This window comes from Callospermophilus lateralis, chromosome 3 (assembly GCF_048772815.1).
Source record: "Callospermophilus lateralis isolate mCalLat2 chromosome 3, mCalLat2.hap1, whole genome shotgun sequence".
Classification (NCBI taxonomy): domain Eukaryota; kingdom Metazoa; phylum Chordata; class Mammalia; order Rodentia; family Sciuridae; genus Callospermophilus; species Callospermophilus lateralis.
Genome location: NC_135307.1, coordinates 110,813,893 through 111,390,608, shown reverse-complemented (window position 1 = coordinate 111,390,608; position 576,716 = coordinate 110,813,893). Strand labels below are relative to the sequence as shown.

At 40.9% G+C, this 576,716-nt stretch overlaps 4 protein-coding genes and 1 non-coding gene across 11 annotated transcripts; 1 reads left to right on the top strand and 4 right to left on the bottom strand.

Moving 5' to 3' along the window:
- Positions 1-137,321: 137,321 nt before the first annotated feature.
- Positions 137,322-137,428, top strand: LOC143395956 (U6 spliceosomal RNA). Its single transcript, XR_013090861.1, has one exon. It is a non-coding gene; the product is annotated as a U6 spliceosomal RNA (small nuclear RNA).
- Positions 137,429-143,178: 5,750 nt separating this feature from the next.
- On the bottom strand, positions 143,179-151,246 carry Skor1 (SKI family transcriptional corepressor 1). 2 transcript variants are annotated; one of them, XM_076848659.2, is made up of 9 exons: positions 151,224-151,246; positions 148,703-150,902; positions 147,581-147,671; positions 146,544-146,651; positions 146,004-146,075; positions 144,617-144,691; positions 144,317-144,391; positions 143,748-143,813; positions 143,179-143,273 (listed from the first exon to the last, which is right to left on the bottom strand). In XM_076848659.2, exons 1-9 carry the CDS (start codon positions 151,244-151,246, stop codon positions 143,179-143,181), a joined length of 2,805 nt encoding a protein of 934 aa, XP_076704774.2. The 2 variants fall into 2 exon arrangements, with proteins under 2 accessions (XP_076704774.2, XP_076704775.2); XM_076848660.2 differs by having other exon boundaries at positions 143,179-143,270.
- A 17,231-nt stretch (positions 151,247-168,477) lies between these two features.
- Positions 168,478-405,037, bottom strand: Map2k5 (mitogen-activated protein kinase kinase 5). Of its 6 annotated transcripts, none has more exons than XM_076850990.2 (22): positions 404,301-405,037; positions 398,448-398,496; positions 386,436-386,503; positions 373,267-373,336; positions 368,852-368,892; positions 367,864-367,931; positions 360,596-360,644; positions 353,557-353,621; positions 327,015-327,054; positions 317,609-317,677; positions 317,432-317,513; positions 306,899-306,960; positions 301,180-301,228; positions 278,941-279,014; positions 277,927-277,977; positions 269,708-269,779; positions 250,193-250,222; positions 230,891-230,917; positions 230,547-230,579; positions 208,372-208,433; positions 205,160-205,205; positions 168,478-168,917 (listed from the first exon to the last, which is right to left on the bottom strand). In XM_076850990.2, exons 1-22 carry the CDS (start codon positions 404,433-404,435, stop codon positions 168,813-168,815), a joined length of 1,347 nt encoding a protein of 448 aa, XP_076707105.1. In that variant the 5' UTR covers positions 404,436-405,037; the 3' UTR covers positions 168,478-168,812. The 6 variants fall into 6 exon arrangements, 5 of the variants coding, with proteins under 5 accessions (XP_076707105.1, XP_076707107.1, XP_076707106.1 ...); XM_076850992.2 differs by lacking the exon at positions 404,301-405,037 and adding an exon at positions 399,112-399,131; XR_013090774.2 differs by lacking the exon at positions 168,478-168,917 and adding an exon at positions 249,121-249,175 and having other exon boundaries at positions 205,182-205,205.
- Positions 405,038-420,502: 15,465 nt separating this feature from the next.
- Positions 420,503-425,330, bottom strand: C3H15orf61 (chromosome 3 C15orf61 homolog). Its single transcript, XM_076848658.1, has 2 exons — positions 424,942-425,330; positions 420,503-420,726 (listed from the first exon to the last, which is right to left on the bottom strand). The coding sequence occupies exons 1-2, from the start codon at positions 425,285-425,287 to the stop codon at positions 420,599-420,601; spliced, it is 474 nt and encodes a 157-aa protein (XP_076704773.1). The 5' UTR covers positions 425,288-425,330; the 3' UTR covers positions 420,503-420,598.
- A 27,023-nt stretch (positions 425,331-452,353) lies between these two features.
- Iqch (IQ motif containing H) lies at positions 452,354-576,490 on the bottom strand. The gene is made up of 12 exons (XM_076848657.2): positions 576,373-576,490; positions 563,599-563,675; positions 561,429-561,467; positions 550,245-550,796; positions 549,476-549,542; positions 539,368-539,451; positions 535,207-535,382; positions 525,212-525,403; positions 509,814-509,934; positions 506,441-506,727; positions 477,528-477,698; positions 452,354-452,437 (listed from the first exon to the last, which is right to left on the bottom strand). The coding sequence occupies exons 1-12, from the start codon at positions 576,488-576,490 to the stop codon at positions 452,354-452,356; spliced, it is 1,968 nt and encodes a 655-aa protein (XP_076704772.2).
- Between the last annotated feature and the right edge of the window lie 226 nt (positions 576,491-576,716).

Genomic DNA, 576,716 nt, shown 5'->3' with positions numbered 1-576,716 from the left:
TAATGAACTCCGTGTCTGGGTCTACTTCCAGCAAAGCCAAGCTTTGGCAATGGCACATATTCTTCTGCCTGCCTCTTGGGTTCCCATCATCTGTCCCAATACACCCCACTCCAGACACCATCACTCTCTCTCTTTTTTTTGGTACCCTGGATTGAACTCAGGGGCGCTCAACCACTGAGCCATATCCCCAGCCCTTTCTTACATTTTATTTAGAGACAGGGTCTCTCTAAGTTGCTGAGGTTGGCTTTATTTCTGAGCCTCTCAGAAACAACTCTAAGTCTGAATTTAAACAAAAGAGAGCTTTATTTACCTGGTCAGGGACTGTCACCCGTAGATAGAGACTGATGTTCTTTGGGAGAACAGCAAAAGCCTTTGAGGGAAATTCGCTATTTAAGGAAGAAAACCACATCCTATGGAATTTTTCTGTTAGCAAGCAAGCAAGTTACAGAAGCTAAAAAAAAAAAAGCTGTTAGCAGAATAACTCAGTCAACTGAATCTTGGGTCCAAGCAGGTGCTCAGCAGGGGTGAGAATCTACTTCAAAGTCAAATAGGTCACCAAGACCACCATATCCTGGGTTGAGTACATTTTGTGGGGTACAAAGTACAGAAGACAATATATATTTTTTGCATTTAGCAGAAAACAGTTTTCATTTTGTTTTCTCAGAATGGGTCCTGAAGATGTCTCTTCATAGGAGCAGTAACATAAAAACTAAAGTCTAGAACAGATGAGATGGAGTCCCTATGGCCACAACTGTTTGATCGTAGATATAGTGACTCCATTCTTGCTACTCCCACAAGGAGGGAACTATTACAAGTGATCTGGTAGTTTTACCTCAGCAATTGCTTTACATAACCAGTATTAGTATCTTATTTAATGGTTACCAAAGACTATAGTTAACTTGTGGCCTACACACACATATTTACCTATTATTTTATTTTTATTATCTTACTTATCAAAATCTTGTTCCTATAGTCTAGATCTTATACCTATAACTTATTGATTGTATTGATCAGTTCACCCCACAACAGCTTTGAACTTACGATCCTCCTGCCTCAGCCTCCTGAGCCACTGGGATTACAGGTACGCAATGTCACACCTGGCAGATTCCACCTCTTCTAAGAAGCCTTTCTTACTGCTCCAGTCAGATGTCCTCTCTCCACCTGGTGAAGTGGTGTGTCTCTTCTATTGAACATGCACCATTCCTCCTAATATTGTAGCTGTTTGTGAGCTTTTATACCTGCCACCAAAACACACTAGTCAGTAAATCCTTGATGTGCAAGGCCTCTTTTTGCTTTATAAAAACAATTTATTTACTTCTTTTAATTAATTTCTTCTTTTTTTTTTCTTTCTGGTTGTGGGGATTGAACCCAAGGCACATTACCAATGAGCTACATCCCCAGTCCATTTGCTTTGTATTTTGAGACAGGGTTTGGCTAAATTGCTATGGCTGGTCTTGGACTTGTGATCAAGCCTCAGCCTCCTCATTCAATGAGATTACAGACATATACCACCATATCTGGCAAAAACAATTTATCTATTTTGTGGTTTTGGGAACTGAACCCAGGACATTGTGCATTATAGACAAGGGCTTACCACTGAGCTCCACCCCCACCCACATTTTTGCCCCACCAATTCTCTGCCCATCCCTCAGTGAAAGACTATAAATGTTCCCAAATCCTTGGAAGAATCCGGTGGTAAATGACCACATTCTGCTAAAGCTCTTTAATTTTTTTCTTTTTAGGGTAAGAATAAGTTTTAAAATATAATAAGTTTGCCAAGTTGTTCAACCTTCTCCACTAGCCTGTTATCTCCTTGATAGCAGAGAGCATTCCATTATCAATTTGTTCACATCCCTCCTGAACACATTTGTGTGTGCAGGATAGGGGCTAAACCCACACGTCTGCAGTCCACTAGGCCTGGGTCACATCCTGGCTCCATCAACTTCCTTCACAATCTTGAGCAAGTCACTTCATTCATTCAACGTTCAGCTTTTCACTTGTAAAATGGAAACAACCCCTGCCTCATAGGGTTGTGGAAGAATTAAATGCTTGCATCAAGTACAGTGTCTGGGTTAGATAAATGATAAAAAGTAACTCATTTTATATATTTATCTATTATTAAAGGATGTTCTATAATGTTTATGAAATGACAAATAATACAATGAAAGGAAGAAGAAAAAAATAGCTTGGAGAAAATCTGCTTAGAGGGCTGGGGTGGTGGCTCAGCGGTAGAGCACTCACCTCACACATGTGAGACCCTGGGTTCGATCCTCAGCATCACAGAAAAATAAATGAATGAAATAAAGGTATTGTGTCCAACTACAATTAAAAAAAAATTAAAAAGAAGAAAATCTGCTTAGATATTTGGGGAGGGTAGAGATCAGGAATTGTAAGGCATGTGAACTTCTTAACTGTTTCATCTTAGTTTTAAACAAGAAAGAGCTGAGGTCCAAAGCAAGCATTCACCTATAGCAGGTGCTTAATAAATGGAACAGAGACTGAAGGGGGAGAGGAAATAAAGTAAATGAATCTAAGATTAGGACAGGAGCTGGAGATGCAGTGGTAGAGCACTTGCCTAGCATGAACACAGGCCCCAAGTTCACTGTTTCAGTACCTCCAAAAGAAAAAATAAATAAATAAGCCTAAGACTAGTGTAACTGTTCTCAAACCTTTGGGTCTTGGGATCCCTTTATAACCTTTAAAATTTTGCAGTCAGGCGCTTTGGTGCTCCCTACAATCCCAGCTACTCAGGAGGTTGAGGCAGAAGGATTTCAAGTTTGAGGCCAGCTTGGGCAATTTAGAGAGATCCGCCCCCCAAACCCCAAAGCAAAATTTAAAAAAAAGTTGAGGATCCTATGAATTTTGTGTATATGGCTATACCTGCTGATATTTCTAGTATTATAAATCAAAATTGGGGACTTAATTTTTTTTTATTTTTTATAAAATAACAGGGATGGGAGTATAGCTATTTGACCTGATCCTTTTACTTTTGGGGATTGAACTCAGGGTCTGGTGCAGGCTAGGCAAGAGCTCTCTCCCTGAGCTGAATCCCCAGCCCAGTTCTTTTATTTTTTGAACAAATTTTATTTTAGAACAATTTTATATTTATAAAAAAATTGAGAATGTAGTAAAGAGTCCCACAAACTCCACACCCAATTGCCCTTATAACATCCCACATTACTATAGTACATCTGTTACCAACAATGAACCAATATTTATACTAAAGTCCATGTGTATGCGAGACAAGCACTCTACCAACTGACCTATATCCCCAGCCTGGCAACTGAAATCTTAATACCTAACTCCCAAAGATGATGGGAGGATAGATGAGCTCATGTCAGGGTCTGACACAAAGGAGGTTCTCAATAGATATTCTTTCTCTTGCCCCACTGTAGCCAGTGCAGCAACTTGCACAGCTTGCTCAGTTAACTTTTGTGAATCAGTGAATGCAGTCAGCCTTTATTATTCCAGGAGATCGTCTTAGGGTCAAGGCTGCCCTTGCTGGTCACTTTTGGCTTGGTTCTTTAACAATTTTTAAGTCCAACTGGATTCGGACTAAATGGTGTTCTTTCACCACAGCTAGATACCCTGTGGGAAGTCACAGGTCATCAGGAGAATACTTGATCCATCTAAAGACAGAAGGTATCTTCAGTCAAGGTCAAAGGTCGGAGTCTTCTGATTTTCAAGAGAATCCCCAAATTCACTGGCAACAGATTTAATTTATTTTTTAACATCACACAGGGAAAAGTTAGAAGTGTCTAAAGTTGGTTTTGGCTGCCAGGCAGTCAATTTGCTGCCTCTGCTTACAGACAGACAACATGAGCCTGCTTTCCTGTGACCATGGAGGTAAGGGCCCTTGGCCTCAAGAATACAGCCTTCATGCCAGGCGTAGTGATGCATGCCTATAATTCCAGCTACTTGGGGGGCTGAAACAAGAGGGTCACAAGTTTGGAGCCAGCCTGGGTAACTTAGTGAGACCCTGATTTGAAATAAAAAATAAAGAGGGCTGGGGATGTGGCTCAGTGGTAGAGCACCTCTGGGTTCAATCCCCAGTACTGAACAAAACAAAATAAAAACCAGCCTTGCACAGGGCTGGTGGACTGTCCTCACCCCCAGAGCTTTTCCAGGCTAAAGGCTAAGAGAAGAGGAAAAGATTTGTAGATGCAAAGATGCCTGCTATCTCCTGGACTCCTACAGTATCCCTGCAAAGTAAGTGTCATCATCATCCCCATGTGACAGAGGAGGGAACAGCTCAGGAATATTTTCATCATTGGCCAAAGCTCCACTTGGCTTCTAGGTTACAGTACTAGGATTCAACCCAGGATTATCTGATGAGTTGGTAAATCCTGACTAGACTGTATTTGAAGACTCTAAATTCATAAAGAGAAGGGAGAAATAGAGCCTCCTTCCTCTCTGTCCTTCCAGACTCAGGCCTGGGCTCCTGCAGTCAGTGCTCAGGAACACTGTTGGCTTATGATCAGTTGGTTGACCAAGTGAAGACAGGTGTATGGCCATATTTTCTCAAACCTGAAACAAAATTTAAAAATTCAGTTTATCTGCCAGATAGATACACTTCTTTACCACATAAGAAAAATCCACACACCTGTAAATAAATTCAGTCATCTGAATTAAGTCGTTGGAGTGGTTTCAAAGAAATACAGAAACAAATATTTAAAAGAATAGAGCTGTGATTACTAATCATCTTTTCAGAAGCTGTTCCCATTTTCCCTTCCCACCAGTACTCTGAAAGAACATTTTTCACAATTAAAAAGAAAAGTCTGGCCTGGGGCTATACCTCAGTTGGTAGAGTGCTTGTGCTCACATGCACAAGGCCCCGGGTTCAATCCCCAGCACCACAATAGATAAAAATGAAATAAAAAGTCTCCTATTATTCTTTCAGGAGCAAATGCTGAATGGTATTCCGTATGCTGGAAACCTCGAGTGAGTAAGTGGCTGGCCATGACGGCAGTGAGACCTCAGCTATTTCCAGTGATTAATATCTCCATGTCAGTGTTGCGCAATACGAAACTCAAGTTACAGACTCAATCCAGTGAAAAGATGTGAAAGGGGTTTAGAGTAAAAATACCTATTGAAAGACTCTCCACCTATAGAAACATGCAAGATAGTTCCCAGAGAGTATATCATCATTTTCCTAAAATTTTGGCAAGAAGCTCACAGGAGTCCTGATAAGGCTGGCAGCATGGAAGAACATTTCCTCTTCTTGGTGGCACCCAGCCAGCTTCTGACAGCCCCATGCCAGCCTCCCAGCGCTGCAAATGGCTCAGAGTGATTTTTTTTCTTGACTTTATTATTCTAACTCACAATCTATACAAGGGATGAAATATGAAGCAATAGCAATGAGCCATGACCAATTTAAGGTGAAGTTCAAATGCATAACCAAGCAACAGACTTAATCCAAATTCAGGATGTTGGTACTAAGGTGGTCAAGCTCCAAAGAAGGCAGGGCAATTAGAAAAATAGAAGGAAAAGAAACTAAAATATTCCTTTGACTCTAGGTGGGGCCAGACAGGCAGAGATTTTTTTTTCCTCCTTCCTGGAAGACTTGAAACGGAAGTTATGGATGATAAAAAACAATCCTCTATGTAATTCATGGACTAAAATATCATTTGTAGCATTACAAGTAATTAGAATGCTACAGTCAGACTGATCATAATTTATTCATGCATTCATTTATGAAATATGTTTTGACACCCACTCTCTGCCCTGAAATTGCTCACAGTCCAGGGAGGGACCCAGTCATGAAAACAAATAGTTAAAAATCAAAAGAATAAATTATAGAACCAAAAGGTGGAGAGCATAGAGGAAGGGCAGTCCGACTCCTCCTCTGAGGATAAAAAGCTGGGTTAGGACCTGAGGATCTGGGGCTGCAGAAAGAAGGTAGCTGGGCTGCCAAAATCAAAAGTTTGAACCAAGTTCAGGATCTATGCAGAAAGACAAAGTCCAGAGCCAGAAGGAAGGTCCTAGGATGGAAAACACAAAGGAGCCAGAAGAAACTTCCCCTCCTGGAGCACAAAGTTCCAAATCTGGGAGCCAACAAGGCCAGATTGGTCACAAAAAGGGAGCATGAACATCAAATACATGAGCATTCCCCTGTGGTTCCTGCATAACTCTCTCCTTTGGAATCTCTTCATTCATGATCAAGCAACTAAAGGGTCAAGCTGGTGCACCAGAGGCCCCCAAGAGTAGGCTTCATAATCTTCTTTTTAAAAAAAAAAAAAAAAAAATTCTACTAGGGATTGAACCCAGTAGTAATTTATTACTGAGCTACATCCCCAGCCTCTTTTTAAATTTTATTTTGAGACAGGACCTCACTAAGTTGTGGGGCTAGCCTCATACTTTTAATCCTCCTGTCTCAGCATCCCAAGTTGTTGGGATTACAGGGGTACACCACTGCACTTGGAAGGATGAGGCTTCTTGCTAGGCCTGCTTCTGGGTTGATTTTGTGTAAGTGGATCAGTCAAATTGGAGGACTAAGGATGCAATGATGCGGGGTAACTTGCTCTTTGGGGGCAAATGGGCAAAGTTTTCTTAGAGACATTGATAAATGGGTAGGAGTAAGTTAGTGGAAATAGGGTGTGTGGGAACTGAGTGTTCAAAGTGAGGAACTATGTGAGGGCCACAGATCCATGGATACCTGTTAGTCTGGACCAGTAGGATGGAGCCATTTGGGGAAGCCTTGGGTGCAGGTTCCAGGGCATGACTTTATCCTATGGACAGTGAGGACAGCTTCTCTCTTTTTTTGTGTGTGTGATGCTGGGGGTTGAACCCAGGGCCTTGTGCATGCGAGGCAAGCACTCTACCAACTAACTGAGCTATATCCCCAACCCAGGAGAGCTTCTCTTTAGCTCTCACTGCCTTACCAGCTAGATCTGAAAACTAGTGGACACCAAACTTTTTTCTGTGTTCCAGAGAACAACCACCAAGGAAACAGACTGAAGTTGTTTTTGTTTCTTGGTCTCTGTGTTGAGTAGGGCTGCAGATGTTCCAGTTTCAGAGAAGGTTTGCTTCAGAAAGTGCCCAGGGGTCTGCAGACATCAGGAGTAGCCTGAGTACCTTCTCAGGAAGGTAAGCATGGTGAAGTGCCCCAAATCCCAGGATATAGCCATTTCTCTGAGCTTTAACCCATTACTTCTCAGACTCTCCTTTTTTAAACATTTTTTTTTCTTTTTCTTTCTTTCTTTCTCCTCCTCCTCCTCTTCTTCCTCTTCCTCTCCTTTTTTTTTTTTTGATTTTGGTACTGGGGGTTAAACCCAGGGGGTCTTTACCACTGAGCTACATTCCCAACCCTTATTTTTTTATTTTAAGACAGTGTCTTGCTAGGTTACTTAGGGCCTTGCTAAGTTGCTGAGGCTCACCTTGAACTTGCCAGCCTCCCAAGTTCCTGGGATTACAGGTGTGTGCCACTGTTCCCAGTACCTCTTAGTTCTCAAAAGGACCACAGAGTCTGCAATTGACCAAAAGTAGTTTTCACAGGCCCCTTGTGGTAAATAATACATCCTCACACTGAAAGAACACTCTTGCCAGGCATGGTGATGGCTGCCTGTAATCTCAGATACTGGGGATGCTGAGGCAGAAAGATGGCCTGGGAAACTTTATCTCAAATAATAAAATAATAATAATAGTAATAATAATAATAATAGGCTGGGGATATAGCTTAATGTGCCCTTAGCTCATTCCCAAACAAAAACAAAAACCACCAGTGGTAAAGCACCTGGCTTGCATACATGAGGCCCTGGAATCCACCCCCAGCACTGCAAAAGTAAATAAAACAACACTCTCTTACTAGGGACATAGTCCATTTGTCCTTGTCTGTTCCATGGGGAAATAGCTGGATTATCTAAAATACTAAGCCATCATCTGAGAATTCCACACACACTTTCTTCCTTCCCATCCACTTTTATGCACAGTTCTGCATTGCAGACTTTCAGTAACCCTAAATCAACAGTGGTCAGAAGATATTAAATGGAAAATTCAGTAAATAAGCAAACCATAAGTTTTGAATAACTGTATTACAGTTCATTATTCTAATTGTTCTATATTATTATTAGGTATTAATATCTTACTGTGCTTAATTTATAAATTAAATTTTATCCTGGGTTCGTGTGTACAGGAAAAATAGTATGCAGTATGTAGGGTTTCAGGCATCCACTGGGGGTCTTTTTTTTTTTTTTTAATATTTATTTTTTAGTTCTCAGCAGACACAACATCTTTGTTTGTATGTGGTGCTGAGGATCGAACCCAGGCCGCACGCATGCCAGGCGAGCGCGCTACCGCTTGAGCCACATCCCCAGCCCCTGGGGGTCTTGAATGTATTCCCTACCCCCACCCCACAAGGGGGTCCACGAGGTAATCCGACTCTTACCACTTTATGTGGCTCAAAGCTTCAGGAATTCCAAAGGATTATTTCACCCAGCCTTGCAACAGTCGTGGTAGGGAAGGGAGGAAACTGAGGCTCAGAGAAGGAAAGGCCCACCGTTGGTGAGTTGGTGAATCTCTTCATATCCAGGACACCGGGGCTGCGCACTTTCTGCTGGCCTGCTTGGTCCTCCTTCCAGAAGCCGGCAGAGGCCAGGCAAATGCAAGCGGGGTCATTTGGCAGAAGTCTGAAGCTCTAGCTTAGTGTTCGCTTGTTGGGTTGGGTGAGACTGATCCCTTTATGACTTGATCATTTCGGCTGGGCCAGAAGGACAATACCTTATGAAGGTGAAACGTGTGTGGGGAGGAAGGGCTCATAATAATGCTTTGCACTTATGGGGTTCTTTTTTCCCCGAGCGTTTTACAGTTTCCACGGAACTGAGTCACCAGCTCTGCTGCGGGGAGATGCTTCTTAACGATCAGCCCCTCCTGAGGATTAGGGAGATCAGGCTGCTGGAGCTGACCTGGCCCACGTCTCGGCTGCTTCGCCCTTTGGGGTTACCGTCCTCCCGTGTGGAGTAGAAAGGAGGGGGCTAGGGGCAGAGCGCCACACGCTCCTCCCTGACAGCTTTCCGGAAGCCCCTGGTTCCTTACTCACAAGCCCCTAGAGAAGGAGCGGCTTTCGACAAATGGGAGGAGCCTCCGATCGGATCCTTCTTCCCCTTTCCTTCATGAGCAACACGAGTGAGGGTAACCCGAGGTTGGGGAATTAGGGTGAATCTCAGTTTCGCAGTGGTAAAAATTTTCAGCTTGCATTTGATCCACCTCCCCGACTCCATGGTGAGAGGGAACACACCAAGAAGTTAAACCCTCCCAGGGCGCCACATTGCGCAACAGTCCTACTTGAGGCTCTCTGCCAGGCCCTGACCCTGTGCCCCAGCTTCATGCTCCTCTGAGAAACTTCCTCCTTTGTACTTCTGCCTTACAGATCTGACTTGCAAATCTTCCTACTCTGCCTTGTAAATCTGATCCCACTCTTCAGGAACCCCCCCCCCCCCCCCCCCCCCCGCGTCCCCCTTCGCCGCTTCCTCCCGCCCCCCCCCCCCGCCCCCACCCGCCTTCAAAGATTAGGGTTTGAGGGACTAGAGATATAGCTCAGTTGGTAGAGAACCTGCCTGGGGGTTCAATCCCTGGCACCATAAAACAAAACAAAAAACAAGGTTAGGGTTTGATGTCACCCCAAACCAAACCCTACTCAGCAGAACAGTTCTTTCAATCTGAGTTATTTAGTCTGGAATGATATCCAGACAATTAACAGGACAAACAAACCACAGTGGATGGTGGTGCTGAGTCCCACACCACCCTGTGAATGTTGGGTATGCTTCTTTATTTTTCTAATTAAACGGTGGATAACTTTGTTCACAGTGCTGGGGTTGAACCAAGGGCCTCTGGAGTGCTATACAAAGTGCTCTACCACAGAGCTATAGACCCAGATAACTTTTAAAGCAGATACACATCTCTAATGAGCAGACTTTCAGTTTAAGACCAAAGTTAAAAGAAATCTGTGAACATTTTCTTTTTTTTTTTTTAATATTTATTTTTTAGATGTAGATGGATACAACACAATGCTTTTATTTTCATGTGGTGCTGAAAATCAAATGAACCCGGGTCCCGCCCATGCTAGGAGAGTGCTCTACTGCTGAGTCACAACCCCAGCCCCCTGTGAACATTTTCTGTTTAGCCAGTGTTATGTTTTAAAAGATGTTTGAGGGGGGATAAGCAGGGGCTTGTCTCTTAATCTTAATCTCTTATCTCCCCCACCCCCATACTGGGGATTGAACCCAGGTGTGCGCTACCTCTGAGTAACATCTCCAGCTTTTTATTTGTTTATTTATTTGTTTTATTTTTTTGAGACAGGTTATCGCCAAGTTGCCAAGGTTGGCCTTGAACTTGCAGTCTTCCTGCCTCAGCCTCCTGAGTTTCTGGGATTACAGGCATACTCCAGCGTGCCTGGCGTGATTGCTCTTCTAACTGTACAAATACAGTGTCAAAGCTTCAAAACCAACTCTGGCACTGGGGAGGGATAAGCCACATCGCATCTCTATAACCAGGCTGCCAGAGGAGGGAGATGCTGACCTAGCCCTTGGACTAATCTTCAGATTGTGCTTTCTTTGCAGTGTGAGGAAAAAGGAGTTGCCTGAAACAGTTCACTGGGAGTTGGGAGAATGAAGGGACAGGCAGTGACATCAGTGGCAGTGGAAGATTCAGGTCAGGTTAACTGGAGGTCCCAACAGTTGGAATGTGGGCCACCCTCCACATCCCGCACACTCCTTCCTTCCCCAGCCTGGCAGATGTGATTAAACAATTACAGTGCTCTTTCCCATGGCTACTGTCTCACAAGCATTAAGTGCATCAGTACATCCTTCTGTGCAGCCACCACAGCTGGATCAAAGCTGATAGTTGGAATGAAACTTATTTCCTATCTTTGGTATGATGAAGCATATGCTGGAAGGCCAACCAAAAGACCTGATTCTCTTTTCAACTCCACCGTGGCCTCACTGGACTATCTGGGGCATGGGCAGGGCTGTTTACCTCTTTAGACCTGTTTCTTCAATGAGGTAGTAGGGCAGGTATTTAATTGGTTTTTAGCCTCTAGTCGAGGCTCAGTGAGTGGAGCAGATGGGTAGCATGAGAAGGAGGCTGGAGGAGTCTAGAGAAGGGAAGGGGCCCTTGTGGGTCAGTGGCCCTGGGAGGGTCCCCAAATTAGTAGAATTCATGCCAAAGCTGATGGACAATTTTAGATAAGCAGGAGAGTGTTTCAAGAGAGTGGAATCAGCAAGGGCATAGAGATAAGAATGCACTGCACAGGGAGAGGGCAGAGAATTTCAGAGTTATCCCTTACATTCCTGAAGCAAATTCACACATCAGTACACTTCCTGCATCTTGCCATGTGCCAGGTGTTTTGTTGGGTGCTGCAATCCTCCTGTGGATAAGACACAGACTGAGATATTAGCACTGTAAACTGGCTCTTTGACCACACCGAGACATAAATCAGACCCGAAACAGCTTCCCCTGTGGCCCTTCTGAAGAGCTAAAGAGATGTATTTTGACACACTAGGGCCAAGTCTCCTGACTTGCTTTAGGCCTTTGCAGAGAAGATAAGTGAAGTACTTCATGAGAAAAGCACTTTATAAACTATAAAATTCTCCGCAGATAGTGTCTATAGTTCTTAATTGCAGCAATAATAACACAGGGATGAGGTCCTGATGGTGGAGTTTCAGGCAAGGGCCTCAAACGGCAAAGATGGTAGGTAGAAGCCTCTGGAAACCAACTTGACCCTGACCTGCCACCTTCAACATTTTGACCCAGTTTAGGCTTCCCTTTTAAAAGCTCATAGAAATATTTATTTACTATAATTACAGGCGAGGCTCAGGATCTCTCTGTCGTAAGAAGAGCTGGTAGAAAAGGGACAATTAACCAAGGCACATAATTGAAGGGTATATAAATATATCCGGTGGTAGATGAGGCCCCTTCCTATTGGATACTATTCCCAGTATCCAAGGTTAAAGATAGGAATATGCTTCATTTAAACCAGAGGAGGCCGAGGCCTTTTTTTTTTTTTTTTTTTTGTGAAATTTTGTTTTTATTTAGGGAATCCTAGAAATTACAAATAGATTTGCATCCTGTATCTTAATAATTTTCAAATTATTTTTGTTCAGTTTTACTGCACAGTAATCAAAGCCAGCCAACACTTGCCCCTGTTTCTTCATCTGGACATGGGGATAATAGCATGTACTCCGAATTGTTGTGCACTTGAAATAAGATAATGGACATAAACACGGTGAAGCACGGTGTCTCACCAATATTAGGAAACCACTGGTGGTTGTTACTGAAGCCTGGCAGAAATGAAGCCTGGAGAGTGAGAAGGAAAATTCTCCACAGAATTAGAAATACTCCACTGACCCTTGGAATGGATGAACCAGAACTTCCTACCTTTGCTGAGTGAGTAGCTGCTGTAGCAGGATGGGGCCTTCAGATTGTTAAGCTCAAAAATATGCATTACGTGTCTGGGAGAATTGACAGTCTAAGAGGGAAAGTAAGTCATCCATATGCTCTTAACTCGAGGCCTTTTTTATTGAAGAAGTAGTGAGGTGCCTGGGAAGGTGGGCGTGGAGGCCTCTGGGTGGCTCCTGTGTGGAGGAGTCAAGCCCTACCTCCCCTACCCTGGAGGCTTTGCATGCTGCCAGCAGCGGCCCCATTTGAAAAGGCTGCTAATCATGAGATTGGAGGGAACATTTGGAGTAGAGACAGCATGACTCCTGTCACTGAGCAGAACAATGAAGAGTTCAAAAATAGTAGTATCTGCTAGTGGAAAGCCAATAAACATATAATTTCCAGGTAATTACTATCATATAGTTAGCTCTCTGCTTTTATATGCCCCAGTGGAGACTGGGTTGGGAAGCCAATGTCATACAACTTAATACCGACAGTACATGCCATAGCAAGATGAAAAACAAAAATTAGTTTTCCAACAACATTTGAGGGCCAGAGGGCACTGGGGTGGCTGAGCCTAGGTCTAATTCATACTGGCTGGTGATCGAGGTTCTTGAGTGATGTAACATGAACCTGGACCCAGAGTGTGAGGACCTGGCATCTCTCTTGAGCCCATGGTGTGACTGCTTCTCTAGCCTCCAGTGTCCCTTCTAATCTGTAAAGTGATGTGCTGAGCTGCATTCTGTATTCTCATTGCACCTAAGGGGTTGAAAATGGATTCTTGGGGAGGTGATAAAATTTTAGATAGAATAATGGTTTATGGCCCTCCAAAGTTCAACCCTACCAAGAAAAGATCTTCTCCCATAGTGTATTAGTCAACTTTTTGTTAATCATAATGAAATGCCTGAGATGGGCAAATTTGATAAGAAAGGAGTTTACTTAGCTCAGAGTTCTAGAGGCTGCAAATCCAAATGACGTGATGCAGGCTCTGGTTCTATGGTTAGGATGGATGATGGATGGTGGATGGTGGATGATACTTGGTGGAACACAAGTGAAAGAAGATCACATCTTGAGCTAGGAAGGAGAGAGAGAGAGAGAAAGAGAGAGAGAGAAAGAGAGAGAGAGAGAGAGAGAGAGAGAGAAGGAGGGCAGGCTCGCTCCTTTGATAACAACCCTCTCTGGGAACTACTGAGGGGTCCCTGAAGAACTACATCCCACCAATGACCCAATGGCCTTTTACATGGTACCACTTTTGAAGAATCTACCACCACCCCAATACCACTTCCATGGAGACCAAGCCTCCAGTCACACGAGAGAATACTCAAGCCATATCTAAACCACAGCACTTAGTATTTGTTTCTCTTATTGGGTTCTCTTGGGTATCAGATGAACAGTTCTGATATTGAGTTAGTGGAAGATTCTCAAAATGAATGCAAGATCAGTGTTATGGAACTTTGGCAAATATATGCTTGTGATTGGAGAATTTTATTTTCATCACTTGGTCTGTCAAAAAGTCTTATAATTAAAGTTGGCCTGTGTGTACTGGTTGGCTATCCTTAGCAGCTTATGAATATTTATGTTTAATCCTCAGTGCTCAGGGACATCATTAGGTGCCCTGTGCCACCTCTCCAAGTGCTGACAATAAATGTCAACAATATATGAAGCAATATAAACCAAGTGAGTATACATGAACAAATAATTAAAAGAAGAAAAAAAATCCCAAAAATGCTTTCTGGGAAGGGGAAAATATGTTGATAAATACTGTACTAGACTATTCTCAGAATCCTTCCAGACCTACAAATTCTGTAGGCTCATGATTGGGAATTGTCCTGTGGACTGGTATCTACACAGCTCAGTAATGTCACTTATTGTCTTGTGGATTTGGAAAGTTTTTTTAGTCATTCTGAGCCTCAAATTTCTTATCTGCAAAGGAGGAGTGCATATATGTATGAATAAGGGAAGAGAAGAAGACCAGGTGGACTAGTGTCTTCATTTGTGTCCTCTCCAGAGCAGAACTTATGGCAGGACTTGAGTGTTTTCAGGGAGATGATCCCAGGAAGCAGGAGTGAGGGGTTAAGGAGAGTGAGACAGGGCAGGAGGGAGGACCAGTAAACAGCGACTAAGTTGGTCACTGCCATGGGAAGGTGGGCCTCAGTCCTGCTGGGGAGCCCCTGAAGAATCATACAGAGGCATCTCAGAAATGATTCTTTGAAGGATGCAAGACTGGGGCACTTAAGCATCGGCTTTAATACTCAGTAGTAGAAGGCTGCCCCTGGAGATGTTGGCTTCTCCTTTTTAAAAAAATTCTGATTTGTTATTTATGACAGAGGAATGCATTACAATTCTTATTACACATATAGAGAACAATTTTTCATATCTCTGGTTGTAAAGTATATTCACACCATTTGTTTCTTTCATACATGTACTGTGGATAATGAGGTCCATCTCATTCCACCATCATTTCTACTCCCATGCCCCCTCCCTTCCCCTCCTACCCCTCTGCAACTATCTAGAGCTCATCTATTCTTCCCATGCCCCCCTCCCTACCCCACTATGAAACAGCCGGATGCTGGTTGTTTTAATGAATCATAATAAAAACATTATTTATCAGGTGCTTAGTATGTGGTTGGCTCCTCTTTACTTTTGGGCTTTTCTGTACTTAGTCTGGGGGAGCTTCTGCAGCTTTGGAGAAAGACTTGAAACAAACAACAACAAAAAAGAGGTGAGATGCACGAGGTGTGGCAATGTTGGTTGGTAGACCTGGGAGTATACAGCAAAGCTGCAGTGGTGGCACAGGACACTCAAGAGCCTCTGCCACAACCCAAGACAGAGTGTGTGTTGAAGAGTGGCTCCCTCCACAAGTCCAAGCAATATCCATGCCTCCATGACTCCATGCCTCCATCCATCCATTCATTCATCCATCTATCCATCATGCTTCTTATTAAGAAAAAGGATTTGAATGATTTGCCCAGATTGAGTCAGGAGGATATTGACAACCTAAACAGACCAATATCAATTGAGGAAATAGAAGAAACCATCAAAAGACTACCAACTAAGAAAAGCCCAGGACCGGATGGGTATACAGCAGAGTTTTACAAAACCTTTAAAGAGGAACTAATACCAATACTTTTCAAGCTATTTCAGGAAATAGAAAAAGAGGGAGAACTTCCAAATTCATTCTATGAGGCCAACATCACCCTGATTCCTAAACCAGACAAAGACACTTCAAAGAAAGAAAACTACAGACCAATATCTCTAATGAACCTAGATGCAAAAATCCTCAATAAACTTCTGGCGAACCAGATACAAAAACATATTAAAAAAATTGTGCACCATGATCAGGTAGGATTTATCCCTGGGATGCAAGGTTGGTTCAATATACGGAAATCAATAAATGTTATTCACCACATCAATAGGCTTAAAAATAAGAACCATATGATCATCTCGATAGATGCGGAAAAAGCATTCGACAAAGTACAGCATCCCTTTATGTTCAAAACTCTAGAAAAACTAGGGATAACAGGAACATACCTCAATATTGTAAAAGCAATCTATGCTAAGCCTCAGGCTAGCATCATTCTGAATGGAGAAAAATTGAAGGCATTCCCTCTAAAATCTGGAACAAGACAGGGATGCCCTCTCTCACCACTTCTGTTCAACATAGTTCTCGAATCACTGGCCAGAGCAATTAGACAGACGAAAGAAATTAAAGGTATAAAAATAGGAAAAGAAGAACTCAAATTATCACTATTTGCAGATGACATGATTCTATACCTAGCAGACCCAAAAGGGTCTACAAAGAAACTATTAGAGCTAATAAATGAATTCAGCAAAGTGGCAGGATATAAAATCAACACACATAAATCAAAGGCATTCCTGTATATCAGCGACGAATCCTCTGAAATGGAAATGAAGACAACCACCCCATTCACAATATCCTCAAAAAAAATAAAATACTTGGGAATCAACCTAACAAAAGAGGTGAAAGACTTATACAATGAAAACTACAGAACCCTAAAGAGAGAAATAGAAGAAGATCTTAGAAGATGAAAAAATATACCCTGTTCATGGATAGGTAGAACTAACATCATCAAAATGGCGATATTACCAAAAGTTCTCTATAGGTTTAATGCAATGCCAATCAAAATCCCAACGGCATTTCTTGTAGAAATAGAGAAAGCAACCATGAAATTCATATGGAAAAAGAAAAGACCCAGAATAGCAAAAACAATGCTAAGCAGGAAGTGTGAATCAGGCGGTATAGCTATACCAGACTTCAAACTATACTACAGAGCAATAGTAACAAAAACAGCATGGTACTGGTACCAAAACAGGCGGGTGGACCAATGGTACAGAATAGAGGACACAGAAACCAATCCACAAAACTACAACTATCTTATATTTGATAAAGGGGCTAAAAGCATGCAATGGAAGAAGGATAGCATCTTCAACAAATGGTGTTGGGAAAACTGGAAATCCATATGCAACAAAATGAAACTGAATCCCTTTCTCTCGCCATGCACAAAAGTTAACTCAAAGTGGATCAAGGAACTTGATATCAAATCAGAGACATGGCGTCTGATAGAAGAAAAAGTTGGCTATGATCTACATACTGTGGGGTCGGGCTCCAAATTCCTCAATAGGACACCCATAGCACAACAGTTAATAACTAGAATCAACAAATGGGACTTACTCAAACTAAAAAGTTTTTTCTCAGCAAAAGAAACAATAAGAGAGGTAAATAGGGAGCCTACGTCCTGGGAACAAATCTTTACTCCTCACACTTCAGACAGAGCCCTAATATCCAGAATATACAAAGAACTAAAAAAATTAGACAATGAGATAACAACCCAATCAACAAATGGGCCAAGGACCTGAACAGAAATTTCTCAGAGGAGGACATACAATCAATCAACAAGTATATGAAAAAATGCTCACCATCTCTAGCAGTCAGAGAAATGCAAATCAAAACCACCCTAAGATACCATCTCACTCCAGTAAGATTGGCAGCCATTAGGAAGTCAAACAACAACAAGTGCTGGCGAGGATGTGGGGAAAAGGGTACTCTTGTACATTGCTGGTGGGACTGCAAATTGGTGCGGCCAATTTGGAAAGCAGTATGGAGATTTCTTGGAAAGCTCTGAATGGAACCACCATTTGATCCAGCTATTCCCCTACTCGGTCTATTCCCTAAAGACCTAAAAAGAGCACACTATAGGGACACTGCTACATCCATGTTCATAGCAGCACAATTCACAATAGCAAGACTGTGGAACCAACCTAGATGCCCTTCAATAGACGAATGGATAAAAAAAATGTGGCATTTATACACAATGGAGTATTACTCTGCATTAAGAAATGACAAAATCATAGAATTTGGAGGGAAATGGATGGCATTAGAGCAGATTATGCTAAGTGAAGCTAGCCAATCCCTTAAAAACAAATGCCAAATGTCTTCTTTGATATAAGGAGAGTAACTAAGAACAGAGTAGGGACGAAGAGCATGAGAAGAAGATTAACATTAAACAGGGATGAGAGGTGGGAGGGAAAGGGAGAGAGAAGGGAAATTGCATGTAAATGGAAGGAGACCCTCAGGGGTATACAAAATTACATAAAGAGGAAGTGAGGGGAAAGGAGGAAAAATATAAGGGGGAGAAATGAATTACAGTAGAGGGGGTAGAGAGAGAAGAGGGGAGGGGAGGGGGGAGGGGGGATAGTAGAGGATAGGAAAGGCAGCAGAATACAACAGACACCAGAATGGCAATATGTAAATCAATGGTTGTGCAACTGATGTGATTCTGCAATCTGTATATGGGGTAAAAATGGGAGCTCATATCCCACTTGAATTTTTTTTTTTATCCCACTTGAATTAAAGTGTGAAATATGATATATCAAGAACTATGTAATGTTTTGAACAACCTACAATAAAAATTAATTAAAAAAAAAAAAAGAAAAGAAAAAGGATTTGAGGTGAGCCACCAGCTTGTGCTAAGATCCTGGACAATCCATTTCCTCTTCCTGGGTTGTCTTCTTTTCTGGGGCTGAGGGGTTAGGGAGAAAGGGAATTAAATGGCTAGTCTCACTGCTTTCTGCCAGCACTGTGTTCTGAAGTCTAATAGGAAGAAGGATGGAAAAGGCAGGTGGGATCTAGAGTGTAAGCAACTCCTATGGCTGGAGAGGTGAGAAGAAGATATGTTCTGGGAAGACTGGCTGCTGAGGTTGTCCAGAAAAGCCAGGCCCTCACTCCAGAATCTGGTCCTCCTCACCAGAGCCTCAGATACTGGGAGTGGTTGGGTCCTGGAGAGGAAGATAAAATGGCTGGGGAACAGTAGAAGGGGCCCTGATGCAGAATCCCCAAGTTTATCAGATACACCAGAGGCTAGTTCATTAATTGGCAATGAGCCATAATTGTCAAGATTTAGAACCTTTCATGGGGTAATGTTTTAGTCAGATTTTTCGCTACTGTGACTAAAGGATCTGACCAGAACAACTATAGAAGAAGAAAACTTTATTTGAGGGCTCACAGTTTCAGAGGTCTTAGTCCATAGAAGGCCAGCTCCATTTATCAGGGCTCAAGATGAGGCTGAACATTATGGCAGAGTGTGTGACAAAAGGAAGCAGCTCACATCATGGTGATCAAGAAGCAGAGAGAGAGAGAGACCCTGCTTGCCAGATACAAATATATACCCAAAGCCACACCCCAATTTCCACCTCCTCCAGCCACACCCCACCACTTCAGTTACCACTCAGTTAATCCCTATAAGGGGATTAATTCACTGATTGGGTTAAGACTCTTACACCCAATCATTTCTCCTCTGAACCTTCTTGCATTGTCTCACATGTGAGCTTCTGGGGGACACTCCACATCCAAACCATAACAGCTAATAAGCACATTCTCTCTACACAGGCAAGCCATACAGGAAACCAAATGCTAAACACAAGGCTGTTTTCAGGGATCTGAAATCAGAGCCAGGAGGGAGTGGATAGTCTTCATGGCAGTGTGGTTCATCCATCCCACTCTTGGGGTCAAAAGGGGAGTTATGGTGATCTCACCTTCTCTCCAGGAGAGTGTTGGAGACAAATGACCAAATTCTCAATCTCTAAATCCTCTCAATTAAGTAGTCTACATTTCTGGGAGTCTCACAACTCTCACTTTGGGCATAATTAATGCAATTATTTAATTTATTTATTCATTTATTTTTTTGGTGGTGCTGGGGATTGAACCCAAGGCCTTGTGCATGCTAAGCAAGCACTGAGCTACATTCCCAGACCTAATGCAATTAATTTTTAATCAACCTTCTTTAGAAATCACATTCCAGTTCGGCCTCCTAGGAATGACATCCAAGACACGGCAGCCTGAGTCCTGAGTATGCTCCACCCTTTGGTCACCTGACAAGTGTTGTTTTAGAGCAGCTGATGGCACCCATTACGTGTAGATCTTTCTAGTTTGGATATCATAGAGCATGCTGGCTAACCACCCCCTGCTCCCTAGGAACACGTGCAACACTATCTACTCCCTTGTCCCTTTAGACCTTTTACTCCTTGCCTCCCTCAAGTCCCCAATAGCCATTGTTGGTTCCCAAAACTCTGCTCATATCTCTATAGGTATCTCCTCCTTCCAAGTGTTTTCATTTGAACCAACTGAGGAAAATTCAGCTTTATGACATGATCCTGCCTATCACAGGGTATCCTTATTCTTCACATCTTGGTAGCATGCATAATAGTTTGCTTTATCTTCACAAGAAGGGCTTTAGGTTTTTCAAGTGACAACATATATTAGGGGAAGTATGAAAGTGACCATCATGGAAGTTTAGAACCCTGGACAAGCATAAAGCATTTCAAGAAATCGTCTCATCACGGCAACAGGGATTATGACCATCAGTGATCGTCTCAGCACAAACCAGAGAGGGGCGCCTGTCCTGCAAGCAATCCCATCATATAAGAAATTAGAGTTGTCAGCTTAAAAATTAAATACCTTATCAAATTTTACTCTCTAATTGTGGATGTTAAAGTTATTAATTACTAAACTTTGAGTCATGCATTAAGGTTCTTTAAGGTTTTAATATATAATGAACCACTAAAAAATTAAATTTTACCAAAAGAACATAGGTTGAAATGAAGGAAATTAAAATCTGTGGGCCTCCCTTTCCTCTTGTTTGGCAGAATAATTTTTCTTATTCATCTGACAAGTTTAAAGAGGCTAAGACTTCCCAGTACCAAAGAGATCCACTCTGCCTGTCAATGTATCAGGGCTCAGCCTCTCTGCAATGTTTCGATTGATGAATGTTATTACATAAGAGCTACTGTGGCACCAGCTAAGAGAACAGCAGATCTGTTTGATGTCATAGTCTCCTCTGCTCCCCCTGGCCCCACTTCTTTTCCTCCCCAGCACTCAGGATTTAAACCTCATGGTTTGGCATCTGATTGCATCTATTTTGTTCTCTAATTGCTTCATGGGTGATTCCTTTCCTTTTCTTTCTGTCCCCTTCCCCTTCTCTTTTGTTCTTATTTTTTTTCTTTTTTCCAGTGCTGGGAATTAAACCCAGAGTCTGGCAAGACCACCGACTGCCACCCCCAGGCCTGTTGTTTCTTGTACTTTCAATAAAATTACAAAGATAGGCACACTGTCACATGTCGTTGTGTACTCTCTGCCACCTGGAACACTGATGGGTTCATAGACATTGTACATTCTTTCAACCAACCTTTATTGAACACCTATTATGAGTTAGGCACAATAGTAGGCTTTGGACATACAAAGATGACTCTGATAAAATCCACATCTTTATAGAACTTGGACTCTGGAGAATACAATAGATATTAAACATAAAAATCTAGCATGTCCTGGTAAGTGCTAAAATCAAGTTATGACCAGGTATGCTTGGGAAGAAAAGAAGGAATGAAGTTGGTTCTAGGTTGAAGAATGTGAAGGCTTTTCCAGGCAGGGACAAGTGGTAATGAGGAATTACAGGTGGAAAGGACCATGTGTCAACCAGTGGGGTGTTTGGGTTTAGGAGCTTGGAAAGGAGGAGAAAGATTTATGGTGGGAGTTGCTACAGAGGCCCTTCCTGGCCCCCTGGAGCAGGAACCTTGGGCCTGAATCCTAGTTTCACCTTTTCTTTCTATGCCCTTGGCCACATCAAGTTTTGTGAGCCACCATTTCCTTATCTCTTTTGTGTGTGTGTGGTGCTGGGGATTGAACCCAGGGCCTTGTGCATGTGAGGCAAGCACTCTACCAACTGAGCTATATCCCCAGCCCTCCTTCTTTGTATATTGGGGAAGATGATACCTATTTTTTTTTCTGTGGAGATTGGTGCTAGGGTTGAACCCAAGGCTTCACACATGCTTAAGCCCGTGCTCTGCTGTTGAGCGATGCCACCAGCCCACTGATGCCCATGTCTTCTTGCTGTTGCAGGCATTAGCAAGATCACAAGTGGGAAAGCACCAGGTGGATTTCCTGCCACAGCGCTTGCTGGTTATGGAATGTTAGGCAAGTTACTAAATCTTTCTGCGTCTCCATTTCCTCATGGGACAATAATAACAATACCTACACAGAACTTTTTAAAGAATTTCATGGCAACTTTGTCGGTCTGCATGAAGGGTTTGCATCATTTTTTCTGATAAGAAGGGTTATAAAAAGGAATTGAATTTTTCCTTCCCCCCTCCCTGCTGCTGGAAATCTCAGAAGGAAACTTGGTATCCAGTCCTGGCAAGCATGTTAACATGTTAACTATTTTTTTAAGCTCTACTTAGTTTTTCTTTTTAGTATCTTTATTTTTTATGTGGTGCTGAGGATCAAACCTAGCACCCCTCACATGCAAGGCAAGCACTCTACCACTGAGCTATAGCCCCAGTCCTGCATGTTAACTCTTTTGAGTATGTCTGAGGCCTCCCTCCTCCAGGACTGCATTCTCCATTTTAATAACTAACCAACATCCCCAGTCCTTTTTATGTTTTATTTCAAGACAAGGTCTCACTGAGTTGCTTAAGTTCCTGCTAAGTTCAAGCCTGGCCTTGAACTTGCAATCCTCTTTCCTCAGCCTCCTGAGTCACTGGGATTACAGGCATGTGCCACTTTGCCTGCTGTATTGCAAAGTTTTGATGTTTGATTCTTTTTACTACTTAACCAATGTCTCTTTCATGAAAATATGTAATACTAGGAGTCTTAATGCTTAAAAAATATTCTTGTGGCTGAGCCCAGTGACACATGCCTATAATTTCAGGGACTTGGGAGGCTGAGACCAGATTGCAAGTTCGAGGCCAGGCTTAGCAACTTGGGAGACCCTTTCTCAAAATAAAAAAAAATAAAATAAAAAGGGCTGGGGATATAGCTCAATGGTAAAGCACACCTGGGTTTAATCCCTAGTACCAAAACCAAAACAAAACAAACTGTACTCTGTGTGTGTGTGTGTGTGTATTATATATATTATATATAATTTTTATGTAAATATTCTTGTGAATTAAATGAACTTTATTTAATCAATTTGGTGTTGTTAGAAATTTAATGATTTCTTATCCTCTTTTCTATTCTCACATTAGATGGGGAGAGGGGGCGAGAGAAGGAGAAATAAAAATAAAAGTACACTCACATAGGTATTATCAAGCTCTCAAATTATGGCTGTACAGCAGTAAATACAACCTGAACCTTTTAACTTAGTGTTAATTATCATTTAATTTTTTTCTTGCTTGCTTTTTTTTTTTTTTTTTGTGGTGCTGGGGATTGAATGGAGGGGAGGGTCTCACACTGGCTCTGCCACTAAGCCTCATCCCCAGCCTTTGTCATTTAATTTTTAATCATGAAAATAATTCATTAGTACATTCTCCTTGAAAAAACTGAACATTACTGATGAGGCTCCACTCCTTCTGGAGTCTCTGATCTTAGTACCCTTTCCACCTCCCAGAGGAGGCCGTTATCATCAGTTGGTATGTAAACTTCTCTGCCCTTTCCTATGCATTTACATATTTATATCCCCATAGAAAATAGACTCATCTTTATCTTTTGACAGTTAATCTTCTGGGCTGTGCCTAGGGTTGCCCTTTATATTCATGATTACTTTGTAAGACAGGCCACATGTATATAAACATATGTAAGTGAAATAATTTATGAATCCTAAGAAGGAAAAGGTATCACATGGGAAATATCTTTATTGAAACTCCATAGCCTTTGAGAAGATAAAGAGTATATATTAGATCCAATACCTCCAAGATATATATATATGCATATGTGTGTGTGTGTGTGTGTGTGTATATATATATATATATATATATATATATATTTTTTTTTTTTTTTTTGTGGTGCTGGGGATTAAACCCAACGTTTCTCACATGCTATGCAAGTACTCTACCCAAATCTTTTTTTTTTTTTGAGACAGAATCACTAAGTTGACCAGGCTGGCCTTGAACTGTGATTCTGCCCCAGACTCCCCCGTCACTGGATAGTAGGTGTGCACCACTTCAGCCTAGCCCTCTTCTTTTTTGGGGGTGGGGATGGAGTGTTCTGGGGATCGAACTCAGGGGTACTTGACTACTGAGCCACATCCTCAGCCCTATTTTGTATTTTATTTAGAGACAGGGTCTCGCTGAGTTGCTTAGCGTCTTGCTTTTTTTCTTTTTGCTGACCTAGCCCTCTTCTTTTTGATTTAGTCTCTAAGTATGGAAGGTTTTCATGAAGTACCAGGGCGGCTATCCTTTGTATTAGAAAAGTGAATGTGTAAGAAGGAAAGAAGCTTGGATTAGAGATCACATCCAAAACTCATTCTGCAGATACATAGATCAAGGCCCAAGGAGGAAGCAGTGAACTTTTAAGGTCACACAGACGGGTACAGGTAGGATTGGAGTAGAAACCCGCCTTCCTGCTTCCTAGTTCAGTACTCTTTCTGGACTCATATGCCTGTGTGCAGTCACCAGATATAAGACGTTGACGTTTAGTTCATTCTGTACACACACTGTACACATTGAAGATGATGAGAGAAAACTGAAATTGAAGGACATTGTACAGATGGGTTCAATAGTTCACTTATCCAGACGTCCTGCCGTGCTTTCTCTATGCTGGGTGACAAAGGGATATAGAGATGTGTGGGATGAAGTCCTGCTCTCTAGGAACTCACAGACTAATTGAGGACACATGACAAATGCAGTAATAGCTGCAGTGCCAAGTCCAAACTTCAGGGAACCCAGGGAGAGGTGGAGAGGACAGAGGGAGTCCAGATAGCATTGCATAGAAGAACGACCGTCGGAGAAAGCTTCTTGGAGGAGGTGGCATCTGAATGGACCTGGAAGGATGAGGGCCAAGGAGAGAAGAGAATTCCAAGCATAGCAATGAAAGTAATGAAAAAGAAAAGCAAGGTGAGTTTCAGAGGAAAGATAAGGCTCAGGTTGGTGGGCAATGCAAGGATGCCGAGGCCAGGCTCAGCCCCTCGCCCTGCCATGAGCCACGAGCCTTCACTAGTATATTTGCCCCCGAAAAAAGACAGCCAGCCGCATATCTCTGAATCCTCTGCATGCCTGGAGAAGTCATGCGTATAATACTTTATCGTGGATTGTTTTATATTGTTATAATTTCATTACATATTATTAGAATGCATACATCATCTATACACTATATTATATATTAGAGATGTACATTTATATATATTTAGATAACATTTGTAAGAGAGAAGGGAGGGAGATGGAAAGAGGCGCGTAGGCAGACAAGCATGCAAAGAAATTGCCTTCTCCTGTCACCACCCTTTACCCTTCCCTGGAGAAGCTGTGTTTTCTCATTCGAAGAGTCTAAATAAATTGTCAGTTCAATCTTGTGCCATAATGTGGTTGTGCCACAAGTGACTCGACTGCATGCGCTAGTATGGTAATCATCGTGTTATTACTTCTCAGAAGTTTAAAACAGCTTTGCTGTTCTCACCCCAGAGAGGAATGCGCGACTGTCGTGAATCCCCGCAGGAACCAGAAACAAACACTTACAAAATCCACCACTTTCAGGGAAAGAAAATCATTTTCTCTAATGATTAAGGACATGCCAACTAAGACAACATGAAGTATTTTTTTCTTCTTTCCCCTCAACTTAGCAAAAGTTTTTTTTTTTTATTTGTTCTTTTTAGATACACATAACAGTAGAGAGTATTTTTTTTTTTTTTTTGGCGGGGATTGAATTCAGGGGCACTCAACCACTGAGCCACATCCTGAGCCCTGTTTCATATTTTATTTAGAGACAGGGTCTCACTGAGTTGCTTAGCTCCTCACTGTTCCTGAGGCTGGCCTTGAACTTGTGATCCTCCTGCCTCAGCCCCCCAGCCGCTGGGATTACAGGCATGTGCCACTGTGCCCATCTAGTAAGAGCATATCTTGATGTATTACACATACATAGAGTGTAGTTTCCCACTCTTGAGTTTTATATGATGTGGAGTTTCACCACTTGTGTATCCATATATAAACATAGAAAAGTTATGTCTGATTTATTCTACTGTCCTTTAGCAAAAGTTTTAAACAAATAAGGATATGTATGACCATGATTGGGTCATTCCAATCCACATGAATCAAGTATATATTAAGAATTTTTAGCAGGGCATGGTGGTGCATGCCTGTAATCCTAGCAGCTTGGGATGCTGAGGAAAAAGGATCACAAGTTCAAAGCTAGCCTCAGCAACAGTGAGGCGCTAAGCAACTCATTGAGATCCAGTCTCTAAATAAATACAAAATAGGGCTAGGGGTGTGGCTCAGTGGTCAAGTGCCTATCTCCCTCAACAAAAAATAAATAAATAAATTTTAAATGTTCATACCCCTGGTTTTATATATATATATATATATATATATATATATATATATATAGATAGATAGATATATAGATATAGATAGATATAGATAGATATAGATAGATATAGATAGATAGATAGATAGGATTGAACCCATGGTCACTTAACCCCTGAGCAACATTCCCAGCCTTTTTAATATTTTATTTACAGGGGCTGGGGTTATGGCTCAGTGGCAGAGTGCTTGCCTTGCAAATGTGAGGCACTAGGTTAGATCCTTAGCACCACATAAAAATGAATAAACAAAATAAAGATAAAAAGTATTTTATTTAGAGACAGGGTCTCCCTGAGTTGCTCAAGGCCTTGCTAAGTTGCTGAGGCTGGCTTTGAACTCTTGTCTCAGCCTCCCATTAGTAATTAATATTTAATTTATCCAAAGGAAGAAATCTAAAATGTAGACAGAAAGTTAAATATAGAAGTAGAAATTTCAGTATTATTTATCACAGGGAAAATTAGAGATCATAAAAATGTCAAACATAAAGGTTATGATTAAGTAATTTACAATGTATCCAACCAGTGAAGTATTACACAGGTCCTACAATGGATGTTTACATAAGAGTTTTTAATGGCATAAATGTATTCACCTGGGTGCACATTTATGTACATTTGTGGGTGTGTGTTTGTTTATCCCTAAATACTTCAGTGTGTTCTCTTTTAAAAACAAAGGCTTATAATAATAATCAAAATCAGGAAATTAATAATGATGTGATACCAAAATATTTCACTATTGTCTCCAAAATGTCCTTTGGACTAACATATTTCTTCTAATCAGAATACAATCTAGGCTCACACGTTGTACATAGTTTTCCTGTCTCTTTAGTGTCTTAATCTGGAACAGGTTCTCAGTCTTTCCTTGTTGTCCACGATTTCAGGACATTTTGCACGTAGGGCCTCATGCCTGCTTATCACTGAACCTCTGAGCTACGACCCCCGGCCAGCTTTGGTCCTTTTGTACAGGACAAGCCAGTTAGCTTATAGAATGTCCCTCAATTTGGATTCGTCACTGGTGTTCTCTCGTGATTCTTTAGATTCTGGTTATGCATTTTTTGTCGGAAACAGGAACAAGATGATGGCGTATCCTCATGAAATCTGGAGGTGTGTAATGTCTACTTATCTAATTGTGGGTGTTAACTTTGATTACTTGCCAAAGGTGGTGGCAGTCAGGTTTCTCCACAGAACACTTACATCTTTTCCCTTTACAATTAAAAAGAATCTTGTAGGAAGATGATTTAAGACTATGTAAACATTCTTTCTTGTTAACTTTTCAATTTTTATTTTATTTTATTTTTTGCCCGGATCAAACCTGAGGCCCTACCACTGAGCTACATCCCCAGCCCTTTGTTATTTTATTTTAAGATGGAGAGTCTAGCTAAGTTACCCAGACTGGTCTAGAACTTGTGTCCTCCTGCTTCAACCTCCTGAGTTGCTAGGATTAGAGGCATGTGCCACCACACACTGCTGCCATTCTTGTTTGGAGCAATTATTACAATCGTAGTTGCCAAATGCATTCCATCAATTCTTCTTCAGCTATTGGCTATAATTCTACTTTTTTTTTTTTTCCTGTACTGGGATTAAACCCAGGGGTGCTTTAACTACTGAGCAGCACCCCCTGCACTTCTATATTATCTGACACAACAAGTTGTTCCAGATTTATCTTGTATATAGGTGTCTCTTTCCTAGAATCAGCCGTTTCTCCAAGGAAACTAGTAACTATTAGTAGATAATAGTATTTAGAATCCAAGATCAGGTATGTTCTTTGCTATATAAGTGTTATTGCTTTTAGTCCCTGTTAGCAAACACAGCTAGGAAACACACACACACACACACACACACACACACACACACATATTTATGCCTACAGTTTTAAAAAATATATATGTGTATAAGCATACATACACACACATATATATTTTAATCTGTAGGCATAAGTGTGTGTGTATAAATTTGCCATGCTGGGTATCAAACCCAGAACCTCATGTATGCTAGGAAAGGGCTTTACCACTGAGCTACACCCCTAGCCTAAATTGTACTGTTTCCACAGTATCAAGTGGAAAAACACAGAATTTTATGGTATACTAAGCTCACTCCCATCTTTGGAAAAGGCAGGGGTCAATATACATATTTAAAAACAAATAGGGCTTCCTCTGTGATCCAAAAGGGTGAGAAATCTCTGAGGTTGAAACAGACAGGGTTGGATTAGGGTAGGAAACAGCACCACACTAGCTAAGTGAGCCACCCAAAAGGAAGGAGCAATGCCAAGATGTTCCATGTTCAGAGGTGATGGAAGAAAGTGGGAAACAAGAGTGCCCAGGGGAAACCCACAGGAAAATCAACTGGGGAACCAGCAGGAGCAGCCAGCTCCTGCCATCCTTGTATTTCTCCACGGACCTCGCATGTGAAGGCTTGGGGTAGGTACCCGGACTGATGAGAAAGCACTATCTCCTGAGTGTCTGTCAAAATCTGGGAGGAATGAGAAACATCCCAGCCTAAAAGACCAGCTGCTGAGGTTCCCACCCAGCAGTGGGTCCTGCCCATCAAAATAGTTGGAGTACAAGCTCCAGCAGCTGCTTTGTCCCTCCCCCTGTGCAAGCTGCTTGGCCAGGGGCAGCTGTCAGCCTGTCAAGACTGGCAACCACAAAAATGCACACAGAGCTAAAGATCACAAAATGCACGAGGAGTGACATACTATAAAAAAGATCCAACAAAACCAACAAATGCAGCGGGACCTGGTGGCACATGTTTGTCATCCCAGCATCTTGGGAGGCTGAGGCAGGAGGATCTCGAGTTCAAAGCCAGCCTCAGTAATTTAGCAAGATCCCCAAGCAACTGAGAGAGACCCTGTCTCTAAATAAAGCAAACAAACAAAAACCCCCAACAAACATACACCTGAGGACGAAAGGTAATTGGGTAACCAGAACTATACTTAAAAATAAATACAAGGAAGAATATTTCATGAAACTTAAATAGCTAGTTGTAAAAATGAATTAGAAGTTTTGTAATAAAAGATAAAATTATTGAAAAAAAAAAAAGAGAGATGGGCTAATAGTGGAATGAACACAGTTAAAGAGTGAATCAGGGAACTGAAAGATGAAGTCTAGGAATTTTTTTTCATTTTGTATTTTGAGGCAGGGTCTGGCTAAGTTGCCCAGGATGACCTGGAACCTGTGATCCTCCTGACTCAGTGTCCTAAGTCACTGTGTATGTGCCACCATGACTGGCTCCAGATACTTTTTGGGAAAAATAAAAGCAAGTAGATGTTGTATTCTAGATAAGGAGTGGGGGAAAGGATTACAAAAATTAAAGGCAAACAAAGAATTTAGGAAATCTTATTTTTATGTAAGTAAAAACTTTCTGGGGATAAAAAAGTTATAAATAACCTAGAACTAAGACTTCATATGTTAGCAAAGTGAACTTGTGTAAGAACATCCTTTTAAAAAAAATTCCTTGTTAATATATTTTTGTCTTAACTAAGGACACAAATATCAATACATTCTTTTAAAATATATTTACATTCATGCATTGAAAATGAATGTTAAACCTGGCAATGTGGCACATGCCTATAATTCCAGCTACTAGGGAGACTGAGGCAGGAGGATCATAAGGATCATGAGGCCAGGCTCACTGTCTCAAAATAAAAACTAAAAAGGGCTGTAGATGAAGCTCAGCAACAGAGCACCCTTCGTTTTCGGTTCAATTCTTAGTGCTGCAATAAGAAAAGAAAAGAAAAAAAAAAAAGCAAAGTGAGAAAACCCAAAAGAAAATTAATGTTAATCAAAATATGAAAAGAGCTCAACAGCATTAGTAATTAGGGAAATGCTAATCAAAACCTCAAGACAGGAGCTGGGGATTTAGGTGAGTGGCAGAGTGCTTGCCTAGCAAGCCCAAGGCTCCAGAGTTCAGCCCTTTGCCTTGAGAGTGGGCGGAGGAGCAAGAGGGAGTAGGAAGAAACTTCAAGATACTTCTTCCTTTCATTAGGATGGCTATAATAAATAAATAGACAATGGTATTTACTGGGAAGGATGTGGGGAAACTGGCACCCTCATATGTTTCTGGTGGATTTAAAGTGATACAGTTATTTTGGAAAACAGTTTCACAACTCCTCAAAATTTTAAGCATGGGGTTACTTCATAATTCAGCTATTCCACTCCTGGTACGTACCCTCGGAAATTGAAAACATAGAGGTAATGCAAAAAAAAAAAAAAAAAAAAAGAATCTGTATATAAATGTTCATAGCAGCATTATTCATAAAAGTTAAAAAATGGGGGTTGATGATATAGCTCAGTTGGTAAGTGGTTGCCCAGCATGCACAAAACCCTGGGTTCAATCCTCAACAGCAACAAACAAAAAAAGCTAAAAAATGGATACAACTCAAGTGTCTATCAACTGATGAATGAATACACAAAAAGTGATATACTCATATAGTGATTTATTATTCAGCCATAATAAGGAAGGAAGTATTGATACATGTTGCAATATGGATAAATTTTGAAAATATTATGGTAAGTAAAAGAAGTCAGATGCAACAGGCCAAGTATATTGTATGATTCCATTTATATGAAATGTTCAGAAGAGGCAAATCCATAGAGAGGGAGAGTAGAATAATGATTGCCAAGATCTGTGGGATAGGGGGTGACTACTAATGGTCATAGGATTTCTTCCAGGGGTGATGAAAATATTCTGGGATTATATGGTGGTAATGGCTGGACAGCTCTATGAATATACTAAAAACATTCAGTTGTTTACTTTACAAGTATGACTTTCATGGTATACAAATTGTATCTTAATAAAACTGTTATTAAAAGCAAGAATGTGGTTGGGTATAGTGGGGCAGGCCTGTAATGCTAGCAACTGGATTGGCTAAGGCAGTAGGATCACAGACCCTCTCTCAAAATAAAGAGTGGGGGGAAGGGGAAGAATGTTGCAGCCGAATAGTATTCAGCAAAAAAAAAAAAAAAAAAAAAAAAAAGGAAATTCTGACACAATACTACAATGTGGATGAACCTAGACTACATTATGCTAAATAAGAAAAACAGACACAAAAGGATAGATATTATCTGATTTCATTACATGAGGTGTCTATGGGACTCAAATTCATAGAGACAAAAAGTAAAATGGTAGTTGCCGGAGGCTGGAGAGGAGAGGAAAAGGAGCTAAGGTTCTATTTGTAGACTATTTCAGGTGGGGAAATGAAATAGTTCTGAAGATGGAGGGTGGCCGTGGTTGCACAACAGTGTGATGTACTTAATGCCACAGAACTGTATGCCTAAATGGTTAAAATGATACATTTTAGTGGTACATAGACACAATAGAATATTATTCAGTTATAAAGAAAAACGAAATTATGGCATTTGCTGGTAAATGGGTGGAACTGGAGACTATTACACTAACTGAAATAAGCCAATCCCCCCAAACCAAAAACTGAATGTTCTCACTGATATGCAGATACTGACTCACAACAGTCAGGAGGAGAGTGGAGGTTCACCAAATTGGACAGGGGGGAGTAGGGGGAAGGAGGAGATGGGAATGGGAATGACAATAGAATGAATTGGATGTAACTTTCCTATGTTCATATGTGAACACATGACCAGTGAAACTCCATCATGTACAACATACAAATGGAAAGTTATACTCCATGTATGTATGATATGTCAAAATACACTCTACTGTATGTATAATCAAAAAGAACAAATAATGTTGTATATATTTTGTCACAATAAACTGTGAACTATAGAATTGAATATGCAACTTTGAAATCAGTAAATGAAAAAATTGAATAAATAAAACTTAGTGATCAGAAAAGTCCAAGATAGTGGTGAAAACACACACACACACACACACACACACACACACACTACACACAAGAAACCACAGATAGCATGGAAGTAGAAAATGCAGAAAAGGTGATTGGGAATAAAGGCAAGATATAAATAGTCATAAAAATTTGAATAAACAGCCATTTTAAAAAGACACAGATTGATTGATTGATTGATTGATCGATTGATTGCAGTTCTGGGGACCAAACTCAATGCTTTCTACATTCCCACCCCAGAGATTTTTTTATTTTGAATTTAATTTAAATATTTAATTTAATTTAAATATATATGTATTTGTACAGGATATATATTTTTAAAAATATATAGGAAAATGGGCATGGTGGCACACACCAGTGATTCCAGTCATTGAAGCAACTAGGAAGTTGAGGCCTGAGAATATCAAGTTCAAGGCCAGCATCAGCATCAGCCTCTTAGTAAGATGTTGTTTCAAAATGAAAAAGAAAAAGGGATGGGAATGTTGCTCAGTGGTAGAGCATACCTGGGTACAATCCCTAGTACCACACACACACACACACACACACACAATTACACAGCAAAGGTTAAAATTTTAAAAAACCCAAGTAGCAAATGTTATCAAAAACACTTTTTATACTGATAAAAAGAAAATTTTTCCAAGAAACCATAACGTTTATGAGAGTGTTTGCACCTAACACAGCTTTTAAATATATAGTAAGGTTTTATAGAATTACCAAGAGAAATTTATGAACTTATTTTTATATTAAGAGACTCTAACACATGTCCCTCAGATATTAAGAAGTCAAGAATACAAAAAAAGGGGGCTGGGGGTATAGTTCAGTGGCAGAGCACTTGAATAGCATTCTGGAGGCTCAATTTCCATCACTGGAAAAGAGGAGAAGGAAGAAGGGGAGGAAGAGGAGGAGGAGGAAAAGAGGGAGAAGGAGAAGGGTCTCTGTGGCATACAATCTTTTCTTTTTTTTTTTTTTTTTGGTACTGGGTATTGAACTCAGGGGCACTCAACCACTGAGCCACATCCCCAGCCCTATTTTGTATTTTCTTTAGAGACAGGGTCTCACTCAGTTGCTTAGTGCCTCCATGTTGCTGAGGCTGGCTTTGAACTTGAGATGTTCCTGTCTCAGCCTCCCGAGATGTTGGGATTACAGGTGTGTGCCACCGTGTCTGGCTGTGCCATACAATCTTTTAGGGACTCTAGCTGATAAATATTCTGCCAGCTTCGAAATGTGGTTTCCAAGTTCACTTTAGCTGGCATTCATGGTAAGAGAGACAGAACAAAGAATCACGCATGAGCTGGGCCTGGAAGCGACATGTCACTTCTGATCACATTCCACTGGCCAAAACCCAGTCACAAGGTCACATCTAAATTCAAGAAAGTCCAGGAAATATAGCCTAGTTTTTTGCCCAGAAGAAAAGGAAACAGCTATCTAGTCTCTAACACTGTAATGAATAATTTGGATTGTAATGCATATAGGTAGGATTTTGAATCTGAGAACATTCTCTTCAAACACAAGTGGAGGGTTTACAAAGATTGACTAAGTATTAAGATGCATAATAAGTCTCCAAATTTGTTTTAAAAAGTGATGTAATATAAAACATTTGTTGATAATACAGAAAGAAAATTCTATGTCAACAAGAAGACTATATAGGTATCTAGGAACTTGTACAAATTTGGAAGTTCTTTTTTTTTTTTTTTTTTTTTTTAGGGGAGTGAACCTAAAGGCACTTTCACTGAGCTATATCCCCAGCCTTTTTCAATTTTTTTAAAAATTTGAGACAGAGTATTATCAGGTGGCTTAGGGTCTTGCTAAATTGCTGAGGCTAGCCTCAAACATGTGATCCTCCTAGCTCAGCCTTCTGAGTTGCTTGGATTCTAGGCATGTGTCACCATGCTCAGCATACATCTGGAAATTTAAAAACACAGCCCTAGATAATTACAGGTTGAAGAAAAAAAAACTACAACAAAAATTGAATTGGGCTGGGCAAAGTGGCACACACTTGTAGTTCCGAGTACTTGGTGCGCTGAGGCATGAGGATCACTTGAGCCCAAGCCTGGGCAACACGGTGAGATCCTGTCTCAAATTAAAAAAAAAAAAAAAGAATTTAATGAAGTATTACTTTAGGGTGCAAAATATTTTTCTGGGAAATACACACCCACACATACGTACATGCATTTGCTATAAGACAAGAAAGGCTAATGATGAATGAATTCTGCGTTTGTAATGGTTTCCTGGGGCTGCCATAAAAATTACCACAAACTATGTAGCTTTAAACAACATAAATTCATGGTCTCTTAATTTTGAAAACCAGAAGACTGAAATCAATATGTCAGCAAGACCATGTTCTCTGGAGGCTCTGGAGAAGGATGCATGTTCCTTGGATACGAATGCATTACTCTGATCTCTGCCTCTGATATCTGTCTCTGGGTCCAAATGTCTCTTCTTCTGATAAGACCTTCCTTAATCCTCATCTTAACTTAATTACATCTGTAAATACTTTATTTCCAAATTAGGTCTGGGTAGACATCAAATTTGAAAGGGACCTGGCAGGGTGGTCCACATTTGTAATCCCAGCGCTTCAGAGAGTGAGGCAGGAGTTCACAAGTTCAAGATGAGCTTTAGCAACTTAAAGAGACCTAAGCAATTTAGTGAGATTCTGTATCAAAATAAAAAAAGACTGGGGATGTACCTCAGTGGTAAAGATTCTCTGGGGTCAATCCCCAGTACCAAAAAAGAAAAAAAAAATTGAAAGGGGCACTATTCAACCTAGTATATATAGCTTCTAATAAAAAATACACTAAGTGGAAATGCAAAATATAGATAAAGCAAGTAAAGTAACACAGTGAAGATTGAAGTAGAAAGCAATAAAATGGGGGAAGGGAGAGTAAATATATTTTTTTAAATGGTTCTTTGAAAAGACAAAGAAATTAGAAAATTTTTTCCAAACTCCATCAGGTGAAACCAAGGGGAGGGCAAATTATTATGGAGATGGACAGAAGGGCCCAACTACAAAATACCGATTCAGAAGAGATATTAAAGTTATGAAAGACTATTAAACAACACCACACATGGCTTCTAGGAGTGGCCAGCTTGTCAGGACTGTGTTCTCCAGAGTTTTTACACATATGTGGGCCCACATAACTATTTCTAAAAATACTCAGAGCACACAAGTAACTGATATGCGTTTTTGCTCTGCTTTACTCTTTTTTTTTTTTTAAGTATTTGTGTTTTTTTTTTTTAAGATACTGATGGACCTTTTTATTTCATTCATTTATATTCAGTGCTGAGAATCGAACCCAGTGCCTCACATATGCTAGGCAAGTGCTCTACCACTGAGCCACAACTCCAGCCCCATAACTATTTCTAGAAGAGTGAGTGGAAGTCATTCCCTGACAAGGTGGTTTAAGATCTAGTGTTTCTTCTCTCCTTTCTCTTCTTCTGCAGCAAATTTGGAGGTCATGAGTTGCATGCAGCACTATCACTGGATGGAATGGCTCTGGATTCCTGACTCACCACCAGAAGGACAATTGCTTTATGGGCAGCATTCACATTACTTATACAAAGTAAGTAGGAGCTATGGTGTTCAGTACTGAGAGTTTGGAGTTGTTATGACATTGTGTTTACTTCAACTAGATGCATTCCCATTAATGTCAAGAGCAAGATGCAACGTCCATTGTAACCCTTCTTCACAAGCTCAACCTTGTGCAAGTAAGACTCTACTCCCCACCAAAATAAGAGATGTGAAGGTCAGAAAGGAAGAGACGAAACATTAATTACATATAGATGACATTTAATTGTCTCACCTAGAAGACTTAAAAGAACTAGTGAACGCACTGTTAGAATTAATAGGACCAGCAGACCAAAGTGAATAGCTTTTTTACATATTAAGTATAAACCATTAAAAATGTAATAAAAATAATAACAGAAACTATAAATTCTCTAGGAATAAACCTGAAGACAAATATCTTTATGGGGGTGATTTAAAAAAAAATAAGATGCATTTTAAAAGTAAATATTTGTAACACATTTTAAAAAACATAACAGCCTAATTATATAAAGCAACCCTATAAATGCAATTTTAGAATAGCCAAAAAAATTTGAAAATATGCTTAATCATACTAATAATCAGGAAAAGCACAGTAAAAATTAGGACAAATGATTTAAATTTTTTTTTTTTACTTGTAGATGGACACAATACTTTTTTTTATTTATTTATTTTTATGTGGTGCTGAGGATCGAAGCCAATGCCTCACATGTGAGAGGCAAGCTCTCTGCCATTGAGCCACAACCCCAGCCCCCCCACCGACAATTAATTTTTATCCAATAGGTTGCAAAAAAATACAAAAATTTAAATATTAAGCAAGGTGAGGTGGTGCACAGCTATAGTTCCAGCAATTCAGGAGGTTTGGGCAGGAGGATGCAAGTTTGAGATCAACCTCTGCAACTTACAGAGATTCTATCTCAAAATAAAAAATAAAAAAAAGGTCTAGGGATATAATTCAGTGTTAAAGCACACCTAAGTTAATTCCCAGTATAATAAATAAATAAATAAAGTAATTATTTTTCTTTTTTTATTCTTTTGCAGTGCTGAAGATCGAACACAGGGTTTGTGCATGCTAGGCAAGTGCTTTATCACTGAGTTACATTCCAATCTAAAATTAAGTTTTATGATCAAATAAGGAGATGTTTTGGGCTAACAGGAACACTTATATGTGCAGTCACTTTGGAGGATAATTTAGCTGTGTGGATTAAAAGTGGATATATGCATATCCATCAGTTCTACTTCCATGCATCTACCACCAGAGAAACATTAGCTCCTGTGCACAGGGACATGCACAAGTTTATTCAATGTATAATTTATGATAGCAGCAAAAAATTGGAACCAATGTATATGTTCATCAAGAACAAATTGGATAGATATAATGTGGTTTACAAAGAAGATGGAAAAACACAGATATCAAAATCAATGAGTTTTTTTTAATACAAATTGCAGAGAAAACCCATGTGTAAAACATACACAATTGAGAAATAGTGTTTATATATATGACATATTTCTTATCAGATTACATAAATGAAATGGATGTAAATAAATGAAAAATCAGTGTAAATAAATTTAAAAAGTTGAAGAATAAGCAGTATTAGATAGGAAGAACCCAGGACTGAATATAGTACTCGAACAGATCTTTAATACTCTAGTAATATTCTAAGTTAGTTGTTAAATAAAATTATTTAAAAAAATTGCAACACAATATACTCTGAGCACAGGGAGAAAAACAGAAGACTGAAAGGAAATGCACATCAACGTAACCACCGTGGCCTCCAGGTGATGTGTTTATGGATGATTTTATTTTCTGCTTTTTTTCTCTTATCTTCCGAGCTATACACAGTTTCTGCAATGGCTCTGTGTTACTTTATAATTAGCCATGAAAATGGGAACGAAAACTAAGGACATTTGAAAAGCCCGCTGTCAAATCCAGTCTTTAAAGCCCAGTGTGCATACTCCCCTTCCCCCCAAGGAGGCCCTGACATTTAGAAACAATAAAAAACACTCCGAAGCACCATTTAATCCTATTACTCCTCTGGACCTCTTACAAACCAAGGGATGATCCCTTTGGCTCTTTAAAATAAATCTCCCAAGGTCATGGGGCTTGTGGGTTGCAGAGGGGTATGAAACTCCCAGGCCGGGGCTCCGCCCCCCGCACCATCTGGCACCTTCGAATTTCATGAAAGATTTACTGCTTAAGCCAGCCAAAAAGCCAAATGCTAAATTCATCTTCTTTCTAGAATATTACTCCCTTTTCGGAACACTCCACCAACAAGCTACTGCCCCCTCTCAGGGACTCCGTTTCGCCTGTGAAGTGGGGAGCTGTGTTGTCCCAGCAGGTTTGGGAACACCAGGTTCCTAAGATGGCCCGAGCTTGGTTCTCTCCCCTCAAGGGTCCCGCTTCGTTCTGCTTGCTCAGGGCGGGTCAGGGGGAGGTCCTTTCCAATCCTGGTTCTGCCAGGAATCCCTTTGCTGGGTGGCAGTCATGTCAGTGGCAGTCCCCAGTTTTCCAATATCGATGCAAATCAGAGTTTCCACAGTCGGGGAAAGGTGGGGGGGGATGAGCAGCTCCCTCTGTGTCTGTTTTGCATATTGGGGTTCTGAGTAAGAACCTTTGAAACAAGGATCTGTTGCTACAAACCTGCTTGAAAACCACCAGGCCAGGAAAGTTTGCAAACCCTTTTCCAGGGCTGACTTTCTATTTCTCCCGGAGTCGCAGAAACCTGGGTACAAGGCTAAAAGAATGGGGAAGATTCCTTTGGGCTTAGAGCTCCCGCCCCATTCCCCCTGGAGGCTGAGCCCCTGGGATCAAAGCGGCGGAAGTAGGTGCCACTAGATGGTATTAAGATCTGAGATGCTGGATAAATCCAGCCGGCACTTATCCCTCCTCCAGCTCCTCCCTGTCACCTAGGCAACCAGGCGGGGCACTGAGCGCCTGGTGCCTCCTTTGCTCTTCCCTCCTCACCCACACAACACGCCAGGCCTCATTCCCACACCCCTGTCTCTGCCCACAGCTTTTCTGGGTCTGAGCTCCTTGCGAGTTTCATCATTAGAGCTGTGTTTTGTGAGTGTGGAAACCAGATTCCAAGCAGGCGGGCCCAAGTGGCTAAAACAATCCTGGTTTGCATGCTGAATTCGCCTATCTTCCCTCCATATGACTTGCAGGCAAAGGGTCTGACCTTGGCAGGGCAGCATTTGCGGAGCTTTTGAGGGGCTAGGAGACAGGGGCTTGTTGGTGCTCCGGAAGGTAAGGACAGTCAGGGTGCTCTGGGTCCCAGAGCAACCTAGAATGTGCCAACAAACACTCCAGGTAGAGGCAGCAGGTCCCCAAGGTGGGGACTAGGTGGCTTTCCACTCCAAGAGGGAAGTCAGAGGCAAAGGAACCTAGGGTTTAATTAATAATTTATTATTATTATTATTATTATTATTATTGTTGTTGTTGTTATTATTTTGCGGAGTTAATTGTGACCAGGGACCAGGCCTGGGTGCCATTGTCAGGATGGGAGTTGGGAGTGGTTCATGTTATGATAGTGATCTGGGGTGCAAGGAGGAGTTGGAGATCAGGGAGTTAGTTTGGTTTAGTTTTGTTTGTTGGTTGGTACTGGGAATTGAACCCAGGGGTCCTCTACCAAATACATTCCCAACCCTTTCTATTTTTCATTTTGAGACAGGATCTCACTAATTTGTTCAGGCTGGCCTTCAACTTGCCATCTTACCACCTCAGTCTCCCAAATAGCTGGTTTGACAGGCAGTGCCACCATGCCCAGCAATATCAGGAAGTTGTGTGTGTGTAGGGGTCAGGAAGAGGTGTGTAGGGGTCTTTGTAGAAGGGTTTCCTGAAATTTATGCCTGCAAATTACACTAAAAAGTTGGGGGCTTAGTTAAAGGGGTGAACCTCAATGCTAAACACTGAGGGAAAAGTACTAAGCCCATCCCAACCCAGCAGAGAGAGGCAACAGACCCTCTCTGGGCCTTCCTGGTTTGGGAAGGCCCAGCTACTTGATTGCCTTAATAATTAAATGTGGATGAAAGATGGTTTGTAGACTAGAGGAAGAGTCAAATATTAATAACACTTCACTTTTTAGAGCTAATAAACAAAATTAGCAAAGTTGCAGAATGCATGATCAACACACAAATCAGTATTTCTGTGCACTAACAGCAGTGAACAATCTGAAAAGGAAATTAAGAAAATGATTCCATGTATAAAAGTGCCCAAATGAATAAAATAAAAAGGTATACGGAAATTCTGTACTTTATGCTTGATTGTTCTGTAACCTAAAACTGCCCCCAAATAAAATCTATTCATTAAAAATAAAAAAATACCTCAAAATAAATTTAAACAAGGAGTTGCAAGATGTGTAAAATGAAAACATTGATGAAAGAAAATAAAAGATCTAAATAAATGGAAAAACAGTTCCAAAGGCCTTTTTACAGAAATGCACAAGATGATTCTAAAAGTCATGGAATTATAAGGGACAGTGAATAGCTATAAAAATCTTGGAAAGGAAACTAGGTGTAGGAGCACTTGTCTATAATCCCAGTGACACAGGAGGATTTCAAAAAAAAAGAAAAGAAAAGAAAAAACAGAAGGATTACAAGTCCCAGGCTAGGCTGGGAAACTTTGTGAGACTCCCATCTCAAAATGAAAAATAAGGGATACCTCTCAGTGGAAGAGGGCTTACCTTGCACATGTGAGACACTGAGTTCAATCCTCAGCACCACATAAAAATAAATAAAAGTATTGTGTACATCTATAAAAATAAATAAACAAACAAACAAATAAATAAATAAATAAAATTATTGTGTCAAGAACCACAATGTATCATTTAAAATAAATAAATAAAAAGGGCCAGAGATGTAGCTCAGTGATAAAGTACTCTTGGGTATTATAAAGTACAGTTTAAAAAAAGAAAGGAAAGAAAAGAAGAAGAAGAAGAAGAAGAAAATCTTGAAAAAGAACTAAGTTGGAGGACTTCACTCTTTTTGATTCCAAAACTTAGTACAAAAAACTACAATAATTGAAACAGTATGGTAATAGCCTAAGGACAGATATATAGATCAATGAAATAGAATTGAGAGTCCAGAAATAAATTCACCCATTTATTGTTAATTGATTTTTTTAAGTATTTTTAGTTATAGATGGACAATACCTTTATTTATTTATTTTTATGTGGTGCTGAGGATTGAACTCAATGCCTCACACATGCGAGTAATGTGCTCTACCATTGAGCCACAAGCCCAGCCCCTCAACTGATTTTTGAAGGCTGCTATGACCGACCTTTCAATAATAAGTCTCTCCAACAGATGGTAGTGGGAAACTGGCTATTCACATGCAAAAGAATGAATTTAGAACCCTACTTTGCACCACATATAAAAATTAACTCAAGGGCTGAAGCTGTAGCTCAGTGGCAAAGTGCTTGCCTCGTGTGTGTGAGGCACTGGGTTCAATTCTCAGCACCACACACACAAAAAAAATAAAGATACTGTGTGTTCATCTACAACTAAATAACTATTAAAAAATTAACTCAAGGGGTTGGAGTTGTGGCTCAGCATGTGCTAGGCGGTGGGTTTGATCCTCAGCACTACGTGAAAATAAATAAATAATAAAGGTATTGTGTCCAACTACAACTAAAAAATGTTTTAAAAAATTAACTCAAAATGGATGAAAGACCGAACTACAAGAGCTGAAACTATTAAATTATTATTAATAGTAGTAGTAGTAGTAGCAGTAGTAGAAAAAAAGAGTAGGATTTATTCAACTGAGAAGACACAGAGATCCCCCAAGGTGAAAAGGGACCTGATAGGGGTTGCCACTTACATGTATTACTCTAAGAGTTTTTATAGCTACTGGGTAGGAGCACTGACCAATATTTGTACTAATCAGGTATTGGAAAAGTGCCAAGGCTATCTGTCAAAATCCATGTTAAGTGAGTATTGGAAAAGTGTTAAGGCTATTGTTCGCCCACAGCATTCTGGTTGGTTAGCCCATCAGTCTGTAGCCTTCACTCAGGTCTGTCCTGCCACCCCAGACCAAGGAGCTGGCTGGAGTGTTTCCGGGTTAATCTCATAGCTGTTCATTTAGAGAAGCCTCTTTTTGGTGGTTATGGTGGGGCACTGATAATAAACATGACCTATCTGCCTGTTTTATTATCTATCTATCTACCTATCCTATTTTATTCATTTCCTCTCTCTGAGAAAGTATGCTTACCTGCCATTAGGGAAAGGGCGATAACCACTTAGGCTCCTTCAAACAGAAAAGGGGCATTGAAAGGGGAATGACAGGAAGGCCCTCCTACAAAGACCTATTTAAGGGCTCCCAGCAGATGGAGATTTCATTATGGATTCCATCTCTATGACCATTTGAGGCTAAGTGTCAAATGCAGCAAGGCAGTCCAGAGGTCCCTGGTGGCAGTTGATGGGTGACTGGACAAGGTGTACATAGGGCAAGGGTCATGTCTTCGAAAAGATCCCAGATGAGCTCCCAAAAGATGAAACCAGATTTTCTGCTCTGCTGTGGTGTTGCAGCAGATCCCGGGTACCCGCCAGCGACTTCTTTCCAAGTTTTTTTTCTCATGAATCCAAAGCATGAAATCCATGGAAGAGGAAGAGTAAAAGAGTAGGATTTATTCAAGTAAGAAGAAAGAGGTAGAGCTCTTGCAGGGTGAGAGGGAACATGATGGGGACTGCCCCCACAAAACTCCTAGATGAACACACAGAGATAATCTCCATGGCCTCAGATTTGGCAATGTTTTGTTGTTTGTTTGGTTTAGATATGACACCAAAAGCACAAATAACAGAATAAAAATAGTTGTTAAACTGGACCTCATCAAAACTGAAAACTTTTGTATATCGAGAGACATCTAAAGAAAGAAAGGGAAGCATGATGGTGCACCCGTAATCCCAGCAACTGGGGAGGCTGAGGCAGGAGGATTGTGAGTTCAAAGACAGCCTCAGCAACTTAGTGAGGTCCTAAACAACTTAGCGAGACCCTGTCTCAAAATACAAAATAAAAAGGGCTGAGCATGTGGCTCAGTGGTTAAGCACACCTGGGTTCAATCTCTGGTACCAAAAATAAAAGAAAGAAAGAAAAAAAGGAAGGAAGGAAGGAAGGAAGGAAGGAAGGAAGGAAGGAAGGAAAATGATATGACAACAGAGAGAATAGGAGAAAATATTTGTACATCATATATCTAATAAGGGACTTATATCCAGAATATATTAAAAGCTGATAGAACTCAACAACAAATAAAGACGAACAACCCAATTTTTAAATGTGCAGAGATAACAGAATAGACATTCTTTAAAGAATATATACAATGGCAACAAGCACATAAAAGATGCTCCATAATGTTGTCATTAGGAAAACGCAAATCAAAACCACAATAAGATACCACTTCATACCCACTAAAACGGCTATAATTTTTTTAAGAAAATAACAAGTGCTAATGATGTGGAGAAATTGGAATCCTCCTACAGAATTAACACAGAATTACTGGGTTGTGGTATATAATTCTGTGGTAGAATGCTTGCCTAGTGTGCCTTAAGCCCTGGGTTCAATCCCCGCACCATGAAAAAAGAATAAAAGAATAAATAAATTTGGAATTACTGTATGCTCCAGCCATTCCTCTCCTAGGTATGTACCTGAAAGAATGGAAACAGATATTCAAACAAAAACTTGTACATAGGTATTCATAGTAGCATTATTCATTAAGCAAAAAGAAACGATTTAAATGTCCATCAATAATGAATGAACACTCAAAAGATGGTATACAGGAAATACAATGGTATTCCACGGTATACAATGGAATATTATTCAGCCACAAAAAAGAAATGAGATACTGGTAAATACTACAATACAAATGAAAACATTATACTAAGTGAAAAAAGCCAGACATAAAGGCCACATATTGTATGATTCCATTTACTGTGTCTGAAATGTCCAGAACAGGCAAACTCATAAATACAGAAAGCAGATTCATGGTTGTAAGGGGCAGAGAGGAAGAGAGGATAATGGGTGCGGGTGGCTGCTTAATGGGTATGGGGTTTTCTGATGCTGTGGGACTATACAAATGTTGTGGCAACTATCATACAATATTGTGAATATACTAAATATAACTAATGGTAAATTTTACATTATGGGTGTTTACCACAATAAAAATACGTTCCCAAAATTATTTTCCAAAAACATGTTAACTCCTTAAAAATTTTTCTTCCCTGCCCCAAAATAATTTTGCTTGTCTCAATGGCAAAGTCTTTTAACCAAGTACAAGTTTATGCAGAAACTCAATCTGTGAAACACACACGAGTGGAGGTCTTGGGGCAGCGGGTGTCTGTGTTCCTTTCACTTCATGAACGTCCTTATATCTGGACAGTTTCTGGGGTCCCCCAGCCCTGACCTTCTGTGTCCAAGTGCTCAGTCAATGGGTGTGAAGGATTGCTCTGTCAGATTGATCGGTTGGAATGGTCACCTGGGTTGGTCAATGCTACAACTTTGGCTCTTGTCTAAATCCTCTGTGGAACTGTTCCCAGAGTCTGCTAGCTCAGCACTGCATGCTATTCTTTGAAAAGATGGCAAAGCGACCAGTCGGGGAAAGCCCAAGTATGTCTGGGGTAGGGAGGAGGGAGGTGTGGTATTGGAGTTGGGGGGCCCTGGAGCCAATCTGCCCAGCTTTGATTGCTAGCTCCATGTTTAATAGCTGCTTTCTGGAGGTTACATTCTCAAACTGTACATCAGGGATTAATAATACTACGTATGGCACTGTGATGTTGTGAGGATTAGATGTGTTAATTGGTATAAAGTGCTTAGAACAATGCCTGGCTCATAGAGAGTCCTCAATAATTCATCTTGTTTTGTCATCCTAAAACTATAATTGGTCTCATCTGTTCTATGACTCAATATAGTCAACCTTATGGTGACTTTGTATCTCTCACCAAGGAGGGTCCCAGGAGTGGCCTTGGACCTCAGGACTTGCCCTTCAACCTGGTTTCTCCTGCAGGACACATGGCTGTGGCCAGCAGAGGTATTCTCTGCAAAGTGTCTGCATAATTCAGGGGTATTGAATGTGCATTTCAGACTGCTGGCCTTAACCCACTGGTACGGAAACAAACTGAATTTCAAGCAGTTAAAGACGTTTTGTTTGTTTGTTGTAGAACTGGGAGTTAAATCCAGGGCCTAGCCCTTTCTGGGCAAGTGCTCTACCACTGAGCTACACCCATAGCTGTTTTCTAGGATTTTAATTTTGCAACAGGGTTTTGCTAAATTGCTGAGGCTGGCCTGGAGCTTTAGATCCTCCTGCCTCAGATTTCTGAGTATCTGGGATTACAGGTGCGCATCACTATGCCCAGCTATAACATGGATCTTTTACTGTGGATTGGATTGCAGTATAAAAATTTTTGAAAAACAGGATCTGGTAATACCCAGGGACTTTCTGAAAGCTCCCTGTGCTGAAGTTGAGGAAGGCAGACCTGAATTGGTGGGCAGGATGAAATGACCATAAGAGAGTGCCCATCCCCCAGCCAAGCTGGGACAAGGAAGAGGGAACATTCTCCAAGGTGGAGAGATTTGAAGGGTGGGACAGGTGATCTGCTCTTTGAATCAAGTTATGTGCACACACACGCATGTGCCCGCGCACACACACAAATAATTTAAGCACAAACGAAGGGCTTGTCTCTTGATCTTTTGTGTATGTACTTTGTATTTGGGGGTAACATTATTCCTCAGGATTTTATTGACTCATACAGATCCTTTCAGAACCACTGGCTTTCTGGCTCCTCTGACAGACTTTCTTCTCTGGTGTCACCTGCTCCCCTGGTAAGGATGGCCTTAGGCCCGAGCCTAAGCAACTCCATTTTAAAAACTCCAGTTTGAAACCTGCAGTCTCACCAGGGACACCTAGCAAACCCTCCAGTATGGCCCTCAGGCACAAACAAGTCACTTCCCCCCACCCTGATAAACTCAGAGTGAAGTCTCTGGCAGGCTGTTCTCCACCTATAAGAGGGAAAGGCGAAAAGATCAGGGTGGGGACCACCAGACCAGATGTTTTAACCCCAGGGTAAATGATGTCACTGAGAAATCTGGAGGTAACTGATAAGGATTGAAAGGGGGGATCAAAAGCCCCCAAATTTAGTATAAATAATGGAGCAAATGAACAGACATTCAGCCAGCCAACAATGATGCCCTCACACTGAGAGCCTGGTGAGGACCTGGACTGGCATCCCAACGCTTTTCATCATTTGCTGATCCTCTGCATCTTCCTCGCCTCTAAACTCTCCAGCCACATCTTGACCCTGATGAGAGCCGCAACTTCTCCCTACAACCCTCTCCTCAGCCAGCCGTCAGCTCCACCCCAGGAGAAGCCTGCCTCGGTTCCTGACCCGATCACCGTGGTCTGAGTGAGTGTGCATCTGCTGGACTTAAAGCCTAAGGCTTGAGACTTTTGATCTGACAGTCGAACTTAGCGTGCAGAGGGAATGTCTGTCATGAGCCTGTCTCAATTAAGTGTGTTTTGCAGTGCTTAGAATTAATCTAGAATTGTTTGCTGTGAATTGATTGTCTATTGCAGTGCCTAGCATTAAGGATTGTCGTTTTCTTGATCAAGAACCTATGGAATGAAATTATATTGAGTGATTTGAGTGAATAAAGCATTGAAAAGGGCAGAAGCGCGTGGACATTCCTTATTTCTCCCCCTTGACTGCATACGTCGCACCTTTTGCCCATCTAGACACTAGCCCCTCCTGGCAGCTACACAGACTCATGGCCCTTCTCTCAGCCCCCAGCCTTTAACATGGAGGATGGATCCCTTATACACAAATGTGGAGTAGAGATCTAGACTCTCTAGAGATCTGCAGTCATCACCACAGCCTGGGCAGGGGCGCTAGCAAGGTGGGAGGGATGTTCTGGGGACTTCCCAGCTGGGTATGTGCCCTGAAAAAGAAGTAAAAAGGGTTGAAAACGTTGTAAACGTGGGTGATTGATATCTGGACCACCAGGGGTTTCCCTTTCCCAGGATTCAACAGGTGGGAGGTAAAGTCAGCTTCTAGCACTCAGGACTTCCAACCCCCACACCGAGTCTACCCTCTCTTCAGTTCCCTGGCTGGAGTAGGACAACTCTATGAAGCCAGAAAAAGAGGGGGGCTTTACCTCAGCCTTCGGAGGCTTTACATATAGTCCTTAGGGCATCCTTGGTGTCACCTGTGTTGACAACACCTTTACTTCAAATTCCCATGAGCACAGTTCTTGCACAAATCATTTGGGCTCTGTAAATTCCATCTTCCTCACCTGTGAGGTGGTTTTAACAGTAGCATCTATTACCCAGGGGGCTATGAGCATATGATGAACTAAAGAGGAATACCTTAGTCAAATGCCCAAAGCACAACAGGCATGTGACATTCTCACAAACATCCCTATGATGACAACACTGTATTGCTCATTTGAAAGTCAAGTAAAAAACGTGTAAAGTCAAACCTCCTGTGTTCAACTATGCTTACAGAGAAAGAACCAAAGACTCACAAGACCCCTCTTTCCTTTTCCCAGATTAAACAGCTGTTATCAATTTACTCTGTATTCATCCTTATTGTTTTCTTCAAGTTTTTTTGGAACCCACCCACTGATCACTTTCTGTTTCTTCATGCTTTTAAAAAATACAGAAATGGCCTCCTGCCGTTTATTTTTCTTCATCCGTTTTTGTGCTGCTCTAACAGGACACCACAGACTGGGTAATTTATACACAATAGAAGTTTACTTGGCTCCTGATTCCAGAGGGTGGAGAGTCCAAGATCAAGAGGCTGTGTCTCTGAGCTCCTTCTTGCTGTGTCATAACATGGAGGAAGAGCAAATTAAGGGAGAGAAGAAGGAAGAGAAAGAGAGCAGGTGAGAGTACCTAGGGCATCAGCAGAGGGGGCCAAACTAGCTTTGCAAATGCACTGTCATGATAAGCCCACTCCTGCAATGACAGTAATCTATTCACCGGGGCAGAGCATCATGACATCGTCACCTTTTGAAGGTCCCCCCTCTCAACAATGGTGTTTTGGGGATTAAGTTTCCTACACATAAACTCTGGGGCATACATTCAAACCATTCCACTATTTAATTTTTCACCTTGCTTTTTTCACTTAATGTGTCATGAACATTTTTGTGGGTTAATCAGTATTATGGACCCCACTCACTCTTTGCATCTACTTCATTGTTCAATAGATGCACCATGGATGGCTTATTTAAGCATCCTCTTATTGATGAACATTCAGGTTGTTTTCCACGTTTATTATTATTCTGCAGAGCTACAATGAGCATCTCCTCTGTACATCTTTATCCACGTGCATGAGTTTTTCTGTAGGCCACATTTCTAAAAGTGCATTTACTGGGTCAGAGTTGGACATATGTTAGTTTTGATAGACATCACAAAACTATATTCTAAAAGGTAGTGGTGATGCAACCTCCTTGAGCTGTTTTGTTACTGGGTATTATCTGTCATTTTTAGTCTTTTCTAATCTCAGGGGGGTGGGGAAGAATCTCATTGTTTTATGTTGTACTTCTTCGACTAAAAGTAAGATCAGGCATCATTTTGTGTCTTTTGAAAGTTTGTATTGTATTTTCTCCTCTGTGAATTGCCTATTCAAACTCGAGCCTATTTTTCTAATGGAATTCATATCTATCTACACACACACATATGGAGAGAGAGAGAGAGAGAGAGAGAGAGAGAGAGAGAGAGAGAAACACTTCCTATAACGACTCTGACCTTTACTCTGCTTCATGTAGTGCAGATATTTTTGGCCACATCACCTTTGCCTTCCAACTCTGTTTATGGGGTCTTTTGCCACTCAGAGTTTTAAATATTTCATGCCATTGGATATGTTCGTTTTTTCCTGTTGGTTTCTGGCTATCTTCTCTGCCTCGGAAAGCCTTTCTTTTCTGATTTTCCTGGGCCCCTGGCTATGTTCTCCATCCACTCCCCAGTGACAGCTGGCAACAGACGCCACGGCTGAGCCCAGCTCTGCTCCTCAGGCCAGCACCTTGGTTTCCTTATCCATCAACACACTGTAATAATGTCTGGCGCTGGGAGGATTACACTGCATCAGAAGAACATAGAGAAAGGAAACCGTGGAAGAGGCAAGATGGTCTGAGAAGGCAGTGGAAAAAGTTTGTGGGAGTCCTTGGAGCTGAAGGGCAGAGAAAGCAACGATGAAAAGGGAGAGGAATTCTATGACCTTGAACTGAGCATCTACCCATCATGCTAGCCCAGACTCTCAATAGGATTTTTAAAGCCAACAGCATCTTGGAAACTAATTCCACTTTTTTTTTTTTTAAATCCAATTCATTCTTTACAAGCACTATAGAGTAGCTGGTCCCTACACCTGAGAGGCAATATAAAAACCTCCTGCCAGACTTGAAATGAAAGGAAAAGAAATTGGAAAATAGGACCTCAACTCAAAAATATGTCTCCTCTTGAGTGAATTTTAATATATATTCCAGGCTCCATAGATCAAATGCCTAAATTAAAGAGAGAGAGAGAGAGAGAGAGAGAGAGAGAGAGAGAGAGAGAGAGAGAAGGATACGCTATAGATTGAGTCTGCATTGTTTACCTCTCTTTAATTCAGTTTTTTAAATCAAAATTTTTTTTAGCTGTAGTTGGACACAATACCTTTGTTTCACTTATTTATTTTTATGTGGTGCTGGGGATCGAACCCAGGTCTTGCACATGCAAGGTGATTGCTCTACTGCTGAGCCACAACCCCAACCCTTTAATTCACTTTTTAAATAAACAAAAACAGTCACATACACGGTACAGCCTACCTAGTACCCACTTTCTCTCCTCAGTAGATCCCCTGGAGCCAGGAATAGGGACACATACCTGTAATCTGGGCAACAGGCAGAGGCAGGAGGACTGTAAAATTGAGGCCAGCCTAGGCAACTTAGTGAGACCCTGTTTCAAAATTTAAAAAGTCAAAAAGGGATTGGATCTGCTGTCATATATAAATTTTTAAAAATTAACTTTAAAAGTTCCTTTTTGAAAAAAAAAGTGGGGGGGCTTGCATCCAGGTGTGGTGGCAGTGATTTGGGAGGTTGAAGCAGGAGGATCACAAATTCAAAGCCAGCCTTAGCAATTTAGCGAGGGCGAGGCTCTGAGCAACTTAGCAATACCCTCCCTGTCTTAAAATAAAAAAATAAAAAGGGCTGGGGATGTGGCTCGGTGGTTAAGCACCCAGGGTTCAGTTTCTGTACCAAAAAAAGGCGGGGCGTGGGGGGATTGGAACGTAGCTCAGTGGTGGAGCGCCCCTGGGTTTAGTCCCCAGTACTGTAAAACCCACCACCAACAGCCTTGGAGATCATGGCTTGGTTGTCACTGGGGATCACTGCACTCCTCATGCCCAGAGCATTGCCCGGGTGGGGGGGGTGCTGGCATCTGACGCCCCTGACTCTGGGGCTCCACCATCAGGGGAGCCCTCTGCTTCTGTGGTTACTTATGCTCCAGCCTCATTCTTCTCACAGCTTCTGCTCACTGCCTTCTCCCTGCACATCAAAGCTTCTGCTTCCTCCTGCGCTTCTGAAACAGGGGATGCTCTCTGGAGACTCACCTTCAAACCTCCCAAAACAAGCCAGGTGTGGTGGTGCACGCCTGTAATCCCAGCCACTTGGGGGTGGAGGCAGGAAGATCCAAATTCCAGGCCAGCCTCAGCAACTTAGTGACACACTTTCTCAAAATAAAAATGGTTGGGGTTGAACTCAGTGGCAAAACACCTCTGGGTTCAATTCCCCATATTGAAAAAATAAATAAATACATCAAACTCTCCAAAAACAATAACTGACTGGTTTGGTTACTTGCTGGGGTCCTTTGGGGGTATCTCATTGAGTGTCAATCTACAGCCAACTATTCTTGAATTTGTTCTGTTTTGCTTCTTGGTAGCAGGGTCAAGTAATTTGTTTCCTTCAAAAGACATTCCACATGGGCATGAAAGCCCCCAAAGTAAAAAAGCTGCTTTTGAATACTGACTCCTCCCGGCAATATACATAACTACAAGATTTCATCTGTCTTCCCAGTTTATAGTAGAGAAAAACAGTTAATGATAAAGAGGGGAAATGGAAGAAGAGAAAATATTTAAAATCATTACTCAAATTTTATTAATGAACTGATATTTATCAATTGCTTTCTAAGCAATAAAAAATTATAATCAAGATATTAGAACTCAGGAAGCCTACCTACTAGGGACACTGAGTGTCAGGACAAGCCTTGCACCCATCAGTAGCCCGAGCTGCCTCCTTCTCAGCACTAATACTGAAGAATCATAATGAACCTGAGCCCTGGAAATCCTAGGCTGGGTTCTAACAACTCTGCTCAGTGGTTAAGAACAACTTGAGTTTTTTATTACTGATCTGTCATCACCCTTCATTCCATTGACAAAAATCATCCACAGGCCAACTTGTATAATCTCTGTGCAGACATTAGGCTTTTAATGCTTTTTCAGAGTCTATCCCAGACACTCTTGGGACTTCGAGTTTAGGCGCAGCTCTTGGCATAAATTTCAAGCCTAGAAGTCAAAACACATGTTCATGTTCCACACCCATCATCTTCCCTGGTAACTACGCTTGGTGCTGCTGCTATTGCAAAGAGCACCTACCGTCCACACTGCTCTGACACTGTACATTGGTGGATCCTTTCAACGGCCTTACAATGGTATTATGCCCACCTTGAAAAGAAAAAAACTCAAGCATGATGCCTGTGAAGGTGTGCTGGTCCAGGGGGAAGGCCAAATGCCAAGCCTTGAGAAGAATTTAGCCAGCCTGGGAACCCAGCTAATTTCCTAATCCAGGCTTGTCCAGGAGCAGCTGAGCGGTAGCTGGCTTAGGCTCTTTGCTTTTTTTTTTTTTTTTTTGGTACTGAGGGGCACTTAACCACTGAGCCACATCTCCAGCCTTTTTAAAGATATTTTATTTAGAGACAGGGTCTCGCTGAGTTGCCTAGGGCCTCACTAAGTTCCTCACGCTGGCTTCAAACTCACGATCCTCCTGCCTCAGCCTCCTGAGCCGCTGGGATTACTTGTGTGTGCCACCGTGCCCAGCCAGGCTCTTTGCTTTTTGCACTCTTTAAATATTTACAAAAGTGTTCTTGATGCTGTTGTTGGGTGTTCATATAGCTGTTTTGAACCCTTCTTTCAAATATTTTAGATATATTACCCAGAAGTAGGATTGTTGGTAACTCTATTTTTAAGTTTTTGAGAAACTGCTCCACCGTTTTCCATAGCAATTGCAGCAATAACCCCCCAACAGTTTGAGTGTTCCAGTTTTTCCACATCCTCACCAGTATTAGTTGTTTTCATATTATTTATATTTTAAACCATACTTATGTAGTATCTACTCCACAAATTATACCACACTAAAATACATTAAAAATTTAAAAGAAAAAAAAATCCATGCAAGGAAATACTGAGCATATGAATGTTAAAAATAGATCCTTCTCTCTTTGGGTGCTCACTGACTTCCTGTTATTAGCTAAGTCAAGATATGTAAATCCCCAAGCTTCTTTTTGCTTTGGTTATGTGGAAGCACAGAACTGAATGTGGTCCTTTGCTACTGAATCTCCCATTTATCTAGATTTCTAGTAGATCCTCTCACAGTCCTATCCCTTTCTTGGCTTTTGTTAATTTATCCTCGTTTCTGACTTTCACTGTAAACCCATTCTAGTGCTTTTTTAAAGCAAAAGAAAAATGATCAACAATAACCTGTCATCCCAGCTACTCAGGTGGCAGAGGCAGGCAGATCATGAGTTCCAGGCTAGCCTGGGTAACTTAGTTCTCTGATATCCTCAATAATTTAAGAGTATAAAAGGATCTTGAGACAACAAACAAACAAAAAACAAAAACAAACAAAACTTGAGAACTGCTACTCTATACACTTTTTATATTTTACCACTGTTACCTGTTGGTTAATCAAACTTGCTATGGCTTGAATGGGATCCCCAAAAGTTCACGTGTTGAAAACTCAATCCCCAACTTCACATGTTGATAGTATTTGATGGGGAGACCTATAGAATTGGGTCATGAGGATGAATGAGGTCCCATATTGGCATCAGTGGCTTCCTAAGAAGAAGAAGAGAGGGGGCTGGAGATATAGCTCAGTTGGCAGAGTCACTGCCTCGCATGCACGAGACCCTGGGTTCAATTCCCAGCATCTCAAAAAAAAAAAAAAAAAAAAAAGAGTTAAGAGGAAGAGGGAGACCTGACTTACCACATCTGTTCTTGCCATGTGAAGCCTTCCACCATGTTAAGATGCAGCTTGAGGGCCTTCACCTGATGCTAAGAGGATGTACTGGTTCTTCCCAATTTTTCTTTTCCTCTAGTACCAGGGAGTGAATCTAGAGCCTCACATGTGCTAGGCAAGTATTCTACAGTGAGCTACACCCCAAGGTCTTATTTTTTTATTTTGAGATAGTACCCCTACTCCACCTGACCCCTTAAAATCCAATGGCTTCTCTTCCACTTTGAATCAATCTTTTGAGCCCACATAACTTTGTAAACTTATGCACTGGTCTTTAACAATATTGGATCACCAAGTTATATAGATCTAATATTAACAATATAAAAAAATCACATTTGTTAGTATCACCACCAATCTTATCATTAATGACTCTAGAGTGTTAGGAAGCAGTCTCTCTCTACTCGATAATTAAATCTTTAAAAATTTTAATTTTTTCTTGAAGATTGAACTTCATCATTAGTAATAAATGGTTGTCAGCATTCCTTGCAGTGACAGTCTCATCTTGTTTATTTTGGAGAAAGTATCTTAAAAAACCCCCAATCTGAACAGCCATGGCTTGTCTATGGGTAGTTATTTCAAGTAAAAATGGTTTCATGGGAAAAAAAAAGGTTGAATTCCGTTTGCAACTCAAACAATTGCACAAGTGCTCTCTCCAGAGGATCACTGTACTTTGGAATGCAGCAGAAGTCTCACGCAAACTTCTCGGCACACAGAATTTTAAAGAAAGGTATTTCAGAGTGGAAATTGAATAAAATTAATCATCTGCACCACTTCATGAAGGACGTTCTTAAGGAAGCTGTCACTTGTGTTAATCAGGAGCCCGGCGGTGAAGGGTACAACGCCCACTGGGACAGTTCGGTGTCCCTGCCTGGGTACCTAAGGTACCAGCTGTATCATTCACTTTGCTTTTTGCAACATCAGTGCAAATGTCCACGTTGTGGACAAAAGCAAATAATGCATCAGTATTGTTATAAAAATATCTTTGGCCCCTGCACTGGTTCCAGAGAACTTTAGGAAATCACAGACCTGCTGAAGTAGCATTCTTTGTGTTAAAAAAAAAAAAAAGACACACACCAAAGTGTCTACCTTTAGCAGTAGGAAGTGATAAATAGATGTTTACTTTTCACTTAATGTACTTTTCCACTTTGTAAATTTTTACAAGTACGTATTTCTTAAGTAATTAAAACCACTAAAGAAAGAAAAAGATTAAATTAAATTTAAATGATAAACAAAAATGATCATACACTCAGAGAATGTAAAATGCCCCAGAGAAGTAGTTCCATATTGAAAATATGAACAGATGAGATACAAAAACAGGAAGTTTAAATTATTAAAAAAAAAAAAAAAAGACAACTCCCCCGCCAACTCCCGCCCACTGCCCAAAATGCCTGCCCTCCCACAGACAGGGCTGCCACAGGAAGGAGTGGTGTACACACTGAAGCTCCCGCAGCAGACCCAGGGGGCTAAAACAAATGACCCCGCAGATAGCTTTGGAGGCAGTTTGAAAATAAATCTAAAACACATTCTCTCTAGAAGAAGGCAACAGGATTAGATGCGAAGAGTGACTTGACACTTTAGAAATTCCCCAGCTTCCTGCCCAGAGGAAAGAGAAAATCAGACACAGGGCCTGGGGCCTGCAAACCAGGTGTTGAGTTTCTCTTTGGTGCCTGAACTGTCCCCCCACCTCCCCCACCACACACACACACACACACACACTCTGTACCCTCCTCCCTCTAGGCTGAGCTCCAGTCACCTCTTGTTCTTGCAGGGTCTCTTCTCTGCCCCTCTACCTCAATCTCCTGGTATCAAAGGCCCCGATATTAATCATCTACACTCCAGTATAAGTAAGTCTCCCTTACCACACTTCCTGCCTGGTGCATTTGCTCCTTAGGCTGGTCACCTGTGTGCCACAGGAGAGTGGGTCCTAAGCAAGGCAGCTTAGGTGCCATTGAGCAACCAGTGGGGAGGGCTCTGGAGTGAGAGGCTCTTCCTGAACTTCTGAAATCTTTCTCCACGAGTAGCCACCTGAAGCAAAGCTGTCCCTCTCTGCTGTGTGACATCAAAGAAATCACCTTCCCTTCCTGGACTCTATATAAACTAAATAGGTTGAACTGGGGATCTCCAAGGTGGCCCCTGCTCTGGGATTCTCTGACGCAGCTCATTTAATGTAGGACAGCGGTCACTCAGGAGGCCTTGGGACCAGCATCTCCTTTTCAGTTTCTGAATTTTAAGAGATTCAAAGGAAGCTCCCCACACACCGCCTGCAGTTTGCCTCCCTTACCATTCTCTTCCTCTGGACTGTGTCTCCAGGGGGAAGATCAAACAAAGAGGTTGCAGAGGGTGGTGGAATGCTATGTTTGGTTAAAGTCCCAGGCTGGATGTGATTACAGAGTTCCTGTGACTGGGACGACGCCGTGGGGAATGTGGTGGGAGGGGTTCTGATCCCCGAGAACATGTGCTCAGGGTCCCCCACCCCAGCCCACCGCCCATGCGCACTCATGACGCAGGACACAACAGAGCTGCTGACGTTTGTCCTCAGCCCCTGCGTCTCGTGTGTGCCCCACCTCCTCAAGAGTCCTTCTCGTCCTGGGTGTTTGCTTTTTTCCTTAAGGACTATGGGAAGCCTGGAAAATGTTCACAAATAACAGGCATAGATAAGTGACTTCTGGCAGGGTTTTGTTCCAGTGTCTATCTTCTATATTGTGATTTTGTCAAGGGCAAGGGCCATGGCTGGCGTCTCTTGGTCCCCCTGGCCCCTTGCAGGGCTGGATGCTCTGTTGGATAGACAGATGGATGAAGAAATGAATGAATGAAGAGATCAACTTTTCCACTAAGGTTAAAAAAAAAATGTTTCTAAAGGAAATGGACTAATCCCCATTAAGTGTCACTATGTCACTCAGAAAGTCATCTGGTCTACATTTTCTTCACCATAATTCACAAAAGACCGGGCCTGGGTGGGTGTGGTGGCACTTGCCTGTAATACCAGCTGCTCAAGAGGCTGAGGCAGGAGGATTTTGAGTTCAAAGCCAGCCTCAGCAATGAGTGAGAGCCTCAGCAGTGAGGCCCCTAGCAACTTAGTGAGACCCTATCTCGAAATAAAATATAAAAAGGGGCTGGGGATGTGGCTCAGTGGTTAGGCACCCGCAGGTTCAATCCCTAGTACCAAAAAAAAAAAAAAAAAAAAAAAAGATAGGGCCTTGAAGAATGCCCGTGTCAGCCGAAGAAGAGCAAGATACAGAGCCTGTACTGGCACTGCTGTCACCTAGTGACCTTAAGAAAATTACTATCTTTTCCTACAGCTTGGGAGCAAATTATTACCACTTGCACATCAGATAAAGCACAAATCTCTAAGGTATATAAAGAACTCAAAAAACTACACACACACACACACACACACACACAGAACAAAACAAATAACCCAATTAATAAATGGGCCAATGAACTCACAGACACTTCTCAGAAGGTGATATCAATCCATCAATAAATATATAAAAAAATGTTCAACATCTCTACCATTTAGAGAAATACAAATCATAACTACACTAAGATCTCATTTCACTTCCATCAGAATGGTAGCTATTAAGAATACTAACAACAATAAGTGTTGGCGAGGATGTGGGGGAAAAGGCACATTGATACATTGCTGGTAGGACTACAAATTGGTACAGCTAATATGGAAAGCAATATGGAGATTCCTTGGAACACTGGGAATGGAACTACCTTTTGACCCAGCTATCCCACTCCTTGATCTATACCCCAAGGGCTTAAAAACAGCATACTACAGGGACACAGTCACATCAATGTTTATAGCAGCACAATTCACAATAGCTAGACTGTGGAGCCAACCTAGATGCCCTTCAGTAGATGAATGGATAAAGAAAATGTGGTGTATACACAATGGAATATTGCTCAGCAATAAAAGAGAATAAAATCATGGCATTTGCAGGTAAATGGATGGAGATGGAGAAGATAATGCTTAGTGAAGTTAGCCAATCCCCAAAAAACAAATGCTGAATGTTTTCCCTGATATAAGGAGGCTGATTCATAGTGGGGTTGGGAGTGGGAGCATGGGAAGATTAGACGAACTCTAGATAGGGCAGAGAGGAGGAAGAGATAGGAAGGGGGTAAGGGGGTAAAAAAGATGGTGGAATGAGATGGACATCATTGCCCTAAGTGCATGTATGAAGACACGATGAAAGGTATGGATAAACTTTGTATACAATCAAAGATATGAAAAATTGTGCTCTATATGTGTATTATGAATTGTAATGCATCTACTGTCATATCTAACAGACTAGAATAAAAAGTTTTTAAGAAAGAAAGTTACTAGCTCTTGCTAGACCTCAAAATAGTGTTCAAAAAGAAATACTTACTCTGAGCAGCCTGTGGGGAAACTCTAAGACTCCAGGTATGCAAACACAATTTGTAAATTATGAAGTGCGTTGTGACCTTCAGGACTTCACCCTGTTATTGATATTAGATGAGGCATCGAAGGTCCAAAGAAGCCCAGTGATTGGCTCGGGGTCACCAGTGGGTTAATGATAGACATCAGCGCCCAGGCCAATTGAAATGCTGCACCTCAGGCATGCTCCCCGCTCACTCGCCTGGCCAGGCTCACAGATTCCTGCCATCACAGAGCTTTGTTGCCTTCTGTAGCTGAAGACAGCTGGCCAGTGGTGGCCAGAGGAGGCCAATTGAGAGAGGGGTGATAACAGTGTAGACAGCCCTCTAGCAGACGCTGTTGGTGTCCCTCCCACTACTCTGGAGGACACCCACAGTCCTGGCTGACAGGCCTGCACACACATATAAAGTCCCACCTCAACCACCTGTTTCTCTCTTCCCTGAGAGCTTTCTGCAGCTGCAGGAACCTGGGATAGACTACAAGTGTAGGAAAGGGATGTAGCTCAGTAGTGGGGGGCTTGCCTGGAGTGCATGGGGCCCTGGGCCTGGATGCACACCTCAGCCAGTGAGGAGCAGCCAGTGAGGAGGATGACTCGCTTCTTGGCCTCCATCCCTGGGTCTGTTCCTGGGTCAGCTCCACATAGTCCTTGAAAGGGTCCCCAGAGGAACTGAGCCCCTTTCGTGGGGATCAGAAGCTGCTCTCTAACCCACTGCATTGATTCCTCTCCCTTCCTGCCTAACCATCCCTGTTCCCTCTCCTGGTCTTCCTGGGATCCTGTCTCAAATAAAATAAGGAGCCCTATCCTCATCTTGGGGTCTATGTTGGGGAGTCTCAAAGGAAAACAATCACTCCATGCTCTCCAAGTGAAGAACCAGCTGGAGGTAAGGGCAGTACATCCCATCTACACGCTCATTCCGCATACCCACTCCCAGGGCTCACCGTCTCTGTGAAACCTTCCTCCTTAGGACATGGGAAGGCTGAGAAGTAGCCAGGCGGTGAGGTCACTGGCGGCCCGTGAAGAACTTGGCTGCCATGGAGGGAGCCGGGTTGGCCCTTAAAGCAGCAACCTGAGAAGCTGGCCAAGGTCAAAGCAAGGCTACCTGACTGACACAGGAGACAAGCCTCCAGGGTCCACTCTGTCTGTTCATTCCTTCATCCACTCAGTCATCGTATCTTTTTTGGGTGCTAGGGATTGAACTCAGGGGCACTCGACCACTGAGCTGCATCCCCAGCTCTTTTTTGTATTTTATTTAGAGACAGGGTCTCACTGAGTTGCTTAGTGCCTCACTTTTTTACTGAGGCTGGTTTCGAACTCATGATCCTCCTGCCTTAGCCTCCTGAGCCACTGGGATTACAGGTGTGCACCAGGCTAGCCATTGTGTCTTTTGAGCACCAGCTATGGACAAGGCCTTGCATTGGCAGCACACAGGCAGAGATGGGGGATGTGGGGGTACAGCCACTTGGGCTGTGGGCTCTTCTGTCTGCTCAGAACAGGGCCAGGCTCCTTCCACTTGGGCTTCTTCCCTTTCTGGGCTGAACTAGACCATCCCCTAGGGCGTTCAGGACTGAGCAGCTAGTCTAACACAGGGCCCTGTCCTCTAGCAGCAGAAATGGATGCTTCCTCCGAGGCCTGAATTGTCCCTGGTGGGACTCTGAAGGTGCAGAAGTGTTCAGTGTCTCAGTGTGCAATGGAATTCCTTCCCCGAAAAGAAACACATAATGGAAAGGAAGTTAAACAAACAAACCCGGCAATAAAGTAGCTGACCTGGTTCCTCCCTGTAGAGGGTAACCTGATCCCTGGCTCTGCGCCCCAGAGGCCCCTTCCTGCCCCATCCGGCCAGGGTCCCAGGCTCCGGTTCAGAGCTTCCAGAGCAAGAGGGCATCTGCACACAGCCATATCAGCTCCTGCTGCACAGGGCATTCGGGAAGGCGGGAGGCTGGCAAGGACACTCCTGTCACTAAGGGATTTCAGCAGGAGCAGTCCTCACCTCAGGAGTCAAGGAAGGGTGCCTTGGGGTCTTGGCTGGGCTGGACTGCCAGGCCAGCGTGTCAGGGCAGGGGAGAAGCAGGGCTGGCAGTGTGGTCTCAGGATGAGGTCACGGGAGCAAGTGGCCAGGCAGTGGGTTTGGCCAGGTCCAGACTGCCAGGCCCATCCACAGCCCTTTTCCATCAGCTTCGTTTAATCTGCAACATTCCACAGGACGCTCACTCACATGTCCTGGGAGGCGTAGCAGCTGCAGTTCCTCTGTGTAAAGACAGTAGGAACAAGGTTGGTTTGGGACCAGCTGTGGTTTCCCAGAATCTATGGCCTCCTGGTGGTGGCAGCTTCTTGCCACTATGCATCTGTCCCTCATATGCATATGATGAGTAGGAGAGTGAAGTTTCCAATCCAGCTCTGTATTCAAAGCTCTGATTTTAACCCAGATCACAGGGGCACATTGCCTTCAGGCCCCCTTTTCCTCTGCCTCTCCCATGCCCCCAGTTCCAGGTGGTCAGGGCCCTCTTGGGGAGCAGAGCAGGCAGTAGACCCACTCAGATAGAAGTTTTGTGGATTCAAACTGTGTTCCCCGATCAGGTCAGGAGTGGGAATCTTAAAAGAGGTGATGCAAGAATATTTAGATAAATATTATAGATAAATGGCCTAATGAGCTGTGCCACCTTGGGTTATTACTCAACATCACTGAGCCCCAGGATCTTTGCTTCAGTCAGTTTGGGCTGCTGTAACAAAGCACAATAGACTGTTTGGTTCATCAATGATAGAAATTTGTTTTCTCAGTTCTGGAGGCTGAAAGTTGGAGATCAGGGTGTCAGCATAATTGTGTTCTGGTGAGGCTTGCTGACTGCTACCTTCTTGCATGCTTCCGTGGTAGAAAGAGAGATAGAGAGCTCTCTGGGGTCCCTTGTACACTAATCCCATTCATGAGGCCTCCCACCTCCCAAAGACCTGCCTTCAATACCATCACCTCAGGAGTGAGGATTTCAACATATGAATTTGGGGGAGATATAAACATTGAGTCCATATCCATATTCATCCATACCATGGGATCATAATACCATTTTTGCTTGAGGATTATGATCATCAAACATTGCAAAGGCCCAGCATATGATAGAAATTCACACATTTAGAGTCTCAGGCATACCAAAAGAGAGATTGGTCTTTCTTTCCTGATTTGCTTCTCCTTCACAAGGACCACCACACTGATTTACCCACACAGGAAATGACTGTCTTTCCTTGGTGAATCATTGTGTGTGTGTGTGTGTGTGTGCGTGCGCGCGCATGTTGTTGGGATTTAAACCCAGGGCCTTGTACATGTTAGGCAAGCACTCAGGGTGTGTGAAAAAAGGCCAGGCTAACAGGACTGAGAGGCCCCACTTCTAGCCCAATTCCTAAAAGGAATCTGTGGGCAGACAGAGACAGGGAACTGGACTAGAACAGTCTAAATAGTAATCAAAGCTCCTAACACCAGGGTCCATGTTTTTCTAAATTTCTACCAAAGAACCTTTTATAGTTGTGAAGAGAAATGTGTACTGCCAAGAGGTCTATGTGTATGGAATTGACCTTCTGCCAGTTAGAAATTTCTTAGAACAAGCTTGTGTTCTCATAAAAATTCCTGCCGATTCTTATATTCTATGCCAAAACATATACAAATTAATTTTAAATTAAAAAAAAATCACCATGTCTCCCCACCTGCCATAAAATCTTCAAACTGGCGTTTCCAGAAGATGTAGCCCACATCTTCAAGCTCTGCCAATACTCTGCCCAGGCCCCTTCCCATGGCTGTGCCCCTCCCTCTTTGACAGGCTGGCTCAGGAATGCAGTATGTGAACCTGGCTGACCTCACCATCCCTCTCAGCCCCTGGTGTCCAGCCTGGCCTGTTCCACTGTTGCCCACTCCACATCTACAGCATAAAAGGCCTCCAGAGTTAGCATTACCTCCCGTCCCCAAACACAAACACGTTGTTTGGGGAGGTAAGAGTTTCAAAGACCTCAGTGACATGGATACCATATTAGTCAGGGGTCTTAGGTGATAAGCTACAGAAATAGACTCTGGGTAACTCAGAAGGTACTTAATCAGAGGATAAAGGCAACAGAAAACTGGAGCCCTAGACTGCGGAGAACAGGTAGGAAGAATCTGGAAAGCAGGACTCCACTCCATGGATAGTTGCTTCAAGGTGGTCCTTGAACTAGGAGGAACTGACCCCCCAAATGTCCTTGTTTTCTTTTTAATATTTATTTTTTAGTTGTAGTTGGACACAATACCTTTATTTCACTTATTTATCTTTATGTGGTGCTGAGGATCAAACCCAGGGTCCTGCACGTGTGAGGCGAGTGCTCTACCGCTGAGCCACAACCCCAGCCCCCAAATGTCCTTGTTTTGAATTCTCTTTTTAAGATTCAAGTTTTTAGGAAAGAATATTCAGTTGGTCTAATTTATGTCTCATAATCTGTTCCTTGGCTACAGACAGTGGGGTCCCTGGATGGGCAATCCTATCAAAACTTCTTCAATGAAAAAGGGGTTAATTACTAAAGTCGATTTTTGTACTGTCACCAGAGAAGGGCCAATGAGTTCTGGGCAGGAGTAACTGATAGCTGTCAACTATAGATCCTGAAACCTGTCTCCAGAGCCAGGCTTTTTTACCCAAAGGACTCACAGTTCAACTCCAGGGGAGAATCTTCCATCACTAGTCACTCGCTGCTACGCTGCATGCTCCCTCTTCAGGACAAAGCCTTCACCCCAAGCAGGAAGGTTCAGGGTGAAATGCAAAGACCTTGGGCAGAGAGAGCTTTGTCCCCAGTGGGATGACCCACAATCAAAGTGGGAACCATTTAAGGGAATGGTAGGGGACAGGGCTACAAAGAGCTCTGTAGCTCTGCCCACCTGAACAATTTGGCCAAAGCCTGGTGCTGAGCTAAGGGTCTTCATTCTGGAAAGTCCTAAGGCAGGCCTGATTGGTCAGCCAAAGTCTCGGATCAGCAGTGTCAAAAAGAAGCAAGGCCTGGGGGTGTAGCTCAATGGTAGAGCACATTGCAAGGAGAAAAGCAGGGGAGGGGTGGAGAAGGAAGAGGTGGTGGTGGAAGAGGAGGAGGAGGAGGAAGAGGAGGAGGAGGAGGAAGAGGAGGAGGAGGGGACAAGAAAAAAAACAAAATCTTCACCTCTGCAACAGCTGGATGTGCAATACACAATTCATGCCTGTTATAAAACATTCAAGTAAAGCAGAAATGCTTCCTGCTCCTCAGTTGCCAGCAAGAGGAGGAAGAGAGGAGGTGGGGCAGAAAAGTTGCAAGTGCTGTTCCAGCCCTGGAACCAGAACTGACCAGGAAGGAACAGGGGCTGTGTGGGACCTATATCTTTATACCCAGCAGCTATACCCGGGGCACAGCAGGCGAATAGGAATTGATCAAAAGAAAAGAGGGGAAGGAGGAACGTTTAAGTTCCCCTTTACTCCCCTTACCCCTGGCCAATGGTGACAACTACTGCCAACCTTTCTCTACTCACTTATATATGGCAGACAAGCAGATGAGGAATTAACCGAGGGTTAGTCTCCTATCAGCTCTTCAGGAAAAGGGAAGACTCATAGTTGGCTCCTCCTTCTCACAAGAAGTCAAATCCTGCTTGGTCCTTGGAGCCTGGGACATCCCCCAAGGCCTCCTCTACTAGAAAGGGGACTCCAGGAGTGGGGACTCCAGGAGCCGGAACTCTGTGTACTTTCTAGTTGGTTCTCCAACTCTGAGGACAGTTTGGACTAGGGTAAGCACTCAATATAAATTTTGTTTTCAGTACTGGGGATTGAACCCATTGGCACTCTACCACTGAGCCACATCCCCAGCCCTTTTTATTTTATTTTGAGACAAAGTCTCACTAAGTTGCCTAGGCTGGCCTCTAACTTGCTATCTTCCTGCCTCAACCTTCAGAGTAGCTGGGATTGCAGGCAGGTGTGTTGCCATTGCACCTGGCTCAATAATATTTCACTTTCCTTACCTCAGATGAGGATGAGCTTCCTATTTAACAACACCTTCCTTCAAATTTGATCTATTTGGAGTGGGTTAATGTTCCTTCTGCCTAGTCTTTTTTTTTTTTTTTTTTTAAAGAGAGAGTGAGAGAGGGAGAAAGAATTTTAATATTCATTTTTTAGTTATCGGCGGACACAACATCTTTGTTTGTACGTGGTGCTGGGAATCGAACCCCGGGCCGCATGCATACCAGGTGAGCGCGCTACCGCTTGAGCCACATCCCCAGCCCCTAATCTTGCCTTCTCCATTGCCTCTCAGATCTCGATCCTGAAAGCACTTTCCAATACAGTTCTTGTTCACCAATCTGTCACAGAACCTGCTTCCCAGAGAACCTGAAATGCAGTAAGAGGCCACTTCATTGCTGTGTTCCCAGGCGCCTGATCTATGCAGCAGAGGCACTGAAGAACGTGGGCTTTGAGGTCAGGTAAATCTAGATTTTGATTTTAGATCCACAACTTGCCAGCAGTGTGTTTTGAGGGTAAATTATTTATCCTCTCTGAGACTGTCTCATCTGTAAAATGGGGTGCAGTGATCACCTCCCAGGCCTTCGGTCTCTCTGTAGCATCATGTAGTTGTGGGCCCTGTCACGTGAGCTCAGAGCTCCTTCGTGTTGGCAGGGCCTCACCGTTTGTTCTTTACTCTCTTTACTTTGGAGAGGATTTCCCTCTAACACTGGACCTCTGTACACTTTACTGATAGGTCAGGACCCTGAATCTGGGTTGAATTTGTGTCCCACCCTCTGGAATGAATGCACCACATCAAGTCTTTAGTGTCCCTGTCACTTTTTGCTCACTCAGCCCCATTAGCATGATGTTATTGATATGGAGGACTAACGTGATGCTCTGTGGGATGTCCAGGTGGTGCCTTTGGACTAGATTATGATGGAAAGCAAGATGCAACATATCCTATAGTTAGTCTGCTCTGTGTGAATGTGAGATGCTTTTTAGCCTCTTTCTGATAGGGCTAAAAAAGAAGACAGTCAACAGATCAATGGTCATGCACCATAAATGGGAGGCCGAATTTATTCGTTCCAGGAAAGTCCTGTATACAGCACAACGGCCACAACTGGGGATGCTGCTTGGCTAAGTTTGAAGTAGTTGTCAGGCATGATGGTACAGTTTTTGTAGGAGCTAGATTGGTGAATTATGGAGATCACTATATCTGCATTCCTGAATCTTTAAGGGTGGCACTGATTTCTACAACTACCCCTGGTAATAATAATAATAATAATAAAAATCTCTCACGTAATTTACTATATTGGTGAAGGAGTAAGGCAGCTTTAGAAACTCACAATTGACCTTCCCGACTATACTAGCTCTTATCCCACAGACCAAGGAACATCTGTTGGGGTTCTTCTTCTTCTTTTTTTTTTTTTTTTTTTTCTTTTTTGGTACTGGGGATTGAACTCAGGGTGTGCTTTACCACCGAGCTTCCTCTCCATCTGTTTTTATGTTTTATTTTGAGACAGGGTCTTATTAAGTTGCTTAGGGCCTCACTAAGTTGCTGAGACTGGCTTTGAACTTGCAATCTTCCTGCCTCCACCTCCCCAGTCACTGGGATTACAGGCATGTACCACCACTCCAGGCTTTTGGGGCTCTTCCAACTAGCAAATATGTCCATTTCAGTTGCATACTCAGGGATTGGGGACAGAACCTCAGAGGATTAATAGACCCAGTGAACTCACTGACAGGGTGGGGGGGGCGCTGAGCCTCCATTATTACCTGACTGATCTCCAACAGAAGGGAGAGGCAAAATGACACTTTTGATCATCAGAAATCGTGTCGCTTCAGATCCTGTGGCTAATAATCCTTCAAATCCTCAACATCTCCCCTTCCTCATGCTCAGTTACACAAGTAAATGATCATGGAAAAGGACTGTGGAATGACTGTTAAGCACATTTGCCACAATATTGCAGGTCCTTCCTCATGGGGACCCGGCCTCTCCTTTAGTCAGTGGCTCAGGTCCAGAAACATGGTAAGGAATCATGACATTTTCCAGGAGGTGGTTGCTTTCAGCCTCCTGATCATCCAACCTTGATTTCTTTCTTTCTTTTTTTTAATTGCCTAAACTAAGCAGTGCACTGTTGGCCACCCATCTATCTTGGCCCAGGGAACGCTGTGTTCTGTTAACCATCTCCATGGTCCTCTCTGGGTCAGGCCCTCCTGATTGCACCCCCACCCCCACCCCGATTTTGCTACTCATTTTAATTGTACCCACCTGGTTCAAAAGGCAAAGCATTACCACCTGGCCTCAATTATTTGGGGATTCTATCGTCCCCCTGGTTTTGAGGAGTCCAGTTCTGTAATAGCCTCTCCCACCAGCAGTGAAACTGGTGCTGCCCCTGCCCCCACCAGCTCACTCCTCACTGCTTCAGTGACTAGTATGTTCTCCAGAGCCTCCCACAGTGCAGAGTGGGCTGGCGGGTCACGTGGCTTTCCATACCATAGTACAAACACTCGAGCAGGCCTGCGTCTCTGAGCCTTTTGATCTCTTCCTCCACTGTCTGCCGTGGCATTTTCAATATTTCTACTTCACTAAGTGTGCACCATTGCTTTTCCTAGGTTCCTAGACTTAATGTTTTAAGTGTCAACCCTCCTTCCTGGGTCCCTTGCCAGGGTGCTGTGTAATGGGAAAGTAATCCCACATCAATGCCTGCTCTTACCTACCTGCTATGGCTTGGATGTTGAATGTCCACCAAAGGCCCGTGTGTTAAAGGCGTGGTCTGGGGGTGGTGCTATTATGAAGGGATGAAACCTTTAAGGGTGGGGGGTGAGGGATAGTGGGGGTTAGGTCACTGGGCATATGCTCTTGAAGGAGATGGTGGAACCCTGGCCCCTTTCTCTTTCCCTCTCTTTGTTGCTAGGCATGATGTGATTTTGCTCCACCAGGAGCTCCCACCATGATGTGCTGCCTCACCACAGGCCCAAAGTAATGGGACCAATTGATCACATACTGAGAACTCCAAAATCCAAAGTAACCAAAATAAACCTTTTATCTTTATAAGTTGATTATCTTGTGTATTTTGTTACCATGACAGAAAGCTGGTGAACAGAACATGTTTAACTTTCTCTCCTCAGGATCAAGTTCTGTGCATAGTTCTTGCCTGAGTGTATCATGTAAGCCAGATCTTGTGGTTCCTTCAAGGTATAGTCTCTCTCCTTTCTTAGCAGGTCCAGCACAGTTGGGATTTGACTCGCATTCATCAGATAGATATCCAGGAAGGAGACAAAAGTACATTCTAAGAGGGACAGATAACTTTTGGCAGGGGACCTGCCTCATTGGATACCTTGCATGGTTCTCCAGCAAGAGGGGACCACTGTTTGCAACAAGGAAAGGTGGGTCACTCTGTAGGCCCAGTGGACACAGAAGAATCTGAGAGTTCAAGGCTCTAAGCCTCATCAACTCATATATTCCCAGTCTAAGTCTCAGGTTCCCTGTCTTTTCCTATTAGGGATCTGACCTTGACATTAGAGGCCTGCCAGGGCCAAGAAATCTACCTTCTTTGAAGTTCTGTTACTCTAAACACTGAATTTTAAGCCTGATCCTCTGTCTGCAGGAGGAATTTCCTTTAATGCTGCCCAGGAGGCCCTTGGCTTTTACTTTTTGCGTTCGTGATTATGCACTCTGAGTCCATCATTAACCCTCTCTAGCAAGTCAATGGCTCAGCAACAGCCATTCATTTCCATATTCTTATAGTCACCACTTCCCAGAATTTCCAGAGCTATTATACTAGCCAGTGTGACTCCTTCTACCATATCCCATCTGTAGGGGAGAAAAGATTTCTTTATTTATTTGCAGTACTGGGAATTGAACCCAGGATCTTGCACATGCTAGGCAAGTGCTCCATCACTGAACTTGCAATCCTCCTTGACTCAACATCCCAAGTAGCTGGAATTACAGGCGTGCACCACCATGTCCAGCAAAAAGAAAAAAGAGAAAAAAATTTACTGTCTTACCCATTGCTAGATTCATGGCTGAGACCACCTTACTAAAAGATAGATTAAAACCAGGCACAGTGGCACACATCTGTGATCCCAATGGCTTGGGAGGCTGAGGCAGCAGGATCACAAGTTCAAAGCCAGCCACAGCAACTTAGGGAGATCCTAAGCAAATCAGCAAGACCCTGTCTCAAAATAAAAGATTTTAAAAGTTGGGGGGAGGCTGGGGATGTGGTAAAGCACCTCTGGGTTCAATCCCTGGTATAAATAAATAAATAATAGATATACAAGAGAAAGCATATACATTTAGTTAATATTAGTTTTATTGATTCAGGAGGCTTCAGAAATGAAGATCTTCTCTACTCCCCAAAAAACAAACCAACCAGCCCTCCCTGCAGCCCACCAAATGGAGAAGGCTTTATTTCTATGCTTAGGTTTGATGTGGAGTGGACAGTCATGCAGAAATGTGATTGGACAAAAGGGGTTTGATCTAATGGTGATAAACTGGGGGAATGTAGCCAGGCCTGTTTGTTCAGATTCCTCTTAACAGTCCTGTGTGATACCTGTCACATGAGGGTCTTCAGGAAAGAAGGGCAAGGGGGAGCTGAGGCTGTCCTTCCTGTTTCTGTAAGGTACCATATTCAGAGATTACATTCCTGTACGCCATCATGCCCCAGTTTGCCAGCAGTGCAAGTTTTAACAATCACATGGTTACAACGCGTCAGGGACCATCCTTTCTTCTACACAAATTCACTGAGAGTTGCGTGGTGAGTAAGCCCCCTCCACTCCCTCTTTGGAGTCTGATCAGCTATCAACTGTCCTAGGTTTGATTTCCCTGCATGCAGACTCTGAAATGGAGATCTGTCTGCAGACAGTTTACCAGGCAGTGCTCTTGGGCAACATATCTCTAAGTAAGTGGGAGAACAGGGTTGGGAAGAAAGAAGGTGACCCTCCATGTGAAACAGAGGCCTCAGCCAACCCTGCAGGGAGCTCTACACCAGACAGCCCTTCAGAGGGCCTCAAAGTGAGGAAAGGGGCCTGGCTTTTAGATCCCACATTAGCCAACTGCTCTCTGCAGACTTCCCTCGGGGCCTGGGCAAAGCCTTGGTGGAGGCAGCAACCTGCAACCCAGGATGGTTCCCAGGGTAGAAGAAGTTGTGGGCATGAGTAGCCAGTACTCCGAGAGGCTGGGAATGGGTGTGCAGGCCCTGAAGGAACATTGCTATATCCACTCTAACACCATCTCATCAAGTCCTCTGGGAACAGAATGAGATAATAATAAATAATTATAAATGTGTTAAGAAGTTAGCAATGGGGCTGGGGCTGGCGCTCAGTGGTAGAGCACTTGCCTGGCATGCGTGAGGCACTGGGTTCAATTCTCAGCACCACATATAAATATATGAATAAAATAAAGGTTCATCAATGTCTAAAAAATTAAAGGGCAATACAGGGGCTGGGGTGTAGCTCAGTGGTAGAGCATGTGCTTAGCACACACATGAGGCCCTGGGTTCCATCCCCAGCCCTAAAAAACAAGGAAAAAAGAGCTTAACAACTTGCCAGTAGCATAATGCTTAAAAAAGGAAAAAGGTACCTGTTATTGTTGTTACTGTCAAGCACTTCCTTCAGTCAGCTGTGGACAACCTTCCTGATGGTGGTCGCCTATATTCTATGAAGCTGAACAATTCCTATCACCTGTTATTTTTACTGTACCCCTTCTATGTTTAGATATGCTTGGATACATACCTTCGTGTCACAGTTGCCTACAGAACTCAGTACAGAAACATGCTGCACAGGTTTGTAGCCTTCACAACAGAGTCTACATCACATGGCAGAGGTGTGCAGTGGGCGATCCCATCTCAGTGTGTGTTCACCCAACAACGAAACCTCCTAATGATGCATTTCTCCAAACACCCCATCTTTCAGCAACTGTTTTTATAATAACAATAGGGCTGGGGTTGTGGCTCAGCAGTAGAGCACTCGCCCAGCACGTATGAGGCCCTGAGTTTGATCCTTAGCACCACATAAAATACATAAATAAAATAAAGGTATAATAAATAATAAAATAATAACAATAGTTGTGATGTGCATGATAATATTAGGTGAAAGCATGTAAAATTGTTGACATTTAACTTATAAATATGGCAATTTCATATGGGTTTGGGTTTTACTTTCATTTTATTTTTATTTTTTGCAGTGCTGGGATTGAGCTTATGGGCACTGTAACACTGAGCTACATTTTCAACCTTTATTATCTTTTATTTTGAGACAGGGTCTTGCTAAATTGCCCAGGTGGGCCTTGAACTTGCACTCTTCTTGCCTTAGCTTCCCTAGTAGCTGGCATTATAGATGAGGACTGGACCACTGCACCCAGTTTGTGTGGCTTAATCTGATAATTAATAATTAACAATTGAATATCTGTTCTACATATCTTATAGGATTATTTTGAGTATCAACTAGAGATGTATATATGGAAAATCTTCGTAAAATCAAAAGTTCTGTTAACATGTCGACGTACTATTGGTATTATTTATTTTTAGTACAATATCTAATAAAATGGCTATGTCCACACTTCCCCAGCCGATAATAAAAATTCTTATCTGTTAAATACTCAAACATAATTTACTTTAAACCCTACTGGCCCATGTGGGAATTCAGGCCCTGTGGAAATTCCCTAGCAATTTAGAGGCCCCTCAGGTCCTGGGTTAAAACTGTCCCATGGATTCAGCCAACTACAGATAGAAAATATTTGAGAAAAAAACAAAACAAAACTGTGTCCAAACAGAATGGACATGTATGGACATTTTTCTTGTCACTATGCCCTGAACAATACAGCACACCAACTGTTTACATAGCATGTATATTGTATTAGATATTATAAACAATATAGAGAAGATTCAAAATATATTGGAAGATTGCTAGTAGGTTATATGCAAATATGATGCCATTTTATACCAGGGACTTGAGTATCTGCAGATTTTGGTATCCACAAGGGTCCTGGAACAAAACCAGTCCCCCATAGACACAAAGGATGCTGGTCGAATGTATACATAAGCACAAAATAACTCCAAAATGATATGTACAAAATGATATGTACACTAAATCCATAATTTTGCTTCTAGGGAGGAGACCTAGTGGTTGGAAAGGAAGACATTTCACTATACATTTTTATACAGTTTTTGTATGTTTAAATTTTTGTATTTAATATATATGCATATATATATACATACATATATATATTCACATATATATACATATATAAATATATATATATTTGGAGTCATGGGAAGGGGCTGGGGTTGTGGCTCAGTGGCAGAGTGCTTGCCTAGCATGTGTGAAACACTGGGTTTGATCCTCAGCACCACATAAAAATAAATAAATAAAATAAAGGTATGTGTACATCTACAACTAAAAAAATTAATAAATAAGCATAATGAGATAAAATGTGTTAAGAGGTTAGCAATGGGGCAGGGGCTGGAGCTCAGTGGTAGAGCACTTGCCTAGCATGTGTGAGGCACTGGATTCAATTCTCAGCACCACATATGAACATATGAATAAAATAAAGGTCCATAAAAATTAAATTAAAAAGGCAATACAGGGGCTGAGGTGTAGTTCAGTGATAGAGAGTGACTTAGCATACATGCAGCCCTACGTTCAATCCCCTATCAAAAATAAATAAATAAATAAACTAATAAATAAATCAGTCAATAAACCATCCAAGAAAAAGAAAATGAAGATTGTTTTTTAAAAAAATGCAATCAATAAGTTCCAGAGGAGCTATTACTACTCGTGCTTTCCTCTTATTCCCCATAACCAGGAGCTGTCAACTCTCAACTTTCAGAATATCACATCTGTCCACCTCCCTCTGCCTCCTCATCCTTTCTCCCCTGAATCGAGGGATGGAGCCGCTGGCATCTTTTGCCTGGACCACTGCAATAGCTGTCTCCCCATCCTCCTCATTTCCTTCTCTCTCTCTTGTTCATGGTCCACACAGTAATCAGAGAGATTCTAATGATTAAAAATGGGACCATATCACTTCCTTCTTCGAATTGGGTGTTTCAGACCAATTTTCACTTTCTCTTTTACCATGTTTTCTATTAGAAGTAGCTTGCAATTTTAGAAATACTCCCCCCAAAATGAGGGGAGAAGGCAATGAATAGGTAGGTATTGGGTACAGCAAACTTGTCAGATCCTGTGCTGTTTATTCTTCATAAGAGTCCTATAGTGTGGGCACAGTTTCTGTCCCCATTTTACAGATGAGGAGACTCAAGTCCAGGAGGCTGTAGAACAAGCCATGGGAGTTGTCTGTAAGCATCCGCTTCTCCTGGGAATCATGTCCACTTGGTCATCGTAGGAGCCACTGTGACCTACAACCATCCTGATCACAGGACACAGCTGACAGGCTCAAGGGCAGGCACCGGACCCCATCCGGGTGGCAGAGCACAGCCCATGCAGCAGGGCTGCCTTCTCCGGCTGGTACGGGAGAGGCCAGGTGGACCAGGAGAGGGCCTTTGTGATCATCACTCTCAGCCAAGAAGATGCTGAAGAGCCGTAATCCAAATTCCCTGGTTTTGAACCAGGTCATCACTTCCCCTTCAGCCCTGAAATCAATATAAAACCTTGACCTTGTCACTTTCTCCTTCTGCACCTTAGTATCAGTGTTTGTAAGATAATAGGGTTGGAGGGGTAGACACAATGGTACACACCTCTAATCCCAGCCACTCCTGAGGCTGAGGCAGGAGGATCAAAGCCAGCCTCAGCAACAGAGAGGCGCTAAGCAACTCAGAGAGACCCTGTCTCTAAATAAAATACAAAGTAGGGCTGGGGATGTGGCTCAGTGGTCCAGTGCCCCTGAATTCAGTCCCCAGTACCAAAAAAATAAAATAAAATAACAAGGTGAGTAGGGACCAGTGGGGTGGTTTGGATTGAAGGAGATGATCTCCAAAAGGTCCTGACTACTGTGTGTCCTTGGGAACTCTGCTCTGGGACTCTGGGACTCGGCTTCCACAATTATAAAATGAGAGGGAGATGGGGAGATGGAGAATGGATGAGATGATCTCTCAGAGAACTTTCTAGTTCAAAAATGCATGGGCCCATCAAGTCACAGTTAGGAGACCGCCTCCCTTCTCAACAGGAGTGATAGCTTTCCCCTAAGTTTTCCACAGAGCCCCTCCTGGCCTTTGTAATGAGAGGCTGGTGGACTTCCCAACCTGGGACTCCTGATGTGGAAGGAGTTAATCTTGCCCAGAACAAATGAACCTCAGAGACAAAAACCATCTGTGGTGTGGTGGAGGCCCTGCCAGAGGCCCCTTAACAGCCTGCCTCTTGAGAACCCAAGCCCCCACCCCCACCCTCTTGGAAGCCCCTCTTCCCGGAGGATCAGATTGTTACATTCCCTCTCTTGCTCTGGACCTAGTGCTTGAAGGTTGCTCACTGCTTCTAAGAGTTCTTTAGACAATTCCACTTGGGCTCCCAGCCACTAAATTCTTCCTGCTCATGCATTACTTAGATTAGCTAAGGATGTTGGCATTTAGAGCCAAATTCTAGCATTTATCTCAGAAGGCGGCCTCAGGACAGCTGAGCTGTTGTTTTAATGCGGCACTCCTCTGGAGGGATTGTTCTTTATAACGTAGGGAATTATATAGGCTCTTGCTGTATCTATAATTCTGCATATTTTTACAATTAGTTGGCAGGGAGTCCATTTCACTATGGGCCTTTCTTGCATGTTAATCTGTAAGGGAGGCGAGGCAGCAGACTCTATCACTTTTGTTCTCTGGCTCCTCTTCAACTATTTTTTTTTTGTACCAGGGATTGAACCCAGAGGCACTTAACCACTGAGCCACATCCCAGACCCTTTTTGTATTTTATTTAGAGACAGGGTCTTGCTGAGTTATTTAGGGCCTCTAAGTTGCTGAGGCTGGCTTTGAACTTGCGATCCTCTTGCCTCAGCCTCCAGAGTTGCTGGGATTACAGGTGCCACCTTGCCTGGCCTTCTTCAACTAATTTGTGTGTGCGGTGTGTGGGGGGTCTCAGGGCCTTGTGCATGCTAAGCATGCTCTCCACCACTGACCTACCCTCCCAGCCCGTGAGCTCCTCTTCTATTGGCCTCACCCCGCCTTTCAGCTCCCATAGGGCATGCCTTGATCTCTCCAGTGCCCAGGAATGACCTTTAATGATTGAAGAAACTTAAATGCCCCATTCTTCTGTGGTTGCCATTTTATAGGTGAACTGGGTCTCACAGAAAATCCTGGTCAACTATAATGCAAAGCATAAAATGTTCATTATTTTCACTGAGCAGCTGCATTTCTTACCTTAGAGCTAGGACCTTTTCCACAGTACTTCAACTGCCGATTGTTTATTTATATTTTGGTGCCAGGGATTGAACCCAGGGGTGCTTAACCACTGAGCTACATTCCCAGCCCTTTTTAGTTTTTGTTTAGAGACAGGGTCTCACTGAGTTACTTAGGGCCTCGCGAAATTGCTGAGGCTGGTTTTGAACCTGCAATCCTCCTGCCTCAGCTTCCCAAGCCGCTGGGACTACAGATGTGAGCCACCAGGCTTGGCAATAGCCAATCGTTTATTGAAATGAACCCAATTTTGACAAATGGATGCTGCGCCCTAGGTCATCCAGACCTAGATCATCCGTTAAGGCAAGGCTCAGCTGCTATAAGAAAGATTCAATCAAATATGGCTTAGGCAGTAAAGGACTTCTCTCATGTTACAGTCCGTAGAGGCTGGCAGCTCTGCAGCACATAGCCTGTCAAAACCCAGATTCTATGGGGGGCACTGAAGCACACCTATAACCCAGGGACTTGGCAGCCTGAGGCAGGAGGATCACAAGTTCAAGGTGAACCTGGGAGATAAGTGAGAATTTGTCTCAAATAAAATAATCAAAAGTAAAGACTAGGAGTGTGAGTCCATGACACAGCACCCCTGGATTCAAATACTGAAGAAAAAAGAAAAACAAGTGCCATTATGCTTTTTTGAGGAAATTGAGGCTCTGGAAAACCAAGTGTCCGATCCAAAGTAGAGATGGCATTCAAACCCCTTCTGTCCGACTCAAAAGTCCCAACTCTGCCTGCCACACCTTGTGACCCTGGATTGGTGACTTTTCTTTGCCACTACAGCTTTTCCTTTTATCCAGAATTATCTTCTGAAGATGGGGTGCTGATCCAAGAGCCAGATCCGGGACAGGAGACAGGTCAAAAAGGAAAGGGCACCTGGTCTCCGTCCTGTGAGGGAGGAGGGCAGAAGGGGAAGCAGGATGGGTTCTGAAGCTTCTCCCTAAACTCCCTGACTACCAGGAGAAAGGGTGGCCCAGGGTGACAGATATTGGGAGCCCCGTGTTTCAGGACCCCGATGGGGTTGCTCTCCAGAAACCTTCCAGGGCCATGACCTAGACTCCAGATTACAAACCAATTCTTTTTTTCTTTCCTTTCCATTCTTTCTTTTCTTCTTCTTCTTCTTTTTGGCACCGGGCATTGGACACAATGCTTCACCACTGAGTCACATCTCCAGCCATTTTTTATTTTATATTTTGAGACAGGGTCTCACTAAATTGCTAAGGCTGTCCTCAAACTTGAGATCCTTCTGCCTCAGCCTCCAAAGTCACTGGGATTACAGGCATGCCACTGCCAGCCACAGACCAATTTTTAACAAAGCAAAGCACATATTTTAGTGCCAAATATTGTTTTACAGAAAAGACTCATCTAATAAGAAAACCTTTTTCAAAATCCACGGGAAAGCCAACTTTCCTTATAATTCATCGGTCAACGTTGCTTTCAGTCCATATCAGTTGTTTGTGAACAAACAGTCTTGTAATTTGCTTCTAGGATGTCAGGACAAGGCCCAGTGGTGAGAAGGGGCCTATCTTATCTTCTGTCCCTGAGAGTGTTCAGCATAGTGCAAATAGTGAATAGGGGGCAAAAACAAGAGGCATGGCTGAAGATTACACTTAGGGTTCCTCCACCAGATATTCTTACTGCCATAGCTCCTTCAGTGGGGTCACCGATTGACGACTGACAACTCTCTGGGAATACAGAACATCCACACAGCTGTTTTGGTGGCAGGGAGGTGGTGGGTACTGGGAATTGAGCCGAGGGATGCTTAACCTCTGGTCCACACCCCCAGCCCTTTTTATTTTTTATTTAGAGACAGGGTCTCACTGAGTTGCTTAGGGCCTCACTAAGTTGCTGAGCCTAGCTTTGAACTTACAATCCTGCTGCCTCAGCTTCCACTGGGATTACATAGGCATGTGCCAGCGTGACCAGCAAAAAGAAGTCTTAAAACACATGAGGCCAGGCCTGGGGAGTACCCAGCTCACATGGGAGTAGAAGACTGGGGGGTCTGAGAGGAATTCTGATAAAAGGAATTCAAGGAAAAAAATAGAGGCACTAATATGCTATATATGTTAAGCTATGCAGAAAACTGAGAGAGGCAGTTGAAAGTAAAAACAAACTATGTGAGTGGGGAAAAAAAGAATATGATAGTATATGGTTTCAGTATGTCATTAACATTTCATGTACTGGAAACTTGATCCTCATATTTTTATATTGATGGAATTGGGAGGTGGGACCTTTGGAAAGTAATTAGAATTAGATTAGGTCATGGGGTGGGACCCCTATGATGGGACTGGAAGCTTTGTAAGACAGGAAGAGAGCTGATGAGGCATGCTTGCTGTCTCTTTATGTGACACTCCTGGCCATGTTATTATGCAGCAAGAAGATCCTTACCAGATGCTAAGAATCTGCTCTTGGACTCCCCAACCTTCACAACTGAGGGCTAAGTATACCTCTGTTGTTTATAAATTAACCAGTCTTAGGTATTTTGTTATAGCAACAAAAAACAGACTAAGACAGATAGTTACCAACTCTAGGTAAAAATCAAAGTTGATAAGAAAGGAAGCAACATAGGGCATGCTACTTGACTCAGCAGGAAACAGTATTTACCAGGTCATAACAATGTACACAGTGGATATGAATTTAACTGATAATCACAAGACAAGCCCATCAGTATGAGCTGGGAGGGTAAGCAACTGCAGAGAGAGGAGCTGATGTTTAAGAAAGGCAAGTCCTTGGGGCTGGGGATGTGGCTCAAGCGGTAGCGTGCTCGCCTGGAATGCGTGCAGCCCAGGTTCGATCCTCAGCACCACACACAAACAAAGATGTTGTGTCCGCTGAAAACTAAAGAATAAAAAATATTAAAAATTCTCTCTCTCCCTCTCTCTTAAAAAAAAAAAAAAAAAGGCAAGTCCTTGTCAACTACAATAGAAAATTAGTTAATTAAAATTTACAAATTAAGAAATAGAAACATAAGCAATTGTTTAGAATAGTAGTTAGTAAACTACATCCCACGGCCAAATTCATTTTTTAAAATGATTGTTTTGTGAATGAAGTTTTATCAGGACATGGCCACACCCATTCTTTGACACGGTGGCTTCTGGACAAAGTTTAGAAGTTGAAAGAAAACCTGTGTGGCCCACAAAGGGGAAAAATATTAACTCTTTGATCCTTTTCGGAAAGAGTTTGCTGACCCCTTGGTTTAGAAAAATGAAGTTAATATTTAATATCTTTTTTTTTTTAGAGAGAGAGAGAATTTTTAATATTTATTTTAGTTTTCGGCGGACACAACATCTTTGTTTGTATGTGGTGCTGAGGATCGAACCCGGGTCACACGCATGCCAGGCGAGCGCGCTACCACTTGAGCCACATCCCCAGCCCCAATATTTAATATCTTAATGTTTTGCTTCTTCAAAGTGAAGAAGGAGCCAGAGGGTTAATTGCGATTCTTACTGGCTGCTGTTTTGTTGTTGTTGTTGTTGTTGTTGTTATAAGCATCTAAAGATGAACTTTTAAAATATGTGAATTATTACTTTTGATAAAAAGAAGACATTCTTCTTTCTTTCTTTTTTTTAGGGAGTTGTTCCGTTGCCCCTGGAGTGACAGCGAAAGAGGTCTGACATCAGTGTTCACTGCCTTACCTCCTGTCCCCTGCACTGCCAGTTGTCACCATCCCATCTAAATGGGGCTTACTGAGTCAGAGCTGCCTGACCAGGGTTTTACAGGCAGTGGACACAGGAGAGTGGAGACCAGAACTGGGAGGGCCACCCTGGGCCAGCCTGGTGCCTCCAGCCATCCCTCACTGTTGTACATACCATTGTAAGACAGTAGGGACAGCATGGTGGTTTCAGTGACTAGGAGCTCCGCTCTTGGATTGCCTAGTTTCATAAACTCCAGGCTCTCACTGTAATTAGATATGACCCGGAGCAGTTATTTAATTCCTCTGTGTCTCAGTTTTGTCATTGATTCAATGGAGTTAATAATGCCTCTTTCTAGGGCTACCATCAGCTTACCTCAACTAGTACATATGAAAACACTTTGCACAGTAGCAGGGACAAAGCCTAATGAATGTTAACTACTGTCATTCTCAGTTTCACAGATGACACAAATGAGGTTCAGAGAGGGAAAGTGGTGTGCACAATGTTACACAGCATACTTGAGGCAGATTTAGGACTCTTCTGTCTCAGTGTGATACTCTGCCCTTGCACCTCCCCAAGTTGCTAAAATATGCCTAAAACATCTTTAGACAGATACACACACACATACACACACACAATGGAAAAAAAATGGGCAGGGAGAATAGGGACAGAGAAGAAAGGAGCCTTATTTTCACTGTGCTTTTCAACTTTCAAACTATGAAACCATATTGTTACACAAAATAAGGAAACAGATGGATTAATTAAATGAATGGACTGATACTACCTTTCTCGTGGTGGAGAACGAATAAGAAAGCAGGAGTGAGACATTTGGATGTGAAGGGTTACAACTGGTCATCACAGTGCTTTTTAGTAAAAGCAAACTTTGCTCTGGATTTGCAGAGCAAACTGTAGGAAAGGGCATAAATTTCAGACTGTTCATTAGTCCAGATCTTCTCTTTGAGATGGAATAGGTTTCCTTGGCCACAGGTATCTTGGAGTGCAATGGAAATTTCCACCTTGGCACCTAGCAAATGAAAGCTCCCCTCCCCCCACAAACTGACTCCCAAGCCTGGCACTCTGCATCCAGGCCCCCGGCTGGACAACTGTTCTGAAAAAAAACGTGATTAAGCTGGCAAAAACTGCTTTTTTTTTTTTTTTTTTTCTTTTGCTCTTTCTCTTTTTTAATTGGGGATGACAGTGAGGGCCACAGTTTGTTTTTCAAGGGAGGGAACTAAATCCCAGAAATAGCTGAGTGTGAGATGGCAGGCGGCTGGCAGAGAACAGGCGGCTCCAGGGCGACGCTCCCAGGCCATGTTGACTTTGGACGGGCTGCCTGAGCATTGTAAACAATTGCAGAAATGATTTCCTACCCTGGCGAAAGTCTTGTTTGGACAAGGGGTCCCCCCCCACTTCTTTAAAAGGCAGTTTTATCATTTGTTTGCAAAAATGCTCAATCCCCTCTTTCTTTTCTTGTTCCCTCTGTGAGTCTGGTCTCCCCCAGAGCCAGATGAAAAATCTTTGTGTTTCTTTAATGTTAACCAAACCCCCCACTCCTCCTTTTTTAAACTGTTCCAGGTCTGTTGGACAAATATTCCCCAGCAACAGCGCTTACAAGGGTCTGTGAAGGATTTTGTTAGGCTGGAGTCTTCAGCCAGAGTGACTTGATTTTTTTTCCCTTCTTCCTTGTTTATTACAGTTTTAACTACTAACACAATAAAATCTGCACACACGGATTGGGAAAGTAATAAAAATGTGTTGGCCTGCCCTAGCTAATGCTCCATCTAGACACTGATGTCACAGATTTGGTCTCACCCACCCTCTCAAGATGTCAGACTGGGAAATCAAACTGGTCGAGTGGATGGAAGAAAGCTCGGGACAGAACAGGGAGCTCTGTGGGCTGCCGCCTAGGGTGGGGCTTCGGCCGGCCGGGGGGAGGGGCTGCACACTCTGAAAAGCAGCCAGAAACCGGAGCAGTTCAGAAAGAAGGAAGACTCTGTTCTTGACCACCCAGGGACAAGGGCAGCCACAGAGCAGATGAGGAGCATGATATGCTAGCCTGCAGACTCCAGCCAGCTCGCTCCAAAAGGGAGCCGGAGAGAGGAGGAAGAGACCGGGAGGGCTGGAGTGGGGGATGGAGAGAGAAGAGGAGGTGGAGGCTGCGATCCAGCTGTCCTAGTCCCAGCTGGAAACAGAAGCCACCCTCAAGCTGGATAATGGAGGAGAATTTAATAAAGGCACCATTGACAAGGTGGAGGCAAGAGGCAAGGGGAGAGAGAGGGGACCGAGCGCCACCCCAGAGCCTGCGGCTACCCGGGGCTGCCACCGTGCCCCTGAAGGTCCTCCAAAGCCACCGCACAGAACTCAGCCTCTTAGCCTTCGTCGTGTCGCCTGGAAACACGGCGCTCTATTTGAAGACAGGATAGAAACGACCAAGTGACTAAACTAAAATAAGCACCGATGTAGCTCAACTCTGTCATTGGACTGTACATTTTTACATGGGTGAATGGGATGGTGGGCGGCTAACATCTCAATAACACCTCAAATATAGAAAATAACAAAAATTTATTTTTGATAGAAAATATGCACCTTCCAAACTTCCAAATTCTAACACCGGTTGTCTCCAACAGGTTGGGATTATGGAGCTTGTGTTTTTTTTCTTATTAATGTGTTTCAATTTTTTCCCCAAATATTCTACAATTTGAACACTATTTCTTAATTAAAAATCCATTCTACTGTCATGTATAAATAATTAGAACACATTTAAAAAGTTAGGGGTGGGGTTGTGGCTCAGTGGTAGAGTGCTCACCTAGCTCGTGTGCTCTGGGTTTGAGCCTCAGCACCACATAAAAATAAATACATAAAATAAAGGTACTGTGTCCATCTACAACCAAAAAAAATTTTTTTTAAGTTAAAAATATAGAGCTGGGGCTATGGCTCAGTGGCAGAGCACTTGCCTAGCATGTGTGAGGAACTGGGGTTCGATTCCCAATACCACATATAAATAAGTAAAATAAAGGTCCATTGACAACTAAAAATTTTTTTAAAAAGTTAAAAATATAAATAATAAAAACAATAAACATAAAGATAAAAAAACCAGTATGAAACAAAATTTTTAAAGAGAACAAACATAGGAGGAAGTAAATATAAAAAGCCTGGTGGTAAGCATTAAATCTATTTAAACATGTAATTAAACCTATGTGATCATTAACCATAATGATCACATTTACCAGAAAATAATGCAGTTGTTATGGTTGTGAAAAAAAGAAAACTCTATAAAAATATTTCTTTCTTTTCTCCAAGAAATCTTTTTTTAAAAATATTTTTATTAGTTATAGATGGACCCAATGCCTTTATTTTATTTATTTTTTATGTGGTGCTGAGAATCGAACCCAGTACCTCACACATGCTAGGCAAGTGCTCTACCACTGAGCCACAACCCCAGCCCTCTCCAAGAAATCGTAATATTTTTTAATTGGTTCATTTTAGCTATACATAACCTTGGGATTCATTTTGACATAATTATAAAAACATGAAATAGAATTTGCCACAAAAATATTTATTTTGTTAATTGTTGTTGATAGTGGATTGGGAGGGGGGCATTCCCCAAACTATCACTAAAAAAGGAGATGAAAGGGATTGGAAGCAAAGCGAGACTGGTGTTTGCTCATTTTTCTTAATAGTAAAATCATACAGTTACCATTTTAACTAGCTTTAAGTGTACAGTTCTGTGGCATTAGGTCATCTCCAGAATTTCTTTCTCTTTTTAAACTGAAACTCAGTGCCTGTTAAACACTAGCTCCCCTGGCCCTCTCCTCCGAGTCCCCAGCAGATACCATTCTATTTTTCTGTCTCTACATTTTATTCTACTCTAAGTACCTAAGTGAAATCATGTAGTATTTGTCTTCTTGTGACTAACTTATTTCATTCAGCAAGATGCACTCAAAGTTCATCCATGTTTTAGCATGTTCCAGAATCTCCTTCCTTTTTCTTTCTTTGTGATCCTAGGGATTGAACCCAGGGCCTCACACATGCGAAGCCAGAGTTCTACCACTGAACTACCCTCAGCAGCTCCTTTCTTTTGAAGGCTGAAAATATTTCATGGTATGTATGACCACTTTTTGCTTATCTATCCATTTGTTTATGGATGTTTGGGATGCTTCCACCAGAGGGCTGTTGTGAACGATGCTGTGGACATAAGTATACACATATTTGTTCAAGTTCCTGCTTTCATTTCTTTTTTCTTTCTTTCTTTTTTTTTTTTTTTTTTTAGCACTGGGGTTTGAACCCAGGAACTTACCCATGCTGGGTAGGTGCTTTACCCCTGAGCTTCTTTCCCAGCCCTTTCTAATCTTATTTTGCACCAGGGCCTCTGACAATAAGTTGCCCAGGCTGACCTTGAAATTGCCATCCTTCTGCCTCAGCCTCCCCAGTAGCTGGAATTACAGGCTTGTGTCACCATGCCCAACTTTCATTTCTTTTGAGTATACACTCAGGATGGACTTGCTGGATCATATGATAATTCTACATTTAATTTCTTTAGGCATAACCATACTTGGTTTTTGTTTTTTTTTTTTTTTTTTTTGGTACTAGGAATTGAACCCAGGGACACTTAATCACTGAACCATATCCCCAGGACTTTTAAAAAATATTTTATTAGAGACAGAATCTCACTGAGTTGCTAAGTGCTTCACTAAGTTGCTGAGGCTGGCTTTGAACTCAAGATCCTCCTGCCTCAGCCTCCTGAGCTGCTGGGATTACAGGCCTGTGTCACCATGCCTGGCATAACCATACTGCTTTTGATAGTGGTGGCAAGTCAGACTGTTTTAAATCACCAATTTCATATTTGTTTAAGAAGGGAGTAAAGTGACATTATTTATTTTCTGAAGATGACAAATTGAGAAATATTGGTTAAATACACTACTTACAAAAATAACCATCGATAGAACTAAAAACAGTTTGATACCTTTGAAATTGCAGGATGGGAATAGGAAAGACAGTAGAATGTATCAGACATAACTTTCCTACGTTCATATACATGACCAGTGTAAGTCTACCTCAAGTTCAACCACAAGAATGGGATCCTAATTAGAAGTTATGTTCCATGTATGTAAAATATGTCAAAATACATTCTACTGTCATGTATATCTAAAAAGAACACATAAAAAATGAAATTGCAGGAAAGCAAAAACCAGAAACATAAAAACGGCACAAAACATGACAGAAATATACTAAACCAAGTTATAAGCCTGAGTAAAATTGATATAAGCTCACTTGTAAAAAAGGAAGCAAGTTGTATGTTCTCAACAAGAGATATACCTTAAATTAAAGAACTCAAAGGGTTAAAATGGAAGGAGGACAAACACATTGCAGGCAATTCAAATAAAAAGTAGGAACGCGTTCTGTTAATAACAGGCTGATGGTGACTGCAGTTCATGATAACTTTCTTTACATTTTATGAATAACTAGAAAAGAGGCACTCAAAGGCTCCGAGCATACAATGATCCTAGGGGTAGAAATATCAATGACCCTGACTTGATCGGTAGACATTGTATACATGGATTGGAATATCACACTGTATCCTACAAATATGTACAATTATTTTAATGTTCCGGGAGATAGAAATACTAACTCTCCTGATTAGATCAATATACCCTGTATACAGTCACCTCATACATAGAACAAACTCTACCCTATAAAAATGTACAATTAAAATAATAATAATTTTAAAATATGAAAAAAAATAACAAGGGGTTGGATTTAAACTCATACACACTGTAATAAGTAATAGCACTGAAATATGTAAAGATATAAAAATTATAAAGATGAATTTTCAGGACACAATTCTGAAGTAAAACCAAATCTCAATAAAATGCTTGAAATTACCTCTCTCCAACCTGGCAAATCAAAGAGATAAAAAATAGTAATAATAATTATCATAAGATTTTTGAATAATAAAAGTTAACAACATTGATGATGGATGATAGCTAGAAAAGAGGCACTCAAAGGCTCTTTGGATGGGTAAATATGTAAGAATATATCCCAAAGTTAGAAACTGCATCTTACTTCCAAGCCCGCATAACATATTTTCAAAATTTGATAGTACAGTGGGCCACAGAGAAAATGGTTTGCAAAAAATGGGAATGGAATTGGTCACATTCTCTGCGATGCACTAAAGCCTAAAATGAATAACAAAAATAGTATGAAAATTAGAAAACAGTCTCCGAGATGCCTTCGGAGTCAAAGAAGAACTCCAAATGGTAACTGCAGAATATTAACGAAACAAAGGAAATGATACATATAAAAAAATCTAGACCTTGAAAACATCATGCTAATGAAAGAATCCAGACACAAAAAGCCATATGTTGTATGATTTCCATTTATATGAAATCTCTAGAACAGGCAGGTCCACAGAGACAGAGAGCAGATTAGTGGTTGCCAACAGCTGAGAGGAGAAGGAATGGGGGGAACAGCTTAATGACTGTGAGGTTTCCTTCTGGGGTGATGCAAATGTTCTGGAACTAGCTGGGAGTGATTTTTGTACAACACTAAGAATATATTAAATGCCACAGAATGGTACACTTTAAAATGGTTTAAATGACAAATTTTATGTTATATGTATTTAACCACAGTGGAAAAAAAAAAGAAAATCTATAAGAAGAGGGATTTATGTTTCTATTAATGGAAGACTGGATAATTCAGACCAAAACTTCTCTAAGGATATTAGAAAATCTGAACAAGCCATGAAAAATACCTGATTGGAAGACTGAAGGATTAACAAGAAAATGAGAAATCATAGGACCAAAACTGAGAAGGGAACCTGGAGAGGTAAACTCAGTGTTGAGCATTGCCTTCCCCAGTGAGGGAAGATGGGTCCCAAAGAAGCTGAGCAGAGTGTTTGACAGCCTTTGGGAACTAGGGATAAAAACATTTTGTTTGCTGATACAAATTGGTAAACCAACTTACAATTCTGACACTAACCACCTGGAGTTGCTTCATTTGCCACAGGTTTAAGGGCAGGGTTGGTCCTCAACAAGACGGCCCTTATTTCAGACACCAGCTACTCTTCAGGGGTCCCCAGGCTAGGCATAGTTCTGATGAACTGGCTACAGATTTGAGGTTCCCATGATGCTTTCAGCTCTGAAAATTCACTAGAATGATGTAGAACTCAGGAAAGCACTATTCCTGTTTCTCCTCCTCCTCCACCTCCTCCTCCTCTTCTTTCTTTTCTCCTTCTCCTTCTTCTGTACTAGGCATTGAAGCAGCTCTATCACTGAGCCTTTTTTACTTTTATTTTGAGACAGGGTCTAGCTAAGTTGCTTAGGGCCTCCCTAAGTGGCTAAGGCTGGCCTCTAACTTGGAATTCTCCTGCCTCAGCCTCCCCAGGAAATAGGAATTCAGGCATGCACCATCATGCCCTGCTAGCACTGTGCTTATGATTACAGTTTATTATGAAACTATAGATCAGGACCAGCCAAATGAAGGGACACAAAGAATGAATCTGAGAGGGTCCTAAACACAGAGTATCTGGGCCTTCTTCCCAGGGAATCAGTGTGTCACCCTCCTGACACATCAGTGTGTTCACTGGCCAGCAAGTTCCACAGAACTTGGTGATCAGGGTTTTATCATGGTTGGTTTGTTTATTGATACTGGGGATTGAATCCAGGGATGCTTTGCCACTGGGCTATATTCCAAGACCTTTTTGCTTTGTGTCAGGGTCTTGCTAAGTTGCTAAGGGCCTTGCTAACTTGCTGAGGCTGGCCTCAAACTTGCAATCCTCTTCCCTCAGTCTTCCCGGTCGAGTTTCTGGGATCATGGGCATGCGTTGCTGCACCCAGCTTTTACCAGGGTTTCACTGACTTGCTGCGAACGACTGAATAATCCATCCAAGGGGTTTGACTCAGTGTTAAGGCCTTATCCTCTCCCTCGGGGTCGGCAAGTCAGGTTGACATCACATGACTTAAACCAAGCCCTGTCTTGAAGTCAACTAGAAGCCCACCATGTGTCATCTCATCAGCATAAATTCAGTCGTGTTCTGAGGGCTTCCTGAATTACAAAAACATCCTGATCACTTGGAAAATTCTAAGGACTTTAGAAGCCAGGACAAAGACCAGACAGATTCTTAATTATACAACAATCTCCCCCCGGTCTTTGGCCATGGTTCTCTTATAGCAAATTAGACATGTCTGAGCATGTGTGTTTGGTGTAGCAATAACATATCTGGCACTAGTACCAACATGAATATGACTAGCATTTGGAAGAGTCAGTGTGAAATTTGGAGAGGAGGCCTTTATATGACCTTCAATTCGGCCCTCAATTTCCTACTTCGTTTGACCAACAATTAAATAATTAAAATATTATGAACCATGCCAGTATTGTACTACTGTCACACTATGACAGATATTACATGAAAATAGGAGTAAAATGATACTTGGAACATGGCTAGTCCTATTGAGTCACCGATTAGTCTAGTCCTCATATCGTTGTCTCCCAGGGCGAGGCCCCTCAGGTTTCAAGGCTCCTTTTGATCTTGTATGGTTTCTAGCAATATATGGCACCGCCACTTCAGGCATCTGTATTACTGACATCAGTGACATTAGAACCTCTTTCTCTGTGGCTCTTTCAAAGGGGAAATGTAGTATTGATTTCCCTCATTGCACAACTCATTTGTCTATTCCTTTACTCACAGATACGGTTCCTCCCTTTCTCCATTTGTGGCACCTCTGGAAGGGATGCAGGTGCAGCCCCCTTGCTGGTCCAGAGGGCAGGGAGCAGTCCTGATCTAGTAAGCATCACCCCCCAAGCCCCTCCCACTCCTCTAGGTAGGGCTCTGCAGGTACAGAGCCTGTGAATGCTTCTAAAGTCCTTAGAATTTTCCAAGTGATCAGAATGTTTTGTAATTCAGGAAGCCCTCAGAACATGCCTGTACCTGCAGAGAACTCTTTCCACCACCAGGCATTGACCATTAACCTCATTCACCTGATGAGATGAAGCCACAATCCACCTCATCAGGCCCTTTCGAATTTTGACATAAAGGTTTAAAGGTTACAGTTACAATTTCTTGCTCAGGAATGTTCTCTGTTTACAACTAGAAGCCCACCCTGTGTCACCTCAAGCACCTTTTGGAACCTTCTTCCACTGCATTGGGTAGGAAAAAAAAGTTGAGGGGAGATGGGGAAGAAAGACAAAATGTAGTCATTCCAGCCTCTTCCCTCTGTGGAAAGAACTGCATAGTCATATCAGTATCCTGCCCACTCTCTCTTCCCCAGATCCACCAAAAAAGCAAAGGAGTCTATCCAGTAGGGATATTGCCTGGGCACCCTTCATTCCTATAGCTCCTTCTGTTTTAGACAAGCAATGTTTTGATTACCCATCCCAATTCTTTATTAAACTATTATTCTGAAGGGGAGATATCTCCCTGCCCGTTGTTGGACATTATGTGCTGAAAGTATATTCTTTGGTCTGAATAAATATGACTCTGCGGTCCAGATTAGTACAGTACCTTCTGTTCCAGTTCTTTTATAGTACTCTGAGCATTTGCATCTACCATTGGGTATGCGAAGCCTGGTCCAGTGTAAATGTCTATTCCTTTCAGGACCCATTTATAGCCTCCAGTGCTTCCAGCATCAGTGCCACTTGCCAGCTATATGCAAGGCCTTCCCCCAGGGAATCTGTCCCATAGCCATCTGAGTCTCCGTATCTCTTGTTGGCAGATGGAGCAATACTCATTAGCATTTTGTGCCTTGGAGGGTATAAAATGCATATATCTAAATTCAGCATATCTCTGCTTTGCTGCAGCTACCCAATGTCCACTTGTTTCATGAACCCAGATGGCCCCTTAAGTGTGTACCCCAGGATATCTACTTCCTGACTCCAGTGATCTTATTCTGAAAGATCTTCTTCTGATGCTCTTCCAGCTGGGTTTTCTGGTATTCTGCAATTGTATATTTGGCATCCATTAACTACAGGGCCAAACTCATGGCTAAGTTGTTTATATCTCCCTTGCAACCCTGAGTTCATCCTCTGAACCACCTTCTTATCTAGTTCTCATACACCAAACCCATATTTCCCTGGCCTTAAAACAAGCCCGGGCCTGTTACCAGACAACTAAGCATAACCCCACCCCCCAAGGCTGACTAGAATTATTCACACTAGCCAATCCTAAAATGTCTATCCTGCTTTGACTTTCTTATGGAAAGCCCAACACAGGCCATGGCCTGTGCCTTCCTTTCTGCCTTCTGAGCCACACTGGTGCTTACCACGCGGCCCAGAATGCATAGTATGCACCTTCAGCTTCAAAAACGTAAGCAATAAAAATCTCTCAATGCATTAGTCTCTAGATATTTCACTCAATTACCTTTATAAATTATAGCCTGACCACAAATAAGGTGGGCATCGATGTGTCCAACTTTAATACACCCCTTAAACTCCTACAATGGGTTCCACAGGGTTGGGCCCTATCTGGGCATCCCTTTAAGAGACCAGTTACCCATTGCTCTTCTGCCTGACCTTCTGGCCAAGCCATTGGCTACTGCCTACAAGTCAGGAAAACAGGGGAAAACAGCGTGCAAATCCAGTCCACTGAGCTGATTTGTTTTTACCTTCTTCAATCAATGTCAGGATGTTGTCCGTTCACCTTGCAATTGCCATCTGTAAAGATAGAAGTTCTTCATTTTGAAGAGAGAGCTGTTCACAGGATACCATCTATGTTACAGTAGGTTCCTACCACTCCCAGGGTGTCCCAAAGCCAGTGCTAGGGCAAAAGAATCTACTGCTCATCAGTATGCTAGTTCCCTTAGAACTTCAGCACACAACTGGAAACCATAAAAAAAAGAATCAAATGGAAATCCTAAAACTTTAAAAAAAAAAAAAAAAATATATATATATATATATATATAAATATATATATATATTTATATATCAAATAAGAACTCAATATGTGGAATTAATAGCAGATTAGACAAAACTGAGAAGTAATATGCTAATATGCTAACAAATATATATATATACACAACTGGGGTTGTAGCTCAGTGGTAGAGCACTTGCCTCGCACTTGTAAGGCATGTTGTTCATCTTAAAAAAATAAAATAAAAAACTATTTCCAATGGAATGGGAAAGTACCATCTTGCCTTGGGCTTTGGACAGTGTGTCTTTATTTTATTTGTTTATTTTCCCAGTATCTAATTTCCTTTTTTAAAAAATATTTTTTTAGTTATAGTTGTTGATAGTCCTTTATTTTATTTGTTTATTTTTATGTGGTGCTGAGGATCGAACCCAGTGCCTCACAGATGCTAGGCAAGAACTCACTACTAAGCTACAGCCCCAGCCCAGCATCTCATTTCTTTATGGTGAACACATTCAAACTCCTTTTTGAAATACAGAGTACATTGCTGTTACCTATAGTCATTTTAGTTTATGACAGCACGCCAGAATTTTTTACTCCTAACTGCAACTTAGTACCCATTTATCAACTTCTGCCCTGACCCTTCCTTTTCCTTCCTTTTCTTAGCCTCTGGTAACATCCGTTCTCTGCTCAGCCTCTATGAGTGAGGTCATATGGAATTTGTTTTTCTGGGCTTGGCTTATTTCATTTAGCATAATGTTCTCCAGTTCCATTTATTTGTCACAAATGACAGACTTCATTCTTTTCATGTCTGAACAGTATTCCATGGAACGTGTACCACATTTTCTTTATCCATTCATCAATTGATGGACACGTAGGCTTCTCTTTCTTAGCAATTGTGTATAGTGTGTCTTCAACAGACCTGTTTCATTTCCTTAGGATAAGGGATTGCTGAGGTAATAGGGTAGTTCTATTTTCAATTTTTTTTAGGAACCTCCATACTGTTTTCCTTAATAGATACACTAATTTACATTCCCATCAACAATATGCAAAGTTTCCCCTTTTTTTTTTTTATTTATTCTTTTAAACCTTGTCTTTATGTGGTGCTGCGGATCGAACTGAGTGCCTCATGCAGCGCTGGGTCTACCACTGAGCCACAAACCCAGCCCCCAAAGTTTCCCCCTTTCCCCACATCCTTGTCAGTACTTGTTATCTCTTCTTTTTTTTTTTCTCAGCACTGGAATCTATAACCTGGGGGTCTTGCGCATGCCAGCCAGGCAAGTGCTTTACCACTGAGCTATATTCCCCAGCCCTTTTTAAATTTCATTTTGAGACAGTGTCTCACTGGGTTGCCCAAAGTGTCTTCTGCCTCAGCTGGGATTATAGCCATGCATCACTGAGCCTGGCTGGGTTTTGTGCTTTGAGACTTTTTTCTCTTTGCCATGCTGTGGATCCAACCCAAGGCCTTGTGCATGCCAGGTAAGTGCTCTGAGAATATCTAATATAAGAAACTAAAAAAAACCCAGACCCCACTATTGAGTTTTTTAAGTTTCTTATATTACATATTCTATTTATCCCTTGTTAGAAGTATATTTTTAAAATATTTCTCCTTTTCTGAACGTTTATCTTCAAAATTGTTTCCTTGGCTGAGTATAGCTTTTTTACTTTGATGTAATCCCCTTTGTCTATTTTTCCTTTTGTTTCCTGGGTGTTGTCCAAAAAAAAAAAAAAAAAAAAAAATCATTGTGCATTTAAATGTCCTAAAGTATTTCCCTGTGTTTTCTTCTAGTAGTTTCATAGTTTCAGGATGAAAGTCTTTAATCCATTCTGATTTGATTATTGTAACATAAAAAAATCTTAACACTCAGGAAATTCCAAGAATTTTAGTCTCCATGTCAGGAACCTGGGACAAAGATAAATAAATTATTATGTCACTTGGGAAAGGAAAATCCTTTTAATATATGATGCTGGGTTAATTGGATATTCATATAGAAAAAATATTTCTGGTCCTTATTGTACATCCCATAGGAAACTATTCCAACAGACGGCACACTTAAATGTGAGTGAGGAAACAATAATTTTTAGAAAGAAAAGAACAGAACATTACAACCTTGTTTTATGCAAAGATTTCTTTTCTTTTTTTATTATTAGAGCTTTATAGTTTTACATAGTAGTTGGGTCCATTTTGATAAAATCATACATGCAAAGAATTTGATTCTAGTCCTAGTTTTCCCACCTATTTCTTCCCCTCCTCCCTCCTCTTATCCTCCTTCCTCTTCTTTACTGGTCTTCCTTTCTTTCTTCAATTTATTTATTTTTTATTGGTATTTTCTATATATATAGAATGGTAAGATCCCCTTTGGTACATTTATATATGCGTGTAACATGATTTTTTAAATTCAGTCCATCTTTCCTTCCTCTCTCCTTCCCTCTTGCTCTCTTTCTTCCACTCCACTGATCTTCCCTGTCTGTTTTTGATCTGATCCTCTCCACTACTTCTTTCCATTATTTTGCTTTAGTTTTCACATAGGAGAGAAAACATTCAACATTTGATGTTCTGAGTCTGGTATATTTCACGTAGCACGATGGTCTCCATTTCCATCCATTTGCTGGCAAATGCCATTACTTTATTCTTCTTTATGGCAGAGTAAAACTCCATTGTGTATATATACCACATTTTCAATAGATCCATTCATCTATCGACAGGCATCTGGACTGATTCCATAATTTGATTATTGTGAATTGTATTGCTATAAATAACAAAATAGTTAAATCACTGCAGTATACTGATTTTAGTTCTTTTAGATAAATACCAAGCAAGGAGTAGGGTAGCTAGGCCATATGGTGTTTCCATTCCTAGTTTCTTGAGGAATCTCCACACTGCTTTCTAGAGTGGTTGTACTAATTTGCAGTCCCCCCAACAAAGTAGGTGTGTGCCTTTCCCCCACATCCTTGCCAATATTTATTATTATTTGAATTCTTGACAATTGCCATTCTGACTGGAGTTAGATAAAATCCTAATGTAGTTTTGATTTGCATTTCCCTTATTATGCAAAGATTTCTTAAATGAGAGAAAGAATTGGGCTAACTCTATAGGGAAAATAATAAATTGGAGTACATTAAGAATAAAGGTGTCTGCTAGTTGGTAGGGAGTAACATGGAAAACCAAAGTATAAAAAGATATTTGCAATAACAGAGGATGTATTCATGCTGCTAGAATATCTTTTAAATCACTACAAATCAATAACAAAATGATTGAAGACAATGCAAAACTGGGCAAAAAATTAGACAAATATTTTGTAATAAATCATATCTAATTATAACTACAATACACCAATAAAAAATGTGGGAAGAGAAAAAATTAAAATGCTGCCATAGACATTATATAGAAAAAGCAAATAAATCATATCCAAATGGCCAATAAACATGAAAAAGAGATGAAATTTCATTAGTTATAAAGGAAATTGAAACCATAATGAGATATTTCAAAGAACTCCCAGAATTTACTAAAAATAAAGCCAGATACTACCAAGTGTTGACAAAGCAATCAGAACTCTCTCACCAGTAACTACTGGTGGGAGGGTGAATCAAGTTATGGAAAAACTGTCAGTAGCTAGTAAAACTGAAAATAAGGATATTTTATGGATTCAGCAATTCTTAGGAATATGCCAAACAAATGTTTAGTATTCACCCAAAAGACACAGGAATGTTCACAGAGGTACTGTTCCTAATAACATCAAGTGAAATTAGCCAAATACCCTTTATGGATAATGAAAACATGATATATGATATATGAAGAATGTTTATGCAACAATGATAATTGACAAACATGCAAAAGAATTGTTATGGAATGAATTCTGTTACCCTCTCCACCCTCACCTAAATCCATATGTTGAAGCCCTACCTGCAGGTAGGGCTTCAACATATGTATTTGGAGATAAGGCCTTTAAGAAGGTAATTAGGTTAAAATTCTAATATATATTTAAGAAGGAAAAATACCATGATTTCACAAACTCTTTCAGAGAATAGGAAAGAGGAACCACTCAAACTCAGGTTACAAAGCCATCATAGCCTGGTTTCTAAAGTCGAACAATTTTTAACTTTAGTGCTAATAAATTTTTAATTTTTAGTGCTGGGGATCAAGCCCTGGACTTCACACATATTAGGCAAGTGCTTTAAACTGAGCTAAACCCCAAGCCCAAGAGAAGGTTTATTTGGGTTCATAGCTTCGGAGGCTTTAGTCCTTGGTCTGCTGGCCTGTTGCTTTTGGGTCTGTGGCAAGGCAGTACATCATGGAGACACCACGTGGTAAAACTATTCACTTCGTGACCAGGATGTGAAAAAGAGAGAGGTCAGTCCAGGATCAGGTGAACCTGTTGCTTTTAGGCTTCCAGTGGGCTGGGTTGGAGGACAGTAGCACATCATGGTGGGAGCATGTGGCAGAGCAAAGCTGTTTGTCTCATGGCCAGGAATGAAAGAGGAAGAGACTGGGGTCCCACAGTCCCTTTCACAGACATGCCTCCAGTGACTCTCGGTAGGCCCCAGCTCTTCAAGTTTTTATCACTTCCCTCTAGCAGAACTGGCTGGGGTCTAAGCCTCCAACATATGACCATTGGGGGACATTTACAATCCAAACTATATCAGATGTTACATCCCTAAAGTTTGTGTTATTCTGAGAATGCAGACGTATCATGTTTTTATTTTTGTTTTGTTTTGGTTTTTGTAGTGCTGGGGCTTGAACCCAGGGCCTTGCACATGCTAGGGATACATTCTACCACTGCATCCCCAGCCTTTTTGCTAAAATGTTTTTATTTTGACACAGGGTCTTGATAAATTGTCCAGGCTGGCCTTGAACTTAAAATCCTCTTGCCTCTACCTCTACCTTGAGATATCAGGCATGCACTACCATGCCCAGCACATTATGTTTTTCAAACGGGCACAAAACAAATTATAATATGCCAGAACAGACACTTTTGGTGAGAACCCAAGAGGTAATCATTAGGAAGGATGGTGTGAAGAAGGCTTTTGGGGTAATATTCATGTTCTGTTTCTTGACCTGGATAGAGGTTATTTGACTATTTCTAAAAATTCACTGAGCTATACATTTGTATTTTCTAAGCTTTTCTACATGTATGCGCTTATTTTTTCTTTTTCTTTTTGGTACCAGGGATGGAACCCAGGGGCACTTAACCACTGAGCCACATCTCAGATCTTTTAGATTTTTATTTTGAGACAGGATCTTGCTAAGTTGCTCAGGACCTCACTAAATTGCTGAGGCTGACTTTGAACTTGCAATCCTCCTGCCTCAATCTCTTGAACTGCTGTGATTAAAAGCATGCGCCACCATGCTGGCTGTGTGTGCTTTTCTTGAGAATAAAAAGATATTAAAGAATAACTAGTTTTTTGCTTTTTTTTTTTTTTTTTCAGTCCTGGGGATTGAATCCAGGAGTCTTTACCACTGAGCCACATCCTTGGCCCTTCTAATTTTTTATTTTGAGATAGCATCTTGCTAAATTGCCTGGGTTGGCCTCCAACTTGTGATCTGCCTGCCTTCGCCTCCTTAGTTGCTGGGATTACAAGCATGCACCACCATGCCTGGCTAAAGAATAACTCTTTATGCTGTTTTCTCCATACCAGACACTGTTCTGAACCTTGGAAGTAACAGGTTTATAATCTGAACACAGTACCCTGCTTCTCTGTACAAATAACACCAATTCAAAATACAAAGCAAGATGGGTCACAATAAAGTGAGAATGGAGAACTGTGAGACTCCAGGGAGACCTAGTAATGACTTCTAGAGGGCAGACTAGGGAAGGCTTTTTGTTAAAATCACTGAATGAAGCCAGGTGTGGTGGCGTATGCCTGTAATTCCAGTGAATTGGGAGGCCAAGACAGGAAGATCACAAGCTCCAAGTCAGTTGGCAATGTAGCAAAACCCTGTCTCAAAACAAAAAAAATAAAAGGGGCTGGGGTTGTAGCACAGTAATAGGTGGGCACCCCTGGGGTTCAATCCCCTGTCCCCTGTACTGAAAAAAAAAAAAAGAAAAGAAATTCAGTGAGTGAATACCTGTGGAGATTTGTATACTAGGCCCAGCCTTTAATGGGAGTGAAAAAAAAGAAAATTAAATTTATGGAGAACCTATAATCTGGTGAGAGAGACAGGAAACAGATTCAAGGAGTGAGTGTCAAGTGACAATTTTTGGCACAAACTGCACAGGAAATAGGGTTTCTGTGATGAGGGACACTCTGGGATTTGGTAAGGACTGCCACTTGAGTTAGGGTGGAATTGGAGGAGCTGACTTTGAAACTCTGAAAACGGTGGCCCAAGGAGGCAACCCTGTGAGGAACTGTGTGGAACATTCTAGTAGCAAGAATAAGCAAAAGCCCAAAATAGAAGAGGGTTCTTGGAGTGTTCCAATGCTATTAGAATCCAGTGTGGGAAGACACAGGAAGCGGGGGAAAGTGGCTTAAATGACATTGCAGAGTAGACATGGCCAGGTTCTAAGAACTGCCCAACTCAAAAGAATTTCCTGAAAGTGTTGGGACACCTGTTATGGGCCAGGCTCCAAATGGGCCTCCACCGTTCAGTGCTTACTCTAGGGATGAAGAAAACAAGCTTGGGTTGGGTTTTGTTTTGTTTCTGCAGTAGTGGGGACTGAAATCAGGGCTACTCCATCACTGAGCTACATCCCCAGCCCTTTTTAAAAGTATTTTTTTTTTTTTTTTTGAGACAGGGTGCTGAGGGTGCTGCTAAGTTGCCCAGGCTGGCCTTGAACTTGTGATCCTCCTGCCTCAGCCTCTTGAGTCACTGAGTTTATTGGCAAGTGCCACCACCATTGTGCTGGCTGAGGTTGGATTTTGTTTTAGTACAAAGGGAAGCCATTGAAGAGTTTTAAGCAAGAAAGTAGCATGACTGGATTGATACTGTAAAAGTTTCCTGCTAGTTGCTCTGTGGGGAATGGAGAATTGGGGGGAAATGAGAGTGGGGAAGGGGCAACTACAGGGCTGGGGCTGGGGCTGGGGCTCAGCATTAGTGCACTTGCTTGGCATGTGTGAGGCACTGGGTTTGATTCTCAGCACCACATATAAATAAATAAATAAAATAAAGGTCTACTGACAACTAAAAAAATATTGAGAGAGAGAGAGAGAGAGAGAGAGAGAGAGACTACTACAATCATCCAGGTAAGAGAGAAAAAATACACTGTGAATGTGGCCTTAGTGGTAGAGCTGCTGCCCTCGCATGCACAAGGCCCTGGATTCACTCCCCAGCACAAAAAGAAAAATTAAAAATAAAATCTGGGGGGCTGGGGATGTGGCTCAAGTGGTAGCGCGTTCGCCTGGCATGCATTGCGGCCGGGGTTCGATCCTCAGCACCACATACAAACAAAGATGTTGTGTCCACCGAAAACTAAAAAATAAATACTAAAAAAAATAAATAAATAAAAAAAATAAGTAAAGTCTGGCAGAGTTGGCTACATAGCTTTGAATTTTACTTCAGAGGTGATACTGAGAGGACATGTTGATAGATTGGATTAGGACACAGTAGGAAAGAGACGGAAACAGGCATGCTCATTTTAAATGATTTAAACAATTCAGAAGAGTATAAAGAAACAAACCTAAATCCTCTGAAATCCAGCTGCCCAGAGAGAACTACTATTAGCTTTCATCAGGACACTCTTCCAGATGTCTATATCCAAATATAATAAATAAGTGGGCTCTTTCAGTTTGACAACAGTAACACAAAGATCCACTCGAGGTGACTTCTGCAACTGGAACTGGTTCCGAGGATTCAGGAGCATCTCCTGGGATGGCAGGCCAGGCGGCTGCAGGAGAACTGCAGGACCTGCAGAGAGCCAGGAACTTTCTTTCAGACATTTGACTTTTCTGTCTGGGGCTCATCCTCTGTGTTCTCTTCTCCCTGCCTGCCTGCCTGCGCTGTCTTCTCCCCAACTCCGCCTGATGGATCTTGGGGACACATCTGGCCTGGAGCCCTCCCTGGCTTTGTATCTCTCCCTACATCAACTATCTAAAACAAGCCAAGTTCATGTCATTGAAAAATATCCCACTTACTTGGAGACGAGATGGCCCATCTCTATAATACAGAGAAAGCATCGAGTGCTGGCATAGGTAGCCTGGGTTATTTTTGTTTGTTTGTTTGTTGTTGAGGCAGAAGATATGGCACCTTTCCTGATCACCTTTTTTTTTTTATCTCAAGGAAATAAGTGAGGTCATCAGCTAAGAAATTGAGAGTGGGATGGGGAAGGCAAGGCAGGTTTTCTAAAAGACAGAAGATGTAAAAGAGTTACCTCTGAAAGTGGTGATGTTAATTAGTGCTGATGACCCACTTGAGGTTTGTGGTCACAATGGTAAAGAGAGAGAAGTGGTAGTCAGTTTTGGTGGCCCATACCTGTTACCCCAGCTACTCAGAAGGCTGAGGCAGGAGGATCACAATTCGAGGTCAGCCTGGGCAACTTAAGAAGACCCTGTCTCAAAATAAATTCAAAAAACATTAAAAAGAGTTGGGGATATAGGTCAGTGATAGAACACCCCTGGTTCAATTTTTAGTACCACAGATGAAATAAGAGAAAGAGATGAGCCAGGTGTGGTAGCGTACACCTATGATATCAGAACTCCAGAGGCTGAGGCAGAAGGATCACAAGTTCAAAACCAGCCTCAGTAATTTAGCGAATCCCTGAGCAACTTATTAAGAGCCTGTTTCAGAATTTAAAAAAATTAAAAGGGCTGAGGATGTTGCTCAGTGGTTAAGTGTCCCACCTATGTTCAACCCCTGGTATGAGAGAGAGAGAGAGAGAGAGAGAGAGAGAGAGAGAGAGAGAAAGAGAGAGGGAGGTGTAGGTGGGGGTGGGAGGAGTGGGTACAGTGTTTTCCTCCAGCTGCACAGGTGTGGAGACAGGCAATTAGCCTTAACCATTTTTCAGGACTTTCTAATGAGAAAGAGAAAGGTAAGGAGTGGTTATAATGAAAGAACTAAGGGGATAATGAAAGGTTGGGGGTTTAGTTCAGCAGTTGGGCACTAGCCATGAGAATCTGAGCAGCAACACCACAACACACACACACACACACACCAGGTAGTGAGGAAAGTGAGGAACTGAGTGAAATGATGGGCAGAAAAGAGGCTGCAGACTCTCATCAGGGTTGAGAAATTTAGAATCAGCATGGAGGAAGGGAGCTGGCAAGACTGTGGATTTTAAAGGTAACAAAGACATCAAGAATGAGAGTGGAGGTGCTTTGGATGGTCCCCCAGTGGGAGATGGAGCAAAGTTTTTGGAGGGTAAGATTACACATATAATTTAGTCTTTGGAAACTTCTACAATGCCTAGCTCAGGGCAAACAGTAGGTACTCAATTGATGATAAATAATAAGAGCTTAATTTATTGTAGGTTTATATGTGCCAGTTCTGAATTGCTCAAAACATTACCTGTGCTGGGTGTGGTAATACTAGTGGTTGGGAGGCTGAGGCAGGAGGATTGTGAGTTCAAAGCCAGCCTCAGCAAAAGTAAGGTCCTAAACAACTCTGTCTCTAAATACAAAAAAAAAAAAAAAAAAAAAAAAAAAGGTTGGGGGGGAGGGGTGCTGAGGATGTGGCTCATTGGTTGAGGACCCCTGAGTTCAATCCCCAGGACTCCAAAACAAAGGACAAACAACAACAAAACACTGCCTGTATCTGTTCACTTAATTCTCACAGTAAGAACAATTATTCCCACTACACAGATGAGGAAAGTAATAAGGAACTAAGTATTCTGCCTCGGTCACTAGGGAAGAAGTTGGGTGGCTGGGGCTTGAACTAGGGCCACAAACATCTAAGCCTTTACAAGTGCAAGACAACCATCAAATGTAGACCAGCTAGTTAGTGCAGGTTTTATGAAGTCAGAATGAAAGGGACAACAGTGTGCCCAACAATAGCAGCTGGTTAAATAAACTGTGATAGTATATTATGTCGTTGTTAAGATGATAATATAGATCTATATTTATAGTATTGCAAGCCATTTATAATTGAAAAAAAGCTAGCTAGAAAACAGTATAACAAAACTGCACACAAATGTCTGGAGCAGTTTTATTCATAATTGCCAAGATAAAGTACAAACAATACCCACACCATGGAATATTATTCGATTATGAAGAAGAAATGAGCTGCCAAGCCACGAAGAGCACATAGGAGCCTTAAAAGTATATTGCTTAGTGAAGTAAGCCCTTCTGAAAAGGCTGCATGTGTGTGTGTCCAATTACGCGCCACTTTGGAAAAGACAGAACTAGAGACAGTAAAAAGCGCAGGAATTGCCTGGAGCCTGCGGGGGAGGAAGGAGTAGGTGGCGCCCAGAGGATTTTTAGGGCAGTAAAACCATCCTGTAAGATACTGAAATGGTGGATGCAGGACATCGCGCATTTATCAAAAACCAAAGAACTTTAGGCACAAAGAGGGGTCCTTAATGGAAGCTGGGCTGTAGTGATAAGGACGTTAGGATCCTAGCTCATCGTTTTTTAGAAATGAACCACACTCGTACAAGAAACAGCAGGAAAAACTCAATTGTGATGGTGGGAAAGAAGGTACGGGGACTCGGCACCAGCTCCTCAATTTTCTGTTAACCTAAAACTGTTCAAAAAGTAAAGATTATCCATTTAAAGACAGTGCTAACAGCATAATCTCGTTCCCGTTGCAACACTGTGCATCTGTGTGATTTTGCACACAGAAAAGTCTGGAAGGACACAACCAGAATTAACAGCAGGGTCTCCGGATGGCGGGCTTTCTCCTACTTCTTCTCGTCCTTATTTTCCAGGCGCCTTGGAGCCGGCTCTGCGCGCGGGCCCTGGCTCCGCCCCGCGGCCACCGGCTTTCCAGGCCCCGCCCCGCCCGCCTAGCCCTGCCCTCCAAGCCCCGCCGCCAGTGCGACTGTGGGTTCCGAGATCACGAAGGAGAATCGCGCCCGCGCATTGCGTTTGCCCAACCGGCCGGCGCGGGCGGGCTCCTGCGGCTGGGCCCAGGGCGGGAAGCTCGGCTCTGAGTTCTGGGGAAGTGGCCCCGGCGCCCGCGATGCTTTCGATTGCTGGAATGTTCCGGTGAAGAAGTGTACTTTGTTCCCGGGTGGGGGAGGGTGTAGCGGGGGCAGGGCTCCAGGGCGCCCTGGGACTTGGAGGGCGGCCAACTTTCCATTCCCAGGGTGCCTTCGGACGGGGGCAGGGGTGGGGGCTGTCTACTTCCCAGGTTGGGCAGCTGCGGGGTACTGACGGAACCCCTGGATTCCGGTGCCAGCCCTGCCGCCGCCTAGCAGCATGCCCTAGATCCAGGATTAGCTTCTCTGAGCTTCAATGTCCTAACCTGCAAAATCCGGGCAGTAATAATAATGGCACACGGTTATTGCCACTGTTGTCAAGTACTCTGCAAGTGCTTGTTCCTCACAACAATCCTTTGAGACAGGTGATATTAACAAAATAGGATAATTATACTATTCGTAGCATAATACTCCCTTGCTACCCAGGCCCTTTGCACAGCGCGGATGCTCTGGCTGAAAATCCTGGTCCAGCCTCCTTCCCAGTGATAAAATGTGTACTTTTAATATTTTCACTTTAAAGATAAGGAAACAAAGTGCTCAGGACAGCTGAGTAACTTGCCCCAGGGCACACAACACCTAAAGGACATCTAGGATAGAAAACCAGGCCATCAGGTGAAGAGTCTTCAATCATTTGGATACTGCGGCCCTACTGCTGGTTTCTGGAAACCCTTAAAATATGCCCATTCTGACATTACAGTGCATACAACAACTCTAAAAGAACTATTGCTAATAATAATTTTGAATACTTGGTAATAACAGTTATTACACTTGAGGACTGTCCTCACCATACTCTAAATGCTACTACTATTCCCATTTTAGGAATGAAAAAATAAAAGCACTAGGAAGTCAATCCAGTCTAGGGAGTGGTATCCATCTGCTGCAGCCTGGCTGGCTGGGCAAAATAAGGGGCGCAGGGTGAGGAGCAACTTGTGTAGATTGATACAGCAGGAGTGGGAGCCATTTCTTGTAGGACTGGAGGGGTATATATATATTCCACACACCTTATCTTAACCAATAAGGAATCTCCACACCTAATGGCTCGCTGGCGTTACTTCACAAACCACTCCCTCTGGCAAAATGCCAGGCGCCATCTTGACTTGTTTACAGACCCTAACATCCATCCATCCTGAAACCAGAACCCAGCAATGGAACCCTCATGTATGGGCTTCCTCCTTTCCCCCTCCTTGGCCTTTTGAGGTGGTGGGGGGTCAAGTCCCAGGCAGGGGCATACCAGGCAAGCCCTCTATCACTGACACACCCCCGGTCCCTATTGCCTCCTCTTGTCACATTTGACATGGAGGCGGACTCCTCCAGAGTGTGCTTATGCAGGCTTCCCTGGAAGGACGGTTCCTTCTCCAGACATAGAGCCAACTTTGCCTGGTGACCTGAGAGTACAGAGTCTTAGAGGACATCCAAAACGGGCTGTGGAGCTGCTCTGCTCTCCTTCCAGGAGCCCAGTGCCCGGGCCTGCAGAAGTGCCTCTCCCACCCAGAGATTGCAGAGGGCAGAGGCAGTGTGCCCAGTCAGGTGCCCTAAGTTACAGAGGAGGAGGGCTGTGTAGCCAGAGCACCCATGTCCAATTATCACTAGGTTCCTGTTCCCTCTTAGGGTCCTTCCATCACTTGGCTGGAAGTCATTATTGGATTCCCAGCCTCCTCTTTGGGTTAAGGGGCTGCCTTCTTTTGAAAACACAAAGATTGCTATTGCTTCAGGGTGTACTCTCAACATTACAAGGAAGAAAAAGAACCCTCATTTTTTTGTTGTAAGCACTAAATGTCTGACGGTGAAGACTGTTTGGCCACTGGCTGTATTGCAGTTGCTGTGAGGTGTGCATACACCAGGCGCCCAACGACTGCTTTGTGTCAGTGCCTTCTGATTGGAATGCTCTTCCTCAGGATACCTCCCTCCCTCCCCCTTCATCTCCTTCCATTTTTACTCAAGTCACTTTCCTTGTGGGGCCTTCCCTGACCACCATATTTAAATGATACCCTCCCAATAGTCCTGATTCTTCTTCCTTGTTTTGTTCTTTCTATGACAAGTATCACCACCTCAGGCACTTCGCACTTCTTACTGGTACTATTTAGTCAAACATGTGGCATATCTTGTCCCCTTGGGACATCTCTTGTAGTCACCTCTCATTCTGTTATAGGAATTGCAAGCGTGTATCTCACTTTCCTGCCTTGGGGCAGTGGCAAAAGGGACCTGATCTTTGTATCTCTCCAACACCAAGAACAGCGCTGTATTTCTTCAGGCTCCAGGGCTCTTGAGATTTCAAAATGAAAAAATATCACCCCTTCCTTCGTTCCTTTCTTCCCCCAGCCTCACGCACTTTTCCAGTTCACTTCCATGAATATGAGACTCAACTGCTTAAGTTCAGTTTGTTTAAACTTTGATATTCAATGTTTTAAGCCAAATAAATTTAGAGTTTTCAATAAATAACACTCAGTATACATTAACAGGGCTGGATATGTGAACCATTTCATTTCTTAACATGACAGCTGGTGTTTTCTCCTTAAATAAAATAGAAAATTCCATGCCTTGACTATGTTCTTGCCATAATCTGCATACTTGGTTTTCTCTTCATTGTTAAGAAGAGTTTTGGGAAAGTTTAAATGGCCTAAATTTTTAAAAGAGAAAGAAAATGAGTCATTCTCTGGAGGTGAATGAAGCCTGCAAGGTTCCGTTGGTGGCCACCCAGCTCACTTTGGCCCTCAAGAATAAGGGGATATGGCCGGGCATGGTGGTGCACTCCTGTATTCCCAGCGACTAAGGCTGAAGCAGGAGGATAAAAAGCCAATGCCACCCTCAGCAACTTAGGGAGGCCATAAGCAATCAGTGAGACCTTGTTTCAAAATAAAAAGATAAAAGGGCTGGGGATATGGCTCAGTGGTTAAGTGGCCCTGAGTTCAATCCCTGATAGTAATAATAATAATAGTAAGAAAATGATGATGATGATACACAGTCTGGGACACCCCTTAGTTACGTAGCATCACAGTGATTCCTGCCAACATGGAATTTGTCCTTCCTTCCCCACTGCATTGCCTCAGGGTTGTCCCTACAGCTGGCTGGTCACCTCTGACTCAGAAGTGTGTGTGGGGGGGATTTCTTGAAAAAAAAAAAAACTAATGACTGTCATTTTTATTATGTAAGAAAATCTAGAACTGCACACAAATAAGCATTTGTGTGATCTGAACATGAAATTTCATAATTGTGTTGTGTTTGGTGATCTCGGTGAAATTGAGGTAAAAGGTCACATTTTATTGGCTTGATTGTGAGACAAATATATCAGAGGTCATTAATGTATACTGGGTGTTATTTATTGAAAATTCTAAATTTTTTTGACTTAAAACATTGAATATCAAAGTTCAAACACATTGAACTTAAGCAGTTGAGTTTCATATTCATGGAAACAACTGGAAGAGTGAGTGAGGCAAGGGGAAGGAAGGAACAAAGGAAGGGGTAAAATTCTCTACAAAATTAACTGTAGGATCTCGTGAGATTGTTGGAGAGATGGATAAATGTGTGGATAGATGACAGATGAATTGGCCTATGGATCAGCAGGAAAGTAAGTGTGTGGATGGTTAGAGAGAGGATCAAGGGACAGACGGCACGTGGTAGATGGTTGGGTTGGCTGTGCTGGCTCCCAAGGGTGGGTCTACTGCAGCACTGACCAGGTGACTTCAAAGTGACTTGCTTACTTACCCATCAGTCTTTCCCACAAGGTATTGAGCCCCTGGAAGACCGAACTTAATTTTATTGTTTTTCTGTCCTAGGGCCCTGGTGCAATCTAGCACATTCACAGAGGTACTAGCATGTAGATTTGGCAGCTGTTACATGTAACATCTTATCTGCATGATGGAGCAAGACCAAGGCCACATTACAGCCAACAGCAAAGGAAAAGGGAGCAGGGGGAAGGCCTGTTCAAAGGCACAAGTTCCTTCTGCTCTCATCCCATAGTCACATGGCCACCTAGCAGAAAAGCATGCTTGGAAATATAACTTTATTTTGGGTAGCCTTGTGTCCAGCTAAAACTCTGTTGTTCTAAAAACACCAGAAAACTGGTCTGATAAGCACATAAATGAGCAACAATTCTTATTTGTTAAATGAAAATTAAATGCATCCAACTGACATTTTACATTCTGAAAAGAAAAAGTGTGTTGAATCATACAGTTGATCTAAGTAGGATTGACAGATACAGCATGCAATTTTTTTTTCTATTGTTCTTTACTAAGATAAATTTTGTTGAGAGTAGCAATGGGCCCAAAAAAATATCCCACTTCCCAGGCTCCCTTCAAGTGGTATGTGACACCTCTGTGGCCACTGAGTTGTAAAACAGAGACAGTTGTTGATTTCTTAGGACTTCTCTGCGTTAGTACAGGGATCCCTTTCCCCTCTTTCTACTTGATTTCTGAACTGCAGATGTGAAAATGAAGATGTGACACGTGAAGAGCAAGATGGCAAAAGCCATACGTCATGCTTGACCAAGTGAAAAGATGCAAAGAATCCATGATATCATCGATGATATCATGGATGGGGCTCCCACCTTGACTGCCTGCCGCAGACCTGTCATTAATGAGAAATGTGAACTCCCACTTGGTAAAGCCAGGATAATTGCAAAGTAGCTGGAAATTGATTGACTGTATAAAATATCTCTGGAAAGATATAAAAGAAACTGTAGCCAGAGCTGCCTCCTAGGAGGAGAAGATATGAATGACTTGTGAATGGGGTAGACAAGAGACTTACTTTGCATTTATAGTTTTTTATAATTTTGAATGTTGAATTGTTTACATATATGTATTTATTCAACAAAAAATGTTGAAATAACATCTAATAATGGGAAAAGTCAAAAGACACCGTTTACTCATGAATGCATGGTTCAACAGATACATTTTCTAGTTGGATGTAGTGGCTCATGCCTGGAACTCCAGTGAGAAATTCTAGCAACTCAGGAGGTTGAGGCAGGAGGATTTCATATTCGATGCCAGCCTGGGGAACTTTGCAAGACTCTGTCTCAAAACAAAAATTTAAAAGGGCAGGGAATGTAATTCAGCAGTAAAGTGCCCCTGAGTTCAATTCCCAGTGCTGCAAAAAAAAAGGGAAAAAAAAGTCCCTTGTATATGAATGTCATTCACCATACATGTCACTGGTGGGGGGGGGGGGGCGGTGGAGGCCAAGAACAGAAAACCACCACATTATCAGTAAGTTCTAATACAATTATAAGATCAGCAGCAATTCAAAGTGGATACTAATACATGTATGGAAACAATTCTCAAAGCTGGACTTTCTAAGTAAAAGTATTTGTGACAAATTACATACTTACTCAGCATCAAGACCAAGATTCTTAAGATGCTGTTTCTATTTGGTGCTTTTTGTTGTATCAATGATGCTTTATCACTGAGCCTCAGTCCCAGACATTTTTATTTTTTATTTTGAGACAGGGTCTCAGTAAGTTGTCCAGGCTGGCCTCAAACTTGCAATCCTCCTGCCTCTCAACTCACTGGGGGGCATGAGGCATGGTGCCTGGCTTTACAATGTTATTTCTAAGCAAAGCAAGTAAAACTTCTGTTGGAAGTGCAAGTGACTTACTAAGGAACATATATCAAAGAAATATGTCTTAGAGGAACAACTAATTTTTTTTAGGTTATAGATTGCCTGAATAGGCTTAATAATAAAGATGGTTGGTCTTATTGAAATAAAAATATGCATTGTTAAAATTCTAGTAGGATATCCATGTCCCAAATCACAGCAAGAAAAAGCAATCTAAATGTAGTCTGTGGTAACAAAAGACAGCAAAAAAAAAAAAAAAAAAAAGGAAACAGCAAGCAATAGAACCACAAGCAGGCAAGAATCATAAGGTACACAGTCAAAACAAAATACATGTATGGAAACAATACTCATAAAGAAGTTTAAGTCCTCGATTAAAAGACAAAGACACACAGTTCAGGTTTTAAAAAACATCAATCATCTACCTCTTATAAGACACAGTCAAAACAAAATTATGCAAAAGCGTTCAAAAGAACACAAAATGTAAAACTTCATGTATATTATCAGTGTAACTGTAGTACTTACTATTGTGTGTGTGTGTGTGTGTGTGTGTGTGTGTGTAAATAACTTCTAGTAGAATGCCAGAATACAATGGTTTAAGTGTGGACCTATTTGTATTAGCAAAACCTACCAACTGATCTCTTGTCCCTTTGGGACTGCCTCCTGTCATTGGAGTGCCCTGGAATCCAGTGTGTGTGATGTGTGTATGTAGTGAAGGAGCGGGTGAATAAAAGTTTGCCAATCACTTTTATCTTTTACAACACAACCAGAACGTGGATTCATATCCTTTGGTCACAATGCCTATGCAGATCGTTCTAGAATAGATTGGTATGCTTTCAGGATACAAAGCCAAGAACTATTATCAGAGCCCTGAGGGTGAAGATCATGTAGTCTAGTTCCAACTACTTGGGAGGCTGAGGAAGGAGGATCACAAGTTCAAGACCATCCTCCAAAACTTAAGGAGACCCTGAATATGAACTGAAATATGAACTAAAAAAGGGCTGGAATGGAACTCAGTGAGAGCATCCCTAAGCTCAGTTCCCATTACTGCAAAACAAACAAAGGAAAAAAACCAAATACAAAACAGAAAAAGAGTGAAGATAATGAAAGGATTAAGTGGGAAGGGCGACTTTTCCAGGATAGAACTGTTCTTGATCTCATTTAGCCCTTCCTTGTCCCCGCTTTGGCAGTTCCCACAGGGCTGATGCAGAGGCCCACCTGCTAGGGAGAAGGACCTCATTTCCTCGGTATCCCTCAGAGTCATGCAGGGACCCAGATGAGCAAGCTTTGCTACCCTCGGTTTGTGGGCTTTCGGGCTGCTGCACATGTGATTATTTATGATAAGCAGGAGGCAAGGAGGACAGCATAGGAGCAAGTCATCAAGAAAATGGTAGGCACACGCCTGTAATCTCAGCAGCTCTGGAGGCTGAGGCAAGAGGATCAAAAGTTTAAAGCCAGCCTCAGCAAAAACGAGGCTCTACGCAACTCAGTGAGACCCTGTCTCTCAATAAAATACAAAATAGGGCTGGGGATGTAGCTCAGTGGCCAAGAGCCCCTGAGTTCGATCCCTAGTACCTCCCCACAAAAAAGAAAATTACAAGGCAATTATAAATGACTTCTGCTCATATCTCATTGGTGAGAACCTGGTCACACGAGTAGCAACAGGAACTGGAAAATGGTTTCTAGCCAGGTTGCACAGTGTCTGTGAGGGGAAGAACAATGTACTGGCAACCAATCCTCTCTCAAAATCATCCTCATTAGTTTGTATAGGCCTTTACCTGTTTCCATCTACGCATTCCTTCACTGTTTTCCATCCATTACACACCCTCCCCTTCATCTTGGTGATCACTACTATGTTTATAGTACATACTTTAGTTCCTATTTTTGGAAAATATGTATTTTTATTTCATGTGTTTGTGGGGGTTTTTTATCATTATTATTATTCTTTTTGTAGTGCTGGGGATTGAACCTAAGGCCTCACTCATGCTAGATAAATACCCTGCCACTGAGCACTGCCCCCAGGGCTGTTAATTTTTTGAGGTATAATTTACTTTCAGTAATAGTCACCTGGTTTTTAACAAAGGAGCAAAGGCAATTCAATGGGAAAAGTTTTTTTTTTCCCCCAACAGATTGTTTTAGAATAATTGTATGTCCATGTGCAAAAACAAACAGAAAAGAATCTAAATATAGACTCTACCTTTTATGAAAATTAACTCAAAAATGGATCTTAGGCCTAAATGTAAGAGGCCAAACTATAAAACTTCTAGAAAAAAAAAAACAAAACAGGATAAGATCTAGTTGACCTTGAGTTTGGCTATGAATATTTAGATATGACAACAAAAGTATGATTAATAAAAGAAAAAATTGATGTTGGACTTTATTACAATTAAAAACTGCTCTGCAAAAGGCATATTAAGAGAATGAGAAATTCACAGAATGGAGAAGATATTTACAAAACACCTATCTGATAAAGTAGTGGTATCCAAAATATTCAAAGAATTCTTAAAACTAAACAATAACAAACAACCTATCTTAATCCATTTTCTGTTCCTGTGACTAAATATTACAGATGGGTCCCTCCCACCCGGTACTGAGAATTAAACCCAGGGGTGCTGTACCACTGAGCTACATCCTTGGCCCTTTTTATTTTGAGACAGGACCTCATTAAATTGTCGAGGTTGGCCTTGAATTTTTGATCATCCTGTCTCAGTCTCCTGAGTAGCTGGGATTACAGGTGTGTGCCATTGTGCCCAGCTCCAGATGGGATGATCTATGTATAGTAGAGGTTTATTTGGCTCACAGTTGTGGAGGCTGGGACTTCTGCGAGCACAGCTCCAGGATCTGCTTGATCTGGTGAGGGCTTTTGTGCTACATCACAACCTGGCAGAGGGTATCACGTGGTAAGATAAGAGCAAGTGTGCTAGATCGAGTCTCTTTTCCTCTTCTTATAAATCCACTACTGCCTTCATAGAGCTACTCTCATGACTCATCTAATGCTAATTACCCCCCAAAGCTCCCATATCCGAATGCCATTAATACGGATTTGGGGATTTTTTTTTTCTTTCTAACAGATGAACTTTTGGGGGACACATTCAAATCATAGCATAGTCCAACTTAAAAATGGGCAAAATGGTGAACAGACCAAAGAGTACAATCAAATGCCAAATGCGCATATAAAAAGATGCTCAATATCATCTGTTAATAAGGAATTGCAAATTAATATCATGAGGTAAGCACATAGTGTACATTTAACTTTGTAAGAAATGGCCAAACAGTATTCGTCTGGTATACTATTTTTCATTACCACCAGAAATTTATGAGTTCCAATTATTCTGCACAGAATGGATTAAGACAATGTCTAATCACTTGCCTCCAGGACCACATAGTAAGTATTCTTGCCTCCAAGGACTACATAGTATCCGTCCATGTTCTAGCCATCTACTCCTAGGAGAAGATGGAGAGTTGATTGATTGTCCAGGAGTGGAGCACAGCAGTGGACATTCTAATCCACACCCCACCGTATGGTCATTTATTTGGTACGTATACACAGGAGTGGTCTAGGCTGTGCATATATCCAGTGTGCCAGGAGGCTCTCCTCTATGGTTGGCCATCCTGCATCTCCACCAGCAGCCTGTGAAGGAGCCTATGTCTCCAAACAACTGCCAACAGCTGGCATTTCCCAGCTTTCCAACTTTGTCCAGTCTAATAAGTGTAAGGTGATATTTCATTGTTGTTTTAATCAGAAATTATCTACTTACTTATTTCTTAATTGTTAATAATTTTCCTCATATTCCTCTTGGACTACAACTCTTACAAATTGCGCATTGACAAACTGCCCATTTTTCTGTAGAACCTGCTGCATTTTGCTTACCTTGCAGTTAATTTGTTGTGCTTTCTCTAGTCTCCTAAAGCAAAAGCTTAAATTCTTGATTTCAGATCATTTTTCTTTTCTAATATATGCATTCAGTGCTATAATATCCTTCTGCACAAGCTTTCACTGCATGCCACAAATTTTGATGTATTTTGTTTTCATTTTTATTTAGTTTCAAATTTCTTTCTTTTTTTTTGTTTTTTTTTTTTTTGTTTTGTTTTTTGCTTTCTTTCTTTTCTTTTTCCTACTTTCTTTTTTGCCTCCTGGGGATTGAACCTCAGTCTTGCACAGGCTATATGAATACTCTGCCACTGAACTACATCCCCAGCCCTTAGTTTCAAACATTTTCTAATTACTCTTGAAATTTCTTCTTTTAACTCATGTTTTATTTACAAGTAGGTTGTTTAATGTCTAAGTCCTTGTGGATTTTCCAACTATCTTTCAATTCCATTGTGGTCTGAAAGCAGACACTGTGGTTTATATTCTTTGAAATGTGTTAGGTGTATTTTATGGCCCAGAATGAGGTCTATTTTGGTGAATGGTCCATGTGAGTTTGAGTGAAACTATTATGCTATTGTTGGATAAAGTAGTCTTTAGATGTCTACTTGACTGATGGTGCTGTTGAATTCAGCTATGTCCTTACTGATTTTCTGCCTGCTGGATCTATTTCTGACAGAGGAAGTTGAAGTCTCCAACTATAATAGTGGATTCATCTATATCTCCTTATAGTTCTTTCAGTTTCTGCCTCACTTATTTCGATACTCTGTTGTTGGGGACATACACATTAAAGATTGTTATGTCATCTTGGAGAGATGACCCCTTCATCATCATGTAATGATGTCCACTTTTTAAATTTATTTTTTAGTAATGTGCTTTTTATAACTGATAAATTTTCTTTCCCTGAAGCCTCCTTTGTCTAAAATTAATACAGCTACTCCTCCTTGATACTCCTACTCCGGCCTTACTCTTCCTCCTCCTCCTCCTCCTCCTCCTCATTCTCCACCCCCCTCCCACACTCCACCCCTACCCCCATCTCTGGGGATAGAACCTAGGACATTGTATGTGCTAGGCAAGTGTTCGACCGCTCCAACTTTCTTTTGATTAATGTTAGCATGGTATATCTTTCAGCATGGCGTATCTTTCTTCATTTCTTTATTTTTAATCTATATGTGTCCATATAAACTTTTTTTTTTTAAGTGGCAGGGATCAAGCCCAGGGCCTCATGCATGCCAGGCAAACATTATACCACTGAGTCACATCCATAACCCCTGGGTCTTGTTTTTTGATTCATTCTGACAATCTCAGTCTTTTCGTTGGTGCATTTAGATTACTAACATTTAGAGTAATTATTGAAATAACTGAATTAATATTTAGCCTATTTATTATTATTGTCTATTTGTTGCCATTGTTCTTTGTTCCTAGTTTTGTCTTCCACTTTTTCTGCCTTTTGTGGTTTTCATTGAATATTTTGTATGATTCCATTTTCTTTCCTTTTTTATATCAACAATACTTTAAAAAAAAAAAAACACACTGCTTTAAATTGCCCTGGAATGTGGGCTATATATTTAACTACTAATTCAAGTCCACTTTCAAATAACACTCTCCTGCTTCACAGACACTACAAGTGCTTTACAATAGCCACATGTTCCTAAGTCTTCTTTTTGTCTCTCGTAGTATTGCTGTCATTTATTTCACTTATACATAGCAATGATAATAAATAGATCAATATTATTATTTTGAACAAAATGCCATCTGGTTCATCCATCAATTTTTTTTTAAAGAAGCTTTCATTTTACCTTTGCTTATTCCTTATTTAATGCTCTTCCTTTCTTTATATAGGTCCAAGTTTCTGATTAATACCACATTCCTTCTCTCTGAAGAACTTTTCACATTTCTCCTAAGGCAGGTATCCTGGCAACAAAGTCCCTTCAATATTTGTTTGGTAAAATATTTCTTATTCACTTTCAAAGGATAATTTCACCGGTTACAGAATTCTGAGTTAAAAGAATTTTCTCTCTCTCTTTCTCTCTCTCTCTCTCTCTCTCTCTCTCTCTCTCTCTCTCTCATAGCACTTTATTTCACGCCACTCTCTTCTTTCTTGAATGGTTTCTAAAAAAAATGGATATAATTCTTATTCCTCCAACTTCTTTGAAATTTCTTTCTTCTTCCTCCTCCTCCTCCTCTCTCTCCCCCTTCTCCTCCTCTACTTCCCCTTTTACTCCTCCTCTTCTTCATCTACTCCTTCTTCTCCTCCTTCTTCTAAATAGGGTCTCACTATATTGCTCAGGTCTCAAATTCCTGGCTCAAGTGATCCTCCCACTTCAGCCTCTCAAGTAGCTGGAACAACAGATACATGCCACTATACCCAGTCCAAACTTTTTCTTAATCCCCGGGCATTTTTTTTTGTTGTTGTTGTTGTTGTTGCATTTATCCTGCTTAGTATTCTCTGAGCTTCCTGCATCTGTATTTTGGCATTAATTTGAGGGAAAATTCTAAGTCATTATTGCTTCAAATATTTTCTTGCTCTTTCTTTAATTCTCCCTTTGATATTCCCATTACACATTACACTATTTGTAGTTGCCCCATAGTTATTGTATAGCCTGTTTTGTTGTTTTGGTTTGATTTTCCAGGATTTTTTTCCTCTTTGCTTGTCAGTTTGGGAAGTTTCTATTGTATTTTCCAGCTCAGAGAGTCTTTCCTCAGTCATTTCCAGTCTAGCAATGGGCCCATTAAAGATATATTTAGTTTCATCAGTTTTTTTTTTTTTTTTTTTTTTTGAGAGAGAGAGAGAGAGAGGGAGAGAATTTTTTAATATTTATTTTTTAGTTTTCGGTGGATACAACATCTTTATTTTTATGTGGTGCTGAGAATCGAACCCAGCGCCTCACGCATGCCAGGAGAGCATGCTACCGCTTGAGCCACATCCCCAGCCCAGTGTTTTTTATTTCTAGCATTTCTTTTTGATTCTTTCTTAGAATTTCCATCTCTGTGTTTAATACTACCCATCTGTTATTGAATGTTGTCTACTAAAGCTCTTAGCATGTTAATCTTGGTTGTTTTGAATTAGTCACACTTGTTGTAAAATGTAGTTTTAAAAAAAATCAATGTTATTACAGTTTTTTGAATTATAATGCTGAGTTTTTTGTTTGCTTGTGTTGCTTTTGTCTATTTGGTACTGGGGATTGAACCCAGGGGTGTTTCACCACCAAGCTATATTCCCAGATCTTCTTATTTTTTGCTGACTTGCTCAAGCTGCCCTTGAGCTTGTGATCCTCCTGCCTTGGCCTCCTGAGCAGCTGGGATTACAGGTGTGCACCACTGCACCTGGCTAATCATACTGTTTTAGGATAATCTGAAAGTCCTTGCCATATCTGAGTTTGTTTCTGGTGCTCACTCTGTCTCTTCATATTGTTTTTTGCCTGTTAGTATGCCTTGTAATTTGTGGTGTTGTCGAAAGCCAGACATGATGGTCTGGTTAAGAGGAACTGTAATAAATAGACCTTTATTGATGTAAGTCTGGTGGAAAGACAAGCATTCCTCCATAGTCCTATAACGAGGCCTTAGTCTTTTATTGAGTTTGTGTCCCGGGAAGTGAACTTTGAAACTGTTTCTCCATTTTTTCATTTTAGCTGGAAAAGAAGAACTAGAGGGAATTGGAGTTGGATACTTCCTTTCCCCCAGGTACATTAGACTGTAATAAAATCCAAGCAGCTCAGGTTCTGGTAAAATTGTTTCTCCTGAGGGTAGGCCTTAGGAAAATCAGCATGCTCTGGCTTTCTGGCTCCCGCCCCCCCCTTCCCCCAGCACTCCGGCCTGGGGTTGAACAGAGGAGAGCTTTACCACCGAGCTACATCTCCAGTCCTTTTCATTTTATATTTTGAGACAGAGTCTTGCTAAATTGATGAGGCTTACTTCGAATTCGTGATCCTCCTGCCTCAGCCCCCTGAGTCACAGGGATTACAGATGTGCACTGCCACCCTTGCCAAAAACATGAAGCAATTGTTCCCTGATATTCTCAGTAAGCATCTCATGGAGCTCCTAGAGGTAACACTCAGAAAAGCGAATATTCCCCCTAAGACTGGGCTTCCATTGGGTTTTCTTTTTCTTTTCTTTGTTTCTTCTTTTTTTTTTTTTTTTTTCCTGGTGCTGGGGATGAATTCTCGCACACACTAGGCAAATGCTCTACCACTGAGCTATACCCCCAGGTCCCCCACCCCCAGCAGTTTTTAATTGTCAGACTTGTCCCCACTGAGCATCTAGTGATTTATCAATTATAGTTCAGGTTTTCCTAACCTAGTACTGGTTCTTGGGGAAGTTCCTTCTAGAGGCGTCCAATATGTTTTGAGTGTCCACCTGTGGCTCCAATTTAACAGAATGATTTGAAAATCCCGTCTTTTAGAAATAGCACACGGAAAACCTAATGGATCTTTGAAATGCAGCTCTGCAGAGAGCAGCGAGGGCTTCATTTTTCTGTATCTGAAGAGTAGATAATTTTATGCATGGTATCCCCTATGGTGTTTAAGAATTTTTTTTATAAGTGGGGTTCAGCAAATATTTATTTCCTGATCATTCTTGAGCATCTTTGCATATATTTCTGGTCATTTTATATAAAGGTGCAACATCTATAGACTGTATAGATTATATGTGTATATGTAGCCTGTGTGTGTAGAACTTGTGACTCTCTTGAGAATGGACAGCGTCGTAAAGCATTGCAAATAACATTACAATTTTATTTCACATTTGTTACTGTATAACCAAAATTTATACTTTCTCTAAGCAGATATTCATGTATTAGTTTAATAGTTAGTTTAATAGTTAATTTGACATAGGAAAAAAGAAACATGTGTTTTATAGAAAAATTCCCAGAGAGAGTTGGATGCGGTGGCTCACGCCCAAAATCCCAGCAACTTGGGAGACTGAAGCAGGAAGACTGTAAATTTGAGGCAAGTCTTGGCAATTTAGCAAAGTCCTAAGCAACTTAGAGAGACCCTGTCTCAAAATAAGACTTAAAAAGGGGCTGGTGATGTGGCTCAGTGGTAAAGCATCCTAAGTTACATCCTCAGTACAAAAAAAAAAAAAAAAAAGTCCCAGAGATACCATGTGTAATTCTTCATTATCTGGAAAAATAAAAATACTGGTATCATGTTATATCTGATTAAAATTTCTAGTCAAAAGAGTATGTATGAGTGGTCAACAGTGGCTAGAATTTGATTTTTAATATTATAATAAAGATTATTGGTGGTCCTTGATTGAAGAAAAACAGGGCAGCGGGAGGTCCTTTCTCAACTGGTTCCAAGACATTCTCTCATATTTTCTTAAAAACAAAACAAAAAAAATCAACAGGGCCAGGGTGTAAGAAAATAAATAAAACTTTAGAGTTTTATTTCTCACACTTGCATCATTTAGAGAATACCTTTTGATTTGGTGCAACGCTGGGACCCTGTTTTATTTTTTTCCATCTAGGAAACTGGCTTAATTTGTCCCTTCTTCATTGATTTGTGATGCCTCCGGCCCATAAACTCATGGTCTAACTTTGAGTTTCCTATTCCATTCTGTGGTCTAATACTCTGTTTTGTGCCAAAACAATGTTTTACTATGTTTGTCTTTTACAGAGTTTTTTAACGGGCTTAATATCTAGTAGGACAAATTCTTGCTCTTTACTCTTATTTTTAAAGGTTCATTTGGTTGTGTGTGTTCATATAAATTTTATTTTTAAAATATTTATTTATTTATTTTTGGTACTGGGGATTGAAACCCAGGGCATTTTACCAATGAACCACATCCCCAGCTCTTTTTACTTTTATTTTTTTAATTTTAAGACAGGGTTTCACTAAGTTGCTGAGGGCCTTGCTAAATTGCTAAGGCTAGCCTTGAATTTATGATCCTCCTTGCCTCCAGAGTTGCTGGGATTACAGGTGTGTGCCACTGCACCTGGCTCCTCTTGAATATTCTTGATTAACTTTACTACTAGATGTTTTATTTTGTGTGTGTGTGTGTGTGTGTGTGTGTGTGTGTGTGGCCATGATAAGTAAAAGCTAGTTATTACTGATGAAGAAAAATGTTATCATTTTTTTAGATTTATCTCATATTTAGTGAATTCTCTTAATTAGTTTTCACAAAATATTTGTTGATTCTCTTTGTTTTTCAAAGCAAATGAAAATATCAACTTTATTCACTGGTAATTCATCTATTCTAATCCTAATCTCTTATTTTTCCTTCCCTATCACTTTGTCTAAAATTTCCATTATTTTATGTTAAATTGTAGCAATCAGTGTAGTTGGAGTCCTTATTTTGTTCCACATCTTTAAAAAAAAAAACAAAAAAAAAAAACAAAAAAACACACCCAGCAGCTTGGGAGGCTAAAGCAGGAGGATTGCAAGTTCAAGGCCAGCCTCAGCAACCAAGCAAGGCCCTAAACAATTGATCGAGACCTGTCTCAAAATAAAATATTAAAAGGGCTGGGAGGGGCTGGGGATATTGTTCAGTTGAGAGTGTTTGCCTCACATGCACAAAACCCTGGGTTCAATCCCCAGCACCACAGAAAAATGGGGGGTGCTGGAGATGTGGCTCAGTGTGCCCCTGGGTTCAATCTCTCCTAAATAAATAAATAAATATTAAAAAATACATATAGCTGGGTGTGGTGACTCACACCTATAATTCCAGTAACTTGGGAGACTGAAGCAGGAGGATTGCAAGTTCAAAGCTAGCCTCAGCAACCTGAGCAACCTAGCAAGACCTTGTCTCAAAATAAAAAATAAAAAGGGCTCAGGATGTTGCTCAGTGGTGTCTTTGGATCAATTCCCAGTACAAAAATAAAAGAAAAAGAAAAAAACATGTGTGTGTTTGTGTGTGTGTGTGTGTGTGTGTGTGTATGTCTGTGTGTATACACCCACACATACACACAAAGTTTCTTCATTAAGGAAACGTTTGCTTTAAGTTTCTGCTCTGTAATCTTTACCAAGTTAAGGATACCTCTCCTACTTACAGTTTTCTAAGCAATTTTTAACCATAAATAGCTAAGGAACTTTATCAACTGCTTTTTCATCATTTGAGATAGTCATGTGATTTTTCCAGTGTTGGGTCAATATGGAATTCATGGAATAAACTCTACTTGGTAGTGTATTTTTAGAAACATCTAAGTGGAGGGGATGGGGATGTGGCTCAGTCGTAGACTGTCTGCCTAGTCAATTTTCAAATAAATGAATTTCTTAGCTGATAATTTGTTTAGGATTTCTATGCCTACTTTCATGGGTGAAATGACCTTCATCTTTTCGTTTGTTGCTTTGTCTTACTGATTTTGGAATCCAGATTACATTGGTTTTACAAAACAATCTGGGCAGCTTTTGTTCTAATTTTCTGGAACAAGTTATATGAGATAGGAATTAACTGTTCCCTAAAAGTTTGGTAAGACTCCAGAAGTTCACAAACTTTCACGCTGTGAATCTCCCTGGTGCTGTTGTTTTTTGCTGCTTACCATGTGTTTTGAAAGATTTGATTTAAACTGACAAATGTGCAACTTTTTCTTTCCCCAGGTGGCTGCATGTTCAAAGTACCCACATCCCTCCAGAATGATGCTCTGGTAAACCCAAGGTGGTTCACCTGAACTGGATTGCCAACACTTTTATTCTCAAGTAAAAGGGTCCCTCTACCCTCAAGTCCCCTCCTTACCAGAACCTTTTAGTTCTGAAAAGGTGATCCATCTTGCTACTTTATTGAGAAAAGGGGACCACTAGGCACTGACCTTTCTATCTCTCCTAACTACTTTTATAAGCTTTGACTATAACCACACCCAATCAGACCTCTTTCCAGAAGTCTCAGAAAACAGGTTGTCACTTCTCAGATCCAAGGCAATCTCTAAACCTGCTCCAAACCCCCCTCCCTTTCTCCTGTGGGCTTTGCCTCTTACATATCCCCTCTCTCTCCTGAAATTTAAACTCTTCCTCTCCACAGGCCTCCTTCTTCTCCATCTACTAATATATTCAAATCTCACCCATCCCAAAAAAATCCCTTCTTTGTGTGCTGTGGGCCAGGCATTCTCACGCACTGCAGGTGGGAGTGTAAATTGGCAATATCTTTCTGGGAAGCAATTTGGTAACCTGAATCAAAAGCCTGAAAAATATTTGCACCCTTTGTCCCAGTAATCCTACCTCTAAAAATCCACCTAAGGAAATAATCAGAAATGCTGACAAGGATAGATGTTTAAAGATGTTAATCTCACTGTTATTTTAACAGCAAAAACTGGAAACAATCTAAACATTAAACAGTAGGGGATAACTTAAATAAATTGTCCTTAAATGTAATGAAATATTGTGCAATCACTAAAAACATAATTTTGGAAGAATAGTTGATGTGGAAAGCTATTATAAGTGAAAACAGCAGCATATAAACGATATGTTCAATACAGTGTTGATTTTGTTTCATATAAAAATAGCACTTCTGGAATGTTAGCTATTATGCTATTATATACAGTCTCTTATTCAATCCTCACAACATTCCTGTTTAGTTAACACCTTATTCTCATTTTGCAAAGAAAGAAAAACATCAATACCTATGGGGGTGGGAAGGCAGTAGGAATGAATTTTATTTTCTTCATCCTCTTTGTATTTTTCAAATCTTTAATGAGGTAGTTTTCTGTTTTGCTTTTTGCCTTTGTTTTCTTCCTGCAAAAGTCCTGAATTGCTCCTCCTTTTAGTTTATATATGCTAACACTGAAAAATTTGAACAATATGAAGAAAATGAAAATCCTCTTCCCCCCACCCCCATACCCTTAATCCGACTACCAGAGACAGCCACTGTGAACAGTTTGGCTTTTGTACTTATGTTCCCTGTTAAAATGTGTGTGTAGATACAGATACTTTAAAAAGCCAATGTTCCCAGAAGCTCGGGAGGCTGAGGCAGGAGGACAGTGAGTTCAAAGCCAGCCTCAGCAATTTAACAAGACCCTGAGCTACTTGGTGAGACTGTCTCAAAATAAAAATTTAAAAACAACAATAACAAACATGGGATGGGGATGTGGCTCAGTGGTTAAGAGTCTCGCAGTTAAATCCCCAGTACTAAATACAGACACTCACACACACACAAATGCAGTGGGCTTTGGTGATGTCCGCCTGTAACCCCAGCTATTTAGGACGCTGAGGAAGGAAGATTGCAAGTTCTTCGCCAACCTGAGCAATGTATGGAGACCCTGTCTCAAAATAAAAAGAAAAAAGGGGGTGGGGTGGGGATAGAGTTCAGTGATAGAGCGCCCCTGGATTCAATGCCCGATACCCCCCCAAAAAAAGCAAATTAATCATATTTTCATGTCGGTACATAAAACTCTACAATTTGAATGCTTTCAGTGTCTGCACTTTGGCATTCAGGTCGCTGTCCTAAGGGGAGAGGATGTCCAGGACCCCTTTCGGCTCCAGTGACCGCTGGGTTTGGCCAAGTGGTGAGCCATCTCCGACGGCCGCGTCTACCCCAGGGCTCCAGATTTGGGGCCAGGAGAACAAAGTTCCTGTTCTAATTGCAAAGGCTAGTTACCTTTCTCTTTGGTGGCCTGCCTGTCTCCCCATCTTGCAACTCGATAACAGTTCCTGTCCTGATCACTTTAAGGGGACACTGACACTGGTGTTCCCAGGAGCTCCTCCTCCTGCCCCTCCTCCCTATTTCCCCGGGGCTTCAGGAATCCTTGGAGCTGCCTGGAGTAGAGAAGAAGGGCCTGAGGGCCGCGAGAGGGGAAGGGACCTCATCACCAGACAAGCACCAGAGGCCCGGAGGCTGGAGGCTAGCATTTGAAAGTCCCTCCTGCCCACATTTTGTGACGAGCTCCTGGGGAGGGGGAGGATTTCTTGTTGCGGGAGCTTAAATGTAGGGGCCCAGACTATTCCGGGTGCGGAGAGGGGACCGCACCGCAGGGCTGAAAAGCTCGCAGCTCGGCGTCCACGGCCAACGCGCGTTTTAAAGCCTCCGCGGGAGCCGGAGGGTGCAGAAGCCAGGAACCTCCTCTGCGGAGCCGCCGCCCTCTGGTGGCGACGTGCAAAAGTTACAGCTGCTCGCTCGGGACTCGTCTTCTCGTTCGGGGTTTGAGGGTCTGTATGGCCACTCACACATCCTCCAAGCCAGGGTTCCCAGCCCAGACCTGAAGCCTGCTCGAAGGGAAGCCAGGCATGGATGAGCCAGGCCTGCACCTGGGAAAATGGATGCCCCATCTGACAACGTTTACAATGCCTGGAACTGAAAGCAAAATGTCCCGGACAATCTTTCCTGGAAAAGGATGGCCCTTTGTCTTAACCTTTTCCTGGGAAATTAAAGGGGTGAAGAGCGGCTTTACCGTGGTTACATTTCTGCAGCACGGGAGTCAGATAAAGCGCGGCATTGGTGTGGTAAAGGGGGCCTGCTGAGGAATGGCCATTGAGACGTAGGGAAAGTGAGGCCCACGCCTCTGTGAGGTTTTTTTTTTTTTTTTTTTTTTTGAACTGATGCAAGGTTCCCACCTCACATTAAGTCCAAATCTTCCGGAGAGATAAAGTCAAACAAGACACAGCGCAAAGACAGCCTCGCCTGCAGCAGAAACAGAAGCAGAAACGACCTGCTGTGGTCAGGGCTAGTTTTCCCCCAGGAGTCAGGTATGAAGACTAGTAAAGAGCCCTAGTTCAGCCAGAAGTGGGACAGTTCTGGGATTCGGTTGCTGTGTCTGTATTTCATTCAGCCAGTCTGTTTGCCTGTGCATCCGGGGCACTCACTCTGTTATCTTTTCTCACCCATCCTCTTTCTCACTCATAATCTCGATTCCTCCTTAACCACCTGGCAACTGGTCCAGGGGGGACTAGTCCTGTTGCCTCCTTCAGGTCTTTTTAAATTTTGCAGCCCTGAGGATGGAACCCTGGACCTTGCATAGGCTAGGCAAAATTTTTACCAGTGAGCAAACTATTTTGAAACAGGGGCTTACTAAGTTGCCCAGGCTGGCCCCCAACTTGCAGTCCTCCTGCCTCAGACTCCTTAATAGCTGGGATTTCAAGACTCCACTTGAAAGACAGACTTTGCTTTCAAGCCAGGCCTCCAGACAGACACTGCAAGCAGTCTGTGCCCCGCCTGGCCTCTGGTTGTGTAGACTGGGATGGGTGGGCTTACATGATCTGCTTCTTGCAGAGGCTGGGGGCAGGACAGCTGCCCTTAGAAGTCAAGGTGGGCCAAAGAGGCTAAATTTTGGAAATCTGGATTAGAAGTGTAATTATCTCCAAACCCTTAAGTCCACTCATGTGTCCTGAACTTCATGTAAGGAAGGGTGTTGACTGGAGAGGGTGGTCTGAATGACCAGAGAAGAGGATGCCTGTGTGATAGGCCTAGATAGTGACCCCTGAAGTGTCCCTGGCCAGCCGACCCAATTCTCTAGCCTTCTTAACAACTGTCTTCCATCCAGCTTGTGCTCTAGGCCAGCAGTCGGTCAGCTCCAGGCTGCAGGCCAGGTCTGGTCCATCACCAGGGGTTTGGCTTGGTCTAAGGGCTAAGAATGGCTTTTCTGTTCTTAAGTGGTTGGAAAAACATTAAAAGAAGAATAATGTATCAGATACATGAAAATTACATGATATTCAAACTTCAGTTTTACTGGAACCCAGCTCTGCTCCTTCATTTACATCTGGTCCGGCATCTTGCACTACAGCTGCAGGGTGTTATTGCGACAGAAATGGCAAAGTCTAAATATTTATTGTCTGGCTCTTAGCAGAAACAGTTTTTGGACCCTTAGGCAAAGCTACCTTGGAGCCACTAGCTGCAAAGAACACCACTGGCACTGGGGCCTGCTTGCCAGGCAGGTTCCAGGAGGCCATTTGTCAACCCAGGTGGCTTTTCTCCAGGAAGAGGAAACACCAGTGATGTCTGGTGAAAGGGTAACTCCACGGGCCGTCACGTTGCTCACAGCAAACACACCATTGGCTTCTGATCTAGGTCGGCCTCTCCAAGTTAGCTTGAGGGACCCCTCTTGAGTCTGACCAATTCAGGGATGGTGTCAGAGGGGATCTTTGGTTACAAGTGACAGAAACCCAATTTGGACCATCTCCCGGAAGTGGGGAGTATGCTAAGGCCTGGCATGGACTTCAGGGACATGGAGAGCCCTAGCTCAGACCTCTGCAGCCTGCCCTGTTCCTCTCTCTGGTCTGCCTCCTCCTCCTGCACCTCCCCCATTAGGGCCTTAGGGGGAGATGGTCTGTCCCAATCCAAATATCCTGGGGAAAAGCAGGCTTTGGTTGCTGTGCTCAGGTGCCTATCCCTGCAATCTACTGTGTCCACCTTCCCACTGAACCAAATGACTTCTGGTAATGGGCAAGGGAACTGAGGGTCAGAGGGTGAGGACAAGACACTGGAGCTAGGGGAACAACAATGCTAGAAATCTCTGGTGTTTCTTTTTTTTTTTTTTTTTTTTTTTTTTTTTTAATATCAGGGATTGAACCCAGGGGTGCTTAACCACTGAGTCACATCCCCAGCTTGTGGGTTTTATTTGTTTGTCTTATTATTTTGAGACAGGGTCCTACCAAGTTGCTGAGGCTGGCTTTGAACTTGTGATCCTCCTGCCTCAACTTCCCAAGCCTCTGGGATTACAAGTGTGGGCCACCTGCCCAGCTCTGGTGTTTCTTTATTTAGCTCTCTGCTCTGCTGTGAATGTCACCCCCTTTGCCAAGCTAGCTCTTCCTGTCCTTTAAAACTCATGTCTGCTGTCTCCTCCTCTTGGAAGCACCTCCTAGCCCTCCCCTCCACTGCCAGTGGACCTCCTTTGTGCTCCAGTAGGAGCCCTCCTCTTGGTGACCCCATCCCTGTCAGTTCCCGAGTAACTTGAAGTCTCAGCCTTGCCGTATCCTCAGGACCTGGCATGCAGAGGAATTTCATGACTGTTTCACAGATGACTTGATTCTGAGGGCTCTGATCCAGTGTTGGGGTGATTTTTCAGAAGGGGACCCCAGGATTTCCTTCACATTGACATAAGGTAGCAAGGGGCCTAAGAGTCTGAGTTTCTACCCCTGTTCCACCACATCCTTGTAGGGCAAGTCACTTACTCTCTTAAATTTCCCAACCCCTTCAATTTCCCCATTTGCAAAATGGCCACACTAACAGTGCCTGCTCCACAGAACTGCTGTGAGGGTTAAATAAGACACGACTTGGCACAATTTCTGGGACACTAACATAGTGAACAACATCTATTCCCTCAATCCCCTGCAGAACCAACCTCTGACCCCAATGCTATGCAAATGCCCCAATTCCCCTGTCTAGTCATAAAATCATTAATCCATCAGTAAAACAAAGGCTTAGACTTTGGCCTCACTGGATTTCTCTAACAAAGTTAGAATCTTACCATATTTTTTTAATTTTTGGAAAATATAATAAAAATATCTAAGAGGATGAGGCAGGAGGATGACAAGTTCAAGGCCAGTGTGGGCAATTTAGGGAGCCCCTGTCTCAAAATGAAATTAAAAGGACTGGAGACTTAGCTCAGAGGTAGAGTGCTTGCCTAGCATGTGTAAGGCTCTGGATTTGATCCTCAGTAATTCAAAAACAACAAAACCCCAAACCACTATATTTAACATTCATGAGGGGAAAGAAAAAAGACTAGACAAGTTATCCAAAAAGTATTTACTTGATATTTTTCTTTCTTTCTTTGGATGGTGCTGGGGATCAAACCCAGGACTTCTGTATCTGGTAGGCAAATGCTGAATCACAGAGCAACATCTCCACCCCCTTATATGTTCTAATAACATTGTTTTCTACATTTTTGAGTTCTACAGTCCATCAGTAGCATTATATCCTGCCTGCTACATTGTCATATATAGTGACAACCACTATTTCTCAACTTTTCAGGAAAGATTGTTAAGGATAAGTTTTTAATAAGTCAATTACAACTCTCATGCAAAGAAATATAAAATGAACATATGTTAAAGATCTTATTTAATTCATTATTGACAGGGACTCAATATTGATGAGCTGCTATAACCAGTTCAACAGAGAATGTAAAGAACAGACTAGTGCACAGATTGAGAATAGGGAAAAGAATATGCAAATGAGACAAAACTGGCCTCTTCTGAGTCCATTGAATGTCCAGGGGACTGGAGTTTTGCAGGCCCCAAAATGTTTCTGCTGCTGGCTGGATGCATCCTTTGTGGTGTGAAAAGTTGTGAGCATAAATATGTAGAGTTATTACATGTCAGTTAAAAAGAAAGGACATAGGGCTGGTTCAATGAGGCTCTGGGTTTTATCCTCAGCACTACATAAAAATAAATAAATAAAATAAAGCTACTGTGTCCAACTACGACTAAAAAATAAATATTAAAAAGAAAGAAACAAAATAAAGGGGGAAAGAAGGTTGTGTTCAAAGAATATCTTCCACTGCCAGTTTGCTATTCTGGGTTGGAGGCCTCATGTCATCTCAGATGTGAAGATACCAGATCCAACTGGTCAAGTTGCCCACAGCAGCCAGGAGGAAACACACAGAACATTTCCCAAAGAGGGGGTAGAAAAGGAATTCATTTCTTCAAATAAGCAATTACTAAAATACAATATAGAATGTGATCCCATTTAGAATAATAATAATAATACATGCAGGGATCAAACCCAGGGATATTTAACCACTGAGCACACCCCAGCCCTTGTTTATATTTTTACTTAGAGACAGGGTCTCACTAAGTTGCTCAGGGCCTTGCTAAATTGCTGAGGCTGGCTTTGAACTCACAACCCTCCTGCTTTAGCCTCCCAAGCTGCTGGGATTACAGGTATGCGCCACCATGCCCAATACACTGAACTGTTAACAGTGCTTATCTTTGGAAAGTGGATCTATAAAGAATTATCATTTATCATTTATCATTATTACCTCTTGGGTTTTGGAGTTTTGCTTTAGGGTTTTGTTTTGGTCATGCTTGAATCACAAGGAACTCATATTGCTTTTATCTATTTATTTACTTACTTATTTACATATTTATTTTTAGAGACAGGGACTGATAGGTTGTCCAGGCTGGCCTTGAACTCCTAGTCTCAAATGACCCTCCTGCCTCAGTCTCTAGAGTATCTGGGACCACAGTCAGGCACCACTGTGCCCAGCTTACTTTTATAATTTTTAAAACAAGGAAAAGGATAATAATTTTACTTGCTGCGTATTAAGGCTCCACAGACGATTTTCAGATATCCACCCATGCAATCTTCCTTACAGAATTCCTCAACTACATATGCTAGCTGCCTGAAACACAAGTCAAAAATCAAGATTTTAAGGAAAAATAGTGTGGCCAATGGTCTTTTTACAAAGATAAACACACCAAAATACAAATGTATGTATGTTCACGTGTGCACACATGTGGGCATTCCACACACTCTTCTTACAAAGTGATGTTGACACACTTCCATTGAACTTGGGCAGAACTTTGTAACTGCCCAACCAACAGGATGAGGCAGAAGGGATGCTAAATGTTTCTTGGGGTTAAGTTCCAACGGACAACATGGCTTCTGCATGGCTTACTCTCTCTGGACACTCAGTGGGGGAACTCAGTCACTGTATTATGAGCAGGCTAGGATACCCAAGAGACCCCACCTGAGTGCTCTGGTCAATAGCTCCAGCCAGGCCCCAAGCTGGGTGACAGCTAAAACAACCCCAGGTAAACAAGACTTCCAATGATTCTAGCCAAGCCAAGCCAGGAACTAGACTTTTGCATCTTCCTGCTGAGATCTCAGACACTGTGGAGGAGAGACAAACCATCCCCGCTATGCCCTGTCTAAATTTCAGTGCACAGAAACAGCAAGAGCTAATAAATGATTATTGTTTTAAGCCATTAAGTTCTGAGATAATTTGTTGTGCAGCCATAGTAACTGGAGCATGCAGTACACATGGAAACCACTTAAATACAGAGACTTCAATATAAATAATATAAACAAGGTAAAAATGTGGAGACCAAGTTCAAAACCAATTTTTGAAGAAGGAAGACTGTACAGTTTTGAGACCCATAACCTGGGCTTCAAGAGACATGGAAGTAGGGGCTGAAAAGCGTCTCACCTAATATTGCGAGAGAGGCAAAATTGAAGATTTATTTTGCATCGATAGTGGAAGAAATATGGATTCAAGAAAGTTTTTTTGAAATTCTTGAGGGTGTTGGCAAAATGAAAACAACAGCCTTGTTGTCATTGAATAGCAGGAGAAGATGGGACAAATCCTTGGGCATATCATAGAAGGTAAAAGGAAGGAAGGAAAAAGAGAGAGAGAGAGAGAGAGAGAGAGAGAGAGAGAGAGAGAGAGAGAGAAGCCTACATTAAACCAAGATAAGGCTAAATACATCAGAATAAATAAAAATGTATACCTATAATCCCAGCAGCTTGGGAGGCTGAGGCAGGAGGATCGTGAGTTCAAAGCCAACCTCAGCAATAGTGAGGCACTAAGCAACTCAGTGAGACCCTGTCTTTAAATAAAATACAAAATAGGGCTGGGGATGTGGCTCAGTGGCTGAGTGCCCCACACTCTTTCAATCTGCAGCATCCATGTTTTGGGAACTGATGTGGCACCTTCTGGACCACGTCTTTACCAGTCCCACTGGGTTCCCTGTCTCCCCATGGACATGGGCAGATGGTCTAATGGAAGTTCGCAAGGGTGGACAGTGGCGACTGCCTCTAAAAGTCACGCCTCAGTGTAGGAGGGTGCTGCTGTCTGTACAGCAAGCCTTCTCTCTGCATGCCTCCTGGGGGCGGGGGAGGGGGGACCTGCTCTGGCCACTTTAGAGGGCAAGGCACACACAGGCCATCTACAGTGTGACTTTGCCTTTCCCACTGGCACATCATAAGGGAAAATTCCATCTCAGATTTCTGTCAACAATTCATCACTAAGTTATTTGAAAGATTCTGAGTTTTTGCCCTTTTCTATGTGCTGTCTGATTAGCTTGTAAATGGGTAAGTTGGAAGGTGGCATATCTGATGTCATTTAACTCTCAAATCCTCTTATTTGGCATTTATAATAGGAGAAGCATTTATTTAAAAATGCATCCTTTCAACAGCTGATGCTTTGCTAGGTCCTGGGACACAAGCATGAGTGGTCTGAGCCTCGCCCTGGGAAGGTGCTTGTGGTCCAGGGAGGGGCTGGGGAAGGTGAGTAAGTGCACAGCTAACAGCAGGAGAAAATAAGCACTGAACTCGGGGCCTGAAGAACAGGGAGGAGGGAACAATTAATGCTGGTAGAGGGATAAGAGAAGGCTTCAAGGTGCATTTGTAGGGCCTCACTCTGAGCCCAACAGTAAGCTCTAAGGAAATGATGCCCACACCCAAGTGCTGTGAGCATCGAGCCTGAGTCATGAGGGGTGGGGGGCTGAGTCACTCTGAAAGTGAGGCCCCTTCCCTTCAGGAAGGGGTGCTGGACCCTTTGCAGGGGCCTGGGGAGGGGCTGATGAGAGGGTAATAGAGTCACGGCCAGAATGGGCTTCGTGGTGCAGGAGATCTCACCCCGAGGACTTCAAGGCTTCTAATGACACCTAAGGCCAAAGCTGCTCACAGCAGCAGGTGAGTGGTGGGCATTTCCTTAGCAACTGTGGGAGGGGGCCAGGAGGCAGATGGTGTCTGCTTGAGTCCAGTCCCAGGAAATATGGGTAGGGATCTCAACTAAAGGGGGAAGGGAGCACTAGCATTTACTGAGTGCCTTCCAGGTACCAGGCATCCCAGAAGCATAAACTTATCTAATCTTTGTAACTGCAAGCATTTATTGAGCATCTACTATGTGCCAGGCACCAATTTAGCCCCTAGAGATTCAGTGGTAAACAAAACAAAACTCCTGTTCCTCACACACAAATAAACATTTGACCTATTTTCAGTGATAAATACTTATTGCCATTAAGTACCACAAAGAAAAATAGGAGAAAGAACAGAAGAGGTGTCCAGAAAAGGCTTCTTGAAGGAGATGACATCTGAAGAGAGAGCTGAATCTACCAGAGAGAGCCTTGTAACATTTAGTGAGGGGTGTTTGTCCCCACTATCTGAAGGGGAAACTCAGAGAAGAGCTGTGGCTTTCCCGAGACTACCAAGCTCCTGAGACTTCTGCAGACCCTGGGCTCAAGGGACCGACCCAGAGACAGCACCTGACCGTGGCCCCTCTGTTAACCCCCAGGGCCCCTCACAGATCCTTAGAGCCCCAGCCTGGTCCAGTCAGCCCACCAGCTCCCTCACTTTGTTCTTCCCTCTCCCTTCTCTTCCTTCCTTCTCTTCTTTTTCTCCCTCCTCCTGCCTCCTCTCCCTTTCCTTCTCCTCTTTCTCCTTCTTATAAACAAACACTCAGCAGGAAGCCGTAGTATATGCCCCAAGTCACAGCTCCTCAGGAGGCTGGGGCAGGAGGATCATTTGAGCCTAGAAATTTGAGACCAGTCTGGGCAACTTAGACCCCATCTCAAAGAAAAATAAATAAATACTGAACATGCCTAACACATAAAGGTCCAGTTTAATATTTATAGGAACACCTGAGTGACCAGCACTGAGGTGACTAGCACCAGGAGTACTGCCACCCCCCCAGGTGACTTCATATGTCTCCTCCCATCTTCTTTATGATCGCCTCTTCCTTGCTTTTAGCACATTGCCATCAACATATGTGTCCTGTCAACCTAAATAATAAGAATCTCCAAAGATTAAATTTATTCAGGGAAGATGCCATAGTAAACTGTGTGTATTCAAAAGGCGGAGCCAGAGAATGTTCTTAAAGATGAAATAAAGATGATAACAAAAGAGATTCTGAAACCACAATCTTTGGCCACAAGATTTAAGATCAGGTTTGTTCAAGGATTCACAACAAGGGTGGCAGCAGTGCAGGGATAAACAGATGTTGTTGGATAGACATCCTTGCAGAAGTATTCTTTGTATAGGATTGTGACAGTCTTTGTGCAAGGTTGTAGTTCCAGCCAAGTCTTTTGAGATAATTCTTGTTACCGGACATATGCAGAAGATACCCTCCATTTTAACAAAAGGGACTCCATTTTGATCCTGACAACTTTCATAATCCAATAGCAATAGCATTCAGTATTGCCTCATTTTGCACTTTAAACAATATAATTTTCTATCTATTATTTACATGTTGACTTTTTAAAAGTGTTTTACTGGAGATTAATCCCAGGGGTGCTCTACCACTCTGTTATAGCCCCACCCCTTTTAATTTTTTGAGACAGGGTCTTGATAAATTGCTAAGGCTGGCCTCAGACCTGCAATTTTTCTTTTTTTTTTTTTTAATTTATTTTGGTAACTCATAGTGTACTTATAAAATAAAAAGCTGTATCGAAATACACTTTTCACTGGGAAAAATAAATAAAAACGAATGGGTCTACACAAAGCAAATATTAGCTTTGGTAGACTTCAACGTAGGACAATCTATAACAAGACATTTGCCCTATTCCCCCCGAGTTGCTCAACTTCCAAGTTAAGAATTTTTTAAATGTTTTAACTGAGATTTTATTATGTTGACATGTGTTTCGCATTCCACATCATCTTCAGCCAAGCTCTGAGCACTTAAAATTCTCTGGCTAATTTTTGGGAGCTTAGTCAGAAGCATCTGGGACATTGGTGGTGGAAAAGTTGGCTGTAACATTTGCAGCAACTGCTGTGGCTGTCCAGACACAGCAATGGCGTTTGTCAGGTGGTCCCCACCTTTCTCTTATTCACCTTGACCTAGCAGCTCTCCACCAAGTTGTATTTCTTCAAGGAAGGACTTCTCAACAGCTTCAGCATCTTTAAGGTCTGGCAACCTGGAAAGCCCAGCCCAGCTCGCTCCTTGGAAAGCTTCTATTTCTGACTTTTTGTTTTTCTGGGATTACAGCGTGGCCACTGGGCCGGCTAGCTTCTGTTTCTTTCTTCATTCCAAGGCCTGTTCTTGAAGTTGGGGTCACTCCGACTCTTGTGGTCAAAGTAGATGCAGTAGCCAATGAAGAGCACTCTGGCACAGGCGAGGGCGATGGCGCTGTTCAGGCCACCACAGGGGCACTCAAGCAAGCCCCCCCACCAGCAATCCTTTTTAAATTTCATTATTTGTTCTTTTTAGTTATACATGATGGTAGAATGTATTTTGACATATCATGCACACATGGAGCATAATCTCTCATTCTTGTTGGTGTATATGATGTGGTATTACACTGGTCATGGTATTCATATATGAACATAGAAAGTTATCTCTCATTCATTCTACTGTCTTTTCTATTCCCATCCCGCCTCCCTTCCCTTCATTCTCCTTTGTCTAATCCAATGAACCTCTATTCTCCCCTCCCTTATTGTGATATCACAGAGAACATTCAGCTTTTGGTTTTTTGAGATTGGCTTATTTCACTCAGCATGATACTCTCCAGTTCCATCCATTTACCAGCAAATGTCATGATTTCATTCTCCTTTATGGCTGAGTAATATTCCACTGTGTATATATACCACATTTTCTTTATCCATTCATCTGTTTTTTTTTAAAGAGAGAGTGAGAGAGGGAGAGACAGAGAGAGAGAGAGAGAGAGAATTTTTAATATTTATTTTTTTTAGTTATCGGCGGACACAACATCTTTGTTTGTATGTGGTGCTGAGGATCGAACCCGGGTCACACGCATGCCAGGCGAGCGCGCTACCGCTTGAGCCACATCCCCAGCCCCCCATTCATCTGTTGAAGGGCATCTAGGTTGGTTCCATAGCTTAGCTATTGTAAACTAAGCTGCTATAAATATTGATGTGGTCACATCACTATGGTATACTGATTTAAGTCCTTTGGGTATATGCCAAGGCGTGGGATAACTGGGTCAAATAGTGCTTGTATTCCAAGTTTTCTGAGGAATCTCTACACTACTTTCCAGAGTGGTTACACCAATTTGCAGACCCAACGGCAATGTATGAGTGTAGCTTTTCCCCCACATCCTTGTCAACTTTTATTGTTACTTGTATTCTTTTTTTTTAATATTTATTTTTTAGGTGTAGTTGGGACTTCAACGTATGAATTAGAAGGTGAGGGTGAGGGTGAAGGACACAATTCAGTCCAGAACACTGGTCTAACTTAGTGCCTTCATTTTCATCACTGCGTGGGATTCTGTTGCATGAATATGCCACAATGAATATGCCACAATTGCATGAATATGCCACAAAATGTAGGGAACCATTTTTCTGGTCATGGGCATTTGATTTATTTCCAGTTTGGGGCGTTACAAGCAAAGCTCCTTAAAAGTTCTTTTGCCTGTGACTTAATGCTCATGTGCATGAGTTTCTCTAGAGTTTATAACTAGAAATGAAAGAACTGAGTCATAGACGTGTTTATCCTCAACTTTAGAAGATATGCAAACAGTTTTCCCAAGCAGTTCAGCCTTCTCCCCTCTCCAGCCACATTCCCATACCCTACTACCTCTTCACAGGCACTTGCTGTCCCCAGACTTCTCCATGTGAACTGTGAGGTAATTTACTTTGCACTTCTCTGATGACTGCTGAGGTTAAGAATTCATTTTACACTTGAAATGGATTCCTAACCTCAGAATTTGAAGCTCCTGTTTTGCAAAGTGCCTGTTCAAATCTTTTGGCCATTTTTCAATCGAGTAGTCTTTTTTATCAGTTAGTCCCTTCACTTTCTATGCTCTTGGTAGCTGTATTTTAAGGACATGTGAAACTTCCTTCCACTCTACCTTGGTCAGAACCATCTGATCCATGCTGAGACATTTTAATAAACCGAATCTCAGAGAGTAAGGGTTGGAGGTTTCATTCCTTCCTTCCTTCCTTCTTGGAAGCCCCTGGGCTTCTCGTGCAAACATTTCAACTCCCCCCGCCCACCGCCCCACCAACTCCCAGCCTCCACATTCCCCTGACCTGCGGCTGTCTGTTCCACCCTCACACGATATGATCAAGATTTGAATGGAATCCTGTGTAAAATGTCCAGCATGGTCCCGGAAGACTTTCCCTCTCCCTTCTTGGTGCTTTGCAGAAGGGAAGAAGAATAACAGCTAAGAGGGACCTATCTGGAGTGCTTCCTGAATGCTAAGTGGTAGGCCAAGTCACAGCTTTTATTCAGGACAGTAACGTGGTCCCTTGCCTTTTCACCTTCCTCCTTCCCAATGGCTGGAGTCCAGCAGCCATCTGGACGGAGTTGTTACCCTGAAGGGTACTAGAGTCCCGCTACTAATGCAGAAGATAATTGGTTTCATGCAAAAAAGAAATACACCTCCATCATCTTAAAGCCACTGTTATTTGGATTCCTTGTATATGTGACAGGATCTAATCTTTAACTTACAGAAAAAACATGTCTTCAGTTAATTATAAGCGATGTGTTTGCTTGCACTAAGTTTTTCTGCCTCTATTAAGATCATCTTTGCTGCTCAGTAAATGATAATATATTTAAATCTCTGCACTACAATTTGTATTTTTCAAACAGCCCAGTGGATCAATATTTTCATCCTGGTGTGAATAATTGAGACGTTGGGATCTTAGTAGCTAAGAAATTAGTATTCCTTATGATTAGTAGATTGTAAGGGTGATTAGAAATTAGTATTCCTTGTTCTTTGAGAGACTGTCTAATATATGAGAGCTACACAAAGGTATATGTCAGGATACTCAGGAGGGGATGAATTCACTCTTTCTGAATTAATGAGTACTCCGAGAGCACTCCCTATGTAACCTGGCCAGCCTGCATGTCCTTTTCAAAGTGAAACTGCCAAGTTACAGTCCCTACCCTCCATGACTAGAATATGATAAACATACAGGTAGGTCATTGTCAGCAGATTGAGATGTCTGGTCAATCATTATTAAAACAGGAAGTGGTGCACACTCACACCCATGCACACATACACACACACAGAGTGAGAAAACCGAAGAGTTTATCACCACATTACTATAAGGTGATGTGGGTGAGCACTTAAGGCCTTAGATGATTCATTTAATCTTTCTAGAGACCCTTAGTTTCGTCATTTGAAAGTGGTAGTAGAAACGCAGACAGACTGATGATTAAGTGAGAAGGTGCATATAGAATGGCTAGCACAGAGAACATACTCAGTAATTGTTAAATAAGGTAGGTTTGCTTTTATTTTCGGCTTGCCACAGGCTGACTTGAGGCAAAGACAACCAATCTGTCACTTCAGCAGAAGGCTTTCCTCCATGCTGCCTGAATCATCCCCCAGTCAGACCCCAGAGGCAAAGCAAGGTGAAGCCCTAATCCTGTCACTTCCCTGGTGGGGGCATGCCCCAGGGCCCCTCATCTCCCCCAGGCAACGTGCTCCACATCACCAAAGCCCAGAAGACCTACTGCATGTAAATATGGATTAAGTTCCAGTTTTTATTTAAAGATCCTCATTTCTGGACATTTATTTGGGGAATTACAGTGGTGGCTTAAGCTACTTGAAGACATTACAAGTTGAAGTCTTTCCTTCACTTGGCTGCTAAAGTTTAATTCAGTCTAATTATTTCATATGGCATTGACTATAATAGTTTCATAATTTCTAGTATATTAAGCACTTAATATGTTGTGTCATTTGAAATCACATATTAAATTCAGCAAAGTACATTTTAATGAGAGCTAAGTGGTGTGAAAATATTAATACAATGTGACGGTTCATCCTGTGCTCTGACTTTGTGGGTCTGTTCCTGATGTGCAAACGCCTCCCTCCCCAGGTAAGGCCAGCAATTAGCCCCCGAGGCTGCCAGGGGAGTCTGACCCGACCACATTCCTATCTCTGATCTCCCAGGGATCTCCAGTGGGATTGCTCATGGGGCCTCACAGCCCTGTAAAGCCAGTGGGGAAATCATCACTTCCATTTTAGAGATGATGAGACTGAGGCCCAGCGACTAAGAGACTCGCTTCAGTGCCCCAGCCAGTTGGTGGAGTCGCTGGCACATAAACAGGGACTCTCCTGGCTGAAAGCCACTGCAGTTTGCCCTGCACCATGGCTGTCCTCAGGTGTAGCCTTGGGAGTGAATGATGTTAGGGGGACCCCAGGCAGGGAGGACGTGGAAGGAGGGGGTCATTCTTTTCCTCCCATCCTGCAAAGCCACACAGACACAAAAAGCCAGAGAGCAGCTGGCCGGCTGCACTCAGACTTGGTCATTCCTCTTCCTGTGCCCATCAGAGTATACCACCCCTAGCCCCAGGCATCTCAGGCTCTTCCACCACCCAAGGGTGGCCAGAGGCAAGGGTCCCAAGGAACTAAACCACAATGAGTCCTTAAGAGAGCAACAGCTCAATACAATGACGCAACACAGCAAGGTTCTTAGGGGAGAGGGTCCCAGAATCCCTCATGCTGTACTCTTACTCTGTCTGGGTAGAAAGTTAGCCCTCAGAGTCAGAGTGAGCTGGGAGTAAAAGTTCCTCACTGTCTAGCTGTGTCCTTAGGTAGGTCACATAAACTCTCTAGGCCCAAGCTTTCCCCATCAATAAGACAATAAGAAACCCCCTTGTGCTTATCTTCAGAGATGTTCAAATGAAACAGGACACCGGAGGAAGCCCTTAAAGGGCAAGGAATCCCACCAGGAACTAACAGGAAGCAGTGAGTCACTGTGCTGTCCTTTCCCAGCAAGATCACTGCATCTTAACCTGAGCCTTCAGTAACTCACACCCAAGACCTAAAAGACATGTAGGTTAAAACGGTTCCCAGAGAGCTAAGAAAAGGAGCCAAAATTGGGGAATCCTCCCCACTTCATTGTTACCACTTTTAAAAACAATTTGGGCCATCTACATAGTTGCAAAATTTAGGAAAGTAGAAGACAGGAGAGTGAGGATGTGGTTATGTTTCGAGTATTTTTATACCCACCATGTACTTCCAGGTGCCCAGGGACTGTTCTGAACACTTGGTGTGATCAGCTCATCCAATGCGCTAGAGCCTTTCACATCTAATCTGCACCTGATCTTCCAACCAACCTGCAAAGCAGGCAGCAGGGTCACATCCTAGAGGCGAGGAAACTCAGATGGTCAAGAGGTTCCAGGAATTAATATGAGATCTGGGGACAGTAAAAGCTGTGCTGCTTCCCTCCAAATCCAAATCCTTGGAAAGGGCCAGGATTAGAGCGCTCACCACAACGGGGACCAAGCCAGCCAGCTGCAACTCCAGGCAGCTGCCTCAGAGGCTGGAGGAGAACCTTCAAGAGGTCCTCACATGGCTGACTCTGCTCCTATCTCACGTCACCCTCTGAGCTTGGGCATACTGCCCTCTTTCCATGCCCCACTCTTCCCAGGCTCATTTTGGAGAAAACTCATGCACTTGGAGGTGAATTAGTGGGAGAGTATGCTTCAAAAGAGAAGTTTCAAGGGCTGGGGCTGTAAGCTCACTGGTAGAACGCTTGCCTAGCACATGGGGGGCACTGGGTTTGATCATTAGCACCACACTCAAAATAAATAAACAACTGCCAGGCATGGTGGCGCACACCTGTAATCACAGCGGCTGGGGAGGCTGAGGCAGGAGGATCGCAAGTTCCAAGCCAGCCTCAACAATGGCGAGGCACTGTGCATCTCAGTGAGACCCTCTAAATAAAATACAAAATAGGGCTGAGGATGTGGCTCAGTTGTCAAGTGCCCCTGAGTTCAATTTCTGGGACCCCAAAAAGAAAAAAATAAGTAAACAAAAATAAAGGTATTTTTTCTAAAAAGATCATCATGAAGCAAGGCTCAACCCTGCACAGGAGCTGCTCAAAGGCTTTTCAGCAGTCTGGGTGGCAGGTCCTCCCCTGCTTCAGACCCCTCTAGCTGGCCGCACTCTGTGTTGGAGCCTTTGGAGTTTCTAGGGTCAGGCCTATGAAGTTAGCACACCAGTCCAGGGCAACACCTCCCCACAGTAATGCCACTCATCCCAGGGTGCCATAGTCAGCGAAGGCATGGCAGCTCCTCTCTGCACCCTGTTGCTTCCCCTCTCCTGGGGCCAATGCTGTTCCAGGCCCTGCCCCCCAGATGAAATGAGACACGAAATATAAAATGTTCTATGACCATAGGGGAAACACTCTAATCTCATAACTGTACCGACATTTCCCCATATGAATGAGTCCATTTCTTCATTGTTAAAATCAAATAAAAGCTGGCTGTAATGTCTCCCTCTCAGGGTGGTGGAAAGTAACATCTCCAACAGGTCTGGGCACCACGCCTCATCTCCTTGGGTTCTGTGGCACAGGACACTTAGGGAAGAATGTCCAAACTCTGGTCACCTCAGGTGGAGAGAAGCCAGCAGTTCTGAAGGCTGGCAGGAACTGGGCTGTCACTGCAGCTCCAGGACTGCCAACCAGTGCCTGTTCTTTCTGGCACCCACACACTTATCACCTTTCATGCCTATCCCCTTGAGGTCTATGGGGTTCAGGGCTTCCTGGGAAGTCCTTTCCTTACTGAGACCCTCCATACTGTCTCTTCTCCAGCTTCATGCTTATCCACCCACTTTCTTAATTAGGTTTCACTTCTTCAAGGTTCCACTACCTTAACATGGACACACTGGGGACCAAGTTTCCAATGAACATTGGGGGACACACCATATTTAAACCATAGCACCCTCTTTCTCCCTTCCTCCATGTTGGGCCTTCAGAGTTGAGACAAGTTTATGGTTTGGCAGAACCTGCAACCTAGGACCACAACAGCCTTATGGACTGCTCCTGGGCCTTTCCAAAATAGAAAAAAAAAATAGTATTGGACTTTTACATCTTGCTAATGATATTCCCCAGAAAAGCCCTTCAGTTACCCAGTTATAAGAACTGCAGCAGGTCAAGGCTTGAGGATGCTCAAGATCAAATCTGGGGTATCTTAATTTTTTTTTTTAAAAGAGAGAGAGACAGAGAGAGAGAGAGAGAGAGAGAGAGAGAGAGAGAATTTATATATATATATATATATATATATATATATATATATATATATTAGCATACACAACATCTTTATTTATATGTGGTGCTGAGGATCGAACTCAGGCCCACGCATGCCAGGCAAGCGCACTACTGCTTGAGCCACATCCCCAGCCCCAGGGTATCTTAATTTGCCAAAGATAAAACAGGACCAGAATGACAGGTTCAGGGAGTTGACCAAGGTCTCAAAGATAGGGCCAGGATGACTGTGAACTAGAACTGAGATCTCTCTCCTCTGCTCAACTGCCCAACAAGAAGCAGATCAAAAACAACAAACAAACAAAACACACCATCTCTGGCTCAAAATAACACAGGCTTGTGTAGCCAGAAATGGCAAACAATAACCAGGCCTGTCTCCTGCTGGTTTCTACAATAAGGCAGTTATGAACTCACTAGCTGTACCTGTCACTGTGACACGTGTGCCCATTGACTGTGTCGAAAAGGCTCTCTCTCTAAATAAATGGATAAAAACGTGGATGCTAATTGAAGATTAGCATCATCTCCCATCAATGTTAATACGCTTTTTGGTTACTTGCAATTCCCTTTTGTAAATCTGAGGGAAACATCATTGCCCAAATTAGCTCTTTTTGCTCAATAAAGGCCATATTAGCATTCTGAGGTTTGCAATTGCTGTTTGTTTAGAGACAGGTCAGATGAGAAGTTGGGCAGCCTGCAGGTTGATTTTCATTACACTGAACACATGTAGGGAGGGGGAAGACTCAAGTCCCCAGGCCAGGCACTCCCCTTTTACAATACTGAGCCATAGAGCAATAGGGGGAGTTTCAATTACCTCCATGGTGTCATCCCTGAAGAACTGGCTCCATTGCATGAAAATGACTCAGATGTCTTTTTTCTGCCTTGAATTCTGTCCCTGTCCTCTCAGTGGCTTCCTCTTAAACTGAAGCCGACTTCATCCCTCAGTCTCTCTATGCCATGCTTTCTTTATGGCATGTCTCAGCATTGTGAAGGCTCTCTAGTATTTGGCTCCCTCGTGGAACCCAAGCTCCCTGACCACTCAATCACACACAGCTCCAGCCCCAGTACTGACATCAAAGGTGCTCAGTATTTCTTGAAGGAATGATGGCAGACAGGAAGACAAGTCAGGGCTGAGTCTTGGTCTAAGAGGGAAAGCGTGGTGGGGAGGGGGTGTTGCACTCTGATCCCAAATCTTTTCTCAGAGCCCTACTGTGAAGAAAAGACCAGTTTTTGAAAATAGACTTCCCAACTCCTTTCATCACTAGCAGGATCACCTGGGGCTGACGGTTTAACCTCCCAGAGCCCCGTTTTCTAACCTGTAAATGGGTGAGAAGGATACCAATTAAGTTAAATTGTCTGCTCCTTAGTAAGCCCAAGATCAAAGGATGGTCATCTTTCCTGGACCACCACCAACCCCTAATCACACTCTGGAAAATCAGGTCTCCAGAGTGGACACCCTCTCTCTTCCCCTTAGCTTTTTAAGCACAGGGTTCTGATCCCCAGAAACAGGGGAAAACTGAAGGAGCGCCCTAACGAGGCCACCCCCCGACATGATACCTGAGCCGCAGTACTGACCGGTCCCTCCCCAGCCCCTTCCGGCTCACGGTGGGTGGCCCCCCTAAGGTCACAGGTCAAGGGTCTCCGCGAGGGCACGGCTCGATCAGTGTGCGCAATCTTTTTCCAGGTGCTGGAAATGGGGAATTCACGGGCACCATGGCCCATACCACCAAAAACGTCCTGGCATTTCGCACACTGCTCTGCAGACCTGAGGGCCACGGTGTCGTTGCGTTGTCCCACACAGCAGTCGCAGAAGTCCTCCGCGCCTGGCCAACCAGCACAGAACGAGCTCACCAACGGCTCGCGCCACGTGACTGCTTCTGCCTGTCAGCACTGCTAGCGAGGCGCGCGCAGAGGTCGGGCGGGAGGAGGGCCAATTTCCCATACTCCCCTCATTTGCATACACGATATAAGGATGTTAGGTAAACAATTAGTTTTAACTTGCCTTAAACACAAAGAACATTTTTAAGACAGCAATATAGGAGGCTATAATTTCCAAAATACTTTGGGCTTTGAAAAAGAGGCACATTCTTGTTGACCGTAACTGTAAAAACTTTCAGATTGTGAACCTTATATAGCTTCTGGGGAGCCTGTTCGTTCGTGCTCGCTTCGGCAGCACATATACTAAAATTGGAACGATACAGAGAAGATTAGCATGGCCCCTGCGCAAGGATGACACGCAAATTCGTGAAGCGTTCCATATTTTTCTAACCCAGGTCCACTCCTGTTCAGTTCACTCCCCAATTTATACAACTCTTTTTGCCTACGGGTCTGTTTTATTGTTTGACCCGAAGTAAAATATAGTAATCCCAGGAGACTGAATGAAAAGAGGTGGTACCTAAACAGATTAATTACTACAATGCCTTCTGGCTTTTGGCTCCAATTTTTATCTTGCGGTCTTCCTTCAGCTTCCCTCTGCACTCTACTGAATGTTGCTGCACCTTACACTTAAGAACAGGTCTTGAAAAATTGGCCCATTTTAGGTCAGAAGCACAACAGGACCTTTTGTAAAGATAAACAGACGAAATAACACTGACCGACTCCTCTGAATCTTTAAAATAATAACCACCACAACTTATTTTTTCAGTATTCACCATGATACTTATTCAGTATCACCAATTCTCTCTCACCTTCATATTCCTGATATTTCTGTCCACTGTGCATCACTGTCCCCATTTTACAGGGGACAGGGATGTAAAGCAACCTGGGCAAGACCGTGTAACCAAGTGGCTACACATCCTTATACATAAAACCTTTTTTTTAAAAAAAAAAAAAAAAAAAAAGCATTCTTTTCAAAAGAAAAATGGCGTGTTAGCTTTGTTGGTGCAAGAACATGCACATGAGTTCAGCAGCCAAGACCCCAGAGATCCGCCTTCAGCCGCCACACAGCTCCCAGGCCGCAGTAGAGTTGGCGGTCAGATGCAGAGTCCTGGAGCCTAGGACAAGCTGCGGGTACTCTGGCCGCCTGCAGGAACCTTGCATCATTCCGAATAGGACGAATGGTCTTTATCAGATTAAAGCCGAGATTAGGGGGTCCGTGGGCCCCCTCCTTGCACTTCCTGAAGAGCTTCCATGCATAGAGTTAAGGACATCTACTGGTTGTTTTTCTCTTCTTCTCTCAAAGATGCCTGGAAACATCTTGGGCAACTGGGTGAGTAGTTTTAAAGCTCTCCTTCTGGTGCTAAAGAGAGAAACTAACAATGTTGGTGCCACTCCCCCTCCTTCAGCAAGGACAACCCAGGAGACACAACTCAGGAGACAGGAATTTACTAGTTTTTGTTTTAGGAAGGAGGTCTTATGGAGGCCAAATCTCAATAAGTGCTGTTCAGATTATTCTAAAGAAATTTGTCATTCTTCTTGGCATGATCACTCTCTGGGAGCAGGAATTAGGAAAAGACACAGGCAATTCCTAGTTCTGGAAAATCCAAAGACCTGGATGACCTTCCTGGCTCTGAGATTTGCTGAGAGAAGTTGGGCTTCTTGCCCCCTTTGGACATGTATAGTCAAAGAGACTATTGGCACTGCAGGATGCCTTTCCAACCTGGGTGTTTGTGGATTCTTATAGATAAATTCAAGAGGCCAGGCTGGACAATGCCCTATTACGTCCCTTTTCCTGAGCTCTGGAGGAATAGAGGACCACAGACTGGGGCTAGAAAATGAACTGGGAGGGAGTTGTGGTCTTTTCAAACACAGATTGCACTTCTTATGTGCCAGGAGCTTTACATATACTAACTTCTTATATAGACTATATCCATATAGTTACATATACTGTATGGATATGTAGTATATACATATAAATGCCTACATATATACATTTATAGTATATACATATAGTTGCCTATATTTCATATATATAGCATATATGCTATATACATCTAGTTACATATTCTAACTTCCTATGTGCTCAGCACTTTTCATAATGTTAACTCATTATGTGCACAAAACAGTTCCATGAAGTAGGTACTATTATTACCCTCATGTTAGAGATGAGACTGGAGGATCAAGAGATTCAATGACTTGCCCAATGTCACAAAATTAGTCAATGGCAGTTGAGATCTCAGCAAATCTGATTATACTTTGGGCTCGTTACACTGTGCTGCTTCTGGGATGGAAAGGTTCTATTTAGAATTAATGGAAAAATCATGCAGGTCTAATCCTGCTTTTGTTGATATTCTAAATTCAAGGCAGGAGTTGCATTTCTCTAAAGGATCAAGGCTACACTTTACAACAGGGTAAGTGGTAATTGTTGGACAGGTGCATGGCAGGTGACCTTGCAAAATGTGAGGTATGATGGGGCCCTTTCTTTGGGACACAGTTGGAACAAGAGGAAAATTTTTCTATTTTAGGTTGGCAATATTTTCCTTGATACCTACCCCCCAAATGAATCCTATTTATGAAGAATCTTCTTTCTGAGCAGTAAGCCTGTGCTTAATTAACCTTATGCAAATCAGCTTAATTGCTTCTCAGTGGCTGTTGTCCAGAAGCACCGACGGATTCCTTCTCTCAGACCTTTCCAGCACCTGGGTGAACCACCAAGTTGGAACCCTTTCCTGTGAACATTTGCTGTGTGCCTGTGGAGCACTGGGTGTTGTGTTGGAGATCACAAGAAGTGCAAGGTGTGACCCCAGTTGTGGAGGTACTTACAGACCCACACAACCAAGGATCTCAAAGAGAGGGAGTGCCTTGTTAGCCTCATGAGTCAAGTGTCATGATAACACAGGTTACTCTGGAGTTGAGGGGTCTGCTAGGTGTATTTTCTTCCAGGTTACTTCCATTGACAGAGGAAATGGATGTGAGAAGCACGACTTACTCAACTCTCTCAGGGAAGTGAAAAATAAAGCAACCTGATGCTGTCTCTACTTGCGGCTCCAACTTTGTTCCGTTTCTTGCCCTGGATCTTCTGGACTAGTGGGGATAGAGACCGTATGTCAAGCCACCGCTTGCCAGAGGACTGGGAATTCTTCTGGAGAAAAAGCCGGGGGAGGTGGAGGGGCTTGTTTACTGGGTCCGGTACCTCCAGATCTCGTGCCAGAGCCAGACCTCCTGGAAGCACCGGTAGGGTCTAGGGGTGCCGAACCACATACCTAGAGACTGCATCTCGGAATACATTCTGTGGCTCACCGGCCCCTCTCAAGGCCCCCTCCCAGAGAGCCACGGTACCGGAATCCCGGCCTTCAAGCGTTGGCTGTAATGCCTAAAAACCGTCGCAAGGTGGCAACGTTGTGGCGAGAAATAGACTTAAAATCCTGGGTGGTTTTTTAAAGCATATTTTCCCTATTAATGTTTCATTTAACTTAATTAGAATCTGGTAAACTAATTAAAGTAGCTACGAGCCCCGCAATCAGCAATAATTCGTATAATTATTGATAATTACATCCATACCGATCGTTTGGTTATCAACTTTTTTGGGGGGAACAAACCACTTTCAAAGGGATGCGGAGCCCAGGAGGGCTTTTGCGACTGAACTTTCTGGGTCGTATCCGCCTACACCCCCAATCCACAGAGATTCCGGCCCAGATGGGGCGCCTCGTCCGGTGGACTCTGGCTGCCTGCTTGCTCTTTTCCAATTTGGGGCAATTTGGAAGGGAAGGGTGGAAAGGAATATTCGCTAGGCTTCTCTGTTGGGGCACAGCCATGGAACTTCCTCCCTAGGTGGTAACTGTTATGCCCATTTTACAGAGAAGGAACGTGCACCGCCACAGGTGCATTTATGCTGTGGGGAAATGCGCATGCCGTCTCCAACACAGCGTGGCAGGGCTCCCTCGCAGCTCCGCTCGCCCCTGCCAAGCCCTGGGGAAGCGAGTCACTTCCTCTCTGGAGTTGCTTCGCAGAGAGTGCAGTGGAGAGCTGATCTGGTCGGCCCGCCTGCATGAAAAGCTCCAACTCCCCGGAAGGTCCCAGCCTGGAGACCTCGAGGCGCCCCCACCGCAATTCTTTCCCACACGTTCTCTCTTGAGTTTTGCCCTAGGAATATCCCCGAGCTCAAGGGGCTCTGGGACTGGCTTCCTTCCTCCACTGCGCGGCAGACTCCGGGTGTGAGCCCCTTACCCCGTCCCGGGGCGCGCCCCCTCCTCGCCGGCTCCGCGTGAGGCCCTCCAGATCACCCTCCACGAAACTCACGGCCCGCACCCCCGAGCGCTCAAGCCCGGAGCTACCTGGCGAGAGTCCCTGGGCCGCGGCCGGCCGCCAGGGTCTCCGCCTGAGAGACGCATAGAGTTAGTCTGGGGTGTCTGGAGAGCTAGGCCATCCTGGCGCAGGTCCTGGCAGCGGTTGGCGTCTTACTCCCAGGGCGTTTCCATGAGCCTCCGGGGACAGAGGCCCAAATGTCATTTTGTAGAGGCCCAAATGGAGGCCCAGGCAAAATAAAGGGCGCAGCAGGGACCCTTGCTAGCCCAACTCGGAGGTGAAATTCTGCCGGGGCTGCGTGATTCCTAATACCAACACTTTCCCAACCTGGAGGTGCGCTGTGGGAACCGGCCGACCAAGGCTTCCACAGGGCGAAGCTTCATCAACCGCGCGAGTCGGGCTTTGGATGCCCCAGCCGAAGCCCGGCGAGTGCCTTGGCCCTGGCGCCTGCGGACCGCAGTCCTCAACTCCACTTACACTAAACTGGAGGGATTATCAAAATGCGGCCAGGACTCCCTCCTTTCCCGTCCCGGTGGAGCTAGCGGGAGGACCTACGTGAATGAGCGCCAAAGTTCACTTTTTCCAGGATTGTCCCGACCCAGCGCTGCCAGACAGACCAGCAGTGCCCACGCCAGCTAGAGGCTATTCTGGTTGAACCCAAACTCCAGGCAAGCCTAAAAGTCTCTTTATTTCTGAAAGCCCGGGAGGTGACTTCCCTGGACAGGCGTGGAAATAAGACACGAATGAACTCAGTCCCTACAAGCGTCTTAAGAGAAGGGACCGCCTTACCAGGGACCATACAATTATCCCCTTTCCCTAACCGGGGCCCCTTAGGGGAGGGTCCTAAGGCAGAGAGAAGGTGACCTGGGGGTGACTGTGTCTGGCTGGGTCAGTTGAGAAGTCTGGAGGCTTGCTTCTGTCTAGGTGAACAAGCACAATTCTAATCCTGGGCGCCCTAGACCCCGCACCACTGTCCCCACACCCCACCTGTGGCACAGTCCTCTGCCGGCCCCGCCCCTTCTCCCCCGCCCCCCATCCCCCCATCCCCCCATCCCCCCATCCCCACCCCCACCCCCCCCGCACTCCCAGGAATTGACAGATTTTCTTTTTTATTAAAAACAAAAGTCTCGGATACAGGGTGGTCTCCCCAAACAGGCTTAAGGTGGTCGCCATCTCGTGAGTCAGTTGTCGCCCTTTTAAAGTGCTGTTACATCGAGAAGTTACAACTACAACAAAAATAAATAAATAAATAAAAATCCAAAGCCGGGGATGCAAAGGGGACTGGAAGTAGGTCCAGGAGAAGAAAGAAAAACAACTTAGAGTATAAATAAAAAGTGAATCTAATACTGAACCAAGAGACTCACAGTACATTATATCCATTGCACATAGCCACTTAGTCATTAGGAACAAGAGAGTGGACGGGACTGGGAGCGCGGGGCCGGCGCCAGCGAAGTCGCTACATTGTATTCACAATTGGGGTCCGAGGCTGTACGCGGGCTGGGTGGGGGGTGGAAGATGTCCTCCCTCTTCCCTCCTCCCACCACCCCGTGGGTCCAGTTAACCCCTTGAGGTCCGATGCCCTGGAGTTCAACCGAGGGGCTAGGCGGTATTTACACTTGGAAACTGAGCCGGGGCCCTGGACCCGGACGCCCGGGAAGGTCCGGACAAGACCTGGCGCCCGGAAGGAGGACCGGCGGACTGGCGGACGGGCGGCTGTATTTACATCGGTCGGGTCCGAATGGCTTGTTCCTCGCTCTGGGCCGCCGGGCAGCGGGTATTTACAAGAAGGAGCAGCATGGCTTGAGGGCGCGTGGGCGCGGCCGGGCCGGCCCTAGGGTAACAGTGGGGGCTTGAAGGAGCAGTTGCCAGTGCAGTGGCGGGGCGTCAGCATCTTGCAGGAGAAGTGGTGCAGGGCGTCGTGGGCTTCTAGGGAAGAGAGTGGTACCAGCCACGTTGGCCGCCGCGCTTGCCTCACCTGGCCTCTGCAGTGCACCGTCCCACTCCCCCCACCCGACTCACCCTTTGGGCTCAGGGGTTCTCAACCGACCAGATCAGAAAAGATAGAGGAGAGAAGCTGGTGATTCAGAATCATCGCTCTGGTTAAATAGCCCCATTTTATAGAAAAGGAAACTGAGGCGCAGAGAAAGAGGGATCGACTTGCCCAAGGCCAGAGTTGGACCACAAGGCAGATTTTCTGATACTTTCTTCTTACCCTACTCTTCTAGAATAATTTCCCCCATTACAATCAATTCCCACTCCTCTCTTCTGTTTCTGATTCATGTAGACCTTAGCCTTCCCCCTTATTAGCCTCGTCATCCATCCATCCATCCATCCATCCATCCCACAGTACAGCCAGCCCCCTGGTAGCGGTGCTATCTTTGTTTCGGGGGGGTTTCGCACCTTTTAATTTCTGCTGTATGGCGTAGCGCGCCTTCCGCTCCTGGTCAAGTTCGTTACATAGAGTATCTGGAAGACATGGAGGATTGGTGAGGAAACGCAGACCACCTTCGGTCGGGGTCACAGTCAGGGCTACATCCCTCCCCTTGGCGCGGCCCCTCGCAGAAACAATTCTGGGGACAGGGGGAGGGGGCACCAACACTCCAAACTGCAAACTGACAGAGGGAGGAAATGGCCTGGGATGGCGCTTAAAGGCAGACGGATCTAACCAAAATTAAAGCAAACTTAGGCATTACTTCCCAGGTAATTTTACGCCTCGATTTTTAATTTAGAAACCATGGAAATTGCCGCGATAAGAAGTTCAATCACTCCATGTAATGATGCCTGCAAGCCGTTTGCTGGGCTCGCTTGCCATTCTGAGGCTAATCAGAGTATACAAAGGATATTAAATAAAAAAAATAATTGTTAAATTACCTTCAATTTAAATCCAAATGACTGAGCCAACATTGCGGCTCCTGCCAGACGAGAGGCAGTTATGGCCCGTGCACGCGCTCACCTGACTCCCGTCTTACCTCTGACAATTTGCAGCTGTTGCACCATTTCTTCTCGATAAGCCAATTCCCTCTTCATTTGATCCTGAAAATTATCTGTGCAAATTGATTAAGTGAGAGCTGTTATGCACAGCCTTCCCCCTCAGCTCCACTTCCCCACTCCCTCCCATCTTCACCCCTACCCCCACCCCCACCCAGTCCTATGCCTAGCTGGAAACAGAGGGAAACAGAGTTCTTTCCCTCTAGCCACCTGCCTGTACCCCATTCCGAGGGCAGGATAGGTTGACAGTGTTGAGATGAGTTGAGGAGGGATGGAAATACCTTTGAGACTCTGAAATTCTCGCTCCAGCTTCTTTCGGAGATCCATTTGCTCCAGGAGCAATTTTTGCAATTCTTCTGTGAATGGGAGAGTGGGAGGTAAGGGAGGGGAATGGAGAACTCTAGGGACCCATTAGGCATTGAGGTCTTGCTCTGGCTAATAGTCCTAGAACCTTAGTTGGTATACAGGCCTTCAGAACTCTAGCTTTCCCATTCCAGTCCAAAGGATTTGAGTGAAGATTCAGGGCTAAGTGGGTAGGATGCCCTGGCGAATCAAATTCAGGAGGGTGGAATTCGTTTTGGATTCCTAGACCCTGGTTCCAGGAAATGACTGGGTTGTCATCTGCTTTAAATTGTTCCTAACTCCCTAATCTTAGAGGATGACCCACAAAAACCTTATTTCCCACTTCAAATGACAGTTCTAATCCCTTCTTTCAATGCAAATCAGGGAGAATGTGGTCAAAGCCTTGGACAGCTTTCCCAGAGAAATAGACATACTTAATAACAGTTTAGTTATAATATAAGATGTCCATAAGAACCCTCATATAAAGCACCAATGATTGTGAAGGTAATGACAGAATCTATAACTAGGAAAAATGGAAAAAGCTTGTGTTCCTTCCCCCACCAATTTCCAAGATCATTCATGGACTGTGGAAAACACTGTTTAGTGCCCTCAGAAGCCACTTCCAGACAAGTGGAAGGGGAGGCTGCCCTAGCCATGGGGCCAATAGTATTTGAGCCCTCCACATGAAGAGGTTCCTCTGAAACATAGCAATGGAAGATGGACAGGCAAAGTGGGGTTTGAGACTCCCTTCCTCTATGCTTCAAGCCAACTTCTCCCCCTTGGAGGCAAAGCAACCCTGGGGGTCCCATTCTGCAAACAAGCTCCATCTTCACAGAAATAGTTGTATGTTAATTCCAGGGAAAGTACTGTAACCTCTCACCTGTTCCTAAAATAAATGCCTCTTTGTAATCTTACTTTCAAAAAAAAAAAAAAAAGGAGGAAGAAGAAGAAAGAGAAACAACCTCCTGTTTTTCCATGGAGTTTGGGAGACCCACACTATCCTGTCTGATGTTCACAAACATTGAGTTCTAAGAATCATTGCTCATTTCTCTTTCTCACTGGGCTATTCAAGACTGTCTCAGGCCTTGGGAACCTACATTTCTAATAACCTACAGGGGCTTGTTCATTCCCTACCCACCTATACACATATACCTCTCTGCCAGGATGTGTTCAGAGGATTATCCTTTCTACTTAATGAAATAAAAATTCAACCTCTCTCCCCAATAACAAGGTCTTCCCACATACCCACTACAGCAATTACCTCCTCTCTACAGGAGGGGCCCATCCCGGCAAGCACAGTGTACCATTTCACAGATTTCACCTCACCTCTGGCCAGGTTTTCAATATCTTTCTCCACCAGCTGAGTTCCTGTGACATCCAAGGTAAGCCCTTCTTCGCCTGGGATACAGGGGGAGGTAAGAAGGATTTTGTCTCGGGAGAAGGCTTGAGAGGGGAGGGGTGAGTATCCCGGGAACTGTACCAAGTCTTGGACCTACTCCAGACCCTTCTGCCTTTAGAGGAGGCAGTTACAAGCGGTCAGCACTACACACCTTCCAAGCTATCATTTTAGGGAGTAGGAGAGTGGGCCCCAGGGAGATAGGCTATCCTAGGGAAGGAAATGCTTTGATCTATTTCAGATGGGTGAGGTGATCTCTCCATTTCCTCTTAGTATGTCCACTACCCTTATCGGAAAAACCCCAAAGGGGGTAGCTCTGGAACCTGGCCTGCATCTCCCCTGCAACATTTAAATAGTAAGTGGCAGCCTCTTGCTCTTGATTGAAACCGCCTCACAAGCCTGTGGAAACCTGTGCGACGTGGGTCCCACAGCCCAGCGGCGAGTGGGGCTCAAAGAATCTCAGTGCTCACCTCGGTCTGTATTTGTGGGACTTGGCTGGGAGATACTCCTTTGGTCTGAATAGGATTTCCTCGTTTCCAAATCATCGGCGGTCGAGTGATTGTCTTCCTTATCTGGTTCTTAAAGGCAATAAACCGAGTTTCAAGGAGAAGCAAAGAAACTGTGACCCCGATACTGCCAGCACTGCCGCGGTTGGGGCGCCCAAGCCCTAATTAAAAACGTGGTGGCCGCCTCTGGTTCCCGACTCCGAGCCCAGGCGCGCGCCCTGAGGCTTTGGGCAGGGTACTCCCTCCCCCCGCACATGGTCTGCTAGTCTCGCGGCTTCACGCCACTCCCCAGCCCCTCGAAAAAGAGCAAGACGAGCAGCCCAGCCCACCAGGGACGGGCGACCTACATCGCACGCAGATACTGGGGCACCGCGAGCGCGCGTGGCCGCCGGGTCTGTCCGCGCGATTCCCGCGGAGATCGCAGCCCAGGCAGCGGCCTACCGCGTAGTGTGGTGCGTCAGGAAATTGTACTGGGCTTGGCTGCCTTCGCTTGCCCAGATTTCCAAGACCCTCCTCTGCTAGCAACCTGGCCTGAGCGCAAGTGCAGGCTCCCCCGCCCCCCACGGTGGGCCGACGCTTCCGGGGTATCCAAGCGCAGCCAAGCTAGCTCATCCTTCGCCCAGACCTGGCCTGGCCACCGGGAACCCTGAAGACCAACACACTTGCTGAATAAATGAGAGAACCTGAAGGAGATGCAGGCGTGATTTTTTTTTTTTTTTTTTTTAAGATTTTAACCCTCGTACGAGGTGTACTGGAGCATGTGTGTATGTGTGGTGGAGAAGGTAGGTTGGTACTGTTTTTTTAAGTAATCAGCCCATGGGAGTTGTTAGGAGTTCTCAGCTTCCCTTTTCTTTCATTATTTTTCTTTCCTTCTCTCTTTCTTTCGCTTTTTCTGTATCTCTCTTTCTGCCCTCGGCTTCCCTCGCTGGCCTCTTTTGGGCCGGCCCTCTATTCGCACCCCCTCCCCTATCACAGTGGCCAGAGGCCTTGGAAGGCGTTACCGTGGGCCTCGGGGGTGCAGAGGTAGGAGGCAGTGGGCCCCAGCGCCGCCGCGGCGCTCTTCACGTGCTCATCCCTCTCTGGCGCGTACACCTGCTGCGGCCGAGAAATGACAAGCGATTAGGGGGGGGGGGGTCCTGGCGGCTGCCGGAAACCGCCCAGTCCCACCCCGCAGCCAACAGGAAACTCCTAGGAGGTAGGGGAGGGTAGCTTGCCGGGGGACCTAAGGGCAGGGGTAGCGGGGATGCACGTGGCGCACCCTTGTGCCCTTGCGCCCTTGGAGGCTGTCACTGTTGTAGATTCAGGTAATTATTAGCCCTCTCGAAAAAATTACTCGAAACATGAAGAGGTTCCCAAGCCAAAGGCCATCCAAAGCCGCCCTGATTCTCTGCACTCGCCTCATTCCCCCCATTTCCCCTCCTGCCCAGGCCTGGGTCCTATCTTAGGCATAAATGATGCTTTCGCATCCGGTTAATGATTTCGTGTTTTAATGAACCGAATGGAAATGTATAGGTGTGCGCACCCACTTTCAGGAAGGCCAGTGATTCCGGCCTAGCCACAACCTGTTCCTCCAGCCCCAGCCCTGCCAACCTTAGAACCCCCTTGCGCCCGGCACACGGTCCAGAGACAGTTTCCCAGCATCAAACCCTGTGAACGGTTCCTAATGAGACAGTGTGAAGAGACTCGGAAAACTGCTGGTTGGGATGACGGAAGCTTCCTAGGACTCAGTACTGCTAGGATCCGAAATGGGGGAGAGGACACCCTCTCCTCTCGCTACCCACTAGTTCTCCTTGGAGTATTAGAGCGTTTCTCTCTTGGATTAAGCCCCTCTCTCTCCCCGTTCTTCCTCTATAACCCTGTTATTTCTCTCTTTCTGGTGTCTGGCAATCTCTGCCGGTCCCCATCCTCACGCCCAGCAACAAACACAAAGCACACGCACTCCCCAGGCTTGCCCCCGATCTTCCGAAACCTCACTCAGGGCCCCAGGACCCCAGTTCCACAGCGAGCCCAAGGCTAGGCCTGCCGGGAGCAGCCGGGACTGCGGCACAGAACTTGGGGTGCTTTACATGTGGGTGGTGGGGTAAAGGGGTAGGTGCTACCGGCTGAGCGGTCTCTGAGCTCACCTTGGCTGTCGTGGGGCCTCCCAGGGGCCCGCAAGACTCTCGAAGCTCATAGCCGCCGCTTGGCGGGCTTCTCTCAGGTCTTCGCACCACATCATCCGCTGCCAGGTCACCAAATGCAGACCCGCCAGCTGGGGGAGGCCCGAGGCGGCGCCGGGGCCGAGGGCTACCGCCATCGGGAGAGTCTGTGGGGCCATCTGCGCCTGAGGAAGCAGCAGAGAGGGGTCCAGTGGGCTGGTCCCCGTCTGGGCCACCTCCCGCGCTGAGCGCACTAGGTTCGGTCTCGTCCTGGGCACCCTCATCGTCGGGGAAGCGGTTGGATTCCACATCCACCTCCGGCTCGTCCGCGGTGTCCACGTCGGGCGAGGCGGAATGGTAGCTGGAGCTGCCCTCGCTCAGAAAATCTGGGCTCACGTAGCCGCCGCCTGTCCCCGCGCCTGGCCCTGGCCCACGAGCAGGCCCCGCGCTGTACACCTCTCGGGCGCTACCATACAGCTTGGCAATACTCTCGGTGTCCTTGACCACAGGTCGGAAGGCAGACACGTAAGAGCCCTTGCGTGCTGGCGGAGGCGGTGGAGGGGCCAGGGGGGGCAGGGGTGGTGGTAGTGCCTCGTCAGCGCCGTCCTCGTCCAGGGGCCCGCGGGACAATGCACTCGGGCAGCGCTCCTCAGCTCCGAGGCCGCTGTCCTTGGCTGACTCAGCACCGTCCAGGGACTCTGGGCCGCCGCCGCCAGCAGCCGCAGCCGCTGCCGCCGCTGCCGCTGCTACAGCAGCCGCTACGGCCTTTGCTTGGCTCTGCGCGGCGGGGTAGGGCGGCACCGGGAGACTGCCTGCAGCTGGCCAGAACATGGGGAACGTCGGGTACACAGTGGCGGCGGCCGCCGCTGCAGCTACCGCCGCTGCATCCTTCGCTGCCCCAGAAGGTTGATGCCCCCAGAACATGGTGCCGCCGCCCGGGCCGGCCCCTGCTCCTGGGGGCAAGTGGCCGGTTCCCGGGCCACCTGCACCGGCACCAGTGCCCGCGCCGCCGCCGCTCCCAGTGCCAGGGCCGCCCTTGGGTTCACCTGCACCCAATACTGGGTCGTCCTTTTTGGGGCATAGGCCGAAGGCCGTGGGAAAACCATAAGGATGAGGGAAAAGTGGCGGGGGCAGCTTTTGCAAGAGGCCAAAGCCTTTGCTGGGCACCGGGATCACGGGGTAGCTACGTACACCTGCGCTGCCACCTGGCCCTCCAGGACCTGTCGGGCCGCTAGCTCCTCCCGCCAGGCCAAGTCCGCGCTGTGGGTGGGGAGGAGGTGGACCCGGAGGCCCGGCCGCCTCATCTTCACCACAGCGCAGGCTTTTGTGGGGCGGTGGGCCTGGGGCCATTTCGGCGCACCCTGGACCCCCGCCACCACCGCCACCAGTTCCACCCTTCCCTTGACCACCGGACCCGCCATTAGCGCCTCCTCCGCCACCTCCTTGCAGCGAGAAGGTCCGCTTGCGCGTGCCACCATTAAACATAGCCTTGACGTCCTCCCAAGCGTGGCTCAGTTCGTCTGTGGCCGACTTGTCACTGAGTTTGAGGTGACGACGCCACGAGTTGAAGTTGGCGGCGTCGGGCTGAGTATACTTGGCATCGGGTGTGCGGTGCGAGTGGAAGATGAACTTGTTAGGCGAGAAGTACATGCTGCAGTAGCCGCACTTGATGCACTTGGCACGCGAACTGTTGTAACGCGCAGGGATGAAGCTGCCACGCGAGCCCCAAGCACACTCATGCACCACATCAAAGGCGAAGTTCTCGGGCAGTTTGGGTGGTTTGTGCTCGCCCAGGAATGACTTGCACAGGCGTTCGGCCTCGCGCTTGGTGATCATGCCGCAGCGGCGCGAGGAGATGGGCATGGCCCCGGCCCGACGTAGAATCTCCAGCTGCACCGGCGTACACTGCACGCACGTGATACCCAGAGCCACTCGTCGGTTGTGGATCTCATTGTAGCTGTAGTTCTTGAGAAGAGTGTTGGAGATTTGCGCCAGGCACAGGCGCTCCTGGCCGTCGATGACAAGAGACACGATAGGCACCCCATACAGCGACGTCTCTCCCACCTGGTTAGGTTTGAGGGCGCTGGAGCCCGAGTAAGGCTGCAGCTCCTGTTTGGAGTTTGGAGAGGAGCTGCCCTCGCGCCCCGGCCCCAGCTGAGTGGTGAGAGCCTCCATGCCGCCGCTCCTAAGAAATAGAGAAAGCAGAGAGCAGATGAGCCATTTTCAGCGCCTTCGCCTAGTCTCGGGCCCGCCCAGCTGGGCGCGCCAAGTCGGGCGCACCGAAGGTATTTGGCAGTGGGGATTCAAGCTCAGTAGTTCCCAGAACGGGCGCCTTTTGTTATTCAGACCCATGGTGGTGCTGGAACTAAAGCCCCTGGGGTTTGAGATAGGAGAAGGGGTAATGAAGACCTCAGAAATGCCCCAGCTGCAAGAAACCCAATTCCTCTTTTTTTTTTTTTTTTTGGATTGGGAAGGAAGTGGGACCCAGAGATGGAGAGTGACTTGCCCAAGGCCACACAGCAATGCCATTGTGAAGTCCAGGCTTTCTGGCGCCCAGATCCACGGCGCCTTCAGCCACCCTCGAAACCTGCCCTGCCGGCCCGGGTCCTGAAGCCCGGACTTCGGGGACGGTGGCCCCTCTGCTCAGTCGCGCATGCACATGGGCGGGAGGGGGCAGTGCGAGGAGCGGGGAGGCGAAGGAGGGGCGGACACTGCCCAACTCCAGACTGCAGGAGGTGGGGTGGGGGAGAAGGAGGAGGAACCCAGGGCTGCTTGGGAGGGGGAGAGACAGAGGCGACCGCTGTTCGTGGTGCTGAACCCTACCCTCTTCAAACCAGGCGCCCAGACCCAGGGCCACCCCCACTGCACCTAGCTCGGCGCTGGCCGTTTTCCTGGGACAAAAGTGTGGGTTTCTACAAACCAGAGCTTCTCTTCTCACGCCTAGCACCCCGCGTTCATTGAGCAGAAAGATTCTGGCTGGATCTGTAAATGGTTTTCTTTTCGGCCGTCAGTGGGTCCAGGATTGTGCAATTCCTAACAACATTTCCTGCGTGTATAACTGTGCTCCAGATCAAAGCTAGTTTCCATCTGGGTCAGTGCATAGGACATAGAGGTTCTCAAAGAAGTTATTCAGAAGCCACTTTGCCTTCCCTTCCAATCTCCCACTTTCTGAGGTTTCCTCCTTCAGATGTGTCTTTCCCATTCAGGCCCCATCCAGGCTCCAGGAGGCCCCCGGCTGCTTCTTGTGCAGGCGATACTCTTCCCTGAGTATCCTTCAAGTCCCGCTGTCCTGGCTCATATAGGCTAAGAGGAATCCTGGTAGGTCTTGAAGCCACAGCAAAGCTCCAGGCACGGAAGGTGCTGCTGGTCCCTCACTTTGCTCTCTGGCTGAGGCAGTAGGTGCCACCTCACCTGCAGACTACAGCAGCTGGGGAAACTGGAAATTGATGTTTAGGGCCTTCTAGGTCGTCCTGCCCAACCACGTGTCCTTAGACACACAAGGCTCCGACCGGACCCACGGCTGCAGGCACTCCTGTGGCCGGGCAGCCTAAACCGGAGGGCTCCTCCCCTAAACTCGGCCTGGAAAGGCAAATTCATTTTCAGAGGGGCCACTTCAGCAGGACAAGTGGTTTGAGTTCAAAAGCCTTCAGTGAAGAGACTGAAATATTCAGTCTTTCTCATTCCCCTGTTTGCTTAGGTGCCCCCATTTGTTGATCTTATCTGTCCCTGAACTGTCGGTCTCTGTCAGCTCGCTCCTGTTTCTCCCATCTGTCTTGTACCTTCTTCAAGTATCAAGCTATTTATCTATTATCTGTTTCATCTTTATCTCTTGTAATCAAACTGAAACAAGTTGACCCTCCCTTCGCATTGAAGTCTCTTGTAACATTTTAGGAGGCAGAAAACCACTATTCTAACTCCCTAGCTGAGGGGTCAACAAGACAAGCCGCGCGCCCCCAGGGAGGGCTCTCGGGCAGGCTGTGGAGGTGGCTAGGGGATCAGCGGCTCTGGGAAATGACTATGGCTTCTTGGTTCCCCGAAATCGGCAAGTGTGTGTGGCCCGCATACAGTGAAGAGAGCACCCTGAGCCATGCGCATCCTCCCCAATCTGAGGTCCTGGGTCCCCGCGGTATTTTTCCGAGTAAAAGAAGGGGGGGCTCCGGGGCCCTGGAGCCAGAAGAAGAAGGACCCTAGGAAAGTAACAGTATTTGGGGGGGCCAAAGCGAAAGGCCGTATGCAGCGACAAGAAGCAGTGGCCACGAGAGCCCCAGAACCCTCTCCGGCTCCTGGGATGAGCTTGGGGAGGGTAACGAGCCGGAAGGCGGACAGCGGTGGGAACCAGGCGGTAGAGTCGTTAGGTATAATAAAAACAACAGCCATAAGAGTCCAAATCAGAACTAAACGAAAAAAAAGCTGTGGCGGCAGGGCACCGGGGCGACGGGTTACCGGTAGCGGGTACTCACCGTGCGGCGGCGGCTGGAGCCGGGCGAGCGGTGCGCGGAGGTGCGCGGCGGGCGGAGGGGCGGGAGGGAGTCCGGGATCCGCCGGGCTCTCCGGGTGACGGCGCGGCCCCTCCCCGCGCGCGCGCACAGCCTAGCTCCCCGGCTCCCCGCGCTCCCACCCGCGGCCCCTCCCGCTCTCAGCAGGCGCTAGGCGCCAGGGCTCTGGGCGCGGAGAAGTGTGCCCTGAGCCGCTGTCCCCGAGGCCGGGGACTGGCCCGTGGAAGAGGCGGAAGCCTAGAGCGCATGGCGTGGCGGCGGGCACAGCGCGGTCACAGCCGGAGTGGCGAGGCCAGCACTGGGCGGGCGCGCCTGACAGCTGCGAGCCAGGGCGCCACACCCACCGCCCGCGCATCACTCGCGCCCTCCCCGGGTCCACCCGCCCGCGGGCCACGCGCTGCGCCCGCTGCCTCTTGGTAGCCCCAGGGCCTGCGCGCCCCAGGTAAGCGGCCTCACACCTGCGCCCCACGTCCCGCACCTGCGACCCGCGCTAGCCAGAGAGGCCAAGTGGGAGGAAGGGCCTAGGACCCTCAAAGTTTGCCCCCCAAGAAGAAAGTGGGGAGGGTCCAGTGCTCCACGCCAAAGCGCCAGAAGCGGGCCCAGCCGGGCCGGTGATGGAGTTGAGAGCGACTCAAGAGAAAGGGGAGCAGGGAGGAGTACCTTACTTTCCCGCTGCAGAGCAGTGCAACCAAGAGTGGCCCTAGAGAGACCGTAAGGTTGCCAGTGGCTGGGATCGTGACTAAGGTACCGGGCGCAGGAGGGAGCAGACGGGGGAAGGAGCAGATCCGTCCCATACCCTTTAAGGCTAGAGGCATCCGGAGCGCTGTAGTTTGGGGAGGGGACTCAAAACTAGTTTTGCCTTCCACCACCCCCCCAAACATTGAATGACTCCCTTCACCATTACCCAACAGGCCCAGGGCAAGAAGCCAAGTCATCTTTGGGAGATTTGGGGTCAACTACTCTGTCAATATTGCTATCTCAGTTTTCCAGTGTCTGTGCGTGTCCAACGCCTGACGCAACAGCCTCCCTGGCTCGTTCTTTCTCCCCAAAGCTCCATTATCATTTCATCTCCCCTACCCAACCTCCCTGTCTCTCTCTCTCTGTCTCCTTCTACCCCTTTGGGTTTCCATCTTCTCTCTCAATCTCGGTCTCTACTTCCTTTGAGTTACTAGTGATCCCCTCTCCACCCTTCCTTGCCCGCATTCAGGCGCCCCCTTGGCCGCTTCCCCCCTTCCTGCCCCGGTGGCATTAAGTGTCCTTAATGGACACGTTAATTAAACTGTAATTAATCATACTGTCCAGCCCAAGTTTGAACAATTACCCTAATCAAACAGAAGTTAATAATGGCAGGGATGGCCTGGGGCGCGGCGGGCCGCCCGGGCAGGGGGCGCAGCGGCCACGGCGGCTACCGGCGGTGGCAGCCGCGGAGAGTGCAGCCTGTCCTTGGAACTCGGGCGGCGCCATAAATCTTCCGCGGGTAGCGGCGCAGGGTCGCCCCCGCCCCCTCGTTTTCCTTGCAGCTCTGGGTTGTGGGCCCTCTTCCTGCGTTCCAGATTCTCTGGAGTTTGTCTCCCCTTCTCCTCCGCTTTTCCCCCACCCCTACTTTTCTTGCTCCCTCCCCCACCCCCTTCTACTCTCCTTGCTTCGGGGACCCTAGGAAGGTCTCTGGAGGCTCATAAAGATCTTTCTGGCCTAGCCATCGGCGAGAGGAGCTGCAAGGCCTGGCCTGGGGGCTCACCTCCCCCCACACCCAGACGTGTTCTTTGAGGCCTCAAAACCCACTCCTAAGTTTGAGGGCTCTGCGGCCTCTTCAAGATCAGGTTCCTGCTTTCGCCTCCCTCAGTCCACCCCCAGTTCACGGTTTCCTGTCCGGTTTGCCTTGCGGTCTGCTCAGCCCCCTTTTCTCTCTCTGCTTCTGGCCCCCCCATTCGCGCCTTTCCCTGGAGATGCCTCTGTCCCTCTCCAACTCTGTGGTTCTCTAAACCCTCCATTCCCTCAGAGGACAACAGGAACCTATTTTCCGCCCCAGTCCGAGAGCTATCCTCAGTCCTCGCTGGCTTGTCTCCCCTCCCTTGGCCCAGGTTCCCCCTTCTCCTAATTACAATCCCACTTGGTAATTATTCTTAGCCTCCTAATGATTTTTTTTTTAAAGGAACCTCAGAATTGGTAAGGTAGTGACAATGAGCCTGGACGCCCCTAGGGTGGTGGGGTGGGAGTAGAGAGGATGGGCGGGGTCCCCCGCCTTTTCTGCCTCTATTGTATTGCAAGGGCCACCAACGCCTCTGGGGCTGGCCTCTGGGGGTTCCCGGCAGCCTGGACAGGCCCGCCCCCGCCCGACCTGTCCTACAAAGGATTGCACCCTAGGCTACCGCACCAGGGGGCGTGCAGTGTCACCTCTGCTCTTTATTCAGCACTAAAGAATGGACAGCTCCTCGCTTTGGGCCCAGAGGCTGCAGATCCGCTGAGCTATCTGGGCCTTGGTTTAAGCCAGAGAAAGATCTAAAGCACCTGGAGAGAGACTGAGGAAGCGCTGCTGCTTGGTGGTGGTCTCCCGGGAGCCCGTCATGGGGTTCAGGGTTGGAGCTCTGCTCTGGACCAACGACCAGAAGGTTAATGTCAACGTGACTACATTTTATGGTTTGCAAAACCGATTCTCACAACAGCTACGGGAATAGATTTTGATCATTTATTTCCATTTTATAGGTAGGAAACTATGGGCCAGGCAGTGGAAGCCAATCCACCCCACGTTCTTCAGTCACTAAGACAGGTGGACTGCTCTAGACCCAAAGCGCGCCTGGCATACTGCAGAGAAGGGCCTAGCTCGGTGAAGGGGCCCTCAGGAGTGTGCAGCGCTGTGCAGCTCCCGAAGTTTCATTATCGCCAAGGCCTCGCTGTAGCTCGGGTTCAGGAAGCCAGTGAGTGGCAGAGCTGGGACTTGAACCCAGACTCAGAAGGCTATGTGTGGCACCCCTTTTCCACACTGTGGTTTCTGGATCCTGTGGTCCTGCCCAGAGCACTGGGAGCCCGTGGAAGACATGGCTCTTAGCCTCCCTGGTCCCCATTACTAGGGATATTTTTGGTCTCTTATCTGCCGCCCGGTGGCACCAGGGGTCGTGGAGCCGGACTTGGGATCCGAAACGGTACTGGTGTGCACGTCGCAGCCCCCGCCAGGCCCGCGCTGCCTCCGAGTCGCCGGGCGTCGCGTCCACGCGGCCCGGCCTCTAGCGCCCATTCGGGCTCTGGCTTGGGCTGGGGCTGGGCGGCCGCGCCTCCTCCGCAAGCACATATCTTTTACCAGTTGAATTAACGGCAGTTTTCGTCAGTTAATTAGGTTTAATTTACATAATTAGTACAGTATAAAGAGGATTGGGGATAATCATGGGGTACGTAGCGCTTACTGTGTAAACACGTATTCTGAATTAAAAATCAGATGTAATTAAGGCGCGCAGGCCCTGTTTAGGCAGGGTTTTAATTGTAATGAATTTCTAATTAACACTCAATGATTGCCAAATGCAAAGGGCTGTAAAATTTTCTTGTAGTTTTGCTAATTTATTGTTTACTTAATATCTGGATATTAATCCGACGGCCAGATAGACCACGGCTCAGCTCGCCAGCGGAAGCCCAAACAAGTGAAAGAGGTTGGCTGGGGCCTGCTGGACCCCAACCCAAGAGCAAAAGTGAGGTGGAAAGGAGGCGGCCTCAGAGCTCCAAGCCCACCTCACTCCCTTGTCCACTGAACCCTGGAAAGGGCTGGGCCTTGTGGGAGTCTCACACTCCACATTCTCCTGACCAGACCCTATTCTTTGGGAAAGCAGATGGAACCAATGCTCCTCTCAGCAGGAGATTCCTTTTTCCAGGGAAACAAGAAAGGAAGGGAAAAGAGTCAAAACCTCCATGTGTCCAGATGCGGTTCTTCTACTGACCATTAGAGGCACTGAACACCTTGGCTTTGTCTCAACATCTGCATCTGTAGGGTGGGCACACAGGCCAGCACTCAGTAGGATTCATAGGGAGTCCCCAAAACTCCAACCTGTGACCATCATTCTTCTGGAGTCCTGTGGAGGGGTGGAGCTTGGGGGGCTGCTTGGAGGTAGGTGCTTAAGCTTAGGAAGAAGGGCAGAGCCAGGAGGTCATGGGGATTATTTGAAGGTCTTGGGTCCTGGCTCTGCCTATCTCAAGGCTCTCTTCGCACTGGGGGCTGGGGGCAGGCACTAAGGAGGGAACTCAGGACCTGCCTTCTTTGCCCCATCAGACATACAGACCCCCAGAGCCACAGCACAGGTATGAGGGAAAGAAGGGGGGAGCAACTCCAGGGTCCCCCTTTCTCCAGGAGCCTCTCCCTCATCCAGGTCTCCAGTTTGGGTTTCTGCATATTCTAGCCGGCTTTCTGGATGAGGAGCTCCTCTGCTGTCAACTCCAGCATAGCCACATGCCTCTTTTGAAGGTCCTCTGGTGGTAGGGGTGGGAGTAGGGACAGTGTAAACACTTGGAAGTCTCACACCCAGCCACGGAAAAAACACACCAAGCAAATTGGCTATCATCCAGAGGCTTCTGCCCATGGAGTAGGCAGCCTTTTACCCGCTCCTGCACCTGCCTTTCAGGCTTGCATGTCTGTTCTTGCCACTGTGCAGGGCCTCCAGGTCTAAGCCTGCCTGCTCCAGGTACTTCAGCCTCTCTGTCTCATGGCTATTGCATTTTCCTTATTGGATTGTTGACAGGTTACTCTTTCCCAGTCACTTATTGGTGTTTTCTGTCTCTCATGCCAGAATGCATCTTTTCTTATTTTACACCCAGGGTCTAGCACATAGTAGATAGATTACATGCTTGCTGAATAAATGTATAAACAGCATTTGAGTGTGAGGACTGTGAACTCCAGCCCAGGTCCCAGCTGACTTGCTGATGATAGTGACCACTTCTCTTGGGGTCTAGTGGCCAATCTGGTTCTAAGGTTCTAACACCATCCTCTGCTCCTGGATGGTGTTCAGGAGGCCTTGGGATTCCCACCTGCCACACAGACTTAAGCAAGGCTACTCAGACAGAGTCCTCAGGAGTGTGTTCTTGGAGGTGGAGAGCAGCTGGCAGTCTTGCTGAGCTCCCTCTGGTTGCAAAGGGCTTCTTTCCCAGGGTTCCTCTACTTTGTGTGGTAATGGAGCAGCTGGAGAGGGAACAGATTCTGGGGCCATCGAGGAGACGTGCTCTGTTTGTCTCCAACCCTGCATCTGGACAGTAGTCATATGGATTGCAGGAATGTCATGAGGATTAAATGAGGTGCTGGGTGCATATAGCCATAGCTAGGACCTTAGGGAGATACCTAGGGTGTGGGATGTAAGGAGTTGCTTACTCTCAGGGTCCTGAAAGTCTTCACCTTAGCACTAGCCCTGGGCAAAGCAGGTGGCAAGGAGTTAGTGCTCCCCATAGTTGGTGCCCCCTTTCCTGACAACCTCAGGTTGCTTTGGGAGAGTTGCCTGAGTATTAGCGGAGGCCCAAGACTGGGATGCTGGGCAAACTATAGAATGCAACAGTGGCTGGAGAAATAACGAGGATTCTAGGCCACCAGTGCTCCACAGGCTCCCTGACCCCAGGGAGCACAAGCATAGACATTATTCACACAGCATAGACTTCTTCTAGTTGAAGTGTACAATACAATGATTTTTTTGTATATTCACAAAATTGTGTAACTCTTCCCCTCACTTTCCTACCCTCCTCTACTCCTAGGCAACCACTAATCCACTAATCTGTTTCTGTAAATTGGCTTATTCTAGACATCTTATATAAATGAGACATACAATTTGTGGTCCTTTTATGACTACTTCTTTCATTTAACATGCTTTCAAGATTATCCATATGGTAACATGTATCAGAATTTCATTCACTTTTATTACCAAAATAATATTCCATTCATTATTTTTTATTTATTTTTACTTTGAGGGATATTTATATTGTTTTTACTTTTGGTTATTATGAGTGATACTGCTATGAACATTATATAAATGTTTCTGTGTGGCTGCATGTTTTAATTTCTCTTGGGTACATACATAGGTGTGGAACTGCGGAGTCACTCTGTAACTCTGTGGTTAACCTTTTTTTTTTTTTTGGCACTGGGTGTTAAACTCAGGGTCACTCTACTACTGAGCTATACTGCCAGTGCTTTAATTTTTTTTTTTTTAAATTGAGACAGGGTCTTGTTAAGTTGTTGATCCTGGCCTTGAACTTGAGATCTTCCTGCCTCAGCCTCCCCATTTGCTGGGATGACAGGTAAATGACAGCATGTCTGGTTTGCAAGAGTTCTTTAAACATTCTAGATGCAGGTCCCTTGTCAGATATCCAGTTAGCAAATATCTTCTTCCATTGTGTGAGTTCTCTTTTCACTCAGTATTTTCTTAATGGTATTCCTTAAAGCCCAAAAGTTTTCATTTTGATATGTCCAACTTTTTTTACATTTTTCTGGCTTTGCATTTGACATCATCTCTAGGAAGGCTTTGACAGAAGACTTCTATACTTTCTTTTTTTTTTTTTAAAGAGAGAGAGAATTTTTTTCTTAATATTTATTTTTTTTAGTTCTCGGCAGACACAACATCTTTGTTTGTATGTGGTGCTGAGGACTGAACCCAGGCCGTATGCATGCCAAGCGAGCGTGCTACCGCTTGAGCCACATCCCCAGCCCTATACTTTCTTTTACGAGGCTTATAGGATCAGCTTTTAACTTTAGTCTGATCCATTTATGTTTTTAAATATATATATATATTTTTTTAGTTCTTGATGGACCTTTATTTTATTTGTTTGTATGCACTGCTCACACACGCAGGCAAGTGCTGAGCCACAACCCCAGCCCTGATCCATCCATTTTGAGTTAATTTCATGTATGATGTAAGGCAGGGGTCCCAGCTCATTTTTCTGCACATGGATATCCCGTTGTCTCGGCACCATTTGTTGGAAGATGATTCTCTCTCCATTAAGTTGTCTTAGTACCCACTGTTTTCTCTGGTCTGGAGAAATGACTCCCCTCAGAGAGACTGTAGCAGCCTGGCTAGGATTTCCAGTGAGCAAGTAGGTGGCCCATTGGGACAGATGGCTTTCCCAGAGTCTCTCCCAAACCCCAGCAGTGCCCAGGATAGGTGCTGGAGACACTGTCAGTTCCTGACACACTTGCTCAGTACCCCTGTGTGCCAGACCTGGGGACATGGTGGGAACCGAGGCGAGCTGGCCTGCGCTCTGGATCTCACATTCCGCAGAAGGAGGAGAAAAGGAAGATCACTGTGATGTCTGTAACTGATGACAGCGACTGTGAAGAAGAAAAGAAGCAGGTAAGAGGAGAGAGGGGTGAGGCTGGGGCTGAGTGGCAGTGGCGGAGGGAGGAGGGCTACTTTTCTATTTCTGTTGATACCAGGTAAGGGACACTGTGTATCTGGCTCTGTGCTGGGCAGGCCCTTGATACCTCTCATCTCCTTTCGTTCTCTTCTTATTCCTTAGAATGCCAGCACGCCCATTTCACAGAGCAGTGAAGTGATTTCCTAAAGCCACACAGGCAGGAAAACAGCAATCTAAGACTTGAGCCAAGACTTGTCTGAAGTGAAGGCTGCTGTCCCAGCAACAGCGGCCTCCCTGTGAGATGTAGGCTGAGGAAGAAGGCTGGGTGGGTTCCTTGCGGGGGTCCATCTCTCCTAGGGAAGGAAGATAAAAAACTGGGGAGGCAAAGGCACTGGTTATGTAGGTCTGTATGTATGTGGGGCAGGGATTCCTGGCAGGAGGAAGGGTAGAAGCTTTAGAAGTATTTTGTGCATGTCACAGTCAGCAGCAGGGATGATTTAATGATATCAGTGACATCCACAATGGTCATTACCCTTTTTTGGCCAATAGGAAAACTGAGGCCCAGAGAGGGCCCAGAGCCAATGGAGGAGCAAGACTCAAGTCCAAGTCTGTGTGACTCCAGGTTCATGCCCATCACAGCTCCATCTCATTTCTTCTCCTACAGGGTTGCCAAAAAGGGACCCAGGAGGCTACGGGGCAAAATAGGAGGGCTGAATTTGGGTGTCAGAAGCTCACCTTGAATCCTGCCTCTCCCATCACCTTGCTGACCAAGAGACTTAAAATATTTTAAAATGCATTATTTTATTACAAAATGGTACCTGTTCATCGTGTTACATTTGAAAAATGCAGAATGGTAGAGAGAAAATCAGCGCAGCCACTACCCTCCCACTCCAGTGTGTACGTGTGCTCTTGGACGTGTCCATTCTCTGTCAGAGGCTCCAGGCAGGTACTGAAGCTCCATGAAGCCCTGGGCGCCCACAGCCCACTTCTTTTATTGAACCTGGACCCCTCAGGTATCTTCTGAATCCTGTCCCAGCTCTTGCCTCAGAGAGACAGTGCCAAGAAACTGGTAAGGACAACACAGCAAGGTCAGACAGTGACCAGGAGCCCTGGTGAGGGGAACCTCTGGGCTGGGCTCCTACTCCATGGGTGGGCCAGCCCAGGTGGGGGGGTTGGAAAACCTTCCCAGAAGAACTGCATGAGGCCAAGGCTTGGAGAATGAACAGGCAAGAGACAGAGGATGGCGGGAAAAGTATACCCTGCAGAAGGAACAACCTGTGCAGTGGCTCAGAGGCAGAGCAGGATTGTCTCATTTGGGGAGCAGAGCATCCACCCCTGTGATTGGGACATGGAGAGGGAGATAGAGGTGGGGATGACCACAATGTCCCTGGCCCTTGCAGGGTACTGGAAGGACCAAATGAGAGCAGGGTGAAGAAGTTTGCCATGCCCAGCCCACAAATGCAAGACAGATTTTTCAAGGTGATGTCTTTCTTAGCTTTTCCGCTGCTGTGACTAAAGGATCCACCCAGCACAATTAGAGAGGAGGAAGAGTTTATTTGAGGGCTCAGAGTTTCAGAGGTCTTAGTCCACAGAAGACCAGTTCCATTCCTCAGGGTTCGAGGTGAGGCTGAACATCATGGTGGGAGAGTGTGGCAGAGGGAAGCAGCTCACATCATGGTGATCAAGAAAGAGGGCTGAGGTCATGGCTCAGTGGTAGAGTGTTCGCCTGGCACGTGTGAGGCCCTGGGTTCGATCCTCAGCACCACAAAAAAAATAAATAAAGGCATTGTGTCCATCTACAATTAAAAATGAAGCAGAGAGAGAACTCTACTCTCCAAATATACCCAAAGCCATGCCCCAGTTGCCACCTCATCCTTAAGTTAATCCTGTGAGGGATTAGTTTACTGATTAGGCTGAAGCTACAACCCAATAATTTCTCCTCCAGACGTTCTTGCATTGTCTCACGTGTGAGCTTTCAACCTCACATCCAAGCCATAACACATGGTATTTTTTTCTTAGAACTTTCTCCACTCTGCCACCCTCATGGTTGTTCCAAGTGTGCCATTGCTCTCCCTATAACCTCCTAAAAAAAGGGGGGGAAAGATAGAAAGAACTAAGTATGGTGGTACATACCTGTAATCCCAGCGGCTTGAGAGACTGAGGCAGGAGGATTGTGAGTTCAAAGCCAGCCTCAGCAATTTAGCAAGGCTCTAAGTAACCAAGCAAGACCTTGTCTCTAAATAAAATATTTTAAAAAAGGGCTGGGTATGTGGCTTAGTGGTTAAGCGCCCCTCAGTTCAATCCCCGTATCCAAAAAAAAAAAGATTAAAAGAGCAAATTCCTAGGAAGGACCAGCAGCACTGGGTGCTTTTAACTAAGTCTGCGGGCAGGGGAGACTTTTTATCCCTCACAAGTTAATGCAAACTGTTAGGGAGATAAATAAATGACAGAGCTGCCGATGGACTGTTGGGCTCAAAGGAGGGACATTTGTCTCACTTTAGAAGAAGGACCTGGAGGGCTCAGCCCCATCGACTCGTTCATTGTGCTGTTATCTGCCAGAGAGGTGGTGACACCAGAGCAATTAAGACAAACTTTGGTCTATAAGTTCGTGGCTGCAATCTCGTGGCTTCAAAACAAGACAAATGATACCGCCAAGGGAGGAAGCAAAGTCTTTTTCAGACTCTGTCCAAAGTCACAGCGAATATTTGTAGTTGTTCAGCAGAAAATTTGTCATTATGAGGCCTGGGCTCTGCTGGCTTCCCCGGAACCACATTCTAGTCCCTTTCTGTGGATTGTGCCAGCCCAGACTGTCTCTGGGACCAGCTGGCCTCGCCCATAGGGGCCTCGCCCACCGTGGTCCCACCCGCCCTGCCTGCTCCTTAGTTTACAACAGTCTCTGGCAGATCAGGGACATGGCATCTGCCAAAGGTGGAAGGGAATTGGGAAAAGCCAGCAAGCGCATTGCAACCCATCCCTGCCTTGGAGGGTCACTGACCTCACCCCATGGTCCATACTAGCAGCTGGTGCTCACCCAGGCCAGGCTTTGGGTCTACATCCTAAGCCGTTCACTGCCTCTACTTGACTGGATGACCCCCGGAGACCCTTCCCTTCCTCCCGGCTCTCATCCCATCTCCATGCCTACTGCCTTTGCCACGGATCCCCGGGCTGAAGCCGGCCTTGGCCTCCCTCCTCCACGCCTCCCACCTGCGCTGGCTCCATGAAGTGAAAACACCTGATCCCCTCATGTGTCAGCTGGGACGTGGTCCAGGTTCAGTCTTGGAAGAATGGAGTCAGGACTGCGCCTGGGCCACCAGTGCTGGCCCCTCATCCTCTCCTTTCCCACTGCTCGATGCCCTGCTGCTGGCCCTCCGGGATGCTGCCCCCCTCCCCCATCCTGACACTCATGGGCCCCTTGTTCTCCCTCCCCACCTTTCTCTGATACCTCGGTGACTGAGAACATAGGCTCCCGTTCTAGTGGGGACCAGATTAAAGGATGAAGTTCCAAGGGGAGGTTCACGCAGCAGTGACTGAAAAGGGAGGACATCTTTGAGGTGGCATCTCAGCGCTCTGGGCTCTCCCATCCCATGTGGAGGCAGCTGTCCATGCTCTTCTGGCCCATGTGATGGGAGGCGCCCGGGGAGCCCCCTGCTCCGCCCCATGTCCTTGCCTCAGGCAGGGCACCCTTGGCTTCCCTCTGCGGGGCTCTATTGTCCAGCCAGACCACCTCCCCCTGGGCTGGGCCTTGGGCGGGGGCTCCGGGTCACACTGCTTTGGACCACAGGGCCTCTGCCTGCCATGTGGGAGTAATGAGTAATTTCCTCTCTGTCCTCTCTGCCTTCTGGGAGGATCTCCGAAGCCTGGGGACATCACATTTTCCAGATACGAAACCAAAGACCACAGGAAGGGACGATGGGTCAAGCTCTGGGGAGGCGCTCACAAGCCTGGCCCAGAGGCAGAGGCAGAGGCCTCTCCCTTGAGTGTACCCAGGTCCTGGTTCCCCAGGAGCTTCCCTGAGGCTTGCCTGAGGCCTGAGCTGTTGATGGGTGGGAACCCCAGGGCTGGACCAAGATGAGAAGGGCCGTGACAGTCCTGGGGAGGAGGGGCTTAAGTCTGAGGGCCCATCCCTCCCATGCCTCAGAGCACCTTCCTTGAGTCTGGGCTAGGTCCTGGGGATGAGAGTCAGACTCTTCCCTGTCTTGAATGCCTCAGTCTGTACCCCGGAGGGGGGGGGAGTAGGGGGTGGGGGGTTGGAGGGATAAAGAAGTTGCTCAGAGAGGTCCCCGAAAGAGGAGAGGAGTTAGTCATAAGGACAGGGTGAGGGTGGGAATCCAGGTGGACTAGAGAGCTCATTCCTTTTTTTTTTGGTCCTAGGGATTGAACCCAGCTGTGCTTTACCACTGAGCCACACCCCCAGCCCTTTAAAAAATATTTTATTTATAAACAGGGTCTCTCTCAGTTGCTTAGGGCTTTGCTAAGTTGCTGAGGCTGGCTTTGAATTTGGGATCCTCCTGCCTTGGCCTCCTGAGTCACTAGGATTCCACCCGGTGGGATTCCACCCAGGTGTGCGCCACTGTGCCTGGCTCTGGGGAGCTCATTCCTGGGTGGAGAGCTTCTTCCTGCCTGCTGTATTCCAAGCTCTCACCCTTCTGTGGCCTCTGGGGTGAGGGCAGCTCAGCCTTGGGCTGCAAAGAGGGACCACAGGAATGCTTAAGCTAAACAGGCTTAAGAGGGCCTTGCTTCCAGTCCAAGGGGTTATACAGAGACTCCCTCAGCACTCAGCTGCCCATCTTCCTGACTTCAAGCCTGGGAACTCTCAATCTGGGCCCATGAGGGAGTGGGTTCCAGGGGCCCCGTACCATGAAGACATGAACAAAGCTGTGTGTGCATGCATGTGGGTGCACATTGTTCTGGGCTGGGGATATGCACAGGGGTCTGTGGCCCCACAGATGAGAAACCTGCTGTGGAACATGAGGGCTGGTGGGAGCTCCAGGACTCAAGAGATCAACCTCTGCACTGATGGATGAGGAAATCAAGGCTCACATAGGAGACATGTTTGGTCTGAGGCCACCACGGCAGCTGGCTCTGATCCAGGGCTTCGAGGCTCCATCAGGAGCAGCATTCTTGGTGCCATGGAGGGCACACTGAACCAGCATCTCTGGGGAGCAAGTCAAAGGGCATATCCCTGTGCCCTATTCCCAAAGGTACTGATTTACTGTCTTTGCACCAGAATTTAGGGAGGTTTGTACTAGAGAACAGGCACTATGTATACACATGTGAGCTCAAGTGTGCAGTACTTTTGGAGCTGATTCTGGAAACCTGGTTAAGAGAGCCAAACAGTGCTTTGCTACTTACTTACTGGGTGACCTTGGGCAAGTCATTGCACCTCTATGGTTCAGTTTCTCCAGCCAGAAAAGGGGCAGAATAATACACCAATTACCTTATGGGATTGTGGTGGGTATGAAATGAGCCCTAAGCAGTGCCTGCCTTGGGATACTGCTCATTCTTCCTACCTTCCCTGATTTGGGAACTGAGGATGACAGGCTGGCTGGGTGCATCTTCTCAAAGTAAGGATGAGCTTTACGTCTGTATCACTTTCTGGGTTGGTCAGTTCTGTCTGAGGAGCCGTTGGGCTTCCCTCCTCTCAGAGCGCTACTTCGAAGGAAAGCCCACCCATCTGCTTTCTCAGTCCTTCCGGCCTGAGCACTGGCCCTGGGAGCACAGTCTTCAAGGGTGGGCCTCATCAGACTTTGGACTTCCCCAGGCCCAGGGAAAGGGCAGTGCTCAGTGAGATGACCCGTCGGCCTGAAGCCGGGCAGCTGCAGGCTGGTACCTTGAAGCAGGGTGAGTGGGACTCTGGCCTGGGAAACTTAGTGAAGCTGCATGTAAGGCTGGCTCTTGGAGGGCCACTGGAGTGGACATGGGCTGGGAAGGACGGCTCCACCAGTCAGTCATTGTACACTGGGGCTATGGAGAGGAAGGTAGTCAGAACCTCAGGCCCTGTGGGGCTTCTGTTCTAATGGAGGGCGGGGAAGGTAGGGATAGAAGATGAATGAGTCAAACAAGTGGTTTTGGACACTGTTCCAAATGAAATGGAGGACAGTGCAGACAAGGGGCATGGAGTCTGAGACAGGGGAGGGAGAGCTGTGATTTCAATAGTGTGATGAGATGGGTCCCACTGAGGTGCCACTGGAGCTGAGATCTGCAGATTGAAGACAGCTAGGTGGGGGCAAGAGGGGTCCAAGCACCAAGAACGAATGTCTCAGTAGTTGGCACGACAATAACTGCTAGTGACAGGAAACCCCAAACAAAATAATTTAGTCTGAGCTCATTTTTCATTCCATTGCAGTTGTTCCTCGGGACACGCAGGATCCTCCATGTGGTGATTCAGGGATTCAGGTTCCTTCCGTGGTGTCTTAGCAGCTCAGCTCTGCCCACCCCCAACTGTAGTCATCTGTTTCCCTTTAGCAGGGGGATGGAGGTAGGGGCAGGATCTAGGCTTCTTGGCCATCCTTGAGTTCCCTTGAGAAGACCTAGCCACATGACCTGTTAAGTGTTGGGAGGCGTCTTCCCTGGCTCGGGGAATGGCTTCCCAGCCCCAGCTCTGACTTGGGAGCATGCCTGGAAGCTCAAGGAGCAGCAAGAGGTCAGCTGGCTGCAGTGAAGAGAGAAGGGGTGCGGGGCAGATGGTATGGTGTCACACAAGCCACCACTGGGTCTTTGGCCTGTTCTCTGAGTAACTGGGAGATCCTGGAAGTTCTGAGCAGGGGAGGGATGGATCTGCCTTATGTGGACATGGTCCCTCTAGCTGCTGTGTGGGGAATAGGGGGTGGGGGTGTGTGTGCTGGGCGGGGCAGTGGGAGGTGGTGGCAGACAGGAGCCTGTAGGAGGTGGTTGCAATGGTCAAATGAAAGGCTGTGGTGACCTGGACTAGGGTGGGAAGAGGTGGGACCAATATCCTTTGAAGGCCAGGACAGTAGGACTTCCTGGAAAGATGGATGCTGGGTAAGAAAAACCAATCTGGGGCTGGCGGAGCGGCTTAGTGGGAGAGTGCTTGCTTAGTATGAAGAGACCTGGATTCAATCTCCAGTACTGCAAGCGGCAAGAAAACAAAAAGAAGGCAAGGCTGAGACCCACACTCTGGTGTGGGCACTGGGGGGGCTGGTGCAGATGTCTTTTATGAGGGGGGGAAGCAGTGGGAGGTCTTGGATGTGTGTACATGGGGGCCAAGAGTTTGCTTTTGGATGTGTTGAGATGCTACTTAGGCTTCCAAGCGCACACTGGCTCTGAGTCTCAGTTCCTTGTCTGGCAGGTGGTAAGGGGGCTACCTGACAGGATGGCTGAGTGGCCTTGGTGAAAGGGGTTCTATGGGTATGGACTCAGGACTGAGCACAGCTGGTGGAGGGAACTGGTGGTGTGTGTGGGGTGCAGGGAGGAAGAGGGGCCTCTCAGAATGTTTCCCTTTAGCTGGAGGATGGAGGCAGGAGGGGGTCTGCACCTTACACCTTGGCCATCTTCTTTTCCATTAAGAAGACCTGGGCACGTGGCCCGTTAAATGCCTGGGCCTTTTTCTTTGTCTCCTGCTTTTTCTAGGTCACCCAGGGTCAGATCATTGTGTTGGAGCTGGTGTCACTGCCAGGACTGCAGCCCCCAAGGGTGTGGAGCAAACTCCAGTCCAGTAAGGAGCCCACCGTGGCCCAAGGTCTGGGCCCTGGCCCAGGCTCACTACTCCTCACCCCTTGGTCCTAGCACCTCCACACTCTGGTTTCTCGTCTGTCAAATGGGCTGAGCTGTGGCTTCATCACCTAGCCATGGGAAGCACTTGGGGTACTTGCAGGTGCCTGGGTCACACAAGTCACACAAGTCCCTGCCCAAGTGGACAGCCCCTGTGTGCCCCCGATCTTTGGTGAGAACAGACTCAATGAACAACACACCCTTGTGGGGGGAGGCACCCCAAAGCGTAATACTTTTATTCCCATCAGTGCTGCTGACAGGGCCTGACCCTTTACAAAGAAAATGTTAGGAAAACAGAAGTGGGGTGGGGACCACGGGGCCTCCACCCTCACCGTCCCACCCCGTCCCCACCCTCTGGTGAGGGGCGAGGCACTGCGCAGGTGCAGGTGCTGGTCCCCTTGAGGCTCCTGGGGCTGGCCACCTGCTGGCAGCATGGAAGGTGAGGGCGGGGAGGCCGGGCCAGCAGAGCTCTTCTGGCACAGGCAGCAAACGGAGAGAGGGCTGCTGGTGGGCTGTCCCCTTGTGGACTGGTCCTGGACTTTCGGTGTCCGGTTCAGGCCTCACGGGGGCCCCTGCTGGTTCCGCCTCTCCTCCAGAGCCCTGCACACCCACATGGACACCACTGTGGCATTTCCATCATTGAACTGCACGATGAACGGGTGGCCCTGCAGGGAAGAGGAGCAGGAGTGAGCTCAGCCCCCAGACTTCCACACACCTGCCAAGGCCTGTGCTCAGCCTGGATCTGATGTCTTTTTCTCAGAGAGGTAAAAAGGGTAGCTTTCAGCCCCTTTCTTACCCTAGATAGCAGGCCCAGGCCGGGACAGTGACCTGCCCTAGCCCCCAGGGTGGACGTCTGGAGTACTTACTGTCACGCCTCTGCTACCTTCTCCTGAAAGCTCCTTAGGGTGGGGCCTGCCTAACTCCACACTGTCTGGTCCTTATTCAGATCGGCATCACTCCCACAGCCACCCAGCCAAGGCCTGGCCCTTGTGTGGCCAGCTTTCTGGTCCAGTGGCTGCCCAGAGACCAAAGAATCATCCTGTCAGGGGCTTTGTCAATCCCTTTTAGTTTTCCCCTTTGTCTACAGCTCCCCTATAAATAAACCGCAGTCTGCAGCTGGAGGGAAGGTGAAACCCCAGGGGAGGGAGAGGGAGAGGAGGTGTGGGGCCTACACATCCTTCTGGCTGGGGCAGAGGGCTGGCCTTCGGAGGGGCCAGCTGTCTCCACGCGGCCTGTCTGGTTCTAACCTACTTAGCCCACAGGCAGGCCAGGTTATATTTAGCCAGACCCTCCCTGCTGTTCTGAAGCACTAAGATCTACACTCACAATCTCCGGGCCTCCAGGGAGTTCCCAGGGAAGGCCAGAAGAAAGCACAGAGGGCCACAGGGCTGACCTGGCCACAAGTCAAAGGTGGAGGGAAAACTAAAAAGCATTCTCTTCCGTCCTCCCCAAGTGGCTTTTTGGCTCAGGAATTTACACCTGGCGGTTCCCCAGGCTGGAGCTGGGAACTTGCTAGAAGCGGCGTACTTCGGAGCAACAAGCTCCTCACACTCTCTTCATAATGGCCAGCAGGGCTGCAGGCCCATGGTGCTCTGACCCCAGCACTGGCAGGAGCTGCGGAGGACTAGGTTGGAGTAGGAAGGGGGCTACTATGGCCCATCCAGACCTCAGGTCAGACCTGAGATGTCCCTGGGTTCAGGAAGAAAGAACGCCCAGGCCTCCTCGGTCTGGGCTGCTGCTGTCCGTTCATGGGGTTTGCCCAGTCCAGGTGAGAACCGCTCCCAGGTGCAGCTGCGTGGGTCTAGCTTGGAAGCACTCTCAGAGGTGCCAGGAGGAAGGGACCTCAGCTTAGAGGGTGCCCCGGCTCCCAGCCTAGTGTGGGACCCACCAAGGCTATGGTGGAGCTAGGCCTGGAGCCCAGAGGGGCAGGCCTGTGACTGCGTATGGCATTCTGTGGGGCCGTGGGGGGCGGGGCTGATGGCCAGGTTGGGTGGGTGTGGGTGGGTGGCGCAGGCCTGCGGGACTGAGGCCAGAGGCAGTCTATCTGGGTTCCCGCAGGTTCTCCCTCTGTATATGCCCACTCTCCACCTGCTTCCTCTAATCATGGCTTAGATGGAGCAAATCCTTCCTGAAGTCCAAGTGCGCACACTTTCTTTTCAGGAGAGGTGACCTTGTGCCCTTCTGAAGAACAAAGGGAGAAGCTGTGCTCAGAAGCCATGGGCCCCTCCCCCCAAGCCTGGGGTAACAGTGTCACTTTCCCAGAATGCCGGGTGACTTTGGGGCCATATGCTCCATCTCTGTTATCATCTGTTCGGGAACAAGCAGAGCGGAACTGCAGGAGGGGACTGGAGGCATTCCTTCACATTACAGGAAGGGCCGGTGGCCGCTCTGTGGGGAGGCGCCCACAGGTGGTGGTTGAAGGGGAGAGGGCTGCTGGGCTGCTGGCCTCCCGGCTCAGCCTCTGTTGTCACCCCTGCCTCATGGTGATGAGGCACACCAGAGCCTTGATGGTTTGCACACCCTGCAAGGAAGTGATCTGTACAACTCGTTTGTCCCCAGCCACTAGGACTGGTTTAGGTGGGTGCCCAAGAGGAAGATGTGAGAGGGAGAATCAGAGCAGGAGGTGCAGGGGGACAGACAGAAACCACGCGAGCAGCGCTCTCTGTGGCTGGGCAGCTGCCAGGCTAGGGCTGCTCTGTGTCTTGCTGGCTTCACTGCCAGGCAGTGGACACCACGCAGAGGATGCCACACTCACTTCCTGCCTCCTCGCAGGGCACCACAACAGTTAAACCAGGAAGGGCTGAAGTATTCTGCTTCACAGATTTTGCCACAGAAGTTGGGGGCCAGAATGAAGACAAAGGAAGGGACTGCAAGAGGGAGGATGCGTCCGACATGGCACAGGACAGGAGGAGCCAACGGCAGCCAGAGATGGCCAGCGTCACTGCTGCAGACCCCCACCAGAGGGGCCAAGCGCACGAGGAGGGTGCTGGTGAAAGTGAGGCACATTATGAACAGGGGCTGTGAGTCTCCGTTCTGCTCCCTCCTTTGCCTAGGTGCTGTCTGGCCTGCCTCAGAGCTGGATGCTCACCTCTCTGCTGAAGTTCCCTCCATCCCAGGTTTTTTTTTCTTTTTTTGGTACTGGGGATTGAACCCAGGGGCACTTTCTACCAACCTACATCTCCTTTTTATTTTTTGAGACAAGGTTTGGCTAGGTTACCAGGCTGGCCTTGAACTTGGGATCCTCCTGCCTTGGCCTCTAGAGTCACTGGGATTATAGGAGTGCACCACCGTGCCTGCCTGAAGTTCCCATTTCTTGCCCACCTACTCCATCGTTATGAGATGCCTTCCCAAAGGAAAGCTAGGACACTCCTGAGCCCCTGTCTAGAAGCCAGAGGTGGAAGGGCTAGTGTGGCCTGCTAGGTAGGACAGGGGCTTGGAGCCTGCTGCAGGGCTAAGTCTGGACTCAGTCCAGTGCTCATGTGAGTGGAACCTCACTGTCTGCTTTTGGGCTTTGAGTTTCTTCCTAGATAGGACTTTTTGGGGGGTCCCCACATTTTCTTCTCATTATATAACTTTCCTAAAGATCATCATACATTTGAATCAATTCATAACTCATGACTGCAAGGCCTGATGCATGCCTAGCACATAGTAGGCTCTCAAATAGCACCTATGGCATGAGAAAGTGATTTGTACACCCTGTATGTCTGTATCTCCCCAGGCACTTGCTGTGCAGAGGTAAAGACCTCCAAGATGCACATGGCCAACGTGAACCTTCCCAGCAATCCTACCTTACAGACAAAGAAAACCAAGGCTCCAGGAAACATGAGGATGGGGACAAGGCCACAGAGCCAGAAGGTGACAGAGTAAGGGCTTAAATTCAGAACACTTTCCCACCACGGAAGACACCACACTGCCCCCTGACCACTGCTATCCTCCAAGGTCGAGCACAGTGAGTTTTATATTTCTACTTTTTAAAGAGTAGCTTGTACATTGTAGGTACTCAACAACTAATTTTTAACTAAAATTGGGGAGGGAAAAAAGCATCCTTGCATCCTCCCTGTTCAGATTCGTAGGTGTCAAGGATTTCTAGTTAGTTATTTGGTACTCAGCAACTCGACTAAGTATTAATATTATCCCCATTTTACAGACAAGGAAGCTAAGCACAGAAAGATCCACGAACTTGTCAAGGCCACAGAGCTTGTCCTTTGCATTGCATCTCCAAAGCCCAATCCTTGCTGGAATTTATGGTACAAGAGATCATCTCCCCCGTTTATTTAAAGCATGGGATGAGCCACTGTCACTCGACCTTCATTTTCCTCATATGTAAAATGAAGATAGTAGCAGTACCTACTGCATAGGTTTGTTGGAAAGATCAATATAATAAAATAAAATATACAAAGCTCATAGCACCCTGAGCAAGTATTCAGGAAGTAGTAAATGTAAGTGAATAGTGGAAGGTGGGTGTGCAGATAGACAGAGACAGCACAGGTTGTCTGTCATTTAGTATCAGCGACTAGTTGGTTTCTTTAAAGTTGATATAAAAAGGATAATATATTAAAGGAGATAGTTATCCAATAATGCTCTCCTAAATGGTTAGTGCAATTTGCTTCTCTAACCTTGCTGTTACTCAACGTTAAGTAACAGGTCTCTCATACAAAGATAGCTCTTGAGCAAGGTGTGGTGGTGCATACCTGTAATCCTAGCCACTTGGGAGGCTGAGGCAGGAGGATTTAAAGTTGGAGGCCAGCCTGGGCAATCATACAGTGAGATACTGTCTCAAAATAAAAAGAGCTGGGGGTGTATGTAGCTCAGTAGTAGAGCACTTGTGTGAGGCCCTGTGTTCATTCCTTAAACATACACACACACACAGACACATGCACACACACATATACACACAGACAGCTCAAAGATTTCAGTTTCCTATTTAGAAGAGTAAAACCTCGGCCATTCATCTCGATTCATCTCCCATCTTGATTCCTCTGCATGGGAGAGGATGCCCTAGACCTTGGCCAGGTATCTCCCAGTCCAGATCCAAATGAATAACGAGTCCAACAATCTGCTCAAGGGGACAGCAGGGCAGCCCTGTAATTAGGTGGAGGCCTGCAAAAGGTGCCTGCATGGGCCCTCACTCTCCTTCCCTCTTGTGACCTGGGAGCCTTGCTTAAGACTCTATGTACTACTCCAGCCCTCCCCTCTCAGCAAGAATGGAGGACTGTTAGGATTGGATGGGACCTCAGAGACCTGTGGAGTCACAGGGTGTGAGGTATGTGGCATTTCTATAGATGTTTCATTCAAATTTCATTATTTTAAATTACATTAAAAAATGATTAAAGTAATATATACACTCAGTTATGTTCATTTCAAAGTGTTGCATTGAATAATGATGATTTGTCGTCTTGCATTGTGATGTTATTATTATTATTTGCAGGTTTTGGAGCAAAGTCTGTCAACTTGTTAAATCTGTTTGATTCTTACATGTAGTTTGGTAAGTAAGAGTGCTGTTGTGGTACTGGTCATTTGAGAAAACTCAGAGCTGGGATGTCCACTCGGATTGTGTGTGTATACATTTTTGTGTGAGTATCCCACCAGAGCCCAGGGACATGGAGCTCCTTCCTGAGTGTCTGCCCTGTGGCCAGCCCTGCGACATACAGTGAGGTCGGGGTGGGTCAGGGTTGCTCTGAGGTTCTGATGGTATCTGCTTTCAAAGCTCTGAATACCTACGGCTTGACGTACCATAAGCAATCATAGGAGAGCTGGTCGTCACGGTCAGTGACTAAACTTTGAAATAAAAGTATTCTGCTGTTCCATTTTAAATCATCCACACAGGTTTAGTGAATGCCTGAGACAGCAGCGGGGTGTGTCAAGATTTCAACACGGTGCCACTGAGACGATCTACTGAGATAGATATAAGACAGCAACTGTCCCCGGTGACCCCAGCTCTCCGAGGTTTGTGGTCCTCAAGAGAAGCTTCCTGGATGATTTTAAAAAAGAAGTGTCTACAATGGATACTAACATATTCACGCTAAAACCTTATCACTTCTTGTCTATATCGAGTCCTGCCTTCATTTCACATAACAAAAAGTTTAAAAATTACTAATATAATCCTTATTTACACAGGAGAAAATTCCAGATTACAGAAGATAAATAATTTATAGAAGGGCGCACAGATGGCCAACACCTGCTCAACGGCTGATGAGTGGCAGGGCAGTGGCAGCTCTTAGAACAGTAATGACGTGAGATGATACATCACAACCATCCCTGGGGGCTCCCACGGGGCTCCCCCCATCCCGCCCCCTGGGTGTGCCCAGGTCAGTCCACAGGGCAGCGGGGAAGGCTGTGGCTGGACTGAGGATGCTGGGGGCCCTGATGGGCAAAGCAACAGGGAGAGGCTGAGGAGTGTGGGTTCCACCTGGGGCTCTGGACTGAGTCGTGTTGCCGTTTCCCGTCACCCTGCTGGTTGTGAGGTGTGTAAGGTCACAGCTACTCACCTATGAGAAGGAATACCCAAGTGGGTCCTCCATTCCCTGGGTCCTCTCCAGGGAATGGAGGGAGGAGGTTGTGACACCAGGGGGGGACTGAGCTACTGGGCCATGGCATCTCCTGCTCTCAGGGGAGACCTCTGGCTGTTCACTCTGAGCGGGGCTCAGTGGGCAAGCTTTTAGCAAGGCCACTGGTACCACACCAGTAAGCACATCCTTCAGTCCAGATCTTCACAGAAGCAAAGCTGATACCCACTCTCTCGCTGTCATTTCTAGGTCTTCTCCCCAGCTGGTTTTGAAGCCTGGGAAGCTGTCGTCTGCCTGCTGCCCTTGTTTGGAAGAGCTCTCTCCCCCCGCCCCCCCCCCCTCGGGGCTGGGAAGACCAACTGAGACTATCTGACAGGCAGCTGGGCCTCCAGACACCCCGCGCAGGCTCACAGGGAGCGGCCCCAGGAGCTGGGGTGCAGCAGTCAAGGGCGCGAGTGTGCATGGCCTGGGTACCCAGCAGGCCTGTCCTGAGAACATGCGTTTCAGCTTCCAATTTCTATGTTTTCCCCAATATCTGGGGCAGGGGTAGGAGAGCGTCTTCCAGACTTCATTTTCTTTTAAGACCTCAGGAATGATTTGTGGCTGTGACATGCCATTTCAATCAACCTTCCTGAGTTTATTCTTCACAATGGCTACAGAAATAGATGTTTCCCTCCAAACATTCAATTATTAGTAGCAAACTGATTACCTCTAGCTCTCCTAGATGGCACATGGCCATCTGAGGGGGTCAAGGAGCTCCCCACCTTTCCTCTGAGTAGATCTATGTGTTCTTAATAATTGGTCAGAAAATGGCCTAGCAGAACAAGAGGCTTGCAGAGGTCTCTGTGAGTTGTTCTAGGGCGTGTGCTTCCAGGGCAGACATGGGACTAGTACTATGTAGTGTGGAAATGGGCACAGAGAGACTTCAGTAGGCCACGATGAGGGGTGTATTTGGGGTGCTGACCTTTGGCAGAGTGTCTGAGGAAGTTTAACAATATGAGTGTGGTGGTGTACGCCTGTAATCCCAGTGGCTTGGAAGGCTGAGGCAGTAGGATCGCAGGTTCGAAGCCAACCTTAGCAACTTAGTAAGGTTATAAGCAACCTATTGAGACCCTGTCTCAAAATTAAAAAAAAAAAGGGGGGGGAGGGAGGTTAGAGATGTGGCTCAGTGGTTAGGCACCCTTGAATTCAATTCCTGGCGCATATATATATATATATATATATATTCCCATCTAAGGGGGCTGTGGTGGTGCCCTGGCAGAGGCAGGGGTATAGCAGAAACATGCTGCATCCTCTCTGCCACTTCAGTCTTGGGCTGAGCAGATGCACAGAGGCGTCAGGACAAGGGCCTCAGAGGGAGAGTGGGAGTCCTGTCCCAGATGATGTTGAGGACTCATGCTTGAGGAGGGTCTGTAGCAGGTCCAAGCTGTGAATTGGAGGTCAGTTAGGATGTCTGGATATTCAAGGTTTGTCTCTTGGGGTGACAGCTATGTGGTGGTGAAGGTTTAAAGACACTATCCTCAGAACATACACTCTTCCATATCCTCTATTTTTCTTATCTCTTGGCTGTAATGTTTGAGCGCTGAGATCTCGGTTCTGCATACGGGTACTTGTGCACGTTTTAGTTAGCTTCCTGTTACTATAACACAGGCCAGAGATAATCACCTTAGGAAGAAAACTATTTATTTTGGCTCATGGTTTCAGTGTGTGATGGATCCATCCTGTTGCTCTGGGCCTATGGCAAACAGCACATTATGCTAGAATCTGTGACAGAGCAAAACCAGTCCCCTGGGGCTGGGATGTGAAAAAGAGAAGAGGATGACACATTCAATGGCACACTACAAAGACCTAAAACCTCCCACTAGACCCCTCTCTTAAACATTTCTCCCACTTCCCAATAGTGCCAAGCCAGTGATGAAAACTTTGGGGGACATTCCAGGTCCAAAGATAGCAGCGTGTGAGAATAGAGAAGGGGGAAAGAGTAGCAGAAGCAGCAACACAACTTCCGGCACATGGTGGGAGCTCAGGAAGTTTGTTGAACCAAATAGAACTGAATGATTCCGCAGTGAGTGAATGAAGAAAGAAGCTGACAGATTAGACCACCCCAAGGCCCTCCATCTTCAAACACCTGGCCATGTTAGATAGACTAGAACATGAAAAAATAAAGCATGGCTTAGTCACAAGAAAGAACAAAAGTCCCCAAGTCCTAAAAATAAAGAGGGAGCTGAAAATCACAATTATAAGTATGTGAGTAGAGTCTTGTGACTCTTCGGGATTGGTTTCAGGAATGTTGGACCCGGAAACATTAAGACCTAAGTAGATGCAGGAGGAGAGAGTCCACCTGGAAAACTGACACCGAGTACCTGAATGAAGCAGGACTACAGAAGGAAGGATCTGGAAAAGTCTGCCCAGCAGCAAGGGGAAGATAAGGTAGCTCTGATGGGAAGTGGCCCAAGAGAGGCAAAAATGAAGCCGAGCCTTCCATGGTTTGGAGGGTTCAATATACCAGCTCTGTGGTCTGAGAATCCCTGGCTAATACATTAAACCCTGATCCTGATCTAGTGGTATTCTAGGGTGCCTCAAGAAGCAAAGGGAAAACCATTCAATATTTCTGAAATCTAAGAATTTCCAGAATAATAGGCCCATTTAATATGAGCTTAATAAAAATATGAGCTTAATAAAAATTCCAAAACATATAAAGAAACAATTCCCCATGGACAAGAGTTGGCAGACACAACACAGAGGAAGATCAGTGCTCTCAGAACAGAGACTATGGAAAAATAACCAGAAAGAAAATGTTAATAAAAAAAGTACATTTGAGGGCTGGGGTTGTGGCTCAGTGGTACAGAGCTCGCCTGGCGCATGCTCAGCCCTGGGTTTGATCCTCAACACCACATAAAAAAATAGAGGTATTGACAACTACAACTAAAAAATAAATAAATATGTGTGTGTGTGTGTGTGTGTGTGTGTGTGTGTGTGTAAATATATATAAACATTTATTTTTTAGAAGTAGTTGGACACAATACCTTTATCTTAAGAAAAAAATAAAAGAAAATTACCCAAAAAGGCAGTACAGAGAGAATTTCTTTCTTTTTTTAAACGCCAAACAGAAAAGTCCAGAGGATATAAATTCAAAAGTCCACTGATTTTGACTCTGGGTGCAGTGGTGCATTCCTATAATCCCAGCTATTCAGAAGCTGAGGCAGGAGGATCATAAGTTCAAGGCCTGCCTGTGCAACTTAGCAAGATCTTACCTCAAAATAAAAAAAGGGCTGCAGCAGGGGTGGGGGAGGCGGGGAGGTCTGTAGCTCAGTGGTAGAACACTAAATTCCTGAGTTCCACCCCTAATACCGAAAAAGAGTTCCCAATGATTTTCAAGTAAAATAAATATGACAGACTCCATACTTAGAAAAATCAATGTAATTATAGAATATCTAGGACCAGAGGTGGCAATCTGGCAGTCAACAGATTCTTCCTAGTAGGAGCAGAAGCCAGAGGACAGTAGGGCATTTCCAAGGTTCTGGGGAAAATTGTCAGTTTAGGCTTCTAAACACAATGAAACTAACAATCAAAAGAGTGAGAGCAGCCATGTGCAGTAGTACATGCCTGTAATTCCAGATCCTTGGGAGGCTGAGACAGGAGGATCACAAATTCAAGTCCAGACTCAGCAATCTAGAAGAATCCATCTCAAAATAAAATTTAAAAGGGATGTGGTAGCCTACCAAGTGCAAAGTCCTAGATTTAATCTCTATCACTGACATTAAAAAAAAAAGAAAAGAAAAAAGAAAAAGAATGAGGGGGAAAGTGAAAACAATCCTAGAACAAAACTGAGCCAGTTTTACCATACATAGGCCCTGATTGACAGAACTCTTAACATCTTCAGAAAGGAAAAGAAGCCTCAGAAGGGAGGAAGGACTCAATGGCGATGAAGAACAAAGAATTGGTCAGCATATGGTTAAATGTAAATAAACACTGGAATATAGAAAGCCACCACGACAGTATTCTGAAGATCTAAAACCAGACTGTGGTGTCATGGAAGAAGAGGGGGTGATCAGAGAACTAGAGCCCTCAAGTCCAGCATGTGGCAGAGACTGCCAGCTGCCTCTCACTCTTTAGTCCCCCTTCCTCCTTTGTGGTAAGAACCCTGAGTTTCACAGGGAATACTGTCACCCTGCAAAGCAGAGGCATTTCCAGTCTCCCCTGGGGCTAGTTCTGGCCAATACCATGAGAGTAGATGTGCTGTGGACCAGTTTCTAGAAATTCTTTTATTTTTGTAGTGGGAATTGAAACCGGAGGTGCTTCCCCACTGAGCCACATCCCAAGCCCTTTTTTATTTTGAGATGGGGTCTTGAAAAATTGCTTTGGGGCTCAAACTTGGGATCGTCCTGCCTCTGCTTCCCAGATTGCTTGGATTATAGGTGTGTACCACTGTGACTGGTTAACTCCTAGAAATTCTGTCTGTAAGAGAAGAGGCAGGCAAAATTTTCCACTTCCCTTCCTCTTTACTACTGGCTGGAGCACAGGAGAGAAGAGCTGCCACCGCTGCCAGAGTATCTGCTTCCTGCCTTTGTTACTGAGTGGGAACTGCCCCCATCTCATTTAAGCAGCTATTTTTTATTACATGACGTTAAAGCCAACTCTACCTAAAATAAAAGTAAGAGATTGATTCAAACACTAATTATTTTTTGGAAGGAGGGTATATTTAGTGATTACTTTAAGCGTTGCTAAATTAACAATTTAAGGCTGGGCATGGTGGTGCATGCCTGTAATCCCAGCAGCTCAAGAGGCTGAGGCAGGAGGATCTCAAGTTCAAAGACAGTCTTAGCAATTTAAGTAAGGCCCTAAGTAAATCAGCAAGACTCTGTCTCAAAATACGAAAAAGGGATGGGGGTATGGCTCAGTGGTTAAAAACCCCTGCATTCAATCCATGGTACAAAAAAAAAAAATTAAGGATAATCAATTAGAATTTAGAAACAAAATTTCTAAACCAATGGGAAGATAAAGGGGGAAGGGAATACCCTTATTGTAATCAAGTGGAGAAATAATAAGAAAATAAAAAAAGGAGAGAGAAAGTACAAAATGGGTACATGCAAAATGGGATAGAAGAAAAATAATTTAGAATATATCAATAAACAATACAATGATTAAACTAATCAGTTAAAACTGACTAAGATGAAATTTAAAAATCAACAAACTGCAAAAGTTCATATGAAACAAGAGAACACAGAAGTAAAGAGATATTAAAATGCACAGTGATAAGTGCCAACCAGAAGAATATGGCAAAGCTATATTAATATCAGACAAAAGAAAAATTTAAAACAAATATACTAAAGAAAGTTATTACATAAAGATAAAAAATACTTCACAATGAAGATACAATGTTTTGATGCAGCGCCTGATATCACAGCCTTAAAGCATGTAAAGCAAAGAAGGAAGAAAATGCAAGGAGAAATGGACAAAGCCACACCAAGAGTTTGAAGGAGCTGAACACACCTCTCTCAGAAATTGATAGATAAAGCAGGCAGGAAATCAGTAGAGCTACAGAGTATTAGAGGAACACAATTAACAAGGTTTATCTGAGGGATGTTCACAGGACAATGCATTAAAAAATTGGAGAAAATATGTTGTTTTTAAGCAACTCGAGAGAACATAGAAAAAAATGACCATGTACTGAGTTTCAACAAATAACAGACCTGATGTTATACACACCATGTTCTGTGACCACAGTGCACTAAAATTAGACAACAGTCACAAGATAATGAAACATCTTTCAATCAATTAGCCTGGCCCCACTTAGGGCCCCAGTTTATCTTTCAATATTTAGAAACAACAACAAAAAATGCTTCTAAATAATCTGTGGGTCAAAAAAAGAAGTCCTAATTGAAGCTGGAAACAACAGGGTGAATACCATTTATCTGAAATGCTTAGAATTGAAGGTGTTTCATATTTTAGCCTTTTTTTTGATTTTTGGAATATTTGCACATGCATAAATTAGATATTTTAGGGATGGAACCCAAGTCTAAACACAAAATTCATTTATGTTTCATATATACTACATACACAGAGCCTGAAGGTAATTTTAACAATATTTTTGGTGCACTTGCATTCTGACTACGATCTGTCAAGAGTTCAGGTGTGGAATTTTCCACTGGTGGCACCTTATTAACTCTCAAAAAGTTTTAGATTTTGGGTTATTTCTGATTTCCTGATTAGGGATGCTCAACTGTACTTAAAACTGAATGACATCCAGATGTGATGGGGCATACCTGTAATCCTTGAAGGGTAGGAGGATTACAAGTTCAAGGCCAGCCTGGGCAACTTAGCAAAGCCCTGTCTCAATAAAAATGGAAAGGGATGGGAGTGTAGCTCAGTGGTAGAACACTTGCCTAGCATGCACAGGGCCCGGGGTTTAATCCCCAGTACCACAACAAACAAAACCTAAAAGCTATATATAAACAATTGTGGGATGCCACTAAAACCATAATTAGGAGGTAATTTATAGAATTGTAGACATATATTAGGGAAAAAGATCAGAGATTTATGAATTACATGTTCAATTCAATGGTTTTTATAAATAGAACAAAAAAAAGTCTAAAGAAAACATTAGCCAACAAATGATAGAGGTAAGAACATAAAGGAACTAGAGAAAGATACAGAACTGAGCACTTGAATAAAACAGTTGCTCTTTAGAAGAGATGGGTAAAATAAAAAAAAAAATTGACAAAATTGGTGAAGAGAAGATATAAGTAAACACCCTCAGGAATGATAAAAGGATATATAATCTCAAATCTGGCCTAAATTTAAGAAGAGCATGGTTTTACCATATGAACGATATGAAACCAATGTATCTGAAAATACAGAGCGAGGATGCGGGCGCGGGGAAGGGTGTTAATGGTGTGGACTGGCAAGGTGCCAAGGAGCTGGGACAAAACATGCCCTGGCAGCCAGGCCATGGATTTTGAGCCCTGGTATCACACTTAACTTTTTACAGCATTTCATATCCATTGTCTCATCTTATTTGAAGGAGCAGCCCATTAAGTCAAAGCTGCTATGCACTTGAAATCTATCTTAGTAACGGTTTTTCTAGTTTCTTCACAGGGAGAAATAAACCATTCACACTAATACTGAAGTTAAACTGGAAAAGGTCTGATGGTATCAAACCAACAAAAAACACAAGAGGAAACAAAAACAGCTATGGACGACAGACATCATCATTTGGGGTAAATAACATTCAGTGAAGCACCACCTTTTTCCTGTTTTCACCTATGATGCTCCAGATTTTTTGGAGCCTCACTCAATTCAGTGAACGAGGTGCTGTGGGGTTGGGGGTCCAGGGAACTGTATGGGGGCCCCTTTGTAAAATGTGAAAAAAGAATGCATTTGTAGCCAGGCGTGGTGGCCCACACCTATAATCCTAGTGGCTGAAGAGGCTGAGCAGGATCATGAGTTCAAAGCCAGCCTCAGCAACTTAGTGGTCACTAAGCAACTCAGTGAGACCCTATTTCTAAATAAAATACAAGAGAGAGCTGGGGATGTGGCTCAGTGGACGAGGGCCCCTAGGTTTAATCCCCAGTACCGCTCCCCCCACAAGGAATGCATCTGTAATATACAGGATTGAAAAATACCTGTTACTCTAGTTTCTGCTATTAGCTAACAACTAATAGCAGAAACTAGAGTTTCTCCTTTCAAAACTGCCCTTGCTTTTTTTTTTTTTTTTTTTTTTTAAATAGGAAATCCATAAAAAGGAAGCAAACTGTTTGAAAATTCTGGTCATTTTGCATCCTGGTTGCAAATAAAAATCATCAATAGAACCCGCTCTTGGCCTTGAGCATTATTTTTTAAAACAAAACACAAACAACCTGTGGTACTTAACTATTCTGCTATTGATTTACTGTGGTTTGCAAGGTAATGTTGAAGAAAATTAAATGTACAGGAGCTGGGAAGGTGTTTTCTGTGGCACTGAATGGGTGACCTTTGTCTTCTGGGGTGGGATCACTGGCTGTGCTCAGGACGGGGGACTGAGGGCCCACATTCTATCTATTTACATATGAGCTGGGTCCTTCACTGCAGGGCCTTATGAAACCCAAGTCTATTTCACTTTAAGAACGACAGTTACTTGATTACAAGCTTGCTTCTGCTGGTAGCTAGGCTCTGGTTTTCCTGGAGACATTGGTTCAGTGATGTTCACACTGGAGCACTGAGAAGCGTCTATGTACCTGTACCTAAGTCTGGGTTTAGAGCAGCAGGACTTTATCTGGCCCATTCATGGCTATTTGGTCTCCTCAGAAAATAACAAAACAGCAGCAATTTGAAGTCCACCCTAGTAACCAACTCAAGAGCAAAATGATCATATTCCTGTTTAGTAAATGGCTTATTTCCAGATCTAGAGGTTCCCATCTACCTGCCCCTGAAATCTTTCAACCTTTTCTAAGACTATGAATCTGAAGTTACACTAAGACTTGTACATTTCATCTAATACCAACACCATGTAACCAACACAAAAACAAAAAACTGGCTTGGGGACATATGCCCTCTGCACGACAACATCAGGAGACACCAGAGCTGCAGCAGAATACAGCAAGACATCCATAACAATGATCTAAAGGGAGTGGCTTGTTTGTTTGTTTTTTAGCTAAATCCTGATGCATATAATCTGTTTAGGAGGTTGGGGGAGTGCATGATACATTTCAGTGGACCTGCTACTTGTTTGATTTTTTTTTTTTTAAATTTTGGTTTTATGTAGGATGATTTCATTTATCTGAACTTGCTTCATAAAGCAGCTCATTCACCACTGGTGCTGAATTACAGAGTGCTGGCACTGTGCATGGCGAAAGCTCTCACTCTGCCCAGTACAGTCTGCTGTGAAGCACTGTGTGACGTCACAGGGAAGACGGACCTGCTGTCTTCTGGATTCTATAAAGACTTATGGGGCCACTTAGGGGCCCAGTTTATCTTGGCTTCCTCTGCAGAGAGTTTGATTACTTCTGAGATTTATGGCCCAAGTGGAAGGGGAAGGAAAAAAAAAAGAAAAAGAAATACCTTGCAGAGTAGATTTATAACCTCGACTTGTTTTTTAATAACATTAGGGATGACATCCTATGACATAATCTTGGAATGGCTACAGGGCATTTCAGAAACTCTGTGGGAAGTTTTATATTTTGGGTTTGGCGCATTTGTGGTAGCAAGGTCAGGTAGGAAAGGACCAGGGAAATGAGCCAGAGATGGTCAGGGAGTGAGTGTCAGCTGGTTTAATTTTCTGTGTCAACTCTGAAAATTAGATAAACAATGACAAACCAGGCTTTTTAAATGAACTTGTCACTTCTGGTTTTCTTGATACAGGGTAACATTTTTCAAGTCCTGGCAGCCCCCAAGACAGATTTAACCCCTGGGAGGTTTACTCAAGTCTTTGAAAGTCCCTATGTTTGAAAACAAAAGGTTTAGTGAAAGCCTGTACCCCTAAAAGAAAAACTAATACCCTTGAAATTTAAATAGTCTTCTCATAACAATGGAGGGGACTTGCCTAAAACCAGAGGGTCCAGTCTTTTGTGAAAGGTCTCAGCAACTTGTTTTTTCCTTTCCATCATTGTCTTTGCTCTACAGGCCAATTCAACCCCTTGGTAGTTTCCTTTGATCGATCTCTCTCTCTCTCTCTCTCTCTCTCTCTCTCTCTCTCTCTCTCTCTGGCACTGGGGACTGAAACCAGGGGTGCTAAACCACTGAGCCACATCCCCAGCCCTTTTTTGTATTTTATTTAGGGACAAGGTCTCACTGAGTTGCTTAGAGCTTCACTAAATTGTTGAGCTGGTTTTGAACTCGAGATCCTCTTGCCTCAGCCTCCTGAACCACTGGGATTACAGGTGTGCACCACCGTGTCCAGCGGTTCCTTTGATCTTAACTTCCTTTTGCAAATACATTCTTGAGCCACTACTCTAAGCACCCCAGCACTGACCTCACGAGCAGGGGCCGACACTCTTCTCACTGAGCAGGCTCTGCCTGCTCCTGATCTGCCCCGCTGCTTGTTATGAAGAGTGGTTGGTAGGATCTGCCCTTTTACTGCTTTGTGCTATTGTGAGCCTATACTTTGGCACTGGCACACTCTGACGGGGGAGGGGCAGATCACTGGATGTTTCTAAGAGCTGCCCTTACTGGCTCTGCTCTGAGGCTATCTAGTCAGTGGTAACCCAGTTTGAACACGGTCTGGAGGAAGCAGTGCCCATATTCACAAGCAGTAGCATCTGAACAGGTGTTCCTACCAGAGCTCCCCCATCCTCAGGTGGCATAGCCACCCAAGAAATGGCTGGATGGTGCTGCTGCTACTCCCTCAGTTTGAAAACTAGGCTCATTTGAAAACTAGGCTCAGAGACGTTATGTGATCTGGCCAAGGTGGAGCTGGGATTTAAGGTGGACAGGCTCCACATCTGTGCCTTCTATTTTGACATGGCAAGAATAGCCATGCAACGTGGCAGCTGTGAGCACTCACGCAGGCCAGGGCTTCATGTGGCCTCCAAGGTCCCATCAGAAGTTAAATGTGAACCTGTTTTACAAACAGACACGCTGCCCTCTGAGGAAGCAAGGAGGGCGCTCCAAGTCTCAGGGCCAGAACTCAAACCCTGCTTCTTGGATGTTACTGTCACTCTTGCCCCACACCCAACGTCTGGTAGAAGTAACTCCCCTAGAAAACAAGGCTACAGACACCATGGTCTGCTCTAGAGAAAATGTGAAATAGGAGACCCAAAGTCCTCCAGTCTTCTAGTCTTGGCCTTATTCCTCGATTCTGAGGCTCTTTCTCCTGTTGAGTGTAAAAGGATCTCTTCTTCTGATGCATCAAAACTTCAAAATTACCTGTGATGCCAGCTGATGGCTCAGAGGACAACGTCTGGAAGGCCCAAGTGACAATGTGCCTCTCAAGAGAGGACACTCGCACCAGCCGCCTGCTCACATGGCGGGAGATGATCTCCTATCCACGCAATATAGGCGCCTGGGCAGGCGGGGAATAAGTCCCCCTGACCCCCAGGAGTCCTGTGGACTCCATTCTCAATGACACAGCATACCCGCCACCTCCTTTCACTGGGTACAGAAGTCCCAATACACAGGCTGTCACAGAACCATCTCCAGGCACACGATGATGAGTGGCCTAAACTTTCCAGGGCTCGTCACACCCTTCTCCAAGGGAACTTTTATACACGTTCAGTGCCCCGCTCTCCTCACAGATGCAGAGGTGGCGAGATGGGCGGTGGAGCATCCAGAGCCCTGCCTGCCACATATCCAGGACCCGACCCTTAGTGGGTGACCTCTTCCCAGAGACCCAGGCCTAAAGGTCCAGCCTGCTCCCCATTTACACCCAGAAGGAGCAGACTTTCCTGGGTTCAGAATCGCGTGTAACTAAAACACAAAATAGAAAAAGGAAGCCCAACTGTTGCATCCGTGCACAGCCTACAGACAAGACGGCAGTGCCCTCAGACAGCATTTCAAATACAGTTTATTAGTGTGTGATATGAAAAGGGTATTTTTATTGCATGATATAATGCAATGGGACCTTGGGCGCTCTGTGGAAAGACCTCACACTCAGAAGTGTAATGAACCCGTAGTCCCAAAAACATTATACTGTACATTAACCTATCATTAATGGCACATTAGGGCTAGGGGCATTGCACGCTTGCTGGTCAGGGCTCCATCAGGACAGTGTAGAGAAAACCACACAGTCTTCCCAGGCTGAAAACAAATAGAGAAAATAAATATTCCTGATGTCTACAGGCAGCTTTAAAGGAAGTTCAATCCCAGCTCTGTCTTGCAATTTCCAAGCCTGCTCTTTTAAAAAAGGAAGATATACACCAAACAAAGGGAAAAGAAAAGGACCCTCTTGTCGTTTTCCCCCAGCTACTGGCTATGCAGCCTCAGCACTGGCCCAAAAAAGGTTGGGAGCAGATGGGGCCTGGTGGCGTTACAGCTGCCCAGAGGATGCTGGATCTTGGACCTGGACCGCAGAGGTGGGAAGGAGCCCTGGAGGTTGTACATGTACCCCCTCACTTTCTAGAAGGAGAAAGCAAGGCTCAGAAAGATGAAGAAGGAGATAACACATCTTACAGAAAAATAGGCAAAGGATGTAAAAAAATACAAATGGCCAATGAATATGCGAAAAATATAGTTCATTCTCATTTTAATAAAAGCAATACAAATTAAATAATAACTAGATGCCATTTTACCACTGATCAGGCAAAGATTAAAGTCCTATAATCTAGTATCTAAAGAGATGAGGAAGAATAGCATTCTCACATCCAGTTAGGATACACAAAGTCACTGTTTGAACAGTGAAAATCTGAAATGGTCAGAATGTTCTATGACAGGGTCCTGGTTAAACAAATATGGCACCCCCATATAGTGGAGTATCATGCAGCCATTAAAAATAATGAAGTAGACCTTTACATGATGTGGAAGGATTTCAAAGGCATATTCATTGAAAAAGCAAAGTGCAGAATAAAAAAAATTAAAGATTCTAGGGTACACAAGCTACTATTACCAGTGCTTATTTCTGCAGAGCAGGGCTAGGAGGAGGGGTAGGAGCTTGGGGTTTGTAAAAAGACTAACTTCTTGTGGTATATCCTTCTGTACTATCTGAATTTTAACTATAAATTACAAACTACTTTTAGAAACACACTAATTGGCTGGGTGCAGTGGAACATGCCTGTAATTCCAGCGGCACAGGAGGCTGAGACAGGAGGATTGCAAGTTCAAACCCAGCTTCAGCAACTTAGAGGGGCCCTAAGCAACTTAGCGAGATCCTGTCTCTAAATAAAATACAAAAGAGGGCTGGGGATGTGGCTCAGTGGTTAAGTGCTGGGTTCAATCCCTGGTATGAAACAAAACAACAACAAAAAAGAAACATCAATAAATACACATTTGGGCTGGGGTTGTGGCTCAGTGGTGGAGCGCTTGCCTCGCACGTGTGAGACCCTGGGTTCAATCCTCAGCACCACATACAAAAATAAACAAGTGAAATAAGTGTGTTGTGTTCAACTACAACTAAAAAATAAATGTTAAAAAAATAAATACACATTTATTTTTAGAGCAAGAATAAACATTTTGGGGGCTGGGATTGTAGCTCAGTGTTAAGAGCTTGCCTAGCACTGTTGAGGCACTGGGTTCGATCCTCAGCACCACATAAAAAACAAATTAATAAAAAATAAAGGTTAAATTCTTTAAAATAATTTATTAATTCTTAATTAATTAATAAATAAATTAATTGATTTTTTGGGGGACTTATTGTTTTCTACCACTCATGCTTTATCTTGTTTGGACTTTCCCCAAAACAGAACCAGTGGGTTGGACACTACTGTCCCTTTCCATCAACTGGCAACTTAACTTTTGAGGGTGAAATAATTTGTTCCAGGTGGCCTTCTTACCTGTACACCTTTGATAATGAAATGGTATGTGTAAAATAGAGGGATTCTTTCTAAATATAACGCAGCTATGGACACCTTCTGGGGCCCAGCCTGGTCACCCCTGCAGTGACCAAGGAGGGTCGAGAGGTCAGACAAGAGGCTGAGGTCAAATCGAATGTCTTTCTGGGGGCTGGGGATACAGCTCAGTTAGTAGAGTGCTTGCCTTGCACGCACAAGGCACTGGGTTCAATCCCTAGCAACCTCACCCCCAAATAAAAAAGTCTTTCTGGAAACATCTTATCTCCCTATCATGTACATGAGGAGAAAGCTTGTGACCCCAGAACTACACAGCTTAAATAATGTTTGGCAGGCTGGGGTTGTGGCTCAGTGGTAGAGCGCTCGCCTAGCACATGTGAGGTACTGGGTTCGATCCTCAGTACCACATAAAAATAAAATAGAGGTATTGTGTCGACCTACAACTAAAAATATATATTTAAAAAAATAAATAATGTTTGGCAATTGAGACTTAAATATAGAAAGGAAGTTTTCCCTAATTAAATGTGAATAAACTTCCAAGGAGACCCAGGGGGCAGCTTGAGGGATGGGTGGGGAATCTCCAGGTGAGGGCTGGGGCCCAGCAGCTTTCATAGCCCCCACGTGAGGCCTGCACTAGGCCATGGTCTGAGCCGCTTCCTCGGGCCTCCCAGCAGTGGAGTCTTGTTATTTTGGGCACCAGACTTCCCAGCAACATTTTAAAATGCTGGATTTTATTTGTCCTAGGGTTTGCCAGCATACACGGTAATTAAAATGTTGATTAGTAAACAGTTTAAATATATGACAGACAATGCAGTTAAAGCCTACAGTTAGGTCAATATGTGATTTAGATTTGCCATTTAAAAAATCTCATTTAAATTTTGCATACATTAATCACTACCATACTTCAAGGTTCTGATATCCACCTGACTACAATATTAAAATAAAACTTGCTGCCCCAGGGAAATCCTACTTATTCTTAATTGTTTCGAGGCTTTGATGGGCTTTTAATCTAAGATTAATTTATGCAATTTTAAATAACTCTTCTTATGATTAATAAGCTTGAAAATTAAAAGGAGTCTAAAGCAATTATAATGAGCATTTGGTCATAACCTCATTAGAAGAAGGAGTGAAGGATACAGCTCTGGAATTCTTACAAGACTACAATTTAAGGTTACTTTTAGAGAAGTCAAACATAGTTCCTGAAATTGCAAAGGCAGGTTAGCAAAGGTCAGTTTTAAAATGATGGCTAGCTAGATTAGCATACTAATGATTTTTCCTCATAGTGACAGAAAGGACACTGAAGAGAAGATGCAGAAAGAGAGACAAATGACATGCGGGCAGGAAGCTACAGGCCCTGAGGTCTGGTCCCCACTCTCTTGCTAGAGACCTTCATGGAATTTCAGAGAGCGCGAGGATCAGGACATTCCTACTCAGGATCAATGCTAGTCAGAGTCTGGCCCCCAGGCAACAGATATCGCCTGCGTGTGTCCCCCTTGCCAACTGCCCACGTGCTTGTCATGGGTGGCAGTGGCCAGTCACTTCTCTTATAAAGGATCAACAGCTTCCTGCTGCCCGGCTCCTCCCAGGAAGTGTGCAAAGTCCCCTTCCAGGGAACCTGGCCACGCAACTAACTTTAATTCTCTCATTTCCAGGGTCTCTGCTTTGGCCTCCTCCATGTCCTCTACTTACTCTAGTTGCCGCAGTCTGGCTGGGCACAAATCACGAGCCACTCAAGCAGGAACAAATTTTATTTCCAAACTCCACCAGCACATTCCCTGGGAACTCTCCCGAACGCCACCCATGAGGCTCCTCCAGGCACACACCACACCAACCGGAACTCCCACCACCAGCACTTCCCCAACCAACTGGAACTCTTCAGGAATCCAGGTGAGAGCTCAACCGGAACTCAACGGGAACTCTGTGAGAACTCAAAAGTCATCATCTTAATGGCTCGCTGGCGTCACCTCTCAACCACTACTTCTGGCAAAAATGCCATGTGTCATCCCGACTCAGCTGTGGCCCTCAACATCTAGTCTCAGCCTGTGCTCTTTTCCTCCCTGAACATCATCCCTCTTCCTGGCAGTGGTGATGATGATGAAGGGTTACCATTTATTGAGCACTTACTTTACGTCAGATGCTGTGCTCGGCATGTATCATATTTCCGCCTCACTTCTATGTCCTCTCTCAATGCTCCCGAGGGCCATGTCTCCTCTGCTCCAGTACCAAACTGGGGATCAAACTCAGAGGCCCTTTGCCTCTGAGCCACATCCCCAGCCCTTTCTTTTTAAAAACATTTTTAAGTTTTAGTTGGATACAATGCCTTTATTTATTTTTATGTGGTCTAAGGATCAAACCCAGTGCCCCACATGTGCTAGGTGAGCGCTCTACTGCTGAGGCATAACCCCAGTCCACCCCCAGCCCTTTTTATAACTTATTTAGAGACAGGGTCTCTCTAATTTGCATAGGACCTTGGTAAGTGGCGGAGGCTGGTCTTGAACTGAGTCTCTGGGATCACAGAGTTTCTTCTAGTCTTTCTGAACCGTCACACACCTCCCAGCCCTGGACAACAAGTACTCACTGGCTGGCTGTTTGGTAGTAACCCCCTCCCACCACATGCTCAGCACGGTTTCCTGCTAGCAGAGGCCAGACATGATGGATGAGTGACTCACCAAAACCCACCCCAGAAGCCACCAGCCAGTGGATGCCAACTGCCAACAGCCAACATGCTTATACCTTGTTCTAGGTCACATTAAGTTACACTAAACAAATCTGTCTTCCATGAGCTACTAGTTGGAGACCCCCAGGAAGGTTAGATGAGAAGCTCACAGCCCTTTGTTGGTGCCATAGGTCAAGCACTTTACAGTTGACAAGTCCATCTCATAGAAGTTGAAGAGTAACGCTCCCGCCTCCCTCCCGCCTCCAGGAGTTTCTTTACCCCCGCCCCCCCCACACACAGAGAGAGTAGCTCAGGCTCAGACAAGTGAGGTAAGTAGCTGTTGCTTGTCCAGTTGTCTAGAGGCAGTGCCTGTCCTCGAAACCCTGTCTGCTGACACCCAAATCCTTAAAAAAAATTTTTTTTGAGGTTGTAGATGGGCAGCTTGCCTTTGTTTTATTTGTATTGATGCTGAGGATGGAACCCAGTGCCTCTCACATGCTAGGCAAGTGCTCTGTCACTGAGCCACAACCCCAGCCCCTTCTTTTCTTTCTTCCCAGGTTGCTTCTTATCTCACTGACAGACCCTCAAGCTCCACAGTTCTCTCAACGTCACACAGAGAGCACAGTATGTCCGGCTGGCTGTTGGGCAGACCTCTCCAAACTGCACCCATGTCACCATGGCTATGGGAAGGAGCGAGGCCGTGAGCTACCCTGGGGATCTTGCTGCTCCATTCCTTCCCTGAGCAGCTGTTAGTGTGGACACACCTGCCCTCTCCCTCCCGATGGATCCTGTCTGTTGGATTCTCTGTTCTGTGTGCCCTTACTCCTTAGTTCATGTCTCCTATGGCACATACCCGAGTTCCAGAGGTTTCTTTTTTTTTTTTTTTTTTGGTATGGGATTGAACCTAGGGGTGCTTTACCACTGAGCTCCACCCCTAGTCCTTTTATTTATTTATTTATCTTGAGACAGGGTCTCATTAAGTTGCTGAGGCTGGCCTAAAACTTGTGATCCTCCTGCCTCAGCCTCCCTAGTCACTGGGACTGCAGGCACACACCATACATGGGGCCTTGCATGGAGTTCTTTTTGACTGTTAATCTGACAGAGGTTTCCGAACAGCTCCTTGGAGCCTTGTGCTGGGCGAGCTGCGGGTTGCAGGGGTTATGTGCAGGCCCTGCCTCCTTACCTTGCTGGCTCCTGGGGTGGGGGGGGCAGGATTAGTGTCTGATGGCTTCCTCCTGGTGTGCAGGGAGGTAAAGAGCAGTGCCACAGTGGGAACCAGCATGTGGCTTCCTTCACCAAGACCAGCTCTAAGACAGTGGCAGATGGACTAAGGAAGGCTTGGCCACAGGCACAAAGTGAGGGGCAGGCACAGGCTCCTCACTTGCTGTGCCCAGAAACAGTGTGGTCATGACCATGGTCCACAGCCCACTGTTTAAGTAACAGCAAATTGAAGCACCTCTGCACATGGTATGTGCTCAGTAAAGTCTGTGGGCTCAAAAGAATGGCTCCCAATCTCAAGGAACAACGTCTCTTGAAGCTGCTCGTTTCCATAACCATGAGGGTGGAACTAGAGAGGTGAGAGGTTTGGGGCAGATAACTGGCAGGGCACACTCTGCCCTCAGTTTTTACCATGGGATGCCCAAACCAAAATATAACAGATTCCTCACGGCTTCCCTCAGATGCCAGTTAACAGACCAGGTGCAAACGCTGGTAATTGCTTGCTTTCTTCCTGTCATGTTTTGTTTGGACTGAGGTTCAGCCACACCCTGCCACTTGGGGATGGCTGGAGTGTGTGCAGCCACCTACTGTGCCTTGACCACGGCCCTGCAGGGGTGGGATGGCAGGTGACAGGGACTGTAAGAGTGAGTGGGGCACTGGCTTCCTAAGCATATGCTGCTGAACTCCTACAGGTTTCTTTGTGGGGGGGGGAGTGTCCTTGTATTTAATTCTATTTTTCTGAAATAGTTTGATTTAGATGAAATTCTCAAAACCACAAGAACACTCCCCTGCCTACTATGCACCAGTAGATACACGTTTTATGTAGTGCAGAAGAATCCTGTGTTCTTCCTGGCTGTGTGACTCCAGGCAAGTAAGCTAACCTCTCGGAGTCTAGTTTATTAGTAAAGTGGGAATAAGCATAATCCTCAGTGTTCATGTGAAGGTAAAATGAGATAACTTAAAGGAAAGAACTTCTAACACATGTGTTTAAAAATTACCTGTTTAGAATAATTTCTCTCTATGTAAATACAAAAAATTTTTTGAGACCAGATCTCATTACGTTGTAGAATTGGGACTATAGGCAAGTGCCATTAGATTGATTATTTTTTTAAGCTTAAGGAACAGAATCCTGTCTGAATTCATCTGCAGCTACAATTTGGGTGCAAATGTTACTCCCCTCTCTTTCAAGTTCTGAGAAAGTCAACTGTGGTACAATCTTGGCTAGTAGATATCAGAGGGTCCGTTATTTCCCTTACAATCCAAGTTGTGTTTCACATTTGTGTGCAGAAAGTACATAACGGTCCTGCGAGGCCCAGCTCACCTGTTCTCTGCTTACAAAGCCTCCCCAGATGCCCCAGCGGGAAGGAACCCCTCTCCCACGGGGCTCATTTTACCCACTAGTTCCTACCATTTCAACTGACAGCCATTCCTGAGTGCGCCACGTGGTTTGAGGGCTGGCCCAGAAGCCAACAGAGATAGAGGAAGCTGTTCCGTGCTCTCCATCGCAGCCTGACAGCACGGGAACCAGTCCCTGCCAGGAGGTGTAAGAGGTGCACCAACAGAAGTCCTTGCCAGGAAGAAGGAGGATGTGCCTGAGCAGGTCCCCATCCCAACTGGGGAGGCGTTGGACGGGCTGTGCCAGTTGGGTCTTGGAGGCTAGGTAGGAGCTCACCTGTGCACGAGAGGCATAGGCCTTCCCAGCGGAGGAAGCAGCGTGGGCATGGGGGACATGTGTGGGGACTGGGGACATCAGGGGCATCTGCAGGTAAAGGGGTGGCTGGGCTGAGAGGGCAGGAGGAGCAGGTGAGGGCGGGCCCTGGACAGTAGTTGGCGTTCTACCCCATGCAAGGCTATTTCTGTCCTCACGGTCCCTGTGGGATTGTGGGCTGGCTGAGGACAGGACTGGGTCCCAGTGAGGCTGCTGGGCATCAGGCAGGATGCTCTGCATGAGGCTGAGGCTGGCGACATTTGTGATGCCCACAGCACGCGCTCGCCTACCTTCCAAGGCAGAAAGGTTCTGAGCTCGAGCCTGGGCCAGACGTGCAGAGGGTGCTAATTCAGTTGCCCCTCAAAGCCACACTCACACCTTTGGAGCTTTGGTGATTAACCCACTTTTAGTTGCTGCGGCGCTGCTGCCCAGACAGGAGCCCTGGAAGGAGGGGGTGCCCAGCCCTGGCTCTGCCGACCTCCCCGACAGGGGCCCAGGCTTGTTCTGGAGATAGAACTTTTCAGTGAGGAGCTGGTGCCGCAGGCCCGGCCTGAACCAGCATTCCAGGGATGTCGATTTGCCTTCCCGAGAGTCAGAGTGAAAGCATTCCAGAGGCAGAGCTGTGGCTTAAAAAAAATCATGTTTAATTTAAAAATTAGAAACTGGAGCAGGCTGTGAGCACAGGGGTTGATTGAAACAAAATTTAAATTCCTGTCAAGCCCATTTAAACACGGGGGCCCTTCATAGACAATTAGCTGCTCCCTGTGAATGCTGAATAAACTCAGGCCTGGTCACTGTGAGAGGAGAGGAGCCTACTGCGAGGCGCTGGAAAAAAATTAACTAAAATCAGGCTGTATGAAATATTCAGCCTTCCAGTGTATCACAGGGGTTTGAAAGTGTAAACAAGACAAAAATCGATTCCTTGGTGCCCTCAAATCAATCCCCCAAAATGGTTAGGGCATCTGTTTCTGCTAAATTTTGTTTACATCGGCAGATTTGCCTTAATTGCGGTTGTTTATCTCTCATCGTCCCTGGGGCCCTAATCTCCCGATTACTAATACTTAACACTCATTTCACATCTAAAGCTACTTCTAATCCTCAACAGGTTTGGGGGGCTCTTAAAATTATTGAAACCGCAGAGGCGGGAGACACAGCCGCTTTGTGAAAGGAACATTTTCTTATCTACTACCAGCTGGGCCCAATCATCACCAGGGACGGCCACAACAAAGGTGCTAAAAGGCTCTTCCACAATGACTGCTGCTCCACTGGGGATTCACAGGATAAAAAAGAGCTTTGATGGAAAAATCTGAACAAGAGGCTAAAGCAGTCCAGCCAAATAAAGTTACTGTCATAATCAAATGCTGTCAATCACCATGAAAATCCAATTAAAAATGTTTCAGCACAGCCCTCTTAAGTGGAAAAATGTACCCTATTTATACAAATTTTTGTCCACTCCACTCTGATCCCACAATTAGAAAGTCCTGCTATTAATTGAATCCCCCTCCCCCCAACTTTAAAAGGAGGCGCAGGACGTTGGGAAGGCTTCTGAGGGAGCCAAGACACACACAGGCTATTGGTATACAATTAAGAGTTAATCGGGTTACATCTGAAAATCCCATTTTTATTTGTGTCAAGGGAACCTTTGTGTGAATAAACGAAGGGTACCTACTCTCCTTCTTCAGAATCAGTGACCATTTATATTTAAGAGAACAGAGGAGCGGTAAACCAGGATACTGGAAAGAAACTAGTCCAAGCTTCGGCAAATGTCTCTCGGTAGACCAAGGCCTAATGTTTAATTCTAATCTTGAAAATTAAATAGAGGACGGAAGGCCCAAATGTCTCCACTGCCTTTCTCGGTCTCCAAATGGCCATGTGAACCTCAAGTTTTCTGCAGGCTGATCTGCCCCAAACAACTGTGCATCTGAAGCCACAAGGCTCAGCAATCCCCAAAGGTCTCTCTCAAAACTGCTACAAATTAAAAAGCAAACAACCCATTAAACAAATCCAGCTGGTTACAACTGTAAATAGAAGGCTTCTAATAATTTTTCTAGCCCTTGAAATTCCTGGTTAGACTTATTAATAATTGATAAGAATTACAGCTATTTATTGGTATGTACTCACAGGAAAACAACTTTGCTACCTTCAACAGCGATTCCCAATTCCCTTTTATTGTCTTCCTCAAATGGCTCAATGTTTCTGATCTTTTCCAATCTAATCCATTATTCCCAAGAGCTGGGGGACGGATGGCATCATCTGATATGATCGATGGGGTCCCTGCTATCAGCCTGAACAGGGAAGACAACGCTGGCCAGGGGGCCCCTTCTAAGTGGTGTTCTCGACCTCAAGTGGACTTAACCACAGTGCTACTGACCAGCAGCTACCTGCTTGGCCCTTCCAGGCTGTTCTGTACATCCTGGTGACCCAGGTGTCTGTTCTGGCCTAAGTGCAGTGGTTGTCAAATGCTCCCAATACTATCCTGCTAATCCTGCAACTTCCTAGAAATTTCATCTTATCCCATGACCTCTAGGAAGTCAAAGACCTTTGTTCAGACTGTGTATTCTATATGGTATCATGATGTCCACAGACTGCTTGGGTCTGTTTCTGCAGCTTTATGAGCTCCTAGAGAACAAGGGACATGTCTTGTTTGACTTTAGCTCTTCAGTGCCTAGTACAGTATTTTAGGGGCTTGGATTAGAAATGCACACATGTTTAGCCTGAATGATATTAGAACAGGACAGACAGGCACTGAATTATAAGATCATTGTCCTCCTTCAAGGAACGTACAATCTCGTTGGAGAAAAAGGTGCGTTTCATTAAATCATCCGCTTCACTTCTGGCTGCTCCTTACTATCGCTTAGAGAACATTTGTTTTTTTTTTTTTTTTTAAGTGCCTGCTCCTTCAGCCAAATGCCAGAGATCCTCTAATCTAGGCTGGGATCCTGGCACCTCTTTCTTTTTTTAAACCTCCCAGATGATTCTGATGAGCAGCTAGGTAAGAACCGCTGGGCCACATGGACCAACTCTGGAGGAATGTGTCAGCTGCTGTGCCGAGTTGTTACCATATATTTTGGAGGGCTTAGGGAAGGGAGTGAGCCCTGAGAAGGGGAAAAACTTCAGGGAAGAGGACAAAGACCTTCAAGGAGAGGGGAGAGGGGGACTTCTAGGCTGAAGTTGCCACCCAAATAACATTTCTGAGTAGTTCCAATGGGTACCTGCAGGGTAACAGACTCCCAAGACCCCCCCGCAGGTCCCAGTGAATCTGCATGGGACCTAAGAGGAGCCTGTGAGTCTGGCAAAGCCCAGTGAATCTGGCATGGGGCTGCTGTGCCACGTCCATGCACACATATATGGAACTTTGGTCAGAATCTTCTACTCTTCTTCCTTTTTTCAAAACCCTTCTTCCTCCTCCTCAATCCCCTTTGTCTGATCTACTGCTCTTTCCTCTATTTTGATGCAATTGCTTCTTTTATTTTTCCCTTTCGCTTTTTTATCCTTCTCCCCCTTACTTCATTTAGCATGATAGTCTCCTGTTCCATCTATTTACTGGCAAATGCCATAATGTCATTCTTTTTTATTGCTGAGTAATACTCCATTGTGTACATGTAGGACATTTTCTTTATCCATTCATTTGGGGAAGGTAGAGTACCTAGGTTGGTTCCATAGCTTGGCTATTGTGAATTGAGCTTCTATAAACACTGATGTGGCTTCATTGCTGCAGTATCCTATTTTAAATCTTTTGGATATATATTGAGAAGTGGAGTAGCTGGTGGTGGTATCATTCTTAGTTTTCTGAGGAATTTTATACTGTTTTCCAGAGTGGTTACACTAATTTGCAGTCCCACCAACAACATATGAGTGTACCTTCCCCCTCACATTCTTGCCATTATTTTATTCTTTTTTTCTGATCCTAGGGACTGAACCTAGGGGCACTTAAACATTGAGCCACATCCCTAGCCCCACCCTTTTTTTTTTTTTTTAAATATATTTTTTAGTTGTAGATAGACACAATACCTTTATTTATTTTTATGTGGTGCTGAGAATAAAACCCAGTGCCTCACACATGCTAGGCGAGAGCTCTAACACTGAGCTACAACCCCAGCCCTAGCCCTTTTTATTTTTTATTTTGAGACAGGTTCTCACTGAGTTGCTTAGGGCCTTACTAAGTTGCTGAGGCTGGCCTCAAACTTGCAATCCTTCTGCCTCAGTCTCTTGAGTCACTGGTATTATAGATATGCACCACCAAACCAGCTATTATTTATATTCTTGATAACTACCCTTCTGACTAGAATGAGATGAAATCTCAGTGTAGTTTTGTTTGCTTGTTTGGTACCAGGGATTGAACTCAGGGCACTTAACCACTAAACCACATCCCCAGCCCTTTTTATTTTTGATTTTGAGACGGGTCTTGCTAAGTTGCTCAAGGCTTCAAGGTAGTTATGATTTGTGTTTCTCTAATTGCTAGAGATGTTGAACATTTTTTCATATATTTGTTGACCATTTGTATTTCTTCTTTTGAGAAGTGTCTGTTGAGTTCTTTTGTCCATTTATTGATTGGGCAAACAACCACAATCTTAAACAGGCAATCACCACGGTGTTAAAAGATCTGACAGATTGATGGAAGAAAGTTACCCTTAACTGGGGAGTCAAAACTGTCAGATCACCATGATCAAGGAAGACAGACTTTATCTGTATCTCTCTTGCCATGTGTGTTTATATAAAGGTACACACATGCGTGCACACACACACGTGTGCTTATGTGCTAAAGTCTCATAAAAAGATTAAGCGGTCACATCTGAGGAAAAACAAAGCCTGTTTTCTGGGGTTATAATCTCTCTGTTCTTGCTGAAGTGCTAACGTGTCATCAAAAATTCAAATTAAAGCTGTCTGATTTAGTGCGATCTCAAGCATCCAGACAGTGATTCTGCCGTTGTAATTATGTGCAATTAAAAAGCTAAAAGCAACTTCTTTACTAGTGGATCCCTATTTATAAGCAGACGCCAACAGATTATTTTAATGGCCTTCAGAACTTGAGGAAAGAAATCATTACACGGCTGTCAACTGGACCCCGTGTGCAGCCCCCACGCTCCTGCGATGGCTTTTGTGCTTGAAGGCACCCCAGCCAGGACCTCTCCCTGCAAATGAGCTGCTTTGTATGTTCCTCTAAATGAATAGCCAAAAGCAAAAATGATGTCTGCAGAATGGCGGCCAGACATGAGAGCCTGGCCCTAAAGGTTCGTTTTAAAACATGCTGTATGTGACATACACAATAGCTAAATGTAGCGAGTGACAACCAAGTTCACGAGTGTGTACTAACCATGATCAGTGTTTTAAAAAGCTTGGATTTTTGCACGCACGGTTGTCTCTGAGCCCTATTCTGGGGGCTGTGGAACTGCCTGATCTCTTCACAGGGCACATACAGGCCCCAGGGTCAAAATGAAAGGAAATTTACTTTTGGCCATTTAGTAGAATGTGGTGGTAACGCTGAAATTTCTTTTGAGTCTAGTGCTCCCAGATAGAAAGAACAGGTGAGAAATCTCCCCACCTTTCATGTCAATCACAAAGGACATCTGCTCTCCCAGATCAGACCCTTCTCCGTGTTTCCTCATGATCTCCCCAAGACTTGCTGGGGCTCCATTCACCTGCCTCCACACAACCTTGCCCCTGCCCCTTCCTTTGAGCCATTCCCCATTAGTAAACATTCTCTCTGTTGTAATCTCCTGAATAAAAATCATCTTCTTAATTGTCTGGTGCATTCTGTCTTTCCCAGTGATCATAAGGTTTGGGTCTAATAATGACAGACAAAGCCATTTGGCGTGAACCCCAAAGTCACACTACAATTTGAGCACTGAAGACAAAAATCCAACATGGTGCTTCCTCTGCTTCTTAAAAGGGACCATGTAGATGCCCAATTTATCATACATCTTGATTAACTGAGAGAACAACCAACTAGACTATGTGAAAATGTAATTACAATCAGGTTTGGGAAAGCAGAAAAGCTACCAGTGACAATTTAATTTAGAGGAGTTAAACAAGTTAACATCTCTTTGCAAGTAATTAAATGTTTAAACAGATTTTTCTGGAGCAGTTTGGTGTTTATTAGCCCCCAAACATTACCACCTCTTATACATAAAGCCTTCACTGAGAAATGAGATGCCTTCAAGTTTGCAGCTGCTGGAATTAGACGAAGGAAAAAAATCCAAAAGCACTATTTTGATTATAACCCACACTCCTCCCCCTAAGACCCACACCTGCTTCTTGTATTTCCAGCCCCACTATTTACTTGCTTTCTAAGCAAAATGTTAAATTTCAATTGCAAACTGTACCCTGTGTTTCTTCCCAGGAGCCTGACTGGAAAAGCAAACCCCAAGAAATGCTAAACGAGGACGCCCTGCTCTGGAATGTTCAAGGAAATGCACAAAATAACAGCCATTATTAGAACCTAAGGAGAAAACCCATGTTTTTAAACAATTACTAAAGCAGTATAGTAATAGCATAAAGACAATTTCTGCGCCAGCTTGTTTCTCTGAAATTCTCTCTGCCACTGAACAGCTAGAACAGATAATAACTATTAGTAAATCAAACTCCTCTGCAATATCCAGCTGTGCCTCACGCATTTACATACAGATAGAATGGGTATATGTTTTTAATATGTATGGGATACGTACTTTTTCCACAGCCGAAGTGCATGCTACAAAGGAGGAGGAGAATGGGAATCGGATCAGCATGAGATAATAAAGTGGCCTAGATAAAGTATTAGCCAGCGATTGATCTCAAACCGGGATGCTGCTTCTCCTGACCTGATTACTTACTATGCATAGATTCCATTAAATAGAGCTTAGACATGGGAAGCTCCTGGAAATACTCTAAATGCATAGAAGGATCTACAGCACTCTGAGCCCAAATTGTAACTGTGTGGGTACCCGCGGCACTCGCCCTCCCTGCCAGAGCCAAGGCCCTCATTCAGAACAGGCTGGGAGGTTAAAGGGCTGCCAGACAGCTGATGGAAGCCCTGCTGCGCCCCACAAGGAGGGGCCTCCCCCACCCCCACACCAAGCAAGCACCCTTCCAGTGAATGAATGCCCCCTCCTGAGCTGCATGTCTGGTCCTGGCCACACAGCTCTAAGGAACAGAATGGGAAGGTAGCAAGGGAGCTTAGCAATCATTTAGGGTCATGGTCTCCTTTGCAAAATTAGTGATAGGCATGAATTTCTCTTTTTAGGAAAAAAAAAGCAAATCTTCACAAGCACACATGAAATGTTAGGGGTTCTAACAGACTTCCTGGAGTCATAGACCCTGGGACAAGGCCTCCTGATTCAGTATGTCCCCTTGATTTTTGGAGGAAGATGATGAAGTAAAGGGGATGGGGCACTGTTTGGGTGACACAGGGAAGGGCCCATGGCAGAGGCTCTGTCCGATAGGCCACAGCCCCACCTGAGCAACCAAAGGACCTAAAGGAAGGTTAATTCCTTAGGAGGAATTCTTTATAGAAACAAGTGGTCTATAATGTTTTATCATATCTCTTTAACTTAAAAATATTTAAACATGTAATTTGAATAGCGAAATCAGACTAGAACCCCTGTCCAAGTGCTCTCTTCTTTGGTCGTCTCTCTGTCCTTGAGTTTAAGGGTCTGATTTTGTTTCCTCAATCAGATTATTGGCATTTTGGGGAAATTTCTCTACCACTTTTCCATTATTTTCTCTCCCCTCTGCTGGAATCTCATCATTCTTTTTTTGACTGGCAGAAGTGGGTTTTTCCCCATCTGAGCCAACATATCCGTGGTGGTCTGAAGCCTGCAGAACATTCTACCTGCCACCTCCTCACGCTCCACTGCCTGAAAACTTTTTTCTAAGTTTGTTGATCCCAGGCCACCAGGCTGGGCAGCACATTCCAAGGTTCTCCCTGTGATTCACATCAGTGTGATTTCAAAGTGGGTTCTTCAATAATGGAATCATTACAGAGGGGCAAAAAGAGTTGGGGGTTCCCTATCTTGGCTGCCCATGGCTAGCTTTCCTTTGTGGAGTTTAAAGCTGACTCTCAATTCATGCAATAGGCTCTTAAAGAGCTGAAGAGAAGGCGCTGCCTTCCTCAGTATGAGGGATTTCCCTATGCATTAGATGAGTAGTGAATTTCAAGAGAATTCACTCAAGGAAAAAGGTCCACGTGGACGGGTGTGTTGTGCTATTTCTATATAGTCAAGAATTTTCAGACCTGGATATTAGAATTCCTTCTGTAGAAGTGAAATTTCTTAAGAGACTACCCAGCTCACAGTGACTATGTTGCCTCTCTGAACTCACAGCTTTGAGGGCTTAGGATTCCATCAGGTCAATCAATGTCAATGGGTTCCTGTTGGAGCAGGCACTAGAGGCTTCCCCCTGCTCTGAGAAGGTCTGGCGCCTACACACAACTTCTCCTTTGTCCTTTTTGCCTAGAATGGCCTCTTGGAAAATTCTATTAAAATCCAACCCATCCTCCGAAGGTCCTTTTCAAAAGCTACATCCTCAACACAGTTTTCCTCAGTTGCCCAAATTCCTTTATAAGAGCCACTTTATTCTGAACAGTTATCTGTGTCCCTGACATATCCCCTGCAACACTAAACACCTGTGGCTTACTTTATATCTTCTGCTGGGTCTAGTACAGGACTTTGTACTTAGTGATCTATAAATATCTACTGAATTCTATCATTTACCTGGTCCTGAGACCTTTTTAAGAGGATATGGATGCTGATGATGAAATTTTTGAGGGAATTCTTATGAAGCTTAATGGCTACACACTAGAAAACTGTACCAGCTCATATGGACCTTGGTTTCTCAAAAATGTGTTAAGGGAATTTCTTAGTCTAGCCTTAAAAGTCTTCCACTTAGGACATAAAAACTGACAATCATTTGAAGAATGAACACCCACAAGAGAGGGAATTAAATAACCAGATAACAATGAGTTCTAACACTCAGGTTTTAATGGTCTCAAGAGTTGAACCTTGAGTTTTACATTTCATTTTTAAGACTGACTTAGTCAGTGATTTTAAGACTTGGTATTGGGCATCCTGGCATCTACTGTGACCCCACCAAATAAAAAGACAAAGACAGCTTGAGTGCCCACTATGTGCACAGCCCAGGGCCAGGAGTTAGGGTAATGTGGCCCACCCACCCCGTGTTCTGATTTCCTTAGACAAGGTGTGTTATGGTCACCAGTCAAGCCAATACCTGGAGTTCATTTAGGAGTGAATGGTGAATCTACAACTCTCAGTATTTCCACCAGACTCCATCTCTGATTTTCTTCTTTTGATTTGGAAAATGCAAACCCACAGGGAAACCTTGAAAATTCTGCAGGCCTCACAGCTGACGCAGCCCAAGCTGTGCAGCCCACGTTGGTACCCGCTGGCTGGAGTTACTGTGCTTGGGAGAGAAACTGCTCTTTTTGCGAAAGACAGAGGCCCCCCACCCACAGTGACAAATGGGCTCTACAGTTCCCGCATTCCAGAGGAGGCTCCTGGCTTCCAGATGGGAGCACCATCACATAGCTTGTAGGCGGAGAGGGAAAAGGAAAAATTAAAGCCATTAATATGCTGGGGGGAATAAAGAAACTGTTCCTTAAGACTGGGTCCCTAGGATGTGACACAGATTCATGTCAAGGGATAACCTACTTCCTTTCCTATCCCCTGCTGGGTCTAACCTTTTGGCAACCTTGACCACAGCAGCCCCCACCTCCTGTTTCCAGCCTCCACACCCAGCCCCTACCAAATGAGGGGTGCCTCGTTACTGCTATTCCTCTGGGAATAAATGCATTTAAAATCAAACAGTGAGTAGCACTAGAAATAATGTTAAATTAAGTATAGGATGGCGCTTCTGCTGACTACACTTTTCATTGTATTGTATTGATTTATTGATATTTATTAATTAAACATTTGGGACAGCACACACCAGAGCATAAAGAGATACTTCTAAACACCCCTCCATACAAACACATACATGTACATCCACATTTACTTGCTTCCCAGGCACTGGAAGATCTCACCCTTTAGCCTTATCTTTATGACTTGCTACCCTGGAGAGGTGTTCCTTATCCACACTCACATCCATATACATTTATGGGTATGTGCATGATCTGCAGATGTTTTATTTATAAGTGGCCAACTCGTTGCAGCAATTGAAACATGCATTTACAAATAGATATCTGTTTTATGAAACCCCATTCCTTTGTTTTAATAGCTGAGCTATCGAGCCATAACTTAATAATGCACAAGGTAAACATCTCTGGAATCTGTTCCAAGTCTTCTCAAATGTGACTAACTGCAAGGATTCCCCAATCACCAAAGAAAAGGAAAACAAAACCAAACCAAAAACCAATAAAACCCCAAACCCATCCCAGTTTATTCTAGACACGAAACAAGCAGAGCTGTAAATTGCAGAGGTTTTAGGGTGAACTTTAACTTGAAACTATGCTAAAAATTGAATTTTTGCTCTCGGGGCAACACAAAAGAGAAAAGTCCCTACCTGGAGAGCACTCATGATGTAAAAGGGAAAGGTTCTCTACGGGTGGAGAGGAAACCTGTATTGTATAAAAGTTTGGGCACTTAGAGCATTTATTAGGATGGACTTTGAAGAATAAAAAGCTCTGGACCAATATCTGTAAAATATACACTGTTTAAAAACGTAAAGGAGAATCAGTGGTGATTTGCTCTGATTGCAGTGATCTAAAGACAGGAAGTGGTATGCAAAAACTTGGAAAAGAGTAGACCATAATTATTATTTACTAATGCCCCATCCTAACGTCATTCTAACAGCTTGTGCATTGTCAAATCAACAATCTGCACTAAATAAATGACCATTTGGGAATTGTTAGGGAGCTCTCTGTTCCTCTCCCTGCTTGAGTAAAAACTGTCATTTGCAATCAAAGAAGGCTGCCTTGGAACTGAGGACACAGTGCTGGCAGCCTTGTAGTGTCTGTTTCTGAGGAAAGACCAAAGATTCACATTGACTTGATCTTTTACAGCCAGCCTAATTTCATTCCACATGAATCCAGGACTCCATGCCATAATCAGACTCCTTCCTGTAGGACTGCACCAAACACTTAACACACACTGACTCTCCTCTCTGTTACCAGCCCTTTGGCTTCCGAAAGGCTGTAACAACAAATGAGGACACAGAATAACTGACATTAAGTTTGAGGTTCTTGAGGGAGGCAGGAGAGTTCTGTACTACATTTCAAAAGGGTGGTAGGTTTTTAAAAACGTAAGAACCATTATCTGAGGATATGAGTTTCAGAAACACCTACCTAAATCAAGTATACAATTCTGCCTTTCCAGAGCTTGTGGATTTTTGAAACTCCACTCTGGTCTTTTTAATAGAATGTTAAACATAAATGTGGAACTGGAGAATTTGAATGGAACTAAAAAAATGAACTTACCATCAATTCCTCAGGTGCTGGCCTTTCTTTTGGCTGTTTTCGCATGCTGTGGGAGAAAAAACAAACAAACAAAAAAAACCCTCATGTTACCTATATCATTCAATAATTTTTGCTGTTAATTTACACCTCTGACTATTTTTCCTTGAATCTGGATGTTTTCAAAATCCATCATGTTCAATTCTTTATGCTCAGACATAAACATATATTCCCTTTCTTTAATTTTGGCCTTTAATCAGATTTCTGGGAACTTTATGAATTAGAAACACAAGGTTGTTTTTTGTTTTTTTTTTTTGGTTTGTTTGTTTTTGTTACTTTTGCAATACAGGTAAATAATGAATTTAAATTTATTGTACTTCTACTTCTGAAGTTAACATGGAAAAGCAGCAGCAACATTTTTCTCTGATTCAGTTATCTATTAATTTCAAAAAAAATTTTTTTTTCAGTACTAGAACCCTGGGATGTGCTGCAGCCCTAATCTCCCAGCCTTTTTAAAAAAAAATTTTTTTTGAGATGGGGTCTAAGTTGTCAAGGCTGGTCTTGAATTTTCAATCCTCCTGCCTTAGCCTCCTGAATCACTGTGATAACAGTCATGTGCTCTAGCACCCGGCTCAATTTATTTCAATCTTAAATCAATGTATTTCTGTTTGGTTACTGGTATAAGACAGTAAAAAAAAACCCAACACATGTGACTGTCAAGTCAAATGAGAATACATTTCATTCCTTTACTACTATTCCCAATGACAAGTAATATATAAAAGAGGAAGAAATCTAGATAATGCTGCGAAATTATAGGTTCTTATACATTATCTGACTTGAATTTATTTTGGCTACAATGCCAGTTGATAATTCATTCAACAGCTATGGGACAGCTAAGTTTGTTTAAGCTGCTTAAAGAATTACATTCTTCATGCAAAATATTTCTTGTCTCCCATCCAAGAGTATAATTAGTGGCTGAAGCATGTATTTAGCTATGTGATGAAACACATAAATGGTACTAAGGTGACCATGGGTACTGCCTACTTGATGACCATGTTTGTTCTAAACTTGGCATCTGTGGGATGAAGACATGAAAAGAGACTCCTGCTTCTTCGATCATTTGGAAAAGAATACAGATGACTTTTCTTTATAAAATCACCCTCTAACAAGAAAAAAAGAAAACCGTTCATTATAATCTCTGCATTTGCTGACAGTACTATTTTTTAAATAGAGAGATTTAATGATCGTTTTGTAAACTAGAACCATAGTTATGAACCATTAATGACATCGAGGACATTTGCCTTCCCTATAAATAACCATATGCACCTCTCAAATACTGCATCCATTAGCAAGTAATTCAAGCTGTCTCACTAGTGGAGTTGGTAACAGTCCTAATCTGACATTCCAAAGTAGCTGTATCTCTTGGGAAAACAAGGCTATTACCCACTATTATTTCTCTTTCGGCTTGACATCTGTGGAAATTAAAACACAGGTTATCCCTCCCTCTGTCTCCATAAAACTTTTATCTAACAATGGATTAATTTTTTTGGATAGGAGGGTAGTAAAGCCTCACCCACTTTTCTCCCTGGTTGTCTGGGTCAGTCCCACTCCTGGGTTGGTTTCAAGACCACACAATGAGATAAGTGGTCTGTCACAAATCCAACGTCTCTGGAGCCAGGAGTGGTGATGCCCAAAAGGGGTTCCAGGTAGCATAGGAACTGCACGGTTTGTTTTTCAATTTTGCATCTCAAAGTGGGGTATGCCTATGATGTAATTCTGAGTGCTTTTAGTAATTCCATTTAAAGGAAATTAAGAAATTAATAAATGATTTTGTATAATGGTTCTAACATCATTAATGAGATTCAGAAAAGCTAAGGATTCCAGTGTTTAATCAATATGTATGCTTTTTTCTCAACATGGCATGCTTTGGGAAAAATAGGTTTTTAGAACGAAAATAGTCCCTAAAAGCTATAGAATACATATACAAAGTATTTTCAATATATAAAAACAGTGTTAAAAAATTTTAAGTCTGTGCTGGGGGTGGAAATTTCTTCCCCACATTTTTTTTTTGTTGTTGTTGTGGAATATAAACTGCATGAGACATTTTTATTAAGAGGTAACATATTACACTTAGTCAAGAAGGTGATAAAGCTTGACGTTTATATTAAGGAATATTTCTTGGTTTCACTTTAGCGTAATCATCAGATGGATCATGGGGGAGGGGACAGGGTACCACCACTCCATTCAGCACAGATTGCTGACTGCACTACCTCACTGCACCCCAGGATGGAAGGACTCCTTCTGACAGGTGCTGCCTGTGTGCTTTGCACAGTGGACTGACTGAGGGGGAGGGAAGAGGACTTGGGTGAGGAGGGAGAGAGGAGCAAAGGGAGTTATGAAGGAGTTCCAGAATGTCCTTGGGGACAGTCATTCCTACCTAGTTTCCTCCTCTCTCCCGGTGATACTCCATGCTGGGGTGAGAGAGAGGGCACAGGGGTGCTGCAGGACAGGGAAGGGGGGAATGGAAGGGGCTAATGGAAGAAAGACACTTTCTGGTGTAAGGAAAAGATAGAAGGCTAGGGAAGAACGCTGGGCATACAGGGCATGCTCCCCAGGTGCATGGGGACCCCGGGTTCCTCGGGGCTCTGAAGATCCTTTGGTCTAAACCCGGATTCCTCTTAGTTCTTTAAGGGTTGAAGAAGGCCTAAAGGAACTACGCTTTCAGAATCTTTCAAACATCAAAATTCAGTGAAATGGGACCCCAGTATTGTGTTTAAAATATAACCAAAGATAAAAGTTATTTACTGAAAATCCGATGAATTAATAATCTATGCTGCTTCCACTAAGTGACAGGCAGTTTTATGGGTAACTAGAGGTTACATTAATAAAAATAAGCTTCATATGTCTGTTCAATAGGGGCTATAAAATTGTGTATTTCTTAGGGAGGAAAAAAAAAACAGGATGGAACAGTGTTCTGTGCTCTAAGAAGGAGCCCGACTCTCAGCAGTTTATTAAAACAGGAAGGAGCCTCCGAAGTACGTTTATGACCCTTTGTGTAAATAACGTTTACATAATTTAAACAATTTCTTCAGCTTTGCTGTCCCATCTGCCCAAGGCCCCTAAGTCCCTCCCTCCTCCAAAAGGAAGCAGGGAGAGCCATAAGGTCTCCCGGAGCCGCGAGTTAATGGCATGTATCATTTACATTGAGGGCATGGCATGTTTGCAAACGGGCTCACCACTGAGTGATGAAATGTACAAATGGCTCGGAGAACTCTCCAACCGGAAGGACGGGCGAATCCTGGGATGGAGGAAAAACAAGTCACCAAAAGTCACGAGCATTGCTTTCCTTTCTTTCCCTTCTGTCCCCTCCCCTCCCCCGGCAGAGGAGCAGCATAATGACAGGAGGCCTCATCCAATTAAAAAGACAGCTACACCCTCCTCCCCACATTTAGGCAAAAATGCCAAATTTCAAGGCACACATTTTATGTTGGTGAGAAACATGTGAGCAAAGAGGGAGGGGAGGTGAAAAAAGGACAATGATAGCCACAGGGTAGGAAGGAAGGTGGGGAAAGTGTAAATGAGAAATTAATGATTATTTAAGTAACACACAAATGGTCTTGTAATTAACAAAGAGCTGTGAAATTATTCTTGTGTTGACCTTTGTTTCTTTTACTGGGTTTGCTATTTATTTACACTTTCCTGTTTATTTACATTTATTTGTATATTCAACTGCTCTTAACTGCTTGTCCCTAAGCTGGTACCTTTGTGTCAGATTATAAAAAAAAAAAAAAAAACAAAAAAAAAAACTGTAAAGAAAGGCATTTATAGAGAAAGTTGTCTCAGGAAAAAGAATTTCAGCCTCTTTGCCAGTCTGGGCCAACTTGTCATAGGAGAGAGCCAGCGAATGAAGGACGCGAGGAAGACACCCACCATCGCCACCAAACCAAACTGGGATGGAGGTGCGAGTCCCCGCAGAAGAGGAGAAACTGCACAGCAGCCGCCGCCACGGAACACGGGGAGAGGGGGCCCCCATTACCATTTGCAAAGGAAGGCTTTAAGAATTTAGGAGTTTTTCCAAGAATGACAGAGAGCGCCACTGTGTTTATAGTGTAACAGCTCAGGATGTAATGAAATTACACTGCAGAGTACTTTAACAGTCATCTCATTAGACCTACAGTTGGAACAAGAGAGCCACATAAAGTAGGCAGCTGCAAATGACTCCATTCTCATCTATTCTCATTTGCTATTAAAAATACCTTTCGGCAGCTTTTTTCCTCCCTGACATCCCTACACAAAGTGCCCTGCAAAGTATGATACATGCACCTATTTAAATTAACAAAGGAATGACTTATTTTAATCTCACTGTGCTTTGGAGTGCTTTGGCCATTTGGATGAGCAATATATCATTACATACAACCTTCCAGCGCTGCAGGCAAGAAACTCAGAGCATGCAGCATTTGGTGGGAGCCAAACAATTTCTCTAGCACACAACTGTGTCAAATGCATGCATGTATTCATTATTGAGAACGAGAGGAAATAGCTTTGATGTAGTGGAAAAAAGAAGATGATAAAAGCACCTCTGCAATATGCGTGTCATTATCAATGGTGGCAGATAGATACAATTGCACAGCCTCCTATGTGATTAGTAAATATACATATAATTGCTGTGGCCAATTATCAGAAAAATGAGATCGGTAATTACAAGACAGAAAATTAACTAGAACTCTTATTAAGGCTTTGTTTCCAATTCAAACAATTGGAAACTGCTGGAAAATACAATTAAATCAAAAGGAACTGAGGGGGTCAAAGCAGCCAAAAAAAAAAAAAAAAGAAAAAGGAAGAGAAAAAAAAAATCCCAAAGAGATTAACAGAAGAGGACCCAGAACAAAATAGTTCTTGGTTTTTGCATATCTATCCTCTTAGTATTTACTCTCCTCATCCAGAGGAGGGGAAGGCTGGTGATTCGAAACTTAAAATTCTCAGTGGAGAAAGGCTTCCAGGAGAAAAGGAAAACAAAAGAAAATGGGAGTGGAATAAAATCTTGTCAAGTTCAAAGGCTTACATGCAGGCATTACATAGAGAGGACATGAAAAACGGTGGCTGACGAAGCAGTCTACTCAAAAGAAACAAGGCACACAATAACATGACAAGTCCTCGATAAAGGTACTATAAAATGGTCACAGAAGTCCCATTGGTTTGAAGAGCAAAAATAAAACATGATATCAATTTCAGCCTTGGCCTGTTTTAGGAAAGCCATATATATCACCAAGCCTGCAAGATTCCACAAGGTCCAGTTCAAGAAATGACATTTTACTGTCTCAAAAACCATTAGTAAAAAGATAGTTCAAAGTCTGAAGTGCAGAAATTATTATGAACTCTCATCAGTTAGGAAGCTTCTTGAAGTCATTCTCTTAGATCTTTCTTTTGCTCTATCGTTCTCTCCTAGAGTATTGGAAGTTTCTGAGTAGAAGAAGCTTTAAAATGCAATATGTAGGAAAACAAAAGCATGCTGTCTTAATGGGGCTGAATATTTACCAAGATGGTTAAAATTCTGGATGGTTCTCTACCACGATCTGGTATAAAACATGATGCTAATGTGGGTCCATTTCAAAGCATGATACCCAGAGCAAGTTAATGAATTATAGACAAGGCAACTTGATGAAGATGTCATTTTAACATGGTTGAGAAACAAAAAAAGGAAATGTGACATCTTGCATGGGTAGTTAATTTTATTTAAGACCTGATATTGTAGACTGTTAAGTTCCTCGTATTATAAAACTAAGGAACACTGGGTGGTACCCATGAATAATTTATTTCACTTCTGAAAATGCCAACCCAAGTCGACTTCCCAGAACCACAGTGGATTCTCATCTCAGTGGTGCCTGGAAAGAATCACTCATCAAAGATGTGGAGGGAAATTTTAATTTCATGTGCATAATGCCAGATATTTCTTTTCATTCTAAAATCCATGTCTTTTGTGCCTCAAGGAAGAATTTTCTAAAATGCAGAAGACAGACTGACTAGTAGGGGTGATGGAAATGACACATGTAAACACGGGGCAAAGGAGACCCCAGAGAGCTTCCAATTCCACAAAAATATGTAGGCTATTAACATGCCAAAGGGAAGCAGATAAATACACCTGAGGATGTCCACTGTGCTGGAGGGTTTTAAAGTACACTTTTCTCTTTAAAAAATAAAAATAAAAGTAGAAGTTAGTGTAGATCAGGACATGAAAGGTCTCCAAGAACCTACCTATTTTGATATTAGTTCAAATCGGTGGGCAGGAGGGAGAGCAGGGGAACTCAGCTTGGGCTTCAGCTTTACCACAACTCCCAGGAAGGGAATACATCTGGTAACCATGGAGCCAGAGGGGGCACTGACACCCACCCCAAGGGACTCTGAGAACCCAGTAAAGTGGTTGCTGCTACTTATCAAAAATGTCCTCTGTAAAACATGGGCTCGGATAAAGTGGAGAAACACATTTTGAAAACAAACACAGATTAAAGAAGCAGCAATACTGCTCTCAGTACTGGCTAAAACTGACTCTAAATTGTTAATAAAAGTTACTCTTTTTAAGGTCTTGGTGCCATATTTCACCTTAAGGGCTTTTTGGGGATGGTTTTCTGTTGAACTTCTCAGCATGGAGGTGTGGAATGATACAGTGGACATAACCTTAACCAAAAGCCTCAACCTGAGATTCTGGTCCCAAATCAACTTTAGAGTCCTGCTAGTGGGCCCAGGCTGGGTTTTGTTCTTGAGCAGGCAACTGTTTTATAAAAAAAGCTGCCATAAAGTGTTTCAGCAAGCAATTCTGGTCACCAAGGAGGACAGGCTCCAAGTCTCAGAGGTTTCAGTAACTACCTGGTCAGCCCCATTTGCTAAACAACTGGAACGCAAGCATGCCATACGCCAGAGTACAGAGAAGGGACAAAGGGAAAGAAGTTTGAGTGATGCCTTTGCCTTGTGAATAATGAACAGTTCAGGAAGGTCAACCCATTACAACGGAAACTGTTTAATTATTAATTATGCACAATCTATGAGCAAAAGGACAAGTTCAGAATGTTTAATGTGTGCTAACTTCAATCCGACTCTCTCTGGGTATTTTGTTATTAGCACTTGTCAGCAAGGTACTCAGGCATAGAAAAAGGCAAGCTGCAGAAAATCTGAGTGTGTGAGTGTGTGTGTGTGTGTGTGTGTGTGTGTGTGTGTGTGTGTACCTTACGCACTCAAAGAGGTGGAGGGCGGGGAGGCAGAAGGAAGTTCAATCCTAATCGCAGCTGCTGGGAACTGATCCCAGGGCTTGCACATGCTAGGCAAATGCTCTACCACAGAACTGCATTCCCAGCCTTCCCCTTTCCTCTCTCCATTTTTTTGGGGGGTACTGGAGATTGAACTCGGGGCACTCAACCACTGAGCTACATCTCCAGCCCTATTTTGTATTTTATTTAGAGATAAGGCTTTACTGAGTTGCTTAGCATCTCACTTTTGCTGAGGCTGGCTTTGAACTGGTGATCCTCCTGCCTTGGCCTCCTGAGTAGTTGGGATTACAGGCATGTGCCACTGTGCCTGGCCACTTTGAGACCTTGAGAGCAGGAAGGTACATTGGATACTCCAAATATAGAAAATGTAACTGAGAAAAATGCTTTTGAAATGACTTACTTAAAAGGGAGACCATAATTTTAAAGAGGTGTTCTTTTTTGAAACCATGATATATTTTGGTTTTAACTGGGTTCATGCTAATCATTAATGCTTATTACCAACTCCCTCTCTCCCCTGCCATAAAATCAATCCAGTAACACTGGTAAGATCTGAAAAAATTATGATTGGTGGTTTGTATCTTGTGTCAATGTCAGTTTCCTGATTGTGATGTTGGACAATACTTACATTACCACTAAGGGAAGCTGAGTGGAGGGTACATAGGATCTCTATTTTTTCTTACAATTACATATAACTCTAAAATTATGTCAAAATAGAAAGCCTAAAAAGATAAAGGGGCTATTTTTTAAAACTCAAATATAACAGATTCTTAGTAGAACTCTATTTTGTATAAGGGAAAAGCCTAAGTACACAATTGGAAAAAAGTTAAGGGGCCTTTGTTTTAGAAATATTCCTGAGGACTTCATTTTTGGCTTTTTCATAATTCAAGATGACCATGGAACCTGACAGTGGACAGGTAGTTAATTCAGATGCTGATGGGCACAAAGTAGTGTATAAAAATGATACATTCATTTTTTTTTTTGCTCATTCAGTCAAGAATTTTTTTGAGTGCCTACTACATTGAAGGAAATGAGTCTGGCATTGTGGGATGGCTGATACTTAACGCATATCCAAAAAGGACTTTTGTATTGTTCAGAGGGATGAGATACGCATCCCTAATAAACAGTCCTGAAAGATGGAGGGAGGGGCCCAGTAGCAGTGCCAAGGTAGGTGCTCAGGTAGTACTGGGGAGTCCTGAGGTTTTGATTCAGATTGGCTGGTACATATGACTCTGAAAGGGGAAATATTTTGAATAAAGTTTTGAATTTAATGCATTTGGATTTCAGGTTTTTGGATTAGGGATGTTCAACCGGCAAATATGCAACTATTCCAAAATCTGAAAAACCCTGAAATCTGAAATACTTGTGGTCCTAAGCAGTTTGGATAGGGAACACTAAACCTGTTTAAGAGTCTGGAGTATACAGGGTACATTTTTTGTTGTTGTTGTTCTCCTGCCTTCCTCCTTCCTCACTCCAGGAGGGCAAGAAGGAATACAAGAACTTTGAATATGAAGGTCTGTGTCCTACTCAATTCTGCCCGTGCACAAACCAAGTTTTACATATACTGCAGTAAAACATAAGGAAGACAGAAGGACAGCTTCTCAAACTCTCAGTGTGTGTTTTACAATACTAGGTTTCTGGTTGTTTGTTACAACAGTAAGAAACGAAAAGTTAAGGGGCCTTCACTTTAGAAATATTCCTGAGGACTTCATTTTTGTCCTGGAATAAACAGGAAGAGCTTAGCATCCCCTCACCTCACTGACCAAGAATCATCCTCCTGGACCAATATGTGAGTGAGAAATAAAGTTTTATTATGTATTAATAAAAAAAAATCTTGCGGTGTTGGCTGCACTGGCAAATTCTAAGGTCAGTTATGTTGTGGTCAGATTAAATCAGCCTGGCATGTTAAATAATTTTTTTTTTAAATAGTCTATTTCTAGACTTACTGCTGTCATGGCATCAGAATCACACAGAGCCCCAAACTGAGAGTTATGCTCCATGTTTTCAAAGTGAGTAATTTAATTCAAATCTGATGTTCCTGTGGCCTGGGCAGTAATTTCTGGTCTCAGGCACTGGGGTTCCTACTAACTGGTACAGCAATCTTAGATCACTCCTCCTCTTTCCTCAGTGCAGGGATCAAAGGTCATTTGTAATTCCAGTAACTTTATGTCAGACAGAACAGCATTTTGTCTGTCAGCCCCCAAATTGTTTTTTGATCCTCTACTGCCCACTGCTTTAAAGTAGCATCTTTGTGAGACAACTGGCAGAATCCATAGGACAAATCTGAGCTCCCTTGGGGAGGAAACTTCATTTGCAAAAAACAAAAACCAAAAAACTGGACCCTGCCTTTAAATATCTCTGCAGAAGCTAATCTACAAACTCCAAACTACCAGTCCAAAGTAGAATCCCATGGCAGGTTCTGGAGAAATAGCAAAGATTTAACATCTCAAACAACTCCAAGGTTTACATATGCATGCTTTGGCTGTAAGACTGTAGCCAGGAAAAAAAGAGCAACACGTTTTATCAGAGGGAGAAAGGTGGGGAATGAACGGTCAGGTGCTCCTGGCTTGTCAGAGACTGAGTTGCCCGTGTAAACCTTGCCCATGCAGTGGACTGGTACGAATTCGACTGATGCTTGTTACACACATGGTTTGTAAAAGCATGGCTATTCTATGAGGGAAAAATTGGTGTTTTCGGCTTTACATGTCTTTTTAATTTCATAATGAGGATGGAACTGACCTACTCTTTGGAGTGTTACGCAGGACAGTGCTGGAGTGGGAGCGGGGCTTGGAATTTAGGAAGGCTTGCAGATGATGTCACCAGAGATAAAAGCCTCCGACTCCTCAGCAGGAGACTGGAGAGAGCCCTCCTTTTACTCATCCCACTCCACATCAAGCCCTGAGCACAGAAAGTGAAAGATGACTCAATTTCCACACTGGGTCACCCCATGCTCTGGGTTGCCAGACGTGACAAATTACATGTGTGGGCATTTTGGTGTGAAGTTCTATCCGCTGGGTCTGGGCTGACAGTAGCAGCTCATTTAACTTGTCTCAGATGGGCCTGAAACCAGGGGCTTACAGCCTGAATTTCCACCACTGAAACACCTACCCGACCTGAAAACCCCTCAATCAAGGAGAACCAGTTGTTGGCCAAGTGAACATCACTACCAGATGGCTTATAAAAAAACACAAAATATAAGTGAACAGGTCTAAAGAAATCTGTCTCTAGGTAACTGAAATCTGAAATACAGATATTTTTCCTATTTTATTTTCCTCCTAAATGTGTTTCAAAAGTTCTTCAGTAAAGAGGAATAATCTTTGTCATTAATGTTATAGCAAACTTTTCATTTAGTCTACTTATTTTGTTGTCATTTAAAAAAATTACATTTACTTAGAGATTTTCTATATACATGGCAAAGATCCTGGTGTTTAATAAAATTCCTTGAAAATAGGTGGGGTGGGGAAATGTAAAATGGGTTGACCTTTTAAACAGTATTTGCAATTGCTTCCTTTCCGAAGTCAATAATTTTTTTTTTTTTTTGGTTTCTTTTTATTTTAGGTCTCTTGTTGGTTATAAGCTACAGTACACAGCATTTATTTAGCGGTGCCTATGTGAGCAGCACACACACACTTGCACACTAACATCCACACACACCTCCCTTTCCAGTGGCTTAGGCAGAGCAGCAAAAACGAAACAAAAACAAAACAAAACAAAACAAACAAACAAAAACTTGTCTCATACCAAAGGGATTTCATTCACAAAAGTAAAATCTGTTATTGTCCTCTTTCTCTGTAGCCTCCCAATGCATTTCCATTGCTTTTCCATAAAACACTGCTGCAAATAATCAAGCATGACCATTGACATCCACAAGATTGAGTTTTAGGAACCATTAAATGAGCTCACCCTCGTGGGAAGACTCCTGCTCAGGCTGGTCTAAAGGTAATTATTCAGCAATTCCTACCTGTGGTTTTACCTTGTCCCTATATAGTGTTTGAATTTCCTACTCTGGTAAGGTCAATTTTTTCCCCTCTGGAAAAGTCCAGCTACACATGTTTGATTCAGGCCCTAAATTATAATGTTAATATATACACTGGCATTCCAACCAGTTTCTATGCAAAGAAGCACTGATTTAAAGCAGTCTTAGATTAGTGATAGATTGTAAACTGTATCAAACAACAAGAGAGGAAATCTAGGAGAGAAAAATAATCCTTAATAGGTTCCTAAATGGAAGGAAGAATTCCCCTTCTTGCAGGCAAGGATGTGAACCACGTCCACACACTGCTCAAGTGCAAGAACCCGGCAGGTCCGTGTCCTGGAAAACCAACAAGCCGGAACACCACCAAGCCAGACTCGGCACTCACTGCAAACCCGGTCCACATCCCCACACTGGATGTCCTCCTGAATGTTCACTCAACTGTTAGTTAAAATAATTACTGCCATTTGCCACCTGCACTGCAAGCTACAGATATGGGGAAAAACAGAACTTGCAGTGACTGCATGAAGTATGAGCGATGGCTGCATTTGCTTACATGTTTTCAAACAAATCCAAATGCGACATCAGCTACAAACCAAGGGCTTAGAATTATATGTGAATTTGGGCTATACTTGGTTCCATACAATAAATATCAGAGAAAAGGGACTGTAAAGCTGGCTAACGGAGATACTGCAGCAGTTTAAAATTAGTTAACATGAGAGGAACAAAGAGAGGGGGAGAGGGAGGGAGCGAGGGAGGGAGAGGAAACGAAAAAAAATAGAACTACATACTGTGAAATGAACAAGTTCAGTTAGAATGTTCATCAGGATTTGGAAAATCATAATGCCATCTGCTACTCTGGACCTCAGAACATCAGGGATCTCGTGGGCCCAGACGCTTCCATTTCCAGAAGGAAAGAAGGAACTTACGCTCCCTGGAATGCTGCCTCCATTCTGGAATGGAGGCAACAACCCCAGCCGACCAGTTTGGAATCTCTTTTGAGAACATTTCACTGCTTGCACACGCATTTTCCCTGGTTTAGGGAAAATTAACGGCAGGCAAAACGATTATAGCAACTCGGCAGTGAAGCAGAGCGGTGTCCCAGCCCCAGTGGCTGGGTAACTGACCCTGGCATCCAGCTTGGGCTCAGGGTGTGTAGGTCCCATCATGGTGGATTAAATGAGCATTGTCCTATGGCTGGGTAAGACTTCACAATAGAGCAACACATGTTAAATGACAGCAGCCAAAACTGGCCCCACCAGGCAACTGCCCATTCATAGGATGCTATTCACAGGCCTCTACCACCAAGAAATTAATTCATTAATAATACATCAGGCTTCATGGACGATTCAAAGGAAACGATACAAAGCTACTTGTTCAATGACTATGTAAAGATGCAGAATTTTTCCTGGTTAAAAAGCCCCACAAATCTAATTGACTTACCGGAACCAAAATCATGGATATGTTTATGTTAATATTTTGTTTAGTAAAAAAGAAGAAATGAAGAAAGTCTATCCACTGAATTCATCAGTGCCACTAGAAAATAATAAAAATACAGATTTGCAGTAGTAGCTAAGAAAATCTGGTTTTATGTAACATTTAAAAAATCAGGTTTTCCATCTTTTAGAGTCTATGTACAGCTTTCAGACTATCAGGAAAAAAATGTTCTCTTAAATTGTTTCTTCTGTAACATTTTTTTTTTTTTTACTTACTTCTTTCTTATTCCTTTCTCTCAACAACTCATAAATATGAATTAAATATAATTATAAATGAACAGAACATTAACTTTTGGATTACTGCTGTGTTTTGGTAGAATGTTAATGTCATTTCTAAAGAAATAGTTATTACCAATAGAAAAAAGTAATTACTAAAGGAATCCTGGCCTTAATACTAACCTATTTTCTATCTTCAGACCAGCCAAACAGCATTAATTTAAACACACTGGACTTTTCAAAGGAGGTATTAGATTTCTAAAGACTGCCTTACATAAAAGAGGAATATCAGTTTTCAGCCTCCAATTATGTATTCCCAATACTGTGAGACACAGGTCTAGTTAAGATTGCTGCAGGACAGGTTACTGTGCGTATCACTTGTATTAACTTACCAAGTTTCTAAGGCCCGAGTCACAAACTCATGCAAGCTGCACACACCGTAAAATCCCACTATCTGCTTACAGGAGTTAGATTAGAGCAATTCAGTGTGGTCAGAGGCTCTAGATTCACATGGACTAGTGGGCTCAGGCCAACAGGTCTCCTCTCCTTAAAGCCACCCAAGTTATGTGTCATGAAAGGAACAGGCCACCCTTTCATGATGCTGGCAGCCAGAAAGGTGAGAGATGTTCATTTTAATTCTTACTAACTTCAGCAGCAAGGGTTATGATAAAATGTAAAATCCTTCCGGAAAAAGACAGCAAGTTATTCCCTCTGGGGTTGGGTGATACCATCTTTTTGTACTTTTTTAATTCCAAGAAAGAATTATCAGGCAGTTATTCTTACTCCACTCCCAACAGCATGTGTATTTTCACAGCCCAGTATCTTCTGAGTTACCCTGTTTGATGGCAATCATTTCACAAAGTATATGTACATCAAAACTTGTTACACAGTTACTAATAGGGCATTATGTAAAAATGTGGATGTGTAACCGATGTGATTCTGCAATCTGTATTTGGGGTAAAAATGGGAGTTCATAATCCACCTGAATCTAATATATGAAATATGATATGTCAAGAGCTTTGTAATGTTTTGAACAACCAATTTAAAAAAAAAAAGAAACTTGTTACAGGCTGGTGATATAGCTCAGTTGGTAGGGTGCTTGCCTTGCATGCACAAGGCCCTGGGTTCAATTCCCAGCACCACAAAAAATGAAAACCAACAAAAACATGTTGTACAACTAAAATATATATAATTTCTATTTGTAAATCACACCTCAATAAAGCTGGATAAATGCAACCTTTACATTATACAAGGCACATTTATATTAAAATTTTTGTATACCTTTAACTTGTTTCTTTTCTCTTTCCTCCTGTTCTTAAAGAGAAGCAAAAGTAATAATAATAATAATAATAATAATAATAATGATAATGATAATAATAATAATAATAATAATAATAAAAACACAAGAGAGACTCATCACATCTGGGGGACAGTCTCCTTCACTCAGGAATAGGTGACCTATCTTAAGAGTTCATTGGGAATGTGTATGAAACCCAAAACAGTGCATCGTGCAGACAGACTCAGTGTAACAATGACAGGAATAGCTGTGGCTCCAAGAAGGGGACCTCTGTGGCTCAATGTGAGGGAACTGCTGGTCCTCCCCATAAAGTCTGTAGCTAAGAAGAGGGATTGATAAGAATGCCACAGGGGTAGCAGAATACAACAGTTACTAATAGGGCATTATGTAAAATTGTGGATGTGTAACCGATGTGATTCTGCAATCTGTATTTGGGATAAAAATGGGAGTTCATAACCCACTTGAATCTAATGTATGAAATATGATATGTCAAGAGCTTTGTAATGTTTTGAACAACTAATAAAAAAAAAAAAGAACGCCACAGGATGGGGCTGAACAATGGAAACAAGATGGCAGCTGAGTGATGGACAGGAGACAAGAAGGGGAGTACTTGCTCTGGGGCAGCCTTGGGTCCTCAGTGAGGGAGAGCAAAGAGGATTTAGATAGAGATGGGAACAGATTTTCTCTGTAAACCAAACAAAACAAATGCCAAATTTAACATTCCGTTATTATAATCCCACTTATAAAAGTTTCTGCCTTTTGCAAGTTCTGATGCCTCTGACCATAAAACTTGATAAGATGTAAGAGAGAGTCTACTATTTACCTCTCTGCCTGGCTGGCATGAGCACACCATTAGAGTGGTACTAAAAAAGTCCCCATAACTGAGGACCATCAGCTACCCCTGCGAATGCCTCAACTCACCAGGACCCTTACATGGACTCTTTGCTTAGATGCGGCTCCCCTGATATTTCCTAGAAATGCCAGCAAACATGCCCAGTGCATGACGAAGGCAGTGGCAGAGGCCAGTCCCTTCCTTGCGGCTCAGTGAAGAAGAAGGAGCACAGCACAGCACACGTGGACAGAAGCGGAGGAAAGAGAAGACACAGAAGACTGAGAAAGGGAGGAGAAAATGAGGGAAGAACCTCCTTTATATAACCACATATTATTCCCTGGTACTGGGATAGGAGTGCTCTGTCACTGAGCTATATCCCCAGCCATTTTTATTTTTTAATTTTTATTTTTTGTATTGGGGATTGAACTCAGGGGCACTCAACTACTGAGCCACATCCCCAGCCCTATTTTGTATTTTATTTAGAGACAGGGTCTCACTGAGTTGCTTAGTGCCTCACTTTGCTGAGGCTGGCTTTGAGCTCATGTAATCCCAGGGGCCTCCCGAGCCATTGGGATTATAGGTGTGTGCCACCGCACCCGGCTATTTTTAATTTTTGAGACAGGGACTTGCTAAATTGCTCAGGTTGGCCTTGAACTTTTATCCTTCGCCTCCCCAAGTCACTGGGATTACAGGAGTGTGCCACTGTGCCCAACTATCACCACATTCTTAAAAAGCCTCAAAGCTCCCCTCTGCCTTGTTTCTCCTACCACTCCGCCTCTACAGAATTACCTCTGAGAAAATACAGATCTCAATGTGTGGAACCTTCCATGGATTTCCCTGCCTACAGGGTAACACTGAAGCTTCTTGGTCCAGCATTTGACGCTCCCACCTGTGGTGTTTTCTAGCTCACTTTAGCCACTCACACATGTCTTTCCGGCTGCTCCCTGCTGTTTGGCTGTGCCCCTGCCTCTGTGGAACAACCTTCTCCTCTTTTCATGTCATAGATGCCTAAGCATTCTCCATGGCTCAGCTCACATACCATCTCCTCTTTGAAGTTGCTTTTGTTATCTTCCCACCTTTTCCAGTCTACCAGGCTCCAGCCCAGTGCCAGGCAAAATCAGGACAGTACTGTTTATATGGATTTATTATAATTTTTATCATACTAAATCAATTTAGTTCACGAATTTGTTTCTCCCTAGATCATGCAGTCACCCAGCACAGGGGTCTATCCCAGCACACAGTAAAGATCATGGCCCAACAAGGGCTCAATGAATGTTCCTTGACATAATGAAAATACAGATTTAAGCCTGTCAGAAGAAAACAGGGGAAACACTCCAACACACAGGGATAGGCACCAACTTCCTGATAATAATGTAATTCTGTTTATAGCCGATAGCCTAGGAAATGATACAAGAGTCGGTAAGTGGGATGGCATCAAATTAAAGAGCTTCTACATAGCAAAGGAAACAACAGCGTGAAGAGATAGTCTACTGAATGGGAGAATATCTTTGCCAGTCACTCTTTCAACAGATAATTAATATACAGAACATACAGAGAACTCAAAAAACTCAACATTAAAAAAGAAAATTCAGTAAGTGGGCCAATGAGTTAAACAGATACTTTTCAAAAGAAGAGTATAAATGGCCAAAAAAAAAAAAAAATGTTCAACATCTTTAGCCATTAGGGAAATACAAACAAAAACTACACTGAGATTTCATCTTAAGCCAGTCAGAACAGCAACTATCAAGCATATAAATAAAATAAATGCTGGTGATGATGTGGGGAAAAAAGATCATTTACACACTGTTGGTGGAAACGTAAATTATTATAGCCACTATGAAATCTGAAAAGAGGTGCTTCAAAACACTAAAAATTGAGCTACCATATGATCGGTTACACCACTGCTTAGTATCTGTCCAAAATAATTAAAGATAGTATAGTTTAGAGATACATGCATTCCCATGTTTACTGCAGCGTAGTTCACAATAGCCAAATTATGGAATCATTCTACGTGTCCAACAATAGATGAACGGATAAAAAAGTGGTATAGATACACAATGGAGCTTTATTCAGTCATAAAGAAGAACAGAATTACATTATTTGCAAGAAAATAGATGGCACTGGAGAGTATCATGTTAAATGAAATAAGTCAGGCTCAGAGAGACAAGTGTTATATGTTTTCTCTCATATGTGGAAGCTAAAGGGAAAAAGAGAAAAAAAAAGGAATCTCATGAAAATAGAAGGGAGACCATTAGGGTAGAGTAAGGAGATCAGAGGAAAGGAGGAGGGAAGGATAAAAAAAGTATTGGGAAATGAAACTGGTTAAATTATGTTATATGCAGGTATAACTATGCCACAACAAAACCCACTATTCTGTATAATTAATATGTAGCAATAAAAAAGTTTTGTTTTTCGTACTGGGGATTGAACCTGGAGTGCTTAACCACTGAGACACATCCCCAACCCCAACCCTTCTTTATTTTGACACAGGGTCTTGCTAAGTTGCTTAGTGCCTTGCTAAGTTGTTGAGACTGGCCTTGAACTTATGTTCCTCCTGCTTCAGCCTCCCAAGCTGGTGAGATACAGGTGAGTACCAGAATGCCTGGCTAATAAAAAAAGTCTTAAAAGTAATTAAAAATGAATTTTCTAGCAGGGCTGGTCATAAAACGAACTGTGGGTTAAATTTATCTTCTCTCTCTCTCTTTTTTTTTTCTACTGAGGCCCATCCCATCCAGCTAAATAAGATCTTTTTTCCTAAACACAGCAGCTAAGCATAGAGGCCATTATAGAGAAACTTGCTTCTCCTCTTTTTTTTTTTTTTTTTTTTTTACTTAAAAAATATTTTATAAAAAATAAAATAAAATTCACCCGTTTAAAGTACACAGCTCAGTTCCAGGTCATTTCCATCATCCTGAAAAGAAACCTAGTACCAGTAACAGTCACTTCTAATTCCCCTGTTCCCTCCAATATACTTTCTGTTTACTAGTTTACTAACTAATCTATTTTCTGTCTCTATGAATTTCCCTGCTGTGAACTTTGCCTGTAAATAAATTTCATATTACATAAGTCTCTTTATGCTTGGTTTCTTTCATGTAGCATGTTTTCAAGGTACATCTATGTTATAGAATTTTTCAGTTCTTTATTTCTATTTATGGCTGAATAACATTCCAAAGTGTAGATATACCACCTTTATTTTCATGTTTATCAGCTGATAAACTTCTGGGCTGTTTCTATCTTTTGTCTACAATGAATAATGCTGCTATGAAAATCCATGTTTTTATGTGGACATGTGTTGTCAGTTCTCTCAGATATATTTCTAGAAGTGGAATTGCTGGGCCATATAATGATAATTCAATTTAAGTTTAATTAAAAAAATGTTTTTGTGTGTGCTGCTGGGATTGAACCCAGGGCCTTGCACATGAGCAAGTGTTGTACCACTAACCTATACCCCCAGCCCTATGTTCCAATTTTTGATGACCTGCCAAACTGCACTTCATAGCAACTGCATCATTTCTACATTACCACCAGTAATTTATGAGGGTTTTCATTTCTCTACATTCTTGTCAACACCTAGTTATTTTCCATTTTTCTGTTTTAGCCATCCTAATGGGTATGAAATATTTGCTCATAGTTTTGACTTACATTTCTCTAATTAATGATGTTGAACATATTTTCATGTGCTTATTCAACGTTTATATATCTTCTTTGGAGTAATGCTATTCAAATTCTTCACCCATTTTAAAATTGGTTTATCTGTCTTTTTAAGTATTACTGAGTTGGGGGCGTATTGCTATCTTAATATTAAGTCTTCTACTCCATGAGCACAGACTGTCTTTCCACTTATTTATGTTTTTAATTTCTTTCAATGATGTTTTGTAGTTTACAGTATACAAATTCTTTTGTTAAATTTATTCCTAAGTCTTTAATTCTTTCTGATGATTGCAACTTGAGTTGTTTTTTTAATTTTGTTTCTGTATTGGCCATTTTGGATTACTGGTGTACAGAAATACAAGAGAGTTTTGTATCTTGTTGTTTTATCCTGCACTTTGCTGAACTTGTTTATTAGCTCTAATTTTTTTAAAAAAAAAGATTTTCTATATATAATATCACATTATTTGCAAGTATAGTTTTACTTCTTCCTTTTCAATATGGAAGTTTTCTTCTTTTTAAAAAATATTTTAAAATTGTCAATGGATCTTTTTATTTTGTTTACTTATTGATTCATATGCAGTGCTGAGGATCCAACCCAGGGCCTCACCCATGCCAGGCAAGTCCTCTACCACTGAGCCACAAGCCCAACCCTGTTTTCTCCTTGATGAACTGCCCTGCACAGAACCTCCAGGGCAAGGATGTGCAGCTGTAGCAAGAAGGAACATCCTTATCTCTGATTTTTGGGGAAAACTTTGATCTTTCACCATTAAGGATGATGTAACTGTGAGGTTTGGGTAGATATTTCTTATCAGGTTATAGAAGTTATTTTTTTTAACAAGTTTGTTGAATGTCTTTATTATGAAAAGGTACACTGGATTTTGTCAAATGTTTTTTCTGTGTCGGTTGAGATGATCACGTGATTTTTGTCTTTCATTAATATGGTACATGATACTGATTGATCTTCATATGTTGGACCAACCTTATGTTCCTGGGATAAATCTCACTTGGTTATGATGTGCTGCTCTTTTTATGTCTTGCTGAATTCATATTGCTGGTATTTTCTTGAAGGTTTTTGCATCTATATTGATAAGGAATACTGGTCTGCAGTTTTCATTTTTTGTGAGTATTTGGTTTTGGTGTCAGTATAATACTGGTTTCAAAGGAGAAATTAGGAAGTGTTCTCTCATCATTTATATGGAAAGTTTGAGAAGACATGTTGTTAATTCTTCATTAACCATTTGGTAGGATCACCAATATAATGATATGGTCTTGAGCTTTCCCCTGTGGGAGTTTTTTTTTTTTTTTTTTTTTTAATATATCTTTCCTTATTATAGGTTTATTTAGATTCTTCGTAAGTCAGTATTGGTATTTGTGTCTTTCTAGGAATTTGTCCATTTCAGCTAAGTTATCTAATTTGGTGGCCTACATTTTTCACACTATTCCCTCATAATCCTTTTTATTTCTGCAAAGTTGGTAGTAATGTGTCCTCTTTCATTGCTGACTGTAGACACTAGTGTCCTACCTCACTGTCATTCTAGCTATGAGCTTGTCATTTTGTTGATCTTTTCAAATGTTGTGGTTGAGCTATGAGGTATCCCCCAAAAGCTCATGTGTAAGACAATGCAAGAATGTTCAGAGGCAAAATGATTACTTTTCGAGAGATATACCTAATCATTGGTTTAATCTACTGATATGGATTAACTGGGTAATAGCTGTAGGCAGGTAGGGTACAGCTGGAGGAGAAAGGTCATTGGGGGTGTGCCTTCGGGGTAAAGCTCTCTGTGTTACCTGGTGCCATGTTCTGAGCTGCTTTTCTCCTCTATATTATTCTACCATGATGTTCTGTCTCACCTCTGGCCCAAAGCAATGAACTAACACCTTTGAAATGGTGAGCGCCAAATACACTTTTCCTCCTTTAAAATTCATGTTAGGTCTTTTGGTCCCAGTGATGAAAAAGCAGACTAAAATATCAAAGAACCGACTTTTGGTGTCACTGATTTTCTCTTCTCTATTTCACTTATATCTGCTGTAATCTTTTATTATTTTCATTCTCCTGTTTGCCTTGGGTTCAGTCTTTTATTCTTCTAGTTTCTGAAGTAGAAGATAAGGCTGCTAATTTTGAGATTTTTTAAAATATACATATATTTTTAGATGTAGTTGGACACAATACCTTTATTTCACTTATTTATTTTTATGTGGTGCTGAGGATTGAACCCAGGGTCTCGCATGTGCGAGGCGAGCCACAACTGCTGAGCCACAACCCCAGTTCCATTTTTGAGATCTTTTTTCCCTTTTTTTGGTTCTGGGGATTGAACCCTGGGGTGCTTTACCACTGATCTACATTCCCCAATCCTTTTTATTTTTTATTTTGAGACAGGGTCTCACTAAGTTGCTGAGAGTCTTGCTACATTGCCCAAGATGGCCTCAAACTTGTGATCATCTTGCCTCAGTCTCCTGAGTCACTGGGATAACAGGCATTCGCCACTATATCTGGCTCTTCTCAATTATAGGCTGTTATCAACCACTACAGTTTGTGCTACTTCAGAATTACTTTAATGTTCTACAAATCTTGCAGGGCTAAGAAGCTAACACTTTTGAGTAGCTACTTCTTATCAGGTATAAAACATTACTTAAACAAATTCACATTTTATGGTAAAATGAATAAAGAAACAGAAGTATAAATCAGGGATTTGTTGATTGTTCTGTTGAGCACCTACAGATGCCAAGTAGGAATTTATTTTTAGCTATAATATACCTGAAACATATCTATACTCAGAATAATAACCTATTTCTCTGATTGTCATATTTTAGACAACCTGAATGTTCTGAAACACATCTGTGAACTCAAAAATGATTCACAAGATAGTTTCAGGCCCTTCTGCTTGGCATTTACCTGTTTTCTTTCCTAACCTAGGAAATTCCTCTTTGTCTTCTAAGACTGAGTTTAAATGTCAACTCTCCTAATCCACCTCAGTCCTAGGTTCTATGGTATTCATCCCATACTGAACCATTCTTCTACCTTTCTATATCCATCTCCTCGCCAAGGCCGTGGATTACCTAGGGGCAGACTCAAGGGTGAGGTGCCACTTGCATCTTTGTAGTTCTCAGTACCTCAATCCACTGGTAGCCCCCACCAGCCGACTCCAGACAGCTTGGGAATTGGTGACTTAGACATTACTGATGTATTCCCACCTGCTCCAACACCAGCATGGCCAGCCCTCTGCTCCCAGCCATGCTGGGAGCCCAGGCCTGGAGAGAGCTTAAGGTGAATCTGTAGCCTCTACGTCCCTCATTTGGAGCCTTTAAGTGTGGCTAGGGTCACTCTTAGGAGTGTAAAGATGGAACATACATGGTTGGTTTGCTGGGGTAGCAGGTAGACGGGCACTGACAAGAATGAGGAGTGACCATAGAAAATAGAGGCAATCACAAGAGAGGACACAAGAAAAGCACCACGCAGAATAGCACAGCGCAGAAGGCTCTTTAGCCTGGGGCACAGAGCTCTCTGCACTTCAGAGGCCCCAAAACATCACTGGGTGTCAAGGCCAGATGCACAAGCAAAATGGTTGGTAAAATTCAGTGAAAGAACAAAGTAGGCCCCACACAATTTTATAGCCCTAGAGGGCATCAATACATCAAAATTTAGTTCAGTACCATGTTCAAAACAAGAACCTGAATCACTGAGAAAAGGTTAAATGATATTCACCACATCTGTCAATAGGTTGCCAAGAACAAACACATTTTAGAAACACATTTCTTTCAAAAAATGCAAATTTTCTCATAGATGTCAGAGCTTAAAGTAAGAAATTATCTAGACAATAGGGGCCACCTTAATCCCAAAGATAAGGTGTCAGGTACATAGAGACACATTACTTACAATGAGCCACAGCAGTTTCCAAGGCAAGGCAAGCAGGAATTGGGGAGCACCTCGTCACATAAAGGTCTTAAGGCAAGAAATTCTGTGGAGAGAATAACTCTGGGGCGCCAGGTGGTATCTTGAGGACATCACTCATATACTGAGCAAGCCAGCTCTAAGTCAGAGAAACTCCACCACCAAAGCTAAACTGGATCACCCAGATTTCTAATTGGAGCCTGTGTTCTTCTGTTGCCTTGGTTACCCTTCCAGTTCCTGATCTGTGGTCCAAGTTTCATGTTCATGATTCTTATTCCTCTGTTTAGTTTTTGGGGTCTTCTATTTGGCCCCATGGTGGCTAATTCTGGCTCCGTCCCACAGTTCTACCCCTTGACTCTCAGGCTGGCTCTAACTTTCACTTCTGGCCATTCTGGCTCCTGTGCACCCTGGTCTTGTTTTATTGCTTCTTCACTCTTTGCCCTGACAGAAGGTCAATCCAAATGCACAATATAATAATGTATGTTAAGCTGGGCTCTGTTATAGCTATTTTGTTCATGATTCCAAATAAACTCACTTTATTTGAATTAGCCTCCCTTAGAGGTAGCATTTTTTGACATGACTTTTCTCTAACTGGAAACAGTACCAGTTTCTGATACCCATACCCAAGGAGCAATTGGCTCAATTCCTGTCTGGAATTCATTCATAAATACAAGCACTAAAAGTCGGATCTCTTGATAGCTACTTGTCCCATGGGACCTACATGGGCAGGTTTAACCTTAGAAAGTCACTCTATAAGAGGTTCTCAAACATTAAAATGCAGAGTTACCTATGAAATTACCAGCATCTGGGCATTGTCTCCATTGCCCTGATTACTCAGTAAACAGGGCCCAGGATTCTGCGTCTTTAAGAATCTAAGCTAGTTAGTTCTTGGACCACTCTATGAGGAACACTGCATCACAGCAAGGAAAAACCTGACACGTACACAGGACAAGCACAGCTAAGTACAGCTCCCCACCAGCCTCTTCTCTGATGCCATGAGGCACCTTGCTACCACAGGTTACTTAGGCTTAATCTTCCCCAATACTCTTAACTGCAAAATATCAGCTCAGTTCAAAGATCAACTTGCATTTAGTCAAGACAAAGTCGATTTTCCAGGTTTCCATAAAGAAGATATTCTAAAATGGTTTTGGAATAAATGAGGATATGATTTTATGTATTTTTTCTCTTGAATGAAGAAGAAATGCTATAAAGAAAAACATACCATTGAAGTGACAGACTACTGCTTCACAGAACATCACCCTATAATAATTTCAAGTCTCATGATTTTGCCCAAATTAAACAAGTAAAATATTTCAAATTTACAGCAACCACTGCTACTATAAATATGGAATGAAAATATCTATCTGATCCAGAAAACCTTCAAATTAACTCTCCAGCAATACACGTGTTACTGCTGAGGAGTATCAGTACCTGAACCTTCTGCGGCCCAGGAGCCCGGCAAAGCAAGAACAGCAGGGCCTGGGAAGTGCAGCAGACTGTGCATTGAGGTGGGTGGGCCAAGTTTCCCTGGGCATTTCCCCAAGCACAAATGGAGGGAGACCTCAGGAAAATCAGTTTAATTAGGAGGATTCTGATGGGGATAGGAGGCTTTTGGAATCTAAGATGACAGGAGATATTGATGAGCTATTAGATCCAGGAGGCCTGTCTGATATCTGAGATAATGGCGTCTCCATTTGTTTCAGGACGATGCCTTCATTTTTGCACCAACATGGTTTATGGCTTGCAGGGGATATATGGACTGACTGATGCAACCATTAAGGATGTTAGAGCCCCATTCTTACTATTATTGTGATATGTGTGTGTTTTTGTCTTTTTCCTAGGAGGATCTTTATTTTTTCTCCCAAATCTCATAACTGGTTATGCAGATGTTTAATTGAGAGGAATAACTATGAATTATGGTTTGTTTTTTTCCTTTTAAACTTTCCTCTCTGAATCATTTATTGCTTTCCCTCTCTATTTACAAGTTTTTCAAATATTAGAAAATTAAAGTTTAAAAAATAAACAATTGCTGGTAGGCAAGCCCAAGCCTAAAAAAGCAGTTTTGTAAAAATGTGAAGTTTCTTTCCTGAGAGCGTTGTGTATGTACTCTGACACTGCTTCTGTACAAGAAGGAATTTAAAGTCAGAATAAGAAGTTGAAAAAGTTGAGAAAGAAATGCAGGTAGATGAGTTCCATGAAGGCATGGAAGAGATCATGTAACTCTGAGGGAAAAGGATGATAGAGGTGAGATCACTTAAACTGTGAGACAGCTAGTTTCTAGAACATGCATGAAGTTAGCGGTGTGTGCTCGAGGAAGGGCCTAATTAGGAAACTAATGCTGAGTTGTTGACCTAAAGCTTTTGAACCTCTTTTCACCCTGATATGCTCCGAGTAGATAAAGGCAGGCACATTTTATCCAGCTTGTTGGCCATCCAACTCTGACCCTAGCCTATGGAGTGACTTTAGATGTCTACTGTGGAAAAAATGAAATGACTTTAATTTCCAGCTCCATCCCCATCTGGCCAGGGAGAGGATCAATTAATATCATCATGTTTTGTCTTTAGGGCCTCTGACACCCCTGAGGACCAGCCTGTGGGACAGTCTGTCTTTGCAGGGATTCTTGACCAGAATCAGGAGAACAGGACTCAGGACGAGGCCAGTTCACGTAACACAGCTCAGAGCATACAACACAACTTGCTCCGAGGATGTTGGGCATTGTGCTTCATTAGGAAACAAAATATAAGCTTTCCACACCATTAGGAATGACTTTAGGAGTGAAAGCACATAAGACGATGCCTCACCTCATCAACAATGCACTGCAGAAGCTGGAGAGGCTGCAATGGAAAAGAAGAGAGGGAAAAGTATTAGCCTCCGTGCAATATCTTTACAGTGGAGTGGAAAGAAAAAATCATTAATGCAATAAAATATAGCAAGATTAATCAACAACAGCAAACTCTTATAAAAACATTGATGCTCAGGATGTTCTATTATTTCTAATGGTACCTAATCTAATACAGGCAGTTAAAGGTTTGCATTTTCTTCAAAATGCAATTTGCTAAGTTTAAAACAAGGCATTCAAGCATGCAAAGGAAGCAGCCATCAGGAAAAAGAAAAGTGAATTTTTTTCTGAACTCATAAAGCTTACCATTAAAGATCCCTGGTTTTTCTGAATCTGAAAAAAGGCAATATGTAATTAGCATGTCATAATCAAAATGACTCACTTGGACACATTATGATCACTGAGAGAAAATTATTGCATTGCTGGTGGCAATTTGTGGGCATGTGTTAACACAATTTACATAATGAAAATACACAAATGTTAATAGCTCGCTTCTCATTTATAGGCGAAAGTCAGCAGAATGTTAATTTCACACAACACTTTTTAGTACCCTCCAGGTTGTATTAGAATAGGGAGAAAAACCATAATCCATTTCAAAAGGCTGTTTACGATTCAGATATAAATAATGTTTTATATTGCTAGATTGTGAACACTGGGCTTAATGTTGCAATCATTGCTAATGTTATGAAGCTCACTCTTTTTAAATTAAAAACCGATTTATTTAAAATTGAAATTAAATCATAGTCAGAAATTAGAATTTTGGATTCCTGCCAGTGTCTGCTCACAATCCCCTATTTTGTGAAGAAAACTTTAATTATGTGGTTGAAGTATTTGCTTCTAACTTGGGAGTGGGGTAGAAACTCCACCTTTTCCAACGTTCCTTCAGCCTGTTTCCAGGGCAGCAAGGCTCTCTGGGACAATCAAATTCATGCAACTCTGACACTTTCTCAGGAGTAAAAGCTGAGTCCAATCAGAGAGCTGTTCCTAATCGACATTCTGAGGGCAGGCTGTTCACACTGAACACCAGGTCTCTTAGAAAGTTACCAGAATGTGACAAGATTAACACAGCATCAACTCAGTGATTAAAATATTAAATAATTCAGCGCCCCTGCATGCCTACAGTTATTTCAAACTCGGTGAAAATGGAGTCCCAGGGACTAAATTCCCTAAGAAGGAAATTTTTAGGAAGCAAATACTACTATTGATGGATCGACTATTTTCTGGGATACATGAGTGCCAACTAGTGGGTAAAGTGTAGGGAAAATAGTAATAGTCCCTAATATGTTTTTAATAATACTTTAAAAAGTTCTTTTCATACAGACTCTCATTTGATTGGCATGACCACCCTGAGGTAGAGAGGGATGGCCATCTCTAATCTATGACAGGAAAACAGGGCTTCCCAGAGGATGGGGTAGCCTGGTCTCAGACCCAGGCTGGGTGGTGCTGGGGCTTCTCCAGTGCTTTCTCTCCAGTATCTACATTACACCTGCTCACAATTACCACATTATTAAAATACCAGTGGATTTACATATTTGTATACTTGGCATGGTAGAGCTGGTAAATGCTCAGTCTTGGTGCGTACATTGTAAGCTTTTTGAGGGCAGCAGCTGTGTTTATGCATTTCTTTTGCATTCACCTGGATGATCAGCAGACCCTTCCACCTAGTGTTTGAGAGTTTTAAAAGGTGCTTTCTCAACTGCCCACTCATGGCCTCCTTCCAGAAGCCTCTGTCTCAGGCCGACTGGTTCTATGCTGATGGTTCCTGCTTAGTGCTGTCCTCAATTACTGCTCCTCCTGGTTCCTTCAGTCAAGGAGACTTCCAGACAGGGTTCTGCAGGTAAAGATTTACACTAGAAGGGCAGACAGAGCTATTTTCCACCACTCCAGGGCGGTCAAAGAATTTAGTAATAAGCCACACCACCTTTTAAAAAACCTTGAAAACCCCACCCTTGATACAAGACACCCATGATGTTTGCTTTTTTAATTTTTCCCAAGCATACATAGGTACTCCCTCCACCCCCAGAGTCTTAGTAAGATAAAGCTGCTTCAATGGTACAGTTATTTGTAGTGAACAAAGAATTAGAAATCTATTTAAAAATTTTTTAAAAAAATTTTTAGTTGTAGATGAACACAAAACCTTTATTTTATTTATTTATGTGGTGCTGAGGATCGAACCCAGTGCCCCACACGTACGAGGCAATAGCTCTACCACTGAGCCACAACCCCAGCCCTAGAAATCTATTTTTGGTATCAAAATTTTCACAAATTTCCAAGAGTCAGGGGAACATTCCAACATTCTCTGAGGAAAACATGCAGCAAAAATTTGTAGACATGTTTGGACATGAGTTCAGGCATGGATTGTGAGACATTGTCTCTGGTAACATAAGCTGTGTGAACCCAAAGAATTGAGAGGAGAGAACTGGGATCTTCCAGAAGGCCTTCTCCTTCTCCTGTTCTGCCTGTTAAAAGAGTAACTTAAAGAGAACTTGTAATTGTACTATTTTAACACTTGTTCTTTGCTACAAGGAAACAGCAATACCAAAGTCTTTTTTATGATCCTATAACTATCCTGCTTTGCCCAGGTTTTTAAAAAGAGATGTTGTTACCAGGTTTTATTATGTAGTTCTGATAGCAACATATTATATGAAATCATCTTCATAAATTTTGTATTAAGGTAGCAGTGCCAGTACCTGAAATTGATTCCAAATGCTTAAGACACTCAATTACTTTTTAACACTATTATACAATGCAGTGACTTATATCTTCGATATCACAGAATTTGATGATGTAACATCATTATAATTGATTCATTTTCTCAATTAAATAAAGCTACTGTGCTTTTCTTTATAGGAATGCCACGCAGACCATAGAGTTAGATGTATTGTCTCCTTTTCCAGCCTCAGATATATTGCCTTAAAGGCTGTATTCTGTTCCTCTGTTAATTCCACCAGAAAATTTAACGCCACAGTCATATTTTTCAAATTTTGAACTGCCATGCACTCGACTGTATTTATATTAGGCATATTTTTCACTGTTAAACTCTTTGTTGTTTACCTTTTTCAAGATCACATTATTGTACGGGAGCAGCAACCATAAAACAGATTCAAACAAAGTCAACCTCCAGTCATTGCCTCTGCTTTTGCACACAGTTCATGAAAAAGTGAAGCCCCTAGTTTTATAGCACATTAAAAGTGGTACTAAGGGTACTCAATATAAAATGTTAGCTTCGTGAACAACTATCTTTATTCTGGGTCTGCCTTCCAAATGCCTGGCTGTGGAGCAGAGTTCAGAGGAACACAATAATATTGTTAGGGCTGACGTATTGCCTGCCCCCTGCAACATATGAAATGCTGTTTATAACTAACGTGTCCAAGTCCACATTCCTGCTTCTGCATTTTACTTGTGTTGAGCGGTTTCTATGCCTAACTAGTAATTGGGGACAATGAACAGAACAATAATTGTTCCAGACACGTACTTTGCTAAAGGGTCTTTAGAACTAGTAGTGTTTTGATTCACTAATTAGATGAACCTTTCCCCTCTTCTGGGCCCAGCTTTCTTTTGTTAGCTGTTAGATCCAAGGTTTAAGGCCAACCTAACAGGGTACAGTTATGCCTCGTTCTCATATGTAAGACAGACCTGTAAGTGTTTTTAAAAGGGAAGAATGACTTTATTTAAAAAAGGGAGTCTCAAGTACCAGTTAGGTCTTTCTGTTATTATATTGACGTTTATTGTGTATTTCTTTGCAAAGACCACATAGTTGGTAATTAGAAAAACTCCTATAATAAGACTTATGACTTGGGAAAATGATGTTGGAAAAGAAATTGACAATAAAAAGTTTGTGTGCGGGGCCTCAACTATTTAGTCAATGGTACTGGTGATAAAAAGCTATTACTGTGGCTTCCCTTCTGCTTTTTTCCCTGTAGAGGTTCTTTTTACATACAATGGGAAAACAGACCTTGCTACCAGCCCTTTACATTATATTCAGAGGCACAATCAGAAAACTGAAATGCATCCACCTATGTAACTTAGAGAAGACACCAGCGATAGCTTTCATTTTCTCGTTTTACTCTCTGAAATTATGGCTTGCCCTGAAGCTCTTGTCTGAGAGATTTATGTGTGACCTAGGTCAGATCTTCCAATATCAGTTGACAAATTTTCTCTTTACATATTTACTGCTTTTCAAGCTTGTGTTATTTTCTTTTAAATAGAAAAAGGAAATATAAAATCACATTGTATGGTTGGAATTTTTAAAGAATATCAGTGTCATTTTTTTGTGCTGCTGGTATCAGATTCTTGCTTTCAACCCTGAACTATTCACCCCCTCCTTTTTTGAAAACTTCAAATTTTGGGCACTATAGTTATTTTGCAAAGACTCTCTTTTTTTTTAAAGACAGTATTTTTTTTTTTTTTGGAGCATAATGCTATAACCCTGGATAAATAAACAGGGATTATGTCAAACTGGGAATTTCGTATTCTAGATGAAGAATTATAACCTTAAAGAACTTTTCAAATGGAAAGAACTTCAAAGGTGCGCTAGTCCAACTTGCTCAATGTGCCATTAAGGAAACTGAGGCTCAGAGCAAACAGTGTCCAGGGTCACAGATGGAGCCTGCCCTGACACTTGGCTCAGAGGCTGCCTGCCAGGGAAATGCACAACTTGGGAATCAAAGACCCTGGAATCAGATCTCAGGGGCCTCAGCCAGCTTCTCCCTCAATGGGGCTCAGTGCTGTTGTCTACACGGCGAGGAAATGGGCTACAGGAGCCCAGGTTCCTTGAAGGCTCCCATCCAGAGCTCTGTTTCCTATACAGAGCTGTTTCCCAGCCAAGGAGAACAGTACCAGCACCAACACTGGGCTAGGTGCTCACACACAGAGATGCAAGAAAGGAAGGGTCTGCATATTGGAAAACCTTTAATGACAGAGAGAAGAAAAAAAATCACTTCCACAGCTTCATATCCATTCCCTTGTGCCACTAACTTTTTATTTTTTTTAAAGGAGTATAAATGGGAATGTTGATAAGGGGATATTTTCACTGAATGTCATATGAGACAACACAATGGAAAATAGACATTATTTCTAAGGATGTAACACGAACAAGCATAATTTACTTGTGCCATCCTATCTCCCCTGTCTATCAGCTTCTATCCTTGTTCCTGTTCTTATCATGCCTATGAGTCTATCAGTGAACCTGATGTAGGGTTCAAGACAAAAAGAAGTTCTAAGAGGACTCTGCAGGCAGCTTCTGAACAGGGTCTGAGAAAGTCACTGTGACTCCCACATTCCAAGATCTGCTCACTGGCACCTTCTCTCTGGCCCATGTCTCAGACTCCAGTTGGGATGCTGTATTCAGGAGTGACCAATTTAGACAAGAGAGACACCATAATCCCTGAATTTAGCACACAGCTTGGTGGAATAGAAAGGCTGTAAGATGCCGAGAGGAGGGCACGGCTCAGACAGACTAGATAGAAAATCATCATGGCCATAAATTAGATCACTTGGCTCTCGCTGCTTCCCGAGTATCAAGGACAATGCATTTTCACACAAAATACAACAGCTGGAGCACCAAGGTACAGGGCAGCATCATTCATTTGCTGGGTCTGCCAGTCAGTGAGCAGAAAAAAGAAGACCTGCTTACCAGCCCCCGCTCCTTCACCCTTTGTGTATTTAAAACTGACATAGCTCATGTCCCACCCCACATGCATACAGGAGCCATGGTAAATCCTCCTCTGGGCAAATAGACATTTTAATTTTGTGAGAAAAGCAGGGGCTTGAAACTGCAATCCAAAATAATTGATGTGAATTATAAAATTAATCTTTCCCTTAGTGATATAGGGATTGACCAAGGAGTTCATTAAGTACCTCTCTTTTGAAGAAGATTTTAGACACATGCTGTGTTGAACTTCCTTTCAATATTCCAGACAAGACTGGCCTGACTTCGGTTTGAGAATATCAGCTGTCTGTGTGGAGGTGGGGAAGGGGTGGTGGGGGAGGTGCTGCTTTTTCTGATGGGGGCCTGTTGACTACTCCATTCTTCATGATCAAATAAATCTGTTACAGCTTGGGAATCTTGGAAATCAAGATTTTAGTTTCAAATGTCTGAAAGAGTTTCTGGAGTTTCCATTTGTTTGCATCTGTTAGCTTAAGCCTTCCCCACACCATTGAATCCAGGTGATGGAGGAGGTCGTACAGTCCAGTTCTTCACCAGTGTAGAAATTCACTTTATCAGATTCCAGATAGAGACTTCCAGTTTTGGGATTCCAATGATTCCCTCTTGAGCAGCTTATATTTCTAGAAAGTTCTTCCCTATTTTCAGTCCAAACATGTCTTCCTGTAAGATGTACCTATGATTTTGGAGCTGTGGTCAATGAATCTAATGTCAGTTCTTCATATATTTGAAGACCGCCATCAGTCTTCGAAATGTTTTCTTTCCTGAGTAAGCACCCCCACTGCCTTCCTTATGATTAGCTGCTAGTCTGGGTGTGCTCTGTCCTTCTTCAACATTCTCTGATCCTGAGTAGCCCACATACTCCATGAGAGGATGACTCCCCCACATGTATGGCATATGGTTCAGCCTATATTGGTCAGTACCACCCTGGGAACAGGGAATTAAAATTGTCCCATCAAACTGAACTTCAGGGCTTTGGTTGCCTGTGGAGGAAAGTACCACTCTTCCCCTCTCCAGCAGTAAGTGGTTTATCCAAGAATCCCGGCAGCTATTCCTGGTCTGTGAAGGGAGAAGCCTATTAAGAAGTGAGCTAAAAGTCACTTGCTGGATCAGGTTCTACCTAAACTCAGCATGACGAGGCTTTTGATTCATGTGATCCAGTACATTCCCCTGTAGTTAAGGCTACTTTGTGCTGGAGTTTCTGAAGGAGGTCTGATAGACCCAGGCATCATTTCACATTCTCCACCACAGTAGTCACCTTCCTCTGAATGTGTGTACCAGAATACCCCTTATCCACAGTTCCAAGACCCCTGGTATATGTCTGTAACTGCAGAATGCCCTGAGCCCTATCTATACCTATGATGCTTTCTCCTATACCTATGTAACTATGACAAACTTTCATCCTTTCACTTACAGGAAGCACTTCATGGCCTCCCTTTGGCACATCAGAATGGCTAGCATCACTAGTCTTGTGCTTTGGGGCTACTGTTAGGTACCCCTGATCATGTACTTTCCACCGGCTGGCTTAGGCCACCTTGTTCTGGACACTACACACTGTATAGCAGAAATTCACAGAGGTTAAAAGTGCACTCATATTTTTGATAGCCCTATCACAGAGTTGGCTTAACTGAGTGAAAACAGGAAAAGTACTGAAAAAGAAACATTGCTCTTATGTACTTTTCCATTTCTCACATGTGTCATTGACACAGTATTTAAGTGTCAAAATGAGTAGATAGTAAATCAATTTCGGGACATAGACAAGTTTGAAGATGATGCTATCTGTTGCCTCTCTCCTCAACAGAAACTACATCAGCATTTTGTTTGGCTGAGGTTTGTCCCACAGTGAAGTACAATCATAGACTCTTGGGGTCTGAAATGATCTTATAGGTTTTTTTTTTTTTCTTTCTTTCTTTTTTTGGCTTGTGTGTATTTTGTGGTACTGGGGATAATCTAGGGCCACTTTACCACTGAGCTATTCTCCCACACTCCCAGCCCTTTTTATTTTGGGGCAGAGTCTCATTAAGTAGCCGGGGCTGACCTCGAACTTGCCATTCTCTTGCAGCAGCCTCCTTAGTCACTGGGATTATAGATGTGCACCACCAAGCCAGGGCTTTAAAGATTTTGTTTTTTTTAAATACAACTGAGCTTCACCCTTATCTGATCCTTGACTTCTTCCCTGTATCATATTCCTACTGACTGAACTGCTGTTGGAATTCATCGGGTGAGGGAGCTTGCATTTCTTCAATGGCTTTTCCAACTCTTGTCCCAATTCTACCCTCCTGACAGTACAAACCCACATCTTCTCTAAAGACAACTATGGCTTCTCAGAAGTGTTTATCCTTTACTCTGTAATGCTGTCAAGGTGGAGTGTGAGTATGGGATACGGAAGAAAAGAAAGGGAACAAAACGATTAACTGAAAGCTTCAGAATGAGTTGACGGTCAGTTTCTTCTGATTGCAAAATTTGCTTTGCCAATGTGTGAAAAAGTAAACTTGAGCTAAATAATTTAGTTCTCCGATTTCATATTTGTTTATCAAGTACTTACTCTATTCCAGGCAATGTACTAGATTCTGGAACCCAAGAGATGGATAAGATACAACTTGCTACTCCACAAAAATGAATGACTCATTTAAGATCCCGGAAACTGTGTAGCAGGGCTAAGACTTAAGCATAGGGCTTGCAGTCTTCTCTAAAGGTCATGCTGTAGTTGGACAAAATACAGCTCTCTGGAGTTCTGCTTTCTTCCCTCAGGACTCCATGGACTTCTTTTTTTTTTTCCCATTATTAAATTATTTGCTTCGTAGATTTCTAAGACATTTCCCCTAACCCTAAACCCCCAGGTAGTGCTCTTGTCATTGCAAGGATGATTATGTCATGGGCCTAGGCTCCATGTATTACTGCATTTGTAAAAAACCACCATACATTTGATAACATTGTTTAGTCTGCTGAGATCCTGATAAGCAGCAACTGCAGCCTGAACACGGTACTTGTGGCACAAGGAAGGGCAGACTCTTGAAATGGTTACACATAACCTTGTTAACTAACATGCACCTTACTGGCTTGATTGCAAATGAAATGCAAAATAGATTTAAAGAAAATAAATAATGGATGCAGAATGAACAGGACTAAGTTTGACTTTTGTTCCAGAGTTTAAGCTCATTCTTTTCGAACTATGACATGTATAAATCGGGTTTCAATAATCCCAGGAGCACTCAGGAAGAGATGGTGATGTGAAAGCAGGTCCAGCAATTTTCATTTCTGTTTACAAAATAACTTTTGGTTCAGACAATATGTTACATGGATGCATTTGAAAAATGTCCAGGTAAAGCAGCCACTCTTGGGTTTGGGTGCATGCATGCGTGTGGGTGGAGTCTCACCTACTCAACGCACAGACTTCTCACCACTCCTCAAAGGACTGACCTAGGACGGCTTCATCACTTTCTGGTGAGAACACTGAGGTATGAAAAGAAACAGGGTCAAACAACTAAGAGGAAAAGCCAGGACAAGAACTCAGGTTAGTGCTCTGTGTGTAACTGGGGTAGAAACCATACAGAGAGTGACTTAAATTGAGTGTGCTATTTGCTAACTCCCATCCCCTCTGGTCACTGAGGAGGCAGAGATCTGTCCAAAGGGCAGGGGTGGAAGGGAAGCCTCTGGCCAGGAAATTTGTTTTGTTTACAGTATTTCACCAAACTAGAACTAGACTCAGAGTCGTGTTCTGACATGTGTTCTCTATAACCAGTTTCTGAACAGAAAAGAAAAATAGACAAGTTTCAGTACCGACTTTGGTCCTTCCTCCTCTAAACCCCAGGCCCAAGATTCTTCCCCTTATGAAGCTGTTCCATTCCCCAGTTTTTCTTCCCTTCTCCCCATGGTGGTCACCATTTGCAGACCTTGATGGTAGAGCACAACAAGAGTTTACACTTAGCTCTAGTTGGTTGTCTCAGTTTCCCACAATTCTTTGGAGGTGATAGCTTAGCTTTGTATATAAGCTGCCCCCTTTTCAGACTCCTAGGTATCCCTGGGACTCTTTTCTACCTAGTGTGTTCTGGTAATCTCTAGTTCTAAATCACATCAGCTCTGTGTTCCTTTTAGGCAACTCATTGCTTTTTCAATGAACTTAGCTTGTCTGTTTTATTGGCACTAAAGAGGGTTGGGTTCTTAGCATCATTAACATTTTAGTTGAGGAAGAATTCCCAAACCCCTAGGCATTAATCCAGAACTGTTAAACATCTAAAAAGTAATCTGTGCTCAAACAAAGCACGGCCAGGTCTGCCCCCTTTTAACTTGGATGCCAATGAGCCCAGAGCCCCAAATCTACCCAAGTGTTCTATGCTGAATGGTGGTAAGCAAAACGCTGGAGTACAATAAAAGCTGATGTCTTTGTTGATGCTGCCACTACTGCTGTTGAGGACCACTTTTTCCCCAGGGATCCATATCCAGCCAGCAATTACCTGGCAGGCACAGAGCATCCTGGGAGAGTAATTTCCATCTCTGTAGACATACCAGTTGGAGGCAGTACTTGAATGGATGGGTGTGTAAAATAAGATGGCCATTTGGGCTCAAAACCTCTGGGTACCTCATCTCACTCTCTTCCTCACTAGCCTCTAGAGAAAAAAATGAGACTGAACTGAGACTGAACTGAGAGTGGGAGACAGCCTGCCCTGCTGCTCAACACCTGGTAATCATGGGAATAATTTAGTGGTTTTAGAGTAGATCATTTTAACATCTTTTTGTATCCAGGAATTCCAGGATTCCATGAAGTAACAGACTGCCACACCAAAATCAAAGCAAAGAGTGGAAGTCTTCCCAATCACAGAAGGAGAAAAGATAGCAAAATTGCATCTATAAGCCAGACAGGATGTCAAGTTTACTACTACAAATTTCAATCTTATTCATAAGCTAAACTGATTATTTAAAAATTATAAAATAATCATAGTCCCCAGTTACTGGACTAAAAATGACTATATTCTGCATACAATTTTATATATTATGATTGTGAATGACAAATTATGACTCAAAAAAGAAGGACTGTGAAAGGAAGGTTCTTGTGGGATCAGAAAAGTAATTCATTTTAGTCCTACCTGTGTGAGGCATGGTCATATATTTTCAGAGTTACATAGGTAAATCCCTAAAGTACTTTCTGGAAATATAAATAATACTACTATTACCTTGCTCTTGTTTACCACCTTATATTTTTCAAAGAGTTCCCTTTGGCCCTGGCTCATATAGTCATGACAATTCCTCCCCAGGTCTAGCGAATGGGCTGTGGTGTCAAGTCAAATTCACAGAGGGTGGTAAGGAAGCTTTCAGAGGCACGTGCCAGCTGCCCTCAGGGGCAGGGATCTTGAGATGTGATGACTTCCAACCTCAATGGCTTCCAGGGATCTCAAAGAGATTCAGGGAATCCTCCAACCAACATTCGTTGTCTGGTCTCCGCTATCTATGAGCATCTCCATCCTGATACACTTCCTGCCTCCTCTCCCACTCTCCTTCCCCTTTCTTACTACAGGTGCTGTTTTAAAAGTTACCTAGGGGAATTGCTAAACTGTTGGTAGACAGAAGAGTAATGACAGTCATACCCTATTTAGGTAGAGTACTGGATGGATGTTCAACACAACATCCTATTTTAGATCTTTACCTCTCCCCAGCTGCACCTCCTTTTGATCTTAATGTCTCTCTTCTTTAACAGTCTTCTGGCCTGAGCACCTGAGCTCAAGCATCTTCCACCTGTGAAACTTTCTTGGCTTCCTCAAGTGAGCTGACTGCTCCCATCTGAGGCCAGTGTCCAGCTCCTGCAGGCTTACTTTTACATCACCTGCCACCTGTTTGTTTTTTCTTCTGACTGGGCTGTACTCTTTGAGAGCAGGGACTATCTCTGTTTCATTCTGTGCTCCCAGGGCTTAGCATACTGCCAGGCACAAAGTAGGTGCTCAATGACAAATAAATGCCAAATTGAGATGTATGTCAGATAATAGCTTAGATGGTGCTATAAAGCCAAACCAACCTTGGATTGGTATTTTACAAAAGATAGCCCTAGGGCTGGGGTTGTGGCTCAGTGGTAGAGCGCTTGCCTAGCATGTGAGGCACTGGGTTTGATCCTCAGCACCACATAAAAATAAATAAAGGTATAGTGTCCATCTACAATAATTAAAAAAAAAAAAAAAAAGACAGGCATGGCTGACCTGAAGTACCCAGACCTCAACTAAGGTAGTAACACATAATTTACCGTTAGTGGAAAATTGCTAATTTCTAAGCAACCTATACTTTGGTGATAATTTCTCTTCCATTTCTGCTCTAATTTAAAGACAACCTAGGAACTCAATTCCTATCTTTGGCAGAGGCTAGGTAAATAAAATTATGAGTCCTCTGGATAAGTTTCAGGTAGATATTGGGAGAAAAATTTGTCACTAGCCATTAAAATAATTCCTCAGCAGAAGCAAATGTGTGTAAGTGAACATGTTCATTATTACTTAAATTTTACCTCTATATTTTATGGAACATAAATCTGATTTTATGGCTTGAAATATCAGTGTATTTTAAATGTACATATCCTAAACAGTGAGGATAAAAATAGACGCTGAGTTGAAACATGTAGGCTCTTGTTTACCACCTAATATTTTTCTTTAGGTCAAAAATTGCACGCATGTGGCTTTTGCCCATTAAAGGTGAGTATCTAGAGTTTGTGTCAATGACCCCCCGCACCACTTTTTTTTTTTTTTTGTGTTAGAGATCTCACACAATACACTGAATACTTAAAATTTACTTAAATCCTTGATGTTCTGAACTTGAAAAAGTTCATGCAGCAAGGAGAGATTCCAGATAACCTTTTGTCAAAGAGGGCAAACTTTGCAGGTATGTTGCAGTTCCAGACATATTCAGTATATTAAAACATAAAAAGGATAATATCTAGGGCTGGGGTGTAGTTAGTGGTAGAACGCTTGCCTCTCACATGTGAGGTGCTGGATTCGATTCCCAACACCACATAAAACTAAATAAATAAAAAAAAGGATATTGGGTCTATGTACAACTAAAAAATATTTATAAAAAAGGTAGTGTCTATAGTTTAAACTTAACATTGAATGTAAAACAATATTAAATGGCTGATATTAGGATTAGTGACAATATGCCAATCAAAGGCTTTTAAAAAACAAATAAAATTCAGTGTAAAAGTCCTAGTATTTTGAAAATTAGTATCTGAAAAGTGTTTAATGTTTTAAATAGTTTTAAGAACACAGGCTTTCTTTTCTATTATTAAAAAAATACTCTATCTTGGACACAGTTTATTCCTACAAAATAAATGAATGTTTAAAAGACAATCTGTCAAGTGAAAAAAAAAAAAAGACACATTAAAATAGCAGGTTTCCAAGCCAAGTTAAACAAAATATTTTCTCCTTGACAAGCTGCTTACATCTAAATGAAAACAGGGCAAATTTGGTCAATAATATAGATTGCATATAATAAAAAGGACTTTAGATCATGTTAATACAAGGATCAGAAAGCAGTAACTTCAATTAAAACCACCCAATTATTTAGCAAACTTTCAGATACAGCAAATAAATTAATCTGTTTTAAATGAAAGCACTCAGATAAGTAGCTTTTTGACCTCTGAGTAAGTCTCACGAGCAGCACTGTGAAGCAAGAGTCTGCTAAAACCAGTCAAAGTCCCCAAATCAAACACATGGTATTAGTAGTCAAAAAGCATTTACAAAACATACTTCCTTGGTTAGTAGCAGGGGGTTCTGAAGCAAACGCCACCTACAGTTCCTCTCATACTTTGATATACAGTGTGTGTATGGGGTGGTGAATGCACACTTCTCCCACCCACGGACAGTCAGGTATCTTGGTTTTAACAACAGGATGTTTTCATTTCTGTGCTATGTTGTGGAAAAAGGCAGTCCTTCACCATTAAAAATGCCTGCCTTTCACTTAAAATCCTCTATTATCTACTAATGTTTAACTTGTAATGAGATTTAAAAATGCCTCTTTATTGAGACAAGTAATATGTCATCATTTTGTTCAGCTAACAGCCCTGACAGGCCTGTCTCCTTGAGTTAAGAACAGTAGATCTCTATTTCGTACGCTGGTGGCAAAACCTGGTGAATAAATGAGAATTAGCCAACTGGCAGTAAAGGTTTCTAATCTCTAAGATTCCAACTTTCCTTTTACCTTAGTTTTAATTATTCTGTTTGGCCAGATGATATATTTTTTCAATAAAGTGATCTTCTCTGAATATTGCAATAATTTATTTGAACACCATTCTTATGCATTTTTAACAACAAAAAAACACCACCATTCACTATTTCTCTTATCTTTTTGATCCTTTTTACTACTTATCATCTTCTTTATTTGAAACAGATTTTTAACAGATAATCTTGATCGTTACAACAATATCTTGCTTGCATTTTATTCAAATAATTCTTAAAAACAGCTTAAAAAGCCGTTTGGAATAACATCAAGCTTGCCATCAATCAAATGAAAAAATTCCGCTGGCGGTTGTATAAACATCAGATCAAGTCTGATGTCTTCAAGGATTTCAGAGTGAACCATAAAAAACTCCATTAACTTCTGACAAAGAATGCAAATTAATCACAACATGGGGTGAAATGAAATTAAAGGCTCTTTTCTAATCAATGACAAGGCAGGATGAAATATTTGTTACTCTCTCTGCACTCAGGCTGCCTAGGATGCTTGCACTTCCCTTGCAAAGCCCCAAGTGTAAGGTGTGAGCACAGATTCACCCACGGTGGCTCTTCAGCTCTCCACCCCCTCCCCCCTAGAGCTATCTGCTTACAAGTCGTGGAGATTCACAAAACACACTAATCATCCGAATCTCAGGTGCATCCAATTTGTTATTCACACTCTCCCATGCCAGTGAAAAGCCTGGCGCAGACAGATGCACCAGGAACCCTAAATGACAGTTTTGGCCTCCGGAAGTACGATCACTACAGCAAAATCTAGTACAGCCTCCAGGTGAAATGTCTGGAGCTCCATATGGAGCAGGGAAAATTAACAACAAGATGAAAATCACTGCAGCAGCAGGGAGTCGGAATTTTTGAAAAAAAAATGAAATTTAAAGATGAAGAAAGAGAAGTAATAAATTAATGGGGTGTGAAAACATTCAAAGCTTTACAATACCAGGGGCACTATTTGCTCAGATTTTTTCCCTTTTTTTAACTTCAGGTCATTTTGATGTAATTTATTAACCAAGATCAGGAATTGTAGCCAAAAGAGGAACAATATTTTTATATGTGCAAAAGTACTTTAAATACATTTGTATCTGTATTAGCTTTGCTTTCCTGTGGCATCTTGCTTACCAAATCCCCCAGTGCCAGTGCGGACACATCCCCTGAGAAGACTCCTTAATGGATTGACTATCATCCTAACACAGGGCCCTGCTGTAAAGTTTGAGTGAAGGATGACAATTTTTAGCAGGCAATCCTTTTTATTTCTCCTAAATATGATGTCATTAAACAAACCATTGCCCACCATCACGGTTTTGAAGTCAACTGAATCTGGATCTGTGTGACTCACCACACAGCTCCAGTCCTTGTCCAGGGCTGCACATCTTCCCACATTACCATTAAGCTAAATTGTTCAAGAAATTGAGACATCTTTGTAAAAAAGCAGTTTCTCATAATCCTGTTGTTGAAGATGCTTTATAGGCACCCAGAATTAATGGCACTGAAGTCGCCGAGAGTTCTCAGGCTGTCTGGATCCCCCTGTCACTCTACTAAATACATGATAAGAAAAGCAAAAGGGATCTGGGGAATGGCCATGTCATCTACAGGCACAACCCTCTGGTGCCCGGCACTCTCATCTGCACCGGAGGCCAACCTAGGGCAGGGAAGGTAAACTAGAAGAAGGGGTTGGTGGGGCTGTGTGGATAACAGAGACCTGGTAGGAACAGCCAATCAAATTCAGAGGTCATGAAGCCAGTAGTGGGGTTTAATTGCTTCCAAGCCCTAAACTCAACTATACCCATTCTTCCCTCAGGCAAGAAGCCTGGCCTCTCAGCATTGCAGTCTTGCTCACCTGGAGGCTGGAAAGAGTGGTTCCCTGCAGGAGGGAGGTACAGCCTGGGACAGATACAGAAAGTGCTCAGGAGCTCGAGGTAGGAAAGGTGCTGGATGAATTCATGATGCCACTGTTCATCTTCTTAATAAGCCATAGTAATAAACTGCATTCATAGTGGCCCCCTAACCTCTTTCTGTGGAGTCCTAAGCTGCACATGTCCCAAGGGTCTAAAGGAAACTCTAAGAAACACCCAACCCACAAAACAATGAAAATAGGATCTCAAAAATTCAACCCTGTAACTTATATGTTGGTCTCAGGCCACTGCCTCTTGCTAATATCTTCCCAACATCCTTCCCTTATCAGTCCTTTCACCGTGTCACCAGCGGCAAGAAGGGCTGCTAAGGATGCTGTCAGCGGCACTGACACAGGGCAGAGGGGAGGACTTCTTGAAGCTTGCTCCTCTCCCAGGATTCCCTCGGCTCACTTTACTCATAGCTCCAGTGACGGCTCACAGGTTGCTAAGAACATCCTTTGGCAATCTTCTCTTGGTAGCTGGAAACTCTGTTGTGTGTTGCAGCCCCACACTAGGGCCAAAATTGAGGCCCTTTGAAACTTCTTTAAGTGTTTAATAGCCATAATCTCATTTGGTCAGCATGCTCCTCCAATCAGATAGCAGAGGTAGATTTCGCAGGACTCTCACTTCAGACAAGAGGAAACCAAGGCCTCAGGACTTACAAGGCAAGAATGGCAGCTGTGGTGAGTTTGTGGTCCAGATGGATTCTAATGCTCATCTTCTGCCTCCAGGTCCAGCTCTTTCCAATGGGCTACTCTTCTCAGCTTGCCCCTAGTGAGGAGGCTCAGGTCTGGCACCTTGAATGCCTTTGGGTTTAGAGCAGCAATTCCATGTCACTATCCCTAGCCCAAGTACACAGGGATTCAAAACTATGTTACCTTAACAATATATGAAAAGCTTTTATGTTCAAGGACCTGCCTAGTAGGCCATAATTAGGATGGAGTAGTCCTTGAATTGGTAGATGGCATGTTGCTTTGATTCTATGACTGCTTTGTAGTGAGTTTTCTGTCATTAGAGGTATTCAAACAGAATGTGAATGTTTGCTCTTCAGAGATATTGTAGAGAGGTTTGATTCCACGATGTCTGAGATCCCTTCCAACACTTAGAGTGTATGATTCACTCCTGCCTACTGTACTTGGGATTCAATGAAACCAAATTAGTCACAGTTCAACCGTGAACAATCAGCAATTCTGTTGGCCCATCTTCTAAGAGGAGGTAGTCTCAGAGTGCGTGGGAGTTCCAATAAGACAATGTAGGCACTTATATTTTCCATATTTTTGTCATACATAATAATGTGACTCATTGTTAGGTATCCATGTATGCACAACATAAATATAATTTGTTCAAGATCGTTCCCAGTACCCTTCCTTTTCTCCCCTCCTCTCTCCACCTGGTCCCTTTCCTCTACTCTACTAGTCCCCCTTTGCTTTTCATGTGATTTCTTCACCTAGGACAGGAGTTTGTGAGGGCATTTTTGTGTTTTGTTTTTGGTCCTGTGGATTGGTCCCAGGGATACTTTACTATAGAGCTACATCCCCAATCCTTTTAATTTTTATTTTGTGACAAAGTCTCACTAGATTGGTCTTGAACTTGTGATTCTCCTGCCTCAACCCCCAGGGTTGCTGTGATTACAGGTGTGTGCTGCCATGCCTGGTTAGGAAAGCATTTGTAAAGTACTTTTCCCAACTTTCCCTTGATAGTATAAAACCTGTAAAAAAATGCCATTTTCACCAAAATGTAATAAAACACCTAAACTTCTATTGAAAGATCTGGGAAACAGGCCTGACAATAGGCTCAAAACTACTTCTATTATTTGAAATAAAAGAACCAACTGGGTGACAACATTATTTCATAATTTGGGGAATCCAGTTCTTCACCCCACGCTGATGATAAAGGTATTGCTAATTAGGGAGTTCAGCATATTAGAATTTTCCAACTTCCATGTGATTGATCCAGTAAATGCATACTTAAGACATTTGGGAAACAACACTGCAAAGGTGTGCAGCCTCTTCCAAAATCTGACCATAGCCTTCAAGGGCTTCGTTTGTCAAGTGCAAGAGCAATCTACTTCTTAGACTTGTCATTCACCAAATCTTGCTGAATAACTACTCTAAACAGGAATTTCAAAAATATAGCTACATTTTAAATTTTCAGAATTTTTATGAGATGGCTTTTAAGTTTTTTCTTTTCCTTTTTAATATGGCATTTTCTAGTTTCCCTTTATTACTTTTTTTTTGGGGGGGGTACTAGGATTGAACTCAGGGGTGCTTAACTACTGAATCGCATTCCCAGCCATTTATTTTATAATTTTTAAGTTTTGAGACAGGGTCTTGCTAAATTGCTTTAGACCTCACTTAAGTTGCTGAGGCTGGCTTTGAACTGTGATCATCCTGCCTCAGCCTCAGTGACTGGGTTTACAGATACACCTGGCTTAGGTTTTCTACTAAGATGTGTTTGAAAGACAGATACATCTTACAGGTCCTCTTCTGTTCATTTTCAAAATTTTACAGGATTACATAAATTGGCCAAACAACGAATTGTTTAAAAATTACTGACAGGATAAGAGTCTTACCAAGATAAATATTCTAATGAGCTATAAATCCTGAAAATGTGATTTTAATTTGATGGGCTACCTAGAGTTAAGCAGCAAGGCTGTAGACACTAAAATCTCACTAAATGCTAGATTAGAGCGCATGCCAAACGATTGCATTTTAGATTCTCTCTTTAAGGAAAAGATTATGTTTAAACAAAGAAGCTTACAAATTCAAAAGTGAGACTAACACTTCTGGACCTGACAACTTGGACAGTTTCTCTCCCACTTATCTGATGACTGTAACTGTGAAGGAAAAAGGATACAAAAGAGACATTTCAGTGAGTGAAGGATCTTTAAATGTCCACATGGGTACCAGGAAAATTTGCTTAAAACTGCTTATAAAGAGATAGAGAGAATTCGCCCCCCTCCTATTATTCAATAACCACTGTTTGTGATGCATCTGCATAATCTAACCATGCATAAATTAGTATGTGTAATACAACACTTATTTGCATAATAATAGCAAGTTAATAGATGCTTAAAGAGCAGAGACCAACACCACCTTTAAATCAGACATGCCTCCAGGCACTTTGGCCTGTACAGACCAAGATGCCAGAAAAACAGTGAGCATCAACCAGAGGAAAACAGTCAAACCATTCATTTTTCATCCCTCTCGACATTTCACTTATTTCCCTCCACACACAGGGGAATCATTTTCAAACCACAAAATAGCATTATATGTTAACTGTGAGCACCCTCCTATAGTAAAAATCTTAAAGAAATTAAAACAATGCTAGTAAAATGGACTGTTTTTTTTTTTTCTTAGAAATGTGGATAGGAAGAAGCAAAATCTGAAAAGAATTATGTTCAAAATTAAACTCACACAAAATTGGGGGCCTATTTGCCTTGCAAAAATAATGACTTCAATTAGACATTTTGATCCTTCTTCTTAACCCTTTAACTCAAATAATTTAATTGAATCCAAAAACCCCAAAGAAAAAGGGTATCAAGGAAAGATTGGACCCCTCCTCCAACCCTAATGTGAGCACATGGTACCGGGCAGGATGAGGGGAAAACATCTCGAATGTCACACAAAGGAAGATGATCGCTGTCAACCTTTAACAAAGGGGAAAAAAAGTCTGGAGTTTAAAAAAATCAAAAATCAATAGAGACTTCTAAATGACTCCTTTAAGATATCACTTTTCAATTTAACAGGACAGATTTATTTGTATGTGGCTCAAATGTTCACAATTGCTCCCTGCACCTTCATACATAGGAATGAATGTCACAGAGGCAAACGGCAGTAATGAACAATCTTACCTGAGGATATGGAAACCTCCCAAGAGCAAGCTGGGAAAGGAAATAATATTTGTCTAGTTATAGATTTGCATGCAGGGCAGATCTCCTTAAAACAGACAAGTACTAAATTTCAGAAATGCATCTAGCAAATACAAAAAGCTCACAACCTCAAATGCACAAACTAAATTATTGCTGTAATTACATTACAAGCTGTATTTAGAATGGACATTTTCAATAGACAATGTTGTATCCCTGATAAAATATTCCAATTTTAATAACTAGACATTACCCTTATGTAGTTTCTCTTAGGAATATTCTCAGCTCTGTGGCCATTATTTACATTTACATGTGTGCGACAGTTTCTTCTACACAGATATAAAACTGTTGGCTTCTTCTCTGTAAGATAGGAACATCTAATTGTTCCCAGCCCACAGCTCTACAGTGGTCAGTTTTTTTTTTTTTGTGTAAATGAAGGGATGTAGGAAGTGGGAATGGGCCAGGTTCTGAAATGAAAAACCATGCTATTATTTTCATACTTTTTGTTTGTTTTATTTGGTCCATTTTCTTTCCATACATAGAGGGAAAGTGCTACCTCTTGTGCGAAAATGGCAATTTAAAGATTGTGAAGCTGGAACTTCAGTCTAAAAGTGGGAAAGGGAACCTTAGAGCTTCTGGATTAGCTCGACTCGTAAACTATTCTCTGTTTCTGAGCCAGTCACTTAATTTTGGTCTTTGGGTCCTCACCTGGAAAAACAAAATGATTCCTCCAAGACAGGGCTGATATAATACAATCAAATTTAACAAACTCATGATAATCTATTTAAGGAAAATAACTACATTCAAAGTAGAATCACAACATCAGGGAATTTTAAAGCTGGAAAGGATCTGTATCAATCTTCTTCACAGATGGGACTTCCAGAGTCCCACTAAAGCAGTTCCTACACAGTTAATCAGTGGAAACCTAGGGGGTGACCCCAAGACTTGTGACTTCATTCAGAGTTCTTCCCAGCACATTATGCTGTCTTTCTAGATCTTGAGAAGTTGAACGCTTATTTCAAAAAAAGGAACACTGCTTAAACAATTTTGGAATTGTGTTTAGAATAATTTCACGTAACACAAGGACACCTACTTCATTTTATGAGAACTGCATCTTGGATTTAAAATGATGTCCCTCAGCTTTTTGATTGCATAAACTATTTGTAGACTAATGGGTAAATGATCTATAGATATTATCAAAACCAAAAGTTATATGCAAAGAACAAATACTTTGTTATTTGCTAAGGATAGAAATGAAGATGCTAAGGTTTTCAAACTTCAAAAACCAGTTTGAGCAATAGCAATATAATAGGAATTAACCATATGACCTTAAGGTGACTATTTTTGAGAGTGTCACCACTCATTTGTGTGTGTGTGTGTGTGTGTGTGTGTGTATGTCTGTGTGTTGTGGGATACCTAGTGTCATTACTGATTTCTTATATCCAAGATACATACATATATATATATTTTAAATATATAAATTTATACTATTATTTTATTTGATGGATACAGTTTATCCCTTCAGGTATAAATAACAAAAGTATCACAAGATAGGGAGAAGGAAAGAAAGTGTGGCAGTTCACCTTAGTGGCTTTCAGAGTCTTGTGTAATTACATTTGTGGTCTATGTATTGTAACTCATCAGGAATGGGGAGGGGCTTTCCACTGCCCCAACTCTGTCCCCACCCAACAGGCTACATTTTTGCCCTACATTTTAGAAATACAGTATGTTTCTGTCCAATGAGAGTGTGCACACTGATTCAGAAGGAGTCACCGTGGTCTATCATGGTGGTTGTCCAGGCATTTGTGCCACTGTGTACTGACCTGACAGGTGACAGCTCACTGAAAGCTGACACCTGTCAACACATGATCTGTGAGTGATGAATTTTGCATATTATTCCATTTGGAGTTAAAGAAATGGCAAGGAGGATCTTTTATCTAAGAAAGCTAATAGTTCAATAATACTAGAAAATATTTAGAACATCCTGTCTCCAACCCTCCTATAAGTACCGTACCATTCTCCTGGGTGCATGTTGATACATCCTTAGGGACCATGGAAGAATCCCATCCACACAGCTTACAGGCAGAAGAAACTTTTGTGTGACACAGACCATCAAAACCTAAAGTAGCTTTCAGGTAGCAACACTGGCCATTGGTTCTTGAAGTTTAAAGAATCAAAAAATGATAAATGGAAGTCTTAAAAAAAAAAAAGAGAGTAGGAATAGGTGAAAATGTGAATTCATCCCATTTCAACAAAAAGCCTCCAGATTCTCAAATCATCATTTTGCATGGAAAAGCCAGGCTCTGGCTGACAAGGGACTGTTGCACTCATCTACTTGGTTCCTCTGTCACAACTGGTACAAGGTAAACAAGAATGGCTGATGGCATTTATTTGCTCTTTAAGGTACTACCATGCAGGAGACAGAAAATTCATTGGGATCTCTTTGTCCCAGTCTGCTTGGGAACAGGTGGCAGTGCTTGAACTGGGAATACACCGTTTTTGAGCCTGGCTTTGTTTTCTGTGTATTTTCCTGACACCCTATGGAACATCAGTCCTACCTGTCAACTATGCTTCTGAAAGGACTGCTTCTAAGACATCTTGCAGGTACGGACTGGTTCCTCGACCTTGAGCACTGCAAAAGTAGCACAATTGCTTCCTCTCTGACAGTGTCACCACTGGGTTGCTGCAGCCCCAGACCAAGGACTCCAATTCTATACTAGTAAACATGGGCAGTGGCACTACCAGGCTGTCACCGAGAGCAGTCATTTTGAGGCCCCAGCAGAGGAACACGCCTTCCTTCCATGTGTGTCCTTATCCTTCCAGGACCAATGCAGCTCCAGTATTTATGCTCCAACCATTTGTCTTGTGGCACATTAGAAGGAAATATGCAGCCAGGCCCTAGAACCCTTTTATCAAGCTGTACTAGGAAGAGGTAAAAAGGAAAAAGGGCTCTTCACAGACATGGCTGCATGAAGAACAAGTCTTCATGAGGCTGTCAAAAGTCAAAATAAACACAGAACCCTTGTGGGGAGAGGGAGCGCACAGGCTCTAAAAAAATATTTCAGAGACAGACAGACCTGGGGCCATGCTGTATCTTTTACCCCTACTGGTCTATTAATCTACTTGCATTTCCCCAGTTTTTATTGTCAAGGTATTATAAATTAGGAAACTTACAAAAGAGAGTATGTAATCTTCTCTGAAATGGCCTGCAGATATGTCACTGTACTAAATGTGTTTCAGATTTAATGAAGCTTTAATGTCCTTTTTAATTTTGCCTGTTTCTGTATCACCAGGGGTCGGGCAAGGCAATCAGCACTCAAGAGGGTGGTTTGGTTTAAAACTAGGAAAAAACTCATTTGCTTATGAGTTGCACTGTATTTTCTTAATTAAATTTACTGAGTAAAATGGTTTAAGTTCAGCCAACCAATGACCTTTGTATGTAGATTTAGATTTATAAATAGGTTAACAGTTAAAGTAAAGGGGGAAAAAAGAATTGCAACAAAGCAAACAGATTAGGCTAAGCCAATAGAAATCTCTGCTCTCTTTATCATCTTTACAAAAGAAGCATTTAAATATAGACAGTTTAAGTCCAGTTTTAAAAAAGTATATTGAAAAATGTGGACCCACATAAACACCAGCAATTCATCAAAGGACTCTCACATCCTTTTCATTCCCAGGAGGGGAGCGGCTCATATTGTAAAAGATTTGGAAAAGCTTTATTTGTTTTTGGGGGGGTGGTGGTAGACTAGAGGGAGGGAGAAGAGTCTAGTTAATGTTAAGTAAAAAAAAAAAAAAAAAAGTACATTTTAATTCCAAACACTTAAGATTCAGCAAACTGCTGAATACTCCTTGTGGAACATTTATTTTGTAAAAGGCAGAAAAAGAATGCAGGGGAAGCGATCATCAATTGGGACTACATTTAAATCACAGTATCCACTAACAAGTCACTGCAAAATTATGAATGTTCCTTCCTGCCACCTAGTTAATCTTTGATTTGGCCATCCATAATCTATGAATTGCTTTTGGTTAGCAGCATTTGAATATGTTGGACTGTATAATTTAAATAATGTGCACACAGGTATGTGCACATGTGCGTGCCTGTGTGTGTGTAGTCACAACTGTCCAATATACAACAGTGGCATGAAGGAAACCTTTCTATTTTAACAAAGTTAGGATACAAGATTTTTGTCTGCAAAGGAACAAAATGGCTTTGGTTGATCATAAAAACAATTAATGTCATGAAATTAAAAATGATAAAGAGAAAATATGTTGTAGCCAGAAAACAGTGCAGGATACAAACTCAGGACATGCTACTGGTGATCAAGTTGCTTACGTATAGAATATCAACCATGCAATGGGAGCAGTTTTAAATTTACAGTTACATTGAACATTTTTTTTTTTTTTTTTTTTTTTTAGGTGCTGGGAATTGAACCCAAGGCCTGTGCACCAGAGGCAAGCACTCTACCAACTGAGCTATATCCCCAGTCCCTGAAGAACAGTTTTTTGTTGTTATTCTTAATTTAGACATATTCTATGTTTCTCGGCAAAACTGCAAATTGAAAATAAGCATTTTCAGTACAGCCAGTGATCTAGCTGAAGGAGAACTTTATAGTCTGAAATGTTCTAAAATTTGTTCTTAATTACCTTGTGCACATTTTATACAATTAAATTTCCATCTAAGGATTTTGCATTTAGATTGTGCACTGCAGTTAAACCTTCATTTCACAGAAATGCAGCAGCCACTTTAGAACATTCAGACACAGGGAAACTTTAAAAAATCAGACTTAACTACTGGATTACATAAAATTCCCCAGGTGAGATTTCGTCCCAAGACCAATTTACACAGTCCTACAGAAAGAGTTTAAATCATCTGAAACCATGCTGGTGAGGAACCATAATAAATATTAAATACCTCAAAATCGACTCTAAGATTCTACTTTTCTTCCCATGTATCAATTTCACTGTCCTCTTTCTGAATGGTTTAAAAACAATCCAAAGGATATAACAGCAATTTACCAGTGTTAAAGTGCTTTGGAGGTTAAACTGACAACAAAGAACACAGAAACACAAAGCATCTTGAAGTAGGGTTTCAATTAAATGTGGAGGATTTAGTAATGCAGGACCAAAAAAAAAAAGAGTTACAAATTAATTTAATCTTCTGCCTATAGTTTGCAGCTGCACTCCAAAGTGTCTAGGGCTTAAGAACAAAGCCTTGAAAGGCCTCAGAGTGAGGAAAGCTTCAATTTTTAATGTATAACGCCATTAGCTGATAACTTGTAGAATCTGCAACCCCTGCGGAGGGGTGTAACTGCGAGTAACAGAGTGGTGAAGTGACATATTTGTTCATGTCTACAACCATGAGGAAGAGGGTTATTACCAACACCATCAGCCAACAGGAACGTGCCCTAACAACCTTTGGGACCCTCCATATTATCAGTTCTCTCACTACAGCAAATATATTAAGACCAAAACCTAATTCACTTTAATTAAAGACAATTAGTTTGTTTTACTATTATTGCTTAACTTGTATATTATAATACATTGCAAATTAAAGATGGGATAATAAATGTAATGAAAGCATCAAACTGTGTACAACTTTCTATCTATGCTTGGTGAATTAGCTTATCACTAATACCAATTTAAGAAAATTCATTATTAAAAGTGGTATGGAATATTTGACTTGAAAGAGAATTCAGTGGACTCACGCATATCTTTTCCTTATTCAATTTATACTTTTTTCTTTTTTGGCAGTACTGAGGATTAAACCCAGGCATGCCTTTTCCCTCACCTACATTCCAGGCCCTTTGTAAAAAATTTTGAGACAGGACTGCCCAAACTGGCCTTGAACTTGCCATCTTCCTGGGCAATTGTAAGTGTGTACCTCTGTAACCTGCTTTACTTATTTTCACATAACACTTTCCTACAAACTCTAAGGATTTCTTCAACATAAACAGAATTATGGCCCAATGGAGGTACCAGAAGCTTAATTAATTTGCCCAAGGTCATTCTGTAAGTTGGCGGCAAAGCTTGTTAAATTACTACAATGCTGGGCTCTACAGATGTTTTGGCAATGGCAAAGGACCCTGTCGGCAAGGGCCCTGGAGACTTCCAGTGCAGTGGGTGAGCCACAGCAAATAACTCATTATGCCTGTACGGAAGTGCCAAGTCCTCCTGAGAGCTTGTAAATAACATTTTTTTTTTTCCTTTGTGTAGAAAGAGCCTGAATGTGAGCTTCCCATTAGCAGTAGTCCTTCCCATGTGCCAACATTTTAAAAAGATTCACTCATCTTCACCAGAGTCTACTGATACAGTGAATTTATTTTAACTTAAGCAGCTCAAACACAGTAGCACAAAGAAATAAATCAAGCACTTCTCAATCACTCAGCCTTCAGCATTCTATCCCAGATTACTAAGAATAATGGAGAAAAGACAGTATTAGAAAGAAATGTTTCTAATACAGTGCTTTTTTTTTTTTTAATTAGAAATGGGCTTATTATAGTGGACAGTTAAGCAGGGAGATGGCAACAGTAATTCACAAGTACAATATCCTAATGCTGTTCCTTTAATTGCTTTATTTGTTTCACTATTAAAAATGATTGCTTGCTGTGGTCCAACCGTGAATACTGAAAAGCATGATGCATTGAGGTCTCAACCTGGGCAAACTGTACCTAAACTTACACTTTATTGCAGCTTAGTTCACAATCTTCACCTAATATAGGGTTAGATCCCAGTGCAGCAGGAGGATAAATCATCCTGGAATATTACTCCGGCAAAGTTTAGCTGTGACTGGAGCATATGTGCTTTCGAGCCACTGAAGCAAAGGCCCATAAAATACACTAATTACTGGAAGTTATGGTCACTGAGTGATTGATAGCGCTCTGCAAGGCAACTTCCTCATTTTCAGCTCTTCTGACGGGGCTCATCCGCCACATAGCAATTATTAATTCATGACCCACCCCTCAGGCACTAGTACCTTTACTTCTAATTCTCCTGCTACCAAACTACTGCTACTGCTGGACACTGTCTTTCTTCATTCTGATGGCTGGGTAAGGATGATAAAAAGTAGATTTCATGCTAAATGCTATTGTTGTGAATCCTTAAACGTTGCTGGGTCCTCCTAACCCTGCTGTCCCCAAGCACATAATTCTCTTTCCTCTTCCATAATGCTATTGTGCTTGCATCATTTTCTTTTTCTCCTTAAAAAGTGTGTGTGTGTGTACATACATGCATATATATGTATGTATGTGTATATGTGCTCATGTTTGCAAATGTGTGCCTGTGCTTAACTACCTCAGACCCCAAAATCTGGATGAACAACTTTTAGGTTGAATACTATATTTAAAGGCAATACATAATTTCAACTAGGCCATAGTAAATATAAGGCAATTAATTGTTAGATAGAAGAAGAAGAAGAGGAGGAGGAAGAGGAGGAAGAAAAGGAGGAAGAAGAGAAAGAAGAGGAGGAAAAGGAGGAGGAGGAAGAAGAGGAGGAGGAAGAAGAGGAGGAAGGAGGAGGAGGAGGAGGAGGAGGAGGAGGAGGGAAATCCCTGCATCTAAAAAGACTACTTCTGTAGCTTTGCAGACACTAATTGTTCCATGTTGATTTTCATCAGTCACTCTACTCAGAGCAATGCTAATTAAAATATCTGGGTATATAACTAAATCTCTAAAAGTCACTTAAAAACAACTGCAAAGGTCTCTTTTGATGGCATTCTGTGCATTAGAGGAGATTCAGTGAAAGACTCTGAATTAAAGAGAGATAAAGTTCAATGGTGATGGGTGAAAGCATGCATTTTACTTTTCTAGTAGAAAAATCAATGTTCTCCCAATGTTTGCACAGCTCTGAATGCAGTGCTGAGGGTGGTTTTCCTGTCTGGAATCTGAATGGTGCAACAGATGAGTAGGTGGAACTCTCACCTGTCTGTCTTTTTCAGGACTTGGCTCACATCTTTCCTCCTGTCCTTCCCCTTCTGTCAGAAGTTAGTCCTGAAGATTCTAGCCACAATTTTGTGGACAAATTTATATCACTCCCTGCTCATACCATTCTCTGGGGAGTGTATCACATCCTACCTGGTAAGACTCCTAGCATTCTACATCTTCCTGTATCTCTAGTGGCTGGCAACATTTAACCTAAGAGCAAATTCTAAACTTTTATGTTCTCCATGACACCAGAAGCATCTATTTTGCAGTAGGATGACAAAGGCCTTAGCTGGTTATGACAAACCCCCTGATGGTGACACCTCGTGGAGCCTGGAGCCTGGTGGTGTGTGAATGCTTCTGTGCCACAGTGCCTTAGTGACCATGGTACACCAACTCGTCTGATTTAGTGTTTGACAGTCTTAACTGACAAGGTTTCTTGTTTAGGAATCACTGCTTAGACTGATCAGTAGCTACCACTTCTACACATTTAAGCATTATGATTCAGAGGACTTATTTCTTATTAAAGGCTAATGGGTCACAAGAAGGGAAAAGATTAGAGTTAACTACCTCCACACCCACCCCATATGCTTAATTCATTAACCATTTGAATACTCAAAATAGGAATTATTTTGAGTCAGGCCTGGTGGCCCATGTCTATAATCCCTGTGACTTGGGAGGCTGAGACAGATGGATCTTGAGTTTGAGGCCAGCTTCAGTAATTTAGTGAGACCCTGTTTCAAAATTAACAACAATAACAACAAAACAACAAATAAAAAGGGCTGGAGGTGCAGCTTCATGGTAGAGTGCTCTGGGTTCAATTCCCAGGACCAAAAAAAAAAAAAAAAAAAATTAAGAAATGATACTCCTTTAAGATAGTAATATCATGTTGACCTGTATTCTCTGACAGGGCAGCTTTAATCATGACAACAGTCTCTTAGAGACATAGCTCTGTGGGCTTCCACATCTAAACTGCTCTTTGGAGTGGTGCAGCTGTGAATATCTGAGAAAACGTGAGTGTTGAGGTCTAGTCTATTGAGCTCAACATGATCTACACTTATATTTCAAGACATGCAAAGTTGAGGGAGTCACAATCGGGTATGGCCTCAGTATGTGCTGCTGCACAGTTGAACACTGTCCTCCAAACTCACCCATTCATCAAAACTTCGCTCAGGCAACATCCCTTCCAGAAAGCCTTCTGCATTGTGTTTCTGGAGATGGTCTTAACAGATCTACCTTACGCTGTTTTACAAGGTGACCCTGTTATTTCCTCATTAAATAGGCTATGTTGTGACCAACAGATTGTGGCAGGAGTGATCTGTGAAATTTCTGAAGCTTTAATATCACAGCATAGAACACCAGGCACTGGAAGCCCAAGCTGGCCATGAGAAGTGAAGGAGAGAGTGTGCAAGAGATGGACTGAGCGAGCCTGAGTGAGGGTGAGCGGCACAGGGAGACAGACAGGCCCCAGCCTCTCCTGACCTCCACCAAGGCACGATGGTGCAGGTGAAGCTATTGTGGATCTTTCATCCTTAAACACTATCTGGCTGCAGTCTCAAGAGAAGCCCCTGATGCTCGCAAGGTGGGTGAGCCCTGCTAGAATTCCTCACCCACAGAATCCTGAGTAAATGAGTGGTTGTTATTTTAAGCCACTACTTGGGGGTAGTTTATTAAGCAGTGATGGGTAACTGGAATGCCCTCCCTGACTCTGAGGTTAGTGCTCACTCTCACCAGCCCAGTCCTGTGAGCATCCACTGCACTTCTACTTCTCTCTCCCCCGACTTGTCAAGGAGCTCCTAGGGCAAAGTCTGGATTCTTACTGCCCACACAAGGTACCCCTGGATAAATGTTTACTGACTAGATGGAATTCTGGCCTGCCCATTTCCTAGCAGAGTAGACGCATTGGAGATTAGGTTCATTTTTGTGTTTCTTTTAGTGTGAGGTGTAAGCCTATGAGAAGCAGTCTTGACCGACTGCTGAGCCACAACAAGTCTCCTTGCTTTTATCTAATTTCTGGCTCGTTTACATTTACCATTCATCTCCTCTTTTTCCAACTACTTGATCAACTTCCTTTCTGTAGCATAATGGAAGAAGCAGACTAATCCACAAGTCAGGAAACCTGAATACTGGAGCTCCAGGTTCAGTCACTTAACCTTTCTGGAAAAGTCTTTTCTAGATTTTTCTCTGGATCTCAGTGTCCTCGTTTGCAAAATGGGAACTTTGATGCTAATAATGTGGAACCACCTTCAATGACTCAAATTACTAATTTTTCAGTCATTTCCCATCACAGTGGGGAGAAGCTTACATGAGATAATGAATATCAAATGGCTTTGTTAAGTGTTATGTACATGTCAAGTGTTGTGTTGCCATCCTTCTTATTAGACTGACATTGAGAAAGAGAATGTCAACAGCTCGGAGGAGAGGAAAGAGCACAAGCCTTCACACGAGAAGGCCTCATTCCACTTCTCTTCTGCATGGTGCAGGCTGTGGACAGTACCCACATCACGTTCCTTCTCTCCCTCACTGGTAAAGGGAGTGATTTACCAAGTTCCATAGTCTTTCTTTAGTTAAAAACTTCCTAGTCTCTAAACAAAAGATGAGGTGTGTAAAATAATTTCCTAAATAAACACTAGAGAAAAAGATGAAGTTATTTTTATCCAATTCAAACCAATGTATGTAATATTGCCTGTAGGATCTTCAGAAGGATTTTTCTGAAAAACTATGAATTGTGTCTCTCTTTTTAAAAATATTTTAAAATTATGCATGGACACAATATCTTTATTTTGTTTATTCATTTTTATGTGGTGCTGAGGATTGAATCCAGTGCTTCACATATGCGAGGCAAGCACTCTGCCACTAGCCACAACCCCAGCTCTTCAAAAGGATTTTTAAAAATCAACTATAAGTAATGGGATTTGAATATTGATAGAATTCTAGGAGAAGAGGTTGTTACCACTGGATATCCCCAAGTTAGCCACAGGAGCTCCCAAAATTATCAGAGACTTGTGGAATTTTCAGGTTGACAGATATCACTAGAAGACTGGTTCCTCATCTTTTAGATCATACCTCAAAAGTAACCCCACAACAGTTTCTCCTATCTAGCCTTCTAACCTGGTGGCTGCCAAGCCCCAACTGTCAAACACCCCTTTTTAAAACGTGGGCTCCATGGAAGTAGGGATTTTTGTCAATTTTGTTTATAGCAGGGTCCCCAGCAACAGGACCTGCCATATAGTAGGCACTCAACAAATATTTGCTGAGTAAATAAGTGAATAAATGACTACGCAATTATCCAACCATAGCCATCTCTTCTACAAAGAATTACTTCTAACAAAAATAATTTGGATGAGGATATAGTTCAGTAATCGAGTGCTTGCCTAGCGTATGTGAAGACCTGAGTTCAACCCCCAGGACAAAAAAAAAGGAAAGAAGAAAAAAAGAAATAACTGGTCAGTTTACTTAAAAGACCCCAGGGAAGGAACATTTTCACTTCCCAAGGCAGATGATCACACTGCTGAGCAGAAAGAGCCCAGGGATCTATGCACTAGAAGATACTTTCTATTGAACAGAATGCCACAGGTCTTGTCTGTTTTTGTTTCTGAATATCAAATGGCTTTGTTAAGTGTTATGTACATGTCAAATGTCATAAAAGCCAGCTTGCTTCTTCTCCACTGACAAGGTCATGAAGATGGGTTGTCAATACTGTCTCCTCTTTATTTCCTTATTCTTCACATCAAGACTGTCGACTCAATGTTTTTTAAGACTCCAAGTTTGGTGTGTTTGTGTGTATCTGTGATGAGGGCATGTGCTGTTGGAAAAACTTTAAAATCAGCTTGAAATCCATCAAAATAATAAAACGCTTAGCTGGGACTGCTAGCACCTGCTTCAGCTTGTTTTGTCAATCTTATGGTTGTTCCCTGTAGCTCCAAGCACAAAGCAAGTCCAACAATGCGGCATTCGGGGTGGGGGGGGCACTTCACTGTGTCTGCAGCTTCACACTCACTGTGATCACTGACAACCTTGGAGAAGGGGCATTCAGGCATGGTAATCTGAGACAGCTGGGCCCCTTCACAAACCTCAAAAAGGACTGAACTAGTCAATCCATCATCTGCCAAAGGTCATTTTAACGGCTCCTTTTTGCAGTTAGTTACACAAAATTTTAAACCCCAAGCCCCCAAAATGACAATGTAAAAAAACCAAGTAGAGACAGAATTACAGAAAGGGGAGTAGGAGTGTGGGACAGAGTGACAGAAACTGTGCATGCTCTTTTCCTTCACGTTCTTCAATGGAAGGAAAGAAGGGCCCACAACAAGGACTCCAGAACCACCTCCTCCCTACTTTCCTACTCAGTCTTCTGTGGATGTTTCTTTTCTCTTTGGACCCTTTGGTGGCTTTCAGCAAAAGCTTCTGATCAACAGGTAAGCTGTCTCACTAGTTGGGGCAGCAGTCGGAACAATATCATAAGATTTAATTTCTGCTCATAGTCTTGAAAATATTTGTTACTGGGAATTGAACCCAGGTTGCTTTACCACTGAACTACATCCCCAACCCTTTTTAAAAAAATTTTGGAGACAGTGTCTTACTAAGTTGCTGAGGCTGGCCTTGAACTTGTTATCCTCCTGCCTCAGCCTCCCAATTTGCAGGGATTATAGGCATGTGCCACCATACCCAGTAATTTTTTAAATTAAAAGTAACTTTTTAAAAGTAATCCTTGAAAGTAATTTTTTAAATTAAGAGAAGAAAATATTAGTATCTGAGGGAATCACACTAAATGCCAAATTTTTATGGTCTAGAAAAGCTGACGGCAGCCACTCACAGGGCATCCAGAGTCATCCGTCATCCTGAGACCAGGTTCACAGTCTACAAGGGGGTTAGAATGGGAAAAAAGCCATAGCTGGAAACCCACTGTTTTTTTTGTTTTTGTTTTTCCTGTTGTTTTTCTGTAGCGGGTGGAATGGGTTCTTCTGTGTATTTGAAGGCAGGATCCAAATTTAGATGATGCCTCCTATCCTTTACTTGGTAAGCCTTCAGTACATATAGGACGCTGTATCAAAGAGAAGCTGACTATTGTTGAAGTAATGTTACAGGGTTGTTACTGTTAAATGAGAATGTTACAGAAGTGTCATTCTTGTTATACAAGATACTAGAATATTGAAATATTTTAATACTTCTTTCAAAATGTGTGTTTATTATCACTGTTTATCTGAAGAAGAGGAAACTGAGGGCCCAGAGAGAAAGTTAAGTGATGTGGCCAAGGTTCTAGAACCTACACAGGCAGAGGTGGACTTTGAATCTGGGTCTGCTTCTTTGGCAAACAGAAAGTGCTTCTTCACATGCACATGAATGTCAGAAGAGGAAGACATTAATTTCAGCTGTAGAGATGAGTGTTGGCATCCCAAAGATGGGTATTTAAATTGTGTCTTGGGGAGATGAAGAAAAAATCACATTCTGTGCAGAGATAACAGCACAGTGTTCCATGGATTTATTTTTAACATCGTAAAGGTAACTCAAAAACTCAAGAACTCTTTTGTCAAAAACAATAGAACCTATAAAAATCTTCAGAAGATGGTGTTACTTTGATGACAGTGACATTGTGTGGTTCTCTAAATATGTTCTTCACCTATCTCGAGACAGTTTTTCTAAGCCATGGTCCTAGCTTTCATCATTTAACACATCATTCAAACCACTTCAATAAAACAGTGCTCATGCTGAAGAGGGGCCTCACAGGACTAGATGACACACCAATTAACCAAGCACATCGAGCCAGATTGCTCTGTGCCTGGGACTCAGGAGACTGGCGTAGAGAGGCAGCAAACAAAGGCACAAAGAGCAAGGATCTAAGTGAAAAGAGCAAATGCGTGTGCTAAAGATGGGGCTTTCAGCCTGACTCCTGTGGAAAAGTCTGTCAGGAGATTATTTGCTACCAACCTTAATAAGGTTTATAATAACCCGCCAGAGAGAATCACGAACCAGAACACGCACTTGGGAGAGTACTCCGTGAGAACAAGACTATTACAACCTGGTCTGGTGCCTTTTTAATGCACATGCCTCATCCTGGATGCTGCAAATGCAAGGCTGGAGGAGGGTAGGTGACTTAGGCCTCCATTTAAGAAGGGACATCTGAGAATCCAGCCCTTGCACACAGGACTCTCTATTTTTCACCTACAGACTGATGTTGTGACACAAATGACACAAGAATAGAAATGGGTCAATTGATTAGTAAAAAACCGGAATAGGACCCTGCTCAAACCATTCTCTGGGAGGAGAGATAAGCACTGAGCTGCCTGTGAAACCAGGAAGTGGTGCGCTAAGGTGTTTGAGGCACCCCATCCCTAAGGATTAAATAGACCTCTCGAACTTGGCAAAATGGAGCCCTTATTTAAATTTACCAAATTCATTTTCATTTTAAAGTTCAGTGCTGAAGCACTGAATAGTACTATCAGGGTGAAAAGCCCTAGAAATCACCCAAATGAATCCATGAGAGCTTTCTAGAAGAGGCAAATTCTGAGAAAGGATTTAACCCTCCAGTTTGAGTTCAGGACTTTTATAGTCTTATTAGTGGTCTCATTTCTCTTTCTCTTTCTTTTTTTGCACTGGGGACTGAACCTAGGGGTGTTCTACCACTGTGCCATATCCCAGTCCTTTTTTTATTTTGAGGTCTCCCTAAATTGCCTTGAGCTTATTATCCTCTTGCTTCAGCCTCCCAAGTAGCTGGGATTACAGGAATGTGCCTGCCCCCACACCTGGCTCCACACTGATTGTTGTGATGTGACATTTCAAGGAAGAACTGCAATTCCACAGGAGTTCCCTTCCCCATTACATAATGAGTATGCACAAACCTCATGTATGGCGACCACTTTAATTTGACTTCATAACTAATCCATAGGAGGAAAACCACAACATGTTTAAAGGTCTGAGTATAAAACTGTAAATACGCAACAGAAAGTACCCCCCACCCCAAACTGACATGCTCGACTTAGGCCAAATGTTCTCATTTTTCCCTTTCTGAGGGATAATTTTCATCTTTATTTACTTTTGCCAATTCTAAATACTTCATACAGCTAACAAGCACCCTGGAGGAAGACCCCTCTACCCTGTGAACAGAGAGTGCAGAGCTGAGTAGAGGCAGGGGCAATTCGGTTCTTGGAGGCGTATCTGGCAGGCGCAGTGGTGCATACCTGGAATCCCAGCAGCTTGGGAGGCTGAGACAGGAGGATTGTGAGTTCAAAGCCAGTCTCAGCAACTTAGAGAGGACCTAAGCAACTCAGTGAGACCCTGTTTCTAAATAAAATATAAAAAGGGCTGCAGTTGTGGTTCAGTGGTTAAGTGCTCCAGGTTCAATCCCTTGGCACCAAAAAATAAATAAATAAATAAATAAATAAATAAATAAAAGATAGGTCTGGTATTAAAGATTCTTTGTTAAGGCACAAATGTATCTATTATTATTATTATTTTATTTATTTATTTTTTTGGTGGCATGAAGCATCATCTCTTATGAAGAGAGTGTGGTGACAGACCTTGTTCTGGCTCCCCAGGGGACTCTGACAGCACATTAACAAGGGAAGGGGCAGCAGGAAGAAGGCAGGCAGGGGTGACCTGCATTATTTTAGGAGTTTAAAACAATGAAGGCAACCTCTGATTCTGGCATCACCAAAGCTCAGAGGTAAGAATTGTGGAATTTGGGGAAGGAATGCTAGAAAGAGGGAGAAGGGATGGAATAGTCCGGCTTCCCTTTTGTCTCTATTTGATTCTTGGATTTGGGGGAAATTTTATTGCTCAGTTAGTTTCCTATGTTTTTATCCAGTTTTGGACTCACCACGGGTATCTAAGGAAGGAAACTGGCAGACTCAAAACACTCAGAACAGTCTGGACACAAGCGGGCAGTGAACCTGTGCTGGTGAGACCTAGCCTGCTTTGACATCTGACCTCTTAATGGTATCGGAGCATCCACCCAGGAGTGTGCTGGGGGCTGGGGCAGGGGTCTCCATCTTTTCCCTCTTTCTCCTAGTGGTGCATCCATTCAAGGCCCACTCCATGCCAACTCCTTTGTAATCCCCACCCCCACCCCTTGGCTCAGAGTCCTTCATAAATACCGGGACCAAGGCTCACAGTGCTCCAGCCTTTGGGTGGCTTCCTCCTCCCCCAGAAGTAGATCTCCTTAGCTCTATGTGCCCCCCGAGGGCCTGCCTCCTGACAACTGCTTAAGTAAGAATTACTGAATGAATGAGTTTCTCCTCTTTATAGCTCATACATAGAAAGGGAATCTTGTTCTAAAAGTGAGAACAAACAGAAGAAATACGATTCTTGAAAGTACCGACTATGTTTCACGGTGCAATTTGTTCCTCAGATTTTTAAATGCTTTTGCCACTCACGTTTCTGACAACCATGATTCTAAATAGGATTTACCACACCTATGGCCAAGCATACTTTGGTAAGCAAATGAAGAACCTCAGCCTTTAAGTAATTCTTTGGACTAACTTCCCAATGCCTTCAGGTAATGTTCTCATTACTTGGGCTCCTCTGGGCCTCTCTTGTAATCTTCATTACTGAATCATCCACCATGTCTGCTCTATGGATTCAAATGCTCCTTCTTCTCTTCCCTATCGCATGCTTTTCTTTACCTTGGACCCTACCTAAATATGGTATAAAACATGCCAGGGGCTTCATTGTGTTCTCTAATGGCTTACTGGCCTACTACTTAGTTGGGTCAGCCGTGGTCACTTGCTGGTCTGGTGGGTCAGAAGCTCCTGGAGGGCAGGGGCTACAATGCCAAGCTGGCTTTTGAAGGCATTAAGCTTCCTGTACCAAGAGGTGCTCCACAAACCTTGGTGATGATCATAATTAGATTCCTCTTCACAGCCTACAGTATCTCCTCCTCCTGCTCTCACACCCACTCCTTAGCACCCATTTTAAAACACAGGGCGCATCAGAAGGCTGTTGTTTCTTGGCCCTCACTCCCCCAACCTGGTCATCTTACTCTACATTTCTCTGCAGCATGCTCCTTCCGGCATCTGGATGTCTCACATTCAAAACTGACATTTTCAGTTCCCTGTACCTAATACTTTTTGATCTTACAAATTTTGTTTTCTTCAATGTTCTAGAGACTAATAGTTTGCCTCCAGGATAAAGGAATATGATCAATGAAATCCCAAACATATTGATGGTAATCTTCACAAAAGTCTCTCTTTTGTGAAGAGAGAGAGAGAGAATTTTTTAATGTTTATTTTTTAGTTTTCGGTGGACACAACAGCTTTATTTTATTTTTATGTGGTGCTGAGGATCGAACCCAGCGCCCCGCGCTTGCCAGGTGAGTGCGCTACTGCTTGAGCCACATTTCCAGTCCCAAAGTCTCTTTTTATTATCCATTACATTCCCAGTAGATGTGTATTGGTAGATGTGTATTACAATATGCAACATAAATAAATATAAATGTTAATTTATTTGGCATGTACCTTCCTATCTACCTAAACTGACCTCCTGGTTTCTGTGCTTGCACCTTTGCAATTGTCCTCCACGGAGCACTCAGTGATCCTTTGAAAATAATCTAAGTCAGATCATTCACTCTCCCAGTAACAGCTGAAGTCCTCAGCACGGCCTCTGAGGTTGTATATGATGTGGCCCCTGGCTACTGCTCTGAATTTATTTTTTTCTTGCTAACTCCACTCCAGTCACACTAGTCTCTCTGCTTTCTTACATGTGCCAAGTGCACTCCATCTTGTGCCTTTGCACCTGCTCTTACCAAGTGGCATTCAAGTTCCTGCTCTAATGGTACTTCATCAGAGAGGACTGTCTGCTTTCTTTTCCTTTATAGGACTCATCACCACTTGACAAGCTACGTATTTAGTTGTCACTTTGCTTTCATGCCCCACCCCTCACCAAATGTCCTCCAGGAGAGCCAAGACCTGAGTGTCCTCTCAATACTCTATCCCCACTGCCTCTGCAGCAGGCACAGCAGGAGCTCGAGACAGGAATACAAAAGTGAGTGAGGAAGGGTGAATGGTGAACATTTATGTGTGCTCTGAGTCTGAATCTATCAGTGACGCTCTCTTACAGTATTCTATGCCCCTGTGGCTAAGCCATGCCAGGGTACAGCCCTGTCTTAGTCACATAGCTCTACAGTTGTGTGAAAGTTAAGGAAAAACAGCAGAATGAGCAGCAGTGGAGTTAGTCTAAAAAGGGTCTTAAAGATCTTATTTTACAGATGAAGGAAACTAGTAGCAAAGCGGGAACTGCATACTGCCCCACCCCACCCCACCCCACATACATGTGTGATATGACTACACTGGAATGAGATGGTCTTCCATTCCAGCCTGGGATGCTGATCTCTATACCATGTAACCTCTCAATGTTCTACACTCTATCTGTTCATTTATAAAATATAATCAGTGATGATGGTTTAAAATATGCAAAGGGAAATTATATAATGGCAAGGCCTGAGTCCCACAAATCAAAAGAACTACTTTCCACTGAAAGCTAGAACAAGACCTTCAGGATTCTGTTGGGAGAAAGTCCTGAGATCCATCCACCATTATGGCTAACCTCTGAGCTGATCCACAAATACTGTATTTCTTCTTTGACTCCCTTTTATAGAGAAACAGAAGAATAGGGTTTAGTATAAACACTGAACCCTTTATTTTTGCTTTCTTTCTACCATGCAGGTGAATTAAGTCTAAAGATATTTCCCTATAAATGCAATGGAATTCATGCATTACAAAAAGTCACAGAAAAAGTATTTGACCTAAAAAAGGTGATAAAATTGTTAACGCAACTCTATGATCTTACTTAAAGACTCCTTTCTACTTTTAAGAAAGTTTTCCTTTATCTCAATCAATGTAGTTGAGAAATAATCTTGAAGCACTGGAGAATACTTGGGTTTTATAATACTGTAATTCAAATTGAACCACATGTCCTTCTAATATAAGTCATATGGTCACTTTATAGACCTCAGCATAGAAATCTAGTGGGGCTGTAACTACCACACTAAGATAAAGTCCATTCTAAATACAGCAATGAAGGGTAAAGACACAAAATTATGTTACATACATGTGTCCCTCTACACCCATCACATTACAGCCCTCCCCCAAACACGTGATAGCACTGTATTGGAACAAGGTGTCCCCTCCTCACCCCTTTTAAAAAAACAAATACATAGGACTTATACATCCAAGTAAGTAGGCTGTAGCTTGGGGTGTTATATTCGAACAGGATAGCATCACATAGCATTTTAATGGAATCCTCTTTTAGCATATAGGTTTTCCAGAATTAGTGGGTATGGGGTTCACCCAGAGAACATGTTAAACGTGCAGATTCTTAAGAGATTGGGATTTAACTAGTCTTGGATGGGGCTGGGGAACCTGTATTTTTAACAAGCACTTTGGATATTTCTTATACAGGCAATCTATGAGAAATAGTGCTTTAGAATTACCCAAAGACAGTTCAATATCGAAATAAGTAAGAAATTTAATAGAGAGGTCAAACTCTTACATATATACATAACACACTGAAGGTTTATTTTATTTTGTTCCTCCTGATAGAACACATTAACACAGACATTCACAGAAGTATCTGGTTGTAGCAACAACATACCTCCATGAAAGAGATTCCTAAGCTCCAGACATCAGAGTGTATTCCATACTGCTCCCCTGAAATTCTTTCAGGCTGTAAGAAAACAGAAAGGAGTCTGTGAGCTGATCTAAGTTACTTCAGGAAACATAAATTGAACACAAGCTCGGCTAAGATGGGAAGCCACCAACATCTGCACAGCAAAACAATTTCACACATTCATGTATATGTACATGTACATATTATATAGAGAATATATAGAAATTTTCTTTCTGTACATATATATGTATGCATTTATAGAGGCATATATGTATAAGAATATATTTTATATATATATATATAATATATGTATATTTTTTTCTTGATCCTCTACACAGTCTCTGTGGAAAAAAATATTATTCCTATTTCACAAATAAAGAAAATCAAAGTTCCAATTAGTGAATTACCATGGCAGCCACCTAAACTAGCAAATGAGCTGAGACCTAAACCCAGGTCTTCTCCCTCCAAGTCTAGTAGTCTTAACTGAGGAGTGACAAATTACACAAAATTATACAATATTACTATTTACTTGCATTTTGGTAGATAAGTCTTGAAGACTAGAGTTTAGAAAATTTTGATTTTTTTTTATTTGGAAATAATTTCAAACTTATAGGGAAGGGGAAAGAATAAGACTAATGTAAAAAACATCTACATTTCCTTTTCCTAGATTCCCAACTGTTCAATGATTTATTTCACTTACCAGGGTTTCTTTTGATACGAATCAAGGAATAGTTTGGAAATTCCACTTGGGACATTTGGTCCTCCATTCAAGATGTGTAGCAGACACCTGGTTTAGAAACCTGCTACATGCATACTCTACCTCAACAGAAATAACTTTATACTGAGTGGGGGCTTCCTCAGCTATCCCTCTAGGATTTGGCATTCAGTAGCGTACTTACAGAATGTCTGAAATGAACACATTAACAAATGAGTAAGAGAAACTGAGTTCCCATAAAGGTGAAGCAGTTGCTCAAACTTACACAGCTAATGGGCAGGGCTGGGATCAATACTGGATAATGGATCATATCTCGTTATCCAATTCTAAGCAGTTTGATAGGTATTAGGATGTATTCCTATGGTATTGGCTAGCCAGTTATGGGATAACATCATTATTGTCATCATCACTGTCATCAACATTACCATTATATAAATTTACTAAAGAATTTCCACATGCCAGTCACCATTTTAAGTCCTTTTACGTACATCTCATTTCAGATTCACATTCATATGAGATTTGTACTATTATCATCCCTGATGTTATTACTGTCCAAGCCTCAAGCTGTGGATTAGCTAGCATTAAATGGATTGTTCAGGAGCAGGGCTAGGTTTAAAAACCCAGTTATTTCTTTTCTTTTTTTGGGGGGATACCCGGGATTGAACTCAAGGGCACTTAACCACTGAGACACATCTCCAGACCCCCACTTTTTTTTTTTTTTTGTATTTTATTTAGAGACAGGGTCTCACTGGGTTGCGTAGGGCCTCTAAATTGCTGAGGCTGGCTTTGAACTTGTGATCTTCCTGCCTCACCTCCCGAGTTGCTGAGATTATAGGTGTGAGCCACTGCTCCTGGCTCAAACCCAGTTATTTCTGACTGAAAAATCAGAGTTCTTTCCAGAGTGTCAAACTTCCCCAGAACTAAAAGTCAGTGGAGCCGAGAACTAGTCTCAATCTGGTGAGCATTTCTGAAAATTCAATCTTTGGACCAACTGCCAAACAACCACCACTGGTGTTCACCACAAATGAATTTCCTGAACCAGAATCTCTGGGCAAGGGCTCGGGGATCTCATTTTTAAAAATTCTTATCTGGTGATTCTTTAGTACCCTCAACTCCATACACTAAAAAGATTTCTGGAAAGGCAGTAGCTCTCAGAGTGCCTCCACCTTCCTCCTCCTCTGCTTAGTGACTCTACCTTGTACAGACCCTGTTTGAGGGCCACCTTTGTTTGTGTAACCTTTCTCTGTTTCTTAGGCAGAACTACCAAGTCCTGTCTCTGTATTCACTGAGATGCTGTTCATATCTTTAACATTTATTTATCATATTGTGTTATAATCACCCATTTTCTAGTCTCTTTCCCTTCAGAGACAAAGAGAGTGTCTCATTTACCTCATGCCTGTGCCGCAGCTGGCACGTGACAGGCGTGCATGCTGACTGGAAGGGTGAAAAACATGTTCACTGCACATTTGTTTTTAAGAATGAACTTCATAATTAAGATCCTCAGAGAATTCTAATGTAACTTCCCCAAACATTATAGCTTTTTATGCCCATCAATAACTTATAGCAAAGATGAAAATCCTAAAACCCTCTAGAATTGTTCAAGAAATAATCAAATGCAATCTTACTCCCTGGTCTTTTTTCTTTCTTCTTTCCATTTCTTTCTTCCAGTGCCTGAATAGTTAGCAACACACAGAACTTCATCCAGAATATAGAAGAAACAAACATACAAATAGAATTGGAATGTGCATACAAAATATTCTTGCAGAACTAACAATGAGATTAAATATACTCACAAATTTGCCCACTGAACTAACAAAACAAATGCAAACTGAGAGGTGAAAAATAAAACATAGAGGAGCTGTGGCTGTGGCTCAGTGGTAGAGCGCTCGCCCTGGCAATTGTGAGGCACTGGGTTCAATTCTCAGCACAGTATATAAATAAATGAACAAAATAAAGGCCCATTAAAAAAAAGAAGGAATCTCTTTTAAAAAACATATAAAATTAAACAAGAAAAAAGTGATAATGTTCATAGGTATCAGGTAACAAATAAGAGAACTCCTTCAGGATAAGATTCTGATAACCTCTTGGAAAAATTATCCTTGCAATAAGCTAACAAAATGAGATTACTGTTGTGATGATGTGCTTGAGCAAGAATGCTCAGCAAAAGCAAGTAGTGAGCTCTGTGGGCGTATTCTAAAGCTTGCATAGGTAGACAGAAACTTGCAAACATGCCCAGGGCCCTGCAACTGATTTAGGTAGAAGATGAGCCCCAAACATTCTGAATATACGGAGCTAAGATCTGATGAACTAAGGCTGAATTCAAAGCTAGTCTCACGCTTTATTTATTTATTCACTATATTTTTGTGGTTCTGGGGACTGAATGCAGGATCTCGTGCACACCAGGCAAATGCTCAACCACAGCCCTACACGCCCAGTCCTTGGTCTCATACTTGAACCAAGGTGGTCTGAACTGTCCTCTTCTCTCAAAACAAAACCAGCCACCATGTACAACACGGCTGACAGAGGATCTGTGATGGATATTTTGCAGTTAAAAAGCTAAGGGCGTGGTTACCTTCTCACATGACAGCTGTCAACAGTGTAAAATGCTAAGTGATAAGATGACTTCCTGAGAAGCACCTCTGTACTGAGGCTGAAGTAAAGAGCAAACAAAACAAAACAAAAACCTTGGCTTGTTCCTGAGAAGAGCAAGGCATGGTGATGATCTAAGATGCAAATTTACAATGGCTCTTCTAGGACAGTGGCTTTAAGCTGGAACTCACACTCCTCCCCCTAGCCACTTTGTGACTGGGCATTTAACCAGTTAACTAGTTCCATAACTCTGCTTACAATACAACACTCCAGTACTGACCCCACCTTTTCCACTTTTCTTTCTTCTCCTGCTTCTCTGCTTCTCTCTGAAAGGCCTATTTCTCGGTTCCCTGGGGCTAGAGAGGAGGAGCAGCTTTAGATCAAGTTTGCTTCGGCACTGATGGTGACCCTCTTCAGCATGAAAATGGGGAGGATCTCTGGGGAAGATCTCCTGAGACCTTCAGTCTTAGGTGGGCCCTGAAGCCTGACCACTGCCTTTACCGAGTGTGGTGAGGTGAAGGCCCTCAGGAATAAACAGCTCTAGCGCTCTGACATTCTACATTCCTCTCTGTTGTGAGATTTCACTCAAAAATTGTCCCGAGAGTTCCTGTACATTGAGCTCTTCAGTGCATCCGAGATGGTTTAATTTTTTTTTTAACTAGCCATTTTGAACAGAAGAGTTGATCCAAGTAACCTAACCTGCCATCCATGGAAACCTGAAGCTGCTGCCCTAATTAAATCTGGCCTCTCACTACGTGCTGCTCCGAGACCTTGGGCTTAAAGTTATTTCACCTTTGGTTCTCTGTGAAGTGGAGATGATAACAACAGCTCTCTACTGTGGGGTCGTGTGAGGATTAAATGAATCCACGTAACATGCTTGACTCAGTTTGTGCCATCTGGGAACCCTCAGTAAATGCTAGCTTTTTCCCAATTGTCACTCCTACCCTTCCTGTCACGACATGAGCATGGCCACCTGAGTCAGAGCACATGATCTTTACAGGTTTTATTCCAGGTAAAGATATGTCTAAGGATGGGAACAGCCTGAACAGTGGTTGTGGGGGGGATTCAGAATATAAGAATAGTCATATAGAAAATAGACTTATTTTCTGATTCTAGAGAATAAGTATTTATATGACTTTTTAAAAATTTCAAAATATTAATAATATCACATTTTAATGACTACAGAATAGTTTGTTAAAGTTTAGGTACTTTTATCTTAAGAATAGAATAAATTTTTAGTAATTAGAATTTCTGGGAAATAGTTTTACTTAATGTAACTTCCAAAGCTTCTGGATTCCTTGACATCCTTCTGGATGAAATACTGTTAAAATGTAGTTGTAAATCTTTCAAGCTTTGCATGAAAGAGTCTGTTGAACCTACATTATCTGTCCCCTAAAAAGCATGTTTCCTTGAACAGAACATTTCACTTTGCAGGTCTCTGTCTCCAACTCCTCACTGGTCAGTGGGGAGGTTGAAGATGATGACTTTCAAAACCTCCCACAAGGTCTGCTGCTTAACACAGTTAGAGTTGTTGTCTAGATGACTTAGGATGTTAGAGAAGTCTTCCTTTTTCCTATTGTTATTTTTCTTGTATCTTACACTCAAGGGTATAGGAGAATAAAGTGATACTGTTTGAACATTCAGAGCTATTTCTTTCTGATTTATTTTCTTTTAAACATTTGAGTGGTCTACCTGGTTGTATTTAAACAATCGGGGGTCTTCAAATACTTAAATATGTAAATAAGATTCTTAATACAAAAAGTTGGGTGCTCTCATCTTGTTATTAGGGAACAAGACACTTCTAGATTACAGCTGTCATGAACTAACTCATTCATGGACATTGGGTAAAGGAAAGGTAGAGAGGGTGAAAAGAATAAACTCTGCCCCTGTGAAGTTCATAATCTAGATTGGAGAGAGAAACAGATAATTTTGAAATGTTGAGAGGCACAGCAATTAAAAGTTAGCCTCTAGAGGCAGATCACTTAGCTATGAATTCTAACTGCCACTTATTAGCTGTGTGAACTTGGGTAAGTCACATAACTTCTCTCGCCTCAATTTCTTCATCTATAAAATGAAAATGATAATCTTATTATGTAATAGGGTTGATGTGAGGATTTAAAGAGTTAACGTGCAAGAGCTTAGAAGAATGATTGGCACATAGTGCTAATTAAGTGCTAGCTATTATTAATAATGTTATTACCACCATACAGAAGTACACATGAATACAAAGTGAGGGAAATGGAGGGCATTCCATCATTACATCAGATGACCTCTAATTATACAGTCCCACAATTTATTATTTGTCCTCTACCCCACCTCCCACCCCCACAGATTCCATGCCACCTTCTATTTCAGAGTCTTTGCTTATCTTTCCTCAGTGATCTTAGTTCTAAGTGCCCTTTTTGCATCCTGTTTGAATCCTCAAATCTGTACATTACATGCCCTCTTATTTTCTAAATGTATGTTAGAATAGCTTAAGTCCTTGTCAGGCCATAGACAATGTTGCTATATATGAGGTCATGTTTCCTATCTTGCCCAAATCTTAGGTGGACTGCCAAGTAGTTCCAAAGTACCTGACAGACAGAATGGAAGGTGCTCAGTGAGCACTGGGTGATTAACTGAAGGTACTCAGACTCAGATACACTTTCACTGACATAGACAGGGGACTGGTGATTTTTTTTTTTTTTTTTTTTGTAAAGGGCCAGACAGTAGATATTTTTCACTTTGTGGGTTATATGTTCTCTGTTGCAACTGTCACAAATCCTCAGCTCTGCCACTGCAGCCATATCAAATACATACAAAATAAAAACAAATGGCTACAGCCACATTCCAATAACTTTACTTACAAAACAGGCCAATGAGCTGTGTACTTCGCTAACTCTTTGCATAGTTGCTCATGTGGAACTTAAAATGATAAAACGGACCAGCTGAAATGGAATCCAGTTGTGGTTAAAAAACAAACAAACAAACAAACAAAAAACACACCAGCCCTTCTTCCTCAGGAGACTGTCAGCAGATACAAGGTGGGGATTAATACCTGTACTAGAGTAATATAGGCTATTTCCATGTTCCTCACCCCCAGCCTTTGTGATCTGATGCAATCTCAGTAAGTATTTGGCCAATGAGATCCTACTAAATTAAGCCCAGCTCTCCCTCTCAGGTTATCTCTGTTTTCTTCCTAGGTAACTTCTGCTTTTTATAGCTTTTACTATAAAGTTGATGACTAGAATTCACTCACCCAAGAAGCAAAGCAATTTCAGCATTGCCAAACTGAGCTAACGGTTCATAATTTTAATCCTCACATTTTCAATTAACAGATGGACGCATCACATTCATCCATAAACAAAAAAGGAAAAAAGTAATTTCTTTAATGTACACCTGGGAAAGACAACTGTAAGCTGGATTTGTACATTCAAATATAATGCAATTTAATTATTTGAGCAATTTAAAGCTACTAAGAACATGATGGGTAGTTGAGAAGTTGTTTCATTTATAGTTTTTTTTTTTTTTTTTTTTTTTAAATCACAGTATTTCATATTCTTTCAAAGAGTGAGACTATAGCATCAGCCGGGCTTTGTTAGTTACAAAGGCCGTTCAACAATTTCATCCAACCTGGGGTAGCCAGGAAAAGACAAAGTTTTATAAAACCAGATATGATGACTTCATAGGTGAATTCATTTTTTCTTTAAATTACTCAGAAAATTAACAGGGAATAATTTTCTTTAAAAACAATGCAAAACAAAAGTAAAGTGTTCTGATATCTGAGTGAAAACAAAATGCTCCCTATTATTCTGAGAATAAGATCCTGGGTTCCATCCATATTAAAGAATTTTAATCAAGATAATATATGAGTTGGGCTTGGTGGCACATTCATGTAATTCCAGCAAATCGGGAGACTCAGGCAGGAGGACTGCAAGTTCAAAGCCAGTCTCAGCAACTTAATGAGGCCCTAAGAAACTTAGTGAGACTCTGTCGCTAAACAAAATATAAAAAGGGCTGGAGGTGTGATTCAGTGGTTAAACACCCCTTGATTCAATCTCTGCCCCCGCCCCCCGCAAAAAGATAACATGAACTAAGAACATTGAGCATAATCGCCATGGTTCTATCCATACTAAAATTCTGCACTACATGATATATAAACCTAAGTGATCAGAACTGAAAGGGAGAACCTAAGTAAATCCAGAGCTCTCATTAAAAAAAAATTAATCCTAAAATGTTAAAACAAAAATTTAGCTCCAAACCAATATACTAAAACATTTTTATGGACATGAGTACTTCCCTTACTTAAAAGGCAAGAAAAACAGGTCTGAGCCAAACCACACTGATCTTTGAAACAGTTCTATGCTCCTACCTTTTATTTTTACAAATTTAAAGTTGTCTTATAACAGGCATGAATCCAACATCTAAACAAAACAAATAGGTACAAGTTCTAAAGAGAGTGGACTGCTAACCCTCACATTCAGCAATCTAGAAGTAAAACTCAACTAACTCAGTAATTTCATTTTGATCTGATGACAAAGCATGTCTGTATTCCTGGAAAAAATAATCGACCTTATTGACTGACATCTTGGCATATTTTAGGATTAATTACGTAAGCAACATGGATAAGCAGCCAGTATTCTAGAATGTGCATTTTTTTCTGTAGGATTAAACTTCAAAACTCAGCAATTTCACACTTAAACCAACTAGTTAAGTCAGCGGAGTCAGATGAGTTGATAGCTCCCCTGCAGTCCCTCATGCATTTTGGAAAGATTTAAAAATTGGATCCTGACTGGATTGACTTTGTAATTTATGATCTGCTAGGCTAAAGCTGTGGAATTAATTCAAGAATTATACATTACCAAGTACATAAAGATAAAGATGTTGGTTTTAAATGTTATTTTTGCATAAGTTTACTTACCGCCATATAAGCATTTGTTCCAACATACGTCTTGGCTATAGAATTCACCAGCTATGAGACAAAACAGTCTGTTAGAACAATATAAAGATAATGTGGAAATAAAATGGGCAATTATTCCTCATTTAACCTACAATCATCATTCCTATAAATCAACTAAAAATTATGTAAAAGGGAACAAATTTATCTACAAAGGCATTAAAAATGATTAAATCTCTCTTTTCTTTTGAATGTGATTTCCAATTTAAACAAGCACAGCATTCCAGTTTATAGCAGATAACCTTAAACAATTCACTTAAGCAGGATGCGTTATCGCTTTAGTACCCCAAACCCGCCTGATATAAAAAGTCAATTTGAAGTAGAATTTGAACACATTCATTTTTTAGTCAGATGGCTTAAGATGTGAATGAAGCCCCATGCATTACTAGAATGAAATGAACACTAAATACGCTGGAGGGATAACAGACTTTGACAACTCATAATACAACGATGACCTTCGCTTTGGTCTTCGTGTTTGGCTGGGAGTAAAGGTGGCTGCAATTCAAATCAACATCACAGCACGCTCATGGGTCACTATCACCGGGGTTCTCAGGGGAGGCCCAAAATGGAAATTAATTAAAATTTGTGCTGCACATTGTAATGGCCCTCCACCATTGTTGCTCCCAATATTAATTTTTATTGTGGGCCAGTTGGGCTCCCCAGGCACAGCTTCCACCCTGCCCTCCCTTTTGTCTGGTCCAAACGCTTTCATATCAAAGCTGCATATCAATGAAGTTTGCTATTCGTAAGTAGTAATTACAATATCAGCAGTTTTTACTGTCATTAAACAATGAACAATCATATTCTGATGAGGGAAACTCGCTTAGAGATTAAAAATGAATAACACACTCCCAGCCGAGGAAGGGATGCGGTTTCTGTTTGTCTGGCAGCAAGGTGATTTTTCAACCCAGACAGCAGATTGAAAAGAAAAAGTGAATGTTGTAGAGGGGAGAGTACACTGGGAGGAAAGAGACCTACCTGAGTGCTCACTCCAAAGTCACACAGCTTGACCTGGCCTCTTGTGTTTACTAGCATGTTGGAGGGCTTCACATCTAAAAGAGACCAGAAAAGCTTGCGTAACCCATTCTGTATCCACAGGGCTGGTTTTTAAAGGAATTCTCTCTCTCTCTCTCTCTCTCTCTCTCTCTCTCTCTCACACACACACACACACACACACACACACACACACACCATACCACACTGCAGAAAATGACATCATCTGCTCACCTAAATTTCGAATCACAAATTTAATGCAAGCATTTTATTTGGAGGCAAAACATAAGGTTCCCTCACTTCTACCCATTCCTGGTTTCTACAGAAGCAAGGGTTTATTTCAAGTGAAAGACAATAGTAAATATACCCATCATCCTATACCCAATCTTTCAGGATCATGTGTGCCTGTGTGTGTGTATATATATATAATTTATATATATTTTTATATATATAAAAATTTTTTTGCCAAGAATCTGCACAAAAATGATTAGCTTTACTCAAATTGTGTAACAAACAAGCTATCCCTTCTATCTTTGGTAGTAAGGTCGAAAGGAAGCCAACAAAGAAAAAAAAAAATCCCTCCTATGTTGTTGGTAACAGGTCACATCTGAAGGAAACAATGAGAAAATGAATGTGCTGTTGCTGTTTCCTGTTTCCCATGACAAATGCAACTTCAGATAATGCTCAGAAACTGACGTAAAAGATGTGTGTATGTGTGCACATGCACGCACCCATCGGCCTTTATTTTATCCCTTTCTTCCCTGACATCATTTTTGACTGCTATTATACTTAACAAAAGGATTGACATAGTTTTCACCAAGGCAGTCAGTGGTAAGTCATGACACAAAGGGTTTCTGTGAAGCAGCCTCACCAACAACAATGAGCCTTTTCTGGAATTCAGGGAGGTCACAAAAACCATCCAAGCAAGACAAGAGCACACCACTTTTTATGGTACACAGAAACTGCTTTGACACTTCATCTTTAATGGCAAAAATGGTCTACGGCAGACAACTGGTTATATTTAATACAGTGTATAACTGTAACTACATCAAATCTGAACAAGAGAGTCATACTTTTTTTTGATATAACATTTCAACATTTATTTACAAATGAGTTAATTTGCTCCAACCCTCCACTTTGCAAAAAGGTACCCCAGCCAGTATCTTGCCAAGAGTAGGTATTTAATTCAAATTTCAACTTCAAACTCAGTAACTGATAACTATTAAACCCTCTTTACTATGTGACAGGCGATATGCTGGCATTTTCTTACTCAGTATGGCCTGACACTAGAATGTAAACTCCACAAAGGCATGGATTTTGCCTTTATTTACTACTGTATCCTTAGCCCCTGGAAGAGTGGTAGGCATATGTAAGTGCTTAATAAATGTTTTTTGAATGGACGAGTGAATAAATGGATGGAAACCATGAGCTCAAAGTACTATTTTATGTTGATATCTTGTTTCAGTGATGTGGGGCCAATTGTAGAACGTGTGTCTGTGGTATGCTCTTCAGATGACACACACTGTGACCACACTGGGGGGACTCTGACGACAAGTTGATGTGCTGGGATAGGCATAAACACTCTTATCAGCTGGTCTCTCAACTTCCAGCTTTTCCTGATTTCAATATCATTCTTACACCACCTACACCAAACCTTAAATATACCACTTTCACTACATCATTTCTTTCCTTAAGGAGGAAGTTAAATATGCTGTGCATAACCCCACCTACTCCTTAAGAATGGGGTCATGCTTTCCAGTGTGCCCCCGTAGTAAGTCCAGCACATCACAGACAGCCACAGCACACACAATCCATGTTTGATGAACTGAAACAAATCTCAAATTCTACATAGCCTTGTCTTCTTTTCCAAATCTGATTCTCATTATAGGCCCTCAACTTTTGAGTATTTTTCTTTTAGACAACGGGCTGTCTTACATACTGACATCCTAACATACTTTGAAGCTACCACACCAGATGGAGACAGATCATGAACAAATATTTTGAGCTCCTAGAGGGGGCTACATGGAAATCATAAGGTATGCTCAAAGTAGCAAATATTTAGCTTTAATTAGAGACACACACTTAGATCAGTAGAGAGAAAAAATAAAAAACCAAACTGCTAGACTATAATCTCAAAGGTGAGTGCATTTGTCCAGCAGTAGCTGCACTATCCAGCTCTAAGAAAAGCCTCGGCATAGTGTTTGCACATTCCTCTCTCCACCCCTGTTTGTAGGAGTACACATAAAAGTACTAGACATCCAGTCATTCTCAAACCAAACTTTACTTTGCCTCAAAGTTAAAATGCCATTGTTGAGCCTTGTTCATGCTGTTTTCATCATTTCTCTCCCAGTCCCTGGTTTATAAACCCTTTCTTCATATTTTCTGACTTGAATCCTGCCCATCCTTCATCTCAAGGACCTGCCTCCCTGCTGCCCTAAAAACCAAACTGCTAGACTTTTTTCTCAGGCCACTAAAATCATGACTTCCTTTGAATGGTTGCACCATCTGCTGTCCTTACCATTTATTTGGAACTGAGCATATCATATTTTACTAGATGATCTGTTACAGGTATTGTCACTCCAAGGAGTAAGTTTGTAGGGTAGGAATATGCTTCCTACATTTTAGAACGTATTCCTTCTGAGCACAGTATTTTGCTCACTGGTAAATGGTTTTTTAAACAATATATTAAATTTGCTAATATAAATGCTCTCGTTCCCAGTAATATCTTGAGGCATAATTTGAATATAACTCTTTAAACAAATTCAGTGGATTCAATCTGCCAGACAGAAGACCTGGGTTTTAGTTTTTTTGGACTCTGCCACAAACTTGGCATATGACTTTGGACTTACCACGTGATATTTTAGTTTCTAAGAAGAGAATAGTGTATCAATCTTAAAGAACTGTGAGGGTTAGACAAGACACTGAATATAAAATTGCTTTTAAAACTGCTGAACACTCTACAAATGTAAGGCATAAGCAACTGGTAATCAACTAACCTACAAAAAGCGATATATTTTATCATATTTAGGGAATAATTACCATTGTGACTATAGCAATTAAAGCTATATTTGAGTAAAATACTAGCTAAAGGAAAATGGTTTTCAAGCCTAGTGAGTAGAACTGTAAAACCAATTTAAAACTTATGAGGAAATATTTTGCCAGACCATCTGTACTCATTCCTCCACAAGCCTACTGAACCGGTCTCCCTATTTTTACACTTGCTTTACAACAGTCTGTGTTCAACGCAGCAACTCAAGTGACCCTTTAAAACCTAAATGAGACCACACCCTCTCTGCCTAAAACCTCCAATGACTTCCCCACTCACTGCAAACTCCTTCGGTCTCTAGGGCCTGCGCGCGCTGCCCTACCTCTGCTCCCGGCCTCACTCTCTCCCAGCTCACTGCTTTACCTCACTGGCCTCCCTGCCAGTCACACTCCCACCCTGTGGATCCATCTCTGGACACTCTGCTCCCACATACATGCACTGCTTACTCCTTCACCTCCTTGACCTTTTTGCTCAAATGTTCCCTTTTAAAGAGAAGCCTCCCTAACTAGCCACATTCCAGGTCTTGATGTACCCTTCCCTTTGCTTCTAGTTCAACCCTCTTAACATTTACCATTTATCAACACCCTGTATCTCTACACGTAAGTCTGTTAATTACTGGTCATTTTCTCTTGAGGGGAAGCTCCATGAATGCACACTTGATGTGCTTTATGTTATCTCTAAAATGGCATCTGGTATATACAGGAAACAATATTTGTTGAGCAAATGGTTAAGGAATGTCATCTGTACTGAAGAGATACCCAGACAAGGAATGAATTTGACCTGAAAAGGAATTGCATCTTTGCCACTTAATGGAATACACTTCAGAATGAAAATATTTCTAAATGACACTTCTTCATTCTGAGATGAGTCCACATCATTCAAAAATACTCATTCAATAAATATTTATTGATGCTTTACCATACATATGTCAGATAATGGTTTTAGGTACTGTGGGGAGAAACATGAAGAAGACCCTGTCTGGCCTCCAGGAGCATGCTGATCAAAGAGTTGGTGGTATATTCTTTGACCAAAAATACTGCTCATGAGAGAGTTCAGGATCATAGTGTTGCTTGCCCATTGCCTAAATATGATGCTCCTTCTGACCAACTGGCATTATTCTTATAATAAAGATAATGAGAGTTATGCAACTAAATAGCTCCAAAGCCTGACTATGCTTTTAAGAAAATAGTTTTTGTTTTTATTTTTTCGTTCTATTCCAGATCTACAAAGTTAGAAACTGAACCAGTACAATCTGGTCTTCAGGCCAGCAATTAAAAAGACCTATCTAGGGCTGGGGATGTGGCTCATGCGGTAGCGCGCTCGCCTGGCATGCGTGTGGCCCGGGTTTGATCCTCAGCACCACATACAAACAAAGATGTTGTGTCCACCGAGAACTAAAAAATAAATAATAAAATTCCCTCCCTCCCTCTCTCTCTCTCTCTCTCTTTAAAAAAAAAAAAAAAAAGACCTATCTAACTCACTACTTTTTCCTCAGATTTAACTTCTAAAATGTTCAGGATATCTCAAATTTCTTTTCTTGTTTCATTTTATTTTTTGAAATAAACATTTTTTTTTGTTTTTAAAAATAAATTTTAGTGCAGCCATTTTTGCAGTTTTACAAGTTTGTCATTATATTTAAAATAGAGTCTTGAAAACAGTATAAAGTTGAGTCTTTTTTTTAAACAGTCTTGACATTTGTGTTTTTAATTGGACTGCTTAACCCATTTATATTTATTTTTTGTTTATTTATTTATTTTTTTAAATGTAGTGCTGGGACTCTAACCCAGTGCCTAGGCAAGTGCTCTACCACTGAGCCACAACCCCAGTCTGCCATTTATATTTGATATAATTATTGATATGATTGAGTTCAAATGTACCATCTGACCATTTGTCCCATGTGTTCACTGTTCTTTTTTTCTTCATTTCCTGCCTTCTTTGGGTGAGTTGAGCCTCCCCCACCACTTGCCTCAGCATTCACTAATTTCTCCTAATGGCTTCTAAGCCAGAAGCTGGCAAATTTTTTTCTGCAAAGAGCCATAAAATAAGTATTTGAGGACTTGAAAATCATCAATGTTTGTTGTAACTACTCAAGTTTATCTGCTGTAGTACAAAAGCAACCATAACCTGCACATAAATGAATAGACAGAACTCTGGATTGACAGCTCTTTTTTCTTTCAATGTCTTTAAAGATGTCTTTCCATTATTTTCTGGCTTGCATTGCTTCCTGCAAGAAGTCTGCTGTTGTTCATATTTTAATGTGTTGTATTTTCTCTGAATATTTTAAATATTTTCTATTTAATCACTGGTTTTCAAAATTTTTGAGGTGCTTTGGTGTGATTGCATGTTTATCTTGAACTTATAGCTGTAGATTCATAAGTTCACCAAACTTAAAAAGATTTAGGCCATTATTTTATTCAAATCATCCCCTCACCCCCACCTTTTCTCTCTCCTTTCAAAACTCAATTACACATATACCTTAGACTTCTAGATATTGACTCAAAAGTCACCCAGCTGGGCTCATTTTTTAAAAATCTCTTTTCTCTAATAGTAGAAAGGGGAATTCTATATTAATATTAATTTTGGATAATTTCTATATTTCTAACTTCAAGATCACCATTTTTTTGGGTAATGTCTAACCCACTATTAATTCTATCAAGTAGAATTTTATTTCAGATATTCCATTTTTATTTTTCATTTCTATATGTTCCACTTCATTGTCTTTTACATCATCCATTTCTCTCCTCATTGTGCTCATGTTTTCTTTGAATTCCTTGAACATATTTATAACTTTTATAATTACTCCAAAGCCCATTATCTCTGGTATGTAGGTGGATGGTTTGTTTCTACCAACTGGCTTTTCTCCTTATTATGGTCTTTCATCCATAATAAAAAAAAAGTTCTTTTATTTGGATGACAGATAATGTGAATCTTATATTATTGAATACTGAATTTTGCTATAATTCTTTTAAAAGTGTTGGCCTTGATATTGCCAATATAATTAAGTAACATGCTGATAGCTGAATCATTTTAAGGCTTATTTTAGAGCTTTGATTTATGGAGAATCTAGAATAATTTCTATTCTAATTTAACCTCACTACCAAGGCACACTCTCTCTAATATTTCTCCTGAATGTTCCAAAGTATTTGGTGAGAACCCGCCACATAGGGTGGTTGAAAATAGAAGATTCTCAACCTTGTATAAGCTTTGAAAATTGCTTGACTTACAATTCCTCAGAAATTTTCTTATCTGAATAGTAGCTTTTTGTCTAGTTTTGTAAGGTTTTACACTATGAATAGAGATTACCACTTTGTCAAAGATTCAAGGACACTCCTACACAAATTCTAGAATTCTTTCTTTGCATAGCTACTGACTTCTCTCTAAGACTGTCCCTGTGAAGGCTAGCCATTCTGGACTCTAAACTCCAAAGTCTGTCTCTTTAGATCAGTAAGATCTCTGAGTGGGTGTGCAGGTGGAAAGGCTGAAAACAGGCTCATCTTACTTGCTTCCCAGGGATTCCCACACTGCTTACTGCCTAATGTCTGAAGACAGTTGTTTCATACATGCTGTCCAGTTTCCTAATTGTTGGCAGAAGGCAAGTCTCATAGTAGTGATTCCTCCATAGGTAGAAGTGGAAATATCCCTTCCATTTAAAATTTTATTTTGTCTCTTGCTCATTGTTTTGATCTCATAAGTCACTTAAATCCTTTTTGAGGTAAATGGAATATAAATTATATTAGAACTTTATATAGTTAAGCTAAATCTGAATTCACTAGGCAGAATTGAAAGCAAAGAGAATCCCTTTAAATGTTGGACTAAGCACAGTTCCCTTAATTTAAATTCTGCTTGTTCCTCCATTATAATATTCCACACGATATCTGAGGTATGAAGCCACCACACTGACTACTTCAAGTTTCATTTAAAACATGCAAATTCTAAAACTCTCAAGAATAGCTCCAGGATTGCTAAAAATGATATGATTTTTTGTTTGTTTGTTAAAGCCATAGACAATAGCACATCTGATTAGGCAGAAAGATTACTTTTAAGGAAGTAGTTACATCTATGCTTATTTTAATGCAGTATCAAGTTATGGAAAACAAATAGCAATTGAAGGCATATAGCTTTACATTCAGCTCACTTAAAACATCATAGCCTTTCTTCTGTAAGCAAAGCGCAGAAAAGATGAGTCATTAAAGTGACTGATTATAAATGGGAATCATCAGGGCAGATGTAAGTCATTGTGGTTTAATCAGGCCATTAATTATTAGGGTTTATCAATTAGTTTTATTGAAGGCAAGGGAGCTTAAATGAATAGTAGGGCATTGATTTTAACTGAGACACATTTTCTCAAAGAAAATACAAATGAGGTATGTAGAAGCCTAGCATTATAGGTCCTTTCACACCACTAAAGAGAAATATGCTTCTTCTTTTGCAAGACATAAGCTTTTACTGAAAAACCAAATTTACTTTTATTCCCTTTAGCACTAAGAATGGAACAGTCATGTTTTGGTGTTCCTTAATTTGAAGTTTGATTTTAATTTATCTTGGCTAATAGGTCAATATTGTGTTGGAGAAAGAGACAAAAATACAATGCAAAGTGACCCATTTTTAATGATATTCCTCATCATCTTTCATTTTAGAAAGAAAATAGTCATTCTCTGCAGAGTAGTTTTTACAGGAGTTAGAACAGGTTCTTGTTGGTCAGATAATATCATGGGAAATGGCCTATGGACTTAATCCAAGATTGACTGTGACACTAGACAAACTGTTCAAGCCTCTGAGCCATGTGTATATATACATACACACACCCATGCTCACATGCTTAGTGCTCAGCACAGTCTGACTTAATTCTCAAAACAACCTTGAACTCTCACTGAAAAACTACCTTATCAGTGTGGGAAAATCAGATAAAACCCAATCTTATATATGATATATTGACATCTGATTGTATCTTACTATATCCAGGTATCTTATCTTCCTACACTGACAAAGTGGTTACAAGAATTAAATGAGACTATGTTTAGTCTAACTGGCACTAATTAGTGCTCGATGAACTGTTGAATAAACCAAATGAATGGAAAGAACATTTTGTATACTTAAATACACAAGATATACTATAAGCTATTATTTTGCAGAACTGGAAATGACAATGATTCCCACCTTTTTTGGATCTTCTAATATATTTGACTGGACCCTAATGCTAAGTGAGGTTAACTTTCAATACACCAGCTGCAACTGAGGGGAGGCTTCTTCCAGAATGGCAAGTTCTGTTCAGCTGGGATAACTCAAAAGTTAACAATTATCCAATCACATCCAGTATCTCTTGTCACAATGTTTTCCCGCTCCTTCTGTGGGATGTCACAGTAAGCTGAGCTTTTTAATGATATAATGACTGAGTTGCAGTAGTGTAGTCCAAGTGAATAAGGGGTTATGATGCAGTTCTGTCCAATGATGTGAAGGGCTAAGAAGATGATGAGAAAAATACTAGGGAGCTGGAAGAATGTTAAGCCCACAAACAGGGTCTGTGCCTTGCTGAGGATGATAATGGGTGATTTTCTATAGGAGCCTGCAACTGCAAAAATCAATCTTAAAGTGTCTTTAAAAATTAAACACAAGCCCTATGTTTAATAAGCCAGGTAGATGTTTGCCTTTAGTGCCAGCTACTCAGGAGGCTGAGGCAGGAAGACTGTTTGAGCATAGGAATTCAAGGTCAGCCTGGGCAACACAGCAAGGCCCCAGTCTCAAAAATTGAAAATTGGGTGTAACATTGCCATATTGGCTTTGTGGTCATTATCTTTTTTTTTTTTTTTAAATATTTGTTTCAGTTGTCAGTGGACCTTTTTTTTACAATTTATGTGTGGTGCTGAGACTCAAACCCAGTGTCTCACACATGCTAAGTAAGCACTCTACCACTGAGCTACAACCCCACCAGTGGTCATTATCTTATTGTACCTTTTAACAAAGTATAAAACACGAGTCAATTACACTGATCACATAGTATACATCAATGGCAAAATGGTTACTTCTCAAAACTAATATCTACTGGATTGTCTGATTGTGGTTACAAATATTTAAAGAAATACACTAATTACACTCTTAGTTATCTACCCCAGAGAAAGGAAAATGGAATCACATAAAAACTACATGTGAATATCAGCATTATTTGTCTATAAATGAATAGACAAAATGTGACATATCTCTATCCAGCAATAAAGATAAATGGTCTACTGACATACTTCAATATAGATCAACCTCAAAAATATCGTGCTACCTGAAGAAGCACAAGGCTTCATACTGCATGATTCTGCTTACATAGAATGTCCAGAAAGGGCAAATCTGTAGTTAGAATACAGATTAGTGTTCCCTGGGGCTGGGGACAGGGGCCTGGGACAGGGATTTCCTGACAATGGGTATGGGATCTCCTTTTTTGGGTGATGTAAATGTTCCAGAACTAGATTATGGTGATGATTGTACAACTCTACAAATTTACTCAAAACTACTGAGTCATATATTTAAAATGGATATCTTTTATGGCATATAAATTGCATATCATTAATAAAGTTGTTTTTAAAAAATAGCCTGAAGATGCAACCTGATTTATCATAAACATTATTTATTACCAAAAGACTAACTGATAAGCCATAGTTTTGTGGGTGCTTTGTGACCATGGTGATCACTTTTCTATTCTATGACAAAGTATGAAACATCAGCTTCTTATATAACCTAATAATATTATACACTTACACACACACACACACACACACACACACACACGGTTATTCTCTCAAAACTGGTATGTATTAGAAGGTCTAAATAACTTGTGATTATAGATATTTAAAGAAAGATACTAACTTTAAAATGTCACTTTTGTGTATTTATGATTATTTCCCCAAATGGCAAAGGCTATGCCTACAAAATACAAACCATCGGTTCAAACATGAAAAACTCAGTCAGCCAACCAGGTTGTCTCAATAACCTCCAGTAACTGTTCTAACTGATTTTTAGGCTGGACTGTCTTTTTTTTTTTTTTCCTTCCTTCCACTGAATTGACCAAATTGACTGTGGAAATTGGTATCATGTTGAGACAACTCATGTTGCCACCCATAACTGCCTCATGCAGGAAACTATATCTTTACACATGCTGCATCAATTAGCCATTAAACAATCCACACAAACAGCATCAAGCTCAAGCTTGTGAATAAAGGCCAGAGCCCTCAAGAGCTCATGCTTTCAGCAGCTCTTCACAAAGAGCTTCTCCGCCCACTGCCCAGCCTCTGCCCCCAACATAATCAGGGGTCAGGGTGGGAGTTACCCTCAGACAGGATTTGGCTGGGAGCCGAGGGGGCTGTTCAAAACAGATAAATAAAAGCTGTTCACAAAACTACAGTTAAGAGTTAGCCAGTGCATTCTGAATAGGGGCTTACAAGTCAACTTTCTGATACGACTGGTTCTAAAGGATATACTAGGTGTTTTTGTATATATTAGGTGTTTTTTCTGTCAGAAAAAGAAAACCATACAAACTGAAGACTCCTTTTGGCATGGTATAATGGCTTCAGATGCTGGTGACATCTCCTACTTCTCCCTTCTGCTCTCTGTTTCCTTTTATGTTTAAAATATTTAATTTACTCTGTTCTTTGAGGTGTAAGCCTCACTGAATGCTCTTAGAAGCAGGCATGGTACAATTCTTAAGAAAACATGAGTTGGGTTTTAAAATGTGGAACGCAGCTCTGTTGTGGGGTGATATTGGAAGCAAAAATAAACTTCTCTTCAACTTCTTCCCTCTATTAAGCGATTGCATTGCTTGCTTGTATGCCAGGAAGCTACTCTCAGTTCAGGAGGAGCCAGAGAACACAGGACTCCACTCTTAGTAACCTCTCCTAGTGCTGTGCCAGGGCACTTCAGCAATACTCTTTCATTGCTTAATTGTCTTGTGAAAAGACAACAACCAATATATCTATGTAGTTATTTCTTGGGGACCACATTCTAATGAATGAGAACAGCAGGTACAATTAAATATAGACTATGCTGATATTCTGCATTACAAATTCATCTGTGCACAACAGGAATGCACTTAAGAGAAAACCACAATGCAATATAAAAGTTATTCTAATCACTCCACCACATAATAAAGGGTAGGTCATCCAAATATTCTTGCAAAAGCCTTAAATAAAATTAAGCAGCATAATTAGCCATCCTAAATGGCAGTTATTGTCTAGAGTCTCATGATTCAGTTCAGAATGGAGGCAACATACATGGCTTCCCTTTTCCACATGATGAAAAGGAGGAGACATGGGGGCACTTAGCAGGCTAATACCAAGGACAAAAAGGCCTGCCATCCCAATTCTTCCTTCTCTCACTCTTTCCACAGTAAGGAAAAGAGATTTCTTTCTAAAGTGGTGAATCTTAGATTTATCTGTAATGTGTACATATTCTTGTCAGTGTTTGAGAAACCCCAGGGGTGGAGGAATGAGTTCTTGAGAATCAGAAAAAACCTTCATTCTGCTCTCACTCTGGAACAACCTACTTCCCCAAGCCCAAGATACCACTGATTGTAAGATTCCTATAGACTGAAATGCTGCTCAGCCAAAAAGAAAAAAGAAAAAAAAAAAAGGAATACATTAAATGCAGAAATACAGTGTAAGATTGTAGACTGGACTTTGAGCAGCATGTTCAGAGGACCAAGTCTGGTAAATAGTTTTAATTAAATAACAATAATCAAAATATATGATACTTACTTGGCCCTTGCTATATGCCAGGAATGGGCTAAGCCATTATTAGTATGCATTATTTCCTTTAATTCTCATTTTAACCCTTGAGATTGGTATTATTATTAACCTGGTATTGAAGCTTAAATTAATAAAATTAATTTTCCAAGGCCACACAACCAGAGGTTCTGACTGTACCTCTTAAGCTTTAACAAACTGCATTATGAGATAAATCTCATTGAACTAGCAGGCTGGATGATTGTCTATGCTTTGGCATTGAATAATTCGGTAAATCTGGGAAGGTCACAGATGAACTGATTTTACTTCAGGTTCTTTCTACTTCTCACAAGCTGATGTTCTCTCTAAGAAAAAGAGATATAGGGGGAAGTTTGGGAGCTTCTAACTGTTCTCTCTCAATCTCTTGCTTCTATTCTTGGAAAACAACTGTCTGAACTATTAATACTTGCTGCGTCCCAGGTACAACACTATGACCTCAAATAAGTTAAGACAATGACTCAAGATCAGGTAGCTGAGACGAATTAAGAGGAAGAAACAGAACTTAAACAAACCTAGGTCTGATCCCCAGAGGCGCTCTTCCATTGTGTAACTAAGCGCTTACTGCCTTTCCTATGACTGAGCAACTTATTTATTTAGCCTCTTTGAACCTCAATTCCTCATCTAGTAAATGGAGATACAGTGATACCTTCCCTACAAGGTTATCATAAAGATTAAACAAAATTATATACAGAAAAGATCTAACTCAGTAGCACACAGGGGATACTCAACAAATGACAATATTAATAACATATATTATACTATTATAATTATCAACCTCAATTCAGAAAAAACTTAATCCTCCAACAGTGAAAGTCTGGATTTGATTTTCACAACGCTGATCACCTTTTATCACACCTATGGAGAAAGAGACGACGTGGAGCAGTCCAATTGCTAGTGTTGCCTGTCCATGCTACTTGGCAGAATCCTTTGAGGATAAAGCTTTTATACTAGAAAAGAGAATTAAGGATGGCTTCCAATTTTGCCACACTGAAGGAGAAAAATATTATCCCCGAAAATGATGATGCAATTTTTAAAAAATTTTTTATTTATTTTATTCATTTTAGTTGTTGATGAACCTTTATTTTTTATTTATATGTGGTGCTGAGAATCGAACTCAGTGCCTCATACATTTGAGGCAAGTGCTCTACCACTGAGCCACAACCCCAGCCTGATGATGCAATTTTTTCATCCCACAAATAAGCATTGGCAAACAATCAGTGCCATAAATTCACTGTGGCCTCCATCTTCTACTGGTAAAAATGACACTATCATCCATCACACAGGTAGGGTTCCCTTCCCTTTGATCAATCCTAAAATTCAGGTTTGCCTCTGGCATGAAGCCATAATCAGATCTGTCTGTGGGGCTTGATGAGTCAGACATTCATCCATAACAAGTTCATCTTGCTATGAGTTGGACAAGGGCTCACCAGAGTGGACAGCATAAAGTGAGTCAAACACAATGAGGGCCAAAACACAAAACAATCACATGATTTACTTTAAGTCTCACTCACTACAGAGGCAGAAGAATTTTAGGCAAAAGTATTGGGGGACTAACTTCCCTGCATTTCTTCCTTGTATCACATATAATCTCTTTGCTTCTGTCTCTTCTAAGGTTTCCACCGATACTCATTTTCAGAACAGAGGGGGAATTGGGTAGTATGGTAATTTCTCTTGGGTTCCTTACTCTCTTAGTGTCCCAAAAGGGATGATTCTATCTTGATCAGATCCTATCACAGATGCATATGAAAGAGAAAAACTAAGTCTTTGATCACCTTCTCTGAATAAGGATTCCACTTGCATAAGGAAATGCAGAAAGATATTCCTTTTCTCTCTCATATGCACAAAGATATTTCTTTCTACACATTGTTATGTCTTTATGTTTATATATTGCTATACATGTTTTTATATGAAACTTTTAAAGATAACTGTAAATTCAGATGCTGTTGTAAGAAATAACACAGAGACATAATGCTCATCTTCTACTCAGTTTCCTCTAATGTCTGCATTCTGTAAAACTATAGTAGAATAGCACTACCAGATACTGACACTGAAATCAAGATAGGGAACATTTCTGTGACAATAATGATCCCTCTTCATGCCTTTTTATAGCCATACCCACTTCCATCCTATCCTCCATTCCCTTATTAGGGCCTGACAACCACAAATCCGCCTTCTGTTTTATAATTTTATCAACTCAAGAATTCCATATAATGGAATTATATGGGACACAGTCTTTGTGACTGGCTTTTTCACTCAGCACAATCCTCTGGTGACTCATCCAGGTTCCGTGTTAGTTTTCTAGTTTTCTTCTACTGCTGAGCAGCTTAACCATTCGCCTGCTTAAGGACATTTGGGTTGTTTCCAGTTTGGGGGTGATATGAATAAAGCTACTATAAACATTTGTGCACAGGTCATACCTCTGGCATAAATGTCTAGAAGTGCGACTGCCAGGTCATATGAGTAGCTGCATGTTTAGTTTTGTAGGAAATGCCAATTGTGGGGCTCTATCATCTTTCATTCCTACCAGCAATGTATTAGTGGTGTGATTTCTCTGCATCCTCACCAGTATTTGGTGTTGCCACTATTATATTAGCTATTCTGATAGGTGTTTAGTAATAGCTCATGGTGGCTGTAATTTGCATTACCCTAAAGGCTAATGATGCTGCATACCTTCTCATAAGCTTATGTGCTATCTGTAGATCCTCTTCAGGACAATGTCTCCATGGCTTCTGTCCACTGTAAATTGGATTGGGTTATTTTAATGTTGAGTTTTGAGAATGTTTTATATATTTTAGGCACATACTCATTTAAAAGAACAATTTTAAGTAATGATGAATAGGGTTTCTTGTCCTTTTGAAAATCATTACCACACATACAGAAATTCCCAGTGACCACCTGAGGCAATGAGAGCGAATAACCAACACGGGGAAGGAGGCTTAATTTCTAGAGGGGTTCATTTGTGTGGCTAGTCGGAGCTGCAGAAAAACCAACAACCCAGATTCATTCAACTAGTCTGTTTACCTCAGTTCATGGGCTAAGCCATTTTATTTTTTTTTTTCAAAAACATAAATATTCATGACTTATGATCTACTCTAACACTGTCATGTAATATTTGCATTTAAAGGACAATATCCAAAGCATTTTTAAATAGGAGCTAAGGTGCAATTGGGACTCTCACCACTAATACTTGTTTAACACAAACTCCCCCTTCCAGATCCATCTGACTAAACAGTTCCAGAGCTCAGGGAAAGATATTCCCTGCACCCAGACCTCTCAGCATTTCCCAATGTAACATAAAACCAACTGGGGATGACTCCTTTAAATTGACTTGGATTCCTTAAACACTAACCAGTCCTTTAAAAAACTGTCTGATCTTCCAGAAAGCAAAAATACAGCTTAGATTATTTCAAAACTTACTGTAACCCACAGTTAAGCACAAACTATATAGATTTCTGCAGAAGAGATTTGTTATGCAAGTTTTTGTGTAAACTACATTTCATCATAAATTACTTAAAGTTCATTAGGTTAATTTTCTATTGGTACTTAATGCTTTCCAACATCTTTCATTAAAGAATGACCTTATCCAACAAAGGATCATTTCCCTAATTGAGTTCTGCCACAAATCCCAACTTAAGACGTGCTCCTATAATCTACCACCTTGACATCAAAATTTCTTTCCTAAGATATTCAAAAGTTTCACTTCTACCATCTCTTTTCTTTTAGTGCATACTTTTTAGATTTGGTATGAACATTCTTATAGTGTTTTTTAACTTTATAATTCACACTGGTTTCATTTGAAAGGAAATAGCAGATATATAACATTTACCTGCCTACACTCCTTTGGATTATCAGCCTTCAATTTTCTTCCAAATTTCCTTCTTTAAAAAGGATGCCCTTGAATCAGACCTCCTCGTACATATTTTGTCAACCTCCTGTGGATCTACAATTATTTCAAAATAAAAAAAAGACCTTTAAAAGGGATGTTCCTGCTTTCCATCCAAGTTGTGAGTCTACATATCCTTTTTATAATTCTTTATTAAGGATAATACTTGATTTTCAGTGTCTTTATACTTCAAAAACTTTTTCTCTCAAAGATGTCTTCTGATTTGATTCCATTAATCTGGCTTAGAAAGCAACCTTTGTCTCAGCTAAACCACACTGCTTTGGTTCTCCATTATTTGTTTATACTTCATCTAAAAAATATTTTGTATTCCCAAGAATTCCTTATTTTGAAGGAACACTTTAAAATAGTTTGTACACATTAAGCACTCAGTGACCGGTAAAGAGTAAGTGCTTAACAAATATTCATTATTATTATTATTATTTTCATCCTTTCAGCATTTCTCACCTTTTCTCTTTCTTTTCCTGAATGTCATTTACTCTGTACCTCTACCTCGTCAACCCATCACACTTCCTTCAGTCCTGACATCCCCAAGCCCAGAACCCTAGTTTGTGAAGGAACCTGAGTGGTCATCCAGCCCCTCTCCTGTACATATGCATGAGCCAACTAAGATGCAGAGAACAGCAAAGACCTGCCTGTCCAGGCTCACCCAGCATGGAAGCCAGTCAGCAGGACTAAAGTGGGAATGACAAGCAAAGTTTTATTCCTTCTTAGAAACTGAACCTTAAAAATTGCCCAACAGGCCAGGTCAGTGCTGCACATTTGCAGTTCTTAGTAATATCTTGGGGGTGGGGTCTATGTGACTTACTGAAGGAAAAGCAAACTTTGTCCAATTTCCAGATGCTTCGAATTGTGCCAATGACAACTGCAACTTCTAATTTTTTCCCCCTCTTACCCTTTATCTGCCAACCTTTTCCCTAGCCTTTGGTTCTTTCTGGCATCTGGCATTGTAGATGCTCTTTAAATCATGAGGAGTTATTCTGCTTTGTCTGTCTGCTTGGTTTTAAGCTACTGGATTATTAGACTAAACCTAGGTAGGATTTGTCAGGAGCCATGGAATCACAGAATAGCCAAGACCCTTTGAAAGAATAATAGTGTTTTAAGAGGTGAAATTTCTTTTTAAAGTAGAACATCTAAAAAAGGCTTTCTCTCTAAAACTGATTTTCTGAGGCATAATATCTGTATCTAATTTTAAAGTCACCCTTTTAAAATTAGATACAGATATAGATACTTGTGTTCCAACAAATAGATAGTCATGTAACCACCACTAGAATCAAGATATAGAATATTTCCAACAGCCCCAAAGGCTCCCTTGTACCTTTATAGCCAACCATCCTTCCTCTGCCCACTAATGTATATCAACTACTGAAGCATTTTCTGTCCTTATAAATATGCCTTTTTCAGAATGTCATATAAGTGGAATTACATGGTATAGGTGGAATCTGCCACCATCTCCCTGATTCAGTAAATCATCTGAGTGCCAAAACAATTTCCTAACATCTGATTCTACCCTTGTCCCCCTACACTTGGCTTCAGACGCACTGGCCTCTGCCAGCCTCCGAGTGCTCTATGCACATGCCCATCTTTAGCTTCTGCTCTAACTGTTCCCACACATGTCATCTTGACAAGTTCCACTCTTTCAAGGCCATTCTAAGGCCATTTTCTCCAGGAGGACTACTTTGATTAATATTGCACCCTCCCCTTTGCCTCCATGTACTTCACCTACTTTTTCTTTTCTCCGTGTAACTACCTACCTCCTAACACACGCTGTCTTCACTTACTGTGGTTTTGCTTTTGGATTATTTCCTATCTCATGTACCCCTGCTAGAATATAAGTTCCATGAATATAGAAATCTTGTGTCTTATATACTGAAGTATTCCAAGTACTTAGGCCAATGCCTGGATCATAGTAGGTATAAAATAAATAACTGCTGAATGAGTAAGCTAACCATACTGGCTTTTGCATATAAGGTAAGACTGGGTGGAAGATCAGCATGAGGCCAGATTCATGAGCAGAATAAAAAGCTAGGAGTAGAACCTATAAGACTTAGTTTCTCTACACAGATCTCTTTGGACTGCATTCATCTCTAGAATTTCTGCAAAAATACTTTTAAGGCTTTCCTATTAGAGAAAGTTAATGAAACGCTACACACACACACACACACACACACACACACACACACAAATCCTGGGACACCAACTATCTAGGTTTTTCTCTTTCTAGAAACTTCTCTCTCTGTGTAAGATCACCCCAGAATGATTACCAGTTTTATTTTCTTAATCTAAGTTCTATTCTCATTACCATTCCATTTCTATTTTTTATCCTCAGGGAAAGAGAGAGCAGTTACTGCCAGGGCATTCTCACATCTTCCAAAGAAATGGCATAGGTGTTAAACTCGTATTTGTGTTTGATGTGGGTAATGATGGCTATGACTAGAGCTCCAGGTTTATTAATATGCAGGGCTCTCACCTCATTAGTGGCGATGTATGTTTTGAAGTTAAGCTGCAATGTTTGCTGTAGTGTCTGATCTGGCCTAATAGACTTTCTCACTGTTCATTTTCTTTGCTTTTACCCACAGTCAGCAATGTTATGCTTACAGGGCTCTCACGTATGCCTTCTGATAAGGACAGTTTTTCCATAGTAGTTAATCTTGGTGGGAATTTCAAACATTTGAAATAACTATGTCCTCTTGTGGTATCATCGTATGTTTGCTTTATCTTAGAGAAAATATTTACAAAATTTTTGATCCAGTAATATAAAGTATAGTAAACTCTCTCCTTGGCTGGTTTTTGGAGTGGGGTAGCCTTATTTACAGAATAAAGTGATCAATTCAAAATTTTAATAAAAGCATATTTGATAGGCTATAAAGTACTCTTACACATATAATCTCAGCCAAATATTAAAGAGGAAAATAAACAATAGTAACAACTGACTTAATATAATATATGATGACCTACTATGAATAGTGACTACTGTATTTGAATTCCCAACAACTCCCAGTTGACATAATACACTACCAAATAAACTCTGGCCACACTAACAAGCCTCATGGGATGGTGCTCTGTCACTGATTACTGCTCAGATTTCATTCTATGGTCTTCACTGGATACACTAAGGGAAAGACTCCAGATTCTCAACAATTTGTTTGGAAGTCATAAGCTATATTTTGTAAGCTCTACAATATTCTATTTCTATGTACATTTTCTATAGATAAAAATTCGGGAATGAATTTGGCATTCCAAGGAAACCATTTATTTGTAAGAAAGAGTTTGTTCTCTTTTTATGTTAGGTGATTGAACATATCTCCATTCTTTTTTTTTAATATTTTGTTTTTAGTTGGACACAATATCTTTATTTTATTTTTATGTGGTGCTGAGGCTCAAACCCAGTGCTCTGTGCTTGCTAGGTGAGCACTGTACAGCTGAGTCACAACCCCAGCCTTCCATTCTTAATTTTTAAAAATTTGGGCTCATAAGTATAAATCAGTGTCTCTTTTTTTCTTGCTATGCTGGTTTTTTGGGGCAGCATCAGAAACCAACACTCAGAGGAGAACCCAGGTACACTGGCCAAGACAAAGGAGAAGCTTAGATGACTTGTCAGTATTTTATCTCACCATCTTTGTTTCCCTGTCCTCTCACAAAGCCTGACCAGGCTCTCCCACTTCTTGAAAAAGGACCTGTCTTTGATTTGACAATGTGACACATATTCAGCTAGAATTCCCATCATCAATCAGAGGAAGCAAAAATGAGTATATGTGCTTTTAAGAAGGTACAGCAACAAGCTCATATAGCAAAAGCGTATAAACAAGTATATTACCTACTTAATTGCCTTAGCTGAACTTAAAAGCTCTGATCTTTAATTGCCTGATTGAACTCATCTAAAAAGCTACAATTTTTTAATCAAGGAGAAAATTAAATAGCTTTTGGTAAATAAAAAGGCATCTTTAATCTTAGTTTTATGGAATCCAAGTTATTAAATATGGACAAAACCTCTAAAATATTAAGTTAACAGCTACTCAATCTAGGGTAAATTTCTCATTACAATGCTTTACAAAAGTCTTCAGGGACATCTGGCTTCTTCTGTTCTTCAATAAAAAACACATGCTTTTAAATCTAGAAGGTAAAAGTTTCCATGAATAGCTAGGAAACATGTAAGTATATTTAATGAGGTCTATTACCACAGCCTACTGATTTCTATTGCTGAGTGCCCATGAACTACTGTTCATCGGCACTGTAATTCACTGGTTTTCCCTGACAGACAGGCATACATGCGCATACACTCCCTGGCCCCTACTGAGAACTCAATCCTTGAGAGGATCTGTTGGCCCACCAGCATGGCCCTCACTCACATCTTCCCATAACAGTGGTATTTTATAGTGGGCTACTCTGTGGGGATTGGCTGGGTCAGCAAAGACTGAAAAGAAAAGTACAAGTTCAGATTCTCTTTTTGAAACCTTCCTTCCCTCAAATAGGGCATGCATCACTTCACTGCAGCCCACATCCATCACAAATCGGAAAGCAGCATCTGCCACTCTCTGAGAGCTCTGGTCAACCATATTTGCCCACAGAGACCACAGTATCATTGTTCTAGGAATCTGAGCCCACACTTCATTTTCCAATCTAGATAAAACCATTTGAAACATGTCTATCAAGATCTCAATTAAAATTAAAAAAAGCAGTGATTTCTCTCAAACACAGAGTAAAACTAAAACCAAATAATACAGACATAGGAATATCAGAGGTACATCAACTTGTCAGCATGATTTCTAATTTTAAAGAAGAAAAGCCAAGTTGATTTCAGAATATCTAAAACATATTTTGCTGCACTTTAGAGTTCTTGGTACTACTAAATTGTTTCAGGAAGTTATGGCTAGGACAATTCACTACAAGCCAGAACGATCCTGCACACCTGGAGTACAGAATGGTCCGAAGACTCATGTTCATCACAACACTCTCATTTCATGGTATAGTCCTTCTAATGAAGGCTCTGTGACTGAGCTCTAAGTCTTCCTTTAGTTTCTTAGTCAAATGGACAGCAGATGCTCAAAAAACAAACAAAAAAAAAAAAAAAAACAATGAAACAACGAGAATTGACCATTGGGTTAATTCCTATTAAAATGGCTTAACCACTTTATGGGTTGGTGGGTATACAGAGGTAGAAGGACAGGGAACAGAAAGGAGCAATATAAGCCACATGATGTTAAATAACATTCCCTTATTCTTGATGGTGAAAAATGTTTCATTTTTCTTTCACTCACCAATGTGTTTACACACTGATTTATACCCAGGGAAAGTAATACTAATACAGCTCGGCTCAGTTTATTCACCCTGCATCTATATTCTGTACCAACTATGATATATAGAGTATCTTTAATAAAAAATTTGGTTTATGATTTTGCGGGGGGCAGGGACTGGGGACTAAACTTAATGGTACTTTACCACTGATCTATATCCCGACATCCCTATACTCCCTCTTCTTTTGGAGATAGGTCTTGCTAAAATACTGAGGCTGATTTCAAACTCACAACCCTTCTGTTTCAACCCCCTAAGTTGCTGGGATTACAGGCCTGCATAGCTTATGATTCCACTTATTCAACATAAACAACTTCAAGAACTGAATAGGTTACTTGTTAAAATCTAAATATCTCCTTTAAGAGAAAGAATTTAAGAAGAAATTAGAATCACTAGGAATTAAAACCACCCACAAAAGAAAATAATGCTTGGTGACAGATATGATAATACACTTGATGATATCAGTTGTTTTCTCCCTCTCTTGATTTATATCTTTAAAAAAAATACTTTCCTTTAATTACATCTAATTGTATGCTGTTTCATTCTCTGAATGTACATAAAGCTAGGATGAGCAGATGTGTAAAATCAAACAGCACTATTTTAGCATTAGGCACTGAAGTTGCTTTGTTATTGTCTCTTTCTCACTTAATAATTTGCTGCAAATGAATTTAGACATTTTGGGAACATTAAAAAAACAAGAAGAGATTCCTTTTGCAACTTTCAACAGTCTTCTGATGATTTTCTCATGTGTTTTGTGACTCAATCAGGGGATTGTTTCTGATGCTATCACCACTTCCTTACTTCAAGTTTTACTTTCCAGGTATATGAGCAATCTCTTAAGGAACAATACATAATGACGTCTGAAATATTAATAAAAGGCAGGGTGCAACTGAACAAAAAGTGAAGGTTTTGCACTACCTAGAGTTAAGTAAGACAATCAGATCCTGTCACTTTCAAACACTATAAAATATCTTTTTACATGTTTGGTAAATGTGATTCACAAAAATATAACACCAAGTTTATAATATAAATGAGAGAAAGAAACAAGAAAATAAAATAAAGCAAAAAAAAAAAAAACCCCAACATAAACAAGCATCTTTTTGACTTCCAAATATATCAGCTAGCATAAATGTCAGATCATTTTCCCACTTTAAAAATCAAGGTATCTAGAGAGCTTCACCCCACCCCACCCCAAATTAAATCAGAGCTTATAACCCAGCACATACCTCTGTGTAAAATCTTTAAACTCCACAAATAGGTAAGGCCTTTAACAACCTAAATTTATGAAAGAAAAAACAGTACAATTATGGTTTTTATAGGGAACTTTCAACAGTTAAACATATCAACTGTAATTTTTCTTTTATAAGTCTAGAAACCAACAAGCTTTATTGAACATCTCCCATTTCTGTGCCAGGTTCTGTGGGGACAAAGCTACATGTTCCTGCTTAGTGAGTTTATAATGTTCTGAAGACAAAGTACGCCAAGTGAAAGAAAGAAGTCTATGTATACAAAATGATCTGGAAGGTTATATACTAAACTCTTTTTTAAAAAAATATTTTTTAAAGGGAGAGAGGGAGAGGGAGAGGGAGGGAGAAGAGGGAGAGAGGGAGGGAGAGAGAGAGAGAGAATTTTTAATTTTTTTTTTTAAAGTTTTCAGTGGACACAACATCTTTGTTTGTATGTGGTGCTGAGGTTCGAACCCGGGCTGCACGCATGCCAGGCAAGCGGACTATCGCTTGAGCCACATCCCCAGCCCTATACTAAACTCTTAATGGTGCTACGGGCAGGGGAGGAGAGGGACAGAAAAAAAGGACAAAATAAAATTGTTTATACTTCTGTATGATTTTGTTTGAAGTCAAGACATTTTTGAACAAGGAGAGTGTGTATGTGTGTGTGTGTGTGTGTGTGTGTGTGTGTTGCTAAGCACATGCTTTATCACTGAGCTACATCCCCAGCCTGAGAAATTTCTAAAAAGTTAACTAATAAAATAAGGCAGTGCATAGAATAGGAATCATTTTTCCTACCATTAGTCAGGAAGCCCTCACCTTCACAAGAAAGTCAAGGGAAAAAGACATTTTCACCAAATGTGTTAAAATGTTAATTGGGGAACCTCGATGAATCATCTGCAGGAATTCTTTGTATTATTCTCACAACTTTTTTTTTGTAAATTTAAAATAATTTCAATATGAAAAGTTTTTTAAAAACTTAAAAAAATTATCAGCGTAGGAAGGAAAAAAATATACCAAGACAATTCTGGTGTAAAGCATGTATGTGGAGGAGTCACACAGACAATACTGAAAGCACAGGTCACAAAATGAGAAAATACAAACATTTGGAATTAGATTTGAATTTTTGTCTGTAATAGGCTACAGTTAAGAATAATCAGCCAATGAGATATTGAATAAAGACATTTTAAAGATCTTAAGTACAAAGGTTACAAGTGTGAACTTCTATGTGGAAAAATCTAATCAGAGGTTGCTGTTAAAAACCTAAAAGCCCAACTGCATGAAGTGAGGCTCTGGAGTCAATCACCAGCACTGCAAAAATGAAACTTGCAAAATCTTTACACAAAGATTGTTGTACTGGGAGACGTACTTTTTATTCACAACCATTGACCCTGTAGGCACATGAACATACGCTTACAATTTCAAGGTTGGCAATTAGTAATTAGATACCATAATTATGAAACTCAAAACTTCCCAGAAGAATTTAAAAGTACCCATCATTATAGAAAATATTAGGTAGTCAGAGCTATATTAACAAGAACACTTACCACAATGAAAAGTAATGAGTGGTTTAATATCTTAAAATGACAGAAAGAGGGCTGGAGCTAAATACAGAAAGATTTTAGTTGATCAAGAAAGACTAAGGGCAACATTAAAAACAGAAATGCAAAGGGAGAAAACCAACTACTTCTACTAAAGAGGTAGAAGATAACAATCTATACCAATTAATATAGAGCAGAGGTTAACATATTTTAATTGTTCTCATAGAGTAGAATGTACTCCTGAAAGATTTGCTAACATGGTATGATCAATTCTATTATATGCTATCGATTCTAAGAGAAAAAATACATTTTTATAGAAAATTATTTTTTCTAAAATTTGGAATGAGACATTACAATAAAATGTATTCTAAAAAGTTAAACATAAAAAAGGAAATGTTAAAATATTAATAATGCAATATACATTATACACATGTATTGAAATGTCAACTGTTCTCCATAAATACATAATTGCTATGTCAACCAAAAATTTTTTAAAAATTAAGTAAAAAATATTGATGATAATTTTATAACAGAAAAAAGGATATTTCTTTAAATGTTTATAATAATACTATCAATAATGAATACAGTTTTCTCTTTGAGTCATAGGAGGTTACCTTGTTTAGCTTTAGTTCTGAGGAGTCTGGGTGTTTTCAACTTAGAAATTGTTGAATATTGGGCTGGGGTAGTGGCTCAGCGGTAGAGTGCTCAACTAGCACATGCAAGGCCCTGAGTTCGATTCTTAGCACCATGTAAAAAATAAATAAAATAAAGGTATTGTGTCCAACTAAAACTAAAAAATAAATATTTTTTTAAAAATAAATTGTTGTATATTATAAAGCCTGCCTATTATAGACAGCAAACCACTAAAATTGTTTCAACAAAGCGAATAATCTGAAAACACTCCACAAATGGGAGGCAATCCAACATATTCAGATTGTCAAGTAGTAAAAAGGTAAAACAATTAGTATCTTGATTTTATGATACTGCTAAAATTATACATTTTTTAGAGATTCAAAAAGAAACTATTCTTCCAACTATCAAAGTACACTACATTTTCCTTTAAAGCATGTAAGTATCAGTGTAAAATGAGCTAGAAATCTATCTATTGAAAATTTAGAAAGTATTATGGGTATTCAGTAGGCTAGGTTTCAAAACAATGACTTGACAAAGCCTTGACACTAAAAGTATTTATATCTGCTGTCAATCACTCACTCCTTGACATGTCAAGTACACATCCTTTCAGGGACAACTTCAATCAACATTAGCACTCGAAATACAGTACACGGTGTCACTGCTTCAAAAATGTGAGGAAAAATAAAATGTGTTAGATGGCAGGAAAGCATTCCTTTTTACAGGAGACCAGATTCAAATGAATAGTGGATAAAAATCATGGAGCAGGTTGGAAGGCTGAAATCAGACAGTTTATATGGATTTCTTCAAGGAAAAATTCCCTCCTCCATATATCCTACAAGAGAAAATTTGAACAACATATCACAGAGGCTGACAGAGGTCAATCCTGTAATGAACTTTGGCTCTACGGGCTTGCCTTGCATGCCAGATCATTAAAACCTGGAAAATAAAGTTCACTTGAGGAAAAAGGGATGCCTTAAATGTAGTTCTAAGACATGAAAAGAATCTGACGCTGGGTGGAGTCGTGTACACCTGAAGTCCCTGCTACGTGTAAGGCTGAGGAAGGAGGTTCACTTGAGTCCAGGAGTTCGGGACCAGTCTGGGCAACACAATGAGACCTGGTCTCAAAATTAATCTGAAGCAATTATATGTATTATTTTATTACTCTTTCACTTGTAATTTTTTATTCCCCCTTTTTTTTCTTTTTGGGTGGTACTAGAAAACAAACCTAGGCCTTGCATATGCCAGACAAGCACTCTATCACTGAGCTCCTGCCAGCCCTCTTCTCTTTTTTTTAAAACTAGTTCTCACCTTCACTTCTCCCTCTTATTTCCTCCCACTGAGACTCTTAGGAAAGCTGCATAAAAGAGCAATGGGCCTGGAGTTCGACAGTCCTGGGCTTGGGGTTAGATAGCCCCATGTTCAAATTGGCACTAATTGGACAATAACTCTAGGTAAGTTATTTAACTTTCCTAAACCTCATGTTGCATAATACAACATATATCCAACAGTCTGAAGTTTATAGGTTGCTATGAAGACTAAATGACATAATATTTGTATATCAACTTATAACAATGATTGGGACAAGAAGTATTCAACATACACCTATTTCCCATCTTGACCCTGATCCTTTAAACTTGGCATCAGCTAAAACTATACTCATGTGCTTTCTTGGCCCACTAAGGGAACTCAAGGGAAAGAAGTTGATGTTATCTTTGGAACATTATAGGACAAAGAACCACAAATACTGGAAATCCAACCAGGCTTATTAGAACATGTATTTTACAAATCATGACCTTTGACCTATTAATCTGCTAGACATATTTTAATTGGCACAGTCCTCCCAGTGTCAGGCGTTAGCCATGTGCCAATATGGCTTATGTTGGTTTCAACAAAGGATTATCCAATTTTGGGACTTACTCAGATTACACACACACACACACACACACACACACACACATACTTTGAAGGTATTATACAAGCTTAAGTCCCCAGCAGAGTTCTTGAAAAGCGACGAGAAGAGCAAAATTATCAAAAGCCTTTCTTCTATTCTGCCATAAGAAGTTTTCATTACTATAATCTGATGAACCATAAAAGCTGGAGAAACTGGACATACTTTAGAAATCACCCCCAAATTTAAAAAATGTAAGGGCATATTATCAATGACTTGAATGAGCACTTATTTTAACAACTGTCACTAAAATAATCTGTCATATTTTCAGTTACCCAATAGGCAAGCCCTGTATTTAAAGCTTGCTTATTTTTTCGGCTGACTGTGTCCACTTCCTAGCCTTCCCACTCCAACAGAAAAGAGCAGTGGCCTTGCTTGGCTGCCCCACACGAGAGGCAGGCAAGGTTTATGATGTCCCAGAAAAATACGCTTCTCCACCAAAGAAGGCAGGCTCTATTTTTGCCAAGTTCAATAGATAATTGAGTACACAGAACTTGTAAATTTCTTTTTTTTTTCAGTTTATATTCTTTGCTTTTTTTTACCCTTTATCATACGTGTTATTAAACTTTAGAGCCAATAACTGCCAAAAGCCACAAAGCATTCCATCTCCCCCTGAGATTAGAAAAGGAAATGAAACATTTTTATTTTCATCTAAACAAGTGATTTAAGTACTCAGATTTCATATGAATCCACCTACACATGTAGATTAGAAGCTACTTAGCAGCAATAGCATCAGAAAAGAAAGTTCCATCACCTTGAGCAGTTCACACCAATAATTAGAGAGAAAAAAAGAAAGCTGTGAATTACAATGAACTAAGACTAAATAAGTGTTCATGTTGGATTAAAGAATTTGAGTTGTCAGTTTGATGTATAATGAATGTGAAAATAAGCCATTTAATTAAATGGTACATGATATAATCACTTTGTTCTGCATTAAACCATTTAAGTTATCAGAGTGCCTTTAGTTTAGCAATTGTTTACTATTATACCACCCTATGACTTCTCTTAGACACTGTTTAGCCTACATTATTCCAAATTTGAAACCTGGAACTTACACAGAAATGTTAGTTTAGTTGATATATTTCATCAGTTTATTAGTGAAATCAGGAAAAAAGAAAAGCTGCTTTTAATGACAAAGGGAATAAGCTCCTAGTTGTAGTTGATAAAAAAAATGAAAAAAATCAAGAACATAAAAATGATTGCAAAAATATTTAAGAGCAAAGTAGCATTTTTTGCATGTTTTTAACGATTTGGACTTTTAAGTATTTACTAATTTTATGCCTATAACTACAACATGTCCAAAACACTAGTTATCTGTTGAAGAGGCTGAAAATTCTAGTGGTCAACCTGATCACTATGGTCTCTGCAAACCCAGGATATAGAAAAGGTGAGAGTACCACTGAGCCTAAGAGGTATCAATGTGCTATGTTGGGGGTTGGTCTATGAAGGGGAGAAAAGACAAAAATGATAAAAGCTGAAGGCAACTAGAAGAACCTGATAGTCAACTGAAAGTGAGGGAAAAAAAAATACTGAAGACATAAAAGTAGGCTTAACTAGAAGGATCAAATCACCCAAATTTCTCAAGCCATATACTTACTGCTACTGCAATTCTTCCAAGGACATGTTCTGGAATTTTCCTATATACATCCAAAGATCCCCCTGCAAGAGACAAACATCTTGTGTTAACTCAAATGCAACTACTAGAACAGGGCACTGGGCTCCTCTCTGTACAATCATGGTGAGAATGTTTTTCTTCTTATATCATGCGTTGAAGTATGACTAGTCATCATGAAATATAACTAAACACTTCTATTTTATTCCCAATTGTGTGGTCACCTACATGAAAAAAACTGAAGGACATTAGTCCAGGGCAGACTAAGAATCTGTATTTTATAGAAACGTGAATACACACACACAAAAAAAACTAAAGATCAACATGACAATCACACTTGTCATTTCATTTGTGTGCCAGTTTTCTCAAATGTAAACCACGGCCCCATCTAGAAAGGTTTACATTAGCCAAATAAAAGCTGGTGTATATGAGGTTCAAAATACACAGTGACTTAAAAAGCAAAAATTGCAATGTTACTTTTATCTTAATGAATGTTACCTTCAAATTAGGTACCAAAACAAGCAATCAATCTATTTTCAAGATACTTTCTTGGTTTTCTGGAAAGTCTTTTTGGAAAATGACTTTATGAGGTAAAAAAGAAAAACCAGTATCTTTATATAATAACTTATTTTTTACTAACATGGTTTTCACTAACATCCTTCATCTTTACCAAATTCAGCTTTAAATGATATTTTGCCAATTTAAAAAAAAACAATAAATTATGAATATAATTAAGACAGCAATCATGTTTTTGTTTGTTTGTTTTCATTTTCATCAGTCTAGACATTACACAACTAGCACATAGTAGGTGTTTAAAAATATCTGTCAGGGGCTGGGGTTGTGGCTCAGTAGTAGAGCGCTCTCCTCATATGTGTGAGACCCTGGATTCTATCCTCAGCACCACATAAAAATAAATAAAGAAAATAAAGATATAAAAAAAAATCTGTCAGATGAATCAATGCATGAGTGAAAACTACCATGAATCTCACCAGATAGGTACAGTTGCTCTGAAGCAATTCCAAAGAAGGAACCCACACCATTTGTAGCAACAATAGCATCACTGAAATAACTGAAATTCCATAGGTGACTATTTTGAAGAAATCAATATTCTTTGGAAGTATAAATTTGGGTATGCTTATTAAATTTTCAATATCATATAAGTGGTATGAGAACTTCAAGGATATGGTTTATGTAAAGAACTATTACTTCATTCATTAATGAAATAAGACTAATAATGTAAGATAACTTATTTTTTTGATTGTGGATGGACACAATATTATCCATTTATCTATCTATCTATCTATCTATCTATCTATCTATCTATCTATGTGGTGCTGAGGATCGAACCCAGTGCTTCACACATGCCAGATGAGTGCGATACTACTGAGCCACAACCCCAGCCCTGATAACATTTTTTAAGAGTCAAATTAAGGTGTACAGCCTTCCATTTGTATAAAGAAACTGTCCAGAATATTTGAGGTTTTTTCACATCAAAGGCTAAAAATTAATATTTACCATTTTACTATTGGATGATTTACAAGGTATTAAGCTGAAGCATATTACTCTTTTGAAATATTGTCAAGTATACAAATGTTTATATTTTTATGTCTCATTTTCCTAAAGCTGAACATCGGAAAAAATTATTTTTATTTATATATGGGCTGGGGCAGTGGCTCAGTGGTAGAACACTTGCTTTGCATGTGTGAGGTACAGGGTTTGATCCTCAGCACCACATAAAAATGAATTAATAAGGTGCTGGGTTGTGGCTCAGTGGTAGAGCTCCTGCCTAGCATGTGCAAGGCCCTGAGTTTGAGTCTCAGTACCACATAAAAATAAATAAATTAAAGGTGTTGTGTCCAACTACAACTAGAAAATAAATATTAAAAAAAATGAATTAATAGGAGTGGGGCTGGGGCTCAGTGGTAGCGTGCTCACCTAGCACATGAGAGGCTCTAGGTTCGGTCCTCAGCACCACATAAAAATAAATAATATAAAGACGATATTAAGGGGCTGGGGATGTGGCTCAAGCGGTAGCGCGCTCACCTGGCATGCACGGGGTGCTGGGTTTGATGCTCAGCACCACATAAAAATGGAATAAAGATGTTGTGTCCACTGAAAACTAAAAAATAAATATTAAAAAAAGATGATATTAAAAAAAAGACAGACTGTGAGGTCTGGTTTATCCCTAAATAATAGACATTTATATACTTGGAAATTGGTATTTTCACTCCAGGGAGCACTTTTTCTCAAAACTCCAGCCAATTGCTAGAGACCACCTGTGCCTGTGCCTGCCTTAGCTTAGATTTCATTCCCTGTGCCTGCCTTAGCTTAGATTCTCAGAGACATCTTTCAAAGGCCATTGGAACTCAAAAAACAAACAAACAAACAAACAAAAAACTAAAAATAAAGGTATTGTGTCCATCTACAAATAGAAAAATTTAAAAATATTGTATATGAACACATAAAGCTACTGGCTTTCTACCATCTTGTTTAAAGCAGATAGAGGAAAACTATAATTCTTTTAGGTAAGTTTTGTTTGTACTTTCTAGATTCTAACAAAAAGCTGGGAAACCACAGTATAACTAAACCTTATGCATTGGCTCTAGGGGCTAATGGGAAAACCATGAAGGAAAAAAAAAAAAAAGACAGATCTAATGAGCAGAACCATCCTTATTTACTAAAGCAGAACTTTTATTATAGATTCAATGAAAGTGAAAATGTGGCAGAAAAATAAGTTTATATTTTCATTGATCTTTTAGATGAACTGACAATTCCAAGGATGAATAAGCTGCAGAAGATCGAGGTTTCCAGGTTAGTCCTGGGAAGGCTGCTAGCTCACTGAACTGATCCCTTGGGAAAGCAACAGCTTGAGGGATATAGAACCTGGAGGTGCAAACTCATGCATATGTACCAGGACAAAGTCCTTGGTGAGAGGAGATTTATTTTTACAAAGGAAGTGAATTAGAGTTTGATTAGCTAAATGAACAATGGTTTAAACAAGCTGAACCAAAAAGTCAAAGATTACCTTACCACCATTATCAGCAGAATAAGCAAAAAAGGAATCCCATTTTGAGGTAGTTCACTGGTTTTTGTAAATACCTCTTTAATCTCAGATCCTGACTTCCTTAGCCCTCCATGGATAAATCTTTACACAGGTGGCTCTGTTTCATCACTGATTCATCCTGTCCTTTCCATGCTCACAAGAGATACATGTCAGAGATGAAAAATAATGCAGCAGATCCACACAGAAGCAAAAGTTCCGGTTAAGCCCTTTGTGCAGTTTGGTAACTCTTATCAGGCTAAAAATTGACGAGAGTTCTGGTTTAATTTTTATTCAGGTTTACTATCATTTCTATTCTACAAATCTTTCCTAAAATGTTGGCTTTTTGTTGTTGTTTGTTTGTTTTAGTTCTGGGAAACGAACTGAGGGCCTTGCACATGCTAGGCAAGCCCTCTACCTTTGATAGATGGGAGAAAACTAAGTCCCAGAAATGTGAGTGTTATAGCATGGACATGAGTCAGTTGATGAAGAGCTCAGAGAAGACCTGACCCTTTGAACTCCCCAAAATGCAAAGATCTAAAAGGTTCCCCAATAACATTACACAGCTTTAGAGTCACAAAGGAACTTTTTTATAGCTTAAAAAAATCCCACTGCAATGTGATGTTATTAAAACACATACTGACAGAGTTTAATCTTAGCTGAGATGATGGTATTCAAGATATTCAGGAACTCATTTGTGGCTCCTAGGTTTCGAACATTTTGTTTATTATTCTAAGGTCATTGGTTTGTTTGCTGTGACCTGCCACTTTCCTGTGTTCTTTGGCCACCTAACATTCCTGGCCAGATATTTCCCTGCATGCCCTATTTACCATGGGAACCAAGAGGAAGACTACCAGTAGTAGATTAGTAAAAACCCATGCCAATTGATAAACTACTACACACTTCTATTGATAAATCAGGACCACCACTGTCATAAAAGTAGACCAAAGGGTCCTATTAAGGATCTAAAACAGAAAGTAGTTATCATGCACATAAGATAAATATAAAATATGTAGTAAATGAACAAGAGGCAACATTAGTTTTATTAGTCCCAACATTTGCCTTAAAATGACCATAATTATTATTAATGTCAACTAAATGAAATCATGAACCACAAGCAAAAATTTCAGTAGAAACTCTCTTAGTTCCTGCTAGTTGAAAATATAAAAAGCCCTTTCTTTGCAATAAGGTATTTTATTTTGTGGGAGTGGATCAATTTATTCCTGTGGTGATAATTTAAATACATGTATATGTACTGAGACCTACTATTTGGATGTTTCTGAGTGAACTTAGCTAAGACTTAATAAAAAGGTAGACTACACATCACTCCCCTACTTAGAACTTTCCAAAGGCTTCCTAATAAAGTCAGACTAAAACCTAAATTTCCTTGCCATGGTGGACAAGGTCGCTACAATCTTGCTTCTATCTGCTGCTCTGGTCTCCTGTTGAGCCACAGGTCCTCTCATCATTACTCTCTAGTCACTTAAACCTTCGTGATTACATCAAACTTGCTCCTACCTTGCAGCATTTATACTCGATACTCCTTCAACCTTGAAGCTCTTCTCCATGACCTTCCCTGAGCTAACTCAATGACATTAAGGTCTCTGTTACAATGCCATTTCTTAAAAAAAAAAAAAAAAAAAAAAAAAAAAAAGCCATCACTGACCACTCTATCTAGCACCTCCTCTATCTACCCTGAATTATAACTGGACTTATCCCTCCCTAAGGGTATCTGTCTCCCTTTTTAGAATATAAGCTCCAGGAGAACAGAGATTAATCCTTATTCACTGTTCAATCCCTATGTTTATAACAGTATCTGAAATAAAGTGCTCAGTAAATATTTGGGAAAAAAATGCTATTATTAGATGAAAACTAAGTAAAAAATGAGAATCTACACTGATAATGCTGGAGTTGGGGGGGAAAGCTGTCAATAAGTTTGATCACAATAGAAGGGGGAAGGAAGAAGTGACAATTGAAGGGTGGTACATAATTTTTTGATTTTTTTGTATGTTTTGCTGTATATGAGCAAAAAACTATATAATATCTTCCAATTATCATGTCCAAAAGAAATCATGTATGTGTAAAGAACTAAAGGAAAACATGAGGCTGACATCTTCCCAAATATAGGTTATTGATAAAGAGACAGAAATCATATGTAACCAAACAGAAATTCTGGAATTAAATAAGCCAGTTTAGATTATCCTAAGAAAAGATAAAGAAAACCAAACACATTCTCAAGAGACCTGTGGGAAACTATCAAGCATACCAACATATACATAATGGGAGATCTAAACACAAGGAGAAAAGGAAGGAGAAAGAAAGAATATTTAAAGAGAAATGGACAAAACCTTCCCAAATTTGACAAAAATATTAATCTATACATCCCCAAAGTTTATGAAACTCCATAAAGATAGATTCAAAGAAATTCATACCTAAACACATTATTATGAAACTGCCCATAGCCAATGACAAAAAGAGAATCTTGAAAGCAGCAGAAGACTCAACATATTATAAGAACTCCTCTATAAGATCAACAGTTGATTATTCATAAAAAAACTATGGAGATCAGAGGCAATGGAATGGTACATTCAAATATCTTTAAAAAACATGATCAAGCAACCACTCTAAAACGATCCTGTTAAATATGAAGGAGAAATTAAAACATTCCCAGGTACACAAAAATTGAAAAAATAAATCACTAGCTGGCCTATCTTAAAAGAGTTAAAATTGACTCTTTCATACTGAAGGAACATAAGATTGAAGTTATAAGATAATAACCAAATTCATATGAAGAAATAATGAATATTGATATAGGTCTAAATAGGTAAGTACAAAAGATAAATGTATTTTTTTGCTTCTATCATTTTTCCTCCTACCAGACTAAAAAGACAAAATCATAAAGATCAAAATCAAAATTATAAATCTGTGTGAGACACACAATGAATAAGAATATAATTTATAAAGCAATAACAGCACAAAAGAGAGGGAAAGAAATTGAACTCTAGAGGATCAAAATTTTTGTATAGAGATTGCCCCTGATTTATAATTGTTCACCTTTCAATATTTTAGCTTTATGATGGTGCAAAAATAATACACATTTAGTAAAACTGTACCTGTAATTTTGGTCTTTTTCCAGATAAGGAATATATAGTAAAATATGCTCTTGCAAAATTGGGCAAAAGCAGAGAGCTACAGTTCCTAGTCAGCCACGTGATCATGAGGGCAAACAATTGATACATTTACCATGTTGCTAAGTTACGACATTCAGTATATTAGGTTTATGAAATGCCTTTTTATGATATTTTCAATTTTTGATGGGGCATAAGCTTATCATAAGATGAAGAACATCTGTACCACTAAAATAATAATCTGAACTGAATTGTTATAAAATGTTAATTATAATCCCTAAGGCAATCAGAAATACAAAATACCAAAATTTCTAGAATGCAGTTAAAGCAGTGCTTAGAGGAAAATTTATGGCTATAAATGCTTTTGTTTGTAAGAAAGATTTAAAAGCAATATCTTAACTTTCTACTGAAAAAGAAAACAAAAAGAATAGCAAAATCCAACAAAAGAGAAAAAAGGACTAGATAATGTCAATAAAGCCAAAATGTGTTCCTTGAAAAAGAAACTGAGAATATTTTGGTAACACTGACCAAAAAGAGAGAAGACTCAAATTACTTCAACCTATTACAATCTGGAATAAAGAAGAGAACATGACTACCAATTTTCCAGAAATAAAAAGTACTATATGGGAATATTAGAAACAACTGTACACTGACAAATTAGATAACTTAATTGAAGTGTTATTCTAATACAAAAACTGAACAATGACATTATAAGAAAACTATAGATCAATATCCCTTTTGAACAAGGATGTAAATATCCTCAACAATGTATGTGGTTAACATGAACAAAACTCTGGGTTTAATTTCAACATCTCATACACACACACACATCTGTATAATTTATCATCAATAAAATATTAACAAACTGAAATTAGAAATATATGAAAAGAATCTATATAACCACATAGAATATTTCCAGGATTCCAATGTTGGTTTATCATGAGCAAATCAATTAACATAATATGCCATGTTAATAGAAGAAAGGACCAAAACCACATAAAAATTTCAAAAGACAGAGAAACGTGACAATGTTTAATATCTTTTCATGATTAAAAAAAAAAAAAACCACTCAACAAAATAGAAATAGGAGGGAATTTTCTCAAACTGATAAAGTATAACTACTAAAACCCCACAGTAAATATCATGCTTCCCGGAGAATGACTGAAGGCTTTCCCTCCAAAATCAGGTGCAAGAAAAAGGATGTCTGCTCTCATTATTTCTATTCTAGCCAGGGTAATTAAGCAAGAAAAGTAAGTAAAATAAAAAGCCTCTAGATTGAAAAGGAAGAAAGAAGTAAAACTTCCTCTATTTTCAGATGGTATGATATGTATATAGAAAACTCTTAAGAAAGACACACACAAACACACACACAAAAACTAATACTAAAATTGATAAACAAGTTCAGCAAAGTTACAGGATACAAGACCAATAACAATAAACAAAAACCAATTATATTTCTATACACTAGCAATGAACAATCCAAAAGTAAAATTAAGAAAATAATTCAAGTTACAGTATCATTTAAAAAAAAATATTAGGAGGCTGGGGTTGTGGCTCAGTGGTAGAGCTCTTGACTGGTATGTGTGAAGCACTGGGTTCGATCCTCAGCACCACATAAAAATAAATAAATAAATAAATAAAGATGTTGTATCCATCTACAACAAAAAAATTAAAAAATAAAATAAATGATGGTGCAAAAATAATACACATTTAGTAAAAACTGTACCTATAATTTTGATCTTTTTCCAGACAAGGAATATATAGTAAAATATACTCTTGCAAAATTGGCCAGGAGCAGAGAGCTACAGCTCTCAGTCAGCCACGTGATCATGATCATAAAAAAAATTTTAAAATAAAATATTAGAAGTAAATTTAACAAATAATTGCAAAACTTTACACTGAATATTAATATGCATTACTGAAAAATTGAGATCCAAATAAGTGGAAAGACATTCTATATTCATGGAATGGAACACTTTATATTTTTAACACAGTAATACTGCACAAATTGATCTACAAATTCAGTACAATCCCCACCAAAATCTCAGATGGCTTTTTTAGAGAAATGAATGATGGTTCTAAAATTCATATGGATTTACACTTCTCAATTTCAAAACTTATTATAAAAAAAATCTAGAGTAATCAAGCACTCTAGATTGAATGTGGTACTAGCATAAAGATAAACAAAAAGATCAATGGAATAGAACTGAAAGTACAGAAATACATTTTATGAGTCAATTAATTTTCAACTAGGTTGGCATGAAAATTAAAGGGGAAAATAGTCTTTTCAACAAATGTTTTAATATAAATGGATATTGACAGGCAAAAGAATGAGTTTGGACTCCTATCTCACACTGTATGTAAAAGTTAACTCAAAAGTGGACCAAAACCATAAATATAAAAGCTAAAATTATAAAATGGGTTAGAAGAAAATAGGTATAAATTTTTGTGATGTGGGATTATACAAAGGCTTCTTAAATAGGACATCTAAAGCAACAAGTTGGCAATGATACAGAGAAATTAGAATCTTCATACATTGTTGGTGTGGATATAAACTAGTATAAATGGAACAGAACAGTTTGACAGTTCCTCAAAACTTTGAAGAGGCTTATCATATAACCTAGCAATTCTACACCAGGATATAAATTCAAGAGAACTGATTCAATATACATACACAAAACAACCCATATACAAATACACAGTAGTAGTATCCATTATTAGGCAAAAGTGAAAATATTCCAAATGACCATCAATTCATAAAACAATAAACAAAATGCTGTATAGCCATGCAATAAAATATTATTCAATGAAAAAGAAATGAAATACTGGTACATGCTTCAATGTGCATGAACTCTGAAAACATTATATTAACTGAAAGAAGTCCAGATGCAAAGACCATATATTGTAGGACTCCATTATGTGAAAACTTCCCGAATAGGTAAAGTTGTCAAGGCCGTAAAATCAGGTTGACAGGCACTGAAGGGAAAGAGGCTAATGAGGGACTTATAAAAGGTAGGGATTTTCTTTCTGGGAATACTTAAAAAGTGTTTTGAAATTAGATAGTGATGATGGTTGCATAACCTTAGCAACATACTAAAGACCACTAAAATTATATACTTTAAAAGAGTGAATGTTTTATGATATTTGAATTACATGTTAATTAAAATGTTTTAATATAACTGAATAATTGAAGACTTCAAAGGAAGAATGATGAAAATTTAAACAGTAACCTATATTGGCATGTGAATCCTCTTTTACTAGTTGATCTCCACAACTGTCATACTTCTATATTTTAATAAGATTTTAAATTCTTGACATCTACTAGAACTAATTTAGCACACATTATATAGTTATTGTAGTATATCAAGGTATCAGTGTTGACTCATTAAAAGTCTTGCATAGGGGCATGAACTACCTGGTTTAGTAATGTATTGAGAACTCCCACAAGGAGCTAAGTACATCTTTATTTAAAATGTTGCGTTTTAGTGGCTAGACATGGAAAAAACTGAACATGTGAAATTTAAAGACTGCTTGGATTTAAAGTGAATAAACAACAATAATGATGACTTCATTTCATTGTCAGGATACCCTGAAACCTTCATTTTGTCACAATTTTCAGATTAGGAAAGCTACAAAAATAGAAATAATTAAAAAAATACAGAAGGAAGGAAAGGGCTAAAGTCCAAAGAAAACCAAACACATCTGACTAAACAGCTGTGTTGAAAAACAATTTCTTATCTTGCAATTAAGAACCGATTTCTTTCTGAAAGACACAGGACATTGGGTTAATAGATTTCTTTAAAAGAAAGTCTGTTTTGGCTATTGAAACATTAAAAGAACAGAACATCTGTTTTGCAAGTAAAGACAGATTGCATAGAAGAATCAAATATCAAACCACTGATTAGACTAGCATTTAATCTGTTCTATTTAAATTTTCAATAAAAGTAAATGAAGTTAAATTCTTAAAATTATAACTCAGCCATAAATATTTAACACCAGGAACCTCTAACACTAAGATGCTTTCAGAGTATAAAGAAAGGAATTATTAGTATATTTTAATCACCTTAAGTTGTGCTTGACATCTGTATCAAAATCAGATTGTAAAAACTTCAATGTGCATATACTCTGAAAACATTATATTAACTGAAAAAAGTCCAGGTACAAAGACCATATATTGTAGGACTCCATTATGTGAAAACGCCCAAAATACGTAAAGTTGTCAAGGCAGTAAAATTAGGTTGCCAGGCACTGGAGAGAAGGAGGCTAATGGATTTAAATAATAATGGATTTAATGATAAAACTCTACTCCTAAAGTAATTTTTAAAATATTGTACAAGGGAAAATACTTACCATCCATGAATTCGGTACATATTGAAATCCTGTTTTCTACAAAAAATGCCCCATAAAATCCTATGATATATGATGAATCACACTGCAACAAAAATAAGACAAAAAAGAAGTTGAAAAACCTACAAGCTAACACCATAAGATATGTTTTGTAAGTAAAAATGACCAGGAAAAAATTACCTTATAAAGAATTTCTAATTCAGACATAATTTGCTTCTGAAGTTCCAGCGTAATATCTAGTAGTATTACCTAAATATAGAAAGGTATTAACATTAACACATTTATCCCCACCTTCAAATTGAATATAATTATAATCATTTTGAAACGTAAGAATTTTTTTTTAAATGGTGGTTCCTTTATTCATTCCCCTCAGCCCTCCCACTGTATACACATCTGTTTAAGCCTTTGTATTGGGAGAAGTGGTACAGAAGTGATTGATGGGACCAAGGAAAAAGCCAGGTCTCAAAGGTCAGCATTAATGGCATTAAAAGTCAGTTAAGTCATAGCACTTTTAATTTATGCACCCTATTTTGGCCACATTGGTTATTTTCACAGGAAGATACAAATGACCCCCAAACCATTAAAAAAGAATTGTCATGTAATTCAGATTCTAGGCAGCAGAATGCTAAATAAAAATAACATTTAAAATGAGGGTTTTAGTTATGAATAGAAGTTTTTAAAATATGTCTTTTTAAAATTTTCTCCCAGGTAGTTGATGTTTTGTTTTGTTTTGTTTTGTTTGCAAACAAATATTGTTAGAGACTATCAGAGCTTAAAGGGACTTCATTTCACCCGATTTCCTTCTTTTAGAGAGGAGGAAACCAAGGCTTCTCTTCAGGGAGCCTTGCTGTTGGGCAGTGCTGGGACCCCTGACTTCTGTTCTCCTGTGCTTCCCGGGACTTCCTGTTACTTCATGGTTTTCCTAACAATATCAACCACTGAGTTGGTCTTGTAACATAGAAATGTAGAAAAAAATCTATGAACTTACATAGGACAGATTCTAGTTTGTTTCAAATGTTTACTTTTAAAGGAAGAAAACAATCAACTGTTCAAAATTTACTCAGCACTTTAGTAAAACCAACTCAAGATAAACTGTTTTTTACTTAAAATGACAGTGATGAAATAAAACAGGTAAAGACAAGTTTTAAGAATTGTGGTAATTTCTCACTCTAGACATTTGTAGGTAAAAACAGCAGTCCATATTATCATGATAATGTAGTTAAACACCATTCAAAACTGAATTACATTTTATATAACAAATTAATATATAATCATACCGGGGAAAAACATAAATTAAGACTTTTAAACTGCTGACAGAGCAAAGAAAGAAAAGGGCAATTCTAAAACACATTTTTAGTAGGGACATCCATTTGAGGAAGGGGAAGGTTAAAAAAAAAAAAAAGGAGGCATCTCCAGTTTCTATCAAGAGTTTGCTTTAGGGTTATTTATAAAAGCTCTCACTAAACTAGATTGTAAGTGTAATACAAAACTGCCACGACACATTTAAACACTTTTCTCGATCAATAGTCATTTGCCAACAATATTCACTTACATTTTTGTTCTAGTCTAAAATTTAGCAACAAAATAAATTCATCTAGTGTTGTTTCAATTCTATGCCATAAAATACCACTTATCAAATACAGGGCATCTTTTATCCTGAAAAACTCAGCTAAAAGGAATGTAGTTATTATTGACCCTGGCTTTACATTATAATTACCTAGGGTACTTTTAAAAATTCCCAATGCACAGACCTCATCCCAGAACGATAGGTCGGGCTTCATCTTTGTATTTATAAAAAGCTCCTAGCTGATTTCTAACCCACAATAAGGTTAAGAAACACTTCTTTAAGGTTTCAAAAATGCCATTTATGCAGTGCTAAGAAATATGAGCATAAGGATGTACTGCATCCCTGGGCCATCAACCTGGAGATGAGAGGATTCCACGTGGCTCTCCAACACCTTGAAATTAGCTCAAAACTAAGGAGACAATATCATTCCCTTGATCAAGAGCCTTAGTTGGGTTCCTTTTTTTTAATATTTATTTTTTAGTTGTAGTTGGACACAACATCTTTATTTTATTATTTATTTTTATGTGGTGTTGAGGATTGAACCCAGGGCCTTGCAGGTGCTAGGCGAGTGCTCTACCGCTGAGCCACAACCTCAGCCCCCTTAGTTTGGTTCTTGATCCCAATTAAGAACAAGGCTGGGGTTGTGGCTCAATGGAAAAGCGCTTGCCTATCATGCATGGGGCACTGGGTTTGATCCTCTGCACCACATAAATGTAAAATAAAGATATTGTGTCCACCAATTAAGAACAAAGCTAAAATCTAGCATGGCATTTCAGAAATTCTTCCATACTAACCCCTTCTTCCACTACTCCCAGCACAAACCCACTCCCTGTGGGAACCTGATGGATTTTCATCATCCACACATGCCTGGTATTTTTTTTCCCTTCCTCCTTTCCCCGGGTGCTTCCTCTTTCCACTCCACAGTCAACAATTACAAAAACCTATTTGATCTCTCAGACTCAGCTTGAACACTTCACCACCTCCATGAAGCCACTCCAAAGCCCTCCATCAGATTTCTTCTCTAACTCTGATCCTGTTTCTCCTTCTCACATTCTGCTTTAGCCCTCAATGCTCATCTTCTGAAATCAAAGCAGCCTTGAGGTTGTAGAGTGGTCATAAACCCTCCAAGGGCAAGGACTGAGGTGCACTTCTCTCCCCTCAGCTCCCAGCACAAGGCCTTCTTCACAGAAGTACCCATTAAGTGATGTGGGATTTAATTAAAGTGCTCCATACAACCATGATCCTCTATATAAGCTGTTTCCAGACATGAAGAAAATAGATTGCTTGATTTCTACACCTAAATTTGAAAGCAAAGACATAAACACTAAAACAAAAGTGCTACCCTGATCTAAAATGGAGAAAGGAGTACTATATTTGTGGAGCTAATCCATTATGCTCTAATTGGTCTTGATCATTCTTGGTATTTGCTCTAATCCAGAAGAGTGGAGATTCCATAATGGTGGAAAAGTGAATAAAGTAATTTCTAGGAACTTGAGAGGGAAAGTAAACTACCTTAAAATAACTCTACTCAAATGCTCTCTATTTTCTGGGAGACCTGGCACTCTGGGTGGAAGGTTAATTCCCCTTCCCCTGGGCATTCTTGTGAGTGAGCTTTAAAGCTGCTTAAAAAAAAAGAGAGAGAGAGAGAGAGAGAGAGAGAGAGAGAGAGACCAATTCATTCTTTGAAGGCAACAGGGGTAAAGTAAAGCAAATGCTAATTTTCTTTTTGAAATCCAAAGAAAGTCTGGACTGCCAAGTCTTCATTGCTTTTATTTATTTATTTTTATGTTTTTTTTTTTTTCCTTAAGAAGCACTAAAATGTTTTGAACTAGAGAGAATCTAAAATATGAAGCATTTCATGGAGAAAGGGTTAAGTGGGGAACTGAAATACCTGAGTGCTTTTCCACGGCTCTCTACTACACCTCCAGGACAAATAGGGATGAGTTGTCAAGTTAAATACAAGCAGTCAAGTGACTGAATTATAATTTACTCTGTGTTCAATTTAAATTAGTGTGAGGCTATTAAAATATACAGTATAAATACGGCAATTCATCACGAGCTGTCATGGATGACTTCATTTATTTGCTGGAGCGGCACACACTCCACTAAAGGGAAGGAGAGCAAAATCACAGGTCAAATTAAGCCGCTATTCTGTTTTAATTCACTTATTTAATCTGTGGAGACATAATTGTCTTTTACAGTATGTACAACTCAGAAAGGAAATTTGGGAGGATTACAGTCAGTATACAAATGATTAATCAAATGGTCCATTTAAATGCTAGTTTAAAAGCAGCAGAAACCCAAAGCAGTCAAAGAATGATAATCAGCACACGCTATGTACAATGCTAAGAAATTTCCTGTTAGATGGATTTTTTCCCAATTAGAAAACAAATAATACTGGGAAATCAATTAAATCCTCTAAGCGTTACTATTTGAAAGATTTTATAGAACACAATTAATGGTATAAAAAGGTTCTGTTTGTAAGATGGCTAACAGTATTTTTATTTGTTTTCTGCTCTACTTATTTGCTTGCAATTGTCTTGCCTACCTATACCAAACAAACAAAAAGCTAGTTAAAACCACATTTCATAGTTACATGGGTCATTATCAAATAGTTATCTTTAAAATATGATTAGCATAATTTTCAAGATGTACTCTTTGAGGCAGAAAATTATCTAAATTCCATAGTATAAAATAAAAATTTAAGGTACTTTTATTCTTCTCCAATCTCAGCTTCTTTTAAAAATATATGATCTCTTCCCACCTTTAAGTCTGAAAAGGGAAACACTACAATGAGCCTTTTTTGCCTAAAAAACAAGAACATTTAAAAACATATAAACGTTGGGAATGCTGAATAGGAATAGAAAAGTAACACATTTTCAAGGATTCCCATCTGATTGTTCCCAGAGACATCCAAAGTGTGGGTCCGACTGACCACTTGACTTGGGAAATCAAATCTCCCCCATCATTCTATGCAGGCCTCCGAGCCCTGCAGGTGATTCTGTGTAGACAAGGACTGTGATTTGCTGCTCTTCACAATCCCTCTGTGACACAAGGCAGCCCTGTTTCACAGCTGGGGTCACTGAGAGGTTCAAGTGACATGCTTGAGGTCACACAAAAGTCAGGAGAGGGTCAGGAAAAGATCAAATGCGCTTCTAACTCTTAACCTTCCATTTCACCCTTTAATATATATTAAAAAAAAAAAAGCTAAGAAATATTCCAGTGGAGAGCAATGATCCATACAAAGAATACTATAGGATATTTTGTTTGTGAATTGAACCTGCTTTCAAGATGTTACTTCAAAAGATGAATGAAAGCCAAGCACAACAGCACAGGCTTGTAATCCCAGCCACCAGGGAGGCTGAGGCAGGAGGATCACAAGTTCAAGGCCAGTCTCAGAAACACAGTGAGACCCTGTCTCAAAAAATTAAAAGGGCTAGAGATGTATCCAGAGGTAGAGTATCCCTGGTTTAATCCTCAGTACCACAAAGAAAGATGAATGAGTGAACTAAAGAACAAAGAAAAGAACGAAAATGTGTTCATTCAGTCAGTCAGTCAACAAATTATGTGTTAACCACATTTACCCATCATATGTGGTACCCTGTACTAGGCCTTATATAAGTCCATGAAGGGTAATCACTGAGTAAGGAAAAAAATAGATAAGCTCTGCTCACCACTTACAAAGAGAATTCAAAATAATAAGGGAAATATACTCATCACGAGCTGTCATGGATGACTTCATGGAGCATGAAATATGAAGCATTTCATGGAGAAAGGGTTAAGTGGGGAACTGAAACACCTGAGTGCTTCCACGGCTCTCCACTACACCTCCAGGACAAATAGGGATGGGTTGTCAACTTGAAAATTATGCTAATTGTATTTTAAAAATAACTATTTGATAATGATCTATGTAACTATGAAATGTGGTTTTAACTAGCTTTTTGTTTGTTTGGTGTAGGTAGGCAAGACAATTGCAAGCAAATAAGTAGAGCAGAAAACAAATAAAAATACTGTTTGCCATCTTGCAAACAGAACCTTTTTATACTATTAATTATGTTTTATAAAATCTTGAAATATGCTAGCATAATGCAAGATGGTGCATGGTATCACCAAGTCACATACAGAGAATTCTAGAAAGATAAGTGATAGATACATCCAAAGTGGCAGGGTTTATCCAAAAACGTTCAATGAGAGGTGGTTCCTGAAGGGTGTTAAGGATTTTGATAGGTGGAGATAGAGTGAAGGAGTCCTAATTATAGATAATATGTGAATAAAAGTGTTGAAATGAGGAAGTGCCTGGGTTTACATAGGGCAACGAGTTCAAGTTAAAAGAAGCCCAAGATCCAGACATGTAACAGGATGCTGTAAAAGTTGACAGATGACATACGGTTTTTGTTTATTGGGGGAGTACTATGGAGCCTTTGAAGACTTGAAAGGGAAAATGATATGACCAGAACTATACTTTAGGGGGGACAAATGAGGGTGGGTGAGCAGAAAAGGCATGGGTTTAAGAGCACATGGGACAAGATTGTCTGGGTTTAATCTGGGTTCCACTAATTATGAATTGTGAGAAACTGGATAAGCTATTTAACTTCTCTGTGCCTCAGGTCCAGCACCTCTTAAATGGGGATCAATAACAGTAAAAAAGACTATTATATTAACTGAGGAAAATGTATGTAAAGTACTCAATACAGTATAAATCATCAACAAATGGCAGCTTCCATTTACTGAGAGAACAGTTTAAAAGCTGGCCAATCTGTCTGAGGAGACACAAAACAAGCATCTGGATTAGGGCAGGAAAGGAGGAGGTGCCAAGAGCAAGCAGACAGAATCACACAGAGACCCAACAGTGCCTTTTGAGATTTATTACATAGAACGAAGTAAAATGTACAATAGTAACACAATGGTAGAGATAGGGAAATGAATATGTACTACTGTAAGATTCTTAGTATATAAAGTGCTGCAGTGTTATAACATAGGGAGACTATGAGAAGTTAAAAATGTATACTACAAAATCTAGAGCAACTACTAAAAACAGAGAAGAGGCTGGCAGGTATACAAACACACACACACACACACACACACAAAAAAAAAAAAAAAGAAAAGAAAAAGAAAAAAGAAAACAAAGAACATAATGATAGCTTTGAATCTGACCATATCAACAATTACATGAAATGGCCCCAACATACCACTTAAAAAGCAGAGATTATCAGACTGGATTACAAAGACCCAACTATATGCTGCTTACAAGAAATCCTTTTCAAATATAAGGATACAGAAAGTTGAAAATAATACACTAACTCCAGTCAAAATACCACTGGAGTGGCTATATTAATATCAGATGTGAATTTCAGAGCAAAGGATATTTCCACAAAGACAGTCATTTCATAATGACAAAGGGACTAATTCATATAACAACCCTATACATACCTAATAGTATATCTTCAAAATACAGAAAGTAAAAAATGCTACAAGTATAAAAAAAATACAGGCAAAGCTACAATTATTGTTAGATATTTTAATGCCTCTCTTTCAAAAATGATAGAAGTTTAAAAAAATCAGTAAATATACAGAAGACTTGAAAACTACTGATAGCCAGCTTGATCTAGTTGATATTTATACAACACCTTCTACATAATTTGGACAATATATTCTTCTCCTGTGCACAAGGAACATTTACCAAGACAGATCATGTTTTGAACCTTAAAACAAGTCTCAATAAATTTAAGTTAATTTCAATTATACAAAGTATGTTTTGAACATAGTAGAATGAAATTAAAAATCAATAACAGAAAGATATATGGAAAGTCTTCAAATATTTGGAAATTTTAAAATTCTTAAGAATTAATGAACAGCACTACCTGTTTTGAAAAGATGGTACATTTCTTTTTTTTCAATATGACTATTATATAAGCTACATGATTTTTGCCTCATCTATCAAGAAGCAGAGGACTAGGGGCTGGGATTGTGGCTCAGAGGTGGAGCATTCTTTTGTATGTGTGAGGCACTGGGTTCTATCCTCAGCAACACATTAAAAAAATAAATAAATATACAAAATAAAGTTAATAAAAAAGCACAGGGCTAAACAAAAAGTTTAATCAAAATAATCATATCTACTCTTATATTATTCATTCGTTCAACTCAGTTTGAACACACAGTATGTGATTGTATAGAATCCAGAAATACAAAGTGAATTTAATATAGTCCTTAGTCTAAAGCCCATTTTAAAGCTAGGGTGTAGTGAACAGTATATTTGTAAACTCCAACTATTTTCATTTAATTAAAGTCTCTACTTTGTAAAACATATCCTTTTTTAAAATTTGCCTTTAATTCTTTCCAGAAACACCTGCTGGTCCCTTGCCATTCCCAACTAAGTAATCATACACAAGAATTTTAACATTATCCTATGTTAAACATGATTTAAAATGTATGAAATTATTTAAAAATTGATAATGTACTTGTAAGACAAAACAATTATAGTTTTTTTGGACAATTTATAGCAGTGTTCTTCTCTCTTGGAATAAATAACCTAAATGTGACTATCTTTAAGTATACCATCAGCAACAATCTAAGATTGTTAGCATCCAAGAAACAAATAACTGAATAAGTGGGAAAACAGTGCTGAAGTTGTTGTTGGTGTTCTGTTACTGCAAAGGGAGCTCAGGAGGGGAGGGAAAGAAAAGAATCCAGCACCAGGGTGGTGTAACATCTGCACTTGGTGAGCTCAGGGGAAGATGGGGATAGAACCTGATCCTAGAGTTTCAATCTTGAACCTCAGTTTTCTCCTATAAATAGATGAATACAATACATTTACAATAGATGACCTCCAAGGTCTCAATTCTACAATTCTGTGGACCTAGTTTGGTTGAAATACAAAAGAACATACTCTAAGAGGGAAGCTCTGTTGTACCTCCTCACCATAAGCTATTTAAGTTATTAAAATGACTAATGATGCCACATCACACATTCTAGGTGCTATACTACCTGTGATATGGAAAAAGAACTCTGGACTGTGCTAGTAATCTGAAGATATAAGCCTTAGTTTCAGTTTAATCTTTATAAAAGGTATAAGCATTTGCAAATTAATTGTTCTAATCCTTAGTTTCTTCAGGAAAAGATGAAGAAAAATAAACTATTCAAGTGTTAGGGAAGGAGACCAGTTTCTCGCTGTGAAGAGTTACAAAGTCCTTTTGGAAATATCCCTTGAAAGGACAGATAGAGAACAGACGGATAAGCAAGGGTAGTGACTTTAAGACTATCTAGTATAGTAGGGGATATGAGCTTTAGAGTTAAACAGACTTCTTTACATTCTAATCCTTCCTCTTCTAACCCTGTGACCTTGGACAATTCAAGTTTCTGAGTCTCAATTTCCTCAAATTTAAAATAGGTAGGATTACTCTTCAGCTTTAAGGATTAAAGGTAATAGTTATAAAACATCTAGCATCATACCTGGCATATAATAGTCACACACAAAATAAATGCTTTCATTATTAAAGTCAAGGAGGGTCCAAGAGGAAATAATCCACTAGTAAAGCAGAGGATATGTTTGTAGAGGTATCAAGGGACAAATCTGCAGAGGGCCTGCCCAGGTTGCTATCCAAGAGCACAGTGTTAAAAGGGGTTTGTGGGGTTCGGACTTCAAGTTACAAAGGGCTCAGTCATAGTACAATTCAAGACAATCCATCAGCAAACTTGAACTTTTAAATAAGGGAATTTGTAAGCTGTGGCAGATAAGGAGAAAAGGAAATGCATGAGTGCTCAGGTTCTGAGCTGCATTATCAGGAACACAGGGAGGCAGCTCAGCAGAGATCAGGGAAAGAATGTTCTCTTGAGAAGAGCTACAATGCAAGGAGCACTGTACTTAAGACACCGCCCCCCCGCCATGCCTGAATGTCACAACAGGGCCACCTGAACCTTAAACCATTCCATCTCCTCTCTGACAATACCTGTGACTCAAGCTAACAAGAGAAAGGAAAGCAGTAAACATCAATAATTTCATAAAATAAACCCAGTGCTTACCTTTACAGCTAATATTTTCCCACTTGGAACATGATATGCTCTATAGAAAGAAAAAAAACAATAACAGTTACTTGAGATTACTAAACGACCTATAAAATGGTTAAGGACACAAATGTCAATTCAAACATTTTTGCAGCAATGGGAGACATACATGGTACTTTCAAAGAACATTAATCATGTTAGTCATTTATATTTCTGTGGAGCTTAATGGTTTAAAACCAAAGTGATTCATTATACATTACCTTAAAATAACCCTCCAAGGTAATACTGGTACTATTATCCTCCTTTTATAGATGAAAGCTCTGAAGCAAAGAGAAGTTAGGCAGTTTGCCCAATGGCACAAAGTGAGTAGGGACAGATCTAGACCTCAAACCCCGGTCTTCTGGCTCCAGATCATTTATGACTGTTATCATATGTGTGTGTGGGTGGGGAAGGGGTTATCTACAATTCCATGCTAAGCACAGAATAGAATCTTGTAAAATGGGAAGTTTTGCTTGTGTCTCTTTCAATTACATATGCAGATAAACCACACCTCCACATTTATTCAAAATAATCATAAAACACATAGAATTAGTTTTGGATGACAATATAATTCCATATAAGGAATCACAGTTATAATGCTCAAGCATGTGGCTCTTCTTAAGCAGAAAGGTAGGCTCCAAGTATCAGATACAGCAAAATAATTACAACTTAAATCAAGAAATATGAACAGGGCCTCGGTGTAGCTCAGTGGTACAGAGTTTAAGTAGCAGGTGCGAGGCACTGGGTTTGATCCCCAGCCCTGCAAAAATAAATAAATAAATAAATAAAAGAAATGTGAATACATTAATTTATGAAAAAAGCGTAAGAGAATAAAAATTGTGAAATAAAATACCATTCACCAAGCCCTACTGTGTTTAAATGTAATGTGGTCTTTAACATATACATAGGATGGACCACATATTCTGACCATTATCCAGAAACAAACTGACTTGCATTAAAATTTCAAAACCATGTTACATAAACAACTATCATAACTGCAAGCCCATAAAAGCATAAAAAGACAAATTAGTTTGGAAGAACTAAAATATGCTCTGTAGAAGATGTCACACACATCCAGCTAGTGTTAAGACATGCACAGCTAGGGACCACGTGAGGGAAACAGAAGGAAATACTTCAGGAATGTCTTGTCCTCGTTTGTTTAATTGAAAAATAAATTTATCAGGCCCCTAAACTGCTCATTTCTTAAAAATAAAAATAAAACTTCTATATTCCACTATTACCAAAATGGAGGCATCATTTTTTGCTATTCTGACAAATATATTTGGTTGCTCTGTCAAGTTATAAAGTTTTATTAAGGTATAATCTATATAGGATAAAATTCACTTGTTTTAAGGGTACAATTTAATGATTTTTAGTAAATTTATAGAGTTAAGCATCACTGATGTTTTGGGAGTGAATGACTTCTAGAAATGGTTGTTACTAAATGCCTACAGAGAAGAATAGGGAAACACACACACACACACACACACACACACACACACACACACACACTCTTATATATCAATAAATTGATATGCACTATACTTTTCTCAATGCCTAACAGGGAAGTTGGGACTATGTTAATTTGAAATGCAATTTAAGGGATTTAGTAACCTTATTCCATGTAAATATACCAGTTTCTTCCCAGAACTTTTGAAATACTGTGTATTGGGATCATTAACCAAGGACTAAAATAGGAAGAGAAATAGTTGAATGCATAAACAAGGATTTGAAAGTTGTAAAAAGAGCAGTGTTGTTACTTTGAACAAGCAACACCTGGACTTCTGAGACCAGCTGTAGCGATAAGGAAATGATTAGCAGATAGTCTAATATATATACCATACTGGGCAGTTTGGCAACTTAATTAGCTTGTCAAGAAAGCTGATCTCTTTTCCAAAAGAAAGGTCTTCTATTTCCAACTGAATTAAAAGGGGGAGGCTTGATGATTTAATTATGACGCACGCTAATTCATCCGTGGAAGTTTGGGTTCGATTTCGAGCAATAAAGATGCTGTGTGGCTTGGTTTACAGTGCAATGACAGTACCAATTTAACATTTAATCATCAAGAAGGGGATGACGAAGGCAATGCCAGGCTTGAGTCGGTATGTCCCTTGACTCTGCAAATGGCATTCTACCTGGAGAAAAGGAATTTGTTTACTTCCAACAGATACTGCATCTCAATTGGATACTGCATCTCAACTGTCTTGACCTTCCTCAACACATTAACTGTAAAGTGATTAATGAAGTTTGAATGGAGGCTCTGGTTACACCAAAAGACATCTATACACCTCTGCAATGTTTTAATTAACAGCTAACACTTCAAATTAGTTTGTTGTTGCCACAGTAATTACCTGTTCCAAAGAGTGCATGGAGGAAGCATTTTTATGAGATATTTGCAGTGCTTAGTCCTTGAGTGTTCCCTTTTGTTTTTGACCACCACATGTCTTCTGGAAACAGTCCCAGCCCTTAAAATTGGGCACACAGCATATACACTTTACAATGGCAAAAGCCAGGAAGGAGTCTGGCATAAAGTTTTGGATATATAAAAATAACAAAAAGATTAGCACAAGAGAACATTTAATGTCCATACTTCCTCACTTTCTTTTGTTATTTTTTGTGATGCTGGGAATCTAACCCAGGGCCTCAGACACACAGGAAAAGTGCTATAGAAAGGAGCTACATCTCAAGCCCTCTTACTTAACTTTTCCCCTTGGAACAGTAAATTCTAGATGACTGAACAAAGAAGCTGGTAGCAATCTTTAATCTTGATACAGAACCAGAATTTATTGAGCTAGTAGAGAATATAGAAAATGACCAAATCAAATCCCTTTCTTTCACAGTAGAAACACCCAAAAAGCCAGGTGAAATTACTTGTCCAAGCTCACCGTCAGTAGCAAAGCCAAGACTGAAACCGTGGCAGGATTTACCTAAGCTAGCACCTGAAGGTAATGTGATGGGAAGTTTTCCTGGCTGTATTCTAACACACACACAACACACAATGTACAAAAGTACAGATTTATTTCAGTCAAGCTCAGGACCATCACATCAAAAATCTCTCCAGGCAAGGAAGCATTCTGCAATGGCCACCAACCTATCCTGGAGGCAGAAGAGCAAAGTGTGTGAAACCAAACACAGTGCCTGGTTCTCACCCCAGCTCTGCCACTTCTTAAACACCAGAGCATGACCATTAGTAAACCTCACCCTGTATCGGTCTTATCAAGTCTGGAATAGGTAAAGTAGTTTCTACTTAACAGAGTTGTGAGAATTCAATGAGATAATACTGAGGACAGGACCTGGCACTTAGGAAGCATCCACTAAATGTTATGAGCTAGGAAGCCTGCAAAGCAGCTGAGTGTTTTAAAGAGTAAAACCATAGCCTGAAAGAGCAATAAGATCTCTTAGCTTCAATCAGTTATACAGTCCACAAATGAACATCTAATAAAGCTTTAGATGAAGAACTGGCAAAACATTGAAATAAATCATTCATTATAAAGAAAAATTGTATTACTTCGTGTTGAACCAACTTTGAACACAAAGAATTAAAGCAGCCATTTGAAATGTGTATACGATTCAAATTCTAGACTTCTTACCTCATGTAGCTCTTGCCCATGATTTTAAGTTACACCAGAGACAATTGTGACAAATGCCCCATTACTGGTGTTCACAGCAGCAGAAATACCATTTGACAATCACTGTTGCTAAGTTAGAAAGTCAATGCTACATTCTCTTTGGCTTAATAAAAAGGAAAACAGAAATCACCCTAAAAATATCTGTCTACCTTCCTCTAATATACATCCTCACAGATTCCATAAAATAAAACTTCGAGGACTCTCCTGCTTCAGAGGCCTTGGCTGCTCTGTTATAGCTCCTACCACACTGCAGAAAACTGTTCATTCATCTATGTGCCATACTGGTGAGTGAGGGCTACCAAGTCTTAAATCACCTTCTATTCTTTATGTTTGCAGAAGTGTTAAGCTCGTGGTAAGTGCATAATAATTAATGAAAAAATCTATCTTTTGGATGGTGTTTTACAAAGAAATTCCACATGCATTTAATTAATTGATTCTATAATCTTATGAGTAGATGTTATTATCATCATTCCCCTTTCATGGGTAGACTTCTAACTACTGAATCAAAGTCCTTATAGATTTCACAATCTGGCCCCTGGCTATCCCACTGATCCCTGCTTCTGCCAAACTTCCTTATCCCCAGTAATTATTCTGCTCCACTAGACATGCTCCTGCTTTAGGGCCTTTACACCTATCTCTGAGCCCTGGACCATTCCGATGTCACCTGGCTTGCTCCATCATTTCCTTCAGGCCTACTGTTACTTGGTTAATGTTCCTACATAAGACAGCCCATTCTCCCTTTACCTCATTCTTCATAGAATTATGATCACCCCCATAGAGTGTATTTATTTATCATCTGTTTCCCACCAATGGAAAGGAAACTCCATGGAAACAGACTTCTGGGGTTTTTTGTTCACTGCTGTATCTGCAGTGTCTTCCTATGCCAGGTACAAATTGGTAAATATTTGTTGAATGAATAAATGTATGAATTTTTTTAATTGCTATAGGTTGATTTTTATATTTTTCTAGAATATTTGTTTAATTTGTTTAATTTCTCTAGGAAATTATTCATTTTATTTTCAAATTTATGTCATAAAATTATTCATTGCATCCTCTAATTATTCTTTAAATCTCTGTGTAGAATTATGTTACCCCACTTAATTCCTAATTTTGTTACTTATGTCTTTGTTATATTTGATCAGTGTTTTAAAGGAACCAACTTTTGATTTTGTTGAATTGTTATATTAACTTTTGTCCTTTAGTATTTCTTCCAAATTTCTTTGGGTTTACTCCCTGCCCCTGCCTATGTAATTTTTTTGAATTATATCATAGGTCAATTAATACCCAGTTTTTCCTTTCTAATGTCTATAAAACAATACTTTAAGTATGACTTTGATGTATTTCATGAGTTTTCACACATGGCACTTCTTTTTTGTTCAGTTATAAATATATTTATTTCCATTATGATATTTTATATGACTCATAAGTTATTCAGATGTAGACATTTTAATTTCTAAATATAGGAAAGTGATTAACTTATAAATATTGATTTCTAAACTAACTGTACTTTAAAAAGTGATTTGTATTTTACAGACTGAATTAAGACTTGCTTGGTGCCCTAGTACATAACCAATTTAAAAATAACAGTTCTTTATCTGAAAAAAAGTATATTCTCGATTTAATTAATTCAGAGTTCTATATATGATCATTAGACCAGGATGTTAATTGTGATGTTAACATTTTCTATGTCCTTATTAATTTTCATCTTATGGATCTATGTACTAAATGTTGATATTCTCCCACTATAAGGATTTACCAAAATTTCCATGTAATTCTATTTTTGCTTTATGTATTTTAAAGTTCTGTTATTAGTTACATGTAAGTTTAGGGCTGTTGTGTAATCACTCTCTCTCTCTCTCTCTCTCTCAATACTTTTTTGTTATAGATAGACACAATAATGTTACACAATATTATAAGAGGTTGTGAGGGGAAAGGAGGAGGGAAAAAAGGGAGAGAATTAAACAACAGCAGAGGAGGTAGAGAGGGAAGATGGGAGGGGAGGGGAGGGGAGGGGGGATAATAGGGGATAGGAATGGTAGCAGAACACAACAGTCACTAATATGCCATTATGTAAAAATGTGAGTGTGTAATCAATGTGATTCTGCAATTTGTATTTGGGGAAAAAATGGGAATTCATAAATCGAGTCAAATGTATGAAAGATGATATATCATGAGCTCTGTAATGTTTTGAACAATCAATAAAAAATTTTTAAAAAAATAGATAGACACAATATCTTTATTTATTTATTTATTTTTTATGTGGTGCTGAGGATGGAACCCAGTGCCTCACATGTGCGAGACAGGTGCCCTACAACTGAGCTACAGCTCCAACCCCAGTATCTTTTCCTTTATCATCAGTTAGTAATCATTTTTATCTTTAAAAATGCTTTTTACCTAAAATTTATTTTGCTTTATATTAATATATAAACTGTTATTTATTTATTTAAATTTTTGCTTCCCCCCACCCCTTTTCTTTCAACATTACTATGTCTCTATATTTCAGGAATTTCTTTTAGTCTAAAAAAGATACAGAATTGTATTTTTAAAAGTTCAATCTAAGTAATCTGTTGACTGCCAGTATTAATCTATTTATATTTATTATAATGATTGGTAACTTGAATTTATTTCTACACATTATTCATTTTCTTTATACCTCACTCCCTCACTCCTCTACCCTAGTAAATCTCTTCATTCTGTCCATTGTTTTGAAATTATACATTCTATTCATTTTCTTTTAGTTGTTACCCACATAAGTTTTTACAATTCTACCTGACTCAATGAACTTCAAAGTCAAATGCTATCTCTCTCCTTCTCCTAAACAATATAAAAATCTTAGAATGCTTTAATTCTAATCAGCCCTTCTCATCTTAGTATATTATTTTGTCTGTCTTTTTGTCTGATTTAATTTTGATGTCCCTAAGTTAAAAACTATTATTGGTTTTATATATCCAGTTTTACCTAAATGGTCCCCATACTTCTTTCATTCTATTCCTTTCTGGATTCAATTTGAATCTATTATCTTCTTCCTAAAGTAGTTCCCTTGGTAGTAAATTAACTCCCTTCCCCCATCTATCCTTCCTTTCTCTACACACACAGAGACACACACAGACACTTTTATAATAGTTTCTGAAGGTGTATTTATTTTGCCCTCATTCTTGAATCATATTTAACTGGGACAATTATTTTTCTCTCAGCCCTGTGAGGATACTGTCTTTCAGCTTTCATTATTGTTTCTGAAAAAAATTTGCTTGCCAATACAAAGTCATTGAAGGATTTTGAACAAGGTAGAGTTATTGTAGGACCTTAACTTTAAAAATCATTATTTCAACTGCCAATTACCATGTCACTAGTAGTAAGAAAAAAAACAGAGCTAGCAAGAAACACTTAGAAAGCTGTTGCAGTTGTCTAGGCAAGACATGGTGCCAACAGGAACTCGGGTAGTAACAGTGGATGCGGGAAAGAAGAAACAGACACAAAAGACTTTGACAAGGGACAATGCATGAAACACAAGAATAAGAAAGATAAATCTTCAATTTCATGCTAAGGTGATGGGAGAACAGTAGCCATACTTATTAGCACAAGTAGGCAAGCTCATCCTGCCAGCCTTAGACTACATACCCTGTACTTTTAAGCTATTTCATTCAACAACATGTACCTGGTACCTATCACAATACTAAACTCACAGTAGATACTCAAATATTTCTGAGTTATAAATAAATGGGGTAGTAGGAAAAGGGAGAAAGGAAAAGGGGTCACTAACAATTCCTAAGATTCTATAGAATTATTCCAACTTCCCTATGATCTATGTATCCTAAGCCACATTTTACACATGACAATAGAAACACAATCAGGGTATTGAGAAACCCACTGAGAGTTCATGAGTGGCAGACACAGAATTCAAATCTGAGTCTACCTCAATTCAACCTTTATGTTCTTCCACTACAAAAAAATAGTATATATAGACGGTAACTGTAAATGAGTTTACTTCAGGATATTGTGAATGCTGAAGGTGGGATTTAAAAAGAGTGCAAGGAAATTATACTAATCAGATTGCCCTCACTGCCATTTCATTTATCCATTGGCATCAATTACTTTATTGCCTTATGATACTTCACAAGTTCCTATTCTAAATTATTATTTTTCTTCAATAATTTAGTATTTCAATTATTTCGGTTTAAATATACTTTATTTAACAATGTTACAAACTCTAATTACTTAACTGTACTATTGATTATTTCCATGAGGTCTGTCTATGTTTTGAGGGCCAAGGTCTATTTGTTCATTGCTGATATGCCCCACCTCTACCACAGTGTATAATACACTATCCTCTTAGATTAGATGCTTGATTTATATATTCAATGCCTGTCTCTGTTGCCAGGAAGTTTTTAGGCAATGTGGATACAGCAGAGAACAAACCAGATAAGTCCCTGTTCATATGGAGCTTACTCTCTAATATAGGAGGACTGACAATAAATAACTAAATAGCAACATGTCAGGTGGTCAAAACAGCACTGAAAAAGTATAAAGGTAAGGACACAGAGAGTGCCCAAGATTAGGGACATATGACTTGATATCGTGGTTGGGAAGATAAGAGTGCCTCCCTTCTCAGGTACAGGCAAACAGTATGGGTAGCACACCATTTTGCGATCTGGGGGGAAGAGGATTCCAGGCAGAGGAATGGCAGGTTCAAATAAGCACAAGTGGAATAAGCAAGAGGCCTAGTTGGGGAGATGAGTCAAAGAGACAGTGGGAAGATAGTTATGCATAGTACCATTTAGGCCATGGCTTTATATTCCAAGTAATGTAAGAAGTCATGAGTAGAAGAAGATAACTAATGTTTTAGGAAGATCGCTTCTGCTGGTGGGTGGGAAAATCACACTGTAGGAAAGCAAGGATTCAAACTGGTAGACGAGGCGGGAAGCTGTTACAACAGTCTCAGCAAGAAGTGACTGTGGCTTGGAATAGTATGGCAGAAAGAGAGTGGCAAGAAGCAGTCAGCTTGGCTGGGCATGATGTTCACACCTGAAATCCCAGCTACTCAGGAGGCTGAGGTAGGAGGATCAAGTTCAAGACTAGTCTCGGCAACTTAGCTAGACCCTGTTCCAAACAAAAAAAATAAAAAGGAATGGGGATGTAGTTCAATGGTGGAACATTCCTGGGTTCAATCCCAATACCCACTCCCCCACAAACAAAAAAAAAGTAATCAGCTTTTTAAAATGTCTAAATTCAGAGGTCAGAAAGATAAGGGGGAAAAAAACAGTAAAAGAGATGAGAAGGTGCAGACAGTGGGCGGTCAACAGACTCCAAAGACCATGAATGCTGGCATTATATCTCCCACTGCCAAGTGAAGTGCCTTGCACAAAGTAGATGTTCCGAAAACATGTGGTTGATTTCAAAAGCAGTACTTGGGGACAAATGCAAGTGATTGTTATCTGCTCTTTGAAATTTTAAAGATGGGTCTAAACAATACATATAAGGTTGGAGATATGCTTACTTTCGTCTAACTCCTAATGGGAATTTGTTAAAAAGATAACATTGCTACAAAGAATAAACTGAATTTCTATAAGAATCTTTAATAATTTCTTGCCTTCTACTTCTTTTGCTGTTGTTTTGCTCTTCTTTTTCTAGGATTTTGAGATGGAGTATGAGATCATTTATTTGTTGGTTTTTTCTTTTTTTAAGGAATGAACTCCAAGCAATGAATTTTCCTCTTAGAACTGCTTTTAATGTGTCCCATAGATTCCGATATGTTGTGTCTGTGCTTTCATTTATCTCTAAGAATTTTTTAATTTCCTCCTTGATGTCTTCTATAACCCATTGATCATTTAGTAACCAATTGTTCATTCTCCAAGTGATGCATGTTTTTTCCTTCCTTCTTTTATCGTTGATTTTCAGTTTCATTCCATTATGATCAGATAGGCCAAAGACATGAACAGACATTTCTCAGAGGAGGACATACAATCAATCAACAAGTACATGAAAAAATGCTCACCATCCCTAGCAGTCAGAGAAATGCAAATCAAAACCACCCTAAGATACCATCTCACTCCAGTAAGATTGGCAGCCATTATGAAGTCAAACAACAACAAGTGCTGGCGAGGATGTGGGGAAAAGGGTACACTTGTTCATTGTTGGTGGGACTGCAAATTGGTGCAGCCAATCTGGAAAGCAGTATGGAGATTTCTTGGAAAGCTGGGAATGGAACCACCATTTGACCCAGCTATTCCCCTTCTCGGTCTATTCCCTAAAGACCTAAATAGAGCATGCTACAGGGACACTGCTACATCGATGTTCATAGCAGCACAATTCACAATAGCAAGATTGTGGAACCAACCTAGATGCCCTTCAATAGATGAATGGATAAAAAAAAATGTGGCATTTATACACAATGGAGTATTACTCTGCATTAAGAAATGACAAAATCATAGAATTTGGAGGGAAATGGATGGCATTAGAGCAGATTATGCTAAGTGAAGCCAGCCAATCCCTAAAAAACAAATGCCAAATGTCTTCTTTGATATAAGGAGAGTAACTAAGAACAGAGTAGGGACGAAGAGCATGAGAAGAAGATTAACATTAAACAGGGACGAGAGGTGGGAGGGAAAGGGAGGGAGAAGGGAAAATGCATGGAAATGGAAGGAGACCCTCAGGGTTATACAAAATTACATACAAGAGGTAGCGAGGGGAAAGGGAAAAATAATACAAGGGGGAGATATGAACTGCAGTAGAGTGGGTAGAGAGAGAAGAGGGGAGGGGAGGGGAGGGGAGGGGGATAGTAAAGGATAGGAAAGGCAGCAGAATACAACAGACCCTAGTATGTCAATATATAAATCAATGGAAGTGTAACTGATGTGATTCTGCAATTTGTATATGGGGTAAAAATGGGAGTTCATAACCCACTTGAATCAAGGTGTGAAATATGATATATCAAGAACTATGTAATGTTTTGAACAACCAACAATAAAAAAAAAAAGAAAAAAAAAGAATCTTTAAATTTAAGGAGAAGAAAATTTTGAAAACAAAATGTTAAAAAAAAGTCCTATATCCACACAGGACATAAGGGGAAAACAACCTGTGTTCACATTCTAACATCTGGACTCTCACACAAATTTATGTCAAGCATAAGATCAATTGCATCTGTATTTTACAATGTTTACTGAAATTATTTATGCTTAGAATTTCAAATTCTAGAAGAACCAAAAAATATGAATCATCCCAGCTGACTCCTGTTCACAAAATAAATAACCTAGAGCTGATCATATATTTTCTGATAAAGCTTGTACAATCTCATTCAATTAAAGTAGGCATCTCGTTTCTATTGTACTATTCTTCATATTAATTTCTGAACATATTCCAATCAAATTATTTTAAATTATGAGCAGGAAGGATTTATAATAGGGAACATCCGTGGTTCTCTAGTGATTGTGAGGCAGAATATAATTTAAAAATGGGAAGCTGACCTATGATCTGACTATAAATATTTCAGGTTTCAGCATAACTGATGATACAGTATATTTTAAAAGCCAAATTATTACCAAAATAGTCATCAAAATGAATATGAAAACACTCTTCCTTTTTGTAATCTCTTAGAGAAAAGGCCTCAAGAATAATTCACATATAAAGACTTTGAATCACAATGTAGAACAGGAACACTGAAATGACAGTACTGCCAGTATCCTGTGAAGGAGGAAGGTATTTCTTTCCTGAACCATGAGAACTAACTACCATTGACATAAGTTGTGCTTCTCACATAACATACTTCAAAGAAAGTGAAAAGAGAAACAACAATTACTCCATGAATTATTTATAGAATGCTATTAATTGTTGGAAAGTTCTCCAAATGGATGGGAAACCGAAGAAAATAATCCAGTCACTGAAATAGTGAAAGCAATGGTTAGAATCTGGTTTAACCAGGAATTACAAAGTGATGACCTTATTCTAGTATGCAGGAAAGAAGATGATGTTTATTTTGCTCCTGGGTCCCCTAGAGGACAGATAGGTCAAAGACCAACAAAGAAAGTGAGCAAAGCCTGTTTAAAAAATAAATAAAAAGTTACAGACAAATGCATTTGTTGGTGTTAGCTCACTGTAGAGATGGCAATCTCTCTCTCTAATAAAAAAAAAAAAAAAAGTTCTTTGTTTTTCAGGCCATTATTTCACAGCTTGTGGGAAATTCTGTATTCTCCACCTCTCTGTTCTCTGAATGCACTAGAGATTTCCAGGAGGTCCATCAGAGGCAGACAGAAGCAAAGAGACAAGGCAAAAGAGAAATCTGAGATATGACTGGTGACAAAATGTTTACTAGCGAGGAGACAGAAACTGTTGTCTAAAATGAGACTTCAGATTAGTATCTATTTTAATTATCTATGCATGTCTAAATTCTCATTAGCATAGAAAGTGAGGGTCATACTCAGATTCAATTCTTTTTTTCTTTTTTTTTGTACCAAGGATTAAACCCAGGAGCACTTAACCACTGAGCCCTTTTTATATTTTACTTAGACAAGTTTTCACTAAGTTACTAGAGCTTCACTAAGTTGCTGAGGCTGGCTTTGAACTTGTGATCCTCCTGTCTCAGCCTCCCAAAATGTTGGGATTACAGGCATGTGCCATTGTGCCTGGCTCAGATTTAATTCTTAAATGTAGGTCCTTATCCAAAAAAAAAAGGCATTCACTGAAGCCAACACAAGGTAAGATCATCAGTTTCCACACTTACAGATGCTATTCTTTTGTCCTTTATTATTTACCAAAAATCGTAGTTGTACTTTCTGCAAATTTCGAAAAACAAGATGGAAGTCTTTCACTAATTTTTAAGTTTCTCCATTTCAAAGACTATAATTTATAGTCTTGGCACAAAAGGAAACTAAAACAAAAAGAAAGGAGGTAGCAGAAATCCAGAGGGATAAGTGTACCACTGTGAGGTGACACTTTGAGTCTCCTACTTAAAACAGGAAATCTGGGGCTAGGGGTGTGGCTCAGAGACAGAGCAGTCGCCTAGCACTTGTGAGGCACTGGATTCGATGCTCAACACCACATAAAAAAAATAAAATAAAGGTATTGTGTCCACCTACAACTAAAAAATAAATATTGAAAATAAAAAAAAAACAGGAAACCTGAGAATTTACTGCATTTTCATTATTCCAAAATGTTATAAGGCTAAGCGATCTGAAGCCAATATGAAACAAGTAGAATACTTCTTTACCATATAAAAGTGCATATGTGTGTATATTTTATAAAATATTCATACACAAAACAAAAATATTTTCCTATCATGTGAGATTCGCTTTTAAAATCGCTGGATGTCTACTTTTAAAGCAATGACATTTTCAGTAACTAAAAGTAAACTAGCTGTGGTTCAACTAATGAAAATTTTGTTTTATTGCTTGGTCTTTTTAGATATTTGTTTACTTGGCAGTTTTTTTAGGGGTTAGATTTTACTAATATGTTTTGGACTAACAGGCTTTAGCATTTCAAGAAATGCTGTCATATATTAAAATAGCCACGACTATACCCAGGAAAAAAATTCAAATAGTTTCAGGGAAATCAACACTGACAGTTGTTGCCTTCCATAATAGATAAACACATTAGCCAGGCTCTAGCTGTTAAAATAGAAAATCCAAAGTAAACAGCAGTTGTAAAAAGAAGCTCTTATGTAAACTATACCAGTTGAAATGCGGTCTATGCCAACTTTGCTTCTGCCTAAAAACCCATTACAGATGCTTGGCTACTGATTTCAAAATAATCTGTGGTTAGGCAACAGAGCCCCTAGACTGTTTATGTATCAAATCAAACATGTTATTAGGTTACAGATATTAACTTCAAGATACTGATTGTAGCAGGGCTTGTAAATCAACTTAACATATGATATGGGGACTTTGGCTGGGTTAGAAAGACTTTCAGAGAAAAGCAAATACAGCCCCACATTTTATTATTTCTTCTTCTACTTACTTGGGCTATAATGCTCTTTTTAATCTCATACCCACCTCAAAGTTAATGTGGTCATCACTGCCTCCAGATTTCTTCTATAAATTGATGCAGCCTGGCTCAAGCCTTTAACATTCTCCACATTAACTAGAGTAATGTCTTTCAATATATAGCCTGAATACCTTTGAGATCAAGGAAGCTACAGTCAAAGTGATCTCTTGATCAAAGGTTCTAAAAGAATGTAATGTGCAGAACAGAGAAGCAAGAGATACAATGCCTAGTGACAGGAAAGTAGGAAGGAGGGAGGGAAGGAAGAACTATAGGTCTGCTGTAGGTTGTAGTTAGATAACAAACACATGTAGGAGGGGAAAAACAGAAATACCTGCAGGATTAACTACTAGAAACTCTCCTGAAATGGCCTGATTACAATATGGTTTCTACTCATGGTTTCTTGGAAAATTAACAATTAATTACTTTCTAAATTCAGACACAAAAATGGCTACTTCAGAAAACCTTCTATTAGTAACATTCTATTTGTGCTTACTTAGCTCATAAAGTATTTTCACACTAGAAGTTATTTGCTTTGCATGAAATCTGCCCATTACCCTCACTTATAACTGAGGAGGCCAAGGCTGGGTGAGGTTAACAACTGCTTCAGGATCCCTGTCTGATGAACACTGGAGTGGGAAGTAAACTCAGGTCCTCAGCACACGTCCTACAGCTCTGTGTGAACAGACACAGGCTGCTTCCAGATGCTCCATTTCCAATTGTCTTCAAGGCTCTCTGGATATGGTCAGCGTTGGTTTTTAAAAAGCAATAGGAAAAATCGATTGAATGACTTGCTTTTCTCAGTTGCATTAACTTTTTCAAGCCACTGGGGTACAATTTACTAAATTACCTCTTCTAGAACACTAAATAGTACCCTAGTGGGTCAAAGAGTAAATGCACCTCTGAAAAATTTATTCCCTTCTTCCCTGTAGTACCAGATGTAATATGTCCCCTATGGCGAAAATATTAACCCATTTCCATTTAAAAACCCAAGAAACTGTCCCACACTAGATAAAATGAGTATGGGGAAGCTTGGGGAAGGGATGACAAAAATCTCTCTTCTTTAATCCTGCTCACAATACTATAGACAAGTCAACATGAATTTATGTGAAAATGCATATTTTTCAATCAATAGAGATTTATTTTACTCAAAACTTAAAAACAGAATTAAAAATATCCAAAGCTCATGGTGTCCAGCAGGGAGATGCACAGGATCTCAAGATGGTCAGTTCCACCCTACACTGTGTTAAAAACAAAGTTCAAGTGTTCGTCTTACTTATGCAATAAGGTACATATCACAAACAGCTGGTCTTTCATCTGTATCATGATACTGCATTTATTCCTTGCCTCAAAACCAAACTTTCTTGACTGACAAGTAAGCATATTATTTCTTCTAATCTCCCAAAGCTTCTGAATGTATTTTTGAGTTCCCTTAGCAGAAGCTACTGAGTGATTTGCATTTGTGAGATGCCTTAACGGAGCCAAACTTTTACGTTTTCAGCACTGTTAGTCCTTTACTCTTCTGGAAGATGGCTATGCAATGAAAATAAGACAACTTTAATTTAAGAATCATCCAGCTTCTAATTAAACTGCCATAGGCAGCTGGTTGGATAAGTTTTAATCAGTTTCAATCACCTATTGATTGGTATACTGAAGCCTAAAAAATTAAAAGTAAAAGATGATTGGGGAATTGTCCCATCTCAGAACAACAGTAGAGGCCTCTGTAAATAACTCCTCTTTTAACCATCAGCTAAATGAACACTTCAATACTGCAGTACAAAGTCTTCTGCAAAATTACTTTAACTAACAAGCAGAAATTTATCAGCTTCAGCCAAAATCAATGCTGAAATCAATTTGAACACTGGTTGTGTCTAAAGGGGCTCATTGGCAATTTAGGGAAATTACACCATGTAAATGCCTGTGCTTTAATTGAACAGTTTCATCAACTAGGCTGTGATTGCTGTCCATTCATTTATTTACTTTCGCTGCAGCTACCATTCTGCAAAGGAATGGCTTTTGTCAGGCTGGAGAGAGGCACTTTATCTTCATTTCGTGTACTTTTGTGCATAACAGACTTTGTGGAATGGGCATATCATGACCAGGGTCAAAAGAAACCCGGAGAGACTTTCCTTTAGCATAAAAACTGAACAACTTGAACTATCATACCTTGCACCATCTAGGCACATGCATCTTTGAACCAATAGCAAGGAACCTGGGTGACTTCCCTCCTCACTGCACTGCACCTCTGTGTTGGAAAGAATGTCTGTAAGTGTTCTTTTTGAGAATGCTGTGTTCTTTTTGAGGTATCTTTGTTGAAATCCAACAACATACAAACTGTTAGAATGTCCTCCTTCAAAAATTAGGCAACTTTTTGCTTTACAGAATCCTCTGAGATCAGTCAGGAGAAGGTGCTATTCTGCAGTCATTTAGGAAGATGCCATATGTATTTTTAATGTAAAATAAGTGGGAAAAGAAAACAGGGTCTATGTGGGAGGTGAACTACTGGCCTTTTGATGTCCAGCAAGGCAAGTATCAACACAATTCCAGAGACCATTTAAACACACTCATGAAATCTTGCAATGAACACCAAAGATAGCATTTCCAGAGAATTATCTGCTGAAGGGAGTGAGGTTCAGAAATCACCATTAACATTTCTGTCTTTGGATTAATCAGTTACTTCAAATATTATAAGTTCCAGGGAAGAAGGGTAGAAGTGAGATAGCTGTTCCTTCACGTAGGTCATGTGTAAGGCATATGTGCCTGATGCAAAGGTATAAACACAAGTGCACCTTTAGAGTATTTATTAGAAAATGAGGGCAGAAATTCTTTTTTATCCCCCCAGTACCAGGGGATTGCACCCAAAACTTTTTGCACACAAGACAGACACTGTACCACCGGGCTGCACGCCCAGGCCAAGCCCGGTAAAAAAACAGCAGGAATTCTTAGATTTGCACATAATTTGCTTACTTTAAGCTCTTCCTACAATGAAAATGTAATTATTTACCAAGAAGGGGACTGGGCGGGAACTAAGAAGAAAGCCTGGGTTTTAGTGGTGGTCTTATCCCTGACTTGCTTTGAATCCTCAGGGAAATCCACTTTATATGAATCTGTTTCCTCTTCAGCCAAATGAGGATGGTGATCCCTATTATGTTCCAGGACATTCCAACACATCTAGGGGATAACACAAGGTATGTGATGGTGGCCCACTTTGCAAATGAAAATGAGGCCACTGACTCTGAGCACCTCTGGGTCTTGGGTGTACAGAGGCAGTCAGGGCCTTGAACCATTTTTACTTGGCCTCCACAGTAACAGGGAAACGGCTCATTTGCCCTTTCTATCAATTACCCCAGCTGCTGTGTTCTGCAAGGATTCACCAAAAAAAAAAAAAAAAAAAAAAAAAAAAAAATCTTAGAAAAAAAAAGGTTAAACACGATATACACAAATTTAACTCAATACATGTGTTCTTGGTAAAAATTCATTTTGTAATTTTACCCCATATATCATTTTCTCTAACACTCTAAAGATTCATTGGCTATACTTGTTGCTAAGACAATGTAAAAACATACTTTATTCATAGTTTTTAGATAACTCTTCTGAAAATTTAATTATAGTTTAATCAGGGCTTTATATTTATTGACTAAGTATATTGTTACATTTTGCTGCTACAGTTAGCAGTCATAATAGAATCAGTATGTTTGAGAATCTTACACAATACATATTTTCCAAATACACTAAGCTTGTTAAAATGCTGTATTGATTGTGCCCTAAAGCAAGTTCTAATTTTGTCTGAACTTTTTTTTTCATTTCTTTATTTGAATTCATAAAACAAAAACCACACACTCTGCTTTTGACAATATCACTAAACATACATTTTTTTTCTTAATACTGACAAGGAAAACTATGGAAATTTTAGAGTCAAAAGGACAACACAATATAAAGTCACATTTAAAAAGCAAATTACTGGTTTTGTTTTTTTAAAAAAAACTTTATGCTTAACATTCCACCATAAACCTCTATTGCTATTTCCCCCTCTAATTTAGTGACCTATTCCTTCAATTCAGTGTTAGTGTTCAAATCAGAACCTAAATATATTTCACTCCAGCAAGGCAGCAATTTAACAGAAACATGGTCTCCTACATCAAAATAACCAATGACAGAGGCGGGGGCGGGGGAGGGCTATGGCAGAAAGTTATACGCAGTAAATGCCTTTTGGACTTTGTAGTGAATTATTTTCCAAAAAAGCAATTTAAGTAAATGCCCTAGATGCTATGGTATACAGATATTTGCTTTTGCAATATGCCAACCAAAAGACTACAATTTTCTAACACATCAAATCCTGCAAAATAGCTTTAAAATTTTTAGTGTGTTTTAGAAATCAAGAAATGCACCACCTCCATTAACACAACCATACAATTAATCTAGAGATTTTATTGTTAAATTCTAAGTGTTCAATAAGCAAGGAGACCCAAAGGATAGACCAAACAACAAGTCATGCTACAATAACTGTCAGCCAAGGAATGGTTGTGTTAACATGTACTAAAAAGTCTCGAACTAGACATGGTTCATCCTTGACTTTCAGAATTATACATTAATTCATATTTTATATCCAAATCTAATGTGGCCTAAAAATGACAAAACTCAGAGACAGTGAATGGCAAACAGAAAAACCCTGGCCTCGAGAAGCACCCCTAAGTATTGATGTAGGTGTCAGAGGACCTGCAGCCTCTTCTTAACTTGACCTTGGGCATGCCACTTTGCCCTTCCAAACTTTTCCTTTCTCGATGGTAAAAAGCAGGTAATCATACCTTCTCGGCATCATCAGGTCCTGTCCCTCTTCCATGCTCCCCTGAGCTCACTATACTTCATGACACTGACCTAGACACAACACACTCATGTCCATCTCAGGGCTTTTGCTCATGTGGCTCCTTCTGCCTAGAAGATTTTCCCCTGACAGGCTCCTTCTTGTCTTTCAGGTTTCAGCTCTGAGATACAACTTCCCCAAGCACCTCCTCTGCATTCTTTACTGCACTTGCAAGGTCAGGCATCATCTTATTTCAGATTTATTTCCTTGATTATTATCTGCTGTCCCACTAGTGTGAGCCCCAGGAGCATGAAGATCGTGAACGTCTTGCTCACTATGGTATTACATGCACTTAGAATAGTCTTTGGCATTAGTGACACCCAGTAAATATTTATTCAGTGAAGACATGAATGTACAATAAAACAAAATTTAGAAGAACAAATAAAGCATCACCTGAAAAGATTTTCATGGACCCTGAGTTCTACATTTAGTTCTGGAACTTGAGACTCAGGAGACACCAATGTGGTCATCATGTGCCCAGGTAGAAGTGGGGGATTCTTAGCAGTTCTGAACAACAGTAATGTCATTCTGCTTATGGTAGGAAAGTCTGCCACCTGCCAGAGCCACCTTGCAATGGACAATACTTTTGTGTTCATCCTCGGACTATAAAGAATCTGCCTCTGCAAATTAGTTCTGGTAACAGTAGGTAAGGCACTGTGTAGGCATAACCAAGATGACCAAGACAGGCCTCTCCTCCAGGAAGGACCATCCAGTGGGAAAACAGGAAGAAGAGAACATTACTCATGCCAGTCAAGGCTACTCTCAGAGACATTCAAGACAAGCAATTTGTGTCTAGCCTTTAGAACAAAAGGAAACGTATTTGCCTATAGGAATGCCCTTCATCTTTTAAGCTGGCTGTCATAAAACCCTTTGACTCTCTCCTTGAGATCAAAGTTAGCCAGATCCTTTAACCATTTCTCAATTCAAATATCAGTTCCTCTATAAGGCCTTTCCTGATTCTTCCTGAGGAAGGAACTAAGTCATCATTCCCGCCCAAGCTCCCAGGGCCTGTGCCCCATACATACTGACATGCAGCCCAGTCTGTGAGATTCCATGCTTACCTGTGGATAGAATTTCAAGCTCTCTCTCGGGGGGCTCTCAGCACCACACACAAGTAGAACTTGGTGGCTCCAATGGATGAAGGAGGATGGAACGGACACAATTCCCAGGTACCCCATTACCTGTCCATGCTCCTCTGAATGCTCTCTGAACTGTCTGCAGTTTTCCATCAACTCAGCACTGAGAAACAGAGCTCTGGATCTAAAATTGGCATACTGCAGGTGAAGCCAAACCCAGATATTACGACCTCCTAATGCACACTTCAAATGGAAACCAGATCTCTTTCACCCTATAACAACGTATGTGTGCTAATACAATATTTTTCCTGTTCCCAACCACATTTGGACTTTAAAGTTCTTTTTAAAGAACTTTATTAAAATAATATATGAGAAAGAAGTCTTACCATTTCAAAATTATTTTTCCCTGAAAAGAGATGGTGTTGAAATACTTACATTCAGCAAATTCTTACTTGAAATATTACCATAATGTATTGATTTTTACCAGGCTCAATTGACTGAAAAGTTGTTTGTATAGCAATATTGGCCTAACCAATATACTAGAACAATTTTGCTACCCATAGTAATCAAGTGCATTTCTGAAGTATAATTATACTGTCATAAAAATAAAGCCAAGATACCCTTTTCCAAGCAATAAAACTATAGGGGCTATAAAACAGGAAGAAGAAATGACTAAATAAATGAGATTTTTAAAAGTGAAATTTAGTGTCTTTCAAAAATACCACCACCTCCTCTTCCTTCCCTTAAGCCACAGTTAGCAAAAAAAAAAAAAAAGAAAGAAAGAAAGAAAAAAAGATCAATACTTCAATCTCAATAAACTATTTCAATAATAGTTAATTCGGGTGGAAAACCGAGTCTGAAAATCTCTGCTCAGCGACCTGTGACATCCTGTCATGTTGGTTAGATGCCAATAATCCATCATTGCCATAATGGATATGAACACACGTGAGGTTATAGGAACATGGAGGAGTGTGGGGAAGCAAAGGTGAGAAAGGTATAGAGAATCATGAGCTCAGGTTTATTCTTTAGAGTCTAATCAATATAGTAAACATTATTGTATAAGACAAACCTATAAAAGTGAGTGCTGAGAGAGGGAGAGAGAGAGAAACATACATAATTAATTTTATTTGACAAATACTCATTGATTTTCTGAAAACATTAATATCCTTGCTTGTCACATGATCCCATAATGCAACCCAGCTATATATAAGTATTTAATTTTGCATTAGGATGATGTCTTGTTTGCTTGTTTAAAATATGGTCTTGGCTGCAAGGAAAAGGCCCTTCACCTGATTGGAAATTTAAAGTAAAAAAATAAATCAAACAATCACTGTAGCTCTTAGGTCAATATCAAAATCATTTAAAAACTACTTTTCATTTACAAGATGCATGTCAGGGAAAAAAATATAAAGAAGTGGGGTCACCCACACAGTCATTATAGCTGCTGGCACCAGACCTACCACTCTCTGTTTGGTTTGAAACCTTCAGCTTGGCTGATGAAAGAGGAAGTCAAAGTTTCCTGGGTACTCTGGGTTCTCAATTTAGTCATGCCTCAGCCAACAATGGGACCATCTGAGAAATGTATTACTGGGAAATTCTGCCATTGTGTAAACAGCATGTACTGCACTTAACAAAACTGAGATGGCTGTAATGTCACTAGGCTACGTAATCATAGGGGACCACCATGACGTACATGGTTGGGCACTGATCAAAATGTTGTTATTTAGAACGTGACAGTATTTTCACCAGAGAATATTTTTAATAATATTTTTTAGAAATTCTATCCTTCAAAATATTCCGATACCTAAATAGCATTTAATGAGATAATTCATGTATTTTTACACATTATATAAATTACCTTCAGCGCTTCTAATTTCATTAATGAAATTATATTATTACAATGAGTTAATATAATTCCAGCCCCAAACACAAATTTATTTTAGGTGGTCTCTCAGCCATGTCACAAAGGCAGCAAACAACTCATTAGCACGATCTCAGTTACTATTTCCGAGGACCGCTCCTCAACAGATATTACTTAAAATGTAAAAGCAATACCTTTGAGCATTACTATCCCCTCTTCTCATTGTCTCTGGATAATAATTCCTGAATAATAGCATAAAACCAATCTTTAAAACATCATTTAGGTAACTTATATGCTATAAATTATATCACAGAAAATTCTGCCCAAACTAGATTCTTCCCCATACTGTGAGAAGAAGCTAGAAGTAGAAATTTACTGCTGTTTTCAAATACCTAGAGACCAGAATATGTGGCCAGAACACTGGCAATTGCAGTTAGGAAAAAAATAATGTAAAAGATGATCCTCCAGTGATTGTTGGCTAACTGATTTAGCATGATTTAATCCTAAGTGTTAAATAATTACTTCATTTCTGGACCCAAAGCTTGAGAGACTCTGTCTAATAAGGTGCTATGGAAGCAGAGTCCTGGTGAGTGGTGCTGGAATCATAGAATGTATGCAAAGTAATGGGAGCAGTTCATTGCTTTCATCTCAATGTGGCACACTATACAAAAAGAGGACAATGACTAGTATGTCAGGCCATCGGATGCTAATCACTCAAAACTTTTACGTGTGCATGGAAATTAATCGAATATATGTCCTTTGTTTAGAAATGCCTATCTTCTAAATGAATGTCACAGAACAATCATGTACCTCTAAAACTAGCTAGATATGGGGCCAATCCAAGTAAAGAGCCCGACTAAAATCTAATTGGGAGAAAACTCCATTTGCCTCATTCTCATCTCAGCTAACACATATCAAGCATCTACTCAGACCTGTGCTGGGTACACTAGAAAATACAAGGAAACACCAAGGACTCTGCATGACCTTGAGAAACAATGCCGTCTGGGGAAAAGCGCAGAGCAAAAAGAGACACTGCTCCAAGTTCTGGCTTAGCCACAGAACGGCCACAAACTGTGAGCCCTCGTGTTTTCCAGTGGTAAAGTGGGCTTTACATTATACCAGCTGTCCTATAGCAATCTGAAAATAAATTATGATAAGTGAAACTTTTAAATCATATAAATATTTATGATACAACTGAACAATAGCAGAAAACAGAATTATGTGTCATAATATAAATAAAGAATTTCTCAAAGTTAATTCAACACAACTGTAATTCTATGAGGTATTTACAGCTGTTCCTCAAAAAGAGTCCCATGACCAAGTGAAGGTAGAAAACAGAGGGTTTAAACATTTCTTCCATTATTAGTACTACAATTACCAGTAGCTAACATTTAGTAAGTATCAGCCAGTGCTAAAACTTGTATAGATCATCTCATTTAACCTCACAACCTGATAAAATAGATGTTATCATTGTTCTTATTTTTCAGCTGGGAAAATGGAGGAAGGCAACATTATACAACTTGCCCAAGGTCGCAAAGCTTGTTAGGAGCACATGCAGGCTCCAAACTTAGCCCCAAACTTAACCAAAACACATACTATTTTGTCTTTCTCAAAGTTTAAAATTCATTGTGAATTTCTCAGAGAGAAAGAGAACATGTAACTTTCTTCAATTTTTTTTTTGTGGGGGGGTCGGGGGGGGGGGCAAAGGAGCAAAACTTGCAGCACTTTGGAAAACAGGAATAATGAAAATGCACCCATTTCCTTTTCCTGAACTTTCCTCCTTCCTCGGTTTGGGCTTAACTATAGCCTAAGATATTTCTTTTATGATCCATTTAACACAAATTAGTAATCCAAGAAATCCCAATTTAAAATTACCTGCTTAGGTTACTATCGTAATACAGAGAACAGTTCTGTAAGGGACAGCATGGAGAATCTACATTACTATTTGGCTTAAATGATGGAGACAAAAATTTCATATTGCATAACTGTGGAAAACATCTAGACTTAAAGGAAGACAATGTACCAGCTATTAAATAATATACATTGCATTTACACATGACATCACGTCCCTTGAGATTTACAACATCCCATCAAGTGGAGTGAATAAGACTAAAATATTAAACTTTTGCATTGCACTTATTAGCTTAATATACTCTATAAGAAAAAAAATTAAATAGGCCTGTTAGGCAGTTTTGTTACCAATGAGTGGATTTTCCAATATTTTCTTCATCTAGTTTATGTAGCATAGCCTCTAATGTAATCATTTTTGTTTGAAAAACCACAATTTTATAGTCAACACCATTAAGGTAAACTTAGTGTAGGAGAAACTCTATCATAACACATCAAATGGTGTTTTATAAAGACTTTAGTAAAGTGAATTCTCATTTCTTGATGATTACACCACTTCTTTGTGCTGAACTAAAAGCCAGAGACACAAGAACAATAATACAAACTAACACCCAGGCAGAAATGAAGCTCAGTGATTAAGTGAATTATGCAATTGGGCATCTTCATATTCCTCTCCTTTAGGAATCACATAGGCTTTGGGTACAGTGGTGCACACCTATTCTGGGAAGGCTGAGGCAGGAGGATCACTTGAGCCCAGGGGTTTAAAATCAGCCTGGGTGACACAGTGAAACCCAGTCTCAAAGGGCTGGGGCTGTAGCTCAGCAGCAGAGCACTTGCCTAGTGTGTGTATGGCACTGGGTTCGATCCTCAGTACCACATAAAAATAAAATAAAAACACTCTGTCCATCTACAACTACAAAAAAATTTTTAATAAAAGAAACCCAGCCTCAAAACAACAAAACCAGAATCACATAGGCAAAAGGATAAGTAGAATTTCTTCTTTTATGAGAAATCTATTATATAAAGTATTAAAATTATCATAATACTGTTACACACCTTCCATAAGAAACCTATGTCCAACACATTCTTCAACACTTGTATAGAGCATTGGCAATGGTAGGTAAATAAACTCTTAGAACAAGTTGCTAATGTCATCCCAGCATTCTAGTAAATTGAAGAACTTGTGCTAAGAACATGTAAGAGAATGTTCCTGGACATTGGGGGCCTCATGGAAGAAGTTCTCGATATGCTTCTTAGCTAAAAAATAACAATAAAGAAACAAATGGGAATTAATGCTTAATGTACTGAGAGGTAAGAGGAAAGGAGATCTGGAGATGGATGGTGTTGACAGTTGCACAATAATGTGATTGTACTTAATACCACCAAACTGTACACTTAAAAATGGTTAAGATGGGCTGGGGATGTGGCTCAAGTGGTAGCGCGCTCGCTTGGCATGCGTGCGGCCCGGGTTCGATCCTCAGCACCACATACCAACAAAGTTGTTGTGTCCACCGAAAACTAAAAAAATAAATATTGGGATTCATTCTCTCTCTCTCTCTCTCTCTCTCTCTCTCTCTCTCTCTCTCTCTCTCTCTCTCTCTCTTTAAAAAAAAAAAGAAAGAAAGAAATCCAAAGCTACATATTTGGTGCAACAACACAAATAAGAAGTTAGAAGTCCAAATAAATGGTTTTTGTTTCCATTTGAAGTCAATAAAGGGAATCCAAAGGGTTGGTATAAGTCTTTCTTGTTTATTATATCTAGCTATCAGAACAAAAGCATTAAAAAGAAAGGCTGAAGCAGTGAAAGTTGCTCCTTCCAGGGAATTCAACAGAAGCAAATCGGAGCAAATAATAGTTCGTCTTGTTTCCTTTCTAGGAAGCTTTAGAACAGGGTAAAAATTCAGGTCAGATAAGGGTAGGGAGGAGACGACTAAGGTGAAGAGATGTCATACATGTGGTGCTGGGGCTGCCTGGAATGAATGCCAGCATAACCCAGAAGAAGAACAGCCTCAAAACTCAGTAGGGAAGGCCTCCAACACCTTACAGGCAAAGCCCAAAGATGGTATAAGAAATATGTTATGTACGTCACAGTAGAAGGACTTAACTTTCAGACCTACTATTCATTCTTAAAGGACTATATTTGGGAGAAAAAACTCACATCCTGGTTGTACCTAAAGAGGGGGCTAAAGCCTTGGATGGGTAACCAGATCAGATGATTTCAAAGGAGCTTCTAACCTTGAGAAATCAAATTCTATGCCAAGGCCACATTGATACCTGAGGCATATTCTGGGATTTTAGGATGGGACCCTTTGTGACCATAGGGCAGCATCTGTATTCATGTGGTTAATCAGGACTTAAAATTCTAAGAACGTGAGTAACCAATTAGAAAATAAATTAATTATAACTCTGAAATTATATATTATTATTGATATTAAAATATCTCAGGTAAAAACACCATCATAATGTAATGCAGGGTTAGTGTATATATGGAAATCAGCTCTCTAGAGGAAAGCTTTAGTACTCCCTCAGGGTTTTCTTACAGAGTATGGATTTTTTAATTCCTAGTGGAATATTTTTCATACACCATTGCAGACTATTAAGTACCAGATATTACATTATGTAGTTTAAACTTTGCACTACTGCATGAGAAAGACTTCCCTATTGAGAGAACTATTTTTTATGGTTAGCATTTTTTAATATGAAAATGAACACTCCTTTAGGGTAAGATCACCGCTACTGGAATTTGGGAGAGTTTTATAACTTAACATATTCATCAATGTGTGTAGAAATTCTCTCAGGGGAGTAGGGTGAGGAAAGAAGAAAATACAACAGGAAGAAGGCTTTTTAATAACTTATAGTGTCAACATAGGGCAAAGCAGTGGTATTTATAAGGTTTGGCTTCCACTGGGCATAACTGTAAACAGGCAAGGAACAAGCACAGGGTGCGAGCAAGTTAAAAATAATAATAATAACGGTGTTAAAGAGTGAAGGAAAATATGCATTAAACTTCAGGCCAGTTAAAAGTACGCTTGCTAATGGTCGACTATTAACTGCTCACCCAGGAGAGATGCAGACCCAGAAATATTAAAAGGCAATATAAATGCACTTTTCAGGCAATTCCTGAGAAAATACAAGATGCCTTGAAGAATTTTGGAGTCAAATGTGGAAATAAAATCTAAGTACTGGTGGTCATGAAAAAAATTTTTGCCACAGAGTACTTGGATTCCTAGCATTTGGTAAAAGTGGAAAGAAAGTTTAAACAAAATTGACTACTCACTTGTAGACTGTGCCTCCGTTGCCATGACCAAGGGTGTCTCGATACCGTATGTCTTGTTCATTTATCTCCACAAGAAAGAAAGAAAAACAAAAAGGGTGTCATGCTGTGGATGGAAATGTCAAGGAAAAGCAACTCTGGGCCATAAACAACAAGCGGTCTGGGTCATTTCAAGTTCAGCTGCAAGAACGAGAAGATCAATACAACATTTGCTGTCCAATTTATAAAAGACGATACCAAGGGACAAAGTGATGGAAAGTTTAATGACAATTTGTTTGCCTGGGTCATTTCATTAAAGTTTGATAAAAGGTGTCAAAATGGAATGATATAACATAGCTCAAAAGGGTCAGGTCAGAGATACTGATAAGAAAACAGTCTCTAGCCCTGCATAGAACCAGTGCTGAACAGCAATGCACACAACCAAAGTCAAACTTGGGAAGACAGCATATACACACAGGCGCACAGCCAGGCCCATAATCTAATGCATGATGTGTAAATAAATCAGCCCTGAAAACTCCTCAGGTGACCCTATAATTAACATTTAGCAAACTAACTGGATAATGTTTATGATTTTCCTGAGCATAAAGAGCCTTTCTTTGCAAATGATAAATTAGTATACAGCAATAACCGGTAGAAACCATATTATACTGATGGAGAAATGCCAAATCAATGCACTTTTAAATGTACATATACTCAAACATTATAATGCATTAAGGGAAAACACTCAGGCATGTGATTTTTACAAACTACGGTCATTTTTATAATTTGATATACAAAACAGCATGCATATTTTCCAAGACTCCATAAAACCTACTATACCCAAAATATTATTCTCATTTGTATTACAAATAGTAGGTAAATTATGCTAGCACCCACAAAATGTTTCACAGTTTCTGAAGAACCATAAAAGTAACTGTAAATAAGTATTTATCAGATAACTAAGACTAGTCAGCCTTTATTTGAGGCATTCAGTAATTTTTTTATGCATGCTGGTCCAGCTGCCAACTTTATTCACTAAGTAGATTTAATAAAGGTGTTTTTTTTTTTTTCCCCCATACCTAAAGCTTGGAGAAAGTCATTGTAAGCCTTGGGAAAAAAAAAAAAATCAATTTCCAGGGAATTGCACTGCCTTGCATGGGCAGAAAATGGATGGAGTTTTTAATTCAATATCACTTGGAAAAAAATAGTTTACTCTCAGACCATTATTGTAAAGCTTTAAATATTTGCTCTACTCTAAACTTCCACCAACTGAATAAAGCAAGGCATCATTTATCAAGGGAAATTTTTTCTTCTATACATTTCTGAAGTTGAAGCTTCAGAGAGCTGTGATAATTAGGAGTGCAGTGCAAGTAACAGAAACAGCTCCTTTTCCAAGCTGTTTTGCCAATCCTAAAAGAATATCGACAGATTAATGTGTAAAGGCCAATGCAGCACCCAATTTAATTGTAGTACAATGTGATTGATGCAATTTACAATCAGTTAATTACTATATTTAGGGTCAGTGAAAAAATGACAGACAAGTCAGAAAAATTGGCAACTACTTTCCTACTTGAGAAAAACTCTATTTACCACAACCTTTATACTATAAATACAGAAAACAATTTTTTTAATCTGTATAAAAGATGTGGTATAAAGGAAAGAAAAGAAAACCACATTATTATGGACTGAATGTTTTCAAACAGCATGAAGAAATGCAGTACATAAAGTGGACTGAGAAGCTAAACTAGCAGAATTGCTATTTGGTTTACTTTGATCAATGAAGGCACATAAAGAGCAATATCTATTGGCACGTACAAATAGGCTACTAGGCCAATTCTCTAAGAACATTCTCTAGGTAATCTAAACGTGCCTCCAACAATCTAATTTGTACCATTAACTTGCCTAACAAGCTATATTCTCATCATGGCTTGAAAGAAATTTCTAGGAAAGAGAAATATCACTTTCTTGAGTTCACAGATTTTGAATTAGTGTCACCAATACATAAGGGTAAGCAGGATGTAGGTACACAGTACCTAGGTTCTCAGCTCTGGAAGGACCATGGTCTGTGGGCATGTCCTCTCCACTACTACATAGGCAAAGTGGTAGGTATAGCTGTCCCTGAGCACCTGCACTCATTATAATCCCAACATCATAGTCTTTACCACTGATACTAAGCTTAAGAGAAGTGGCCAGGATTCCTAGCACTCCAACCCAAACAGGAGTGGCAGGCATGCAACATCATTAGGGGACAGGCAGGGGAGAGGTAAGGAGGACAGGAGAGGGAAATAGATGAAGTTTGCTGCATGTGTGCATGCATTAGCACTAAGCACTGGGTAAACAAGCTACGAATGGAAAAAATCCAGTCAAATATGGACTCTCTCAGAAAATGGGGAAGGCTGCAAAGGTTGGGTAAAGATAAAAATGGGTTTGAAGAACAAGTTCTAGGATCATTTCACTGTAAAAGACAGTATCCATTTAAAAAATAACATTAGAGACTATGGGATGCTTTAAAGACATACAGGCCTTTGTTTAGCTTATGCATCAACTGCTACTTTTATTGATTTTTCAATATTAAGAAATATCAGACTCTTAATATTTGCTTACTTGAATTTTCTTATTTTTATATATTATATAAATATTTCTCACTTTTTCAAAAGATGGGTTTGGTTTTGTTATTTTGTTTTGAGACAGAGTCTCACTATGTCACCAGGCTAGTTCTGAACTCCTAGGCTCAAGCCACTCCTCTGTCTCACCTCCCAAGTGTGGCACTGTAGGCATGCACCACCCCACAAGGCTTTAAAAAAAAAAATATTAAAGAAAAACTATTTAGAGCAGAACTTGTGAATTGATTATAAAAGCACATTTTGAAAATTTCATATTTGATCAAAATGGGTTACCCTAATTGTTCTTAACTATTAAAAAATTACAGGGTTTAACAAACTGTTAGTAAGAACATTATTTTTCTTAGTTAGATGAGCATATTAAGTCAATTTTTCAAAATAAAGCACAGGAACAGTGCTGATTATGAAATGAAGGTGGGATTTGTAAGTCTATACAGTATAGCATTTAAGTATTGTAGCTGGAATCAAAATCACAGTTTTACAGCATTTTAAGACCATCTGGCACTTCACTTCAGCTCTGTAACGCGTCAATAACGACTAGTCCAGGCTAGCTCTGTCTTTCAGCACACTTCAGTTCCGTGCTGTACATCAGCAGCTTGTCTCAGGTGAGGTATGGGCCACTGGCCCAGAGGAAAGCAAACCATCAAGTAACAGGCACGCACAAGTAAAAAGCAATTTCATTAGCTATATCTGTTTTTTTTTTTTTTAAGGTTTTAAAAATCACATAATCACATAGCTCTTCAAATTGAAAAGAAGTGAAAGAGGGTTTTTTATTATTTAATAAAGATATGTTAAATAGTTTTAAAATGTATTTTAGTTTCCTTGTTTCAACTAAAAAAAAAAAAAAAAAGCAAGAAGCAAAGAATAGGTGTGAGGGAGGTGGAGGAGAAAACCACTGAGAGTTACGATTTCTATAAAATTCCTAGGTGTGAAAGCACATGACCAAGGAAATGACTGCCAGGGTCTCTGCTGAGAGGCTGCCACCCAAGGCAGTCAGGCTGTGTGTATGTGTGGGCACAGGTGGGCACAGTGTAGTTAGGACTTAGACACTGTCTCATTTATGTTTCAGTCTTCATGTGGGGTCTAAGATAAACCATGAGAAATCTCAGAGTTTTGTATACTAGTAATGATTCTGTTTTAAACCTGATTTAGGGTAGATATCTATTCCTCCCTCTTTTCTCCTAAACTCAAAAAAGAATTTTTTCTAAAGGTATTTGAAGTTCTCAAAATAGCAGCCAAAGATGCAGCAGGACCAAAATCAGTTCTAGACCTGTTACTTCATAAAACATTCATACTTGATTTATCAGAAACGGGAAAAAATATTCTCACCCTCTCCCACAGACGCTAAAACACAAAAAGAGGCAAAACCACACTAGAGATGCAAAGGTCCTAGACACATATCCTTGAGGAGCTGTGCACTTTTAAAATCCTTTAAATTGACCCTTTGGGCTATTTCTAATCAGTTTAAACCCAGGACCAATGTTAAACAGATGATGCCACCCTGAACCTGGTGAGAAAATACTCGCAGAACACAGCAGTGAGGCTGACTTACAGCCTCAATAAAGCATGCCAAAATTACCTTTTGATTTATTTTTTGAGTTGGAAAAACAGAATCCTCTATTACAAAGTGTGAACAGGAAAACAATATCTTCATTCCAAAGACTAAATGTTAAACTCTTAAATCAGTGCTTGATTAAATATATTAATGAAATTAATGGGAAAAATGAAATGGAATTCAATTATGGATTAGCAAAGAAAGCGTTCTTTGTTTATTGTCTGCCTATATTAGGAAGAATCAGTACCTATCGCTTATAAATCATTAAAATAAAAATGCTCAATTAATCCTTATTTTATATGTAAAGGTCTAACAGAAACTCGTCCTATCACTAGACCTTTGCTTCACAAATCGAAGCAATAATGGTTTCAGAAAGCAGTCACACTCTATGAGCAGACAATTGGAGAGATTTAGTAAATCCCACTTTATAGAGCAGAGACTAATCGGAAAACACAAGCCAGTCAAATGTTTCTTATGAACTGTTGACACTATATCAATGCTGAATCAATTGGTGGCATTTACTCTGAGTGACAGAAAAGAAATAAATATTTATATCACATAACCTATATCAATGAACCCAGGCAGAAAGCTATTTCTAACCTGTCAATATTTGATTATCTTGAAGAATCATGTCCCTTTCTTTTAATGATTAATATGAATTCCTTATTAAATCTAAGTGGAGGCCAGTGGAAAGGCAAATCATTATTAATGCTTGAGAGCATAAACCACTAAAATAAAAAACTACGCTCAAGTGTTAAAGTATCGTTAAATGTGACTTACATCTTCCATATCAAGTGGTGTCAGCGCTCAGCCCAGAAATTTATTGATGCCCACGCTGCACGTTACCTCGCTGAAGTGCAATCTCACCCATGGTTTAGTTAATCTGTAGCACCAACAGGAATCAGTAGGAGATATTTTGAAAACTTCCAAAGGTGGAGTGTTTTTAGTTTTTGAATGAAAGTAACTTAAGAAAAGCTTATCCTTAAAATAAATAAAATGCCAGACTATTTAATTGGGGTTTAGCACATCCCCAAGGGAAAGAGATGAACAATCTTTAAGTGTCAAAAATCACTGCCATGACCATCTCCCACCACAGAGAATCTCATAGCTGAGACCACTAAGATGTGTATGGTACTAGGATTTGTTGTCAAAACATTGGGAACATTTCAGAATGCTTATTTTTTGCAGTGGAAATCAATTGTTTTTCATTTTTGAAAGAGGAATCTATGACAGGTTATTTTCCATTGCCTGGGTTGAACAAATGTAGTTAAAGCTTCTTAATTTATGTCAATTTTGAAATATATTTTCCAGCTGAAGAACACAAGTGACTGCTACATAAATTACAATTAGTAACTAGAATGCAAGCATGGTGAAGATACATAAATATCCTAGGTTCAATGTTTCTAGTTAGGTTTTATTTCAATAGTTAGGTTTTATTTCATACAGGTTCTGCACACATCCCAAGCACTGGGGCGACCTCATTCTAAACAAATTTTTTGCTCTTAAAGGCAAAATTATTAGGTAAATACTATCTAAAATTTGAGGGCAGGAGATAAAGCTTTATTTATTTATTTATTTATTTATTTATTTATTTTTCCTGCTCTGGGCTCAATCCCCAGAAGGAAAAATAAATAAATAAATAAAAAATCTATCTAAAGCTTTGAGACCACCAAGATTATACATACATATAATGCTAGATTCTCCTCAGCTGCTTGCAAGATGTTTAAGGACAGGAGTTCACACACACTGGATGACAACCAGCTGTCAGAAGCCAATCAACTTAATTTTCTCTAACTGTATTCAAGGGATGATATGCTAAGTAAGAAAGGCTTCCAGAAGCACTACCATACAGCCACCGTTTTAAAGCACACGCATCTATCAGACCACAATGTTACAGGTGATATTAAAGGACAAGCATGAGGACCCAGCTTTGTCTTCCTGACATGCTCCACTACAAGTACTTGATTCATGAAATGCCAATGAGGCTTGGAGAGGTCAGCGTGTGAAGGCACTGAATAAGCATCTGAGATAATTAAGATTTCAGCCTTCGAAACATGGACGGGAAGTGAACAGCAGTTAAGAAAATCAATAAGAGTCTTTTATTTGCAGTGACACAGATGTCTCAGTCAATACAGCCTAATAGGCAGGCTTGATCGCAATGGACAGGCGCCTGCCTGCAAGGCTATCAGAGGGCTTCCACTATAACAAACATTAAAACGCATTTATGTTGCTATTGAAGAATCGAGGACCCTGTAGGTAGCGTAATTTACCAGTGTATGTTTAAAAGCACTATACTATATCAAATGTGTCCATTTACTTGAATCAAAATTAGTGAGAAATAACTGGCCTGCAGGCCCGTTTGTCCTCACTGGCTGGATTAGGTCACTCAGTTTCACATGGCCATCATCTAGGCAAACCAAGGTTTCCAGAAGCTCAGGGATTTTCTGTGCCAAAGGTCTGATGTCCTGCTGCTCTCCTAAAATCAGTGTTAGTTTCAGGACAAAAGGAGCTAAGGTTAAAAAAAAAAAAAAAAAGTACCAGTTTTTCATTTTCTCCCCCAAGATAATGAAAGAAACAGCTGCCTCAGAATGCAGGACCATTTCAACAACCCATGGGTTGACACACTTGTTCAGAACTGATTAACTTTTTTAAAACTGAGATGGCAGCAGGGTGTGTGCATGGTACTTCAATCTGCTGGGAGTGAAACCCATTAGCACAGTTTGAAAAACGTGCTGCAAATTGTTCTGCCAATCAAATTAAACCATGTCATTCATTTATGACAAGAAGAAAGTCACAGGTTCTTTACTGTTCAATAAGTTTACGGATAAAAACTGTACAGTAATAAGCTACTATTACTTGAAAAGCTTCATATTTACATAATACCTACCTGCCCAGTGGCTAATATTTTTTTCAGTTCAGCAGAAGACTTCTTCAAGCTGAAAAGGAAAGACATAATTAGTTGAGATCACCAACACCTTTGAACACTACTGAAAATTCCAGACGAAAATACACCTTTGCTTTTAGGTATAGACACAGACTATACTTTTCTCTGTGTAAGATTTTTTTTTTTCCAGAGTGATGGCTGAATATAAAAGTTACCAACGAGGTGAATGAAATCTCATTAATAATCTAAGCAATAAAGAAGCCTACAGTCAAGAGGAAGCTACAATATTTAATGGATAACTGCAGTGATATTTTGGATATTAGTTCCGCTGCCTTTGGGTAGCCTTTCAGTAGCAATTTTATGTGGACACTGTCGTCTGGTAAGCACAAAGTACCTAACAATGCACTCTAAGAATGTTCACAGTAAACACAGGTTACAGAACTTCAAAAAATAAAATAGAAAATAAGTCCTGGTCTTTTAGTACAGTTAAGAATTACAACTCAACTCCTGGGAAGTCAATGTACAGTAGAAATAAATCCTGGTTTTCAACAGTTGCATGATCTGGGATAAGCTACTCATCCTCTCTGAACTTTAATTTTCTCTTTCTATAAAATGGAAAAAATATCAACTTTATTGAGTAAACAGGAAAATTAAATATCACAAAATAGCACTGTATCTTATACATAGTCAATATATTTTTATGAATAAAACCAATAAATTGTAGCTGCCTCCTCTGCTTTTCTATAGACACGAGACTCAGCTCCAGTGTTATTTAGGGAATGTTAAGATGTTCTCTGGACATATATGGTTATCTGCTATACCTTGGATCTTAATGTACCCTAAAGGCTTAGTGAGAAGAGGTAAGGCCTAGTGAGAAGTTTTAGGTCACTGGGGGCATGCTGGAGGGAATTGTGGGATGCTGGTGTCTCCCTCTTTTTCACACACATACTCTCTCTATGTTTGCTTCTACACTACTATGAGGTAAGCAGCTTCACCCCTACATGCTCCACCATGATGTGCTGCCTCACCACAGGTACAAAAGCAATGGGAACAATCAACCAAAGACTGAAACCTCCAAAATAAACTTGTCTTGATGGTCTCAGGTATTTGCCACAGCAACAGAAACCTAATACACTATTAAAAATGTATGTGGATGAGGTTAGCAAAAGACCGTCTTAAGAAAGAGGGGTGGCCAAAGGAAGGTTCTTCCAACTCTATCATGAATTACACCTGTACATGTCCACCCAACCAATAGAGTGGTGTTCAAAATGGCATCAATGTTCTATTTTTTTTTTAAGATATATTTTTTAGTTGTAATTTGGACACAATACCTCTATTTTTTTATTTATGTTTATGTGGTGCTGAGGATCGAACTCAGGGCCCCGCACATGCTAGGCAAGCACTCTACCGCTGAGCTACAACCCCAGCCCCTCAATGTTCTATTTTTTAAAAACTTTTTTTAGTTGTAGATGAACACAATACCTTTATTTTATTTTTATGTGGTGCTGAGGATCTAACCCAGTGCTTTCCACATGTGAGGTGAGCACTTTACCACTAAGCTACAACCCCAGCCCTCAATGTTCTATTTGACATTAAAATCTTCCTAACTCTATTCTTAATTATGCAGTCTAACCCTCTACCTATCTACCAGATTAACTCTCTCCCTGTGTGAGTCATTGGTGTAGTCATCTTTCTTCCTACCCCAAGATGGGGAGCTCCCTGAGAACACAGACCACGTCTCATTCTATCTATTCCATTCCCTCCTCATCCTCAAAGTGAGCTGATACAAGCAAGATGTTCAGTAAATGGTGGTTGTTGCTCTGGTTGTTACTATATTTGGCAGTAGTTGTAGAAACACAGTAAAACATAAAGATCTTAAAAACATCAGAAAGCAAGAGGACTCAGGACCTAATACAAAATACACATGCATCATTTAGTATCTTCAATATATTACATTTGAGAAAATCTCAGACTTCAAGTTTTTCAATTGCCAAGTTATAACTATTTTTCTCTCTAAAGACTTCTTAAACTTCTATGACCCAACACAGACCACGGAACCTCCGTCCTCACTTTCATAGGTTTCAGAAGACATGTTCTCATTCTAGATGTTAATAATGTCCCCCCAAGTCTAAGAATCCATGTACTAAAGTGGCACTTAAGAGACCAAAGCCAAAACATATACCAAAAAGCAAACAACTGCATATAATCAGCCCAATTAACAAAATAACAACAGCAGGTCCCATTTACCAAATGATGTCCAAAGCCCAGAACTGTGTTGAATGCTATTACTTATTATCCTAAATTAATCCTCACAATAACTACACCTTTGAGGATGTAGATATTATTCCTAATTTAAAGATGCAACTAAGGTAGAGGCCTAGCTCAAAGTCAACCCGCCCCTCTCCTGCCCACACATACAAAAAGAAAAAAAAAAAAAAAAACCTTTTATTCTGGGAAATATTTAAATACAAGTATTCCCATAAATGACTCCCAATTTGATAGTTTCAATTATTGTAAAGACACAAATAACCAAACAAAGCCTAGGTAATGTTTCTCCACAGATATTCAATTATGTCATAAACTTGAAATAATAACATTTTGATTCACTGCATTTACAAAATGCCTTTCATCCAAGAAACAAAATGTGATGCCTTAATACAGCTTCATCAATCTTGTTAACACCAGAGGTAGATAGATGGAAAGTTTAATCATCCTAACTTTACAAAAGAAAAAAGCCAAGTTGTTTAGGAAAAGCCTTGCCTTGGCAGTTGGGACTTGAATTCAGTAAATATGACCCAGCAACACCACATGAATTAGAAGGCTTAGTATAATAAACAGTTTAATAAACAACAATGAAAAGAACAATTCATGCTTTGAGAGCAACATAAGAAAACCCTGATTTCATTCAATATGCCAATATCTGGGTACCAACTTAGTCTGGTAAAAAAAATCTCTGTGGGGCTGAGGCTGCATGTTTAGCATTATGAGGCCACGGGTTCAGCTCCAACTGCCATCCCCCCGCAAACCAAAAACATTTTGTATCCTGGAAATTACTTTGTGTATCACTTTATTTATGATTTCATACATCTGTATGGCCAGAGTGACTTGAGCTTTTTAAAAAATCACTTTTTTAAAAATCATTTTAAAATTTAAATGTCATACATTGTAACCTGGGCATGACACTGAAGAGAGACACTGAGATATCCAAAGAATAAAAAGGTAAAGAATCAGAAAAGCAAATGAGTTGGGAGAATTAAATCCAGAGGTGACATTTAAAGGCAATGTAAGCACATATAGTCATTCATCCACTCACTCCACCATGATTAATTATCTCCTATGTGCCACACATCATGCCAAGAATTGGGACTTCAATAATGGATATGCTATAGTCACAGTGCTTGGTACAGAGCTGTTGGGGGGACAGAGGTGATTATACTGCCATGGGCTCACTGATGCAGTAAAGGGAAGCTATAGGAATTATAGGAATCTACAGAAGGGGTATTTGGTGTAGACTGGGAGGTAGGTGGTAATCATAAACAGCTTTCAAAAGAAGAAAATTTGGTCCACAAAGACAACTAAGGTCAGCCAGATTGAAGGAGACGGTGGTTACAAAAACAAAAAAAGGGGGGAGGGGGACAAGAGAGGCAGAAACAGATGTGCAGGTCCACTGGTCAGAGGAAACTGATCCATTCAGGTACCTCGTGTTCATCAGCAAAGCTGGAGTGAACAGAGCATCTGGACCTATTGGGCCACTGCTCACCACCAGTGGCAGTCATGCTTCATTCTGAAAGCATGAAGAACAGTAAAGGACTTAAAAGTAGGGAATGATGGTTCACAGCTGGCCCTCAGTGCTATGGTTTGGACTTGGTTCATCCCACAAGAGTCCATGAGTTAGAGGCTTGGTCCTTAGTGAGACAGTGTTGGGGAGGTAGACCATTAAAAGGTGGGGCCTAGTGAGAGTTCTCAGGTCAACTGAGTGTGTGCCCTCAAAAGGGACTGTGGGATCAGGGTCTCTCTCTGGCTTCCTGTATCAAGATGTGATTACTCAGGCTGGGCTGTAGCTCAGTGGCAGAGCGCTTGCCTAGAATGTGTGAGGCACTGGGTTTGAGTCTTAGCACCACATAAAAATACATAAAGAAAGGTATTGTGTCCATCTACAACTAAAAAAAGAAAACCAAAAAATAAAAAGATGTGATTACTCACTCCTACATACCTCTAACTCCTGTAATCAACCATGAGGTGAAACAGCCAAGAAGAAATCCTTATGAGAACTGTGCCATGTCATTGGGACTTGCAGCCTTCAAAATTGAACTAAATAAACCTCTTAACTTTATAAAATTAGACTGCCTCAGCTATTTCATTACAGTGATGAAAAGTTAACTAATATAATTAGCAAAACCACTCCAGCTATGGGGTGGAGGACAGCCTGAGATGGGGTGGAGGACAGCCTGAGATGGGGCAAAGCTGGAAGTAAGGAGCCTCGGGAGGCTGTGTGGTGCTCTAGCCTGAAGCACCTGAGCCACAGCGGGGACACAGGCTAGCAGACAAATGCAGAGCTGCTCAGAAGGGAGGCCAGGGAGCAGTGAAGGATGACTGGCAGGTTATCCAGAGTCAGCAATGGGGGGAGAGAATTTACTGAGACTGGAAGTCTAGGACAAGAAGTGTATTTGTAGGAAAGACAACCGGAAAAACTATCACCTCCAAGAGGGAACGGCTACGTTTTGAAATCTCAACTAGATTTTTACAAGTTTGTACTGATGGGAGACATGTTCCAGCTCACAAAAAAACGAACCTTCTAAGAAGTAGATAAATGAAAGCAGAAGGGGCTTCTTGGGCCAATGAAGTGGATTCCTGTCACAGGGATGTTCAGAAGAGGTTGGATGGCTACCTGGTTAGGAGAGGGGCATGCATCAAAGCACAGCAGGAGTAGGTGGTGCTTCTCCTATTCCTCTGCACCACAGGCTGAGGATCTGACAGGACCAGCCATGTCACACTGCTGCCAAAAACCCTCTACAGGCTCACAGAGCATGAGAGCAAAGGTTGAACACCACTGGCCTTCCAGGCCTTGCATGCCTCACACTTGTCCACAGCCTTATCTCCTATCACTCCTGCTGCTCTCCCCGTCTGCTCGCCCTGGCCCAACAAGTGCCCCTCCCTGTGCTCCAGCTGAACTGGTCTACTCACGTACGTGCTGGGCTTCCTCCCCACTTTGGGGCCTTGCTTATGCTCTTCACTCTATCTGAAAAGCCCTTCTCTGCATGTTGACATACCTAGGTCCTTCTCACCCTTCAATCTAGATGGAAACATCACTCTCCCCAGAAAGCCTTCCCCGGGTACCCAGTCTACATCTCAGCACATCTCCGTCTAGTCTTCTCGCTCTTTGTATCTGCTTATTCCCTGCACAACACTAACTATAAGGCGTAAATGTATGTATACTTTTGTTTTATCTATATACCCATGAGATGGTGGACTCAGTGGATAAGGACCACACTGTGTTCCTAATGCATAGGATAGCACCTACTGAATAAAGAATTCAATACATACCCATTGACTAGTTATCAACCTGAAGCATAGAATGTGGCCAACCTAGGGTGGCATATTAAAGTCACCTGTAGGACTTTTTCAAATAGCATTCTTTCCCTAACAAGAATCACTACTGAAGCAAATTATTATTACTATTTGTGAGGCTATCATCTCTCTCCTAAGTTAAAATGCCACAGACAAAAAGGCTGAGGAATACTAGGCTATCAAGTGGCCTCCGAACCATGGAATATTGTCCAACCCAACAGGTGGAATATTGTCCAACCCAATATTCTGTGAATACACATGATAATTTTTGAACCACCAAGCTAATTCTCACACTTGTTAAAATAAATGTGAGAAAACAGAAAAGTTATCCTGCTTCTCTGTCTTGCCATCTTTTCAACTTCATTTTGCTTGATGAAACCTGACTTAAAACATTATGAACACTCTGTTCTACCTCAGGGCTCACAGTTAGTCTGTGGATAGCACCTTTCCTGAAAGCAGTGGTAACAATAAAATGCCTTGTCTTCTCAGAGCTGCATGAACCTGGTGGCCCTCTGCCTCCGTGCCTCAACTCTGCAGGGCCATGGCTCACAGGGCCAGCGTGCAGAAAGAAGCTGCAAAGCACCATTGGCAGGGCCTATCCCTCTGGGGAGAACTAAAACACCTGCCAGTGTCACCACAATGAAGATGGTCCTCTGGGGAATCCCAGGCTAACTGTACTATAAGACGGAATAAACTGTTTAAGCTACATGTCACAGCAGGGAAGCTGGTGGTAGATACACTGACACCATAATGAAGTGATTTTGGAGGAAAGGACAGGTAAATAAAGCAGGAGTCAGAGGATGAACTTAAATCACAGCAGTACACCCCCTGGGCCAGAGAATCCAGACTGGGTGAAAGGGTAGCAAGAGGCAGAGAAGGGAAAGCAGAAGCCTGAACACACCTCAGCCAGGAAAGGGCTGTGTGCACTGGCTGAGGCCCCAGAACCAGGGTTTCCAGCTCAACGTTGGCTTTCCAGTCACCAAGGTGAAGCCACACATGTGCAGTAATCACCTTCAGGGTATCACCCTCCAATATAGCAACATGATGTCTACTGCCTGAACAACTAAATGCACAACCAAAATTAAGCATGTCACTCCTTCTGAGGCCCATGACAGTCTGGCAGTGAGTTCTCAGGCTTGTGAGAAGGACACTTTGAAAAGGCTTGTGTCTTACATCTGACCCAGTATGGGGCAATGTTAGTATGAATTCCCAAAAATGATCTTCCTGCTATACAGTTGTGATCTCCCTTAGGACGAAAGACATGACCAGTGAGCGACACAACTGGTCACATCAAATCTTATCACCTCTCCCTGCTTCTTTCTGATGAAGATGCCATTGATAACCACACTGCCAGAAGATGGGCAGGCAAGAAAAAATTAATAAGCATTATGCCATCTACAAATTAGACCTTCAAGACATGAAATAGGCACTGAATTTTCTGTATAATTCGGAAACTGACAGAAAATCATCCCACAAACCAAAATTAATCATCTAACATGTCTAATTTCATCATCTTTCTATTTGAAGTCCTTTCTCTTAAGCCAATATGGAGCTAGGATTATCTGGCCAGACAAATTTCTTTCTGGCCACAGACACATTTTTGTTTTACAGGAAAGAGGTACCATCCCACAAGCCTCTTCCCCAGACTACCCCCAACTTCACAGATAATCACAGGTGGACATGCTTCAATTGCCCACTCTCACCTATTGCTTGGAAGTGAATCTGAGATTGCGGGGCTGGTGTGTTGAGAGGGTCCGGCCCGGGTGTTAACCTATAAGTAAAGAAAGAATCTTGATCAGTTTTGTGTTCTGGGGACACAGTTCTAATTAACCTATAATTTGCCACAAATTTCTCATTTCACTATGAAGGTTAATTAGCTTGTTGCTAGACAGACCCACGGTTGGAATCTATTCCATATATAGGTTACAGAACTTTACAGTCTGTATATTACATAATCCTCTATTCCTACCATTATTCAAATACTTACACAGGGCTGCAAAAGGAGAGACAAAAACAGGGAAAAATCAGTTCACCACCTAGAACACATTTAAAAATATATACTCAAAGAAGTACAATGAAGACACATCCATGGGTTAGTAGTGAACCTGCTGGTATCACCTCCCTGCTCTATAAGCGTACACTGGAAACTGTTTCTTATTCACCAAAAAAAAAAAAAAAAAAAAAAAATGAGGCCCAAGCAATTAATTATGAAACACTTGAGCCTAATAAAATAGCCAGCTTTTAGATGAGAAGCCTTCAGCAGAATTCCAAAATTCAAAATACACAGAACAATGAAAAGACATTAACTAGATATGTGTTTCTAGCATAAATATGTCAAGAGAAGGGGGTGTTCTGTGTGCAATATGCTTGAATGCTTAATCAATCACTGAAATGAAGCTTATATTCTCACTTCAGTAAAGAGACCAGTGTCCAGTTTCAAGAAACTGGCCAAGAAAACAATTCCAAATAATTAAAAACACAGCACCAAAACCCCAATATCCAAATATATATACATGCTGAGCAAATACTACAGATGAATCCCCCTCCAACTCCCATTAAAAAAAAAAAAAAAGAAAAAAAGAATCGCTTGTCAGAGCTTGAGAAAGTGCAGTTTTATTTGACATTTCAATAAGTGGAACACAGCATTACAAATCCATCTAACTTTACTGAAACAATTATTGAAATTCGTACCTTCAGGCCATGTATGTTCCGTTCCCCAGGAGGCTTGCAGGCTGAAACAGTAATTGACTAAATTGTAGAACACATCAGGGCCATTTACAAATTTGCTCAAAATGAATCGTTTAAAAAGAAATGAGGGTGACACCAAAATTAGCAGAGAGAAATGATTGAAAAGTGGCTTCCAAGACCCAAAGTGGGAATTATGAACCAGGGTTTTAACTTGCAGGAGTGAGCATTTATAAATGCAAAGAGCTTTCTGACACCACCTCATATAAATTCCAATTTCTGCTTAAAACATAAAAATCAAGTTAACTGAGCTAAAATGATTATATTCCTTTCATAATTCAAATTTCTGTAATCTTTCACTCTATTGAGAGTAAATCTGTTATCACTTAGACTACTTTGAAAATAGCTAAGTTTTTTAAATTTTTGTTTTGTTTTTGGAAGGGGAGTAGGAGAGAATCTTTTAATGCCAAAAGATAGCTAGAGACTCTGAGATGGAATATTTAAGTTTGAACACTACTTTATACAGCCATAAACAGTTGGAAAATACAGATATGTAATTAATTTTATTACATTTCTTGCAAGTCTTGACACCTGCTAATATTTAGGACTAAAAATTTAAAAACTCAAAATAATATTAATTTTCTGACACCATCTTGAGATAGAAGTTACCACTTTTCCAATGCTTCTTTATCAAATGTTAAAAACACAAAAGCTTCCTGTCCATGCTATGAACTGCTTCCATTTGAAAACTAAGGAGCCCTATAAAGGGGCTGTCAATTTTGATTGATTGTTTGGGGAAGGATGAATTTGATATTTTTTTTTTTTGCTCCTTTCAATGTATATGTATTTTTCCTCTGTTTCTGACAACAAATAGAGCTACTTAATAATAAGAAGATGTGGTAATAATTACAAAGCTTGAGTTGCTTTCATTTTGTGTACTTCAAGTAAATTCAAATTTACTATCTTATTTTCCTAGAAAACAAGCTAAACCATAATAAAGGTTTTTTCTTATCTTTCTAAAATACATTCAAATTAAGACTCCAAATCTTATTTCCTTAAAACGGAAATTAACTTTTGGAACAAAACAATAGTCATATACATTTGATGCCTAGTCTTTGAAGGACCATCAGTACTTCCTAAGATAATACTTCAAAACATTTCCGCTGAAGTAACCAGAACATTTCATAAATTTCATTTAGTACAAGAAAGTGGCAGAAGAAGGATGAGAGCCAGGCTTCAACTCTTAACTCTAACCTTAACGTTTGCTTTGCTTCTTCTCAATTGCTTTCCCCAATCTTTATGATCGAAAATCTAAGCAGCATTCAAAAAATCCAGGGAGGCAGAAGTTACTGCAATGCTAGTGAATATTCATATTTATTAATATATCTAACACATCTTTTAACTGTGGGAAAGAGTTGGTCATGAGCTGAAAATTACAATCCAAGGTAACTGGAACGAAGAGAGCATATTTCTAGAACAGAATCATTTTCTCCTGTCCTTCCAATTTGTTCAGTCTAAAGATTCTTTTTTTAAATTTTTCTCCTGGTTTTGGGGATTGAACCCAAGGGCACTCTAACACTGAGCTATATCTTCAGCCCTCTATTTTGTACTTTGAGAAAGGGTCTTGCTAAGTTGCTGAGGTTCTCAATAAGTTTAAGTCTGATCTTGAACTTGCAATCCCCTTGCCTTAGCCTCCTGAGTCACTGGGATTACATGTATGAGCCACCTCACCTGGTCAATTTCTTTTTAACTTGGGGCCTAATCATAAAATCTAAGATCTGAGGATCTCCAATGAACCAGGTAATATGCCTAATATTTCTATGTTCTTATTGTATACATTTCATAATCTCATCTACTTACATGTGACATGGCATAGACAGGTAGAAAAAAGCAAAAAAATACAAGAAAATAGTGTTATAATACAGCATACAAAAAATAGAGATGGGAAGCTGGGTTTCATGTTCTGAAACTTAATCTCTCCCTCTAAGTTCTCATGTTTTGAAGTCTCTCCATTTGACCTGGAGAGGCTATATTTAATTGTTTCTTACAGTCTAGTATGTTTTGTGCTGGAACTCCATGTGATACTAACATCTCACATTTTCTTCCTTTCAGTATCCTCTCCTTACATTATACTCTTCTCTCCACCTTTATACCAAACCCTCTGAACTACCCTCATGCATGCATAATAGTATTTTAATTGATGTGTCTTTCCACTTTAAGCAAATCATAGTTATAAAATTCTTACTCCAAGGGTGTGTTAACCACTTACAAGCTGTATAACTCTGAAGTTACTTAACATCTCTGAACCTTAACAATTCATCCATACACTAGAAACAATAATACCTAGGAGGTACGTATTATTGTCTGAGGGAGAAACAGAATTGACACATAGGGCAACATTAGTGCCTGAATAAAACAGATATCTATAAATGGTTGTTACTACCACAGGAGGGGTACAATGGTATGAACAGTGAAACTAACAAGACTTCTCATAAGATGAAAGAAAACAAATTGAGCTTGAGAAGATTTCAGATGAAGAAAAGTATATATTACAATGAAAAGAAAAACAGCTGAGTGTGGTGGCACATGCTGATAATCCTAGCACCTTGGAGGCTGAGGCAGGAAGATCACAAGGTCAAAGTCAACCTCAACAATCTAACAAAGCCCTAACCAACTTAGCAAAACCCTGTCTCAAAATAAAAAATAAAGCTGGGCACAATGGTGCACGCCTGTAATCTCAGTGGCTTGGGAGGCTGAGGCAGGAGGATTGCAAGTTCAAAGCCAGCCTCAGCAACTGTGAAGCGCTAAGCAACTCAGGGAGACCCTGTCTCTAAATAAAATACAAAAAAGGCTGGGGATGTGGCTCAGACCCTGAGTTCAACCCCATACCCCTAAATAAATAAATAAATAAATAAATGGGGCTGGGGATGTGGCTCAGTGGTTAAGTACTCCTGGGTTCAGTCTCTAGTACCAAAAGAAAATGAAAGAAAAACAGAGCCTATAGCATTGGAACTATAATTCTCCAGGTTACTGTACTTAGTTTGCTATAACAGAGCTCCGAAGCAATTAATGGAAATTCCCAGTTTGTTGAAAAAAACAAAACCCAGTCCTTGTTGAGAAACAATTTTGAAAGGTACCCAAATTCTCCACTAAGAATATTAAGAAATAATGCCCATCTTGTTAGTAGGCTAATACACAGAAATGGCAACATTTCTCTCTCTTTTCCTTGTTTTGGTAATTAGTCTTCAAGTACAACAGAATTGAATTAATCATAATCATTGTTTCGGACTTTATTGGTCTTAAATGGTCCAATTTTATTTACTTCCTTAGCACTTTAGTAAGTGACTACTAATAACAAAACAAGTACTCCTGATCCTGCTGCCCACACAAACACTGGCAGCACAGTGTTACCCTTGAACCCAGATCTTCTCAGGGACTGGCCATGCTAGCTGCCTTCAGAGACTTTATCACTGCAAATAGGAGCCTACTGGTTAATTGAGCCATTCAAACTTCAGAGAGTTACAGGTAATGAAAGTCTAGAATGTTTAATTGGAAAACTCATACCATGATTATTTGTACAGTATTAGTTAACGAAGGTAAGTTTAACTTTTAATTATTTCAATTAAGTTATTTCTAGAGGAGTTACTTAGAGAATTTCCTTATCTGTTCCATTAGTTAGAAAACATGGATTCCAAGTGGGGCAATGTATGACAGGTAAAAGACTTAATGGTTTATATAATTAAACTGCTCTTCTTCACAATTATTCAAATTTTGAGGGAACTTCATACACAGTTGAATGATCGTATCTGATGCAAGGCTAGTGCTGACAAACCTAAAAGGGAATTATTTCTTCCAGGAGATTCACTGAGACTCACTCTCATCAGCTCTTATTTCTGGCAACTTGACAATACAATTTCCATTTGAGAAAATTTTCTATTATTTAGAAAATACCTCCTCCCAAAACCAAGCACCAAACATTCCACCCACATTTTTCTCCTAATAAATAAACACAAATCACATCTGCACATCTTAGCTGCCACACTAGCCGAAGGCTTCTTCCTCAATAGCAGTTGTGGCCACCATTGTGAGCCACGATTTATAAATATCCAGAGTGAAAGTCATTCATTTGCCTTGGTTTAGAAACCATGCAGACCCCCAAAGAGTTCTTTAAGCGAATGTAAGTACGTACTTCAAAAACAAAAAACAATCTAGTTAGTTTAATTTACTCTAGTAAATTAGATATTTTATCTGCTATAACTATAATATAGCCTGCAATCCCCACGATAATGAATACTTCTTTTGTTTTTTCAAATTAAGAGCTAAACATCATGTTATGTGCATTTAAACCTTTGGAAAACATAACTGTTGATGAAACAGTTTACTGAAATAATCATTGTTGATTAGAATTTGTTCAACATTACCTCTTGGAAATATCTGCAGAGGCTCTATTAACTGTCCATTTACTTGCTGTTCCATTACTGTGGAATAATACTGCAAAGAGATTATAGAAAGAGATTACTCAGTAATGTATGAATACTGGAACAGACACTTAGGGGTTATTTAACTCATATTACTGTTGCAGACTGTTGATATACACATATCAGCCTTGAGAATACTTTCCCCCTTTCTGTGTACTGAAATGACTACAGTGAATCTATTCAGGACCGAAAGTCCAGTACAGCGCTATCCACTAAACTGCCATTTACTTTTACAAGTCTTAAGACTACATATTAGTTTTTGGTTTAAGAAATATTTTAATGAAATATATTTAAAATGACACAAAAAGCCTTTTAATGGAAATTTCTCAAATTGCCTGTTGTCCTTTTCCCTTGGATTCTGGAAGGCAAAATGACAAAGTTTCACCTCTGGCTTTGATGTACTAGCTAGTTAATCAAACAGTACGCATAATTGAGTGTAAAACCTACAGATAGTGAAAAATCTAAGTCACAGGGACTGTGGACCATCAAGCAAGATATGACTCATCCAAAGAATAATAGGATTAATATGATAAAAGCGAGTCTAGTTTCATAATGTGTTAGCTTTATAAACACTTTAGAATAAACCGAATTTCACTGTAAAATTATGGTGCTAAGTAAAACACAAATCCTTCATAAACACAAATCATTTAAGTAGTTTTATACTGGGCCTGATTCCCATTTCCTTGATATGCTAGTTGGTGCACACATGCCTACCTAACTCAGGGATGGCTTCTGTGTTCTCACTTATCTTAATGCTGGACAAACAGCAAAATCATGTTCTCAATGGAAAAATAGCAACGATGAAAACCACTGATTTTGTGCTTTGAGGGGCTGTAAAAAGAACTCTTTCATCCTTGCTATTTCTATACTTAAAACATATTATTTGCACAACTTCAAGAAACATATTCCTTGATTGTCATCATTTGCTGACATTCTAAAAAAGTTTCTATTTAGAAGACATACATAGGGCTGGGGATATAGCTTGGATGGTAAAGTGCTTGTCTCACACACATGAGGCCCTGGGTTTGATCCCCAGCATCACACATACACACACACACACACACACACACACACACACACACAAAAGAAGACATATATATATCTTCCTATTTCTTTTATGAACATTAAAAAAACCAAGGTTTTTTTCCTTAGGAATAAAGGAGAGTCATAAAATTCTACATCATCTTGGGAATTATAAGTTAATAAGTCTATGCCTTTTGCCACAGCAACAAATAAGGTAAGGGTGGATTTTTTATATCTGTGGACTGACATGAGTGTCCCCTGCTCGGCAAGGCTTTCAAACCATAAAGGAATGTGATCCTTTCCTTCTATGGAACTAAAAACTTATATACATACAGCGTAAAGACATGCAACACTTTCTACGAATACCCACTAAGGCAATGTCTTTCAGGAGACTCTGTTCATCAAAACCACAGAAATACAGCACTCGCCATTACTCAAATAGTGATGACAAGTAAGTGAAATATCAATCATGTTAGCTGTCAACCTTTTGGGACAGCAATAACTGTTAACAAGTAGTCTGGAAAAATTGTCCGAAAATGACTTGTCCTCGGCACACAAGTATTTGAGGTTTCCATGGAAAATTAAGATGCCAGTGGCTATTTGGAACATTGCTCAGGTATTCTTTTTAATGGGAAATTTGCCGGTTATTGATCCACAGCATGTACCCCCTTGCTTCTGGAAGGCTGCAAGCAACTTTCCAATCAGTGGCTGTCAAAAAAATTACTGCCTTTTTATACTGATACAAGACAACAGCAGTGGTGGTGTTCTCCTATTGTTAATGCTCTTCTTTAATTAACTGCTATGTACAATAGGTTAGTAATTCCAGTTACTATTTCATCACCATCCTGGAAATAAAAAAAAAATCAAATATCCTTATGCTTTATCTAACAAATTAATTATAGACTTGTCTGAAACTGGTGCTTGGGGTCAAGTTTGAAAACAAATAACCTCAAATGTAAAAGGTCAGAATAGGTGCAATGCATTTTTTTCCTACTATAAAACCTTGCATGCATGAAATTGACCTGTTTTCCAGCTTTATTTATTTATCTCACAAAACAAATAAATAAAAATGGTTTCCTTTCATTTTAGGTCTGTGCAGACCTAACTAGCAAATAACATGTACTTTCATAGCCACTGTGAGAATTTTTAAGCAATCTATGATTAACATAATCTTTGTAATATGATTTGTAGTATGATTAACCTTATCATGGTTATGATATTTTATATGCTACTTACCAATTTACCTAGAGCAGTTAGTTCCCCACCCCCTTCTTTTTTACAACCTTTCCAAATCCAAGTCTATTTCCTTGCTCCTGCTGACATATTGGGTTCAGTCTGTGTTTGAATGAATGAGAAATCTTGCAATCCACAGAGCAAATTCACCATAAAGGACACACCATGAAGTATGGCAACCAAACCCACAGTGTGGACTCACTGCACACAGCTGACCTCTGACAGGCAGGTCTGATGAGGGACAGGTGAACACCAAGAAGGTACCAGGCCTCAGAGCTCAGGCCACTGCAGATGCAGCGTTCCCTATGGAACAAGTATAAAATGTGGCACATGCATGGTACATTTCAGCATACAGCAGTCCCACCAGACCACAGGGCCTTGCTGCCCAGTAAGATGAGCAAGGCACTTGGCAGAGTGAGAGGGTTCACTCCCAGCAGTCACAGCACTAGCTGAATCCTAGCACATGATCCCAGAGAAGCAACAGCTGTAAGTGAAGATGAGGTCTACCCAGAGGACTGCTGTAAGACTCACATGAGAACAAAAGACATCAACTAATAAACTGCAAAGCGAGCCATTTTCAGATCTTGATTCTCTCTCCATGTCTTTTTAGTATACTCTTTAAGGGGATTCTCTCCAATTTGATTTTAAATAGTGATAAGAATAATCAGTGATGACAAAGGCAAGGCTTCTACTAGCCAGAAACAAAAGAGAAAACAAACATAACAAAAAAACAAAACCCCTAAAACTTATACACCAAGATACATGGCTTGAACAGAAAAGTGACAAAACGACCAGCAACAGTAACAAGGCCACAACTTGAAGTTATACCAACAACTTCTTTATCTTAACCTCTATAATCCTGCCTTGGTTTTTATTACCCCAAGACAAAGCTCTGCACACAGTAGGTGCTCAATAAATATTTACTGATTGAAATGGGGTTAAATCCTGATTTTGTCACTCATTAACTTGTGTAACCTTCTGCAGTCATTTAACCTTACTGAACAACCTTAGTTTTCTTCAAATGGGCATAAAAATATCTACCCTGTCACAAAGAATTATTATGTGACTCAAAAATTAAACTGAAAGTAATAGAATTAAAAAGCACCTTAAACCATAATGAAATATTAGTTAGAAATGAAAAAGTGAACCTCTAACAGTGAAGCAATATTAAGCACAGTACTTTCCATCTTAGACCTGTTGTAGCATTCAAAAATGCAAACATATGTGTACAAAGTACAGAATGTTGTGCTCAAACTGAATATATGAGCAGCAGTTCTAAAATGTGTCTTCTGCTACTATGCCTTGCATAATCTGTCACATGTAGTAATTGCAGCAATAATCAATAAGCTAACTGGGTAAAAGATTAATCAGTTTTGCGGTTGCTAATGGAATCTCCAGTACCAGGCTCATATTAGTTTCAGAGTCCCTCTGAGATGTTCTTCAAAATCCTTAAGCAATTTTAATAAGGATGTGACAAAGTTTAGCATAGTTATCCAAAAATCTAATTAATTTCAAACAGAAGGCCAGATTCAACAAGGGGATAACAAGAACAATTTTTGGCTTTGTTTTTGTTTGAGAGTTTATCAGATAGTGTTCCTATTTGTTATGAACCTAATTCTAATTATAACAGTACAATTCAATCAATAATTAAATTTTTTTTCTTCATGGAAATCTGCTGCATAAAAAACCTGAGTTCCAAAACAACACAGTTTAATTTTACAAGGCATAAGTTCTTTATTAAGAAAGAAGAGGGCTGGGGACATGGCTCAGTGGTAGAGTGCTAGCCCCCCATGCTGAGGCCTGGATTCCAAACCCAACCCTACAGAGAGATGAAGGCAAAGATAAACAACTCTCACCCACTGAACAGCTGTGTGTTAGGCTCAGCACTTCATACTTATGTTCATCCATTCAATTTCTCACACCCCTGTGCATTCTAGGAGTACCATCTCCTCCACTTAATAGATGAAACAAAAGGTTTACCAGTAAATAAAGAAAAATGCTCTCAGCAAACAAATACATGTGTACTATCTGAGAGTTAAAAAACAGGTAATCTCCTATTTCTCATTCCTCAAACATTGAACTAAATAAATGGGACTGCTAGGTAGGCTGCTGACTTTGTCACTTGTGCCTGTGTGGGTTCAGCCCTGTGCCCTGGCTGAGGACACAGCACAAAGCCATCTGCACAGATGGTGACATCCCACTGTCTTTGGTGCCCCCAGCCTTCCACCCACCTCTCCAACCACTGCTCTCAGCTTCCTGTGAGTGGCCCTCTGCCCAGCTCTTCTTTAAGTGCAAAGCTCCCCATGATTCTTCACCAACCTTTTCTTCTCATTACATACTCTCCTTGAGTTACTTCCGCCACTTCAAAGGTTTCAATTACCAAAGGAGTCATTGAGACTAATTAGGAGCTGATGAATCACAAATCTTTATTTCCAGCCCAGACTTCTCTCCTAAGATTTGGAACATACCCCCTTGGTTGTCTTGAGCCTCTTCCAAAGCAACAGATCCCAAATTAAATTCCCTGCCTTCCCCTCCCCTCCCTCGACCCTAAGGGGTCTTCTGCTATCGGTTTTGCTATGTAAGCCCAGTTTTCCAAACCATAAATCAAAGTAATTCAGATCATCTCTTTCCTTCTCTCCACATTCCATCACCAGGCTTATTAACATCACATCCTCCCCACTTCCCAAATCTATTACCTTCTCAACAGTCCTGTGGCCACCACTGTCTTTCACATAAAACAGCCCCCTAAATAGCTTCTGTGCTTCAAATTTACTCCCCCAAGCCACCTTCTAGAGAAAAGGAATGTGGCCCTGTCATTTCCCGTACCCTCAAGCTAAGGCCCTCCAAGATCTGACCTACCTCCCTCCCCACTGTCCAAACAGACTGAATCTTGCAGGCAGCTCCAGACATCCAATACTGCTAAGCCTTCAAGCATACTGTTCCCTGTGACAGGAGCACCCTTCCTAGTTGAGAAGCCTCCTCTGTCCCCAAAGCTAGATTAGGTGGGCCTTTGTGCTCACAGAATACCTACTGCCTAAGCATACTGCATCATTTATCACTCTGCCTGATAATGATGAGTTTTCTAGTCCCCTCATACTGGTCTCCATTTCCTCTCTACGACTCTCCCAACAACCCTGAGGAGGGCACGAACTATGTGCTCACAGTGCCCCACCACCCAGCAGAGTGCTTGCTGGAGTGCCGCCATCTAGTGAACAATGCTCTTAGGAAACCAGCTATACACAGGTGAGTGAGCAAACCAACAATCAAGTGAGCTCAGGCCCAGGCCTCAGTTTACTAGTCATGTGGACCTAGAGAAGGGCACAGAGTTGTGCCTCAGTATCCTCAGTTATAAAAATGGGAAAACCACCCACCTTGCTTACCTTATAAAGGTACAAAGAAGGTCAAAATTAAAAGAGCTGATAAATGGGATGCCTTCTTACAAAAGTCCTTGAAACAGGGCACAGTGCCCTGAATCTCCCATCTCCAAGCAGAAGTACCTAGAAGCAAAGCGTTCATGATGACAGGGGGATGTGGAAACCACTAAACGAGACCACTGGAAATGTTTGGACCAAGTATAGAGGTAATTTTAACTAACTGGCTTATTGAGGTTGAGTCTGTATCCCCTACCTTGTCCATAATCACTACAGTACTATGAATAATAAAATACAGTAGTGGGGTATCAAGAGGAAGACTGCCTGTTTCTCTTTTGGAAACTCATCAAGAGCAGGGACCTTGTCTTGTATATTTTATTATCTCACAAGGCAGAGGTATTAACCTAGGATCTATATGGGCTTTAGGAGATCCTAAAAGCTCAGACTGTATGTGTGATGTTGCCTTAGGTGGATTTTCTTGGAAAAGATTAAAGAAGTTCCCTCAGATTTTCAAAAAGGACGTGTCTCCAAAATGTTTGGAGACCACTGCTGTCGAGTGCCCAGCATGCAGCAGGTGCTGCACAGGCCTTCCCAGGGAGGAAGTATGCAGACAGCAACTGCTCTCACTAGCCAACCTTTGAACTCACTCACAAAGGACTCATCAGGCCCCGTTAGGGTTCTTCCCTACATTCATAAGGGGACAAGTTCCTAAATTTCTCCTTAACACATCTTCTAACAGACAACATAACTGGTGGAGTTTTTTCATTGATGAGGAATACGCACGCTGGATTTTTCCCATTAATGATAAAATTTTCAAATTCCTCTTTTGTCAATACTGCAAGCATACCCCATTATATGTAGCTCAGTCAGTAATTACAGCAATAATCAATAAACTAACCAACTATTTGCAGTCCATAGTTAATTTATTAGTTTCCCAGTGAAGAATCCAACAATGTTAACTCTGTCAAACAGGCCACAAATTCGATTACGACACTCCTTAGACATGTCATCAGCTATGCCTTCTCTCAATCATTTCTTATGCTTTACAGTAAGAGGCTTTTCCTCTGTGATGCTGACCTCTCACAAAACACATAACTGCCCCAGTGGTCAAAAACACATGAAGCCAATCTAGTTTGCACACCGAATCAGTGGTTACATTTCCTCACCTGGCTTCAGGTCTCCCAGTTCCCTAATAATTACTGTGCTGCCTCTGGGAGACGACAGTGTGCACAGCTCTTCTTTAACTGACTCCAGACCAAGGGCCCACATGTGGCCATGGACTGAATACATGATGAGAAGGAATATCACAAAGAATGTCTTCCAGTGAAAAGGTCAACAGGGAACAACTCTGGGGCCTGTTGTATAATCTACTGTTACTGGATAAATATATTTATTAATAATTTAAAGTGAAAATGACAGCAAGTTGGCCAAGTTTAATGACGACACTATTTGTTTCAGAGAGTAAAACCATAAAGGACTTTTGGGAGCTCCAGATGGTCTTAATAGAAGTTGGGCAGCCAACAGCAGATGAAATTCAACTTGGCTAAGTTTAAGGTAATGTGCATTGGCAGTAGGAGTTTAAATTTGTATACAGCAATGGGTCCAGAACTTCTGGGATCCTCTCCCGATGAGGCTTGCTGAAGCTTTCCAGGGTCCTCATCATGGTTAACCTGAGGCAATGTCTACACTGACCTTTCACCTAATTTCTAGGCTGCTGGAATTCTACAATTTAAATGTTTAAACAGTAGCTTCAGGGAACCTGCCACTTAAATAAAGCAGGACCATGAGGCCAGGGAGACAGCAGACAGAGCAGGACTTTCCTTTATAAACAGGCTGCACTGAGCCCTCCACAGAGATGGAGCTAAACTGACAGCAGAGCCAAAGATGACAAAATACTGGTGGTTCAAAGCTCCTGTTCCAGCAGTCGCAAGTGTCCTGGTGCATGAAGGCTGGGATGTGACTGTGCTTTTCCTTTGCTTCCAAAAGCTGCCTAATAAATCACTTGTTAAGGCAAATCTGAGTATGCTTCTGCGCCACACCACCAAACATGCTCCAACATATTTCACAATGGGAGCTAAAGATGGGGATGCTGCCTTTTTATCACTATTCTAAAGGCATCCAAGGCTCCCGAAAGACACAGAGAAGAAGATTAAAATATCTGCCTCTGAAAACAAGGATAAAAAAAAAAAAAAAAAAAAAACTTAACTTATGGTTTGGTACATGCTGTTATTTGAGTAAATAAACCGAATAATTTTCAAAACAGATTCTTTGCTTCAGTTTCCCTTTCTTGCTCTTTTGATCATTTGTCTGCCCTGCCTGAGGAATACACTATATCATCAGCTGTTTAGGTGTATTCATGAGAGTCCAGCCTTTTAGCTCTTTGAAGAAGACCCTAAGGTGTTAAACATTCAGCTCCTAAATGGGCAACAAATTTTGTGGTAAAACTCAGCCCTGTCAGTAAGAACAAGATTTGTAAAACTTCAGAAGCCCCTAGACTATTTTTGGCATTCTTGTTTAAATTTGGGTGCACTGGCTAATTCTAGTAAAAAGCATATTTCTTACCACAAGGAAAAAAAGGGAGCATTTGCAAAGCTTCTTCAGTGAAACTTTAGTAGATACCAAAACAAAAACCTGACTTAAAATAGGCAGCTTGAAGACGCTGGGAATATGGGCCCAGGTCTCCTGTTAACTAGCCAAGTGGCCTCCAACCCACCTCTGAATCTGATCTCAGTTGCACTCAATGTACCTTAAAATCAAAGAGGTAGACAGGTCCTTTAAGGTTCCCTTCCAACTCTACCTGAGTAACTGCTTGATTTTAGAGGCAATCTCCAAGTTATGCATACTAGAAAAAAGCTAATCACAGCCCTATTTACAAGATGCTCCACAGGTCACAACTACTTTCCCCTTGTGGTACCCAGGGTCTAACAAGGTACTCTATGGTCAAGTATACCAAAGGGAATACTTACACTTCATTAAAACACAAGGTCTCTGCCATAATGGGAAACATTACAGTAAAACTCATCCCATACTCTCTGGCAATGTGGGAAAATAGTATAAACAGAGAATGGGTAAAATGAAGAAAATTATTCTTATTAATACTGTGCTCCATTCATACAGGCCTCTCAGCATCCACAGAATCAGGTGCAAAAACAAGCCCTTACTAGACACAGGATTTAGCAGAAACAAATGTTAATATATCTATCAAAGCAAGATGCTGAATTCTTCAATGAATGATCACCCACAAAAAGAGGTCAGCATTAAAATAACCCCCTCCTAGAAGTGGGCCTCAACAGCACTACCAGACAACAAAAGTGAACTGCTAGAAGGAGAAAAGCAGCATACCATTTTCAATGTTTCTAGAAAATGAGAGGGGGAAAAAGCACAACAACAACAAAATTTAAACTACATTAAAGGAATATTTAACAAGGTCCTTTAAATAATTAGCAATGATCAGGTATTTAGTTTTCAGAATATGTAGGTTGTGTGTATTTTTTTCTAATAAAGTATTTCAAATTCTAATTAAAAAAATACTTTATGGAGGAATTAAAAAGATACAATGGTGTCAGAGGAAAAGCCAGGATCCCAGAAGTGGAATATTCTAACAACATAACTTACAAGAAACTACGCTATAAAAACAGATTGTTGATTAACACAAACTCATAACAAAACGCAGAGAGCTCTCACAATGGCGCTGCAATAACACTTGGCTGCTGAATTCTTTCAATACATTAAATATCTCCTTGGAGACCAAATTACTTTACATTTTCTTAAAAGACAATTTATTATAGCTTTGTTTTCTTCTCATTATCTCTTAAAAATATATCGAATGAAGTAAAGAATACAACTTGTAAATAACTTACATAAAATGGTACTAATGTGTGACAACTGACTTTGGTTTAATATGTAGGTTATTATTTAACAGCGTACAACAACCTATTGTCATGACAAATCCTTACTACTACAATATTCCACATGTCACATGTATCAAAAACCACTGTATGCCATTATTATAGCACTCATAAAATTAACAGCCTCAGGCAGCTAGCGATTTAAATAATTGATAAGTTTTCAATTAAAAAGGCAACATTTTCAAGTCTAATACAAAAACCTATTTAAATTACTGATAAAAACTTACACTTGTGTTGGCCCAAAGACAGAAAATGCTTACATGGGGGGGGGGGTAATTTAGCAAGTTTTAACGCAGATGTTGCAATTTTTTCCCCCAATTCTTATACAGAGATCTAGGCTGTGTATTCACTTAACCTTTGTAATCAAAAGAAAAGAATGATTAGAGGACTAATGGTAAAAATGTTCCTACTTTTGCTTTTCCTCATATGGCTTTTAAATAAATACTAAGGTGACCACAATTGAATACCATATGAAAATCTAAGCTGCTTCATTTTTTTACAATAAAAAGATGGTCCTCCATCAGTATCTTCCCTATGCCACTACACCAAATCCTGCAATCAAACTTGCTCAGAGCCAAATTGAAGCGAAAAAAACAAAGACCAATGCAAAATTTTAATAACAGGTTAATAATCATGAGGCCCTCTCATCAAAATCTACTGTAAAATTAGATACAAACGGTTTTTTTATGGCAAAACTGAATCCCAAAGGAATTTCCAACCAGAGGAACCAAAACAGACCAAAATGATAGCCAGCCCATGTAGTTTGTGCTTTCTAAACACTCTTTACCTTTTGAATGCTTGTTGAGAGCCTGACTCTACCTAAACAAAGGGTATGTGATGGCAGGGGCAACAAGTAGAGGAGGAAAAAAAAAATCCATTTAAGTTTTAAATGACTTAAAACGTGTTCTCTCTCAGCAATATTTTCAATTCACTTCAAAATATTTTGCTGAATGGTGGAGTACTGCCTAGTGTGTACAAGGCCTTGGGTTCAATTTTAAGAACCACAAAAAGTAAAAACTTATTTTTTCCCCCACTGAAATAGCATCAAAAAAAATCAGAGCTTTACCTTAATACATTAAAATTTGAGAATGGGCTCAAGTTCCTACCTATGAATTTTTGTTAGGTGAATTAATGAGAAAACTCTGATCCAATCAGTCAGACCACAACCTACCAACCAGTGACAATTCATGATAAAGTTTTCAATCATCCACAGAAAAATAAGAAAAAACAAGAATCAAGTAGTGAATGGTACATAAAACTAATACTCACTTTAATGAAATTATCACTGTTATTTGTGAGACTATGCCCTGCCCACTGTTTTACTCTTTAAATCACTACCACTATTTTTCTTTGCTAATAAAATAATAATAATAGAGAATTTTTATTAGTTTACTTATTTCATTAGTGTTTCTATTTGGCAAAATTAAAAGTTACTGTGCCTCTCTGTCCCCTAACCTGAAAATGAAAAATTGATTGATTCATGAAAGCCAAACATTTGGGGATGAGTGAACTGGATGATCTCTTTTTGGACTAAAAAGTACCTATTAAGAAATCTTGGGAACTTCTAAATTTAAGGACCTGTAATGTAAGGTTGGTGATCATGACTAATATTTTTCTACAACACAAAATAATTAAACATTCCATTTGAAAAAATAACCAGAAGTTCTAAGGACTATTTTGTTCAGATTCTATAATTAAGGTATTATATAAACACAAATTACTTGGAATTTAATAATGGTGATGAATTTTTTTAAAAACCTAGTATGAATTTGCAAGATGGTGGACAGGAGAGAGGCAGTGGAAAAACCATGAGTGAGTGTAGGCTTTGGCATTAGGAGAGGCTGGACTTAAATTCAGTATTTCTAATCTAGTCCTGAGACTTTGGGCATGTCTCTCAATCACAGTTTCCTCATTTACAAAACATGAAATGTAGTATTTATCTCAGAGTGATTATTAAATTAAAAAAAGGAAGAAGAAGAAGAAACAACAACTCGGGCATTTAATTTACATAGCATGCACTCAGAGAGGGAAATGATTATTATTATCCCTATGATCACACTTACCAACATTTTTCAAAAAGCACAATTAGTTATGATCTTCTAAAAAGGACGTTATCTCTTATGGGTGGGTATGCTGAATACTTAATGAAAACATATTGATGTCTGTTCTCTGTCAAGGATGTGAGAAAAATAGAACCGAACCCATCTGTGTGTGTGTTTTCTAAAAATAAGAATGTCCCATTCCCAGGAGAGTTAGCCAATCTATCAATACTAGTGCTAGACCTTTCTGAAGACAATCCTACTCTGCCTTTCAAGTACTGATGAGTTCAGCTCTAAATTCTCAGTACACAAAGACTCCCACATAAGTTAATGGGAAGTCAATGGGAAATTGACTTTTCCTACTCTGTGCTGGTTGGAATGCAACGCTCTGTTAATCATGCCATCCTTCTTGTTCTCTTTCCTCCTACCCTAAATTAAAACTATTGGCGGAAACCTATACAGATAGTTTACAGTTTTCATTACAATGAAACAATGTCCTGGTTGAAGCTGAAGTCTATCAGAAACCTACAACCTAACTGTTGGCTATGATTAGATTCTCAATTCTACCAAGACACCACTTTGCATTTCTACAGAACTTTTAACTTTTCAAAGGGCTTTCACATCTATTATCCCATTTGATCACTACAATGACCCTGTGCAGTAGAAGGGACAAGTATTATTATCTGCAATTGATAGATGAGGCAACTATAGCACTGAAAGGTTAAGTGATCTGCCTGAGGCCAGGAAGCCAGCACAGAGCCTGATCTCCCACTTCCACTCAACACTCTCCAGACCACTGGAAAAGATTTTTGTAAACTTAGGTAAAATAAAATAAAATAAAACTTGAGATGAAAGCTCAAATTGGGGCTCGGGAAAGCTATGTCTCTTCATCATCACTGAATTTTTCAAGCTCTAGAAATGTGCCCTTTTCTCTTCTTTATTTATTTCAGTCCCAGACAAGTATTAATACAAATGTTCACAGAGATTTGAAATACAAAAAAAAATCATTTCAGGATACATTCACATCTCTTTGATTCAGTAAGTAACCCTGTGGTTTGTTTTGGAGTGTGGGTAGGAGGATGGGTTGTGCATAAAATAATGGAGAATACATCTTTAAATCCTGTATCCATATTAAGCCTGCAGCTACATTATAACTATACTCTGGAAGGGTGAAAGAGATCTCCAGTTGAAAGTAGATTTTGAAAAATTTTTAGAGCCCAGGGGTTCATTTTTAATGAGCCGTTACTTTAAGTACTGCATAAAAAATACAGGAAATTGATAGTCCATTTAGTCTGCACCATACCTAATGCAAAAGTCATTAAGATGCATTATTCTTAATGTTCATGATATGATCAGTAAGTGTCTTTTGAAAAGAAATTCCCTCAACTTTCACGTAAGGAAATCTGAAAACCTTATCTATTATGTGGAAAAATATTATGGCAATTGTGATCTACTTACATGTCTTCATATGACCAAGAAACAGCAAGCTCGATCACATTAACAGTTTTAACAACAGTCGTCATTTGTAATGCACTTACATATGACAGCATTGCCTTCATTTCTTCATCACTTCTCACTGTAATTCTATCACCATCTTCATCTTCATCTGTTTAAAAAGAAACATAATGCTAGCGGTAAGATATTCATTCTTTTAATGTATAAAAACCATGCTGCATGGGAAAATAATACAATTGGTTTTTTACAACGTGATACCCAAACCCTTAACAACATAATTTTTTAAGTTGTTAGGATTATTAGCTTTCAGTTTGGTTTGGTTTGGTTTGGTTTAGAACATAATTAGAATCTCAAAAAAGAACTAAAATTTAGGGACACTTGAAAATCAAAATACTGTTCATATCATTCATGACCTAGGTCCAGGTTAAAGTAAATATAACTAGAGTATGACAAAACAGGTTTTTTTGGGAGAATTTTTAAAACCAAAGAAAGGCCAGTCTTGTTCTAAAACTGATACTTTATTTCCCAAATGGCATCCTATTCTTTTCTATTTCTTCCTGTTGCTCAAATCATCTACCACATCCCAACAGCATGATTAAAATAGCTAACATTTACTGAACACTATTACACGGGAGGCACCATAATTTATACTTCATACGCAATACTGCCTTAAAACCTCAGCACAACCCTCTGATGTGGACATCACCATTATGTTCATTCCCTTTTTACAAAAGAGGAGCCTGGGGCCTGGTGTAAGGTTAACTCGAAAAGCAACTCCAACCCAGGTCTCCCCACCTCCCATCCTGCCTATCAGCGCTCTCTTTCCAGTTGCATTTGTGTTGGGTACTCTCTATCAAAGGCAGCAGTAAACGGGAGTTACATTATTTTGAAATAGGCTTAACAGTCCTAAGACTAGAGGATAATAAGACTCAACAAAATTCATAACCAGAATGTGTACATTTGAATAAGATCTTCAAGGACACCTCATCAGAAATGTTATTACTTCAATAACTGTCTTAAAGTAGTTTTGACAAATTTCTTCAAAAACTGCTTTAAGAACCTAAAGATAAACCACGTGAGAATATCAAACCTCATTTTTAATCCAAAATCAAATTGGTGGTCTGATTACCTACCCACACCATCTGCCAGCTGTACCTAGAATGGCTTGTGGATATTTCTAAATATTTAGCTAGATACTTCTTGTGTCTGAAAATAAAAATTTGTCAACAGTGAGGATACCTGACAGTCTATGTGGCAGACTCTAAATGCATAGTTGAAAGAAAAACACCAAAAACATACTTAAGCAATACACTTAGCCTCCCAAGGTGGCAAGTGGGAAGGGACAGGCTCTGGGCAAGACACCTCAGCTCTGGGGCACTACCTAAACAATAAGCATTGTTATTTTGTTACTGCTATTCACTCCTGAGCATGCAATTACTGATTTGATCAGATGCAGAGATGGACCAATCCCAAGCCAGGCAAACCAGATACCTCTCCCCAGGAACTAAGGACACTTTTAAGAACAGGCTGATTCAATTCAACTCATGCATCCTCCCCCCTCACACATCTGCAGTCCACCCTCCTGTCCAGCCACAGTTCAGATGATGTCCCCTTGCCTGGTGACCAGGCCATGGAGACCTTGGGAAGGAGTCTGTGCTTTCTTTCAATTAACCTACTGCCAAGCAAAATGCTATTACTCCCTGTCCCCTCAGCAGCCAACATGTGACAACGTGATGGAAAGCAGCACTCAGTCAGCCCCACTCATTGACCAAGCCAACAGCTCCCACACAGGTCTTCTTTCCAAAGCATTTGATTCTGGATCCTGGATCCTGGTTCATTCTGCACATTTCCCCCAACTAAATGAGAATCAATATTATCAGTCACTCTGTCTAAACAGGTGTTATCAAGAGCCACTACTGGTATTCCACCAGCAGGGACCACCTGTTCTCAGGGTAAAAGGCACACACTGGACTCTTCCAGTAAGGAAGAAGGCAAATTCCCACCGACTTTCCTGGGGGACGTTACACACATAAAGTGCAACACAGGAACCCAGCACTTTTTCTTTCTTTCATTTTCGGTACAGACTCTAGGGGCAAACTGAGAGAGGGTCATTCTAGCTATAGAAACAGAAGAAAAGAGCTTCTATACAGGTTCTAGAGACTAACATTATCAAGGCTAAGTTGCAAGTTTTCTTTCAAATATAGAAGACAAAAGGAAAAAACAGTTACAATGTAAAAGAGTATAATGTTATATATCATCATTATCACACATGACAGCACTTTACACTTTTGCTTTAAAACCAGGTCAGACACTGTTTGTTCCAGCCTGAAGGAAGCAGTTTTTTTATACATCTCATTTCTGCACAAGAACTAGCTATAGCAATCATGGTCACAAAGGGACTGCTTATATTCAAACTTCAATACACACAAGACCTCAGTAAGGTGCTGTTTGCATGGGGAGTTGCATAGAGTTTAGTAAACAGGCAAAAAAAAACAAAAACTTTTTACAGCTTTTAAAGAGAGGGCACAAATTCCAAAAATATCATTTAAATCACAATCTCTCTAAATCAAGATAAGAGGGAGAGAGTTCTTTTAAGTTCCAAAGTCAGCCTCGAGTAACTAAGGCTACTTAAGATAAAATATTCTGGAATTCTAGACTTCTATGAAATCCCCTGAGGGATTATTACAGTGGGGAAAAATTAAAAACACCATGGGCTAGGAGAATAATGTCTTGCAGAGCAGTTCCACAGAAAGGAGCTATGAGACAATGCTTTGCTGCCAACCTAGCGGCAGAGAGTTGGTGCTGCCCGGGAGGGTCTGACTCCAAGGGGACGACTGTATGCAGGCTGAAGGGAGCATTCCAATAAGGCCTGGGGATAAAATAGGGCTTCTGTGACCCAGTGCTTGACAGCTCTTAGGAATTAACAGGTGACACAAATTTATGTGGGTCTTGGTTTTTTTTGGGGGGCTGCCTGTTTCACTTTTGAAAACTTGTACTTAGTTGCTTAATTAAGACTGAGACTCTTGGTTTTTGTCAAATAAGAGACTAAGGTAGAAAAATAACCAGTCCCTTGAGAAGACTGGTGTTTTGGGCCAAAAGGCAAAATCGAAACTGTCTCTGACCCCTGGCAGCCCAAGTGCAAAGCATTCACCTTACAAAGTGAGAATGTACTTTTCTCTAAAGACACCTGAGTGCAGGGCAAGAAAGCAGAAATACATTCCGAGCAACACAGTGCGACAGTAACCAAAAATACTTTTCTAAATAAAAAAGACATATGTAACACATCCAGCAAATGTTCTGGCTACTGGCCTATCAAACTGGGTTAGCTATAAAAATTACACTACCTGAAACTATAAATCATAAAAACTTAGTAAAATGGCACAAAGAGTGTCGACATAAATGTGTTGGTGAAGAACACCAGAAAAGTAGTGGTACTAAGTGGAAAGAAGCAGAAAAATAATTTGAACTCTTTCTGTCTTATACATGAAGGTTCTTTGCCATCTGACCAAAAAAGCATTACTGGATATAACCAAGAAATTGTGGGGTGGGAATGGGGGGAGGACAGATCTGACACACTGGTTCACAATGAGAATTCCAGGCTTCTCTAGTTGCCTGGAGCATAGTAATATGATTTTCCAGCACATTAGGGAAGCAAAAGTAGAACCAGAAAGTCTATGTACTGGCTGGATTTTGTTAATGTCACTTAAAATGGAGGAAAAAATCCTAGCAAGATACCAAATAGAGTGCAGCAGATGGTAAACAAATATTATGAAGCAATCTTCACAAAATCTGTAGTGTGTCACAAATATACAAAATGGCAGAGTTTGGGAAAAGAGAATCATAACAGGCCATATGTTGTTAGCGATTTTATTTGAAGCAACATACAATCCAAAAGGGAAACCTAGAAGAGGAACATAAAGGCCCAATAAGAGGAGAGGCAGCCTCAGGTAGGGGGTGGTCAGAATGGCCTACCAAGTAAACAGCAGACGCCAGGGAGCCCTCAGCCACACAGCACCCACTGCAGTGAAGGGGGCTCAAGAGGGCTTTCTTGGGAGAAGCAATTGAGCTTCTACAAAGAGTAATAGAAAGTTAAGGCAATATATTATATGTCATTTGTCACACTCCTTCTGTGCCAGGTGGAAGTCAATTAGAACTATAGCAAAGGCATTTTTCCCAGGCAAGAAGAAAGAAATGAAAACATAACTGTAGAAGTAAGAAAGACATCTAATAGAAATTACCAGAAAGGATGTCTATTTTGATCCCTTCTCAGGGCAAGAGTCTAAAGATCTGGGCAGGACTTCAAGGCCACAGTTAATCTACAGACACACCTTCATGGCCAAGAGATTTCACTTAGCTCCAGGTCTCCCCGCTTCTGGTTACTTCCCTGTTTTTTGGCTTCCTTTCTCCTTCCAGAAAACAAAAAGTGCCCACTATGTGGCAGACATTGTACTGGGCACTGAGATAAATGTGAAAAAAGAAAAAACACTGTCCCATGGAACTCACACCTAGTGACAGAAATAAGGGAACAGACCATGCAGATAACTGGGAAAGTGCCTTCCAGGCAGAGGGAGCAGCTGATTCAGAGGCCCTGCCTGGCATGTTCTAGGGGCAGAGAGGATGACAGGGTGGCTGAACCAGAAGGAGAGGTGGAGAGAGAAAGAGCATTTCAGAGAAGCAATGGTGGGAAAAGGCTAAGGCAGATGCAAAAATGTAGGAACTTGTGGGGCATTTTGAGGACTTGGCTTTTACTCTCAATTGAAATGGAAGTCACTGAAGGATTTTGAGTGCATGATCCTGCTGAGGAGGATCTCTCTGAGCTCTCAGCAATTTGGGAGCTTGAATGAGGCAGAGGGATCACAAGTTGGAGGCCGGCTTGGGTCACCTAAAAGACCCTCAGCAATTTAGTGAGACCATATACAAATAAAAAATTTAAAGAAAGGATTGGAGATAGAGCTCAGTGTGTTCAATCCCCATGATCAAAAAGAAAAAAAGCACTCTGGCTGCTGTGTGAAAAAGAGGCTGTGTGGAGGCAAATCACTGCCTTCTGTTTCCCTGTTTAGGTGAGAGATGGTGGTGGCCTAAACAAACTGGAAGTTTGATTTTAATTTTTTTGTTTTAAAGAGACTAGGTCTCCCTGTGTTGCCCAGTTTAGCCCCAAACTCCTAGACTCAAGCAGTCCCCCTACCTTAGCCTCCCAAGTAGTTGGGACTATAGGCGGGTGCCACTGCACCCCGTCAAGCTGAGGTTTCACAAAATCATTACATGCTGCAGCCACTTTGAAGAGAGAGTAATGAGGACTGTTGATGGGTGGGCCATACCAGGTTTGTCCTTACTGATTCAGTTCTTCAACCATCCTGGCATTCCAGAACCACACATTGAGTCACCTTTGTGCCACTTACTATGGTAGAGTTTCTAGAGATTAAAAAACAAGAAGCACTGTCCCCTGACATCAATAAATGACCAGTCAGTGCTTGGGTAAAGAATTTAAACTTTTTAATTCACATACAAATTAGTAAGATTACTAATAAGCAACAATGATTCCCATGAGACTAACAGGGATTTGGACTTTTTATATCAAGGATATTTCAAGCCAAAATTTCAATAAATTAAGCTCTCCTCAAATTGTCTCAAATTGTATTATGCTTAATTAACTCTTACATGTGAAATACCTTTGAAACTCAATGTAGGTTTATTATGAATTGAAAAATTTCCCCAAACTATCTAGTTTTCTTATAGGCAACAGCTTATCTTCTGCATATACATACTGTTGTAACAGTTTAAGAAATGGAAGTCTATATTTCCACATATCTTATGACTCAGACTGTTCTCTGAAGCAGAAAGCAGAACCTACCCAATTATTCTTAGTGAGACTGTCTTTGCTATTAAAACATGAGGTATCTCCTACAGGTGTCACTCTAGTAACCAATTAGAATTGTTCTCTATACTTAGAGGATTTACAACTTACATAACTGCAATTTTCTTTTAAAAGGTCATGCTCTGTTTAATTTAAAATAATATGTGTTGGTTTAAGGATTCCCAGTCAAGATTATAAATTAGTACAACCACTACGGAAATCAGTAAAGATGTTCTTCAAATTACTAGAAATGGAATCACCATATGACCCAGCTATACCACTCCTCAGTACTCATTCTAAAGTACTAAAGTCATCATACTATAACAATACACGCCTACCCATGTTAACAGCAGCAGAATTCACAATAGCAAAACTATGGAACCAGCCTAGGTGTCCATCAGTGGAAGACCGGATAAGGAAAATGTAGTATATATACATAATGGAGTTTTATTCATCCATAAAGAATAAAATTATGTCATTTGCAGGAAAATGGATAGAACTTGAGAACATTATGCTAAGTGAAATAAGCCAGACTCAGAAAGTCAAGAATATGTTTTTTATATGTTTTCTCTCATATGTGGAAGCTACAGAAGAAAAAGTAAAAGAAAGGTAGGGGGTGGAATCCCATGAAAATGGGAGGAAGATCAGTAGAATAGAGAAAAAGAACCAGGGGAAAGGAAGAGGGAAGGGAAAGAGGAAATCCTGGGGAATGATATTGGCCAAATTATATTGCTATATTGTGTGCACGTATAAATATGTAACAACAAGTCCCACTATTATGGACAACTACAATACACCAATATATGTGGAAAAAAAATAAAGATTCCCACCCAAAATACAAAATAATCATCCAAAAATTCATAAAGCAAATGAAAGAATTAAATCCAGTGAGAAATGAATATAGGGGCTGGGGTTGTGGTTCAGTGGTAGAGTGCCAGCCTAGCATGTGTGAGGCACTGGGTTCAATTCTCAGCACCACATATAAATAAATAAAATAAGGGTCCTTTGGCAACTAAAAAATATTTTTTTAAAAAAAGAGAAATGAGTATAAAACAGTCAAGTTAAAGATAGACACAAAAATATCTAAATCAAATTCAGATGCACAGTTTGTCAAGTGCAAAAATACTTATAATGGATCTAGTCCTGAATCTGTGAAGTCAGAGTGCCATGGAAAAGTGAAACCACATGGCATCTATGTGTGTGAGCCAGCATTTGTCTATATAAATTAAAAATGCATCCTTTAAGTCACCACTGAGATCTTACTGTCCAGCAACACCAGTCCAACAGTCATTTCAAAGTAATTACTTGTCTAGAGAAAAATCCAGGGAGAGGAACACATGTAACAGACACTCACAGGAAACGCATTAGTGGGCACGGTAGATTTTTATCACCTCATGTGTTGGTGCACTCATTAATCTGCTAATGAAACTGTGAAAACCAGCAGGGGTCTCTGGGCACATATGAATGTCAGGCTCTTACAGCATATGTAGGGCCCACACAAGCAAACATACAGGATTTTTTATGGTTATGGAACCTAGCCTCATCTCAGAAATGTTTTCACATCTGGGAAAAGACAAATTATTCAATAACTGGCATAAGATCAACTGTCTATCTGTCAGAAAAATAAAGCTGGATCCCTACCTGACTTCTTTCACAGAAATAAACTGAAGATGGTATGAGTTTAAAATAAAAAGCAAAAAAAACCCCTCATCTATGATACATACAAACGTACATATTGATATACATAACTAATATGTATCTGTGTGTTAACTTCATTAAGAAAAAATAACACAGATGAATGTTTTTTCAATATCCTAGAACATGGAAGACTTTCTAAGCATGAAGTCAGAAGTCACAAAGGAAAATGTGATAAATTCGACCATGTAAGAACTTTAACTTCTTTATGGAAAAACAAAAATGGAAATAAACTGAATAATAATATCTGTAACATGTTAACACAAAGAGCTGATTTTCTTTACAAGAAAACTCTTAAATCAATTTTAAAAAACAAATAACAATAGAAAAATGGGCAAAGGTGACCAAAAAAAGTTTACAAACATTAAATACAAATAAAAACATGATAAAGCTCATTCATAATTAAATATAAACAGTATTATAATATTTTTTCACCTATCAAATTGACATTAACTAAAATTTTTGCTAATACCCAGAGTTGGTAATAATAAAGAAAAATGGGTTTTCTTACACATTATTGGTGGAAGTGTAATTGATCCTACTTTTGAAAAACAAACATGGTACTAGGTATTGAATTTAAAATAAAATATGGGTACTCTCTGTCTCCATAGTTCCAAAGTCTAGGAATTTATCCTACAAAACATATTTTCATAACCAGGAAAGATATAAGACATCTATGTTGAGTTCAGCATTTTTTTTCTAAAATTGAGAACTGGTGACAATTAAATGTCAATAAATTACATTAAGCCATAACCATAAAATTAAGTTTAATATAGTTATCCAAGAGAATGAAGTAGATATTGGAAAGAGGTGTAATATATACTATTTAGTAGGGTCAGGGGAAAGTAGAACATAGTACAGAGAAAATTTCTGTAAAGATACAGAAGAAATTGCTAACTATGAAAAACAATAAAATCAGAGGACTTGAGGAAATGGAGACTTCTTTTCCCTTTTTTCTGTGTTGCTTAGACTTTTTAAAAAAGATTATCTATACCTTCTTCACTTTAAAACAGATCAAACTGTAATTATTAAAAAGTACTTTTGGGGCTGGGGTTGTGGCTCAGTGGTAAGGTATTTGCCTAGCTTGCTGAGGAACCGAGTTTGAGCCTCAGCACCACATAAAAATAAATAAATAATAAATTTTTAAAAATCTCATCAACAAATATCATAACAGATATCCAAAAGAAAAAAAAAAGTACTTTCATTTGTAGTGTAGCTGTGAGAGAGAAAGGACATGAAAAGAGTAAGAAAAAATAGAGGTTTAGGACCACTGGTCCAAAAGGCAAGTTTAGCTCAGACTGGCCACCCTCCTTTCAACCAGCCCTTGGACAAGAAATCAGAAAGGTCGTCACCCCCACAAACCTTCTGCCCCTCTGTACCCCTGGGTTTTGAATTTGGGGCCTGAATTATATGTCAACAAATTATATGTCATGCTCAGACAATAGCATAAACAATACGAAAAAGGAAATTACTTGTTTAGCTTTAGATCATGTGTATTTTATAATTTCCATTTGAATACAGACACATGCACCTTTCCATTTTGTTCAACAAGTACAATCTTCTAAGGCTCTAATGCTCAGTACTAAGAAAAGAGCAACAGCAAAATAAAGTGTAGTATCTATCACAAAGTAACTCAAAAATTTAGTGAAGGAGGAAAACACTCACACAGCTGACCAGGGGGTGGCTTGTCCTAGTAAAGGTGTAGTGGTGGGGGGGTGCCCCATGTGGAATCATCATAGGTTTCACTGACAAGATGGAGAATCTGTGAGAGAATTCTGTAGCATCACCTAATCTTTACCCTGTTTTCTATTCTCTTTTTTTCTACATTTATGTAAAACAGGTAGATCTGACATCTGCCCTTTCTCTTACTGCTTAATTCATATCACTGAATAAAACGCTACTTCTCCTGTATAAGAAATCAATTAATGTTGGGTATATGCTTATAGTATTAAATACTTACTAAATGCCTTAAGCATTTCTTTGAATAAAGTTTTATTCATTTGAGGGCTGTTCATTATACCCATAACAGATATATCCCCCAAATTCCAGTAAATTAATTTATAAACTATCTCTTAGCTATTTCTTATATATAAGTTCCATATACGGGTTCAGATTTTTGGTTCAGAAAAAAAATAAGCCACCCTAGAACAGTCATAAGAAAAGCCAGTTAGGACTTCAAGTCTGTAATGGAAAGTACACAGTAATCCAAGCACAAAAAAAATAAGCCCTATTGTTATTTTGTCTATATGTGTGCTTCTGTTTGCATTGTTTTCCATATAAAACTGGTCCAGTCGTAGATGGGTATAGAGCTGCTGCCCTTGCTGAGAGAAGAGGAAGAGCACATGTCACAGAACTTAAACACAGAAGTTTAAATGTTTTCTTCCTATACTTACACTCCATAGGTTTTCAACATGCTTAGTTATAAAGAGTGCAAGTTTTACAAAGAGCAGTGTTTGAATCTGGGCTACACCACTCAGAGAACAGAGATACTCACCTGTCTCTGAGTTTCACTTTCCCCATAGGTTTAACTTTCTTACCTCACAAAGCCATCATACAGATTATTAAAGTCACAGGCACAATCCAGTAGGTAAAGCACCTACGAGTTGGCTAGCACAGAGAAAGCCATCAATAAATGACAGGAAAAACAATCATTATTATTATTATTAATATGAACTCCTAACTCTGGGAGCCAGTGGAGTAGGCACACATCTGGGGACCCAGAAAGCAAGAAGTAGAAAGTACAAAGTAAGCTGCTTTTTGCAGGGCTTAGAAAAAACAGACTACATGATTTAAATTATGATAACTCTCAGAACAAGTCCAACACAATGGCTGGGAATATATGCTCTAGAATCTACTCTAGAAATTCCATTTTACCACTTATTTGAGAAAATTCCTCAGAAGGTGTCCTTTCCTCAAAGGAGAAGTCCTTAAAGAAGATTTCCTTTCCTCAATTGAAATGGAGCTGATAATGGTCCTTCAAAGTAGGGACTTTGTGAAGGTTAAAATAAACACTGACCATGGAATGCTTTTAGCACAGCTTCTGGTAACAGTACATACTGCAAATGCAGACTCTCAGGCTGCCCACTGAAACCCCTGAAGAGCCTACAACACTGTATATATTTTTCATAAATTGGGATCTTATTTTCATACTATGAATCAACTATTTGTTGATTCAACCCTTGACTTCCTCTCCATGTCCACACATAAAGACCTAACTCATTCTTTTAGTTACTGCTTAGCTTTAGAATATGCGTAAACCATAATGTATTAATCCATTATACTAGATATTTAGTTTATCTCTAATTTTGTGCTAATAAAAATAAGCTCACAATGAACACCTTGTTTGAGGTGCATTTGGCACATGTATAGTTATTTCTGTTGGGTAGTTTCCAAAAGTGGATCTGCTGAGTTAAAGGTCTTAAACACTTCACATATTGATAAATATTGTCAGATTATCCTCCAAACAGGAGGTACCCACATACTATCTGTCAGTAACCATCTTTTTTTAAAAACAGAAACCAAAAGTACACTATCATGTAGAAAAAAAAACAAAGATTTTGACGCTGAACATTGGTCTGCTTCTTCAAATACCGATAGGAATCACAGTTCAAACTCTTACCTTATCCTTCTCAGGACTTGGGCCTCTATGCTATTGACTAATCTCACACTGTGGCCTCCAATGCAATGACATGGTTCATTTCAAAACCAATTGTTTAGCACATCCCAGCCCTGTCTGGAAGCCAATTCAGAGGAGAGGGAAAGGACTCAAAACCCAAAGTAGGCTAGGGTTGTGGCTCAGTGGTAGAGCACTTATCAGCATGTATGAGCACTGGGTTTGATCCTCAGCACCACATTAAAATAAATAAATAAAATAATAAAAAATAGGGTTGGGGATGTAGCTCAAGTGGTAGCGCGCTCGCCTGGCATGCGTGCGGCCCGGGTTCGATCCTCAGCACCACATACAAACAAAGATGTTGTGTCCGCCAAAAACTAAAAAATAAATATTAAAATTCTCTCTCTCTCTCTCTCTCAAAAAAAATAATAATAAATAATCTACCTACAACTAAAAAATATATATTAAAAAAAACCCCAAAGAGTTCCTGTCATCACCTAGCAGTCCTGCCAAGCCCCACTAAAACAGAATTATTCCATTGCAATGCTCACATAAAAGCTCTACTCCATTGCTATGTTTTAAAGCAGTAAAGGATTAAAATCTCTTAATCAATAATCATTGGTCTACAGGTAGTTTACACCTTTCATTTTGCCCCACAATATTATTATAGTAAGGAGCAAGAGCAGATAAAGGTCATGTTGGTAATTAAAGCTATATTGTAGAAATATGCACATCCAAGATATGATTAAATAAGAAAATATTACTCAGTTCAGTATCATCATTAAACTTGTATTAATTTATAAATATTTAAATGTACCATATGATGATCATAAATAATCTGATTTTGTCAGTTTCTAAAGTAACACAACCCATAAACCCTTTGAAATATTACTGCAGAAAGAAATAGTCAAGAAGTATTCAAGCCACACTTACATTCAAATGCTGTAGTTGTTGCTTCAGGCAAAACCTGGCCTATCACATCCTAAACAAAGAAAGAATAAAGAAACACAATTAGCCATCTTCTTTATTGCTAACATGTGGCAAATCCTAGAGGAAATATGAGAACCTGGGAAAGCTTTTTGAAATGTTGACATAAACTATAAAAACATTAGCTCATAATCACACTTAGCCCATCAAGGTATTCCCAGACTTTAAATCTCTGTTCCAAGGAGAAAAATTTTCAGGCAATTTCTAGATTTGTATTAATAACAATCTTTTGCTCTCAATTCAACAGAGCATGCAACTACACTATTGTGTATCTACACACACACACACACACACACACACACACACACACAAATGGTTTCCTCTGTGGGAGGCTATGGAATGTACTGCGGGGGAAAGAAAGGAGTCTGGGAGTCAGGCCACCTTAGTTTTGGATCTCAACTCTTTGTTAGATGCATGACTTAGAAAAAAAATCACTTAAACTCTCAGAGCTTCAATCTAATTATCCTCCAAGATGGATCTAGTAATATTCTTGGACGTTCTGTAAAAACTAAATAACATAGTAAATATAAGCTTGGGACCTGTCACATTGTAGACATTCAACAAATGTGGTTCCTATTATGAAACAGGCAACGTGCAGCCTTGCACTCACAGTGGTAGGAGTGAAGCACATGGTTTTCCATGATGATGATCTAAACCTATAAAACAACATTTCACACAAAGAGTTCTCATCAGCCCTTACACTTCAGCAATGGAAAACATATTTAATGACACCAAAATAAAATTTAATCTAGCCTATGAAAAAGTCAAAACAGTATAGAGAATCTCATGTCAATGTGAATCCAAAAAGCTGAAACACTCAAAGATTACTCTAGAGACAGTTTAAATGAAGAGGCACAGAACACCCGAGTTCTGGAGAAAGTGACCCTGCATTATGTTCAGTCCCATTCAAATGTCCTGCAAACCTCCTTTCTCTCTGAGAGTGCTCCCACAATGTCCCTGCCAGGCTGTGCCAGAATTGGCACCAGGCAGCCAGCTGACAAAGCCTCAGCCGCTTGCAGTATTTCTCAGCAGGGGAGCCCACAGCCCTTGGAAGCAGGGCACTTAGCAGAGTAGCGGCTGCAACTTCCTTCTAAAGGCAATTCTTTAGAAGCTTTTGCTGCAGTGGCAATTTGCATAATAGTCTTGCCTCTACAGTGTTGTTTTTTTTTAAATAAATCTATGCATATAAAATTGATCAAAGAGAACTGTCTTAGGCAGCCCTTGCTCATTAGAGTCAAAAGAGATTATGTTTTCTCTGACTCTAGTCTTAGCAAATGAAACATCAACTTTCTGAGAAAGTATCTGTAAAAGATTTTAGGGTTAGAAAATTCTTTCTACATACTTAAAGGGAAAAAGTAGTTTTTTGACAGGAAAACGCACAGTTAAGTACAGAATAAAGGACACAGGCATCTCAGTGAAAAACTCAAAAGCACCAACTACAACCAGGCTGGATGCCGCTCCGCCTCTCCCCAGCTGGGTGAATGAACCTCTCCATGCCTCGGTTTCCCTATATGAACAAAGAGATCATAACTGTACCCGCCTTGTAGAACTAGTAAGTTAATAATTGTAAAGGGCTTAAAAGAGTGTCTAACACATGGCAAGTGTCATATTAGTGTCTGTTAAATGAGTAAATCTCTGATCACTAGAACATTACAAAGCTTACCTCATATTAAACCTTTAAATTCAGCACCCAACAATCAGTGGAGGAGGAAGATAATGTGCTCACTGGCTCCACCCCTTCTCAGTATTTAATAAAGATCCTTTCTTAACCAGTATGGAAAAAATGGGGGAGGTTATCACTGGTTACTTCCAAAGAGCCCCAAACACTCTGACAACCAAATTTGAGATGTGAACTAAGTCTCTGCAGAATTAACAATCTAACTTAGACTCCTTCCTCTTAAGAATAGCAGACCCCATCAAACAGAAAATTTCTAATAACCAGCTGAAATCCCTGCTGGGCAGCAATGGCATGCTTTGCCCATCAATATAAATATGGCGCCCCACATGCTTTACATCTGACAGAAGAAAAGAGAGAAAAATAGCAAATTTGATTGAGAGAATCATGCAAACACAGCTGACCATCTTGGTTTTTTTTAAATAAATAAATAATGACCAAGGGGTAAAAAGTCTGAATATTATTAAATATCTCTGCTCATTTTTAGCAGGGTACATTTAATGATTTCATGTATTATTTTCCAGTTATATTTAAAGGACTTATTTCCAAGTGACTTTCTCCTACCTTTAAACAATATAACTTTTTACCTCACCTTGTTTCAAATGAAATGAAATTTACATATCTTGACAGTGATCTTTTCTTGATCCTTCTCCTTCCTTTCGATAAATTGGGTAAATATCTGAGAGACCAAAAATATAACTTAGCGCCTACATACCAGGAGCTTTGAAAGTAGGCTCTAGAATAATGAGTTGTTCCTTGACTTCAGGAAGACTAAAATCTGATCAGAGATAAAGACTAACAATGTAAGGCACTTCTAGTGTAAGAGCCAAACTAAAGATATAAATAGCAAATAGTGTTTGCTAACTCGGGAGGAAGGAAAAAATCACAGGCTTCATTTAGGCAAATTTTACAGATGATGAAAAATCAGGAGCTGGGACTTACAGACAGGGTTCAAAGAACAGAAAGGAGAAGACTGGACATTCTCTTCTACCATGTCTAAACCAATGTAAATCCTGCACAGGTTTCCTAGAACTTAAAGACTCAGTCCCAGGGAGAAGAAGAAACCCAGAGAGCCGAAAATCAGACACAATAGATACCCAAATGCCTCTGCCCTTAGGGACCAAGTAGACCTCCTTCACACTGTAGCTAGTGCTAGATGATCAGACAAAAGACAAGGTCCAGAGAGGCCCACTGACTTACCCAGGGTCTCCCAGGCATTTGGTGAAGAGCCCTCAACAACTCACATGTGGTCTGCGATGTTCAATTATGCTAACTCAGTGATGCAGCATGGCTTCTGTTAAGTTCTACCAAACACTAGCTATATATGGTTTCAGCAAGGCATTTTCCCCGCTGGGTTCATGCCTCCACATTTGAAAACTGGGAAGGTGGGAGTAGGAAGCAAGTAGATTAGAAGAGATGCTTCTAGCTTTCATGTAACTTTTAAGTTTAAGATTCCAAGCCAGAGATAATGACATTCTGTTGGGGTTTTTTTGCCTTTTCTTGATAAAAGATGAAGTGAAATGGGAGAGCAGACCACAGGGATCTCGGCTTGCATGCTGGCAGAACTCCCTAGGAAACCACACAGCACCTACATCAGGCCTCCTTGACAAATGTACTCCACCTAGACTTACAAGAGCAAGGCGGACATATGGCACTCTGAGCACTAGCAATGGGGCCATTTGAGCAGTGTCTCCTTTAGGCCACAAAATCTGGGTCAGGAACAATTTGGAAGTGCTCAAGAAGCAGAAGACCAAGAGCCTATCCATTATGTTGTAGTGACAACACTTCGAGAGCACTTACTATACGCTAGATTGTTCCAAGTGCTTTGTATGCATCAACCCAAGCAGTCCTTGCAACTCTATGAGGTAGGCACTGTTTTTACCTTCTTCCTTAAAAAAAAAAAAAAAAAACAGAAGAGGAAACTGAAATAAAAGGCTACCTGCTCAGGTGGTAGGACTTCCAATTTATTCCCAGACGTCCTGAATTCAGAGTTTGAGGTCTTCAACACTGTACTATTCTACACAAAATAATATTTTGTTGTTCCAAATGAATAAAAGAGAAAACTCATCTTCCTCATCATAAACACAAATTTCACTTAACCTTCATAAATCTTTTCTTTTTAATCTTTTTAGTTGTAGATGGACACAATACCTTTATTTTGGTTATTTTTCATGTGGTGCTGAGGCTCGGATTCAGTGCCTCACACATGCTAGGCAAGTGCTCTACCACTAAGCCACAAACCAGCCCCACCCTTCACAAATCTATTACAATTAGGGAGACTGATGTTCAGAGAGGTAAATAACTTGCCTTGTTAGTGGGACAGATGGCAATTAAGCCCAAATTTCTTGAATCAAAACCCAGTACTGTGTCCACAGAATTATAATTGCAGCCATCCTCTTTTAAACTCCACCATTAAACAAATATTTCATGGCCCTGTGAAGCAGCAGAGATAGGGGGAAACAAAGATCTCCATCTCCTCTAGCAGTGAATCTTCTAAAGAAACAGGCAAATAATTGTGACCAAATGTGTGCTTTGCTGGAGTAGCACATGAAACTGCAGAAACACAGATATGGAGGAAAAGCAAACACAACATGGAGGAAAAGCAAAACTTGACTTTGAAGGACAGGTGAGAGTTGGCTAGCTGAAGAAAAGGATAGTGCAGCCTGAGCACCTGTGAACTGACAGTGATTATACAGACCTGGGGCACAGGATGCTCTTGGAGGTATGGTGAAAGAGGAAGCTAGTTCCAGCCAGACCAGAACCAATCAAGATGGACCCAGAGGACCATGATGAGGAATGTGGGATTTTCATGAGAGTAAATCCATGTGCATGTGAGTGTGTGGAGAACTGCAGATGCAAGAGTGAAGGACGGTATTTAGTGTACAAGATTGGAGGCTCCTGGCTTAGGTACCTGAAAATCTACATAGCCTACTTGATCAGTGACATCCAAAATTCAAAATGAAGTCACTGGAATCAAAATTTTATTCAGTTGCCCAAGACAATCAAAAAAACCACATCACAATTCTTTCTCCTTCCAAGGCCCTGCCACTCAATCCTCCACACACCCTTTTCCCCCAAGTGCTGGGAATCAAACCCAGGGACTTGTACATGCTAAGCAAGCACTCTACACTGAACTACATCCATGACCCTCAGCCCTCTCTTATGTTGCAGGTAAGTTCCACTAGGCATCTACCTTTTACAGCCTACTTCTCAACATGTCAGTTTTTGCCTTTGATGTCTCAGTTATTCATTACATAAAATGGGCCCAGTGTATCCTGTCTATGTCAATTGAAGACAAGAAAGATACAAAGATGGGGGAAAAATAGGTAAAAGTAAGGAACTCTGAGTTCTGATTTCCACTCAGAAGCTACACAGCTTTGGAAAAGTCATTTCATCTCAGTATTCTTTAGTAACTCCTTACAAAAAAAAAAAAAACTTGGAGGCTGAATAGGCCAACAACAAGTTTACACACAATACAATACATTCCACAATTTTATTTGAAAATACCTTCTGAGTTTCCTGAAGGTAATACACTATCAATTATAAGATGCATGTTTTCCTTGTACATTTTTTCATCTCTGAAATTGGGCTGTGTTTGTACAGGGATGGCATGTCATAGTTTAACAGGCAGCGTTTTTTCCTTTCTTCGTGGTAAGACTGTCTTGCAATCAATGGCACCTTAGGTTTGCTCAAACATGGTTAAGTTAAAGTTGCTCTTATTTCCCTTTCCAGGCAGGTCACCAAGTTCAGAGAAGTCAGCAGAAAGACATGGCTGGAATCTGGCCAGGGACATTCCCCAAACACTTGGGGAGAAACTCTTCTAAATTCAACTTTTTATATGCTAGTCTGTTCCCTCAGTATGTAAGTTCCAGTCCAGTCTGTGAGCTTTCTGAGGACGGATTTAGCCAGATTCATCCTTCTTCTGGGCTCTGCACATTTGCCAGGTTTCAGTGAATGCAATTAATCAATGTTGTGGTTGAAACAAAAACAAAACAAAACTACCCCCACTGGAGGCCAACAGTGGCCACCACCACTAGCTCATGCCACCATCAGTCAGTGTGCTGAATCCCCATGACCCTGAGGCCCCCCCTTACCGGGATTTGGACACTAAGATTGTCACTCACCAGCACATCTCTGAAGAGTAACTGCGGCCCAGAGTGCACTGTCCAGTCCACCGCGCCACTATTTGGAATCTTGATGCGAATCACCAACACCTGGTTCTCCATGGCACGGAAGGGGCCAAGGGCCAGCCACAGCATTACAGGTTAAAGGGGCTCACATCCTGGGGCAAGGGATACCCACTGGCCCCTGACTAGAATGGGCTCTAAGAGGTGACAAGGGAAGTGAAGGGCAGAAGACAGAGGGTGGGAGGTAGTGAAAGAGGGAATCAGGAAGGAGCCCGCAGGCACAGAGCCAGGCCCAGGTTGTGTGGGGATTGAGCGTGTCTCCCGGGAAGGGTGCCCTGGGGCCAGGCAGTGACCGAGGTCACTCGGATCTGGAGTTGTAACGAGGGCAAAACAGAATCGTGAAGCTCTCAGCGGTCCGTGAGGGTGTGAGGGGACTGCAGAGCCAGGACCCGGGTTGGGGGAGATGTAGCGGCAGGTGTCCACTCCTCCTTGGTGGCTTAAGGGACGAGGGGAGGATCCCCGACCGGAGGGGACTCAGTCCAGGGCTATTAGGAGGAGCCCCAGGGCCACGGGACCACGAGAAGGCCGAGGTGGGCCCTAGGCGGGAGGGTCTGGGGACAAGTCCTCTGCCCCACCTGGAGCCAGAGGGCGCGGCGCGTGAGAGCTCAGTCCCCGCCACCCGAGGCCGCGAGTCCAGCGGCAGCGGTGGCAGCGGCGACAAGAGGCGGAGTAAGGCGGCGGCGAGAGCACTGTTACTCCGGAACCAAAACGCGCGGCGCCGGAACCCCGGGAGCCGAAGAGCGGGACCCGCCTCCCGCGGCGCCATGTTGGAAGAGGGCAGCTCTCGGGCGCGCCGCCCCCCGCGTCCGGGTGGGCGGGACCGAGGAGCCAGCGGCTACGCCGGACCCAAGGCTCAGGTCCTGCTCGTTGGTCAGACCGAATCGCCCTGTGACCGCGTGTGGCGGCCGAGCGACGGCCCTTTCTCGGCTCTGGTTAAAGGCAGCGGGATGACAACATCTAACAAACGAAGGATGAGTCTGAACCAGGTCGGGAGTCTGCCAAAGGCCAAGTTAAGGCTTAAAATTGCGTAGTTTGCCTTCACGGAGGCTTGTGAAGGATAGGAGGGCAGCTCTCCTTTGTCCACACTTTGTCAAGCCGTACATCTAAGTATTCTTGAGGTTTGTGCATTGAATCAGCAAGAGCAAGACAAAAAAAAAATAGGGTGGGGGTTGTTTATTCCTTCTTCCAAGGCACAGGTCCAGAGGATCATCATCTTTCTCCCACATTAATAAAATGCACATGAATTTTTCAGGAAGGCCACTTACCCCTAAAATACCAGACAGCCCTCTATTCAAAAGTAATACTAAAGAAAGTGAACCGAGTTTAACTGCCTGGAGACAGCTGTAGTAGTAGCAACATAATCTCTTATTCAACTATTGCAAAAATATCCAGTCTAGTCCATATATTTTTAACTAAATTGCATTGCTTTGCTTATGCAATCGGTGATACCATGGCAGTAGCCATAAACCTTGGTTATTTTTAAATGCCTCGTTGCCTCAGCTCTTAAAGTGCATGATCCTGTTGATCTAGGATGCCTATACGGAAGTGTGTTTACAAATGGCATCATGTAGGTTCGTGTCCTTCATGGCTTTCTAACAGAAGGTGCACACATCAGCTTTATTTTTTAGGGATGAATCTTGCCTAAACTGGGGGATGGAGTGTCTGTTTCCTCTCAAATGGATGATTAATGTAAGATAAATTAAATGTTGGTCATTTGCAGTATAATACAAAAATTATTTTTGCGTAATTTTCTCTGAGTTTCTTTTATGTCTGATTTGGAAGGCCATTTTAAGAGATAAATTATCACCTTTTAGTTATTGTAACTTAATAGCTTAGGTATAAATTCATTTAGTCAGATCCTCCAGGTATTATAGGAATTGCCCCGTTCTACTCACACTTCAGTCCTTTGAAAAATAAACCGTTCACTGAAGGTCCCCATGTACCTGTTATTAAGAGTTCATTTCCTATTATTTGAGAAAATAGACCACAAAACTAGAGATTTTTCTATGAAGCTGTGATTTGTTAAAATGTCTTTTTTTATTCAAAGTACCATGGGGAAAACCAACTCCATTTGCCAAATTTGCATATATATTCTGAAACTTTTCTTACACAAATGCAGGCTCAGTTCTTTCCCAATATTTGCAGAACCAATATAATCACATTTCAGTTCTTCATAGCCTTTATTTGGTAAAAAAAAAAAAAAAAAAAAATCTTAGCCTTGATTATTTGACCAAGGATTTTGCAGAAAACTCTTTTAACTCTCATTGCAAGAAATATCATAGTTACAGATAATACAAGACCATTCCACAATGATCATAAATGACAAAATATCACTTTTTGAGCTCTTTACCCATTAGAATAAGCTCTGTTATCTAAGATATATTTAACATGCAGCATTGAAGTTGTATGTAATCTTAAGACTTTTGCACATAGTACTTTTTTCCTTCTTTTTTAATAGTGAATGTAAGTCAGGTGTCACTTAGGCACTGAAGTAGCCATAAAGCAGACTGACTGTGGTCAAACAAAAACCCTGTTTTGTTTTGTTTTGCTTTCCTACTTGAGGGACTATTACAGCTTAAAGAATCTGAAATGTCCCTCAAAGGCCACATGCTAAAGACTTCATCAACAACTTGTGGTGCTATTAGGAAGTGAACTCTTGTAGAAGGAAGTTAGTTGTTTGAGTCCTGCCTTAAAGGGCATATTGAGATCTCCACCCCTTCCTTTTTCCTCTTTGCTTCTCAGCCCTCTTGAAGCAAGCAGATTTCCTCTAACATGCACTTGCCACCATGATGTTCTGCCTAGCACAGGCCCGAAAGCAATACCACCATGAACTACAATCTGAAACCATGAACCAAAGCAAACTTTTTCTCCTAATAAATTGTTTATGTCATTTAGTTTGTCACAAAGACAGAAAGCGAACCAAAGAGACTTCTCAATAAATGTAATAGAAAATTCCTCTTCTTATGAAATTATATTCTGATGGGGAAAACAGACAAATTAGTAAAATGTGTTAACTGGTGGTAGGTAGTAAGGAAAATGAGCCCAGAGGAGAACATGAAAACAATGCGGTTCACCTGTGTGGTACCACTACTGAGTACGAAAACTGCCCCTCGTGACCTCAGTTTACCAATAAACTTAACTAAAAAGAGGCATTTCTATAAAGCTAGGTCCTAGTAATTTGCTGAACTTTTTAAGATTTTAATTGTGATAAAACACATAATATCAAATTTACCATCTTAGCCATTTTTAAGTATACAGTTCAACAATTTTAAATACATTCACATTGTTACATAACCAATACCCAGAACTTTTATCTTGCAAAACTGAAATCTCTGCCCTTTAAATAACAACTTCCCATTTCTCCATTCCCTCCAGTCCCTGGAAACCACCATTCAACTTTCTGTTTCTATGAGTTTGAATACCCTAAATACCTCATATAAGTGGAATCATATATTTGTCTTTTTTTGTGTGTCTGGCTTATTTCATTTAGAATAATGTCCTCAAGTTTCGTCCATATTAAAGCATTTGTCAGAAGTTCCTTCCTTTTCAAGGCTAAAAATAAGTCTATTGAATGTGCATACCACATTGTGTCTATCCATTCATTCATCAAGGAATATTTGGATGCCTTCCACCTTTTCAGTATTATGAAAAATGCTTCTAGTATAAAAACATCTCTTCTAAGGCTGCAGGTATAGTTCAGTGATGTGCTAAACATGCTTGAGACCTGGATTCAATCCCCAGCACCAAAACTAAATAATGAATATATACATGAATTTGCATAAAACATAAATGTTTTAATATATATTTTTTCCAGACCCTGCTTTTAATTCTTCCGGATATTGCATTAATCTGTGTAACTGTAATTAAATACCTGAGGCAAGCTAACTTTGTAAAGAAGAAATTTATTTAACTCAGTTTTTGAGGCTCAAGAACATGGTACTGGTATCAGACTGGCTCTGATGAGGACCATATGGCTAATGGGGCCACAATGGAGAAATTGTCAGGAAGGAAAAAAATTACAACTCAAAATAGAAAGCCAGAGAGACTGGGGAAGGGAGTCCCATCATTTCTTTCAGGAGCATGCTTCCAATGACCAGTAGACCTTCAAGGGCCAACCACTCCCAAGGATGGTGCTATCCTGGGATCATATCTTCAACACATGAACTTTTGGGGGAACACAGTTAAACCATATTCAAACCACAGCAGATACATATCCAGAAGTGGAATTGTTGTATCATATTTTCTGTTTAAATTTTGAGGAACTGCCATAACATTTTTCACAATGGCCATACCATTTTACATTCCCTTCAAAGTGGGAATTTCTCCATATCTTCACCAGTATTTGTAACTGTCTGCATTTTTCCATAATAGTCATCCTATTGGGTGTATAGCAATATCTCATTCTTGTTTGGGTTGTTTAATGATTACCTATGTTGAGCATGTTTTTTTAATTGTTTTTATTTTTTAAATACATGACAGTGGAATGCATTACAATTCTTTTTTTTAATATTTTAATATTTATTTTTCAGTTTTTGGCGGACACAACATCTTTGTTTGTATGTGGTGCTGAGGATCGAACCCGGGCCGCACGCATGCCAGTGGAGCATGCTACCGCTTGAGCTACATCCCCAGCCCCTACAATTCTTATTACACATATAGAACACAATTTTTCATATCTCTGTATATATGATATGTTCACACCAATTCATGTCTTCATACATATACTTTGGATAATGATGTCCATCACATTTCACCATCATTGTTAACCCCCTGCCCCCGCCCTTCCCCTCCCACCCCTCTGCCCTATCTAGAGTTTGTCTATTCCTCTCATGCTCCCTCTCCCTACCCCAGTATGAGTCAGTCACCTTATATCAGAGAAAACTTCGCCCTTTGTTTTTTTGGGATTGGCTAACTTCATTTAGCATTATCTTCTCCAACTGCATTCATTTACCTGCAAATTCCATGATTTTATTCTCTTTTATTACTGAGTAATATTCCATTGTGTATATATGCCACATTTTTTAATCCATTCATCTACTGAAGAGCATCTAGGTTGGTTCCATAGTTTAGCTATTGTGAATTGATATGGCTGTGTCTCTGTAGTATGCTGTTTTTAAGTCCATTGGGTATAGACTGAGGAGAGGGATAGCTGGGTCAAATGGTGGTTCCATTCCAAGTTTTCCAAGGAATCTCCATACTGCTTTCCATATTGGCTGCACCAATTTGCAGTCCCACCAGAATGTATGAGTGTACCTTCTCCCCCACATCCTCACCAACACTTATTGTTGTTTGTATTCATAATAGCTGCCATTCTGACTGGAGAGAGATGAAATCTTAGTTTTGATTTGCATTTCTCTAATTGCTAGAGATAATGAACATGTTTTCATATATTTGTTGATTGATTGAATATCCTCTTCTGAGAAGTGTCTGTTCATGTCCTTGGCCCATTTATTGATTGGGTTATTTGGTTTTGTTGGTGTTTAGCTTTTTGAGTTCTTTATATACCCTAGAGATTAGTGCTCTATCTGATGTGTGAGGGGTAAAAATCTGTTGAGTGTGTTTTCATATGTTTGTTGACTATTTGTATATCTTCTTTGGAGAAATAACCACTCAAGTCTTTTGCTGGCTTTTTAATCCCTTTTATTATTGTTTTAAAGTGATTTTATTTAATGAGAAATGTTATATTTTATAATTTCAGAGAGCTTTTTGTTCATCTCTTATTACCTTGCTCTTAAGCTCTTGCCATCAACACGGCTACTAGTCCAGTCCAATCCTTTCCTCATCTTCTGTTTTCACCCTTGCATCTCCTACAAATACTCCATTCCCAGCCAGTTAGATCAGGTCACTCATTTGGTTAACACTCCAGATGGCTTCCTATCTTGTGCAGGGTAAAAGCCAAAGACTTCTCCTTGGCCTACAAAACTGTATACATTCTGGCCCTACCTCATCTGAAATTTTTTGTTTTTGTTTTTGTTTTTTAGTTCTAGGGATTGACCCAGGGCCTCAGGCATGTGTGCTTCTACCGCTGAACCACAACCACAGCCTCTTTGTTGTTTTTGCAATACTGGGGATTGAACCCAGGGCCTTGCCCATAATAGGCAAGCACTCTACCACTGAGCTAGTACGTCCTCAGTGGGAGGTGAACAGGGCATACCTGATGCAGGTGGCCAAGGGAATATAAGCACCATCAGTTGCCTGAGTACCTTGGACTCCCAGGACAAGGATGAAAATGCCAATTTCCACTTCAGCCACAAGGTTGAATTCTTGAACCTCATTTCCTGCTGTCACTCTCATACCAACCTCCTTCTCACTGTTCCTTGAACATATCCAGCATCCTACCTCAGGGCCTTTGCATTTGCCATTTCTTCAGCTTAGATTGCTCTGACCTCAGATATCTACGGGGTTCATTCCCTTACATTCTTCAATTCTTGACTCAGATATAACCATCTACCTGAAGTCTTCCCTACTGAAATTGCAAACCATCCCAAAACCTACCTATCCACTCCAGGTACAAGCATAAAGGTATCCATGATTCCTAATCCCCTTCTGTCATTTATTTTTCCCAGGCACTTATCAGAATTTAACACACCACCTTTTAGTCATTTGTATAACTTCATGAGAGAAGGAAATTGTTTGTTTATTCACTTTTTTAAAAATATATATACATACATTTTTTAGTTGTCAATGGACCTTTATTTTATTTATATGTGGTGCTGAGAATCGAACCAGTGCCTCACACATGGTAGGCAAGCACACTACCACTGAGCCACAACCCCAGCCCTGTTTTATTCACTTCTATATTCCTACCACCTAAGAGAGTTCTTGATACATATTGGGTCCTTTAACAATATTTTTTGAATGAATGAAAGAGGTTTGTTTGAGTGAATGAGTTTCAAAGGCTAAGTGGATTGAGTAATAAAAATGCAACATCCATGTGCATCTCCTGCCTGCCTTAAGTGTCCCTTGCTCCTTTTCCTTTCCACCACCACCAAGATTCAGACAGTAACAGTTAGTCACCCGTTAACTAGTACATTTTATAGCAAATATTGCCTTCTGTGTCCAACAAATCCACTTGTTTCTTTTAGTGACTAGAGTGGGCCCTTGCATAAAACATGTTAATTTTTTGATCACAAATTTTTTATTTAAAAGAACATAAGGAGAATGGGAAGTAAAAGGAGTAACTGCTGTGGAAAAGCCTGGCAGGTACCATCCTAACTGAGCAATCCAGTTTGACATCACCAGTGGTAGATCATGTTGACATCAGGAGCCCTTTAATGTGATGTAATAAGAAGGCACTCGACCTCTGTGGTCTTCTTCCCAATCTAATCATGAGAAAAACACAGCCAAACACAAATACAGCAACTCTACAAAATACCTGAAAAGTAGTCTTCAAACCTCTCAAGGTCATAAAAAACAACAACAAACAAGTCTGAGAAGCTGTCACAGACCAGAGGAGCCTAAGGAGACGTGATGACTAAATGAAATGTGGGGATCCTGAGTGTAGTCATGGGAAAGAAAAAAGGATATTAATGAAAAACCGTGAAATCTGAATAAAATTTGAAGTTCGATTAGTGATGAAGCACCAATGTTGATTTGTTAGAGCTGACATATGTTCAATGTTTATATAAGATGCTAACATGAGAGAATTCAGGTGATATATACCAAAATGCAGCATTTCTATAAATCGCAATGATTCTACATTTTTTTAAAATTTAAGTTGCATTTCTACACATTAGCAATAATATCCTAACAATTTGAATTTAAGAAATAAAATTTATGGTAGCAATATCACAACAATAAACACAATTGTTTTCTTCATGTTGCTTATTATATATTTCTTCTGGAAAAAGAAGAATATGAAAAGACATGGACGAAAGGAACAAACTGCCAAAAGTCAGTAGGTAAGTCTGTTCTCTTCAGCTTGGTCGGGAATGGAAAAGGACAGTGGAAATAATCCCAGCACTGGGACAGAGATGAGTTCATCAGATATTCATGGAGCGTCACTATGTGCCAAGCACTGTGAGTTATAAATCCTCTAAAGTGAATTAGTTCATTACATTTCAACTTTATTATTTCTCTTTTCTCAATGCTTAAACAAATCTATATTATTCTCTTCATGTGTCTTAGTAGTAGTAATAATAGTAATAAAATATGACTTGCATTTAACTGGCCATTAATAGCTTGCAAAGTGCTTCCACGTCCATCAATTGTCCCAGGCATTGTAGGACAAGGGTGGAGTCGAAACTGGGAGTGTGGCCTCTGCAGACTGCAGGGATCAGAAGAACACTCTCCTTGTGTGACCTGGGGCAGGACTTCTTGGTTTCTGCAGCTGAAAACTAAGCATAAAAATAGTAGTTATATCATAGGGTTGTTATGAGGGGACTAAGTGAGTTCTTGTGTGCAAGGACCTTGGCACAGGTAAATTCCTTGAAGGGTTAAATATACTACTTACTATACGAAGTACTTACTATGTACATGCAGGTACCAAAATTTAGAAGGCTCAGATTTTTCTGTAACTTAACCAGTAATGGTGGAGCAAGAACTTAAACCATTTATTTTTCTTTTCAAAACAGGATTCCTGGTATTATATACCTAGTGGAAATGTGGTAAATGGCAAACTAATTAGCATGATCGGGGATTAGACATAGGCATGCAAGAATGACAAAACTTCAAGATTAAATAGAACATATAGTGTCACCAATCTAATCCATTGCCCCACTCAAGAATTTTCCTAAGGAATTGTCATGCAGCCTCTCAATGTCACAACAGAGGACTTGCTGCCTCAAGAGATAACCCTGCCATTTTTTTTGACAACTCAAAATATTCTTCTTGCCTCCTGGTTACATACTAACACATTGTTTCTAGTTCTATTTTAAAGGAGTAAGTCTAATTGATCCTTGTACTTTGGTTTAAAGCTTAATTTCATTTACTTCTGCACACCATCTAAGTTTGACTTTACAATAGCAGTTTCTGTAGTATGAGAAGATAAATGGCACCTTTTGAAATGTCTCAAAAGAATACTGCACCAAGATTCTGATTTTTTCAGAGTACATAGCTAATTCATTATATCTGAGATCATGTTAAAACTTGTTGCTATTCTTACAATAAAATATCTGTATGATCTCCAATTACAGCATCCTGTTCTTAAAGCTATTAAAGGCAAAGGCAAATTTCTTCTTAATTTCAAATTTTATGTTCATTCAACATTCAGCGTTCATTATATGACAAGGGCTGGAAACAAGCATTGGTAACGTGTGGTTTCCGTCCAGTTGTGTACAGAACCTGTCTTTTTGAGCCTAGAAAGGAAGGCTTGAAAAGTTCTACATGTAGATTCAGAACTGCTGAGTTTTGTTGGCACGTAAAGTTACAAAATTTTGTCTTCTACATAATCAATGTAAAAGTATTTGTTGGATGCATGAACCGACTGTTGACTTTCCCCCCCATACTGGGGATTGAAGCCAGGGGAACTTTACCACTGAGTTATATCCCGGGACCTTCAGGGTTTTTTGTTGTTGTTGTTGTTGTTTTTCTAATTTTGAAACAGGGTCTCAATAAGTAACCCAAGCTGGCCTCCTGCCTGATCCTCCTGCTTCAGCCTCCCAAGTCCCTGGGATTACAAGTGTACACCAGCATACCCAATCCTAGTCTATATTTTCATTCAAAGTTTCAAATTTTTTGGTTACTTCACTTTATAAATTCAGAGATTTTGAAACATAAGTATGTAAAATTTTGTTCTTCATTTCACAGTATGGGCTGTAATACAAGATGTAAAAAAAGATTTCGAAATAATCTGCTACTCTCATGAATTATTTTCATCAAGTTCTTAAACATCTATTTTTTAAATATATTTTTTAGTTGTAGATATCTTTATTTATTTTTATGTGGTGCTGAAAATTGAATCCAGTGCCTCACACGTGCAAGGCAAGTGCTCTACCACTGAGCCCCAGCCCCAAACATCTATATTTTTAAGTAAAAATATCCACTTTCATTATATGAAGTTGTACATTTATGTCTATGTGCTACAGTATTAATTTTTATTTATATAATTTTATTCTTCTTTTAGGGTTTGTGGAGACAACTTTTTGGGTCTGGCTTTAACTTATGTACTAATATGGAAAAGGAGTGAAATGAATCACTTTGTGGTTGATAAAATCAACATTCTATTTACAGACAGACTGTTGCTGATGTATTCTAGCAGAAGCAGAAAAGGTTATGTCAAACAACTATTAAAAAAAATACTACGTGGTGTTAATGATGTTACCTTAACATATCAGCTTCAGGGGCTGCATAATTGTTTCTGCCAACCCATAAATTTTTGAGTAACAACAAAATTATTGTGATTTTTCTTACTAAATAATTCATACATTACAAAGCATGTATGTAACAAGGTCCATGAATCACTAACACATATAATGATCATATATCTAATGACATATCTCTTTTCATAAGATGAATTCAAATAGATTTATGTATTTAGGTTAACTAAAAAATACTGGGTTTATAGGGTTCATAATTCTGCCAACAATAACAACAAAAACTTCAGACCTTTAAGAAGTACAATTTCTATGATTTGCTTTTAAAAACAGAAAGCTTTTGTTTATCAAAATCCTGTGTTTAAGCTACTTTTCATGAAGTTTTACAGCTTTTAAATTGATACAATAAATATCACTGAAGATAAATTAATAATATAATGGAATAATACAATGTTCATAAACTGTATTTAAAATGATATAAGTGCAACTAAAATAGCTATAAGCAATACTATATAAAACCTAGTACTAATAGTAACTGGTATTCTTTATCCAGCAACTAGGATCCAAGAAAGGTTATTTTCATTTACTAACACTTTACAGGCTTTACTTTGGTCTCATTTTAATCAAACCAAAAATATCCTTTTCTTAATGCTCCTAAAAATGATCCCAAGTGAGATTTCATCTACTTAATTAAAACTAGGCTTCATAAGTAAAATTTTTAAAATTCTAAGACTATAATATATAAAATAATGTTAACATATTTTAACTTTAAATTTGTACCATTTTTCTAAATTTAGTTTTTTTGTTTTCCCGCGCGCGCTGGCAATCCAATCCAGGGTCTTGTACATTCTGGTAGTCAAACGCTGTACCACTGAGTTACACGCCCAGTCCCTAAACTCAGTTATTTCTTACAGGATTCATGCAATTATATTTTATCATAGTTGACTCCTTTACTCCATTTTTTAAAATTCATTTTAATTTTTGTGGTGAACCCAGGACATGTGAGGCAAGCACTCTACCAACCAAGCTATATTCCCAGCCGTAAAATTTATTTTAATTATGGTAAAATGCACATAATATTTACCATTTTAATCATGTTTAAATGTACAGTTCAGTGGTATTAAGTACATTCATAGTATGTTGCAACAACATATCCATCTACAGAACATTTTTCATCTTGCAAAACTGAAACTCTGTACCCATTAAACATTAATTGTGCTTTAATAATTTTAACAGCTTAATGGAGATACAGTTCACCGGCCATACAGTTCTTTCAAAGTGTACAATAGTTTGAATATAGTCACAGAATTTTACAATCATCACCACAATCAATTTTACAAGTTTCATTACCCCTTAAAGAAATGCTATCTATACCCCATTTGCAGTCACTCCCCAATTCCTTCTAAACTCCCCAACCTTTAGCAATCACTTACTTTTTGTCTGTATAGATTTGCCTATTCTGGACATTTCATATAAATGTAATTATAAAATATGAGTCTTTTATGACTTACTTCTTTCACTTAACAATGTTTACAAGTTCATTAATGTTGTTTCATCATCTGTCCATACTTCATTCCTGTTATTGCCTGAATAATACTAATATGAATATTCTTATACAAGTTTTTGCATGGACATGTTTTCCGTTCTCTAGGGTACATACCTAGGAGCAGGATTGCTGAGTCATATAACTCCTTATTTAAGATTTTGAAGAACTGTGAAACTTCCAAAGCAGCTTCATTCACTTTACATTGCCACTAACAATTTATGAGGGTTCAAATTTCTCCACATTCTGCCCACACTTCTTTTTGGTTATAGTCATCCTAATAAGTACGTAGATATGCAGTGGTGTCTCATTGTGGGTTTGATTTGCATGTGTTTATTAGCTCTTTGTATATCTTCTTGAAGACATGTACTTTTTAGTACATTTTTCAGTTGGGTTGGTGCATTTTGAGTTCTTTTTATATGCTGGATATAAATCCATTATAGACATATTTTCTCCTATTCTGTGGGTTGTCTTTTTATTTCCTTGACCACATCCTCTGAAGCACAGAAATTTTAAATTCTGATGTTCAATTTATGTATATTTTCATTTGTCATTTGAGTTTACTTTTATCCTTTTACAGAACAAAAGAATTTTGTAGGCTCTATGTGAAATCAAATTTCATGACTAAAAACCTAATGAAACATTTGGCAATAAACTTAATAAAAACCACCTAGATTTTAGTCCGGTTGTATCAGTATTCTCAATTAGCAGAACAAAGCTCTGTGTTGGGGTTGGATGGCCAAATATATATTATTGGAAACTATTTTAGCCACCTTTTTATTAAAGGAAAAATTTAACATCTAATTTGATCTCTAATTTATATTAGAAAAGTAATCTTTAGTCTATGGTCACTACTAATAACACTTCTTGGTATTGGGAGAGCTCTTGTGAAACATTTGTCAAGCACATAAAATAGTAGAAGACTGAAATATAGCAATGAAGATTTGTATGCTATTGATTGTGTAGCTTAAGTAATTTTTCATTGCTAACATAAGATTTAATAAGTATAAGTAGTTAAAGATTCTGACTTGGCACTAGTCATTAGCATGTAATTGAACTAGTAAAAAAGATCAGTTAAAGCTGTGTTGATTACCACCTTATCTTTGAAAGGCAATTAAAGACCTCAATCATTGCAACAAGATTTGATTGTGCAGCCTTTATTGGACATTGATCTTTCAGCAAAGTGCAGTTACATTTTCCATTAATTTACAGTAACACAGTTTAACTCTGATACCCTAGACTGTTGACCCAGGTGAGATGTAATGCTAAGTACTTGTTTAGGTTAAGATGCTCCCAAATGTCATTACTGTCTCAATGTTAAGTGCTGAAAAAAAGTAGATACCTGATCCACTAGCTTTAGGATAAGGTTTCTGTTATCTGCATTAGCTTTTAAGTGAAGTGAAACCAAGATCCTTGACTTTTATGTCATCCCACTCATCTACTCGTCATTCATTCTTTAGTAGATTGAAAAGGTATTTTGTGCAGAATTATAGATGTTCCATGCTTACAGTTTAGGGTGAGCATAAATATAAATGACATGAAATAAAATGGACTTAAAAATACATATGGCTTTTATGAAAAAATATTTCAATTTTTACGGACATCAATAATTAGCAAAAACAGTCAATTAATAGCCAAATACGCAATGAAAGAAATTATAACTATTTATACAATTTTGGTATTTTAGGAAATGTACACTGGAAAAAACAGCAATTTTATATCAGCAATCTCTTTCATTCTCCCAATTGTTATTGCATTTTAATAGTGGTTCAAAACTTACACAGGAACTAAAAATTTTATCTAGAAATTTATTCCAATACTTGATAACTGATTTATATCAGGATAATGAGAGATGCAAGGTTTTGTATAAAAGCACATCTTCATTTAATAAGTTTTGCATGGATTACTTTAAAGACAAAATAAATATAGGCAGAAAAGCTGAATTAATGGTTTCATTAACTAAGTGAAATCCTGACATCCAGAAGAGCAGGGCCCACTCAGGAGCCTCCTTGCCCTTGTAGGTGAGTGGGCACGGGTGTAGACACCCACAAATTGGCTTTAGTTTTTCTCCATCTCCCCACCTTGCCTTATTTCTGACATACTTCTGTGTAGTCCTTTATAAATATAAGGATCAGAAAAAGGTGGATTACAAAAATAGAGATTTTAATGAAATAAAAATGTGCTTCAAGTATAATCATGACACATTTGGGTTAGAAGGGGCTCTTGTGTTGTTCCTCTCACATTACAGAAGGAAAAACTAAGACACAAGGTAAGGAGTTATTATCCTTAGGTCAAAAAGACAGCACTGATACTAAAATTAGACAGAAGCATCCTGGCTTCCAGCATTTATATTTTATCCTTTTCAGGCCACAAGCTTCTATGTAATATACAACTTTAAAGAAAAAACTTAAAACATTTACTGTTTAATAAGAAGCAATTTTCATATTAAAGTCTTACTATTAAGTCTTAAATCCGATGAATGATACTTTAATTTTTGAACTATGCCCTTAGCCACCACTGAGTTCATCCTTTACCATGATCAACTCCATAAGAGCAAGAGGTCTATTGATTTTCATGTAATACAAGAAAATATTACATTTGCTTAATTGTTACACAGTGAGCACATCAGACAAGAAATCAGGGCTCTATTTAATGCTGCAAGCAGCAGAGAATTACAGAGATCAATAGGGTAGTTTGTCAAAGATGTTCTCCAAGGAGACTTACCTATCACCATATGGACAAGAAGTCACACTGACTATAGCTATTGAAAAACAGGTAAGCAGAGTCAGCAGTACAAATTATCCGAAATCAAACAGGCCTGTGTGAAAAGAGGTACGACTTTACTGAAAAGCTGTATTTATAGTCTGGTAATTAAAAACCATTTTATCAGCCTTGTGTTGGGACCAAACCTTTACAGCAAGTATTGACAAGATCAGCAGCAATGAATGAGAAGTATTTGACTTAAAACTTATGAGCTATAGTTATTTAACTTTGCCCATTACAGAGGAAATCAGTTCTAGCCTTCCTTGTAAAATGCTAATAGTCAGTTTTATTATTAATGAAGCTTAATGTAACACTATCTCCTTTGTGTAAGCCATTCATTTAACTAGTGCCAAGTATGTTTGTCTGGACCAAATATATTGGCGTAAGTACTTCCTTGATTAAAGTGATATTTAGACTTGCTTTTAGACAAGTGAACACTACATATATTTGAAGAACAGTTCATCCTCAGTAGTGCATTTAACATGAAAACCTTTGAGGAAGCCAGTTTGCATTAGTTCATTACTATGGCGCTTCTGCTCACTTTCTCTATTCACTTGCCAGGAGTAAGCATCCAAATGTTGGTTAGATGAAATTTTGTAAAAAGTTTTCCCACAAAAATGTGTAAACATTGTAGAGTATCAGCAACACATTATCATAAAATGATATATAATGTATGTTTGTAATTATGAGAGAGATCATAAATCTTAAACACCCATTGGTTTAGAAATTAAATAGTTCTACTTAGTTCTCCCTAAATTACTCCAAATTTCTGAAATTTACCATTCATCTGGGTACTTTGTGACTATCCCCAAGGATAAATTTTTTTAATGACTTTGCTTTCAAAAATGCAATTAATAAAATTCTAATGCAAAAGTGCCATCAGGTCTTTTAAATTTTCAGCCCACTCCCCATTGCCAACAAGTCTTTGGATATGTACCATTTAAGTTAATTGCTTTTATAAACAGTTACCAAATTTATTTTTCTGGATATTTCTAGATCTTAACTGTTTTCATAGCTTTATTGGCATGCTGTTTTAATTTTTAGTAAGTCCTAATTTCTTTCACCTTGTTGCACTTACATTAACCCAAGTTGTTATTATATTAAAAAAATACTGTGGGATTGTTTAAGCAACAAGAAGTTTCAGCAGTCCCTCTTCCAGATAAATTCACAAGAGCTTTAAAATATTTCCATGCAAAATTCTGGCAGCTGAATACATTAGATATTAAATTACAAACAGATTCTCATCAATTTTGGATTTGCCAATGATATGATATAAATTTCCATCATATACCCAGATATCTTCTACTTTTTCCCAATGTCATATAAAAGATTTTTCTCCCTCCTCTTTTGTGTGAGCATCAATATTTCTCTTCAATTTAAATTATTAACACCTATCCATAGAATCTATGTAATAGAATCATTTTTTTTAATCTGTCATTTAACCTAGTTCTAGGGAACATTAGTGTGAAGCTTCATGTGTTTGTAGTTCCCATCAGTAATTTATAGCAACTTATATAAAGTTTCACCTCTTGAGGATAATGATTCATCTTAAAGAGCCAGACACCACAGAAAGAAAAAGCTGTTTGCAAAAGTTTTATTCTAAAGGATCAAAAATAAATATTGCACATACACACAAGAGAAAATCCACAGATATTTATATTCTCCAATGCACACTTTCAATACATGGCACCTTCATCTTCTTTATTTAGAAAATATATTGTTATTGGTCCATAACTGGTATGCACAGTCTCTGTGACTCTGGCAAATAACCAGGAGCCAAGTCCATATAATAAAGTTGGAATACCTAGAAAACAAACGAATATGTTACTTGTGAACATCAATACTTACTATTCATGTGTCCATGTATTTGTCACATTACTAATCATATAACACTTGTCAGTAATGTTAACAAATACGTTATAATTTCATCTATGTTTGTTAAACATCATGGCAATTATGTGAATCTAAAGATTCTCAAAACTGTAGCTAAGGATGAAGTAAATTTTAATTTTCCCTAATGCATTACCTTCAAGTAATTATGAAGTAATTCTATATTCCCTTCACAAAAAAGCAAATGGAGAAGAATAGTCATTAATTTAGTTATAAATACTCCTGATTATTAGCTTTGAGCTAATAATTACTAGGTCAACTCTACTGTCCTTTAAATACATAGTAATATTGATGGCTAAAGTAATTTTTGTACAACTTAGAAACTGGGTCAAATAGCTATCTTCAAAATCTAAGGCAAAACCTAACTCAAAAGATCTCAGTGTTAACAAGCATGAGAAAAAATATTCTCATTAGAATTTCTACAACTGATTTGAAAACAATCTTGTTTCAACCTATTTGGAATAAGTATATAGGAACTCTAACACATTGTTTCTTTGGAATATTGCCATTGATAATATTTTACTGCTTTTGAGATTAGCTGCCATTTGTCATACATGAAAGTAAACACATACTACCCAAGAATGTGGATTAAGCCCTCATAAGCATATAATACTGTATTACATACAAAACGAACTTTCACAATTCCTGTATTTTTAAGGCACTTATTTAAAATCTATGACTACTAATATATTAGAAGCATATGTATAAAACCACAGCCACATGAACCAATGACAAATGTAGTATGCTAGACACAAGTATTAATTTTATTGCTCCCGTGTGCAAAATGGGCAGAAAAAGACAATCTAAAAGCTTAGCTGCACATTTGGAAAATCACTTCTTTCTAGTTAATAGGGAAATCAGCACATGTTCAGGACAGATAATTTTGCTAAATTTTCTCTTATTTTTCTGCAGAAGTATACTCATGTGTCATACTCTCTTTGCATGTGTAAGTGTGTGGGACTACTCTATGCTTATTCCCCCCTGGAGCTGCATTCCAGCCTCTGTGATGCCACAGATTAATCAGGAGAAGCATCAGTAGCTGGGATTCAGGAAAGAGAAAAATATGCCCTGTTTCAGGCTGGGTTTTATCTATTTTTAGGAATATACTGGATCATAGTCTGCTATTATCACAGGGTATCCTAAAACCCCAATTAAGCCTTTTATAGAATGTTGCCTTCTTTGCCCTGAGAATGCCCAAAACAATCTCAAACACTTCAAGAGACTGACCCAAAAATTTCACAAAAACTAGGTAGTAAAGCTATTTGTAAATTTTTATACAGAAAGGAAGGAAGGAAGGAAGGAAGGAAGGAAGGAAGGAAGGAAGGAAGGAAGGAAGGAAGAAAAAGGTAAGTGGCACTAGAGTTAGGTAGGAAGTAGACAAATGAAATAGGGGAACAACATAGGCAGAAGTGAGGAAGGAGGACAGGGAGCAGTTGTTATAAAAAATAAATTCAAAATGCAGTATACAACTCCAAAAACTGAAAAACAATGCAGTGAGGGAGGAGGAACAAACTCTAGAAGCAACTGTTAATTTTCTAAAAAGGGTAAAATATGCCTTTTAAGATAATGCTGAGGCTATAAATTTAAGGAATGGTGATGATGCTAAGAATTTTGTTTTATACGATTTACTTCAGTTTTCAATTAAAATATTGATATTTTGAAAAATTCATACTTTTGAAAAAAAATCACACAAATAAATGGCCAATGTTCTTTCAACTAAACAGAGGACTGATTAAAGATTGCTAGTTTAATGATAGCTACATTATCTCTTATTAAAAAACAACTAGGAACTAATAATCAGTAATACTGTTTGACAGAGGATGAAGTTGTGATATGGGGAGTCAGAAATTCTGTATTTCTTTTTCTCTGCCATCTATTTATGTAATGCAGAAAGACTGATACACTAAATTGAGAAGAGTTGCCACTTCTATAATTTATACATAAATTTTTTTCTTTGCACATATCTCATGTGGTTTAAAGTCTATAAGATTCCATGAAAGATTATATTTTTTTCCAGACTATCTGAAACACAGAACATCAAAATTAACTTGAAAATAATAATAATTCAGTTTGAGTCAGTTGAACAGTAGGTAAACCACTGTCAAATTAAGCACTTAAAAAAAATTAGAACTTTGTAGTAAGTCTCTGATTACCCATTCATTTCAATGGTAAGTTGCTTTTCTTAAATCTCAATCTATTTCCCAGCAGGATACTCAGACTGATAAACCATCAGTAAAATGTCAGCTTTCATTGAAGGGAAGGTGGAGGAGAAAGAGAACAAATGGGTAAACAGAAATCTTTATTATTTACAAAATGGAAAAATGAATTACTCTGATAATTACTAGTTTGGAAAGGAAGAAAAAGAATAAAATCCTTATTGATAATATATATTCTTATTAACGTACTTGATGATCCAGAGGGGCTAATGTATATCACAGAACAGGAAAGGATTCTAATTCATACTCCCTTCCTTCAGACAAAAATAAAAACTAAATGTTACCAAATTGGGGATTACAGTACCCTTTAAAAAGTCCTGAAAAAAAATTCTCTTTATTGTTGTAAACCATTTTGTTTTAAAGCATACATGAGCAAGAAGTTTTCCTTTTTGCTGCATTTAAAACTCTTATTCCCATTTAAGCAGGATTTTTAGAATTTCCAAAAAGAACATACAGACCTTTTCCACATAATAAAACAACTGTTGTTTGTTCTCAAAGATTTTCATTTTTTTAAAATGTCTTAATATCTACATCTAAAAGAGAAGCCCTTAATCATTAAGATGATCTAAACAAAATGTTGAGTTTTTAATTGTTACACTTTTTTTTAAAGGCATTCAGTTTATATGATTTGTCTATAGCTTCACCATGATACTTTTCATAATCTATTACTTACATTTGGGAAAGAATGATTTTTTTTCTGATTCTGAAAATGTTAAACTCATTCTTCTTGAATCTAGTTATCATTCCAGTTTTTCCACATACTTTTGCATTTAATTTTCTAAATAACCTCACTCATCAACTTTTTGCCAGCCTCAAAATTGGTTTGGTATAGTCCATCAGTCAAACAATAAGACATACTTTTAAAGGATTAGACGGTTGCTAAATAATCTTTTTCTTACTGAATTGAGCCTAGGACAGTCCCAATGAAGCAATAGCTCAAAAATCCCATCAGTGACATATGTGAATTATTATAAGTAAAAATACAGTGCCATATTTAAATTAAATGACCTTTCAGACTTTACAATATTAGTGCAGCTACCAAGCGTTTAATTCTGGCTTTATAAATCTAGTTGGTAACATGGTTCAGCTTCCATGTCTACATTTTGAATCACTGAAATCTAGATCAATTTTCTATCAGCTACCAACAGATCCAAAATATCTTGAGGCCGTATATTTTTCCTTGACCTATAAAATGTCCATGTTCATGCCTCTCTTTCATTGAATCAAAAGAAAATAAACATCCAGTGAAAGAAAATACTGTCACGAATGTTTCCAGGAAAACATACAAATATTAAAGAGGCAGATTCTTTTAAATGCCCTCCAGATCTAGGACTGGAGGCAGCTAATATGCCAAGGGAAAACCTTTAGGCCATTTAATAAAACAAACGTGGTGAGATTTCATATAAAGAAAACAAACTTTAAAAAGTAGTTTCAGTTTTTGTCCTATAAACGCACCCACACAGTGACGTTCAGGGGAACTAATCCTGCAATGCACTGAGACACTTCTTAACCAGGAGTGCCACTGTGCAGTGGGGACATTTCCTTACACCCGCCTCACTACCCAGAGCAGGGCCTTCCCAGGAGCAGGACGTGCGCTGGCCTACTCCCTGCCTCGGTGGTGCTGGGTGGTCCCGCAGTACCCGCCAGTGGGCAAGCCCACTCTGGGGACAAGCAGTCCAGTAGCCAACAGCTCAGCGGCTAAGCACTTCCTGGGGGAATACAAAGGACAGGTGCAGAAGGCGGTCCCAGAAGGCCGCCCTGGGGGTGGGGCCGGACGGCGCGGGGCCCGCGAGCCTGTGCGGGGTCGGGCGGTTCTGGCCTACGAGCGCGGACGTCGGTGGCGTGCTTAGAGGACAGTGCGACCGCCTTGGGCGGACGTGCTTCGCTGGGTAGGCGCGGCCGTCACCACTCACCGAGGTTGACGACCTTGAGCGCAGTGAAGAAGCGATTCTGCGGAGCTAGGTCCTGCCAGGGGGCCTTGGAGCAGTGGTACTTGATGAAGGGGAAGCAGCCGGTGCGCAGGACGTGGTAGTTGGCGCCCTGCACAGGCCAGTTGAAGTGCGAGAGGCCGAACTGGTCGTTGCGGACGGCTTTGTAGGGCACGCAGAAGGAGGTCCAGTGCGGCAGGCGCCGCTGCAGCAGGTGCCGCGTCAGCACCTCCGAGGCGCGGGGCTTCGGGCGGGAGGCGGCGCCCGAGGCCCAGGGTCCGAACAGCAGCAGTCTCAGCGCAGCCTCGTGGGCCCTCCGCAGGGCCTCCATAACCCGCCGCGCGGAGAAAGTAGGACCGCGCCTGCCGCGGGGGCGGGGCCTCCGGAGCGCGCGTGCGCGTGCCCGCTCCCCCGCAGCGAGCGGCGGGAACGCCCAGCGGGCGCCGCGCGGGTGCCGGAGGGTCCCCCTGGGTGCGGCGGCGCGTGCGCACAGCGTGCCCGCGTCCTCCCGCGACCCCCTGTCCGGGGAGCGGAGCCCCGCAGGGACTGGAGGGGCTGCCCGCGCAGAAGAGTCAGGGGCCCCTGCGTAAAGAAGGTAGTTAAATTGTTGCTTGTGACCCCCGGTAGTCATTAGTAATCCTGGAGCCGGGGAGAATTTACCACTTGGAAAATGGGGTGTGGAGTGTAAAACAATTAAATTACCGCCCTAGTGAGTGGCAGAACTCAAACCCAGGTCCTTTCAAGCCCCTTCCAGTCTTTGAGCTCGGGTGAAATCCTGAATTGACCTTGTGGAACTTGAGAAGATGTCCTCAAGGAAGTGAGCCAAGACCTCAGATGTACCTTGGCTGGTAATGTCGGAGAACATTTACGTTCTCTCTTCCCTGTTCACTGTCAAACAAGTCCTAGATATTTCAAGATAAAAAGATTATTTTAAAAGAATGCCCCATATGTCTGGGTGAGCGTACAGGCGTGCAGAGTACTCGCTCCTAAGAACCTGGTGAACACCAGAGCAGGATGGCGTAGTTATCACCCTTTATAATTCTCAGTTACCGGTTTTCAATCTGTTGCTTCAGGAAAACCTTTCTCGCACTTGACAGCCTGTTAAGGTGATAATTTCTATAACACCTACTTTCTAAAGAAGAGTTCCTCTCATTTGTCCTAACTTGTGTTTGGAGAGGCCATACATAAATAACATGAGATGTCCAGAAACGCCTTATGTGAATTATGTGTAAGCACCATAAAACAATTACTGTTGTTGCTGAAAAGTCAAGGAACGTGTAGGATTATGTAGCTGGTTTTATATTCTCTGGTTTGATTCATTCAACAAACACTGATTGAGCACCCACTATCATATCCTAAATCTTGAGGGTCCTTGTAGTCATGTAAATAGATTGAACTTTATAGGATTCCCTATGAACTTTATAGGATTCCATATTAGATAAAAGTTTCTTCTTTTTTTTTTTTTAAGCTTTTACGTACAGGCAATATATATTTACCCATGTATAGGGATAGCAGAAAGGATGGCTGGAGGGAGGCAGGGAGATGCAGCAGTACTCTAACCTACAAATTGAATTTTGAATCTAAACACAAATCCTTTTTCAAACAAAATCCGTCATAGAACCTCAACATATAGATTAAAACTTGTATTTTGTTGCTAAACCTAAGTTCAATTTTTTAAAAATATTTGATTTTTCTTAGTTGTAGTTGAACACAATAATTCATTTTATTTATTTATTTTTATATGGTGCTGAGGATGGAACCCAGCACCCCTCAAGTGCTAGGCGAGCCCTCCACTGCTGAGCTACAACCCCAGCCCCCTAAGTTCAATTTTTTAACATTAGCTTTAAGCAAACAATGAAGCTGTTTGTTATTATCTTCAGTTTGGTTTGGTTTTGAGCAGTATTGGAACATATGAAAAGAAAACTGGGTAGGTAAAATAATTCAAAGTCTTCAGAATCAAGCTCAGAAAAATGGAAAGGAACCAAGGGAGTCTGGACCATAAAGACACAGGTAAGAAGACTAAGAGGATCTAGTTTTACTTATTTATTTATTTGGTGCTGGGCATGAAACCCATGCAAGGCAAGCACTCTACCACTGAGCCACAACCCCAGCCCAGAATCTAGTCTTAAGGAGGATGCAGGCTATCCCCATGCCCCTGGACTCAGAACTCTGTTTGATGTTTACACTACGTGGAGTTTGCGGGCTGTGGGCAACAGTTGTAGTAACAGCAGCCTTAGCTTATTTCTACATCTTCCATTTCAGTTGTACACTATCAAGAAAATCCCCAACCCTCCAGAGGGGTAGATACAAAGAAGAGCAGGTTTTGAATGATTCTCCCCTTAAAATCTGGGTATGTTCTTCAGTTACAAAGGTAGCAGGAAATTAATTATGAGATCTACACTAAACTCCAACTCATGGGTAGTTTGTGATCTGTTAAATTTTGCCATGATATCCCTTTGGGTAATATAAAATGTGTTTTTGTTTTGAGATGGGATTTCACTATGTTGCCCAGCTGGTCTCAAACTCCTGGGCTCAAGTGATCCTCCTGCCTCACCCTCCTAAATAGCTGGGACTTAAAGTCATGGATCATGCCTGGCTAAAATCTGTTTATAAACAAGTGAAATTTGGCATATATGATTATATGAACCGTGTCACTCTATATCATGTACAACCAGACAAAGGAGAAGTTATACTCCATTTATGTATGATGGGTCAAAATGCATTCTACTGTCATGTATAACTAATTGGAACAAATAAAAATATATTAAAAATAAGTGAAATTGGAATCAAACATGCAGAAACCCTGACTACAGTATGTCTGGCATATAATTAATAACCACTCATACAGGGGTTGGGGGTACTTTTCTTGTGCATGGATAATGCCCTGTGTTCAGTCCCAACATTACAACAAACAACAAACATGGCATAGAGAACAGGTATTAGGTAGGTTCACTGTATTTTCTCATCATGATGGCTTGGGAACAGGACTTTTGAACAGAAGAACTGTTGGGAGCTACTCTCTTAAATAAACCTTATCACAGGTGAGGCTTTTCCAAGGCTCTTTGACTTTCTCCCTCTTTTTTAAAGTTAGAAATTTCTTCCAAGGAGACTCTTATTCAAGAATGTTCCACAGACTGGAAGAAATATTTGCAATACATATATCTGATAGAGCATTTGGTATATAAAACACTGTCCTACAAATCACTAAGGAACAGACAGTCCAATGGAAAAATAGACAAAATATCCAAGTGGACACATGATAAGGGAGAACATTCCAGTGTCCAATAAATTTGCAAATTGTTTTGTTTTTGTTTTGAGATGGAGTCTGGCAATGTTATCTAGACCCCAAACTTGCAATCCTTCTCCCTCAGCCTCCTGAATGGCTTGGATTACAAGTGTGTACCACTGCACTCAGCTCTGACAGTATACATTACAACTATACATATCCATGCCTTATGAACAAGCATACCACTCCTAGGTCTATACCTATATTGATCTGCCTGGGCTGCCATAACAAAACAGCACAGACTGGGTGGCTTAAACAACAGAAATTTATTTCCCACAGTCCTGGAGGCTGGGGATTCTTACGATCAAGGTACTAGCCAATTAGGTACCTGATGGAGGTTTTCTTCCTTGCAGAAAGCTGCCTTGTGACTGTGTCCTCACATGGTGGACACTCCTCTTACATTCCCGTTAGATTTGGGCTCTACCCTTATGATCTTCTTTAACCTGTGCTGCCTTCCCACAAGCCCTGTTTCCAAATACAGTGACACTGAAGGTTTGGGTTTCAACATATGAACTTGTAAATGAAGGGAAACACAAACTTTCAATCCATAATAATACTCAACCGCCAGACAGAGTGGCTCACACCTGTAATCCTAGCAGATTGGAAGGCTGAGCAGGAGGATCACAAGTTCAAAGCCAGCCTCAGCAACTTAGTGAGACCCTGTCTCAAAAATAAGAAGGGCTGGGAATGTGGCTCAGAAGCTAAGGGCCCCTAGGTTCAATCCCTGGTACCAAAACCAAAACAGACAAACATAATAATACCCAACAGAAACTGTGTGCATATTTTTTCCAAAACACATGTACTAGTACTACAATATTCACAACAGCGCTGTTCATATTTGTAATATTTGATCTGGAAATTATATGCCTATCAATAGTAGAGTGGATAAATAGTGGAATGTTCGTAAAGTGGAATATTATACAGCAATGAGAAGGAATGATCTATAATCATGTATACATAATCCCACAAACAAGATAAAGTGAAGCTAGAAACAAAAATGCTATCTGACTTCATTTATGTGAAGCAAAATCTCATCTCTACCATTAAAAGACAAGACAATAATTATCATCTTCAGTAGAATGAAGCAGTGGGAAGAGGCAGTGATTGAAGGACTGTGAGGACTTTGGGGGACTGGCATTGCCCTCTATATGAGTTTTTGTTTAAATGAATGTATTCAGTTGGTGAACATTCTTTTAACTGAACACATGATGTGTGTGCTTTTCTTTTTATATATTATTCTTCATCAAAAGTTTGAAAAAGAAAAAAGTTAATTCTAAAGGTAGTGTTACATATTAACACATCCACATATACTATTATTAGTGTTCATTAAGGAAATATAGAGAATATAGCTCTGTGGCCCTGATCTTTTACATATATATATATATATGTAAAAGGGTCTCACTACATTGCCCAGGCTGGTTTTAAACTGGTGAACTCAAATGATCCTCCCACTTCAGCCTTCCATATTGTGTTGACAATCACACTGTGAGATCTTGATATATTCATATGTGGTAATTCCCCCTTATCTGAGGTTTCAATTTCTGTGCATTGTTACCTACAGTCAACAATAAAAAAGGTGAGTGCAGTACCATAAATTATTTTGAGATAGATCACATTCACATGAACTTTCTTCCAATATGTTCTTAAAATTGTTCTATTTTATTCTTAATTTCTTACCATGCCTGATTTGTAAATTAAGCTTTATCATAAATGAGTACATATAGGAGAAAACAGTGTAGATAGGTCTGGTACTCTCTGGGGTTTCAGGCATCCCCTGGGATTTTAGAATTTATCTCCTGCAAATAACAGGGCACTGCTGTATTTCTGATCATGTGGCTTAAAACCGAGTAGGGAATTTACCAGTACTTACTCAGAGGAAGAATTATAGGAGTGATGATGGTGTGTTTGTCAGCATGTTGGTGAAAGATATAGAAGATAATTAGAAACTATTTTGAAAATTTATACTCTAATAAAATAGAAAATATTGAATACATTGACAAGTTTCTAGAGACATATGACCTAACCAGACTAAATGAGGAGGTCATACATGATTTAAATAGATCAGTTTCAAATAATGAAATAGAAAACATCATCAGAAGCCTACCAACCAAGAAAAGCCCAGGACCAGATGGATTCTCAGCCGAGTTTACAAGACTTTCAAAGAAGAATTAACACCAAACTCCCCAAAGTATTACATGAAATAGAAAAGGAGGGAACCCTTCCAAACTCATTCTATGAGGCTAAGATCACTCTATTCTATGAGGCTAATATATACCAAAACCAGACACAGACCCATCAAGGAAAGAAAACTTCTGATCAATATCCCTGATGAACATAGATGCAAAAATTCTCAATAAAATTCTGGCAAATTGCATACAAAACATATTAAATAGTGCACCACAATCAAGTGAGATTCATCCCAGGGATGCAGGGTTGGTTCAACAAACAGAAAATAATAAACATAATACATCATATTAATAGACTTAAACACAAGAATTATATGATTATCTCAATAGATGGAGAAAAAAGCATTTGACAAAATACAGCACACCTTCATGTTCAAAACACTAGAAAAACTAGGGATAGTAGGAACATACTTCAACATTGTAAAAGCTATATATGCTAAACCCAAGGCCAGCTTCATTCTAAATGGAGAAAAATTAAAAGCATTCCCGCTAAAAACTGGAATAAGACAAGGATATCCTCATCCACCACTTATATTCAACATCATCCTTGAAACTCTAGTGAGAGCAATTAGAAGAAAGAAATTAAAGGGATACAAATAGGTAAAGAAGAACTCAAACTATCACTATTTGCTGATGACATGATTCTATATCTAGAAGATCCAAAAATTTCCACCAGAAAACTTCTAGAACTAATAAATAAATTCAGCAAAGTAGCAGGATATAAAATCAACACCCATAAATCAAACACATTCCTGTACATCAGCGAAGAATCCACTGAAAGAGAAATTAGGAAAACTACTCCATTCACAATAGCCAAAAAATAAAATAAAATACTTGGGAATCAATTTAACAAAAGAAGTGGAATACTTCTACAATGAAAACTACAGAACACTAAAGAAAGAAATTAAAGAAAACCTCAGAAGATGGAAAGATCTCCCATGCTCTTGAATAGGCAGAATTAATATTGTCAAAATGGCCATACTACCAAAAGCGTTATACAGATTTAATACAATTCCTATTAAAATCCCAATGACGTTCTTCATAGAATTAGAAAAAGCAATCATGAAATTTATTTGGAAAAATAAGAGACCCAGAATAGCTAATGCAATCCTTAGCAAGAAAAGTGAAGCAGGAGGCATCATAATACCAAAACTTAAGCTATACTACAGAGCTATAGTAATAAAAATGGCATGGTGTTGGCACCAAAATAGACATGTAGACCAATGGTACAGAATAGAGGACACAGAGACAAACCCACATAAATATGGCCATGTCATATTAGTCAAAAATGCCAAAAACATTCACTGGAGAAAAGATAATCTATTCAATAAATGATGCTGGCAAAATTGGAAATTCATATGTAGCAAAATGAAATTAAACCTCTATCTCTCACCCTGCACAAAAATCAACTCAAAATGGATCAAAGACTTAGGCACTAGAACAGAGACCCTGCGCCTAATAGAAGAAAAAATAGGTCCAAATCTTCACCACGTCAGCTTAGGATCTGATTTCCTTAACAAGACTCTTAAAGCTAAAATCAAGAATTAATAAATGGGATAGATTCAAATTAAAAAGCTTTTTCTCAGCAAAGGAAACAATTAATGAAGTGAGGAGAGAGCCTATGGATTGGGAGAAAATCTTTACCACATCCACCTCTGATAAAGCATTAATCTCTAGGATATATGAAGAACTCGAAAAACTTAACACCAAAAAAAAAAAAAACCCAAAAAACAAATAACCCAATCAATAAATGGGCTAAGGAACTGAACAAACATTTCACAGAAGAAGAAATACAATTGATCAACAAATATATGAAAAAGTGTTCAACATCTCTAGCAATTAGAGAAATGCAAGTCAAAACTACACTGAGATTTCATCTCACTCCTGTCAGAATGGCAATCATCAAGAAAACAGGCAATGATAAGTGTTGGTGAGGATGTGGTGAAAAAGGTACACTCATACATTGCTAGTGGGACTGCACATTGGTGCAACCACTATGGAAAGCAGTATGGAGATTCCTCAGAAAATTGGGAATGGAACCACCATTTGACCCAGCTATCACACTCGTTGGTTTATGTCCAGAGGAAATAAAATCAGCATACTATAGTGATGCCGCCACATTAATATTTATAGCAGCTCAATTCACAATAGCTAGATTATGGAACCAACCTAGGCATCCCTCAATAGATGAATGAATAAAGAAAATATGGTATATATACTCAATGGAATATTACTCAGCTTAAAAAGAGTAAAATTATGTAATTTACTAGCAAAGGGTGAGAGTTGGAAAATATCATGCTGAGTGAAATAAGCCAATCCCACTAATATGTGGTTGCTAATTAATGATAAGGCGTGGGGGTGGGGCACTAGGGAAGAATAGTGTTACCTTAGATTAGGTAGAGGGAAGTGATGGGAGTGGAGGGGAGGGGATGTGGGGATAGGAAAGATAGTAGAATGAAACAGACATTATTACTGTATGTATATATGTAATTGCATGACCAATATGATTCTGCAACATGTACACTCAGAAAAATGAGAAATTATATCCCATCTGAGTATGATATATCAAAGTGCATAAATGCCTTCTACTGTCATGTATCACTAATTAAAACAAATATAAAAATTTTTAAAAATTTTCCAAATTAGGGCTTATGGACTTTTTGGTTTGAGGAGGAAGGCTATGGAGATGATGCTTCCAATTTGTATCCCAGCATGCTTTGGAACTTAAAAACAGGGTACTCAAAGGTGTCACAGACCCAGGTTTCCTAGGAGCTCAGATTGCTTAATGGCTCAGTGCCCTGTAAGACAAGCTCAGCACTATAAGTGGCTTGAGATACCCATACAGCTGGATGAATGTTCATTATTTTCCCCACTCTTATCAGTGGCAAATGTGCTCACTGCTCCCTTCCTGTATCTTTGTGTACCCTGTCAAGGATAATATACCTTGGCTTCATTCAGAATTACCCTTATGGAAGCACTGAGTTATGGCAGGAGTCATTAGGAAAGGAAGGAGCTGTTGTATTCTTGTCTGGATCTTCTGGAATCCTGTGGAACTGACGGATGCTCTGGGAGCCCCAAGGAGTTGGCTGGCAGCTGGGCCTGCTGTTACAGACTGGCAGGAAGAAGTAGTCTGGCAAGAACATTTTACTGCTAACATTGGGTACAGAGACCTCATCCCAAAGCATCTTGTATTTCCACTCCTCACAGTGTCTCCCTTCACTGGGACATAGGCTCCCAAAGGCCTGGGAGTTATGTGCACTCATGAATATTTGTGACCCCACCACCTAGCATAGCAGTTGGCATGTTCTAGGCACTCTACTTGATAAGTAAATGAGGGGAAAATACTGGGTGATAATGAACGCAACCAAGGTATTTGAAGGATATCAGAGAGAGGAATTTATTGTATGTAGTTTTAATCTAATTTAATTAAAATTTTAATTTTGGTAGTTGGGGAAATGGAACTAGAGAATAGATAAGAATTTACCTAAGGTCATGTATCAGAATCAAGGATAGAAATCCGGGCCTCCTGGCTTTCAGTGAGTTCTTCAGTAGGAAACAGTTCTAATCCCATCTCCTGTTGTGGATGTGGACACTCTGGAATCCAGTGGCAAGGGGAGGTCTTTGTGACTTTTTGAAGTCAGATAACCATTTATGCTGATAGATAACACAACCCATGTGGTAGACTCCTTCCTAATATTACAAATCTCTACAATATGTAGTAAAGTCACGTTCGTGTAAGCTCACCCTGCTCCTGGATCATACTTCTGGTTCCAACTTTATAAAATGAGCATTATTTTACCAACAGAGAAGTAATGTTAGCAGTAAAATGTTCATGTTTTGTAACATGAATCATATCTTTTCTTTCCTTTTGTGGTGCTGGGGATTGAATCCAGGGCCCTGTGCATGTGAGGCAAGCACTCTACCAACTGAGCTATACCCCCAGCCCAACATGATTTTCAAACCAAATCCCAAAGATGTTTTGGCTTCATTGCTGATCCTAAGTTGACAGTGGCTCTTAGCCCTTTAGTATTTTTATTTTTTAATTTTTTTGTAGTTGTAGATGCACAGCATATCTTTGTTTATTTTTATGTGGTGCTGAGGATTGAACCCAGTGCCTCCCCTGTGCAAGACAAGCGCTCTACACAGAGCTACAGCCCCAGCCCACCCTTTAGATTTTTTATGGGGGCATGCGGGAATTGAACTCAAGAGCACTTAACCACTTAGCCACTTCCCCAGCACTTTTAAAAATGTTCTTTATTTAGAGGCAGGATCTCACTAAGTTGCTTAGGGTCTGCCTCCCTAAATTGCTGAGGCTAGCTTTGAACTTGGGATCCTCCTACCTCACCCTCCCAAGTAGCTGGGATTATGGGTCGGCAACACTGTACCCTGCTTAGTCCTTTAGCTTTAAGTGTCTCCTCGATCCCGATCCCCCCCCCCCCCCACTCAGGGTCAAGTAGTTAATGATCTGTAAACAAATACTGAGATGCCCTTAGGGGACTCTCTATTTAAAGGGGACTTGAATCATTTTATAATGGAAATACAGTAATGCACCCACTGGTTTATGATTTGTTAAGATTTTTGAAGTGAGATTCCACTGGTATTTTCAGATGGGACAGGTTTTTAAATTACAATAAAACTAAATTTTACCTGCAGAAAAAAACTTTCAAAACTGATAATCTGCATTTGCAGTTTCCATTATATGAAATACCATTTTATTTGTGTGTTCATAGGTGTACACATTTCAGTTTCTTAAGCTAAAAGTGACCACAGCCGGTAATAATATCAAGGTAACATGTCCAGTTAACTGTGTTTTTATTACATCCTATGTGGTTTACACCTATTGTCTGATTTACATAACACTCCCAGGCAAGATTTCATTTTCTTCATTTTCCAACTGAGGAAACAATGTCAGAGCTTAATGTTGTCAGCAGCTGACAACAGGCAGCTGGCATACATGGGATTTGAACCTGCATCAAGAGGACTAAAAATCCCATGCTTTGACCACGGTTTTAAAGGGCCACATGATGCTAGACTCAGAAGTAAATGTAGCTGACAAGGTTTGGCTTCCCTTACATGTTACCCAATCAGTAAGCACTCATGAAACAGTCCTTTAGACCAAAATACAGTTCATCAAGAAGTCTGTCTGGCTTAAAGAAAATTTGGGGTATGGAGCAGTACATGATGACTCTCAAGCCAAGAGAATGATTTTTCAAAAGTAAATCACTTGCAGATTTTGAGGTAAAATAATGATTGCTAAATATATTAAAAAGTAATTCTAAAATATTTTTAAATGCTAGTCATATGTTAAGGAGTTTGGATACCACCAGCAAAAATTCCAAATCTAAGTGAATTATCAGGCCCTAAAGTTTGGTTTTTACTTGGGGAACTTTAAGAGTATTCGGCAGTTCTTTGAACTCTTCTTAAAACTTTTTTTGCAAACATGGAATCTTATTCAAACTAAAATATTTAGTTTTTGGAAGTCTGGTTTTAATGGAAAGAGCATCTGGCCATAGTTTGGGTGGGTATGAGTAATACCCGTGGATAATAGGCAAATTAGTCCAAGCCAGTGTTCCAGTGAACCACAACTTGTGGTTCAACTCTTTCTTTTTATTCCTTATTGCTATTTCTAATAAAGCAAGATGTGAAAGCTAACTACATGCTCTATTAATTATATGAAGGTGAACTTGAGTCATATTTGTTACTGAAGATGATTAATAATTACCAGTTCTGCACACGTTTCTGGTGCATTTCAGTAAATAAACAGGGTACATTGTTGGGTAGTAATTGATTAATTAGTACATTCATCCTACACAGCTCAGTGGTCTAAGGATGCTGAGTTTGAGATATTGCTCATAATTATTACAAGAAACAAATCTGTTCCATTTCCCAGTTTATTCTTCTGTACACGAAGTTGTTTTTTTTTCCCTAAATCGAATGCTTAATGGTTCAAAACCTTATAGGTTTTATTCAGATAAATCAACTCATGAAAAATTGCTAGTCATAATATCAGAATCTTGTTTTTGTGTGAACTAGGGTGAAAACTTTACAAGGCTTGTTTTAACATTCGATCTTGCTGTTAAACTGGATCAAATACTGTAAATATAGGGCACTTCCCCGCCATGCAGTAAGTGCTCATTGAGCACCTATGCGCAACAGGGGCACTGGAATCTCATTTGCTTCCCAACCACATCAAATAAGCTCAGGATTGCAAGTGTCATCAGGTTGGCACTTTGCAGCACCAAGCAAATATACTGTGTAATCTTCAGAGAAGTATAACAGCATGTACTGGTCGCCATTTTACCTCTGCAGTAATTTAGGAATTTTTTTTCCTCTAATTTATTGAAACAGCATGTAGTTGAGAGGTAGTGGAGTTGAGAGCTTTGGACAAGGAATCAGGAATGCTAGGTTCTTATCTGTATTCTTTCTTGAAGAAGCTGGGGGCATATTACATCCCTCTTCTCCAAGCATGGATCACTCATCTATAAAATGAAGGCTTTGATCAGGGACAGTGAGGTACAGGCTTCAGAGACAGATAAACCTAGCTTTTAGTCTGGACTTCCTATTCCAAGTTTTACTGTTTACAGGAAATTGTATAATCTCTCTGAGCTTCTGCTTTGTTTCCTTGAATTTACTGCAAAGATAAAATGAGATGTGAAAATATTTTGAAACTACCAAGTACCATAAGGATATAAGGCATTACTAATATTTTTGATAACTTCCTTAACTGATTGACATTAACATATGTATTTGATGGATGTGTCAAAATGCTCACATACTGGTCTGATAAAACGGGGTTGTTTTTGAACGTTCTTTGTGCTCTCATTAGAATTTTTCTAGGGAAGAATTTCTGATGTGACTTTATAATTTATTACTAAGTGAAAAACACAGTCTGCAAAATACAATGTTTGGTGTGATCCTATTTAAAATAATTTATACATAAAAGAAAAGTCTAGCCTGTGATCCTAGCGAATTGGGAGGCTGAGGCAGGAGGACAGCCTGGGCAACTTAGCATGATCCTGAAAAAAAAAAAAAGCAGAGGATGGAGATGCAGCCCAGTGATTGAGTGCCCCTGGGTCTAGTCCCCTGTACTGCAAAACAAAAGCAAGAGTATATATGATGGTGGGAGCTGTGGCTGTGGCTCAGTGGAGAGCGCTTGCCTAGTATGTGTGAGGCACTGGGTTCAATCCTCAGCACCACATAAAAACAAATAAATAGCGGTCCATCAGTAACTAATAAAATATTTTTTAAAAGTTTATATGATAGGAACTCAACATATATTTGATAAAAGAACACATGCCATATAAGTGGAATAACTTTTACTACTGGTAGATAATGTTCTGGAAGATGTATATATGTGTGTCTACTTGTTTATGTTTGTGTGTGTGTGTGTGTGTGTGTGTGTGTGTGTGTGTGTGTGTCTTTAAATTTGCAATATAATGGGTAAGATAGACAATAAAAATCAAATCTATTGTGTAACATTATGTGCTATCACCTACTGTCAAGTGCTTTGAAGAGGATGAGAGAATAGAGAGTAAAGGTTGTGCTACTCTAAAGAGGTGGTCAGGAAGGGACTTTCAGTCTGGTGACAGCTGAACAGGGACCTGAATGCAGTAAGGGAGTGAGCCAAGCCAGCTACTGAAGAAAGAGTATGTCAGGTGTGGGAGGGCCCAGGCAGGAGTACTATCAGATAACACTCCAGAAACTGTGACCATGGCTATCCCTAGTAGAATAAAAGTTGATATCTTAAATTTTTTTTCCTGGACTCTTTCCTGTTTTTAGGTTTTGTTTTTATATTTTGCAGAAGTTATGTGACCCTCTTTGTGATTTGTAATGTACATATGTTTCTGTAATTAGGAAATTTTAATGTTTACAAAGTAATTTCAAGAAAAGTGTTTGTAGGTAGTTTTAAAAGCTTATATCATTTGTATATTTTTAATTTTCCTGCTTTTAGAGCTGGAACCTCTGAGCTGGTAGTGAGAACAAAGGGAGAAGAGAGATTTCTACCTTGGAGGTAAAGTTCAAAGAACTATTTCAGGCGTAGCTTGCTCTGGTAGTGATCAGTGGGGGTATCTGGAATCATTCTCCTTCAGGCTCCTGGCTTAATCCTTGCTCCAGGGATGTCAGAACAATTCCTTACTGTAGATATGGCCTGGGAAACACAGTAGCATGTTAGGATGTCATCAGAAGGTGGAATCAAAGGTGCCAGACAGAGCTAGTTTCACCATCAGTATTCCTATGGCTCATGCATGCAGCTCAGCAGGGGTCACATCTGCTGTATAGCAAAGTGGGCTGTTACACATACATACCCTTCATCTCTTTTCAGGCATCTTTATAGGCATAAAGTAAGAAAAGCTCAGATTCAGAAACCCCCGCTATTTATCTTATCCCTGCAAAGCAGGTATTAAAAAGAGATGTGCTCTAGTTTATACAGGGACAAAATAGTCCAGCTAAAGCTTATTTGTTTATTTATACTGGGAATTGAACCAGGGTCTGGTGCATGCTATTGAAGTACATCATATACCTTTTATTTTATTTTATTTTGAGACAGGGCCTTGCTAAATTGCCCAGGCTGACCTTGAACTTGCAATCCTCCTGCCTCAGCCTTCCAAATAGCTGGGTGTATAGTGTGTGCTACCCTGCTCTGCTACCATTGGAAGCTTTTTTTTTTTTTAATTGGTGCTTTATTATTGTACATAATTGTATAAGCACACACTATAACAGCATAATTTGATCAGTTTCGTTCCCTAGTACCTCCCCTTCTCCTTCCCTCCTCTGTCCCCTTCGTTCCCTTCCTCTATTAGTCTAGCTGAAGCTTTTTATTCTCATTTCTAGTCCTTATAATTATACCAAAACCCACTAGTAAAGAAGGTATATATTATATCAGCTCAGATAAAAATACCTTTAAAAGAACATTTCCATTTTAACAAATTAGAATAAATAACAAATAACATTTCCATTGCTTTATTTGATGAACAGTAACTAAGAACTCAGTGCATGAGAGTGAAAACCAAAACAATGAAAGACATGATCCCTTCATAAAGGATGCATTTGGCTTTAGTCAAAAGGTTTCCTATCAAGAAAAAAATGTTTGCGTGAGCAAGGGATTATTTAAAACTGTAAACATTTTTTAAATTTTTATTTTTAATTTATTTTTTATTGGTGTATCATAAGTATACACAATAGTGGGATCCACCATGCCATATTTGTACATGTAAATAAGAAAATTTGATGGGTCTCATTCCCCAGTATCTTCCCTTTCCCTCCCCTCCTCCTTCTCCCTGATCCACTTGCTCTACTGATGGCCCTTCTGTTATTATTGTTTTAATTAGTTTATTGTAATCACATATATAAGCAGGCTGATAAACTATTTTGAACTATTTAAAATCACAGTCCCTTTGGGTAGTAGATAGGGAGGCTTAAGAAGCTATATATAGGGCTGGGGCTAGGGCTCAGTGGTAGAGCACTTGCCTAGAACGTGTGAGGCACTGGGTTCTACCCTCAGCACCACATTAAAAAATAAATAAATGAATAAAGTTATGTCCATCTACAACTAAAAAAATTTTTAAAAAAGAATAAGAAGAAGTTATATATGGTTGAACTGGGCACAGTGACATATTCCTGTAATCCCAGTGGCCTGGAAAGCTGAGGCAGGAGGATCACGAGTTCAAAGCCAGCCTCAGCAACTTAGTGAGGCCCTAAGCAATTCAACAAGATCCTGTCTCTAAATAAAACATAAAAGAAAAGGAAAAAAAATAAGAGAAGCTATATAAGTTGCAAAATAGCTTCAAAATATTTCCACCCATTGTTTCCAATAAGTGGAAGAAGAATCAGAAGGAAAAAACCACCTCCTCTGTGACATGTAAAAATTTTCCCTTTTGATACTTTGATGATGGTGGCATAGAATACAGAACATAGGGCTAGAAGGAAACTGAAATATCATTTCCACTTCCTCACTTTATGTGCCCGAGAGAAGAAATTATTTGTCCTGATAGCCATAAAGTAGAAATTATTTGTCCATTAACTAAAGAACAAGAACTAAAACCCATTAAGACTTTTAAGTCTAAAGCAAATGTCACGCATATTCCATAGCCATTTAGAGGATCTACAAATGCCACATAACCATTATTCTGTCCTTCCAAATATGCACAGGTGAATGGGGTCATTTAGCTACTTATGCGGTGTGTTTGCTTGACTAAAGCTGTGGTCTGGTGTGAGTTCTAGAATAGACTAAGGATAACAGGTGTAGAATGAAATCAGTCCCTATCATGGGGGCACCATGCTGTTGCTCTCTGGTGTCATCTTTGGTAGCTTGGACTAGGCAGGTGCTGATGATGTTCTCAGACTGTGAAAAATTTCATTGACATTTCGGATAGCAGAACTTATAATAAAGACATTCATATATTTTTTCCCAACTCTTCCCATTCTATTATATTTTCGTTTCATTTACTCTCTTAATTAAAAACAGACGCATTATGAAATAGAAAATTAAAAAAGGAAAAACAAAATCTCCTCATTAAGAAGTGGCCAGTGTTAAAATTTTGGCAGCCATCCTTACAGTCTTCTGTGTCATAGTTTTCATGCTGTTTTGCAATATGTTTATTTAATAGGGACTAAATATTTTCTTCTAGCATATTCTAATATGCTAATGCATTTGTTAAAAAATAGCCTTTTGAGGTAATATTGACCTTCAAAAACTGCACACATTCACAGAGATTTTCTCCTTGACTAAACTTGGGTCGGCCTCCTGGGAGTACTCTTCTCAATTAGGCCTTGGTCTTGGCCTGTAAGGACTTAAACACTGACATGGTGTATGAAGTTCAAAACCTCATCCCTAAGACGACCCTAACTCGTCTTAAATATGCCTGCCTGAGAACACTCAAGGCTGCTGAGGAATTTACTGTTTATTTTAGCAGATACCTGAAGGTAGGGCCCCTGGTCCTGGGTCTGAGGGAAGGTGGGAGCGTGATTTCCTTAAGTGCCAGTTAGTCAGTTAGCACACCCAGGTAGGTTTGCCTGAACCAGTCCCTTCTTGACTCTGCTGAGCTGTGCTCTCCCTGTAGATTCCCTCGTTCTCCCTTTAAAATGCCCAGTGACCTCTGTATAGTTCAGCTTTCACTGATCTCATATCGCTGTTGCAATAGTGTATTACTAAGTTCACTCTTACCACTTTAACTAATGTGTGGCTTTATTTGTCTTCGTACAACTGGCTAAGTTTCAGCATGTGTATAACACCCAAGGAATCAATGCACATCAACAAGTGAACTTTCCTTCTGCCCCTTTGCCATCCTCCTGTCCCTCCTCACCCTACTCCAACCTCATTTGCTGCCCCCAGCAACCACTAGCTATATTTTATATTCCTAGAATGTTAGATAAATGAAAATACACTCTTTTTGTCTTGGATTTTTCCTTCTATGTGATGGCTTTGAGTTTATCGATGTTCATTCTTTCCTGTTGCTGAGTAGTATTCCACTATATGTGTATCCCAGATTTTTTTCATTCATTCATCCGTTGAAGGACACATGGGTTGTTTCCAGGTTTTGGCTGGAAGTTGCTAGACGTTCCAGTACAAGTCCTTCTGTGGACATATGCTTCTTTTTCTTTTGGGCAAGTGCCTCCAAGTGGAAAGGCTGTATCCTGTGGTAGGTAGCATATGACTCTCTGCTAGCTGCATAGAGATCTTTAATAGGCAACATGCTATTATTGAACATTTAGATATTTCTAATTTTTCACAATTTTTGAAAATGATTTTTTTAGGAATGTTATTATATTCAACTTAAAAAAACATGAGAATGAATGGAAAAAATGTTATAAAGGGAATTTGGAAATAGTGTGTGCCTAGATAGAGTTATTCAATAAATGAAAAATACGTATTTTGTGTCTTCTGCTGAGAAGTAAAGTGACATGAATTTTTAAATGAATCTTTTAAAATTTTAATTTGGAATTTATTTTGCAACCAAAGGAAGGTCTGCTATTTTGTTGTTAAGTTTATGGGACCATGATTTCATCATAATTTTCCTTATGAGGCAAACCTGGGTGTGGCCTTGTTTCCAGGAGCTATAACCAGCCATCTGGTAGACTTTATAACAGTGTATTAAATTAAAAAAATTTTAAATGTACCATTTTACTCACCATCCCCCGCTCCGTGTGCGTGTGTGTGTGTGTGTGTGTGTGTGTTTGTGTACACATATATACAATTGTAGAAACAAAAGAAAACAAAAATGCTTAGGGAAAGCCACTATCCAAAACAAACAAAACCCCTCAGAAAACAAAAACTAAAGCAAAGAACAAACAAAACCCTTCTAAACTATTTTAGGCATAGATGTTCAAGCTATATTTTTCTGTGCTATGTTAAGGACTTTCTTATAACAAAACAAAAGTTGTTTTTACCAACAGATTTTTAAACAGCAGGGATATGCTTATTATTTACTGTTTTGGTATCTTTCCCTCATTTACATAAATACCCCAGAAACCAGCAGTTTAAAACTAATAAAAGCCAAGGCCCTCCATCAAGTGCAATAAAGTTTCACAACCATGAGTTAGACTGTTACAGTGAAAAATAAACCTATATATGTGGTTATGAAGGGTTTATTCTGGAAAGTGTATAATCACATTTCAAAGTTAGAACTTCCATTTGAAGTAGCAATGTAATAATAATACTTAAACATTTATGTGGGATGCTTCATCTTTGAAACACTCTCCCAACATTGGCCAATTAATCTCTACTGCTTCCCTAAGGAGCAGGTATTTCTATCTGCCATTTTTCTAAATAAAAAATTGAGGAAGATATGACCAGACAGAGAGAGGGAGGGTTGCAGAGACCACTTCCTGGCTCTTACTATTCTGTGACTCGTTGGGAATCTAACTCCTAATAGAATGCATCAGAGTTTTGTTCTATGTTGATGAGATCATTAAGAAAAAATGCTTGGGCTGGGGCAATAGCTCAGTGGCAGAGCGCTTGCCTAGCACATGTGAGGCTCTGGGTTCGATCCTCAGCAGCACCACATAAAAAATAAATAAATAAAATAAAGGTATAAAAAGAAGATAATGAAAAAACTTTTTTAAAAATACTATAAATATTAGCTCCATTTGCCTCAGGCTTTTAGATGCAGTCATGACTTTCTGTGGCACACATTTTGGAAGGAATATTTTCTTAGTTCATTTTGTCTTGCTATAACAAAATACCTGAGGCTGTGTTCTTCTTTCTTTTCTTTTCTTTTGTTTCTTCAGGTCTGGGAGTTGAATCCAGAGCCTTGTGTATGCTGGACAAGTGCTCTACCACTGAGCTGTATCCTCAGCCTGAGGCTGGGTCCTCAATAAAGAAGAGAGTTTTATTTGGCTTGTGATTCTGGTGGCTGAAAAGTCCAAACAACATCATGCCAGAATCTGGTTAGGACCTCCTTGACTGTGTCACAACTTTTCAGAGAACTGGGAAGGGAAATAGCTACTAGCAGAGAAGCTCAAGCATGTGGATTTTCTTTTATGTGGTTTTCTTTTTATCACAACAACCCACCCCAAGGGTGGGTTGACCAAATCACCTTCCTCACGGCCCTGTTTCTTAAAGACCCACCACCTCTGAACACCTGTTACATAGGGCACCTTGCTCCCCTTTAACCTTGGGGGACACACCCAAACCAGATCCAAACCTTAACAAACTGGATAAGGAAAATACAGAGAAGCCACACCCAGCACATTTCATTTGTGTTTGCAGTGGGTTGGACCAAGCGTTTTCCAGAGAGAAAAGCAAAAGCAAACGTGTCCCTCACCCAATGTCCACCCTCACATTATCTTGGCAACTGAATTTATGGTTTTCCAAATGCAATTTACTCTGATTTGTACATTTAAGGAGTTGAACAAGTGTGTTATGCACATGAAAGCCAGAGGAACAGTAAAATAAAACTAATGAACATTTACATTTTTGGAAATATAATTAATTTATGCTTGAGAAAATTTGAAAGATAAACATTTAAATGTTAAAATACTTATTACCTTCCCCACAGGGACAGTGTTGGAAATTAATGAGATAATAAATGTAAAGCGCTTTGAGCTCTTTAGAAGAAAGGTGCCAGAAGAATACAAATGATTATTAATTGTTAAAGCTATCAGATAGGTTACTAACATATTACTTAGGATAAAAGACATATTTTTATGATTGGAAAATGGGATGTTTACAATTGTTGGAGGGCATAGCTAATACAGCACCTGCCTGGTTATTTTCCATCTCGTTGGAAGCCCTTTCTGGCCTTACTTTCAGGCTTTCTTGCCCCCATATCCATCTCTCCAAACTGCAGGAAATGACTTTCAGCTTCCAAACTATTGACTCTTCCTGGTGTCTTTTCCCCACCAAAGTCTTATAGATCCCTCGCCACCAGAGAATTCCACTGAGACCACTTTTTCTTCTGATTTATATGCTTACATGATTGTGTTGTCTTATGATGCTGCCAATTGCACAGGTTGATTTTATTAGCGGGAGGTATGTGTAAATGAACCTGTTCTACATGTTATGCACACTAGAATTTGTGATAGAAGAGAGAAACCATGTGTGGCCTGGAGCAAATGAAACCGAACCTTCTACTTTACATGACATGCTAGGATTTATGATAAAAGACAGCAAATCCCAAATTTATTTTCATTTAGCCTAAAGCATGGGATGAGATCAATAAATCTGAGTTTCATGGTATGTAAAATGAAGATAGTAGCAGTACCTACCTGTATAGATTTGTTGGAAAGATGCAATAAAACAAAATATAGCACAGTACACCGAGCCCCTAGCAAGTATTCAGTAAGTTGTAAATGTAAGTGAATAATGGAAATGTAGGCAGACAGCACAGGTAGTTTGTTTCTTTAAAGGTGATATAAAATGGGTAATATTTATCCAATAATGCTTTCCTAAATGGTTAGTATGATTTGCTTCTCTAACACTTGCAAACATTCACATTAAACAATGAGTTGTTTCTCATATAAGTTGATTTTCCCCAAACTTCCTGAAAAATGATACAGCATTTTCCAAGAATCCTCTTACCAACAGAGATTTCAGTATCCTATTTATAATAGTAAAATCTCAGTCATTGATCTTGACTAAATTATGTTTGGGGTACTTCAGACACTGTGTACATAGGAATAATTTTTTTCCGAACTTAATTTAGTTTACCCATAGCACAGTATCGTTGTAGCATGTATGTGCTAAAAGATAATGGACTATGCTCCTTTTTAAATGTTCTGTAATTAAAACATTTCACTAATTTAATCTGGTCCTCTGGCTTCTTCCACTTAATTAGTTGAAGTGACTGTTTTATTATACCAATTTTTCGCCTTTTCATTTTGAATCGGTAGGTGTTTAGGCAGAGAACCTTGCTCTGGTCCTGTTGTAGTGAGATCTGACTCTGGAGAGAAGGCCTGAATTTGGAAGCATTCTGCAGTATATGGTAATGATATATGCAAAGGAGGCGAGTGGCATTGTTTGAGAAACCAATCATGTGAATTCAAAAATCGTACAGGAGAGCGGACTCCTTTTCCTATTGCCAGCAGCTTGAGGCTTGGGAGTGCTAATCAAAATCCACAAACAAAACTTCCCTGATGGATTTAACAGTTCTGTACTGTTTAGCGGGGGTTTTCGCCATGTGAATGATCCACTGCTGGGCTGAACAAAACGGAGACAGTTTTCTTTTAAAGTCCAGAGCAGATGAGAGCCATAAGGAGACAGAGGGTTTCATTTACTCTCAGGACACGATTGTGCCAGTGAACTAATGAGTCTCTTGGACCTTATGTTGCTCTGGCTTCAATAGAGGCGCGACTCTAATGGGCATGTAGGACTTCCTATCCGTCAAGTGTCTGGACAATAGGCCCCTCGTATGGATTAGAGATCTGGCAAGAAAAAGAGGTCATCGTTGCACCTAGTGCAGGCAGGAAACCTAGCTAATGAATGCGTTTCCAACTATGGCAAAACAAAAGCGGACACACTGAGAAATGTTAATTTTCTCCAGAAACTCATAGCCTGTGGCAAGAGCAGTTTAAAAATGATCGAAATTCCATAGGTAAAAAATATTTATCTCCCCCACACACTCAAGTACTTTTATAGATACAAAGGCCATTCTTTCAACTGATACGTGATTCTGGTGTTGTACCTTGCTATTTCACCCTTCAGTAAAGGTGACTGATGTAGAAATATTTGGGTACAATTAAGAAGCCAATCCTGAGAGTTAGCGTCAGCCCTGCAAGACTTTAACCATTTGCCTTGGCAGGTGCTGTTGAAATCAGCTAGGGAGAGTCACAGGGCTGTGTGAAACAGAGAACTAGAAAACACCAGTGTTTATTCAGGCTCCAGTCACGCTGCATCTTAAACCAAGAGCAGATGCTGCCACCTAGATCCCTTCTCCCGCTCTGGCAAACCAGACATGGGCCTTGGCTAACTCTTTGGCGAAAGGCAGTAACAACAAACAATGGGGCTTGGCGTAAAGAAAGAATGATAAAACATTGTTTAAAAAATTCATATTATTTACTTGGGAAAAAAAAGACTGTTTTTTTAAAAATTTTTTCCAGAAGAGCAATGACTATGCCTTTATTCAATGTTTGAAATGTAGAAGATATATGAATCATAGAAATCGGAGAAAACTTTATAAAACATAACAAAGGAAAAGTGCATAATCATAGAGCTTGCAGAGAAATAGATGAAGTATCAGTTAGACTTGTCCCTTTCTTCTTTTATAAGATTATTTTTTTCCCTAGTTTGGGAAGAGGAAGGGATTGTTCGACACTCTCAAGTGAGAACACCAACGAGTTTGGGTTTCGTGGAGGGAAGTAATATCACTTAATAAACACAGTTTTTAAAAAAGCGTTACATTATAATTTGTTTTGATTTGTCTCTTAGAAAACAAAACAAACTCATTTCCCCTGACTTTTATTCCTATAACAAAAGAAATACTGCCCTTTCCTGCTCCAGACTGGTATCCCAATCTTAATGTGCCTTGGCATCAGGCCTGGAGGGGTCATCACTGTCTTGGGACTGCTTCTCTTTGGATCTGATTTTATTTTCTTCTGTTACTCTCAGAACACTTTCAATATCATCAATGGCGGTCTGTGAATAATAAAAACAATCTTCATCACTTAAAGACCTCTTACAACACTAATCCCACAAGCCTTTGTTTCTTTGTGAAGTTAAGTACGGTTTAGACTAGTTCTGTTTGAAGTGTGTTGCTCTGACCTGTACCCATCTATGGATTATTTGCTATCAGTCTTGCTGAAAGGAGTAAAAAATTTGAGAGTAAAACCACACATGGTGGCACATGCCTCCCAGCAGATCAGGAGGCTGAGCCAGGAGGATTGTGAGTTCAAAGTTGCTTAGCATCTCAGTGAGACCCTATCTCTAAATAAAATACAAAATAGGGCTGGGGATGTGGCTCAGTGGTCGAATGCCCCTGAGTTCAATCCTCAATATAAAAAAATAAAATAAAATAAAAATAAAAAAATTAAAAGAAGTCAGAAAACTTCCTAGAAATTTGGTTGTCTATTAAGTTTAATAATGAAAACATTATAATCTGCTCTGATTAGTCTCTTAACCAATGCAAACTCAGTATTCTCAGGTAGGTACTCAGGAGTGGAATTGCTGGATCATAAAGTAAGTTTACCTTTTTTATAGCTTTAATTTTTTTACTTCATTCTTCTGGTAACTCAATTTTGTTGTATTTTACATAAATATATTAATGCATGATATGTCAGAAACAAAACAAAACAAAATAAGTTTTTTTTATAACTGTATTATTATTTTTTTTGTGTGTGTGGTGCTGAGGATTGAACCCAGTGCCTCACATGTGGTAGGCAAGTGCTGTACCACTGAGCCACAACCCAGCCCATTTGAGAAGTCTGGTCTGGTCATCCTATAAAGATGGCCAGCAAGCTGAAGGGAATGCTTATTTTTTTAAAAAAATATATTTTTAGTGGTAGTTGGACACAATATCTTTATTTTATTTATTTATTTTTATGTGGTGTTGAGGATCGAACCCAGTGCCTCGCACGTGCTAAGTGGGCGCTGTATGGCTGAGCCCCAGCCTCAGCCCCGGTCTTTGGGGAGTAAAATAACACCTTTCCATATTAATTAATTAATTAATTAACTTTTGGGTCCTGTGGTGGCAGAGTGGGGGGGTTAGCGATGCCAGCGATTGAGCAAGCCCAGGAAAACACACATACTAGGCAAGTACTCTACCACTGAGCCCACCCCCAGTCCTTTAATTATTTTTTATTGAGTTTCCTTTATAAAGTATGTAGTTCAGTAGCATTTGGTAAATACCAGCCTTCACCACTGTGTAATTTCAGAATATTCTCACTGCTCCAAATAGAAACCCTGTACCTGTTAGCAGTCATTTCCCATTTTCTACCTTTCCCCCACTTTCTGGTAAACACTAACCTACTTTCTGTGCCCATGGATTTGCTTACCTCTCATGCTTTATATATTTGCAATCGTACAGTATTTGTCCTCTTATGACCAGCTTTTTTCACTTCCCATGTTTTCAGGTCGATCCATATTGCAGCACAGATCATTGTACTTCATTCCTTTTTTATGATTGAATAATATTCTGTTGTATGAATATTGTCCATATACTATAAAGGAATTCATCTATTTCCCAGTCAATGATTCAGGTGGTTTATACTTTTTGGCTTTATGAATCATGGTTTGATAAACATTAATGTACATATTTTTGTATTTTCTATATTCCCAGGTGTATATTTAGAAGTGGAATTGCTAGATCATATAGTAATTTTACATTTTACTTTTTTTTTTTTTTTTTGGTACCAGGGATTGAACCCAGAGGCACTTAACAACTAAGCCACATCCACAGTCTTTTAATTTTTTAAATTTTGAGGCAGCTTCTTGCTAAATTGCTTAGAGTCTTGCTAAATTGCTGAGGCTGGCTTTGAACTAACAATTCTCTTGCCTCAGCCTCTGAGCCACTGGGATTATAGGTGTGCACCACCACACCCAGTTGCATTTAACTTTTTGGGAAACTACCAAACTTTACATAACTGTGATACCATTTTGCATTCTTACTAGCAATGTATGAGTTTTTCAGTTTCCATTTTCTCCATGTGCTTGCCAATTTGTTATTGTCTTTTTAAATTAAAGCTATATAGTGGGTATAAATGGTATCTCGTTGTGGTTTTGATTTGCTTTTCCCTAATGACTTATGATGTTGAGTATTTATTCATCTACTTATTGGCCATTTGTATAGGTTCTTTGAAGAAATGTCTATTGTTTGTTCACTTTTTAACTGGATATTCTGTGTTTTCTTAAGGTATAAGAGTACATTACATACTGTGGATGCTAGATCCTTATGATTTACAAATATTTTATCTCATTGTTTAGGTGGTCTTTCCACTTTCTTAACAGTGTTGTTTGATGTACAGAAGATTTTTTTTTTGTACTGGAAATTGAACTCAGGGGCATTCAACCACTGAGTCACATCCCCAGCCCTATTTTTGTACTTTATTTAGAGACAGGATCTCACTGAGTTGCTTAGCAACTTCGCTGTTGCTGAGGCTGGCTTTGAACTCATGATCTTCCTGTCTCAGCCTCTTGAGCCGCTAGGATTACAGGCATGTGCCACTGTGCCTGGCACACAGAAGCTTTTGATTTCGATGAAATCCAATTTATCTATATATACTTTGGTTGCTTATGCTTTAGGCATCTTACCTAAAACCATTGCTAATCCAAGATCATGATGATTTACAACATTGTTTTCTTCTAAGTGTTTGATAGTTTTAGCTCTTTCATCAGGTCTTTGATCCATTTTGACTTATTTTTTGTATGTGGTGTCAGGCAAAGGTCCAGCTTTATTATTTGGATATGACTATCCATTTGTTCCACTACCCTCTATTAAAAAGGCATTCTACCCACTGGGCACCCTTTTGAAAATTGATTAATCATCATGTATGGGTTTATTTTTAGTCTTCTTTCAATCCTATTCTATTGATCTGTATGCCTATTCTTGTGCCAGGACCACACCATCTTGATTGTTTGAGCTTTGTAGTAAGCTTTGGAATTGAGAAATTCTTTGTTCCCCTTATTTTGACTATTCGGAGTCCCTTGCCTCTTCACACAAGTTTTAGGATCATCTTGTCAATTTCTACTAAAAAGTCATATGAAATTTTGATAGAAATTGCATTAAATCTATAGATCAATTTGGGGAGTATTGCAATCTTAGAAATATAATAGACTTCTACATGCATAGAATATCCTTCCACTTTTTTGGGTATTTATTTTCACCAATGTTTAGAAGTTTTTAGTGCATCAATATTGTACTTTTTCTGCTCAATTTACCCATAAATTTTCCATCTTTTTTGTACTATTGTAATTTGAAGTGGTTTGTGTGTTATTCAGCTTTTTGTCACTGGGACAAAATACCTGAGAAGAACAAGGTAGAAAATGAAAGTTTAGCTCATGGTTTCAGAGGCTTCAGCCATGGTCCCGTTGCTTTCGGCCTGAGGTGGGGCCGGACACCGTGAGCAGGGCCTCATGGCCACCGGGCAGCAAAGCTGGGGGATGGTCAAAGACAAGATATACCCTTCCAGGGTTCATTGCTAGTGACCTCCGTCCTCCAGCTAGGCACCACCAGCTGTAGTTTCCACCACCTGCTAATAATGCCATCAAATTATGAAGTCATCAGTAGATTCATCCACTGATGAGCTCAGAGGCCTTGTGATCCAGTCACTTCCCAAAGGCCCTCTCTGAACCCTACTGCCCTGGGGACCAAGCCTCCAACACCTGAGCCTTTGGGAGATGTTCCGGATCCAACCATAATGGTTTGTATTTTTTTTTTTTTTAATTCATCATGGCTAGTATATAGAAGGTCAGCTGGTTTTTGTATATTGATCTTATGTCCTGCAACCTTGCTGAACTTATTAGCTATAAAATAGAAGAACCGGTTGGCCCCTCCCCACTCTGGCTTCCCGACTCACTATTAGATTTCTCCCTCTTGAATCCTCTCTATAATGTTGTAGGAAAAGCAATGGTCATCGTCCCAGATTTTAATATCACTTTGAAGAGTAAAATGTAGTTATCCTCATCATTGTTATTAAAGAGGGCAGGCCCCAGCTTGAATAAAAAAATGTAATAAAAATTACATTTTTATCAAGCTTTAGTTGGGCCGTAAGAGAAAAACTTATATGATTTCTAATTGAGTCCTTTGAATCACTTGACTCATTCAAACACAATGAAGGTCCAGCCTGGGAATCAGATTCAGACCTTACTGGTTGATACTGAGCTATCATCTCTGTTCAGCTGGGATCTTAAAAACTCCCTCACAGGTCTTGCTCCTGGACTGTAGAATGTGGAAGCTTCTAGTCAGTCACCCACAACTGGACTTCAAGGAACATCTTTAGAGGCCACATGGAGGCTTCAATAAGGTGAGGGGGGAAACACCCACCCACTTTGGGGGGATTGTGAGGGCTGGACTTTTTTCTTGCCTCTGCCTAAAACAATTTGTCCTTTCAGGCATTAGAACTTCTTTGGCTCTAGAAACTGGGGCTCTCTAGGAATTGCTCGCTAGACAACAGATTGTCTGAAACAGAAAGGTCACATTCACAAATTTTGGCTGGGACACTCTCTTCTGGTTCTTCTGTGATGTTTCAACTTCACCTCCAGCATCAGAAAGCTGTTGTCGCAAGAGCTGGGGTTTGAACATGGCACCAAGTTAAAGCAAGCCTACTATATTTCAAAGAAAAAGTTTCAAACTATAAAATTTAACTAACGGGTTCAGTGGGAACCTTACAATATTGACCCAGCACATTGTAAAATATGTACTGCTTACAATAAAAAAAGAGATGGTTTAGCACTTGTTTACAATACAGCATGAGGTATTTTCAGCCCTTGTATAGAAATTAACCAGGATCGTTAGTTAATTAACACCTCACCTTAAAATTGGTCTCGCCTTGCATATTAGGTGTTGATATTTCTTGATGGATGATGAAGAGATTGCGAGCAAAGGTCATGAGGACCCCCTGGAGATCCACACCGATTGTTCTGTTAATGATATCCAAACAAATGAGTTTACCAACGATTCCCCTCACATGCTTGAAAACAATCGCCCTCTCATTTGTGCGTCTGGTGATGGAATTTAATGAGTATTTTCAATCTCACAAGGTGGCAATCTTCAGGGAGATATGAAAGATGAGGCTCCATTTTAACTTGTCAACAAAAAGGGTTTGCGTAATAAATATTTTTTTATTAATCAACTTAGCAGATGATAGCAATAGGTTTAGTCATTTCTAGCAAAAGGCTACTACTGAGCTAGGACAGTAGTATTAACTCATTTAAAAAACTGTTTAAAGAGAATTGCTGCTAAGTATCATTCATGCCTCACACTTTCCTTGTCCAAAGAGAAATTTGTTTCTCTGGATTCTGGAGACTTCTGTCTGGGGTTTATTGTCTGTCATGCGTACAAGTGATTCCTGCTGCTTATGAAAGGGAGAATGGGGCCCAATCATGAATGGCTGTCTTTACAAAGCAGAATGGCCACTTTAAGAAGGTTTCAGAGAAAAAACATCCTGTAGCATTATAGTATGGTGGGAAAACACTCTAGACAACTAGATTGCTTATGTTTTAACTTGGAAACAAAACTCCAGGTTATTTTTCTGGTGATTTTTAAAAAACCTTCATTAAATGAAAAAAATTAAGTCAATGGATTGATTTTTCTTTTTAATTGTACTGACTTGAGAAGGGACAATGTTTTAAAAAGCTGCCTCTTAAGGCAACTGCCCAAACCCCTGGGACTGCTTCTCTCCTGGTTGTTGCCATAAGGTAAGTCCCCTAAGAGTCTAGGGCTTGGTCCCTTTTGAAGTGGCTGCCTTCCAGCCTCTTCAGGATTTCCCTTGGGTCAGGGTAACATCAAAACTCCCAGGTGCTAGGACAGGAGCCCAGGGCTCTTTGTCCTGCCACTGACTGTGTGACTTTGGGGGAAGGTACTTAAGTGTTCTGGGTCTTCATTTCCTTTCTCTGAAATGAGGGAACCGGACTAAGTCAGTCAGTGCTTCTGAACTTCTTGAGTGACATCACCAAAATCCAAGATGGCTTACTCCTCGCAGCTGCTAAACACTAATGCTGCTTCCTTTCAGAAAATAAAATAATAGCCAAAGGCAACTTCAGGCAGCAATTTTGAAAAACAATTTGTGTTTTATTACCACAGGATCAGTATGAATTAAGACCCCAGGTGCTGCTGCTTCTACTTTTTTTTAAACAGATTCTTGGGCTTCACCCAGGATTAATAAAACCAACATCTTTGGTTTTGGGGTCCAGGACTATGTCATTTTGTCAAGCTCCCCACATCCTTCTCATACATAGAATAAAAATAGATACCTATTCTCAAAAGAAACTACAGGGGTATGTGTGTGTGTGTGTGTGTGTGTGTGTGTGTGTGTGTGTAGCGGGGTCCTGTTAATTCCTTCATTTCTGGAGATCCTTTCATTTCCCTTTCCTTAAAATTTCTCTTCCAATTTCACTATTTCTCAGAAATATCCCAGAATGCCTGCAGATAGTAGAAAGTTATCCCAGAAAAGCTGAATTACAACTGGTCTATAAAGTCGTCCCCTCCTGGAGCCCCTCACCTTTCCTAAGGCAGCAGCAGGTGCATGCTGTCCCCCTGGCACCACCTGAATGCAATAAAGCCAAATAAAGCACAGCAATTTCCAGAGAAGCCTCCAGAAAAATTAAGAAGCTCCAGAAAAATTAAGGTGCTCAGAGGAAAGTTTCTATTGACTCATGATTTCTTTTCAACATGGGTTCTATAAACTTGGGTGGTCCCCTGGCCACTATCTGTTAAACCACCTGTTCTCAAACGCCTGTGTTCACATCTCACCACAGGCCTAACAAAGGTGCAGTGATTCTGCCCTGTCATCTCACACTCGAGAAGGCATGGCTAGATGCAAGTGAGAATTCCAGAACAGTCTGGAATCTTTTCTAATATTCACAAAAGAACACTAGCAAATTCTGTACAAACTTGCACAAGTAGGGGCAACAGGCCCATCATCTCTGCGTGATATACCAGTTCCCTATACAAGGCTCAGTGTGGACTTTGTCATGTGGTGAAGAGAATGTTAGATTCAAGATCAGGAAACAGGCAACTTACTTTGAGCCTCAGTTTCTTATAAGAGTGTCAGTTAACCCCAAGGTCCTTCACTGCCCTAGCACTCTCTGGCTGCATGATTGCATTAAGGGATGAGATTAACGGGCAGAAGACAGCAGAAAAGGCGGCTTGGTGAAGGGGGTTCCTTTGCTCATACCTCTTCTTCTCTGTCTCCTAAATTCTGTTAGTTTTCCTCTTGCCTGGCCCCTCTATGCCCAAGGACCCACCAGCATCAGTTTTCTTGAAGCCTCCTCAGGAACTCTGTCTCTGCCCTGTTAACACTTTCCCCAGTGTCATTCCATCAATTCTGGGATGCCAGTCCTGCCCTGGTCTGCTGGGCTCTGTCACCTTTCAACAGACTTTCTTCATGCCATCTCCCTGCTGGCTTGGGTCTCCAAAAGTGGCACCCACTTTGTGCTCCTATGGTCAGGCTCTCCCTTCCTGACTCTCAGCCGTGAGCTGGGTGCCTCTTGGGATGACCCCACACCTGCATCCTGGGACTGAATTACGCCCACCTGTCACTTGAAGGGAGCTCGCCCCCTCCCTTCCTTATCTCAAGTGCGTGAAGATTTGTGTGGTCCAGTCCTAGCCCACCCTTTCCTCTGCACTTGACCTTCTATGCTATCTGATGCCCAGTAAGACAAAGGTCATATCTCTTCTCATTTCTAGTTCTTTACTTAACACACCCACTCGTCAGACATAAGCTTGGATCTTGAATCTTTCCTGCCTAATTAGACTGAGTCTCTAGAAACTTCTTATCAGCTTGCCAATTCAAATCCAGTTGACAGCTTGGTTCTCCTAGTCACAGTAACTGCTTGTGACTCATGTCCAGCCACAGCCCTAGCATCACAGGGACTACTTTGGAGAGAACATGGCAGGGGAAGGCTCAGGAAAGGGAGAGAGCTATGGGACAGAACATCGCCAGGAAGCCAAGGGTAGCTCCTCCCTTAGGCATGTCCAGAGGTGTCTGTGGTTCCATTATCACCCTAGAAGTGAACACCTGGGCAACGCACACTAGCTGGGACATTATAGATGGCGATCTCATTTCTGAGTGGGCCTGAGTGGAGACTGGAGTGGAGGACTCAAACACCCCAGTTCTCCTCTTCCTGGGTGGTGAGAAACGTCTTATACGTTAAACGTTAGATGAAATTGTAGCCATATTTTAGATGCAGAGGGAAAAAAAAACAGAATATTTGCACAAGTTCAAGAGGATTGATGAGAGCAAAGATCACTTCTAGCAGGGTGCTGCCCAGCACACATACCTTGAGAAGACTATGTCAGGGGAGAAACTGGATCTGACCCTCCCTTTGGAGGAACACTTGCCAAATCACCTGAGCACTCTTCAAAGCATGCAAGAAGGGCAATCCTTGGGACATCTGTGCTGATCCCATGCGAATAGATTTTGTTGCACCTTGCTTGAGTGGAATGTGTTAAATGTAGGCTCTTAACCTTTGATTATAGATATTATATTTATAAATCTTGACCAACACATTTGTGAAATACCTTAAGATCTAAATAAAATAAGATAGACTTCCAATAAATGGACATGGTGACTCAAGTGCATGAGAAGAACCATTCTTGATGGATGTGATAGTCACTTTCTTTGCTTATCCATCCCATAGACACACGCCATACTCACAGCATGCCCAGCTTGTCTCTCTTCAGGTGTTCATATAATATAAAAATAGTTCCTTGTCTGTCCTGTGAGATTTGAGTGGGAAGAAAAGAAATATAGCATATTATCTTGGAAGCAAAGAAAATATACCCCACCAAGAGCACTAAGACTGATTCAAATAAAAATCTAGCCAGGGCACATCTGTAATCCCAGTAACTTGGGAGGCTGAGGCAGGGAGGGCAAGTTCAAGGCCAGACTCAGAAATTTAGCAAGACCTTATCTCAAAAACAACAACAACAACACAACAACAACAAAAAACCCGAAAAGGCTGAGGATGTAGCTCAGTGGTGGAGAATCCCCTGGTTCAATCTCCTGTATCTTACACTCACCCAAAACCGAAACCAGAACAAAATCAAAACCAAAACCAAACCAAAACTAGAGCTATCTTCAAATACGAGAAGCAGGTTTGAAAAGGCCATCTCAAGAAAACAGAGTAGGTAGGTATGTTCTACAACAGTGTTTTTTGAGAATGATCCTCAGAACACCTACAGCAGAACCATCTAATGTGTCTGCTGAAGAGGCATTTTCATGAGCACTATCCAAGCTCAGGATCCTTGAAGGATTTAGCACACTTCCTGGGTGAATCTCATGCATATCAGAATTCCAAAAGCATGGAGGAGTGCCTCAGTCTGGCTGGGCACAAATAACTGGGAGGTCACGAGCCACTTGTAGATTCAAGCAGGGATGAACTTTATTTCGGAACCTACTCCACCCGCCACCCATTCGAACTCTCTAGGAACTCCGGGGGAGCTCAACCCGGAACTCAACGGGAACTCCTCGAACTCAACCATCACCATCCTAATGGCTCGCTGGTACCACCTCTCAATCACTCCCCCTGGCAAAACGCCAGGCGCCATCCCGAATCAGCTGCAGCTCTCAACAGAAGAGCAATTGCAGGGGGAAAAAGGAAGAAATTCGTTGTATGAAAAATAATTTTTACTTCAGTGGAAAATGATATATTGTATGCAGCATACCCTGCTGCTTCATCTGACAGATTCTATGGGAGATATTTCACAGCTGATGGACAAACAAATTCTGTCAGGTTTGATGGAGTTCAGTTGACTTCCTCCCCTGGTCCTCTTGTAGAAAATCCTTTTTTGCCTTAATTTGCATGTTTATTTCAATATTCCTGATCTATAGAGGCTTGACTTTGGGATTTTCTTTTGAACTGGTTATACCATCTGTTTAATTCCCTGTTAAATAAAATATCATGCATTTATTTTCATATATGTGGCTTTGGCCTTTTTTGAAAATTTTAAGTTTTCTCCAGATAAGTAAGATGTGGCCCTGGAGTTGTGAGATCTCCATCACTGAAGTTCAAAAAGGAAAACTTTACTTTGGAAGTTTGGTAAAAGAAATCACATAACAGAATTATATGATAACAGTTATCAGTTCCTCACTTTTTAGGAAATCCAAGCATCAGGACAGTCCTTGAACTAAGACAATGGCCCTCAATGATTAGAATCATCTGGGTGCTTAAAAAATACAATGCCAAGGTGGGTGTAGTGGCACATGCCTGTAATCCCAGGGACTGGGAAGTTCGAAAGTTCAAAGTCAGCCTCAGTAATTTAGCAAAGCCCTAAGCAATTTAGTGATACCCTTTCTCAAAAAAAAAAAAAAAAAAAAAAAAAAATTGAAAAGCCGGGCTGGGGTTGTGGCTCAGTGATAGAGTGCTTGCCTAGCATGTAAGGCACTAGTGTGTTTGATTCTCAGCATTGCATATAAATTAATAAAAAATAAAGGTTTATCAACAACTAAAAAAATATAAAGGTGCTGGGGTATGGCTCAGTGGTAGAGCACTTGCCTAATATGTGTGAGGCACTAGGTTCCATTCTCAGCACCACATATAATAAATAAAAAATAAAAGTCCATTGAAGACTAAAAAATATTTAAAAAAAAATATATATATGTCTATATCCATATATCTATATCTATATCTTTATCTATATCTATATCTATATCCATATCTATATCTATGTATGTTTTTAAAAAAAGATCTGGGGATGTGGCTCAGTGGTTAAGTACCCTTGGGTTCAATCCACAGCACCAAAAATATAATGCATGGGCTCAACCTCTGGAAATACTGATTTATTTGGTCTGGAGTGGGCCCTAGGTAGTGTTATGCTGATCCATCTTAGAACCTGAAGTAGAAAAAGAGTATCAGGAATCAGATTCTATTTTTGTTGAAAATTTTGATATTTTATTCATCACAATATCTTGCATTAATATCTTGCATTTTTTTTTTTTTTAGGTACTGGGGATTGAACCCAGGGACACTGAACCTCTGAGCCACATCCCCAGCCCTTTTATATATTTTATTTAGAGACAGAGTCTCTCTGAGTTGCTTAGAGCCTCACTAAGTTGCTGAGGCTGGCTTTGAACTCACAATCCTCCTGCCTCAGCCTCCCAAACCATAGGAGTGCACCACCGTGCACAGCTTTAGTTTTGATTTTTAAAATAAAATGTACTAAAACATTATTTATCTTTATTTTTGAGAGTCTTTCACTGCCCCCCTCCCCGCCCTTAAATTTGGTGTTGAATATGAGTGCTCTACGTGCCTCACCCTTTGGCATCCCTGCACAGACATCTGTACTTCCAAAGCTCCTCACTCAAGGCATCCTAAGGCAGCCAGGGTGGAGACCCACTGCCTCTTACCCTTTGCACACTTCTTACTGTGCTGTGTAGTAGCCACTAGCTACAGGAGGCTACTGAGAGCTTAAAATATTAGTCCAAATTGAAACACAGCTTTCAAGGACTGTAACTTTCAAAGACTTAATAGAATTGTGGAGTGTTTAAATAATTTTTATACTGATTATGTTGAAATGAAAAATTGAGTTAACCAAAAATATCATTAAAATTAGCTTTATCTATTCTTTTTTACTTTTAAAATATTGCTCTGAGAAAAATTTAAATTATCTGTGTGGTCAGATGTGTGGCTTACATTATACTTCTGTGGGCCGGTGCTGTTCTGGGGCTCTGTTATTAATACAAATAGAGCAAGTCACCTCCAATAAGTGGTTCTCATTTAGAATTGCGTTTCTCCCTTTGTTCAAATGTTTCTGTATTGAGAGAGGACACAATCTGGCCTCTAATCCCTGTATGCAGAGTAAGTTCACAGACGTGTCATTCCCAGGGACCTGTGGACATTTATTGGATTGTTTTTTCCCCTTCTGGGAATAGAATTCTTGGTTGACAGGTTTTTTTTTTTTCTTTCTTTCCGTAACTTAAAATTATGATCCAATTGTCTTCTACCCTTTACAGTTTCTGTTGAAAACTCAGATATCAGTCTTATTATTGCTCCTTTGAGGATAACATCCCTTTATTATTTTATGGGCTTTTAAGATTTCCTCTTTTTTTTTGACTTTCAGCCATCTAATTATGATGTGTCCAAGTGTGATTTTCCTTATCTTCTCAGAGATTTGAAGTATGGTTTGAATATACAGTTTGATATCATTTCACCAATTTTGAAAAATTCTCAGTATTTATTTAAGATCTCTTTCTTGTCTCCTTCTGAGACACCCAACTGCATGGAGGTTAGACTTCTCTTCCTTTTCCCACATATAATTTAAGGCCCTGTTCTATATTTTCATCATTTTCTCCCTTTGTAATATTTTTACTAACCTGTCTTATAGTTATAATTTTTTTATGATCCCCTATTCAACTAATGAATTAAATTATTAACTTTTGTCATAATAATTTTTAGTTCTGGGATTTCTGCTTGACTTTAAAAAAATAAGATTTAGAACAATGATGAAATTATCCTGTCACTCTAAAGAATATTCTATAATTCTTTTCCTCCTTTTACCTGAGCATTAATCATAGTTATTTTAAAGTCCCTGTCTCATAACTTCAAAATCTGAATCACCTGAGGGTCATATATATATTTCTGTTTTAAATTACTTGGCCCTATCTTTTAGCATGTCTTATGATTTTTTATTGTGTGCTGGTCATTTAAGGTGGAAGACTATTGAGGCTCTAGATGATGATGTTGTCCTGCGAAGAGGGTGTTAAGTTTTGCTTTTGGCAGGCAGATAGAGAAATGTCAGATCATCTTGACATATCAAAGGTTGATTTTAGATGTTGTTGGTTCTGGTCTGTTTAAATTTTTCTCCTTCCTCTTTGTCTTTGGTCTTTTGTCCTAGAGAAGTGTCCTTACTCCTAGAACTTAGTCCTTCTGAAGTTGCCACTCAAAGTTTGGAGTGTTTGAGGCTGGGGTTGTGACTCAGTGGTAGAGTGCTCGCCTAGCACATGTGAGGCCCTGGGTTCGATCCTTAGCACCAAATAAAAATAAATAAATAAAATAGAGGTATTGTGTCCAACTACAACTAAAAAAATAAATATTTTTTAAAAAGTTTGGAGTGTTTGTTAGGGCCCTTTTGAAATCTTTGTCAGGTCTTTAACCTTCTAGCTACTGTTATTTGTTGTTGTTGTGTTTCTTGGAAACTTGAGATATTCAAACACAGAGAGAAGTCTACCAGTGATTTAAACGGCAAAATTTGGGGGGCTTTTCCTTTGATGACCTTTGCTCTAGGATTTTGACTCTCAAGTCTCCAATAGTTTAACAATTATTATTATTATTATTATTATTAGTGGTAGTAGTAGTAGTACCAGGAATTGCCCAGGGGTGCTTATCCACTGAGCCACATCCTCAGCCCTTTTTATTTTTTATTTTGAGACATGGTCTCAATAAGTTACTTAGGGGCTTACTAAATTGATGAGACTGACTTTGAACTTGCCATCCTCCTGCCTCAGCCTCCTGATTTCTCCGGGATTATAGGCGTGCGCCAGTGTACCTGGCAACAGTTTGACAATTCTGGATTCCAATCTCTTTCTCCTCAGCTAAACAAGACTGTGATTTCTGTTTGAATCTATTCCCTAGTATGATTTGAGAATGTCTTCAAAGAAACATTTGAAGGTAAATATGACACTTACATGCTTAAGGACTCTAGTTCCTCATATGCAAAACTTATTTGGGTTGCCCTCCTCTGCCTTCAAGCAGTGATTTTATATATGGATATATATTCTACAAACTTGCCCAGCTTTCACAATTATTTTGGGCAAAAGAATTAGTGGGATACAATCTACCTTGTCATAGCCAGAATGAAACATCTAAGTTTGGCAGGACATTATAACTCTCCAAGAAATGTGACCAGGGATCTTCTCAGCCTTCATCCGGAGGGAATAACAGAATTAAAGGGCTTATTCAAAGTTGATTTTTTTAACACTCCATAAAACAATTAAATATTTGACTTTTTATGTGAGAGATGTGAGGATCTACATTTTAGCAGCTCACCAAACTAAACCTCACAGTAGGCAAAAATTTTTACCGGCAATGCCATCTACGCAAGTATCCCAATCGCACTCCCTTGACAATACACTCCCTGTATTCATTCCTGGATGTCAGATTCCTCATTGTATTATCTTATTCAAGCCTGTTTTCCCAGGTAGTATCTTAGGCTAATAGAGAATTTTGTTTGCTTTTATCAACTTTTTTCCTCCTTCAACCATATTTAAAATTTTACTTTTGTGTAATATTCTTCTCAGGCTAGTTATTAGCATCAAAGTAACAATATTTTGCTATGAAAACATATAAAATGGTCTAGTCTTTTAATCCTCAACTTTTTCGTCTACAAAGTTAGAATATTTACCTTTCAAATAATGACAAAAATGAAACAAAATATGGGAAAATTTTACAATGTGTAAAACACTTTCAAATATTATTATTAGTAATTATGGATGCTTCACAAATCTGGAGATTTCTAGATTAAGTCTGACTGCCCTAATCTGAGACGACACAAGTTAAAAAATTCTGCTCAGCCAGGTGTGGTGGTGCATGCCTTTAATCCCAGTGGCTTGGGAGGCTGAGGCAGGAGGATCTCAAGTTCAAAGCCAGCCTTAGCAATGGCGAGACGCTAAGCAACTCAGTGAGACCCTGTCTCTAAATAAAATACAAAATAGGGCTGGGGATGTGGCTCAGTGGTTGAGTGCCCCTGAGTTCAATCCCCAGAACAACAACAACAAAAAATTCTGCTCAGCCTTTGCCACTCAAACATTGGGAGAATAGGAATAGGGTCACTGGGATAAATGTTGTTGTCTGGAAGGAAAAAATTAAAAAAAAATGAGAAACAAATAGAAGATGGAGAACTGTAGCAATTCTGAAGGCCCATTGGGCCGATGTATCAAGGGCTCCTGTCCTTTGGCTGAGAAATGTTCCCCGAACAGGCCTGATGCCACTTGCTTGATGAGACATTGTTCTTTGTGGTCCTTTGCTCTGCCTCCTGGAAATTTATTCCTTCTTCATAATCATCTGGCCACATATAAAGTGAAATTACATCTTCCTGGGGCAAAAGGGAGGGAGTAGTGGGGCAGGGAAATGGGGGTAGGAAAGATGGTGGAATGAGATGGACATCATTACCTTAGGTACATGTATGACTGCACATATGGTGTGACACTACATCATGTACAACCATAGAAATGTAAAGTTGTGCTGCAGTTGTTTACAATGCATTCTGCTGTCATATATACTTAATTAAAATAAATTTGAAAGAAAATAAATTATATCTTCCATAGAAATTTTTAGACTTTCTCACCTGCTTCCTGCCTATAGATGATTCAAGGTCCAAAGGTTGTATTTAGTATTATACAGGACAGTCTCTTAATTCAGAGTGATACTTTTCTTTTGAGTTTCCTCAAAAACTTTGATTTCAGGCCAGGCATGATGGTTGCCATAATCCCAGCATCTTGGGAAGCTGAGGCAGGAGGATTGAGAGTTCAAAGTCAGCCTCAGCAAATTAGTGAGACCCTGTCACTAAATCAAATATAAAAAGGACTGTTTTCTTGTTTCTATGCCTTTCTTTCTCTTAATTTCAAGAATCGGGTTTCAGCCTTATCAGATGTCAGTAAGAGAGCTATTTCCTTTATCTCTTTCCTGGGCTATTTCTTTTACATGACAACATTGCTGAACACCATAATCTTTATTGTATCCTTACTCTGAGATACCTCAATGCAGCCAGAGGTTTTAATGGTAGGTTTTAGAAATCTTTAATTTGACCCTTATTGAGAGGCTGAGTTTTACTTTTACTTTTTAAAATACTTCCTTTATGAGGTTTAGGATCAGTTTAGCTTTTCCAGCTTCATAAAATATCACATTTCTGGAATGTCTCTGTTCCCTCTCATTTCTGTTTGCGAACTTCTACATTCATTTAGGAGCTTGCAATTTTTGTATACATGGCCGAGTGCAGCCAACAGTACTCAGCATACACAGTGATCATAGTTTCCAAGCGCTTCTCTAGAGATTTAGGTACTTTAAGTATATTATTTGCCTTCCAAGTTATCAAAGGTGTTGGTTTTGCCAAATATTTCACCACTTCACAACGAGGATTGTGCTCCTTCTTGTTTCCATTAACAGCTTCTTTATTCATTGCCCAACCACTAAGACAGTATCAAAGTTTTAGGTTTCTGTTGTGGGAGCATCCTTCTTTTGATATTAATTTCTATAACAAATTAGTTTATGCTGCAGGATTTTTTTTAAAACCCAGTTCTTGGTTGTTTTTTTAATAACAAAAGCTGTAGTTCCTGCTCATGCTCCTCCTCAGGTAGATCACTATTGGTCCCCTTAGGAACCAGGTGAGGAAGGCTCTGTCTCCATGTACTTCCATGATTTTCCCCAGGCAGGAAAAAGTATATGGCAACTCTTAAAGGTTCCACATAAAAAGGACATATCTCACTTCTGCTCATATTTCATGAGTCAAAACAAGTTATATGGCCAAACCCAACTCTAGGGGGAGGGCTGAGGGAGCTTAATTCTGTTACATGCCTGGAAGGAGAGGAAAGAATATCATTGAGCAACTCTAATAGTTGGCCCCATGGCAACACCCCGGCCTAAGGAAATGATTGCTGGCAGTTGTGTAACTATTTAGGACCATGGCACACTGCATGCATGCCTGCCTGCGTGTGTGTGTGTGTGTGTGTGTGTGTGTGTGTATGAGAGAGAGAGAGAGAGCAGCTCTGCCCCACATTGTTGCAGGCAGTAAACATGACGCCTTTCTCCATATGGCTTTCATTACAACTTCCTTTCATTAGGAAACCAGTGGGGGTGTTCTGGAACATCACAGAAATACCAGGAATGAGACCCACCAAGTTGCTTACAAACTCAGCAATGCTTCCTTCCAATATTCAAGAAAAAATAAACCCCTAGGGTGATCTGACTTCTCTCTCTCTTTTTCCCCCTGAGACCTTGGACAAGAAACATCACTTGAAATTCTGTGATAATATGGGAAATAACATGGAGTGTACCTCAGTGGCAGAGCACTTGCCTAGCATGCTCAAGACCCTGGGTTGGATCCCCAGCACTGTGAGGGGGAAAAAAATGGAAAGAAAAACAATTTTCAGGAATAGGAACACTGGAGGATTCTTCTTTTGGTAGCACTGACAATGATGTATTGTTAATTTTACTTTCTTTTTCAGGAACAAGCACCCACTTTAAATTAAACTACGAGTGAGAAGAGGTTGTAGAGTTCACATTGGTATTTCGGTCAATGATTTTCTTTTCAGATTCAATATAACCCAAAGAGGCAGTGAAATTTTATGGAAGTTAATTGATTAAACCCAGGGGCACTTAAACACTGAGCCACATCCCCAGTCCTTTTTATTTTTTATTTTGAGACAGGGTCTTGCTAAATTGCTCAATCTGGCTTTGGACTTGCAATCTTCCTGCCTCAGTCTCCCTACTCACTGGAATTGCCAGTGTGCACCACCATGCCTGGCTACTTCTCCCCAGGGGCTTCATAGGGGCTCTGAAGAGAAGTCCGCTTCTGCGGCTGAAGAGCACATAAGAGGTATCTAAGTGGAAGGTTTCATTTGAAATGGATCCCAGCATTCGGGGACTAGTAGATTATCCTATTTTAGTGGAAAATAGTTGTTAAAAGGAAAAGGCACATAGCAGATGCCTTAGTGTAAGAAAAAGAATGATATTTGACTTTGTGGACAATTATGGGTTCAAATGTCTGTGCCAGCTGGGCAGAGTGGTACTCATCTGTAATTCCAACAGCTCAGGAGGCTGAGGCAGGAGGATCACAAGTTCAAAGCCAGCCGCAGCAACTTAGTGAGATCCTAAGCAACTCAGTAAGACCCTGTCTCTAAATAAAAATACAAAACAGGGCTGGGGATGTGGCTTATTGGTTTAGTGCCCCTGGATTCAATCCCTGGTTACTCCCTATGCCCTCCAAAAAAAAAAAAAGAAAAAAAAAAAAAAGAAAAAAAAAAAAAAGAAAGAAAGAAAAGAAAAAGAAAGAAAGAAAAAGTCAGTTCCCTGAAATCTGACTCTGACTCTGTAATCTTGGGAAAATCCTCACTGTCATATGACAGAAGTATACCTTCTTATAGCACAGCATGAAAAGTAAGTGAGACAGTGAAGTGAGGTGCTCATTTCCATGGCTGTAAATGCTGGTTCATTACTTGTCTCCCCAAGAAAAGGCTCTCTAGAGAGAAAGTAGAGAATTCTGACCAGGGATGGACCCCGGGGTCTAAAAATATGAGAACCCATCTCAGAAAAAAAAAAACAAAACAAAAAAACAAGATACTGCTAAAGAATTTTCAAAAATTGTGGTCGAATGACCCCTTTGACCTCCGAGTTTTGTAATCCCACTCCCTACCATCTCTCCTTTTCTGTTTATTATTCTCTCTCTCTCTCTCTCTCTCTCTCTCTCTCTCATTATCTCTTTTACTTTTTAAAAATGACTTCTTCCAGCTCCTGGATTTTATTCTTTCTCTTTGTTTCTGCCGCCCTCTTCTTCATGCTGTTCCATTTTTCTGTCGCTCCCAATCCATAGTTCTCTCTCTTCTTTCCTGTTTTGTATTTCATCCTGTAAATTGTTCAGCATGGGCCACCTGGAGGTGAATCTTGGAGACTGTGCTGGCTGTCTTTGGTGCCTCTCTGTGCACCTTTTCTGTAGCTGTCTCCAGTGACCCTCTAGTGAAACCCCTTCCCCTGTGCCCCTCCCGGGTATTCCCTGGGTCATGTCAATCTGTTTCCCTACTAAAATCTGTTCTTAGAATTGGATCTAATCAACTCTAGAGACAAAAGTATAAACAACTTATTGAGTTTGAAGCTTTACTTTTCTCAAGAGTACTAGAACCCCAATCAAGTGCAAAGCCTTTAGCCCAAGAATAAATCTCTAGAAATAATTCTAGGTAATAGGAAATGACGGAGCACTTTTTCTTTTAGGCAGGAGTCTTTTCCTGCCCAATATGCCTATTCATAGAATTTGATCTATTTTGATATTTTAGAAGAAAATAAATAGATTCAGATTGAGGTACAGTTAGATTTGGCCACCTTGTGGTACGTGGCAGTGTTTCAGTCTCATGGGTTTGAAGCTAGAAACTAATTATAAAGGGATCCTGTGCAACAGACACAACAATTTAAAGTAAATCAGTTCAATCTGGCTTTTTAATCCTTTCTGTATTTTATCAAATTTAATGTATTGCAAGGCAATATGAGCCCCATTATACATGTTTGCAACCAGCATGAATCAATCAAAGCAAAGGGCCTTATGCACCCTGACGGTGTCCTGGTAGGTTGTTGGAGGTTGCCAAGTATCAGCTCCATGGTCATGATCAGCCCCATGCTAAAGATTTGCATGCTTTTTAAGGGCTTGTAAAAATATCTGACTCCTGAAAATGGTATTGGTCCTCAAGTATGACAACTAAAAATTAATAGATATTGAACTGAATCTCTGCAAATCAAAGCATTCAATCAACTGGCTACTGCTCAATTATTATGTCATTATATATACATTATATTTAATGTGGGAGGTGAATTTATTTCAATGTTTTGTTGTGGGATTGGATCTTCCACAAGTAAGCATGCACACTGTCCCTCGGGGGTCTTAGAACAGCCCTGGGTATCAGAGATTTGAAAATCTGCATCAAAGTGAAAAAACAAGGAACCATTTCTCCAGAGTCACATGAGTCTCTAGGCACAAGTTCAGTGAGGAGATTGCACAGGACGAGGTGGCTGCACAGGGATCAAAAATGAGAGACACCCTTTTTGATCAGAACTCTTCATGGAGTAAATTGTTATATGAGATAGGAGAATGTGATGGACTGAGTTATATTGTCCCCAAATTAACATTTTCAAGCCTTCAATCCATAGATGACTATATGGCAGGCAAGGCTTTCAAGGAGGTGATTAAGGCTCCAGGAGGTCCTAAGTGTAGGGTCCTGATCCTTTAGAACTGGCATCCTTGTTAAAAAAAAAAAAAAAAGACATTAGATTTCCCTCTCTTTCTGATGTGAGGATGGAGAAGGTGGCTATCTACAAGCCAGGAAGCAGGTCTTCAGCAGGAACCAAATCTGCCAGTGTCTTAAACTTGGACTTCCAGCTCTATGGCCCAGAGCAGGGCTTTTGCATTATTCTGGTTGAGCAAGTCTGGACAGGAACTGAACTTCCCAGGTCTGTGCGACTCCTGGTGGAGTGCCTTTCTGCCCTCTAAGCCTCCACCTTCCTCTAAATACATACCAAATGAATTCTTAAAGAATATCTGTTTTGAAGGGGCAGCAAGCTTTCAATCACCTTGAGCACCTGCAGGCCCGTATTGGATCCCACCCTGGCGAACCTGTAACCCCTCATACCTCAAGGTCATAGCCGATGCCGTGGGCCTTGCACATCTGGAGAAAGACATAGTGAAAAACCAGAGAGAGATTGTTGTGCCTCAGCTGGGTGCTCATCACAGCATAGCGGCTGGTTGCCAGCAACTGGAAAAGGCCACAGCTGAAAGTTAGGCTCTTTCTAAACACATTTAGACACACTTTGGGAGTTAGAATAGCTGCAGATAAGCAGAAAAGCTAGAGTGGCCTTGTCATTGACATCTTACAGAACTGTGGGGTATTGGTGAGACAGGGGCACTGTGTCTTTGAGAGGAAGATCACACAAATAAACTGCCAGTTTTATCACTTTGTATCAAGGGTCCACGCTGCTATAGACTATTGAAGTTCCCCTTAGTTCCATGTGTGAAGGTCTCAGTGCCCAGGGCCGTGCTATTGGGAGGTGGTGGAACATTGGGAGGCGGATCCTTATGAGCTGTCCTTAGGTTAGTGGGGACATGCCCTCAAAGAGGATTGCGGGAGCCCCATGTCTTTCTCTTCCTCTCTTGCTTTGAGTCCTGGCTCATGATGAAAGTGGTTTTGCTCTACTACCTTCCCCCAGTATTACAATCTGTCATCCCCCTCAGAGGCCTAAAGCAATGGAGCCACTCCATCATGGGCAGGACCATAAAAACTGTGGGCAAAATACACCTTTTCTCTTTAAGTTAATTACCTCAGATATTTTGTTTTAGTAACAGAAAGGTGGCCAACACATATGCTATCAACATGACTTATCGCTGATGATGTTCACCTGGATTATCTGGCTACAATTTCTTCTGCCACCTTAGCAAAACTTTACAGGTTTCTCTCCTAAAGATGCTTTTTCTCCTTTCCCATACCATACATTTTGGAAGCAAGCCACTAAACATAACCCACTTGCTTGAGGTTGCCAATATTTTAATTTTTTTTTTTTTTTTTGTACCAGGGATTGAACTCAGGGGCTCTCAACCACTGAGCCAATGCCCAGCCCTATTTTATATTTTATTTAGAGACAGGGTCTCAATGAGTAGCTTAGTGCCTTGCTTTTTGCTGAGGCTGGCTTTGAAATCACCATCCTCCTGCCTCAGCTTCCTGAGCCGCTGGGATTACATAGTGCCCAGCTCAATATTAGAATTTTGATATGAAGAGCTTTCTTTGGAAGATGGCTATTCTTTATCTTGCTTATCCATCAGGGGGAGCTACCCCAAAGAGACTAGTTACAATAAACCCAAAGAATTTTACATACATATTTCCCCAAAATATTTAAAACTGAATACACAAAAATTAACATTGAATCCTGACAATTTCGTAGCGTTGCATTTATGAGATGTGACATTTGCATCTGACAATCAGCTGTTTCTCCTGGGATAACTAGAAATTTGAAGAACTGCATATAGGGCAAACTTAGGTCATAGAAGATAAGATTCCTGGCCCAGATCTTGAACTTAAGGGATCCTCAGGTGCTGGGCAATGAGGTGCAGTGACTTGGAAAAGAAGGCAAAGGAGGTGCAAATGATGGGAAGCTGGCTGTGGGCGATCCTAGCAAGCTGACACTCATCCATAGTCCAGTCTTCAGGTTGTCTGTCTGTCTGTCTTTCTCTGATTAATGCAGAGATCTGGGGATGACTGAGTGCCATCACAGGGCGGTCATCCTTTCCTCTCCTGTGTATCTCTCACACAACAAAGGTTTCATGGTCACTCCATGTGGAGTGTCTTTTCCTTCAGCATTTATATCAAGTGCTGTTGTCCGAGGGTCATGGTCAGTACCACTGTTAAGGCTGCTCTTCCCATATGTAGGCAGAATCCATGCCTATGAAGATGTTAGGGGGCTGGGGTTGTGATTCAGTGGTAGAACACTTGCCTAGGATGTGTGGGGTTCCATCCTCAGCACCATGTAAAAATAAATAAATAAAGGCAATCATGTTCATTCACAAAGGCATCATGTTCATTCATCATTTTAAAAAATTTTAAAAAATAAAAATAAAAAGATGTTAGGCCCCTGAAGACTAATGCATCTTGGATTGCACACCTTCATATGTGTTATCCCATCTGTAGCCACTGGAATTTTTTAAAAACTTTAACTATTATACAAAAACATAAAAATACATATTAATGGGATATCATGTGATGTTTGATACATATATACATTCTATAATGTTTAAGTCAGGTTAAACATATTTATCTCCTCAAACATTCATCATGTTTGATCAAAAGCCTTTCTTCTGGCTTTTTGAAAGGTACAGTGTCTAATTGATCCATAGTCACCGTATACTGCAATAGTATTCCAGAGCTTCTTGTCCCCATCTAACTGTGACTTATACCCATTGGTCAACCTTTCTCCATCCTCTCCCAGGATTTTTGTTTTCTTTTGGACAAAATAAAATCTACTTGACCCTCCCGTGCCTGTACATTGTTATCACCCTGACCTATCATGAGTTGCTCTCCTATCTATCTCTTGGTTTCTGAATCTCTAAATTGGGCATTATGCTAGAATGCAGAGCAGGCCTTCAGTGTTTACTGAATGAGAGAAAGATTGAATACATGGAATAGATTAGGTGGAGAGCACTTCCCTCTGACTTGAGACTCTTCAAAACACGTGACTCAAGGCGCAGCTAGTCAATGAGTACTTAGGGTGGAAGCCTGTGATTTACAAAGCCTAGAGGATGGTCACACCATCTCCCCAAGAATGACAACTCAGGGCCATCTCTCAGGCTTTGCCTCCTGGAGGACAATGTGGTCCAGATGGACTAAGATTGGTAAGGTGACCAAAACCAGCTAAGAGAAGTTCTGGCTCATCTGGTTAGTCAGTCTGGCCACCAGCTCTGGCCACCCTGCCATGCCAGGCTGTGCCTTGCTCCTGCCTTCAACGAAGGCCTAGAAGCCTGAGCTTTGCACATGGCAGTGAACTGTAAATACTCTGGAATTCCATTGTGGTTACTGAGCATGTAATTGCGTGGTAATTGCCATGAATTCACAAGATAATTCCAAGGTTATTTTTGTCTTCTAAACATGTCTTATGCTGCCATACTATATAAACAAGCAAAATCAAGATCAAGCCCCAGTCAGCCAGAAGGACAGGCAGCACCTGCTTGTACGATCAGCTCAATGCTGTGTATCTTGTCTCCAGAGTACAGCAGGAGAGCTCACTGTCCGGTGGTACGTGGTTATTAGACAGGTGGCACTGAGGTTTCTTCCTTTCCCATGAATGCAGACTGCAATCCCACCTCCTGCCGAACCTGAGCTTGAAATTCATGAAAGATCCGAAGGAAGAGTCAGACATTTAGTATGTCTCTCAGTTACTGCATCTTTTCTGTTACCATCACCAACCTAGACCAGACCTTTATTTCCAGGGAGTGCTGGAGATACAGATGCATGCAGAATTCTGCCGTGGAAAGGTTGTATGGAATCAGCAAGGCTGATCGTCAAAACCTGTCTGGGCCACTTACTATCTGTGTGATCTTGAGCATATCATTTAACGTCTCTGAACTTTTGATCACCTAGCACTGGGCCTGGAACCTGGTAAATGGTAGCTGCCATTTTTGTTGCGGTTCCTTTAAAAGGGCTTTGGACCTACAATACATGTTATTCCCCAGGTTGTTCCTTTGCTGGTCCTCTGTCTCCTGGGATTTTGAGCTTACCACCAGATGGATGGTTTTCCCCAAGCCCAGGTTCTCCCCAGGTTGGTCATTCTCCTGCTCAGAAGTCTTCATGTCTCTTCTTAAGGGCCTTCAAGTTGAAATCCAGGAGCTTGGCTGAGTGGGCAGCCCCAGGCTTACTCACTGCTCTGTCCTAGCCACTCCTCCTTACCTCTCCCTCCCCTGATTCTCTGCTCTTGGTTCACTGCTGCCTCTTTACAGACCAGTCTCTCTTCAGACTCATTCCCATCTGCTGGGGGAGGTCTCTTACTGATTGCTCTCATCCTTAAGGCCATACCAAGTTCTGTGTACTTACAGCATCCCCTGGACCTACTAGTCCAATGCATGTCTCCTAAGAACTCCAGCAGTAGGCCAGGAGTCTGTCACTCAAATGGCATTTACAAGAGGCCTTGTGGGTTTTCCTTGGTATGTGCTGTTTTAATGCCAACGTCTCTTGTGTATCTCCTCTCAACTTCTCAAGGATGGGAATTTTGTCAAGTGTCTTTGTATTTTGATGCTTGGTGAAATTCCTGGCGTATATTAAGTGCTCAATAAATGTGTTACAATAATCCTAAGAAAGATGAACATAAAGAATATACCTACTTTTTAAAAAGACTTAACCAATCCTACGGTTTCTACAGAAAAAAAAAATCTATTGAAATGTATTTTCTAAGCTGTACTTAAAACACGTACAAAAAGATGCATGTACAAAGTTATTCTCTATGGTATTGTTTGTAATATGAAAAATGGAAGCAACCCAAAATCTACCTGCAGAGAAAAGGATAACTAAATTATGGCACAGGCAGGCAAACAGAATAACATGCGGTTGTTGAATGAGAACATTCTTAATGAACTGTATAGAAAGTTCTTCAGAGAAGAAAGTGAAATTCAGAAGTGTGCATCATAGGGTACGTTTTGGATATAAAGGGGGAGAGAGATATTCTGTGTATTTACTTGTCCGTTCAAAAGATATGCTGAAAGCACACACAAACCCTGAGAGTGGAGGTGATCACTGTGGGTGAGGTGGGAGCTGGGCAATAGGCTTCATAGCCATCAGAAGGACTGGCCTTTTGAATCATGCAAATTATATGTACCTCAAAAACTTAAATAAGAACGCCATTAAACTTGATCTTGAAGAGCGGAAAATATTACTTCCTGAGTATTTTTGTGTGGAAAATGTTTAATAAAATATAGTAAAGCTGGTCTCTAGGGCTCATGGTATAGGTGATACGATCTTTTCCACACTTTCTGCTGTTTATATTGAAATCTTGTTTCTTTTCCAAAATCCAAGACTCGTCCACACCCATCCAGCCCCTAGAGTGCTACTGAATTTTGGCTGAGCTCAGAGCAGACAAGTAGCCAGCTCCTAAAGGCACCATGCCTACCAACAGCCTCAGTCCACAGTGGGAGGGATGCTCCTCTGGAGAAAGAGTTTTCTTGATGGCCTCATCCAGAGATTTCCTCTGGATGAGTGTCACCTCCTCTGCGGCAGGATCCCTGACTCTCAGCCAGGGTGAGTCAGGGTAAACATGCAAGCCTTGAAATTTGACAACCCTGAGGTTAAATCTTGGCTTTATCAGTTGTTTGCTGAGCAACCTTTACTGAGTTGCTTAATATTTCTTAACATTCCTTGATCTTCTTATCTAAAATAAACATGATAACAGTAATTGCTTAATATATTGAGTTGTAAAAATATTCCTGTAAGGCCTGTATCAAATACCTGACGTGGAGAAAGGCTCACCGCATTCTGGATGTTATTATCATACTCTAACATATGTGGCATAGTTATCTGCTGCCTAACTGTATCCTTCCATAAATCTGGAACTCTTTGCTGCTTGTCCTTATGTCCTGTGGTTGTTTTTTTTTTTCTTTCTTGTGTGTGTGTGTGTGTGTGTGTGTGTGTGTGTGTGTACTAGAGATTGAACCCAGGGACACTCTAGCACTGCATCCCCAGAACTTTTTATGTTTTACATTGAGACAGGGTCTCACTAAGTTGCTCAGGCTGGCCTTGAATATGAGTTCCTCCTGCCTCAGCCTCCTGAGTCACTGGATCACAGATGTGTACCACCACACACAGCCTCTGAGTGTCAGGCACGAATAGATGTTGAGTAAATACCTGCTGGATTTACTTCCTCTTGATTCTTGCTGAAAGTATTAACTCACACAGCTAAGGTGATGGCTGATGAAGACTTACTGTTATAACAATATTACTCCTTTCTAGAAGTTTCTGGGGGAGGGCAGCTCCATGCAGGAAAGGCCGCAGTATGGAGGACACACCTTTCCCATGTTCCCTTGCAGCTGAAGTTGCCCAGGTGGGCTGGAAACAGAGCTCCTTCCTACAGGCCCGTAAAATCAGCTTGCTCAAGAGAACTCGGCATGATTTAGCTCCCCCTTATTCTCAAAATAAGGAAACTGAGGCCAGGGACAAGATCAGAACTCATGATGCCTGACTCCCAGGCCAGTGCCCTTCACTCCAGATTCCCTGGCCACATGGAGAACATGTGGGAATTTCAGAAGCAAGCCTTTTCTACAAAAACAGGGAAAAAATAAAAGACAAAGCATTATTGGTAGAAGTCTAGTCTTATTAAACTACCTTTCTAAATCACAATCTAACAAGAGTGCTTCAAGCTAAATAAAGGAAGCTCGAAATACTCCTTTTCACTGGAGAATATAATTTTGCTTCAGCCACAATTTAAATTGATTTAGTTCTGAGCACCAGCATTTGAAGTGTGGAGCATATTCTATTTTCGCCATGATACTTGTTTTGACAGTGATGCATTTCAGTTGACATAGTTGAAATCCTTATGTAATAAATCTCTGCCTGAAAATTAATCATGTTTATAATATTCTGAGAATTAATAACACCCATTGCTCAAATCATTAACTTAAAAAAGGAGCTTCCAAAATCTGTTCTCGGCAGTAAGGGACCACAAATAAATGAATGTTTGATAAAATAATCCAAGTAGCAGTTTAACAAGCGTAAACTGGAATGTGGCTGCAATAACACAGAACTATTGTTTAAGGGTTGGCAGAGGCTGATGAGGTTCTTATTTCAGTTACGAAGCAGGCATCCACATGCATAATGAACTGCACTCTGAATTATTAATGTGTTGCTTATTTAGCCTCATCTGTCTAGAAGATAATGTATCCTAACTCTAATGAGTGATTGGTTTTGTACATAATTACAGTAGCAGCAGTAGTGGGGAAATGTGTGCCTTCAAAGAACAAGTTCTAAAAATAAAGTCATCGCATAAACTCCGTTGTTGTTGCATTCTATCAAAATCAAACCCGAAGCATTTGAGAATTCATAATAAATTACAGGAGACAGAATCATTATTAACATCATAATTTAACACAAAAGGTTTTACTTAATCATTCATTACAGATCATGTGCTGTTAAGATGTGTATAAATGACTTGGGTTGTTTTAAGACGTTGAGAAAGATGTTCCCTTTCGGCCACTCACCAGCAGTGGCTTAGAGGGTCCAGAAAGAGGGGCCCAGTGAAAACGGATAGAAAGGGGTGATGATTTTTTTTTGTGTGTGTGCCGATTATGACAGAACGCTAATTAAAAGTTCAAAAGTGATTTTTTTGCTTATTTCTAAAACAGGCACACCTGGGATTTCTCACCTTCAGGTTTATTTGTTTATACCTTCAAGTGCTTATCTGTGGAGGAGACAGGTTCAGGAGTTTGCTCACCTGGTCTAATCAGGTCTAAACAGTCCAGCCACCTGTTTGTGACTTGGGACAACTCTGAGTCCTTTCTGGTAGTCCAGAACATTTTTTTTTTCTTTTCCTATCTCTGTATAACACATTGTTAAAGAAATAGGCTCAGACGGGAGTATTTGATAGGCATTGGTTGTGACTGCGCTCATTCTCATAGTGGTTTCCTCTGTGTGTTTCCTTCCTCTTGGTCTTCAAAAGGGGCTGTCAACTGCAAGCCTGACGCATTGCCTGTTCACACTTGTTCAGGAGGCTGAACAAGTGGTTGCAAATTGTGCTGTGTATGCATCTGTACATGCTTCTTTAAAAACAAAAACAAAACAAAACAAAAAAAAAGCCTATCACATGTGCACACACAAGCACAGTGGCACCAGGGTGAGTGCATCCATCTTTCTCTCTAACACCAAAAGCGCTTTGAATGTCTCCCTGCATCAGAGACCTTGCATCGCTTTCCTACTGTAGAGACATTTGAATTATTGAAGATCGTAATGCTTCCGTCTTGTGTACAGGCAGTTCCTAAAAGTGTTTAACACTCTTGATCACAGGAGAATTCCCATCTGTGGCATGTAGCTAGGAACGAAACCTAGCGGCAATTGGGAAAATGGCAGAGTGCTTCTAATTCAAAGTACAACTTCTGCTCACAATTTGTAAAGCTACTTAAGTGTGGTGAGTTGTCTTTGGAAGGCTTGTGTTGAAAACCAACTCAGCTTCCAGCTAGCTTCCTTTTGGAAGTGTCCTGCAGTTAGGTTCACTAGCCAAAAAGACTCACATGTTACTGCTCTCTCCCTCTGGCACTGAACCTGGGGTTCATAGCTCCCTTTAGTGAAGATAAAGGCCACAGGTGGGGCTGTGAAACACTGGTTCTCAGCAAGGTTCTGGGGCCTAATTAATCTCTCTAGTCCCACTCCGCCTCCTTTCTTTCTTTCTTTCTTTCTTTCTTTCTTTCTTTCTTTCTTTTTTTGGTACCAGGGATTGAACTCGGGGGCCTTCAACCACTGAACCACACCTCCAACCCTATTTAGTATTTTATTTAGAGACAGGGTCTCACTGAGTTGCTTAGCACCTCGCTTTTGCTGAGGCTGGCTTTGAACTTGAGATCTTCCTCCCTCAGCCTCCCAAGCACCACTGTGGCCCGCTCTGCCTCTCTTCTTAATCAGCAGACATCCAGGGGATTCCTGTGAATGAGGTCCTGGCTGGTAACTCACAGGACAACTGGACTGAGGGAGGAGGGGAAGCGGGAAGCTATTTGAGCCCTAAGATACCAGGCACACTCTAGGGAGACTGTGGAGCCTGGCCAGAGTCAAACAGGGTCCTTTAAACCCAGAGGCATCTCCTAGACCCAAAGGGATTCAGCAGAGGGAGGAGACGCTGCTCTGAAAGGCATCTCTGGGACACTAGGATGGAGTCCTCTTTGATCTGTTTTCTATATTTGGATTTCAAGTGGTGCTTCATTTGCCAAAAGGGCTTGAAGCCTACTGCTGTAGAAGCAGAAGAAACCCTTGGCAGTTGTCCCAGCAGATGTGGCTGAAGAGCCCAAGACATTCCTACACTAAGGGCCTTTAGGTGCTTTCGACCTTTGATCCTTCTCTGCACGATCAATTTCGATTGTTGGACCAAGTATCTTGTGTCTCCATGGAGACCTACCCTTGGCTATCCAGGTGCTGAGGTTGGTGACTCTCAACCAGCTGCAGGACCTGGTCTCAGCCACCCTTGCGAGGGGCTAGTGATGAGAAGGGAGGCTGTGATTGTTGGAAGAGACAGGTCATGAAGGGCCTCATTAACCAAGCTGGGAAGTTGGAGTGGAGATTTTCCTGAAGGTCACAGGTGTTATTTAAATATCCCAAGTAGCAGAGTAACACTCATAGATTTGCTTTTTACCTTGCTGCTTTGATTGTAATGTATGATTAGGACGAGGAGAGACCTAGGGGACAGGGAAACTTAGCCAGTATCTAGTGTGAGATAATGAAAGCAGCAACCCAGCAATACCTTCCTGGAGGCGGAGGAGGGGCAGGGGTGAGGCGTTTAAGGCCAGAACAAATATGACCTGGTTGTTGAGTGGATGTGATGCTAGGGGGTCTCTTATCAGCCTCCGAAGGGAGGCACCTTGAAGGAGAGCTGGACAGGGCAGTTTTGAATAACTTGACCCTGAGGACTCGAAGCAGAGCAGTTCTGTAGAATATTGGATCAAGAGGCTGAAAACTTTAAAATAAAAACAGTAGGGGCTGGAAAATGTGGGTGTGTCAGAACTAGCTTCCTCCTTTCTCTAGTCAAGGAGCTCTGCACGAAGCGGCTGAGCCTTGCTGGACGTGGGGACAGTCAGGAAGCGTCTGCTGCTTACCGGCTCTGACAGGGAGCCACAGGGCCTCAATCTCCTTTCTTTCCTTGGTTCGTAGGGGGGCACTTTAAGGATGCTCAAACTGCAATCCAGATGGCCATTTGTCAGATACAGGGTGAGCTGAGTCAGGGCCAGCTGGTCACTATACGAGATGTTGAGGTCCGTTGCCCATACCTGATCAAAACAGGAGCCGGGAAAGTGAGGGTGAGATGGGGAGAGAAAGGAAAGTCCCCACCACCCCTAACCAGACCGAATCCCAGTAGAGGGGACCACACCCATGACCAGGGGACTTGATGGAGATGTTGTTGCTTCTTTCTGCATCATTCAGCTGGGGGATGGAGTCTGACTCCAATCAGAGGATTCCAGGTTACATGGGAAGTTACAGAGATGAAAATAACAGATCAAATCTAACAGAAGGGCCTTCCCGAAAGGCTCGGGTCGACTTGGATTTTTTTCGCCTGTGACTTGGCATTTCAGAGGTGTTCAGTGCAATGTTTTCTACTGAGAAAATGAGACTGGATGGATGTGTCAGGAGATGGGAAGCTAGAGTGGAGAAGAAAGAGGGCAAAGAGTGAGAGAGAATGAGCTGGGAAGAGTGAGTGAATAAGAGGAGAGGTAGTTGCCTTGAATTGGGGGGGGGGAAGCAGTGTTGACCTCTGGGAAACCCAACATGATTTTAAAGGGAAACTGATGGTTGGCCTGTAAGGCTTAGCTCCACCGCCATTTTACTGTGAGAGTGCAGGAATGTCTCATGACCACCCCACTTCATTTTTAATGCTGAATTAAAAGTGAAAATGCTTCAAAAAGTAGGGAAGAACACTAGGATGCATTAAAAACAAAAACAGACATTGAATTAAACATTACTGTCCACCTACAAGATAACTGAGCAAAATCCATTAATTCCTTGAACAAATATTCAGTGAGCATCTACTATGTGTTAGACAATGACAGAGAAGGCTCCTGTACGGCCTCTCCTGATTTTCCTCAGACAGATCCACTTTATTGACCTGTTATTTCCCACCTCCCCTGCATTGAGAAGCACCCCAGGATCCTCCTCAGTTCAATGCTCCAGGGACATCACTGTGCCAGTCACTAGAGAGTCAAAGGCAAACCATGGGCACAGGTCCTGTCATCAAGAAGGTGGAGTCGGGTACACACCTATTCAATCAGTCACCATACAACGAAGTCCGTAACACAGTAACGTGGGGGAATAAAGCAGAAGGAAAGCGCAGACAGATTTTACCTAGGGATGTCAGGGATGCATCCCAAAAGCGACATTTAACCAAGCAACAAAACCACAACTGGCAGCCATGTGTCAAGTACAGACAGGTCTTTTTTTTTTATTATTATTATTATTATTATTTTATTTTCATATACAAAAAGATAAAACTTGAAATAGTTCTAGATTTTTCCTCCTATTCTGTTGGGGTGTGGCTGCTGCTTCACACAGGAGGGAAAAACTACATTCACATCGGTTTATTTGAGGACCCAGTGCAGAGTTCAAGCAGCAAAACCCCAATTTAGCAGATCTAATTTCAAACTTGACACTCATTTCTAAAAGTACCGCAGTAAAAAGGAACAAAGATCCACTGCAAATGAATGAACTATGATACAATGTTCTTTCCAAAATGTTTTCATTTCACAACTGTAATTACATGGATGTCTGCTTCAGGCCATTTTAGGGGTGTGTGTGTGTGTGTGTGTGTGTAATATATATATGTATGTGTGTGTATATATATATATATATATATATATATATATATATATATAAGTCAGCACACTTTTCAAATCCAGACAGGGTAACAGCAACAAGCTTAACTCTGTATATATATATATATATATATATATATATATATATATATATTTTTTTTTTTTTAAACATGATACTTTAGTATAACTTTTGTTAATTCAGTAGTACAAGCTATTTCTGTTCTACAAAATTTTTATTGTATAGCTACAAGGGTGAAAAATGACCTACTACATTTACATCTCACATATCCTGGTATACAAACAGTACTTATTGAATTTGAGCCAAAAACTATAAGTTTTTAGTTTTAGCACTTGAAAGAGCTTCCTTGCTTCTAGTCTTAAATCATACACTAGTCACAATTCCAGAGTTTGTGATTACTTGTCGTTTTAAACTGTGAGAAACTGGTGAATCCAAACTTTTAATTACAATTTGTATATACAAGTTAGATAACACAGCTCAATAAGACTTAGCTACCATCCTAAGCCCAACACACACATTCTCCACTAGGTTAGACAAGTCTTAGGGTGTTCCTCCTTTTCCTTACAAATAATGTACAAATTCAGAAGCTGGTAAAACTGATATATAAGATGGTAAATAAAAGATGACATTTTCTGTTGGTTCCAAAATTGTTCCTGAAAACTTTGTACTCTGCTGTGTTCTTGCTAACTGTATGTCTATTATATGCAGAAAGCTCTTTTCACAAGAATTGACATCAAACTCGATGTAAGTTAAATTTATAGTACTGTATAAAGTTATTTAGATTCAAGGACAAATGTGGGAAAGTGTTAACAAGTGAAAATTTGGCCTTTGACATTACCATTACAATTATGTCAGATTCAAAAGCAGATTCTTCTGTACAGTTGAAAAATGGCATCATGTGTATTTGTGGCATGGAAATGAAATCTAGAAATATGTTTCTAATCTGCGGTAACTCTCTCCTTCAACTCTAAAGTACCACTCAATTTTCTTTGCATTTTTACAGAATTCTCAAAAAAAATGAGAGGGAAAAGTCGCTGGCATTTTAACACTTGTTCCCCTCACTAGTGTCTTAGTATTTCAGATGGGGTCTCCCAAAGAATCTCTAACGAATCATTCGCTCCTAGATGGCCTGACAATGACTTGGACACTTTTCAAATTAAAATTCAGATGTTGCTAATCTTTCCTACTCGCATCTCTGTCATTGTTGTAAAATTTGGATGACTGCATTTTTCCCTTACCAAGAAATTATTTGGCTAAACATACACTTAACTCATGGCAGTGCTCTGAGAAAACCCCACTTGGGCTAAAGCACTTGCAGGGACTGAAGTCAACAGTCCACTGAAAGGGGCAAAGATCAAACACTCAGAGGGCTGAGCCTGGACCCACTGGGAACACAATGACCTTGGTGTCCCATGGTCAGCAGGGCAGCAGGACAGCCCAGGCAGGCAGATGGCATCATTGAGCTACCACTTTTAATCTTGGTCTGCCATCTGTGCCCCAGAGACAAAATTCAGATGTGGTGACTGCTGGTTAATTAAGCTTCTTGAACTGGTAAAAAAGGCTCTTTAAAATATATATATATTTATTTATTTAAAATACATCATAATGACAAACAGCCATATCCCAACAAGGCCTAATTTCACAGCAACATATGCTACAGACATCTTCCCAAAATGCACTGTGGTGGATGGTGGGTTTTTATCCTGCCATTTAAAGGAATGTTCTACATGTGAGCTTTTAGAGACTGGAAATGTGTTACAAAGAGCTCATCTTTGGAACCAGTTTGCATGCAAGACCAGCCAGTTAAGTTGCTTCACTTAATCAGACACACAAGAATACTGAAAACGGCAGAATGCAGAGGAGTGCAGGAAGCACCTTCAGATGACACTCCAGACCAACCCCACCACAGCCAGGATGAAATCACCAGAAGCCCTTCTCAGTCCTTGTTTCACTAAAACAAGTTTAAGTGCCCACCCTCAGCAGGGTTCCTGCGTGTGTATGTTAAGTCTGCAGTATCAAGAGGACCCAGATGGTGACACCATTCAACATGAGGTCTGAGGTAACTGGTTCTTAAAAGACCTGCATCACACAAGTGCATCCAGAAATTAGAGCTGGGAAAAAGGAAAAAGGCAAGGGATTTGGGGATAGAAAAGACAAGTAGAAAAAAGCTTACAGCAGTTGCTTTTGGAGAAGGAGGGTGACAAAAACAAAGGCACAACAAAATTACATTCCAAGACAGGTGGCTGGAGAGCAGAGAAATGTCCTTTTATGAAAACAGAGAAAGGAGTGACGGGTTGGTTCCTGGAGTGCTACTGGATCTGCTGGAACTACATTTGTTGTAAGTATAAAAGGGTGAAGTGTAAACTACACTCTAAACCAGAAGGAACAGAAAGCACAGCTGGCTTTAAATGACACATCAACTACCTCCAGTGTACCTCTGGAAGCCATGGCCCGAAGCCAATAGGCAGAGTGTGGGGGGCAGGCCTTTACTTGGGCCTTGGACAGGTCTTTATAGTAACCTTTCTTCAGATCTTTATAGTAACCCGCAATCCACAGCCTGATGTTACGGATGAAGAAACAAGTTCAGGGTGGTCCCCAAGTCCACAGGGATAGGAAGCAGGGGTGCTGGGACTCGAATCCAGCTCTGCCTGGCTCCGAGCCCACCCTCTGCCCATTCCCTGGTGGAGGAGATGGCATGGATCCTGCACTGACTCTCCCGTCAAATTAAAAACTGAAGTTGCAGAGGATCAGAGCATGTTCTTGCTTAATACAATCCATGCCATGGAAATGTCTTGTGGAGAAAACATGAAGTATTGTATTTCTGCAGCGTGCTGTAATTAGCAGTAATGCATTTTCACTGTAGGAAGTTGGAAACTAACACATTTTCATGAAGACTTGATTAAATATTTCTTTCCTCTTCGAAAGCCTACAAGTGCCCCACTCACCAACTCTGTATGTTAAAATACATAATACATCTGCCCTAGAGTGGACTCCTCTCAAACAAATCTAGCAGTGAGTGACTTGAGTAAGCATTGAATGTAAATGGCATCATTATAAGGATATTAAGGGGTCAAGCTGTCAAGGCCCCTTGCTAAACTGAAGCTAATTTCAGGAGTCATATTCGCACAGTAATGCCCTTTTATAATAGCAAATAAATCACATTTGCAACAATTGTTAAAAACTCACTGCCAAGTATCTATTGCAGTTGTAAATATCCTATTTGTCAACTTAAATATTTCCTGCTGTATGGCATAAAATGTAAATCAGATGGGGACAGATACTGTTCCTTCACAGGAGAAAGTGAACTTGCTGCTCTCCCATGCCGGGCGTTTTTTTTCCCCTAGAGCTTCTGTGATGTCTTAGTGCTCTTGATCAAAGGGAAATGTATATAACAAACAGGGTTCATATTTATGCTAATGGTATTATTGTTTGGTGATGAGGATTTTAGTAGGGAGGCAGCACAGTATTGGGCAAAGACGAGAACTACAGAGTCAGAAAACCCATGTGTAAGGGGCCTTGAGCGAGTTTGAGGCTTTCTCTACTTCTGTATCCTTGGGTGTCAAAGGAGCAAATGATAATATGTGTTACATGGTGTTTGGGGGGGAAATGCATAAAATTGTCTTATAGATTATAAAGTTCAATACAAAACATTCCCTTTAACAGTAGGTTTTTTAGGAGAGACATTCTGGGCTGTCTCTGGAGCTACTCAAGCTCCCCATTTCGTAACTGGTCAACTTCAGAGCAACCCAGTCCATAGGCCACTGGGTGTGGGCAAGGTTGGTATCATCCCAGCTCCATTTTACCCATGAGGATGCTAAAATGGAAAAGTGGCATCCGGGCTAGCCTGAGACAGCACAGACGGGTGTACTTGAAGCAAAGTACTTTTGCTTTTCCAGGCCGCCCTCATTCCTTGGTTCACAAAGTAATATAGAAATAGTAGAACAAATTTCCTAAAGCCTTTTCCTCAACAGCAGGCTTGCCTGATTTGCTCAGATAATTGTTCTGCTCTCCATCTGGTTTTTCCACTGAAGACACCGCCTGAGGCGTGCTTGTTTTGTGTACCGGGGTTCCTATCTCCCCCTCTAGACCGTCAGCCCTTCAGGGGAAGCTGCCGAGTCTTTGTCTTCCCAAAGCGCCCAGCGTGCGGGGCAGGGACTGGCGCCGCAGGGCGCATCCGCAATTCCAAGCAGCACTGTGAACTCCCCCCAGCCTTTCCAAGGGGAACTGAAGGGAAGCCGGGTGCCTCTCCAGGCTGGGCTCTGATTCACATGGAGCCAATATTCCTGGAGCACCTCCTCTGTGTTCCCCAGGCTCTCCCGCACCTCTCATTTATCTGATTTTTAAAATTTTGGACTTGGATATTAACTTTAGAACCGAAATCTCTTTCTGCACTGAATACGCAACTTCGACAAGCAGTGACGGTGGCCTGTACAAAGACACTCTGAGCAGGGATGGCACGAGTGGATGGATTTTGCAGTGTGCTGGTGGTGGCTTTGACATGACTTGCTTATAATGACTTGTAATGACTAGCTTGACGGGCTAATTGATTAGATGTGAGGGTTAGAGCTGGAATCACCTCATGCAACCAATTTACTTTATAAATGGAGCAACTCTGGCATGAAAGTGAAGTGGTTTGCTCTAGGTCACAGGGCCAGGTATCAAAGGTGCAGGACAAGAACCAAAGGGGTCCCAGCTCTCTGTCAGACATCACTTGTGGATTACTGTTTGGTTGATGAGGTTCAAAAAATCATTTTGTTAAAGATGGCTTAGGGGCTGGGGATGTGGCTCAAATGGTAGTGCGCTCGCCTGGCATGTGTGAGGCACTGGGTTTGATCCTCAGCACCACATAAAATAAAAAAGATATTGTGTCCTCAGCACCACATAAAATAAAAAAGATATTGTGTCCTTCTAAAACTAAAAAATAAATATATTTTTTTAAAAAGATGGCTTAAATGTTAGAGAGACTTAACATCAAGGCCTAAGAACACAGCAGCACAAAGGCTTTTGAGTCAGCCTTTCTTAATTTTGAAAAATGGTAGCTGTCCTTGGATAAGAAGATGAGGACACACCTAAGGGTGGGGTAGTCTGTGGCATTATCCTGAGAGATGATGGTTGTGGATAACTTGATGATTTAGAAAGAAGCAGGAAACAACAAGAAGATAGAAATTTACACAAGGAATATCGGCTTTGCAAAAATAATATGTATACAAAAAACTACATGAGAATATACAGAATGTTAACCATCAATCTGATATTAGCAGAATGATAACCACAGTTGCGTATAGACTTCATGCATATTTTAGATTTGTCTAGCTGGCGCCAATAGGGTAGCCATGGAGGGGAGCTGAAAAGGAGCCCGGTGTCTCTCCATGGGCTCAGAATCACTGGAGCCAATATTCCTTGAGCACCAACTCTGCATACCCCCCAGGCTCCCCCGCACCTCTCATTTCATCTCATGTTAAATTTTGGACTTGGATATTAACTTTAGAATCGAATCTCTTTCTGCTCTTGAGCTGTTGAGCGCTTGTGGCTACTGAGCCCTTGAATGTGGTTGGTCCAAATGGAGACGTGCTGTCAGTGTAGAAGACACAGCAGATTTCCAACATGAGGATGCGAACAAGAACGTAGATTCTTTTATCCATAACATTTCATATGGATTACAGGTTGAAATGATAATACTTTGGGTTAAAGCATTAAAATTCTTTTTCACTTCTTTTGGGTCAACTTCTTAAAAGGGGCTACCAGGAAATTTGGCAAAGAAGTCCATTGCAACTTCAGCAAAGAAGGAGGACGGGGTGGTGGGGGGGGGAGTACTGCTGAGGCCCCAGCCCTCCACCGCCCTGACTGCCACCAGGCTGGGGCTGCACTCACTGCAGCTTCACCCAGAGGCCCCAGCATGTGAGAGCCAGTAGACGGTCCCAGGTTCTTTGGGATAACAAGGTAACCACATGCTCTTGTGTGGGGAGGGGAGGGGAGAGACCCTTTTTGCCTTAGGTGTTCCAGGCAGATGGAGGCCGCCTGCTCACCCCTGCTGCTTCTCCTCTTTCCAGTGACAGGCGGGATGGATGGGTGGCAGAGCATGCAGATGTGGGCAGATGTGCTCAGGCCCTAGGTTCTGGGACTGTCTCCAAATGCAAATAAAGATCTGTAACATAGGGCTTGGTCTTGACTCTGGCCAACTTGACAGGCTTTGGGTTAGGTATGGCAGGGAGGGAGTCATCCATAGATCGAATAACATTCATCGAAGAATTAAGAGTTTCAGAGCTTGAAGAATCCATAGGTATTTTACAGACTCATTTCAAGATTTCTTCTTCCTCCTCCCCTCCCCATTTCTCCACCTCCTCTCCCTTCCTCTCCACCTCCTCCTTCTCTTCCTCTCCTTCCCCACCCCTCCTCTCTTTCTCTTTCTTCTTTTTATCATTTTCTTTTTGTAAGGAGAAGAACTGGAGGCTCCAGACAGGATAAGTGGCTTGCTAAAGTCCCAAGGTTTCGGTATCAAGGTCTGAGACAGATATTTGAGCTTCACAGCAGGCTGTCTCTCTGGGTCACACTTTCCTCCTAGTCACTGGAGCATAATAGTCCTGGTGGACCTTCCCTCCACATGAGATGCACCTAGGAGGCTAACTGGGAGTTGTGACCATTTACCCACCTCGTTAACAAAATTTAAAAGACTTATTCTTCAACTAAGTCAACTTTGAGAGAAGCAGTACTGACAGCTTACCCACCATAGAAATGGTATTTGACCTTCAGAACAAACTGTGATGCGAGACCCATCCTCCTTGGTGAAGAAATTTGTGAGTCATCTCCCTGCCCTTGCTTTTTTTCAGATTCACAGAAAATCCACCATTGGACCACTTGATTCCTTTTTGAGCAAGACCAAGCCCTTCATCAAACTCATGTGTCCCCACAGCGGTGGCTAAGCTGCAAAAGCCAGCCAGTGGGCCCAGCTCCTCTGGTTTGTTGTTGGATAATCCAACCATGGATAGGCCAAGGTCCCCCTGTCCCTCTTGGTCTGGCTAAGTACAGAGCCAAAGACTTATTTCCCATATACAACTGTGGAGGTGGGCACTTCATTGGAGGGCGTTGCGCAGACAGGTGATATGATCTAACTTCTGCTTTTAAAGGGTGACTCCAGCTGCAGGGAGAAGGTACAGGAGGGGCAAGGAGGGAGAAAGGGAGTCCAGTTAAGAAGCTATTGCTGTTTTATATGAGTGAGAGAGGACAGTGACTCCCCCAGTGTGACAATGGGGGGTTTGGGGGGATGGCCATATTACAGATTCATTAAGGTAGAGCCCAGAGGACTTGCCAGTGGGTCAGATATGGGGTGAGAGACCAAGAGAAGGAATCAAAGATGTCACCAAGACGTTGGCCCTGCAGAAGATGAGAGGAGGAAGTCAACATTTCCAGAGAGCACAGACAGCCACTGGAATGGCTGAGGGGGGAAAGTGGAGACTGCGGGTGCGAGTGTGGGACTTCTGAGGTCCCTTTGTTGGTCAGTGTTCCGGAGCGGGCACTGAGACTCCGGGCGCTCTTGCTCCTTTCTCAGCTGTGCCGTCTGGAGCCCGGACTGGGCTGCGCTGTCATTTTCAAGCAGACTCAGTCCCTGGCCTGGGGGCAGCTTTTTCTCTGTTGTCACTGTCAGGCCTGCAGCTCAGGGTCCCCCTGGTTGGGCACAGGTGAGGTCTATCGGACCTGAGGCCTTCCACAGGGGACACTGGCAGAGGCAGGCTGCTGCTTCTCACCGTGTTAGGCCAAGGCAAAATAAAGTTGAGAAGGATGGGGCAGCTGGGTGGGGAAGAAATGGCAGCAGCTGAAGGTAAGGGGGACTGGAGAGGACCGGGGCTTGTGGGGGCGAATGAACGGCTCCCCTGGATTGGAAAGATCTCCGGGCCAGAATGCTAGGGCCTGGCTGGGAGTGCCAACCTGCCATTGCTGCCCTCATGGTCTTGAGCAACTTCCTTCCCCTTTCTGGGCCTGCTTCCTTATCTATGAATGCCAGCCCAATGGCATTTGTCCCCGAGGGCTGTCTTGAGGATTCTGGGACTATGTGAGATAGGGTGTGAGCGGGTCACTGTAGGTAGGGCCAAGGAGAACTCATTTCTTGACCTATGACTTGGGAATTCTTGAAAGCTTCTAAGAGATGGGGAGAAAAAAACAGGCTTCAGAATTCTAGCTCTCAAAAAGAGAACATGTCCTCCCAGGCAGTTAATAAATGACATCTCTCTGTTCCCTACTTGGATCACTGAAATGCCTTACAGCACTGAGATCTCCACTGTGGTAAACACAGCTGGTACTTAATTTTAAAGAAGGGACACATTAAATTGTGAGGATTTTCAATGAGTAAAATATTAATATGATTATGATATTTAATGAGATATTTGCATTCCATAAAAAAATCAATAGGCAGGCAGAGGGGACAGCAGCCTCTTGGCCTGTTGCCACCTAGTGGCGACTTCTGGGATAGCCCAGGCTCTTGGAGCTGGGATGGGGACCTGTTGTGGTCATGTGAGATGGTCACTTGGTGGTCAGCAACCCAGACTGGTGTTCATCTTGGAGACCTTCCCTTCTGGCTCTATTAGTACTGTTTATCCTTTTGGGCATTACTGTAGTCACAGCCCCATGAGGCTGTCTCTTATCCATTCTCTCTATCACCTGCCCTGGACACTGTATTGGTTCTTTGGAATCTGTGGGGTCAGAAGCAGCAAAAATTCTAGGCTTTGACACTGAGCTCTCAGGGCCAGGTGGTCCACCATGCTTAGGGCCTCATGATTTTTCAAAGGCCTCCAAAATGTTTGGATTCCAAAAACAAAACAAAAAACACATTACTGGCTCCCAAATGTGAAAACTGCAAAATAACCATAAGTGTTTAAAAAATATCCACAAAGTGGATCATGTCAAATGTAGTACAACTCTTAGGATGTCACGTCTAAATTATAACACATGAGGAGGCATTTTAACACACTTGCTGTGCTGTGGGGTAGCTGAAATCTCTCAAACAGAAAGCCTTCAGGGCCTTGGAGGTCTTAATCAGCCCCATCCTGGCTGACTAGGGATGGGTGAACTTCATCGCCCACCTTCTCATCTTACGGATGACGACTATGAGAGATGAACTAACTTGACCAGTCCCATAATTAGGGGGAAAACAGGGATCCAAAGGTCAAGTTCCTGATCCTTGGTCTAGCTCTATGACACCTAATTACCAGCTAATTATTAATATAAAGCTGTGTGTGTGTGTGTGTGTGTGTGTGTGTGTGTGTGTATGTGCGCGCGCCAAAAGCTTCTCTGTCACTTTGGAAATTCTTGCAGGATGTACCACAACTATATTTAAAATTAATATGGGTATCCAAAATAAACAGCTCAGTTGGTGGGGTGTTTGCCTTGCATGCACAAGGCCTTGGGTTCCAATCCCCAGCACCACAATAAACAAACAAACAAACATCTTGAAATGTAAATTGCATCAGCAGCAGCTATACTTCTATTTTTCACCTTTGTAAAAAAAAAAAATCACAAATCTTTTAGCACACTCTCGCCTTCTGTGCTTCTCTCCCAAGTTTCTTCCATTATCTCTATGAATTTATGATCTTCCCTCTGTTGGTTTCAAGACTGATGGCCTTGGAATCCAGACACCTGATATTATTTCTATTCCCAGGGTACAGAATCACATACACGTTTCTTTCTTTCTTTTTTCCTGTTTAAGTATTTTCTTACTTTTTAAAATTATTATTAGTTGTTCAAAACATTACATAGCTCTTGACATATCATGTTTCATACACTTGATTCAAGTGGGTTATGAACTCCCATTTTTACCCCGTATACAGATTGCAGAATCACATCGGTTACTATGAATTCTTTGGAAGACAACTTTCTTATTTTGTCATGAAGCACTCAACTCTAATAGAACACAAAAACCCAATTTTTATAACCCAGTACAGGTTTGTAGGACTAATAACCATGTCTGCTTCTTCCCATAGCAACGGAACACTCTAATCCCCTACTGAATGTGATCTTCTTTAGTTTTCATGGTACAAATATCAGGGCTGTTGGGAAGTGCTCCTTTAATGCTATCACAAATGATCTCTGGAAGGTTTTGGTGTGGACTTTCGAAGCAGAAGAACTCATGTGACACAGCTCCCAGCAGAAAGGATCCCTGTGCATGGCCCTTGTCAACCCGGAGACTGCCATGCCCAGCAAGGCCCTGTCTTGATGAGGATGAGCAGGCAGCTCTGGCCCCGGTGAGTGTGATGAACGGGCAGCAGAGTTCATCTTTCCCTCCCAGTTTCCTGACAGCCCTAGGAATCCAGAATCTTTTATAAAGTATGATTTTTGTTGCAGAAGATGTCTGCAGGAAACGAGTAGTGCCAAAGCTCAGGCCGTGGAGTTGTCTAGTCCAGCCCTAGATCCATGCAGTACAAAGGCTCCAGGAAGGGAAGAGCCCTGTTTGGGAGTGGAGCTCAGATGAGAGCTCAGAGTTCTCTATTCCAAGTCCAAGGTAAGTCTGTACATTAGGGAGCTTCCACAGAGGAGAATGAAACCAAGGTCATGGGCCTCTGTTTTCCATCCCCCACAAGGACTAGCACAGTACTCCTGATAGAAGCAGTGCCAATAAATCTTTGTTAAATGATTCAATTAAATGACACAAAGGGAGGAAATCATCCTCAAAAGCACAGACACAAGAGATAGCACTTCATTCACTCCTAGAAGAATGCCAGAAATAAAAAAGATAATAACAAGAGTTAGCAACGACAAAGAGAATTAGACCCTCAAATACAGCTAGCAAAATGGTAAAATAATGCTGCCACATTGAAAAAAAGTTTGGTAATTCCTCAAAAAACTAGACTTTGAGTTGCCCCATGACCCACCAATTGTAATCCAAGGTAGATAAGTAAGGGAAATGAAAACACATGTTCATGAAAAACCCAGGTATGAATGTTCATAGCAACGTCATTCATGGTGGCTCCAAAGTGGAAGCAATGCAAATATCTAGCCATCTACTGGTGAATAGATAAAAAGTGGTACATCTATACAATGGAATATTATAAAGCCATAAAAAAGAATGATTGATAAATCGATGCATGCTATAATGTGACTGAACAGTGAAAACATTGTAATTGAAATAAAACTGTCCCAAAAGATTATTATAAGATCTCATTTATATGAAATGTCCAGAATAAGGAAATCCATAGAGACAGAAAGTAATTTCCATCACCTGAGGAGCAGGAGGTGTGGGGAGTGACTAGTAGGTATAGAATTTCTTTTGAGGGTGAGGGAAGGTTTTAAAATTAGATAATATCGATGGTTGCACAAGTCTGTGGATACACTAAGAACTACTGAAGTGTATGCTTTAAACAGGTGAAATTCAGTGTGTTAGTTTCAATAAAGTGATTACACACACACACACACACACACACACACACACACACAGAACTTAGTCTCCAGAAAATTCACTGTAGGGTAGACACTTATACAGTTGGTGTGGTCCTTTGTTTAAACATAGTTGAGTGTATACATAATCCTGAACGTGGGACCCCTGCCATCAACCACCTCCCAAACTCTCCTCTGGTCTTCTTCAAGTCAAAAATTTAAAAAGCTTTACCATGTATGCTAACAAATATCTTTCATGGTCACCAAAACAAACTGGAACCCAGTGAGGGTTAAAACCCGGGGCTCAGTTGGAAATGGCAGATTGGAATATGGGTATCAGTAAAAAGACTCAAGGAGGGGCAGGGCTGGGGCTCAGTGGTAGCGCGCTGGCCTAGCATGCATGAGGCACTGGGTTCGATTCTCAGCACCACATAAAAATAAATAAAAATAAAGATCCATCAACAACTTAAAAAATAGTATTAAAAAAAAGAATATGTCTTTAAAAAAAAAGGCTCAAGGAGGTCGGAGGACACAGGGTCACTTTTCTAGACAGCCGTGGCCTCTTCCCACTGCCATCTTTCATCTGGACTTGGCTGTTGCACTGGTGGGGCTGGGCCTGGCCACCCCGGGAGACAGGGCTGGTCAGGCGGGGGGCATGTGACACAGAAAGCTGTGTCCCAGACACGTGCACCTCCCCCCTCCGCAGCCCCTCAGCCTGCCCTCTGTGGCGTGGGCTGCCACCAGGCTTTGTGCCCTCCACGGGGACATCCTCATCCTCACCAGGTGAATCCAACAATCCAACAGTCTTGGGAGATTTGGTGATGGGCTGGGTCCCAGGTGACATGCTTCCCACAGGGATTCAGACCTGGAGGTGAAGGTGGGTTCTGTGACTTTGCCTTTGCTGCCAACAGACAGATGTGTTTTATGGCAGTGATATTGAGAAAGCCGATGTCTGACCACATGTGGGCCGACTGCAGGAGGGAGACGTGGGGAAGGAGAAAAAGGGGAGCGGGCACACACTAAGTGTCTACTAAGTGTTAAGGCGCTCTGGCATTTTCTCCTGTCATCCTCATTGCGGCCTGTGAGGTGGGGGTGGAGACCCTCATTTTAATGCAGTGAGGATGGAGACCTGGGCCCAGCTCCCAGCTCAGTGGCAGTGCTAGGATCAAAACCCTTGCCTCTCTGCAAGCCTGCTTCTCCCCCACCCCCGGCTCCACTCTGGGAGGACTGCTGCCAGGCCAGCGTCGTGCTGGGTAGAAGGTGGGAGCGCTGGGAGGCGGCCACCAGGCTGGGAAGCTCTAGCAGTTACTGCAGAGTTCTGAAGCGGAAGGCCTTGGTCTGCCTCACCTTTCCATTATCTGTTTAGACAGCACTCTGAGAGAGCATCCTCCAGGAGGTCCAGAGGAGGACCAGGGCATACTGTCCTTCAGGAAGGCAGGAAGCCAAGGTTCCACCTGTGGCCAAGAAGAGTCCTGCGGCTCTTTCCAGAAACATGTGGGTGGGGTCCCAGGGCCCTGGGAAGGGTTTCCTTTGAGGAGATGCGAGCGAGGGTCACCTGGAGTCTCACCCGAGTGAGTGCCCTCCCTGCCTCCGGACCTGCTTACAGGGCCCTGCTGCTGGGCTGGGCCTCTGGCTGCTCAGCTGCTCGTGGGACTGCTTTTACCTGACAGCCCCACTGATATTCAGGGTCCCTAGGTTCCATTTCTTTTTATATATATATTTATTTTTTAGTTGTAGTTGGACACAATACCTTTATTTCACTTATTTTATTTATTTATTAGAGAGAGAGAGAGAGAGAGAGAGAGAGAGAGAGAGAGAGATTTTTTAATATTTATTTTTTAGTTTTTGGCGGACACAACATCTTTGTTTGTATGTGGTGCTGAGGATCGAACCTGGGCCGCACGAATGCCAGGCGAGCGCGCTACCGCTTGAGCCACATCCCCAGCCCTTCACTTACTTATTTTTATGTGGTGCTGGGGATCGAACCCAAGGCCTCGCACCTGCACAAGGCAAGTGCTCTACCACTGAGCCCCAGCCCCAGCCCTACATTCCATTTCTAGCAAATGAAAGAAACAGCCGTAAGAGATGTGGGAGGTGTTTTCTCTCTTCCTTCCTCTTCTCCTAAAATCCAACGTGCCCTTCCTCCCTTCCTTCATTCCTTCCTTCCTGTACCAGGGATTCAACCCAGGGCCACTTAATCACTGAGCCACATCCTCAGCCCTTTTTATATTTTATTTAGAGGCAGAGTCTCCCTAAGTTGCTGGGGCTAGCTTTGAACTTGAGATCCTCCTACCTCAGCTTCCCATGCTTCTGGGATTACAGGCCTGCGCCACCAGAACTGGCAGCTGTTTCTTAATATGTAACTTCCTCTCTGGAGAGTACGCTGAAGGCCAGATAAGCGTAATTCCTAGTTTCAGGTCTGCTTCTGTGTGCTTAGCCTTTTACACAGTCTTTGAGGCAATGTGTAAAAAATAATCGTAAAATTATTTCCTTATTTTCTTCATTAACAAGTGGATAAAAAATGCAAAATACAAGAACTGAATTTCCCTCCAAAGATCTGGGATGGCACATTCTTTGGGACCAAATGTCTTAAGTATGAGTAGAAGTTTTATGGAGCTTTTTCTTTGAAAGTTGACTTTATACTGAGCCCCTTAGGGATGACCTCTTATCCTGTGCTTCTGTTTACAGAGGTGGGGAATTTCTCCACAGCCACAGGGATTCCAGCACACTCCCTGCACTCAGAGAGGAGCTGGGGACACAGGTGTCTTCCCTGGTGGTAGCTGCCAATGTTAAGAGAACTCCTTGTTCTTCCTCATATTTCCTGAGATGCTCTCCCTAAGGGCAGTGAATTCTCTTGGTTTATTTGGACTTGATCGGTTTCTAACTTGCCTGATCAAATTCCAGTGGTTGGACTTAATATCATTTACATATACAGACATTTGAAGAAAAATCTAGAAAGCTTAAAAAACAGACCTACTGCCTGGCATGGTGGCACACACCTGTGATCCCAGAGACTCAGGAGGCTGAGGCAGGAGGGTGGCAAGTTCAAAGCCAGCCTCAGTGACAATGAGGCACTCAGCAACTCAGGGAGACCCTGTCTCTAAATAATACAAAATAGGGCTGGGGATGTGGCTCAGTGGTTGAGCGCCCCTGGGTTCAATCCCCAGTACCCATCCCCCGAAAAAACAGACACCAGACAGACATACTTCCCTCCTTACGGTAGGTACTCTGGGGTAGGAATGTGGTGTGGAGGGGGAGGCAGCTCCTTCCTGAAGGGACCCCTTTTCATCCGTTTACACATAAGAACTTGGAACCACAGGGAACACCATGAATCTTATGTTTAAGAAAATGGAATACATGTTTAAAGGAATATACATATTGCCAAAACAGTTCTATTTATGCAAAAGATTCATGTAACTTTATAAAGGTTCCAGGGATTTTAAGGGATTTTAAGTGCTGTGTTAGACTGTACTAGTAACAGATGTTCAACGACATGTTTAAGTTTTTGTTTTACGGAAAAAGCGATGGATTACCTGGTATATTCTTTTTTTAAAAAAATCATACCAACGCCACCACATTTTAAGTAGAGTGTAAATTCATTATTTCTAAGAAAAAAAAATTCAAAATAACAGAAGGGCTCCTAAAGATAAATATTACTACCATGGAACTGGAGGATTTTGTTTGTTAAAGGATCTCCTTCTGGATTCCAGTCTTTTGTGTCCCTTCTTGTTCTTTTTCTATGAAGACAGATGGTGTCAGTAATTGCCTATATATTTAATTAAGTTAAAAAGCTACATAGTAAGGTTTTGGCAAAAAGTGGGGAAATTTTGTGCTGTGAGAAAAAAAAAAAAAGTAGAAACTGGTAGCACCAGACACCATTCCTCACCAAATACATTTTGATATCCATATGTGTTCAAATGTGAGATTGCACTTCATCAATCGAATTCTAAGAACAAAGGCACCGTCCTGAAGGATGAAGCCCGTAACAGATGCCTGGATGGCAGCTTGCTTGCGTTTTTTGACGAGCTAGATGGGAAGGACACTGCCCTTCGCCCACATCCCCTCCAACCTTGACCGGATACTTCTGTGGTCATTCTAGACTCCTGGGACCCTCAGTGTCTGCCCGGGATTTCTCCCTAGTCAGCTAGTCATAGTGAAATTATTAAGCGGGGAGCAGCAGTACTTGTAGGAAGCAGTTTGGAAACTGACTGAACCGCTCTTGTGGTGTCTGTTTTCAGTGTTCCCGTCCCGTGAATCCACCTTCTGGCTGGATGGCAATATGGGGCTCCCAGCTGTGGTGGTGTGTAGGGGCTGCACATTTCAACTCTTAGAGCTTAAAAATGGCTACCACAACACTGATTTCATTCCATCTCACTTAGTCATTAACATTTAATGATTACCTTATGTGCTGAGCACAAGGCTAGAATATATTAAAACAAAAATAGGAGACATGTTTTCTGGCTTTAAGCGGCTCCATTCAATCCAACCAGCATATTGAGGAAATAGAAAGCATACATTTTCTCTGGTGATGGTGGTGGGAGAGGGAGAAGAAATTTACAAAAGAAGTTGCCCCCAATCCACTGCAGTGCCGTGGTGTTTGCTCGGAGAGAGAGATCACAACCTGGGCCCCAGAGGAGCCGTGCTGGGAACTCTGGATCGGCCACATCATGGCTGGGTGGCCTCGGACATATCACAGCAGCCATCACTGATCTCCTCATTTGTAAATGAGGCAGAATAAAACCCACTTTCCAGGGAACAGGACCAGTGTCTTCGCATGTGGAATACTAACAACGCCAGGCCCATGACAGAGATTCAGTTAGTAGTTAGTACTATCACCAGGAGTCATCTTGACCATCAATCCAAACTTCAGCTCTGAAAGGCTGGAGGAGGAAGGGGAGATAATTAAGGAAGAGTCCATGAGGGGCTGGGAGCATATGTCCGAGGGAGAGAAGTTGTGTATTAACAGGCAAAAAGGGGAAGGTAGGTTGCAGGGATGGACGTGGCGTGGGCAGGGCAGAGCCAGGCGGCTAATGTGTTCCAGGTGTGACAGTGAGAAACACAGTGCCCTGTGGTGGAAGGGATGGCTCAGTCCTGTTTGAAGAAACAGGGAAGGCTTAGAGCAAGTTACCCCAGACGTCGTCACGCCCACATTATAGTGCAGGAAGACTGAGGTAGACCAGGGGTGGTGGTGCACACCTGTGTCCCAGTGCCTCAGGAGGCTGAGGCAGGAGGATCATGAGTTCAAAGCCAGCCTCAGCAAAGCAAGGCTTCGCTAAGCAACTCAGGGAGACCCTGTCTCTAAACAAAATACAAAATAGGGCTGGGGATGTGGCTCAGTGGTCAAGTGCCCTGAGTTCAAACCCATTATCCCCTCCCAAAGTTGAGTTAAAATAAGTATTGAAGACAATTTTGTGTAACTTACACAAGCAAAAAAAAAAAAAAAAAAAAAAAAAAAAAATATATCAAAAAACCTGGTTAAAAAATGGGCAAAGGTCCTTTTGGACATTTTTCCAAAGAAGACATATGAATGGCCAATAGGTATGTGAAAGGTACCATCACTATTATCAGGGAAGTGCAAATTAAGACCACAAGGAGACATCGCCTCGCACCTGTTAGGTCAGCTATGGCCGTGGTGTAGGTATGGTCGCCCCCGCAGAGTTCACAGGCTGGGAGCTTGGTCCCCAGGGTGGGAGCTTTAAGAGGCGGGGCCTAGAGGTGATTAGGTCATGGGCTTCCACCCCCATGAGTAGATCAAGATGGGTCTTAGAGAGTGGGTTGAATGTCCAGGAATGAATTAGTTTTAGAGAAAGTAGGTTGTTGTTCTAAGTGAGTCTGGTGTGGCTCCTGAGTATTTCTTGCTTCTTTACCAGTCATGTGTATTATGACTCTATGTTTCTCATTGGTCACACCTGGAACAAGTTAGCTGATAAGTTATTACATTTCTTGTGTCTTTACATATCACTTGCTTCCAACACTGTGATACCATCTGCTCTGAGGCCTTTACCAGAGCTGAGTGCCATGCCCATACCATGTTGTTTCCAGCACACTTTGCTAAATGAGCCTCTTTTCTTTATAAAGTTACCCAGTCTCGGGTATTTTGTTATAGCAATACAAAACGGACTAAAACAGATATTAACAAAAAGTTGAGAGGTAACAAGTGTTGATGAGGATGTACAACCTTTATATATTGTTGTTGGGCGTGTAAATTGGTGTCACCATCAAGGAAAAGAGTTTAGAGGTTACTCAAAAAGTTAAGACTAGAACTGTTACATGATTCAGCAATTCCACTCCTGGGCACGTATCCAAAGAAAATAACATCATTATTCTGAAGAGATATCTGTGCCACCATAATCACTGCAGTTATTTTTCACAATAGCCAAGAATGGAAACAATGCAAGTATCAATGGATAAAGATATATAGAAATTATGATTATTTTATACACACACAGTGAATATTATTCAGCCTTTAAAAAGAAGGAAATCCTGCCATTTGTGACAACATGAATGAGCCTGGGGGTCATTGTGTTAAATGAAATAAGTTAGACATAGAAAACAGGTACTGCATGGTCTCATCCATATGTGGAACGTAAAAGAGTCAAACTTACAGAAATAGAAAATAGAAGGGTGGTGACTGGAACTGGACACATAGAGAGAGGCTGGTTAGAGGGCACAAACTTTGAGTGGCAAGACGAATAGTTCTGGTACCCTAATGCTCAGCCTGGTAATTATAATTGATAACAACATATGCTTGAAATTTGCTAACAGAGGTGATCTCTCATTCATGAGATGATGGATATGTTCATCAGCCTGATCGTGTTAATCATTTTATACTCTATATGTATGTCACTGCACGCCTGTAATCCCATCAGCTCAGGAGGCTGAGGCAGGAGGGTCACCAGTTCAAAGCCAGCCCCAGCAACAGTGAGGTGCTAAGTAACTCAGTGAGACCCTGTCTCTAAATAAAACAGCAAAAAGGACTGGGGATGTGGCTCAGTGGTCCAGTGCCTCTGGGTTCCATTCTGGTACCCCCCAGCCCACCACCCAAATCACAGTGCATACCTTAAATACATAGTTTTTATTAGTTTTACCTTACTAAGCCTGGGGTGGGGACAATTTTTCAAGGGAGATTTTATCGCACAAAAAATCTTAAGCGCAGAGTCGTTGAGCTCTGTTTTCATGATGCTGAGGCGGGGCATGTCGGAAGCACTCTGTAGAGAATCTTCCAGACTTTAACTTCACTCACCGGGGACGGGGCAATCCGGGCACTGGCACCGCAGGCTGCACTTTCCACATTTCTGCAGGACTCAGGACGGCCACAGGGAGAGATGTGGGACCTCCTGGTTATGGTGAGTGCCCAGATTTCCCCATCCCCGTGAGTGACGCTAGTTCCAGACCTCAGAGTCCAGATCTCCACGGTGAGAGGGGCATCTGAAGTCCCGGGCAGGACAGCCCACTGTAAACAGAGCACTGGGTTTGTTTATCTGGGGACAGATGGCTTTACCCCAGAGCTGAGGTTCAGGTGAGGCGCAAGCCTCCCCGAGGTCAGGGTTTCCAGTGCAGGGGGTTGACCCAGCTCTCCAGGACAGCCACATAGGTGATACCATCGCCTCGCTATGCGCAGAGTTGGCCACCAGCTACCTGCACTGTCGGGCTGGGAAAGAGAATCGTCGTTTCCACGGCAGAATCTGTCATGGTGGTGCTCACCGTCGGAGTCATCAGCACCGCCATCACCATTACCATTATCTGTATATCACAGAGCTCTTTCCTTGACACAAAGACGCAGACCTTTAAAAGGGACAGGTCTTTTACTTTAATGTTTCAAAATCCTTTGGGATCTATTTTCCCTTCACTAGGTATTAAGTTGTGATTAACAATGTGCCTGTTATAGCATTTAAAAACACCGAATAATAGGCACTTCTGTTTATACCAAAGACCTATTAAATTTTAATTTAGATATACACTGTTAACCTTCTTCTATATAAATAAAATACCTTCCCTAAAGAGAAAAAGTAAATCTCATCGAGCTCCCTCAGTGAATTCTTATATATCTTGCAAACAGAGTTCGGGAGATCTTGCAAATGAGAATACGAGAGGGGGACTCAGAGACAAGTATTCATTCATTCATTTAATAAATATTTATTGAGCATCTATTATGTGCTAGACAGGGTGTTGTTAGGTGCTGGTATTCAGAAATGAGCAAGAAGGAATTATGATATTTTTGTGGACCTTGTTTTTTTATTCTTGAAAGTAAATGTATTCACTTTTGATGCTTATATATCACTTTGAGATGATGATAATGCTCAGTGACTTTTAAAAATAATGCTAATTCAATTCAGATTCCACTCACAGTTTGAGAACCTGCTGAGGGTCTCTGTGACAGTTTTACATGTGGTTATGCTTTTTGATTTAATAAGAGCAGCACCTTCCCTCTCTCTGCTCAGCCAGCCTCTCAGAAGACCCCACGAGGAGGAGGAGGGCAGGAATTCACCACTTGTTAAAGTAGAGAACAAGGCTCAGATGGGTCAAGTGAGTTGTCCAAAGCATCTCACTGGTCAGTGGCTTGAGTGGGGCTGAAATCCGCTACCATCGCAATGTATTATCATTTTTTTTTTCTATTCTAGGCTGATATTTTGAATTTAGAAACTTTTAGAAACAGTTTTCAGAATATGTAAAATATACATGGATATACATCGGGGACTCCATTTTTGTCTTTTTCACGATTTGTCCTTTGTGACAGCTTTCATTTCTTTGGTGGCCACCTCACATACGTAGGATGGGCCATTCCCAGGCACCTGTGGCTGTTTTCCATCTAGACCCCTTTCTTAAAGATTTGATTTTAAATCAAATCTTTTTTTTAAAGATAGTAATATTAGTAAAGATAAAGGTGAGTAATATTAGTAAGATTAGTAAAGATTAATAAAGATAGTAATACTCAATGCTCATAAAAGAGACAATTGTTTTAAAAGTTCACAATGATCTAAAAACAAAGAAGTTTTCAATCTGGAAATTTCAGTAGATTCTTTGCCAGTCTATTTGTTCAGAGATTTTATATGCATAAAAGAAATTGAAGAATGTCATATAAATTTATCTTTATATGACGTAAGTAGAATATGATGTTTGTTAGTATACAGATATCAAGGCCAGCTGTGGTAGTACATGCCTGTAATTCCAACCACTTGGGAAATTGAGGCAGGAGGATTCCAAATTTTCGACCATCTGAACAGCTTAGAGAGACTCTGTCTTAAAATGAAAAACAAAGGAAAGACTTGGGGTGCCGGCCATTGTGACGCACACCTATCATCCCAGCAGGTCAGGAGGCTGAAGCAGGAGGATTCCAATTTCAAAACCAGCCTCAGCAACTTAGTGAGGCCCTGAGCAGCTAACTCAGTGAGACCCTGTCTCTAAATAAAATACAAAATAAAATAAGGCTGTGGCTGTGACTCAGTGGTTAAGTGGCCCTGGGTTCAATCCCCGGTACCAAAAAATAAAATAAAATAAAAAGGACAGGGGGTGTAGTTTTGTGGTAGAGCACCTTTGGGTTGAGTCCCCAGTACCATGAAAAAAATAAAAATGTGGTTCATCATCCTCACCCCCTGTGCTGTGTGTTTTACCACCACCTTTACAACCTTGTTCCCACTTTAAATACATCCTTTCTTACCCTTCTTCAAATCCTAATTATTCTTCAGCTCAAATCCCACCTACCCTGTAAAAACAAACTTTTTGAATGCTCTAAACAGAAGGGATCTCTCTCCTCTGGATTCATGTTAGCATTCCTCAGCAAACTACCTGTTATCCGCAGGAGAGACGCAGGCCCTGAAATGCTGATAAGAAGAGTATGAGTTACCCCGAATGGTTCGGGGCTAAGGGGGAGTTTGAACCCCTACACAGATCAGATCCTGGAACTCGGGGACATAAGGAGAATTCCCCCTAACCATAAAATCTGTAGAACAAGTTCCAATCAGAACCAGTCAGCATGGGGCAAAGTGACCTAGGGTTGTCATAACCAGGGACTTGAGAGTCTGAGGCCATCCTGCAAGAGTCAAGGGTGGGCCTGGGTGGGACTACCTGGAAACGTCCCTGGGATCCCCAGTAAAACTGAGAGCATGAGAAATGTGCTGTCCCTCTCCTTTCTGAGAGGACCCACTCTTTCCCTTGAGAGGGTCCCCTTTTCCTTTTTCCTTCCTTTAAACTTATGCCTGTTTCTCTGAGCGACATGTCTGGAATCCTTCTGACTTGACCGCAAGGATCAGGGTGTGAAGGGGGATCCTTGTGCTGCCTCAGTTTCCTGGAAGCCTCCAGCCCTGTAACAACTTTTTTTTTTTTTTAAGTAGTAGGGATTGACCCCAGGGGTGCTCTACCTCTGACCTACATCCCAGCCCCTTTTCATTTTGAGACAGGGTCTCACCAAGTTGCCCAGGTTGGCTCAAACTTGTAATTCTCCTGCCTCAGCCTCTCAAGACCCTGGGATCACAGGTGTGGGCCACTGTGACTGGCTTAAGCCTTTTTTTAAAAAAAAAAAAATTGAGAGTCCCCTAGAAAGAACATTTTACATTTTTTTTTAAGAGAGAGAGAGAGAGAGAGAGAGAGAGAGAGAGAGAGAGAGAATTTTTTAATATTTATTTTTTCGTTTTCGGCGGACACAACATCTTTGTTTGTATATGGTGCTGAGGATTGAACCTGGGCCACACGCATGTCAGGCGAGCGTGCTACCCTTTTCTTACAATTAATTTTTGAAGCTTGTCTCTCCAGCTGGATTGCGAACTCCTTAAAGGTAGGCACTTCCATACCCCTAGCATCTTTGCAGCTTCTCTTGTACCTAGCATAATGGCTTGTACATAATAGGTGCTCAATAAAGACATGTTTCATTTATAGTCTCCCTAGAGTGAGTAAATAATCCCAACAGATAGGCTTCAACTTGAAGTTACTGCTCAGTTCTGCAGGTCAGAAGTCTCACTGGGCTAATTCAAGATGTGTACGTGGCTGTATTCCTCTTAGAGCCTGGAGAGGAGAATCTGTTTTCTTCCGTCCTCAGGCTCCCAGAAACTCTTGTATTCACTAGCTCATGGTCCTTTCCTCTTTCCAAATACCTCTTCCTTTCTGATGTCGCCCTCCTGCTTCCCTCTTAAAGGGACTATTGTGATTACAGTGGCTCCATCTGGATAATCCAAGATAATCTCCCATCTCAAGATTCTTAATCCCATTTACAAAGTCCTTTTACCATGTAAGATCATTCCCACAGGTTTTGGGGATGGGGCATGGACATTTTCCTTTGGGAACCATTACTCTGCCTACCATACCCTCTGGCCTCCTATACAGAAATAATGACTAGTCATAACTTAGTGTGGTCTTTAGGTTCTTTTTGTAAAATTGCTATATTGCATATGCTGTTTGTGATCTGCTTTTTACCCTTCTACTATTCTATAGGAAATAAATATTTTCTTTTAATATTCTTCAAAATCATGCATTTTAATATCTTTATAGTATTTAATCCATTGATTTATTATGACCTGTTTAAAAATGCTATTGTTAGAATTTAGGCTTTTTGAAATTATTGGCTGGTTGTTGTGATTAACATATGTCTAATAAATCTTTGTAATTATAATAAATTTTTAAAAGTGGTGGTTCTTATTAAATTTTGCATTTCCTGATACCAAAAATAAGTACTATGTAAATGTTATTGAAATGAGTCATTTTACCGAAAGTTTCTTCAGACGTCAGGAAAGCTAACCTGCTTATTTTGCAATGGAGGAAAACAGAAGACTAAAGAAAGAGATAAGTTCAAGGTGATACGGCAAAAAAAAAAAAGCTAGATTTGACTACCTGAAACTTCAGCGTGACTATGAGCACTGCAAAAAACTTAAAACACAAATGACAGGGTTTGGCATCCGAGCACCAGAGGTAGGGCAAGCCACACTTTGGCAGGCCATGGAGACAGCATGTGTGGTTGGGGGACTGGTTACATGAAACCCAGGGGTCAACTGGTTGAGCAACTGAGAAAATTTATTGAGGCTAAAGAGAATTAAGTTCCTTACTTAATTCCTTCAGCTTAATTTTAAGGTATTAAAGCCGAAATTGTTAAGTGTGGAAAAAGTGAAGTGTAAAAGAAACAGGTGTATTGGATTAGAATGGGAGATATTGACAGAGACTCATGGTTCTAAAATATATTCACTGATACAGAATTATTCTAGGTGCATACATGCATGTGAATGTATATTGGTATATGGACATGTGATACATATGTGTGTGTAGCTAACCAATTGTACATATGCATTGTACATATATAACTCATGTGTGTTCTAGCTCTGTCCACTGAGAGGTCCCAGAAATAATGACACCCCAGTAGCCATGACAGCATATTAGGGCCCCAAACTTAATACCCTCCCCTGCTGAAGAAGCCAGGGATTCTGAGTTGATCCTGGGTCTGGGGCAGACAAAATGAAAACTGAACCTGGAGCATCTCATGGTACCAGAAGTAAAAAAAAATACTCAAAGAATAATGTCTGTGTCAAAGACACAAGAGCCACTTTGAAGGGGCTTCTAGTGGTCACATCTGAGACAACTTGGGCACCAAAATAATGAAAATTTCAAAATACAACCTATTAAGTAACATAGAAACCCGTGGGTTCATACTGATATTAGCACAGGAACACACACACACACACACACACACACACACACACACACACACGAAAGGTGGACAAGGAAAACTTCCTTGCAGAGAAGAGAAAACTATTGCCAGTATTGGGAAGTTGATCCAGGAGAAAGGTGGCCATGAGCGCTCAGTTTTGTGGGTAGAATCTGATGAAAAATGAGACATTGGGGTCTCTGGGAATATTTTTCCCACAAAATATTCGGTTACAAGGGAGTAAAGAGTGATTTTATTTTGGAAAAACATGGCAGACAGGTGTGTGGTGGGGACAGAGAGACAAAGAGTGGCCACACAGATGACAATGTGCAATGTGTAGCTTTATATACAATAAGCTTCCATGTATATTGGATATATGGACAGGTGTATGCATATGTGTACGCAAATTGATTCCATAAATCAACCTTTGCATTATCATCCAGTTGAAAAGGGGCAAAAGCTATGATCAGGCAATAAAACAGGTAAAAAGCCCAATGAACATGAAAAGAGGTGTATCGTCACGTAATAAGTAATGGAAGAAAAGCTGAGTAAAACAAGGTTAACATTTTTTCAAAGATCTGTTAAACAGGCAACAGAGAGAGGCTGATAATGGGCTGCTTTCTTCTTAGGCAGCACAAGGCAACCCAGTTGGAAAAGAAATTAAGGTGCTTTCTGGGGTGATGTCACTTGTAAAATGGCTAGAGAATATGCCTATGACTTGCAAGTAATCTATCATACACAGAGAATAAGCATACTTTCCTTGCTGATGTAGAAACACCCTTTGGAGTGGCCACTGGGCACTTCTCCCCCATTTTCTATGGATAATAGTAACACAAATGATCACATGTTCAAGTATTAATGGGCAGGGGCAAGGAGAGGTCATGGTATGATGAAATCAGAGAACCTTGGGTTAATATTCCCCATCCCATTCATCCACCCAATACCGACCTGCAGCAATCCCATCCCGCAGCTGCTAGAACACCTCCTTTGTTCACTCATTCATTCAACAAACATTTATTGATCATCTACTTTGCTCCACAGTAGAGGTAAGTGCTGAGCATTTAATGGAGACATCGTAGTACCTGCCTCAGGAAAGCTTACCAACTACAAAGGGAGATGGATAGTAACCAGATAATCCTGTACAGGAGTTTAAAATTGCAACCGAGATAAGGGATAGGAAAGGGATGCACGATGGTCTGAGAGCCCATAGCAGGGGGTTGATTCTGTCAGGGAGTCAGGAAAGGCATCTCTGAGCTGGAATACCACGGATGGGAATGCAAGCTAATTAGATCATGAAGAGGCAAAAACATTTCAGACAGAAGGACAGCACGTGTCAAGGCCCTGTGGAAGAGGGCATATGATGGACAGGAGAGAATGAGAGGGACGCAGGGGGAGTTAGGGTGGGACAGGCTGGCCAGGAACACAGGGCCAGCCCAGGGAAGGGAGGGAACTTTCTCCCAGAAGTCCCAGTGGGTGGTTGGTCAGGGAAGGACTAGGACTCGGGGTGGAGCAGATCCTTCTCATTGCTGTGTGCAGGTCTCCCTGTGTCACACTCAAATCAACCAGTCACCAGTCGCTATAGCTCATTTTCCCTGCTACGCTAGGAGCCACCAAGTTCATTCTTCCTTGTTCGTGTGGGAGGGCGGCCTCCCTGCCTCTCCTCCGCCTGCTTTCCTGCCACCCAGAGCTTTCTCCAGGCAGTGAGGTCCGTGTCCTCCCTTGCCCCAGGTGGGTTTCCGAGGGCCCTTGTCTGTCCTTTTCCCTATCAACACGTGGGCCTGAGTGCAGAACGTAAAACCAACACAAGGCCTGGGAAGGCAAATGGAAAATGGTTATTGAACAAGCTGAAAACTGCCAAGACCATAAACTCTCGCTTTGAAGCCATCATCTGAAATGGAGAATCATAAAACTGAGAATAATGAATATAAAACAACTAAAGTATATTTACAATACTCGGCGGCCAGAGGAGACGGAGACAGGGAGGCTAGAAGGCTATTTCATTCTCCAGACCGAGGGCGGGACACCCAACAAGAAAAGAGGAGCAACTGAACTGAATTCAGTGAAGAGGTCGTGAGTCTAAACATTGCGATTTTGGAGGAAAAACAAAAAGCAAAGCAAAGAAAAAAGATTGAAAAGTATTTATCCAGCCGGGCACCGTGGCACACGCCTGCCATCCCAGCGGCTTGGGAGGCTGAGGCAGGAGGATCCTGAGTTCAAAGCCAGCCTCAGCAACTTAGGGAGGCCCTAAGCAATTCAGTGAGACCCTGCCTCTAAGTAAAATATAAAAAAGGGCTGGGGATGTGGCTCAGTGGATAAGCGCCCCTGGGTTTCAATCCTTGATACCAAAACCAAAAACAAAATAAAAAAAGGAAAAGTATTTATCCGGAATATTACACATCAGAGCCACGTGTGCATGAAGAATGTTGCAAACGTAATCTTGAGGAAAGTAAATGCATGCTGTGGAATGATCGCATAGGGATATCACAATCCCTAACATGCTTAAAAACATGCAAAATGAAGCTGGATTATTTCTGGGTATATCCATGTGCAGCAAAAGAGTAAAGATACGGAAAGGAATCAAACTCCCAAGTAGAAGACTGAAGCTTCCGCAGTGCTTGGGGAGCAGAGAGGGCTGGTGTCCATCAAGCAGAGCCCACGACCACAGGTTGCCTGGACATCACTTTATTTCTTAAGCAGGAGGGAGCACATGATATTGATTACAAAGTTATTTAGACCTTTTTGTATTTTTGAAATATCTCCCAATACATTTTGTAAATGAAAAAATCGACAACCCAAGTTGCTGGTGAACTAATGATAAGAAAAGAAGTGGAAATAAGGACTCTTGACTCCTTTCTAATGTTTATGAAAAGAATAAAATATAATAGGTTCAATCCCTGGTTGGCATGAAGTAGTTTCAGTAGTAGTAACAGACTTAATGCTAGTGGACAGATCTGCGGGCCCAATCACAGAGCTATGCAGGGTGAGTTGCAGTCATTTAAACTCCAGCTGTACCCAAACGAGATTGACCTTGGCCCTGTTTCTAGACATTAAACCTGATCTCACCTGGCAGACATGCACCGCACAGACGCAGACTTACAGTCAGCTCACCAGTGCACAGCGAGCCCCCTCATATTGTCCCTTGCATGGAAGTCGGGGGTGGTGAAGAATTTCAGTATTTTATGTGACATCAGTTCAACTTACCTGCTGTTCCAAGGTGGTTGGATCAATAAAAGTCACCAGATCTACAGAAAAGTGACCAATCACATTTCGCGTCTTGCAGGCCTCTCCAATTTGGAGACACAAAGAACTGAGAACTTGGGGATCCACGGAGGTCTGAGGCATGGTAGTCCCAGAGGAGATGAAGGGGCTTTCGGCATGGAGCTGGTCTCCCGTTGACAGCAACCTAATTTCTCCATTGGGCTCTATCAGCATGTCCACCGTCAGGTTGGTGATGCTATCTGCAGGTGGGAAGGCCTCGATCACGCCTCCTGGTGGGAAGATGGAAGCAGATGAAAGGGCACGTTCTCAGGGATTACAGGAGGAGATGACCTAGGCTCGGGCAGTTGGACATGGGCTCAGATCCTGTCCTAGCCATCTCTTGAGAGACTTTGGGCAAGTAGCTTCGTCTCAACTTCTTTTTCTTCATCTGTAAAATGGGCATAATGAGACCTACCTTGCCAGGTTGTTGGGAGTCTTAGACAAACTGTATCTATGTATATTCAGCCCAATGCTTGGCTTATAGTAAATAGGGCACGAAGAATGGCAGTTTTGCTTCTGATCACATCCATGAAGACACTGTACTTCAAACAAGAGATGCTTTCCTTAAATATCTAAAATTGGGCTAGGGATATCCCCAACAAATGCCAAGTTTCAAAGGAAGACTGTTTCAGAGGGTACACATTTAGCCCTAACTTATCCATCTGGTTGGTCCCAGATGTTCTTTTCTTCAAATGAAGCCTGCTAGTGTGAGCTGCATGGGATTCAGTTGTTGAGGATTTGACAAGGTACATGCAACAAGACAACACCAGCCAGATGTGGCCATGCCTGTAATCCCAGCGGCTTGGGAGGCTGGGGCAGGAGAATTGGGAGTTCAAAGCCAGCCTCAGCAAAAGTGAGGCCCTGTCTCTAAATGAAACACAAAATAGGGCTGGGTTCAATCCCCAGTACCTCCCCCAAAAAACCACCCAAATCTACAAAAACAAAACATTGAGTGGGTCCCTGATTCAGTTAACTTGTGTCAGCTATATTTTGCAAGCTAGTGCTTCTGTGGAAACATATTGTCCTTTATTACTTACAAGACAGCTTTATCTTTTTTATTTCAAAGGAACTTATGTGTACTATCTTCTCAGCATCATGACCACAACCTGTTCACTGTTAATCTTTCCTTTCAAAGCAATTAATCCATCTTTTAAAAAAAATAAAGAAAGAATTTATTTTCTTTGATATAATCCCATCAAGATGTGGAAATCAAAACAGTGCCACATTTTGTGGCCACAAGCACCCTTGAGAGGAAAGAAGTAGAATAAAACAGGAAATAGTGGGAGAGGGTGACCTTAGAGTCATGGAGCAGGGGGATAACCGGATCCATCAGAGAGCATTCACACAGGGCTTGCTGAATGCACCAGGCTCCAAGCCCGGCACAGCCTTCGGAAACACACTACTTACAAGAACCAGGTTCTAAGACGTACTAAAGTTGTAGGATCTAACTTTGTGTTCCCATTCACCACTTCTCGGTTATGTGACTTTGCCCAAGTCATTCCTTGACTCTCTGAACCTCGGTTTCTTCATCTATAAAACTGGGTTAATGAAGTCTGTCCTTCCTCTTATCAATAAGCCCTGTGTTTACAATGTGGCTGAGGGAGTAGGATGGAGATGAACAGGAGATGCACGGGAAGCTTAGCTTGTGGTTTATAGCTCAGCTGATATAGTGGCTGGGGCTTCACATAAATAGCTTCAAGGAAGGCTTTGAAGGCTGGCCTTGGAAGATCTGGAACTTTTCCAACACCCTGATTTGGATGGACCTGAAGATCTTCATGTTTTTCTCTCCTAACTTAAAAAAATCCCTTGTTCTTGATTTTTTAAAAAACATTTTATTTCTGTGGAAGGAAACTCATGTTCTTCCATTTAGGCCTGGGAATGAGTTTTTTAATTTTACTTTTCTGTGCATGGGTGCATGTGGAAATTTGTGGAATCCTAGACTTTTAGATCAGAGAATATTGGAGGTCACATAGCACCTCGGTTTTCTTATCAGATGGCTGCGTCCATTCTGTTGCTTAAATAGTCCATTCCCAGGGCATCAACACACCCTGTCCAGCCAGTGTATCCAACAATCCACAGCCCTGTTCATTCTGATGCTCTCTAGTACCCTGAGCTAAGACATGTTCCTTAATAAATGTACCCACTGGCTGTGGCCAAGACTCCACAGTGCTGTGGAGGTAGCCTTTTTTTTTTTTTTGTACTTTATTTAGAGATAGTGTCTCACTGAGTGGCTTAGTGCCTTACTTTTGCTGAGGCTGGCTTTGAACTCATTATGCTCCTGCCTCAGCCTCTTGAGCTGCTGGAATTACAGGCATGTGCCACCTCGCTCTGCCAGAGGTAGCCTTTTAAGGACTCTTCTATGAGTTAGTAGAGTGATGTGGGGTGAATTAATCTTTTTACCTTGGGTTCCTCCTCTATCAAATGAGTTTACAATGTTTACCCACTTCATACGTTGTTAGGAGGATCAAATATGTTAATATATGCATATGTAGGATAGTGCCTGGCATGTAATAAGTACCACAAGTGCTTAGGGTGTCATCATACCATGCTCTGATGGCTACTGTGCTATTCCTGCCGCTGTCATTGAACATAACATTATCATCTTATCCTATATGTTAGTGCTAATGTACTGTTCTTATCATTGTCACTTGACAGTGAGTGGAAAGATCCCCTCTGTGGCCTGTTCCACTAACCCTGTCTTGTGGTTCATGTGGGAACGCATACATACCTACACTGCAACTCCAAGAGAACAAGGCCTTGTGTGACCATGCCCTATGTGGTCCCCCAGGGACCTCTGGGACTGGAATTAGTATCATCTGTCCCATTTACTCCCTCAGCTGAGCCTCCTATGTCCTTAGAAAGTGAAGATGAGGAGGGAGGAGGGTGAAAGGAAGGGGAAACTAGCACTGATTAGAGACCTGTGGCAGACACTTTCATATCCCTAGTTCGTTGAGTCCTCCCAACAACCTTGTGCAGCAGGTAAGCGAGGATCCGGGACCTCTGAGGGCCTAAGAACCTTACTTAAGGCCACAGATGAGATCCAAAGCCCACCCCTCAGGAGAGGTCTGGTGTTAAAAAAGACCCAGAATCTTGAGATACACATGCCATGCTTGGTAGGCTCAGTTCCTATTTACTGAAGAGGCTGGGTGCAAGATAAATATTTAGGCAACACTTAAAAGAAAAAGTCAGCTGCAGGAGCACTTTTCTAAACCAATACAGGCCATGCAAAGAATCTACACAGGCCCTGGCTGACCCCAAACTAGAACCCAAGGCTGTGTGGACTGCTCCTCAATGGAAACTTTCCAGTCTTATTTACCTTGACTGAGAAATGTTTGGAGGAATTTCCTCCACGTCGGGAACCGTTTCTCATTGACTGGCTGTGCGTGCTGTGCTAAAATGCCCGCCAGCTCCTCAGAGATCTTCACCAAAGCTGGCTCCTGCAGAAACAAATTAAATAGAACCACAAGCAATTTTACTACAGAAATGAAAACTGCTTGTGGAGTGATTAAAAACCAGGCCTCCAACAGGCAAAAAAAAATGTGGTTACTGTTTACCCAGAGTCAGAAAGCCATTTTGAAAATTTTCTCTATTTTTCCGGTCATTTCAGTTTTCATATTTCAAAGTGATTTGCCCCCTTAAAAATCGCTGCTAATTGTGCCTGTTGTCTACAAAAGGCCCCCTTTGGCCTGGGTGTCAGGAAACCCAGGTTTTGGACTTACTGCAGCCTGACCAGCAGAGAATCCGTGGGCAATGGACCTCCCCACTCTGGGCCTTAGTTTGCCATTTTGAAAAATGTGGAGCTAACTAGCTTGTCCCTGAGATTTTTTAGACTGGGATGGTTTTTGTTCTGTGGCCCTAATTGCACAGAACTTAGGAGAAATAATAGAGTTGGTGAGATCTTTCTTTGGATCTTCAATTTCTTTAATCTGTGCCCTCCCTGTTTATTGGTAGATATCTGCATCCAACGACTCTGTCACCAAAGCCTATACTATGGGCTGATGCTATAAAGGTGGGATTTTAGGTGGGCAGGTAGGAAAAGTGAGGGGAAGAGAAGCATCGGGACCAGCCTCCACCTGTCTGAAATCCTCCCAGGTCAGTCTCATTGGTCTAGCGGTAAGGCCGACCCCATATCAGTGAAACACTACACTACATCAAGTGTCTTGATGTAGACTACAGAGCCCCTGTCCAAATGAAACAGTAGGAAAGTCTCTGGTGAACAAGAAGTCTGGCTTTCAGATATGAACAGCCTTGGTTTGCCAAGGCAATTTCTTTTTTGGACATCATCAATTATAATTCTTTTCCCTAAGAATTTTCAAATAGAAGCCACATTTCAGATGCCACTTCTACCAGAAGCGGGGCAGGTCACTGGACACAGCCCATATGATGGATAGTATTTATATTCAAAATATGATACAAAGATGAGACAAAGCTCAGACATGGCTTGGGTAGCAGGGGAACTTGTAAATTTAAGAGTGATGGCTCAGCGGGTGCAGTGGCGCCTGCCTGTAATCCCAGCAGCTCCAGAGGCTGAGGCAGGAGGATCACAAGTTCAAAGTCAGCCTCAGTAACTTGGTGAGGCCCTGACTCTAAATAAAATGTGAAAAAGGGCTGAGGAAGTGGTTCAGTGCCCCTGGGTTCAATCCCCAATACTATAAAAAAGAAAAAAGACTCCATTGCCTAAGAGTGATGGCTCAGTCACCTGCAATAATCAACTTTGGGGGTGGCGCTGGGTGGAGTCTCAGAAATCATCTGTATGCTCATTTACTTCCAATTTCCCTAAACATTTCAAAGTGATTTTCCTCCGTCTCCCCGACCTTCTCAACTCCTTGGACTATCTGGTTGATTCTGGGTCCAATGCTTGCTGAAGATCCACAGCAGAAGACAAGCATCTGAGTATACGCTAGGCAGGTCCAAATAATCTGAAAATTTCTGAAATGTCCAGAAAGTCCTGGTGGGGTTCTTATTAACTTAGTGAGTGAGTGACATACCAGACAGAAATGCAGAGCACACTACCCACCCCCGCTGCAGGATGACCGAGGCCTGTCAAGAAGGTCTGGGGAATCATCAGGCTCACTGCAGGCCTGGAAAATCACCGTCAAAGCCAAGGGCCTTTTTCTTTCCTTTGTACCCTGTATACATTTGTACTGATGTTCACAGCAAATTAAAGTCTTTTTTTTTTTTTTTTTTTTTTTTTAATGCTTCTTTCTGTTAGAATCATTCTACTCTGTTGAGGAAGACTGACTCTCTCATTCACAGAGTGCCCCAGAGCTGGGGCGAGGAAGCAGGACTACACATTCCTGCCCTGCTCTGGAAACCTGGGTGTCAGGGAAGGAAGCCTTCCAGCCCAAGCCCTGACCCAGGAAGTGGAGATTTCATTCTTTGTTCTGCCTTCAGGAAAGGGCTATTTCTGTCCCATTTCTGAAGGGTGTGAAACCCAGTTATACGCCATGTGGCCACACATGTACTCCAGAAAAAAGTATATATTAGGGAGTTACTGGGTGGGGGAGGGGCAGCAGGGGAGATGGAGAGGAAGCAGTGCAGGAGCAGGTGGAAGCCCTGCTAGAAGATCAAGTGCAAACTCCTCAGCAGGACCACTGGAGAAGGCCCTCTGTGATATGGCCTCTACTCCAATGTAGCCTCACCTCTCTCCTCCCCAGTTCCCAGTCTCCCCCAAACTTCCTTCCTTGTCTTCCTCCTCTTCCTCCCCAGGTGACTCCTCAGCCTTTCTGAGGGTCCAGTCACATAGGGCTTTCTTTGCTGCTTCTGTTGGAGGTCTCTTCTCCCTGTCTTCCAGCTTCTGTGGGACTTCAAAGTGGCGAAGACACTGGCTTTGAGCTCAGTCCTGCAGTGTCCAGCGTAGGGAACATTAAATGTTTGTGGAATGAATCATGGTCGTGGTAAACACAGGGACATAGTCCTTAACAGCTGAAGTTACAGAGCAAGAGGAGATGTGACACGTCTCCCCAGGCTGCCCCCTCACTGCCCAGGAACCACCTGAGGGGATGGCTGCTCATGAGCCACCGGTTCTTCCGGGGTGGATTTTATGGGATTCCCTGCCTCTGAGGGGCATCAGGAAGATAAATGAGGTGACATTTATGAAGTGTCACCTCAGATACAACATGCTATGTGAAGGCCAGTAATTAACTCTAGGGCTGCTGCCGGTATGAGACATCAGGACGTGGTTCTGGCTGCCACCGCTGCCTCTGCTCACGAAGTCCCCCATTCTGCTGTGACACTTGATGTTGGCACATGCACAAAGCCACAGCAAGGGGGCAAATTTCTTAGAGGCGAGTCTGTTGCGGCCATGATTAACTCTCTGAGAAGACGGCATGGGGAGGAGTAATGGGGGTGGGTGGGACTGGTATAAACTGTTTAATTTATTTCTTTATTTTGAAAGCATCTGATAGCAAATATAAGGATTTTACAAAAGAATTGCCTTAGTACCCATAAAAGAGAATTGTTCCTTCACTTCTACAAAATAATGATGATGATGATGACAACGAAGATAATAGAGTAGGACCTGCAGTCCGCACATTCAAGAAGGGACAGCAAAATGGCTTTCTGCCTAAGAGCTTCATTTTATTTTATCCTCACCCTCAAAACAACTCCCAAAGCACAGTTTCTGCTGGGGAGCTCAGATCCAGGCACAGAAGATTGCATCACAGCAAGATCCCAAAGGCCACGAGGCCATGAGGTGCGTGTCTCAGTTTTGGGGGTTGTTTCTGTTCTCTGGTGATTATCATTTATGTAGTTCAAACACAAAGAGCACAATTCTCTAAAACAAGGCTTTCAAGGGAAGATATGCAGCTATTGAGCCTCATTCTGTTCAGAACAAACACAAGTGCGCGCGCACACACACACACACACCCGCCAGACCCCTCCCACACCATGTCAACTATCAGAACAGTATTCACACAGTACTTTTCTCTTGTCACAGACTCCTATTCATGAACTCACTTGGCCCTTAAGGCAACACCCTGAGGTAGGCCAGCATGGTATTGCCACCTCTCTGCAAATGAGAGGCACCTACAGTGAGGAGGTTTGGGTAAAGTTGCTCACTGAGTTGCCACATTCTGTTATCGAGTGGCTCCCTACAAATGATTGAAGACAAAAAAATAACAGTCCAGGGAGCCATTGCTGGCTTGCTTTCTTCCTTCCCTTGCCCCTCTCCCAAAGTGCATGTATATTGAATGTGTTTTACAAGCCAGCATCAGGAAGCATCTTCTGTATCTTACTAACTTGTGCAATGAATAGTTAGGACATTTCTTTTCAGTGAGTAACGTCAGGGTGATTGACAACCAAGTCAGTGTTTCTGAGGGCCTGTCACCCACATTGAGCAGATCATTTAGAGCGAGTGACTCTGGGCAAGTAAAAGGAAAAAGATAGATCTTGTGAATGATAACAAGATTGTGCTGAGAAGGGAATGCTCAGGAGCTTCTGGCATTTGTGGAGCTGATAACTCTAGGGTAGTTCCCAGTCAGGAAGAACTTCAGCCCATCTTTGCCATTGACAGGCTTGCTCACACTTCACCTGGACCCACCTTTACCCCTCAGAGGGCATCAACAGTAGTCATGACCTTGAAAAGTCTCAAGATATCTACAGAGCCTCCCTCCACCTGACTGGAGCATCCTAGAGACTGTCCATTTTGCAGTGCTGGGGATTGAACCTAGGACCTCAGCTCATGCTTGGCAAGCGTTCTACCACTGAGCCATACCCCCAGCACCGCATGCTGGAGACCTTTGTCCATTAATTATGGACCTTGCCTCTCAGTTCTCTCTCTTCAAGAAAATGTAGAACTGGGAGTCCTTGCCCAGTATGTGTGAGACCCTGCACTACCACACACACACACACACACACACACACACACACACACTCACCCATACACAGTGTGAGTTTGAAGAGAGAGAATTTGATTGAAGGAAATTCAGGATATCTCTGGGGAAGCCACTAACATATTCAGTCTAATACTGTCTTCAATGACTAAAGTGACTTCAAACTCTAGAGAGTTAACTCTTCCAACCAAGCAAATTCCAAATGTGCCCCCATCTCTCTCTCTCTCTCTCTCTCTCTCTCTCTCTCTCTCTCTCTCTCTGTGTGTGTGTGTGTGTGTGTGTGTGTGTGTGTATTGGGGAGGATGAGAGACAGAAAGAAAGAAATACAAATTAGAATATTCTCAAAATCAGTCCCACCAAACTCACATTTTATTTTAGCAGATTTCTTGAATTGTGAGTGATGCATTAAGTAAAATACCCTCTTGGCAAATCACCTCCATCTCCCACATCAGACATTGTTGATAAGGTTTAAAAGAAAACCAAAGGGTGATTTTGACAACTCTCTCAATCAGGGCTGTTCCCTTCACCTGGAGTTAAAGCCCCTCCCTGTTTTCTATTCCTGGTTAAAACAGGAAAGAGCGGGGTGTGGGGTGGGGGAGAAAAACCAAGGAATCATTTCTGAGTCTTTTGCCTAAGATCAAGTGTTGAAGGAAACCAAAGGACCTGCCTAGACAGTGCTGCTTTACAGACACTTCTGAAAACCCTGAACTGAAGAATGGAGAGTGGCATAGAGTCAAAAGGGCAAGACAATGACCTGAAAAACTAAGAAAGACCGTCAGCTTTGAAAGGGGCCATATGGACTATGAATGACAAATGCTGCATGTAACAGGAGAGGGAAAGGGGGTTCGAAGTCCTGCAGAGAGACTGCAGGGGCGCCTGGCAGCTTGGACTCCTGGTGAGTGCTCTCCACTGCCCCCTGCCTCTTTCAGCGGGTAAAGTGTGGGGCACTGCAGAAGGTGCTCAGGATTTGAATCGGCTAGTGGCACAGAGGTGGAGAGAAGGAAGGGATTTCAAAATTGAAGGTGAATTTAGAAGGTTGCTTTTCATAGGATACATTTTACCAACGCAGCCATTTTTTAAGTGAAATTACTGCTCTCACTTATTGAAAGTTTGCCATATGGCAGTCACGTGTCAGGGTAACCGCATGCTATTTATTACCACACAGTCACTATCTAAGATAGATATCATCATCCCCATTTCCCTCCACACAGCAGGAAGTAGCAAAACTTGGGTTCAAATTCAAATGCTACCAGTGCAATGGAATCTGCACCTGTACCTGCCATCGATGGCCATAAAATGGTCAGTCTGGGTCAGATAAGATCATCCACAGGTGATGCTAAATTTTCATTATTAAATTTATGAAAAAAATGGTACAGTGGCCATTCTTGTTGGCTGCCCAGGATCTATGTCTCCTATTTCAGAGTAATGATACCCCAAACTCCCTTTCAGGGATTTCCCCTCCTCCATTCTTTGCTATGTAAGATTGACGGGGAAAGATTCTGCCCTTACCTCCAAGGTGGGCCCCTGACCAGCAATGCTATGCCTTGATCACAAGGTCAGCTGTGGATAGACACATGATTCAGTGAGGCCAATCAAGTGTTAGGAAGTGCTTATTGGGGCCCTCTGAAAGAAGCTTCATGCTCTTCTGGGATTGCTACCAGGTGAGATGTTCTCTCTTCCTAGTGCCTTGACCAAGGACAAACTCCAGGAGCTACTGGCAGCTGTCTTGTCACTCTGAGGATAGCCACCTTTAGAATGGAGGCAACTATATGCACAGTGCAGAGCAGAGAGGGAAAGTATCTGGGTCCATGGGGATGTCACTGAGCCATTGTGTTAAGCTTTGTCTGAAGTCAGAACAATCTTTGGGTTTTTAGATAGCTGAGATCATAATTTCTTCTTATTTATACAGCCATTTTGAGTTGGGTCTTCTGTTCCTCGAAGCTTCAGCATTTTGAACAGATACAAACAGGTGGACCATATGGTATCCCCATAATCGATGATGGACATTTGAGGCCTGCAAATGCTCTGAGCACCCCACTGTCGTTCTGCAATCAGTGGTGAAGTTTCCACTGATCCCTTTCCATGAAGTTCATTAGAAATCGTCCCTCTTTAGAGTGCCAAAAATATGCTGAGAGGATGAAGAAAAAAACTGAAGATGTCTGCAGCAAGCCATAAACTACTTCCCACACCTACTTAAAGTTTAAGGACTGCTTTAATACTCCATGTTTAATTGTTAATTGAGAATTTAAAAATCAAAAATGCCAAGTTTGCCTTCGATGAGATGGAAAATTATGCTGCTGTAGAAGGTAACATAATGTAAAACAGCCAACATTACCAAGGCACACAAATGTTTTTGGTATGTAAAATTGCTTTGTAAAATATTTGCTCCATCTGCTGAAAGCGGCAAAGACAATTTTCCCTTGATAGCTAATGGCCCATTTCGGCTGGGTGGCAAGTGATTCGCTGCGGTGGCGGCTCTCATTAAACAGAATGGTGAAAATGCGGTATATAATTCCATACTTATGTAGCATTATCCACTCGCTGCTTCTCGAGGAGTCTGTCCCTCATTATCGAGGCCTCCACCTTGCACCGACACGCGGGCCTGGCAGTCGATTTCACTCGAGAAGCTTTTTGTCCAACTGAGGCACATATGTTGCGCTTCCATTCCAGAGCTCAGCGCAGCCGCTCCGCGCCGACCCAGACGCCGGAAAGGCTGGTTCCCCTTCAACTTTGCAGCGGTTTCTCTTCCCCCCTCTCCGCAGGCGGCCGGGGCGTTCTTCCTGGGCTCACTCTGTCGCGCTGCATGCTGGGGTTTCAATAGATAAAGATTAAGCACTTCTTAAAATTCTTAATGAACTTTGCACATCCACGAACGCTGGGGAAAATTCCCCACCCCGGGACAGAACTGCCCTCGTAAAGGGCTGACAAACATCGTCCTTGGAGCTCGGTAGGTCTGAGACCTCTGCCTTGGAGGGAGTTGCTTCCACTACGCCCCGAATTACTCCAACATCTGCTAGAGGAACAATTTGAAATAAACACAGTGATCCAGGGTGGTTTAAAAAGAGAAGAATACGCTCATGTTTGGGGAATGATATTAGAAAGTAGTTACAGCAGCAAGGGGCTGGTGTTTCACACATTTTCTTTCTTTTAACGTGGGAAAACGGTTTCTGAGGAAATCATATTGAAAAATAAGAGCAACATCGACGACGTCCATATGACCATTTCACAGACGATGCCATATTTTTAAAGTGGAGACTATGCAGATTGAAAATCCACCGTTAAGTGGAAGTAGCCGTAATCACGACGATTGGTAATGGGTTTCTTCCTTTCCAGGTAGAGAAATGCTGGTTGAGAAAATTGCATATGCTGATGGAAGCTCTTTAATTGAAAATTAAAAACAAAAGAAAACACATGTGCCCTTTGGACTTGATTTTTTTTTTTTTTTTTCTGTTCAAGTAGTGGGGGAGAGGAGTGGTTCTGTGCCACGAAATGAGAGGCCATCAGGAGATTTCATATTTTAATTTTGTACCAAAGGATCGGGCAGCAGCTCCGTTTCTTAATCAGAGCCAGGGGCCGGACCTTCTTTGATCTTTCCACACCTACAGATGCATGTACTTGAGGCAGATGTAGCAGCATTATATAGCGATTGTTTTCTTTCTCCAGACCACGCCAGCATAATAAATCAGTGAATTCCAAAGTGGGTTTTTTGCTGGAACTGGCACAGTGACAAGAAGTCTGAGTCTTCTCAAGGGCATCCCTGGCTCAGCCAGGGGGCACTGAGGACAGACACCAGAAGCAAATGGCGCAGCCGCCGTCAGAGCAGAGTAAAACTCGCTCTGAATCCGTTCCAGATACCCACGCCGGCTCTGTGGTTTTCAGCAGAGCAGACATTTCCCAAAGAACTCCAACGGGGACTTCCTGGATGTGAACACACTAACCAATTCTCGTTCCTCTCATCTTTTGCTTTATTCCTTCCTTCCACGCTGTTATTGCGAAAAACTGGCAGTTAAATTCAATTGATTCAAAATATTCGGGATCCATATGGCCGCCAACCCTGGAGCTGAAGCCGCGATAGCGCCTCACTGCTGTTTCCAAGCATTTGCCTCTCCTCCAGTCCCCAGATGGTGGGAGTAACATTTAAACCTCCTTTTCTCTGCCTTGTACAATAGACCTTGGCACCATTTCAACTGTTTACTCCGGTAATTAACAGCTCTGATACCACAACAATTACAACTCCTACACTCTCACCACAATAATGCTATGAATTAGTGAGAGCTAATGGCTGGAAGGTAGAGTGTTTCCAGACTGTGAGATCTGTGCATTTTTAGAATAAAATAAAAGGTACAAACAGCACGCTTGCAGTAGACAATGATTACCTAGTAATTAGTTTACACAAAGCTTCCTATTTAATGGCAAAACGCTGTAATTAACGTGTGACAGAAAATCAAAGGGTACTTTGTAAGCATATGAAAAATTAACACTGCAGGCCCATAGCTTTATGTACTGATTAGAAGCATATTAAATCAATAGGACACACAAACCAACAGCTTGTCGAGCTGACTATTATAGGTCCTCGGAAGGGGTACCCTGGCTTTCATTTCACTTGGGGAGGCAATTTTCCTTCTCCTGTCAACGTCCTCAGGCACAGAGAAGCACCTCAGACTCAACCCTGGCAGCGTCATGAAAATAACCATTGAACTGGAAGAACACATTCTAAGTCATTCTCAGAGATAAGGAAAAATATGTAAATGATTAAGACTTTCCAATGACGGTGGTGACGTGCTGCTACACTAATTAGAAAAGACACCAACTGGAACCAGAAAATGAAGCAACCAGATTCCATCTTTTGGTCTGAATAATTTCTACTCTGTCAAGCCTCTTTATTCAACCCATTAGGAAGTTCAAACACATGGTACTGTTTTCTATTTTAAAATGATATCAAGGTTTATTCTTTTCAAAAGCCTTATCTGGGAAAATCGTATAATAGGAACCACCGACTCTACATTCTGATCTTTAATACCACAGTCCTCTACTGTGAGAGCTGATTATCACAACATTCAAGAAGCCGATGGGATCCTAAAGGATCTACCAACTAAAGAAAGATTAAATTGTTTGTAACTGCACAATATTGCTTGATTTTGTTATAATGAAAATTTCTATTATTAGTATAATAAAAGCAATACTTGAACTCTCATGTGCGAAGTCCATTGCTTGCCAGGACAGGATTATCTCATTTGTCTGGTTGTCTTCACCTCCCCATGAGGCAAGTGCTCATATTACCCCTGTTTACAGATAGGAGTGGAGACCTGGGGGGGGGGCGCTGCAGTGATCTGCCTGTGTGTCTCTGCCAAGCAAGGGACTATAACCTAGGCATGCCTGGGCAATGGAACCTCATGAAGATGACCAGCTCTTGGTGGCTCTGAATGTTTACTGAGTTGTTGAGGGTTTGACTCTCTGACTAGCCTCTTCCAGCACTCATTCTGCTTAAAAGGGAGTGCACCATGTCAAAATAAAACAGGAAACTAAAAAAATAAAATAAAATCCTCAAAAACAAAAACAACAAACAAAAACCAAACAAAATATTTGGTTCCTCATAGGAAAAAACAGGTTTTAAACAGGGTTTAAAATGCTCATCGTAGTTGTAATGCTACCCTGGATTGTAAAGGTAGGCTGCTCAAAGCTTTTCAAGAATTGACAAGCTCATATGATCATGACAGTGTATTAAGTTGAGAAAGGCACTGAAAACTGTCACCCCATGAACAGCCCAAAGGTGATGTGTACAACTCCCTCTCCTCACTCATACATATAAACGAGTACTTGAGGCAGTTGGTTGCAAGATCCAGAATCCCAGGGCCTCCCTGGCAGGCTCCCCCTCTGCAGCTAGGAGTGTATTGATTTCCCTCCTCACCTCCCAGTTCACCACCTTGAGGAAAAAGGAAGAAATTGGAGAGCAGTGGCTGTGTTCTAGGGACATCTGTGCTTTCTCCAAGTCTCTGTGGAAAGCAGAAAACCTGCCATAATGGCAGCACGTGGTTCAGGTCACAAAGGCAAGGACCTACAGGGGAATACTTCTCTGGGGTCTCTTCTAAATGTTTTGACTGGATGTGGCAAGAGCATTGGGCTGGGAGTTAGATGTGGGTCCCCAGCCAGGCACAATCACTTGTCAGCCATATGAAACTGGGCAAGCCATTGGCTTCCTGGGCATGTGTCTCCCCCTGAAAAAAAAGTGATCCCTTCCTTGTCAAATTGGTGTGAGAATAAATGAGTAAAACCTCAGGGTCTTCCTGAGTTTGAATGAAATAATTCTTGTACCGTGCTCAGCACAGTGCCTGGCACCCAGGAAGCAGGTATTCATTATTAATACTGAACAAAAGAAAAACCTCAAGCCCGGAACAGTGTTCATGGCTCTATACAATGCGCACTACCCGCCCCCCCCCTTAGGCTAGGCAACTACCAAATACACAAAGATAGTTTAAGAAGTCAAGATTTTTTAGGATCTAAAAATAAACATAAAAAATAAATGAAAATCATTTATTTATAGCCTAATGATTAGGAAAAGTGGTGCTCTAGGTTTTTTAAGCCTAAAAACCTAGATTTTATTAACACCAGATGTTATGTTTCTGATATAAAATACAAATATTAGTAAAGATACTGATAAAAAAATATCCCTTTCGAGTAATGAAATAATAGTGACTATAAAGTACATTTTAATATCTAAAATAAAAGGGCAATCCAGTGCTGGTAAGGCTGTGGTAGTGCTAGTATGCTTATTTGCTATTTGCTTTGGAAATTTGTACCATCATCTTGGAAACATGGCAGCATATAACGAAAGTGGTAAAGAGTTCTCATAATAAAGCAGGCTACTTGTGGGTCTCTGGGGAGGCAATTCAACTTAAGCAAAAGAGGTACACATCAAAACTAAGAGTGAAAACAAACAAAACTTTTCTTCTTCCACCAAAATATTAAAAAATGCTAGAAATAACCTAAATTTTCAATTAAGTGAATTGTTTTATATATTAGAATTCATCTATATAAAGGAATGTTATACAGCCATTAATTGTGATGACTAGGTATAAACATGGAGAATGGTTACAATCTGATGTTTAATTAGCATATGTTCTATTATTGTTACAATGAAAGATAGATGCTGCACGTTTGGAATCTGGTACACAAAAATGAAGACTATGTTTGGGGAAAGTGATTTTGCACTTATTTGGTTAAATATTTTTTTAATCTTGTTATTTTGTCTTTTAACTTTTCTAAAGATAACATGGTTATGAGGCAATGGTTCTTTGAGATCACCCAATAAATGCCTAAATTCCACGGGTTGCCTTGCCTAGCCAACCTACAATGACTCCTCTGACTCAGTTACAAGGGCATTCCAAGTGGACGGAAGGTCTCACACAGAGGTGCAGATGAGTGAGTTCTAAGGCATAAGGGGTTATTGGTTCTCCACTCAAAAACAGTGGATTTTGCTTGCTGACAGTTCTATACAAAGACAAAACAACCGCTGTGGCTTATTCTACCTTTTTTTTCAGTTTGGGCTGACTTGAATTAATTCCCCCCTCTTTGGTGACCTCCAAAGTAATACCCAGCGCCCAACAAAGTAAACCAAAACTACTGTACAAGTCAAGGTAAAGCTGCTCTTGCAAAAGGCTGACATAGCAATATTTAATAGCAGCATCCAAGAGCCAGTTCAATTTCTTTTCTCTTGTTAAGTGGTGAAATAGCGAAGCCATGAAGTCCATATCCCAGACTCTGTGGCAGAACTGAGGTAAAGAAGTAAACTGGCTTAGTTCTTTATTCAAAGGAACTGTTCATAAGATCTTTTACAGAGCAACGTCACCAGAAGATCCCTGCCACTTAAGCCAATATCCCAGAATTGAGAGAGGGAAGATTTAATCTAAAAAAAAAAAAAAAAAAAAAGGAAAAAAATAGGAAAAAAAAAAAGCTACAAGAAGGAGAAGTAGCACAGTAAGTGTACCTAGGTCTTCCTAGGCTGTCTTAGGTAAGCCTACCCAGGAAGACTTCTCTTCTGCTTAAAACTTTTTTCCTACTAGATGAAAACAAACACTCCCAACTGGTGAGCAGAGGGTTTGGAGTATGCACAAGTTTGGGTTCACTAAACCTTAACAAGCACGGGGCACTTGAGGAATCACCTACATAGCTGTACTGATTTGTCTGTGACTATGGTGTTGCAGCATCTATTGACTCCATGACTTTATTTTAAGTCTCAACTGCAACCAGTCAAGTAACTAATTCAAAATTAGAGTAGAAAAAAAAATAAAGATGATCTTTATATTAGATACTTGAGTCTACACTGAATCCTGCCTACATCTAAAACCAATATCTGCATAAGATGCAAGAGAATCTCAAAACGACCCAAACTCCCATAAACAGCACTGTTTTTAATCTGTTGCCTACAACATACCAATGAGAAAAATCATGGTATTGTATCATAAACTGCTATGCAAATGATGCTATTTGTAAGTATTAACATAATTTAGTGCTTACAGTCATATTCTCATTTCTAATAATTCTCCCAGAATGGAGTCTTTCTCTGGACTCTTAGCCTGCAGGATAGTCTTTCATCAAGAAGCTGAAATTTTTAATAACCTGCCAGCATATGTTTTGTATGTGCCAGGCTAGGCTTGATGACACAACGTCTTCATTATCAAAAGAAACAGGTCTACAAACTGTAATAGGACATTAAAACATGCCTGTGCTCATAAAATAATGCTTTGATGTCTAAATGTGCACCATTACAATGGTCTTCTGGAACAAAGGAGAATTCTAATCCTAAATTCTCCATGGCTACACTCAATGGAGAACTGCAGGTTACCCTCACCTTCAATGCAATTTCACTCTGAAGGTGAAAGAATGTCAATAATCATATGTGTGTGTGTGTGTGTGTGTGTGTGTATACACACTATATATATTTATACATATACAACATACATATATATACATGTATATATATATACAACACACACATATATATTATCTTCGTATATTATAAAATAATATGTGCCTCTCTGTGTGTGTGTGTGTGTGTGTGTGTGTGTATCTTTAGAACTGCTTTATTTTTATTTTCACTTTTGGGTACTCACCACATCGTGGCTAAGCATTGGCCTAAAACTAAAAAGATTTTTGAGTAATTGTTTTTTTTCTTGTTAAGTTTAAAAAAATGATTTAGATAGACTAGTAATTATTCAAGAGTTTCACACTTAATAACATTAACAATGCTGCCAAATGTATTTGGTGACAATTTAAATGTTTAAAATTATTGAAATTAAATAATGTACAGTGATTCTGCTAAGTACAATTCAGTGAGTGTCAGTATTGTAAATATTTCTTAAAGTCAAGTATTTCAAATTTATCATAGTATAATGTCAAGGAAATTCTTTAAAATTTTTTCTTTTGAAATACTGAGGCCAGCAAACACTCTGCACACTCAATTTTTTTTAAATTGTCAATGGACCTTTATTTATTTATTTATTTATTTGTGGTGCTGAGAATCAAACCCAGTGCCTCATACATGCTATGCGAGTGCTCTGCCACTGAGCCACAATCCCAGCCCCTGTACACTCAATTTTTAAAAATAAAACAGTCATACTTTTCTAAGGTTTAATCTCAACAGTTTTGTTTAAGAAGGAAATTCTATATAATGCGAAATGAAATCCCATTCAAAGAGAACATAAGAGAAACCTCCATGGGCCTCAAAATTAAATACATTTTCCTTGTTTTATTTTTTTCTAGAAGAGTAATTCACTTTGGTATCCTTTAAATAATATGTAAAAAGCTGGCCATGACAGGTACTGCATTTAGTCCATTCCCTGACAGCGGGGGAAAGCCCAGAATAGATCATGGGGAGAACCGTCACATTTGTCAAAGGGAACTCTCTCTCCTGACTGTTCTCCAGATTTATCTATCATTTCACTTTCCCAAGAATAATGTGGTTCCCTCGAGTGTGCCCTCCCTTCCCGTCACTTGTGTCTTGATTCATGTCCCTCTGTAGTGGGATGCTCGAAGCAGATACAAATCACTTTTCATGGCCCACTGTTAGGTATACCAGGAGGGAAGGAACCAGTTAAGGGAACCTGAGTCTCACTTTTCCTAATCAGTAATGCTTTAAACAGTAGGGCGGCCAAAATGGAGGGGTAGGATCAAGAGAAGCCTAGATCTCTGTGAGGTAAAAATGGAACAGCTTTTAGAGTGGTGAGTTTAATTTAAACATTAAACCATATAAAACTAATTATTAAACAAATTTGGAACACACCAAGAGGTCATCTTACAATGTGCATGGAAAATCTTTACATTTTCACTCAGATCCCAGGACCTCTTACCCACTACTCAGGTTTTGCTGGGAGATTTTCTACTAGGTACATTATTTTCTTGGCATCTCACAGGGATTAGCAATTACATAAATTTTCTTGGATTGTTTTTAAAAAACATGACTGATGACAGAATGCTATTATACATTAGCTTCCAGGTGACAACCATTTGCTAATAGAATTTCTATCTCATAATAAAATACAGCTAGCTTAATAATGACATTTGATAGAAGCACACGATCAAGACCCTCACAGGGCAAATGGTGAGATGTGTAATGTTCCTGAATAAGATAAGAAAAAAAATCACTTCCTAATTACATAATTGATTTGAAAATAGGAATAAAGGCTATCAGAGTCCAAATAAAGGATATTTAAAATAACCTAATGAATCCTTTTCATTTTTTATGCAAGCACAGGGGCACAAGAATGGCCTGTAGATGGGTGACAGAGTTGAGTCTAGAAGAGAGAACTTTCCTCTCCTCTCTGAGCCTTTGTTTGACTCCTCACTGTCCATGGTCACTAGGGTTTAAGCCACCCTGAACACTTACTTGTGCCCACTTCTTGTTCCAGTCTTCAGAGCCGTATCTGTCACTCTCCTTTAACACCCACTTGTAGCAATTTAGATGGGAAGGAATATCACAAAACGCCATCCCATTTCCTCCAAACTCTGAGTCCATTTTAAAGAGCCAGCGTTGAATTTTCAGGTGATCCGTCACCAGCTGGCTCAGCTGTTCTATCATCTGTGGGGCCAAGACAGGGCAGCGATTAGTAGAGCACATTCCTGAGATTTCTTCCCACCATATTAACCTGGTGGTGGTACCCTACAAGTGTCTTCACTTCACATAGTTGGTTCATTTGCTTCTCTTCTACTTATTCAGATAGGTTAAAGAATGTTAAGTAATGTATATATGACATGAAAAAACGTAGCCAATTAGACCAAACATGTCTAAAATCAGGTTGATGAGAAATTCCCAAATTATCACTTTATTGGCTCCCCACCCCCATATTTTTTAATTGGTGTATTACAGTGGTACATAATGGTGGGATCTGTTACGTATTCATACATGCACACAGCATAAGAACATAATTTGGTCAGTATCATTCCCCGGTATTTCCCCTTTTCTTTCTCTTCTTCCTTCCCTTTTTTTCCTCTACTCAGTAGTTTGAAGACTATAATTTTCATGAGGCCACCCCTCCCTTCACACCCAACCTTTCTTTTCCTTTCTCCTTTCTAGCTTCCTTATGAGAGAAAACACACGACCCTTGACCTTCTGAGTCTGGCTTATTTTGTTTAACATAAGGGACTCAAGTTCCATCCATTTTCCTGCTAATGACATAATTTCATTTTTCTTTAAAGAATTTTAATATTTATTTTTAAATATTAAAAATAAATACATCTTTGTTTGTATGTGGTGCTGAGGATCGAACCCGGGCCGCACGCATGCCAGGCGAGCACGCTACCACTTGAGCCACATCCCCAGCCCAATTTCATTTTTCTTTATGGCTGAATAAAACTCCATTGTGTATATACATGTCACATTTTCTTTACCCATTCCTCCATTGGTGGACACCTAGGCTTGTTCCATAGTGTGGCTATTGTAAATTGTGCTGCTAAAAACATGGGTATTAATGTTGTTTGGCTTTGAAACGCAAAAGAAAAAAAAAACCCTTAAATATCTGTAATTGAATCTTGGTATTGTTTCCTTTCTTTTTCAGAGAATTATGTGCTTACTTATTGATTCCTCAAATGATTTTTTTTATAGTTTGAAGACTATAAAGAGTTATAGTCTTGAAAACTTTAAGTGTTTGGAGCTTTGTTGAGCTTTTAAATGTCATAACCTATAAAACATTTAATTTTTTCCTCATTATCATACATGAAATGCATTTGTCTGGCTGGCCAAGTTTACTGTCTGCATGATATGAACACATATATTCCAGAACAAGGCAGATGAAGGAGAAGAAACACTGAGGGGAGCCTTCCTGGAATATACACTACCCCACATTTTATTGGAAGCATTCCTGCAAGAACTGACCTCAAATACATAGAAGTTTTAGGAATAGAAAAGAATCCCAAGCTTTAAAATCAAAAGGATGATGACAGTAACAATAATACCTAAGATTACTGAACTCTGTTTATACAGGCCTTTGGCTCTGTATAAAGTTCTTCACATGAATTTTCTCATTAAATGCTCACAATGGCCTATGAGGATGGCATCATTGTTAGTTCCATTTTGCATCTGAACAGAGGCTGCTTGATTTAACAACTTGTCCACAATCACACAGCACTGAGTGGCAGAGCAAGGATTCCTCCCAGGCTGCTCTGACTCCAAACCCTAAGCTGGATCCCTCTCCAAGGTGCTGCCTACCCCAGTGTGCAGAGGGCGGGAGAAGGGCGAAGTGGAGAAAGTCAGAGGGGGAGCCAGAGGAGCAACTCGGCTTATGGTCAATAAGCCATTTGGAATGTGTTTGAATCAGACAAAAGTCTATAGCATGACTTCTTAGTTATAAGTACTACTGTCCTATAAACCGCTCATTAGATTATGAAATGATTTTTGTCTCATCTTCTCATTAGATTTTCCAGTCTCTACTTCCCAGAAGGCAACAAAAGGGTGCTTGGACTTGATCTTGGAAATGGCTCCTGCATTGGAACTCTCCACAGCACTTAACCCTTCTCTCTCTTGATGCCTTTTCTTCACTCACCAGATGGATTTCAGAAACCTTATTTGAAACTAAAGAGTGTGAAAGGAGTCAAGATGGATAAGTTCTGTTGCAGTCTGGAGCTGTAAGATCCAAATGATTTTGTTTAAAGGCACAATCTGTTCACTTGAATTGTGTCTATGCAGCAAGTGCTATTGGGGAGGGTACTTGACACCGCAGTGTGGTAGAAACAGCAAAATGGCCACACTTGGGGGTCCCTAAAACCTCAAGCAAATATGGGATGTTCAGTCAGATTGGCAATGAAATTGTCTTAGCTCCCTAATTATCAAGTAGAGTCTCTGGATGATTTGGGTGTTCAAATGACAAGTCTACGCATACAGTAACAAACACAGCCTAGGAAGCTTTTCTAATGTGTCTTCCAAAATCATACCCCTTGTTCTCTAATGCGTGGAGAGGACAGATTCTACATTTAGTCATACTTTCCTGTATTGTGATCATGCTTGGAAAAAGTGGAAATGGCCATAGTGCCAGATAAAATTCTGTTGCTAGTCTAAGGAAAGGTGTTCTGGCATAGTGTTTTCCCCCCATATATTTGGACATATTGTATATTTGGAGCTTTCAACTACTAACAGAATTATTATTTGTTTCTTCCAAATCCTATTATTTGTCGCTTCTAAGAATCCTATAAATGGGCGTCCTTTGATAGATCCCCTACAGTAATGAAAACAATCAATAGTATTGTAAAGACTGCACCACTGGAAAGAATTATGTGCTATCTTTAAGTGAAAATTGAACAGTGCTTTAAAATAGCATTGCCATTTTTGATTATTTAACCAAAGCTATCGATATTTCATATGAAGCACATGCCAGAAAGGGAACGTGTGTGGTTACTTTATGGATCAAAATAGGAAGTGCTCTCTGTGCACATGCTAGATTTGTAAAAATAATAATAATAATAATGATAATCAGTTAATCATAAACTGAATGACTTTATCCTATTTCCAAATATTTGTTATTTTTTGTTTGAGTTTATCTGCTCAAAAGATATAATATTTTTTAGTTGTGATTCATTTTATATAGTAAAGAGCAGAAATAGAAAAATGACTGCTGCAAAAATCCAACTAATACTCAGGAATACTTATTAACCTAAGATAAAATAATCACAGCTTTCTTTCACCAGCTTTAAGTTTATGATGCACATTGGTAAAAAGTCAGTGTTATTGATTCATTACCATCTGCAGATTCAAAATACTGAAACGCTCAGATCGATTAGGTAGGGTAGACACTCTCTGGAAAAATCTCAAAGGAGTACTTCAGTTCTTGATGACTTCAGATGTATGTTTTCCAAACAGAGTAGAACTCAGTTGTAACTTGGTTTATTGTGATACAATCTGTATGTACCACAGATGGAATAAGATCCCTCAAATCTGATGGGAAGGTTTTTAATCTTACTTCTGAATAATGGTATTCAGGGTTTTACTGCATTAAATCTGATTACATCTCTAACCACAATTAACATACAAAGCCCTCAAGTATGTTAGACCAAAGATTGCCTGAGTCATCGTCAGTGAAGATGAAGCTAAGACTCAGTATAAATATTACAAAACGTTTTAAAGCCTTGGAGATCATTTCATGTAACATGCATGCATGAACTTGTGTCATTTTAAAGTATATTTTGGTTGTATTAAGTCTGCCAGTCAAAAATTTGACCAGGAAGCAGAGTCAAGCAACCTACCTTGTTTTCTTCAAATTCCAGTGGAGGCAAAGACTATGGGAGCCCCAGGGGCCCTCTCCATCCCACTTCCACTAAAATTACTTATGCCATTGCAAGACCGTACTTCCTCCAGGAGTCCACACATTGCCAGAAACATTCTAGCAAGACTGAGACACTATAGGGCAATTTAATAAGTTCACCGTGCCTTCAAACTAGCCTCTGCAAGGTATGATCTGTTGAAAGCTTGATTTGGGGGGTCAATGGCTATCATGAGCAGGCCACTGAGAGTAGAAAGGAGAAGCCTAAACACTGGCCCTCATAAACTGCCTCATTGTGAATACTTCCTAGGAGTAGGAGAGATAATTTGTGATTGGCTCAGAGTGATGGTCAAGAGATGGACTGAAACAGAGGTTAGGTATGTTAATGGCCTTTTGTTTTTTAATTTTCTTTATCATGATAACAGATGGCAGTTAAATGAGAGAACACCTGCCAGGGCTGACTCAAAGAGAAAATGCTTCCAGTGGCTAGCGTATTTCTCTAAGTATCTGGGGACCTGACCATGTGCTGGGAGAGCGCAGAGCCGCAGACCTGGTCCAGAGGAAAACCGGAAGCAGTTTTGTTCCGAGAGCCAGTTCACTTGACCTCTGTGGGATCTTTCTCCTCTTTTCTTTAGGGCCCTTTGGAGGAACCAAAGCTTTTTTTACAGGAACAAGGCTATCTATAGCACTCTGCAACTTGACCTGGCAGGGAGGTTCACTCCCCGGAGCTTCCCAAACTTGCTTCTGTTAGCCAAACAGACTCCCATGTCTCTAGGGTCCTACTACATGGCTGACTAGGTGATACAGCGATGAACTAATCCATGTAAAGGTATTAAATATTGAGGGTGGATTAGCCCAAATGATACCCAATTGGAGTCTTCAATGTCTTCATCCAACTGAGTAAATATTTTGGAAATCCCAGCAATTTTTACAGGACCACTAGGAAGATGCTTTAAAACTTGAAGGCCCAATGTAGATCCCTTCCAATCCACTCAAGTATTTCTATATTCTTCATTGGGTGGGGGATAGCTCCAGATCCCCTGAATTTGCACAAAATCAAGAGGCTAGGAAATATTTGAACAGAGCCTTATTAGTCGACCCCACATACCTGTTGAAAATTAAAGAGGGTGTATATCCCAGGAGGGACAGGCACGTTGGCTTTGTCAAAGATCCGTTTACTTCCGGACTTGGTGCTGTAAAGGTGGACGAGTTCAGGCTCTGTGCCCAAGATGGGCACATCTAACATGTCAGCCACGGCCAAGTCATCTCTGTGGAGGAACCCGCCCACGATGTAGGCCTCTCTTCCCTGGATGAGATGCTTTATTCTTTTGATTGCCTTGGGACTGTACATCAGGTGAGTGGCCAAGCACATGTGATGCTTCTGGGGGAAGATCAGATTATTCTTGTTAGAAGGTGTCCTTTCTCTAGTCCATACACCTAATTTATAATGTTGCACATAATAAATACATTATTAATAGCAGGGTGGGTTATGACCTATCCTGTTGTTCAGCAGTTTAAATTGATAAAAGCTGTTGGGGTGAGGGTCCATAATCACTCACATCTTTAGTGTGTTAGAAATAGGCTCACTGGGAATAGAACTAATTACTACACATCTGTATTTATTTGATCCACGTGGAATTATCCTTCTGTCAGAAGGAAAAGAGGCTGGCGGCCTTTGGATAATAGTGATTCATCTCTGCAACACTTCTGGTGTGGTTTAACACTAAAGTGTCTAGAAAATCAATACCAAAAAATGAAGAAAAAAGCCCCATAGTATATTCTGCACTATACAGACCCCTAATCTGGCAATTAAAAAAAATGTTTCAGTAGGAAAGAGGGGCTTCACTTGATATCCTCTTTCCACAATTCTATCACAAAGTCCATTTCAGAGAATATGCACTTTTGTAGTGAGTACCAATAGTTTCTAGGTAACCGTTCTGGAAAGGATTCATGAATAGAAATTATTTGAAAATTTCAGAAAAACTCAAATTTATTTTCCAATGACAAATTCTTTTTATTTTATTTTGACTAGTTAGACCCAGCTCAGCAATGCATGTGACTGTCTTATTCAATTAATTAAGTCATTCTATCTATGCCTAATAGGAGAAGAGGACAGAACCATATGGTCAGCACATGCCAGAACTAATACAGCCATGTTTCTGTTTTCAAGGAGTGGGGAACCAAATAAGAATACTTAACACATGACTAATTCAAGGTAAATGAAACCATGGGGATCTACCAAGTTCCTCAGAGGTATCAGGGGAGAGAGGCAAAGGCCATACAATGGTAGAGAAAGCTGAAAAGGCAAGTTACTCCTTCTCCTTGAGCTTCAGTTTCCTAATCTGTAAAATGGGTATCTCACAGGGATGCTGTGAGGATTCAATGAGATAAAGCAGGAAAGCACTTGTAAGTACCTAGTGAATACTCGCTAGTATTACCATCTTGAAAGAAGCTGGAGTTGAGGTCGATTCTGAAGCAGGGATAAGATTTCGTCAGGTGGAAATGGGCATGGGAAAGACATTACCCAGCAGGGTCTACCAGAACCAAGATCATGTTACTTCTAGAAAAGAGCAGCATGGCACACACAGCAGCATCGGGCATTAGAGTCAAAAGAGATCTGTCTTTGAATCCAGTTCTCTCACTTATGAGCTTTATGAATTTAGACTCTGCTAGCCCATTTCTTCAGGTGTTAAGTGGGGAGCAAAAATACCCATACCTGGGGTTGCTCTAAGGCTAAGTAAGGTCACAGATATAAGACACCTGGTACAATGCATGATGTTGAATCGATAGTCAATAAATGGTAGTAATTATTTTTCCTGGGAAAACGCTTTTTTTTAAAAAAAAATTAAAGCCATTAAAATGTCATACTGATAATATATGCAAATATGGCATAGTCTTAAGGGAATTCAAAGGTCTTTTATAGACTAGCACTGACTTCAATTTTAGTGAAAAATTATCTACTCTTCCCAACATAAAAATGAGGAGAAATACTCAGTGACTGTTTCCAGGGATATCCAGTGCACTGTTTTGCAAACTCTTAGAGAACAGAATAACTTCTGAGTGTGGGAGAAAGAGAATTGGCCTGGTAAAATCCCCTGGATTTCAATCCTGCCTGAATTTGTAACTAACTGGGGGACTTAGAATACTCTCAGCCTTCCTAAGTGTCAGTTCCTATATTCAAGTAAGGGGTTGGACTAGAAGTCTCTAGCATTCTTCCAGCTCTGAAATAACTTCCTCCCTAAAACCACAGCTCTTCTGTGCTTGTTTAATGGGTATGAAACTTGCCAGTTGAAAATGGCTGGTAGAAGCAGTGGTGAGGTACAAGTGGCAGGTTGCTCCAGAAGCAGGTTCTCATGTAATTCACTCATTGTTTAGTGGGCACAGAGTTTCTGCTGTGGATGATGGTTGCATAGCAATCTAAATTCGGTGCTTAATGCCACCGAACTGTATACTTAGAGATGGTTAGATGGTAAATTTTGTGTTATATATATTTTACAACAACAACAAAAAAGCAAAAAATCAGGACTCCTTTGAGAAGAGCTGTATGATTTACCCTATGGACTCTTCCTCCAGATGAGGAGTTTTATTCTAGGCTCCTTCCATCTATGCAAATTTAAATTCATTTTTAAAATGTACTTCTGAAAGTGGAGTTCTAGGAAACTCAGTGCTCCCTTGGACAATGCCTAGTGACAGCACCTGGTGGGATTTGATCCCCTGGTTGGTCACTGTTTATTTTGCTACTTTCCTTCTCCCACAAATTATCCCAATGAGGAAATGTAAGGAAAAATAAATATATAAATAGTCCAGGGAGCTGCTGATTTGAGTTACAACACCAACGGTAGCTTCTTGGGGCACCTGGAGGTGTCTCTCGGGCCCAGTCCCGGTGAGTTAACAAGGGCAAGGCCTGTGTGTCTGTTCTCTCCCTTGATCCATACAATCCTGTCGTGATCAGCAGTCCCTGTTTTGGAGAAAAAGGAAATTGGGGCTCAAGTGATTTGCCCAGTCACACAGCTTGTCAAGGGCAGAGCAGGATTCGAACCCAGTTAGCACGGCTGACATGCCACGGCAGCCACAGTTCCCTGCCTTCCAGAGGAGCGCTGAAGGTCTACAGGGTTGATGAGCTGTGAAGAGGAGACAGCAGATGTGGCCATAGAACCTAATGGAAAGTTCTGAGCACACTTCCAGCCAGGATGGGTTTCTGTCTCCTCTAGGTTTGCTTACTTCTCTTGGCAAGTATCCTCTGCAGCTCCATGTGCTAGTCATCTGTGGGCTGTATTCCTCAGGCAAGATGCTGTCACAGTATTGCATTCAATAAAGATTCAAATGTGAGTGAGTGACGGCAGAGGACACATTGCTGACCGCAGGTCTTGTGTGACCATTTAGAAAAGATCAGTATCATTGCATCCAGGCAGCAGATTAACACGACTGTGACAAAGAATCTAAAATGTTTCTAATTCCCTCACATTATGGTTCCATTTAATCGATCACCATTGATTTTTTTTTTTTTAGCTTAAAAAAAGGTAGTTGTTTAGAATGCCTTCATAGGCATTAAAATGTCCCAAAATAGACATGATGACTTTTATAAGAGCACATTTTGCCATTATCAATTCAAGCGTTGTATAGTAACTTGGAGAGATGTACAAACAGATTTTTGGCACGCTTTAAAAAAATCTCCTCAAAGCCATCCATTTGAATGAAAATCAGCACTGATACAATCTCTCGAACCCATTAAAAAGAAATAAAGCTATAGCTAACTATGCACAGGAATGGATTTGAAAGCGAGAGTTTAATTTTTATATTTTAAAAAGTTGATTGTGTATGAGTGATTAATTACTCAAACAATTTGAATTTAAGCTATGAAAGGAAATATTAGGTACTTAAAGCCTTGTGAACTTGTTTCTACTGGCCGAGATGCCAACGTACACTCTGACTAGACCCCTGCAGGGGTTAGGCTGACTGCCTGTCTCTTGATTGCAGGTCGAAGAGTGCACAGCAAGGGGAGATTTCTTAGGGGGCAGGACTGGAGAGTTGGAGGAGACTTTGGAATTAGCTAACCCATCACTTCATCTTATGGATGAAGATCGGAGATGTGAAGGTTTGCCCAAGGCCACGGGGCCATCCCGGGGCAAGGTAGTTATTCCAGGTCATGAGAGAGTTCTGGGATGGCAAGAATTGATTCACATCTGGCCCTATAGGAACCTTAGACCAGAAAATGAGCCTTGGTCACCACAGCCATAAAATGAGAGTGATCCTTTCGGTCCTGTTACATTGCTGTAAGGACCAAAGGAGAAAACGTGTGATTAGATTGCAACAAACCTTAGTTCACTCACTCTCCTTCTCACAAATCCCCTCCGAGTTCCAGCCTCTTCAGTGGATCTGGGGAAGCTCCTTCTGGCAGCTGGTGGGTGTTAGCTTTGTAAATGGAGAGGGCTACCTTTATCAGAAAATTTAGAGCCTTTACTTATACAAAAAAAGTCCCCTCAAAATTGGATAGTCCAATAGGTGGAGAAGTACTGGTTGTTTAACGTGGAAAGCTTAAATATCAAAAGGTAGAGGAATTGATTTCAACCCTACCCTTGAGGTTCCATGAGCTTCCAAAGGCTCTTATCTAGGGATGGATTCCACTCAGAATTCATTCCATTCATTAAAAATCAATGCATTAAAAAAAAATAAATCTGAACCTTGTTTCTTAGGTACCATGTGACATGATAAGTCAGTTCAACTTCCTCTGAGGTGGGGACACCTGTGTGGAGGTCAGAAAACAGGGATCCTGTCAAGATTCTGTCCCTGTGTAGCTTTGTGACCATGTTCAGGTCCAGCCTTTCTCTGCCCTTGGCATCCTCCACACAAAACTAAGAAAAAGGGATGATGTTATAAATCCACCTACTTTGATGCCACCAATAACTATGCAATTAGGCTTCGGTTACACAGAAACTGGGCAGGGGCAACTCAACTAAATCTGAAAGTTAAACTGGGATATTTATTCCTACAGTCCAACTAGTAGTCTAATCAGTAAAGCTGTTAAACTTGCAATAATATTTCACTGATGTGTACCAGAGCGTTGCAAGTTATAAAATTTCCAATTTAATTTTACTGCATCCCTGAAGCCGTAGTAATTAGAAGACAAACTCACAGGGAAGAAGTTTACAGCTTCAGGGGTGATAATTTTGAACCTGTCCTGCAGGTCACTTCTGTCCTCAAGGTTCCCTGATTTGACAGCTGCGTGTAGACTCAGGATTTTATTGTAATACAGCACTAACTCGTCGTTCATATGATGGGAGCAGATGTAGATGACATTCACATTGACATCTAAAACACAACAGGCACAATGTTAATTACTGGTATAAAGGTAGATGACATTATGAACTCTGGCATCCAATTGATGTGCAGTTTAAAATAAAAAATATATCCATAAGCCATAATGAAGTTAATTTACATTGGTTTTGCACACATTTTAGCAATCTAGGCAGCTTGTTTTTTTTGCACTATAGCATTTCTCTATATGAATAACACCACCAACAACAAAATACACAGTGTTTCCTGTGGAAGGAGGACTGTGAGGTACCTTGGAAATCTACTTTCAAATAATACACAGGGATTCAGCTACACAACTCCCATTAACATCAATGGGAATTTATCCCATTAACTTCAGCAAATTATAAAACACAGCCATTAACTTTAGAAAGCTGATGAAATTGCAATTTCTTACTCTACTTGGACTTGACAGGGCCAATTCAGGGAATGTCTTGTCCAAATAAATGGTCTGATTATGGCCACAGCAATGATTATTTCAAGAAACCAACCTTTCTCTGCTTCATTCCCAGAGAGGAGTATATTACTTAAATCGCACATCTCGTGATTCTTGGTCTAAAGGAAACACCATCTTAATTTAACTGTTCTCTTTCTTAAGATGTGCTTCTTATTATGCACATAGAAAGAAATCCTAATTAAATATCCCATCCAAATGGAATAGTGAGATGAGATTACTCACCCCATGCTGCAGTATATTTTAGGGGGTATGGATGGGAAATGAGCAGCCAATGGAGTTATTCATTCATTCATAAAATAGCTGATGGATATAAATATAAGTAGGGACAAAGTACTTGGCGGGACATGGAGAGGATCCAGCCATCAAAGTGACAGAGATGCTACTCTCCAGGAGCAACCCCTTCATACAAAGAGCTGCAAAACATAGTGGAGGAGCAGGCAGGCCAGGTGTTCAGACAGGTTCCAGGAGGGAGTACTGAAAATGCTTCCTTGGGCAGGGGGGACCCCCACGGATTGTAAGACTCCTCTGTTCATTTTGGCAAAGTACACAGACAATAGGCTGACTAAATTCTGGCTCAGCTTCCCAGGACCCTGGACCCATTATTTAACCATTCTAAACATTTGTTCCTTCATTTGCAAAATAGGAAAGTAAAAACTACCTGAGACATGGAGTTTGGGGGTGTATTAAATGAAAGAATATATATGAAGCACCTGGTGCTGTATCTGGTACATAGTAAGTGCTCGATAAATGGCATAGGTGCATGATCTACTCCATGGCCCACCCTGACCAGGCCAGCCAGCAGTGATCCTTTCACACCTGTGCTCCTTTGGATCAGCCCCTAAGATTAGCATTATGAAGTAGTGTCCTCTGTTGTTCCCTGCTATTGTTTAGAATCTATTAATCTCTCCAGGTTCTTTACATTCAAGGTTTATACTTTTTCCTATATTCCCCCCAGCCCTGATAATAGTGCAAAGTCCATAGATGGGATGACAGATGGATTTGGGAGAATGGAGATATTTGAGAAGTACAACGTCTTAGTCACTTAGTGAGACCCATGGTATTGGGACAAATTTCCCCCTCTGGAGAGGGGGAACTGACCCAGTGCTGGGCTTGAAGTAGTTACTCCATACATGTATTTAAATGGCCCATTTAATTTTGGATTGAAACCAGGGGGCTTAACCACTGAGCCACATCTCCAGCCCTTTTTATGTTTTACTTTGATACAGGGTCTTGCTGAGTTGTTTAAGGCCTTGCTAAATTACTGAGGCTGGCTTTAAATGTGGGATTCTCCTGCCTCAGCCTCCAGAGCCACTGGGATTATAGGAGTGCGCCACTGTGCCTGGATGGCCCATTTAATTTTGAAACCAAGTTGCCACATAAATTTTACAATAAATTAACTGAGGAGACAATAGTTAATAACTTGTATCCAATGGCTGAATAATCAAATTAGGTATCTCAAATCTTTGTTTTGAAGAAGAAATTAGTGTCTTATCAAATTAGTGTATTTTAAAACCAAACTGGTGATTTAAAAATAAAAAGCATTTAAAAAAGGACACAAAATAACTTATAGACTGTGCCAGAAGAAAACCAAATAAGTTTTCTTTGGAAAGAAATTTTGAGGTTACAAATAATAAGAAATCATGCTGCTAATTTCACCTTTCTGGTTCATTTCTGGCAAAGGAATACATATCACTAATTCTAGTATCCAGTATTAATGTGATTTCATCTTGAATCTACCAATGCTCAGCAATGATTGACAGGTAATTATGGAAGGGAGCTGATATGAAGATGAAAGTGCTTTGATGGTTAACCAATAGTCAAAATCAGTTACTCTTTTACTTTATTCATCTAGGAATTTAAAGTCCCATCCACGGGGGTCTACCTAACTGACAATCCTGACTTCACCGTCAGTATCAAAAGTGTGATCAAATCTTTGTTTCCCTTTCATAAGCAGAAAAATCAACACCTTTTCTTAGCAACTAATGGAATAAAAAGAATGATTATTCTTCCTCAAAATTATTACTCAATTTTCTAGTTTCTTCCTATTTTTATTTCCTAACAAAGTACTTTTTCTTTCATTTACTACTTCTAAACACTCTTCTTGAAGCGATTACATGATTGCACTGCTGTATCATGAAGGTAATGTAATAAGACATAAATGCTTCCAAAATGTCCGTATTAGCAAAAATTTTCCATTTCAGGTGGACACAGACTGAATTACTGAACTTGAAGAGAAGCCTAATGTTTTCAAGTCTTTTCTAGTAATGAGAATCTTCTGTAAAGACATCTTTCGGTAAAGAGATGCTTCATTCTATATATAGAAAGATATATAAAAAGCTGAAGAAAAAAATTAATTCAAATAAATGAGAGCAAAGTCTGCCCTCTGGTGCACTTCCGTGCTCTCCATCCAGTCAGATTTTTGGTTGAAATAGTTCAGCACTAACAAATCAATCTCAAATCATTAAATTTTTTTATAATGCTGAAAAACAATATTAGTGCCTAGATAATAGATTAAAGCAATTATATTATTATTATTTTAGGACACTGTAAATTTCTAGTACTGATGTCTTTTTGTCACCAAATGGCATTTATAAAATAATAATGATGCTGAAATATATATGAATCATGTAAAGTATGTCATTCCAGGGAGCCAGCTAAGTTGGTCATTGATAATTTAAAATTTTTTTCTTGTTTGGCTTAAATAAGGGCCAAAGCAATTATATTTTAACGAAACAAAGATGTTCTTATCTGATAACTAATAAAGATCTAATTTTTGTTTAGTCCTAATACTTTGGCCAGTTTCTCCTTAACCAACTTGCTGTTATTGCTTAGGCTTTGCAATCTATATATTTTTAAGCTTACCTTGAACTCTGGCCTTGACCAGTGTCAATCAAAGTCACCAGATTCATGCATTCTTCTCTCTTGGACCCAAGTAGGTGACTGAGAACTGACCAAACCAATATCAGGACTTGACTTTACAAAGATGTAGCCATCACTTAATCAAGGTCTGTGTTTCTAAGAATTCCCTTCACTGGGCATTTCATTTTTAAAAATAATTAAATGCTCTATATTTACAGAAAAGCTTCTTTAAAAATCTATTTTCATTTCTCTGTTATTTTTATGATGACAACACAATGCTTCATTTCTAATACCATCTTCCAGTGATTCCTCAGCTAATCTCTTAGGCAATATTGTCACAAATATACAATTTTGGTCTCATACACTTGCAAGGATTTAGTAAACCAAGAAGATTTTTGTGTATAGAAGAGAAATTCTCAACCAAACCTACAGGAAAAAATATTTAGAAAACTGCCCAAGTAATTGATTAAAATGCTTATTTTTATTCAAGTTGATCTCACTGTGGATGTTACTTAAAATGAAACATTCAATTGTCCTACAAGTGGCTTAAAAACCTAAGCTTTTTCCTTGTAGAAGAAAAAATATATAACAATAAGAAGAAACATTGTATCAATATTCACTGACAAACATTGCAAAGAGTCATGTGTTTAAAACTATTTACTGTACCTATGATGTCACACAGCCGCCCCAGTTGCCTGTTCTGCTGTATGTTGAGGTCGGTGACACCTTCTCGCGCCTGCTGGGAATATCCTACAAGGCAAACGAGGTGTCAAAAACAGAAAGAGCAAGTCGATAGAGCAAAATGGCACAAGAGAATTTCAAAATGTCACAGTCCACATTTTGAGGAAAACGTCTTCTCTGCAGCATCTCACTGAAATAAGACAACTCCCAAGAACCAGGTCCTTATTTCTCTGGGGATTAAGCATTATTCTGGGAGATGTGCTAAGCAGCACCTCCTGCAACAGAGAGGTTCCTATTTTCAATACCAACAAAGCTCCTGAGAATCAGGATCACAAAAACACGGAGAAAATTTCTGACCTTCACCATAACTGTTCAAAACTACATGTAAGAACATTATGCTCAGGTTATAGAAATGGTTTCAACTTTTTAACTTGTGAGTCCTGTGTGGCATTTTGAAGATGTATTCCAGAATCATTCTAAACTGACACACAGATTTCAGATAAACCCCTTACTGTATTCAAAGAATTATCATATCAAAGAAATAGGCTTCTGCTCTCAGTAAAAAGAATTTTGAACCCCCAAAGTGCAATAAAATTGAAGACAATGACTTTGTCAGTACTAAGGAAAGTCTTGAAGTTTACCTTCAAGACTTGGAAACAGTAGAAGGAAGACTTTTACAGATTACTACTGTCCAAAAATCTTCCATGAAAACAGCAACACTCTCTGCTGATGTTTCAGGTCTTGGGAGGGTAAGGGGAGTGGATCCTGACAGGAACTTAAAAGACATGCATGCTCACAGGCACTGTCATTATTATATAAAACCAGCAATATAAGGTGTGACTTTTTTAAAAAATAAAACTGCTTTTCACATTTTGAAGAGATGCTTCAATGCCTCCTTGTGGTTAGTGAGCCCAAACACATGTTTCAAGTTCAACTGCTGTAGATGAAGTGGTTTTATAGGCTACAGCTTCAAGATGTGACACTAATTTTTCTTTTCAGCATAAGGAAAACTATAGCAATTCCAGGCAACAGGGCTTCAGACCAAATGAACTCTGATAATTGGCTCTTTGCTTTGATGTCAGTGTTTAAATGCTAGACAACGTCTGGAAAGTAAATGAGCTTACAGTTCATCTAGAAGTCTCTCTTTGCTTTATGTATATGGATTTAAGAATTAAAGAGGCAGAAGGACCAATGGACTGTTGGAATTATTTTAGAAAAAAATTATTAGACTTTCAAATAATTTAGAGAACCATTCCATATGTGAAAACTAATATAGACAGGTCCGATTTCAAGGTTGTCTTTATATGTGACTGCAATATTCTGCATGTGTATAAATCTATCTGTGTTCATATAAATGTTAGAGAGATATATTGTGAATAACGTATATCAAGACTATAAGAAAGTAAGGAAAAATGCCTAAGCAATGGAGTATGATTAGGGCCCGAGGGCCTGAGAGAACACCAGGAGTGCATTTCCTTTTAGAAGTAAAGATAAAAGGCAGTATAAGATGTCTCATTAAGATGATGTCCAATTTAAAATATAAAAGATGTTTGATCACTTTGTAGCTGCATAGGCAGCCCATAGGGAATAAGTCTGTGTTTCATTCAAGTGCTTGATGTCAGTTTTCTGTCAAATTACTTGGTAGCTACGTTACCGCTGATCAAGAAGGCATACAAGATGCCTCTGCAGAATTATGATAGATCTGGTTACCCTCTTAGCCCTACTAACATGCCCATTTTAAAGAATCTCATGTTAACAGCAACACTGATGTAGAGAATTGCATAAAGAAACAGATATGAAAACAACTTGTAAACTGCAAAACGCTGTGTAAGTGTAAGGTATTTTAATATTATGGGGTATGTGCACTCCCAAAGCACACCACAACCATCACAAGGAATTCTGTGACAAGCAGCATGGATGTTCTGTGACAAGACATGCACATGCCATCAGTTCGGCAGAAGTTGAGAGCCAACTGTTTTTGAGATCAGGTTTATTATCATGTTTTGTACATCCACAGGCACATCTATTGACACCCAGGCAAAAAGATCCCCCCATTGTTCTGGCATCAAGCATTGAATATGACAATGACTTAATAGGATGTGTGGCTTTGGGGAGCTCAGCAGACATGCCTGGTAGCAAGGAGACATTGCTTGTAATATAATCTCCAAAGATGTGGCTACTTCAAAAATCAGACTAGGAACACTGGGGGATTTTTTTTTTTTTTTTTTTTGGTACTGGGGGATTAAATGCAGGGGCACTTAACCACTGAACCTCATCCCTCGCCTATTTTTATATTTTATTTAGAGACAGGGCCTCACTGAGTTGCTAAGGACCTTGTTAAATTCCTGAGGCTAGCTTTGAACTCACGATCCTCCTGCCTCAGACTCCCAAGCGCCTGGGATTATAGGCATGCACCATTGTGCTCAGCCACTGGGGGATGCTTGAGATACCATCAACCTCAACCCTGTCCTGCTATAGATGAGGAAACTCGGGGTAAGCGCCTTATCTCTCCAAGATCACATAAGTGTACAAATTATTATGCAGTGTAGCTACTACATATTTAGCTCTTGTTATCAATTTAGTTACATGAAATAAAAGATTAGACTCTCCAAGTGGGCCCAGACAACTCCAGGAGGGAAAAGTGCTTTTGACTCTTCTCACTTTAATTTTCAATGTGTCTTGGTAGGAAGAATAATGGCCATCCCAACATGTTCTTATCCTAATCTTCAGAACTGCGCATGTGGTAGGTTACATGACAAAAGGGAAATAAAATTGTAAATGAAATTAAGTTTGCTAATTGGCTGACCTTAAAACAAGGAGATTATTCTGGATTATCTGGCTGGGCCTGGTGTAATAATAAGGGTCCTGAAAAGTGGAGGAGGAAGGCAGAACAATAGAAAGTTAGAGGGGTGACTTAGAAAGGCACAAGGGTTGCAATGTTGCTGGCCCTAAAGGTAGAGAAAGGGGCTGAGAGTCTTCTTCATGCATTCCTTGGTGAATGGCTTCTACAAGTTAGGAAGGGCAACTATTCTTCCCTAGAGTCTCAGGAAGGAAGGCAGCTCTGCTGACACTTAGATTTCACCCCTCTCGCACATTTGGGTTACAGAGCTGTAAGCTCCTACATGTGTATAGTTGGAAGCCATTAAGTCTGTGGTGTTGTCCATCTTCCCTTGCTTCCATCAAGGACCACCCCTGTCAGATGCCCTGCTTCTCTTTCCACCTATAATGAAAAGGTGAGGGAGGGTCAAAGACCCTGATACCTGATAGGTACTCAGTAACCATTGCTGCTGTTGTGTTTTGATGTTTCTTCCCTAACCTCAGCTGAGCCAAACTCAGAGAGTCTCAGAAAGAACTTCATTTAAACATAGGGAAGGTGTTATCAACGCAAGCACAAAACTACTTGCTGTGCCTTATGCAGAGGATAGGCCCTGGCTGCTCTCAGCTGTGCCCGTTTTCTGAGAAGGTTCTGAGCCTCCCCTCATTGTCAATTTCTGGCACCAGTGGAGACTACACTTTCTTGTTTCATCGTTACACGTCCCCCCGTGTGCTTGTTCACCTGTGTTGCCTCCCTGTCTTCCTGGACCACTCTAGAGTGTAAGCTCCCTGTGCACCTGTGGGTCTGCACAAAGAATCCGCCTCTTATGTTCTCAGCCCTCTTTCCCGTGTGTTCTCTTCATTCCCTTTATTCCATTTAACCCTCTAAAACTGGAGAACTTCTGGTAGATTCAAAGAATGAAAAGCAGGATTTGTAGATTTTTTTCAGGTCCTTATCAGCACAGGAAAACATCACTGGCGGATGGAGCCCCCCCCCCCCCGCCCCTCTCTCTCTCTCTCTCTCTCTCTCTCTTTCACTCTGGAGAGGAACATAGCTTCTTTCCTGATTCCTGTTCTCATCACCTGCAAAATAATCCCCATTTGATAGAACCATTCATCTTTTCTCAAATAAATTTACTTTTTCAAACAAAATGAAGTGGAAACAGTACTCTTCCACTTCACATCAAAGATGGTTATCTGAGCGCTTCCTCTTACAGTGGTTCAATTACTTTTGGTCCTTTCTGAATCGCGAAGGTCCATTGGTGGTGACTGGAAATACCCTCCATCTTCGCCTCCTTTCCCAGGCCCCACTCCCACGGGAACGCCTATCGGGTGAAGCTAACTGCCTCTGCGTCTGGAGGACTAGCTGCTGGCATTGGCTTTTCCTTCACTGCGGCTACAGAAATCCAAGAGCACGAGCAAGGCCACGTTCAGTGACCAGGCCTCGGTGGCACTGGTGTGTGACTCTGTGACAGGCCCCTATTGTCCCAGCAGATCCCGTGTTCTTTAACACTTGGCTCACTACCCTGTGGGGGAGTCCTTTTTCTCTTGTCTCCAAGTCCTAGCCTCACGGTGGTACTCAAGGCAGAGAAGAGGTTAACATCAGACTCCCAAGTACCAAGTGGTTGATCCGCATCTGATCGCCCTGAGCTGGGAAAACATTCTCAAATCAAATAGCCAAATGGATTCCCCTTCGAAAGGGTGAGAACTTTCTCTTGTTCTTTTTGTCAGTGACTGGCTCAACATCGCATGCAACTAAAGCCAGTGATTCTCAAATTGTGTTCTGGGGACCTGGGGAGTATCAAGGTCATTTCAGGGGATCTGCAAAATCAAAACTATTTTCAAGATGATACTAACATGGGCTGGGGTTGTGGCTCAGAGGTAGAGCACTTTCCTAGCATGCATGAGGCACTGGATTCGATCCTCAGCACCATGTAAAAATAAAATAAAGGTATCCTGTCCAACTATAACTAAAAAATAAATATTTAAAATTTTTTTTAGATGTAGTTGGACACGATACCTTTAATTAATTAATTAATTATTTTTTATGTGATGCTGAGGATCAAACCCAGGGTCTTGCACGTGCTAGGCAAGCGCTCTACTGTTAAGCCCCAGCCCCAGCCCCTAAAAAATACATATTTTAAAAAATGATACTGAGATGTTTTTTGCCTTTCAAAGTCTATTCTCTCACAAGTTATAAAACACAAAACATTACCAATATGACTGCAATTCCACATTGCAGCTAATAGTTCTTATTGTGGATTTAGTAGAAAGCCAAAGAAGAATATATACAGTTTCTGAAAAGACTGTAAAATACATAAAATATTCTTCCCTGTTCCAAATACTTATCTCCATAGGGCCAGATTTTTTTTCATATACTTCATCCGAAGAACATACAAAACAGATTGAATATAGAAGCAGTTATGAGACTACAACCACATTGTATAAAGAGATTTGCAAACCTGTCAAATAATGCCATTCTTCTCACTAAACTTGTTTAGGAAAATAATTCTATTTTGTAAAAATGTGTTATTTAGATTAACATTGGCAGTGGGTACATTAGCTAATAAGTACTTTTAAAGTTCCTTTCATTAGTTTCTAATACAGTAAATAACAATAGATAGAATTCACTTAAGCCAATGCTCTTTCAGGTCTTCAGTTACCATTATGAGTTTAATGGGGTTCTGAGACAAGAAAGTTTGAGAATAGTTGAATAAACCTTTTGCTATTTTTATAAGGAAGGAGATTAAGAGATTACATTTTTATTTAGCATATGCAAAATTCATTTCTGTTCATATCCCAATATTAACCCACTTCATGAAAAGACCTTGAACAGGTGTCACTTCACATCCAATTTAATGCTATTTCTCTGTATTATGGTACAATATTAGCTGGGAAAAGATCAGTTGGACATTTTCATATAAAAGGGTCATTGGGCTAAGTGTGATCTAAACAGTGAGTAAGTGTTGATTTGTTGACATGGAAGAATACAAATGTATTTTAATTTTAGTTTGGGCTAGAAAGAAATTTGAAAGTTTAAGTGTACTTTGCTGCTGATCCCCAAGGACCTGGGTATTTCTTGGAAAGGCTTCCTGGGGGATGCTGGCAGCTCAGTTGTCCCAAGGATCTCATGTGGCAACTCCTAACTCAATGAACTCTAGCTGCCAAAATACCTTCGGACGACTGTGAAGACTGGATGAGAGGTCCCAATTGCCCAGGATGGAAGAACAGAACCTATTTAATCTTTGAGTTGTCAACTCAAAAGTGAGAAAGTAGAGAGATGGCAATGTGCTTAGAGGCACACTAGAAACGACTTCAGGTTCATGCTCACAGTCGCAGTCCTCCGCCCCTGTTCACAGAGAGGTGAGTCTCAACTCCTCCTGGGGAAGGGAGTGCAGTTAGGATGCAACTGTCTCATGAGCCTCGGGGCTTTCTCCATTCAGTGTATGGTCAGCTACCCACAAAAGCACATTTCTGTCTTTTCTTACAGGCTTTTGTGACAGTGCAGACCAACAGAAAAATATTTTTCATGAATTTCACAATAACACCATCCACAATTTTTATGGCATGGAATATTCTGGAGACCAATGATCGTGTTAATCCTAAGGAGAATTTACTGAAATAATGCACATGGAGAAAAAATTGAGGATGAATTATGTATATTACTTTTAGCCATTACATTGATTGGCCAATGAAATAAAAGATTATGTAAAGAAGAGAGAAAAAAAATCCCACCTCAATATATCACCTATCTGTATTTTTAAAGGAGGAAGAGAACAGACGTGGTGGTGCCTGCCTACAATCCCTGTGACTAGGGAGACTGAGGCAGGAGGAGTGCAAGTTTGAGGACAACCTCAGCAACTTAGCAAGACCCTGTCTCAAAATAAAAAAGGGCTAGGGATGTAGCAGGGTAGTAAAATGCCCATTTGTTCAATCCCCAGTACTAAAAGGGAGCCAGCGGGAGAGGAAGAGCGATGAGAAGGGAGACTCACCACTGGGATTGAGTTGGCTGACAGTGGCTTCAGATATCTGCTCTCAGCATTGGAGGCCAATTTTTGACACATAAATGACTATATGTTAAAACGTCCCTGAGTTAAAGTATAGCAGTACATATACTTATGATGTGCTATAATAAAAAGCCCAGGGTTAAAATGTGAAGGAAATAACTTGGCCAAAGGCACTGGAAGCAAGTTTAGTTTGCAGTTTTTATTTAGACCTCTGGTCTTTCTAGAGGAATTAGGATTCTTTTTTGCGATTCCTTCTTATTTGATTGATAGATTTTGCTTAAAATAGACCCTAGAATTCTATTTCTGCTATGAACTATGGAATACGATTTTGTTATAATTATATTTCATTAATAAAAATGATAAAAATATGTAATATCCTATTAAGAGATCAACCTATATATTCTGGAAAGAATTTTTTATCAACTTATAAAATTATAAGGCCAATCAGTTCTTTCAAACAATTAGTCAATAACATTCCACTTCTGTGGGTTAAAAATAGCTAAAATATTTGTTACATCTAGGAACCCCTACATGCAATATATAACAGTCAATCAAATTTTATAACAAAGAGGTTACTCTGCAATATGTTCTTTTAATGTTTGTGTTATCAAACTATACATTTAAAAGTACATTATAAATGTTTCATAGTAAAATACGTTACTAAAAGGCCATCTTTTCTGTGATCATGGTTTGAAGAAAGCAATTATTCCTGTGTGTGCAAAACTATATAGCAAATAGCCAAACACCTACAACTGTAATATATTATGTGGTTATCAGTACTTAGCTTTCATTTTAAGGGTTCAAATAAGTTAATGCAGCCCCAATTGGCTGGTGTCCAAGTGTCATTATTTCCAGGGTGATTCTACAGCAAGTTTTCCTATGAAAAGAGAAAAAGACGACAAGGCTACACTTGCTTTAAGTGCCTACCTGAACCCGACAACCCTGCCCACTGATTTTGACTAGTGAATTCGTCTGAACTCTGGAAATAAAATTATTAGATTGAATAGGTTAGTTTCTTTTTGCAGTGTATTTAGAACAAAAATTGACTTCATTTTTCATCCACTTCTATTTTTATGAATTGTGGAAGTAAGTCCTGCGTGCATGAGACAAAGAAGCCATGCTGTGTGTAGCCAAAAACCTCCCTGTGTGGTCTCTGGCGAAGTGGGAAATAAGAAAAAAGAACCCCATATCATTTTTTTATAGTTTAAGAATTCTGTCTGTGCAATATTTATACTAAATTGGATATCCACAAGTCATTTTATAAAACCTAAAGCACAGATTGTAGAAACAAATTCTCTTATGAAAAGGTAGAGCTGTACTTCTAAAATGCTTGATTGAGAAAAATATCTGAGACCATTCTTATATTTTAAAAATACATAAATACATTTTACTTTAAAGTGGGTACTCTGTCATTTACAAACAAAAATTACTGCATTAGGGAAGCCTTCATATTTATTATTTATTTAAAAAAATATATATATATACAATCTAGAAGAAAGCTAGCTTTAATATACAATTTAAAATAATGCTTTCTAATTTTCATTTCTTTGACCAGATTATTTTTTATTACTCAGCTTACATTACCATTACTTTCGAATTTTTGCTTCTTTGGAGACTCCTTTGTATCAGGCTTCTCTGCAGGGCCATTCACATGGGGTTATTTTGAAGAGTCAAAGGGAGTGTGGGAGGAAAGAAGTTTGTGGAAATTGTACCTATACCACAGGAGTGTGCTTATTACCATTGCAAAGTGGGGACCCTGTTTCTGGCTCTAGTTTTGGATCAAGTAAAGAAAGAAAAACAAAATTCCCCATATAATATTAGGTCAGGTCCACAATTAGTTTCAGAAGCAAAGGCTCTTGCACCTTATTCTAAGGACCTGAGTCAGTTAATTGGGTCTGCAATTAGCCTCTCTGGTTGCAATCAATTACAAGTGCAATTTCTGTGTGTGAACTAATTTTGTGTGCAAAAGTAGTCTCACCAAGACAAAAGCCTAAGTTGGAATGAAATTCAGATCTGTCTTAGCTCACTTACATCCTAAGAAGGAACAAATTTCTTCTGTGAGCCATAAAGTGGAGCAAAACTAAAAGGCCCTATGCAACTCAAGTTTTCTTAACTTTTGCACTTGTACATAGCTCTATGCATATGCTCTAGAATTTTGGAAAGTTTGTATTACTTTGTTCCTATTAATATTTTACTAATTTAAAATAATCTTAACATGTTTATGTAGTAGTTTAAATGTTTTTTTCTTTTTCTATTACTGCTTAAATGTCTTTTGTTTCTATGCTACACTTCAATAGACAAACTAAAATATTCACAGATGAACATAAATAAGTTACAACCCAGAAGATCAATTACTGCATTGCTTTACAGGAAAGGCCTTAACAAAGAGCTAATCTGGAGATTCAGTGGTTTTTGCTATTTGTCAAAACTCTTATCAAGTCAGCATAGGAAATTTGGCCTCATCCAGGAAATTTAACAGGCTAGGTAGAAGCCAAGCAAAACAAAACAAACAACTAGACACAAATCCCAAACATTTTGACAGCAGCTCGTGTTTTAAAAGAACTTCCAATGCAAATTTCTGAAATTCCCTGTGTCATTTTGGCACACCTATTTTACCACTGCGTTTCAGAGAACAGCTTTCAAGTTCCCCAATTCATAAATGTAATTAAATAATTACATTAGTGCTAATTAACATGAAACTGCAGATTATTTAAGCGCAAAAAACACTATTCAACTTCTTAATTATTCTTGTTCACACAGCATTTCCTTTTGCTCAGGCGCCCTAGGTGCAAATAAAGCATCCCATCTGCTCGTAATTAGAACTAAATAATTTCAGAGAATGTAGCTTATCATTTTGACTGCACATTTGATTAAAAACAGTGTACAAGCAATATCCTGGCTTATTGGCGTAACTGCCACAACACACACAAGCCCGTGTGCTTCTATCATTAAAGAAGATCGAAAACATTATCCGTATTTCAGGGGGAAAAAAATACAACTTTTTAGTTCATTTCATACAGATGAAAGCGAATTACAGCAAATCACCTCTCCACTGAATAGCAGCCCCCACATAATGACTTTATTTGCTTAATCCCCAAATTAAACGCCGTTTCGAGCGAGGGCCCTGTGTTATTACTCTCATCATGTCGAGAACATTTTCCTGCCGAGACCAATTTGAATAAAACAAGGGGCCTTCCTTGAACTCAATCAAGGAGCCATAATGTGGTGGGTAATAGAGGTTGCTGATAGATTTGCAGGCAAAAGTGTTATACCTAATGATGGGATATGGATAATCGTCCTCCTGGAGGTCCTGATGCGATTCCAGTTGGCTGCCAGATGCTAAAAATCAAGAAGAGCATTGATCAGTGACAGGAAGCTGTAGTGGATTCATCTAGTCAAACTTCAGCTGTTTTTCCACTGTACAGTTAAGCCAGGCATAAATTATATTAATTGATTTAATTACATACTTAAAACATCTTCCCCAATTAATTTAATTAGGTGGCTACATGATGCTACTGGCAGGGGAAGATTAGAGGCAGCTCACTTAATTAACAGAATATGAATGAAAAAAAGAGAAAGCAAACATAAATGAAATTGTGAGCACTAATTAAAAGGCTGTCTGCAAACTTAAATACTTTCTGACAAAGTGGTGACAGCAATGTAGACAAGAGAGGATTTTTTTTTTCCCTAGCAAATTAAAGTGCCAGAAGGTATATATGGGGGGAAAAGGTAATGCAGTTAAAACATCGATTTTCTGACAGAACTACCGTAGCCCAAATGAAGGGACTTTACGTCTATAGAAAAATTGCAGCCGATTTTTGCAGGCGCAAAAGCCAGATTGCCGATTAGGGCTAAAATATGCCGCACGAACAAATATGGGCCTTGTGCATCCTGCGTAGAGGAAAGTAAAAGGCCAGGGAGGCTGAGGAGGAGGGGAGTTGGAGAAGGAAAGGAAAGAGAAAGAGACAACTTATTGCAGTCGTTCAAGCAAGAACTGTTTAGAAAAAGAGGTCTGCCTGAGCAGCTGGCAGCCTCGTGCACCTTGGCTCGCATTCGGAAATTCTCCAGGTGTCTCTGCCGCGATTCCTTCAGGATCTTCTTCACTCGGGTCTTATGGCAACGTAAAAGCCAAGCAAGGGCGATCACACCCGACGCCCACTTCTGCTGTCGGTAAACAAGGAAGTATTTTCTGGCTTTGTAGCATTTCCATGTAGCTTGGATCTTGACAGCAGCTTCTGCCTTCCCATCTTGGCCCTTGAACCTCTGTCCTGGGCGATTTAACAGCATTTGGACGTGAACTGGGTTCTCCAGCAGTGAGAGCAGGTTGTATCGGGTAAGTTTATTATTCAGCTCAAACTCTGGAAGCAGGGCCAGCAAGTTCTTCCCTTTGATTTTGACTTCTGGTATTGCATAGTCCCTGAGAAACTTCTCGATATGTTCCAAGAGAGAAAAAATACTCCCCCAAGCCAAGTTAAAATGCTCTTTGAATGCTATGAAGTCTGGGGCTGTCTTGTCTATGAAGCCATCATAAATACAAAAGTCATAATCCCATGGTAATTTCTGACCTTTAGAAGGTGGGGTGACTTTCATGCCCTGTGGAAAGAAAGTGTTGTCAGAGATGAGGTATACTGTGAGTGATCACCTCACCCGTACAATTGTCACTTACCCCTCAATGGCGGGAAGACACAGATCCTCACACTGACAAATGGTAAACACATTGGACTATGAAAATCTGGCTAGTGTATATCATTAAAACTCATTAACAGAGGAATATGTTAGAGATCACTCACAGATGTTAACATTTTTATAAAATTGCCCAAGGAAAGTGATCTAGAAATATTATGCTTCAGGTTTACTGGAATATGGCCAGCTGACCCCATCCTCCTGGTGAGGTACTTCTTATACAGGCACGCATGGTCTTAGAGAAGTATGTTACTGATCACTTGGTCATAGCTTACCTACCAATTCTAGAAAAACAGGGTGAAGTCTTTCTGTGCAATCCTCAGCATAATTTCAAATATTACCATTAAGAGCTGTTTTTGACTTCCTAACAAATATCATTTTTTTAGCATTTTAGAGTTCTTCTGATATCTTCTCTTAATACCTAGAGGAGATTTCTTTTACAAGAAGCATCATGTTGGATGTTATATATGTTTCTCTTGACAAGGGTTATTTTATTTACGGTCTAGAGCCCTTTTAGGGACATATCTGGGGCTGTCCACAGGTAGATTAGAATCAGAAATCTCATAACAGATGAAACCAAGGAAGCACTTGCTTTCCATTTTGTTCCTATCTGTGTTGAAAATGAAAATTTAAGTCGTGGAAATACATGACTTTTATTTATAAATGTTGTTGAGTGGGGTCTTTTAAGAATGAAATGGCAAATTTTTCTTCTTAATATTCATCTATATTAAGTAAACAATAAATTCTATTTTAAAAATTAAATCAGAAGAGATTTGGTGACAATAGCCATACATAATATCATTTCCAATTGAAAAAAAAAACAAGCAAAGAAAAATTTGTTACCCATTATAAAACCATTTCATTTCAATTATCAAAACCTGTTGCACTAGAAAAATTCCATGGTCTAAATGTTCCACTGGTGGGCTTGGGAGAAGAGGGAGGGAGGATATAGATGTTTCAGGCCCTGAGCTCTTGTCAGGAAGTTAAGTATTTACTGTGATGATGCTTTCTTCTTGCTTTGGGATGCCAGAAATCGATTGCCTTCAATATGTCCATGTTTTTAGATGTATCAGCCTGTCTTTATCAAATTGTAGGATCATATTGCTCTCTGCATTTTGAAGTCTTTTAGTCCCAATTAATTTATTAGTAACTATTATGCCACAGCTCCATGGTGATATGGGTATGTTAGATTGTTCATAGTTTTTCTTTTTTTTTTGTACTGGGGATTGAACCCAGGGGCACTTAATCACAGAGCCCTGAGTCACATCCCCAGCCCTTTAAAAAATATTTTACTTAGAGATAGACTCTTGTTAAGTTGCTTAGGACCATGTTAAGTTGTTGAGGCTGGCTCTGAACTCACAATCCTCCTGCCTCAGCCTCCTAAGCAGCTCACAGTTTGTCTTTACTAAATAAATGTCACTGAAAGTAATTTATAAATACAAGGCAGGAAACTATCCAAGAGAAAAGCAGGCCAAGAGTTATACTTACAATAAAGGCACAGTAAGAAAATATAAGCAATTACAAACAAAACTTCAAATTCTCTTTTTATTCCCTCAGGTACTGGGCTGTGGAATAATTAGACTGTTATCTCAAGTGAAAATACTAAAAAAGCAAGTGTTAAGTCCAAAATGGAAGATATCCTTTAATTTTAGAAGTCAACTTTATATAGCAGTGAGCTTTCTATACTTTTAACTTCAGAGCTACTTTAAGGCCTAAGAGGAAAAGTCTTTTCACTAAGACTCAAGCCCTTTCTGATCTACCCAGGACGCCCACAGAGAACTCAGACTGGTGGATGGAGTAAATTTCTTTGCCTTGGATGCGAGACAGAGTGGACAAGGCCTCCTTCAGCAGACATCAGTGCTGGCAGGGGGAGCTGCAACTCCTGCTAGAGGTCAAGTGGCACAAGTTCCAACAGAATGGCCCGTGGCTACATTTCTGCCTTCCTTCAAGAATGGGCTGGGATGGTGGGAAGATTAGAATTCAGAGAAAAATGACACTGCTTCACTAGTGACAAGACGTGCAAAATAATCACAGATGACACATAGAGAATTGGCTGGCCCCACCAGTCATGTCCTAGATCCATCCCGTCATCGAGACTCCAACACTCCTATAAAAAGGAGAGCTATGGATGGGAGGCTGGAAAGAGGCTCTTGTGTCCTTGGAGGTGTTCAAGTATTTTTGAAATCCTTGTCCTTACAGAGGGTCACGTGGAAGTGGGGTCATCCATGAAAATGGAATAACCTTGGGGAGGGGGGGTAGAGAAGGGAGAGGACTCTCAGATCTTAGCACTTTTCCACAGGCTTTCTAAGGGCTTCGATGCACCTCAGCAGTTGCACTTCAGACCTTCTGAGAGAATAGCCTTTGGGTGGGCAGGGATTGCAGAATTTAACAGGGGCTGCTTTAGAACAAAGGGATTATACCTTCCTACCTTCTTGGATGATATTCCAGCAAAGACCTGCTCTCAGAGGAAACACACTCTTGGACATCAAATAGACCACTCAGGCACTGGGAAGCTATGGCTTTGGAGTCAGCTAAAGCATAACTGTAGTACATCTGTCACCGAGAATGCCACACATGGGAGCACTTTAGACTTAGAGCAAGAAAAGACATGCCTCTCAAGAGAAAGGCTTCCCAAATTAAAGCAGTGCATCAGCAGTGTGAGATCCATCGAGCAGGTGAAGACGGAGCTGCGTCACGGCCCGCTAGGAATAAGAGCCCTGATCAGGGGTCGTGCCATGCTTCAGGTGCCGCTCCTTCTGTGAGTCCTCCTTTATTATTTATCTCCATGAACTTGTCTGGGATTATTTGTTGGGTTTCCTCCTTCCCTCCCTTCTTCTTTTTTTCCTTTCTATCTCTCCTGCTCCATTTCTCTCACCCTTCCTCCTTCCCTTCCTTTTTGTTTCCAATCATTGCAACGTGATATTATGACTCAGTAGCATTTTTTTTCCTTTCAGTAGGGATGGATGTCTCTTGGACATCTGCATCCTCGCCTGGTCCTTCTTGGGACCACAGCCTTATCTTCACCTTTGTGCGCTGTCTGCACTGACTAACTGGCTCACGCGCAGCCCAGACCTGTAGCTGTGGCCTAATTATTAGCAACCTGCTCTAACTGACTGAGTCAACTAGCTGGGAAATGCTCTTCTTCTTTTGCAAAGTGTAATCACTAATTAGGTAACTTTGAGAGTTTCTGGAGCAGTTATTTAGGGAAAATTCAAAATCCACAGCAAAACCAGGACAGAAGGATGATGATCATATGTGTTAGTAAGACCCAATGTGAAGCCAGAAAGACCCAGTAATGCATTTAGAAATATCTACCACAAAAAAAAAAAATCCAGAAAAAAAGAATATATTTCTAAGCTGAATTTCTTCATGAAAATTTTTATTTTGACATATGAGGATGGCATGTGGATATAGGATTAAACTAGATCCCTCAAATGGATATGAGGAAGCTTTCCTAGCAGTAAAGACTCAAGTATTTGGGATCATCCAACATGGCTGTCATCTTTAGAGAATGTCAATCATTCCATTGCCCAGAAGGACAACTAAGAATACTTTTGAATCTAGGAGCCAAATTTCAGTTTCTTAAATATTGCAACATATCCATTAGTAATTATGTAATTGCATTGTATGAAAAAGAGTGAACTCTTCGGCACCCTATGGCTCTAGGGAGAGCTTGGATTTGGTGAATGAATGGTGTATCTCTAAAAGACAAAGTCTTCATTATTCCTCAAAGACCAGGGTGCCATTTATCTGGTCCTATTTAATTTTGGTGAAGATCTGTGAACTTTGTACAGAATAAACATCAAGATTTCAACTGGTTAGTTGTTCAAGAGATATATACAATGTTCAGAGAGAGTAGATGAATTAACCAAGACTCGGAGATTTAGCATAATTACTTAATTCTGAATTTGGAAACACGAGGGATCTTGAAGGTCATTGATTCTGCCTTTTGCTCAATAGATGATTAGGGGCCCAGGAAAATAAGCCATGGGGCGGAGCCCCGACTAACCTCAGTGGAAACCCAAGCTCTGCCACTGTCTGCTACATATGCTTGGATAAGTTCCTGCTGTCTCAGAATCTAAATTTTCTCATCTGGAAAAGGGAGAGGTCCCTGAAGAGTTGCTGTGAGGATTATAACATATGTAAAAGTTTTCACAGTGTCTCATCTCCCGTCAGTGTGATCATTACTACAGATGAGGAAACTGAGGCTCAGGGAGAGCACATGACTTATCCAAGATCATAAAACCAGGTGGTAGATCTTCTTAACTTCTAGGACAGTATTTTTGCTACTTTAAGAAAAAATATCCCATTCCTAAATATCCCCGATCCATCCAGAACTAAAGGAAGAGACCAGATGGAGTGTCCTTGTGCCCTCTCATTACCTTTTCCCAGCCCTGTTTTTGTCCCTTGTGATGCCTATTCTCCCACACCCTACCCTATGCTGTCCCTACTCTCTTGGCCTCAAAGCTCAGAGCCCTGCATGGCCCTTCCTAAGCTGTGCTCTCCTCCCTCCTGCTGCCTCCTACGTCAGAGCCAACCTGACCTGGACCTGCTATTTCTTCTTATTTGCTAGGCTGGAAAGTGAGCTGTTGAACTGACCCCTGTGAATGCACTAATGGACAGAAAATGGTATGGTGGAGGAGTGGGAGATTGAAGCCAGAAAACCTAGAATCTGGCTTGTCACCATCTTCCTCTGTGGCCTTGGGAAGTCACTTCTCCTGTAGGATTTCAGTTTCCATTAGGGAACCACTCAGGGAACTTGTAATATTGACACCCTATGGCTCTCTGACTTAATGTGTCAGCCCATATGCCTGGAGCTAATAAAACCATCAAATCAAAGGCAACTATCTCCAGTGTCATTATTTCCTGCACCATGATAAAGACCTGGGGGATCTCCTCCTTTTCCTTTTATATCATTTCTCACACACACACACAGACACACACACACACACACACACACACACACACACATCAATTCTTTCTAGCAACTTTTAAACCAAAATAGATGACAAATTGCCCCTGCCACCTAACCTGTAAGATTGAAGAGAAAACCTCCAACAATGATGTTCTGGTATTCTGGGATCTACAAGTCAACAAACAGTTCTCAGATTATAAAACTGCCTAAGACTTAAATGACAATTAAAAGCGATAGTCCGAGTCCTTAACCTTCATAAAGAGAATAAAAGGTAAAAATAGAAAACTCACTGAACAGAGACATAAGGAAGAGAATGGAGCATAAAGGCCACTTAGATCAGCAGCAATTTTCTAGGGAAAAATTTCTGCAATTGCTTTGAAAGATATCATTGTTGAAATGAGTCTTCCTGAACTCCGAATCATCCTGGGGAGAAAGATCCCCACCTTTAGATACCCTCTCACGGAACAAAAATACTCAGCAGACCAAATTCTGGTGGAAGATCAAACAAAACAGAATTAGGAAGATATTTTAAATAGATGGAGTCTATTTTCAGTCCAACGTGAAATTTCCTTTTCTAAGGGCACGACTCACTTTATTGCTGCATTGATTTCATCTTTTCTGCTACTCTTCGAATATTCTCTGAGAGAATGTGACACAGTTAAGGACCACTTGGGACAAATATGATGGATGGGTTGAGCCCACTGGGGATGTGTACAGGAAGCCAACAGGATGGGAATCTAAAGCAGCCTGATTCCCAGATCCCTGGGCAAAGGCACATCATCATTTTCTCTGTAGGTGCAGGCAAAAGAGCCAGCCTCAAAAAGGTCCCCTATTACCACCCAGGAAAGCCTGACATTCCAATTTTCTTGAGGAAAAAATGTGTGTACAGCAAGTCTGTTGATCACAGATCACTGAAGAACACTTTCAGAATTTTTATAATTCTTCATTTTGACACATTCTCTATACCTACATAAGTATTCTGCTTTATTTTTCTTCTCTGACTTTACATTAAATGTCCATTTATCATCTTTTTGCAAGAAAAAGAGTCCCAAGAAGTCAAGGATTCAGCTTGCTTTGTTCACTGCTGTGTCCCCAGTGCCTCTTATGCTGCCTGCACATGGTAAAAGGTCAATAATGACTAGTTGAATGAATGAACAAGTGAATGTGGGAATACTAAAACCGAACCTCATAGCCACTAGGACTAGGCTCACAGCACAAAGCTATTCTACGATCATGTGATTTGTTATTTGCAAACCCATAGCTTGAATTTTGGAGCACTGATAGGAAAAAGTTTGGCTACTCAGCGCCAAAAATGTCCACACCTGGCCAAGGAGCTGTATCTCTACAAGGTACCCTAAATACAAAGACTCACAAACAAACATGAAAGATATTCAGGGCAATTTTGTTGACAACATAATAACTGGAAATAATTTATAATAATTTGGCATTTACAATTAAATGTTGAAGGGTATGATAATGTCTAAGAAAATTATGCCATATCTTTAATACAGAATGTGATGTAGCTATTAAAAATGTTTCCATATTTGTTAAATGAAAAAGATAAAGTAAATGTGTCTGGGTTGGGGCTCAGTGGCACAGCGCTTGCCTTGCATATGTGAGGCACTGGGTTTGATCCTCAGCACCACATAAAAATAAATAAACAAAGATATTAAAAAAAGATAACATAAAAAGATCATTTTGTGACTTGCTCATAATTTAACATTTTTTTCTGGTTTTTCATTAATCTATGTAATAAAAATGTGCAGTAGATAATCCTACAAAAACCAGTAAAAATAATCGTATGCTGGGCACAGTGGTGCACACCTGTAATCCCAGCAGTTCTGGAGACTGAGGCAGGAGGATCATGAGTTCAAAACCAGCCTCAGCAATTTAGCGAGGTCCCAAGCAATTTAGTAAGATACTATCTCAAAATAAAAAATAAAAAGGGTTGGGGATGTGGCTCAGTGGTTAAGCTCCTCTGGGTTCAATTCCTGGTACCAAAAAATACTCCTCAAACTCAAAACCAATTTTTATGGTCCTTCTCTTGCAAGAAAAAAAAATTGTTTTTCAAATAAAAATATATAATTAAATTGACTTTGAATATGTGGATTTATGTCAAAAATGCATAGGCGAGGGTGGCAATATCTAGTGAATGACAGAAAATGGAAAATGATTTTAAAATATCCTATACTTTTTCCTTCTGTTTTTGGATTTTTCTTCTATTCTTATTTAAATGAGGCTTCACATGGAAAATGAGTCTAAAAGAGATAAAAATAGTTCTTGAACTCGCTTTTGAACCTCATTTTGTATTTCCAGGTTGCAGAACTCTTTTTTTTTTTTTTTTTTTTTAAAAAAACACACAAAACTAGGAATTAAACCCAGGGGACTCTTTATCACTGAGCCATATCCCTAGTCCTTTTTTTTGTGTGTGTATTTTATTTAGAGACAGGGTCTCACTAAGTTGCTTAGGGCCTCACTAAGTTGCTGAGGCTGACTTTGAACTTGTGATCCTCCTGCTTCAGCCTCCTGAGTTGCTGGGATTACAGGTGAGATGTGTGCAACTGGGCCCAGCATAGAGCTCTTATTCTTGTCAAAGTAAGATCTGCTCTCTAACCCTTTAGACAAGACAAGAAAGAAGACCAGATTGCACTGGGACCACAGAGTCAACCAAGGAGGCATTCTGCAGTCTTTTAGAAGTAGCTTTATCCCCCACCAGGTAGGGCATGTGAGACCAAAACTGCTGAGATACCCTATAGTGGGTTTCAAAGTGTATATATCATCAAGCCTGGAACAGTCTGTTCATACAAAATGTAATTTCACAGCAAACAGGGAGAACCACAGAGCTGCTGTGGGTGTGGGGAGTCTGGAGTCCCCCTGCTGGGAACTTCTCCCTGGGGCTGGTGGGTGAGGATTAAGGAGATGTGGAAGCCCCCTAAACATGAATCTCCTCCTTCCACAGACAGGAGGAAAGGAGGACAGATAGGGGCATGGAATGTTCAATGTCACACAGGTGGCCTGATTAAAATAGTTCAGCTGATTTATGCTTAAAATGAGCACAGTTTTCTAAAGAGAGATCACAAGTATATGCTGAGAAAATATAAAAGAAAGTAACAACATACAAATGATTAGGAGAAATGGGATCCCAAGTTTGAGATTAAAATATTATTACCCAAACCTGTTTCTCTATATCAAAGGAATTCTTATAGCAGAGGTGTGGCTTGGGAAATAGGGTTCTTCTTCAATTTGAATTTTAACTTGAAAACGTTTTGGACGTACAGAGAAGAATATAAAAACTACCACAGATGCTTGTTAATTTTTTCTCTTCTTTGTCATATATATTTATATATATATATATATAATACATAAAATATACTCATATATAATATATTAAACATTCTATATATTATATATTATTACAAATATTACATATTTTATATTATATATTATAATAAACATATACATACAATATTTCTTTTTAGTTCCATTCATCTCTTTCCCTCTTCCCAGAAGCAAATGTTTTCATGAATTTAGTCTGTACTCTTATGTTTTGATAAATATATTAACTTGCTCTATCCATGCAAACAATTATTAAAATATTAATTAAAATTAAGTATATAAAACTGAACTATGTGACTTCAGTTGTTAATATGCTTGCTTTAAGATAACAAAAATATTTATTTTCTGAGAGAGCAATCTCAACAACTTCAAACCTTTGAACTAGATTTCTAAAAATAAAATTCCTTGAATTTCTCAAAAAAATGAATATTACCAATTTTACTATGGCTTATTTTATTCTTTGAATCTTTATGCAAGGTCCGACTGACTCAAACTTATGCAACTTCTGGAGTTTGGGTTGTTTGCTTAACTACTTTAGGAACTAGAAATGGCTCTTAAGTCAGCACTGAGAGAAGCAGAAGGGACAGCAGAGGTGGCGCCTGCCACCTGATGTTGAAAGAAACAAAGATACAGAATCTTGTCATCTGCATCTGCAAACATGAGAGCAGATAGAGAAGATGTTCAATTACACTGAGTAGGTAGAGGTGTAATATGTTTTAGAAAGATTTCCATAAAAAATGATTGAGATCTATAAAAATTTCTAATGCTTTGGGACTCTGAGAGTCACAGAGTTCCGTTTTATGTACCAGCCTTGGCATTTACTTGTTGGAAGACCTAACCTCTCTATGTACCCAGTGACTTCCAGTAAAGTAGGGATAATAAAAGTACCTACTGCCGAGAGATGAAGGGAGATGCTCCACTTAAGACATTAGAAGCAAGCACTCAGCACATGGTAGCGGCTAGCGTAATAGCAGTGGGGGCAGCGACAGTAGTAGTAATGGAAGTGGCCCGTGGGGAGGAGGTCGCAAGTTGGTATGTGGAGAGAGCAGATCCCTGGCAGCTGGATCCTCCACAGCCCTTTACCGTCTGGGTAGCTGTGGGGTAAGGACCACCGAGGTTCTGCAGCTGCTATGAGGCTTCAGCGGGTGTGGAGGGTGCTTAGTGCCACCCACACAGGACACGCTCAATCAACATTAGCAGTTACAAATATTCCACATACAGAATGCCCTGGTGTTCTTAAAGCACATTCTATTTTTGAAGTGCAGCATCAAGCTCACTAGTTCCTCATAAGAAGTCAAGGGAACCAGAGGAAGGATCTAATTGCACTGATTAGTTTGTCAAGGAGCAATGTGTCTGGATTCAGGACTACCTGCAATCAGGGTTGCAACAGAGCCCTTAGAAGTCGCAGCTCTGCGGATATAAAAGACAAAAAAGGTCAGTTCTTTTTCCTTGAAAGGGGTGGCTAAGCTTCCTGTGAAATTTTTACTGATAAGAAGATCACTGAGAAAGGAAAGTTTAGAAGATGCTTTTAAAAATGAACCAAAGCACTTTCACATACATGAACTCCTCTGTCCTTGAATGAACCCTAAGAAAAAGGAGGCATGGTCCTCATTTGTCAGAGGAGGAAAGTGAGATGCAGAGAATTTAAGTGACTTGCCAAAGTTAATTACTTTCCTACTAAGAGGAGAGTCCAGACAGCACATACCCATTTCATGTTCAGAGGTTCAATTACCAGTGCATGGCCCTGGCAAGTGCTCACACACGCTTGCCATGTTGAGACAATTTCATTTTTTCTGACCCCTTTTATTACATTAGCTGTGATCAGCTTAACACCAGACCCCATAGCCTTCCCCACCTACCACACCATACGTGGGGTGTGAGTGTACACACATGCACATGTACACACACATAATCATGTGCTGGGACAGCTGAATGTATTTTTAACCTCGTCTTTTTTCAGAGTACTTTTAAATGATTAAAATATTTGAATGAGGTTGAAGACTGATGTGATTCAAATTCAGATTTTAAGGATGCTAAATCATTTGTTGGACTGAAAACTGAGAAGTGGTTCAGTCCTAGCAGAGGGCAAAGAAGGGTATTCTGCTTTAAGCAAATTATGTTTTTTTTTTTTTCCTAAAGAGATGATCTAATTTCTTTTATAAAGGAAGTGCAAAAGAACTTTGTTGCTGTCTCCAGCTGTCAAGCAGCTCCCACACTTTTGCCCTCCAGCAAAAAGGAAGGGACATCAGGTGACAGACCCCAAATTTCAACTAGTCACACAAATTACAGACCTTCTTATCAAGATGTCCTTTTGACCTTCTGCCTTTCGCCTACAATGAAGAATGAGACACAGTTTAAATCAAAATGACTCTCATGGGCAATTTTACAAACAAATAGAAGCCTCAGAGTCCCTCTGCCGACTTCCCTGCCTCCCCCATGGGCCAGCCTGTTCCCTCTTTCCATGCAGGAAGGAGCTAATAATTGGAAAGAACTTTCCCAGCCCCAGACCATCACAGGCTGCTTCCCAAGCCCCTCTGCTTTTAGGAAGGAGTTTGGCAAAAATAAATGTTTACAAAAACAACTATAATCAAATGCCAAATCCCACTTCTAGGGAACACTAGAGAAGAAATAAGAAAGGGCTTCTCTGTGTGGCACTGCTCTGGCCAGTAGTGAAGCCTGATCAGAAGTCTGAACTGACTTTATCCAAAAGATGGGCATATTGTATATTTCTCTTAGTCCCCCACCCCGACATGTTTTCAGTACTGACATTGAACACAGGAGTGCTGTACTACTGAGTTACATGCCACTCCCCCCTGCCCTTTTTTTGGAGACAGGGTCTCACGGAGTTGCCCAGGTTGGCCTCAAATTTGTGATGCTCTTGCCTCAGCCTCCTGAGTTACTGAGATCACAGGTGTGTGGCACTGTGCCTGGCTCTCTTAGCTTTCTAACTTCCATGCCCAGAACACTTTCAGCAAAGTATATGAATAATTACATTTACCACTGAAGTTTCAATTCAGAAATGTTGTATCAATCTGGGACCACAGGGAGAAGTCTTTAAATATTACTGCTTCTAGCAGTAGGAGAAAGCTTTGTGAAGTCAACAGCGGAAATTAAAGCCAGGGCTAATTAGCATTTAGAAAATATGTCATAATTTTTTTTTTAAAAGTTGTTTTTGAGATAAACTTCTTACCGGCTAAAATTCAGTCACAATATTTGTATTACCTGTAGATCTGTTCTCAGTGCAACTGTGGGATCTGAACGCTTGAGCAGGGTGAGAATCAAAACAGGTGCCTGCGCCAGTTCCATTCTGCACATTAGCCCTTGGCCTTCTCACAGCCTGTTAAACAGCTGAATTTGAAACAATAATGGTGCAGGCCAAACACTTGCCTGAAGGCCTGTCTGTCTTGGGATTTGGCCATTTACATTGATTTTTTTACCCACATTTTTCATGTAACACAAATATTTGCCATGGCAACTAGGGTGTCACATGACATGCTGCTACATAAACAGCTTGGAAACCTCTGAAGGGGAAACAGCCACCACTGCTGAGAATACAGCGGAAACCTCCTGAGGAAGATGTGGTGTTAGAAGATGAAGGCCTGGGAGGAGCAGGTAAGCAGTCTACTCTGGAGACACAGCAGGATACATTTCCTCAGCCTTACTCTCCAGTGTCTCTTTCTTTTTTTATGAGAGCAGCTGAAAACATGACCACATGGGGTCAGCCAGAAAAGACATTGCCAGCTGTCTCCTTCCTGTGGCAAAAAGTTTCAATGATCATAAGCCTGTCCATGGCCCATAAGCATAAGAAACCCAGCTACAAAAGTCCAGCACCTTTGAACTGGAGACATCTCTTCCTGAGGATGAATTTCACTGGACTGTGAGGTGCTGATGTTAAGGAATACAGAATTGCTGCTTCTTCCTCCTTAGAAGGTTTTCTGTGCACAACTGGAGGTCTTGCCTTTTTAGCCTATGCCTAAGGACAAAGCCATACACTAACAGCTCACAATGATATGCCCTGGATAACACCAACTTGGATGTAAAGCAACAGATAATGTATCCTGGACTCCTGGACCCCTGACCGGCTAGCAGCATAGGGTGACTCAGCCCCTTCATCTCATAATAATGAATTTCTTAGATTCCAGTGATAGTGTCCTGGTGGAGTTGACTTGTACAATCACCACTCCTTTCAAAATCAGGGACTGAAGATGTAACTCAGTGGTAAAGCACTTGCTTTGCATGGGGGAGGTCCTGGGTTCAATCCCTAGCACTATAAATAATAATAATAATAGTAATCATTATCATCATCATCATCATCATAAATTAAATGCATCCCAATGGAAACTGAAATAATACTTTCTGTGTGAAAGGAACCATTATATAGTATGTGGCTATCACCCGAATCCTCACAAACAATATTATAAATAAAAAGAATTTTGTTTCTGTAATTAGAAATAGGAATACCTTTAATTTTTGTTTCTTGTGAGACACCTCTACTTCTGCTGGAGCCGGCCGTGGTTTCTGAGGTTCATAGAAGGGGGCTGTGGATGGAGGTCGAGCAATGTTAACTCTTCCAGAAAGAGATTGAGGCACTGGGTGGATGTTGTTGGGTTTGTACCTTGAAAGTCAAATGGCTCTATGGCCCCCCATCTGCTCACTCTATGTCTTTCCTACATGCAGTCAATGAAACATCTGTGACCCTGGCTTCAAACAGAAAGCCAAAAGCAGGGGGTCGGGGTGGAGAGCAATAGCACCAGGTCAGCCTGCCTTATGCAAGCTGCCGAGATGAAAGTTTAAAAGCAGACAAATCAGAGCAATGTTTCTCTTCTAAAATGTTTCACTGTAAGATTTCCTTAAACAACCAGATTGCCACATTCATGTGCAGGATAATTGATATAATTGCATATTGTGGACTATTATAAAAGATAATTCTAAAACATTTAAATGACTTGGAGGAGTGAGACAAGTGAATGGCACCATAAGGGTTATTTTAATTATTTATTAATTATTTTATTATAGTTAATAATTCTTGCATCTCAATAATTCCATAGTTAATAGTTCTGGCATCTCAATTGTACTCAACCCCCTTTTCTGTCAAAAGAATTGATAGATGTCAATAAAAAGCAATGTGTTGGTAAAAGATATCTATTTATAATTTGGAAGTTCACTTTGAGAACTCAGTTCTCACATTACCTCAAGTGGACTACAAGAAAGTTTTCTGCCATCTTTCAAAAATTTGCAGGAATTCCAGAGCATTGACACTCACTTCCACACAAGGGATTTATTTGTTGCATCTGGCCCTCTCTGGTTTCCTTCTTCCAGGAAGCCTCCCTGGGACTTGTGTTCCATCCCCCACCCCGACCCCCCTCCCTGCACCTGGTCTGTGCGCCATGGCATCTGCAGACCCCACTTTAAGCCTAAGTGGTTTTGCCTTGACTTCTGCACTAGCCTGGTCTGTTGTCCATTTTGGGCTTTATTCCCATGTGAAAATAAGATAGCAGCTGACAGGTTTGCAACTTTTAAAGGATTTTTGTCAGATTTTAATAGAATTTGATAGGATAAGGATCTTGGAGATTAATAATTCCACATGTATAATCCACAGTTGATGGGATCTCTAAGAATTTTCTTAGTTACCTAAATAAATGCTATCACCAAATTATAATTTTGTGCAGGTTTGCCTTTTATGGAACATTTGCATTTGGAGAATGTGTCTGCATCTTTAATAAAATCTTAAGTCACTTCTTTTTGCTATTCAATTTACCTCCTGGAAAATGTTTATGATAAATATTGCCAAGGAGTGAGGGGGGGTAATGTCTTTTCTGGACAAACTCGTGTGCCTCTATAGTAGTCATCTTTCCTTCTTCTTTGCTAATTTTATAGCCCCAAATTTTTTCAGGGTGACAATATTCCTAGCTTCCATAGTTGTCAGATATAGCAAAAAATAAAGAGCACATTTAAATTTTAATTTCAGATAAACAATAGAAGTCAAATTTAATATATCTAAATATTAAAAATACTTAAATATCTAACAAAGAAGATCAGAATTTTCATGATGTGTCAGACTAAGCCTAAGTATCTAGCATAAGTATGTTCCTAATCCTAATTCTAACTCAAACCTTCCCCCTGGAACATTTACTTTCCTAGCCTTCCTTAACAGCAGCCTTGTTACCAGTGAAATTTAAAAGAAAGCATACTCAAAGGCTTCTGGGAAGAGACGTATACCACTCGCTTCCTCTTCTTCCTTCCTGGAAAGTGTATGTAAGGCCCAAATCTGCAGGAGCTATCTTATATCCCTGAGATAGCTCACAGCAGTGTGGGCCATGGATCTATCCCAGTGTTGTGATGGTATTGGCAAGCTGTGGGCTCAGGGTGTGACACAGCTTGGTGACATTAGTGCTACAAAGTGTGACATAGGAGCTTGGGGCTGGTGCATCCAGTTCATACAGGGCTGAGCAAAATCCTGCAGTACCTGACTACACACCACTAACTGTGAATGAGGCATATGGATCTACCCTGGCCCAAGTGAAAGACTTGTTGGAACAGACTATTCTTTCTAGGTACTGTTCTGTTTCTTTCGGAACAATACCCTAATAGTATATCTGGGACAAATGTGGGCTTGGATTGTCCTCTAATATTGAAACAGTGACAACACACCACCAGCAGACTCCCAGTAAACATGGACCTAGATGCCATCTAGTGCTGAAATAGTAAAAGTGACTACAGGCTCAGAGAAAATAAGCAGCTTGCTTAGTATTTCTGCAAGTATAAACACAAAGCCAGATTAGGAAGACTAGAATAAATATCCAATTCTTCATTGCCAGATTACATCACACACCAACAAGCATCAGGTGCTTCTAGGAAATCATGACTTCACCTAATATTTAAAATAAGGTGCCAATTTGCAGATAAATGGATGAAGTTGGAGAATATCATGCTAAGTGAAGTAAGCCAATCCCCCCAAAACAAAGGCTGAATGTTCTCTCTGATAAGTGGATGCTGATCTATAATTTGGGGGGTTGGACATGGAAAAAATGGAGGAACTTTGACTAGGAAAAGGGGAGGGAGGAAAGGGAAGGGGACATGGGGGCAGGAAAGATGGTGGAATGAGGTGGACAACATTATCCTAGGTACATGTGTGACTGCACATATGGTGCAATGCTACATTGTGTACAACCAGAGAAATGAAAAGTTGTGCTGCAACTGTGTACAATGAATCAAAATGCACTCTGCTGTCATATATACCTAATTAAAATAAATAAATAAATTTTTAAAAATAAGGTGCTAAAATAGGATCAGTGTGGAAGAACATTCAAATAGAGAATTTAAAATAACTGTTTTAAGGAAACTTGATGAGCTTCAAGAAAACACAGAGAAATGTTTCACTATTCTAACAGAGAAATAAAGAGATGAAAACAATATTTTTAAAAAATCTTAATTTTATTAATTTATTTTTATGTGGTGCTGAGGATCAAACCCATTGCCTCCCATGTGCAAGGCAAGCACTTTACCGCTGAGCCACAACCCCAACCCAAGATGAAAAAAATTTTAAAAATCAAATTATTGAGGTGAAAATGCACTCAATGAAATTAAAAGCAAGATAGAAGGCATCAGTCATAGGACAGATCAAATGGAAAAAATGGTCAGCTCAAAGAGAGGCTATTTGAAAATATATAATTGAAAGAAAAAAGTGACAAGAAATGAAGAAAGATTATGGGAACTTTGAAACAGTATTGAAAGAGCAAACATTCAGATTATTGGGGCTCAGAAAACATTGAGAATGCCAAAGGAGTAGAAACTTATTCAATGGAATAATAATAGAATATCTCCCAAACATCCAGATACAGGAAAGTCATAAGGCACCAGTCAGGGGCTGGGGTTGTGGCTCAGAAGAATGATGCTCACTTAGCATGCATGAGGCACTGGGTAAAATCCTATATTTTAAAGGCACCAGTCAAATTTAACTCAACCAAATATACCCCAAGACAGTTTATAATCAAAATCTCAATGGTGAAAGAGAAAGAGCAGATTCTCAAGGTTGCAAGAGAAAATAAACATATATGAGGGTGTCCCAATTCACATGACAGCAGAATTCTCAGCAGAATCCTTATGGGCCAGGAGACAGTAGCATGAGATTTTCACAGTGCTAAAAGGAAAAACAAAAATAAAACTGTGAACTGAGACTATTGTACCCAGAAAAACTACTCTTTATAAATGAAGGAGGGATAAAGGCATTCCCAGACAAACAAAAGTTGAGAGAATATATCTCCACCGACCTCTAAAGGAAGCTCAAACTAAAAGAAAGAATAAGAAGAAAACAGGAAAGTATAAACTCACTGGTAAGAGAAATTACACAAATTCAGAATGCTCCAATATTGTAAGCTTGAGAATAAAACATTCACATCTTTAGTATTAACACTGTAAAACAGAACAACTAAAAATAATAATAGCTACATTAAATGTTGGGAGATAGGCAATATAGAAAGACATATCAAAATTGAAAATGATTATCAAAAATTCAAAATGTGGGGAGGAATGAAGTGCAAATAGAAAGTTATTAGTATATTTCTCTTATCCTTTGTTTTTATTCTTTACAATCATGTTCAGTTGCTATTACTTTAAAATACTTTACTATAATCGAAAGATATTTTTGTAAGTCTCATAGTAGCCACCAAGCAAAAATCTATAATAAGCAAACCAAAAATTATAAGCAATCAATCAAAGCACACTACTAGAGCAATTCACTTAACCACAAAGTAAGACTGCAAGAGAGAGAAAGAAAGAAAGGAACAATAACAAAACTAGAAAATAAGTTGCATAACAGTGATAGTAAAATCTTACTTATTGATAATTATCCTGAATATAAATGGACTAAATTCTACAGTTAAAAGACAGAGTGAATGAATGGATTAAAAAACAAAACCAAACCCAACTATACGTTGCTTGCATCAAACTCACATCACCTGTAAATTAGGCTGAGAGCAAAGGGATGGAATAAGATATTCCGTGCAAATAGAATCCAAACTAAAGCAGGAGTAGCCATACTTTATCAGAGAAAACCAATTTTTAATCAAAATCAGTAAAAGGAGATGAGAAAGGTTGTTATAGAATGATAAAGGAGTCAATTCAGCAATAGAAGAGAAATAACAATTCTAGCTATGTATGCTCTCAATATGACAGCACCCAAATATAAAAGCAAATATTAAAAGACCTAAAGGGAGAGACAGACTCCAGTACAATAATAGTTGAAAATATCAATAATCCACTTCCAGCAATGAATGGATCATCCAGGCAGAAAACCACCACCACTACCAACAACAACAACAAAAGCAATAGAGTTAAATTATACTTTATACCAATTGGACCCATAGATATCAATAAAACATTCCATCCAACTGCTGAAAAATTCACATTCTTCTCACCAGTAATGGAACTTTTCTGCAGAATAGATCCTATGATAGACCACAAAGTAAGTCTCAATAAATTTTGAAAAGCTGAAATCATACAGAGTATATTTTCTGACCACAGTGCAGTAAAGTTAGAAATAACAAGAAAAACTTGGAAAACTAAACAAGTACCTGAAAATTAAACAGCTTACTTTGGAACAACAAATGAATCAAGGAGGAAGTCAAGAAGGAAATTAAAAGTTTTCTTGAAATAAATGAAAATAGAGATACACCAAAAGCAATACTAGCAGGGTAGTTTACAGCAATCAACGCCCACATTGGAAGAAGTACAATGATCTCAAATAAACAACCTGTTGCTGCATATCAACGAAGTAGAAAAACAAGAACAAACTAAGCCTAAAATTAGTAAAAGGAAAAAATAATAAAAATCAGAGCATAAATAAATGAAATGGAGACTAACAACAACAATAAAACAATATAAATGATCAAACAAAGAGCTGGTTCCTTGTTGGTTCTTCAAAAAAATAAACAAAACCTTTAACTAGACTTAGGAGAAAGAAGCCTCTAATAAATAAAATCATAGATTAAAAAAGGAAAGATTACAACTGATTTAACAGAAATACAAAAAATCATTAGAAATTATTATAAACATATGTACCAAAAAATTTGATGATGTAAAAGAAATAGACAAATTCCAAGAATGCACATCTTACAAAGACTAAATTATGAAGAAATACAAAACCTGAAAACACGAACAAACCAATAACAGCAAGATGGAATTAGTAATAAAAAGCCTCCATCAAAAAAAACAAAACAAAAAACAGGACCATATGGTTCTACTACTGAGTTAACTGCTAAACATTTAAAGAACTAATACTAATTCTCCTTAAGTTGTTCCAAAAAACATAAGAGGAAGAGGAAGAATTCTTCTAAACACATTCTATGAGGCCAGTATTGCTCTGATAGTTAAACCAGACATGGACACAACAACAACCACAGAAAACAAACAAACAAATAAAGAGAAAAAAAGAAAACTACTGGCCAATATTTTTTTTTTCCTGGCCAATATTCTTGATGAACATAGATGCAAACATTCTCAATGAAATACTGGTAAACAAAATCCAACAGCACATTAAAAGATTATTCACATGTTCAAGTGAGATTAATCCCAGGGATGTGAGGATGGTTCCATACGCACAAATCAAGAGCTATGATACACTATGTCAAGAGAATGATGAAAAAATACCCATGATCATCTCAATAAATGCAGGAAAGGAATTTGATAAAATTCAACATTCATTCATGATAAAAATGTTGAATAAATTAAGTATAAAAGGAACACAGCTCAACATAATAAAGTCCGTTCATAATAAGCCAATGGCTAATGTTATACTGAACGGGGAAGAGCTGAAGGCTTTCTCTCTAAGATCTGAACAAGACGAGATGTCCACGTTTACCACTTGTATTCAACACAGTTCTGGAAGTCTTAGGCAGAGTAATTAGGCAAGAGAAAGAAATCAAGAGCATTCAAACTGGAAAAGAAGAAGTCAAATTGTCACTGTTTTTAGATTACATGATCTCATATGTAAAAAAAACCCAAAAAACAAAAAACAAAAAAAAATCCACCCCTACAAATTAGAATAAGTGAATTCAGCAAAAGTTGCAGAATACAAAAATCAGCAGCATTGCTATATGCCAATAGCAAATTATCTGAAATAGGAATCAAGAGCACATCCTATTTACAATAGCTACAAAAAAATACCCGGGAGTAAATTTGACAAAAGAAGCAAAAGATCTCTACAATGAAAATTGCAAATATTGATAAGAGAAACTGAAGACGGTAAAAAAAAAATGTCCATAGTGCCTAAAGCAATTACAGATTCAATACAATTCCTATAAAATAACAATGACATTCTTCCCTCAACTGGAAAGATAATTCTAAAAAATTTATATGGAACAACAAAAAAACATGAATAGCAAAAGCCATCTTAAGCAAAAAGAATAAAGCAGGAGGATTGATTTCAAAACATACTACAAAGCTGTAGTAATCACAACAGCATGGTATTGGCATAAACACAAACATTTAGACCAAGGGAATAGAGAGCTCAGAAGTAAACCCACACATCTATATCCAACTGGTTTTTGACAAAAGTGCTAAGAACACACATTAGAGAAAGGACAAGCTTTTCAATAAATAGTGCTGGGAAAATTGGATATCCACATGGAAAAGAATGAACCTACACTCCCATCTCTAATCAGCTATAAAGATCAACTCGAAAAGGATCAAAGATTTAAACACAGGACCTGAAACCATAAAACCACTCAGAAAAAATGGCAGGGAGTGTTTCAAGACATTGGAATGGGCATGGGTTTTTTGGAAAAGATCTCCAAAATACAGAAAACAAAAGCAAAAAATAGACAAATGAGGTTACATCAAACTAAAAAGCAGTGTACAGCCAAAAAAAAAAAAAAAAAAAAAATCAACAGAGTGAATGGACAACCTACGGACTAAGAGAAAATGTTTGCATTTGATACCCAGAATGTGTAAGGAACTCCAAAAACTCTATAAGGGGAAAAATTACAATGGACAATTGATCTGAAGAGACATTTCTCAAAAGAAGACATATGAATGGCTACCAGGTACATGAAGAAATTTCAGCATCAATAATCATCAGGGACATGCAAATCAAGACCACAAAAAAGATCACCTCACCCCAGTGAGAATGGTTATTCTCAAAAAGACTAAAGATAAAGAGTGCTGGTGAGCATGTGGAGAATAGGGAACTCTTGCACACTATTGCTGGGACTGTAAATTATGAAAAACTATATGGAAATTCCTCAAAAAATAAAAAAATATGATTATTATATGACCCAGAAATCCCACTACTGGGTGCACATCCAAAGGAAATGAAGTCAGGTGACTGGAGAGACAGAGACATCTGCACGCCTGTGTTCACTACAGCACTATTCTTAGTAGCCAAGAACTGGAAACAACCTGTCCATCGGGTGATGGGTGGATAAAGAAACATGGACAACACGCAAGTGGAATGTCATTCAGCCATAAAAAGAATGAAATCCTGTCATTTGCAATAACATGGATGAATTAGGGTTAGGGTTAGGGTTAGGGACATTCCTGTGTTAAGTAAGCCAGGCATAGAAAGATGCATGAGCCAGTCATACACAGAATCTTAAAAAGTTCATCTTGGAGATAGAAACTGAGAGTAGAATGGTGGTTACCAGAGGCAGAGGAAAGAAGGGGTGGGGATGGGATGGGAAATGTCAGTCGGGGGGTCCTATGTTACACCTAGATAGGAGTAATAAGTTCTGGTGTGCTATTATTGAATAGTAGATAATAATAACATATTGTACATAAAAGGATTAGATAAAAAGAGTTTCAAAGTTTTCACTATATAGAAATGATAAATGTTTCATGAGACAAATCTGCTTAACTTGATTTAAACATTATGCAATATATACATTTATTGAAACACAACATGGCACCCCCATTAATATGTATGATTTTTATGTGTCAGTTAAAAAACAAATTTTAAAAATAAAATAAAATCCAAGGAAAACATGGCAAGGGAAGAATTAATTTAGGGCCGTATCATGCACACACACACAAAAAAAATGTAAAAATTGTAAACAAAACACGGTATTAGCAAATGAAATCCAGACATGTTACAACTAATTGGGCTTATTCCTTACATGGATAGGGACTAAATAGAGTGTCAGAGGTACCAGAAAAACAGATATAAATAAGAACCAGAATCTTATAATGTTGAGGTGTCAACTGAAAATCACTAATCCAAGCAGAAAGATCTCAAACTAAATAAAGAAAGACAATGACTAGACACCAACACCGAGATTACAGAGAGCTTGGAATTATCAGACTATAATGCAGCCATTGTAAAAAAAATTCTTTAATTTTTTTTTAAGTTATAGATGTACACAATGCCTTCATTTTATTTATTTATTTTTAATGTGGTGCCACGGATCAAACCGAGTGCCTCACACATGCTAGGCAAGGGCTCTACCACTGAGCCACAGCCCCAGCCCCTGTAAAAATATTTGTACAGCCAACTACAAACATACTTGAAACAAATGCACAAAGACATAGACTATACGACAGATGCAGTGGCGCACTCCTGTAATCCTAACAACTCGGGAAGCTGAGGCAGGAGGATCACAATTTCAAGGCCAGCCTCAGCAACTTAGCTAGGCCCTAAGCAATTTAGTGAGACCTGTCTCAAAATAAAAAGTTTAAAGGGCTGAGGGTGTGGCTTAGTGGTTAAGCATCCCCCGGGTTCAGTCCCTAGTACAAAAAGAAAGAATAGAATATATAAAGAGGAACCAAATGAAAATTCTAAAGAATTGAAAACTACAAATAACCTAAATACAAAATCTAATGGATGGGCTCAGCAACAAAATGAAGTTGAGAAATCAGTGAACTAGACTCTAGAGAAGTAGAATCTACCCAGTGTGACTAACAAGAGAAAATCGGACTGGAAAGAAGTGAAGAGAGCATCAAGCACCTGGAGTAGCAAAAGAGCTAACGTTTGTATCATTGTGTCCCTGGATGAGGAGGAGACACAGACAAGACCAAGTACTCAGAGAAACAATGGCTGAAAGCTTCCGAAATGGGCCAAACTATAAACTTACAGATTTAAGAAGCAGAGCCAACCTGAAACCAGGATAAAGCCAAAGAAATCCAACCAGGACACATCATAAGCAAATTTTTCAAAACTAAAAACAGAGGGTAAAATTACTGAAAGAAACAAAAGAAAAGCAACCTCTTACTTACCACTGGGGGAAGTTTTTCAAATGACAATGACTTCTACTGGAAACCACAGAAGTTGAAAAGAAGTTATACTTTTTTTCCCCCTAAGTGCTGAGAGAAAGAGCTGTCAATCCCAAATCCCACAGTCAGTGGAAATATCCTTCAAGAATGAAAGGGGAAACCAAGAGATTCCAAGATGAAGCAACATCAGGACACTCTGTCACTAATATACTGACTCTACAAGAAGGGTTAAGAGAAATTCTCTACATAGAAAGGGAATGATAAAGAAACTTGGAGCATTAGAAGGGAAGCAAGTACATGGTAAGCAAAAATCTGGATAGAAATAGCATTCTTTTTCCTCTTAAGTTTTCTAAGTTATAGTTCATGTTTGAAACAGATTTGTAACACTCCAACATGGCTCTAAATATATGTAGAGTAATTAAACAGGAAAGTACCATAAGTAACAGCAATTACACTCCTGGGTATTTATCCTAAAGAAATGAGAACACAGGTTCATACAAAAACCTGTTCATAAATATTTATAGAAGCTTTTTTTAAAAATAGTAACCCCAAGCAGGAAACAACCTGAATGTGCTCCAACAGGTGAATGCCTTAGCAACTGTGGTATTATAACAGGGAATACTACTCAGCAGTAAATAGGAAACTGCTGATGTAAGCCATAACCTGAAGAACTCTCCAGAGAATTATGCTGAGTGAAAAAAGGCCAACCTCAAAAGCTACACACCACACGACTTCATTTGTATGGCATACTTGAAACGACAAATTTATAGAAATGGTGAAGAGGTTATTGGTTTCTAGGGATTAAGGAAGCATGGGATGAAGGGAAGTAGGTGTGGCCACAAGAGGACAACAAGAGAACCCTTCGTGGTGATAGGAATATTCATTGCTTGACTGTGTCAATATCCTGACTGTGATATTGTATTGGAATATTTCAATATGTTACTGTTGAGGAAAGAGTATAAGGGATCTCTCTGCACTACTTCTTACAACTGCATGTGAAGCTACAATTATCTCATTTAATTTTAAAAAGATACCAAGAAAAGGTGAACTATCAAGCCATGGAGTAGAAAAAATTATTTGCAATACATATAACTGATGAAAGATTAGCATTTGGGATATATAGATAATTCCTACACATCAGTTAGAACAACAATGCAACTTAAAAAAGCAGAGGCTTAAATCACTTAATAAAAGAGGATATTCAATGACCAATACACATATCAAAAAAGGGGTTCAACCTGGGTGTGATGGCACACACCTGTTGTCCCTGTTAGTGGCTCAGGAGGCTGAGGCAGGAGGATTTTTTTTAGTTCAAAGCCAGCCTCAGCAACTTAGTGAGACTATAAGCAACACAGTGAGACCCTATCTCTAAATAAAATATTAAAAAGTCTGAGGATGTAGTTCAGTGGTTAAGCACCCACAGGTTCAATCCTTGGTACCAAAAAAAAAAAAAAAAAAAAATACTCAGCTTTATTGGTCATCAGGGAAATAAACTAGGCCCACAGAGAGATACCACAATAGATTCTTCAGGATGGCTCAAATGTAAAAAACTTAAATATTAGGTGTTAACCAAGATGAATGTTCTGGAACTCTCATGAACTGCTAACAGGAAAATAAATCATTTTGGAGAACTGTTTGGCAGCATCTGTCAGATCTGAGCATGTGTATATCCTATGACTCTGTGGTTTCACTCTCTGACACGTATGCAACAGAATCACGTATGTATTGGCATTAAAAGACATATACAAGAATGTCCACAGTACTATTATTCCTTACAGCCCTGTGGTATAAACCACTGAAATTCCCATCAGCAGCAGATTGGATACAAAGTTGGGGTGGGCTGATATGTATTTATGAAAGCATTCATACATACTTGTCCTGGATGCCTCTCTTTCCCTCACAGTACATCCTGTGGTTCCACCTCCAAAATACAACATGGATTTGTACACTTATCTAACTAATATCATCCTTCTCGATGCCACCATCATTTCACACCTGGTTTACTGCTACAGACTTTTAACTAGGTTTCCTGCTACCACGCGTGCGGCACTGGTGTGCAAAGTGGTCCTTATTAAAACAAAACAAAAAAATGGCCTTATTAAAACAAAAAACCAGGACGACCTCATCCTCCTCTTTACACCTTCCAGTGGGTTCCTATTGCAATTAGGATTAAAACCAACTCCTCGCCATGGTTTGGGGGAATGCCATGCTGGCTCTGGTATAGTCTAAGGTGTTTTAAAAAGAAAGATCTAAAGATATGCCAAGTGGTTTAAACAAATTAAGAGCTTCTTTTTCTATCGCACACATAGTCCAAAGGAAGTTAGCCTAGGTCTAGCTGGGCAACCCCGCCCATCTCAACATGGAGACCCTGAGAGCCTGCACCTTTCCCTCTCCATTTCTGCTACATCCTCAGAATCTGGTCATGTGGCCCACCCCGCTCTAAGGAGCCTGGGAAATGTTGTCTTTGGTGTCTCACCCACGACCCCACTGCTAAGCAAGTCCTCTTGACTTTAGCTTACATCATGCGACCCCTCTGTCTCCAGCCTGGCCTCCTCCTCCTCCCTCCCCTGCTCTTGGCCTGGCCCTCCTGCTCATTTCCTCTGAGGTCTTAGGGCCTTTGACCCTCCTCTGGTCTACATCTGGAATGCTCCTCCCTAGATGTTTAAATGACTGGTTCTTTCTTGTCTTTTAGATCTCAGCTCAAGCCACACTCTCCTGAGAGGCATTTCCTGGCCCTTCCTCCCTTCTCTCACTCTCACCCATATCGTTTATTTCTAGCACGTATCATTAGCTTAAATTCTCCTTTACTTACCTGCTTATTGTCTGTGTCTCCCACTGGAACATAAGCACCATAAGAGCAGAAATGCTGATTTACCCTAAAGTTACTTTACTCGTTAACACAAAATTCAGGCTATTTGCCACTTTCATCTTGTCCTATTATTAAGGGTAAAAGTTGCCCACTAGTAGGGGAGATTTTGTGGGGAGGAGATTTCTGTGTAGCCCCAACCAAGCGTGGAGTTGGCGGTGTCTTACCAGAGATTGGAATCTTATGCGATTCATCAAAACTGTGCAGAGGAGCTGCTTTGGGTCTAATGGGTGGATTCTTGAAGGTAATCTTTGCTGTTGGGGGGATCAATCCTCGTTCTATCATGTTTAAAATCCCTAAGAAAGAAGGTTAACAGAATTTGAGGTTAACTAAGTCATTTCACCAATGTGATCTCTATAAACTTCACAAGTATAACTTACTCCATTCATCATCTTATTTGTAAGGGTACAGCTAGTGCCTTAATCCTTTGCATAAAAAAATATGGCTAGTATGCATTCATTTAAGCTTAATATTCTAACCCAAGGAAAATGTCATTTCCAATAGCAGTAAT

What these genes read in the sequence shown, in the direction of transcription:
- C3H15orf61 (XM_076848658.1), bottom strand. Translation starts at nt 425,287, where the DNA reads ATGGAGGCCCTGCGGAGGGCCCACGAGGCTGCGCTGAGACTGCTGCTG. An exon ending in GCTCAAGGTCGTCAACCTCG is followed by an intron (nt 420,727 to 424,941) that starts GTGAGTGGTGAC and finishes TTTGTTTTCTAG; the next exon opens with GTATTCCAACTTTATTATAT.
- Map2k5 (XM_076850990.2), bottom strand. Translation starts at nt 404,435, where the DNA reads ATGCTGTGGCTGGCCCTTGGCCCCTTCCGTGCCATGGAGAACCAGGTG. An exon ending in GGAACATACATGGCCTGAAG is followed by an intron (nt 367,932 to 368,851) that starts GTACGAATTTCA and finishes CTTTACTTATAG; the next exon opens with GTTAACACCCGGGCCGGACC. An exon ending in TTGGAAGAATTGCAGTAGCA is followed by an intron (nt 301,229 to 306,898) that starts GTAAGTATATGG and finishes TCATAAATTTAG; the next exon opens with GTTGTTAAAGGCCTTACCTA.
- Iqch (XM_076848657.2), bottom strand. Translation starts at nt 576,490, where the DNA reads ATGATAGAACGAGGATTGATCCCCCCAACAGCAAAGATTACCTTCAAG. An exon ending in GCGGCTGTGTGACATCATAG is followed by an intron (nt 535,383 to 539,367) that starts GTACAGTAAATA and finishes GTTGTGTTTTAG; the next exon opens with ATGTCAATGTGAATGTCATC. An exon ending in AAGCTGTAAACTTCTTCCCT is followed by an intron (nt 525,404 to 535,206) that starts GTGAGTTTGTCT and finishes TTGGCCCCACAG; the next exon opens with ATGATAGAACAGCTGAGCCA.
- Skor1 (XM_076848659.2), bottom strand. Translation starts at nt 151,246, where the DNA reads ATGGCATTGCTGTGTGGCCTTGG. An exon ending in GAGGCCCCACGACAGCCAAG is followed by an intron (nt 147,672 to 148,702) that starts GTGAGCTCAGAG and finishes CGGCCGCAGCAG; the next exon opens with GTGTACGCGCCAGAGAGGGA. An exon ending in TATTGAAAACCTGGCCAGAG is followed by an intron (nt 144,692 to 146,003) that starts GTGAGGTGAAAT and finishes TCCCATTCACAG; the next exon opens with AAGAATTGCAAAAATTGCTC.